This window comes from Ursus americanus, chromosome 8 (assembly GCF_024610735.1).
Source record: "Ursus americanus isolate L20-20 chromosome 8, mUrsAme1.1.p, whole genome shotgun sequence".
In the NCBI taxonomy this organism is placed as follows: domain Eukaryota; kingdom Metazoa; phylum Chordata; class Mammalia; order Carnivora; family Ursidae; genus Ursus; species Ursus americanus.
The window spans coordinates 53,613,116-54,100,702 of record NC_142134.1 but is presented as its reverse complement, the minus strand read 5'-3'; the positions used below and the strand labels follow the sequence as shown (position 1 = coordinate 54,100,702).

Below are 487,587 nucleotides of genomic sequence, written 5' to 3'. Positions count from 1 at the left end.
GGTGAGTCCTGCGCCCCGTGGGAGGAGTTCCCATAAAGTCCGGACGCCTTTGGCAGATAAAGTTTGGTCGGCTGTCTTCCGCTCGGTCCCCACCGCCTCGGCGACCCCTCTCCCCGCGGCAGGCGCGGGCGGGGAGATGGCTGCGGGCTGGGCGGCCGGCGCGGGCGCTTCCCGGCGCAAAGGGGCGCGGCGCGCGTAGCCGCCGCCGCGCTGACCTCCCGCCGACTGCTGTGCTGAGCCCCGGCAGCGGGCGAAGGCGGACGCCCAGAGGGCCAGGAGGCGGCGGCGGCAGCGGCCCGAGGGTCCGTATGGCCGCTCCCCGCCGGCCGGTAGTGTTTGCCACGGAGCTCGCCGGCGGCGCCTCGGGATCGGGGCGGCTCTGAGCAGCGCCGCCTGCGGGGATCAACCCAGCTGTTCCGCGGAGCCGCGGGCAGGAACCGAGGACCAGAAGGCGGCGGCGGCTATTCCTCCCAGAGGGCGATGTGGCCGGCAGGTGCGGGCACCAGGCTGCCCTGTCCCCGGGACTCCGCGCTCCGGCGGGCGGCTTTCTCTGGGAACCTCACCGCCCTGCCTTCTCACCTCGTGCCCGCCGGCCGAAGCGTCCGGGTCTTCATCAGCGCCAACCCTGAAGGTAAGTCCCTCGCTCGGATTTGTCCGTCAGTCCTGTCCGTCCGTGCGCCGGGAGCCTGAGAGTGGCCGCAGCACAGCCCTGTGCGCCGTGCGTGCCCGGCTCTCCCTTCCTCCAGCGGAAGCCGTGGCTGCCCTGAGCGCGTGGGAATTTCATTTGAATCACTTGTATTCTCCCCTTGCGCAGCCCCTCTGCCCGCTGACTTCCCCTAGGACACCCAGGCTCGCGCCCCCCGCGCCCAGGTCACTCCTTCAGGTCTAGCTAAGAAACGTCCGAGGCAGTAGCAGACGCTTCTGGAAGCTCCATCCTGCCACTACCGCCACCCTTTCTTTTAGAGGGTTTCTTCTCCCGGGTTACCGCAAACGCAAATAGTAGTTACCCCTCACTCCCGGCTCCGGTGCAGGCTCCTGAAAGAGGGCTCCCTCCTTTGCTACTTGTTCCCGCCCAGGCGAAATGAGCCTGGGGTTCCCTGAGACTCGCCGCTTGCGGATGCGATGGTGCCTTTTGCTTGGGAGGGCAGAGGAATCCTTGGTAAACCGAAGGCCGCGGCGGTTGAGAGGAAACACGCGGGGAAGCCCCGGGAGGGAAGGGAGCTCGCTCTGTCCGGCGCTGGCTTTTTGGCGGAGCGCTCTGGATGAGCTCATCTCCACATTTGGACCCTGGGCTTGATTTCTCGGTCCAGAACCTGGCCTACTCAGTTGTGTTCCTGCTCAAGTCTGGGCACCTGGTAGGTGCAAAACGCAAACTTGTTGATTAATTGCATTCACAAATCACGGCAGCTGGGCGCTGGGTGGGTCTTTTCTCTCTCTTTTTGCTCAACGCTGCCTTTGAGTTCTAGGACCTAAATGTTAACTTTCGTTACTAGTAAGGGAAAGTAGAATGCATTCGACTTAAGCTGGATAAAACTGCAGGAATTGCCCTTCTCTAGAAAAAGTGTATGTTCCGCCATAAGATAAGTTTGTAGGAGACTTTTTATGCGCTCTAACAAGCCTGGAGTCTGACAAGAAAGTTAACAATCATTGGATGGAGTCGTTTGAAAACCCAAGACTGGTTGCTTATGAAAAAGCATTTAGAGAGGACTAACAAAACTAACTTTCTAAAATAGTTGTAAAAAAAGAAAAAGCAGAAATTTCAGGTAAAGTTTATGTTATGACAAGGGGATTGGGGAAAGAAATAGCTAACTCACAGGTAATTAGTAATAGAAGCAATGCATACTTTTGAGATGGGGGCATGACTCTCCTATGAGGTTTACAGTTCACTTCCACAGAATGTAATACTTTAAGGAGGCATTTAGGAAACTACTGTGCACTGTTTTAAAATCCTTTTAAAATCTCAGATATGCCTTCCAGGATTTTAACTTAAATCTGAATGAAGAAAACCATGGAGATACACACTCAATTTAAAGGTTAGGGAAATCTGCAACTTAAGTGTTCAGATTTGTTTTGCTTTGTTTTAATGTTGCTGAAACATTTTTTTTTAAGTGTTGAGAGAATTGTGTTAGAAAACGGTTAGTCTTAAAATTTTCAATTCTCCTAAGCTTAAAAGAAAACCTAATGAGAAGCGTTTAAGTCTGCTGATGTAGAACCAGCTAAATGACTTTTTCTTTAAGCATGTTGCTTCTAAAGTCCTGTGAAAATTTTGCTAATATTGATCAGTAGTTAGCTTTTCCTATAATTCTTTATTTCCTTTAAATAAAAACCAGTGATTATGGGTTTGTTAAGTCAGCTTAATACTGAATTAGTATTAATGTCATGTTTCTTAAGGAATGTGATTTTCTTACATATGATTCTTCAAATTTTCTAGTTTCTTAAAAGTTTTACCATATTGTAATCTTCGGAAAGCAAACAGGAGGAGGGAGCCGTGATCTTGCTCATGTCTCCTAGTCACTGTTTGAGCTGGAGAGCTTGCACATTGATCTGGAAAGGACCAGAAATGTGACTTCTACCTGAGAAGTTGTAACAGAGGGCAGCATCTCAAATTTTATCCAAATTGGAGAGCCGAGAGTATATTGAATAGAAAAGACGGAGATGGGTATTTTTTTGGACTTGTGCATGAAACCTTGCAATCTCGGTAAATGCTCTGTCAGAGGCAGCACTTTACCACGAAATTTTTATGGACGAAGTTCAGGAAGCAAATGGTTGTGTTTTGGTTCAATCCAATATTAGATTCTTGGCCAATACTCAAGAGTCTTTCCACTATCCAATTAAGACAAAGAACATTCTCTCATGCTTTTCTTTACAAGAGGAAATCAACTGATGCTCTAAATAAAAGCTGCTTTGCGTTGGACTCATAGCAATATGTTTAAGAACCCAGCAAGGGTCTCCGTTAGATTATTGAGTTAATAGGTCTTGCTTTCAAAGGCTCCTGTGGACTTTACCCATCTGGAATAAAGGTAACACATGTCTTTTGAATGGAAAAATTACTGTCGCGTATGTTAGCTCATTCAGTATTTTGATTTTGATTTCCACTGTCAAGTCCTGTGAGGGTGCTGGGCCAGGGACTCTTCTCTGTTTTGCAGGTAAGGAAACTAAGGCTATGCCAGGTTAAGCTACTTGCCTGCACTCCTATAGCAGAATGAAACAAGGTGGAGCCTTCAGGGGACTCAAAACCTCTCTTGATACTCTTTGGCCCAGCCTAGGTTCATGCCAGATTTCTGGCAGGTATCTTATCCCACGTGGACAAGACAGCTAGATGTAGCGGATGCGTGCTCTCCTTATTCTTGAATCCTGACAGCCAGAGCTGAGTAGCAGGAAGGGAACCCACTTCCCCTATACCAAAAGGTGGCATAAAGGGCATTCAAGGAAATTTCAGAATGTTCTGGACTCTAATGCACTTGTTCCTATTATAAGTATGTCTGCATCTGACCGGTCCCCACCACATTACAGACCCTGGAGAAGAACCCGTGTGGAGGAGGGAATAGCTTTGTGCCAGATTCTGTGACATGGATAAGCCTTGGACTTCATCTAGTCCCACCTTTCACACAACGTAGAAATTCCATCTATATCATCTGTATTAATCCTTGGAAGGCTTGTAGTCGCTTAGTCACTGTCTCTCTGCCAGAATGGTACTTATACCTCCTTGGAACAAGGACTCTAAAACACATATAAAATCTTCCACCGTGATTAGCCTGAATTGTTTATGAGCATGCAGAGGAGAGGAGCCAGCACAGTTCTCTCCGTGGGTTGAAATTCACAGGGGCCTAATAAGTCATCTCTTCACCTCAATTCTTAACCAGTTTAAAACAAAGCAAGTCTCAGCCTGGGCTGCTGCAATAAAGTAGCACAGACCAAGGGGCTTCAGCAACAGATTTCTTTTTCACAGTTCTGGGGGCTGGAAAGTCCAAGATCAAGGTGCTGGCAGGTTTGGTTCCTGGTAAGGGACCTCTTTCTAGTTTCAAGGGGCTTCAGCAACAGATTTCTTTTTCACAGTTCTGGGGGCTGGAAAGTCCAAGATCAAGGTGCTGGCAGGTTTGGTTCCTGGTAAGGGACCTCTTTCTAGTTTTCAGAGGACCGTCTTCTCACAGTGTCCTCACGTGGCAGAGAATACAAGCTCTGGTCTTCTTTTCTCTTTAAAAAGGATGCTAATCCCATAATGGAGGCCCCACCCTAAAGACCTCCTCTAAACCTCATCTAAACCTAATTACCTCCCAAAGGTCCCACCTTTAAATACCATCACATTAGCGGTTAGGGCTTCCATTTATGAATGGCGGAGGGACAGAAACATTAAGTCCATCACATTTTGCCCCTGCCCACCCCCACCAAATTCATGTCCTTGTTGCATGCAAATTATGTTCATTCCATCCCAACAACTCCAAAATTCTTGACCTGTTCCAGCATCAACTCTAAAGCCCACAGCCCAAAGTCCCATCTAAATACAATCTAAATTAGATATGGGTGAAACAACAGATACGAATTATCCTAAGGCAGAATTCCTTTCCTGCTATGAGCCTGAGAAACCAGAAAAGTTATGTGCTTCCAAAACGGAATGGTGGGACAGGCAAAGGATGGGCATTCTCACTCCAAAGAGAGATGAAGGATCCCAAGTAAGTTGGGGCGCCTGGGTGGCTCACTTGGTTAAGGGTCTTTCTTCAACTCAGGCCATGATTCCGGGGTCCTGGGATGGAGCCTGGCATCTGGCTCCTTGCTCATCAGGGACTCTGCTTCTCCCTCTGCCACTCCCCCTGCTTATGCTCTCTTGCACTATCAAATACCTAAAATCTTAAAAAAAAAAAAAAAAAAGATGAAGGGTCCCAAGTAAGTTCAAAACCTAGCAAGGCAAATACCATTAGGTCTTAAGGCTCTTGGAATAATTCTCTTGGGTTTTCGAAGCTCTGCCTTCCACACCACCCAGGGGTGGAGTTCCACTTCTGGAACTCTGTGGGGAAGGAGTTGCCCACCAAGACTCCAGGAGGCCCTGTCCCCAAGACTTCGGACCCACGCCATGCCATCTGCCCTGCTGAAGCCTAGGTGATGCCTTCCCCCACCTTTAAACCAAGGAGGCAGCCCTAATGATCTCTGAATCTCCTCTGGGGTCATTTTTCCTTTGTCTTAAAGAATCACACATGTGCACAGCTGAACGGCCGCCGTATGATCTAGTCCTGAAGGATCTGAGAAGTCTATCAGCCTTCCTTCCTTTGAGCCTGTTTTTGTCTTCCTCGGTTCCAGCTAACCTTGTTTCTACTGGGGTGGTCCATGGTTTACACCCATACTAATTTCCTTATCAAATGCTCGTTCAACTCCACCCTTGGTGTTCTTTTCAACACAAGCTTTGCCATCTTTTTTGGAATAGGGATAAACTGGAGAGTTTTCCAGATCTTTAAGTTTTGGTTCCTTTTTGCTTAATTCCTTTCTCAATCCCTCCCCTCACCCCCCATCCCCACCTACAATTTAAGCACTCAGGAGGAAGCAAGCTACCCCTTCATCCAGTTTCATGGCTTACAAGGGCTGCCTGCCACAAAACCCTAGGGCACGGTTCAGCTGCATCGTTTCCCACTTTACAACCCTCCCCTTTGGTCTGTTGTGCAGTTACACGTTCCTCACTTGTCTTAGGTGATACCACCATGGCCATATTCTGTTCACAACTTCTCTGTTCTCTAAGATGGAAGCTTTCTCCACAGCTCTCCACTTTCCTTTCTGAGCCCTCCCCAGAATTGCCAATAACCATCTCTTCGCGGCGATCTTGGCATTTTCTAGCACGCACCTCCAGACTACCCGTTACCCGGTTCTAAAGCCGTTTCCACGTGTGTTGGTATTTGTTACAGCAGCACCCCGTGTGGGTACCAAAATCTGTCTTCGTTTCCTAGAGTCGCCGTAACATTTACCACAAACTGAGTTTTAAAGAACAGAAACTTACAGTCCTGTGATTCTGGGGGCTAGAAGTCCCAAAGCCAGGCGTCAGCAGGGTCATGCTCCCACTGAAGCCTCTCGGAAAGCAACCTTCCTTGTCTCTTCCCAGCTTCGGGTGGCTCCTGGCGGTCCTTGGTGTACCTTGGTTTACAGCTTTCTCTCCAACCTCTTCCTCCATGTCACGGGGAGGAAGGTCATGTCCTCATGTGGTGGAGAGAGAATTGTTGCGTCCTTCCTCCTTTTGTAAGGACAGTAATCCCATCATGGGGGCCCCACCCTCTTGACCTCATCCATACCTAATTACCCCCCAAAGGACTCACCCCACAACACCAGCACTTTTGGGGTTGGGGCTTCAACATATAAATTTGGGGGAACAGAACCATCAAGTCCATGACAGGTAAAGTCTAAAGTAGAAAGAAAGCCAAAATATTGCCCTTATTACTGCTAAAAACTGATGCAGGCCCAGAATCCTTTATCATCTTTTGGGCCAGATAGGATTTTGGAATTCCAGATTTTTTTTAGGTTTTAGAAGAAAATGGTGCATATGCTGTTGATTATGTAGGGTCTGGGGTAATACCCCATCATCAACTATGAATCTGAGGAGACGACTTCACTCTACATCCGTGTTCTACTTTCTGCAGGGCTGGACAGGTTTTATCTGCATTGTCCTATATGGTAGCACTAGCTAAATACGGCTCTTGAGCTTTTGAAATGTGGCTGGTATGACTAAGAATCTGAATTTTTAGTAGAGTAACTAATTTAAATTTAAATAGGCACATGCCGCTACTGGCTACTACACGCCGCACAGAGCTCTGAGTGGAGGAATCAGAACGCTGAGTGGTTCCCTGTGTGCTAAGGTCAGGTTTGCCACTGCTCACTCAGGTCACTTAAGGTTGCTGCCAGATGAATTGGGGAAAAAATTTTGTTTTCAACACTTTGGGGATTTTGGAAGTGCGGGTAAGGACTGTGGACCTTTGCGGGAGGGGATATGGCTTTTAACTTTAGACAAGTAGGGTTTTCCAATCCTGAACCTCAGGATTGCATAAACTTGCTCCCTCCCCAGACACTGTCAGCAACGGACAGGGCATAAACCCGCCCCTTCCCCCACCTGGTGAACAGACTTGACCCTTTTACAATTTAAGACATGGAGGAACAGAGAAGAATGACAGGTTCACTTACAAGAGAGAATGAAGCGGCTGGGCTATTTGTGTTCAGATTTTCCTTCCAAATGCATCCATCCATCCGATTAAGACACTTCTCCCCTGAGGAGTGAGTAATGGCCCTGTCCAGGACTACCGTGCTAGTGGATCTCGCTCTGTGTGTTGGGAAACATTGGAGGAAAAGATACTCCCCAACACCTCCTTTTGTACATTTCCCGCCCGCTCAGTTATGCACCTGTCATCTTTGAGAATTGCACATATTTGTCCACAGTATTAACGATCAGATGGCTTGTCCATTTCCACTTAGACTTTGTATTCTGCATGTCTTTGTATCTTCCCGGACTCTGTTCGCCATATCTTTGGGGTCTTAGTAGGAAAGCTTGTTCTCCATTTTGGCACAAGCCACAGTAAAGAGAGAAGAATTTTCCCTACATTGCTGCAACCAGTGTTTATTTTACTTTTACTTCAGCTTCTGCTCCTAGGCAAGAGGCAGAAAGCTGGGTATCAAGAAATTCACATGAAAGCTATGAATATTCCTTACCCTAGTTCTTCTTATCTTCCCTACAGTGCTAATTATTTTGAAGGCTCCCTGTGTTTTCACTGTTTTTGTGAGTAATCGGAAAAAATAGTTAACACAGCAAAATCATACCTATATGTGTGTGTGTGTATCTACACACAGCTGTTTGATGCCCCAGAAACATCTTTAAGAATTAGGAGTCTTACAGGAGAACATATTGAACTGCTATTTTACAATAAATGCACATAGAACATTTAAAACATGTTCTAAAATTCTAGTGGTTGTATCTTCAAGTCCTTGAATATATGTTATTCAGGCAGGTGAGAATCTTAGATACAAGTACAGATTGGAGAGCTAGCCTGCCTGGGTTTGCTGCCTCAATCCACATTTAATGCTGTGATTCTTCAGCAAGTTGCTTAATTACTTTGTTCTCAGTTTTCTAACCTGTAGAAGGGGACAGCAGCAGTGCCTGCCTTACAGGGTTATTGAATAAATAAGCTAACGCAAAGCACTTAGAACAGTGCTGGGCACAGAGCAAACATGAAATCAGCGTTTGCAGTTATTACCCTTATTATCTTTATTATCAGTTTCTCCTGTGATCCAGACGTGGTGCGGGTGTGGGTACAGGAAGCTCAAAAGGCATTTCCTGCCCTCGAGGAATGGAGCCTGTAGACGCGTATGGGTTAGAACTCCATAGTAAGATAAAAACCACTCCAGATACTTCAGGGAACTCAGCAGTCCCAAAAATCATTGAAGGATCCAGTGAGTAAAAGGATTGCCACTGGGCATTTAGGTCACCTTGCCAAAGCTGTCACCTAGAGGGCAGGAGACTGTAGAAGCCACCGCCCGTTATCCCAGCTGCGCACTGTGTAGCTGCCCAGTTTCTGCAAACAGGCCCATCTGCTGAAACCACGTGGCAGCCACCACAACTCATGACAGCAGAACGTCCCCCGTCCCCTGTCCACACCTTGTGCAGGTACACCCCTGGCAGACCCAGAATTGCACCCTTGCAGCAAGTAAGTCAGGGAACTTCCAGACTTCCCGCCCTTAGGCCACAGGGAGAGAATGAAAGGAAGTGCTAATGGATACTCAGCAGCGAGAAACCAGAAACCGTATCTAGTCCAGGGGGACGCAGGCACGTGGGCTGGTTCAAGCAGGAAATAGTCACGAAGCACGTCCTCCACAGGGAGGGCTGTTCTGGTGCTTAGCGTAGGGCAGCAACGAAACAGGCACGTCTCTGTTCTCGTGCAGTTTACATAAATAATCTATGCCATGAGCACGTGCTGAAGATAGGAGCAGGGCATTAAAGAGGCACTGAGGAGGAGTCAGCCAGCCTGCAGCTCAGAATGCGGGTTGGGAGGGCTTCCCAGGGGAACAAATAGAGCCAGGGTGTAAACACTATCCTACGTGGTCGTCAAATAGGAGGCAAAGCGATGATGAGATCTCTGCAGGGAATGGAAAGAGCTTATCCTTATTATTCAATGAAGAACTTTTATCCCTTTGAACGAGAGAGTGGAGCTGATGTCTTGAGGTGATACTGTCACTTGTCCCTTAAAGGTGGCTCATTTAGAATGACCTTTAAAAGAAAGCGGGGCTTGGAATGTATAGTACACTCTACAAATAGATTGTGACTTTTTGGTTTAGTAAATCATCTACAACTCTTTTTTAAAATTCTTGTCACACGGTTGCAGTGACACCATCGGCTGCTTTAAAGGGTGTGTGGCAAGTTTGTATTTTGTTTGCTTCCATTGTCTGTTGCTTTGTAGCAGCCCACCCCAAAACTTAGTGACTTAAAACAATGACTCATCATTTCTCACAGTTCTATGCCTGCCTGGCAACCCAGGCAGGGCTTGGCCTGCAGAAGACAGGTAGCTCTGTTCCACTGAGCCTTTAGCCAGAGTCACTCACTTGACTGCATTCAGCGAGACCTGGGCAGAACTGGGCTGGAAGGTCCAAGAAGGCTTCACGCCTACGTTTGGCTCCTCACGGCTCCTTCGTGAGGGCCTGCTCTCTACCTTTCCTCATTGTTCAGGAGTCTAGGCCAGGATTCCTGTTAGGGGATTAGCAACCCTAGAGAAAGGAAATGGCAGCTAGCAGGCCTCTTAAGGCCCTGGAAGTCCCAGAATGTCATTTTCACTGTGTTCTGTCTGTGCAAGTCATAAGCTAGCCTAGATTCAGAGGGAGGGAAAATAGACCCTATCTCTTCATATAAGGAGAGGCAGATGCATATGGGGGGAGGGACGGGGTAGGAATGAATGGTAGCCAACTTTGAAAGCTACCAAAACCCCAATTATATTGTGTAGTTTCTTTGGCCTGTCTTTGCCATAATTAGGTTAAATGAGAAAATGCATGAAAAGTGAGTCAACTAGTGCTGGCCTGTAGCAAGTGCCCAACAGTGGTAACAGTTGTGATGATTGCAGTGAGTTTTGAGGATCGGCAGTGACTCCATATGTAGTACTCTTCTAGAACTTTCCAAATTCTAATCTGAGAAAAACCAGACTCTGCAAATAGGTAAAAATACCACCATTTTTACTGGAAAAGATAATAATGGAGAATGCTCTCATGCTTCCTAATACTGAACACCAGAATTAGACATTCTTCTGCCCACACTCCAGCAGTGATGGGCCTCCAGGGGGTCTGCCCCATAAAACATTGAGCCTGGAGAAGAGAGTATGAACCACACTCTATGTGGACAGGTCATTTCCTAGGGGAGGGAATAAGCAGGTGGGCTGAGCTTGCCTGGTTTATTTTCCCCACATTATCAGTCAAATAAGCCACCCCTTTATTTGACTAAAGGGTAGGAAGGAGGTAAAAGGAGTTCAGGAGGCTCGTGCTCCAGGAGAAACCTCCAGTTCGAGGAAGAAGGACTGCTCCCTTAACCTGAATAATTACCTATTTCAGTTTAAACATTTTTACACAGTGAGATCCTTTAATTACCGAGGATCATTTAAATTGGATATTTAGCTTGACACAACCCAAATTCTATCACAGCCAATATCTAACACAAGAGAAGACCGTAAGCTAGAAGGGGCGACACACTTTGTATGTAATAGCAAGAACTGTATCAACTCTCAGGATCAGATATCTGAATAAGGTAAGTGCTTCGCATGCCTTGGGAAAAGTCACTTCGTCTCTCTAGAAATAGCAAGTCGTTTTAAACCACTATGTTTTGATAGTGGGTAGTTTGATATGCAGCAATAGACAACTGGGAAAAATAAAGTACACACTCACAAGCACCTTTTAAAATGGCAAGTGATACAATTTCTGCAGTGTAACCGGAACTCATCTACAGGGTAATTGGGCTTGATAAAGTGGGCTCAAAGTTCTTTTCGACCTGAAACATTCTTGTAAGTTTTGCCCTTACTGGTCGTGTGATTCAAATCAATGTAAAACGTGTATGTGGTTCAACAGTGTCCATACGGGCCGAGTTATGAGCGGTCGATCTAGAAGAATGTCCGGTGCTACCTCCTTAAAGACAGACACCTTTGTATTGCTTCTTCAGAGCTTCATCTTTCATCCTATTTTTTATTGAAATCAAACAGGATTCATTCTGCAAATTAAAGTAAGTAGGCTAATGTAGAATTAGAAAAAGGATCTGTGGCAGGAAGTTAATAAAAGGATAGAGACTACAGCTTTGGATGCAATTCAGAGGGAATAATACCCACTTCTAATGAAATGCTTCCTGGAAATCTCATTTTCGATCCAAAATATTTCCTAGGCTTATGGCATGGGTACACTCAAAACAAAGAGCGAAGCCCAGATGTCAGGTGTCTTATTCCAAGAGTGATTACAGAATCTAACAGAAATGAAACCACAAAATTAAAAGGAGATCTTTCATAATGCTTAATCTGATCCAGTATGGATAGTGTCAGAGAGCTTCTTGCCACTGAATAGATTTCCGTCAGAGTTCATTCTAAGCGTCACCGGCAGTATTTATTAGATACCCATTGTGTACAGCTCAACTCCTCCAACTGGCTGCTGTGGAGAGTGACGGAGGACGTAAGAGACACATACTATCTTCATTCTTTAAACTCCAGCTAGAAGGCAGGACAGACACAACTACCAGAAACACACTGTGGATGTGGGAGGGCTGTTTGACCACAGGCCACTTGGAGTAATTGGAATCCCACTGTGGTGTCTGATATCCCAGTCAGGAACGAGGTAGTCAAATTTCATCAAAAGGGAAAGACTGGGTTGTGTCAAAGCTAAGAAATAGACCTCTCTGCTGTAGTGGAGTGGCTGGTGGGGGACCCGGGCCAGCTGTCCGTGATGAGACCAAGTCTGGATCCTAGAAAAAGGGACTGTGTTTGAAAAGAAAGCATTTGTTCCCAAAGAGTCTGAGCAAAGAAGCATCATGAGCACATGGATGCTGAAATTTAATTTCCTCGAGTGTCAGAATAACTCAGGAGTTTATGCAGATAATAACTGGAGGGGTTTGGGCATGTGGAAAGTAGGAAGCTGAAAGGAGAGTTTGGGCCCAAGACTGCCATCCTGAGATAAAGGAGTGTGTGGGAAGGAGAAGGGGTAGCAAGAAGCACCTGGCAAAATCAAGGCAGGAGCCCAGCCCCTAGTCATAAGGTGGGACGGAGGTCCTGGGACAAGGGGCAGGCACCTGTCGGGACTGGGACCCAAGGCCAGGGCCATACCTGCTGCCTGAGTGATCTGGACCCCAAGTCTCAGAGGGTTGGGGAAAATAGGAAATAGGAAAGTAATAGGAAACATTTCCTGGCTGAGAATAGCTCGCTGCAGGTGGCAGGAAGGATGGTTCTGGATATCTCAGAGAAAAGATGCAGGGGCGAGGCCGCAGGAAGCCTTATTCAATAAAAACGAGGAATTCAAAACAATGCTCATGAGATTAGAAAGACTTAACTGTCCTAGTTGAAGACGATGAGGTGTTCCAGAGGGATGGAATAGGATCTATCCTGGAAGTCGAGTTACTCTCATGCTTAATCATTAGCAGCTGACTAAAATATTTTGCAGACATAAATGCGCTGGAGCCACATCCATGCTTGATGGAAAAGAGAGCGGAGATTGATTAGTAATGTCTGCTGTGGGTGAGGAATGGGGTGTGTCCTTGTTCAGTGAATTTGCAACTGTGAACACTGGGGTGGGGGGGGTGGGGAGGGAGTGAGCAAAAACTGAAGGCTTTTGTTTTGGTTCTTTTGGCCAAAGCAAAGAGGACAAGCCAGAGTGAAATAGGAAAAATTGCCCAAGAAATAACAGGTGAGAAATTTTCTCCACCAAATGACAGAACTAGTAGAATCACCACGTTTTAAAGGAGGAAAAATGTGTTGCAACTGTAAAACAGACTGAAAGTCTACTTGCATCTTGGTAGAACCTGTGTACTAGTTAGTTGCTAAGCAAAGGGTATAGCTTCAAGCAGATGATCTCAGTTGACAGTGTTCTAGAAAATTCTCTAATTAAAATGGAATTCAGTGGATCATCAGACTCAGTTTTGAGTCAGGTCATGATTTCAGGGTCCTGGGATAGAGCCCCGTGTCAGGCTTAGTGCAAAGTCTGCTTGTCCTTCTCCCTCTGCTCCTTCCTTTGCCCCAGCGTGTGCACATGTGCTTTCTCTCTCTCTCTCTCTCTCTCTCTCTCTCTCTCTCTCTCTTTTTAGTAAAATCTTAAAAAAAAAAAAAAATCAAACTGAGGTCACTGTGATGAAAAGCGATGAAGTTACTTAAATATATCAAATGTTAAAGGAAAAGAGAAAATCTGCTGAGAACCCTAAAAAGACATGAAAATAAAGTTCCCTTTTAAGCCAGGGTCTCTATTCGGAAGCCTGAATCATCGATATGGAAAAGCAAGTGCAGTAACAATGAGGAAAATATGTAGGAAAAATGGGAAAAGACCCAGACCTTCCCACCTCAGAGGGTTTGCTGTTTGGGGGCATTCATCTGCAAAGTCATGAGGAATGAAAGCATTCATAAAATAGGAATTTCATAATTTCGTGAAATCACTGTTGAATCTGAGATCTTTTAAGGTGTGGGAGTTTTGTCACATGGTCCCTAAGTTTTTTGGCACACATCCCCCTGAGAAGTGGCATCTGTAACTTTTCTCCTTGAATCTGAGCTCTCGAACTGTTGTTGGCCAATAGAATAGGGAAGAAATGGCATAGCACCAGTCTCTGGGCCGAGGCTTTTAGAAACTGCCCACCTCCACTTTCTGGTTTTGGAAGCCCTTGTTCTTTGGAACCCAGGCATCCCATGGAGAAACCCCTGTGAGGGAAGCCAGCAGCAGCACCACCTTACCAGCAAGGAGGATACGCTGTCTAGGAAGTGGATCTCTGCCCACGTGGGGAGCTCTCCCAGCGGAGGCAGAGACCAGCTAGCCGTCCCCGCTGAAGCTGCCAAAATGGCAGATTCAAGGGGAAGGTGAATGTTGTTGTTTTGAGCCAATGATTTGGATTTGTTATGCAGGCAAAAGAGAAATCAAATTAGTAAAATAAAACAGATGTGTTCTAGTGTGTACTGGCTAAGATGAAAGAACTTGGGGACTAGGGTTGGTTTTGAACCCCAGGATTTGTTACAGATTTGTGTAAAATACTTAAGCTCCTCAGGCTTCATTGTCCCTTCTGACAGAAGGACATAATTATAAGTACCTTACAAGGTTATTATGGAAAATAAATGAAATATGCAAGCACCTAAAACAATGCCTGAAAGATAGCAAGGACTCAGAAGTTCTAGATCAGAATTTGTTAAAAGCCCTAGAAGCCTACAGAAGAGAAGAGGGGTAAGGGTTTCAAAGGAATGAGAATTACTTGAATAACTTCTTTTTTTGTAAATCGTGGCATGAAATGGTCATTATTCCCAGATGATGCCATCCACATAATCACCTAAGCTTTTAGCTAGAAGGGACTATATAAAAACACCATTTTTAAATGATGGTTTAACATATAACTGTGAATTCAGCCCACATTATCAGGTATTAAGTTAATAAGTTCCATCTCTAAATAATAGAGCAGAACTCCATGCTTTTAGGAATTAGCCCCCAACACTCTTTTAAAATCATGGATAACAAGCAGATTTCAATGAAATGACATTCAGACAGATTAAAAAGATAGCACTTCCACCTTTTAATGTAAGGTATGTTCTAATCTTATACTAAAAACCATAATTTCTTTCACACATAAGAATTCCTTTAATGTTGCTTTAAATCTACGTAAAACCTTGTCATTTTTCCAGCTCCCGTTCATCTGATAGACCTTGAAGCACAGTTTGCTACAGTGTTTTCAGAGTGCATGCAATGCCTACATTCATGTGAGAAGGACCACTCTTCATAAAAATGAACAGCCCCCTTTAGGGAGGATATCAGTACTCCCAAAGGGGAGTATTAAATCCCATGTATGAGTGAAAACAATTTCATTCCACGTGGCTATTATGGTTGAATGGCCAACTCTTATTCTGTAAGTTGATGATTCTTACCGCGTGCATGTAATAGTCATTGTAAACCCACGTCATACTGAGCAAACAATACAGGTGTTCCTGAAAGAAAGAAACAGAAAATAATAACTGGATATTAGTGTTTGGGGTGGAGGAGAGTAGAGAGGAGATGTGAAGAGACGGGAGGAGATGGGTCTCTTGACTGAAACTGTGCAAGGCCTGGGATAGGCGGTGACAGCTTGAATCTGGAAAGGGCTGATCCTTCATTTGTTCATTTGTTCTGCTCTGCAGATCTCAGACTAGAATGGAATGAGGAAGAAGGCTCTGGAATCGAGGAGTTTTGAAACAAAACAGTTTTGTTTCTCAAGCTTGGACCTTGATGAAAGTAGAAAGTAGATATTCAGGGACTCTGGTCCCTCTGGGGACAGGAAAGGCAGAATGGGGAGCCTCGGCTGGGTGGAGGGAGACTGTGAGCCCACCATCCTTTATGTGCCTCATATGATTATCTGAAGAAAATGAAATGCAGGGGATAGCCAAATGCTTTGGTTCTTTTTATCTGAGATTTTAAAAAATATTTGAAACTCATTCTTTGGATTCAGTACTTGCTGTGTAATCTTCTGTGTTTCCTTCCTTTTTCCGCTCAGAAATGAGTCTATCTCCACTGTGTCAGGACAAAAGGGATTTCACTTGTGCTGTTACCATGAATGGGATCGAAGCAGAGCTGTGCTCTGGGGGCGGCTCCAGTGGGTACATAAGCAGGAGGGAGGGTCCCCTTTTCAACTCTGCTGACCCCAGATGCATATGCAGATTTCCTCTCCGCCAGCACCTGCGTCTGCCCTGGGGACAGCAGTGCAGATTTCTAGCCCACGCGTTTCATTTGACACCAGGGCATCCAGGAATCACAAGAGCAAAATTCCAGATTCCTCACTGCCCAGTGTTTACCCCCTGTGTGACCTGAGGCAGTTCCTAGAGCCTCGAGTCTCAGTCTTCCTTTCTACAAAAAGAAAACGCCTATATTGTATATTTTAGGGCATTCTGAAGGTTAAATTCTGTCATAGCATACAAACAGTGAGCTCTGTATAGAAATGGAGAATTATTCTTTTCTTAAAACTCTTTCAAATGCACAAGTTGTAAACTGCCATTTACGCCAATATTGAGTGATTATGTTACACTGTAATAAATTACCAGGAGGTGCTCGTTGAATTTAAAGTCCCCTTAAGAGAAATGGATCTCTAGTTCCCAAATCCCATACCCTTCATGGTTCTGTCCCTGTTGTCTCCAGTCCCTCCCTAGTAAAGCTAACCCTCTGTCCCCGCACCCAAACTCCTCATGCCTGTATGGCTCTCCTACTCCTTTATCCCCAGGCCCATAGGGCCTCACCCAGAGGCCAGCTGGATCCCCACAGGGCTGGCCATGGAGGCTCAGCCTGAGAGTCCCCAACTCCCGAGGGCCAGGTTCCCAGGAAGCCACGTTCCATGCATGTAGCCACTGAGGAGGGAAGTGGGGAGAGAAGGATGCCTTCCCACTAGGCAGTCAGGGATGGCGGGTGTCTGTCGTGAAACCAGAGCCTGGCCGTGCAGCTTTCCGTTCCTGTGCGTTCCTCACAAGAACAATGAGAAACCACGTACCGCTGGGCCTACGGTGCAGCTACACTGTGTCTTTGGGGACCAGTTAGGTACCTTGCCACTTTCTGAAACGTTATTTTTATGGCAAATTTCATTTTGTGTTCCATTTCGATCATGCACAATCAGGCTTATGTAATGACCATTTAGAAGTTGGGGAGATGTGTTTTCCCCAGAGACCTTCTCCTTGCTTTCTGATCGCATCGTGGGTGCATACGGGAGAACGTTCGTGTCCTTGAGACACCGTGAGGTCGTCAGGGGGACGTACCATGGACTGACAGGGCTGGTTTGGACAGCAGCTCTGTGACCTTGGACATCGTCTCTCGGACTCTTTCCTTATCTATAGAGTGAAGTGGATGAAACACAGGACTTCCGGGACCTCTTCCAGCTCCAATGTTACATGATTCCACCTCTTTGAAACTCCCCAGCAGTTCCATTTTGTTTCATTTCTGTTCAGGGAGAGGGAGTGTGGGGTCTAGCTCTTTTTCCTGACTTTGTGATTGTGTCTTGTTCCATCTTCTTGAGGAAAAGCAATAATATTATCTGTCCTCCTGGCCTCAGAAGTTTGTCATGATAATGGCTGGAGAAGCACTTCCGAAACTCCTGCATGAATATGCATTGTTGGTTGGCATGTGGAAAGTATAACAAAGAGCACAAGTTAGTGGGAAACAGCAGTAAGGTTTAGGAACTCTGACCAAGTGTTCAGTGTTAAGCTGGAGAGCATGAGCCGGATGAAGTGCGCTTACAGGTCCTCTTCTTCGGGCCAACAAATGAGACTTTTAGGTTGACAAACTCATGGGGCTTTGGGGTAGGATGGTTGAATATAAACTCCGGCATGGAAGGGATTGGCATTCTACCCCGAATTTTGTGGTGGAACCCATTGTGTGGGCACGTACAGCGGACAGTACATATGAGGACCGGTGAATAATAGAGGTTAAAGGTTCCGAATCTGGAGTTGGAAACACTTGAGTTTGAGACCTTGCTCTGTGCCATTGTCTGACTCCGTGACCTTAAATTATTCAGGTTCCATAATCCAAGATTCGCTTATCTCTAAAATTGAAAATATCATGGGATTTTTATGAGGCTTAAATGAGATAAAGCTTGTGAAATGCTTATCACATGCTTGGCATTTAATAAGCTCTCATTAAATGTTAACTGGGATTATTACCATTATTAGCTCCATTATCTCTACCTGGGAGACGCTGACAGCTTAGCTGGGAAAGAAGTGATATCAAGCCTGGCTCAACTAGGTGGCAGTCATTAAAAGAAAAAAAAATACTCATCTGCCAGCGGTATCTTTGTTGCCCACTCAGTACGAGAAGGAAAGATGTGTGACATGATGACACACTTAGGAAACGTTTATACTCTGTTTATTTATATGAAGCCAGAATGTTTATTTCCAACTGTCTGTCAAGGTTGACATCTTAAGGGCCATAGTTATCATAAACGTTTTAAAAAGTGTTTTTGTAGCATTACCATCAGAAAGAAGTTTAAAGCCACGAGAATAGGCATGCCTTCTTCCTTTACAGTCAGACCCCACCTTTAATCAGAAATTCACAACAGTCATTTAACAAATATTTATTGAGGGCTTTCTGCATACAACCCTGGTTCTAAGCCCTGAGGATCGAATTCACCAATACTAAGTAACTGTGTTTATTTAACATAGACAGTACCTGTGCTCCTTGTGGTTGTTACGACCACAGTGCAAAAGGCAAATACGTGTGTTTGTAAAGTTTGCGGGAGGGATGGTATGTGTTGTGAGGAAAAGTAGAACAAGGTAAGGACAAAGTGTTTGGGGCACGTACCGTCTCCCAGTAATGAGTGGTCAGGCGGTCTGTCTGAAGAGATGTTATCTGGACAGAGACATGAGTGGAGTGGGGAAGGGAGCTGAGCATTTCTGCCAAGAAGTAAGTGTAAGGAAGAAGCAGTAAGTGCATAGGCCCCACGGCATGGCGTGCCTTCGATGTCCAAGGAGCAGCAAGACCAGCGTGGCGGGGAAGAGATGGGGACAGGGCAGTTCTCGCGAAATTGTATACCCGCGTATGGCAGGTGGCAGTCAGCCAGAACAGACGCCGTCTATAAGCACCAGGGAGCTGCACTTAATGTGTCTCTGCTGAGCTTCAGCCTTGGTGGGAAGAAAGATCAGGGAGCTCGAGGAGGCCAGATCATGGGGAGCTACCATGTTCTCTCAGCATGATTTCTAGGCCTGGCACAGAAGCCAACTTTACCCTTAAAAGATAAGGATTATTAGTATTTATTTGGGGGAGTACATTTATGCACTGACTCAGGTTATTTTTTAATAATTCTAGGGGCGCCTGGGTGGCTCAATTGGTTGGGCGTCCCAACTCTTGGTTTCTGCGCAGGTCACGATCTCAGGGTTGTGAGACTGAGCCCCGAGTTGCTCCATGTTCAGCTTGGAGTCTGCTTAAGATGCGCCCTCCCTCTCTCTGCCCCTCCACGCCCCCCCCACCCCCACTGTCACGGCCATGCACGCACACGTTCTCTCTTTCTCTCTCTCTCTCATAGATGGATAAATCTTTAAAAAAAAGTTTAAAAAGTGATTCTAAGAAAATTTCAAGGCAGATTGATCTGTATTTGTTTGTTTTTAACTCAGCAGCTTTTCTTTCATCATTAGGGTAAAAACATGTGGAACCTTACCTGTATCCCCTGACTACCCTGGTTTCTAGGAACGAAAATGCGAGGGGATGGGAGACATAGCTACTGGCTTCTTGGAGGCAGCAGGTGGCAGGGTGCCCCAAACCTTGGGAATCAGACAACTACAAGAGAAGAAAAAGCCACCTCCTCATATGTGACCTGGGCAAATAGGAAGACCTCTCTGAGGTGGTTGACGTTGGGGTCAGCCTTGCTCTCTGGGTGCTGGAAAGTGGCACAGGCTGCTTCTTGGTGTATCTCCAGGTGGACTCCCTGCCATGCATTTTAATTAAAGCTCTGAGGCAACCTGTTAATTCTTTGGGAGGAGTAATCAAGGCAGCAATTCGGGAGCCCATTATAGAGTTGATGAGACCAGGACTGCCAGCACTACCATGTCTGTCTCGGCGAGGGCAGCCCCCGCCGTGAGATTGATGGCGGTCATCAGAGGCCTGAGTGAATGTCACCTAGTCACCTAGGGCGTCTTGTAGCCCAGCGGCAGCAGCGGTGATGTGACCCCCATCAGGGATGACCAGGGGTGCACGATACAGCTTTCACAGCTGCTAAGATCCCAGGGCAACTTGTATATATCAGACCTGTAATTGCGGCAGGTAAACGTAGCAGCCCACAAGGAGAACACGTAAGTTACATGTTTCATAGCAGGTCCCCAGGGTGACCAAGAGTCTCATACTGGTGATTACTTTTTTATGAAAATTCATGCACCCATTCATTAAGGAAACACCGCATGGCTGGGGCTGCCTGTGATTTTCCCTTCCCCAGTCTGGTTGGGAGGCTGAGGGAGAGCATGGGTTACAAAAGCTTTTACATGTTAACCATGACAGAGAGTCATGTGGCTTTAGGATCTGGAATCAGAAAGCACTAGGTCTGGTATCTGTATTCCACCACTTTGGAGCAGTGTGTCATCTTCCTCACCTTCTCTAAGCCTTGGTTCCTCATCGCTGACACTGGGCTAAAAATAGTATTTGACTTAAAAAGTTTGTGTGAGGATTAATGAAATAGTGTATGGAAAGCACTTAGCACTGTGCCTGGCATAATAGACACACTAATGTTAGTTGTTATGATAATTCAGAATGGAAGTAGCATTAGTGTGTGTGAGAGAGAGAGACAGAGTGTTGGGGGTGGGAAGAAAGCAGAAAAGAGGAAGAAAGAAGAGCAGGGAGACGAAAGGAGGAGAGAGGAGAATATCCAGGAAAAATACAGCAGGTGAAAAAAAATCACAGGTGTGCCAAGCTGTGAAGACAAAACATTCAAGGTCCTTATAAATTTTAAGAGAAATTATTAAAGACAAGAGAAGGATAGGCTGGATTGGGCCCTAAATTATTTAAAATAAAAAAGGAGAAGAAATGATTTTAGCAGTAGGGTTTTGGATGGTCTTTGGAAGTGGTGAAAGATTGCCTTTATTCCTGGCCATTTACTGAGGTCCTGGACACAGTGGGATGACAAACCCTTTCTGAGCATCCCTGAAAGAAGATCGGAATTAAAGAGAGGGCGAGGGCTGCATCTGATTGTGGCTGTGATGGAGATTCCAGAGGAGGACAGCAAGGCAGTTAATTGCCATCCCATTCATTTCAGATTGAACTAACCAAACCAGACCAATGGAGATTTTGGACCCAGACTCCTTTCAGTCTCCCTCTCCACTCCCAGTGCTAACAGATAACTGCCCGCTTAATTTAGTGCCTGGCTGAATTCAGATGTGTTCGGTGATGATTTTTTATCCGTCACTAGCGATGTAATAGGATGACATGGAGAATTGGAGTGGCTCACTGAAGGTGACATAGCTTCAGAAACCTATGTTCCCAGCATTTCGGAAGAGCTTGCTTTGCTTTTGGTGGATGTGTGATATGTATAGTTTCTCTCCCTTAGGTAAAATGATGTTTCTCCATCCTCGCTCATCCTGGGGTCGTGTTTATCACTTTGATTTTTTATAACTGGCTGACCTTTTTCCTAAATAGGTCATTTTGTGGTACAGTCAGTAAACTCGGTGTTCTGGAGATTTTTGCCCAAGGAGGTTGAATATATTTATATCTGGATGTGTCCATATGTCAAACAGATATTTCAGTCTATATCTGAAAGCTGTTGAGGTTGTGGCATTGTAAAACTCCCTGCTCTACAAAATAAAATGAAAACAAGTACCCTTCACATATAACCAGACATTTTCAAAAGTTCAAAAAAAGATGAAAAAATGAGGCTTTATTCAATAAGAAAATCAGAAGCAAAAATACAGGATCTGACCTTTTATCATTAATGCAGTCATATCCTATGTATATTTATAAATACTTAATTTCCCATTTAATTTCTAAAGATGAATCCTGTTTAGACATATATAGTATGTTTTAAAATATGTTAGCCATGCAATACCATTTTCAATCAAAATGACGTCTCCAAGATTAAAAAAAATAGCATTTGTTTTTGGCATTACTTTTCTGCTGTAAGAATTATACTGTCAAAATATGCAGGAGTGTTTACTGCATAGTCTGGAGGGTAGAATGAACCTCCAAATAGGTCTCTCTGCCATTGAGTACTTAAAATAACACAAATTTCGAGATTATTAAAATCACATCCAAACAATTATATCTCAAGTCGAATCCAGCCTATTCTATGACCTGATTGTAAATTTTTCTACCCTTCCAAAAAAGTAGAGATGTGGAAGGAAAAGAAGGAATACCTTATGATAGTAATGACAATATTGAATAACTCTGTTTTAAAAGGGGGATGTAAATCCTCAAGATCCAGATATCAGATGCCATAATTCCAACAGGCTGAGCTGCCACGAATTATACAAACTAGCACGATTTAATTGACCCACTCTGCACAATCTCTATGTAAAGACACACTGAAGTGTGTGACATAGGATTTATATCCAGGAGCTTACAATTCGGTTACTAATAATGACCCCTGAAGTTAGAAAGCATCTGACAAACATAGAACATTTGAATTCGCTTTCTGTTGCTTCTGTAATAAGTTACTACAAATTTAGTGGTTTACAACAATACACATTTATTTTCTTTATGTTGTGGAGATCAGAAATCCGAGCTCAGTTTCTCTGGGCTAACATCAAGGTATTGGCAAGGTTTGCATTAGTTCTGGAAGTGAGAGGGGAGAGTCTGTTTCCTTGCCTTTCCCAGTTTTCTAGAGCCCGCCTGTATTTCTTGGCTCATGGCCCCACCCAGCTTCAATTCCAGTGGTGTAGCATCTTGACCTCTGTCTCTCTTTCTGACCTCTGCTCCCATTGTCACATCTCTACCCCTGACTCTGCTTTCATATTCACACTTCCTCCTCTCACTAGACCCTTCTGCCTCCCTCTTACAAGGACCCTTTTGATTCTTGGGCCCTCCCCGATAATCCAGAAAAATCTCCCCATCTCAAGTTCTTTAGTTTATTCACAACCACAAAGTCCCCTTTGTCATGTAAGGTAATGTTCACAGTTTCCAGGGATTAAGATATGGACTTTGGGAGTTGGGGGGCATTATTTAGCCTACCACAACTTTAAGCAACCAAAACACCATGCTTGCAGCCTCCATTTGAAGGTACTATAATAAGTCTTTGTCTTCAGCTTCATTCCCTCACCAAACCCCTAAGCACATTATTTCTGGCTACAGTCCTGCCCTGCCCTTTCCCTCCTCTCTGCCTTTATGAATCCTCCTGTCTCTTTGTCACCTTTCAGAATCCTACCCTTCCTTCAAGAGCAATTTCTCATGCAGTGTGCAATTTCTCCCTTCAGTACTTGTGATTTTCCCAAGTTAGCTAAGACATTTTGTTTACAGGTGACAGAAGCCTATCTCAAACCGATTCAAGCAAGAACTGGAGACGTTATTAACTTGAGTAATCGAATTGTGTAGAGGCAAGTCAGGGGTGAATCTGACCTCAGAAAGAGGTAGGATCAGTGTCTTAGTTTGGGCTGCTGTGACAAAGTGTCATAGGTCTGGGTGGCTTAAGCCAACAAACATTCATTTCCACAAGTTTAGGAGGCTGAGAAGTCCAAGATCAAGGTGCCAGCACATTCCTTTCCTAGTGAGAGCCCTCATCTTGGCTTGCAGATGGAGGCCTTCTTGTTCTGTCCTCACATGGCAGGGAGAGATGGCTACGGTCTCCCTTACAGGCTTTCACCCTGTGGGCTCCACCTTCTTGACCTTCTTGACCTTCTTGACCTAATTGCCTCCCAAAGATCCTACCTCCACATACCGTCACATTTGGGGATTAGGATTTTAACATGGATTTTGGGGGGCACAAGCATTCAGTCGATAACAAGAGCTTACACACTATCAAGACTGTCTGCTGCTTCTTTTTGCTTCTCTCACATGCCTACCAAATTCTCTCAGACCAGCTCTTCTAACTTTGGTAGAAGTGGATGTGGCCACAGGTTATTTTGGTCTCACAGTTTTACAACTTTTAATCCCAGAAAGAAAACGAGGTGCTGTCCCTCAGCTAGAGTTTGAAAACACTTCTGCAGGAAGGACTCCAGTTGGCTTGACTTTGGTCACCTGTCCAACCCTTAGACCAACCACTGTGTACAGATGGTCACATAGCGAAGCTGGAGATTGGAAATGGGGAAGGGACTCTTAAGAGATAAAAAGAACAAAAAAGGTGTTAGAAAAAGAAAATATTTGCTGTAGGTCCACCCCAGTGTTACTTCTTCTCAAACCCCGTTTTATTTATATACATCTTAATTTATGTTGCTGTTAATTATGCCACCTTTATCTTCTGTTTTTCTCTCATGACACTGATCACATATCACTTTGGATCATTGTACTGACACACTGAATCCTTAGAGGAAATGCATATGTCTTTCTCATTTTCACCCCAGCCCTCCCACCTAGCACCTAGCACTGTGCAATACTGATAGTAAATGTACAGTAAATGTGTTAAATTTGGCTGAAATAACACGTTAGAAGAAGAGGTATCTTGAGGCAGCTCCAGGTTAATTTAAATAAGTGCTAAAAATTCAGAGAAATTAAGTATACCGAGTAGTTTAATGACTTGAGAAAATGTCATAGTTTGAGCTGGGACTTGGAAGAGGAGTAGAATTTAGGGTAGAAAAAGAAAGACGTATAGCAAAGAGTATGAATTGTTACAGAATGCATGTGAGCATAAAGGAAGTATGGAGAAACCTAAAACTAAATTCTAGGTAGAGATTGTCTTCTCCTGGTTCTGAGACCCCTTCTATGACTCTGTTGCTATAAATCATAAATATTTCATGTTCACATTAATTAGAAGTCAGCGTCACAGAATAGCAGTTTTTCCGTAACTTGCAGTGATTCATCCAAGCAGTCATCCATTTAATTACGTATTGGGGGTTTACGATTATTTATGCATGGTAGGAGCTGTCACTCATGGTAAGGAACCTACTACCATTTCACTGAGGGAGGTAAGGAGCTGTGGGAAGAATGCTGAGGAAAAGGAGAGAAACACTGACACCCATGACAGTGCCAACGCTCTCAGAGCCTACAACTTTTAAGAAATCTCATGAACCCATTAATTAGGACAAAAGGAGTGTCTTAACTTCTAATGTGGACATCAAGGGGCCCTGTACATGTTTTTGATATGCCTCTTCTCTAGAAAAAGTAGATGACAAAACCATGCCTTTGAATAGAGCACCTCACCTAGGGATGCATCTAGCCATATTCTATAGACCTGCAGAAGTTAAAGACTATAGATTTGGAGTAATAAAGATCCTGGGACCAGAGTCCTTAAGTAGTACCTCTTGGTCTTAATGTGTTCTTTATTTATTTATTTATTTATTTATTTATTTATTTATTTATTTATTTGATAGAGACAGCCAGCAAGAGAGGGAACACAGGCAGGGGGAGTGGGAGAGGAAAATGCAGGCTCCCAGTGGAGAAGCCTGATGTGGGGCTCGATCCCATAACGCTGGGATCACGCCCCGAGCCGAAGGCAGATGCTTAACGACTGAGCCACCCAGGCGCCCCTTAATGTGTTCTTTAAAATGAAGAGTTGAGTCTTTACTATATGCCAGGAATTGATATTAATTAGTATTACAACATAATTAACAATAATTGAAACAATTATAACAATTAATAATAAATTGGTTCTGCCTCCATGGACTTTGTGTCTACCGAAGGAGAGAAAGAAATAGAAAATAATAACTGGATGTAATAAGAACTGTGAAAGCCATTGGACCCCAATGTCATGGGACCACTGTGTGCCTGCCACCAGTCTTCATTACTCAGAGGTCTGCTCTTTATCTGCTTCTACCCTTACCTGCTCCCATCACCTGTCCTACTTCCTGTAGGAGTCCTCTGTACATAGAAGATAGATTTGTATTTGAGAAACTATTTCTATGTGCTCCTTCTCAACTCAGAAACCTCTAAAGTACCCCTCACCACCTGTGGAATAAAGTCTGAACTCAAGAGTCTGATTTGTGAGGCTTTCCTAATTTGGTTGGCATCATCCTACCAGCTAGCTGATTTCTTCCTGTACTCTACCCTCACATACTCCCCCAAATTAAGCCTTTCTGTTTCAGTTTTAAGGTCTACTTCTTGCAGGAAGCCATTCTCCATGAACTCCTAGGAAAATTATTGCTTAAATACTGATTTTTAATCCTAGACCTTTGACATTATTACTTCACTTTATCTAATGTCTGTGCCTTGTTTCCCAAATTCATTATTAACTAATAAAGAACTAGCACTATTATATTCATGTATTGATTCTTAGCACCTTGGACAGTGCCTTGCCAGCAAGGCACCCAGTGAATATGCAGTATTACAATACGCAGCTTGAATGTTGATAAGACAATTAAAAATGTAGTTAGAAATATGGTACTTTTATGCAGTAAGCTCACTCAGGAGCATTAATGATGTATCCTGTAATTGGTAAGAGCTTGTAAAAAGCTATTTGGTAATATTTAAGGAGAAAGCAGACTGTTGGTGTGAGGAAGTCCATTTTTAAGAAAATTATTTGGGTCGCCATATGCATGGTGAGTTGAGGAGATGAGGAGCCACCTGCACCAGCAGTACAGCAAGCATAAGGGCATGTGAGTGTCTGGGCCAGGATTCTCCCAAAAACACACTGTAAACCACTGCATCCATTATTATTTAAATGTTGCTAAAGCATAAATCATTAGGATTTATTTCCATTAATTGTTCAGAAGTCTGTTTTTAGCCAACTAAGATCAATTAGAGTGAATTCCAGATTTCCCATAGCAGTGATTTTTAAGTGTAGTGTTGGAAGAATTCCTTCGCCATTATGAGATTTTTTTTAAAGATTTTATTTATCTGAGAGAGAAAGAGAGAGAGCATGCACAAATGGTGGGGAGGGGCAGAGGGAGCAGGAGAAACAGACTCCCCACTGAGCTGGGAGCCCTACTTGGGGCTTGATCCCAGGATCCTGAGATCATGACCTGAGCTGAAGACAGACGCTTAACTGACTGAGCCACCCAGGCACCCTGAGATTTATTTTTATTCATATTATGTAGATGTTTGCTTGGATGGTTTTATAAGAATTAAATATAATAGCCTGTATCTTTGGCTAGAATAAATAACATGCAGGTGTATTATGATCACAAATAAGATTTTTTACAATAATAATGGAGCATATTGAAAATGATGATGCCAGTCACGATTTGCTTTGATCCAGGACATCCAGATGCTTGTCTCCTCTTGTGCTGCTCTTAATGGTTGGTTATACTTTTTAATTAAAGAGAATCTGACCCTTGCAAGACTGAGGACTAGAATATTAAAGTAGAAAGTGGAAGTTTAATCTACAACCTTATTTATGAACAATCCAATAATCCTATATGAAATTTATATACAATAAAATATGTAGATCTTAAGGATACAATTTAATGAGTTTTAACCATGTATTCACTGATGTATCCACACCCTAATGGAGCCGTAGAACATTTCCCTCACCCCAGAAACTATCCATGCACTCCTTACCTGTCAATTTCCACCCTTCATGAGCACCCCTCTTCTTACTTCCATTGTCAATGATTAATTTTATTTTTGAGCTTCATTCAAATGGAATCCTACAGTAGGCACTCTTTCATCTGGCTTCTGTCACTCAGCATAAGGTTTTGGATTCATCATTCTGGGGTATGTAACAGTAGTTCATTTTTTGTTATTGCTGAGTACTGTTCTGTTTTATAAACATATATTGTTATTCTTTTGGTGAACATTTAGGTTTCCAGTTTTTTCCTCTTATGAACTGAGTTTTTAGGAATGTTTTTTAAGAGTCTCTCTTGGTATGTATTTTCATTTCTTGATTAAATACCCAGGAGTGGAATTGCTGGCTCAAAGGCTGTGAATTTCTAAAAATGGTTGTACCATTTTACACTTCAATCAGCATATATGAGCAATTTAGATACTTTATGCCATTCTGTGTTGTCAGTCTTCAGTGAGTGTGACGTGGTATCTCATTGAAGCTTTAATTTGTATCCTTCTGAGGAATACTAATATTTAGCATATTTTCCTGTGCTTCTTGGCCATTCACGGAACTTTTTTGTGATGTGTATTCCAAGTCTTTAACTGATTGGGTTTTTTTCTTTTTATTAATTGGTAAAATTGTTTATACATTCTGGATACAAGTCTTTTGTCAGATATATACCTTTCATTTCCTAAATGATATCTTTTGATGAGCAGGAGTTTTAGAGTTTGGTGAAAAATAATCAATTTTTTTATATTTAGTGTCCAAATCTTTTCCTATTCTAAATAGCAATTATTCTGACATTTTTTTCTGGAAACTGTGTGATTTTTCCTTTTAGGTTTAGGACTCTGATGCAGTTTGAGTTGATTTTTATATAGGGTATTGGGACAGGGGTCGGGATTTGTTTTCTACACATGCTGTGATCCTGTGCCATTTATTTAAAACATGTTCTTTGCCCCCATTGAATTGCTTTAACAGCTTTGTTGCAAATCAAAGCTATATGTTGACCCTGTATGTGTGGCTCTTTCTCTGGACTCTGTTCTGGTCTGTTGGTCACTTTTTCTCTATTCCAGTACCACACTGACCTGATTCCTATGGCTTTATATTGTCTTGAAATCAGGTAGTGTGAGTCCTCCAACTTGGTTTACTCTTTTGGGATTCTTCTGGCTATTTTAGATCTTCCTAATTTCCATGTAAATATTAAAACCAGCCCATTTCTCTGAGATAGCCTGCTGGAATTTTGATTGGGATTTCATTGAATCTACAAGTGAATTTGAATATAATCGACATCCTAACAATACTGGGTCTACCAGTCTATGAACGTGGGTATTTCAACAGTGTATCATTGATTTCAGTTTAGAGGTCTTGCACATTTTTAAGAATTATTTCCTAAGTACTTAAAATTTTGTATGCCATTTTAAGTGGAACTATTTTATATAATTTTCTAATTGTCTACTGATAGTATATAAAAATACAGTTGATTTTTATGTTGACCTAATATGTCCTGTGATTATGCTGAGTTCATTTATGAGTTCAAATAATTCTTTTGTAAATCCCTTAGCATTTTCTAGATACATAATCATGTCATTTGGAAACAAAAAGTTACACTTCTGCTTTTCAGGTCTTAACACATTTTATTTCTATTTCTTGCCTTACTTAACTAGCATGTTCTGTTTCAGAATAACTTGTTGAACAGAAGTGATATTTTTTCCTTGTTCCCAATTTTAGGGAGAAAGTATCCAATATTTCACTATAACGTATGATGTTAGATGTAGGTTTTTGCAGTTGCCCTTTGTCAGATTGCAAATTTTCCAATTGATTCTTAATTTTCTGAGGGCTTTTATTATGAACGGGTTTGAATTTTATCAAAGACTTTTCTGCCTCATTTAAAATGATCATATAGGTTCTTTATTCTTAATTCTTTTGTTGCAGCTAATTACATTGTTTGTTAATGTTAAATGTTACATCTTTCCTTCCTGGGATATACCTAATTTGCTCATGTTACATTATCTTTTAATATGTATGGTTGAATTTGATTTGCTAATATTGGAAGGACCTTTATTCTGTGCTCATGAAGGACATTGATCTGTAGTTTTCTCTTCCTGTAATGTATTGATTTTGAGTATCAGTACTGTTGGCCTCAAAAACAAGTGAGAACTATTCCCACTTCTATTTATTTAAAATAGTTGTGTAAGATTGATACTATTTCTTCATTAAATGGGTGACAGAATGTACCAGTGAAGTCATATGAACCAGTGTTTTTATTGAGAGACTATTTTATCTTTCATCAGTTCTGGCAGATTGAGGTTTTCAAGGAATATGTTTCATTGCAGTGGAACTTATTAGCATAAAATTTTGTATCTGTCGGATGCCTAGGGGTATCCCCTTTATTTTTTATACTGATAATTTGACTTTTCTCTCCCTTTTACCTTAATCAATTTTGCTAATATTGATCATATTATTTATTAACCTTAGTGATCTTTTCAGACAGCCATTTTTTGGCTACGTTAATTTTCTCTGTTTGCTTTCTATTTCATTGCTTTCTGCTCTTATTTCCTGTAATTTACTTCCTTGGGGTTTAATTTACCCTTTATATATCTTCTTACAGTGAGAGTTAAGTTACTGATTTTAAACCACTCTTCTAATACAAGCATTTATGGCACAGCATATGGTCTGTCCTGGAGAATGTTCCATGTAAGCTCAAAAAGACTGTATATTTTGTACATATTGGGTAAAGTGTTCTGTGAATGTCAGTTGACTTGTTGGATAGTGTTTTGTATCATTGGTGCTGTTCTTCCCAGTTGTCTTATCAATTGTTGAAATCTATTTTTCCTTTTAATTCTGTTAATTTTTGCTCTGTTGTTAAGTACATATATTACCATTGTTAAATCCTCCAGATGTATTGACCCTTTTATTCAAAATATCTTTTTGTCTGTAGTAAAAGTTCTTGTTTTGGAGTGGATTTTGCCTAATGTTACTGTAGCCACTCCAGCTCTCTCATGGTTACTGTTTGCATTCGTATGTTTTCATGTTTTCACATTCAAGGTAATTGTATCCTTGAATCTAGAGTTTGTCTCTTGTAGACGGCATGTAGTTGGTTGAATCTTGCTTTTTTAAATCAAATCTGACAACTGCCTTTTAACTGGTTTTAGACTGTTTATATATAATAATTAATATGTTAGATTTAACATAGTTCAGATTTCCATTTTGCTGCTTCTTTCTGTGTGCCTCCTCTCTTTTTGTTCCTGTTCCTCCTGGACTGCCTTCTTTCGTGTTAAGGAAATATTGTACTGTGTCATTTTAATTCCTCTGTTGACTTTTAAACTGTATTTAAAAAATTGTTTACTTAGTGTTCTAGGGACTATAGGAGAAATCTATTTTTTCACAGTCTCTTCAGATTAATACTAAAAAATACATTTATGGAGTATTTAGTGTTAACACACATTTACCATTTCTAGAGCTTTGATTTTACCCAGTTGATTCTAGTCACTTTCTAGACTGACTTCCTTTCATTTTTTTATTTTTTTTAATTTTTGATTTATTTAAATTTTTTATTTATTTTAAATTCCAGTATAATTAATATTCAGTGTTATATTAGATTCAGGTGTACAATATAGTGATTCAACAATTCTGTACATTCCTCAGTGCTCATCATGTATTTCACCCAGCCCCTCACCCCCTGCCCTGTGCCAACCACCAGTTCTCTATATTTAAGAGTACGGAGTTGTCTCTTTGATCTTTTGTTTGTTTTGTTTCTTAAATTCCACATATGAGTGAAATCATATGGCATTTGTCATTCTCTGTCTAACTTATTTCACTTATAACATTATACCCTCTAGATCCATCCAGGTTGTTTCAAAGGGCTAGATTTCATTTTTTATGGCTGAATAATATTCCATTGAATATATATACCACTTTTCTTCACCCATTTATCTGTGGATGGACACTTGGTTGCTTCCATATCTTGGCTATTGTAAATACTGCTGCAGTAAACATAGGAGGGCATATATCTTTTGGAATTAGTGTTTTTGTTTTCTTTTGTTAAATACCCAGTAGTGGAATTACTGGATCATATGGTAATTCTATTTTTAATTTAGGGGGAAACCTTCATAATGGTTTTCTGCATTGGCCGCATTAGTTTTCCTTCCCACCAGTGGTACACAGGGTTCTTTTTTCTCCACACTTGTTTCTTATGGTTTTGATTTTAGCTATTCTGACAGTTCTGATGTGATATCTCATTGTGGTTTTTATTTCAGTTTCCCTGGTGATGAGTGATGTTGAGCCTCTTTTCATGTGTCTGTTGGCCATCTGTGTGTATTCTTTAAAAAAAAAAAAAAAAGACTTCGTTTATTTATTTGATAGAGAGCACAGCAGGGGAAGTAGCAGGCAGAGGGAGAGGGAGAAGCAGTCTTCCTGCTGAGCAGGAAGCCCAGTGTGGGACTCGATCCCAGGACCCTGGAATCATGACCTGAGCCGAAGGGAGACACTTAACAGACTGAGCCACCCAGGCACTCCTATCTGTGTGTATTCTTTGGAGAAATGTCTGTTCATGTGTTCTGCCCTTTTTAATCACATTGGGGATTTTTGGAGTTGAATTATCTAAGTTCTTTATATATATTGGATATTAACCTCTTATTGGATATATTATTTGCAAATATCTTTTCCATTTGGTGGGTTGTCTTTTTGTTTTGTTGATGGTTTCCTTTGTTGTGCAAAAGCTTTTTATTTTCATGTAATTTAAATAGTTTAATTTTGCTTTTGTTTCCCTTGCCAAGGGAGACATATCTAGGAAAATGTTTCTATGGCTGATGTCGAAGAGATTACTGCCTCTGTTTTCTTCCAGGAGTTTTATGGTTTCAGGTCTCACATTTAGGTCATTAATCCATTTGGAGTTTATTTTTGTGTAAGCTGTTAGAAGGTGATCCAGTTTCCTTCTTTTGCATGTACCTGTCCAGTTTGCCCAATGCCATTTTTTGAAGAGACTGTCTTTTTCTCATTGCGTGTTCTTGCCTCGCTTATCATAGATTAATTGACATATAAGCATGGGTTTATTTCTAGGCTCTCTATTCTGTTCCGTTGATCTATGTATCTGTTTTGGTACCAGTACCATACTGTTTTTATTACTATAGCTTTGTAGTGTGTCTTGAAATCTGGGATTATGATGCCTTCAGTTTTTGTTCTTTTTTTTTTTCAAGATCACTTGGGCTATTCGGGGGTCCTCTTTGGTTCCATATAAACGTTAGGATTGTTCTAGTTCTGCAAAAAATACTGTTGGTGTTTGGTAAGGATTGCATTGAATATGTAGATTGTTTTGGGTAGGATGAACATTTCAGCAATATTCTTCCAATCCATGAGCGTAGCATATCTTCTCATTTGTTTGTGTTGTCTTCAGTTTTTTTCATCACCGTCTTCTAGTTTTCGCAGTACAGGCTTTCACCTCCCTGGTTGAAAATTGGACATTTTAGATAATACGGCAACTCTGTATTTTGATATTTTCCCTGATAACAGTAACAACCATAATCTGAAGAGGATTATTATTGCTGTGTTTTATTTCATTGTTAATAATTTACTGGGGCTAATTTTGTGAAATTTGTCTCCCCTGTTGTGTGCTCCTACTGATACCTCTGCTCAGTTTGTATGTAGACATGAATCGTAGGTATTTTCTTGTTTTAATTTTCACGTCTACTTTCCTGGGGGCTGTCCCATATAATCTTTGTAGCTCGGTGGTGAGAGGTTATATACTCAACAAACTTGCCAGTAAGTCCTCTGTCCATGGTCAGTGAATCTGTGTATAGGGTGAGTAGTGCATTCAAAGTTCAGGCTGTTTTAACTTCTGCTCTGACCTTTACTTTATCTGGGCCCTTTGAGGTTTTTTATGTATATTTGCATAAGCTTAGGTTTGGTTGGGAGTATGTGAATAGCTCAGGTCCTCTCCGGTGTGCCTCGCATGTGCGTGTAGCCACAGCCATAATTATGCTGTCCCCCAGCAGGACTTTCCCTGACTGTTGGCCCTTCCCACGTACCTGTTGTTGAGTTTATCATTTCCATCAAACATGCCACTGGGAACGGGTAGCACTCATCATTCCAAATTAAGGGGGTCCCTTTACCTGCAGCAGATAAAGCGCCATCGCCGCAGCCTGCCTCTCCAGCCGCAGCAGAGCCTCTGCGTCAGCCTTGCCGGTCTGCGGCAGTTGTGAGACGCCAGAAATTACAAGTGACATTTTTCTTCGAATGTGCACCTTAAAATTGATGGAGCATGGTTATGTGAGTTGGGAAAAGCACACTTGGGTGAATCCTCATGTGCATTGCTACCTCTGTGAGGGTTTTGACCATACTGCCATTCCTGGCTCTTTGCAGAAACTAGCACTTCTTGACCATTTCTAAGGGTAGTGAAATTGACCCAGCTGTGGCAAAAGAGAAACGAGCTATTTTCCAAAACACACACACACACACACACACACACACACATCCCTGTAAGATAAACAGCCCGTTTTCTGATTTTACTAACATCCTCACCTATCCCATTATGTACAGCTGGCTTTACAGCTCTCTCACCCAAAAGGGAAGAGCATACGTGCTTGGTCAGTTTTGTTAAATGCAGCTTATTCAACTTCCTGAATCTTCTGACTGTTATTGTCAATTCTGTCAAAACATTAGGACTAACCAGACTGATTTGGTATAGGCATTTTCCCCCACTGCATTTGGCTCTTCTGTATAATATGAAGAATAAGTCACAAAGAAGGAAGACAGAATGCAAAGAAAGATGAAAATAATGTGGGGAAATACATATGGTTAATATCAACCTGTATGTTTAAATAGAGGAGCTATAGAATTCACTGCTTGTCCTGTCTGGGTTTTAGATCTGTTTGTGCAAGAAGCTTCATTGTGATTTGTTTTACAGATTTCTAGCTCCATATTTCTCTGCTTTCCTTTTGAATACTCATCCCTTTGGAAGCCAAAATAAACAGAAATAGGACAAAGCCTTTGCTGGAAAATGTTCCTCACCAAATGGAAGGGTTGATTTACCAACAACAAAAAAGAATTATGTAATACTAAGACTACACCTGCAGAAGAAAAAAAGTTGACAGTAATTTGCTGTCCATTTCACAATTCTGTAGTGGAATTTCCAAAAATAATATGTGGAGACAGAAGTTCATTGTAAATAAATATCAGTTGCTTATTCCCAGCTGTGTTTGAGGGTTGCTATAGTATCTGGACTAGATTGAAAGACAATAGAATGAAAAGTAGAAGCATCTCTATTATATCTGTATGATTTCAAAAATAATTTATATTACATTTCTTGTTAATGGCATCTTTGTGAGTTTATAACTTATTTATTCACTGAAAAATTCATATTTAAATTTATTTTCAAAAATCACTGCTTTACATTCAGATTATATTATAACCTGTAGCTAAATTTAAATATGGACAGCAGAGTGTAATCAAGTGAAATGATGCCTCTAAAAAGTATAAAACAAAACTAAAAATAATAAAAATAAGACCTAGAAAATTATGCCTAAGTTATAGCAAAGATTGTTTCTCCTAAAATTTCCTGAAGGAAAAAAAAAGAATGGAGAAGACTCTATCTTTTTAGAATTCATGGAGATATTTATAGGAATCGGTTGGAAGCAGCAAGGGGGAAGTACTTGGATTCTAAGTGGGAATTAAAAGAGGAAAAATCGTTGCTATCTGGCTGCATAGTTAGAGGAAGCCTAATGGCTGTTTTATGGTTCTCTCTTTGTATATCTAGAGTACTATATCAATCAGGGTTCCAGCAAAAAACAGATGGCACAAACTAGATCCTTTCTAGAGGGCTTTACAAAGGAACTTTAAGCAAAGCCGTGGGAAGGGTGGGAGACATTATAAGAGTAGTACAGCATCCCAGGGCCAGCAACAATAGAGCTGTTACCAAGCCTCATCCAAAGGATTCAGGAGAAAGTGTGTCTACTGAGTCATGCAAAGAGAAGCCCCTCCTCCCTAGGGGACTCTACAGGGCAGGACCCTGGGGAATAAAGACCCTAACTTCTCTTTCTCCTTTTTCCCTCTGGCCTCGTGCTATGGCTCCCAGTGTCCACACATCACAGGAAGCTGGAGAACTGAGGGGCAGGCTAGTTGGCCGTCTCCGTAGATCGACCTCCTGGCCTAGGGAGAGAACAGACGGAGAAGGATCAGGAGTGACCCTGGAGGACAGTGGAAGAAAGCTACCCCACGTGCTGTTTCAGAATGCTGTTCCTGTGAAACGTACAGTCCCATGAAGAAATGTATTCGTATAACAACCAAAACCTAATTACATACGAATGGCAAAGAGAAAAGCCTAAGTGTCAGTTGCAGGGTTCCAGTTAAACTTTTCTATGAAGGATTTCCTTCCTACGCAGGTAAACTACCCCACAGATGTCCTCACAGGGCAGTCTTGGCCCCTTCTCTTTTGAACCACATCAAGTATTTCTGGGACCAGTTGAGGGGGGTTCAGTAGAATTTTACCTTTTTTTTAAAAGCTACCATGTGTCAGACATTTTTGTTAAAAATTGATGATATAAAGTTGGTAAAATAAAGACTCAGTCGCAGCCCTCAAAGCCTGATGGGAGGAGAAAGAAAGGGACCTTTAAACCATGTCTGCATGCACCTCTCAAGGGAGACCAGAGCAGACATGCAGGGGGAGAAGGACAGGGACCCGTTCCTTCTCTTCAGCGCTTTATTTATTACAGCACTATATGCATTAAATCATTATTTCTCTGATGACCCCGAGGGCTCACTCTGTTACCATCCCCATTTGCGTAGGAGAAAACTGAAGCATGGAACAGGAAGCAAGCGGGGAAGGTGGGATTTGAGCTAGGCGGTGCTGCCCTAGCTGTTCCCGGCAGTCGGACGGCTACCAGGCCCTCCCGCCGGCCTCCCAAGTCGGAGGGTAACAAAAAGAGGAAGAGTGATCGGAGAGTTTTTCGTGAGGAGATAGCTGTCATTTAAGGAGGAACAGCAGTTGACTTCTCGAACCACATGGGTTTGAACGGCATAGGTCCACTTCTATGAGAATTTTTTTTCGATAAATACGGTACCAGTCCTGTAAATATATGCTGTTTTCCTTCTGGTTTTCTTAACATTTTCTCTTCACTAGCTTTCTTGAAGAATACAGTATATAATATATATACAAAATCTGTGGTAATCGACTTGGCTATGTTTTCAGTAAGGCTTCCAGTCAACAGTAGGCTAATAGTGCTTATGTTTTGGGGGAGTCAAAGTCAAATGCAGATTTTCGACGGTGCAGGGAAGGAGACGGTAGCATCCCTAACCTCCAGGTTGTTCAACGATGTCCCAGTTTGGTGTTAACCACGCTTACACTTCATAACCCAGCAAGAACTTCCAGTGCTAAATAATCAGTTAATGTTGGTTTAATCTTGTCAAACCACCTGTGCTAAAAAGACGTGAAAAGCACGGAGTAATGATTCTCTCGTCTCCCACTAAATCTTGCATACTTTGCCCTGGGTATATTTTATCCATCATATGTGATATAATGAGATTCATCACGGCTTAAAAATAGAAATATTAGTAATAAAATACTAAGATTAATATAAGACCCATCAACTCCTTACACATTTTTATTCTTTTATCTCATTTAAATCATCATGGTTCATATGAAGATATTTTTACTTTAATTTATGGATACAAAATAATAACTGAAATTTACACAGATACAGTAGCATTCCAGGCACTAAATCAAAGTAGTCGACTAAACGTAGCTTGGTAAAGTCTCCACAAGGTTTATAATTCCCTAGAGAGAAATAGATCTGTCTTCAGGATTCCTTTTCAATACGGGGAGTATAATGTTGCTGATCTCGGGCACTATTTTAGAGCAGCTGTGCGGAGGCCTTTGTTGGTCAGTAACGTAAGTTAATAGTCTCTCAATTTAAAATCACCAGCATATCTCTTGTAGAAGTCACAGTTCTTTCAATGGAAGGCTGTTAAAAATGAGAAAACCAAACAAAAAAGCCCAAACATCCCCAAGACCTTAAGTACAGGGTCTGCAGTCTACTGCTTAGACTGGAAAAAAAAAATTATTGCTTCTAAACTGTTTACAGCCTAGCCATATTGTATTTCTTGGGTAGGAGGAAAATTATAGAATAACAATGGCTTATCTCCCATGAACTTGCTTTATTTCCTGGCCTCGAAGTAATTAGCTGCTTAGGAAAGCACGTGAAGACTTTAGTCTCCCTGGGTACTGTTTCCTGCACAGTGAATGCAGTTTGGGGCTGTAAAAATAGTTAACCCTCTCCCTGGTAGACCTCGGTAATCTGTAAGCCAGACCCACTGACCTGCCAGTCAGCGTGAATCCTTGCACAGTTTGAGTTGTAAAAATACTCAGGTGCAATCGCATCATTCATAGTCACTTATTGGTCTTGTCTTTGGCTCCAGCTATTAAGCTATGTTCCCATCACATATCTCTGTTTTTGGTTTTGAGACATTAGCTGTTCTCTCCCTGGGTTCTGCTTATTTAGCATTTACTAAATATTGTGGATAAAGTTACACCACGAGTATCCTTGGAGCAATTACTTAATCTCTCAACATCCCCTTCGTCATAACCATAGAAGTTGTGTTATAGTTTCTCCTTTAGGGTTGTTGTGAGAAATGCATTAATTGACAGATGTCAGTAACGTAATTCCAATGGGTACTTTTTAATTACTACCCAGGACATTGAATGATTACTCAGTTATTTACAGAGTGTTGGGAAGGTGCTACTAGTCTCCTGGTTTTACTGATGAGGAAACCAAAGCTCAGAGAGGTTTGGTAACTTGCCCAAAGTCACACAGCTGTGGTGGGGTGAAAGCAGACCCCACACACCCACTGTCTGTCTCTGAGACTCCAAGCCACTTGTCGCACAACCGGTGTTACAGAGTCCTCTGCTCATCGTGCCTCAGATCCGACCTTCTGCAGTCAGTGAAAAGGCTTGCCCGACCTAACAGGTGTTAACTTTCAGAATTCTTGTTGGTAATATTTTAATATGCACCAATCTGTTTTATACTATTGTGGAGGAATATTAGGCTCAATACATATATGGATTTAGGAGAAAAATGTGAGAACCAATCAGCTTTTCTGACCAAATAATCTCTAAGAGACAGCACTTATGTTCTCTGTAATGCATTTGCTTCATTTTTCTTAATGCACTGTGCTTACATATGTCACCTAAGAGTTCTGAATGACGCTGGAAGACTTTAGTTCTATCTTACGGTAATTGTAGTGGGCAATGTTTTCATCAGGCACAAATGTAGGGTTGTATTACTACCACAGCTTGTGAGAGGGCTGTCACATCTTTCTAAAAAACCTTGTACATTAGCAGAGTGATTTGACACTTAACAGATAAGACTCGGTAATGTATAGGTCTTACACCTTTTGTAGTATTGATAAAGAATTGGAACTTAAATTTTATTAATGTGAATCATGGAAATTTACATGTCGGTGGGGGGACTCAGATAATTTCACCAAGATTTCTCTTGATATCTCAATAGTATCTCAAAGTATAAAGTGATAAAGGAAACTGTCCTCTCTGGGAAGTATATTTAGCACCCTCCTATGTGCTTTATTGGTATGTGCTCAGGAGATATTCTGGGGAATGCCCCCAAAGCTCCCGGGTCTTCCGTTTTCTCACTTACACTGAGAGGCTGGCTCGTGATCAGTTAACCATGTACATTGTATGAAATTGAAGGAACACTGCAAATGTTTTATTTAAACGTCAAGAAATATTTTGGCAGTATCCTCTGGAAGGTCATTAGCATTGAGCTATTATAAATCAGTATAGCTCCTATAATCCAAAGCCCAGAATGTTCCACCAGCCTCAAGACCTCACAGCCCATCTTAAGGGGCTCTTAAGGCCTTGTCTCCACCAGTTCCCATTGGCCTTCCTTACAGGGCCCCAGAGCTCCAGGTTCTCCTTTAGCCGGAGTAACCCTATGCATTTGATGGCCCTGTCTCTACAGCCCACTTACAGGGAACTTTCTCTTAGCATGAATCGTATAAAATTATGGAATGAAGGAAGCCGTAGTTCATTTGGAAATGTAGAATGTTGATGTGGTACACGTACTTCTGTCTGCCCAGCCCCAACAAGTATCTGGTGCTCAGACTGCTATGGTAGCCCTGTGGTTGACTGGACTCCAGAACCAAGCCTGCATATTTGTGTCTTTGCAACTGTCCCTACTCTCCTGGTGTCCCTTCAGTGACTGGAGACCTGTGGTTGGGGGTGTCAGAGAGGGTTGCGGACAGAAATGCCAGCAGCCAATTTGCCTTCAGGGATGACGTTCTTGGTAATTGCTTCACCCATGAAGTGCCTGTCTCTCAGCCAGCTCCACAGTTAGACATTTACTTCAATATCTAAAGATGGATAGGACTGATTAAAAAAAAAAAAAAATCTTGCAACTGTATATGACCTTGGATACCATGTTAATTTAACACTCCTTCCTCTACATACTACCACCAACCCCCAGTAATGCACTCCTTGTACCAGTGAGGAACAGAAGCGTGGTCAAGCTACTTGAATTTATATTCCTTTGTCTCCCTTTCTGGCCAACTTCATAGCACACTATGTAACTTTTAAGGAGGTGAACTTTTTACTTTGTAGTTTTTTTTTTTTTTTAAGATCTCAGATATGTGTTCCCTATAATTCAAAAACATTGGGTTATTTTTCTAAAGCTCTGGAATTGTTAGAAAATAAATACTGGGCTTGTTAAAACAAATTTGTAGGGGCGCCTGGGTGGCACAGCGGTTGAGCATCTGCCTTCGGCTCAGGGCGTGATCCCGGCATTATGGGATCGAGCCCCACATCAGGCTCCTCCTCTATGAGCCTGCTTCTTCCTCTCCCACTCCCCCTGCTTGTGTTCCCTCTCTCGCTGGCTGTCTCTATCTCTGTCAAATAAATAAATAAAATCTTTAAAAATAATAATAATAAATAAAACAAATTTGTAAACAATTATCCTAAAAGTTTCTCCAATGTTTTGAAATACAATTTCACCGGCTGATCTCTAAGACTTTCTGGTAATGCACAATATAATAACATTTATAGTAATATTACAAGAGAACAGTAGGATCATTCTGATTTATAATTTTAAAGACTTTTTTGAGGAAGAGAGTGTGTGAGCGAGAGGGGGCATGAGTGGGGGGCGAGGGGGGAGAAGCAGAAGGAGAGCAGGGAGCCCTACCTACGCGGGGCTCGATCTCAGGACCCTGATGTCGTGACCTGAGCCGAAGGCAGGCGTTTAACTGACTGAGCCACCCACGTGAACCCTTGATTTATAATTTTTATAAGTACCCAAGAACTGAATGACAAAAATAGGCATTGTTTTCACAAATTCATTTATATTAACCAATTGCTTTACACATGAAAGATGCTATTTACTAGCAGTTTTCTTTGAGAAAGCATCTATGCCTTGGTGTGGATACTGTTTGGGCTGGATAACGTTTTCTAAATTATTTTTTGTTACCAGTATATTGTCACTGTATTTGGGACTCTGATTTCTAATATATGTGTATGCATTTATCTTCACATTATTCTCTGGGAAGGTCTATGCAGAAGTTTATAGTAAGCTGATTTTTTTTCATCAAAAGTTTTATATGCAGAAAATTCTCTCCAATGACCAGAATATAGGGTATTCTGTTTAGTGGTGTCACTGCTTATGTCATTCAAGTGATAGGAATTAAGTTACTTTGCAGTAACAAACTGATAGTGAAAAGAATTTCACTCGTTTTTTTGAATACTCATCAGATACATGCGAGGATTTTGGAGCAGCTTGGTGTTAGAATCACGCCACCAACTGGCCTTCTTCCATATGTGTGGAAGCAAGTCATTTAAAGGCATTGCCAACAGAAATCTACAGAGAACAATTTTCTGTATTTAGTGGCTGAACAAATAGGATATAACATCACAGAATATCATTTAATGCATAATGGGTATTTTCAAATAAAACTTTTATTGCCATCTGTAAAAAAAAATTTAACTTTCTAATATGATTGGGTAAGTTAATCATTTTTATGTAGTGTTGTTTTATCTAGCACCAGCTTTAGAGACTTCCTCTTTCCTTAGCACTTCTGTTAACAATAACAGCTGTGATGATGAAATCCCCAAGATAGTCTAGTGTTGAAATACCTTCCAAGTTAGATTATGCTTGTTGGGTCCGGTTTCCCCCACTGTCTGAGATGGAGATGCGTCTTAACTCTTCCTTCCAGGTTACCTTATTGTGAATGGGTCCTTGCACCCTTTAGAACGCGCAAGTATCTTCTTAAGATTCTCACCTAGAGATGAGTCCGCTAGAAGCCCAATTCCCATTGCAATATGCATGTGCAAAGACAGTTACGTGGGGTAGGTAAAGAATCTGAATCCATGTCATGGGTAGTAGAATGTGTGGACTCTAGAGTTGGTATCAGGATTAAACCAGGAATTGACCAACACAACTAGCGTGCCCTTGGGCAAGTTGCTTAGCAACTTGGAATCTCATCAGTGCGAAATACAGATCATGATTCCAGTTCACACAATCACAGTGAGGTTTATGTCAATGTACCTGGAGCAGTCACAGAAGAGGTCTTAATAAATGTTCATTGAGTAAGAATCTTTACTGCTTGTATTCTCACACGGCTTAACTTGAATGACACTGAAAGAAAAAAAAAAAGTACAAAGAAGGTAGGATATATTCTGGTGTGCAGTGTTTTATGTGGGTCCTTTATGTCAACAGGAATAAAGCCACTGCAAGGAAAATTAATTTCACACACTAGCCTTCTGCAGATGCCTCCTGTTCCAGGATCACTCTAGCTGGTATCACTTAACCCCAAGGTGAAAATGAATACACCAAGAGAGAGAAACAGTTGTTCAATTTATTACAATAGCTGAGCTATCAAATTAAACTTGTTATTTATAGTATTTCTAATTGTCAACCTGATTTATGTAATAATTTTTCAAGATCGCATGTGCAGAAATTTAATCAGCAACCTGTTATTTCCAAGGAGGCTTAGCTATTACATTCTGGAATAGAATTCAGGCATCGGAATCTCTTCTGCCTCCTCTGGCAGAGTCCTTCGGCACAGCAGTGGAATTTGTAGAAACGTAGAAATTGCTGGGAGCGGTCCATTTGCATTTATTACACAATGTTAAACAACAGAAGTAAATTAGTGGTTGGTTTTTGTGGGATTAATGGAACCCAGTTGTTTCAGGAACATAAAGGAATGGGTATGATTATACTGGACGAATCATTTGTTATTTAAATAAAATGGAGCTTTATGAAAAAAGGTTATAAATTTGGGCTGAATTATTAGTAATGATGTTTTACATTGTGTTTATGTTAATTCTGTAGATGGTTGACATCAGTATTTTAGCTTTTCTTTACTTTTTTTTTTTTTTAAAGATTTTATTTATTTATTTGACAGAGATAGAGACAGCCAGCGAGAGAGGGAACACAAGCAGGGTGAGTGGGAGAGGAAGAAGCAGGCTCATAGCAGAGGAGCCCAATGTGGGGCTCGATCCCATAACACGGGGATCACGCCCTGAGCCGAAGGCAGACGCTCAACCGCTGTGCCACCCAGGCGCCCCAAGCTTTTCTTTACTTTTTAAAAAAATCCCTTAAGTTTCCCATGACTTTTCATAATAAATCTCTTAACCTAGAATTCAAACTGGTACTTAAATGTTGATGGATATTTGGACAAATACCACCAACATGGTTTCAGTGTTCCAATTTTACTACCCCAGCTAATGATCTAGCTTTGGATGGTATAAATTGGAAATATCCATGTGACTTCTGTGCTTTTTCATAAGCCCTGAGCAGTTTTCATTTGTAATGTGCCTATACTCCATAGCTGCACAGAAGTCCTGTTTTTCAAAAATAAGCAATTTACTGTTAAATTAATACTTCGATTTAATGTTGGAAAGTACAGTACTAGTGAGTATAGTTTCCTAAATAAATAAGGCCGCTTCACCCATTTTTTCCCCAACATATTGCTTTGTATGAAGGAATACTTTGATAAGTGAATCTTTTTTTAAAAAATCAGTTTTGGGGAGCCTGGGTGGCTCAGTTGGTTAAGCGTCTGCCTTTGGCTTGCATCGTGATCTCAGGGTCCTGGGATGGAGCCCCCCCATATCGAGCTCCCTGCTCAGGGGGGAGTCTCCTTCTCCCTCTGCCTCTGCCTGCTGCTCCCCCTGCTTGTGCTCTTTCTCTCTCTCTCTCTCTCAAATAAAATCTTTTTAAAAAAATAATAAATTTCAAAAATTTTTAAAAATCAGTTTTACTTTACAATATGTTCTTTTGATAGTTGTATTTTCCTTTCATTTTTTTCCCTCCCTTCCCCCCAGAGTACATTCCAGAAGATCCCAAATAGTCTGTGATTAGTGGTGTCATTGGTACTCCCATTATACTGTATCCACTTTTTTCTTTCATTATGACATTTCTAATTCTAAGAAATTTTAAACATGAAGAAAATGTGCCACCCAGATTTAATAAATGTCTCGCTGCGTAGGCTTCAGTTTTTGTTTTTTTTTTTAAAGAAATAAGTCATCCGTGCAGCTAAAATTCTGACCGCTTCTCTCCCCCTCCTTCCCTTGAGGGACCAGAGCATGAGTTTGTATATTGTGTCGTCATGTCTAGTTGTAAAAGGTTACGACATGGAGGCATCCTGTGTATTGCCCATGATACATTCTGCCAGGGCAAACTGTAACATGAGTTAAAATTAAAGACGCTGATTCTTTCTAGTTTGGAAGGCATGTTAGTTCTCCACTGTGAATAGAAGGTGGTGTCAGCTGAAGGTCTTTTGCCACTTTTTCGGTGCCATCAAGTGGATTGCCAGTGGATTCCAGGTCACAATGCCTTTTATGTCCTTGTGTGGTATTCCTTTCAAAGGACATTCTGGCCTGAAACACAAACGGAGTTGCTGCCTTGTCTGCTGCTCACCCCCTGCCTACCTTTCTTCCCGTCTTTGTAGGGATCCCCTTGAACTCATGGCGAAAATCTAAATGAAGATCCAGATTTTTTTCCATTTTCTTCAGTGTGTCTAAGACAGTTTCTGGTACATACTAAGAGTTCCATAAATATTTATTGAATGAATGAATGAGTCCGTCAGTCCATCAGAGGGAGAGGGAGGGGCAGACACCTGGCTGAGCAGGGAGCCCAATGCGGGACTTGATCCCAGGACCCTGAGGATATGACCTGAGCCGAAGGCAGAGGTTTAACCATTTGAGCCGCTCAGGCACCCCTATGATCTTAATTCCTGACTACTTAGCTGAAGGACTCCTTGAAGACAACTCAGTACTTTTGGGTCCTAATGTATCTGCATCTAAATGAGGCCAAGAGTCCTTTTCCCCATTATTTTTTAATGAAAATTTCCAGACGTGCAGGAATGTTGAGAGAATCGTATAGTAAAAATACAATATACCTACTACCTCATTTCTACAATTACAATTTTACATATTTGCTTTATCATTTGTTTCTGTCGGGCTTTCCCAGTCTATGGATTTCAGAGTAAATTGCAATCATCCGTGCACTCCACCCTTAACGTACCGTGTCTGGCGTGTCACTAAGTAGCATTGGATATTTATCGACCTTCTGTTTGTTTTTTTTGAGGTAAAATTAACATGCAGTGAAATGCACAAGTCCTCAGGGCACCATTTGATGAATTTTGACAAACGCCTGTATCAGTATGGAAGAAATCTTAAGCTCAGTATAGAACATTTTCGACCCTGCTAGTTCCCTCAAACGCCTCCCTGTTAATCCCCATACCCATACCCATGCCCAAAGGCAACCACTGTTCTGATTTTTTCCACTACAGATTAGCTTCAAACAACCAATTATTAAGAAATGCTTTTTTCTCCCCATTAAAAAACAAAACAAAACAAAACAAAAAAAAAGCTTTGGTTGGGTTTGGCAACGCGCATAGGTACCCTGCCTGAAGGTTGAACGAACAATCCATTTTCCATTTTCACATCGGTCTAATTTTCTGAAGCTGTTCTTTCTGCTCTCCTGGTGGCTTGCTTACCCTTCTCCCTAATAATCCAACCACCTTCCAATTCCTTCCTCACAGTTCACGGGTAAGCTGAGGGAAGAGGAAACTGTCCTTAGAAGGTCAAGACAGCATTTCAGAAATAAATTCAACCAGCATTTATTAACGGCTTGCTTTGTGGCAGGTCCTGGGCTAGACACAGTAGATACCAAGATGAATAAAACATGAGGAACTCACAGTACGGGGACGCTGACAATGAGCCAATAACTGTTAGTCATTTACTATGTTCAGACAATACTTACCGAGTCTCCCCTGTGGGCCAGGCAGTGGGGATACAGCCCCGAACAAGAGAAACATGGTTCCTGCCCTCCAGAACTTTAGCCCAGAGTCCGAGGCAATCTTTCGTGATTGCAGGTGTGCCCAGCGTCCCAGATCGGAAGTGCAGGGTGTTGCAGGAGCTAAGGGCAGGCAGACAGAGCCTTCTAGGCCCTCCAGGAGGACGCAGGCAGTCAGGAAATGCTTTCTTTAAGCCATTGCCTGTAAGCTAATACCTAAAGGACAAGCAGAAGCAAGCTAGGGGAAAGGGTTGTGCAGGAGTTTGAATAAGGTGTGTGGGAAGGGCACGGCCTGTTGCAAGAGTGGACGCAGAGCGCAGAGAGCAGGGAGGAAAGGGACGAAGGGAAGCTGGAGAAGGGGATGGGGTAGATCCAGGAGATTCGTCAGGAGAAGGTGTCCATATTCGACCTCTTGAGCCTGCATCATTCTCGCTGTTCACGCCCCAGATCAGTTATTGATTTATGGGACTCGCTTCTTGGCCGTACTGTTTGAGAAAGAAGCAATGCTAAGAGGAATCGCTAAAGAGTCCTGGAACCAAGCAATGATATGACGCAGTTTTAGTTTCATCAGACTTTTTAAAAGAAGTTGCTCTGTCGGGTCTGGAACCCTGAGAGCAAAGGTGAAAGGGACGGCAGAAATCCTTAGACCAAAGGCCTGAATTCCGCTTTCTCCTTCAGAGGCGGAGAATCCGCCCAGGGCACGCGGCGGCCGTAACCACACCTGTTAGCAGGCCTTGCCTGGGTGGGTAGTTCAGCAATTTAAAAATAACTGAATACGGCCAAATTCTTACCTTCGGATCACTTTGATTTTCTTGCATTATTTAATGCCTTCTAATAAAATTAAGTTCCCATAACAAAAATAATATTTCAGTGTAAGGATTGCCGTAAGGCTTTTAAAAAAATCCCTTAAAATGCAACGTTTGATGCATCCCAGATGAGATTGTATAGGAGAAAAATCCACAGTGATTCAGCCGCTGCGTTGAATTGTGTGCTATTGCTGATAAAATCTCCATTACCTTTTTGTAAATTTAATTTTAATTACATCAGCCTAGTGGGCTCCATGCAGATATTTACTTTTAGTATAATGGATTTTTAAGGGAAAATGCTCCATGAAAGCACTGCGCGTTGAATATTTTATTTGAAAGCAGATGGCAGAAATATTTTTGTAACATTCAATATTGATACTCTGGGGAAAAACGGAGTGAAAACATCCTTTAATGGGTGGTAAGGAACCCTTCACAACCTCTAGCCGTGAGTAGTAGTTAGAAGTTCACACTGGTGGGAATATTTTATTCATAAATACATTGGAGAGAGAGGGTAACTTTACAAAAACGTCGTTTTGCTGGGGTTTTTTTCTGTGTAAAACTATATAAATGTGCGTCATGTGGTGTGATACGACTAAGCACACCCCTATAGTGACGAGACCCGGAAAACAGAGCCCTAAATTTGTATGATCATGGTATTTAAACTTATCTAAAATCCTTTAACTGCTTTTGATTAGTTTAGAATAGAGAAGAATGTTCACTGATAGGCCTCCTCTGGGTTTTCTGAAGTCTGAATCTTTTTTTTTTTTTTAATGACCCTGTGGAACTTATTTCGTGGTGACTTTCCATAAGGAGCAGCTAAGAAGGATGTGGCCCAGGCCCCAATGTCCACGTCACTCGTTGCCTTTTCATGAGATACCAAACTGAGGGACAAGTGCACAGCTTGGCGAAGACGCAGCTTCTTCCTTTTTCTCTCCGTTCCAGATAGTCCAGTGAAATGGAACGTGGTTTTGTCTAGGACAGAAATTTTTTGCTTAATTTGGTAGGTCTATTTTTAAGGATGTCGGGCCTGCTTCGTGATTGATCAGGGATGGGAATCCTTTGTTAAAATCAGACTCAGCCAAAACTTAGTCATGGAAAACTGGGATCATACAGGCCTTAACGGTCCTGCAAAGTATGGAGTAGATGCTTCGGTCGCAGTGACCCTGTGACCTGCGTTCACATGCCTCCGGTAGCAGCAGTTCCATCTTTTAAAGCAGCCCATGCGACCTGGAAAGCTCTAACAAGTCCAATTTTTCTCTCGCTTTGGCTTCAGATGATCTCACTGAAACCTGTCCGCTGTCCCTTCCTCGGTATCACAACAAAGGGAGATGTCACTGTGTGTCCCGTTCCTGATACCTTAGCTCTAATTTGGCTTGTCTTCTTTATGATGATTCCATCTTCATGCGTGTTACTGGTTAGCCACATAATCTGGCTCTTCTTGCTCTGCTCATGGCATCAATTATCTCTGCTGTGTTACCAGTAATTCCTGCAAACCTCATCTCCTACCCTTCCTTGGCTTTCATCAGATCCTGGATTTCCAAATGTCTCTAAGGCATTGCTAGGACAACCTTTCAAACCTATAACATCCTGAATTAAACAGGACCTTCCCTTCCAGGGAACGACTCCCCTACCCAGTGACCATAAATTCATCTTATTGTATTACCATTTTTCTAGTCTTCCTGGTTGAAAGTGTATTTTCGTCATGTTTCATTTTGATACATAGGCAGTCCCCATTATTCAAAGAGTCCATATTTGCAGATTTGCCCACTTACTAAAATTTATTTGTAACACCAACACCGATACTCACAGGGATCATTGTGGACATGTGTAGAGCAGTGAAAACGAAGTCACCCGCCGTGCCCTGCTCTCTACTGTGCCTGCTTGTTTCCGCTCTCCTGTTAGAAGCAAGTATTCTTTCCACAGTTTATTTAGTGCCACATTTTTCACATTTTTCTGTTTTTTTCTGCTGCCTTTGCTATGTAAAAGGGCCCCAAAGGACAGTGCTGATGGCTGGATAGTGTCCCTAAGTACAGGAGGCCTGTGAGGTGCCTTAGGGAGAACAACTGTGTGCTGGGTAAGCTTCCTGCAGACATGAGTTACAGTGCCGTTGGCCGGTGTTCATGGATCAGTGGTATTAAACAAGGGGTCTTTAAAGCGAACACACATAAAATAAGGTTTTGTATTGATCGGTTGATGAAAATCCTGGGACCAGCAGCTCCCAGGAACCTAACGCTGTATTTCTCTTAGGAGCAGTGCTTTGGTAGTCACTCATTCTGTGTTCATAGCAACTTCGTAGAACGTAACTGCTGGAAATAACCAGAATCAGCCGACATCTTAGACTTCCAGAAAAGTTGCAAGAAGAGTAAAAACTTCTGGACACCCTTCACCTAGATTCCCAAGATGCTAATATTTTACGACGGTCGCTTTATCCCTCTCTCTGTATGTGTATATGTGTGTGTAAATACACACACATTAAATTCCAACATAGATGTATATCCTTTGCACCGAAATGCTTCAATGTGTATTTCCTAAAAGTAAGGATGTTGTCTTATATTAACATGAATTCAATATTATCTAATCTGTGGGTCTTATTAGGATTTACCAGTTGCCCCAATAATACCAGATCACATGCTGCATTCAGCTGTTTACATCTCTCTAGCCATCTTTAATTCAGTCCACTTATTAGTCCTCAGCATTAATGTTTTTAGGAGTATGTAATCATTTATTTTGTATCATGTCTTCAGCATGATTTAATGTTTCTTTATGACTAAATTTATATTGTGCTTTTTTTTGGCAGGAATATTACAAAAGTGAGTGTTCTTCCTCAGTATACCATATCAGGAAGAGTATGATGTTGATTTGTTCCATTGTAATGCTGATTGATTGCTTGGTTAAGGTGCTATCGGCCAGGTTTTTCCACTACAGAATTACTGTTTGTACCCAAACACCCCCAAGAATATAACTGTGGTTGAACAAACTTGGGTTGGTTGGCTCAAAACTAGCCTCTCAGTGGGGAGAGTACAGACCATGAGGAAATTCAGGACGTCTCGGTATTACCCTCAAAAGGTATTAAGAGGTGCTTCTTATCAGGTTTAGACTTATGTTCGATTACTTGAGGGATGTTTCAAGGAAGTGAGGTTTTACTCTAGAATAGGTGCTTTCAGAAACAGGTGGTTTTGTTCTTGGTTAATAATTTGTATCTAGGAGGCAAGAGAAATAGAGCAAAGCTAAACTTGTACTTGATAAAGAAGCAACAGTCATTCATGTCAGTAGGGAGAGGGGGTATTGGTCATTTTTTGTATTTGGACAGTTTTGTTTTTTTTTAACCTGTGTCCATATATGATTATGGAGTGGTTTTGTTTTTCTTTTCCTCCATCCTGGTCACAGAGTGACCTTGTCTGATATTGGTGTTAGGTGAAATTATTTACATTCACCATCAAACACCATCATCTAGCTGTGAGAGCCAGGTTAGCTCCCATTTAATAACAGCCAGGGACTGCTTTTTTTCTTATTACTCTTTTTCCCTTTGTGATTAACGTTAGCATTCCTACTGAACTAGGTAGGTAGGTAGGTAGATGGGTTGATGGGGTGGGTGAGTGAAAGTATGGGTGGATGGGAAGGGAGAGAGTGCTTACCACAGAGGGGTAATTGATAAATGTAAAAGATGATGGAAATAGAAAATCATTATTTGGCAACTCTAACAGTTTATTGAGGCGGGATCTTCAATGGATGCTCTGACCGGTGGGTGAAAGTTTGAGGAGCAATAGGACATTTATATAGTCTCAAAGTATTTCCCCACAGATACTTACCAATTACAAGGGAAAGATAATTAGTGTGTAAAGTAGAAAAATTTTTAATCCCTCTGGTATGATGAAGACGGTGGTGAAGCCAGCTTTTACTGAGAAGCTGGACACTGGTTGAATCGTGATGCAGTAGACAGTACGGACATTCTCGGAGGTTCATGAAGTCTGTGAACTAGCTCGAGGGCATGCACTTTGTTTAACCAAGCCAGTATCCAGACCCGGGATTTTCCTTCAAGAACAGCCGTATGCTGTCTCCTTCCTCTAGCTGGCACTCTTTCTTTTCCTCCGGTAATCAAGGTGTAAAATCTCTTCACCTCCTCCATGGGTTACTGTTTCTGTTTCCAGTAGTCCTCCCAATTCCAGGTTCTTCCTTGTCACATCTGCCATACCGATTGTTTCCTTTTGTTCTTTTCCATCAGATCGCGTTTGCCACGTCATCACCCTGTCCCTCCATCCAGTCCAGACCCTTCGGTAACTTGGCCTCAGTGCCTTAACTTGTTTTCCCTGTTCCATTCGGAAGTTTTGTTCCCTGACCCCCACCCCCTTCTGTGATAAGCTCTGGGTCTTTTTCTCCATTAGGAAAGCTCTCTTTTCTATCCTATTCTTTCTGAATTCTACTTATTTTCAAGTCATAGCTTCCCCTAAAGGCTTCAGCAACTTGGGTCTTAATGTCTGGCTCACGTCTAGAATATGCCCTGTTCAGTTTAACGTGGAATCAGCTGCAGGTACCTCAGTTTTGATTCTGTCTAAAATGCAAGTTCCTTTGCGCTGGGGACCATGCGGTCCCTGACACCCAGCAGAGTGCCAGGCGCATGGTGGAGTCGGGCAAACAGAGGACAGGCTGGTGGATGCATTCCTCTACGCAGACACGTCAGCAGGTGCAGGTAGACCTGTCCGTGGAGAACCAGCTGCATTTTGGACATGGTAGGAAAGGCGTTTTTCTCATAGCTGACTGGAATGTATAATAAATTGCTTTTGTTCTATATGTTTCTCTGTGTGTATTATTTTCTTTCCCATTTGATTATGAGAAAGTATTGCTGTTACGTTCCCCAATTCCCAGCACACAGAAGCACCTCAAAAGATCTGTAACTAGGGGCACCTGGGTGGCTCAGCTAAGCATCTGCCTTCGGCTCAGGTCATGATCCCGGACACCTGGGATTGAGTCCCGACTAGGGCTCCCTGCTCAGCGGGGAGCCTGCTTCTCCCTCTCCTCCTTCCCCCACTTGTACTCTCTCTCAGATAAATAAATCTTTTAAAAAATATTTGTAAGTAATAGACTAATTATAACCCCTGTACATTGTACTGTAGCAAATGGTACCGCCTAATGTGCCTCAAATGCATCATGTCTTTTTAAGCTTTCCTCATTTGCTCATGCTGCTCCCTCTTCTAGAAGATATCTCTCCTTTCTACCTGGGATAGTCTTGTCTATATTTCAAGTCCTAATGCAATGGTCATCTGCTGTAGTAAACGGTCCCTGATAATCAGAAAAAAATGATCCCTCTGTCCTTGCTTCAGTAGCATTTTGCTTGTACCTGTAGTCTGGAACTTACTGTGCATTATCGGGAATCCCATTCTTAACAGACTGTCTGGATCCAATGTATTGTGAGTGCTGAGAGCAGGGCTGTGCCTTGTGTCTTTTCTTTTAAAGGAAACAACATAGCAATAAATTTTAATGTGGCAAGCCCTTATTGAGAACTGCATGTGAGTGAAATCATTCTAGTGGAGTGTGAAATTCAAATTATATATTATTTGAATGAGTAGATCTGAGATGCCACATATAGTTCTTACTGAACATTTTTAAATAGACTTTGGCATGAAATGAAGAGAATAATTAGAGATGAGTTATGCCAATTTGAAGAAATTTTTTTTAAATTACAAAGAAACTGACAACTCCGAACTCATCAATTTTGTAGTAACTTCCTTTTCTATGAATCATTTTGTAACAAACATGAACTGTTTTTGAAAAGAAAAAAACCTTGTTTTGTTACAGTAAATCACAAAGAAGTATTTAAGTTTCTTCAACAACATGGACAGCTATAACATTAATACTTAGTTTAATGGCTTTCCTTGAAATTTTAACAAGCAGGCTAAACAAAGAATAGAGATTCTCAGAAAACAGGGAATGAAGAAGGTTTGAATTCTCCCCATCCCTGATTTACATGCTAGTTTTGTCTAAGATTGTAATTCTTTTTAAACCCCATAAATTAAACATTATTTTATGCAACTAATTTTTTTGAGTTTAGTTACATATTTACCAGTTTCTTTGTACACCAACATTTTTTGCATCTCAAACTTGACATTTGGGACAATTTTTTTTTCTGTCTCTGAAATACATTCTTTCAAATTTCCTTCTAAAGGAAGATGGCAGGAAATACCCTTTTATTATGTGGTAGGTAATCGGTCTTTTTTCTCTGGCCGTTTTTAAGATCTTCTCTCACTTTCAGTGTTCTTCATTTTCGCTATGAAATGAAATCCTTTATACTTATCATGTCTGCAATTTGTTGGCCTTCCTGAGGACTGGTATCTTCCAGCAGATCTGGGAAATGACTAGCCACTCTTCTTTGCAAGTACTGCCTCTCCTTGATCTCTCTTGTCTGTCCTGGGACTTGAGAGACATATGTTACGGTGTTTCATCCTTATCTGCTAAGGACCCATATTTTTCTTTTCTTTCTCTCTCTCTGTACTGTATGCTGGATGATTTATTCATACTTTTCTGTCCATTTCTCTTTCTTCAGCTGTTTATTCCATTAAGTTTTAATTTAAATATTTTTCATTTCTAAAGGTAGTGTTAGATTCTTTTTTGAATCCTCTTTTACAGTTTTTCTTGGTTTCTTACTCCTGTTGTTTTACTCAATGCCTACTATATCCCTTTAAATATATCAAGTACTGGTTTTGTATTCCAGATAGTTCTGTAGTCCAGTGTGGAGCTGATTCGGCTGGATTGTTTGTTTCAACTCATGGTGCTTGTTTCCTTGTGTTTTTATTGATTTCATTTGTTTGCCTGTGTGTTGACAGGAAGTACGGGGGTGCTTAATATTCCTTGGAATGTTTACTTTTCTGGAATTCATTAAGGCATCATGAGAAAGTATGTTTCTCAGGCACCAGGGATCAATACCAAAATGGAACCATTTAAAAATAATTTACAGACTTGAGATTTGTTAGACCGTAAATAAGATGAATTTGCACTACTAACCTGCAAGATGCCCAGCTTGTGATTATTCACATCAAGGAGATTGTTTTCTCTTCTTCCTTATGCAGATATGAAGGTCACAATTTTTCTTGCTGATGAATATTTATTTTTGATTCACCCTCACATTGGAGATCTAGCTCAGTGGGATCATGACCTTTTTCCCGGTAGGCCCATCACTTTGAGTGGGGCTCTGTGCTTTGTCTCCAGCCTACCATACACCCACGTAAGACAAAAGCAGTATTGGAAGACACTAGGATTTACTAGAAAATAACTAAAAGCTGGCCTCAGGAATCCCTTCTTTTCTTAGATTCACTGTGCCTAGGACCTCTGTGCATTGCTTAGTGTTTTCCAACTGTGTGACACATATAAAAAGATACATTTTAAAATACTTTGTTACATTTTAGTTGTATTTAGTTTAGTTTAGTGTGTTTCACTCTTTCAGTATGAAAAATTATAAATTTTTAAAAAATGGTTTAATAGTTGATCCCCAAATTGTGTGATAAAGTAACTCCAAACATTTATTGAGCATTTACCACATGCTAGGTGGTGTTTAAGTACTTCAGCACCTCATAAGGCTGATATTAGTCCTGTTGATTGCATGGACAAGTGAAAAATAAATGGAAACCCAGCAAGATTTAGTAATTTGCCTGGGATCACACGGCTGGTAGGTGAAGGAGCTGGGATTCAGACATGGGAGGTTTGGTTCAAGAGCTACGCTCGGTCCCTCCATTGTCTTCTCTCTTTGGTAACCAGTTGCTGTAGCCAACAGAGCAGGTCATGAGCAGCATTAACTAAGGTGTACTTCATTTAAATAATGGTACTCAAAAATATAGTTGCAAACTGTGCTGGGATTTTGATAGGGATTGTTTTGGATCTGCAGAACAATTTGGAGACTCTCAGACTTTAACTGGTAAGGATTGCCATTCTAACAATACTGAGTCTTCCAATCCATGAAGACGAAATGCCTCTCCATTTAGGTCTTTCTCTTAGCAAGGTTTTATAGTTTACAATGTATGTCTTCCATTTCTTTTTTTACATTTTTTTTCAGTGTTTTTTATTTTAATACTATTGTAAATGCAGTTTTTATATTTCATTTTTGGATTGTTGTGTGTATAAAATATTGATTTTGTATGGAATATCCAGCAACTTTGCTTGAACTCATTTATTAGTTTTTGGTTTTTTTCTCTGAATTCCTCAGGATTTTTGACATTCAAGATCTTGTCATCTGAGAATAAAGATGGTTATATTTGTGTTTCTTCTAATCTAGATGCTTTTCTTTTTTTCTTTCTTTTTTTTCCCCCACTGCACTGAGTAGAACCTCCAGGAAAATGTTGAATAGATCTGACAAAGTGTTCATAGGAAACCATTCAGTCTCTACCACAAGAAGCATGGTGCTGCTGTAGGGTTTTGGGTAGATGCCCTTTATCAGAACGAGAAAGTTCCTTTCTGTTCCTGCGGCCAAGTTTTTGTCCTGAATGGGTATTAGATTTTTTAGGTGATTTGTTCTGCATCTATGGAGAGATCATATGGTCATGTGTCCTCTCTTTATGTGGCATATTACATTAACGATTTTCAAACATTAAAGCTAACCTCTCCTTCTTGTACAAACCCCAGTTGGTCATGTTGTATATAATCCGGGACTCAGTTTGCTAGTATTTTGATAAGGATTTGTACATTTATATTCATGAGGGTTATATTATTGGTCTGTAGCTTTTGTTGTGTGTGTGTGTGTGTGTGTGTGTGTGTGTGTGTGTGAGTTTTCTTTTGATGTCTTTGGCTTTAGGTTTAGGATAATAATAGACTTGAAGAAGTTGAAAAATCTTCCTTCTCTGTTTTCTGAAAGTGTTTGCAAAGGATTATTTCTTTAACGATTTATTTATTTTTGAGGGAGAGAGATGAGGGGGAGGGGCAGGCAGAGAGAATCTTTCAAACAGACTCCCTGCTGAGCATGCAGCCCAATGTGGGGCTTGTTGAGGGCTTGATCCCACCACCCATAAGATCATGACCTGAGCCGAACCCAAGAGTCGGGAGCTTAACCAGCTGAGCCACCCAGGTGCCCTAGATTATTTCTTCTTTAAATATTGATATAATTTACCAGTTGAACACTCTGGAATGCTGATTTTCTTTGTGAGAAGATTTTTATTTTAACTAATTCAAAAAAATTTTTTTTACTTGTTATAAATCTTTTTAGATTTTCCTTTTCTTCTTGGTTCCAATGATTTCTGTGTTTCTGGAATTTGTTCTTTCCATCTAAGTTTCTGAATTCATTAGAAACAAAGTTATTATTAATAATATACCCTTATAACTTTTTAAACTGTAATAGTGTCAGTACGCTATATGGCTTCTCCTTCATTCCTGATTTGATAATTTGCCTTTTTTTTTCTTGGTCAACCAAGCTGGAAGTTCATAAATATCATTGATCTTTCAAAGAACCAACTTTTGACTTTACTGATTCTCTGGCTTCTTGTTGTTGTTGTTTTCTGCTTTCTCTTTCATTGATTTTTTTTCCTTCTCTTTGCCTTGGGTTGAGTTTGCTCTTCTTTTTCTGGTTAAGGTGGAACCCTGAGTTATTGATTTAAGACCCTTCATTTTTATGAGCCTGCTTCTTCCTCTCCCACTCCCCCTGCTTGTGTTCCCTCTCTCGCTGGCTGTCTCTATCTCTGTCAAATAAATAAATAAAATCTTTAAAAAAAAAAAAAAGACCCTTCATTTTTGTTATAGGTGTTTAAAGATAGAAATTTCTTTTTAACCTTTGCTTTAGTTACATTTCGTAACTGTTAACGTGTTTTCATGCACTTCAAGATATCTGTTTCTCTTTTTGCATTGTTCTTTGATGTACATGCGTTATTTACAAGTGTGTTGTTCAATTTCCAAATGTCTGGGGATTTCCCTAAAGTCTTTGTTATTGATTTCTGATTTAATTCTATTATGGTTGTAGATCATCTTGTTAGGGTTTTAGTACTGTTTAATTTACAAGACTGTTTGTAGTTTAGTATATGACCTATCATGGGAGCCCTAGAAAAAAATGTGTGTTTTGCTGTCTTTCGGTGGATAGTTCTACAAATGTCAAGTTATTTGATAGTGTTGTTTAAGTTTTCTATATCGTTGTTGATTTTCTGTTTAGTAATTTTATCAGTTTTTGAGAATACACTATAAAAATCAACAGCTGATGCTAGAATGTCTGTTTCTCTTTTTACTTCTGTCCATTTTTGCTTTATAAATTTTAGGGCTCTGTTTATGAGTATGTATACATTTAAAATTGTTATGTCATGGCTCTTTTTATCTAGTATTATTTCTTGTCTTAAAATCTGTTTTGTCTGTTCTTATATATTCAGTCTGCTTTTGGTTACTCTTTGCATGTTATTTTTTTTCTATCCTTTTACTTTCAACCTGTTGATGTTTTTAAACCTAAGGTGTGTCACTTGTAGATAGTATATAAGTGGATATGGTTTCATTATCCAGCCTGTCTTTTGAGTGTTTATTCTTATTTAAAGTTATCATTGATATGCTTGGATTTACTTCAGGCCTTTTGCTATTTGTTTTCTATATATCTCATGTCATTTTTCTTCATCTGTTCCCATTCAACTCTTCTTTGTTAAATATTTTAGTGTATCATTTTAATTCCTTTGTTGTGCTTTGTTTTTATTTAGGTTTTTTTTTTTTTTAGTGCTCTAGGGATTACAAAATCTATGTTAATTTATTATACTTTAGATGAATCTAACTTAATAAGTCCATAAATACTTTGTACCACTATAGCTCCATTTTTTTCCTTCCTCCCTTTTGTTATTGCCATGTGGTATGTGTGTTTGTTTGTTCAAACCCAACAATGCAATGTTCTATTATTGCTTTATCATATAGTCTTATGTTTTGTAAAGACATGTATGAAAGAGGCAACCTACTAAATAGAAGATATTTGCTAATGACATATCTGATAGAGTTTCCAAAGTATATAAAGAACTGATACAACTCAATACCCAAAAAAACAAATAATTTAATTAAAACATGGGAAGAAGGGGTGCCTGTGTGGCTCGGTTGGTTAAGCATCTGCCTTCAGCTCAGGTCATGGTCCCAGGGTCCTGGGATTGAACCCTGCATCAGGCTCCCTACCTTTCAGTGGGAAGTCTGCTTCTCCCTCGCCCTCTGCTGTTCCCCCTGCTTGTGCTCTCTCTCTCTCTCTCTGTTCCTCTCCTTGTCAAATAAATAAAAGCCTTTTAAAAATAAATAAAAATTAAAAATGGGCAGAAGACATGAACAGATATTTTTCCAAAGAAGACATCCAGATGCCCAACAGGCACATGAAAAGATGCTCAACATCACTCATCATCAGGGAAATGCAATCAAAACCGCAATGAGTTACTACTTCACACTAGTCAGAATGGCTAAAATCAAAAACATAAGAAACAAGTGTTAGCGAGGATATGGAGAAAAAGGAATCTTCTTGCAATGTTGGTGGAAATGCAAAGTTGGGCAGCCACTATGGAAAACAGTATGGAGGTTCCTTAAATGATTAAAAATAGAACTACCTTACAATCCAGTAATCTTACTACTGGGTATTTACCCAAAAAACCAGGAAAACACTAATTCAAAAGGATACATGCACTCCTATGTTTATTGCAGCTTTATTTACAATAGCCAAAATATGGAAGCAACCCAAGTGTTCATCAATTGATGAATGGATAAAGAATATGTGGGGGGTGTGTGTGTGTGTGTATACATATATAATGGAATATTATTCACCCATAAAAAAGAATGGAATCTTACCATTTGCAACAACATAGATGGAGCTAGAGAGTATAACGCTAAGCAGAATAAGTCAGTCAGAGAAAGACAAACATTATATTACCTCATTCATATGTGGAATTTAAGAAACAAAACAAGCAAAGGAAGAGAGAGAGAGAAACCAAGAAACAGACTTTTTTTTTTTTAAGATTTTATTTATTTATGTGACAGACAGCCAGCGAGAGAGGGAACACAGCAGGGGAGTGGGAGAGGAAGAAGCAGGCTTCCAGCGGAGGAGCCCAATGTGGGACTCGATCCCGGAACACCGGGATCACGCCCTGAGCTGAAGGCAGACGCTTAATGACTGCACTACCCAGGCGCCCCAAGAAACAGACTCTTAACTATAGAGAATAAACTAAACTGATGGTCACCAGAAGGAAGGTGGATGGGTGAAATAGGGCATGGGGATTCAATAATATAGTTATCATGATTAAAAAAAATGAAATGATTAAAAAAATGTTCAAGTGTATAAAATAATACAGAAAAAATATATTTATATAATTATGTGATCTTTTTTTACATACTTACAAATTTACCTTTTCCAGTGCTTTTCATTCTTTGTATAGATTTGTTAGCGTCTGATGTTATTTCTTTTCAATTTGAAGGAATTTCTTTAGTAAATTCTTAATGTACATCTGCTAGCCTCAGCTTTTCTTAATCTTTTTAAATTCAGTAATGTTCTTATTTCATCCTCTTTTCTCAATTTTATTGAGGTATTATTGACAAGAATAAATTGTGTATATTTACGGTGTACAACTTGATGTTCTGATACACATCATGAAATAAGCAACACAATCAAGCCAATTAATATTTTGTTACCTCACATAATTAACATTTTTCCCCCTTTTTTGGTGGTGATTATACTTAAGATCCACCCTCTTGGCAAATTTAAAGCCTACAATACAGCATCGTTAACTATATCCACATCTCTATACATTAGATCTCCAGAACTTGTTCATCTTGCCAAAATGCAACTTTATGCCCTTTGACCAGCGCCTCCCCGGTTCCCTCCCTGGTTCCCCCTTCAGCCCCTGGCACCCACCATTTTACACTCTACTACTATTAGTTTGACTGTATTAGATTTTACCTGTAAGGGAAATCCTATAGTAATTGTCTTTCTGTGCCTGATTTATTTCACTTAACATCCTGTCCTCCAGGTCCTTTTTTTTTTTAACATAATTTTGTTGAATATAGAATTCTTGGTTGACATTTTTTCCCCCAGTATTTGAGTATGTTGTTCCATTGCCTTCTGGATTCCATGCCTTCTCATGAGATGTCAGCCCTTAATTGTAGTGTTTTCCTGTGTGTGGTGAGTCATTTTTTTCTTGCTACTTTCAAGATTTTCTCTTTATCTTTGGTTTCAACCATTTGCTTGATGTCTTACTGTGGATCTCCTAGTCATTATCCAATTTGGGTTCTTTGAAGGATGTGTAGATTAATGTTTTCCATTAAATTTGGGGCATTTGAACAATTATTTCTTCAAAATTATTTTCCTCCTTTCTCTCACTCCCGGTCCTTCTGAGACTCCCTTTACCTACATACCACTACAGTTGATGTTGTCCCACAGGTTTCTGTTCTTTGTTCTTTAAACATGGCTACCTGAACTCTCTTGAATATGTATTTATAATAGCTGTTTTGAGGTTGTTTTTGTCAACTAAATCTCACATAGGAACCCACTCAAACAATTTCTATTGACTACTTATTTCTCCTCAATAGGTGTCACATTTTTTTCTTTATATCAACATTTTTTGTTGAAAAGCAGACATTTTAAGTAATACATTATAACAAATCTAGATTCTGATTTTTACCTTGGAGTGCTTTTTTAAAATTTGTTTGCATTTTTTTTGGTTTGTTTAGTAACTTGCCTGGACTGAGTTTATGGAATCTGTTCCCCACAGTGCAGGCTGCTGATGTCTCTCCCCAGTTATTTGACGGTGATGGTGACAGTGACGATGACGCTGATAGTCTTGGTTTCCCAGGGGTCACCCACTTTTCTGCATAGATCAGTGTCAGTCAATGATTTGTCAAGAGTTTCTTCTCAAGTGCCTCAAGCCTGTAGGGCTTCTCTTCCCTGCCAGTTGCCTGTGTGGGTTGGGGAACACATGCAAAGTTTAGCCAGTGTTTACGTCTGTCCCAACTTTTACTTGCCACTGGATCATCTCATGTTTCCACTCGCCACATACACAGACTCAAAGTCAGCCACGGATACATGTTTAGCTTTCAGTCTCTCTTGTGTTTGTGGGTAGCCTTCCCATCAGCCGGAAATTTGCAGAGAGCTTAACAAGGCCCTCCGAAACTATTTATTTCCTTTATCTCCTTTTTAAATTTGGATGAAGCTGTACGCTGGCTGAGCTGCTGGACTACCCCTCATTGGTCGCCCTCTGAGACCACGACTGCTACTAACAACACTGCTGGGCATGGAGTGTTCCCATGCTTAGCTTTAAATCAAGCAAGTCCTCTCTGATGTTCACAGCTTGGCCTTCTCGGACATGAGAAGGAGTGTGGAGGTTAAAGGGGGTAGAAGAATCCCATAGACTCTCTTGTGCCTACCCAGAGTTCAGTTGTTTTTCATGAACAGTCACTACTCAATTTGCTTTATGCCTTTGGTCTTTGGTTGATTTACAGAGAATTAAAATGCTTGCTTTGACAATTTTGTTGAATTTTATTGCTTATTGGGAAGAGGATCTAATGAATTCCCACCATACCAAACTCTGTCATGTATTTTATAACATTGCCCCAGATTCACACATGACAACTAATGCTGGCAACATAGTCAATTACTACTTGAAAATGACACTGTATTTTGATTTGTGTTAGCTTTGTGGAGACAAATTCTTTAGCTGGCTTTAATTAATGTTTTCATTATAAATAGCATCTATTTGTTCATTCATTTGTTGACTATGTGTTGAGGTCTGCTTTAATTTCCATGATGTAAAGATGAATGAGAAAGTCCCTGAATTTCATGAATTCATAAGTCTAATGGGGGGAGAGAAACTAAAAATTATAAATTATAATAAGTATAATAGATGATGTTATGTAGAGGTGAGCACAGTGCTGTGGGATGAGCTGGAGAGAGCACGCTTGTCTCTGACTAGTAAGATTTCACTAAGTGTGTTACTTTTGACTGGGGCTCATCAGGGTTGACGTCTGCCAAGCAAAGGGATGCTGTAAGTAGGGCATTCTGAGCCTGGAAAGCAGTATGTGTAAGGACAAGGTTCGGGTTCCAGTAACATCTGAAAAAGTACCCAGGAGGGTGTATGGCAGAGAGCAGTAGAAGATGGAACTTCGCTAGAAAACACATTTAAATCTGCAGAACACTCTGGTCCTTATCTTCTGGGCCACCAGATGCCAGCTAAGGCCTTTATTGATCAGATTAGTTACTGCTTTTATTTTGTCTTGGATTTCCCTCCAGCAGCTCTGTGGAGTATAAGACTGCATTGAGGAAGGACAGATAACAGGTCAGTCAAATAGACTTTTGGACCTTCCGGGTTTAGAGATGGTGAATGCAAAACTAGAGAGTGGGCAAATTCAAAAGATGTTCGTGATAAAATTGACAGGATTTGGTGATATTGATGTAAGGAAGGGTTCGTGTGGCTGGTTGGGCACAGAGGGCCTAGAAGGTATGGAGAGGAGACAGCCTCTGGGAAGCCGCCAAACAAGAAATCAACCCAAACAGAAACAACAAAAACCAGATGGGATATCCAGATGAATCATTGGCTAACAGGCCAGGTGAATGAAGAGGGAGCAGCCAGGCAGGACCTGGGAGAACCGGCTGGAACAGCAGTTGTAGCAGAGGATGTGTGCAGGATCTAAATGAATTTTCTGAGCCGCCTAGAGGAAGGTGACTTAATCTCACGCCCCTGGCCTGAAGTTTCAGTGAGGCAGGGGCAGTAAGAAGTCCCAGTGCAGCATGGTCATTTTAGCACTTTTAATAAAAATTTGGAATTAATCTAAAGCCTTCGTGAAGTGGGATAATGGTATTAAGAATTCTCCCTCAGAACCCTCTTACACTGTTGGTGGGAGTGCAAGCTGGTACAGCCACTCTGGAAAACAGTATGGAGGTCCCTCAAGAAGTTAAAAATAGAGCTACCTACGACCCAGCAATTGCACTACTGGGAATTTACCCCAAAGATACAGATGTAGTGATCTGAAGGGGCACCTGCACCCCAGTGCTCATAGCAGCAGTGTTCACAATAGCCAAACTGTGGAAGGAGGCAAGATGGTCCTTCAATGAATGGATAAAGAAGATGTGGTTCATATATATAATGCAATATTACTCAGCCATCAGAAAGGATGAATACTTAGCATTTACATGGCTGTGGATGGAACTGGAGGGTATTATGCTGAGCGAAATAAGGCAGTCAGAGAAAGACAATTATCATATGGTTTCACTCATATGTGGAACATAAGAGATAGCACAGAGGATCATAGGGGAAGGGGGGACTGAATGGGAAGAAATCAGAGAGGGAGATAAACCATGATAGACTCTCGACTCTGGGAAACAAACTGAGGGTTGCAGAAGGGGAGGGGGGGGATGGGGCAACTAGGTGATGGCATTAGGGAGGGCACGTGATGTGATGAGCACTGGGTGTTATACGCAACTAATGAATCATTGAACACTACATCAGAAACTAATGTCGTATTATATGTTGGCTAATTGAATTTAAAAAAAAAAAGAATGCTCCCTCGACTAAGGCTCTTCCTGTGAGTAACTCAGACACTGCACAGAGACTAGTCATTAACTCTGAAATCATTGAGGAATTATTTAGAACGCAACTCCTTAAAAACCCAATAGCACTGCCCAAGTTTTAATGCATCTTCTCAAAGGGATAAGGAACTGGGCAGATACAAATGGATGTGATGACTGTGTAGAAAGGGTCAATGATGACATACCTTGCCTCTGATCTACGCTTTTGTAAGAGGTCCCTTTTTATGTGTGACATTCTGTAACTTAATTTTTCCTGTTTATGACATTCTGATGTTATTTAATTGCCAACCATCCGGATTTGCTGTTAGTATGAATCACGTTTTTTAATATAATTAAGCCAGCTTATCTGTCACCCATTATAATTAATCCATTCTATCTTAATTACTTTTCCATTTCCAGAGCCAATCATCACATATTAATACAAATACTGGAAAATCTGAGTCATTTTTGTAACGTAAGTAATAACACAGAACGTCTGTCAGATATGTGCATACGCTTCCTTCACACTTTGGGAAGGTTCAACATAATTGGGTAAAAAGTGTTAGTGTTCTGCCAGAAACACAGAAACCAAAAAAGAAATCAGTATTTCGGTTTTCATTCACTTACTTCATGCAACCATCTTTCTAAACTTCAACGTTTATTTCCCAGAATTTCCCATAGTCTTGATTCTGTATCCATCCAAGGACAGATTGTAATGTAGCAAGCCCTTCTGTTTCTGGAAGGGAAGCATTGCCTGTCAGCTCACTTTGGTCACTGGTGCATGTGTGGGGTTTTTTCATTCACTCATTTCTTAATTGAGCATGACTCTGATCCCTGGGAATATAGCAGTGAATGAGACAGAAGGAAGTTGTGACCCTTTTTGAGCTCACGTTGTAGTGGGGGAGACCGATGGTAAACACATAGCAACAGTAGTGATGAGTAATGTGCCAAGGATTTGAAAGGCAATGGGACAGAGTCCGTTCTGTAGATGGAGGGCTCCAAGAGGTGTCTCTGAGGAGTTGGCCCTAAAGCTGACACCTGAATGACAAGAGATGCCATGAGACGATCACAAGCATTACAGGTGGAAGTCCTAGCTAGAGTGAAGGCCATGAGTAGGCATGTAACATAAGTAGTGGTAAGAGATCACTTTGGGAGAGGGAGAACATTCCAGATAAGGAGTGTGGATTTCATTCCAAGTGCCATGCAGAGCTGTTGGAGGGCTTTCTGTGATCTGATCTGCATTTGTAAAAGATCGGTCTGGCTTCTCTATGGAGAACGGATTAAAGGGAGTAAGAATGGGAACAGGGAGGTAGAGTCCAGATTGAGAGGCGAGTTCGGCATCCCTTAAGTATTCCATGAAATTATCCTATGCGTTGTTTTCAAGATTGATTCTTTGCACCGTTGCAGTTTTCCTATGGTTAGAGTAAACTGTGGAGTACTCCAGATTCAAATGGCTCTCTAGATTGAAGTCCAGTTTCTCCAATTTAGAGGTCCTATAACTTCAGGCAAGTCTCTTAACCCCTCTGTGTATCAGTTTCCTCTTAGAAAAACAATGGAGTAGTGGGGCACCTGGGTGCCTCAGTCAATTAAGCGTCTGACTTTTGATTTCAGCTTGGGTCATGATCTCAGGGTCATGGGATTGAGCCCCGTGTCAGGCTCTGCACTCAGCACAGAATCTCCTGGAGATTCTCTCCCTCTCCCGCTGCTCCTCACTCAGCTTGCACGCTCTCTCTGTAAATAAATAAAATATTTTTTTAAAAGGTAATTTTACCTATTCATAGAGTTGTCAGAAGTGACTAAGAAAATACACATAGAAATACTTAGTACATGACTATAGTAAGCACTCACTAAATATTAGACTATATTTCTATCTTATCATACTCGGCCACATTCAGATGGCAATACCTAGTAATGAGTTACAATTCACATTTTTAAGAAATAAAAAAAATTGTTCATGTGTTATTTTGATACTATTTTAGTATATCTTAATCCTGTTTATTTAATTATATAATAATATAATCACATTTATTATATTATGCATATTATTCCCAACTTCCACATCTGGTAGTATTTTTTTTATTTTTAAAGTGACTTCTGTTATTTGTCTTAAACTCCTGTAGCCTTCTAGAGAGATCGATTGAATATTAATCAGCTTTATTGTGAAGTTAATGTTTTCAGCCCTTAAAATGGGATGGAGGGTGGGCCACAGAAGCTGAGATTATATAGATGGGGTCAAGACTGAGTAGACTGCCTCCCCAGGGCAGTGACAACACATGTGCGCTGCTCAAATGCACCACTCCTCTGTTGGGTGCTCCTGCTTTGGACTTCGGGTCCATGTTGGATCTATGGCTAGAAAAGACCCTATCCATTTGGACCATGGGGTAATCTAGAAGCTTGTATTGAGTCTTTGGTTTCCCTATAAACACTGGTTTCCGTCACTCTGTCAGGCTGCAGCTGCATTTCAGACTCTTGAGATTGGTTATTTCCATCTCAAAACAGTCTTGAGAACAGTAGGAAAGTAGAGTAGGTCAGCACAGCATATGGTTGGATTTGCATGGACAGATGAACTTGAGAATAATAAGGGAAGTCTTTGAAACTGGTTTTTACTTGTAAATGTGGTATGCAAATATTTCATAGTTACGGCTGGGATTGAAGTCCATTTAGCAAATGGTGTTTTTCATGAGATAAGACATGAACCTGATTTTTAAAATCGCTGTCCTCCTCTTTCACTGAAGTTAGCTGGGCAAGGAACAGCCTCTCTCTGCTGCACGCATCCCCCAGCACAGGAGGCTTCAGAAGTCCCTTCCTGCACAAAACAGTCAACATTAAATACGTGTTCTGGGGTTCTTCTGGTTTCGCGTTCTCTGTTTCTTCTTATGTTTTTATTAAGGACACGAATAGTTAAAAATGCTTTTTGAATTTTTTACGTGGTATAACACACGGGAAACAATTACCCTCTCGGCTACAACAGGCAGTCCCTACGCCCAAGGTGGCAGGATTTAGTCTGCTAAACTGCTGGCCGGTCACATCTACCAGGTGTGGGATCTACCAGCTTGGAAGTTGGCTCCCACAATTTGTCTTTCCTAACTATTGTACTGGTTGCATGGATACTGTACTGAATTTTGTAGAAGTCAAATTATTTCTAAATACTATAGAAATGGTGATAGAGATTGGATAGTATTTGGAATCAGTAACTAAATTAATGTGCGTGTGTGATATGTGTATGATTTTGTAACTTTTACACGTAATGGGGCTAAAACACCTGATAGCCGATAGCCCTATGGTTTTTTCTGCTGCCTCTTCCAAAGACAGCATGGTCTGGCTACTTACGAGATTCATGTGAGCGTCCGTGTGGGCACAAAGGCTCAAACGTGAATTCCCAGCTCTGCCAACACACACGGAACTGACCGGTGGGGCTCCCCATCCATCCTGCAGGCTCTTAACGCACGTCTGGGAGAGGGGTCTCTGCTCCCCTTGCTCTGCTAGGAGCAGGTCTCCTCCCCCGGTAGTCAGATATCCCTTCATTTCACAGTCGGCACCCAACTGGATTATCTTAATGTTATTATTAATTTGTAAACTTACATTTTTTTCCCAGAAATGCCTATGTGTGGACATAACTCCCTTTCTATGTGTTTGTTTTTCTATCACAGACACGGGAGCAGAAAGACAGGCACTAAGAGAAAATGTGTATCCTAAATTGAGAGAATTCTGCAGAGAAAACTATGGATTAGAATTTCAGGTAATTGATATTAATTTCATTTTTAATTATGGCAGCTGAATAACGTTTGTGCTCGCTTATTGTCACAACTTCAGTGTTATAAAAACACATTTTAAGCTCTGAACATTTTTATTTCTTTAAGCATGGGTAAAAAGGAACACTGGGAAATGGAAATAAAATATTTAGTCATTTTTGAGGCTAACTGGGTGGCTCAGTCAGTTAAGCATCTGCCTTTGGCTCAGGTCATGACTCCAGACTCCTGAGATCAAGCCTGGCATTGGGCTCGCTGCTGAGTGGGGAGTCTGCTTCTCTCTGCCTTCCTGCACCCCTCCTTCTGCTCTCTCTCTCTCTCAAATAAATAAAATCTTAAAAAAAAAATTAGTCATTTTTGGTGCTATGCACTTTTATGCTGTGTCTTGGCCCCTGCCTGGTATTGGCTCATCTTCTCCTTCTAACCAGGTTTATTTGCTTCTCAGTGATCTCTTGTTTTCAGGAAGGTCAAGGTTGCTGAGCTCGTGCCCCTAGGCTGTGGTCTCTAGAAATGGTTTGCACCTAAAAATGGGACCAGCTTTCTCCCAGGTGTGTTCTTTTAGCAGCCTGGCCAGCCCTTCCCTTCTAACTTGCCTTTTACAAGTTCACATTGTAGAATGTCCCTTTTCCTATGTCAGGGATTTGCCATTTACTCCACCCCACCCCAAAAGATCAGCCTTTCAAGAGACGATAACTGTGCGTCATTGCTGAAGTTCATGAACATCCTGGCATTTGTAGACACCACTGATTTTGCCTCCTAATAGAAAAGTACTAGAAAACAGTCGGCATATCTTAAACATCCCCAGAGTTAAAAAGTTAATGGCTCCTGGAACAGGTAGTATTATTTAGTCAGAAGTTTTCAACCTCATTCACAATGGACATCTTAACTCTCCAGGGCTTTCTTAACTGTATGTTTCCATTGGTAAGTGAGGGATATGTAATCAGAGATTTATGGTGTAAGAGTGCAAAATGCATCTTTCTTAGCGGAAGAAAATTCCCCCCTTCATTTATTTCCTCCTGCATATTTTATCTTTGTATACTTCGTGATGCTTTCTTGTGCGATGCATAAATCGTTGGTCTCAAAATGGCTTCGATCTCCGTGCCTGCTGTCAGTCAGCAGATCATTATGCCACACATATTGAAAAGTTACTCCTAAGTCACCATTTGCTAGATAAATGGTGAACCTAAATTAAATTCCTAGTTGCAAATTCAGCACTGCCTTCTCTGAGGAACCTGGTTCTGCTGATAACAGGGTCTCAACTGTTACAAAAATTCTGATCTGTCAAGATTCCCGAAGACTTAGACACTCCTTGGAGACTCAATTACTATGGAGAAAGAGATGTGTCGAAGCATGTTAATCCCATCTTTGAGTTTGTTTGGTTATGCATCTTTTTTTTTTTTTTAGTAGAGGGAGGAATTGTTGAGCCACAGACCAGCCTGCATAAAACATGGTATTCAGATTAGCTGAGAGGAAAATAAAGAAAAAAATATATTTTCTAAATTATAAGTAGGCCCAGGAAAAGACCGTTAAAGCCAGAGGAAAGCTGTAGAACAAAGGTCCATGTATAAATTGACAGCAAGGATATTCTAGGCAGGTGCATTGAAGGAGTCATTGAAATACTGGGCAGCAGTGGAAACCGCATTGGGCAAAGAAAAGCTGGGACGGAACCCCCAGTTTTCCACGGTGACTCCCTCAGTCGCTGTCTGAAATGTGAGTGGTGACCGCGTCAGATCTAAGGTTGTGTTTGGAATAAAAATATGCAGGGTTGCGTTTGCTTCCCATCTTCTGAGCTTAACAGGAGCTCAAATATATGATACTTGAATCTTCTAAGAATATACTTTTTACTATAGTTTCTTCTAGTTGGTTGATTATAGATCTCCCTGAAGTTACATCTTGTAGTGAGACAGTTCTCCTTTCTCAACTGCAGCAAAACATGATGCTAGAAGCTTCATGAAAAAAAAAAAAAAAACACAGTTTACCTGTGTAGAACTCTGGATTCCATCTTTGGCTGTGCATTGAACCCAGAGAAATGAATTTCCTAGAGTTACCCAAACATACAGCAATCTCTCTTAAGCCTCCTTGCCTCTGTTCATGCCGCCCTCTCCACCAGCGATGCTCTGTAACCTGCTGCTTCCCCTGCCAGCCCCAAAGTCCTGCTCATTCTTCAGACCCTTCCTGTAGATCCTAAGTCAGGCCCCCTCTCCTCCTGGCCGCAGCCCTGTGGCTACAAGCTCTCCATGTGGTTCCTTGAACACTTCAAGCCCTTTCTCATTTAAGGGTTTGTCCCTGGCTGTGCTCTCTCTGTAGGAATGTTCACTCCATCATCTTCACAGGGGAGCTTTCTTACTGCTCTCCAGGTCTCCATGAAAATGTCACTTCCTAGAGATGCTTCCCTCGTGACCCAGTCTAAAGGAACCACCTAGGGGATTTCTTTCCCATCACCCACTTTTAGTTATCTGCATAGCATCTGTCAATATCGGATATGTTGCCTTTTTCATCTGTTGGCTTGCTACTGTCTCTGTCCCACTAGATTGTAAGTTTCACAGGAACAGGGACGTGTCTGCCTTCATGACAGCTACATTCCTAGACCTGGAATAGGGCCTGACACATGGCAAAACTCTACGGGAGTATGTCGAACAAGTGAATGCCTTTCTGAGCATATGAATGAATGAATGCTCAGCCCAAACATTACTTGCCTAAGAAAGCAGTCTCTGAGCCCCCAGTTCCTCCTAGGATATGCCATGTCCCCTCCATTTTGCTCCCCTATAATCCTAGGCATAACTCTCAGTCATGCATCCAGTTTGTTCAAGAAGTATTTGCTGACCATTGAGCACACGCCAGGCAACATCCCAAGTGCTGGGAATACAAAAGCGAACCAATCAGACCATCTTCTTGTGGAGCTTCCAATATTGTTTGGAGAGGCAGACAATAAACAATAAATCCCCAGGGGTGGTAGATGCATTTTATTGAGTAAATGCTTTTAGGAAAAGTAAGACAGGACAAGGGGGTTAGGGAATGCCAGGTAGTCAGAGAAGGACTCAGTGATAGGGCAGCCTTTGAACAGAGATCTGTAGGAAGTGATGGAGCAAATCACACAGATGCCTTGATAGAAATCCAGGCATAGGCAACCAGGAGAAGGGTCCGAGGTGGGAGCATGTTTAGAATATTCTAGGAACTGGTAAAGAAGCCAAGTGTGGGTGGAGTGGAGTAAGAGAAGTAATTGCAGGAGAGGACATCAAATTCAGATTACATGGGACCTTATGGGCCAAGATTAAGGAGTTAGAATTGGACTGAGTAAGAAGGGAAAGGGGGACATTATAGGACTTGAGTTCAAGAGAGTCACTCAGGCTCTGTGAAGAGACTGGAATGGGGGTGGGGGGCAGGCTGTTCTCTAGCGTTTCCTTAATTTTTCCATTTAAACAAGGATATTTAATGAAAAAGCTAATCAGACCCTCTGATTATGAACTCCGGGTGATTCTATGTGTGATACACACGGATCGGTGGTTGCTCAGAGATGGAAACAACTGAATGGAAGGAACGTCAAGCTCACTCAGAGCAGAGAACACACATGGCTTCAGAAAAAGACAAAGTTTTAAGTAATACGGTATTTGACTTGCCAGTGTTCAGTTAATGCCCTTGGTTCCAGAGAAGATGACAGAAAGGGAGAAAGAGGGGAATCAAATGGGGAAAATACAGACAGATTGGGGCAAAAAGCAGGCGGTGCAGGCCACAGTGAATAAAGGACTTGTAATGCCATCCGCGGTGCCATCCGCTCCCGCTCTCTGAGGTTTCTGCTTCATTCCCGACGCCGGGGCTCTGGTCTAACCCTCGTTGCTTCAAAGACTGGATTAATGAAAAGCATCCTCACTCAGCTCGTTCCCCACTTCCTGCCAACGGGTTACAAGTTGTTGAGGAAGAGACTAGTTCTCACTTACTTGTAAGTCCCCAGGGCCTGAAAGTGTTTAACATTTAGTGGGGTTTAGTAAAAGCGTGTTAAGCAGAACTGCCTACACCATCGCCCTGCCTGAGTTTTTCTCTGCATCACCACCAGACCAATCTTGAAATAAAGGTCATGTTGTCAGTTCCTTTGCTTAAAAGCTCTTAATAGCTCCCTGCTGCCTACAGGGGTCCCTCTGTCTCTCCAAGTTCATCGCCCATTCTCTCCAACACTAACATGAGCTCCGAGCCTGTCCTCTCAAAGCACATCCTGTGAATTGCTCATTCTTGACTTATCAGAAATACCCTTTCTCAGAGCACCTGGCTGGCTTGGTCAGTTAAGCATCTGCCTTTGGTTCAGATCATGATCTCAGGGTCCTGGGACCGAGCCCCGTGTCGGGCTTCCTGTTCAGTAGGAAGTCTGTTTCTCCTTCTCTCTCTGCCCCTCTCCCCACTCATGTGCATGCATACATGTGCTCGCTCTCTCTCAAATAAATAAAATCTTAAAAAAAAAATAATCCTTTTCTTCCCCACCCCTCCCCCAACCTCAAAATCCAGCTCAAGGCCTAGCTTTCTCAAAAAGTCTTTTCCAATTTCCAGATATCCCCCACTTCTATTCTGTGAACTCTTATAAATCCACCTCACCCAGCCCCCACTGGTAATCTGACTCAAGAGTAAACCCAGTTAGGGCAGGAACCTCTAAAGGGGCCGCTTGACTCATCTGGGCACTTAGGACACATCCGTTCCGACAGTGATTTTCGTTTGAGTCCAGCCATTCAACTCTGTGTCATTCCCTAAGAATACGCTCGGATAGCCGGCATCTCTAGTGGCATGTATTTATCTCATTTCATCTTCGTCACCAGCGTTCATAAACCTGTTGCTTGTCCTTCACCTTTAACATCCAGTCACCCCATCCTCAGACCCCCAGTGAGAGTGCTGTCTCGTCCCTGAGCTGGTGCCTGTGAGCGATCCCCATGTCCGCATCTCTGCCTCTCTCCTCCAGATTACGGGACGAGAATTCTCTGGTTTTGGAATATTAACATATCTGAAATGGAAACCATCCTTCTCCCTTTTTCCAATTTGTCAATTGTTACCATTTTCCCATCTTCCAGACTTCACAGTCTTGGCTTCTAGTGCATTCTTCAGCCTTTACAATCTACAAACTACCCGTTCCTGTTGATTTCACCTGCCACGGTGTTTCTTAGAAGTTCACCTTTTCTTCCCATTTCACAAGGCTCTGTCTTTACTCAGCCTTCCGTTTCTTAATAGCTGAATGACTAAGGCAACCTTTTCCTGATCTTTCCCTATCCTGGGTGTTTTGTCTTCTGCGCCAGACTATACAGATGCTCAGATCCTCTTCCTTAAGCAGTATTTACCAGATTTAATTCATTCTTAGATGTATTCTTTTTCACATTTTTCCTTGTCAGAAATAGAATTCATCTTACAAATAAATGGTGTGTCGTGGTGTAATTGACAGTGTGTTTCTTTTTTTAGTGGAACATACAGTATTGGAAGAGCCTGCAACTGATGTTTGCACTTCAGTCAAATACAGCACATTATGCCTTTTATGGGAGTTAGTGGAAACAGTGTGTGTTTTTCTGTTAGACTGGGATTCAAATGCTAGGGTTGCAAATTACCGGTTCTGTGACTCTGGGCAAATTGCTTGATTTCTTTGACACAGTTGACCCTTCTGTAAAATGAATGGGATACTATTTATCTTCCAGGATCATTACTAGAGGTCATGAGGTCACAGAAAGCGCCTGGCCCATGGAAGACACTCAGCCACTGTTAATTTGTCACCGCCTCTCACCTTTTTAAGTCTTTTCTCCTGATGAAGAACCTAGTGTAATGAAGTTATTTATGTGCATTTTTCTTTTGCCTTTCTGAGTCCAGCAGAAGACCTCTGACCAAAAGCATCTATCCGTCTGAGGGGTGCTTAGCATCTGGTGCAGAAGGAATATAAATGGGGAGAATATTTAGGAACTATTAGGTCACATACAAGAAAGACAAAAACTTAAAGGTCAGGCTGTTGGCTTGAGAGAAGATTCCGCTAAATTCTTTTAATCATTTCCTTAGCACATCAACCAGTGCTGTAGGGCTCTGAGCCTGGAGGACGATAATACAGAGAAAAGGGCCCCGTTTGTCCGTAAGGCAGAGCCAGAACCTAGCCCGTGTAGTCTCTGGGAGGATGGTAGAAGGAGAGAGAAAGGCACAGTCAGTGGGTACACTTTTCCTTTCCTTACTCTGAGTTCTGCTTCAGAAAAGGGGCTGTGGGTTAAATGAGTGAAAAGAACTGGGTGGATAGGTAGCACTAAGGGCATGTTGCCTCTGTTGTCTACTTAGGACTCCAGGAAGAGGTGGCCATATAATCATCACCCCCCAACACACCCCACCCCTGCCAGCAGACCTGGGCATGGCCGCAGCATGGCCATGGCAGCAAGCAACCATGAAGTTTAACTTTCCCAAGCTCCCTCAATTATCGTGTGTCACATATGCTGAGTTAAGAGCCAGCGCTAGTCTCCATGACCAGGAGAGGTGGCTGCAGGAAAAGGCCTGTGGTGAATAAACTGGATGGAACCGGGGCCCGAGGCCTGGGGCGGCTCGTCCGAAGCAGGGACAGTTGGCCTGGCTTAGCTGCAGAGCAACCCAGGCTCTGACCAAGCTGAGAGGGAAAGACCAGTCCACGGGCGACAACTGCCCCAAGCTCAGCCATGATGCCAGCGACCAGGCAGACAGGGGGCATCACCTAGGGACTGTGCCCAAGAGCTCCATTTTTCCCCCTCAGGACCTGAGGATATCTGGAGACCGTCTTAGGGAACAGAAGCGGGGGAACAGGGAAGCCAAGTCTTTTGAGAGACTCAGCATTTTGATCGAGGGGAGAATGAGCACTTAATATATTGAGTCCTTGAAAGTATCCGTACAGACTAAGGTTTAGACGGGTTAGAACTGAACGTTCACTTTGTCCTGCGAGCCAGAGGGTGGAGACTTGGACAGGAGGCACAAAATTTTGTTTTAGACAAACGTAAGCCACGTTCTCTCCGCGCATCCAAGTTGCAGGTTAAGTGAAATTCCCTGAGTCTCTCTGAGCCTCACCCTGGGAATGGTTACTAAATTCAGCAGTGGCTCGGTGTCACACCGAAGGTCCATCCGCCGTTGCCTCCGCCGACTGACTGCCCTTCCGCCACAGCCCTCTGACTCTGTCGAGCCCCATCTCCCTCTCTGTTCTCTTTTCCTTCCCACCGCCTGTGTGCTCACAAGTCTCGGAACGCATGTTGCCTCCTGCGTTGCCAGAACACATCATCGGCCTTATAACTGACAGGCCATGTGACGCCCTTGGTCTGTTCTCCACATTGTCAACTCGTCGCCCTTTTCCATTCCCTGTTAATCAAATGCGTGCTTCTTTCTAAAGCGAGCTGCGTGTCCTCTCGTTGAATCAAACCTTGTTTCGCTCAGGCCAGCACTTCCATTTGTCTCGCTCACTTCACATTTCAGTTCCGTCCATCAGCGCCCGGGCAGGTCTTACCGAGTCGATATTCTGTGGCAGTGCTGTAAGTGTGTGACATCACCCTTCTCCCATCCAGGAGCCAGTTGGTGGAAAGGGGGAAGGAAGATTGATAGAGATGAGAAAGGGAAGGAAAGCAGGATGTCCTCATTGACCTTCGTTGCTCCAGTGTAATTGTAAGTGTTGGCCCGCCCTGTCTGCAGCAATGGAGGGCTCTCCTGGAATTCTCACACCTGACTTCCCAAGACAGCGTTATTGTTCCGCCTTTACTTGTGTGCCCAGACAATCTGCTGCCTAATATTTCTCCTAAATATAGAGCACTGGCACTGTGGGGAGCTCCAGAATTCACTGGAGGAGCTCTACTTTGCTGAACATTTCATTCTGCTAAATTGTGGCTGGCTGATTACCCCAATGCTGGAAATCACCCAAGATTAGTCCTTCAGTAAGCAGAATGCGAGATCCTTATTTGCAGGTGACATTTAAGTGTCCCAATTGGGTACAATCAGCGTGAAACCTTTCTCAGATTCTTAACACAAGGTAGCTCTTTCTTCCCATCCTCTTTTTTTTTTTTATTTCTCGTAGCTGGGAGAGGAGACCTTTAACAAGACTGCACAGTAAAAAGAGCACTCATTTAAGAGATCTGCTTTGTCAATAATTAGTTATGATCCACTGAAAAAGTAACTTCAGCTCGGTTTTCTTACCTGTAGAACAAAGTGCTTCTTATGCTTGATCTTTGCTTTCTTTGGCTTCCACGATTACGATGTCGCAACTTCGTCATCTCCGTTTGGACAGGCTGTCACGTTTCTGTCTTTCGGGGCTGTTCTATGTAGAAGTCCCTTCTCCGAAGAAGTCTCCTACACATTAACCTTCAAGTCCAAATTTCCTTACTGATGTCTACCCCCAAGTCCTCGGGGCCAGATTTAGGTCACTGGTCCCACGGGCCTCATTTATAGGTCCACATCTACTGAGCCTCTGCTCTGCACTAGGCAGAGTTTGGGCGCTCTGGATCCCCCAGTACTGAAACCAGCCTAGTCCCTGCCTTCCTGGAGTCATGAACAGTGGTGACCAGAGTGCTGCTGGCTGCAAAGGAAATACGGGGTGCTCTGGGCACGCACGATGGGAGGCTTCATCAAACCTCGAGGCATCAGGCCAGCTGCTGAGGAACTGATGTCTTAGCTGAATCCTGAAGAATGGGTAGATGGAGATGCCCACGTGGAAAAGAAAATTTCAAGCAGAAGGAACCTCTTTTCCTAGGCAAATTTGGGAAAGAACTTAAACATTATGTTGTACTCACGGCCTGTCACTTACTCTCAGTGCTGTGTGTACATTAACTTGTTTAATCGTTGCCATGGGCCTCCTCGGTAAATTCCATCTCCTCCCCTTTATTGCATGAGGACACCTAGAAATAGAGAAGTAAATCACTGCTAGAGATCTCACAGCTAGAAGTGGCTGGGGCAGGGTTTGAACCAAGGTGGTGTGGCCCCAGTGTCCAAGCTCTCAGTCACTGCACCAAAAAGCCTCTTACATGTTTACGTTCACGAAAAAGGTATATGAAGTTACAGGTGTGTAAGTGCAAGTGTCTGTATAAATATACGTGCGTATATGAAAGTGTGGACATCTCAGTGTATATTTATACACTCGTACAAACACACGTGAGGAGGGTATACGTAGCTAGAGCATGAACAGTGAGGGAGAACATGATATGAAATGGGGATGGGGAATTAGGTAATGGGGATCACGGAGGATCTCATAAAGCAGATCACAGATTCTAGATCCTATCTTCAGGCTGCTAGGATGCGTGGGAAGCACCATCAAGTTAATAGCCCGGGTTCAGATCCCACCTCTACTCCTTGCTACCTCTGGGACTTGGGACAAGTGACTTTTTCATTTACAAAATAGAGATAATATTCCTGATAAATAAGTTACTTTATGTAGCGTCTGGGAGAGTAAGAGGAAATCTTAGCTCTGGGGATCGGATCTGCATTTTGAAAAGTTCGCTTGCCTCAGTGCTGTGACTGGAGTGGGAGCAAGGAGAGCGGCAAGAAGGTAGTGCAGGGCGTCACAGCAGGAAGACGGGCACAGGTGCACCCAGAGGGGCGCTCCGAACCCGCAGTTGCCGAATGCCAGCGACGGGAACAGCGCCAGCTTTGGGGTTTTCTCTCAGGCACAGACGTGGTGGTGGGTGCGCTGGCACTGACGGAAACCGGTCCCCGGCTACAGCCTGGCTGCCGTTGCCTTATGGAGTGACCTCCTCCAGCTCATACTCAACACGGGTGCGCGCTCCGTGGCTTCTGGCTCGCGGCTCTTTCTCTGCCCCCAGCAACTCCTCACACCCTCTCTCTGTCTGCACGTTCATTAGGCCTAGAAAGTCAGAGGTCCCGCCTGAGTCCGTGATTTAGTTTTCTTTACTATCACATCATAATGGTGAGGGCTGTCCAGAGGCCAAGTCTCCCAAGACACAGGGCCTCAGGTGCGAGCTGTTAGTCATCCTCATGAGGCTTTGGGTGAAGCATCGTCCTACATCACACTGTTGGACCCTCTTTCTGGTGATTGTGTATGACCACGCAGACCAGCCCGTCCTCCCTGGGCTGGATTTACCACCTGACTTTCCCAGAAGAGCCCCGTCTTAGTCATGTTTCTGTAAATCTTAGCCCCGTATCGCATGACCAAGGGAATAATTGCAAGGTGACCTAAAGTCAGTATTTGCTCTATGGTTCTAGTAAAAGTGTGGCCGTGGACGATGTGGAGCTGAAGAGGTTTTTTTGTTTTGTTTTGTTTTCTTGTATCCTGTGCATCTCGGGGAAGTCCTTCTAACCAGAGGGAGAATTACCACACCATAGCATATGAAGGTAGTGAAGGGTGTCACAGCATATCATACCTCACCACTGGTAAACAGTATCTGGCGAACCTAGTCTGAAGTTAGACTCCTCCCTGTTTACCTCCTCCTGTAAGATGAACATTCTAGTAACAGGAGGAACATTCTAGTAACAGGACACAAATCAAAATCAAATGAGTGCTGTATTGACCTTGAAAGTTATGTCCACAGCACAGTAATGTTGCCCTCGTTCAAAACTTTCTGACCTGTTGTGTGTTCTTTTGACTATTTTTAGTGGTGGCAGACGTGCATCCCTTTAAGTCCTGAGATCAAGTCCCACATCGGGCTCCCTGCTCAGTGGGGAGCCTGCTTCTCCCTCTGTCTGCCACTTCCCTTGCTTGTGCTCATTCTTTCTCTCTCTCTGTCTTTCTGGCAAATAAATAACTAAAATCTTAAATAAATAAATATATAAATAAATAAATCAAAAAAAAAAAAAAGAAAAAGAATAGGTTTGATTTTTTTGAAAGTGTGAAAGGTCTTTTCAAAGCCACATCTTATCATGGAAAGGCCAATAGGCTGGGAAAATACCATTTTTAATAAAAACAAATCTAACAATACAGTGACGAGAGGTTTGTTTGTTTGGTTTTTTCCAATACAAAATGGGTTAATTCCTACAGAGGAAATTGTGGGCCAGTGGCAGAATCCTTGGAACGGATGAGTAGCTTCCATTGGAAGAACTTTGAGGAACAGCCTTCATTTCAGTACTGCATTTATTCAAAAACAAAATCACCTCTGTAGTTACATTTCTGTTTTGCATTCAGGTAGCATCGTCTTATAGGAAAATTGAGAAGGAAAATATTTTGGAAAATATTTAAATCCAAGGCTCCTTCTGAAGAAATGATAGTGTGAAGCCATTATGAATTCAAATTTGACCTTTTTGGGGGGTAAATCCTGCAGTCATTATTTGTCTCTTACAGGTCGCTTTATGGTTTGGTCGGTAATCTGGGTATTTAAATGGCTGAGGCAAGTGGCAACATTTGTTAGGGCTTTTATTTGCTGGCTTTTTGTTTTCAGACCACTTCGAGACATGATAATCATGATAAATTAGCCTCCCTAAGAATATTTTAAAGCAAGTTTGACGGTTTTAAGTAAAAAAAGATAAAATCAAATTACTTTCCTGAGTGTTTATACTTAATGATGAAATAAGTAAAGGCACATAAAATGTGCTGTCAACAAGTTAGTATTCCAATAAACAGTAAATTAGATTCAGTGTCTGCAGTGCCTGGACATTAGGCTAAAAGCTAAACTGAATTTTTGTAAGCGTGTAATAAATCTTGTCTTGTTGCGCACTTTGGATTCCAGCCGCTTTTTGCCCGTTATTGATCATGCAGACGTACGGCAGGTCTGCTCGCCCAAAACGGTGTTTTGTGTCGCATAAGTTAGATGTTTCATTTATTCATTTCCTCTCTGCCTTCATGGTTGCTTGATTTTATCCTTTTTCATCATTTTCTGCCCCTAAAGACGTTTGAGAAAGAATAAGGGAGAAAAGCTGGAAGCAGGAGGACATTTAAAGTGACCAAAGTAAGGCGACATGGAATTAGAAAGGACTGGACGAGGGCCGGAGTGGCCAAATTTGACGGAAGTAACAGGTGCAAAAACTATTGCAAAAGACCTCCACTGGCGGCAAAAATAATCCCATGACCCTTAGGCTTCTATTTTAAAATATTGTTTTGATTTTTACCCTGGTCATTTGTTCGCATACATTTCGTTAGATCTTACTGTTCACTCTTAATATACTAGGTGCTCCAGTTAAACATCTGTTCTTGCACTCAGTTCTACTGTGAGGAGGGGACGTAAGACCTGTAGAAAATCAGAAGACTAAGTACATGTGCAAAGTGTCACTGAGATGTAATTCACCTACCACAAAATTCTCACACTTAAAGTGTACGCTTCAGTATGTGTTAGTATGGTCACAGTTGTATAAGCGTTATGACTTTATAACATTGACATGACCTCAAAAAGAAATCCTCTGCTCTTTGGCTGTCACTCTAAAGCTGGCCTGTTCCCCTCCCTCCCTGCTCTAGCCAACCGCTAATCTATTTTTTGTCTCTGTAGATTTGCATGTTCTAGACATTTCATATACATGGAATCATGTATCACATCATGAATCACGAGGGATTCCTTTGTGACTGGCTTCCTTTACTAAGAATAACGTTTTCAGGTCTCATCCGTATCGTAGCATCAGTATTTGACGACTTTTTATTGCTGAATAGTATTTTATTTATGGATAAACTACATTATTTTTATCCTTTAATCACTTGATGGACATTTGGACTGTTTCCACTTTTTTAGCGATTATGAATAATGTTGCTATGAACATGTGCAAGTTTTTGTGTAGACCTGTGTTTTCATTTATCTCGAACTGCAAGATCATGTAGTAACTGTTTATTCGAAGAACTGCCAGGCTGTTTTCCAAAATGGCCCACCATTTTATATTCCCACCAGCAATGGAGGACATTGCTCCACATTTTCATTAACGCTTGTTATCAGTCTTGTTTGTGACAGGCATCCTAGTGGGTGTGAAGTGTTATCTCATTGTGGTTGATTTGCATTTCCCTAATGACTAATGACACGGAACACCTTTTCCTGTGTTTATTGGCAATCCGTATATGTTCTGTGAAGAAATGTCTACTCAAATCTTTTGTCCATTTTCAATCTTATTATTGAGTTGTAGGAGTTCCTTATATATTCTGGATGCAATTCTATTATCAAATCGGGTCCTCTTTTACTTTCCGGGTAGTGTCTTTTGAAGCACAAAACTTTAATTTTGAGGAAGTCCAATTTATCTCTTTTTATCCTTGGTTACTTATACTTTGCTCTTCTATCTAAGAAACCATTGCCAAATCCAGGTTCACAAAAATTTGTCCCTTTGTTTTCTATAAAATGAGTTTTATAGTTTTAACTCTTAAATTTATGTCTGTGATCTATTTCAAGTTCGTTTTTGTATATGGTGTGAGATAGGGTGTCAAACTTCATTCTTTTGCATGAGGCTATCCGGTTGTCCCAGTACCATTTGTTGAAAAGACGAGTCATTTCTCATTGAATTGCTTTCGCACCCATGTTGAAATCTGTTGACCATAAGTGTGAGGATTTACCGCTGGATTTTCAATTTTATTCCATTGAATAGCCTTATGCCAGTACCACACTCTCTTATTGTACCTTTGTAGTGAGTTTGAATCTGGAAGTGTGAGTCCTCCAACTTTGTTCTTCTTTTACAAGACTGTTTTAACTATCCTGGGTCTCTTGGATTCCCATATGAATTTTAGGATCAGCTTGTCAGTTTCTGTGAGTAAGCCAGTTGGAAGTTTTATAGTGATTGCCCTAAATCTAAAGATTAATGTGGGAAGTATTGCCATCATAAGTCTCCCAATTCATTTATTTGGGATGTCCTCCAGTTTACTCGGATCATCTTTAGTTTCTTTCAATAGTGTTTTGTAATTTCAAGAGTATTATAAATTTTACATTTCTTTTGTTAAATCTGTTCCTAAGCTTTTTATTCTTTCTGATGGTCTTTTAAATGGAATTGTTTGCTCATTGCTAGTGTGCAGAAATACATTTGGTTTTTGTATATTGATCTTGTATCCTACAGCCTTGTTCAACTTGTTAGTTCCAACATTTTTTTAAAAGATTTTATTTATTTATTTTAGAGAGAGAATGGGAGCATGCAAGTGGTGTGGGGGGGGGAGGGGAGTGGTAGAGGGGGAGGGGGAAGAAGAGGGAAAGAATCCCAAGCAAACTCCATGCTGAGTGTGGAGCCTGACGCAGAGCTCCGTCTCACGACCCTGAGATCATGACCCAAACCAAAACCAAGAGTCAGACACTTAAGTGGCTGAGCCACTCAGGTACCCCTAGTTCCAATACTTTTTAGTCATTTTATTAGGATTTTTAATATATAAGATTGTGTCACCTGTGAATAAAGATAGATCTACTTCTTCCTTTCCTATCTGGATGCATTTTATTTCTTTTTCTTGCCTAATTGCCCTGGCTAGAACCTCCAGTACAGTGTTGAATAGAAGTGGTGAGAATGAATGGCCTTCTCTTGTGCCTAGTCGTAAGGGGAAAGTTTTCATTTTTTATTAAGTATGCTGTTAGATGTTTTGTTTTGTCTCATGTATGCCCTTTATTCAGGTTGAGGAAGTTAATTTCTATTCCTGGTTTTTTGTGTTTTCATCATAAAGGGGTGTCAGATTTTGTCAAATGTTTTTTCTGTCTCTGTTAAGATTGACCATTTGGGTTTTGCTCTTTTTTTCTATGGATATATAGTGTGTTACATTAATTTTCTGATGCTTAGCCAACCTTGCATTCCTGGGATAAATACCACCTAGCTGTGTTATATAATACTTTTTATATGTTGCTGGATTGGGTTTTCAAGTATTCTTGAATACACTTGAGTATTCTAGTATCCTCTCCTTTTGTTTTATATTCATGAGATATTATTCTGTCATTTTCTTATATTTTTGTCTGTCTTTGGTACTAGGATCATATTGGTCTCATAGAATAAGTTGGGAAGTGTTCTCTCCTCTTCTAATTTTTGGAAGACTGTGAAGAATTGGTAAAATTCACCAGTGCATCCATCTGGACCTGTGCTTTTCTTTTAAATCACAATTTAATCTCTTTTCACATTTCTGTTGACATTTTTTGTTTTGTGTTGAGTCTGTTTATGTGACTTGTCTCTCTAGGTATTTGTCCATTTCATCTAAATAATTCATTGGCATACAGTTGTTCATCATATTTTCTAATAATCCTTTATTTCTGTTAAGGTCAGTAGTAGTTGCCTCTCTTTCACTCATGATTTTGTTAATTTAAGTCTTCTCATTTTTTTTTAAGATTTTATTTGTCAGAGAGCACACGCACAAGCAGGATGAGTGGCAGGCAGAGGGAGAAGCAGGCTCCCCACTGAGCAAGGAGCGCAAAGCAGGACTTGATCCCAGGAGCCTGGGATCATGACCTGAGACACCCAGGGTTCCCTTCTCATTTTTTGTTTTTAATCCAGCTAGTTTTGTCCATTTTGTTCTCTTCAAAGAACCAACTTTGGGTTTCATTGATTTTTTTCTATTGGTTTTTCTATTCTCTGTTTATTAATATCCATTATCTGTTACTTCCTTCTGCTAGCTTTACCTTGCTCTTCTTTCTCTATTGTTTTTTTTAATTTAAATGCAATTAGCCAACATATAGAACATCATTAGTTTCAAATGTAGAGTTCAGTAATTCATCAGTTGCATATAACACCCAATGCTCATCACATCTGTGCCCTCCTTAATGCCCATCACCCAGTTACCCCATTACCCCACCCACCTCCCCTCCAGCGAGCCTCAGTTTCTTTCCTGTAGTTCTGTCATGGTTTGTCTCCCTCTCTGACTTCTTCCCATTCTATTTTTCCCTCCCTTCCCCTATGATCCTCTGTGCTGTTTCTTATATTCCACATATGAGTGAAACCATATGATAATCGTGTTTCTCTGATTGACTTATTTTGTGCAGCATAATAATCTCCAGTTCCATCCACATCCATGTAAATGGTAAATATTCATTCTTTCTGATGGCTCAGTAATATTCCATTGTATGTATACACCACGTCTTCTTTATCCATTCATCTGTCGATGGACATCTTGGCCTTTTCCATAGTTTGGCTATTGTGGACAGTGCTGCTATAAACATTGGGGTGCAAGTGCCCCTTCGGATCACTACATTTGTATCTTTTGGGCAAATACATAGTAGTGTAATTGCTGGGTCATAGGGTAGCTCTATTTTTAACTTTGGGGAACCTCCATACTGTTTTCCAGAGTGACTATACAGCTTGCATTCCCATCAACAGTGTAAGAGGGTTCCCCTTTCTCCGTATCCTTGCCAACATTTGTTGTTTCCTGACTTGTTGCTTTTAGCCATTCTCACTGGTGTGAGGTAGTATCTCATTGTGGTTTTGATTTGTGTTTCCCTGATGCCAAGTGATGTGGAACATTTTTTCGTGTGTCTATTGGTCATTTGGATGTCTTCTTTGGAGAAGTGTCTGTTCATGTCTTCTGTCCATTTCTTGACTGGATTATTTGTTTTTTGGGTCTTGAGTTTGATAAATTCTCTACAGATCTTGGATACTAGCCCTTTATCTGATAACATCATTTGCAAATGACATTCTCCTGTTCCATAGGTTGCCTTTTAGTTTTGTTGACTGTTTCCTTTGCTGTGCAAAAGCTTTTTATCTTGATGAAGTCTCAATAGTTCATTTTTCCTTTTGTGTTCCTTGCCTTTGGAGACGTGTCTAGCAAACAAGTTGCTGTGGCCAAGGTCGAAGAGGTTGCCACCTGTGTTCTCCTCTAGGATTTTGATGGATTCCTGTCTCACATGAGGTCTTTCATCCATTTTGAGTTTTTCTTTGTGTATGGTGTAAGAGAATGACCCAGTTTCATTCTTTTGCATGTGGCTTTCCAATGTTCCCAACACCATTTGTTGAAGAGACCGTCTTTTTTCCATTGGATATTCTTTCCTGCTTTGTCGAAGATTAATTGACCATAGAGTTGAGGGTCCATTTCTGGGTTCTGTAATCTGTTTCATTGATCTCTGTGTCTGTTTTTGTGCCAGTACCATACTGTCTTGATGATTATAGCTTTGTAATAGAGCTTGAAGTCTGGCATTGTGATGCCACCAGCTTTGGTTTTCTTTTTCAACATTTCTCTATTTGGGTTTCTTTTCTGGTTCCGTACAAATTTTAGGATCATTTATTCCAGCTCTGTGAAAAATGTCAATGGCATTTCGATAGGGATTGCATTGAATGCATAGATTTCTCTGGGTAGCATAGACATTTTAACAATGTTTATTCTTCCAGTCCATGAGCATGGGATGTTTTTCCCTTTCTTCATGTCTTCCTCAATCTCTGTTGTTTTAAAGTAGAAAGATTATCAGTTTGAGATCTTTTTAATATAAGTGTTTATAGCTATAAATTTCCCTCTAAGTACTACTGTAACTGCATCCCATAAGTTTTGGTTTTTTGTGTCTTCATCCATCTCAAAGTATTTTTTTTAATTTCCCTTGTGATTTCTTCTTTGACTCTTTGGTTAGGAGTATGTTGCTTTCCATATATTTATGAATTTCCCAAATTTCTTTATTACTGATTTTTTAATGTCATTGCATTGTGTTCAGGAGCATACTTTATATCATTTAAATCCCTCTTAGTTTATTGAGGGTTGTTTTATGATCTCTAATATATGTTCTGTCCTGGACAGTGTTTTATATATACTTGAGAAGAATGTATATTCTGTTGTTGGGTAGATTGTTCTATAAATATGTTAGATCTAGTTAGTTTATAGTATTGTTCCAGTCTTCTGCCTTTTAATTGATCATCTTCCTAGTCATTCTTCCCATTGCATGTGAGATATGTAAGTCTCCAGTTTAGTTGTCTGTTTTTCCCTTCACTTCTGTCAGTTGTATTTAATGTATTTTAAGACTGTTATTAGTTGTATATACATTTATAATTGTTACATCTTCCTGATGGATTGACCTTTTATCTTTATGAAATGTCCCTCTTTATCTCTAGTTACATTTTGTTTTAAAATCTCTTGTGTGATATCAGTGGTCATGTGAGCTTGCATATGGTTACTGCTTGCATGATACATCTTTTTTCCATCCTTTTACTTTCAGCCTATCTGAATCTAAAGTGTCTTGCCTATAGACTGCATATAGTTGGATCTTGTTTTTAATCCAGTCTGACAATCTCTGCCTTTGATTATATTTTTTAATTCATTCACACTTAATGGTGTTAATAAAATTTTAGGTGAGAGATGACAAGGTTTATATTTATAGCTTTTGTAATATTATCCTTTATATTTACCATTTGTTTCCCTTCATTTGTTCCAAATCGGTCCTTTCCTCTGGTATGTCCAAACAGTGTCAGCTGAAAGGATGGAGAACAGGCTCTCTGAAGGATTGTCATTTTGTGCACGGCACAACTAAGAGTTAGCATTCACGTTGCAAATTTGTGTGTCTGACAATGTATTGGTAGATCTAGGCCAAAAATGTCTTGTTCTAATGATCTCAGTAATTTACAGTTCTGTCGAATTAAAGTTTCTATGGTCTGTATTAGTGCTTTCCAACATGAAAGTCAGTAGCCACATGTGGCTATGGAGTACTTGAATTAATTTTAATTTCTATTTAATTTTAAATAGCCACAGCTACAGGCTCTCATAGGGGACACCAAAGTTTTCATCTCAGATGGCCCCTTCCTTGATATTGTGGTTAAACCTTCTAAGGTATATTAAAGGGAAGAGGCCCCCCCCCAAATATGATAGTTTCATTTATTATAAAACTTAGAGACTGGACAGACCATGGGACTATTTTTTTAAGGAGTTGTTACATCTTTATCAGCCATCTAAAAGCTCAAATGGAGATAGACAAAGATCTGATACAAACACAACCATGCAGGGCCATGGCCCAGAGATGGAAAGGGCACAGGTCCCTGAGATCTGCTTGGAGCACAAGGGAGGCCCCATGCTCTGTGTTTCCATCTCCCTGAATGCCATACAGCCATCCAGTAAGGAGGGGAGGTTCTTTTTCTGCTTGTGGGAAACAAAGAAAGGAAATCTTCAAAGCTATAATTGGAAACATTTACTTTATGCAGAACAGCGGTTGAGTAAAGGGAATGAGACCCATATTGCTCTTCATAGCAGACTTTTCAAAGAGTGTGCTTGTAAATGTCTTTACAGACTCTCAGAATCTTTCCTCACAGTCTTTGAAGTAAGGAGATAGAAGATCCTATTATCCTCATTAAGACACACCACCTTTCATTGTTGCCGATACATGGTTTTCAGACATATATTGATGAAAGCCAAACTGCTTTCAGGTGAAACAGACATAAAATGTCTATCCCCTTGGGATAAAGCATCATAACAGTTTTTGTTTTTAGGTTTTTTATTTTTTTAAGAAAGTTTGATGTTTCCCTTTAGGTCAGTATATATTAAGTGCTGTTCTGGTTTTCCCTTCTCAAAAAAAAAAATGTTTAGACTTTATTTAAGAGTGAGAGAGGGGAGGGTCAGAGGGAGAAGCTGACTCCCTGCTGTGCTTCATCAGGGAACTCTGGGGTCATGAGCAGAAGGCAGACACGTAACCAACTGAGCCACCCAGGCACCCCTCTTCTTATATTAAGATACACAGTAACGTTATACACTATTTCTTGTCTCAGATAATATGGTAACCATATCCCAGGTGCTTCCACTTCTTTTGAAATCTTGTTACCATTTCAGTATAATGAAAGCCTGCCCTGCAAAGCCTCTGACATTTAACATTTCATTTTCTCTGGGGCCATGTCAACAGTATAATAAGGAACAAAAGAAATTATAATGTTCATCCCTAGCCCATCGTGGGATAAAAAATATAGCTATTTGAATAGATCTTAAACATAATTTTCCCTCTTCAGGGAAAACACGCTGCAAAGAGAAAAGTTAAAAGTCACATTATCTTAACATTGTAAATAAGAATAAAGCCCGCAGGTAAATGACGTTTTCCTGCAGGTAAATTAATGCTGCCTCATCCGTTGGTTCCCAGGTGATAGATCTCTACTGGGGCATCGATGAAGATGAGTGGGACAGCCCAGAGCTCCAGAAGACTCGCATGAAGCTGCTGGAGGATTGTTTGAAAACTTCTGCAGGTCCATGTTTTGTTGTGGGTATAAAACAACTAATGCTTTATATGAAATTGTAGATGACTGTGAGAATTGTCGTTGATGTGTGATTCCTAAGGGCCTTTTAATTATTTTGAATGAGGAAAAAAATACTGGCTTTTCTGTGTCTATTTAAAACCTTTAAACTGTCTCCTTGCCCTCAACGTGTGAGAACAAAACCTTCAGCTTTCCATAAGCAGCCCTGCAAATTAACAGTGAATAATTTGAAATGGTAATCGAAGGGATGGCTGGGGTTTGACAACAACTTCCACAACACCTTGTGACCAGCAGAAAGGATTACGGTGTCAGTCTACAGTAAGCAGCCTGAGTTTCCTTACACGGTGTCATGTATTCGATCTTAGTATCTCCGTGTCCTGACACCAGAACTTTGGCAATTTTTCAATACAGTGACTGAAACATTGTTAAAGTCAACCAATATATGATGTCAAACCACCAATAGAAAATGATGTCCTGAGAGGCGAAAAAATTTGTCTTTGGAGTGACCTTCAGCTAAATGGTCATGAAAAGCTGCAAATTAACAGATTTGTCAAGTGGAACATCATTTACCAAAGAATACCCACTCGTCTATCTAAACTCAGTGGTAGGAAGCTAAGGAGGTCATTCTATAGCAGGTGATTGTGTAAAATTACTGCCTTCAGCTAGCTTAAGAAAGAACCTTATTGTGAATCCAAACAGATTCTAGCAATTGATACGGAAGTTGCCCCTCTCAACACAAGATGTTCTGAGGCTGATGGAGGAGTGTTAAAATTACTAGTGAATGCTTCAAGGAAACTATCATACAATTAAAAGCTAGGCTTGGTTATCAACAAGAGTTGTGAATATTTATTTGTGTATCTGTTAAGCTCCACATAGGACTAGGAAGACACAGATGCTATCAGAAATCTGACCAGTTGATAGTGACGTTCTGAGGATAATAAAGTGCATAAAAGCTCTATAACATTTTTAGCATCAGTATATAAATTATTCACTTATTCACCCACTACTTATTGAATGCTGCTGTGCCAGGAATGGCTCTTAGTGCTGGGGATATGGTAGGCTGACCCATGTCAAATGGTTATCTTGTGTGCCGCTTAGGATTTAACCTTGGATTTGAACTAAGAAGATAAAACTCCCTGCCCTTTAGAGTTTGCTTGCATTCTTAGGTGGGGTCAAAGGGAGAGAGCAGGCAAAAATGAAGGAAATAAGGAAAATCACAAGTGCTATGGAGAAAAATACAGAAAGGAAGGAGAAGGCCTCACTGTCCAGGGAGAAGAGTTAGGACCACACTTGGCATGTTGAGGGAACAGTATGAGCAAGAGGGGAGAGGTCTGGAGAGGAGGCCCTGTCTTGGGCTTTAGTATCTTGAAGTTGGCTACAGAGAGTTTGCTTTCAATGACCTGGGAAGCCACAGAGTGTTTTGAGCAGTGGACTGAAGTGATCTGATGTATTTTAAGGCCCACCCTGGCTGCAGGACAGAGGGCAGAGCATGGAGCCCTTAGAATGCTGATGCAGGAAGCCCAAGGAAAACACGTGGCTTAGGGGGTTGAAGAATGGACATCTAAAAACAGTGACCTGGGGTCTGAACAGAACAGAGAAAGTCCTTAAAGCCATGTCAGAGATCTGAAGATCTAGTAGCAGTAGGGGTTTAAGATTTTTTCCCACGGGTCTTCATAGCACAGAACTAGGACCAGCAGATGGAAAGTTCACAGAGACAGGTTTCAGCGCCGGGTGAAGAAGTTGGAAGATTCAGCATTCACTGGTTTTAGGGTCTCCCAGCTCCCTGGGTTCTGACATTGCATAGCTGCAGGACAGCGGAGGAGTCTCCTTACTACGCTGAGCCTCAGTCTCTTGCTCTGGGACCAGGAGAAGATGATGAGCATGAGAGTTTCTAGCTCCTGGGGTCATTCGGAAGATGAAATGAAACTCCAGAGCTCTTTTGTAGTGTCTCACCTACAGCAATCCACAGTCAGCACTCTTTGTTACTTCTTGTAATCACTGTTATCCCTCAAAACTATCTAAAGATGAAATCACCCGGCCCAAATTGTAATGAGTGCATCACCAAGAAAGTTGTCCTCAAAGGAGAGAATACAATGCTGTCTGGCAGCACTGCCAGAAAAGAGATTCAGACAGTGGAAGACGAGTCAGACCGGGTTCCATGATGCTTGGAAGCTGGGCTGGGGAGGTATGCCCTGGGGAGTCACAGTTGTGATGCTCTCCACAGCTCTGTCATGATCCGGCCTCGGAAATTCAGGAACGAGAGAGATGTTCTCCCCTCTTTTATCTCCCTGTGGCGTGTCCTACCCAAACTAACTAGAATTAGTCATGGCCATTAATTCTAACAATTTGCTGGTAGGGGAATGAGTAAAGCCTGTAAGTTCCAGCAGGTTCTGAGAGTGAAGGTTAAGTGATGGAACATCAGGAACAACTTCATTGAGTGTAAACAAATGATTTATCCCTCCTCCTGCTCCCTGCTACATGTTGAAACTCACAGCAACCATGATGAAACCCTGCGGATACAGCTAGGATTATTCACCCCAGTGATCCTAAATCAGGCAAGACTTAACCTCACTGCTTATGGGAAATAGTACATCTCTTCCTTCCTTTCCCCTTGTAACTATGGTAACAGCAGGCGTCTAGGTGTCGCTTTTGAGCTCCCATTTCCTTGCCCCGTGCTCCCTTGTGGTACTTCTAGAAGTCATGATGAGCCCTGTGGGTTGCAAAGCATGGCATATTATTTTCCCTAATGCTAAAGTCTTTGGCAAGAAAATTCACTCTTGCTGAATGACAAAGTGTTTATATTTTCAGAGGCTTCACAGATAATTAACCCTGTGTTACAGATAAATCCAGGAACCAAACAAAGCTTTCATTGTAAGTACCCAGGGCACTGAGGCCCAAAGGGAACCTGGACTTAAACGTTCCATGTGCTTGGCTCTTTCCAGCTTCCTTTCCTCCAAGTTGTCCTTTGGGGTGTGGCCTGCCACAGCTGTCTGGGCACTGGCTTTTAATTGCCAGGATGGGAAGGAGTAAGGGGCTGGTGCCTGTGTGCAGTTCCACCCTCGGAAGGCTGACTCAGGAGACCTGGCGTACTGAGAACACGTCACTTTCTTATAGGAAAGCCCCCAGAGTGGGGAAAAACCCCGAAGTTCTATTTCACAACCTGAGTTAGAGCTCTGGTTCTGACAGGGCAGTAAACTAACCTCACTGTGCTTTAAAATGGGGAAATAACCATAAATGACAAGTAAATGTTGAATAGATATCAAAGGTTTGTCGTAGGAACCAAATGTAATGGGAGTTCTTTATAAAGGGTTACAGAGCGATTCGTTATTAAGTTTGTGAGTTAAATTATTTTCAACTGAGAACAAAAATGTTTTTACTCCTAATGGACAGTTCTGTGATACCGGAGATTTTTCCCTTTGAAAATGATGATGATAGTCTAAATGTCAAAAAACACTAAGACTTGATTCACACCAGTAGATATTAAAGTCATATATTAAAGGGTTTTTAGTTCATTCTTAACAAATGTTGTAAACTGTAGAGAGTATATATTCATTTGCTAGATATGAATTTGCTGGAATCTACTTAGTTCAACCATTATCTGCTCCCAAAGAGGGATTTAGACCAGGACTGCTCTTAACAGGAAGACAGTTTACAGTTGAGGTCAGAGTCACTATCTGCAGAGAATTGCCTCAGCCCCTCCCCTGCAAAGTGTGGAAAGGTTAGCAGAATGTTCCCACCAACTGTCCCACCCACTTAGTCCATAAAAGTTCCTTATGAAGGGGAAGAAGAATATTGTCTTTTGGGGAGAGCAGAGTTCTCTCATTCCCGTCCCTCTTCGTGATGTGTTTATGGAGAGGATGGGTTCTCTTCTTGTCATCCTTCCAAATTTGAAGTACCTCAAAAGAATTGCTTGCGATGTTCAAGCACTGACCCTGGACCTTAGGTGAAGTCCTGTCTCTTGGCCAGAGTTGATAAAAGCCACTGCTCTGCTGGCTTGAAGAACTGGTTGTTTGAAAAGCTTCCTTGTAGAATTAGGGGAGCTGCCTCCGAGTGTGTAGGAGCTGTGGGGGAGGCAGCCGGCGTCTCACTCCATCCCTCAGTCCAGAGTGGATGAGGTAGAGATTTACTGAGGGAAAGGCATTGGCAGGCTACCCTAGGGGAGTCAAGCCAGGCCCGTGTGGGGAGCCAGCACCTGTCTCAGTCAGTTGTAACTAGAACTTCCTGTAAGAGAAGATTCCAGGACCTCACACTCAAAGGGGCATTCCCCATACCTTAGAGTCAGGACAAAGAGAACGCTGCCTGTGGTAGGCTTTGTCAGTTCCCAGAAGTCTCAGGAAGCCAAAGCCCATACAGCATCCTCCTTGGAGTACCAATATAAACAGACATAACTTGTCAGCATTAGATAGAGAAGCAGCTGAGACCAAAAGAATGGGACTACTGCCATCATTCTTACCTGTCAGTGGATGCCAAACTGGACTTCCACGCCCCACCCCTACCTACACCCCCGCCATTAGTGGCACAGATGGTACGGACAGAGAGCAGGCCCCACTCCTGCCTGCCACAGGCAGCTCCCGGCAGCTGCACCCAAGACTATGCACAAAGTGGGAAGAAGGAAACTCAGAAATAGGCATTTTAGACTGGCCTAAAGTTCAAAGCAGAAAGACGACAACAGAAAGGGTTGGACTGAGGAATCTATTGTTATTGAGCGATATTTGTTTTTCCGCTAAGCAAAAGAGTAAAGATGAGACAAAGCAAGGTCCATAGTTGTTACTGGTAAAAATTAAACCTTTCCATATTTGTACCTCCCTGAGGGGCACTACTGAGTAAGCCCTACAGCACAGAGATCAGTTCTTCACCACCTGTGTCTCACTGTCCTTCAGAATCACATTAGGCTGCCTTAATGGCTCAGATGCCGTTTAATTTTTTTTTAAGTAATTTTCAGTTAGGGAAAACTATAGTGAGGATTCTGAAGTCACTGAATTTGAAAGAATGTGTTCTTACAACAGTTTGCTTTGGAAAATACTTAATCCACATTCCAGTATATGACGGATCTACCCCGTTAGGTGTACTAAATTACAGACATGAGACAATAATACAAGTGCTTAGTCTTGGTTTGTCCTTTAATAAAATGTGCAGGGTTTGATATGATTTAGTTCTCATATTTGTAAGTATAAGCTTACTAACCAAAATGTACTAAAAATAGAAAAATAGTCATTGATCTGAACTGGAAAATCATTTTAGATTTTTTGAGTACTTTAAAAAATTAAAAATTAATCTAACACCTTAGTTTTTCAGATAAAGACCTTTTTTTATAAAATTAAGCTTGTCCAGTTGAAATCAACTAGCCATCCTAGCTCTAAAATAGGTTCCAATAATAAATTACCTCATCATCACCAAAGGAATGTTACAATGGGCAAATCTTAAAAATTATTATTGACAAGACCGTTATCTTTATGGTAGACTCCAAGAGACCCCTTTAGTTCATTTCTGCTAATATATATAGTGTAAGTCACTGTTTCACAGTTCACATGGTATGGCATGTTTTGGGTGGTAAAAAAAAGTATGGAGAAAGGAAAGTGAACGGGAGAGCAATCAATCTCTGTATAACTTAATTGGTAAGAAAAAATGTTCATTGAAAACTGCAGTCCAAAGGATTTCTGCTTCGGAGTAGAATTTCAACAACTTAAAAAACTATACACATCCTATATTTAGAGAGATTGTAGAGCTATGAAGACATAGATGATTAGACAAGGTAATTTCCAGACAGAAAAGCCCTTTCTTGGTGAGCTGGCTTCAGATGGAGGAGCCCCAAAGTCTCAGTGGTTTTCTCCATGAGACATGTGCTGATCACTGGGCAGCATGGGATAATGGAAAGCTAGGATGGAAAAGCAGAGTGAAGTCTTCTTCCACAATCTCATGGTTTTTAGGAGACAAAGTCTGCTAAAACCTAACGTGAATATTCAAGTCTTGCCTTTGACACATTTTAACTCAAAGTCAACTCAATCAACGAAACTACAGCCTAGTTGTATCCAGTTCAAATACTGAAGAGACTAACATGTTAGCCTCTTATCCTGTCAGTCTAACATAGGAAAAGGAGCCTATAAATAGCAGTTCTTTTAAATACAATACCCAGACAAAAATAGACACATAGATAAATGGAATAGAATAGGGAACCCAAAAATAAACCCACACTTATGCGGTCAATTAATCTATGACAAAGGAGCCAAGAATATACAATGGGGAAAGGATAGTCTCTTCAACAAATGGTGCCCAGAAAACTGAACCACCTTCTTCACCCCATAATGAAAAATCAAAATGGATTAAAGACCTAAATGTGAGGCCTGAAACCCTAAAAGTCCTAGAAGAAAACAGAGGCAGTAATCTCTTAGACATCAGCCTTAGCAGCATTTTTCTAGATATGTCCCCTCAGGCAAGGGAAACAAAAGCAAAAATAAACTATTGGTACTACACCAAAATAAAAAACTTTTGTACAGCCAAGGAAACCATCAATAAAACAAAAAGACAACCCATGGAGTGGGAGAAGATACTTGCAAATGATATATCTGAAAGGGATTAATATCCAAAATACATGAACTTACACAGCTCAACATCAAAAGAGAAAGCTGATTAAAAATGGGCAGAAGACATGAGCAGACATTTCTCCAAAGAAGACATGCAGTAATAGAAGTACCTTATGATCCAGTAATCCCACTGGGTATTTACCCAAAGAAAACAAAAACACTAATTCATATATGAATTAATTATATGCACCCCTGTGTTTTATTGCAGCATTAGGTATAGAAACAACTCAAGTGTCCATCCATAGGTGAATGGATAAAGAATCTGTGGTGTATATATACATACAATGGAATGTTAGCCATGAAAAATGAGATCTTGCCATTTGCAACAACATAGATGGACCTAGAGGGTATTATGCTAAGTGAAATAAGTCAAAGAAAGCAAATGCTATAGGATTTCACTTTTTTTTTTTTGTACTTTCAAGTTTTATTTAAATTCTAGTTAATTAACATACAATGTAATATTAGTTTCAGGTATAGAATTGAGTAATTCATCACTTACAACACCCAGTGCTCATCACGTGTGCCTTTCGTCATCCCCATTAGTCATTTAACCCATCCCCCCACCCACCTCCTCTCCAGCAACCCTCCGTGTGTTCTCTATAGTTAAGAGTCTGTTTTATGATTTGCCTTTTTCCATGTTCATCTGTTTTGTTTCTTAAATTCCACATGTGAGTGAAATCGTGTTATTTTTTCTCTGACTTATTTTGCTTAGCATGATACCCTCTAGCACCGTCCGTGTCACTGCAAATGGCAAGATTTCATTCTTTTTTATGACTAATATTCCATTGTGTATATATACCACAACTTCTTTATCCATTCATCAGTCGATGGACATTTGGGCTCTTTCCATAATTTGGCTATTGTTGATAATGCTGCTATAAACATCGGGGTGCGTGTATCCCTTTGAATCAGTGTTTTGTGTCCTTTGGATAAATACCTAGTAGTGCAACTGCTGGGTCATAGGGTAGTTCTATTTTTAACTTTGAGGAAATTCCACACTGTTTTCCAGAGTGCCTGCACCAGCTTGCATTTCTACCAACAGTGTAAGAGGGCTCCCCTTTCCCCGCATCCTCGCCAACATCTGTCATTTCCTATGTTGTTAATTTTAGCCATTCTCACAGGTGTGAGGTGATACCTCATCGTAGTTTTGATTTGTATTTCCCTGATGATGAGTGATTTTGAGCATCTTTCATGTGTCTTAGCTATCTGTATGTCTTCTTTGGAAAAATATCTGCCCATTTTTTAACTGGATTACTTGTTTTTTGGGTATTTGGTTTTATAAGTTCTGTATATATTTTGGATACTAACCCTTTATCAGGTCATTTGCAAATATCTTCTCCATATGATTGCACTTATATGTGGAATCTAAAAAGCAAATTTAACCAAACAAACCAGCCAACAAACCAACCTTAAAAAGAGAGGGAACTGGTGGTTTCTAAGGGGGAGTTGGGTGGGGAGATGGGTGCAATAGGTAAAGAGGATTAAGAGGTACAAAATTCCAGTTATAAATAAGTCACAGAGATGAAAATTGCACAACAGGGAATATAGTCAACAATATCGTAAGAGTGTATGGTGACACATGGTGGCCACACCTATTGTGGGAGCACTGAGTAACAGAATTGTTGAATCAGTGTTATACACCTGAAACTAATATACCAATGTATGTTAATTATGCTTCAATAAGAAAAAAATGCCCAGAATACAAAGAAAATTACAAGCCATGCAAAGAATGCCATGCAAAAAAAATATGATAAACAAGAAAAAGTAGATAATAGAAGTCATACCCCCAGATGCCCAAGATGATAGAGCTGGCAGGCAAAAGCTGTTAAATAACTATTTTAAATGTTAATGAAAATAGAAGCAAAGATAAGTAAAATGAATGAGAAGATGGATAATTTCAAAAAAGAAATGGAATCTATAAAAAATAAAAAAGAACGAAATGGATATTTTAGAATTAAAATATACAATAGCTAAAAGTTAAAACTTATTTGATGGGCTTAATAGTTAATACCGTAGAAGACTGGATTAGTGAACTCAAAGAGAAGTCAAAAAATACCCAAATTGAAGCACATATTTTCTTTAAAAGAGTAGGAAAACCAGAATGAAGTGGAAGAGACATGTGAGGCACAAATCATCTCACATAAGTGTAACTGGAGTCCCAGAAAAAGAAACCAAGAAAGAGAACATGAAAGAAGTAACAGGTGAGAATTTTCCAAAACTACTTGAAGACATCAACCCACACAGGTTCAAGCAGTCAGTAATCTCCCAGCAAGACCATTGCACCTGAGCCCATTGTAGTAAACTGCTGAAAAGCAAAAATAAAGAGAAAAAAACCCCTTAAAGTCCGTAAGAGGGGGGAAAAATATATATATATTTATAATGTATATTTATAATAATATAAATATATATTATATATTTTATGTAATATGTATTTATATAATATATCTTTTGTTATATATTTATAAATATTTAATAATAATATATATATTACCTTCAGAAAACAACAGAAATACTACCAGTTGACTTTTTAATAAAGACTTTAATAGAGATGTTCTGGAAGACAAAGACAATGAAATGACATCTTAAAAGAACTAAAAGAAACAAACAGCCAAGCTACATTTCTCTACCTAGTGGGAGTATCCTGCAAAAGTAAAAATGAAACAAAGATGTTTTCAGACAAAAACAGAAAGACATGGTCATCAGATCATCCACATTTGAAAAAAAACTAAGAGATGGTTTTCTGCCTTAGAGAAAATGCCCGCAGATGGAAGCTCAAATCCATAAGAAGGAATGAAAAGCACTGATAAGGATAAGGTTAAAGAGTATTGACTGTGTTAAGCAACAATAATAATGTTGCGTAAGGATTATAACATGTAAGGAAGTAAGAAATAAGACCAAAATAGTTCAAAGGTCAAGAGGGACAAAGGTAGTCTTGCATTATTTGGGAAGTAACAAAAGTAAAAATTAAAGCTGATCTGTAGGAACTCAAGGATGAATATTGTAACATATCTATATATAGGAGAACCACTAAATAAGGATACGAAATGATACAAAAATTTCATGTAAGAAATTAAGTAGAATAACTCCTCTAAAAGAAGACTAGAAAAGAAGAATAAAGAGTGGGTGCAATAAATAGAAAAATGATAGCCTTAAACCCAACTATTAAATGTAAACAGACTAAACACTCCAATTAAAATAGATTCAATTATGTGCTATATACTAACCAAAAGAAAGTTTTATCAATACCACACAGTAGGCTTTAAGCTAAGAAGATAAAGGGGCATTTCATAATCAGAAGTTCGATTCATTGAGAAGATATAATAGGGGCCCCTGGGTGGCTAAGTCAGTGAAGCATCCAACTCTTGATTTCAGCTCAGGTCATGATCTCAGGGTTGTGAGATCGAGCCCCATGTCAGGCTCCATGTCAGGTTCTCTCTCCCTCTGCCCCACCCCACCCCCACTCATGCTCTTGCGCATGCGTGCTCTGTCTTTGAAAAAAAAAAAAGATATATTCCTATATTTAAAAGCTTCATGTCTTCAAATAATAACAACATGGCTTCAAAATACAGGCACACCTCAAAGATACTGACGGTTTGCTTCCAGACCACCACAATAAAGTGAATCAAATGAATTTTCTGGTTTCCCAGTGCATATAAAAGTTATGTTTACACTGTAGTGTAGTCTATTAAGAATAGTATTTGATCTAAAAAAAACCCAACGTATTAACTTAAAAACATTTTATTGCTAAAATATGCTAACCATTATCTGAGCTGTGACCAAGTCAAAATCTTTTTGCTGGTGCTGTTTGATAGCATTCTACCCCCAGTAGAAGTTTTGTAAAAATTGGAGTCAGTCCTCTCAGACCCTGCCAGTGCTTCACCGACTTAGTTTATGTACTGTTCGAAAGCCTTTCAATATTGAAACCATTTCAGTAATCTTCACAGAATCTTCACAAGGAGAAGGTTCCTTCTCAAGAAACCACCTTTTTTGCTCATCCATAAGAAGCAACTTGTCATCTGTTCAAGTTTTATCAGGTCTTGAAGCACTTCAGTCATAACTTCTTCTGGCTCTCCTTCTAGTTCCCTGGCTCTTTCCAGCACATCTGCAGTCACTTCCTCCACTGAAGTCTTGAACCCCTCAAAATCATCCATGAGGGTTGGAATCCACTTCTTCCAAACTCCTGTTAGTGTTCTTTTATTTATATACGTCTATTTCATTTTCCCATGAATCACAAATGTTCTTAATGGCCCCTAGAACCATGAATCCTTTCCAGACAGCTTTCAGTTTGGTTTACCAGATCCACGAGAATCACTGTCTACGGTACCTACAGCTTTATAAAATGTATTTCTGTAATAAGACTTGCAAGTCGAAATAACCCCTTGATCCATGGGCTGCAGAATAGTAGTCAGCAGGCATGAGATTAATCTCGTCCATCTCCAGCAGAGCTCTGGGTGACCAGGTGCGTGGTCAATGAGCAGTAGTATTTTCAAAGGAATCTTTCGGAGCAGCAGGTCTTACCGGTGGGCTTATTCGGTAAACCGTGTTGTTAACTGATGTGCTGTCATGCGGGCTTTGTTGTTCCATTTCCAGAGCACAGGCGAGCAGATTTAGCGTAATCCCTGAGTGCCCTAGGAGTTTGGAAATGGTCAGTGAGCCCTGGCTCCAACTGAAAGTTACCAGCTGCTTTGGCCCTAACAAGAGAACCACTTGTCCTTTGAAGCCAACCACTGACTTCTCCTCTCTATGAAAGTTCCATATAGCATCTTCTTCCAATGGAAGGCTGTTTTGTCTACGCTGAAGATCTGCTCAGGGTAGCCACCTTCGTTCATTATCTTGCCCTGATCTGCTGGACAACTCGCTGCGCCTTATACATCAGCACGTGCTTCCTCACCTTGTACTCTCACGTTACGGAGACGGCTTCTTTCCCTAAACCACATGGACCAACCTCTGCTAGCTTCAGACTTCCCTTCTGAGCTTCACAGATTTGAAGACAGTTAGGGCCTTGAGCTGGAATGGGCTTTGGGTCAGGGGAATATTATGGCTGGTTTGATTTTCTATCCAGAAAAGCATTCTGCCTGTCAGCACCCAGGCTGTCATCATTCGTGTGTTCACTCAGGCAGCACCTTTACCTTCCTTCGAGAACTTTTCCTTTGCGTTCACAGTTTGGCTAGCTGGTACAAGAGGCTTTGCTTTCAGCCTGTCTCAGCTTTTGACATGCTTTCCTCATTAAGCTTAATCATTAGTTTTTTATTTAAATGGAGAGACGTGTGACTCTTTCTTTTTCTCTTGAACACCTGGAGGCCATGGTAAAGTTATCAGTCAGCCTGATTTCAATATCATTGTGCCTCAGAGAAAAGGGTGGCCCAAGGAAAGAGAGACATGGGACGGCTTGGTGGTGGAGCAGTCAGAACACACACATTTATAAGTTCACTGTCCTCTATGGATAGGGTGTGTGGCCTCCCCCCAAAACCAGTTACAATAGTAACCTCAAAGATCACCCTAGCAAATATAGAAAAGTTTGAAATATTTCAAGAATTACCAAAACATGACACAGACACGAAAAGTGAGCGAATGCCATTAGAAAAAGGGCACCAGTGGACTTGCTCAATGCAGGGCTGCCACAAACCTCTTTGTAAAAAAAAAACCACAATTATCCGCAAAGTGCAATAAAGTGAGATATGCCTTTTATACAGCAAAGCTTGACAGAACTAAATGGTTGGAAATTTTTATGAACTTCTTTTAGTATCTGAGTAAATAAGCAGGAAACAAAAATCAGCAAGTGTGTCCATTTGAATAACGTGACCCGCAATGACCTGACGTTTATATTGTTGCTATTACAACCAGTAACTACAGATTATAGCCATTTTCAGTTACACATAGAATATTTGCTAAAGTATAAAGTGTGATTCATCCATATGGCAGGTAATAACACAAGTCAACAAATTTCAGAGGATTGAAATTATACTAAATGTGTGTAGTGACCTCAGTAGAATTAAAATCTAAAAAAAAAAAAAAATCACTGCAAGGTAACTGCAGAATCTCCAAATATGTGGAAGTTAAGCAGCATAGTTTTAAATAAACCATGGGTGAAAGAAGAAATATCACAAGGGGAATTTTAAAATATTCTTAACCAACTAAAATGAAAACATCTAAATATACGGGGTTCAACTCAAGCAGTGCTTGCAGGAAAAAAGGAGGAAATGCATGGTTTCCAATGTGTATATTAGAAGAGAGTTTGGCAATTAATGATTTAGTTGCCCATCTCAAAGAAGCTTGAAAAAGGGGAAATTAAACCTGAGGAAATTAGAAGAAATAGGCACATTCATCAGAATGCAGCAGCTTTTAAAACGCTTTCAAAGATTCTCAGTACTATTTGCACCTGTAAAGATAAAAGGATGATGCGACTTCAGAAATGGAAAGAGCCTTGCTATCACATAACTCAGCAGTAAAAAAAAATCCTACGTCTTACACACAGGTAGAAATTGAGACCCAAAGAAATGACGGCACCAATATTTCCGGAGCTCCTAAAATATGCCAGGTTCTGTGCTGAGCACTATACTGTTTCTTATACTAACCCATTGCTACTGTTACTTTCCCGGCTCTGTCAACAAGGATGCCGAGGCAGAAGTAATTCCTTTAATTTGCCTGAAGTCTTGACAACTAGTAAGAGAGCCAGGATTCCAACCTAGGTCTCCAGTTCCAGAGTCCATATGCCCATACTCTTCCTGTAGGCCCTATGTGGTTTACTTGGAGGCGATAGTGACGTCTAGAACTGACATCCCTTTCTCCCAGTCTATTTCTTCTCTCAATATAAAAGCACAGGAACTGGGGGCACCTGGGTGGTTCAGTTGGTTAAGCGTCCGACTCTTGGTTTCGGCTCAGGTCTTGATCTCAGGGTCATGAGCTCAAGCCCCACGTCAGGCTCTGCTCCCAGCACAGAGTCTGCTTGGATTCTCTCTCCTCCTCCTCCTCCCTCTCTCCCTCCCGCTTCTCCTCTCTCTCTTTCTCTCTCTCTCTCTAAAACAAAATAAATCTTAAAAAAAAACAAACACAGAACTTGTACCATCATACTCTGTTTTGTGGGATTCTTTCACACATAGTTGAATGAGTTAGATAAAATAATCACCGGTCTAGTGTACAATATACTTTCCTCCAGTGGGGAATGTAGTTATTTTGCCCGAGGCTTTATTAAAATTGCTTAAGCGAGCCATGAAATTCTATAATAAACTTTGACTTTTTAATCTAATTTCCCTGGACAGAGGAACTTGAAGCTGCCAAAATCTATGCTTGGAAATGCCATACATGCAAATTGTGAAAACAACAAAGATGTCTTAGATTTCTCCCCCCTTACACTTACCCAGTATCTGTCTACTTACAGTACAAGGACCAGGGCTGCTATGCCAGACCAACCTAAAGTCTCCATGTGGTTCTGGAAATGCACAGTGTTGCTCAATAAAACAAGAAATCTACTGGAGTGCCTATCATGCATAAGACTCTGAGCTAAGTTCTCTGATTCATAACTGAATATTCTGTGTGCTGAGATACAAAAATAAGGAATATACTATCTCTGTCCTCCTAAGCCCCATCTAAGCAGAGAGCAAGAGAGGTGTATGCAGGTAAATATGATCCAGTTTGATAAATGCGTCAATTTGGTGTTAGACGAGTGTTATGGGAGCAAAAGGGAGAAAGTGACTTGTTCTGACTCTGTGGGTCAGAAGAGGGCTGCAGAGGAAGTGATGTTGGCACAGAAGCTAGAAGGACTAAGAGCTTTCCATCTCTAGATCCAGTGCAGGGAATGTGACGGTGCCCTGATTGTCCAGAGACCAACAGTTCCTGAAGGTGGTAGAATACAGGTGACGTGACAGGGCATCAAGGAACGTGACGCCAGAAATGGAGTTTGAGGCCTGACTTTATGAGCAAGTTTCAGCTTACGCTCGTCAGCAGTGAGGAAGAACATTCTCTTCAGATAGGTAACTCTGGAGCAAGTACTGCGGAGAAGCTAGAGACAGTGGAGCCCAGCTAGTGTCATGCAGGTGATGTTATCCAGGTGAAAGATTGTCTGGTGTCATGAGAGGTGAATTAGAGAGGTAGGCATAGATTAGAGATATTTAAGAAATAGAATTCATGTCACAGCACCTGGGTAGCTCAATCAGTTTAAGCATCCGACTCTTGATTTCGGCTCAGGTCACGATCTTATGGTTGTAAGATCAAGCCCCATATCAGGCTCCACACTCAGCGGGGAGTCTGCCTCCTCACCCCTCACCCCTCACTCATACATGCGCTCTTAAAAAAAAATAGATTTGATATTGACTGTTTAAATGGGGGGTTGAAGAAGGAGATTGAGTCAGAGGTGCTTATGCTAATACCCAGGGCTCGTCCATCCATTTCATCATCATAGACACTTAAACACAAAAAAGCACCTCATAGAATAACCTATATAATTCAGCTTTACAGAAGGTAAATATTTGCTGAATATAAAAACTATATCAACCAACAAAAATGTATCATATTTATTACTCTCCATCTGTTTTCTTCCTGAATCTTCCATCTTGGGCACTATGGGAGGGGAGTAAAACCAGTAACCGAAAGTGAATAAGAGGCAAACTGAGTCACAAAATCAGTGTGGACCATCAGAAGTCTGTGAACACTTCTCGTATTGGTTTTTACTTCTTTCAAGTGTCAGGAGAGGAGCAGTTTTTTGAACATCTAGTATGGGTCAAATGCAGAGAAAACTCTGGGGGCAGAGGTCAAAGCAGATGTTCTCCTCGCTTGGATATATGCACAAATATGGGACAGCCTTGAGGGACTTCTCTGTTTTCTGGCCCTTTTTTTTTTTTTTTTTAAGATTTTGTTTTCATTTATTTGACAGAGAAAGACACAGCAAGAGAGGGAACACGAGCAGGGGGAGTGGGCGAGGGAGCAGCAGGCTCTCCGCTGAGCAGGGAGCCCAATGCGGGGCTCGATCCCAGGACCATGGGATTGTGACCTGAGCTAAAGGCAGGCGCTTAACCACTGAGCCACCCAGGCGTTCCTGGCCCCTTCTTTATTCTCATTGCCTGTAGCAGCCCCTGAAATACCGAGAGCTCCTTCCCTTTTTGCTGTTCTTTCTCTAGCACCTGAGATGCTGGAGGAAGCCCACATCTAGTTGTAAGATCATCATTGCTCCACCTCCCCTTCCTGCTTTTCCACAACGAGTTGAAAAACCGTCTTCCTAGCCACTCTGCAGAACCAAACTGAATAGTTTGAGGCAATTTAAATATTTCAGCATTTTTATTTACATATAACACTTCTGACTATGGAAGAGGTAATGGCTTTCACTTTTTAGTTTTAACATGAAGAGAATCTCTGCTTATTTTTACTTAGTTCAGCATTTATACATTGTCTCTTTTTAAAAAGGCATACATGAATGCTCCGAGTGTTCCAAACCTGTCATTAAGGTGAGTGTTTCTAAACTAGAATTAGGTGCTCATATGCCACCATCAATATTACACATAATTTAAAAGTTACCTTTTCATGCTGTGAATTAACCATGGTGCTTTCTTTAACCATAAAATTATTTTCTTGCCCAAACATGGGTGTGGCCTTGCAGATTTTTACCTGGCTGTGTAAGAGGCAGCTGAGTTAGCATTTGGAAGAGGCTTTGAATTATGTCCCTGTGAAAATGGATATTAATTGGTCTCCAGCTTGAACCAGTTATAAACGTAGGGGTGATCCCGATGAACCCACGACAAGGAAGTGACTGCGTCTTAATTGCCTACAGCAGTTCAGTGAAGCCCTGGACTCCACTTTTCCCAAAATGGAGAAGTATGAAAAGAGTCTCTATGAGTCATTACAGCCATCTCTATGCCTCATTTCACTAAGACAGGAATAATAGACTAGAGCTTCACTATAAAATGTTCAGCCCAGCCTTAGTTTTTATTAGGTTTGTTAACTGTGGGTTTTTTTTTTTTAAGATTTTATTTATGTATGAGAGAGAGAAGAGGGCACTCTCGAGAGCATGAGCATGAGGGAGCAGGGGGAGGGAGAGGGGCAGAGGCAGAGGGAGAAGCAGACTTTCTGCTGAGCAGGGAGCCCCATGTGAGGCTCGATCCCAGGACTCCAGGATCATGACCTGAGCCGAAGGCAGACGCTTAACTGGCTGAGCCACCCAGGTGCCCCTAGATTTGTAACTCGTTCCCTAGTGTGAACACACCTACAGATTTAAGTGGTTTGGTTTTTAGACCGCCTGTAGGAACCTATACAGTGTAAGATGAGGGTCTTGCTACCTGCGTGGACCACAATACATTCCTTTACTTTCTTATTAATCATAATCACTGTTTTCTATTTCCTCTCAATAGATGGCCAAAATATTTCTTTAATAAAGTTTAAGACAGGAAGCTTTTCCTGGTATTTTTTATCAGTGATACAATTCCTGCTTTTATTCTAATTAAATGTGTTGAAGTTTCTCAGGGAATGGAGGCAAGAGGTTCCCTTTTCTCACTTTATGGTTATAATCAATAATTATGGTTGACACGGACTGGCTCGTGTTTACTTGAGGGTACCAGGTACCTCCCACCTAGTTCTCCTTTCTTAGCATTACAAACCAATCAACTGAATATATCTTCCACTTTTTTGTTCCCCTGGAGAAAATGTTAAACTATGTACTGATTTTCTAACTCCTTTTGCCCCATAGTACAGAATAATTTTTCCTTTCCTAAAAGTTTTTCTAATGCAAAGAAATTAATTCTTACCATTTCAAACTATTTGTATTTTAACAATAGCCTTCTAAAATGAAGCAGAATTGTATTCATGATAACATTCATCAAGTGTGAGGACAAAAATGCAATAAATTTTAGGGAGTCAAAAAGTCATTTCTACTTCTTGAAATATTGTGTTTTTAATAAGAAAATTATTATGCTCATATATTTAAAATATGGTACAGTGCAATCATTGTTTTCAAATCATTGTTAGGTGAAATTAAAATAAATTTTATCTTAATAATTGTACATTTAATAACTATTTGTATCTTATTTTACTTACTACCTAATTATCTCTACCTCAATACCATTATTTAAACTAAGCGCACACTTGTTTGACTCCTATTCTTCATCTTTAAAAAATGTCCAGATTGTATTTAGAGATTTATGAATGTATATAAACATTTAAAACATTAGTAGGACACTTACGCAAGCTGTATTGTGAGTACAATATGTGGGTTAATTCACTTACTCTTCCTAATAGTTTACGAGGAAGTTGCCATTGTTATAACCATTGTACAGATGGGGTAACCTGGGGCCAAAAAGGAGGATTCCTGGGCTGCAAGCACACCTAGCTAGTTAAGGAACAATGCAGGATACAAACTCAGTTGGTCTGGTCTGGGGTTTCCACATTAATCACGCCACAGTCTTGCTCCTCAGTTTGTCTTTGCTTAGCTTTTGTTTCCCCTGAATTAAGATGTGTGCCCGGTCCAGCCTCTGTATCGACAGGTCTTGAATTCCCCTTGGAGTATAGTCATCTACTAGTAACACCTTCCCAGTATGCCTCCAGCTCATCGATATCAAGGTTAAAGAATAGCATTCCTGACTTCCACCCTTCTGAACGTTCCACTCCATATTTTTTCATTCTGTTTTAAGGCACGATCACATGCCACTGTGCTGTGCAGCACAGAAAACTGTTCCTTTCTAAAGGTGATTAGTTTGCATTTCCTTATCTCCCACAGAAGCCATCAGCCCTCTAATCCTTAGCAAGAAAATGAATGAAAGCATGCAGACTTACATCATAAATTCTGTCTGACTATCCCAGCTTTACCATGAACTAGAATGAACTAGGCTAGAAGGCAAAGATAAAAATTTACAATGCTAAAACCTAGAGCGAATCAAGAAGGAAATTCAGCTAGTTATAAGACATGTAGAGCTAAATAAAGAGTCACAAAATGTAATAAATAATGATAGTAGCAAACATTTACTTGGCATTATTTATGTGGTTATATATAGTAATTTGTGTGACCTTACAACAGCAGTAATAAGGTAGGTGCTATTATCCCCCATTTTAAAGATAAGGAAACAGGCACACAGAGGTGGGATTTGAAGCTAGACAGACTGACTCTGAGGTTCATAGTCTTAACTACTCTAAACATGTCTCCTGCCACTTGGTATGAGATGCTTCATTCTGACCTATCTACCCTTAAGCTTCAAAATCCTCACCAGTTACATGAAATACATCAAGCCACCATTCATGGCTGTACATATACAGCTTTCCAGAAAGGTAGTCAAAGTTCAGTCAGCAAAAACTCAAGAACTACAAATCATCATCAACAAGGAACGTGATAGAGGTTTAGTAGCTTTCTGTATTTTGGCATAAATGTTCCCAATAAACCACTTGTTAGTTGGAAATACTTTAGTAGCACTACAGTCTGAGAATCCTAAATATTCCTATACCCCATCACTGAAGACACTTAGAGATAAGCAACAGTGGTGGATAGATCCAGCTCAATCTGCTAAATGCCCATTAGACTCCGGCTTCTGAATTAGGAGAAAGTTCATCAATTTGTCCTCCAACAACAGATGGAGAGGAAGATTTGACCAACACTCAAATGGACAGAGATCAGGGCAAGAGAGCAAGCCAGACATTCTGTATATTCAACATCAAGCTTGGAAAAAAAGCTTTTGAAAAAGATTTTATGGATTAAGGGAAATGGACTAGGAAGAAGGGTAATATATCTGAAAATGATTTGTTCCAGGAAACAAAAGACCAGAAAATATGTTGGCATCTCAGTAGTGTAATGTAAAAACAAAACAAAACAAAACAAAAACAGCTAAATGATAGGAAATGGGTGACTTGCAAGGAAAACAAAGAGTAGAATTAACGTGGTAAAAATCAAGTCAGTGTTACAGAGAATAAATATAATTTCTTGATATGCAGAGGAAAAGGAATGATAAGTAAAAGGAAAAATAGCAGAGAATAGACTCCAACCCTAGAAGTACAGGTGTTTTCAGCGAGGAAAATACTAGGGTCAGAAACAATAATCAGAGACATAATAAAAGAAAAACCTGCACAAATGATTTTGACGAGCAGTAAAGACAGATCTTTCACAAGTCTAACAAAATGGAGCAAATAGAAGCAAATTTAGATCTAAAAAAGGGGCTGTAGCCACATATATAGAAATAATAACAGCAGTGCTACTAATAGAGTGCTAAGTGCTGTGAGTCTAAGAATTAAACATTGCTATCACAAGGAAACATAAAATTCCAAGAAAATACTGTGTAAAACTCCGTGCTGAAAGTTTCAAAGCTGAATGATAAGAACACTTCCCTGAGGAGTGTTAATTACCAAAACAGTTTCAAGAGGACTTGGACAAACTGGTAGTTGTCAAAGAAAATGAAAGTTGATCAAAGCTTAAGTTGCAAAAATAAGCTTCCTTTTGCTTCCAAAAAGTGGAAAATTAAAAAGTGGTTTTGCCTGTGTATTCTTACAAGCTTTCAAGGAACATGTTCCCATGCAGATCGTTCCATTGTGAAGACAGGAATGCAGGAGCCATCCTGTTCACTCTTTAAACTAGCATAGCCCTGAGCCCAAATCTGAAAGAACACAAAAAATATTAATTTTAATATAGATCCAAGAATTCTTTAGAAATTACTAAATTCAAAAGTTTAGAGAAGTATCTACCAAAAAAGAAAAAAGTATCTACCATACTGAGTTATCCAAGAAATGTAAGATAAGTAAATCGATGCAAACATGTTCATTGATGCCAAATAAAGCACTTAACAAAATTCAAGACCCACTTCTAACTAGTAATGAATTCTATAAATCTACCAATAGGAAGATTCTTCCTTTCTCTTTTAAGGGTATCGTAATTAATAGCTAGCTTTGTGATTACTATAGGAATGCCTATTATAAAATCGGTGCTTATTGATAGGAATTTGCAAGTGATTATAAAGAAAATAGAGACGTCACCATAATCTCACCATCTAGAGATCTTCGCCATTAATGTTTTCATTAATATTTTTCACATATGCCAGGTCCTATTCTAAATGTCTGCCATGTTTTAATTGTAAGCGTCTTCTGCCATAGGTATTATTTTTGTAATCCCCATTTTCCTTATGAGGGGATTGATGCTGAGAAAGGTTGTGTAGTTTGCGCACGGTTGCCGATCAAGCAGTCACATAGCTGAGGTATGAACTCCGGGAGTGTTACTGTAGAATTCACTCCCTTAATCCACTGCCTTATACTGTCTCTTCAGAGACATTTTTCCAATATATTAGCATAAGCCTTTTTCAATGATATATTTTAAAATTATGACTTTAATAATTGTAGAATATTCTAGCATACCCAGAGAAGCTGAGCGTGCCCACCGATCAGCTCTGAATAGTACCACTATATTTAACACTTTTGCAAATTTGGTAGGTGAAAAAGGGGTATCTTACTTTATTCCACATCTTTGACAGCTAGTGATATTTAGAGAATATGTCTTCATATGTTAATTAGCCTTTGGAATATTGTTTTGTAATTTACCTATTAATGCCTGCCTCAGAAAAGGCATAGATAATGGTTAAGAATAGTCATTTTTGTCAGGCTCTGGAGCAAGATGCTTTCAACTTTTAAGAAATAGAACATTACCCTAAAACCAATATTACACTATATGTTAACTAACTAGAATTTAAATTAAAATTTAGGGGGAAAAACCCAGAACATTGGGGTACCTGCATGATTCCATCAGTTAGGTATCCAACTCTTCATTTCAGCTCAGGTCATGACCTCAAGGACATGAAATCAAGCCCTGCATTGGGCTCTGGGCTCAGTGCAGAGTCTGCTTGGGATTCTTCCTCTCCCTCTGGCCCTCTCCCTGCACACACACGCACACGCTTTCTCTCAAAGAAATCTTAAGGAAAGGGGCACCTGGGTGGCTCAGTCGTTAAGCATCTGCCTTCGGCTCAGGGCGTGATCCCGGCATTCTGGGATCGAGCCCCACATCAGTCTCCTCCTCTGGAAGCCTGCTTCTTCCTCTCCCACTCCCCCTGCTTGTGTTCCCTCTCTCGCTGGCTGTCTCTATCTCTGTCAAATAAATAAAAATCTTTACAAAACAAGTAAAAGAAAAAGAAATCTTAAGGAAAAAAAAAAATCAGTATACTTAATTGTTCTCCCACAGAGGCTGACACGAAAAGTCATCCAGTTACTCCTGAAGATTAAATTAATCCTGATCCCAAACCTTAATTTCACTGAACCTCCGTTTCTTCATCTTTAAAGTGGGGATAATACTTCCTTGGTTTATTATCAATATTAAATAATACATGCAAAGTGTTCAGTGCACAAACAGCAGCCTCCAAATGGTAACTATTTTAAAAGACTGCTCTACGCTTTCATGTCACCTGCTCGGAGTTCTGTTTAGACTAGTACTCATTTTATAGGTACTTATCAATAGATTATGGAATCTCAGGAGGAATTTTACCTCTGTCCTGGGTCTCCAGTACGTAGCACAAAGTGTGATACGTATTAGGAGTGCCTAGCTACCGTCCTAAGCTGAATATAAAATTACTGTACCTCCAAAGGCCATTTTGTGAATAGATGTCATGATCCCATCTCGCTAGCCTCTAAAACATTTTCTCATTTTCCTATTGCAGAATTTTTTTTAAAACAGATATACACACATTTAAGCTCTCAAAGGCAGTTTTTATAGTTTTAACTACTTGCTAACCACATTCTTTAAGGCAGACCCAGTGACAGGCCAGTGCCACGTGGGCCACACTGGAAGACACGTGCCGGAGTGGGGACCACCCCATGACCGTGTGATTTGATGAACAGACATAGCAGTCACAGCGTCCACCTCAGCAAATGGAGAAGTGCTCACCTCCTTCCTCCTCTTCCCGTGGAAAAAGAAATGTTTTCAGCATCTCCCAAGGTTTGGGAGAGGAAAGCACAAAAAATGAAACTCACCGTGAAGGTTTTATAAAGACTGCAAAAGTCAACCTGGTTTTTTAAAATTATTTTCACTGTCAGACAAAGTTATGAAAGTTCAGGGGGGAAAAGCTTTTCAGAGTAAAATAATTTCAAACATATTTTAGATTAGACCATCTTTTTCATAATAAAAATATAAATTCGTAAGCCTGATTTTGGTTATGACAATGAAGAAAATAAATTTTGCGTGGCTCTCTCTGCTCTCTCTCCACCCCCAACCCACCCTCTTCAACTTACAGGCCTGTTGGCTCCATATCCCTGTTAGTAATCAATCATTTTATGAAATACTAACAACTTTGGTTTGGAGAACTTTAAATATTCTATTATTATGTTCTTCTATACTGATGCCAGACTTGGGTATCTTTCTTGGACAGATGTAAGTTCAATGTTATTATCTAAGCTTTCTCATAAAGTGAAACACAAGCCATCTTTCTTGGACAGATGTAAGTTCAATGTTATTATCTAAGCTTTCTCATAAAGTGAAACACAAGCCAAAAAATAAAAATGATGATGAGGCTCTTGGCTAAGAAGGGAGCAGTGGGACAGGGTGTCATTTAGTTCAGCTAGCTGTCATTCATCTTGGGTGACAGTCCACAATGTCAGGAAAGTTAGGAGGGAACTCCATTTTTCCTTGCAACCTTGGCTGATGCCAGCTAGACTCGAACCTGGTTCTGCCAGGATCTTGGGACAATTCCTTGGCCCGTTATAACAGCCGTTGCCTTTCTGCTGGCTCTTATGTTTTGCCTTATTTTCCTGATTTTTTTTTTTGAGTGACCTTTGAGTCCAAGGGCCTTATAATTTGCTGACTGTTAGAACAGTATTTCTTTCAATATACCCCTCCATGTGTCCTCCCTCAATGTAATTCTAGAGATCATTTTTCTTAAACTGCTTTCTCCATAATGCAGGGCTCAACAACAGATTTCTTTAACAAATAAGAAGTTTAAAGAACTGAGCTTTTTTGCTGAAATTTTCACTGGAATTCCCAAGGACCTATGTGTTGTTTTAAAGCTGCTGAGGGAATGAACATTTGTTTTTATACGTTTCCAATTAGAAACTAGAAAGCTAGTGGAATCATTTTATTTCCTTTGTGTTGAGGCTATAAAACCGGCTACAATTTCAATTCCCATTTTATAACTCAACTCTCAGACTAATTGTATAAAGGAAAGACGAAGCTTAGCAAATGCGTGCTAATACGCACTCCTCTGTGTGTCCCCCCCGCACCAAAAGCTGCTTTTTCTCCAGTTAATCTGATCATTCAACAGACAGCCAGATGACAGGTTCATGACTCTGCCCAATATTCTATTAGATTTGAGGTTCAGAAAAGGGCAGCAGTTTATGATCTGTTTTGCAAGGTGTCTACAAGAATTGTGATGGACAGAGCTACGATAGTCAAACCTAAGAAGAAGAACACTATGTTGTACCCTGAAACCAACACAGCATCCCAAGTCGACTATACTCAAAAAAATAACCCCCAAAAAGAATAAATACAACAAAATAATTATGGAGCAAGTTTCCATATTTTCAACCATTTAGTCCTTCCAACAGCATGAGGAGGCAGGTACTGTTGTTACCATCACTTCACAGAACAAACCAAGGCACAGAGGAGTTGAACAGCTGCCCAGGGTCACACAGTAAGAAAGGGAGCCAGAACTCCAAACCTGACAGTCTGGCTCCAGGGTCCATTTACTTCCTGTGTGTTGCATTTGTGTTTCACAAAGCACATTTAATAATGTTTTCTCACTTACTCCTCTTAATAGCCCCAGGAGATATTAAGGTTTTATGATTCTGCTTCTTCGCTTGAATAAAGCAAGACAGAATCATGAAGCAGAGCTGAGCAAGGCCACACACCAGCAAATGTGAAGTTGTCTCAACCCCAAGCCTCCTACTCTTGTCTTGTTTTGTTTTTGTTCCCCCAAAGAACAATTTCCTTTATGAAAAAAAGTGAACTACCTCTTTATAAGACAAATGAAGGCAGCACTGTCCTAGTTGAAGCAGAGTGACCAGGTACTTAGACTTCTCTGCTACCCCCACCTGTTTCCGTGGCCCCTAGAAGGGCTCCTTGGAACACAGCTGGGAACCCATTGCCTTATTCTGCGGAATCTTTCACAAAGGTAAGGACTGGTTTTGTTCTCCCCAAAGAACTGAATGACGTAAGGAGAAATTCGCTCTGAAGAGGCCAGAAATTACTTGCAACGGGAATAGCGTATAGGAAAAAGCAAGTTGATTTAGTTGGGTCAATCAGGACTTGAACTTGGCACTTGGGAGCTTCAGTCTTCATCTGCAAAGTGGGAATAAGACTTGCTGCCTGTCGTTGAGCCTTCTTTCATTGAATCCTCCCAGCAAACATAGGAGGCATAGGGATTTTTGTCCCCAACTTCCAGATGAAAAATTGACGTTCAAGAGATCTTCCCCAAGATTGCTAAGCTAGAAAATTGCAGAGTTGGAAATCAAAACTACATTTGTTTGACTATGAAGTCTGTGTCCTTAACCGACATAGGATTGGGGACATTATGAGATAAAGCTCCTAACCTCTGCCAAGCACATTTTAGGCAGCCAATACATGGCAGGTGTCATTTTAGAGAGACAACATATTATTAAACAGTATAGACTCGGAACTCGGACTGTCAGCGTTCAAATATCTGCTCTACTATTCACATGATGTGTGATCTTGGACAACTTCAGTCTTTCTAAGCTTCAATTGCCTCCTTTATAAAATCGGAATAATATTAGCATCTACTACAGTTTTTGTGACAATCAAATGAGATACTTTGTTACTTAGCACAGGGTGTTCCCCATATCCTGTGTTAAATGTTAGCTGTAATTCTTAGTAAGAACTGTATGCATGTATGCCAAGGAACCAGGGGCAGGAGCACCCCCCCCCACCAAAAAAAAGAAGCATATTTTATAAGTAACCTATGTATCTCATTTTGTTTTCACCAAAACTTTTATGAAGTGGGTGCTATATTATTTCATTTTACAAATGTCATTTTGAGAGTTTTAAAGTTTTTCCTCAAATGTTCACAGCCCCGTAAGCAGTGCAGCCGGAAGGTGGCCCAGGCAGGTCGTGTCCAAGCCCTCCTCCCCATTCTGCATCGATTCTGACAGAAGTTAAGACAGACTTCTCCCAGTGTTGATGGAGCCCAAGTGTTAGGGCTGTAGCAAGTTCAGGAAAAGCCCTTACTTTCCCCGCTTGAATCCAGTACCAGTTAAGAGGTGGTTACACAAATTGGGCAGGTGGAAATTAAAATATCACCTTTTATGCAGTAAAGCTGTTAAAGAACAGGACTTCGATTTGGTGCCAGTTGTTAGATCTTTCATGAGACAGAATGACCTACCACCCAGCCAGTCTAACACCTCGGCCCCCACGCCCGCCCCACGGAGCCCGCCCTTTGGAGGGCTCGAGCCAGGTGAGAACTTGCTGCAGGCAGATCCCAGAAAAAGAAGGCGAAGTCATTCGAATTCCATCCTTTCTCCCCCATCACCAATCACATAAGGGACTCCTCTCCTGGATGGAATGAGTGGAGGTGGAGAAAGACTAGGGGTGTCACTTTAATGGAGTTCCTCCAGATAGAAACACCCTCAGTGGGGTATGGGAATCCCATTTAACATTTCAGATCCGTGTTCTCTCAACTTCACTGGGTCCCACGTTTCAGGCTGTGGGACTCCACTTCTCAGCTGAGGAGTTACCATCTGTCTGGCCAGGACTGCCCCCAGACCCCATGAGACCACTCACCCAGATCAACTACTATTGCTGTGGGTTTCCCCCCCAAACCACAGCCAGGCAGTGCCCCCCCCCCCAGAAAGCTCCAAAACAGGTCAAAAATACACAGTGATTAAATTAATACCAAGGCTACTCTGTACCTAAATCTGAAAGTCAGTCTATATTCTATTTCCCTTATCAAATTATGTGCGGGCACATTATCCAAGATAGGCCTTTGGAGGCTCTGTAAGGACATTAAAAGATGGCATATGGCCACTCTGATAATGAAAGGCTAATAAACAGTTCTATATTTGAGTAGAAATCTCATGCCACTATTCATTGTAATGGGAGAAATTAAAGTTAAAAGATTAACATGCAAAAAATTAAAGTGCAAATTAGTTAAGTCAAATGGCAAAATAATTGGAAATTCTCTTGCTTTTGTAGGATAAAATTTTTTAAATTAAAGTACAAAATTGATCTCTAATGTCTTATTCTGCTCAGTCTGGTTCACAGGCAGTCTTGATGCCTGGGACAGGCTTGTGCGGTCCTCCCCTGCAAAGGGTCCACCTCTGGGTGCTATGACTTCAGTGTCACAGAAAGGAACTAACAGTCTGTGTTTCCAAAGGGACAATAACACACACGAGCCATGGTAGTGCTGTCCCCACGCCCACGACACTTAGAAAACAATCCAGCCCTGGGCCCTAAAGAAGTTAGCCTCGGCACCCTAGGTTCCCCAAACCCATACTTGGTGTTGCCGAAAACCACAGCAGAGATTCAGGGGTAGCAAGTGACAGAGACTCAACAGGAACGTGCTGGTTTCCGCCCGCCAGGATGCCAGTGTCCGTGTGTGCGCTCCGGGGACGAGGACCTGCACTCTTTGGGGAGAAAATTCCCAGTAAGAGACTAATTGTGGCCCTCAGTTTACCCATCCTCAGAGGACCTTTCTCCTGACGTGTACCGTCTCCCCTCGCAGGACATAACATGGAGAGGCTCCTCCCTTGCTGACTGATATGTGGCATGGCGGCCACCCCCAGGCCTCAAGCTGGCTTTGAGAGTTGCCCGTCTTTCCCAGTGGCCATAGGAGTGGGGGCAATGGTGCTCTTCCACACCACGCCCTCCCCTTCTCCCCTTCTCCTTTTTGAGCTGCAGGTTTCTGGCAGCACCCAACCACACACGGAAGGTACGGACTCAGGGACAGTCTTCTGTGAGACTCCTGACAAATGTTACTACGTCTCTTGCTCTAGCAGCACTTATATCTACGAAGCGTGGCTCCTAGGCTCCTAGATTTTCATGGCATCCACACATGTGTTGCACCTGGAGAACTGCCCTAAGTAGATTCCAGAACTAGAAATGCTGCGGATGTCTCAGGAGGCTACTGAGAACCATTTCCTCCGTCATATTCTCAAAGGTCTCCCTTCTCAGTTTTTGACAGTTTGAAGCCTCAGGAGCCTTTCTCTGTGTAATCTTTCCCCGCAGCAGGGTCATCTAGTATTTTAGGAAAGCTCGGGGGGGATTCTAACAGCTTAACCTAATCCTCGGTCTCCTTCCCTTTCCTAACATGCTTGGGACTTGTCTTCTTTACCACATTTGAGGGTGTTTCCTCCTTAATTTATAGTCAAACCAATTGCTTTTCTAAGATATCCCTTTAGAGTCATCATGGGAGAAACATGAAATGATGAGTTCTCAAGATGCCAGAGGCTTCTACTTTTCAAACAAATGTTCATGCCTCTCCGCCCCTCACGTAGTTGGACGATTCCACGCCAGTGATTTGCTCCCATGAGATCAGCGCGGAGTCTGACGTGGACATGCTCCACGGCCGCCCTGCCTGGTCACACGCGGTGGGTCCCGTCTCCCGTCTTCGGGTTCGAACCTCACGAGCTTCTTAAGTCCCTCGGAACACGGGAAACTGCCGCATGCCTTCTTCGGGGGCTCTAGCACCTGGAAGTTCACCCAGGCATTCTCTGCTGCTTTCCCCAGACTTTCCATATCCGGTCCGTCCACCTACGTAACTACTTTCTACACCGACCCAGTCCCCAGAATGTGGGTCCCCAGCGGCTCTTCACTTTGGACTCTGCAGTTGGCAGAGGGTTTGCGAAAGGCGTTCTGGATTCCTGCGCCCTCTGGGGGGGTCACTTCAGGCGGTTTCCTGGAATCTCGCCTTCTGTTCTCTGGTGGGTTTCCTTGGGCTCAGGTCAGTCTTTCTGATCTACGTTGCCCCTAAGATGTCAGCCTTTCCCTCGGGGGAAGCTTTTTGTCCTTCAACTTTTAATCAGTTTGCTTTATTTTTTTCAATCTTCCATCGCTCCTGATAGGATTGTCACACCGAAGCACATTTTTCAAAGCACTTGAGTTCTTCCTTCATTCCCTAATTCCTAGTGACGGGACTTTGGGTTAGCAATAATTTTGAGTTGTTCTCTGCTTCAGCCCAAGAAGATGGCATATTCTATTTATTTTGAATATACTCCCTATCACAGGTGACTCTTGAGAGCATATAATCACAAGAGGTTAGCTATATGAATTCCCCCTTTTGGCCCTGAATGCAGTGCGTGGATTCCAAGGCCACCAGAAAAATGCTGGCTTCCTGGGCCTGGCACTAACAGATCTACCAGTGTTCCACAGTGCACTGACCCTCAGCTATGTCTCCTCTTGCAAGTCCTGGCCAGCAGGCACAGCAGAGAAATAGCAAAAGGTCACTTAGCTCATGAATATCTAAAAGCCTTACCTGTACAAACACTTCCCCAATCTAGACTTCCATCATGACTGGCCTTCCAAATCAAGCAACCACAGTCCTGACTAAAACTATTTTCATACCGGGGCGCCTGGGTGGCTCAGTTGGTTAAGCATCTGACTCATGATTTTGGCTCAGGTCATAATCTCAGCGTCCTGAGATCAAGCCCTGAGTCTAGCTCCGGGCTCAGCAGGGACCCTCTCCTTCGGCCCCTCCCCCTGCTCACTCGCTGCTCTCTCAAATAAATAAATCTTTTCTAAAAAAGTATTTTCTTAACCATATAAAAATAGCTATTCACCTGCAGATAAAACCATCCTAAGTCTCAATAGGAATCCCACAAGACCCACATTTGCCAAAGCCTGAAGCTTTCTACTCAGCCACACCAGTTAAAAGCCAATTGCGAAAACCAGCGGCATGTCACAATCTAGACACCTGTCACCTACCAAGATTAAAACACATAACCCCTCCTTGCTCACCCTAGAGGCCTGAAGCCATGTGCCTTGGCCCCACAAAATCCTTCTCTATTCTTGGTCTATTTCTTAAAGTTCCCAGATGAATGTACCAGACACTAGGGATTTAGAGAAATAAGTAAAGAACACTCCAATTACACATGCTTAAACTTTGAACCACCTGAGACTAACACAGGAGTCAGATAACATTTTAGAAACTCACCTTTTCTGTGAACCTAGCTATTTGGAATTTCCAGGTAAGTGGGTTTAAATTTCAGTCATTACTTAACACCCACCACTGGACAACCTCAACTCTCCCTTGAGTGGTCCTGTCCTCAGGCAGCCAGCTGCCCGGTGGAGCAGAGCAGAACACGGTCTCTGCCAACAGGTAGACTCCAAAAAGAGACGCCCAGCTCCATCTCCCGAAGCCTCCAAAGAGTCATTCCGCCACCCTGGGAGGAGTGATTGAAGGATGGAGAGAATTGGGGGTCCCTCCCCATGGAAACAGTTCCACCTTAACACCAAACAGAGGAACACATTTCACCAAGAAAACAATGCACCATATCTCGGAACAAGGGGGAGAAATGCATAAACTGGGTTTGATATATGTGATATAACATACTTGTTTTATATGGTGTATCCACACATACAACCCTATTAATAGGATAGAAATTAACAGGGGCGGTGCGGAGACTTCTGCTAGCATTCATAACAAGAATGAGGACGACGACATTTACCAGGTGCTCATCGCAGGCCAGGATTTCTGCTAAGCACGTTCATGAACTCACATGTACCCGACGACAGAGTTTGAGCTCTTGACTACATGATCATTAATTGTTATCTAAAACTAAGTTCTCCAAAGAAATACTTACTTTGGGGATTAACTGACATTTTTTAAATCCCTAAAAACATGTCTCTGTCTTCACAAGCACACTCAAAGTGCTTGCCATAAAGCAGGTGTCCCTTGAGAGTTTAAGCAGCAGCAGTTTTTCCTTTGATGATGGGTTTTTGGGGATCTTGGGAGCTCTATCTATGGCAATTGTTCATCGTCATGAGTTTTGTTATTTCTATATAAAGGAAGCTCTCTGAGGATTTCTGCTGCTAAGCTACATGAATGTAGTCTAAAAAATGAAAGCACTCCTAGTGTGTGTATAGAAATAAACTGCAGTTCACAAAAATAAAAACAAAAAAACCCATGAATTCTAGACAAAAGTAAACTGACATGAAACCATAATGAACGTATAGGTATTTTCTTAGCTAGAAAGTTGAACACAGAAAGGTAGTATCATTTCTGCAACATCTGGTCACCTATTTCTACACCACCCCTAAATGATGAAGCATCTCACGGCTTGGTCCTGGGTGCTAACTGGCTTCTCTCCTACATAAAGTCTTTCTAGAAGCGGTCTCCTATACTCACTCGGCTCTCACCGTCATCAGCAGGCTGATGGCGTCCCGATGGGTAGCGCCAGCTTTGACCTCTGCTTCAAGCCCCAGGCAGCCATCACCACCTGGATATCTCGCCAACACTGCAAACTTTATATGTCCTGAGGATAATTTATTTGCACCCTTAAGTCTCCCTCTCCCCACCTTTTCCAGTTCAGTAAATGCATCACCATTAATTACATTGTTCAAGCAAGAAACCAGGATATTATCCTTGATTGATTGGCACCTTCAATACAAACACAACGTGAGCCACAGAAGTCGTTTTATATTTTCCAGTAGTCCCATTTTTAAAACAATATATTTACTAATAACATATCAATATAGCAAAACTATTGCCATCACTACATCAATCTAAAAATTAAGATATCACAGAAAAGTAAACATTGGAATCCCAAATGTATCTTATTCCCATCAGTACACCTTGTTTCTTTTTTTATATATTTTTAATTAACAGATGGCTTCATCAAACATAAGATTAACCATTAACACTCACCAGAGACCCTGAAATTAGATTATCTGCACCTTTTTTAATTAAGTTTTTTAATTCCAGTGTAGTTAACATAATGACACCTCATTCTTACCAGCCATGTTTCAGGTGCTCAGCAGGTGCCTGGCGCTAACAGCTACCATATTGGACAGTGTAGTCTTGATCTCAGCTCCCCATTTCATTCCTCCAACTAGAACCATGAGCATATCCTGTTATCTCTATCTTGAAATATATGTAAACCATCCCTTCATCTCTACCTCCAGGGCCTTCACATCTTACACCTACAGACCTCCTACTGTCCCCCACAGTTCCTCACCCCTCCATGTCTGTTCTCCACCCAGCAGCCAAAGTAAGCATTTTGAAATATTTACTCTTGAAATGAATAATTATTAAATGATTATATGCCAGGCTCTATTCTAAGTGTTAGATACAGCAGTAGTGTAATGATTAAAAGCAGCCTATCCAAGTATAAATCCTGCCTCTATTTACCAGCCAAGTGACGGTGGGCAAATTGCTAATCTGTGACTTAGTTTCCTCATCTGTAAAATGGGAACAATAATAGGATCTACCTTATGGGGTTGCTGCAAGGATCCACTTAGCTAATAGATGTAAAGTGCTTGGTACCCAGAAAGCACTCCATAAGTGATAGCAATATTTTTTAAAAAGATTTATTTACTTGAGAGAGAGTGAGCAAGAGTTGGGGGAGCGACAATCAAGAGCGAGAGAGAATCCTCAAGCAGACTCCCAGCTGAGCCAGGAGCCCAGTGTAGGGCTCAGTTCCAGGACCCTGTGACCTGAGCTGAAATCAAGAGTCAGCTGCCCAACTGACTGAGCCACCCGGGGGCCCCAATAGCGATATTTTTTAATTCACTCTGTAGGTTTGAATTTTGGGTCACTGACTCCAATGATTTTGAATTTTTTTTTAGTGTGGTAAAATATAACATTAAATTTGCCATTTTAACCATTGTATGATTCAGTGGCATTAATTATTATCTACAGTGCCATGCAACCATCACACAGAAACTCAGGGCACGTTAAGCAGCAACCCTCCCCTCCCCAACATCTGAGTTACTCACTTTTCAGCTTCCATTATGGAGCCTGCTTCTACCGGGGGAGAGGCAGAGTCAAGAAGAAGATCCTTAACATGGTTATCTGCTCAAGCTAAATGCTAAAGGCTGGGGGGGAGGGGGGGCGGGGAGCAAACCTCATGAGGGGGTGGAGGACAGGAATGCTTGGACTGATGATCAGGAAAGGCCTGAGGAAAAGGCATCTGTCCAGAGAGGGGAATGAAGTGAAGGCGTGGACCGTACAAAAAGCCCATCAGGTCCTTCCCTTGTCAAAACCCTTCAGTGGGATCCCAGCGCACTTTGAATAAAAACCAAAGTCATGCCTGCACCCAGGCAGCCCCTCCTCAGAGCCTCTGCCTCGGGCCACTCTGCTGCCCCCTGTGCTGCTCGCTGTTCATTCCCCTTTTCTTTAAATGTGTGCACTTTGAAGCCTAGATGCCCAGCGAAGAAAAAAATCCAGTGTGCTGCTACTGTGTACAAATTTAATCCACGCATTGATATTACCAACCTTATATCTCTTACCTTTCCTCACCGTTAGAAGCAAGAGCCCAACACATTTGGACTTAAGTTCTGCTTCTCTTTGTCACTTTGTGACGAGATTTCAAACCCTTCTCTCTCCTTCGCTCCTTCCCCCTTGACAAGGGCTGCCATGTTTTTGAGTGATGAGCATGTTAGCGACCCTTCTGGGTGCTCCGTGCCCTCAGCGTGCAGGGGGGAGAATAGCGACCTCATCAGGTGGATGTGAGTACAACAGCCAGAGCGAAGCCCTCAACACAGGGTCTCATTATTCATCAGCGTTCGCGACTGTTAATATAACGATCATTTTCCAACAGCCACACTGCTTCTAGTACAAAAGATCTTTTTGTCTGGGTGGAAGCTCTTCAATCACAGCCATGTACATTTTCACTCTGTTCTGCGGGGTTCGGAATCTGAAGTTGTGCTTTCCTTTCTTTAAATGTGAGGGCTCCATCTAGTGGCCAAATGATAGGACCCAGCCTGTGTTTTTCAATGTGCAGGTCATGAAATTTTAATTGTTTAATTTATAGAAGAAAATGGAAAATATCAGAGTGCATGAAAATGGCTTTTTTATAAAATTTGATGGATACATTCCACGAACTCATTTTACTGAAATCTTAAAACCTATTCATGGGGGGATTCAGGCATACTATGAAATGTTTTTTCTGACAGTGGGCCATTTTTACGACATTCAGAAAGTCCCCAATCCAAGATTTGGTTCGTCATAAGTCAGGGGTGAACACTGGGCTTAACTGGGCTGAACATTTGGAATTACCTGGGGAGTTTAAAAAATACACTCCAGAGATAGATTTATTTGGTCTGGGGTCTCACGTGGGCATCAGGATTTTTTAAAAGCGATCAGGGGATTCCCTGTGCAGCCAAGGCTGGGACTTGTAGTATTAGAACCATCAAAATTTAGTTTTGCACAGGAGAGAACTGCGGTACAGATATTTTCAATGACTTCCCAAGAGCCACACTGGTGATTAATAAAGAAGTTTCAGGAAGGACCTTGATACCTTGGAACCTGTCAGAAGTTCAGGAAGGGTTTCATTCTTTGGAAGTCTTTTAGAAAAAAAGAAGGAAATAAAATGGAGACTATATATAATTTGTTCTCCAAGTCATAAACGGATTTTTATATTTCAATAAGTTTGTGGGATTTATCTGTTAAATTTTTATTTACAGAGTTAACTCAAATTAGAGTCTGTGTGTCAGTACACTCTACATCTCTGAGGCTTTGCTTTCAAACATCGCCAGTTTGAGGTCATTTGCCATCTACAGCCCTGAATTCAGTAAGATAATTTCACCTTCCTGTTATTTTTCTTTCAAACTGCTTGTGTTGGTGGTGCCTTGTCTCTTACTAACAACTAGGAAAGCACTTGTGACTTTTTTTTTAATTTTATTTATTTTAAAGATTTTATTTATTTATGTGACAGAGAGACAGCCAGCGAGAGAGGGAACACAGCAGGGGGAGTGAGAGAGGAAGAAGCAGGCTCCCAGCAGAGGAGCCCTATGTGGGACTCGATCCCGGAATGCCGGGATCACGCCCTGAGCCGAAGGCAGATGCTTTAACGACTGCACTACCCAGGCGCCCCTGCACTTGTGACTTTCCATCAAAAACTCCACACCCTATAAATTACGATGATTAAATGTAGTACCCATATTCCAGAATTCTGTGATGTGTGGAAAGAGAAGACACACAGATTTTTTGGGTTAAAAGGATGTTCTAACACTGTCTTTCACATCACCTGAGCGTGTTTGTGATATGTAAAGATGCCTACAGCCAGCAGACAGGCAACAATATGCATGTACTAGAGCAGTGGGTGTGTTGGGGTCAGGGGAGGCTTCCAGAAGATGAATTTTGAATGGGGAGGAAAAGAGGGGTTTAGACTTAAGGCTTGAAATAACAAAATTAATAATTATATTGTTTTAAGGTGGACGAAAAAATATCTTTCATAATAGGAAAAGAGTCCTTGGGAGGGTGTTTTGGTAGGTGGGAGAGATGGGAAGAGAAATACATGACGAAGACATACAAAGAGTTGAAATGGGTGTACAGGTTTCCAACACCAGGAGTTTTTAATGGTCAAATGTTAGAGCCCCAACAGAACTTGGAAATAAAGCCAACCCTCCGCCTCATCCATGGAAGGAAGCAGACCTAGAAAGACCTCAACAACGTGATGCCACAGCCCCCTCACCCCCAAGTTCTCCGCCCTCTTCCAACGTCTTCCCTCAGCTATAGTCCATGGCCTCACGTCACCAAATTTGTGAGATAATTAAGAATCTGCATGTTCTGTGCATGCCTTCATCAAAAATACTCATTTGATGAATTCAAGTATGAATACATAAAGGCAAAAACCTCTTAAATCCATTCGGCTGTTAAAAGATAAACCTAGGCATATTAAAAATTTCAAGAGTTTATTTGAGCAAAAACCAAATTCAGTTGGGCAGCATCCAATTAGCAGATAGGAGGGAGCTCCAAGGAGCCGTACAAAATGAAAGACTTTTTAAGGCAAAAGGGAACAGGAGCAAAGAATTTATAGTAAGCAAAAAATCGGGTTGGTTCTTGCCAAGTTACTTTCCTTTAGGGGATGCCAGGGGGCTATCAGGCAGCCGACCTAACTCGTGCTGATCAGACAATTCCTGACTAATTTAAGATTCCATTTGGGGGCAGCTGAAACTGTAATTAAGTCGGTTTGGGGAGGTGGTGCTTAGCATAAGCAACGCCATTTTGAGCCTGTCCTTACTGTGCCTGAGAATGAATTACACAGGCTTGAGCCTAATCATCTCCCATAAAAACTAAAGACGAGCACCTGGATAATGAAACAGTCATGAACAGTTTAGACCAGAGCATTTAGATCAGGGTTTCTGATCCTCAGCTCTGTGGACATTTTTGGTCAGGGGTCGATCAGGTGCATTGTGGGATGTTTCTCAGCATTCCTGACCATTCCTGGTTAGATAGCAGTAGCAGCCCTCCACCACTACCCGCAGGTTGTGACAGGCCACAAGGTCTCCCCAGGGGCAGAATCCCTGCCTACTGCCATTGAGAACCATTGACATAGATGTGAGAATATTCGAGAGCACCATTAGTCCTCAGGATCCTGTCTTGGCAGTGGACAGAGTGGCCTCTGTGCGTGAAGCCTGACTCAGCAGTTGACCATGTATTCACCTGAACATTGTCTCCACCATTCCAAGGTATCTGACCCCCTGCAAGAGTCTCCTTAAAACAGAAACTAGTCTCCTTCTTAGAGAACTTCCAAGCACCAAGGAACCCTCTCGTTCCCCGTGAGGTGTGGGGATGTTGGGGACGCTTCAGAATTCTGCCGGCCCCAATCACGGTCGGTCCTCAGATCATCTCCAGCCACACTCACTGGGACAGCAGAGCCGGAGCGGCCAGTCTGTCGGTTCCCCGCTCTGGGAACCACTGGCTCCCATCCACTAAGCCACAGGAAGTGGGAAGCTACGGGCAGTGGGGCCAAGCCATGAATGTTAGGCCTTTTTCTTGGAAAACAAAGGATCCGCTTTAAGCTAGCAGGAAACCTCCCGGGGGGAAAAAACTGACCTTGATTATAATCAAATAAAGATGGGATTCAGAGAAAACGGTCTTTCATGCCATGAATAATTGTCATTTTGTTGGGCTTTTTAGTCATATCATTTCCCTGTTAAAACCATCGGCATTACCTAATTTACAAGAGAGGCAACTGACCCTTTTCAAAGCAAATTTTTGGAAGAGGTTTTCCAGGAATAGTCCTTTTTATATTTTTAATCCAGACCCTGTATTATTTCCTGGACTCTGTGTTGTAAGAAATGCCTAGCTCCGAGAAGAGTAGAGAAACTTCATAATTACCAGTGTAACTAGGAAATGTCCAGATAGTCCAGACATATTTTAGAAATGGTAAGGGACACAAATGCTACCATAGACTTTAGGGACTATAGTGTCTCTCAGTAGGGACCACTATTTTAGTCTTTTTTTTTTTTAATGCATTGGAAAGCTGAACTCTGCACAGCCGCTAACACTGCTGGCTGGATTCCTCACTTCCCTTCTGTCTACACTCTTCATGGCTCCTGATGTAACGTGGGGTTTCTCAGTTCCTACTCCCTCTGTGGTTTTCCTCTCAACCAACATCCCTCTCTCCTAGCAGAACTCTCACCTCCTTGAGGCTCCAAGCCATGCGTTGGGGCCACTTGAGTTGGTCAAATTCCCTTCGTCCCCAGGCTGGGAGTATAAGGCTAAACTTTGAAAAATAATTCTTACTTCAGTAAAGAATTGCAAACAGAGCTGTCCTCCAATTGCAAAGAAAACCCTTCCAAATAGGCGTAGTATTCCTTTCAGACACCTTCCAAGAAAAAGGAAGTGGAGGAGGAAAAACATTAGAAGTGAGTATGGAAAGCCCCACAGCTCTCATGGGCCCAGGATGTGTCCTTCCCCGAATACAGCCGCCCTGAACAGTGCAGAAGGTCAGCGTCTCACCTCACGGCTACCTGGTGAGCTGCACTTTGCAATCAGAGATCTTTGCCAGTATTTCCCGTATGCATTTGCCTATCATTTTTACATGATTAAACAAGAAGCCTCAAAAGGGTAGGAGCGGGAGACCAAGACTTTACCGGGGAGATAGTAAACTTAGTTAACACCAGGATGGGCTCAGAACAGAAGCTGGACTTAAGTAACAGTAATTGAGTCATACAAGCTAAAAAAAAAAAAAAAAAAAAAGACACCTGTTGCTTTGAATAGTGTCTAGCACAGCAAGTGACAGAGTGATCCCCAGAAATAGGCATTTAAGTCCTGATTGATAATACTCATAAATTAGGGGCGGACCCCTCCCACTGAATTAAAAGAGGGACGGCAGATAAGCCATGGCTCTAGCATTCTGTGTCCTGCAGTCATCTCTAAGTCCTTTTTCCCCTCGCTGACCTGAAAGCGAGTCTAGCCCTAGAGGAACAGGAAGATTACATACGAGCATTTGCAGGGGAGACCTAATCATACACATGGGAACTTGGTCCCCGATTGGATCGTTTAGCTGAAACACTGTACAAAAGGACCCATGTTCCTCTCTCGGGAGCCTTTGTTTTAATTCTTGACCGGGACTTCATCCTCCTCCTAGTCCTCAGTTGACAGAGATGTCGTGCCCAGACATGGCAAGGGCCAAAAAGCATTCCAAAATGTAGGATAAACCACGACAGTGGTGACACCCACTAAACCCAGATGGGGCGGGGTCTTTTTAAGTGTGTAGAACCAGGGTACTGAGAGGGCTGAACTCGGTTAAGGACACATTAGAGAATTTATTGCATCATTGCCCCCAAACATGCTCTGCTGGATTCTTTCCTAGAAGTTCTCTCAGCCAGATACTATTAAGACTCACTTTTGAGTATTTAAAAGTCCCACTGAGGGGCACCTGGGTGGCTCAGTTGGTGAAGTGGCTGCCTTCGGCTCAGGTCGTGATCCCGGTGTCCTGGAATTGAGTCCCACATCTGGCTCCTTGCTCAGCGGGGAGCCTGCTTCTTCCTCTCCCTCTCTCTCCCTCTCCCTCTGCCCCTCCGCCTGCTTATGCTCTCTCTCTCTCTGACAAATAAGATCTTTAAAAAAAAAAGTCCAGGTGAGTCTAAGTAAAAGTGTCTATTTCACTCCCAGTTTAGTGTTTGCTTCTCCTTGTTCAGGTTCTCAAGTAGGGAGTAGAAGGGGCTGGGTCCATTCTTACACCAGTCCTCCCTATCCTTCCTTCATTCCACACCCGGCCTTGTGGCCAGCAGAATGTGGCTTCCAGATGCTTCAGGTCAAGGGAGGGAGAAAAAGGAGCAAAAATTAAGAAACTTATCCAACCCCGGCTGCCATCTTGCACTCCCTCACATCTAGTGTCTACGTGCTGGCTCTTTCGGGAGCCCATTGTGAGGGGGCCTTCACTCTCTGGGGGCACAGGCTGCCCTGTGCTTACTCTGCCTTCAGTTCTCGAGGACGGAAGCAAGAATCAGTGTCTATACTTGCAAATCTTCCAAAGTTTCTGGGGCCCCATCTTAGGTTTTCAAGAAATCTTTAACTGCGTTCCACTCACCAGTGTTCACTGGAAAGGATTTTATGGGCTGCTGTGGCTCAGCAGGTCTTAGGGGGTAGAACGTGGTCTCCCCAGCCTCTACAGATAGACCTTCCCTCCCTTCATGGGGATGTGGGTAGGGGAAGCAACATTCAGCCTAGGAGAAGAAAAAAAGCAAAGCAGACTCTGCTCCAATTTCCTCCAGTGAACCTGTTTCTAGTCTCCAGTCTTCCGTTGTTATGTAGATCGGAGGTGAGTGATGGGAACAAGGTGACCACTTTTCAGTCAGCCCAGCAGGTAGGTTCAGCAACTCCTCTTTACATTGTTGCTATGGCCTTGGCCCTCACTTTGGGTTTTAGTGAAAAGTCTGAGCTCTCAGGAAGAGATCTTGTGATGGGTAATTTTGTGTGTCAAACTGACTAAAGTACCCAGATACTTGGCCAAACACCAGTACAGATGTCATCGGGAGGGTATTTTTATACATTTCAATCAGCAGACTGAGTGAAACAGATTGCCCTCCATAATATGGGTGGGTTTCACCCAATCAGTGGAATGCCTTACTAGAAAAAGACTGAGGTCCTCTGAGGAAGGAGGAATTCTGTCTGCATATCACCTTCAGACTCAAGCTGTAACATCAGCTTTTCCTGGAGTCTCCAGCCTGCCCTACAGATTCCAGACTTACCAGCCCCCATATCACATAAGCCAATTCCTAAAAATAGGGATACGCATACCGTACTGGTTCTGTTTCTCTAGAGAACCCTGATTAATACAACCCTATTCAACATTTTATATCCGTTCTACAAAGACTTATAACGTGTTTTGCTCGCTCTGGACAACTTACTCCTCACCAGTAGGTAGTGGAGTCTATCCTGTAAACATCTGTTTACCAGTACCCGGAACAGGTCTTTAACTTGGAACTTTATGAAGATATCACAAGGATATCTAGATACCTAGAAGGGGAACAAGCCATGCTATAAGTGAGAATAGCACATAATTGTCTGGCAGATAAATTTATAGGGCCACATACACTAACCATCCAACTGGGACATTAGGTTCCAAATTGTTTTCCCAAAATAGGGGATTAAATCTACCATGCTCAATTCCAGATTTTCTCTGGTGTCACCCAGACCCTCACGGTCTTCTCTTGTGTGCCTACACTGTCCTTGCCAAAAAGCAGCTCATGCTGGAGTGAGGGTGATTTGGAACCCTTATTTCTAATTCCCAATGTGCTCTGGTTCCCTTCACACTTGCTTAAGGTTCACTGTAAGTACAGAGCATTTTCATTAGATGCGGTTCAAGGAAATTGCATTTCTCCGGCGCCTTTGGCCAAATGCTTGCCCCTAGCAACCGGTTTCCCTGGGAACGGTCTCCCCCTCTCTCTACAGAGCCACATGGTCCTGTGGCTCTCTGTCCACTGCCTCTGGGTTCGGCGCTGGCCACGCTACGGCCATAGAAGTTTCTCATAATAAGCGCTCACTGAGTGGGAGTGGATCTTTCACATTAAGTCCAAATTAAAACCAGAGCTCCCGTTGCCCAGAAACGTGAACCCGTGATTGAAAGGATACCATTTAACTCCAGAATGGAGTGAGTTACACAATCTCATCACCACTGTTCCTAATTGAAATAGCTAACATTTACTAAATATTTAACTGTGATCCAGGCTCTGTTCGAGGCACTTTGTTCAAAGCACTAAATCATCCCCACAAGAATCTGTGGTGGTTGGTACTGTAACTGAGACCATTTTACAGATGAGAGACCTGAGGCTCACATAGGCTAAATAACTTATGTAGGGACCCACAGCCAATGTGGCCAGGCTGGGGTCCAAATCCCAGAAATCTGGCTTTGCAGCCTGTGTTTTGTAGCCCAAAGCTACGGCCCCCAAAAGAATATCCTGATTCAGGGTCAGCTTTGTCTTTATCAACAGATAGACTTTTATGTATTTAACAAATATTTATGACAAAATTGGATTATATATTTTAAAACTCATTAGATGTAACCATATCTATAAACCAAAAACGTTTTGATAAGAATTTATATTAAAAGAAACAATAAGCTTTTGTCTTTTCTAATGTGAAAAAAATGACTGGCTAAGAAATAAGGAGCTAGGGAAAGACAATGATATCAGAAAAGCATTTCAGAGGAAGCTACCAGACGGAAACTTGAGCTCTGGGGTTCCTGGCTGCCATGACCAAAAGAGGAACAGTCAATTTCATATCTTTCATCATGTGATAAAGCAAGCACGGCAGTTCATGGAAAAAGGTACAAATTTGATAATACTGAATTGTGAAAGAGACTTATCTTAGGTCTTTTTTTCTTTTTCCAATGACAGCTGTGTCATCAGTCACAATTGTAAGACAAAGCAGATGTCCACCTACAAAGGTCAATGGAAAGTTTAGGTCTTTGTAATTTCCCTATCCAATCCCGCAAGAAAAATTCAGATACAGGAGAACCTGGGTGGCTCAGTCGGTTAAGCGTTTGCCTTTGGTTCAGGTCATAATCCCATGGTCCTGGGATTGAGCCCCACATCAGGCTCCTCGCTCAGGAGGGAGACTGCTTCTCCCTCAGCCCGCTCCCCCTGCTTGTGCTCTCTCTGTAAAATAAATAAATAAAATCGTTTAAAAAAACACATTCAGATAGAATTTCCCTCACAGGGCCAATCACATCTCTTGGCTCAGGCCAGGAGACTCACCGGGCCAGGCTCCCTGGCTGTGCTCTGGCTCTGGGCACACACCAGGGACAGGCCTGGATGCAGCCGCCAGGAACTTGTATGCCAACTTCTAGTTTTTTTAAATTCCAAATGTCTCGGTTAAAATAATTTCTATTTTTTTGCTTTTTCAAATGCACTTATTTCATGAGCTACGAGTCTTCAAGTTAGTACTTTCGAATTAAAATGATGGATTTCCCTTTTAGATCACTCATTCGACAAATCCAACTTTGGCAGCCCGCTATTTCCCAGATACCCAACCTCAGACTAGACCTCCTTACCACTTAGACCACTTTCTCCTCTTCTGCCTCTTGTTGACATGAACTGAACTGCTGATCTAATCCTTCCAGTTGGTAACAGGGTTTGCCTCTTCACCTTCTTTCTCCAAAATAAAGTTCCATTTCTTTAGTCTTGCCGTGAAGTCCAGTCTCCGTGCTCACACTCAGGATGGTAACTTCCCTGCTGCTCCTTCAGGCATGATCTCATACCAGCTGCCTCCGTATCACCTGGGAGCTGCTTGGAAATACAGACTCTCCAGCCCCCTCCACCCAGACCTCCTGGATCAGAAACCCTGGGGTGGGGCCCAGCGATCTGTGTTTGATCGAGCTCTCCAGGTGATCCTGAAGCAGGCTGAAGTTGAGCCCCAGGTCTTCCTTTCTCAAACTTTTAAGCCCGTTCCTTTCCATCCCCCTTATTTCCTAAATCAGTGAGTGGCAGGTAACTGGAGCAGAGCCAGACTGCTCACTCCGCGTCCCCAACCCTCGCAAAACTTGAGAGCTTCAACAGCCTTGGAAATTGATTGAATCTAAACAGACACACACGGGTAAATTGCTTCTTTTAAAATCCCTTATCATTAGATTGCCTTGCCATCCGATCTAATATTCCTGGGGTTCGTCTCCGAATGTGTTCCTAGCTGTCCTCTATAACTTAAGTAATGAAGTGCAGAGGCAACAGCTCCATCGCCCCCATCCACTCTTCCAGTGGGAAGATCAAGAGACATTGCCTTCCTGAATTGGGTTTTGGGGTATCAGGCTTGCTCTTAAGCATGGATTTTTCCATCTGTCTGTGGCTGTTAACCAAACTGCTCTGGGGAGGAATTGCCCAGCTGTCGTCAGAAAGTTGGGGTAATGGAATGTTCATAGCAGCAATGTCCACAATAGCTAAATCGTGGAAGGAGCCGAGATGCCCTGCAACAGATGACTGGATTAAGAAGTTGTGGTCCATATATACAATGGAATATTACTCAGCAATCAGAAAGAATGAGTTCTCAACATTTGCTACAACATGGACAGCACTGGAGGAGATAATGCTTAGTGAAATAAGTCAAGCAGAGAAAGAGAACTATCATATGATTTCTCTCATCTATGGAACATAAGAACTAGAATGATCAGTAGGGGAAGAAAGGGATAAAGAAAGGGGGGGTAATCAGAAGGGGGAATGAAACATGAGAGACTATGGACTATGAGAAACAAACTGAGGGCTACAGAGGGGAGGGGGGTGGGGGAATGGGATAGACCGGTGATGGGTAGTGGGGAGGGCACATATTGCATGGTGCACTGGGTGTTATACACAACTGATGAATCATCGAGCCTTACATCGAAAACCGGGGATGTACTGTGTGGTGACTAACATAATATAATAAAAAATCGTTATTAATAAAAAAAAAAAAAAAAAAAGAAAGTTGGGGTAATGGCAAGTATTTCCCCCTCACAGGAGACAGAGTTCTTGGCCATCATCAGTCAATTCACTGAGAGGGGCCATTTTCTGAATAAAAAAGGTCCAGATTCTTGCCAAGGTTTAGAAAGCAGACTAAAAATTCTCAGACACTTCATTTCAACTTTGTGCCTAATTGCCTTGGACACTAGCTCTTGATGAGAGGCTGACAAATGGGCATTTTATGAGGCTACAGAAGCCAGGATGGAATGCTCTGCTTCTCTCGGGACCGCTGATGCATTATAAACAAAATGCAAGACGCACACGTTTTAATCTCAACCAGTTTGCATTTCCTGGACCGAGGTTTGGAGAAGCCAGATAGCCTTTCCCTAAAGAAACGATGGCTCTATGTAATTCTTGTGGTCACAATGGCTACAGTTGTGCTTAAAAGTGAACTTCAACAGGATTTACTGGGTAAAAAAGGAACATGAAGGATTCAGTGACATGTGTTATCGTTAATGGGTGCCGTGAAGTCATTCTGTACGAGGCCCGGATAATCGCCCAGCAGAACAAGTGAGAACAACGCTCATCTAAAATGGATATATGTGAGTAAATAGCAGTAAACCATTCATTAAATTAGGAGCCAAGTCTCCCGGAAGAGCCCTTAACATGTATTTTGTACAGCTCTCCCACTAACCAACCACAAAACCTACTTTCTCTCTCTCCAGCTTGGCAAGAGAGCTCATCTCCCTCTTTACGCAGAAACACGGGACATCACACGAACCCCCTGACTGCCCTACTCCCCTCACAGATCGTGTCCTCACGTCCGCTGGGCCTTGTCTGCAGACCGAGTCAGCAAGCAAGGCTGCTTTCCCAGGATTCACCTGAGCCTCAGCTGCCCCCAGATCTTCTCGGCCAGTTAGCTCTTTCTCTTGTACCTTCTGTCCCTTCCTGTCCCCTGGCATCACCGCGTGGCTTACACACTCCGTCTCTCCCCATTCCAGTACTTTCGACGCCACCCTGGTTCAGACCCTCGTCTTCTCTCACCTGGACCCTTAACTAGTCCCTCCAATGGCAGCTCCTTTCTTCTCAGCATTTTACACCAGAATTACCTCGTTATCAGAAGGTGTATGTGACGTGATTAAGTTAGTCCCCTCCCCCAAAACCCAGTGGTATCAAAAAAAAAAAAAAATCTTAATGCATCTCCAGGTCCTTCACAATCCACCTCCGAGTGCCCGGCTTGCCTCTGCAGAAAAGAGTGTCTTCCACACACTCTTCCAGCGTCAGAGGGCTGCCTGTAGTTCTCTGAGCACCCCTGCCCCCTCAGACCGCTGGCCTTTTCCTCCACCTGCAGCATCTTCTGCTTGTTGAAATTCTTATCCTTGGCATGCTTCTGGTTCAGGTCAGTGGTACCCGCCTCTGTGTACACATTTTATACTTTTATCACAGCACGGCCTGCCCTTGTGGTGGTCTGGGCCTGAGATTAGGAACAACGCCCTTTGCTTATTTTTCGTTTAGCTTCCCCATTGAGAAACGCAGGGATTTCCCATAATGAGATGTCTAAGCACTGAATTAAGTTGTGTGCTGTTAATCGCAGGGATAAACACAGAGGTATTATAGAGGAGAATGTCAGCTCATTTTTAGCAGACATTTTCTTCTTCTGCACTATTATTTAAATGCAGTGTATTTCCCCCATATCTAGAATATTTGTCCTTTGATCGATTAATTTCTCACTTGAAGACAGCATTACGGAAGCTCTGTTATAAAGTAGACGGTAAGGCCGGGATGAGACATTCTAAGTTCCAGCCCTGGCTCCCTCTGCTGACCCAGCTGCATACGTCCTGACAGGTCATTTCATCTTTTGGAAAGACTCCGTTTACTTATCTGTCAAACGAAGAGTTTGTACTACGTTCTCCCTAAGGTTTCTACCAAGGGTAGGATTTTATTATGTTAGCCATTACCATGACTCTTCATCAGTTTCTGTTGTACAACACCACCTGATTGTTAACTTTGATGAACCACATTTCACAGCATAAGCAAATGTACTTTGAATGCTACGAGAATTTCTTGATGTTAAAAGGTCTCAACCCAAGGAATTAACCCCCTGGGAGAAAGGATTGGGCTATTCACTTCTTCCTGATCTTTCCATGGAATCCCCAGCAACAAAGCACTGGAGAACTGGAAAACAAAGCCCTGGGAAGACTGCCAAACCCCCCAGCCCACCACTCCCCGGAGCTGCTTATCCGCCAGTATTTGCTGAACTTCCATTGTGTGTCAGGCACGGTTCTAGGCATGAGAATACGGTAATGAGAAAGACAGATAAGGACAGGGCATTCTTGGAGCTTATAACAGAGAAAACAATGAACAAGAAAACAAATGAATTTTCAAAAGGCCCTTGAGTTGGTGATAAGGCACAATAAGAAACGGTATGGCGAGCTGTGATGGGACTTGAAAGACTAACGCAGCAGCAGTGGGTAGAGCAGGTTTAGCTGAGGGAGTGACATCGGAGCAGAGCCTAGAATGACTCCATCACTCTACACATGCAGGATCGGGTGCCAGGCAACCTACCCAACCATACGTCCAGATTCTGGGGGCTCTGTTCCACAGGGGAACAAACTCCTAGGAGTCAGATCCGCGTTCCCCAGCTGGAGAGGACTTCTCTACAGTCAAGGCAACTATACTCAATGCAAAGCTCCCATCCTCTCCAGGGCAAAGCTAAAATGCATGGGTCACCTGTGACAGCCTCCAGCAGCAACTCCCCACTTGTTCTAATACACACACCTCAGGATGGGGTTCACATCTCCGCAGCACTCCTAGGAGCAGACCCAGGTATGTTATGGCCTGCAGCATGAAAGAGGTAGGCTCCAGGTCATGGGAATTTGTGGTACTGGCCCCTTCAGTCACATTCAGGAACGGATACCGGACTGGAAAGGTGTAAGAACGTCGCTGTTAGGAGAACTACTAATCTTCCATTCACAAACATTAGTAATTCCTCTTCAGTAATATTGGACATCTCATAGCTGGTGGGTCATAGCAATCAGGGGCCTGCAGAATTAGGTCCACAGTCCCCCACCCGTCCTTACTCAAGCCACCCATCCGTTAAAGGTCATCACACACCACTGCATGCTGGCTCTTAACGTGAGTTCCGTCCCAGCCGCACTCCAGAGCAGATGGACAGGACCGTGAACTGTGGAGTTCAGATCCTTGTTGTCATACACTTGCTGTGTGACCTAGTTCATCAGACTTTCACAGTGTCGGGAATAACAGTACCTAACTCGTAACTTCATAGTAATTGCTGTTATTATTGATAAAAATAAAATCTTTTCGTTATTGTTGCCAGGCTCCTAGTGGCCTCTTAAAAGCACCCCTCCTCATTTATAAGCATCCAGGAGGTCTTTTCCCACCCCTGCCCCATGTGGCCTTTTTATCCAGCAAGGGCTGGTTCAAGTTTTGCTTCCTTCCTCCTCCACAGTCAGCCTTCTGATTACTTCAGTCTTCTCGGAGGTCTGAGTCCTGACAGACCCAACCATGCACTTTGTCCCTTCCCGTCTTTCCTTTCCTATCTGGCCTGTAGTCTCAGAAAGGGCCAGAATCTCGTCCTTCATTTACTGTACCTCCTTCTTCACTTAAATTAGGAAAAAATGAATAAACTTTTACCCCCAGCAGGGAGCCTGGTTGGTGCAGTCGGTTAAGCATCTGACTCTTGATTTCAGCTCAGGTCACGACCTCAGTGTTGCGGGATTGAGCCCCGTGTAAGGCTCCACACTGGGTGTGGCACCTGATTAAGATTCTCTTTTTCCAGGACGCCTGGGCGGCTCAGTTGGTTAACCGGCTGCCTTCAGCTCAGGTCATGGTCCCAGAGTCCCAGGATTGAGTCCCACATCGGGCTCCCTGCTCAGCGGGGAGTCTGCTTCTCCCTCTGACCCTCTCCCCTCTCATGCCCTCTCTCTCTCTCTTAAATAAAATCTTTAAAAAAAAGATTCTCTCTTTCCCTCTCCCTCTCAAAAAAGAAAGAAAGAAAAAAAAATTATCCTTGGCATAAAGCCTTCCTTTGTGCCCCTAGTTCCAATAATGGCACCCACCTCTGTGAACTCATTTTACACTTTTATTAGTAGCTCCAGCTTGCATTACAGTCAGTTGTGTGTGCCCGAGATCAGCAACACCTATGTTCCATAGATAACCAAATAAAAATGAAGCAATCTTGGGGAAAGTGATTTTAAAACTATGGAGGACAAGAGGTTTTTCTTTAAAGGGTTACACATTTTTGAAAATGTGGGTTATAGTCTAATAGTGGACTAGGAAATCATTCTAATCTAGTTTCTAACATAGTGGGTTATGACCAGCAATTTTTAGTGGAGTGGGACAGAATAGAACTAGAAAGAATAAAATAGAAAGCATCAGGATGCATTGCGTGTAATATAATCATTCGATGAAACAGATTACTGGATCCGCTCTCAATTTCTCATTCCATAGGTCTGGAATGGACACAGACTTTCCACTTCTAAAGTGTGTATTGGGAGGGGAGGCTGCGGAGAACAGGGTCACAATATAAAACGCATTTCTTACTCTATGTCTCTGTCAAAAAGGTTTGAGAAACGTGCTCTGTCTCATAGATTAAATGAGTCAGGTCTAAGAGACGCATTTTTATGATTTCACCCAAAGTGCTCTGACATTACCTCAGAATATCTTTAAATTCTTATCAGGCAAGTAGGAATAGGTGATTCTGTCATCACAGCGTAAAGGGCACTGAGGCGTTCAAACACACGTCTAATGAGCCCATCTTGGTGGAGTAAATGCGGCTTCGTGCAGGTGCACAGGACGACAAGAGCTGACTCACAACCAGAGCCCAGCCTCACAACTGTTAAACTGTCACTGCTTCACTAATTGAGTGGTTTCTGAGCAAATGCACATCAGGAGTCTGGGGTTGATTATCCCAAGAGTGATCCAAAAATTCACAATCTTTTAAAAAAAATTTGTCAACAAATAGTCATGTAAATTCATGCTGCTCTTAAACTGCTAACATGTCCTGAGGTTGTCCTGGTCTCTAATCAACAACCACCATGAAGGGCCGAAAATGATTCATAAACGCAGGACGGATCCTCAAAATCGTCATCTCACCACCCCGAAGGAAATAGTCAGTCTAGACTGCACTTATCAATGGTTGATACGATTATTCAGTAAGGCCGGCATCAGGCAGGCGCCACCGGAGCCCGGGCAGTCTCGGCATTCCTAGCATTGGGTCAAACGGGTCTTGTGAGCCTCATGACTGATGCAAGAAGAAAGCACGGTATGATCTGTGAAGTAGTCTTGCCTAAAAAAAAAAAAAAAATCGAACCTGAATATAATCAAGGTTCTAAATCCAATTGCCAGCGGATAGGAAACATGAAGGCTGCTTGAAGATACATGGCAACAAGAGGGGGCAATCAGCCACATCTGCGATCGGGTACCACTGTTGTTGACTATCCCACATCCAGATCCTGGAGGGCAGATTAAAGCAAATGCCTGGGCCGCCTTCCCAGAGTTTGTTCAGGACCGGATGGGGCCTGAGAACAGAATTTGCATTTCTAACATGTTCCCAGGGGATGCCACGCTGCTCCTCCAGGACCCGCACTTTCAGCACTGGTCTACAGGACCAATAACCTGCTTACTCAACCAACCAGTGGCCTGCGAGAGAGGCGGGCTATGACCGAAGCAGCTAAATTTCAAAGGTATACAACCCCCGATGCAATCTATGGACTTTATTCAGATCTCAATTTTAAAAACCTGCAACTACAAAAAATTTTTTGAAACAACTGGGGAGATCTCCATATGGACTGGAAGGGGGGTTAAGTCAATAAACTACACTTAATTCTTTTGAGCTTAATAACAGCATCATGAGGACACTTAAAACTTTTTAAAAGTGAAAAAATACATGCTGAGGGTTTTTTGTTTGGTTTTTTTTTTTTTTTTTTTTTGATGAAATGACAGGATTCCTAAGGATGGGTGAAACAAGATTATCGAAGTATTAGTCATTACTTGAAATAGGTCTGGGGGCTTGTTATGTTAGTCTCTCTACTTTTGGGTGTGTTTGAAAGTTTTCATAAGGTTTTTTTTTCTTTCTCGTTATTTTGTTTTGTTTTGTTTTGTTTTTAAATGACCACTGCCTACACTAGACTTCTTCACGTTATAGAGAATTACATTTTCCTCATCTGGAGATCAGCCTCCCAGTGGCCTCAACACTTCAAGAAGTAATCGGACACTCAGAAATAAAGAGAGTCTCCATGTTCCAGAAGTACTGTAATGAAACTATACTAAAGTCACGAATAATCGATCTTCTTCAAATGTCATTTGGACTTACTTATATGCAGTTCTGTCAAAATTGGTTGGTCTAGTTTCTCCTTCCCCATTAGAGCTAGTAAAGGAAGTCTGCTGGAAATGGGTATTGTGACGGCAGAAAAAATGATAGCTCACAGCCTGACATTTACAGAACCAAATGAAAATGTATAAAAGAATCGGATCAACATGTTATATACTGATGATTGACTAATTCATCAATTAAAATGTAGCCTTTCCTAAGCATTTATGTTCAGCTACCATTCTAATTCCCTTATGTGTATTAATGCTCTTAATCCACATGGCAACCCACTGAGATTGGCCCGGTTATGGGCAGTTTACAGATAAAGAAACTGGAGCACAGAGAGGTTAAGTAATTTGTCTGAGGTCACGTAGCAAGGGACTGTGCTCTTAACCACTTTCAGTGCCACCTCATTGATAGTTAAATTGTACCCACTGTCTTCTAAGATATATATCAAGGTGAAATAAAAGTATAAAATACAGCTTAGATAATTTTTTTCTATTGAAATTTATTTTGAAGAGTTTTTAAGCTGTCTAAAGGGATAAACAAGCTATTTGGAAATCTCCCAGAAGAAAGCATGATATGGTAGAAAGATTATAGACTTGCATTAGAAAGACCTGGGCTCAGAGTTGAGCTCCATCTCTAACCAGCAGTGGGGTCTTAGGCAAGTTACTTGACATTTCTGATCCTCTGATTTCTCAGCTTCAACATGGAAGCAGGAATTCATAATGTTACAAGGATCAGATGAGTTAATGGAATAGAATTAGTTCACACTCCTCCATCTCAGTGGAAGAGCCAGTGGTGCTGGATAACGGAGTTTCTTTGTAATAGACACACTGAAATTAGCAGAAGACGAATCCTAGAAGGAGCCTAATAAACTGCCCTTATCCCGGGATTCAAACAAGTTAGCAGACATGAGAGGAATGATGGAGAGTTCCTTCAGAAATGGTGACATGAAAAGCCTCCAGAAATTTCTCACCCAGGAAAGGCAAAACAAGACAGGAGTTTGGTCCCAAGGATACAAGCCACCACGGAAGGGAGGGGGGGCTCCAAGGACATCCTGCGTCCTAAGATTGGGAAGGGCACGGGGGGATGCTCAGAGCAAATGGAGCCGTGGACAGCTAAGAATTTGGGACCACAGAATCCCATGCATCTGCAGTGACCAGAGAAGGCAAAACCAGCAGGCGGCATCGGTGAGGGATGGGAGGAGAGAGGGACATCCGTCACCAGGAACCAGGGCATAAAGATCTTCAGGCATCAGCTCTAGCATTCCGGTCCCTGGTGGGTACAGACTGCAGCAGCAGTGCCATAGGCCCCCACAGCCCAGCTGCTGTTTCCAGAGACACTGCCTTAGACAAGGCTTTACAAAGGTAAACTGCAGAGCAGCAACACTAAGACCCCTAAATCCCAAAGCAAATTTAAAATTCCTCCTGAGCCTCCCAGAACTCTTCTGGAGGATTCAAGGGATTCGGAGCTCCGTGGACGGTAGATGCAAAACCAGATCAATCTCTTTTGTGGCAGTGATTTTGCCTCTAGTTTATCACCAGCTGCTAGGGCCTGGGAAGTATGGATGGTACCAATATTTCCATGTAACTCAATATTTTCCATCAGGAAAGAGAGAGAATATTCAAATGTACATTCCTTGTCATGAAAACCACTTAAAGGTATTTGAAAATACTGGGTCAGTTGACTACCATCTAAGGGGAGAGAATATAATGCAAGATATTAGAAGGACTTTGAAATGTAAAATTCCAATTATAGATTAGGCATACACTGAAGGGGACACTGGTAAGTCACCACTGACCTTCCTGAGCCCAGACCTTACTACTAGATATCCATTAACAACGCTGCCATTCAGACTATTAACACTTAAGCCAGCTTTCCTTCTGTCCACCCTTCAGGCCTATGGTGCACCTGCCAGGCTTCCTCCTGGGCCTCTCTGCTCTGTCCCCAGTTCAAAAGAAGAAGCTTTGCTTAGAACTGTGGGCCAGCAGCATGCATGGGCAATTCAGCTTTTTCCCGTAAGGCTTTCAAAACAGCGCTGAAAAGCCTCCCAGTATCTGCACACAGATGGGTTCTGAAAGAACCCTTAGACACGCTGACCGGGGCTGACCCCTGCAGGGCAGCAGGAAGAGAAGGGAGAGCCCGCTGTGGGCCAGGCATTGTGCAATGTATCAAAGCCGGGATAAGGACCCAGCCAGCTGGACTATGACTTTGAGAACCAGGCTCCACAGGCACTAAAAACGGGCTGGAACCCACATTTTTAAGTGTGAAGTTAGAATCTGATCTGAGTGTGGTTAAGTTTTTTATGTTAAATATAAACGGATGCTATTTCCATGGACATAATGCCCTCAATATCTGCTAACGAGGTCTGTTAATTAAAAAAAAGAAAAGCCACTTGAAAATAGGACCAAATGTTGAGGGGTCAAGCTGGGTGTGGGGCATAGTTGGTTATTTTATGTTCTGTGTGTTTCTCTATTTAATTTCGCAGAATCAGGAAAATAGACACTTGAGCACAATTCTGTCCCACATCTTCTGTGAATTAGTGATTACGGCTGGCAATTTTGTTGATATGAACACTGGCAAATTTAAAATCTCTTATAGAATCAAGCCCAGACATAAGCTAAAAATTGTTGAGCATCTTAGTACACAAATCTTTGTGGAAAGAGTAGGATGGATTTCTAAAAGTAGAATCTTACACCTCCTGCCAGATTACATGCTCAGCAAAGTTGTGCCCATTTTTATCGGTTCTCTGTGTCTGAGCGTGCCCATTTCCTTGTGCTTCTGCACTACGAGGTAACGTTTCCATCTATCGGTTTGATTAGCAAAAAGCCTTCATCACGTGTGTTTGCATTTGCAGTTCTGTGATTGCTCATATAGCCAGCCTTGAGCATCGTTCTCTTGCCTGCTTACCAGCCCTTGGTTTTGTGCCTTTATGAATTACCAGTTCATCTCCTTTGTCCATTTTCCCATTGCTTTGTAAGAATTCTGTGTAAGTGTTTTCAGCACTATCATTCTCTTCCCTCTGGACCTCTAGGACACTCGCCCACTCTTCCTCGTCCTGCTTCTGTGCCCACGCTCAAGTTTGGTGGTCCTCAGCCCCGCTGTCTTTCCACTCTGTCATTCCCCCTTACACTATCTAATTTGTACAGACATCTGACTGCCCTCCTAGAAAGCTCAAAGGAGCGAGGACCATGAGAGCCTTTGTGTCACCAATCATCCCAGCTTGCCAGGGACTGAAGATGTTTCTGTGACTTTCAGTTGTCAAACTGGGACAGTCCTGAGCAAACTGAAATGGTTGGTCACCCTACAAGTTAGGAGCTCAATATTTGTGGAATGAATGTATGAGGGCTTTGGGGATTACTTCTCCAGCTGGATTACTCTTTCGACTTACAGATTCATATCTGTAATGGCTCTATGAACAGCACCACTGAAATAATAGCATCTCACTTTCAGTATGTCCAAAACGCTTGCCCGCAACTCCCTCTCCCAGCTCTCCCTCCCCCACCACCACTCCCCCCCCCCCAAAGCCCTTGCTCTTTTGTATCCACTTTTTCAATGAATGCTTTCTTTGGCATTTTAGAATCCCAGTAATCCTTACACGTCTTGGTTCTCAATTTTGTGAGGCAACTGGCCACCAGTAGGGTTATAACCTGTACTTTGAAACTGATGCAAATTAACGGCCAGCTCCAGGATGGTTCTACTTCCTGTGGCCCGGCTCCCCGGTCCTTTCACACTTATGCTTGCTTCCCTTGCTGGGATGTTTTTAAAGAGTCAGAGTGTGTCCAGTATTTTCCAGGTAATAAAACTTCCTTACACACAAAAAGCACATTGTATTAAGTAAAAGGTAGACTGTTGATACAATTATTAATGTATGTTCGGCAGTGCGTGTCAGTATGTAAATAACTATAGCTAACTCATAAAAGAAAAAAAGGTAAAATTAGACTTTGATGGAGCTGAGACTCTCAAATAAACTAGATTGAAGCATTAACATGTTCTGTTGCATACTTTACGGAATTGGTAAATCATTCAACCTACGACTTTACTCCCTCAGTACATTTTAAGATGAACTGCCAGAAATACCGGATCTTACATTGACAAAAGTTGCTTCGTTTTGTCCATTAGGCTTGTGTTAGCTCTAACGTAACATATTACCACACCGTATTAGTCAGGCTAAGATAACAAAATACCATAGAATGGGTGGCTTAAACCACAGAAATGTCTTTTCTCACAGTTCTGGAGTTTACAAGTCCGAGTCCAGGGTGCCAACGTGGTCGGAGTCCGTTGAGAGCGCTTCCTGGCCTGAAGACAGCTTCCTTCTGGCTGTGTCCCCATAAGGCAAAGAAAAGCCTTGCCTCTCTTCCTCTTCTTATAAGGGCACCCGTTCTCTTGGCTCCAAGCTCCACCCTGATGACCTCATTTAACCCTGGTCACCTCCTTAAAGACCCCATGTCAATCACGTGGGGGCGAGGGGCCTCCACATATGAATTCCGGGGACACAATTCAGTCCAAAGCAATGCTGGTCTTCTTTTGTAGTATAATTGAATTTCAATAACTCAGTTCCTTCAAACATGGCTATTAACACACGGACAATGACACAAATTGCTCCATTTTTTAAAACTTATTTTTACATGAGGGCTGTCAGCTGCCCCAAAGCACTGCCTATAATCCCCATAAAGGTTCACTCCAGACACCTGTTGCTGTAGCCCCAGCTAGCTAAGACAGCGCACCCAGCAGAGCTCATTCAAGCCTCTTTTTCTCGCCCCGTCCCCGAGAATGGAGGAATTTATCCATAAGGGACTCTGCATCTCCTCACCTTCTTACCACCTGTAAGCAACCAGCTACCCACTCTTTTCCTCCTGTCTTCTGTTTCTCTTTTTTTCAATCAAGAGATACTTATTCCCTTCTCTCTGTGTGCAGCCGCACTTCTCAGGATTGATTTCTATTCCGTGGGTGTATGTTGAGGGTACTGAGCATGTGTGTTTCTCTATGAACCACATTCGAGTAAAGTAGTAGGGCTTTACATATCGCCAAGTGCTTTACATCTCCCAGAGTGCTTTCACCTGTAGGACCTGCTTGACTCACAGCAAACCAGGGTAGATGTGCGGCCAGATGAATATACAAAGCCTAAAGTATTCTCTCCATGTACAGATGTGAAGGCTGAGACTCAGAGATGTGAAGCAAATCACTAAGATCATTCCTGACATTTGCCTTTCCCGACCTCAAAATGTTCTTGATTGACATGGAGATCATTTGTGTGCATGAATAGATCTTTTTTTTTTAAAGATTTTATTTATTTATTCGACAGAGATAGAGACAGCCAGCGAGAGAGGGAACACAAGCAGGGGGAGTGGGAGAGGAAGAAGCAGACTCATAATGGAGGAGCCTGATGTGGGGCTCGATCCCATAACGCCGGGATCACGCCCTGAGCCGAAGGCAGACGCTTAACCGCTGTGCCACCCAGGCGCCCGTGAATAGATCTTTTTTGTGTATATACCGTATTTCAGAAATTCGTTTTCGTGGTATGCGAAACACAGGCTCACTATGTACAAATGGTGGGAGATGGATGTATTTTTTTGCCCATAGACAGATGCCAGTAAGTGTCTAATCAGAACATACCTGTTAATTCCATCATGGGTATCTGGATAATTGCGTGCTCTAGGTGCTAAACACACCTGCTAACATCTATTCTTGTCAACCCTGCATGTAAGAGTCCATCTCTAAAGATTAAGAGATGAACAGTTTTCTAAAGATATTTATGTCTTTTGGTGCCCAAAGTTACGACCTTTCTTAAAGATTTTATCCAGACTGTCTTTAGCGTGGACAGTATTTAATTCTAACAGATAAGTAAGAAGTGTCACGATCTGCCTTCTGCAAGCTGGAGACCCAGCGGTGTCACTAACATAAGTCCCAGCAGAGGGCGGGAGACCAAGGACCCAGCTCAGACAGGCAGAGAGAGTATGTCTCTCCACCTCTACCTTTTTGTTCTATTCAGTCAGTCCGCTGATTCAAATGCTAATCTCATCCAGAAACACCTTTCGGAACACACCCAGAAATAACATTGGGTCAAATATCTGGCACCTCCTGAAGTTGACACATAAAATGAACCATCTCATTCCCTTCTCTGCATTTACTCTTGCTTCTTGTGACACAGGAAACCATGTTTGAATAAGTTGCAATTCACTTCTAAATAAAGTACCTTATATTATGTTTATATTTAAAAATGTAAAAGTCAGTTGTGAAGGTGCTTGTTGACTTTAAAAGAAATATTGAGAAAGTAGTCTTAAATGTGGGAAGCAGGCGCTGACCCTTTGGCTTTGTTCAGCTGGCCTCACTCTGCAACAGAGCTCTGTGAAGGCTGGCTCTGCACCCCAGGGGTACATCACAACCACTTTTGTCCCTCCACCCAATGATAAACCAGACAAAAAGAATGCCAAGGGCCATAACCCAGGGCCATAACATGGAACATGCTGTAGTCCTTGTGAACAGTGCCCCCTAGAGGTGTGCGGTGCAGGGACTGCATGGCCATCGATGGTGGCCCGGCCAAGGGCTCTGGCTAGAAGAGCCATCACAAGCAAATAAGCGACCTGCAGGCACTTTTCGAACGGAGCCTAGCACAAGAACTTGATGAAGTAGAAAGAATGAGGCTATTGAATTAAAAGTCCCATATTCAAGTGCGGGTGCTACCGTGTCTTCTTAGAGAAGTAGTCTTAGGCAAGCCAGCTGAGGTCTGTGAGATCGGGTTTTCTGCTGCGACTCTCCCTACTTCACAGAATCACGAGGGAAAGTGTATATATAAATGTGGGTTTTATTTTAGAAATAAAAGGGAAGCTTACAGACGGAAGGAACAGCCCCACCTGCCTTACGTCAGTGACTGAGTTAGGGGCCCGGGGAGTTTATGGAGTATTGCTTCAGCTTGTTATAATTGCACTGTGCAGGGCGAGCGCTCCTTTTCCTTCCGGCTGCTACCATGAGTTTGGGCTCCTAAATAGCAGCCCAAAGAGCACCTGTCCACCTGCCTACAGAGCATGGCATCCATAACCCCCCAAAGCCTGCCCTCACATGTCTTTCCTGGCATCCCACAACACAGCAAAAGCGAAGACACACGGAACTCACCAATGCCTTTAGCAGTATTTCAGTCCTTCTATTCTTTTAGCTACACTATAAACTGCATACCATTAGACTCAGTCCCCAAAGATTCTCCATGGCCAAGCCCAGGCAGAACCAACTGCCCATGAAGAGCAGAGGGGGATGGGAGAGGGAACCAGTGTTTGCACAGTAGAACAGAAAAATCAATTAGGAGGAAAGAAAATGTTATCTCTAAGCCTTTAAAAACAATGTATCTATATCAGCATATAAAGAAAGAAAGGGAGGTACAAAAAGGACAGACCATTTACATTTAAATTCCTGGTTGCAAAGTATTTAAAAATTCAGAAATGTTTTTTAATGGAGGTGAAATTCACATAACATAGAATTAACCATCTGGGGGCACCTGGGTGGCTCCATCCGTTAAGCATCTGAGTCTTGATTTTGGCTCAGGTCACCATTTTGGGATTGTGAGATGGAGCCCCAAGTCGGGCTCCACGCTAAGCTTGCAGTCTGCATAAGATTCTCTCCGTCTCCCTCTCCTTCTGCCCCTCCCCACCCGCATGCACATGCCCTCTCAAAAAAAATTTTTTTTAATGAATCATTTAATGTGAATAATTCAGTGGCATTTAGCACATTTACAGTGCCGTGCTACCACCACCTCTGTCTAGCTCCCAAGCATCTGAAAGTGTTTCTTATGCTAGAATTTTACATGCAGAAACTACAGGGAAAATAGAAGATTTTCTTAGGCTTTTCAACCGTTTGAACTTAACTCCCTGATTGTATTCGAGAACTCCATTGGATTGTTTCTACTTGCCTAACTAACATAACTTCAATGTTGAAGAATGGGTAATTTAAATGTGTTCACATTTGATTAGTGGGTGGGAGAGGTGATTATGGATCTCTGCAGACAGGAGGAATCCCATATATTTATGTTCATATGGATATTGACAGTGTGTTAAGCAAGTCAACACAAATTTGAAAATTGTTTCAGACATATGCATTTCCTCCATACTGGATCACGCAGACAGATTTGATCAGTGGTGTAGTTAATAAAAATGGACCTCAATGCAAAATTGAATATAGTCCCTCAACTTGCCAGCAAATTTCTCCTACAAACTGGCAAAGTTGGTTTAACTGAGCAAAAAATGACGTTCTTGAGCACTGGGGTCAGAAGGATGTGGAGCAATTGTTTCTCCTTCCCTGGTGGGAGTGAATATTCTATTGCCAGTGGACAGGGAAGGATGCCTTCTTGCTCAGTTTCTGTAGTCTCTCATGGATATTGCCCTAAGGCTCCAGAGCTAAGGAATCGTCTGATTAGGAAACCAAGGTGGACACCATCTTGCTACCTTGAACCTGACTGCTAGCCTCGTAGGCATGGTCCCGTATCTCTACCCTTACTCTGAGCCATCAACCATATGAGCTGGACTTTGCAACGAAGTTAACGGACTCTTTCTCTAAGTTGACTGTCTCTAGTCCTGGTAGATATAGGCGTGCTTTGTTACCTTGAAACTGTAACCGCACAGAAACCCATAAAGTCTTCCTGAAAAATGTGGTGGCAAACTCCTCTTTTGCTAGTTCTCTTTTCGCTATTTCTCAAACAGCAAGATAAGACTAAGACAGAATCTTGTCTTGGACTCCCAAAAAGTAACTGCTTCATGATTTATGAGCATTCCACCTAAAGGAAGAATCAATAGAAGGAAAAGACTTGGGGAGAACAATCCAATAAGAAACTTTAAGCCTGTAGCACATTATTGCTTTTCTGAAGTTCTATATTACCACTATATAAATAGTAGGTGCTCGATAGATATTTGTTATTTGAATTGGATGAGGATATTTTTTCTTCTTTAGTATCTCTACTCTAAAATACATTTTGCCTTACTATATCGATCACATAATTGTAGTATTTGGTGCCAGCAGTTCCACTCAAATAATTATTTTTGAGTAGCCTTTGATTTTTCTAATGATCTGCTATGTTCCCATTCAGCCCCTTCAATGCTTACTAACCATTAGTCATGAGAGCACATGTGCATTGCCCATAGCAGTGGTTCTCAAATTCTAGATTCCTTTGTAGTATCCTTTTAAAATGCCTATTCCTGGACTGCCAACCACAGTGTTCTTTAGGTCTGAGAAGTGATCCTGGAACCTACATTTTAAGAAGCTCCTGAGTGATTGAGGTGCAAGTAATCCATGGTGCACACTTTAGAAACAGCCCTAGATTTGATGCTGCCCTAGACACTGGAACCAGCCTTAGTTAGGGCAGAAACACAAAGAGCCAGCAGTTAGTTCTTTGCTAGGGCAGTGATGATGGTCCTGTACTAGGACACAGTCTTGTTTCACGAAGTCACTATTTTGTCCTTCTTCCTACCCATACCCCAAATCCAGCCAGTCTTGCCTGGACCTTGGTAGCTGGGTCCATGATACTCCCGGGCTTCGTTGGCTGCTGGATGGAGAGATGTCAGTTATTAAACCCATATTTAATGTTCTGGCTGTGTACCGGATCCTCCACCCATGGCCAAACTCCTGTAGCTACCGCTTCGCAGTCTTCTTATTCTCTACCTTGCCCATACAGGTTTTCTGGATGGCCCATCCCAGCACTAAAACCTCATTCCTCATGACTGAAGATGCTGACTATCCTTTATCCAGAACTAGCCAACAGGAATAGGATAATCCCCAGTGTGGCTAGCCTTAAAAATAGCATCTCCCTTTGTATCTCTGGAAGAATGAGAGGTCATATCTTCCCATTTACCCAAGTTGAACATGAGAGAATTTAGAAGAGGAACATTAAAAGTGAGAATAAAATGATGGTTGCCAGAGGGGAGGGAGAGGAGGGGATGGGTGAAAAGGGTGAAGGGGATTGAGAGGTACAAGCTACCAGGTATAAAATAAATAAGACAGAGGGATATAGTGTACAACACAGGGAACATAGTCAGTAATATTCTAACAACTTTGTATGGTGACAGATGGTAACCAGACTTACTGTGATGACCATTTTATAATGTATACAAATATTGAATCACTATGCTTTACAGCTGAAACTAATGCAACGTTGTATGTCAATTATTCCTTAACAAAATAGAAAGTGAGAAACAACCCAAAATAACATTGTTTTTGCTGCATACAGCCTGTTGTCAAGAATAGCCCACCAGAAATGCAGATTGAAAAGAAAGTGTTCTCATTTGGCCTTCAGGCTGATATAGCGAGTTGGAGTTAGAACACCCTTATTTCAAAAGAAATGTAGACCCTTGTTTACCATGCTGGAATAATGGAGACCAAAGCCGTGGCGTCCCTCCATTCAGGGCCTTTCCAAAGGGCCTTTATGCAGCAAAGAGGATAAGTAGGTTGTATCTCCCTCCTGCCTGGTCCCTGAGGCTAGTACTGAGCAGACCTGAGCTTGAAACGGTGAGTTCAGTTAGCTACAATCAGCTTGAATAAGCCAGTTAGACGAGATGGATTGTGTCCCAAAGAGATAGGGCCTGGCCCAACAAGGCATGTGTTTAGCCAGAGCTTATTCAAAGACTACAGGCTGAAATGAAGGTTGCAGACAAGACTAGCACCTTCCCAAATTGTTACTCCACCTGTCGAGAGCTGAAATAGTATCTCTGAATACAAGAAGAAGCTTCAGCCAAGAATAGAACAGTCTAGGAGCATCTGGGTGGTGCAGTCTGTTAAGAGTCTGACTCTTGGATTTGGCTCAGGTCGTGATCTCAGGGTCATGAGATGGATCCCCACATCAGGCTCTGTGCTCAGCACAAAGTCCGCTTGAGATTCCCTCTCCCTCCCCGCCACCCCTCCCGTTCATGCTCTCTCACTCTCCCTCCCTCCCTTTCTCTCTAAAATAAATAAATAAATCTTAAAAAAAAAAAAAAAGAATAGAACAGTCTAAAGATTTCTTCCCCATTTTGGTCCATTCATTTATTTAACAAACTTCTTTTAAAAAATATTTTCCATGTGCTAGGAATCAACATCTCAGGCCTCAACACTTACAGGGGCTTACCATCTCGCAATAGAGTTTGGGTTATGAATTTTGTTTGAACACAGATCCACCCAGGACTTTAATTCTCTCCCCTATCTGTATGAGGTGAAAAGACACTATGGATAGCGCAGTGATAGGCAGCAGAGGTAGTAAGAAGTACCCCCAGGGAAGCCAGACCACAATTCACATTCCAGTGGGTAAACAGGGCTTGAAGTTTATGGTACAGGTGCTAGTCAACAGGAGGAAAGGATGAAGGTGCCCACAGATTAAAGAGAAACCTGCCCAAGGACACCATAAAGCAGACAAACTTGTTTTGGATGGCATAGATTTGTCTTAGGGTTCCATTACGTCCTTTCCTTGTTTCCACTAGAGAAGACATTGAAGAGCAATTGAAATACCAGATGCTATATAAGGTAATATTTTTATTAGCTTAAACCAGTGGTTCAGGCACCTGGAGGACTTGCTAAAACACTGATTGCTCACCGCTACCCCCAGAGTTTCTGACTCAGTGGGTCTGGAATAGGACCTGAGAATTTGCAGGACTAATAAGTCCCCAGGTGTTGCTAATGCTGCTGGTCTGAGGACCACACTCTGAGAACCACAGGCTTAAGCAGACATTTAGAAGAAGTGTGAGAGTGTTGTCCCACAAAGCAGTATAGACAGGATCACTAGGTTTAAAATTTTTCAATGCCTGGTGTTTACTACAAAATAATAATGTGTACTACAAAAAAAAAGCTTTAATAAAAAAAAGCAATAAATTCAGGGGCACCTGACTGGCTCAGTCGGTAGAGCGTGCGACTCTTGATCTCAGGGTTGTGAGTTCAAGTCCCACACTGGGTGTAGAGCGCACTTAAAAAATAAATAAACTTAGAAAAATAAATAAATCCATAAAACAACCTAAGTAAATGTAAAGCCACCCAAAGATAGCCACTGATAATATTGCTGTGCATTCTTATAAAATTTTTCTCATGTATATGTTTGTATACAAATATACACAATCTTCTCTCTCGTGTATATATATATGTAATATATATAAAACATTGGAATTATCCCATACATATTGTTTTGTAACACACCTTTTCACTTAATAGTATATATTGTAAACTCCTTCTACAGCAATTGCACTACTAGGTATTTACCCAAAGGGATACATGCACCCCAATGTTTACAGCAGCATTATCAACAATAGCCAAGTTATGGAAAGAGCCCATATGTCCATTGACTAGATGAATGGATAAAGAAGATGTGGTATACACACACACACACACACACACACACACACACACACACGATGGAATATTACTCAGCCATTAAAAAAAGAATGAGGGGCGCCTGGGTGGCACAGCGGTTAAGCGTCTGCCTTCGGCTCAGGGCGTGATCCCGGCGTTATGGGATCGAGCCCCACATCAGGCTCCTCCGCTATGAGCCTGCTTCTTCCTCTCCTACTCCCCCTGCTTGTGTTCCCTCTCTCGCTGGCTGTCTCTATCTCTGTCGAATAAATAAATAAAATCTTTAAAAAAAAAAAAAGAATGAAATCTTGCCATTTGCAATGACAGGGATAGAGCTAGAAAGTATTATGCTAAGAGAAATAAGTCAGTCAGAGAAAGACAAATACCATATGATTTCACTCATAGGTGGAATTTAAGAAACAAAACAGATGAACATAGGGGAAAAAAGGGAAAAAGAGAGGCAAACCAGAAAACAGTCTCTTAACTATAGAGAACAAACTGCTGGAGGGAAGGCAGGTGGGGAGATGGTTAGATGGGTGATGGGGAAGGAGGAGGGCACTTGTGAGGAGACTGGGTGTTGTACGTAAGTGATGAATCACTGAATTCTACACCTGAAACTAATACTACACTGTATATTAACTAACTGGAATTTTAATAAAAACTTGAAAAAGAAAAAATCTTTCTATGTCAATATAGTTCTAGAACATGGTTTGTTACATTGAACAGAGGTACCATAGTATATTTAAATGTTCCCATTTGCAGGACACTTAGGTTGTTATGCCAATTCTTTCCTGTTAAAACAGTATCAGCATAAATATTCTGGTAAGTCTTTATGCACATCCTTACTTATTTTCTAAAGACAATTTCCCAGAAGAAAAATTGCCAAGTCCAAAGTTATAGAGATTTTTAAGGCCTTTAATACATTCTGCGAGAATATCCTTCAGTGAAATACTGGATCAATTTACACACCCATCAGCACTATGTGGGTATCTTCTCACACCTTCACATAACACGGAGCAGGTTTTTCTTTGCCAATTTAATAAGAAGAAAATGATATCTTATTTACATTTTGAAATGTTTTTAGTTACAGTGGGCTCCATAGTAGTGTTGCATTCAGTGATTTCCTACTTTTATTTGTAGCTACAAAAATCTGGGGCTTAGAATCGTATACTATTAACTCTTCATAAAGCAATTCTTTTGTTTGAGAGTTTACATGTGTGATATTTCATAGTGCCCAGCATGTCATTTTTCTTTGTCATGAACAAACAAAAAAAATCTCAGAGCAGAACAACTTTTGTTGTATTACGTAAACTTTGAGGAAATAAATTTGCTACAAAGTCTGTATATTGAATTTGTCTGATGTGATATGCAATCTCTGCTTTCATTATATGAATTTATTATAATTACAATATAATTGATCTACTTATTAAATAATGCATGGGAAAAAAGTATCCACTGTGATTAAAAGAGAAAAGTGATGGAACAATGTATCTTTTTTCTATTTAATGTTCAATAAATATTAAATTTAACTACATGATGTGAATACTAAAATGAACTTTCTTGGTGATACACTAACCTGAACTTTCTTGTGGATACACAGGGACTGTTAGGTGAAAAGTATGGGAACATTCGAATCCCCGGAGAAGTTGAAGCCTCGGAGTTTGAAATGATTTTGGATGCTGCCGTAGAGGCAAAGCTGGAGACCAAGCTTCTGGAAGAGTGGTACTGTCGCGACGAGAACTCAGTGCCAGCAGCTTATTACCTCAGACCTAAATCGGAAATGCTGAAAAGCAATAAAAATGCAGTGAGTGATCTTTCTCTCCAAAGTATGTGCGTGTCTATTACTTTCAACCGTCGGTCATCCGGGGGGGTCCCTCCACAGAAAAGACACAGCAGACAGAAAGTTAGTCTGCCCTGGACGCTACATTTCTTTTCAAAGATAAAATCCAAAGCGAAGAAACTTTCTAATTTTTTTCTTCCCTTTCTTTTTGGCCTCTCAAACTCTCCTCCTGGGATTATCTCCTTCTTCCTTTAGAAGTTGCATTAATGGAGTTCGATTAGTGATAAATTCTGTTTATCTGAAATTATTCTTATTTTTCTCATTTTGCCATAATGTGTCTATGATATTCTGAATGGTACATGTCATGCTTCCTATATCCGTGAATTCGTGTATCCTCTCTGTTCTAAAGTTTTATCTAAAGTTCTCAGCTATCATCTCATCAAATAATGTCTTTCCTCTATTCCCTCTGTTCTTTCTTTTTTGTACTATAATTGGGTTTTCACTAGACAATCTCAGTCTATCCTCCATTTCTCTTGATTCTCTTTCACATTATCAATTTCCTTAGCTCTCCATGCTGCTGTCCAGAAGACTATTTTAGGTCTTTTCCAAATCAGTATTTTTTTCTTCAGCTGTGTCCACTCTGTTCATGCATTATGCTTTCAAGTTTAACAGTTATGTTTTTGATTTGTGAAAGGTTTTTTTGGGGGGGGGGCTTTCTAAAATCTGCCTGGCTATTTTTAAAGTCTCCCATTTTTAAATTCAATTTTTTTCCTTTAATATTTCATACATAGTGTATGTTCTTGTATCTTATGTAGAATCTTAGAGTGAGGTTGATTCATGCGTTTGTATGGTGGAAATAGTATCAGTGTCTCCTCTCCAACTTGGTTCCTAAATGTATCTACCATGTATCCCCTGAAACAGAATAAAGGAGGAAGAGAAAATGGATGGGCCTTTTCCTTGCATAGGATTTCTAGAGGGATTAGAAAGAAGGCATAGATATCCATCCCTCTTCTAAAGAGAACATCCTCGATACATTCAGTGCCAAAGCATCTCTGAGAGGAGGACAGCTCTGACTTGGCGACAGTTCATTTAAGAACCTTGTGTATTTGTCATTCTGATATTTAACATACAACATTTTCTGCATGCAATATGAAATCATGTCAGGATCCTTAATTTTTCTTCTTCCCCCTCTATGCACTATTCAAAGTACTTATCTGCAAGAATCTTGTTTCTGTGGATAGGAATCTTAGGGCAAATCCAAGCCATTCCTCAATTAGATATGCCAGGAGTAAATGTATTGCTGGTAAGTGTAGATAACAAAACACCCAATACCTCAAGAACCCAGGTTTAGACAGCGGTTTGGGAGCACTTGCTCATGTGTTACTGTTTAATTGGCTTGAGTTGTTCCTTTGTCATTCTAAGATCCTCTAGGGACATTTAAGTTATTCTCTAAGCCCCATCTGATATTTCTAAATAAATTATTGTTAAATAAATGAAAGTATGAATAAAATTATCACCAAGACTCTATAAATGTTACTTACTTGGTTGGCAGTCCTCCCATCTGATTTCCTAGAGAATCAGAAACAAATGAAGAGACACCTAAAGACAATCAAATGGAAACATACAAACATATCTCCTTTAATTTTCTGTTCTCTTTAGAGGATACTGAAGACATCATTTTGTTATGACATTTGTATCAAAACCCAGAGGGACTTGCTACTTAACCTGCTAGCAGTGCACCATGCCCTCGAGTTCTCCTGAGGACTTGCCCACTCCAAACTTGCAAGCCTCCGACCTGGGCTCAGGGCAGATTTTGTTAAAGCCATGCACACGCCACACTGCCCCCTGGTCCACAGCTGCCACCACACCATGCCCAGCCATGTGCCCCCAGCCACCATCTCACACCAAGCCCAGGCATATCTAACCATTATCACACACCCCACCCAGGCTCCCATCCCTGGCCACCCCAGCATGCAGTCGCCAGCCACCTTAGCACTTTGGAGATCTGGCATAGGATTAGGGACCCAACACAAATTTTGCTAACACCGCCACCCCATCCCAAGTTCCCCAGCAGTCTTGCCCCCTAGAGTTGGCCTGCCTGGGTCCTGCTAACACCACCGATAGCAAGCACAGCCTGCAACAGGCAAAGAATCAGTGCTAATGACTGCATTGAAGGGAAAAGTGACTCCAACACAACAGCAGGGAATAAGCAACATACATAGGATACTCTCCTGAAATGCCAGATTCTGGTAAACATAGGACACCACACTGCAGGGCAATCTACGACCTCTTCTTCATAAAGTCACTACTTTTAAGAGCAGAAGACATAGCTGATTTTCTTAACACAGAGAAACATAACACAAAGAGGCAGACAAAAGGAGGAGACAGAGAAATTTACCCCAAGTGAAAGAACAGGACAATGCCACAGCCTTATTTCTAAGTGAAACAGATCTAAGTTATATGCCTGATAGAGAATTTAAAGCAATGATCATAAGGATATTCACTGGACTTGAGAAAAGAGTGAAAGACATGAGTGAAACTTGTAACACAGAGGTAAGGAATAACATAGCAGATAGCATAAAGGGCTCAATAAATGAAATGAGAAACACACTTGATGGAATGAACAGCAGGATGGAAGAAGCAGGGGAATGAATTACTGACCTAGAAGACAGACTAATGGAAAGGAATCAAGCTGGACAAAAGGAAAAAAAAGAATTACGCAAAATGAGAATAGACTTAGGGAACTCAGTGACTCCATCAAACCTAATTATCATTCATATTATAGGAGTTCTAGAAGAAGAGAGAGAAAGGGGATCAGAAAATTTATTTGAAGAACTAGTAGATAAAAATTTCCCTAATCTGGAGAAAGAAACAGATATCTACATCCAGGAGGCTCAGAGAACTCCCATCAAAGTCAACAAAAGCAGACCCACACCAAGGAATATTGTAATTAAGTTGGCAAAATCTAGTGATAAAGAAAAAAAATTTAAAGCAGCAAGACAACAGAAGTCAGTTACTTACAAGGGAAAACCCATAAGGCTAGCACGAGGTTTTTCAACAGAAACTTTGCAAGCCAGAAGAAAGTGGCATGATAAATTCAAAGTGCTGAATGGGAAAGATCTGCTGCCATGAATACTCTTTCGAGCATGGCTATCATTCAGAATAGAAGGAGGGATAAAGAGTTTCCCAGACAAACACAAACTAAAGGAGTTCCTGACCATTAAACCAGCCCTGCAAGAAATATTAAAGGGGGCTCTTTCAGTGGAAAGGAGAGAACAAAAGTGACAATATAAAGGTAGGAAAAACAAAAACAGTAAAAGTGAATATTTCTGTAAAAAAATTCAGTCAAGGGATTCACAAAAAAAGGATATAAAACATAATAACATATATCTAAAATGTGGGGAGAACTGGAGAAAAGAATGGGTTCAAACTTAAATGACCATCAATTTCATACAGACTGCTATTTGCAGATGTGGTTATATACAAACCTAAGGCAACCACAAATTAAAAACCACTAATTAATATGCAAAGAATAAAGAGAAAGGAATCCAAATATATCACTAAAGAAAATCAGCAAAACATGAAAAAAAGACAAGAAAGGATCAGAGAAAATCTCCAGAAACAACCACAAAATACATAATAAAATGGTAATAAATACATATCTATCAATAATAGACTAAATGCTCCAATCAAAAGACAGCGGGTGACAGAATGAATGAAAAAACAAGACCCATCTGTATGCTGCCTACAAGAGACTCATTTTAGATCTAAAGACACCTTTAGCTTGAAAGAGAGGGGACAGAGAAACACCTATCATGCAAATATACATTAAAAAAAAAAAAGCCAGAGTAGCAAAACCTATATTGGACAAAATAGACTTTAAAACAAAGACCGTAACAAAAGAAAAAGAAGGTCACTGTGTAATAATAAAGAGGACACTCCAATAAGAAGATATAACAATTTAAAACTTATGCACCCAACACAGGAGCACCCAAATTCATAAAACTGTTCATAACAAGAAAGAAAGAGCAAATAGATAATAAAACAAGAATAATAGGGAACTTTAACACCTCACTTACATCAATGGACAGATTATCTAAACAGAAAATCAACAAGGAAACAATGGCTTTGAATGACACACTGGAACAGATGGATTTAAAAGATATATTGAGAACACTCCATCCTAAAACAGCAGAACACACATGCTTTCCAAGTGCACATGGAACATTCTCCAGAAGAGATCACATATTAGCCCACAAAACAAACCTCAAAAAATACAAGAATGTAAAAGTCATATCATGCAACTTTTCTGACCACAATGCTATGAAACTTGAAGTCAACCACAAGAAAAAATCTGAAGGACTTTTATACTTTAAATACATGAAGTAAAATAGCATGCCACTAAATAATGAATGGGTCAACCAGCAGATAAAAGAAGAAATTAAAAAGTACATAAGAGGGAAGTTTATAACAATACAATCTACTTCAAGAAGCAAGAAAAATCTCAAATAAACAACCTAAACTGACACCTACAAGAGCTAGAAAAAGAACAACAAACAAAACCTAAAACCAACAGAATGAAAGAAATAATAGATTAGAGCAGAAATGATATAGAAAATAAAACAAACAAACAAAACACCACATACACACACACAATAGAACAGATCATGAACCAGGAAATGGTCCTTTGAAAAAAATCAATAAAATTGATAAACCTCTAGCCAGACTTACCAAGAAAAAAAAGAGAAAGAACTAAAATAAATAAAATCACAAATGAGAGAGGAGAAATAACAACTGACACCACAGAAATACAAACATTTGTAAAAGAGCATTATGAAAAACTATATGTCAACAAATCAGACAACCTAGAAGAAATGGATAAATTCCTAGAAACATATAAACTACCTAAACTGAAACAGGAAGAAATAGAAAATTTGAAGAGACTGATAACCAGCAAAGAAATAGAATCAAAAAGGAGAAGGAGGAGGAAAGAAAGAAAGAAAGAAAGAAAGAAAGAAAGAAAGAAAGAAAGAAAGAAAGAAAAAAGAAAGAAAGAAAGAAAGAAAGAAAGAAAGAAAGAAAGAAAGAAAGAAAGAATCAGTAATCAAAAATCCCCCAAAAAACAAAAGTCCAGGGCCAGATGGCTTCACAGGAGAATTCTACCAAACATTTATAGAAGAGTTAATACCTGTTGTTCTCAAACAATTCTAAAAAATAGAAATAGAAAGAAAACTTCCAAACTCATTCTATAAGGCCAGCATTATCTTGATACCAAAACCAGAAAAGGACACCACTAAAAGAGAGAACTACAGGCCAATATCCCTAATGAACATAGATACAAAAATCCTCAATAAAATATTAGCAAACTGCATTCAATAATACATTAAAAAAATCATTCACTCCATCAAGTGGAATTTATTCCTGGGTTGCAAGGGTGGTTCAACATTCACAAATCAATCAACATGATACTGCACATTAATGAAAGAAAGCATAAGAATCATATGATCACTTCAATAGACACACAAAAAAAGCATTTGACAAAGCACAACATCCATTCATGATAAAAACACTCAACAAAGTAGGTTTAGAGGGAACATACCTCAACATAATAAAGGCCATATATGAAAAACCCATAGCTAATATCACCCTCTATGGGGAAATATGGAGAGGTGTTTCTCCTAAGATTAGGAACAAGACAAGGATATCCACTCTCACCACTTTTATTCAACATAGTACTGAAAGTCCTAGTCACAGCAATCAGACAAGAAAAAGAAATAAAAGGCAAATCAGTAAGATAGAAGTAAAACTTTCACTATTTGCAGAGGACATGCTACTATACATAGAAAACCCAAAAGACTCAACCAAAGAACTGCTAGAACTGATACACAAATTCAGTAAAGTCACAGGATACAAATCAATGTACAGAAATCTGTTGCATTTCTATATAAAGCAATAATGAAGCAGCAGAAAGAGAAATTAAGAAAACAATCCCATTTACAATTACACCAAAAATAATAAAATACCTAGGAATAAACCTAGCCAAAGAGGTGAAAGAACTATACTCTGAAAACTATGAAGCACTGATGAAAGAAATTGAAGAACACACAAAGAAATGGAAAGAAATTCCATGCTCATGGGTCAAGAAATATTGTTAAAATGTCTATGCTACCCAAACCAATTTATACATTTAATGCAATCCCTATCAAAATATCAACAGCATTTTACACAGACCTAGAAAACACAATTCAAAAATTCATATGAAACCACAAAGACCCTGAATAGCTAAAGCAACCCTAAAAAAGAAAATCAAAGCTGAATGCATCACAATTCTGGACTTCAAGTTATATTACAAAGCTGTAGTGATCAAACAGTATGGTACTGGCACAAAAATAGACCCATAGATCAATGGAACAGAATAGAAAACACAGATATAAACACACAATTATATGGTCAATCGATCTTCAACAAAGCAGAAAAGAGTATCCAGTGGGAAAAGGACAGTCTCTTCAACAAATGGTGTTGGGAAAACTGGACAGCAACATACAAAAGAAAGAAACTGAACTACTTTCTTACACCATACGCAAAAATAAATTCAAAATTGATTAAAGACCTAAATGTGAGACCTGAAACTATGAACTCTGAGAAGAAAATATAGGCAGTAGCCTCTTTGACATCAGTCATAGCAACTCTTTTCTAGGTATGTCTCCTGAGGCAAGGGAAACAAAAGGAAAAATAAACTACTGGGACTATATCAAAATAAAAATCTTCTGCACAGGGAAGAAAGCAATTAACAAAATTAAAAGGCAACCTATGGAATGGGAGAAGATATTTGCAAATGACTTATCCAATAAAGGACTGATACCCAAAATACATAAAAACTTATAAAATTCGACACTCAAAAAACAAATAATCCAATTTAAAAATGGGCAGAAGACACGAACAGATATTCCTCCACAGAAGACACACAGATGGCCAACAGATCCATGAAAAGATGCTCAGCATCACTCATCATCAGGGAAATGCAAATCAAAACTACAAGGAGACATTGCCTCACACCTGTCAGAATGGCTAAAATCAACAAAACAAGAAACAACAGGTGTTGGCAAGGATATGGAGAAGGGGGAACCCTCTTGTACTGTTGGTGGGAATGCAAAGTGGGGCAGCCACTCTGGAAAACAGTATAGAGGTTCCTTAAAAAGTTGAAAATAGAACTACTCTACTATCTAGCAATCACACTACTGGGTGTTTACCCCAAAAATACAGAACACTAATTCAAAGAGATTCTTGCATCCCTAGGTCTATAGCAGCATTATTTACATACCCAAGATATGGAAGCAACCCAACTGTCCATCGACTGATAAATGGATAAAGAAGCCGTGGTATATATGTACATACATACACATAATGGAATATTATTCAGCCATTAAAAATAATGAAATCTTGCCATTTGCAATGACTTGGATGGAGCTAGAGAGTATTATGCCAAGTGAAATAAGTCAGAGAAAGACAAATTCCATTTTATTTCAATCACGTGTGGAATTTAGGAAACAAACCAAATGAACAAAGGGAAAAAGAGAGAGAGGGAGGGAAGGAGAGAAACCAAGAAACAGACTCTTAACTATAGAGAACAAACCGATGGTCACCAGAGGGGGTGGGGGGAAGGGTGAAATAGGGGATGGGGATTAAGGAGTGTACTTGTTGTGATGAGCACCAGGTGTTGTACAGGTGTTGAATCATTATATTGTACACCTGAATATTATTGTATAATAATATTCAATATATACAATATATTATATATTGTACACCTAATATAACTACCTAGGATGAAAATAAAAATGTAAAAAAAAAGGGGGGGGAATACATAGTACAATAAGAAAGCCCAACAAACAAATTCTGTGTAGCTTGGGCAAATTGACATATAACATGGAGATGATTTCTAACTTTCAGCGTTGTTGGGGGCATTAAATGAGGTATGACCTGTTAAGCACCTATCATAGTATTGGCACATAGTAGACCTTCAAATAATAGTGCTTTTCTTGTGCTTAAATATTGATTTTTTTCCTTTGATGATTTTAAGACTAATATCTCACTTTTACATTTTCATAGATGCAGCCTTCTGCCAAAGCTGACAATGAGAAGACCTGGCAAGAGATATCGGATGAGATCAAGAAGATATTTAAGGCTGCTGTGAAACTGTTACATGAAAAGGGGAAAATGAAATATAGCCAAGCTAAGAGGTACCTGTTCTCAGGTAATTTTTACACATCCTCAGTAAACTAAGGAACAGAGCAGTAATAGATGCATTCACTGCTTCCCTCTTGTGCGTCTACAAATTTCATGTCATTTACTGCCTGATGAAATTTAATTTTTCTAAATGTTTCCTTCTCCTCGAGAGGCGAGTGTTCTTTTCGTTTAACCAATAGATAAGGCTTTACTTAATTTGAGGACTTCTCCAGAAACTGCGATTTTAAAAGAAATCAGAGGAGGTTTGCACGTATTAGACCAGACTCTGCCAATGTGCTCAGTTCATTCATTCACTCACCCACTCAGCACACATTTATTGAGTGTCTGCTATGTGCCAGGCACTGGGGATACAACAATGAACAAGAAGGCAAGGTCTCTCTCTCTCGGAACTTATTTTTTAGTGGGGGGAAAAGAAATGATAGGCAAATAAACAAACAGGATCATTTCAGAAAGGATAAGGAATATGAACAAACAAGACACGTAATAGGGGCTGATGGAGGATGTGGGGGTCCAGATGTAGACGGAGAAGGCAGTAAGGAGAGGACTTTGAGCAGAAAGACAGAAACAGTCAGAGCCAGCTGTGCTATATCTGAGGTAGAGAATTCCAGGCAGAGGGATTACCAGATTGAAGAACCCTGAGACAGAAATGTGCTTAGTAAGTTCCAGAAGCAGGAAGAAGGTGAAGGTAGCCAGGCCTGGGAAAGGAGAGATGAAGCCATAGTAAGAGCCTTATGTTTTATTCTGGGTAAGCTGGGAAGCCATTGGAGGTTGAGAAATAAAGAAGAAAGGCAGTGGCAGGATCTAATTTAACCTTCAAACAAAAATCCACTGAGCAGAGACTCATGTGTCAGCCTTGTCAGCCATAGAAAGGAGGCTTTGTTTTTAAAGGATGCACAGGAAACCACAGAGGTGAAGGAATATGTCAGTCGTACTTTCCAGGGGATAAACACTACTGGGTAAAAGTAATCCAATACATAACATTTATTTTAAAAATTGATAGTAAAGGGGCACCTGGGTGGCTCGGTAGGTTAAGCTCCGACTCTTGATTTCATGATCTCGTGGGGCAGGGGGGTTGTCCTGAGATCGAGCCTGGCACCCCGTCGGGCTCCACACTCAGGGGGGCGTCTGCTTAAGATTCTCTCTCTCCTCCCTCTGCCCCTCCCCCAACCCTCTAAAATAAATAAATACAATCTTAAAAATTGGTAGTGAAGAATTATTGAGGAAAAAGCAATAGCAGTTGAATTTTCAGATCGGTTTTGTGAATCACATGAAATAGCAAAAACCTAAAAGGCGCTCGATACCATTCTCCCTGTATACGTGTACTTCAAACTCAGGGCAATTGTATGTAATTTTGACAAATTCATTCTCGACAAACCATCAAAACTTAGGTCTTATTTTAGTTCTCCCTGAAAATATTAAAATTGGCAAGAATAAGTACTATCTTTAGAATACACAGACTTACAAACATCCGTGTTCCTTTGGGATCCTTTTTTATCCAGTTTTGAAACTCTAGTTCTTCATCGTTATCAAGAACAGAGCTACCCTGATCCTAAACATGTGCTGTATTTGAGGAAAATGCCCAGAGAGAAAGCTTTCCTAGTCTTTTTTTTTTTAAAGATTTTATTTATTGTTTATTTGACAGAGAGAGAGGGAGCCCAAGCAGGGAGAGCAGCAGGCAGAGGGAACGGGAGAGACAGGCTTCCCGCTGAGGAAGGAGCCTGACTCAGGGCTCCATCCTAGGACGCTGGGATCATGACCTGAGCCAAAGGCAGACGCTTAACCCACTGAGCCACCCAGGCGCCCCAAAGCTTTCCTATTCTTGATGTAAGAGACCCCAGTCTGGGGAGGGTATCCTCTTATTCAGAGGGTATTTCTTATTTAGAATCATACAATTCTAGTGTTCAAGTATTTCACTGGCAAACACTTTCTCCTAATTTTCTGTACACTAAAAAACTCTGTCCATGTGGCCAGCCATACAAAGATGAATAATTTCATATTACGTAGTATGAACTACTACAAGTGGACTGTTTTCTGCTTGGGGGATGTCTCTTAAAGATATGCATGCTCACAACAATTTAATTGATTTTACATTTCAAACTCATCTTAAGACCATGTCTACACAATAAAAATGGCTAGAGAAGTGCCAGTTCTTTGAAATGGATTACTATATCCATATTACTTTAATATTTTCAGAAATGTTGGAATGAGAATACTAGGTAAAGTCTGGAAAGGTGAACTCTTTATATCTGAATGTAATTTTTCACACTTCTTTTTCTTAAAAGATGTATTTATTTATTTATTGAGAGTGAGGGAGCACACACGCGCGCGCGCACACACACACACACACACACACACACGAGCGGAGGGACAGGCAAAGGGGGAGGGAGAGAGAATCTCAAGCAGACTCCACCCTGAGCCCAGAGCTTGACCTGGGGCTCCATCCCATGACTCTGACATCATGACCTGAGCTGAAATCAAGAGTCAACTGTTTAACCAACTGAGCCACCCAGGTGCCCCTAATTTTTCACACTTCTACTTTCTCCTTTATAAATAACAGGAGAGGAAGAGAAATAAAATAGACCCCAAAATGTGCCCAACCGTGAACATTAAAACTGAATGGTCTCAGGGATAGTAGTTTCGGGGATTTACATCTCATGAATGGTAGATGCCAGGGCTGGAACTCTCCTAATGCTATCTTCGTTGGGTGCCAAGACCAATTAAACTTTAGGATATTTAGAAAAATGTAAGGACAGAAAACAAATACGATATTCTGGTAAGAAAGGGGAAGTTTATAGTATTTATAGACCAATGACTATCAGAAATTATTAATAAAAGTCCCCCAAAATCATGAGGATGCACTTGGCTTCTAGAAATAACTGTATAGTGATGTCCAGGTGGCTCAGTCGGTTAAGTGTCTGCCTTTGGCTCAGGTAATGATCCCGGGGTCCTGGGATCAAGTCCCACATCGGGCTCCTTAGGCAGTGGGGACACTGCTTCTCCCTCTTCCTGCTGCTCCCCCTGCTTGTTCTCTCCCTCTCACTCTCTGTCTCTGACAAATAAATAAACAAAGTCTTTTTTAAAAAAAGAAGGAACTCTATAGAGTTGACTTTGTCTCACATGACCCATTTATTCGGGTATATTTATTAAGTCTATACCATCAACAGTCATTCTTATGTACAGTCTCTCTTTTTTTTTGCCCTAAGCAAAGCTTAGATGGGTTCTACCAACTTGGTCTGTCTCTATGTCTTCTTACAAAGCATTTATAATCAGCACTCCTGATTGACACATATTTCCCATAGAGGTGATAACAGTGGCAGTTAGGTTGGAGTTGATTTGTTTCCTGGGAGTCAGAGGTGACGGTGCCTCTCTCTGGTTATCATCCATTAGTATACATCCTACAGGCTGACACGTCCTTTCTCATGATCCTCAGAAGGTAGGCACCTGGTTCATCCAGAGTGCCTCCTAGCATGTTACACAGATGGCTGGAAAAGAGAGGAGCCAAACGCTGCTTTCTGCGAATTTCTTACATCTTGCCTCATCTACATTACAAGTTCTTACTCTTGTAAAAGAAGAGTAGATATATGTGTTGTATAAGCTCCTCTGACTGGCCTCCTTAACCAACTTGTCTGACCAAAACCCTGAGTAACATGGACTGATGACCAGCTCACTCCACCCTGGTGGCTATAAATAGATCTTTTTTACTTGAGTCATTGCTTTTGATTGAAGGCTATCATTCCTGAAAAAATTATAAAGAGAGTTCTAAAAGGTACCATTTAAAAATACAGTTCCCCTCTTCCTTAATAGTTACTGTAGAGAACACATGTATATTCTCGGTTTTGTTTGATGTTGGAGTAGAGGCCAGCACATTGAAATGTTTTCAGCTTCTGGCCAGCCCAGTCCTGCATATTCAGGGCTCACCCCAACCCCCCACCCCCGCAGTCTTCCATCAGATCGCTGCCTAGTAGTCACCTCCTTAAGAAAGCCTTCGCTGACCTTTCCAAGTGGGGTAGCCCTCGTGATTGTTTGCTTTCATTGTACCATGTTATTCTCCCTCACAGGACTAAAAACAATCATAATACATTTATTTGTGGGACTCTGGGATTCATGTCCACCATCGTCCACCGGACTGTAAGGGCCACAATGGCTTTTTCTCTCAGCGTTGTCTGTTTTCTCTCCCCACTGTATCCTGAGTAACCAGCAGCGTGCCTGGCACATAGTAGACACTCAGTTAAGACCAAATGGATGAAGGAAAGCAGAGAGATTGAGGGGAGGCAGCCAGTTTTAAAAGATTGCTTGCCTTAAATTTCATTGCCATTGGTTTAATTATTTTATTCCTTTTTATTTTTCCTCCCTAAAATCATGCACAAGTGATGTTTTTGTTATTGATGCTCCAGTTTTAAATGCTCTTATGGGGCCTCAATGATTTATGACGTATATTTACTTGTGCGTAAGCCAATGTGTTGTATAACCCGATTTATCTTTGAAGAAACACATTTACATCCTAAGTCATTTTTCTGTACATGCTCCAGTGGATATAATGGAATTTAACAGTGACATGGTCATTCAGATTGATCACTAATCAGAGCATGATCAGACGTTTAACATGCTTTTATATTACTATGTCCACGTATCTGTCTGGGGTACAGTGCGTCCTCAAAATGGTGAAGCCACACTGTAGAGGAGAGAGTGACAAGGAAGAAGTCAGTGAGAGACATCATTTGGCCTCTTCCTCATTCTTTCCTGGCCCCAGTTGGTCCCTGCTCTTTGCTATTAGAACCCCTTAAATCTGAGAGAGAAACTAAATAGGAACTTAAAAGAATCAACTATAAACTCGGTATGCTTTTTCTCTTATGCTTATATTCAAGCTCTCCCTCTGACTGGGGAGGAAATTAATTTTAATTAAAACCCATTGTACTGGGTTCCTGGCTGTTCAGGAAAAGAGAGATAGGAATTAAGGAATTAAGAAATTAATCTACAAAAGACTCCGCTACCCACTGCAAGCAAAATAATCTCCCACTGGGAACTCGAGAGATAAGTGCGGGTGGGGGGGTGTGGGCCCCCCGCGTCTTTGGTCTAGACAATAAACCCGGGGCCATGTTTTCTTTCAGCGATAGAGGACGAGTTTGACTTTGCTCTAGGAAAGCAAACTCCAGCATTCCTGAAGAAGTGTGTTTGCTACATTCGGAAAATTGCTAACATTGAGCGCTTCGTGAAAATCCCGGAGATGGGAAAATACATGGATATCACTGGAACAGAACCAAGGATGATGCGGGACGCAGAAGCCCAAGAGAAGCTGATAAAACTCAGGGATGAATTTATTCCGACTATTGTCGCGTCATCTAATCTGAGAGTGTACACGTCTGTTACTCATTGTGACATGAAACTGGGCTACTCCCAAGAAATAGAAAATCATTACATCGAGGGACTCGGTAAACAATTTTATGAGGACATGATAGATATCATTCAGGCAACCGTACAACAGAATTTTGACACCGAAACCGACACGCTCTACGATGAAATCCTTCAGCATTCCTCGCTATGTAAGACATACGCCTCCTTCTACGAGTACAAATGTGAATCCCTCAACATCGTGCATAAATACGTTCTGCCCAGCAAAACCGGGCACGTCAACCCTCTCGTCATTTATGGTGGGCCGTGTACGGGGAAGACCCTCCTGCTAGCCGAAGTGGCAAAGAAGGTGAGAGCCTTTTCTTTCACAAGCTTATTTGTAAAATCCTTTACTTTGGGGAGGAGATAAATTGGTCAAAATTCATCTCCATTTTCTGTGTTTACTACCTGAATTATAATTAGTCTTTTTGGAAGGGATACTTTGGTGTTTCCCTTATGCTGGTATAATGGTCATCCTGAAAGAGTAAGGCACATGGGTACAGTTAGAGAACAGCTCTATTTTTTTCTCTCACTGGTCAAACTCATGTTGTGAGGCTAGTTCCCTCTGGGAACTAGAGCAGATCTCACAACTCTTCTCGTCGCTCTCAGCAAAGACAAGCCCTCCTATTGCTCTGGACACTAAGTCATTCTCTGCTCAGCAATTACATCTGTCCAGTCGAAGAGAAAAATTAAAACTTGAGTTTCTATTTCTTTCCCACAGCCGAGGCTCACAGTAAGCCAGGCCCCTGTGCTGGGAAATGGGGGTGTGGTCATCCTCTCCTTCTTTCACCACGCAGCACTTCTTCCCCTCCATCCCTAACCCGAGCACATGACCCCTACAGAGCTGTGACTCCTATAGCGTTGTGGCTTCAGGGAAGTAGGAAACATAAGGTGGCCAGAAAGTTCTTACGTGACCAGGACTGTTTTGAAAACTGGATTTCACACTCTGTGGTCTTGGCAGGTGTGTAAAGCTGCCTCCTAGTTCTTCTGAGGCCTTTTCCCAGTTTGCTGGATGTCCTTTCCCTCCCGCCTCCCCTGCCCTGTCCTCCCTGAGCATCTTATCTTACGTACAGTTCCCTAAACAGAGGGGGATTTTTTTTTTTCTGGCTGGTCACTTCCACGGCTCCTAGACACCCAGCCACACACTTCTAGTACCTTTCTGTCAAGGCCCACAGCCCAGCAAGCTCCCTCAGACAGGACCTGAGGAAAACAGAACCAACAAAAACCTCTGTTAGCTCAGTCTTGCCAGCGGCCCACATGTGACACATGGGAAGCTCTCAGGTATTTTTTGCCCTGGGAAACAGCTGCTCTCCATCCCTCCTCCAACCAAAGAGCTAGCCAGCCTTGTCAGTCAACCTCCACATTTCTCAGGTGTCTGAGAACATCTGTCTCCCTGTGTCCCCAGCTCTAGGGGACACCCTGTCAGAGGCCCACTGCAGCTCCTTTCCCGAGGTGAGAAGTGAGGACATCTCTCAGCCGTCCCCTTTGGGAGTGGATGGTAACAGATATGACCCACAGCACCCTAATCTCCAATGTTTTTCTTGGCCTCTTGAAACTCCTTTTTAGGCTGGAGCTGGGCCATCCACTAAAGGTAGTAAAACTGGTTTTCACAACTCCTTTACAAATCTTGCATGGTGGTGTGGGACCTCACTCTGGAATGTGGGGTCTATTGTCTTGACATGTCAGTCTAAACTGGACTAAACTGGTTTCGTTGTACCCTCCTGTTGCACTGGATGTCCACTTCTGATGGTTTATATTATCTTGGTGTTACCTCAGAATCTCTATATCGTTCTTCCTGTGGTTATTCTCTCAAGAACAGAGCTTTCTTTTACTTCACGAGCACTCTTGGTCATCTGTCATGTGCTATCACAATCTCAGGGAGGTCATCTTGAGGACAAGAACAGGGACACTTGTGTTGTACCTTATGTGGGGATTAGGTTTCAAAGTAAGCTCAGAGGCCAAAAATCTGGTGTATAAACTTACTCTTAAAAAGTCCCCAGGAAAGTTATTTCACCATCTCTTCATATGCCAAGACCAGCTGCTGGTTTTTCTTTTTTATTTTTTTTAAAGATTTTTATTTATTTGAGAGAGAGAGAGAAAGAGAAAGGAGGGAAAAAGAATCCAAAGCAGACCCCGCACTGAGTGTGGAGCTGGACACGGGGCTCAATCCCACGACCCTGATATCATGACCTGGGCCAAAACCAAGAGTTCAACGCTTAACAGACTGAACCACCCAGGTGCCCCTGGCATTTCTCCTAGTGTTAAATGACATAGTTCTTTTTTAATGGAACAGCAGATGAAGTGGCAGGCTTACATTCAGGTGCCATGTTGCATCAAAATAAAGTGTGTGTGCGTGTGTGCGTGCGTGTGTGTGTGTGGACATTAATTTGTATGAATCTTCAAACTTTAGAATTGTTCCAAGTCAACAAGACAACAACAGTACGAGGAGCACATGGAAGCTGAAACCTAATGAGAAAACATCTACATGCACCATTTCACCTTCACTCTAGGGCTTTTTCACTCCAGAAGAGGGAAGAGTAAAGTGGGTGAAAGGGCGCATGTTGTTGGACTTGACTATATTCGCTGTGATGCAAGTCCATGCGCCGCAGCACAGGAGGAACAGAATTGTGTGGAATGCGCTGATATCCCTGCACAGATCAACGGTCCCCTTGGGGCAGGGGGTCTTGAAGCCGAGTTGGTCAACCTGAGAAATGGTTTTCTGAGCTCTCACTCTTCTGGATATTTTGTCCAACCACCAGAGTGTGTCTATTCACAATCCAGGACTCTGGTCCCCAAGAAGCCTCACCTGTTTCTAGGTCCCCTGCCTCTGCTCCACTCGCCTCTCTCCTGGGAAATGCCTGTCCCGCCGACGACAGCCTGTGCTCTCTTTGTGACTTCACGTTCCTTGTGAGAATGCAGAGAGATGTCTCATGTTTATCTCGAGGTTATCTCCTGCGTGCCCAGCATTTCCACGGACACGAGTCTCATGATCAGAGGATCACCCTCCATAGCACGTGACTGGGAGGAGCGAGGACAATACCTATAATCATAAGCAATCCATGTAGGGACAAAATACCCTGTGCTGCTTCTGATTTGCCACTGAAAAACAGCTGTAGTAGGATGGCAGGATTATCTTCCTCCATATTGGCTTCAAAGGCTGGGGCTAAACCGTAAACTGCTTCTTTTCCTTAATAGCTCATTCTGAAACTGACATCCACACATTTTTTTTTCTAAACTTACTCATGTCTTAACCTGAACTACACCTTGAGGAACCAAGTTTCATAAACTTACTTCCTCACGTATAAAATACATCCTTTCCTAAGCAGTATCCTTGGTGAATTCCAAGGATTACTGAAAGACATTATCTCCCTAAAAATAGACTTTGGGATTTTTTTTTTAATACTTTGATCATATCCCTTCTTGTCCTTGCCTTTCCAGCCAGAGAAATACTAAATTTAACAACCCCCTCATATATGTTATCTCCTTCACACTACAATTTGAGAGAAAAAAACAAACAAAAAAAAAAAACCCCAGCTTTGTCTCCAGGTAACCGCTCAACTCTGAGCAAGCCAATTATCCAGGCTGGACTGGTTTCCTCTTCTGTTAAATGGTACTATAATCCCATCTGCCCTACAGAGAGATAATGCGAGGACTGTTTATATATAGTGAGCTGTCTGTTATAAAACACAGAGCTTAAAGTTTTAGCCAGCATTTTACAGATTTTTATGACAATGATAAATAATCATAAAGACGACCCTACGGCACCACAATATAGTAAAATGTCTCTGAGTCATTAAGGATTATATTCAGTATTTTAGTACTATTTTTATCACATTCTAATTAGCTAGGAATTTGATCAGCCTTAAATGATCTCAATTAGTGAAAATATTTGACTCAATATAATGTGTAAATCACTACTTAATCTATTCATTAAACAAATACTAAGCGCCTACTGTGCGCCAGCAACCATGCCAGGAAACAGGATTCAGTGATGAAAACCTGGTCCTACTGGATATGCAGATTTACTGTTTATGAAATTCTTTGTAACTTTCAGAATACAACAAGCTAAGTGCGGCCTTGGGATTGAATAATACTACTATCACTGTTTTATTACCTTCAGTAGAGTGATCCTGAGGGTCTCACCTATAGGTTTTAGTGCATGAGCTTCGTGACCCCTCTTTGATCTTCTCAGGTTTTCCCATTTCCTGGTTCTAGGTCACTGTCTGCATGATCAGGGTAACCGGAAGTCTGACCTCTGGAGAGAGGAAATGCTGTTGTACGCAACCGTGTGAATAGATATTATCATTCTAAATATGACCTTTATGTTTTAGGCCTATGGCTGGCTCCATGAAGACACAGGACCAGAATCTGACCCAGTAGTTGTCATGAGATTTCTAGGAACCACAGACATGAGTACTGACCTTAAGACTCTCCTTCTAAGCGTTTGTGAACAACTGGCAGTCAACTACCGGTGTCTGGTCCAAAGCTACCCTAAGAAGATCCATGACCTCCGTGACTTATTTATAAACCTTTTGAATGAGTCTTCACTGCAGAGACCTCTAGTAATAATATTCGATGCCCTAGAGCAGCTCTCAGAGAGTGACGAGGCCAGGAAGCTTTGGTGGCTCCCAGCTCACCTTCCCCGCTTCGTACGAATAGTGCTGTCCACACTGCCCAACAGACATGGGATCCTGCAGAAACTGAGGTGCCTTATCCATGAAGAAGCCAACTACATCGAGCTGATTCCCCGGGACAGGAAGATGTGCAGCCAGGTCCTCAAACACCAGCTGCTGCGGGTCAAAAGGAAGGTCACATCCGGCCAGCAGATTTACGTGAACAACGCATTCTCCAAGTGCACGCTGCCTATGTTTGTGAACCTGACCTTCAGGGAGGTGAGACACTGGAGATCACACAAAGACGTCGATGAATCCTCCCTCTGTGTCACAGTTCACGAAAGTATAGAGCAGCTCTTCTGGTCCTTGGAGAAGAAGTGTGGTCAGAAACTGGTCTCCAGAGCCCTCGGTTACATCACCATGGCCAAAATGGGTCTGAGTGAAATGGAGCTGGAGGATGTGTTGGCCCTAGACAACAGTGTGATGAATGAGCTCAATGAGAGCGCTAGGCCCAGCAATCCCCTGAGAGTACCTTATCTCTACATCGCAAGGCTCAAGGAGGGTCTCAGCGGATACTTAATAGAAAGACACGTGAAGAACGTCACACTCCTGGTCTGGGCCAATAGACACCTGCAGCTCATAGCCCAGAAGTTGTATCTGCAGGACAACAGTGACCTGCGTGAAATGCACACCATCCTGGCAGATTACTTTCTGGGAGTCTGGTCAGGGGGCAGGAGGAAAGTTTTCTGCCTCGAAGACCCCTACTTGAATGGTTGCCTTGACTTGGAGAGCAGAAGCTTGCTTGAGGAAGAGAAGCACTTCATGGAACAGGCTTCCTTTGACAGGCAGGCTCCAGACCAACCCTGGGTTTTCCAATGTAATCCCCTGGAGCCTGACATCTTCTTCGTCAATCATCGGAAAATGTCAGAGCTTTTGCACCACCTGACAAGGTGTGGAAAAACCGATGACCTGCTTTACGGGATCATCATGAACTTCAGCTGGCTTTATACCATGATCAAAATTGGCCAGTTCGACAAAGTGCTTTCAGACATCGAGCTGGCTTACAACTACTCACAAGAGAAGGAGCTGAAGTTCCTGGCTAGCACTCTCCGCGGTATCAAAACCAAGGTCACTGCATTTCCGGGCTCCCTTTCGGCAGAGCTCCAGCAAAGACTGCTGCCTGTTGTCAGTTCCCTGCCCAAACTCAGACACCTCCTTTTAGAATGTGACAAAGATGGGCCCAAATATTGCTCCATTGTGCCATTGCACTCATCCATGGACGTGACGTATAGCCCAGAGCGTCTCCCCTTGTCCTCCAGTCACCTGCATGTCACTGAGATTCTGCCTACGTGTAACCCCAGCACTGTCCTCACAGCTCTAGAAAATGGCTCCATCAGCACGTGGGATGTGGAAAGCCGTCAGCTCCTCCGGCAAATCACCACAGCGCAGTCCGTCATCCTGGGCATGAAACTCACCAGCGACGAAAAGTATCTGGTGGTGGCTACGACAAACAACACCTTGCTGATTTACGACAACGTAAACTCTTGTCTTCTGTCTGAAGTGGAAATCAAAGGCACCAAGCACGGAAGTGGCTCCACCTACATCAATGGGTTTACGCTGTCCGTCAACCATGCCCTCGCGTGGCTTGAAGCCAGCAAAGATGTCACTGTCATCGATCTGCTCTACGGATGGCCCCTTTACCAGTTCCACTGCTGGTATGAAGTGACCTGCGTCCAGTGCTCTCTGGACGGTATGTATGCTTTCTGTGGACAGTACCTGAACACCACCACCATATTTCATTTAGGGAGTGGAGAGAAGTTATGTACGGTGACATCTGAATTTTCAGGTGGGTTTGTGAAGTTTCTTCTGATCTTGGACACGGCTCAAGAAATGGTAATGGTGGACAGTGAGGGAAGCCTTTCAGTTTGGAATACTGAGGACATTTCCAATCCCCAGCTGACCGACGACTTTGACTGCCGAAGAGAAGACAGCGAGGTGGTCAGCATTGAACTTTCAGAGGACCAGAATGCCATTCTGATCTGTAAAGCCCTCAGCATCGAGCTCTTAGATACCGGCATGTGGAAGGTGGCTGAGAAGTTCAGAGCTAAGCACAACGAACGCTTTATATCTGCTGTGCTGTCCAAAAACGGAGACTGCATCATCGCCACCATGGAAAATACCTCAGCTGTGTTTTTTTGGAGGCGGGACACAGGCCAATGTATGGCGAGCTTACAGGAAATCTCAGGTACCATAGTCAAGCTCGTGAAATCCAGTCACCACAATATGCTGCTGTCTCTATCCACCAGTGGTGTTCTTTCCATCTGGGATATAGATATAATCACCGCCATGTCCAACATAGATAAGACTGGGAAACCCATCCAAAGCCTGGTATTACCCGCCAGGGGGGAAATCATTTATTCCCTGGATGGCTCGGATTGTGTCCACAAGTGGAACTTTAGCAGTGGGTTCCTTGAGGCAGTATTTAAGCATGAAGGAACAGTCGAGCACTGCGTACTGACGTCCTCTGGAGATGTCATGGTGACATCAGATGACAAAAGCAGCCAGTACGTCTGGCACACCAGCAGCGGTGAGAACCTTTTCCGAATTAACGGGCAGAGAATCTCTCAGCTGCTGATTACACACAATGACCAGTTCGTGGTCTCTCTCTGTGAGGAAAATGCCTCCAGGGTTTGGAGACTGGCCACAGGCCACAGGGTCTGCAACATTTTGACCACTCTGCAGAATGCGTTCATAACCTCAGCGAATACCTTCGTGGTGGGCATGACCAAAAGCAAAGTGCTGGCGGTCAGTCTCTGGACGGGAAGCATCACCAAGAAATTTTGCTGCGAAGATGGCACGACCATTGTGAATTTTAAATTGATCCCTGACTGTCCTGACATCATTGTGTTTATCACATCAGCCGAGACCGTGAATATCTGGAGTCTGACGGATGAAGTAATCTGTCGCCGAGTGCAACTTCCAAACAACTTCTTGAAAAATCTGGAGGATTTCGAAATTTCTCCCAATGGAAAGCTAGGCATTATATCCAGGGGAGATGAAAATATCAATGTGCTAGATTTACACAGCGGTAAATTGCGGGTGGTTCACGCCTCTGGGGTCATCTGGAGGCAAAGGCTGTCTCGAGATGGTCGCTACCTGGTATACATTTGTTTCCGAAACGCGGAGGAAGAGGATGAAAATGGTGCAATATCCAGTTTGATTGTAATGAGGCTGGCTGATGGCAAAAATATCGGGGCTTGTTCCCTTTACAAAACACCGACTTTTCTTGCCCTCTCACAGAGGCACCTGAACATCATTGTGGGTTTTGACGACGGGAGTATAGGGATCTACACAGTGGTAGACCGTGTAGACGCCGCACTGAAAATTAAAATTGCCACTTCAAACAGCAGACAAATTTTCAACAACGCAACCCAGGCATCCCGGCCAAAGTGTAGTAGTTACTGTTTTAAAGTGTCCGTGGATTGCTTGTGGAGAGAGTCTACCGAGGTCTTTGCGAGAGACAGTCCCATCACGGTGAGTGACTCCACTGAGCCCAACGAGGCGACACCGTCCAAGAAACACAATCCTTGCTACGAGCGCGTGTGCTCCGCCCTGGAATCCAGGGGCCACAGCTACACCCCTGACAACTGATAGAATGTTCTTCTTGCTTAGCAGACATGCGCGATACACACGCACAAGGGAAAAAAAAGTACCTTCTGTCACCCGAACGATAAGCTACTCCTTTCCGTAAAGACAGGAAAGATGCTGGAGTTCCAGTGTTACCATGCTCGTCAGAAAGACAGAATTGTGAAATCGGTTTTGAGTTGGCTCTTTTTGTCAAAGTTAATCCAGGAATGACACCTTGACAGAGAATTTCTAAAAATGGTGTTTAACAGGCTGCATCAACTGGAAGCTAGAGGTTACTTTTTACGTTAGCTGCGTGGGAAGCAGCAGCTTAACTCCTTCCATGGGTTCAGATGACAGAGGCTAGAGCTATATATACAGACCCCTGTGACTGGAATTAGTTCTACAGAAATCGTTTGAAATTGTGAACACAAAGAGCTGTTTGACCTCCAATGATTGTGCGGCCATAAGTAAACACAGCCTTAATCTCTCCTTACATTTTACAATCCTGACAACTGTGTAAACCCAGTCTGCAGATGGAAGGTCAAAAGGTGCAAAATCACGTAACAAAAACGCCCCCTTGTACTCCCAGTATCCCAGGAGAAAGGACGTGAAAGGGGAGGCCACGAACTGGACTGGGCACAAGAACTAAGTACCACTCTCATAGGGCTACTGAGCACACCGTCAGTCTTCGTTAAAATACAGTTGAGACAGTTGCATGCAAGGGTTTCTGTATAATGGAACATAGATTTTTAAACTACTTCCTGGGCTGCAAAAGAAACACATTGAATAAGAAACCACAATCTTTTCATGTCTTTTTGAAATGCCTATTTGTGCTGGGCGTTAAAGCGGAATTATAGAAAGGGCATTACAGATTTGGTTGAGACATCTGTTCATTTCCATCATTGTACTAACAAAAGTCTGGGCTATTCAGTCAGTCGTATGGAAGCATACATTATTTCCTAAATCCCTGAGGTAAATCTTAACAGAAAGAAAGCCTTCTTGACACACCATCTACGAAATACTGAAGACATTTGCCTTACTCTCATTCCTCCTCTCTCCTGTGTAAGACGCAGACAGATGACCAAATACTCGGGGACAAACTGAATATGCCTGTCTTTGTGCTAAAATATTCCATAAATCTTAAGGGTGTCCAAAGGTTCTTTCTTGTCCCTGTTTGTAATCACTTTCTTACTTCCCCACACTGTCCGTAGGCTTCTTCCTCTGTCACCTTTCCCGCCGGCGGGCTCCTTGGGGCCTTTTATAGTCTTACCCGTTTCAAAGCAGAGCTGTGAAATGGTATTCAATACTTTTTAAATACTACTTCACCTATTTAAAAGGAAATATCACATCCCAAGAGGGAGAAAGTGATTTTCTTCCTATCATACCCTCCACACGGCATGTCCTTCGATGACTTTTCGAAGGGTGTCAGTAACACCAGTTTGGCTTGAACGTGATGGGAGTGACTTGTGGCGGCAGGATGATGACCAAGGAACTGGTGTGCTCTCAGCCCAGCTCGGCCACACACTCATCGCGTATCCGCAGGTAGATCTTTCGATTTTGTAAGCTGCAAAATAAAAGGAGTGATAGCTTCTGCTAGAGCCCTCATAGGGATGTGGGGGAGCAATGGGAGGAAGAAGACAGTGACATCTGGATTGTTTTTGCAAATGGGAGAAGCAAAGTGATCTAATCCAAAGGGAATCCAAGCTCATTGCATTTCAATTTGGAAAGCAGTTTGACATGTAAGCGTACAGAGATGGGATTCAGACATGAACACCCACTCCGTGGTGGAAGACTTTTTTTCAGTATGTTCCTCCTGGTCTAGCTACCAGCCAGAAAGGGGGTAGCCCAGCGAAGGCTCAGCCCACGTAGAGATCACCTGGAGTTAATTGTATGACTCAGTGCTTTTTTTTTTTTTCTTTAGCTCTTCTGAAGCAACACATTCCTATTCCTGTCATTATCAGTTGGACCTCCATGCCACACATTTCTAAGAATTAAATGCCTAGATGGATTAAATGTAGTGTGTGAATATTCTATGTAATAGCCAATAGAGTTTAACAAGTGACTTGAATGATTTTTCCTAACTTGTTTGCAACTGATAGCTCATATTGAATGTTTTTATGTAAACTTTGTATTGTTGGGAAGAATTACCCAATCAGAGATTTATATTTTCATAAATGTTACATTTAGTTAAATTTTGTTACAGAGTTGTTACACTAGAAAATTATTGCAGTCTTCAAACAATGTACAGTCTTGTGTGTGTATTGTTTGTATGAATAAAAGGTAAACGACTTAGATTTGCATGGAGTTTTTCTTCCCCAACTTTTGCAAGTGTACTTAGAGTTTTTCAGCAATAATAATAATTGTTCATGCTTACTGTACACCAGACTCTATTTTTGGAGCTTTGTATGTACTAAGCCATCAGTCTCCACAACAGCCTTATGAGGTAGGTACTGTTAATATTCCAAATTCACAGATGTAAAAATCTAGAAACAGAGGTCCAGGGGGAATCGCTGAATAGGATTTCAATACACCGTCAATGTGGTTTTTGTTACCCTTTCCAAAGCGCATAAAATATGGTATTGAGTATCCAGTAGGCACTTACTGATAATGGCCTACAAAATGTTTTCCAACTTGCAGATTAGAGACCAGGCTAGGCTCTGAAGACCGCCGGAGGTCTTTGCAAACTCCCAGCAGTTTCAGGTACACCACAACTGCTGATGTATTCGTTCAGCAAAGAGTTATCTGGTTGTGCATTTTGCCGGGAAGGCAAAGGTTAGTAAAGTAGCTTGTGCCTTCTAGGATTTCACAGTCTTCATAGGAAAACAGATAGGAAACAAGTTCTGTGGGTAAGTGCAAGGACAGTGTGCTTCCTTCTGGGGCTTGGGCCCAAGGAGGGAAGAATGATAACCAAGGAGTCGTCCCACTCATAAACTGCCTCCAAGTGAGAGGGCAGGACCAAGGAGGAATCTTCCTCCCATAGGCACCTTTTTCCATTTCTTGCCTCTGGGAACTGAGAATCTTTTCTCACGCACACACTCACAAAAAAAATTTTAAAAACAAGTTAGCAATGAAGAGTCTACATAATGGTAACTAGGAAATAATCGGATGAAAATTTTGTATTTAGTTTCATGAAACAATCATTCTCAGAGAAACTTAAAATCAAGACGTTAAGAAACAAATTGAAGAAATTATCTATCCAGTTTCATCTTCCTCTGGCTGAGACTTATTTCTGTTTAGGATTTACTCCCCACCCCCTTGAAAACTCTCCTTAACTCCACTACCCATGCTGGGCATTCCTTCTTGGATTCTAATCTAAATCCTTTAGGTTGAAGGTTAAACCTTCCCTTTCAGTTCTGAGAGAATGTAGAGGAGTGAATAAAAGGATTTCATATACATGGAGTTTGTTGTTTAACAAACTTAATTATTTTCTTTCCCAGGGTCAAGAACACAACAAATACTGTGTGTTGGCTTTGTCCAAGGCACTGTGCTTATGCCCTAAGATGATCTGAAAAGTACTCATGTACAACCCCTGCCCTCCAGAATCCTACAATCTAAAGGAGACACAACTAAATTAGATGTAAGACAGTGATTAAGAAAAAAAAAAAAAAGTTGTTAATAAAAGTGAAACGCAGGTGCTGAGAATACACCGCAGAGGCGCAATTAACTCAAACTGGGATTCAAAAAGAATGGCCAAGAGGTGGTAATAGTAGAGGCTTGAAGGACAAATGGAACTTAGCTGTCAGAATATCAAAAAGACATTTCAGATGAAGGAAACTGCGTGAACACAAACAGGGAGAGTCGACATATACTCTGGATGACTTCCAATGCTATGCTGGCTTTTTAAACTTTATTTTGGGGACGCTGGCTGGCTCAGTCAGTAGAGCATGCGACCCTTGATCTCAGGGTCGAGAGTTCAAGCCCTACATTAGCTGTAGAGGTTATTTAAATACATACATACATACATAAAGTTAAACTTTATTCTGTAACTCATAGGGAATCGTGGGAAAGCTCTTGAGAAGGGAAAAGGCCTGGTTGAAATGACATTTTAGAATGACTCAGGCAGTACTATGTCAGATGGATCAGAGATGGAAGAGACCAGAAGCTGGGGACCAGTAAAGAAACTACTGTAATGATCTGAGATAGAAAGTAGAAGATCTTGATGTAGAACAGCAGCAGCGAGGATGCTAAGAAGAGGCATGATTTCAGGGCTTAACTGACAGAGCTGTGTGATGAACAAGGGAGAACTCACAGAATTCCAGCTCCAATTGAAACTGGGTGGACAGTGGAATTACAGATGTAAAATGAATACGTTTAGGAGATGAAAATGAAGGAAATACTAAAATGAAGTTGGACCTAGAGAGTTCAAAAGTAAAGACATCCATGCAGGCAACTGGAAATGTGCTATCCACACAGTGGAGAAATTGTAGCTAAAGGCAAAGAATCCAACCCATTATCTCTTTCTCAAAAATCTAAATAATGCATAAGATGGTGGTTTTTTTCGTTATAATAGAATCCAATACCATAAACTTTTTTAAATTGTGGGCCTTTTTTTTTTAAGAACCATATTGACAAATTTAGAACTCTATTGACAAATCCACTCAAACAAATTCGTCTTCCTATCTTCCATGACTCATCAGTTGGGAACGATTTATATGCCAATGAAAACAGGAACACACCTAAAACACTAACTGAATCATGGTGTTTCACTCCCACACGTGTCCAGAAACCATAGGTTTTTCTTCTGTAGTTTTCACAAGGGTCCCTGCAGAGCTCCATCTGGCATTCCATGTGATCTGAAGTACGGACTACACGTATATGGTCGTATTGGAGGGTTTCGTTTCAGTGTATCGGTGTGACAAATTACACAACACCGAATTTAAGGTTACCAATAGCACCACCATCTCTGGCTTTACAGAATCCCAGCCTTTGATAGATGAAGGTAACTTCACCAGCTGCTTAAGCATATTCAGGGCAGTGGTTCTCAAACTGGAGTGTGCACGGATTACTTCACCCTCCCTATCCCCAACTATTTCAGAATCTGTATGTCTGGGGTAGAGCCCCAAAATGCATATTTTTTACTGAATCCCTTCAGATGAAGCTGATTCTGCTAGCCTGGGAACCACACTTCAAAACCTAAGATAAATACCAATGTCTTTTTGGTCAGAGTAATTTCACTGGTAAATGTGCCAGTATTCTGTGGACGTTACTAAAGCATCCACTAGACGTTGGACATGAGGATGCTTTATTGTGACAGAGTTCTATCAGAAAATGATGGAAACTAGCATGTAACTTCCCTCTAAATTTATCATTTTAAAGCATGCAGCTACTACACGACTGGCAAGATGCCCCCAAAATGGGTTTTCTCCCATAAAGGGTGACAAATGTGTAAATGGGGCTGGAATCCCTAAAGTGGGCACGTTAGAAACCAAGGACAGTATGTCCCTCTCTCAATACTACTCTGTCCTATTCTGCAGCAGCCCGTTTTATCCTGACTCTCCCTGGATAATTTGAAGAGGGGAAGGAAGAGGGTAAGCTAGGTGGCGCAGTTGCTTCACACATTTTCCTATCAATCCCAACTTGAGAGCACAGGTGAGAAGAACTTCCAACACCTGAGCAATATTTTCAGGTAAAGCCACCAGCTCTCCACCCACCTTAGGTGCGCGCACGGCAACCAGAACGGGCGTGGAGCTCAGGCGGTGTGGACACGGTGTTGCAGCCGAGGTTCCAACAGCTCGGGAAAAGAGAGGGAAGTGGGGGGCGAGCGGGGGAAGCAGGACCTCGTTGAGCGCCCACTGTGGTCTCCAGGGTGCAGGCGAGTGTGTGCAACTTGCCTGCGAGTTACGTCACGGTAGCGTCCGCGCTGTGTCTCAGACCCGCCGCTCTGATAGTGCCGGCACGCGATAGGGCGCACACGGGGTCGAAACGGAAGAGGCTGGAACCCCAAACACAAAAATACGGGGTGAGGGGTACAGATCTATTTGCCAGGGGGCGCATTTCTGGATCTCCCCACTGACGTCCAGAATCATAGGAGGCTCCCCTCTCCCTCCAGCACGACAGAAAAGTAGGCACCAAGACGTTTCCCGGCCTGGGCGGGCGGTGGGCACGCGACCCGGCGGTGCCCGCCCCGAGGCCGAGCGCACCGGGGGAGGGCCAGTCCGGCTCCGGGGGTCGGGAGGCCGGGGGGCCCCCCGCGCGGCTCGGGGCACGCAGGTAAAGGGTTACGCGTGCTGGGGAGGCTCGCCCGCCGGCCGCGCCACGTGACGCGCCCGCCCAATGACCGCGCCGGGGCGGCCGCTGCGAGCGCGGCGGGCTCCGGGCGGCGCTGAGCCGCTGGTGTTTCCCGGCGCGGCCGCCCGAGGCCGGCGAAGCCATGGGCGCCGCGACCCCGCCGCAGCTACCGCAGCCGCCGCCGCCGCCCGGCCCCAGGTAGGGACGGTCCCCCGCCCCGCGCGTCGGGCCCCGCCGCGGGCTTGCCTCCTGCGGAGCTCGGCTTTGGGGCATTATTTCCCCGACTTCTCTCGCAGGTCGTTTTTATTTCTTTACTTCCTTCTGGCAGGAAAAAAAAAAAAAAATGGGGCGAGGCAATTCTCAGTTTGATTACTTCGAAAAAGTCACGGAATTCAACCAACAAAGGCACGGAAAGGGAGGCCAAATCCAGCACGGGCTGGGGGGGGCGGGGGCAGGCAGGACTTTTACAAATGCCCCAAACTCAAGACCAGGACAGTTTGGAAAGCTCGGCATCTTAGTGGTGTATGAAACAGTTTTGGTTTTAAATCCCTAATTAATGAACTTTCAACAGCGCCTGAGAACTTGAGTTGGAAAAACTGCAAGAGATTTTCCCTTATTTCTAAGTGCCCCCCTCCCCCATTTTTAAGCATCGGAGCGTTTTCGAATAAAACGGAAATGGAATGTTGACCGCCGCTGTTTCTTTGAAATGTCCTTGGGTCCCAGGATTTGCTCAGGTCGGTCGGGGTGCTGGCGCCCGGGGTGGCGGTGGGAACGGGTGGGGCGGGGAGGGGGCAGCGCTAGGAAGCGGCACGTGTGGAAAGAGCGTGCCAGGTGCAAACTGTTAAATGGTCACAAACTGCTGAATATTTAATAATTAGGCAAGCATCTCCCAGGTCGATTGCTTGGGTCTCATTTGACCTTGGCAGCCTGATGAGATTTTCACTAAACCACCCCTGAAGAATTTTTCCAATGATATGAGACCGATTTCAAAAATCAGTGGGACTTTTTTCCCCCCTCCAGGACTGTAATTAACCTTAAACACAAAACAAAAACTCCTCTCAGTAACTTAGTACATTTTATTTTCCATTGTGGTATAAACTTTTGCTCAGTGAATTTAGAGGAAGTCAGTGTTCCACGAGGTGGTTCAGATCATTAAAGAACAGGGTGGTTAACTTGCTTCCTGTCACTGTGAGAATTACTGGCCGCGCTTTTCACCATGGTTTATGAGTGTCCTGGGTGGCTGTACCCACACTGTTGCGAGGAGCAAAACTGTAGAAAAGATGAGAAACGTTTGAGAGTTGAATCAGAAAGAAATAAAAAGTGGTCGTTGCTTTTAAACACAATAAATTCTTTTTATTTGCATAAAAATATTCCACTTATTCCCACATCTAATCCTCCAGTTAGTATTTTAAGGAGACCGATGTTAAAGGTTCTGATGCCAAACACCAGTGTCTATAGAGCACCTCAGCAGTCGTGAGGCAGGTCTTTGAAACAGTTCTTTGAAGCTCTTAAGGGTAAGTAGGACTCTGGGTTTCTTTGTACTTCTCTAATGTGTGAAGAATCCGTTATAGGAAGCTGCCTTGATCACAGATCAGGAATGGAGCAGGCATGAATGCAGGAAGGTGGGGTTGGGTTTATTTCTCTTCTTTGCTCACTCCATGCTCATCCTGGTCCTGCCTTTTCTGTTCAGCAAGTATGTGATAAGTGCCTGTCTCGTGGCATCTGGCCCCAGGGCCTGGTCCCTAATGGTTCTCAAGGTTTCAATATCCAGTGACGTCTAAAGATAAATATGACCCATTTTAGCTATGTTCTAAGAGCTTTTGCATATCTGGATTTAAAACCAGGCAGAAACTTGCAGGTCACCCAAATATGTTCCACAGCCTAAAAATGGAATGATTCCCCTGACTTCCCACCTCGTGTCTCTCTGAGCCTGGAAACACAACCTATAGGGCAAGGCTCTGGCCAGAATCTCGGTCCAGCCCAAGGGCAGAGCAGGTACTCTCCTGCCTTCCTCCTGGAACTGCCCTGCCTTTGGTGCCTCAAGAGCCCATTTACTGAGCTGCTTGGAAGGGATTCCAGTTTCCAAATAATTGAATACCAGTCTCCCAGTAGCTGGGTTTCCTCCACCTGGACTTGCAAATTCCCTTAGTTGCACAATGTTTCCAGTAACCCTGAATCGTGGGCTCTTTTGAGGTCTTGGTTAAATAGTACCTAGCTCCTGCCTTTTTTTTTTTTTTTTTTTTTTTTTTTTTTTGGTTATTAGATTGATTCTCTGGTTGCAGGTAGATTTTCTAGATATCTAGAAAAAAAGAATCGGTAGCCTCATCCCAGGGGAGGATAGACCTGAGCCTTCACCCATCTGTGGGTCAGATGGGTCCCCCAGTTGTAGCCTTTCTTAGTGTGGTTACCACCTGAATGGTGTTTTAAGAGAATAACATGATAGTGAAATCTGTTATCTACTCACACCCTTTTCACCTAAGAATATCCTGGTCCCATAGAGTTTGGAATCTTCAGAAGGACCATATATCATCAAAATGACCCTGTTCTGGGGTGCCTGGGTGGCTCAGTCAGTTAAGCGTCTGTCTTTGGCTCAGGTCATGATCTCAGGGTCCCAGGAACAAGCCCTGCATTGGGCTCCCTGCTCAGCGGGGAGTCTGCTTCTCTTTCTCCCTCTGCCCCTCTCCCCTGCTTGTGTGCATTCTCCCTTTCTCTCTCTCTCTCTCAAATAAAATCTTTAAAAAAGTGACCCTATCCTAAGACATAACATAGCCATCAGATGAGTATGTGTCCTGAAGCAGATACTTGAAAGGACTCAAAATACTAGCTCAGTGTCATCAAGCATCTTGGAAAAGATGTTCCTTGAGCGGTAGTGAATATTAAAAGGAAAAGAAGTATGTCTCAAATTTTACCCCGAGCAGTGAATTCCATTCAACTCATTGGACAAGTGGCTCTCTAAAATGAAGTGAAACCCCTCCCTGACCTTGGAGACAGCACGTTTGTAAGCCCAGAGATAATCAGACCCACACTCAGCCAGGTGCCAGGGACACCGTCCTTGCCTTTGGGGATCTTCCAGTCTTCAGACAAACCAGGGGAGGATTTTAAGCAGAGCAGATCTGTTTCTTAGTTCTCTCTGGCTGCGCTGAGGAGACTGAAGTGGGAAAGATACCAGCAAGACAGCTGCTGGAAAAATCCACACGAGAGGAGAGTGAGAAGTGAATTGATTCTGAAGATACTTAGCGGGACAAAGGTATTTGGGACATCAAGCCAAGAAAATATTGGGTGGCTCAAGTCTCTGCAGTTGATTTCCATGTCATTTCAAAATACATCCGTTGCAGGCAGGTAACTGTGAGCCACGTGCTTTCCCTTCTACTGATGTTACTCTCAGGCTGCACGCCCTTTGTTTCTACCACAGAGAAAGGTGTTGATAAAGAGTGAGCTAAGTAGAGTTCGCACTTTAAACAACCCAGTGCTGCTTCACGCAGACTTAAATATGTACATCTGAAGGCTAAGTTAGGACAAACTCTTGCCCTCGTATTGTATACACAGTCTCTGATTTAGCTTATCTGCTTCGGGGAATAAAACACCCTGACTCTTGACTGTGTAGCAGTCGTGGAAGTGGACAGTAGCACAGCCGGCCGTGTGTCGTGGAGAAGCTTCTGCAGGTGTGCATTAGTGCCGTGTCAGAGCGCACACCGGCGGGACGCAGGGGCGCAGAGGGCCTGCGACAGAGGGAAAGTCACCTCCGTCACTGCCCCGTGCAGAGCTCTGTCCTGCAACACGTATTCAGATTTCTTTGTGATTCGCTTGTTTCTGAATCCCAGAGTCAATCTGTACGCCCTAGAGTTTGGACATTTCTTTTGATTTTGGTGTTAAATCTTTTTCCTTCCATTCGATAATTGAGTGCATACCTTGGGTCATTTATGTGTGATAAAGATTGGGTCTGTATGTCACGGCTGTGAAGCATTATCCCTCTTCCTTGGTGGTCAGACAGCCAGCAGCTTCCGTCCTCCAGACTGTAGCGACTTAAAAATAAATACAAGTAAAGACTTGTTAAGAGCCACATACTTAGACCGTCACCAGAACGTATGTACATATGTAATTATTTCTCTTTGGACGCCTAATGCACTTAGCTATGTGGGTTCCTGGTCCGCAGCATGGAGGCCCACCTCCCAGATTCTGCATAAGGCCATTAGGATAAGTGTGAGATGTAGTCAAAACCAGTTGCTAAACAGCAAGACCAATATAGTGAAGTTCGTCTGTGATGACATTCTGAGCCTACAAGACAGGAAAAATTGGGTTCAGAACTATCTGTTAGCAAGGAAAGAAGTGTTGCATTCTGGAAAAGTGCACCCTCAATCCTTCTTAGAACCAGAAAAGAATTTTAAAAATCACTGGTTCTGAGCACCATAAATTAGAGGAAACTGAGGCTCTAAGAGGCTAAATGAGGTGTCTAAGGTCATTTGGTCGCGTAACAGAAAAGCTGCTGGAGCCACAACCGGAGAATCCCAATTCCCAGCGCAGTCACCTTCCTACTACTACTAGCCGAAAAGGACCGATTTTAGTCATATGGGAAGTTGATCTTCCGTTAAGTATCTTTTCCCCAAAATATTATAACAGCCACTGTTTATGGAGAAATTACTTACATAGAGTATCGATTATCTACTGCTGTGTAACAAACCAGCCCAAACGTGGTGGCTTAGAATGACTACTGTTGATTTAGTTTACAGCTCTGTGGGTCAGCAGTTGGGGCCTGGTGACTCCACCGGTATTGTCGGACTCCCTCACGCATCTGTGATCACAAGGCAGCCCTGTCCCCAAGGGTTGGCTGACCATGGGCTAAGTCATCCTGGAGCAGCGGTCCGCCCACCTCCCATCATCGGGCAGGCCAGGCAGCGGGGGCTGGTTCACGTGTGGGCTCATGGCTGTCAAAGGGAGCGTGGAAGCAGCGCTCCTTGAAGCCTAGGCTGAAAGGGACACAAGTGGCTTCTCCTCCAGTCTCCCCTAAAAGCCAGTGAAGAGGCCAGCCCAGATGCAGAGGGTGGAGAAGGCTACACCTTCTGGTGGGAGGAACGTCAGAGTCGCCTTGGAGAATGGGAAGGATTCAAGGAGGGGTGGGGAATCGTGGTCATTTTTGCAATCCACCACATTGGCTAAGCACTTTGCATAACTCAACTACCTGAATTTTCCCAACAACGCTTGAGGTGAAGGCCGAAATCCTATTTTCCAGGTGAAGAAACTGAAACCCAGATATGTCAGTCTGAGTTGGGCAGGAAATGCAGCTGGCAAGGGATGGAACCAGCTTTAGTGCTCAGATCCGACCCAAAACCCATGTTTGTAACCACAAAACGGCTCTGCCTCTCTGGCCCTGCATGATGCGACAGGGACAGGGAAGGATGGGAAACATGGTATTGTCATACAGCTCAGGGTTGTGTATGAACAAAATTTAAGAATACTTTTACTTGATTTATGTGCTGAAAGAAATAAAATCAGAGACGATTGTGCCCCTGAAGAACGTTTGGTGTGTGTGCAAGTGCACAAGGCTATTTAAACAAGAAGATTCAGAGTAAAGAGAAATAAGTCAACTGGATCATCAGGAAAGAGTAATAGGGGACAAGATAATGAGCTTAGGGAGCCAAGAGAAAGACCAATTTGAAAAAAAATCATATCTATTTATTAATATCTCAAAGGATCCTCCTATCACTTATATCAAATAGGTGTTAGTCCCACTGTACAGATGACATTATTCGCCCAAGGTCACACAATTAAGAGCTGATGAAGATGACACTTAAACCCATGTCTGTGTGCCTCCAAAAACAATCCTCCACCATTTTTCCCCCCAGAAAGCCAAGGGCTTTGCTACTCAGAGTGATGTCCAAGGACAGCAGCATGGCGGTCACCTGGGAGCTGGTTAGAAATGCAGTCTTGATGCTACCTCAGATCTGTCAAATCAGAATCTGCATTTTAACAAGATCCCCGGACAATTCATAAGTACAGTGAAGTCTGAGAAGCAAAGCACATCCCCCAAGACTTGATGCCAACTTGGATTCTGAAGAAAGGGGAAAAAAAAAAAGGAAGTGAAGAGATGGTTCTGGACTGCCAAGTTCTGAACTGTGTTTCCCACACTTTAAGGCTGGGATGTTACCTCTGCCTTCTTTACCCCTGAAAAAGAAGAGACTTTTTGGTGGTATGGTAGATTGGGTTTTCTGTTTGTTTGCTTTCAGGCAACCTCTCCCACTCCTTTGAGTTGTAGCAGTTTTTCAACTTTTGCTAAGAAGCAGTTCAAACAAAGTTTCCAAATCTGTATCCGTTGTCATTCCCTGTATAACATAGTGAAAGGATTTCTTTTTTGGCAGGCAATGAGTTATAATGAAACAGTTCTTCATGTAGTTCTTCAGTGTATTAGCTCTTCCCCGTGACATCTGTAGAGACAGGATTATTATGCCCCTTTCATAAGTTAAGGCAAGTGAGAGGTCGTGATGTCACTCGGGCAAGACTTGAACTCAGGTCTACTGACTCCAAGCCAAGTTTTCTGACTAACCCGCGAAGCACTCTGCAGGTTTTCTTTTTGGTCTGTGGAGGAAGTTATCGAACTGATCAATTTTTGCTTTGGTGTTCTCTTTCTTTCTTTCCTTCTTTTTCATAGACACTGTGCCAAACTCAGGTGCTTGGAAGTTTAAATTGGTGATTTTGAAGTAATTATTTCATGGAAACTTAAAAATGCCTCATAAAAGCATTTTCTCCCTTATCTGTTTTCCTTATCAAGTTGAATCCCTATGTTGGTTCCAGTGGCAACAAACCCCACTTTGTATGTCAAATGATGTAATTGTGCAATCTTTTCCTTTGATTCTTTGAGTGATAAAAAAGATATTTCTTGTTTCCAAGTAAATTTTTAAGCCTATTTTCTTAAGCAACTAAGGTAAGACTCTGAAAATGTCTGTAGGTTACAGAATCACGACCTGGAAAGGGGCCTCACTGATCCAAACACCTGGTTTTAGGGATAAGAAAACCGAGGCCTGCGGAGAGAAAGCAACTCTTTCTAGGATACCCAGCAAGTCAGAGGCAAAACAAGGGCGGGAACCCTCAGCTCCACCCCACCCCCACCCCCCACCCCCAAGCCCTGTACTCTGACTGAAAGACTTCAAAGCAATTCCTTTCCCGGTTGGGTTTCCCAGCCTCCGCTGGGCACCGTGGGGGAAGCTGGGAGAGCTCACATTTTAAAGTCCAGATGACCTGGGTTTGAATCCTGGTTTGTTGGCTGTCTAGCGTGTCCCAGGAGGCATTTACTGCTGCAGTCGTTTCTACAAAGAATCATAAAACAGAGTTAATTGGCTAGGCAGTCAAGATTTCATTTACAAAGTACAATTTATCTGCATTCTCTCTTGAACGTGACGGGACAGGTTTTATGATCCTCGCTGGGATTTGGTTTTGGTGAAGGAGGCCAAATGTCCTAGAAGTGGACATAGTAACAGTTTCAGCGCGACATGGCAACCCAGCCTGAGAAGATCGCTGACAGAGGCCTGGTCGTCCCACCCTTAAGTTAGCTCAGCCTCCATTACTGATGTGAGGCTTTGTCTTGTCAAAGCTAAAAGGCGAGTGTTTCCTGGTGCTGAAGTACAGGGCTAAGGTGTGGTTCTGGGGAGGTGAGCCTGAAAACAAAGGAAGGGGTAGAGAAGTCACAGCCCTCTGGTGTGGAGAAACTAGATGGTTGTCTTCTAATACCTTGCCTAAATTCAAAGATTTAATGGAGCGAAAGGAGTGTGACTTTCATGTAATCCCTCCCCCCCCCCGCAAAAAGCTGTGTATCTTTAGAGAAAGTAAAATTACTAAAATTCACCCTTGACAGGCAGTGACCCCGTAAGAGTTAATTGGACAAACAAAAAGCAGAACAAGCAAACAAACAAACAAACAAACTCAAGAATTTGCCACCCTAGCACTTTGCAGGGCCCCTAGCAGCAGGTGTGGCTGGGTGAGGCACACGGACACGCATGCCTGTAAGTCAGAAGTCATCAGAATCATCCCCTCAAACAGATGACAGCACCCTATGCATGTTTGGTCCCATTAAATGTCTTTACCCCTGTTTGCAAGTGCTTACCATCTATTTAGTTTATGTGAGCCCTTTAAAAAGACCTGGGAGCGGGGGTTGTAGTTTCATAGTTTCTTCCATCATGAAGCCATTTGGTCAGCTGCCCTTCCTGAGCGAGTCTCGGAGGAGCAAAGGATGAGACCCACTGTCCCAGAAGAGACCCGGATGAGGGCTGTCATCAGCCTTGAATCCCAACTCTGCCTTTTGATGTGGGACCTCAGGAATTCCTCTTAATCTCCCTGGCTTTCGGCGTCCTTCTCCGTAAAACTGGGACGCTGAGTGTTTGTCCTTGCATGCGTCCCCACTTAGTAGATGTGTAATAACTCTGAGTCTCAGCCCGTGACTGCCAGTTTTCTCAAATGTAAAATGTGAGGTCTGGACCAGGGCAGCACCCTGGGGTATGGAACGGAAGGAAAGGATGGGGCTGGGGGAGGCCATCAGGGGACCCTCATCTCCCCACAACTCCCTCCATCTGTACCATTGATAAAAGCCACACAGAGTGACAGCAGACTTCAACCTTTAGACACATGGGCTTTGCCCTAAATTTCTAACCAGATGTAGAACTTTCCTTCTTATAAAGTCATCTACTTAAATGTCTACCCAGGGTCTGTTTTAAATGCTCTCTGTACCTCAAGCATAGAAAGAATCTTGGGGGGGGCAGGGAGAATGGAGTCTCAATTCCACGTTTGTATTAGTGGGAAGTAGGGAGGGTTCCAAGGACTTCATTTGAGGAGATAGACGTGGAGTTCTTTGAGAAAGTGAGCTTAGTTACATGCTGGAGTGATCATTCTGTAAGTGCCAAGACTAAAGGAAATTGTAAAATCGGGAGAAATGAGACCTGAAGATGATGACCTTTTCCTGGTCCTCATTTCCATAAAGGATTTTCAGATAACCAAGTTGGCATTTATAGTATTTAAAGAGACGGCCGTTGCCTCTCCTTTGGTATTGTATATATTCTGCATCCTTTGTGAGTTTGATCGGATTATGTTAAGAACTTTATTGTAAAGTGTCTTCACTAGAGAGGGCCTACTCTAGTTGGTGAACCCAGTGCCATGAGAGCTTTTCTTTTCCTCTCCCCATTACTAATGCCGTGTGAATGAAGATCTAAGTGTTCTTTAGTTGAGCAGATGGCCGCAGAGACTGTGCGAGCTGGTAGGGATACAAAGGTGAGCAAAGCAGACCTGGACACAGTCCCATAGTTGTCAGGGTGATAACCGTACAGAGCTATGACTCTGTGTTCCTGTGTGGACGGCGGGGAGGAAGGTCCTGGGCGCCGCCAGGGGTAGAATGGGAGCTGGGACCCTGCCGGAGAGGCAGCAAGGGCTTCCCTGAGGAAGCATGTCCGAATGAGACCAGAGGGAGAGGTCTCAGGAGGCACAGGAGCCGCCGGGGTGGGAGAGGGAACAGCGCCGTCACATGTCCGGAGGGGGCAGTGTTCCTAGACACGTCCTGAGCGCCAGGAGTCCCAGCAGAGGCAGGCCGCGTGCTGTTTGTGATCTGACCTATGCCGATGTGATCCTTCCTATTTATTTAGGGGACTTTTGATGAATGTTGAAACCTCCACTATCTAGGGTTGAGTGAGGGTAAAGGTCGTCTTCCTCACAGCCTCCCACGTGGCCCACAAGCCAATCTCAGGCTCCATTCAGCCCCACCTTCCAACACCGATCCCTAAGCAGGACTCAAAAATCACGCAGCCTGTTGTATAGGCTTGGTGAAGTCCCTGGTTCCTTTCCTTTAATTTCTCCAACTATTTCTCATGCGAAGTTCATTAGAGGCAAAGGTGACCCTCTTCTACAGGCAGGGTTGAGCTAACCTAAGAGTTCAACTTAAGCAGCAAGAGTCCTTTGACCTGGCCACGAGTCAAGCATTTTTCAGAAACAAGTACTGGGACCCACTGGGAGGGTACAGGTGGCTGGATCTACCACCTTCCATGTTGGTACGAGAATAGGGGTGCCCCTACACTGTTTCCAGCCAGTCTGTACATCTACGAAAGTGATTTCCCTGATGAAAAACAGCTTCTGACATCCATATGCTAATTGGGAAAGTCCTTGGTGTTGATTGGAGATCCAGAAGCTACCCTACCTGCAGAAACCACCTCTGGACTGCAGCCTTTGTGGGCACATTCTTAGGAAGGACCTCTGACATGCGCATTGCTGACCAGGGCTGCTACCTTAACGTTCAGCCTAGGGTGCAGGTGAAAAACACACTCATGCATCCCAGAGTCTATGCCAATGGATCTGAAAACAAATGACAGACCGGACAAGCATTATAAGTCAGGGGCCTTAAGAACAGTGAGAAGCTATTGAAGGTTTTCAACAAGTAAGTCATAAGCTTTGCTTCTCCGGCTGCAGAGCTGGGAGGGAGGAGACCTGTGAAGGGGCTGTGGTTGTGGGACCTGTTGTTGGATCTCCACCTGAAGGAAGCGGAGGTACTTGGATGGAGAGAAGGGCGCGGCGGGCTTCCCGAGATACTGGGTGACAGCACCCGGGCCTGGTGATGGATGGGAATGAGAAGAGAGGCAGGCAAAGTCAAGACTGAATTTTAGGACATGGGTATACAAGAAATTTTATAGTGTTAGAATCGGTGTTTATGATCAAAAAGAAAAAAAAAACAATTTATATGTTGTCAGTCGGTGTTAGGTAAATGAAGTACAACTCAGACACAACGCGACACCTGCGCTAATAAAAATAATGAGACGTATGTGATGACCTGGTGGAAGGATGCCCAGGGTATAATTCTAAATTCATAAAAATTTGTTGAAGAAGCATATACTTGGTGTTCCATTTTAATGCAGATAGTAATGATTATAATTAGCACTTAGCAGTAGTAATGATTATAAGTAGCACTTATAATTAAAATATCTGGAAGAAAAAATTCCAAACAATTAACAGTATTTACCTGTGAAGCAAAGATTACTAGGGACGTTTGCAATCTACATTTGACGTCTCTATACTCTGGGGTTTTTGCAACAGAGAGATCAGACTTTGTAGAAAATGAACAAACTCCCCTACTTATATTTTGAAAACTCTTGATCGTTCTATCCCAGAATGGTTACTCCCTCTTCTGAACATACGGGCCACATTCATTCCAGAGTGTTTGATCCAAATGACCTTAGTGGTCATTTGATTCACTCTCTCCATTTCACCTCCAAGCCTGCTGAAGCCCCGAGAGGCTAACGGCTCAGCCAAAATCACATCACCTTAAATTAATAACAGAGCCAAGACTGGAATCCAGGGATATGCTAACTCTTAGTCTAAAATTCTTTTTACTACAAGCTTAGTCTTCTCTAGCACACACTGTATCTATGAATAACTTGGTTTTATTGGACCGTTGAGTAAATAAATCTTAGTCTGCCACTAAATGATGTGCTTGGACTGTCGGTGCCGGGCGTTGCGTTCTCTGTAAAACACTCATCGAAGCAACGGATAGACTTTAGACTTTGGTCCAAGAGGCAGGACTAAAATTTGAGGAGGAGAAAGACACCCCCAGTCCCCCGACATCCACTCCGCCTCTCTCTCTCTCTCTCTCTCTCTCTCTCTCACACACACACACACACACACACACACACACACACACAGAGTAAGGGTAAGTTAGAGGCACTCAGCCGAGTTGCCTCCTTGGTTATGCTGAGAAAATAGACTTTGGATTTAGGGTGGGTCAGTGAGTACCCTTCTCCCCTGAAACAATACCCCCATATTGAGGACTTGCCGAAGGCTAAGGCATCCCTATTCAAGCATTCCTTTCACTGATCATATCAGTGACTTCCCATAGCTGTCTTCTCAGCTGTCCCTCCCCTGAAGAGTGGGTTTCAGGGACTCTTACGGAAACACAGCCGACCCTGGCCTGACTGTGAGTTCAGAGCAGGGGTCCAGATTGCCCACCGTGTGTGCTGGTGGCCCAGTGAACTAGGTGATTCTGGATCAGGTTTCACTGACCGACGGCGGGGGGGAGGGGGGGCGGATAGAGAAGGACTTTGTCCTTAGACCAGGAGTTAGCTAGGGACAATGGGGGAGCCGCATGCCGCAGTCCCTGGAGGGCTCTGTTTGGCTTTCCCACCTTTGGTGCTGATTCTTTTCTCCTTCTCCCCTGAAGCTAATCAGAATACTTTGTCTCTAATGAACTACACTTGGCATCTGGTGTTCATCACCTAAATGGGCCGCTGTCTTTTGGAAACAATTCTGGTCCCATTAAAAAAATTTGGTGAGCTTGTTTCCAGTGTTTTATTAATTTATTTCAACTCAGCATTTTCCATATCTTAAACATTTCCGTTTTTGAATTACCATCTGTTTGATTTTTTTTAGACTCTATACACTCACCCCCTCACACACACATGTTTATATAAAACTTAGTTTTAAATTCTTCCAAATCTGTTGTTTTTCCTCCTATTGCGAATCTAGAAAAGGATGCTGTATCTTTAAATTTGGAGATATTTTTAAATTGTCTTTGAAGTTTCAATTTTCATTTGTTTGCTTTGGGTGGGACATGGAAAAATATTTGCCTACCGTATGGTACTGACCTTCATGCATGTGTTCGCGAATTTCCTTCTCTGAGAAAGGTGGCAGAGAATTCATTGGTCAGGCTTTCTCTTTTTAAATGTTTGCAAGTCCATGAATTTCTGTACTAAAAATTGGTAAGTTCATTAAGTGTCAAGGTTGCATCTAAGAAGATGTTTCTGAGACACTTCAAAGATGTGAAACCTCAGAAATTAAATATTGGGTTTTCTAGTTATATTTTATCCCAGAAGCTACCTTAGTTATATGATCAGTATTCTCACTATAGTTATTAACAAAGTACTAGTGAACTCTAATATTTATTCTGAATAACATTTTTGGAAATTTTTAATTTGTTTATTCTTAAATAAGTTTTTTTTTAAATGTTTAGGTAATATCTTTAAATTATTTTGACTGACTTGCAGGCAGCTATGTTTGTTTGTTTTCTTAAGGGAATTAAAACTCCAATAGTGCAAAAATTCTTAATCACTCATCAGGTATGTATCGAGCATTTCCCAGATGCCAGACCTACAGAGAAAGCGTAAGTCAGCCTGCCTGGGAACACCACCATTGTGCATTTTTCACAAATATTAACTTTAATGGGCAAAGTTCTTAAATCCCCTGCTCCCACACTATACACTTGGAATATAAATTCATTCATAATTTTTTTTTTTCTTTAAGTAGGCTCCATGCCTAGCACAGAGCCCAATGCAGGGCTTGAACTCATGACCCTGAGATCAAGACCTGAGCTGAGATCAAGCATCGATGCTTAACCAACTAAGCCACCCAGGCGCCCCTCATTCATCATATGCATTGAGCACTAACTGCATGCCAGGCATTGAGTTATGTGCTGACCAGGATGCAGAGGTGAACAAACAGAGTCCCAATCCTCATATGGCTTATAATATCTGCTGGGAAAGAGGAACATGAAACAGTCACATAAATAAAACTAGAATTTCAGACTGTGGTGCAACAAAAGAAGGATAAAAGGGGTGTATAACAGCCTTTGTGGGATCTGATTTAGACAGGAGGGGAGAGAGGTCAGGGAAGGCTTTTCAGAGAAAGTGACATGCTGAAACAGAAAGAAAGAAAGAGGACAGGTTAGCCAGGGAGAGAGGTGGAGAAGAAAATTGGTTACCTTTTTTTTTTTTTTTTTTTTTTTTAAAGAGGGGAGCATGATTCTGGAAGCCAGGAAACCCAGTTCCTAGTTTAAGAGACGCTAGCTACTACTCTTGAGCACATCTTAACCTCTGGTCTCATTTTCCTGAACCCAGAAACTAACGTTGAACAGAAACCTCTAGGATTTCTTCTTTGATCTGATTAATATGAACTGCTCCCTTACCCGGAAGCTCTGATGACTCCAATTGGGCCATTTCTGGAACTGTCACCATCCCAGCCCAGATCAGTCTGTTCCCAGAAACCGTGTGCTGCGTGCATCCCTGCCAGGCTGGCCACAGGGGCCAGAGTGAGGCAGTTCTGCCACCTAGCTGCCCAGCTTCCTGCCCCGCCCCAGCCACACAGTATCTACCTTGCTATCAATTCTTTCCTCATTCCCTCCATTCTCAGAGGGTAAGCCGTTCCTTTTCCTGTTCAAGGTCAACCTTTTCACATGGACTCCTTCACTTTTAGCCTCAATCCTCTGGGACATTGCTTCATCAAGTAGTAATGCTGTCTCTGCCTCAAATCTTCAAGCTCTTAGCACCCCCCCTCCTGACCCCCGCCCCCCGCCCCAAAAAGGAGTCAACTCTCTCCTCAGTGAACACACGCAAACCCTTTTTTTAAAAAATTAAAATAAAACACAGAACAGACATCTCTTCCTTTGAGCCTCATTCCTCTCCTTTTTGGCTACTCACCCCCCCTCTGTTTCCCTTATTAAAATATTAAGTGGAATTTTAAAGAGTTCTTGACTCATCGCTGCCTTTAAATGCAGTTCTCAGTTTCTCACTTCTTAGTTCACTATGGTGATTTGTTTTCTACCCACATTGTGATGTGAAAATTTCACTGATAAAATATAAATCTTAAATTTAAATTAATGACCAAAAAGACTAACGGTCATGGGGCACCTGAGTGGCTCAGTCCGTTTAGCATCTGCCTTCGGGTTAGGTCATGATCTTGGGGTCCTGGGATGGAGCCCCGAGGCCGGCTCCACGCTTAGCAGGGACTCTGCTTCTCCCTCTGCCCTTTCCCTTGCTCCTGCTCTCTCTCTCTCAAATAAATAAATAAAATCTTAAAAAAAGACTAACAGTCATATTTCATCTCCTTACCTTATAAACTGCCCTGTGGCATTTTAAACTACTGACATTGATGCTGCCTGCCTTTTTGAAATTCTCTCCTTCCTTTGACTTCTGTTATATAATTACACTTCTCACTCCTGGTTTTCCATGTGCTTCCATAACCAGTCCCTGCCATCTACTATCAAGTCTGACCCGGGGGTTTGGTGACGCGAAATCCACTCACAGGTCCAGTACGTCCCTAGCAGTTACGACTGTGTCAGGGAAGAAGGGTGTACAGACAATTCAGAGCCCTATCAAACGGTGACGAGATTCATCGATTCCGGTCAATGGCAGATTGTGCAGAGGGTGAAAGAATCAGAGGACTTGAGAATTAGCTAACTCATAATTTGACTCTTAGGGACAGAGGTGAGAAGACTGAGCCCTTGGTATAAGGTATGGATTCCAGGTTAAAGCAAATTATGTTCTTACGAGATGGTGTTTTAACTCTGGGAAGGTTTAGAATTAAGCATAGATCTGATGAATTAAATAAAATCCAAAGTACTTATATTTTTAGATGAGTTTGTGGAAGAGTCTGTTCAATATTTGGAACATGTACAGTATTCACAGTGTGTAAGGTAATTTGTTAATTAACATGTTAAGTCTTGTGATTCCACTTTAAAATGTGTCATTAGCTGATTGATTTAGACTTGAGCTCTTTTAAATTGAAACTTTTCAGATAGTTTTGCTTTTTTTTTTTAAGATTTATTTATTTTTTTTTAAAGATTTTATTTATTTGACAGAGAGAGAGAGAGACAACCAGCGAGAGAAGGGAACACAAGCAGGGGGAGTGGGAGAGGAAGAAGCAGGCTTCCAGCAGAACATGGAGCCCGATGCAGGGCTCGATCCCAGGACTCTGGGATCACGCCCTGAGCCGAAGGCAGACACTTAACGACTGAGCCACCCAGGCGCCCCAAGATTTATTTTTATTTAGAGAGAGAGAGAGTGTGCGTGGGGGGAAGGGGCGGAGGACACTTAACCGACTGAGCCATGCAGGCACCCTAGTTTTGCTTTGTTTTATACTGGATTGAAATGTTTATGACAACTGAAGATTTACCTTGTTTATGAGTTTATTAGTTTTCTAAAATGACTAAGTACTGCAGAAGGATTTGTTTATTGTTCACTGAGACACTTCTAAAAAATCAAATATATTATTTTTTTTTTAAAGATTTTATTTATTTATTTAACAGAGATAGAGACAGCCAGTGAGAGAGGGAACACAAGCAGGGGGAGTGGGAGAGGAAGAAGCAGGCTCATAGCAGAGGAGCCTGATGTGGGGCTCGATCCCATAACGCCGGGATCACGCCCTGAGCCGAAGGCAGACGCTTAACCGCTGTGCCACCCAGGCGCCCCCAAATATATTACATTTTTAAGTAAAACATTTAACTGTCCTTTCCTTTAATTAACTGAGTGGGAAAACCACTCTTGAAAGGATTGACAGAGTTTAGATAATTGTAAATAGAATACAAGATTTGCAGTTATCTCGACTTGAGAGAAAGCTACATTTTTGGACGTTATCTTAATAAATGTTAATTTAAAAACCTAGAGAGCCACACGTCATGTTATCTGTGGCCCTAGGAGATACCCCAACCCTCCAGTTGCCACCTTCCCATTCCCAAGTATCGGCACGCCCCTTGGCTCATCCCTCACCCCACAGTCCTTTAGGTCTTCTAGCTCTCTGACCAACCTCTGGCAGCAGGAAATACCCTATCTGTGGCCCCACTCTCCCTGCACAGCTGCAGATCCCTTGATGATAACTGCTGGCAGCGCAGATCTCCTTGCAGATCCCAGACCCCTTTAAACTGAACTCATCTGACACTGCATTCACCACTCCCCCATCACCAACCCCATTGATTGGCCCTCCCTCCCTTTACTCTCAGTATTTGACGTCACCTAGTTTTCCTTCCCATCAAGGGCAAGGACTCTGGGTCAGGGCACACTACCTGACAACAGTAGGCACTCAAACACAAAGGCCAAATAAAATACAGGTGACGTGATACATGTCTTAGGATGCGTGGGAAGGGCAAGGCCCCATATCATGCTGATAGTAGTTCAGATCTCTTTGGCAGGCGAGCAGAATAGCTCCCACGTACTGAGCACCTCCTACGTGCCAGGCACTCTCAGGGATGTATATACATCCTCTAACTTAAAGGGGTGGCGCAGGGACGTTAAGCAAGTTGCGCGGTGTGACAGAGCCGGCACTCAGTCAAGTCCTGTGTGACCGCAGAGCCCACACCCTTAGCCCGCAGACTCCTTCCTCGGTGTTTGCCACCTCACCTCAGGGCAGACGCTTGCACACCAGCCGGATGGCTCTGACTGACTGTTAATGCAGTGGCATTACTGATGGGCCTGTGAAGGTTGAATGACACTAAACTCGTTTATAATCATTAGCAGATATTTTGTCATTTCCTTATAAAAGAACTCACTTCACCTTTTTAGACAGATCACAACGCCAAAGCTTAATGATTTCAAAGTTCAATACAGTCACTTACCGGAGATACCTCAGCAGAATCTGTTCTCCCCGCTTCCCTACTTGACCTTCTGCTGGTTTAGGAAAAATCCTTCTTGATCTTTCCATCCACTGCCTGGCCAAGAAAGATGCGTTTCACTCAAAGTGGACACCAGACGTGGGGTTTGGAGGACATGCCACCACAAGAGCACCTTTTAAGAAATAAAAATTGAGGAATCAGGGGCGCCTGGGTGGCGCAGTCGTTAAGCGTCTGCCTTCGGCTCAGGGCGTGATCCCGGTGCTCTGGGATCGAGCCCCCACATCAGGCTCCTCCGCTGGGAGCCTGCTTCTTCCTCTCCCACTCCCCCTGCTTGTGTTCCCTCTCTTGCTGGCTGTCTCTGTCAAATAAATAAATAAATAAAATCTTTAAAAAAAAAAATTGAGGAATCATCCTTGTAACATTTCCTCCTTCCCTCTCCTTTGTACAGTCGGTAGAAACAAGGCTCCTTTGTCGCCCCCAGCACACAATTCATTAGAGTGATCAAACTAGAACTGCTATCTTATCTGCAGCCACCCCACCCAGAGCCCCACCCCGTCACCCCTTGGGAGAATAAACCCTCCAAATTCAGGCTGCCAGGTGCAAGCTGAAAATTGAGACAATCAGGATCTTTTGCTCAAAATACACGTATTTTTTAAATAATGAGCGTTCTAGTCTGTAGCTCTCATTCCTGAATTAACTCTGTCCCACCCCAAGCTAGTGTGCTCCTTTTGTTAAGATTCTTGAAGTTGGGGAACTTTCGTCTGGTTCTCTTCAGGAAACTATGGATAAAACTATGCCGCCTTTACCAGTGTTTACAAAGATCAGTTCCCTTGAATTCTTCTATTTGAGTCACATTTGCAAACTTGAAAACTGAAAAGAGTCTAGATAAAGATATCATAATCACATGCGTAGTGCCACAGAATAGATTTCTAGAGAAGGGATTATAGTGATGGGCACTTTTTTCTAATAATGTTTAACTAGAGCATGAGGAATTTTAATTTCTAGAAGTGCTCATGATGGTAACCAAAACTCAATTTTAATTAGAGCAAAATAATTTTTCCTCAACTATAAAGAATAAAAGAAAGGAACTGTTTTATGTGAGGTGGAAAATAACCACAAAACCAAAATAAGGTATACTGCTGCATTCAGATAACATAGGAGTTCAGGAGAAACTGGCCTCATTCTCTCAAGTGCACAGACCAGAAGCTGAACATTTACCACATATTTTGATGCTACTTATGACCATAACCTGAGGATGAATAATGTCCTCATTCTCCAGATGGGGCGATAAAGACACTAGTTTATCCAAACTGATGTGAGACTCCTTCATCCTGAGTCTTCTTTAAATTTCTCTGTGGCCACAGAAATCACTGCTGTATTCCTTAATCTCTCAACAGATAACATAGTGCCTGTTTCTGTAACCCAAAAGCTATGCCCCTTCAACATCTTACTCTTCATTACTAGATAATGTAAATTCGCAAAGTTCACTTCATTTCCCATTTAATCTTCATGTGTTTCTATACGCACACAGTAGCCGTTACAACAGGGTAACACGGTGGGGAAAAGCAGAAGCTTTTAGACGCTCCTGGGTTCAAGTGCCAGCTTTAGAGCCTCTCAGCATCTGAGCCTCCATCTCTTTGTAAAATTGGGGAAAATATTTGTGCCAACACGTAGATGGTATGATGGTTGGCCTAGAAGCTGGGAATCAAGTCAGCGCACGCACATGAAGAAATCGTGCTTGTTAATTTGTTTGACTTCTGTAATCGGAAAACCATTCCTGAAGATATATGTGAAAAATAATGAAGTGTATCGCTTTGTAATAGCCACTCGTGAGAACGGCCACCATCAAAAAGATGGGCAAGAACAAGTGTTTGCAAGGATATGGAGAAATTGGAACCTTCACACGTCGCTGGTGGGAATGTGAAATGAAGCATCCACTTTGGCAACCAGCCCGGCAGTTCCTGAAAAGGTTAAACACGGGGGCGGGCGGGGGGGGGGGCTTGGTGGTTCCATCTGTTGAGCATCTGACTCTTGGTTTCAGCTCAGGTCGTGATCTCAGGAGTCGTGAGATCGAGCCCCACATGGGGCTCTGTGCTGGGCATGGGGCCTGATGCAGGGCTTCTCTCGAAGCCCTAGATGCAGACCTCTTGGAAATAATGGGCTCTAAGGGAGATGCTGCCCAGATCTCCAGGCCTGGGAGGCGCTGAGAATCACGCCCTCCCCAGAGCAGGCTCCTGGCGTGGGGCTGATCTAATATGTCAGGTGAATATAGTAGCTCATTCTTTGTCAAGGCAAAAAAAAAAAAAAAAAAAAGGATTATTTGGCTTAAGTCCACCAAACTAAGGTTAGCCCGTAAGGGAACAAATAACTTCCCCAAGCTTTGAATTGCCCTTCTAGTCCAGAGCTAAAATGATTGTAAATATTTTTCAGATAAGGAGTCGGCCCTCTTACGCTTCTGTTTGTTCACAGTAGAAATACTTATTGGTAACTTGCCTTATAAAATGACTATCCTGAGTTGGCCTTTTAGTACAAGGAAATGAACTGATGGTAAAGTGTGCAACTTTCTGTAGGCAACCCATTTCCACAAAGAAACCTAACTAGAAACAATCTTCTCTTAACTCCCTCAGCACTTTCCACATCTCCCTCCGTCAAGGCTTATCCATTATTTTCATTGCTGGTTATTCTTTTACATGAAAGTGTTTTATTTTCTCATGTGGTTGTAAATTTTTTCTCAAAGTATGTCTCATAAATGTCTTTTTATCTCCCACGGCACTTTATGGAAGGTCGAGCCTTAAATATTTCTTGAGGAATTATTTGCCAGGAGGCATGGGTGGCCTTCCCGCAGTGTGGGCACTGGTGAGCGAATTTCTCAGTCCTTCCTGTCTTTCTGAAGGCTCAATCAGAATCACCCTGTCCACCATAAAACAGTAAAGAGCAGCTTTTTTGGAGCAAAATCAAAACATGAGGCAGGTTGCTTAACGGGGAGGCGGCTGTTCCTTGTCCCTGTCTTTCATGGTTTCCACAAATTGGAAACACTTCAGAATCAAACATTTAAAAACAAAAAGCTACACTCCCAGGGAGTGTCCGCCCATTTTCGGTATCATGAGGCTTACATGTTGGCTACACCTGTGAGATGTGAGAAACTGCATCATTGGGGTCTGGTAAACCGAAGGACCTTTTGGCCTGTTTTCTTTTCCGCCAGGAGTAGTTACGACACACTTCTCCTGTTGGACTCTTGGTCCCACTTCAAAGGCCTTTTAGGCTCAGGCATGCGTTTGGTCCCTCTATGGCACCAGTGTCACTGGGATGGATAGTTCTGTTCATGGCCGGTCTACGTCAGTTGGGAAGAGTCCGTTCAAGACCTGGCCCTTTTTTTTTTTTTTTTTTTTTTTTGAGTTCTTCATCTTATTGAATGCAAGAGTTCTGGGTACAAATGTTTGGTTAATTACATGATATGTGTATGTTCCAAACACAGATCTTCTGTTATTAAAAAAAAAAGTTACACACCCATGTGTATCTCCAGAACTTTGCCCAATATAACATCCTCTCTATATTCAACTTCTCAAATGGGTGGTTCATCTCAAAGGGTGCTAAATTTCAGCAAATAAATGTGTATTTTTTTTTTTAAGATTTTATTTAGAGAGAGAGAGTGCACACATGAGCAGGGGAGAGGGGCATAGGGAGAAAGAGAGAGAGAGAAAATCTCAAGTGGACTCCACACCCAGCGTGGGGCCCATCTGTCCTGGGGCTCGATCCCACAACCCTGAGATCATGACCTGAGCCAAAATCAAGAGTTGGACACTTAACCAACTGAGCCACCCAGGGACCCCAACTGCATGTTTCTAAGGACCCCAAACCTTTCTTTGTAACCCTGCTCACTTACTTTCTTCATAAAAGTTCTTCCCATTGAGTTTTAGATGTGTCCTTCCCAGACCTTCATCAACAAATTAACTGGCTATTTCACAAAAGATGTTCTACAAACTCAGAGTTTGTCGTCTGGAAAAGGGAAGTTCAGGTATTAATCAGATAATCAATCAATGTAAGCATTCAGTAGTAATAAGTGCAACGTGACTCAGTAGTGGAGGGATTTGACCCAGTAAGGAAGGGAAGGGAAAGAAACTTCTCAAGGAAGATAAGGGGAATTAACCAGGAAGAAGCTACAGCAGGAGCAAAAGCTCTTTAGCAGGCAGGAGTGAAATAATAATGTGGGTCTAAAAGAAGATCAGTGAAGATGGGACAGGAGATGGTTCAAGACAAGCTTGAAGATAGGAGTAGGAATATTGTCTTCTAGTCTTGGGAGCAATGGGAAGCTCCTAAAATGTCTTTGAAAAATCAGGGAGCTGGCATGACCCAGCCTGTGCTTGGCAGAGACTGTTCTGGTGGTATTTGTGCAGGACGGGTTGGAGAGTACCCTCTGGTGTGGGCACACCCACCAGAAAGGTTTTGCAGCGGACTAAGCGAGAGATGGTACGTTTGGTCTGGGTCTCAGTGGCAGTTCAGTAGAGAGACGTGAACGAGTTCAAGAAGTATTTCAAAGATACCGTCATCAGATTAAAAGGATTATCGATCAAGACCAAGTGGGATTCATCCCTGGAATGCAAGGGTGGTTCAACATTCGCAAATCTATCAGTATCTTAGATTTTATCCAGAAAGAAAAATTCAAAAATCATATGATCCTCTCAATTGATGCAGAAAAAGCATTTGACAAAATACAGCATCCTTTCCTGATTAAAATCCTTCAGACTGTAGGGATAGAGGGTACATTCCTCAATTTCATAAAAACCATCTATGAAAACTACAGCGAATATCATTCTCAACGGAGAAAAGCTGAAAGCCTTTCCCTTAAAATTAGGAACACGACAAGGATGCCCACTCTCGCCATTATTATTCAACGTAGTACTAGAAGTCCTTGCAACAGCAATCAGACAACAAAAAGGGATAAAAGGTATCCAAATCGGCAAAGAAGAAGTCAAACTGTCTCTCTTCACAGATGACATGATACTCTATATAGAAAACCCAAAAGACTCCACCCCGAAACTACCAGAACTTATAAAACAATTCAGTAATGTGGCGGGATACAAAATCAATGCTCAGAAATAAGTTGCATTTCTATACACGAACAATGAGACTGAAGAAAGAGAAATCAGGGAATCCATCCCATTTACAATAGCACCAAAAATCATACGTTATCTTGGAATTAACTTAACCAGAGACGGATCTATATTCTAGAAACTACAAATCACACTTGAAAGACATTGAAGAAGACACAAAAAGATGGAAAAATATTCCATGCTCATGGATTGGAAGAATAAACATAGTTAAAATGTCTATGCTACCCAGAGCAATCTACACTTTCAATGCCATCCCGATCAAAATACCAATGACATTTTTCAAAGAACTGGAACAAACAGCCCTTAAATTTGTGTGGAACCAGAAAAGACCCCGAATCTCCAAGGAATTGTTGAAAAGGAAAAACAAAACTGGGGGCATCACGTTGCTGGATTTTAAGCTGTGATCACAAAGACAGCATGGTACTGGCACAAAAACAGACACATAGACCAATGGAACAGAATAGAGAACCCAGAAATGGACCCTCGGCTCTTTGGGCAACTAATCTTTGACAAAGCAGGACAAAACAGTGGAAAAAAGACAGTCTCTTCAATAAATGGTGCTGGGAAAATTGGACAGCTACATGCAAAAGAATGAAACTTGCACTCTCTCACACCATACACAAACTCCAAATGGATGAAAGACCTCGATGTGAGACAGGAATCCATCAAAATGGTAGAGGAGAACATAGGCTGCAACCTCTACAACATCGGCCACAGTGACTTTTTTCATGACACATCTCCAAAGGCAAGAGAAACAAAAGAAAAAATGAACTTGTGGGACTTCATCAAGATAAAAAGCTTCTGCACAGCTAAGGAAACAGTCCAAAAAACTAAGAGGCAGCCCACGGAATGGGAGAAGATATTTGCAAATGATACTACAGATAAAAGACTTGTATCCAAGATCTACAAAGACCTTCTCAAACTCAATACACGTGAAACAAATAATCAAATCAATAAATGGGCAGAAGATATGAACAGACACTTTTCCAATGAAGACATAGAAATGGCTAACAGACACATGAAAGAATGTTCAGAATCATTAGCCATCGGGGAAATTCAAATCAAAACCACCTTGAGATACCACCTTACACCAGTTAGAATGGCAAAAATGGACAAGGCAAGAAACAACAAATGTTGGAGAGGATGTGGAGAAAGGGGATCCCTCTTACACTGTTGGTGGGAATGCAAGTTGGTACAGCCACTTTGGAAAACAGTGTGGAGGTCCCTTAAAAAGTTAAAAATTGAGCTACCCTATAATCCAGCAATTGCACTACTGGGTATTTACCCCAAAGATGCAGACGTAGTGAAGAGAAGGGCCATATGCACCCCAATGTTCATAGCAGCATTGTCCACAATAGCTAAATCGTGGAAGGAGCCGAGATGCCCTTCAACAGATGACTGGATTAAGAAGATGTGGTCCATATATACAATGGAATATTACTCAACCATCAAAAAGAATGATTAAACAACATTTGCAGCAACATGGCCAGGACTGGAGGAGACTATGCTAAGTGAAATAAGTCAAGCAGAGAAAGACAATTATCATATGGTTTCACTCATTTATGGAACATAAGAAATAGGAAGATCGGTAGGAGAAGGAAGGGAAGAAAGAAGAGGGGGTAAACAGAAGGGGGAATGAACCATGAGAGACTGTGGACTCTGGGAAACAAACTGAGGGCTTCAGAGGGGAAGGGGGTGGGGGATTGGGATAGGCCAGTGATGGCTATTAAGGAGGGCACATATTGCATGGTGCACTGGGTATTATATGCAAGTAATGAATCATGGAACATTGCATCAAGAACTGGGGATGTACTGTATGGTGACTAATATAACAAAATAAATATTATTAAAAAAAAGATACAGTCATCAGGAACTGGTGATGGATTGGAAATAAAATGTGAGGGAAAGACAGGTATCAAGGATGACACACAAATTGTAGGAATTGTGCTCATGTGTTTATCAGCCCATCTGAGAAGTCCTGCAGCAAAGAAACCTGGCTAACTAAACCAGCAGGTCCCAAGTTCATCTGAGCCTGGAATCCCCCTGCTCTTTTTCTGCGGACAGTTACTAAACTTCCTGGGAACTCTGAGTTAGCCAATGTGGGCTTTTACTTTGAACAATTCCAAATATTCTTTGCGCTGTTTTGTTGTTGTTGTTTTTGTTTTTTGGGTTTTTTTTTGAAACCCCTCTATTAGACTGCTCGGGCTACGCTAACAAAATGCCACAGACCAGGGGGCTTAAGCAACAGAGATTTATTTTCTCACAGTTCTGGAGACCAGAAGTCTGAGATGAAGGTGATGGCAGCTTTGCTGCTCCCGAGGCCTCTCTCCTTGACTTGCAGGGGGGCACGCTCTCGGGGTGCTCATCCCTCGGGTCTGTGTGCTGTCTGTGTGCCCTGGTCTCTTCTAATAAGGACACCAGTCAGATTGGACTAGGGCCCACCAGAATTGTCTCGGTTTACCCTAATTACCTCTTTAAAGGTCTTTCCTGAATGCAGTCTGCACTGCTGTTCTGAGGTTCTGAGGGTTATAGCTTTAACATATGAATGGGTGGGGGTGGGGGTGGGGAGAGAGTTGAGCCCAGAACAGCCAGAGACAGAAAGTTCTCTTCTAGAGCTGGCCCTGCCTTTGAGCCTCCACAGCTGACACCACATCCAGAGTCTGGTGCTCCAGTGTCAGGAAGAGTCATGCTGAAATGTCTCCATCATCAGCACCCCCAGTCCACGCAGTGGCAAGACTGTTGCACTCAGGCCTGTTAGCGATCCTATTAAAACAACAACAACAACAACAAGTAAGGAAAATGCAATTTTCAATATTCCTCTGATCAGCCCCATTTTGGATCCCGAAGACATAGATATTAGTGGAGGTTTCTGGATTTTTCTTCTAACCAGGTGAGCCCAGCATTTCACCTTGAGGGCACAGAGCAGCCAGGCACAGGTGAGCAGCAATCTGCTCAGCCACACTGTGCCCGCCGCCCGTAGTGGGGCATCCGTGAGGGGAGGCCTCCTGTAGGCGGGGTGCGGGGTGCAGATGGGGGCAAGCAGTTTGCGAGATGCTCTCTCTCTGCTCAGAAAGCAGATCGTTCGACTTTTCTGTTTCTTCTGGGAGAATGGCTGAGGTGATGATGCCGACAGGTGATTCTGTCTTTTAAAAAACAAAAAACAAAACCAGAACACTCTGCCTGTAAACGTAAGCCAGTCCCTTATTTCCCACCAGCACGCTGGGGCCACACAGACGTATTGGATCAGCAACTCCTAAAATCCAGCCGAGAAGTGAAGATTTTATTATCTTGTATACTATTCTATATTCTGTATTCTCCACCAAAGTCACCTTCAGTTTTCCTGTGTACCTAGTTTCGTCCACGCTTTTACATGTCATCACGTCATCTTTATTGGAGTTAAGTCCCAGATGAATCACGAACCAATGAAAACTGCCTGCTTCTTTGCTGATTATAGACAGTTTGTGTTAGGGAATGAGCCAAAATTCCTTTTCCCCCTCAGTCCTCTTAAGTCTCAAAGTCTGTCAGCCGCTTTCTGGAACCTGGATATCACTAATTGAGTTTTTTCTGAAATGCATCCCTTGTATTATTCCAACAAGATAGGCAGAAAACGCTTGGTTTACACGTCAGTCAAGAATAGACTGCTTGACAAGAATGGATGGTTTGGCCTGGCTTTCCAGAGAACCACCATTCTGTCCTTGATGACAGCACCAGAGGGTTCATGAAAAAAAAAAACAGAACAGATTTCCCTGAAGTTGTTCACCACGGGGCAGCTCTAGCTTGCCCAATTCTGGTATGTTCCCCCCATACATAGCCAGTACTAATGGGCTCTGTTTCGTGAATCAAGTTTGAATGTGGCCTCTCGCCATAGTTCAGAATAAAGTTCATAAAGAGACTCAGGTGTCTTTGTTCAAGGCTGGCTTCCTGTTTTGTTCCCAGTAGGTATTTACCTAATTCATCGATTCTTGCTAGTCCTATCCCCGCTGTGCCAGCGCTCCTAAGATCTTCCTAGTTCAAACCTGGCTTCAGCCACATTAGTGCCTTGGCATTTTGGCTGTCGTCTCCGTTGAAGCTCAAAGCCTCTGACTCCTGGTTGGAGGTGAAGGTATCCTGTCCCTGCTCTGTCCTGGCATGCGTGGCTCTGCAGGTGGCGGGAGTCGTGGGTGTGGGCAGCCTGGTAGTTACATTGTTTATTTACTAGTTTCACACAAAACCAAAGCAATCCCAGGCACGCCACCGCACAGCCTGGAGGGAACTAGATTCCGAAAAGCTTCAGTGAAACCACTTATTTATTGACCCTCAGAGACACTGAATCACTCTGCTGAGCAAGAAACGCTTAGACCCAACAAGGAAAAACCCAGCCTTTCAAACACCCGACCTTTGTCAAAGGTTTATTGAGAAGGGAAAGCCACAAAAGGGCTGGAGTTGCCAAATCCAGGCAGCTTTTGTCATGCTGCTCTGCCAGGTGACAGGATCCTACGGCGTCGGAAACGAGCTTCAGAAAAAAAGGGAAAAGGAACCAGGTTTATTCCTATGGGTTCAAGTTACTGTTCCTTTTTATGACTTACGGTGTGTATCTTCTTTCTAAAATGTATTTTCCTTCTCCCACTTCAGCCCCTTACACCCAAACATACACACACACCCTGTAGCTTCACAACACATTTGAATAATACGTTCTCCTAAAAATACCTACCATCACAGATGTCATCTTCCTCTTGGACATCTGCTTGTTCTAGTCTGTGACCGTCTGGAACTTCTGAAGATGTGACTCAGCCCAGAGCTTTTTGTTAAACAATCGAGAAAGCCGCTAATTTCTCTCCGTGACAAGAACGTGTAAAGTGATCAGCGCCGTGCCTGGGACGAGCTCCCGGGATCCAGAGATGGTGGGGGCGGCGGACACTGGTTGTCCCTGGATGGAGCTGATGCGTGTGGCATTTTAGGACCCATTCATTAACTTAGGGCAAGAACCCGATGAAATGCTTTGCTTGTGTTGAGGCAGACTTCTTTGCCCATAGATGAATGGAATGCTTCAAAAGGCAAAAGGAGATTCACCCACACACGTTCACGTTTCGCAGTGTGAAAATTACTCAAGCTACAGAGAAGTTGGAAGAATGGCTCACGAACCACGCTCAGCATCTAGAATCTGCCATTAACATTTTACATCTTTATCACACATTCAACCAGCTCGCTGTCCACCAACCCGTTTTTTTAACTGCATTGTTTAAACTATTTCAGGGTACTGCCGACATCAATTCGTTTCAAACATTACAGCATGTATTTCGTTAACCATGAGTTCAGTTTTTATTTATGGTTCTCTTTTTTCTTTTCCCTCTCCCCAACTTGTTCCTCTAGTATCAGTTACATTGAAACACACAAGTCTAAGGGTGAAATTTGGTGAGTTTGGGCAGCTGCGTGCAACCGTGTACCCCAACTCCCTATCAGGATATATGGAGAACATTAATATCGCCCCAGGAAAGTCCCCCTATCCCCTCAAAATCAGTCCTTGTCCCCACCTACATCGAGTTAGACACTCTTCTGATTTTTTTATCACCAGAGATTAGTTTGCTCAAAACTTCAAATAAATGAATCATACAATCCCGAGTCCTCTTTTGTGGAAGGCTGCTTTTACTCACAGTTTTTGAGTTTCATTCATGATGCTGCGTATTCTTTTTTATTGCTCAGTAGTACTTCATTTATAGTATTTCAGTGTATTATACTGTTGATGGACATTGAAATCATTTCCAGTCTGGGGCTATTATGAACGAAGCTGCTGTCAACACTCTGGGACAAGTCTTTATGTGGATATATATGTTTTCCTTTCTCTTGGGTAAATATCTAGGAGTCAGATTGCTGAATCATAAGGTTGCTCCATATCCTTCATATCCATGCCTCCTGGGCTCAGATTTTCTCGGAGTAGCAACTCGCAATACTTTCAAGTCCAGAATATTCTTTTCCATATACACTAGCAGAACAAGGGGCAATAACAGTTGTTTTTAGACTCTGGATGTTCTCATCCTTTTGCTTGTGGATGGTGCATATCCCAACCACTGTGTTAAGACATGTTGGTATATGGGGCATTGGTGGGAGAGACAGTTCTTTGGATTGTAGGTAACTCTCGTTTTTAAGTAGCCTCTACTGCACAAATACTGTAGTGATAGTAGACTCTCCATCATTTGGATATTATTCACCGTGTATGTCAAGCAGAGAAAAGCAAATTGAGAACCTCTTCCTTCTATCCATGGGCTAATTGCGGAATTCTCTTAGTCCCTCAGCATTGCTTAACTACATCTTTCCCTGCAGTTCTCTGTCATCTTCTGTTGCATCCATTTTAAACCTCTCTGATCAGATCTCAGACCCGGTCACCTTCCATCCCTCACTCTTCACCCTACTTCACGTTAGCGGTGCTTAGCCACGGTCCCTTTTGCCCCCTAAGTGACAACGTCTTTGATTGTCTTATAGTCAGGATGGATGCTGCCAGGCCCCAGCAGGACAAGACTGCTGAAATTCCTACAATGCAAAAGACTGGTTCCCTGCAAGGAAGAAGTATCCATCCAAAAATGTAAATAGTGCTGAGGTTTAGAAACCCTGCTTTACAAGGAAAATAGAAGACTTCTTAATAGGCTTCTTAACATGTCTTATGCTATGGGCTGTTTTATCAGTCTGTTGAAGCCTGTGGACCCCTTCTCAGAATAATACTTGTAAATGCATAAAATAAAATACATTGTGACAGAAATATAGTTACTGAGGTTAAAAACTTGTGATATGGTTATATGTGCTTCTTTATAAATGCATTAAAGAACAAGGTCTAGCAGCAAGTCTAATAACTGTGATAGTTATGAGGATAAACAGTATTTTGAAATCTGTAACAGCTCTTAATGTAATACGCAAACATCTGTGATTTCTGTTAGAGACAAAGTCACGGGAACTGCCCATGAGGCTGTAGTTTGATGCCTACCTTCAGAATGGAAGAAAATGCCAAATTTTCGTTAGTGGTTAGTGAAGAGGTAATGCAACTTTTTCTCATTTAAGTTCACAGATGCCCTGAATTGTATCCATGAACCCCTTGGGGCGCTGCGTACCCCAGCTTAAAAACTCCTACATTCAAGGAGGTGACCGTCACCAAAAAAACTCATTGATCTGTATCTACACCCATCGTCTCTTCCTTCCCTCTTTCAAAGAAGAATAGATGTCCCTTGCTGCCAGAGTTGACTTGCAGAAAACAGAAATTACATTAGCTGTTTCCGGCGAAACGAAATCTCATCCAGGGAACAGGTTGCTTACTGCCATATCCCTGGACTAGCAAGCCCAATGACACAAACAGTGCCACCCCAGAACGGACTCTTCCAGGAACCTGCTTCCTTTTACACAATCATAAAGGAGGCGGACTAGACATGAGCAGTGGAACGCTGTCTGAGCGGGTCGTAGCCGGTGAGCGGCCACGGGTGGTGGCCACACAGTCACGCCACGCCTGATGGCTCCGCCTCGGCCAAAACACAGTGCCCGGCATCGTGCCTTTTGGTAGCAACAAAGCACCTGCACGCTGCAGCAGGACCAGAGAGAGACCCAGCGTGCCCACTGAGGACTGGCCGGCAGAAAAAGGCAGAGAAAAGCAGAAGTGGTGTCGGTGCGCCCCCCACCTCACTTCCTTCCACTTTCTCGTCTCGTGGAGGGTTGTCTGAATCTGTCTGTGGGGAAGCCTCCTGCGAGAGAGGCTGGGAGCTGTTCCTTCCCTCTGTCTAGCCCCCGCAGGACGGGAAGGTGCCGAAGATGAAGACACTGAGTCCCTGAAGGTCCACCGTAGTCCCGCCCCCCATCTCCCACCTAAGGCTCCTTAATACTTGGCTCTTCCCTCCACCTGCTGAGGGACCTTAATACTTACGCACTTTCCTCTGTCCTCTGCTCCTTCCTTCCAACTGTCTCCTGCCAACATACCCAGATAATCTGGAAGCTCTCCCAACGTCAGCAGTCCTCCCCTTAATCCTACTTCCTTCGTCTCTCACCTTCCATTCACAGACCACTTCCTTCTAAGGGGTGGGTTGTTGTTGTTTTTTCTAATATATTTTTTAAGATTTTACTTATTTGAGAGAGAGAGCAAGCTTGAGCAAGGTGGGGGAGGAGCAGAGGGAGAGGGAGAAGCAGACTCCACACTGAGCAGGGAACCTGATGCGGGGAGATCCCAGAACTTGGAGATCACAACCCAAGCCGGAGACAGATGCCCAACCGACTGAGCCACCCAGGTGCCCCTAAGAGTTGTTAGGCTTAGTGTTTCCTCTTCCTCACCTCCTACTCCTGGTTAACCAACCACCGTCTAGCCTCCAGATTCACTACTGCAAAAAACTTGCCTTTTCCAAGTTACCAGTTACATCCTTGGTGCTCAATCTAAGAGACATTTACAGGCACACCTTGCTTTACTGTCCTTCTCCTTCCTGCACATTGCAGATGATGTGTTTTTTTACGGACTGAAGGTTTGTGGCAACCCTGTGTGGAGCAAGTCTGTTGGCACCATTTTTCCAACAGCATTTTCTCACTTTGGGTCTCTGTGTCATATTTTGTTTCAAAATATGTTTCAAACTTTTTTTATTATTATTGTATTTGTTATGGTAATCTGTGATCAGTGATTATGACTTGCTGAAAGCTCAGGTAATGGTTAGCATTTTTTTTTAAGAGAGAGAGAATACTCATGTAAGAGCAGGAGCAGCGGGGAGGGACAGAGGGAAAGGGAGAGAGACGATCGGAGGCAGGCTCTAAGCCCAGCACAGAGAGAGCCCGATGTGGGGCTTGATCCCACAACCTCGAGACCATGACCTGAGCCGAAATCAGTAGTCGGATGCTAAACCAGCTGAGCCACCCGGGCACCCCAGTGGTTAGCATTTTTTAGCCATAAAGTATTCCTTAGTTAAAGTATGGGGGCTTTAGACATAATGCTGTTGCACACTTTGCAGGCTACATATGGGGTAAACATCACTTTTATACGCACTGGGAAACTAAAAATTCATTTCACTTGCTTTATTGCAGGATTCGCTTTACTGAGGTGTTCTGGAACCCATCCTGCAATATCTCTGAGATATGCCTATACAGTCCTTTCCTTACTTGACCCTTGAATGTCATTTAACAACACTGGCAAATCCTTACTCCCTAAAACACTTTACCTGCTTCCATTACTACACTTACTTCTCTTTAATTATTTTCAAACAAAAGATCTCACATATTTATTACTGAACCAGCCTTCTAATACAGAGGCATAGAAACAAAGAGAAAAAAGCCATTTTCCCAATGAGACTTATCTGACTGCCCAGCTAGTAGTAGTATTTTCAGCTTGATACAGAGAGATAGATGCTCGTGACCTTAATATAGCATAAATATTTAGGCAGTTCTTATAAACCCAGTTGGGTTCTTCTCCAATGTCTCCTCTTGGAGTCATACCAAATTTTCTTACCAGGTTTCATGTGAATCCATTGCAGAATACACAATCCTGTTTTTGTTTCTTGGCCAGAAACCCTGGATCCTGAAAGTCTTGTGAGAAGACATGGCAAGGAATAGAGTCAACCCTCTTTTTTTTTTTTACCCCCTACTCTTCTGACTGGAATTTGTGAATCTCCTTTGTGATTCTTTTGATTTTTTGCTTCGTTTTTAGGTTTTTTGTTTTGTTTTGTATTTTAACATTAAGTGGTGTTCTTCAGGAATCAGGTTTTTCTTTAACTCTATATACTCACTGTCTCTATTTTCTTATTCAGTCTCATGGCCCTATTTATTAGCTATGTTGTTGATAACTATGAAATGAGTATATCAAGGCCGCAGCTCTTTCCTAAGCTTTCGGCCAATGTATGCAGCTGCCAGCTGAACACCTACTTTTGAATGTTTATCAATCACTTTAGATACGAATATACCAAAGTGAAATCATCTACGTACGCCCAAGCCTGCCCTCCTTATTCCTGTCACTCAGAGATAGAGTGTCCAGTCCTTGTTTACCTAAGATGCTTCCAATTCAACACTTGTCCTTTCATAATTCGTATAAGTGCTGCCTTTATAAAGTGACCCAATTAGTGCTGCACTTGAAAACTCGCATTAGAACTTCATTTGGGCACCAGTTTATGCAAATAACTCTTTAAAGAGGAGGATAGAAAGAGAATATTTTCTTTCATGAGGAGGATTTTTAAAACACATCGTATACTTTGCAACATGCTGGAGAAAACTAAAAACAAAGCAAAAATTAAAAGCAGTCTGAAGTCTGATAATAAAGGAAATAACCAGAAGGCATTAAGAAAATGGCGAAATAAGATAACAAAAGAGAGATTCAGCATATAGCATAAATGGAAACTGTTTAAACTTCTCTGTTAGAAGGCAGAGACTTTGGGGCCTCTGGGTGGCTCAGTCGGTTAAGCATCTGCCTTCAGCTCAGGTCATGATCCCAGGGTCCTGGGTCGAGCCCCACCTTGGTCTCCCTGCTCAGCGGGAAGCCTGCTTCTCCCTCTCCCACTCCCCCTGCTTGTGTTCCCTCTCTCCCTGCCTCTCTCTCTGTCAAATAAATAAATAAAAATATTTTTAAAAAATTAAAAAAAATAAATAAAAGGCAGAGACTTTTAGGTTGAGTCCGAAAGGAGTAACGTCAATTGCTGTTCATCCAAAATGTGACAAAGAAAATAAATAATAAAAAGCAAGGCAAAAATAAGCCAAATAAATGAAGCAAAAAAAATTAGGGACTGCATGGTAATATCATGATGAGGATATGCATTCAAGGAGAAAGAAAACATAAAATAAGTATTCTTCCAATTTTCGATCAAGGGTACAATTTCAAACAGAAAATAAACTTATGATTTTGTATATGTCAAATAATTCTTTCAAATACAAGCAAAAAAATAATAATAAAGAAGAAATTGAACAAAGACATGTGGAGGGAGAACTTAACACAGCTCTCCCAGTATTCCAAGGTATTCCCTGAATCTGTGTGACAGACAGGTGTTTTAAAAATCATGATTATTAATTCTTACCAAAATGTGCTTTAGAAGAATATTCTTATCCAGCATCATACAATGCATACTGTCTTTATGTAGAGTCTGCCAATAAGGATACTTCGCGGTTAAAATGAAATTTTTTTCTTTGTGCAAAAAAAACCCAGGTTTTTTTGCACAAAAACTGTACATTCATTCTATCTACCCCATGGTGACTTTTGTTTTCATTTGGGTATATTCTTGATTATTTACATATGTGTTTACATTCACATTTATTAATTTTTAAAATGAAATTGAAACTACATTCTATATACATATCTGCTTTTTTTCACCTAATACTACTTTTCCTTTTTCCAATTTATGAATATACCATTATTTATTTAAAGATACTTCTGTTTTTGAGCACCAAAGTTGTTTAAAATGTCCTATAGTATTAAAAATAAAAACTAAAAAAAAAAAACAAAACTAAATGGAGCACCCTTTTTCAAAGATCTTTTTCACCTCTCTGATTCTCTGATTATGTTTTTTGGCTAGACTCTAATAATTGGAATTTTGAAGCAAAAGTTATTGATATTTTAAAGGCTCTTTAACACTGGCTATTATCTTAAAAAATAAAAATGTCAATTTATTAGGCAAAAGTGTTATCCATTTATTTACATTTATTTATATCTGTAGTTGAATAATTTTTCATATTCATTAGCTGTTATTTTAGGCTTTTATTAATTGATCATGTCCTTTGCTATTTTTTGTTTGTGTCTTTAATAAATATCCAATTAAGTATCCTTTTAAAATTAAGGATAGTAACGCTTTATCATCTGTGTCAAAATATTGTTTCATTTGGTCTTGCATTTTTGTTAATGGTGTCTTTTAAGGTAAATAATGTTTACTTCTTATACATAAGAAGTAAATCCATTAATCTTTTACTTTATGTTTTTCCCAGACCTTTAGTAATTGAAAACGTCCTCTTTCTTCCTAAATTAGATAAATATTCACGTGTATTTTCCTCTGATAATTTTTTGTTCTCCTATAATGTAATTCAGGATCTAACTTCTTCCTGATAACCTATTGTCCCAGCACCATTTATGAAGCAGTAATAAAAATTCACAGGATTTTGTTTGTAGAGAAGCCTAAAGATACCACCAAACAGACAGACAAAAAAGCCTGTTAGAACTGATAAATGAATTCAGTGAAGTTGCAGGATACAAAATCAATGTATAAAATTCAGTCATGTTTCTATATGCTAATAACAAACGTCTCCAAAAAGAAAATTAAGAAAACAATCCCATTTACAGTAGCATCAAAATAATAAAATACTGATGAATAAACTTAACCAAGGAGGTGATAGACTTGTACACTGATATTGATGAAAATATTGATGAAAGAAATTAAAGAAGACACAAATAAATGGAAAGATATACCATGTTAATGGATCAGAATAATTACTACTGTTGAAATGTTCATACTTCCCAAAGTGACCTACAGATTCAATGCAGTCCCTGTCAAATTCCCAGTAGCATTTTTTACAGAAGAAAAGAAATTCTAAAATTTATATGGAACCACAAAAGTCCAAGAATAGCCAGAGCAATCTTGAAAAAGGAAAACGAAGCTGGAGGCGTCACACTTCCTAATATCAAATTATATCACAAAGCTGCAGTAATTAAGCCACTGCAGTACTGGCATAAAAACAGACATATAGACCAATGGAACAGAATAGCCCATAAATAAACTCATGCATATAGGGTGTCTTAGTCCATTAGAGCTACTATAACAGAATACCATAGACTGGGTGGTTTATCAACAACAGAAGTTTATTTCTCATGGTTCTGGAGGCTGAAAAGTCTAAGATGAAGGCATCATCAGATTCAGTGTCTGGTGAGGGCCTGCTTCCTGGTTCATAACTGTTTTCTGGCTATAACCTCACATGGTGTAAGGGGCAAGGGAGCCTTCTGGAATCTATTTTATAAGGGTACTAATCCCATTCATTAGGGCTCTGCACTCACGATGTAATCACCTCCCAAAGGCTCTAGCTCCAGATACCATCATCACACTGGGTTTCAACATGTGAATTTTGCGGGGGGGGGACACAAAACATTTAGTCCATAGCATATGGTCAACTTATCTTTGACAAGGTGCTAAGAATACACAGTGGTGAAGGATAGTCTCTTCAGCAAATAGTGTTGGCAAAACTGGATATCCACATGGAAAAGAATGAATGTGGACCCTTATTTTACAACGTACACAGAAGTCAATTCAAAATGAAATACAGATAAAAACATAAGACCTGGAACTATAAAAGTCCAAGAAGAAAACACTGGTCTTAGCAATGATTTCTTGGATATGAACATTTAGCAAAAGCACAAGCAATCAAAGTAAAAATAGGCAAATGGGACTACATCAAACAAAAAAGATTCTCCACACTAAAGGAAACAATCAGCTGAGTAGAAAGTCAACCTACAGAATGGAAAAAATATTTGCAAACCATATATCTGATTAGGAATTAATATCCAGAATATACAAGGAATTCCTACAACTCAATAGCAAATAAACAAACAAACAACCAAAGTGGCAAAGGACGTGAACGGACATTTCTTCAGAAAAGACATACAAATGGCCAACAGGCATACGAAAAGATGCTTAACATCACTAATCATCAGGGAAATGCAAATCAAAACCACAATAAGATGTCCTTTCACACTTACTAGATTGGCCATTTTGACAAAAAGCAAAATATAACTAGTGTTGGTGAGGATGTAGAGAAATTTGAATCTCGTGAATTGGTGGGAATGTAAAATAGTGCAGCCACCATGGAAAACAGTATGGAGGTTCCTCAAAAACTTAAAAATGAACTACTATCTGATCCGGCAATCCCACTTCTAGGTATATAACCCAAAAGAATTGAAGTTGAGATGACAAAGAGATATCTGCACCCCCATGTTCTTTGTAGCATGATTTACAATAACCAAGATGTGGAAACAACCTAAATGTTCATTGATGAATGAATGATAAGGAAAACATAGATGTACATACAGTTGAATCCTATTCTGCCTTAGAAGGAAATCCTGCCATATTAAGAATGAGCCTGGAGAACATTATGCTAAGTGAAGTGAAATAAGCCAGTCATAGAAGGACAAATATGGCATGATTGCACTTATATGAGGTATCTAAAATAGTCAAATTCATAGAAACAAAATGGAATGGTGGCTCTGAAGGGCTGGAGGTAGGGGGAACTCAAGAGTTGTTCAATTGGTATAAACTTGTAGTTTTACAAGATGAATAAGTTTTTAGAGATCTGCTATCGTTAACAATTCTGTGTTGTTCTCTTAAAATTTGCTAAGAGGGTAGATCTCATATTAAGTGTTCTTACCGTAGTAAGTAAATAAAATCCATGGATTCAAAATTCTATATTTTTTATATACTAAATTCATATATATCCTATGATCTCATTTTGGGCAGAGGGGAGAAATGTTTGTTTCATATTATTTTTATGTCTAATTTTTGCTACAGCTCTTTGGGAGTTTTTAGGCAAAAATAGCTCACCATTTAAGAGTACCACTTCCCTAGGATGACAGTCTTCTTTATTAATTTTCTTAAGGTACATCATACACATCGTGCTATGATATGGTAATGTTCCATTTAATATAGTGGTTCAACCTATACAAGTTTTAGTGTAAACAAAACGAATGAGAAAAATGAGGCTATGTTCTTTGATGAAAAAATTGTGAGTAACTGTGAGGTATGGTTATGTAATTTTTTACTATGAGAGGCACACCAATGTATTTTTCCATGTTTAATTCATCAGATCTACTGGGCATCTTCTTTGTGTGTGAAATATTATTGAAGACCAGGGATAACAAAAGAGAATGAAAGGGTGTCCCTAAAGCAATCGTTGGACTCCTTGACTTGGCACTAGCATGAGTTTGTCCATGAATCCAGAGTGTCCAATACATCTGGCAACCAAGGGAAAGCTTTACTGTCCGATCAAAATGTTAGTGCAAATGAGTAAATCGAGATTTTACCAAACAGGATTATTATAGTCAATGAACAATATGTTCCTTGACTTTCTGAGGTTGACTTAACCAAATCTGTCATGGGACATTCTCTCCTCTTGAGTCTTCTTTTATTCTAAAGACCAGGTTACAATTCTTAAAGAAAGAGAGAGTGGATGCCATGAATCCAAGGCCCTTGTGAATCCGTTATGTTCTTTGCATCTCTTTTCAGAGAAGATATATTGAGGTACTGTTTAAATGCTCTGCGGGTGTTAACACATAAAATTATCCTAACAACCATATGAAATTGTATTACTATTTGAAATTTATGGATGAAGAACCCAAGGCATAGAGAGATTAGATGATTAATCTACCAAAGCTAGGAAGTAAGAAAAGGTTTGAACTGGGCAGTCTTTGTTTTTCTCTTTAATTCAGAGCTCTCTACCCACCCTCCCCATATTAATGTTGGTTTTGTTTATAGTCCTAGCCATGGTCTTCCATGGCATGTGCTAGAGAGAATGTGAGTGACTTGGCTATGCTACGAAGACTAACATTGATTTTAGCACAAATTTTTACCCGAATTTGTAGGGCTTTCCTCTCTTTTTCCCCCACCAAGTTCTCAAGCTGAGTTTAACCCACTAAGATTAAATATTAACTTTTAGGTCAGCACCACCATGCGTCACAGGCCAGAGTCTAAATATCAGGGAACTTTAGTCTCTTCCTGTGTCTGCTCTCACATGGGCAGAGAAAGACAGAAATGCAGCCTCGGGTATTTCTCTACAAATGGATAGATGGTTGTGCCACTTTATTCCCCATTTGATACGATCAGATCGTGCCTTTGTAGAGATGTGGGTAATGCATACTAATTTTTAATGATCAGAATAATCAGAGGAATTCCACAGTTGGTCATCAGATCTCTATGGGTTTGTTTTCACAAGTACAGAAACATGTTCAAAGAAAAAATGCACACGTAGGGGTCAAGGGATCTTAGAAATTATTTAATGCAAGCCTTTCAATTTATAAAAAAGGAAAATGAACACCCAAAATATTATTTACCAAAATCACATAGATACTATTTTGAAAAATCACTCACATGTTCACTGTCTATATACTTAAAATTATTTTTTTTAATTTTTTGTCAAAGCTATATAGTAGGGTACAGTGAAAGGAGCTGCTATTCTACAAGGGTTCTCAAGGGAAAGAACAGGTCCCAGTTCTCCGGTTCCTCAGTTCCTCTTCCCCAAAGAAACCACTTTCAACTCTTAGCCTGGAATTATGTCCACATATCTTAATGGCAAGGAAGTGTTGCCACCTCCTGATGTTTTTAGTTTGGGGCATCGTACATTGACGTTCCCCTACAGAAGATGAGGTCTTGGCTCTTTATTCTTCTTATCCACACCATGCACAATCCATTTCTATCCTCACAATATAGTTATATATTGGTTTTGATTAGAAAAATAGTCAAGGTTTTGGGTTGCCTGGGTGGCTCAGTCAGTTGAGTGTCTGACTCTTGATTTCAGCTCAGGTCTTGATCTCAGGGTCGTGAGTTCAAGCCCTGCATTGGACTCCATGCTGGGCACGGCGCCTACTCTAAAAAAAAAAAAAAAGAAAGAAAAACATTCAAGGTTTACTTTGTGCGGTTGACCTTTGAACAACATGAGTTTGAATTATGCATGTCTACTTGTATGCAGGGGTTTTTTTGACAAGTACACTACTGTAAATGTATTTTCTCTTCGCGTTGATTTTCTTAATAACATTTTCTTTTCTCTAGCCTACTTTATTGTAAGAATACACTATACAATGCATGTAACATATGTGACATGTGGTAATCAACTGTTTAAGTTATCAGTGAGGCTTCGAGTCAACAGTAAGCTATTAGTAATTAAGTTTTGGGGGAGTCAAAACTTATACGTGGATTTTCAACTGCACGGGGGGCCAATGCCTCTGAACACTGTATTGTTCAAGGGTCGGCTGTTTATGCTCTTCAGAAATGGGGCCTATACTAAACTATATTTTTTCTTGCACAACTTATCCCAAGAGTTAATAATTTTCTTTTTACTTATTTATTTTTGTATGTTTGTTTCTCTTGAGTGTGTGTTTTTTACACTTAACTATTCATCCAACACTAAAATATTTACTAGTTGTCTAAATATTCTCTCAGGATGTTTCATGATTCTGTCAGTTTTATGTCAGGTGTTATATCACTTCAACTGAGGTGTTTATGTTTTTAATTTCTAAGAGGTTTTCTGGTTTTGTTTTCTGAGTGCCCTTTTCTTACGGCATCATTTTCTTGCTTCATGATACAGTGTATTCTCTCATGTCCGTAAGGGGTTTTTTTCCCCCAAGATTGACTGACTGATTTTAGAGAGCAGTGCAAGCGGAGGAGGGAGGAGGGTAGAGAGGGAGAGAGAGAATCCTCAAGCAGACTCCCCACTGAGCACAGAGCCTAACACAGGACTTGATCCCAAGGCCTGAGCTGAAATCAGGAGTCGTACACCCAACCAACTGAGCCACCCAGGGGCAACCTGCATGAGGTTTTTAAAAACAATTTTTGAAATTTTCTTTTTCCTCCATAGTTCCTGATCCCTCTAGATTGTTTCTGGTTTTCCCCAGCTATTTGATAATCATTGGTGTCCTTCTCATATGTAAGAGCAGAAAACTGAAAACTGATTTGAACATGAAGGGGATGAGGCGGGGGAGGGAGTGCTCGTTGATGGTGACTTGTAATAATCCGGCCAGGCCAGTTGTTGGGAAACTTCTAGTGTCAGGATCTTTAGGGCTTTCCTCATGGATTAGTCACATCCTCTAAGAAAACTCCTCCAAGCTCTTGCCTGGAGGGTAAGAGCCTGTCTGCCAGTGTGTGTTTGGGCGATGAGAGTGGGACATAGACCAGAGGAATCTTATCTTAATGTAGTATCCCACCCTGAACATTGCCTGGCACGTGCCCCAATTCAGAGACCTTCTGGCTTTGCCCGCACCGCAGGATAAACTTCCAGGCTCCTACTGACAGAGTAGGTGTTGTCACCCAGGAGACAGAGGGTGTCACTGCTTCCTAAACATAGTTCAACCACTACTGCCATTCTGGCCTTAGCCTCCCTGTCTGCCTGAGACACCTGCCGCCACCAATCGCTGAGCCTTTTGAGGACCATGCAGTGTAAATTGGCAGGGCACATCTGGCCCACTTCCAGTTTCTGGCCCAGCTGTCTCAGGTCCACTGAGTGACTGGTCACTATTCACCTGCTTTCTAGCTTGCAAAATGCTGTTATTGTCACCTCTCCTGATTCTATTATTAAAAAGATATATCTATATCTCTCTCTCTATATATATATATATATACATATATATAATTATTTTAGGTTTTTTTAAAGATTTTATTTATTTATTTGACAGAGAGAGAAAGCAAGAGAGCACAAGCAGAGGTGGGGCAGGAAGAGAAGGAGAAGCAGGCTCCCCGCTGAGCAGGGACCCTGACGCCAAACTCCATCCTAGGATCCTAGGATCATGACCTGAGCTGAAGGCAGATGCTTAACCGACTGAGCCGCCCAGGCACCCCAAATTATTTTAGTTTTAATAAGAGTCAGGAGTAGACTAAAATTGATGAGTACGTTTAATCCACTGTCTTTACCTGATGTTCTACCAGTACATATTCAAATAAAGATAGTAGGGGCGCCTGGCTCAGTCAGTGGAGCTTCTGACTCTTGATTTCAGCTCAGGTCATGATCTCCGGGTGGTGAGATCGAGCCCTGAGTCTGGCTCTGTGCTCAGCAGGGAGTCTGTTCAGAATTCTCTCTCTCCCTCTCCATCTCTTTCTTTCTCTCAAATAAATAAATCTTTAAAATAAATAAATAAAGATAGTATTTACCAGCATATTAACCACACAGAGGTCCAAGAACATGTAATTATCCACTCTCATTAGTGATGAATTACAGGAATTAAAAAATTAAAAAAAGTTTTTAATTGTTTATCAGAAAAAAACCTAATTTACTTGTGACCATAAATTTTTCTTCTCTCTCACTTCTTAACATATGAGTTGAACAATCATCCTGGGCTTCATCAACAAATACTTCCTTGCGTATCTGTGGTCCGTGGCACTGGAGCAGATTCTCTGTCTTTCCCCTCGCGCTCTACCGAGAGCGATTTATCACGACATGAGTGATTACAGTGTGAGACTGTGTTTCATTTATAAAATGGCTTGGGAATTTTTACAGGTGAGAGAAACTATTCCTTTAACTACAGATCGTGTCAAGAAAGTGATGACTGGCATCTGTCGCCTGCCAGAGTCACTTTATAATTTTTTCTGTTTCCTCAGTGGGGTACAACTGGCATTTTGAACAAGGGAATTTGCTGTTGGACAAGCCCGAGCATTACAGTTTGGTTACACATAAGCATTAAATGCCATTAGTGTCCTGTCATTGAGACACTAAGATACGAATCCCCTCACACATTTCCAGATGTTCTTCCCATATTCCCAAGTGTCCCCCGTGGGCCAGTAACCTCTCTCCCCAGAAAATCACTGATTTCTCGTTATGTTTTAATGGATCTCATTATGTTTTACAACTAAGATCACAAAAACTCTGAGAGGTTAAGTAAGTTCCTTATGTTCACCATAAGCCAGCACCTGATTTGAAAAGTCTGATTCCAAAGCTTGCTCTGCCTGTCTGCTCCCAGTTGCTGAGGGAGTGCACACAGGTTGTACGAGTCAGCTTGGCCTCCATAACAAAAGATCAGAGACTGGGTGGCTTAAAATATAGTAATTTGGGGACTCCTGAATGGCTCGGTTGGTTGAATGTCTTCCTTCAGCTTGGGTCACAATCTCAGGGTCCTGGGATGGAGTCCTGTGTCGGGCTCCCTGCTCAGCGGGGAGTCTGCTTCTCCCTCTCCCTGCCGCTCCCCCTGCTTGTGCGCTCTCTCTCTCTCTGTCAAATAAGTAAATATAATCTTTAAAAAAAAAAAAAAAAAAAAGAAATTTGTGTTCTCAAATTTTTAGAGCCTAGAAAGTCCAAGGAAATGGATCCCAGTGAGGTTCAGTTTCTGGCGAAAGCCTTATTCCTTGGCTTGTAGACGGCCATTGTGTTGCTGTGTCCTCATGTGGCCTTAATCTTTGTGCATGGAGAGTGAGACAGCAAGAGCCCACTGGTGTCTCTTCTTATAAGGGCACAAATCCTGTCAGACCAGCACCCCACCCTTACGAGCTCATTTAACCATAATTGCTTTCTTAGATGCTCCTTCTCCAAATAGAGCAAACTGGGGGGTTTAGGGCTTCAACGTGTGAATTTAGAGCTCACACACACGTTCCGTCCATAACAGAATTTGAGGACTGAGAACACATACACGACTGGCTGGAATCCAGTCCTGTCATTTGTATTCATCGTTTACTTGTTTGTTCAAAGGAAGTTTTTGAGTACAGACTCTGGGTCCTTGTGACAAGATCTCTGATGAAGTGAGCACATGGTACCATGGAAGCCAGAGGAAGAGTGATCTAAATCCTTGCTCCTCTGAGTGGGTCTGTGGACTAGTCGCAGTGGTATCACTTGAGAGCTTGTTGAAAAGAGAATTTGGACCCAACCCTAAACTTTTAGAATCAGAACTTGCATATTAACAAGATGCCCGAGAGATTCTTGAACACATTCCAGTTTGGGAAGCAGTGATCTAAATCAGTGTTTTCAGTGTTTGGACCATGCAACGTATCAGTAAAAAGTCTGGCACATGTGTATGTTTGTATAATACACATACGCTATACTGATATTTTTTAAACAATGTTATACACTGAGGAGACATTTTTAAAAGATGAGATAAACAATGATCAATAGGAGCTGTAATGTTTTTCTCCCAATCCCCAGTGTTTTACCTTAGTAACTTGCACAAGTACTACGAGCACCCCATCTGGACACCCACTGGCCTAAATCATACCAGCAGCTCACATGGCTCAGTCCTGTGTCAGTCCCACTGGCCAGACACACATGGATACTCTCATGACACACTGTAGTGGAATGAACAATTCACAAGGTGTCCTATATTTAAGATCCTCTCCTCACATGCTTAGCAAATATTTGTTGACAAATCTAACAGATCATTACATTTTGACTTTCTAGAAATTAATTTAAGGAACCATGATAGCCAGTGTTCCTTGTGGGAAATGGGTACTTTTTTGCCTACAAGAGGATAAATCGGTAATGACTTTTAATAGGCTAATGTAAAAAATTGTCCAGAGCTTCCCATTCTAAGAATTATAATCTAGCTATTAAAAATTATAAAGTGCTTGTTTTATATGTTCTGATATGGAAAATAGTCATGATATCATTTTAAGTAGATAAAAAGGCCAGACGTAACTACAGTCAACGATGACCGTCTTTGAATGGTATTTATGACGCTTTAGCTTCATCTGGATTTTCTAATTCTTTTGCAAGGACTGTATTATTTGTGTAATAAAACAATCGCTATCAGTGACCTCACTGGCACAACTTTACCCTTGTGTGCCCAACAGGCACAAAGAACCGTCCATTCTTTGCATTGTCATTGGAGTTTGCAGTCTTCATGTAAGACCATCTTAGTCTTTTGGGGCTGCTGGAAGAGGATACCGTACACTGAACAGCCCATAAGGAACACACATGTATTTCTCAAAGTTCTAGACGCTGAGAAGTCCAAGATCCGGGCACCAGGAGATTTGGGTCTGGTGCAGGTCTACTTCCTGGTTCACAGATGGCCATGTTTTCCCCATGACCCCACCTGGCAGAAGGGGGGAGGGAGCCCTCTAGGACCTATGTTATACAGACTCTATCTTGATGACCTCATCACCTCTCAGAGGTCCCACCTCCAAATACCATCACATGGGGGTTTAGGTTTCCACATATGAATTTGCGGGGGCAGGGGAGGGGGCAAAAATATTCCAAACGTTCTGTGTAGAGTTAAGACCAACGGGAGGGTTATATGCTGTCTATGTTTTCCTCCACGAGTAAACAGAAATTGCACACTCGTGTGTTACATGCACGTGTCTTGGTTGGGGCTGCTACAACAGATCACCATAGACTGGGTGGCTTCAACAACGAAAAGTTTTGTTTTCGTTGTTCCAGAGGCTGGATGGGCAAGATCAGGATCCCAGCTTGGTCAGATTCCTGGGGAGGGTCCTCTTCTGGGTTCTGTGCTCACATGGCGTTTCTTTGCTTCCTGCGCAACTTGTCTCTTCCTTTTGTAAGGGCACTACTAACCCTTTCCTGCAGCCTCACTCTTCAGGACTTTATCTAAACCTAATCACCTCCAAAGAGGCCCCACCTCCAGATACCATGGAGGTGGGGATTAGGGCTTCAACCTGTGAACTTGGGACACAAATATTTAGCCCTTAGCACTTCCCTCACAGGTAAATTAGCATTTACATTTCCAAAAGAGAAAGTGGCAAAAGGAGTAACCAGTCAAGTAACAAGTGAGTTCCTTCTTTAAAATCGACAGCATGAGGCCATTTGAGAACAGGAAGGGCATTCTTAATGTGTTGGCTGTTAATTACGGTGTAAGTTCTCCCCAAAGTAGTGGTTTCAAACAACGGTCGACGTCATCTCGGACAGTCTCTGTGGGTGAGGAATGGAGAGTGGCCCCGGGTGGCCTTTTTGGCTCAGGATATCCATAAGGTTGCAGTCGGTCATCAGCTGTGGCTTCAGTCACTGAGGCTTGACTGGGACTGGTGCACACACTGCCCACTGCCAAGGGGGCTCAAGTCGGTTCCTCCCCCAAGGGGCCTCTCTGCTGCTCGTGTCCTCAGAGCAGAGCAGCTGGTTTCCCTCAGACTGAGCAACGTGAGAGAGCATCCCAGAAACTGTCATGCTCTTCTTAACCTAGACTTGACTTACCCACCCACTGCCATTCCTGCCATATTGCTTTGGCCACACAGGCCAGCCCTGGTTCAGTGTGGGAAGGGGACCATGCAGGGGTGTGAATCGGGAGGCAAGTACCACGGGGGGCCAGCAGGGAGACTGGTTACCACACCTAAGAACCGTCCTGCTGTCGTTTCTCACCTTCTATGGCTTAGTGAAGAGAGGGCTTTTTTATGAAATGGAGGGTAACTAGGTACCCTCTTGTTAAGTGTGTCTAAGGCAAGTGATGAGTGATGTTGAGAGAGGCCAAAGCCGTTGTCACTCTTGGAGAGTCCAAGAGGTGTGAAGCAGCAGAATTTGGTTCCAGAAGGGTAAAGAGGGATGCTGGGTACTAGAAAAGAGAAGAGAAGGTAGAGGCCAGAGGACTCCAGCCTCTCTGATGATTCAAGGCATCCAGATTTAAGATGGAGTAATTATAGGTGCCAAATTAACAATTCCAAAATTTGTTCAATCCAAAAACACTAAAATTGGACAATAAATAGAGGTTATGCATTTCAGCTCTGCAAACATTTGTATATTGCCTTTAGGACAGGAAAATGCGACAGTAATGGGACAGCAATGGGATAGTAATGCAGAGGAGGGAAACTAGCAATGAGTAGCTAACTGGGGTGTGTACACAATTGTTTTTAGTTTCTATAGTATCCCTGGGAGGTAAGTGTTGTTAATGTCATTTGGTGGGAGTAAAATTGAACCCAAAGGATTTATGGTCAGCCACATAGCCAGTTAGTAGGGGCCAAAATTGCACTTCACTTTAAAATAGGTCTTCCCAACATTGAAAAATCAAACTAAATTAGATCAAATATAGGTAATAACAGCCACAGGAAAGCTGAAAGTGGGTGAGAATTAGCCACTCTCCAACATCATCCCTGCCAAGACCTAATGAGAGCAAGTCTCAGACCAAAGTCCCCACACACGTATTTTTAAACCACGTTTACTAGCAAGCCAGCACAGAACAATACATCAATCCATTTTGTAAACTTGAAATCCCAGTGCTCTAATTTTTCAGGTTCTCCTCCCACCAACCTGCAGAAAAAATCCTTGAGTCAGACCTGACAGTATTCCAGACATAGTATTCTGTTACTCTTGGAGTCAGCATCAGACACCAGAAATCAGGTAATCCACTGGCCGGCTACTGGACCAGGAATCCGGCTTCAGGCAACACGCTCAAGGGTGTAGACTGCTAGCTTCGCTAAACTCGCACTCCCTGTTCACACAGGGCCAGGGAACACCACCTGCAAACCTCAAACCCCACAGATAGCGTCTCTTTCTCACATTGAATTTCCTGATCAGTAAGCCATGAATTTCACCAGTGAAAACCCACTTACGCCTATTCACAAATTAGTATCTTAGTCATTTGGTGTAGTCTTCCTGATTAGATACCAGTTGATCACCCCTGGAGTGTAAAATTCTTACTACCCCTAGCGTTGAATAAGCTAAACATTTATATCATACTGTTTACGGTGAAGTTAACTATAGACATCAAAGCAAAAGAGACCCGTAAACTCTTAGCCAGAGTGGCCGCAGGCAGAGCTGAGTTGAGGACTGACCCCTACTATCACATCGGTATCCGGGGCCATATTTGACGTACAGTTACCTTCACGTTGCTTTCATGTGTTGGATTTGGCTTCTTAATCACATTATGAAATTCTTGGAAAGAGTAGGTCGTACATACACATTTTTATTTTTCCACCGTGGCTACCACGGTGCTAGATACATATAGGTATGTGTGGGTGTAGAATAAATACTTTTTAATGATTAGAATCTATGGCAATATCTTTTAAAATATTTGGGCCTGAGGATTCTGTATTTGCTTTGAAATTCTAAGGTGCCTCAAAGGACTAAAAGACCTAATGACATTTAAAACACTGCCTGGCTCCCTTGAAATCATTCCGTGCAATTTAGGTTTGCAATGAGTAATGGAAATGTTCTATACATTTTGCATGGTTTTCTTTTTATGTCAGTTCGCAGCCTGGGTTCCAAGATATATTAAGCTTCATCAGGCGATAAGCATCATGTATGAATCATAATTTATACATATGAATGGTAATATTTGGTTTCGCTTCAGAATTTTTTTAATCCAGTTTGTCCTTTACCACCAAATTTAATCACGTCGGTTATCAACGCCAGGGAGACAGAAGTTAGGACTCGGTTTGTTTTTATTCCAAGTACTGCTTGAATGCTAATAGTTGAAAAGCACTGTAATATTTGACCCCAGAGAGCTTTGACTAAAGGGATTTCCTGTTTTCACTCCTGTCCCCAGCAAGGGGAGGTACATAGGTCCTTGTATTTAATTTGTAATCACCACACCTGGGAGCAGTTAGTGCTGAGTGTTTGGCTTTGTTAAGCAATAGCCCTGAGCCCCACAGCCAACCTGAAGCCACACCCCAGCCTAGGGGCTCAGGGCTGGATTTGCTGTTTGGTTTTTAACCATTGCACAACTGTGTAAAGTCCTAGGGCCCTGCTGGGATTTTAGCCTTGGGATGTCAGTTTTGGGGGCGCCTCTGGCATAAAGAAAGGAAAGGATCCGCAGAACAGCCCCAGTATAGGTCTGATGAGGTCAGAAGACTGGCAAGGTAAGAAAATGCTTCAGAAAACACACACAGGTTTTTGCAATTGCTCAGAGAGAGGAAGCAGCCCATATTGATTACTGAAGCGCTCTCCTACGCAGGAAAGCTGCCCATTAGTTTGGGGAAGGAAGAGTTTGAAATTGAATTAGCAAGACTGATCCCATAAATGTACTTTGCGTTCCTTCCAAAGTCACATAAAACCATACAGCAGTACATTTTCAAATTTAAAAATACCGTAGTTGAAGGAACTGTTGTCATGAATAGTTTTAGCCCTAGTGTGCGAACTCCACCAGGAGAGAAAAACTTCCTACTTTGCTCCAGTTTAAGTTTGCACATAGAAATACACACACATGTACACACACTCATTTTAGGATTATTAATTTCAAAAATTCGGTGTAGGTAATCTGGTTCAGTGCTCATGGTTTGAGATCTTAATTCTAACATATTTGGTTTATCATATTTGGTTTACATTTGGTTTATCATATTTTGAAATTTTTTTTCCACGTAGAATGTTTTCTACCCAGGAACCTAGCTTGAGTTTTTATGAAACGGGACGATTTAGCAGCTTCAGATGGAAATCTCTGAGTTTGACTAATGCTGAACTTAACAATATGTTACCTGAAGTCCGTATACCTTACAATGTTTCTAGGCTACATTCTCTGATTTCCCCAGAAACCTGTTATCAAACTGCCTTCAGTAATGTGCCACCTAAATATATTTATTATAAAGAGTCATCTTTTTAATTATTTTTTAATATTTCTAGCTTTGAGACTCAATATGTACCCTTCCTATGTATTTCCTCCCCAGCCATATGGTGATGTATTATTGATACCATAAATATCTTATATCGGAAGGCAGTGCTGACTCTGGTCGCTGTATTATACCTTCTGAGCTCGAAACACTTAGTATTCGCCGAAATTGCCTGTGAGTTGTCAATTAATCCTGTCCCTGAAATCCAGAATAAAGAATAGGGTTTATAAGTGTACATAAATAACAGGACAAGTGAGATTTTAGAATCTCTGACTTCCTTGAGATTTGATCTGGTTAAAAACTATCCCAAGTGGGCCTGTTCTTTTTATTCTTTTTTTTAAAGAGTTTATTTATTTATTTATTTGAGAGAGAGACAGCCAGCGAGAGAGAGGGAACACAAGCAGTGGGAGTGGGAGAGGAAGAAGCAGGCTCCCAGCGGAGGAGCCTGATATGGGGCTCGATCCCAGAACGCCGGGATCACGCCCTGAGCCGAAGGCAGACCCTTAACGACTGTGCCACTCAGGCGCCCCTGTTCTTTTTATTCTTGGAAAACAATAACATCTTCTAGAGAGGGGGGGGAAAATGGAGCCAATTCAACCTGCTTACCCAACCATGTAGAAGACTGGAGGAAGCTGGCCTCTTCCTATGTGTTTTGTCTGTGCCCTGCCCCCCCAAACCCTCCCCACACACCCCCCACCGTTAACCTTAAACTGATTTTGAAAGGAGGGAAGAGTGCAGTCTGCTACACCCAACAGTTGCCCTTTGGTGTACCCCACCCCCGCCCCAATGTGCTACATCCATTCCACGCACTAAATCCTTTAGTTCATTAGTACAACCACCCGGTAAGATAGGTATTCTCACCCCGAGTCTGTATATTTAAAATGTAACGTAAGCCTTTTTATATTTGTATTGTTTCAATTGGCTTTTTACATGTCTGCGTGAAGGGGGGAAAAACCCAAAGAGGTAAAGAAAGGATCTGAAAAGGCTGGAATCTCAAAAGTCATGATGAATGGTCTAGGGCACCATATTTTTCAAAGTGCCAAAAACTCCTTAAAAGATTTTATCTTTTATCTAAACAGGACGCTCCCCAAGAACTGCTGTCTCTGTTGATGTCACAGGAGACAAGTGAGTCGTCCTAACTTCTAGCCCATGATTCTGACCTAAAATATTGACTGTCAGAAGTTACCCTTTGGGGCCACCTAGGTGGCTCAGTTGGTTAAGCGCCTGCCTTGTCTGCCTTCGGCTCAGGTCATGATCGCGGGGGTCCTGGGATGGAGCCCCACATAGGGCTCCCGGCTCAGTGGGGAGTCTGCTTCTCCCTCTCCCTCTGCCTCTGCCCCTCCCCCTGCTCAGGCTTAGGCTCTCGCGCTCTCTCTCAAATAAATAAAATGTTTAAAAAAATAAAAAAGTTACCCTTTGGGTTCTTTGGGTCCTTGCTGAAACTCTCTGGTGACAAATTTGCCTTCACTTTTTTCGGTGTTTCCAGAGAAGAGGAGGAAGTGGTGATTCTTGGGAGCTGGGTGACAATCTTCCACAGACTCAAGAAATCTGGCCATGACTGGTCTTGTTCTCCAACTCCCTTTTCCCTGAATCCCATTTGAAAATTGCTTCTCCGTTGGGAAGGAAGCAGCTTGCCTGATGGACCCAGGTGTGTCCAGAAAAGGAATCTTTTATAGTGATTCTGCTCTGGTCTTAATGATCAGCGCGTAGTTACCCCACATCTGCTGTCCTTGAGGCATTATTCAGGGGTTTTGGTGCATTCTCTCGCTAATCCTGATAGCAGCCCTAGGCACTGTGCTGTCCCCATTCCACGGGTGGGGAAACTGAGTACTGTCTCAAAGGCACATCACTTTCTTGAAGTCATTTCCTCTCTTACTCAATGTTAATATTCTGCTGGGAACTTAAGCAGACATCCACCTCTTGAGACTGATTAACTCACAGCAGGGGAAGTTGGGTCTTGGGGTGACTGTTAAATGGAGGTTAGTGGTGTGTGGCTGAGGGAAAATTGTCTGAGAAATGCATTTGCCCTTCCGGCCCAGAACCCCGAAACCTTGTGCTGGAGCCAGCTGGGGCTGGCTGTCGAGTTTGGGAAGTTCAGAAATTTTGTGAGACGATATTAAACATTAAGGTGTATTAAAGTATAATTAACTTATATTGAAGACAAAATTAACAAGGACTCAAAGCTCATCACTTCCAAATTATTTTACTGTTTTCTGTGCTGTGGAGGATATTAATTGAGACTTCTCTTGGGTCTGTGTGGTAGAAATACTGTAAAATGGCGTACAGCTTACATCGCTTTCCAGCTCTGTGTTCACTGACTTCACATTGTGTCTTGAAATCAGCCACAGGAGTATCTACACCGCGGAGATTAGCAAATACTGTCAGTCAGGGCTCAACGTAGTGTTTTGTTGCTTGACTACACTTAAGAATGTGGTAAAGAAAAGGTTAACTCAAACGAAGTGTGGAACTTCACTGAGTCTGTAGCTGTTACATGGGAATAACACAAAAAATCCTGAAGACATTTTTCGTCCGATATTCAAAACCTATCTGATTCAGAAAAAGAATTTGCTCGTGTCATTAACAAACAAGTGACATTCCCACACATGTGTTCCATGTTTCATTTTTGTCTAACTGGTCAACTTAAATAATTCTGTCAACTAACATTCATATGAGAACTATACTCGTCGGTTGTAACCATAGGTTAACTACTGATAGAAGAGTCTGGCAAAACTCCCTTAAAGCATTCTGCGAAAACCAATTGCCTACAAAGAAGTTATAATAGAAAGTACTATAGAACCGGTTCTCGAATACTTGCGAGCATCCCACTGCCTGTGGGGCATCACTGGTCTGCACACTTGGCACCTGCCAGAACACCTCCCAGAACCGCAGAGCAAAATTCATGCCTCCCCCCGGAGCACTGACACCCTTTTGGACATGATTGAAATAGTTACACAGCTTTTTATACTGCTGTTAAAAAAGAGAAGCTAACAAGCACACCGACTCCTTCTGGTATTGAATTTTCTGCATCTATCTACCCGCAAAAGAGAAGAATGTCAGGAATTCTTTAAACTACCGCAAACCAGGTCACAGATAAGTGTCTCCTGAAATGGGGTGCATTTTGTCACTGAGGGTACATGTACCTTTTCTTGCTAATGAAGATGATAGGACCCATTCCCAGCTATCTCTGGCTGAAGCAGTAGGATTTTTACCCCCGAAGACCATAAGCTAGTAGACATTGCATGTTAGTGTACCACACTAAGGAAACAGTAAGGATGGAAAAACCAAGAATTGAAACTGGTCTCACATTGACATCGTTGAGTGAATTAAAAGTAGGTTAAGAGCTTATCAGTTTCTGGTTTTGTTGTACTTCTACCCTGTACCACTTTCTAGAAATACTCCAGAAATCTGTGGATTGTCATGCATATTTTTATATTCTCATTTACTTAAATCTACTTTAATTGGTTTTGGACCATTTCCACAAACTGGGTTTCTGCCTGACATTCCATGGTCTAGAAGATGGGACTGTTCTGTCGATTTTAGCTTATAAATAAGTGAATTTTCTTTGACCAAACCATATTTTCTTTGAGCAAACTGTAATATGCAAAATTTTGAGAATTACCATCCTTTTCACCTTACTATTATGAACATCTAATTTTTGTTAATGAAAAAAAATGAAGGACGGTAGGTAGAAAGGAGGAAAGGAAGGAAAAAATAAAAAAACAACAACTAGGGACCCTTCCAATATTTTGTGGAAAATTTCTTGTATAGGATTAGCAATGCTGAAGTAGAAGGGATAAAAATAACTGGGCAATGTAAATACGACTTAGGTTTGAACGGTCATCTTAATGGAGACAGATCCCGTCTGCAGAGTTCTTGGTTCCCTTAGAAAAGTAGGTGGGTTGCCAAGTAATGGTGGGAAATACTTACAGTGCACATTTTCCTGGTGACTATTAGGCAGGATTTTTTTTTCTGGTTTTATTAAGACTACATCAGGTTCTTTATTTTCTTGGGATGTCTGTTTTACCTAATTCATCAGAAATGATGCTGAGAAGAAACCCTGACAAAGTTTTTGTCTCTTGGGATTTTGTTGGTTGAAGCAATGTGGATGTTTGTTTGTTTGTTTGTTTGTTTTGGTGACATTGAAGGAAGCAAGATGAAGTCCATACAGAAGTAACAATCTTTCTTTTTTTAACTTTTGAAACTCACTGCTGCAAGAAACATACAACTTAAATCCAAGGTCATTGGCTGCAGCCTGTTCAGAATAGATAGATGACACTTGTCCTAGAGGATGAATGAACCCCCCTGGTGATATGAAATCATGAAGAATTTAAGTCACAAGAGCCCATGTCCAGGAAGATCCTGGGCATCTGTTGTAGTGTGACCACAGTTGAGACCTTGACCAGAGTCAGGTGTCTCTTCGTAACCTTGAAGCCCTTCTCTGAACTCTGCTTTCTTTCATCTGACCATACTGTCCTGAATCTAATAGGATGAGGCCAGATTTTTAGGTTCAGTCATTTAACAAATTGAGTACCTACTACCTTATGGAATTTACATTCTAGCATAGAACAGCCGAGAAGCCGGTGAAAACCCGTTCCTTTATTCATCTAAAATCAATCGAATGCCTGTTGTATGTCAGGCACTCTTCCACAGACCAAGGATTCAGCTGTGAAAAATCCAGTCTTGTGTCAGTGGTACAGAGCCTGCAGTGAGAGTTAAAAACCAGAGCCTCTAATCCAGCCTGGAGGGATCCAGGATGCTTTCCTTTCTGGAAGAGGCCGAGCTGGAGTGAGAAGTCAAAGTCAGTCAGGTAATACAAAGAGGACTTTGCAGGGAAGAGAGAGCTCATATGTAGTCTTAGTAAAAACTCCCACAGTGGACGGGACGTCGGGTGGCTCAGACGGTTCGGTGTCGCCTTTGGCTCAGGTCACGGTGCAGGGGTCCTGGGATCGAGTCCTGCATGGGGGGGGGTCTCCGCTCAGCGCTCCCCCTGCTTGTGTGCTCACTCTCTCGCTCTCTCTCTGACAAATAAATAAATAAAATCTTTAAAAAACAAAACCAAAAAACCCAACTCCCACAGTGTAAAAATCTGAGCTGTTTTTTAAGTAATTGAGGATTTCTTCTCATTGACCTGGGTAGCCACCGTTGTTTAGGGGATTTCTGCACATGGGGTGGGGAGCCACAGAGATGCCAAGAGCAGAACAGGCAAGAACAGGAAGTGGAAAAGGGACAGGAAATGGATTTCGGTGTCCCTTTCCCCTTCCCTCAGGCTCTTCCCTTAAATACCCTCTCACCTCTGTCCACCTCTGCTTGTTTTCCTAATCTTCTCTCAGGTCTGCCACAGTTAAGGGGTGTTTGGTCCAAAGGTCAGTAAATCACTGTTTTTGATTCCACATTTACCGTGAGCTAAAAATCACTATTTTAGGACAGGTGCTTTTCCTCACAACAGTCCTGAGAAATAGGAAAGGGGTATCATCATCATCGTCGTCGTTGTCACCGCTTTATAGGTGAGGAAATTGGTTTCCTCTCCATGAGTGACTTAGCCATGTCCACAGTTAAACATGGCGGTGCAACATATCCTGGAACTCTGGGTTCCAGGCTATAGAGTGTGGCAGCTTCAGGATCTGTCAAAGCTCGAGTCCTGGCACTGTCACTTGCTGGCCAGGTAGTATAAGGCAAGTTCCTTAACCTCTTTAACTTCCACTTTTTCCCTTATTATTAAATGGGCTTTAAAATAGTATTACCTCCTAGGATTATTATAAGGGTAAAAAGAGATAAGGTACATAAAGTGCTTGACAGATAGTAAGCACTCAATAAATATTATTCTATTATAATTACTAGGCACTAAATCGGATTCTGTGATGACAAAACTGAGTAACATAGCACCAGCCAGACAGACAGACAGCGGCATAACTGACCGCATGGCTATGGGATAGACTTGGAGTGAGCAGTTGGCACGATGCATTGATGTGGTCTCACTGAGAGTTGGGGACAAAGGGTCCAAAAGTCCCCACACCGCAGATCACAATGAGACTTTGACCTTGGAGAAAGAATTTCACTCACCTTGAAAGGGTGAGCCCAACCAAAAAGATGTATTAGTTATCTATTGCTAGGTAACAAATCACCCCAAAATTAGCACTTCAAAACAAGAAACATTTGTTATCTTACAGTCTCTGCGGGTCGGGTCGGGAACCCAGGCATTGCCTAAGCGGGCGTCTCTGGCTCAAGGTTTGTCATGAGGTTGTAGCAAGCTGCCGGACAGGGCTGTGGTCATCTCCGGGCCGGACTGGAGCTGGGGAATCCGCTTCCAGGCTCACGCAGGTGCCTGTTGGCAGGCCTCCAAAGATCCACTTCCAAGTTCACTCACATGGTTGCTGGCATCCTTTGGTTCCGCCTCACGGACTCTGTTTATCCTGTGGGGCTGGAGTCAGCGCTTTTTCTGGGGAGGGCCAGATAGTAAATATGTAGGGCTTTGCAGGTCAAACAACGTCTGTTGCAAACATCAGCTTTCTTCTGTGTAGCACAAGACGGCCCTAGACAACTCGTAAGTGAACGGGCATAGCTGGAGTCCAGTAAAATTTAGTTTACCAGCAAAAGGTGGCCTAATCCCTGCTCCAGATCTCTACAAGGACAGCAGCATGGTTTAGCAAAACTTAGCTTCTCCAGGCTTCAGTTCCCAATCTGTAATACGTGTGGGTTAGATTAGTATTTTCTCGGGGACTTCTCACCCCACAAATGCTGTGATTTTAACGTTAATCTTTATCCAGAGCCACTTCCTAGCCATTTGTTTGTTCCCTCTCTCTCTCTCTCTCTCTGCTAAAACTAATAGCTTAACCAGAGTGTCAAAATCCTTTACAAATCTCCATTTAGAATGAAAGAAGTTTAAGGGACAACTTCACTGACATGTTCAAGTTCCTCCTATGAAAGCCTGTATTCTCAGTGACTCATGGTGTGACAGGCCAGCTTTGGGGCAGAGGGTGATGGACTCTGGGCAGCGGGTTCTTGCCTGCCTACAGGAGAAAGAAGAGGCCCAGAAGCTGGAGGACCAGTCACATCGTAATAATAGCTACTGGGGATTGATTGCTTACCTGTGCCCATTTAAAGTGTGTCATCCATAAGATACCAGCTCTTAAGGTTCTTAAAATACAGATACTTAAGGAATCACAAGTAGTGGAGTCTCTACAAGAGGTGAGAGGTGACCCCCACCCCCAAGAATTTCCCTTAAAGTAATTGCTCAGAAATCTGTCCCTAATATTTACTTTTCCATTACACTTAATGGTGGACATACAACCTGGCTTTTGTAGAATTATAGGATCAGATCGGGGTCTCTCAGACATTGAAAGAGTCCTGGATTACTTTTTTGGTTTTTTCGGAAGCTCTCAATATATTAAAGTAGTAAAATAGTGACAAAACAGGATTACAAAAATTAATGTTTTAAATGCTTGCATGTGCTAATGTGCGGTATTGCACACATGCATCAAGGTGATAGAATTTTCCCATTCTTAAGATAAAATATTCGTTCGTGGGGAGCTCCAGGAGATCTGTTATGGAAAAAGGAGACTGAAGTTCAAAGCTGCGTGATGAGTATTGTCTTCTTTCAATCCTGTCAGTACAGATCTGGGCATGGACTTGGAGACACTTGTCAAGAGTCTACATCTGAGGCCCCTCATGAATGGGAAGCCCAAGGAAATTGGCCTCCTGTATCCCATATTCCCTGCCTGCGCCCACAGTGCAAGGCTTGGTTGCATCCATCCCGTCATGTGAAAGACTCCATGGTGTCAATGAAAAAAACTTAACCTCTGAATCCTTGCCTCACCATGTGCTGGTTGTGAAACCTTATGTGAGTGAGTTAAGTTTGCTGTTCATAAAATGGAGCTAGTAATGCCTGTGTCAGAGCTGCTGGAAGAAAACGAGGTAGTGGGTGTATCGTATCAAACACGTAATGGATGCTCAAGCGTCAGGTAGCATCATTACCTTGCATGCGCGCGCACACACGCACACACGCACTTTCATGCATCTGATCCATCCAGAGCCCCACATTTGGGTTTTGAAAATCCATTGATTTCAAACACTGCCTGCCAGGGCCCAGGGAAGAGTGTTGTGGCGACCACTGCCCCCGAGCTCCCATTGACGCAGGAACTGACAGCTCTAGGCTGGGGTGACCTGGCCCCAGGCTCTGCCTCCCTCCCGTCCTCCCCTGCTCCCCTGCTCCCCTCACCTGCCCCTGGTAAATGAACATGTGTGAGACAGTTTGCACATCTGAGACAAGTTTTTATGCCACAAATGTGAGAAAATTGAGACAGAATAGGACTCTACAAATAGCAAACATCATCTCCAAAGGGCATCAGAGCACCTGCCTACAGATTTACAGGATGACTGTGAGCCATGGTGGGGCCCCTGCTGCTAAGAGAGCCCTACCTTCCTCCCTCCTCCGGAAGAGCTTGTGTGCAGAGAAAGAGAGAAGAGATTCAGTTAGTAGAAGTTAGACTCTGATCTGATTCCCTGGGGTCTGTTGTGTGCAGTGCTGTTGGGGAAGGAGGATTCCTGCCTGGGACCCGTCTGTGCTGGGCTGAGTTTTCTTGCTCTTTTCCTGGACTTGTGAGTCTGAATAGTAGTGATGCCTTGTGGAGCCAGCGTTTCCTGGTTCACAATGGAGATACAGTTTCCTGGCTGGCCTCTCACAGCTGGGTCCTATGGGGTCATCTTTGCTTCACATCAGAAGAAAATTTTAAAAACGAAAGGCAAAGAAAATCAAAATCATCTCACACATTATAATTACATCATGTTTATTTTAAACTTGGAAACTGCAAGGAGGGTGACTTGACCACAAATGGGAAGTTCCAGAAATGTTAAGTGTTGGAGAAGAACGGTTAAGTAACTGGCTGAGGGTCACTCTCCGAAGGATTCACACTGTTTAAAACAATCATTATGGACCTTATGTGTTGTCATGGGAAAGGCTAGAAACAAAATGTTCAGTGAAAAACAGGGCGTGAAGTTATTTATATATTGTGTAAAATCAGTATGTAGATGGACATAAACTAAAATCCTGGGGGAGAAAGTGAACACATAACACAGGGTTAGGTTGCTATGATAATTGCTGACATTTTTTGCACTCTTTTCCCAAATTTTGTGCTTTTATGTCTGTATATCATATCTATTTTTATATATGTGCATTATATGAATATGTGTACATACGAACTATGTATCTTTTATTTTTTATTTTTTTTTAAAGATTTTATTTATTTATTTGACGGAGATAGAGACAGCCAGCGAGAGAGGGAACACAAGCAGGGGGAGTGGGAGAGGAAGAAACAGGCTTCCAACAGAGGAGCCGGATGCGGGGCTAGATCCTAGAATGCCAGGATCACGCCCTGAGCCGAAGGCAGACGCTTAATGACTGAGCCACCCAGGCGCCCCTACATATCATTTTTTAATGAAAAACTTCTTTAAGCATTTGGAAAAGATTGGAGATATTTGTGAGCAGAACAGATGCAAAAGAAAAAAAGTTTTGATACTTAATAGTACTTAGAATTTGTACCAAGGACTAAGCTTTAAAATCCGTCAATAGATGAGTTAATTTTACACTCTATACTGTAGATGATTGCGCTTTCCTGAGGTAACTCGGATCTCTCTTTTTTCTGTAGAGATTCTAGATATAAATCATGGTTTTGGTGTGGGGTGGTTTTTCTTTTTTGGTTTTTTTTGGGGGGAGGGGTTTTTTGGTTATTTGTTTCTGTTTTCTTTTTGTTTTTCTGTTTTGTTTTGGTTTTGGTTTTGGTTTTTTTTGGTTTAAATGGCATTCCTCTTTGATCAGTGCTTCGCACAAGAAAAAGATATTTCCTTGTGTGAAGTCCTGGTTAACTTCTCATAACCTCAGACAACAAAGGGCCCCTGTGTGAGGACGCAGAAAATTCCTCTGGAACACAGGGAAGGCCCCCAGCTGAATTGCATCCAAGGAAGATGTTGCAAAGCTTGCAAAGCTTGTTCGAAGAAAGGAGCCCAGCTGGAGATCTTTTCTTTCTATTCAGATATTGGCCCTGCCTGGGGGTGGGGGTGGGGAAAACCCTTAAAAGAAACCCCGAAAACAGGCCTGAATGCACTTACAAATTACCAGGAAAAGTTAATTCTTGCAACCAGTGTTGGTGCCAACTCAGGCTTATCATATTTAGAGTTTAACTCCACTTGGAAAGAAACTTTGGTTTTCTCCTCATGGAAGTTAGAGAAGATAGGAGGGACGGACTGTCCACCACGTAGTATAAGCTCTGAGCGAAGACCGTCTGCGGCTAAGAGACAGCCTGGCTCAGCTCACCTCAGCCACCTCTGCTCTGGGTCCACCCTCGAGCCCAACACGCTGCCCCCGCCTGTTACTATGAACTGCAGGTCTCATCAAGGGGGGCCCTTAGCGTGGCATTCAGTCCCTCCCCACAGACCTGCATCCATATGTCCCACCATGCTGTCTGTCCAGCACCCACAAGCCTTCCCCTCTACCTCCCTCACATCCTTCCCCTTCTCCAGACCACTGGGTCTGGCATGTCCTGAGCTTTCGATAAGTGTCAGTGCCCTTCCCCCTTCTTCTCTTTGCCCCCCTTGAACAGAAATTCCCCTTCCTGTTATAGGTACTTCCATTCCTGATCAATGATAGATCCTTTAACAAAAGCCAGAAAACAGGGTAGTGATGCGATGAAAGAGCCAGCCCTCTCCTCCAGTGCGGGGGGGGCGGGGGGGGCAGCCTCTTCAGCAGCCTACCTATCGCCTTTTGGAGATTAAGAACAATGAGAAGAATGGCGACTGCCATCTTTGTGCTTCTGCCGCTTGTGTATCCCAATCCACGACCCACACTTTCTCTACGCTGCTCCTCGCATCTAAAAAAAACAAAGGCCCAGAGAGGTTGAGAGACTTGCTTGAGGCCACAGAGCTAACAAGTAGTGGTGCCAAAATTCAAACTCGGGAGTTTCTGCATTCTCCAGAACTTTTTCCTCCTTCCACTATGCAGAAGTGTTTTCCCAAAGACTCACAGAGTCTGGTCACCAGCAGCATTTGCTCCCAACATCCGTGCGTGGTCAAATAGGATCAGGGGACGTAAGAAATGTCCTTTACTAGCTCCCTGGGTGGCTCCAGTTGAAAACTAAATTTCTAACAGAGTAAAAATTCCTTTCCATGTTCAGGTAACTTAGTTGGTTAAACATCAAGCTCTGCAAAGCTTTATTTACTAATAGACCCATGGAATGTGATTCCCTTCAGGGGTTTCGTGTACTTGAAAACACTGTAAAAATCACCATTTAAGAACCTCTGGATCAGCACCATCCAATAGAACTTTCTGCCATGGGGAACACGTTTTATGTCTACATTGCCCAATATGGTAGCTTTTGAGCACTTAAAACATGGCTGGCTGGTGTAACCGAGGAGTTGAACTTTTAATGTATTTAATTTTAAGTAATTTAGCCACAGGGGGCCAGTAGTTACCATATTGTACACAAAGCTCCAGAATATTCTGAATGGCTGGTCCCCACATTTTCATAATACTTTGCCTGTAAGTTCTGTCATATCACTGGGTCATGATTATTAGTGTTTTGCCCACCTGACTAGGTTAGAAGCTTTATGTCTTATCCCATCTGCTGTGATCATCTGCTAGCACATGGCCTGGCCCACAGTGCTGGATGTTGAATAATTAATGTAGGTTAAGTACATGGATCTGACTCCACTTTCTCAAAAGCATCGTTGTTACTTCTTGCTATCAGCTTACCCTTTCTTGAGATTTTGCTCTTATGACTAGTTTGATTCCCACATCTTCAAATGAAGCCCAGACTGCTCACTTGTGACCACATTTTTCTTTCCTCCAAGGAAAACCCTCTTTTTTTTTTTTTTTTTTTGGAAAAATCACTTTTTTAGCTGATTATTTGGGGTATTTGCCTCTGTTTCTCTAAATGAATGCTTCTATTACCATGTCTTGGTTTTCTTTTCTGTTTTAGACATTATCTTCCATTATGGAAGTGGATTTAGCTTCCATCCCCTGCCCCACGGCACCTAAGAAATGTTCCCAATCCCCACTGTGTACCTCCTCCAGTTTTAGTTTGGTGAATCTCTAGTATCTACTAGAACTCTGTAAATGCTGTTCACAGCCAGTCCAGGTATAGAATTACCGTTCCCTTCCCACATAGCTTTTTCTCTGGAGTCATAAATGGCTCATTTTTTCAGTATTTTGCATACTTCACTGATTCAACCCCCGAATTCTTTTCTTACTGTATGTATCTGTTCCTTGGGTTCCGGAACCCAAAGTGATTCTATCGATTTCCTCTCTTAAAACTGCCTGGAGCCTTCTTGCCTTGTCCAGTCTGAACAAGCTGTCCTTGTGTCTGTGTCCACTGCTGGCATTCTGGGATCTCGGCCACCATTGTCCTGGGGGACACATTTGTCCTTCTCCTGTGCTTAATGTCCTCTTTCCTATATCCCTTGCCTCCCCTCTTAGTTTACTACTTCATTTGTTACATTTTCTAATAGCTTCATTCCCAGAAGGGGAAGGAGTGTGAATGGTACATTTTTTGAGACCTTTCATATCTGAAAATGTCTTTATCCTACCCTCTCATTTAATTGGTCGTTTGGCCTGGTTTAGAATGGTGTGTGTGTGTGTGTGTGTGTGTGTGTGTGTGTGTGTGTGTGTTTTTAAGGAGTCTAAAACCATTCTGATCCCCAACTCTTTAGATATGATCTGGTTTTCTCTTTCTAGAAGCCTATATAGGATCCCAGTTCTGAAATATCACAACGGTGTGGCTTGATGTTGAGTCTGGTTTTGATTGTGTTGGGCGCTTGGTGAGTGCTGTCATCTAGAAACTCGTGTCCTTCAATTATGTGACGTTTTCTCAAATTACTTTGTTGATGAATTCCCTCCCTCCTTTTATTTGTTCTTTCTTTTTGGAGCTACTGTTACTTGGATGTTGGACCTCCTGAACTGGTCCTCTAATTTTCTTTTGTCTTTTCTATTTGATTTTCTATAACTTTATCTGTTTTGCTACTTTATATGAGATTTCCTCATCTTTTTCTTCCAGATTCTCTATCGAAATATTCATCTTTTTTTTTTTAAGATTTATTTATTTATTTGAAAGAGAGAAAGAGAGAGTCTGGGGTGGGTGAGAGGGACAGAGAGAGAGGGAGAGAGAGAGAATCTCAAGCAGACTCCCTGCTGAGTGCGGAACCCAACATCAAGGGGCTCGATCTCACCACCCTGAGATCATGACCTGAGCCAAAATCGAGAGTCAAACACTTAACCAACTGGGCCACCCAGGCGCCCCTGTTGTCTTGTTTTAACTTCCAATTTGGTTTTCTTCTCCCTACTTCTAGTTTTAAGTGCTTTTTTGTTGGTTCATTGGCAGGTTGGGTGCTTTCAGTCTGTCTTTCCTGTTAGAGACTTTCCTCAGATGTCTGGAGGACAGCTAGACGGTGAGTGCCAGCATTCCCGGAGCCGAGCAGGGTAGCAGGCTGAGGCTCTCTGTGCTGCATGTGCACACGTTCACTTAAGCCCCAGTTTTGGATTCAGCACCCGTGCCCGCTGCTGTGTGTTCTCTACTATGTTCCTAGTCCAGAAACCCTGCTCTACCCTTTCCAGACACTAAACTTACATTCTTCGGATGAGAGAGAGTGGAAACCACCCCAAGAGCTGGGCAGGCAGAAAGAGATTTAGGAACCTAACTACTTCTTACACACCTTCCAAATCATTCTGATTCTCGCCCTCCCCTCTTCGTCCCTACTATCCAAAGCCTTTAAGGATTCTACTAAATTGGGCTGGTTCCTGGCTTCGCACACTGCTGATTTCCACACTGCTGACGTCACATCCGTGGGCTTTCTGTTTTTATTGACTGTTGCGCTCCCTGGGAGCATATGTAGCCTCTTCTTGTTTTGTCACGGGAGGTGGCTGGCTGTGCTTGTCCTGCCTGCACCTTTCTCTTACCATCTCCCCACCCATCACTTCAACTCAGTCAGCTAAATGGTGAACTCGGGCTCTCTCAAATACTGCAGGTGCTTCTCTTTCCACCTGCCCTATTTGTGGAACCACCATTCCTCCCATTTGTCGGCCTCCAAGCATAGGAATAATTTCACTAATTCCTTCTTTTGTTACACAAATCCTTTTGTCACACAAATCCAGATCATGGAGATCTGGCTTTTTTTTTTTTTCCATAAAACTCAGTACATATCTGTGGAAGTCCCACTTTGTATTCCTTTTTGAAAAAACAAAGACAATGTGATCATTGGACTCAAGGAGCTTCCAGTGAGTGGCAGGGAGAAAAACAGAAACTGACTGGTAGATGATGATAATGGTGATGATGGTGATGGTGGTGATGATGATGGTGATGATGATGATGGTGATGATGATGGTGGTGATGATGGTGATGGTGACGATGGTGATGATGGTGTTGATGATGGTGATGATGGTGATGGTGATGATGGTGGCTATGATGATGATGGTGGTGATGGTGATGGTGATGGTGATGGTGATGATGGTGGTGATGGTGATGGTGATGATGATGATGGTGGTGATGGTGATGAGGGTGATGGTGATGATGGTGGCTATGATGATGATGGTGGTGATGATGATGGTGATGGTGATGGTGATGATGGTGATGATGGTGATGATGATGATGGTGGTGATGGTGATGAGGGTGATGATGGTGGCTATGATGATGATGGTGGTGATGATGATGGTGATGATGGTGATGGTGATGATGGTGGTGATGATGATGGTGGTGATGATGATGATGATAATGATGGTGATGGTGATGATGATGATGGTGATGGTGACAATGACAATGAATGAAAAATCATAGCTAACGTTAAGATTACAGTTTGTGCAACACTGTACTCCATACTCTACTATGTTCTTTTTTTAAAAAAAAGATTTATTTGAGAGAGAGAGCATGTGCGTGCACAAGCAGGGGGAGGGGCAGGCAGAGGCAGAAGGAGAAGCAGGCTCCCCGCTGAGCAGGGAGCATGATGCGGGGCTCTATCCCAGGACCTGGGATTATGACCTGAGTGGAAGGCAGATGTTCAACTGACTGAGCCACCCAGGCGCCCCTATATTCTACTATGTTCTTTCACTTAACCCTAACTACTCTCTGAAAAAGGTACTATCATAATTGTTATTTTACACATAACAAAACGGATAGTGAGGCAACATAACTTTCCCAAGACACTATATATAGTAAGTGTATAAACCAAATTGCTAAGAGAAACCAGGGCCAGTAGAAATCAATGCCTAACTCAAAAACCAAGGAAACCTTGAAAAAATAGTTTTCCAAATTTGCTCTTTGCTTTGGATTTCTCTTTGACACCACCACACCAGGCTCTTTTCCTCTCGTCACTTAATTCAAAGGATCAATTCTTAGCAAGTCTCTCCGTACATAACTCTTGTAATTTTCCCCATTTGCTGCTAGCTGGTGAGGCTTTCTAATATATTGCTACCATCCTGCCATTTGCTGCTCGAGAACCTACTCCCATCCCCAATCATGTCACATTTGGCCTTCTGTGCCTACTTTCAAGGGCACCAGTAACCTCATCACATATGCCATTTCCATCCCCAAACCCACAGCATGGGCCTTTCCATTGTCTTTGTACAAGTCATATTCTTTCCTACCCTTTTGTTTTTATTAAAACTGTCCTTTCTAATTTCTACCACCTCTCATGTCCCTATTTTTCCATAAAGCATTTCCTGGCATCTCAACTACACTGGGATTGCTGCTTCTCCTAAACTCCCATGATACGTAGAACTGAGTAGCTTTACTAATCACTGGGTCCTCACCATGTACAGCCCAGTGTAATGTCAATGCTATCTTGCCCAGCAAATAAATTAGTCACGTACCTATGGCACCAGCAAGGCAGGTGTCCCAAAATATTTTCTTTTGAAAGAATTTATTTCAAAAACTCATTCTGGGGGAAAAACAGAATTTCTTTGAAGTGTCTTATTTATGGTTGTTGTTTTTGTTTTGATAGATATAAGTGCTTAGAGGTGATAAAATTTTTACTCCATCTCTGGATATTCTCAGTTTTCATCTTAGAAGGTTCTTGGGTAAATGGACCATGTCTTATACTCATAAAATATTCATATAATTGAGTCTAAGGCTGACACTCATTTAACATAGGATATTATTGGTAAAGTGTATGCGTACTATATTCCCGAGATAACAAACAATAATTAAAATACCATATTTCATTGAATATTAGATGTCATAGATTATAATATGTACTATTATTTTATATACCACAAAAATAGAAAATAATGCCACCAATTTAACCATAATGTACCAGTGATTGTAAGATGCATTTCAGTTTTAGAAGTGTTAAAAGGCAGGGTATCAGGGTGGCTCAGTGGGCCAAACAGACAGCTCTTGATTTCAGCTCAGGTCATGATCTCAGGGTCCTGGGATGGAGCCCCACGTCGGGCTCCCTGCTCAGCGGGGAGTCTGCTTCTCCCTCCCTCTCTGCCCCTCCCCCTGTTCTCACACTCTCTCAAATAAATAAATAAATCTTTTTTAAAAAAGTGTTAAAAAGCAAATGAATACATGTACGTCTTAGATTTGATTAAATATGTACACTGTTTAATAATACATTGGCATTAAGCGTCTTAAAGTTTTCAATGATACTTATAACTCGCACTGTTAAAAGATATGCCATGTACCATCTATGTGCAAGTCACTGTGTCAGAGGATGCCACATGTGGCTAAACAATGACAAAGGCATGACCCCTCCCTATTACAAGTTTACAGTCTAATGGAGGGAACGTTGCATAAGTGAATCACTATAATCCAGGGCAAATAGTGATCAGAGCCATCCAAGAAGTTAAACATTCTATAGAGATGAAAAGAATGAAGTAATTACCTTTAATGGGGATTTTTAAAATAAACCTTTATGGAGGAGATGGTACCTGCAATGAGGTGTGAAGGGTCAGAATTTTGCAGATTATTAATGGGCAGAGAGGCATACCAACTGGGAGAAATAATATGTGCAAAGGCATAGAAACAGGAAAATATAAGCAAGTTTAGAAAGAGCAAAAAATCCAGATGGTCTGGAAGTAGGAGTAGCTGGGGAAGTTGCAGAAATAATCCAGCAGAGCCACTGGTGCCATATTGTGGAAGGCCCTGGGTGCCTAGCTGAGGTCATTAAAGACTGGGTAGGCAATGCAGAACCACTGCAGGCCTCTGAACAAGAGGATGGCTTGTTGAGAGCTGTTATGCGTGGCTGGCTCCATCTCATTCTGTGGATCCCAGTCTAAATGCTCCGTCTTCAAGGTTCATTCCCCACTCTTCATAGGTTCTCACCTGAAACTCCAAACTGCCACATCCAGCTGGTTTCCTACGATGCACTTGACACTTGGCAAGTCCACCAACCACATGGCAAGTTCCACGTTCTTTAAACACCAAGCAATCCAGAATATTCCCTCTTTTGCGTATAGGGCTATGATTTTATAAGGGGACAACACAGTGTCCCATTCACTGCAGTTTCCTGGTGCCTGGCACACAGTAGGAATTCAGTTATTTGTTCACTAAATAAGACTCCATCCTTTCCCATCTCCTCTTTGTCCTGTTCTCTCTACCTGCAAGGCCCTCCCACCACATCTCACCATCATTATGTTTCCATCTACCATGGTTTCTCTCAAATTCCAGTGAATGCCTGCTTCAGGTGCTGCTGGCCCCAGTTGTACAACCCCCTAGCCCTTTAGTGTGTGTGCCTCTGATGGCATAATTTGTACCCTGCATAATATTTTAGTGATTTGTAAACTCCTGATATCTCCTTGCCCTCCACAACCAGATGGCTAGCTCCCCAAGGGCTTGCCTTTCTCGTGTCTTCCTTACCAAGTAATATTTGAGTTGAATTAGGAACACTGTGGTAAAAAATTAAGAATAATAGAAGCATGGGGTGCCTGGGTGGCTCAGTCAGTTAAGTGTCTGCCTTCGGCTCAGGTCATGATCCCAGGGTACTGGGTTTGAGCCCCGCATTGGGGCTCCCTGCTCAGTGGGGAGTTTGCTTCTTCCTCTGCCCGTCCCCCTGCTCGTGTTCTTCCTCTCTCAAAAAAATAAATAAAATCTGAAAAACAATAATAATAATAGAATCATGTGACATTTGGGCAATGTATTCGATTTTAACAAATTATTAAGCAATAAGAAATAATACTGAGTGAAAACACATTGCTGACAAGAAAATGAAAATGAATTACCAAAAGGATATAAACATTCTGATATTATATGACAAATTTGAGGCAGAATTCATGATCTCAAGAAGTGATTTACTTGGGAATGGACTAAGAGCATTTCTTTGAAAAAGTTGTGTCCATATATAAGTGAATTATTCTAATAATCACAGAAAAGTTGGTAAAAATCTGAACATTAGCTTTACTTTCTCAAATCTCACATATCATTAGTTTTACTAGGCAAAACTATTTTCTAAATTATGAATTTTATTAAAATATTGTACATGTATTCATTGAAATTTGGACTGTTTGATATATCTCCTGGAAGCAGATTCCTTGAATTATTTTTCTGTTTACTTGAAACTTCACCCATCAGAGAAGAGGCGTATGGTCATGTGATGTTTATTAAATAACAACTGTAGTTTTCTGTTATTGAACAATTACAGCATGCCCAGCATGTGATAGACTGCTTACGTGTTGAGCCATTTAAATTTCACTACAACATTATTTTATAGAAGAAAACACTAAAATTTGGCTGGATTGTTAATTGATTGCTGATAGTCAGCAGCTGGGCTGCAGACCCAGGCCTGGTGGGTTTCAAGACTCTGTGTTCCTGAGCCAGGAACTCCATTCCCCCACAGCGCTGCCTAGCCCCCCCTCGGGACACGCTGTCTGCTGTCACTTTCAAGGTGTGGCTTGGCTGGGAACAGGAGGCAACTTGCAGACTCAATTTGCAACTTTTTTTGTTGTTGCAGGAAGAGAAGTTAAACTTGGAGAGAAACCTAATGGACAATCTCCACAACAGGTAAGCTATTTTCTTTTCTTCTTCATGCTTTGGGAAAAAGGTCTCTTCTTTACGTTTTCCATTAAATTTTCCACTACTCAGTCTTTCACTACAGTTTTTATTACCAGAAACATTAAAGCCAGTAAACCAAGCAATCCCTAAAGTCTGTTTCTTTCTGGCTTCATTCGGGTTTGAGTAGAATGTCGTTATTTCCTTTTTACTTGTGTTGTTTCGGTATACAATTCTAGAGCATGTGAAACGAGCATGACCCAACTAAGTCTTCACACTGAAAGATTTACAATATGAGGAACTGAAACAAGGTGGCGGAACATCGCCTTGTTTGAGCTTAGCTAGAAACATGCCCATCAGACAACTCAAACGTATTGCCACTCAGCCCGTGTCCACAAGTGGCTGAAAAGCACAGTGAGTACTCATTTGGGGATTGCAGATAAATTTTAGCAAGTTAGATGAGTTAAAGCAAATATGGAATCCACAAATAATGGGGATCAATTAGACCCATAAAGCAAGTAGATTCCCAGGTACCTGGGAAGCTCTGTGTAAGTTTGATATTTTTATCATCATCATCATTATTATGTGTTATTAAATATCCTGAGGGCATTGGGCACCTTTGAAAAGCTTTATAGGCAGGGAGAGTGATATGATTCAGATTTGTGTCCTAAAAAGATCACGTGACTTCTGTATGGCCAATGTCTCGGGTGGATAATGTTGTGGGCAGGGCAGGGCAGTGCACATGGAGAGAAGAGGGTGGGTCTAAGAGAGACAGTGTAAGAGGCAGCATTCCTGCATTCATGTTGCATTCCCCCTGGAATGTGGTTCAGAACTCCACCAGCACCATTATCTGCTCCCCTTTGCCCACAAGCCTTTCTTAGTCTTCCCAAGATTACTAAGGGGCTCCTTATGTAACAACGGGTGACGCATTTTAATCGTGTTAACACGAGTCATCTGCTTGTATGTTTTTTTTTCTTTAAGATTTTATTTATTTATTTGACAGAGAGCACGAGCAGGGGGATCAAAAGGCAGAGGGAGAGGGAGAAGCAGACTCCCCACAGAGCAGGGAGCCCAACATGGGGCTCGCTCCCAGGACCCTGGGATCATGACCTGAGCCGAAGGCAGATGCTTAACTGACTGAGCCACCCAGGCGTCCCCTAAATCACGTGGTCTTAATAGGAACCCTGAGAGATTACATGTTACCGTGTTCCCCATCTGATGGCTGGCAAACTGAGAAGTTAACGGGCTCACTGGAGATCACCCAGCTTTGAACAGGCCAATCCAGATTTTGACTCCAGAGCCCATTCCCATAATTGCAACACTAGACTGTCTTCTACATACTAGATTTTCAGGTGTCTTCCTCCTCTTCTCTTAGACCTCCCATTGATTTTATACATGTTCTTTGGCCAGTCCTTCTGGTAATGTGGCCAGAAAAATCAAAGCGATCATGTGCTAATGCCAAGGGCATCTCTCATTTTTCTAAGCAGATACCCCACTAAAGATGGGCGATGCTGAGCTTCCTATGCAGCTTGAACCAAAGTCAGTAGGTGAGCCCAGCAAACTGAGTCGAGATGAGTTTTGTCCAATGATACTGTTACCGTGGTGGTCAAGACTGTGCCAGAAGGGGGTCCCCTGAGCGCTCGTGAGAAAAACAACTACACGCGTTAAGTAAAAACACATCATCTTCATTTCAGATTTTAAAAATCTTCTCGAATAAGCTCTATTCCTATTATTTGAAGGTGCTCCAGAATGCACCTGTTCAGATTCTTGGAAAGTAAAAGCCATTCAGAAGGTCATGGTTTCCCCCTCATCTTCAGTTGGGTCTGAATCTTGGTGCCGTGGTGATTATCCCTGAACAGCACTCTTGCTTTGGTTTTCAGAGGCATGGTCTGTTGGTTCGTCAACCAACAAGATTCTACCCAAGGAGCAGAATTTGGGGGAAACATCTAATTCCACATCATTGATGAAAATCTGTTATTTTAAATGAGATTATGTAGATATTAGTTGGGATCTGTATGTGGTCCCGGTCACTTTCTCCTCCGAGCTGTCTGTGATAACTTGCATTGACTTCTTCAAGATATACTTCGGAAGCACTTTGATAAGCACGGGGGGGGGGGGGGAATATCTGGATTACCAACGCTTAGAGTTTTAGATGTTTGTCTTAAGCTGTTGACTTGGAGCCTCACCGAAGCATTTAGGGGCATATTACAAATCAGCTTCCTGACACTATATTGATGATGGGGAAAGGGTCCGTACGGCCGGTGCCTATACTGATAATAGGGAACAACTTCCTTATTTTACACCCGTGAAGAACATCTAGAAGTGTACTTATTAACCACCATCACCCACACCCATCGACGATGTTGAGTCTTTCCGTGAGATTACTAAAAATAGCAGGAAGGGCCTTGTGCCCCTCTTCCTTGTCCAGCGGCAGTTTTAGAATACGCCCTGTATAGATGCAAGGGGGGCTCAAGAGCTTGGAAGGGAAGATAGAGACTTGTAAGGAAGTTACATTGTACAGGAAACAGACTGATTTGTGGTGAGAAAGGGAAGAGAACTTGATGGAGATGATGGAGGGGCTTCAGTCCCTTCCCCAACCATTGACATCCCCCATGACGGGCCCTGTGTCAGGTGTGCAGCAAGCAACAGCATGCGCTTTGGAAAGTACCGGTTTTTGCGGAGTCTGATCCTGTCGCCGTGTAGTCTTCTGTAGCTTAGCTGGAAAGCCTTTGACCAGGATGCTGTTTGTGTTAGGCTAGGGCCAGTCACAACCAGGAACCTCTCCTTTCAGACAGAGGGAAGTTAGAGTCAGTGCTGGGAAACCAACTGGTGAGGCCACACAGCGATGGTCAAGGCAGGAAGACAGGAGCACCGTAGGGGGAGGGGCAGAACCGGATGCTGGGGCAGTAGCTGAACCATGGAGGGCTGAGCTGTTTGCATCCAGGACTGTGAAGGAGATACGGCCAGTGCCAGGATGGACAGGATACTGTCCAAGCAGAGAGAGAGAGAAAGGGAGAAATAGCCTGGCTTCTCCCATCTTCCCCCTCTGCTCTTCCACCAGCACCTTCCATGGGTGGGACCCACCCAGATCCAGAGGGCAGGGACTCCTGAGCATCGCAGTGCCCTGGGACCCGGAGCCAGCAGCAGTTGGCAGGCACGGATCTCACAGCAGACAGGCAGTGGACCAGCCCACCGTCGTAGATTTGTGCCAGTTATTTCCCAATTAGTGAACCTTAGGTGGTTCAAATTGATCCCATATTTCTAGACACTTGGTTATTTTAACTTTTCCCTGTTAACAACCCCATAGAGAAGGATAATAGACCGAATATAATTTTAGAAAGTGTTTAAAAGAAAATCCTGGAAAACAAGGTTTTTAGAAACTTAAGAAGATTGGAAAACTGCCCCAGTTGGGGATGGGATTAGGAACAGTGATGACAGGTATGAGTTTTGACCAAAATTAAGAGGCCTGGACTGCCTCGGTATCCTTACAGCAGTAAAGCAGCCGTTCTCGAAGTGCGGTCCCCAGAAAGGAACATCAGCATCACCTGGGTGCTTGTTAGAAATGCAAGGTATCCGGCCCCACCCAGGCCCAGGAGCCCTCTGCTGCCCGGTGTCCACCAGGATCCCCACGCACACCCCGGCCTTAATTCTGTAATGAATAACATCGCATCTGTTCCAAACAGAAGCCTGCTCTTAGGAGTTTATACCCCAGAGGATAAAGGCAGAGCTACTCAAACTTTTCCCCTACAGCAGTTCCCACCAAGGGTACGGGAGGATGGGGGACTGGTGAGGGATCTAGAGGGGTGACCCAGGCTAACAGACGTGAAACTTCTGTATGCCTTCTGTTTAATTCCAATAATTCATGCAGTTTTTGCCTTTTCAAACACACAATATTCTGAATTTATTTTGTTTTTCTTTTTTTTTTTTTTAAGATTTTATTTATTTATCTGAGAGAGAGATTGAGAACAAGTTGGGGGGGGAGCAGAGGGAGAAGCAGGCTCAGGGAGCCTGACTCAGGACTCAATCCCAGGACCCTGGGATAATGACCCGGGGCCAAAGGCAGACACTTCACTGACTGAGCCACCCAGGTGCCCCTCAATTTATTTTTAAATAAAAATAATGAGCTTCTTCCCCCTAAATGTTCAAATTGATCCATGTGTTACTTTGTGGCTTATCTTCGCTTCCTAGTTCATGGCCACGTACCCTCATCTGAAAGACAGATCCCCAAGACCAGCTCACACATGGGCTAGCCCGCAGGATCTGGGGGGAGCACGGGATGGCCACGGCGGAGAGGTGGCCACGTGGACAGCCCAGCAGCATCATATCTAACCTGGGGGTGTTTGAAGGAACTCCCCACTCCACAGGCTCCTTCCTTCCCGGCCACTTCCACAGAATTACTGTGCAGACGTACAGGTGGGAGGGAACAACCCAGACTCTCTGATCTGGGCGTCTGACGAGCAGTCACTCTGTCAACAGTGGTCTCTGTATGATTGCGGGAGCCTTTTGACCCCACCATGATGTGGCCAGAATAAAGCTCGTGCAGGGCCAGGGTTGGAGGAGGCCCTGCCATATGGTGGTGCCACGGTCACCGAGACTTAAAGGTGACGGTCCACGATCTGAAATATTTACCACATCACCTACTCCCTAACTTTGCCACGCGTCAAAGCACCTACAGTATTTATGCCCTAAACCTTGTCTCGGGGTCCTTTCCCATACCGTCCCTCCCTCTAATGTAGATTAAACAACCGCTATGTACTGCCATCTGGTGGTCACAGAAGCAAGCACACCAATAAAATTCTGTTCGAGCCCAAATTAAGAGGATCCAGAGTTCCCTTTTGCAAAAGCTACTGGATCCCCCAGCTGCTGCTTGCTGTGTAATCCAGAACCTACCCAGACAGACGCCAGGAAATGTTAATAATAATGAAAATTAGAACAACAGCATTAATAATAGCTACACTGTACCACTGTCTAACTTACATCCATTTACTTATCTATAAAACAGTGGTTGGCGCCTTAAAGGATTGTTTCAAAGTTGAAATTCATGAGTACATTAAATTTCTTAAAACAGTTCTTGATGCATAGTAAACACGAAATGTTACTACCTATTATAAGTATTAATAAGTATTGGCAGTATGCCGCACACTGTGGTAAATGCCGTACGAACTTCTAGATCATTTAATGTTCAAAACAGTCCTGGTGAGGGGAACAGTTATCCGTCCCATGTTGCAGATTCGTCAGCTGAAGGTTGAAAAAGCTAAAAAATTTGCCTCGAGGTCACAAAGCTAATAAGTGGCGGAGGGAGAATTGAAACCGGCCACTCGGAGCCTAGATTGTTCCTTTAACCACCAGGCTGAAATGCCGGTGTGGTGTGATGAATCGTCCCAAATGCTTATCTAAATCCCGTCCCGCCCCACACAGAGACCCTACCACCACCACCACACACACATTCAAGACGACAAGTTCTCTCAGGGAGCACCCGGGTGCCATTGTTTCCCCAGAACCTGGTCCGGTGTCTGGTACGCACTAGGGATTCGTTGGAGAGCCGTGGAATCAGTGGAGACACCGTGTGATGACTGTGACCATTCATGAAACATCTGTCTTAAGGACAGCAGACTAATGACCACATCGGAAAAGAAGAAATGGTGCCAGATTTTGAATAGAAGGAAGGGCCATAGAAATGTGTTTTTTTTTTCCAAAAATTGTTTTTTTAGATTTTTTTTTAATTTTATTTATTTGACAGAGAGAGAGAGACAGCCAGTGAGGGAACACAAGCAGGGGGAGTAGGAGAGGAAGAAGCAGGCTCCCAGCGGAGGAGCCTGACGTGGGGCTCGACCCCAGAACGCCGGGATCACGCCCTGAGCCGGAGGCAGATGCTTAACGACTGCGCCACCCAGGCGCCCCCGTAGAAAGGTTTTTAAGATCTATCAGAGAGATTGCGATTTGCCAGTCTATGGACTACAAGGAGAGAAGAACAGAGTGACGTTCTCGCTGTTGGACAAGTCTTGTTTTCCCACATTTCACACGGACACCAAGGATCCTGTGGCCCTGGCAGCAGTAAAGCTACAGGACCAGGATGTGGCTTGTTCCTCAGAGTTCATGCAGTGGACAAACCACAGCAGTGTAGACACCCTCCTCGGGTGAACGTACCGGCAAAGACAGCCTTGGGAAAGGCCAAGGAGGCAGCCCTCTCAATAATAAGATTGGAGTGAACAGCCTTTCATCAAGAAATACCCGTTTCAACACTGACAGTCATCCTCAGAGACTGACTGATTCCTTGGCTCCTGAGAACTTAACCTCCAGCCCCGTAGCCCACACGTCCCCCTCCCCCATTCCATTCCAGGGGGGAAGGGGGTCCAGCCGCACACCTCCTCCAGCCTCACAGGGTGATCTCTGAGATGTGAGTCCTCACCCCTCCCAGGAGGCTTTGCTGTTACACAGCCTCTCTCCCCTGGGACTCCCTGGAAAGAGGCTGAGGAGACCTCTGCCAGAGAGCCGCACACATGAGGGAATGAGCCAGAGAACTTGGGGCCTGAGGGAGGACCAGGAGGGGAAGCTTATTGTATTCGGTCAGGATCATGGGCTGGGGCGAGTGTAGACCTGGGACCCAAACACACCTCAGCAGTATGGCCCTGGTGTAGTTTACAAGCCATTGAGAGAAACCTCGCCTGCACCAGCGTCCTCCTGGTGCCTGCCTTGCCTCAGTATTCAAGGGGGACAACTGTGTGTATACCGAGTCGAGGAGGGGGTCATGAGGGAAGTCCCCTTTCTTCCCTGAGTCACCTTTTAGGGTATCAGATTTGGAGGAGAGCTTTGAGGTCGTGGGCTCCTTTTGCAGATAAAGAAACTGAGGGAATCGGGAGACCACAAAGTTTCCCACGTCTGTGCAATTGGTGATGGAGCTGTTGCTCACACGTCACTTGGCCTGGCTGGTTCCCCCCAGACACCAGATGACACTTCCAGTTTAAGGCACAGAACTCCCCCTGAACTTTCAACCATTGTTCTTCCCAAAGTATGTCACAAAACACAAGTCTTGTTGGTTGTTAGTAAGTCTTTTATGGGGGGGAAATTCTGTCGTCAAGTAATTTTGGGAAATACTGAAGTCAACAAGGTGAAATAGTTCTTTTTCATAACCACGAATGTGTTCATCTTTAATCTTTTTTTTAAAGATTTTGTTTATTTGAGGGGGGAACGAGTGGGGAGAGGGAAAGAGGGAGAGGGAGAGGGAGAAGAAGGCTCCGCACTGAGCAGGGACCCTAGGCAGGACTCGATCCCAGGACCCTGGGATCATGACCTGAAGGCAGACGCTTAACCAGCTGGGCCACCCAGGTGCCCTTCATCTTTAATCTTTAATCTCTACTGTTCCCAAACCTATCTGACCAGGGACCCCTTTCTGAGGAGAAAAACCTACCAACACACGTTTGCACATAAATATCCCACCAAACCCAGTTCTGGGTGACACTAACATATGTCATAGCATGTCAACTACTGAAGATTTTATTTATTTGAGAGAGAGAGAGAAGGAGGGGGAGGAAGAGGAAGGGAGAATCTCTAGCAGACTCCACACTGAAGGCCGAGCCCAACTCACGGTTTGATCTCACGACCCTGAGATCACGACCTGAGCCGAAACCAAGAGGCAGATGCTTAAGGGACCGAGCCGCCCAGGCGCCCCGCACATCAACTATCGAGAATGTATAAAATAGGCTGTTTGATGGTGCTAAGACAGGTTCTCATATAGTCTTTCAGGTTCTCCAAAATCAGCCAAGCTCAGCGTCTTCAGGAGAAAAGAAAACACGCCAAGAGTTTTCAAAGGCTGTCCAGAAAGGAGGAAATGGATTGTGTCATCTTAGAGTTTAGCTTCTTGTCCCTTTTCTGTTGTGAATTCAGTCGAAGTTGGGTAGGCCGTCTCTTATTTATCCCGTAAAGCACCTAGCAGTTTCTTCAGCACCTGGCAGTTATTTTCCTTCATTCCTCTTGAGCCCAGGAACTCAGTACCCAGAAAAGACTCACTAAATATTTGTCAGCTTCACCTGCTGCCTGGGCTGCGTGAAATCCCGACTGTTTCGTAGACACTGGCAAGTTGGTGTTTCAAAAACGGAGCTGGAAATTTAAGCGTTTAATTTTGTGTCTCCCTCCCAAGCATCCCAACTTCGATCAACTCAGACCACGTCCCCGCAGCTGCCACTCCCACCTGTGGACTAGAACCCTCGCAGTAGAACACCCTTGACCCTGGGAATGGCCCAAGGGAGGCTTTGCTGCTTGCCAAGCCGTGAGGGCGGAACCGAGTCCCACCCATCTCTCAGCTCCTGCGCCTGGCTCTTTGTTCTGGACCAGTGGGTAGTATGGTCTTGGAAAGAAGCAGGCCCCATGTTGGAATAACTTAGAAAATCTACTCATCCTTTATTCACTCACAGCGATCCTGCACCAGTCATTCCTTCATTTGAATAGCAAGTACGAAGAGCCCCCTGTGCGCTGGGCGCTGCCGTGAGTCAGGCATTGCCTGCCAGGAGCTTGGGATGGGAAGGGGAGGCAGACAGCTGAGGACACCAAAGCATTAGTCCCCTTGAAGACAGGGCAGCGGAGGACCGGAACCATCCCTTCGTGGCCTTCGGCATTCCGGTGCCTGGGACTGGCTATGCAGGAAAGGTCTTCAGAACGTACTCGGAATAACTAAATCCAGAAAATATCGGTGGACTTTTGGGGAGCTCCTTTCCAAAACCTTTTCCCCTGTGCTTCCTCATAGGGAATATCTTAATATCAGTGATGTCCCGTCGGTGTTTGGTTCTAGGCCAGAGATACGCAGAACAAGAGCTGACATTAGATTGGTGCTTTTTTTTTTTAATTTCCCACTTTTTTTCTTTTAACTTTTCATTTCGACATTACATCAGGTTTACTGAAAAGCTGTCAGAAAAGTACAAAGAACCTTCATATACCGTTCCACTCACAGTCCCCAGAAGTTAATATTTACCACATTCGCTTTATCCTCTCTTTCTCTACGCACGCACACACACACACCAATTTTCTTTCTGAATCATTTTAATAAAGTACAGATACCATGCCCCCTTCCTCCTTAATACTTCCCTGTGTGTTTCCTAAGAACAAGGACGTTCTCTTATGTACCCCAGTGCACTGATCAAAGTCAGGAAATTAACATTGACTTAATACTGTTACCTAATCTGTAGGCCTTATTCAGATTTCAACAGTTGGGTCAATCATGACCTTTTAGCAAAAAGCGTATGCATTTCATTTGGCCATCGTATCTCCTTAGTCTTCTTTAATCCAGAATGGCTCCTCAGTCTGTCTGTGTTTTTCGCACTAGCACGTTTTTTCAAGAGTACACACCAGCTGTTTTGCAGAATATCCCTCCATTTGGGTTTGAGAGATGTGGCTTCACTCTTCCAGCCAGGTTACATTCTGTTGGCAGGAAAACCAGAGAAGTGATGCTGCGTTCTCAGTGTGTCCCATGGGGGGCCCCTGGGGCTGGTTAGTCTCGTTGATTATAGGCAGTGTTCCCTTTGGTTATCGGAGGCAGGTGCAGCGTGCCCGGTTTCTCCACTGCCCAGATACTGTTTTAGCCTTCAGCATGTGGCGGGAAGATGCTTAGACTAACCATTCTGTTCTCCTCAAACTCTTGCCCACTAGTCTCAGCACCCATTGATGATTCTTGCTTGACTCAGTTACTGTTACGATACACTGTTGTGGTCCCATTATTCCTCGCGTGCGCACGCGTGTGTGTGTGTGTTAGCTGGCTGTCTACTTGTAAGGCAGAACTTTCCCTTTTTAAATTTCCATCAGTGTGGATTCATAGGTCCTCGTTTTATGCAGTGGGTTATAATCCTTAATATCGGTAGTATTTATTATGATACTCCAGTTGTTCCAGATTTCAACAGTTGGGTCAGTAGAACCTTGCAAGCTGGTTTCTCTGTCCTTTGACCTGCCTCTGTCACTCTTAAGGACCGTCACTCTTCCATGGCAGCCTTTGGCAGCCGGGTGGAGCCTCTTTCTGTATCTCGACTTCCAGATGAATACTCAGTGTGTCTGCTGGTTAGAAAACGGACTCCCATGGTCTTGCCATCTCCCCCCACCCCCACCATGCCCCCACTCGTGGAACAGGATTTTCCAGCCAGAAGACTTGACTAGTAACTGACAGAGCGTTAGCGTGTCCATCCTCAAACACAGGACTGTTTAACTTCAACACAGAACACAGGGCAGAGTCAACCCCCAGCACAGGACTCCGGGAGCGGGCGGGCGCCTGCGGTGGGTGGACATACCATCCTAATGGTATTTGCTTTTCCCCTGTGTAAACCAGCTGATGGTTGCAAAGGATTTGCCCTTTGCTTCTCTGTTGCTTTTTTATACTCCAAAGAGAAAGCAAATTTCGATTCTACTAAGTAATAAAAGGTACCTGACAACGGAGTTCTCGCCTTCCAGCTAGCTCTTGGGGGTGGGGGACAGAAAGCAGGTAGACTGCCCATTTGGAACTCAGTCTCACTTCAAAAGAGCACATATTCTGCCCCAGCCCCGCCCCCTGACCCCCATTTCCATGCGTCACACCGGGCAAGGAATATTGCCTTTTCTGTCCTGGAAATGGGAGAGCTCCTCGCTCAAAGCCAGATGTGGATGTGGAAGGGACATAGGAAAAGAGAAAGAAATCGGATTTGTCATTAGGAATCTTCACATAAGGAAGGAAATTGTAGATAAGGGCAGGCAGGGGTTGGGTGTAAATACATTAGTCCCCACCCTTTCCGTCCGCGGTCACACAGCCTTGGACGCAGGAGTTGCCTCAGTGAGGGAAGGAATGCCGCTGGGCAGGGAAAGCCCTGGGCAGGTGCGAGAAGGCCGAGCCCTGACCAGGAAGAGGCTGTGTCCGCTGGCCGGAGAGGCTCGGAGCATGGCCCTCAGGTAGGAGACCAGGGCTGGAGGAAACCCATGCGGTGTGCCCCGAAGGCCAGCGGTGGGGGGGAGCAGCCAAGCTAGACACTTGCTCTTGAAAGGGGAAAACCATCAAAACATCCTTCACGTTCCATGACTTTGAAGACAAATAGAGATCCTGTGGTTTTCCTAGGGGAGGAGGGGCACCTGAAAGCCGCAGGTGACTTGTAAATTCTAGAGTGGCTCTCCAGCTGGCCTCTTAAATCTCAGCAGCCACTGCATTTCTGTGCCAGCGGCTCATGGGCCCAGGCCGGGGCCGCAGAGGCTGGGGGCTGCGGCCTGGCCAGGCGTCCCCACGGTCGGCCTGGGTTAGCCTCTGAGACCTGAGAACACAAGGTGTGGCTCAAGGCCTGACCCTTCCTCACCTCCTCCCTTCTCTCCTCTCTCTCCCTTCCCTCCTTTCCTGAAAACCTTCCCCTCCTACACCTCTTGAACTCCCCATCCGAAAATTGACCTCCTTGGTATTTTTACGATGATTAATATTTCACGATGGCTTCGATGGCATTATCATGACCCACAGTCTGCCCTCTCTCAAAGACTTCAAAGCCTGGTTTTTCCTTTTTTTTTTTTTTTTTTTGCCACCTATCCTCCTGACTGATTGTGTTTTTAAACAGAGTCCAAGATAAGTAAAAATACTGCAAGTAGGCAGAAGGGCAGCGTTTTTGAGCAAGGTGGGAGAGGGGGGGAAAGGGGGAGCGGGGCTGGTGGAGGGGAGGAGATGCACGTGGTATTTGTTATCTCTCCTGTTTGTCCAGCTGATTTGTGAATTATTAGCAGAAAATAGGCATAAGTGGGAGCAGAGACTGGGGACAAAATTCCGGGCTCTGGAAATGGGGTCATTTAATTGAGAGTGCTTTGAAGAAGGAAATGCTTGTACACACAAACTACTGGCCAAGGTCCCAATGATCGCTCCCCCTGAGGAGTTTCTGTGGCACTTGGGGCTTGTATCTGTCCGCTGGTTCCGCAGTTGACAGAAGTATACCATTTGGCCCCTATTCCCGAAAACAAGTATTACTTGGTGTTGTGAATACGTTTGTTCATGTGTGTGTGTTGTGGCAACTAGATTTTATCTCTCTTCAGTGCAAGGCCTTCATCCCCCTTTTTTTTTTAACATGCTGTGTCCAAACAGGTCTGAGTAAGAAGTAGGTGCTTCTTGTGAATACTAACTCATATAATCTCCAGCGACGCCATCGGGTAGACATTATCCCCATTTACAGATGGAATAGCTGAGGCCCAAAGTCGTACAGCCGGTCAGAAGCAGAGCTGGGCTCCGAACCGTATAGTCCACGTAAACCTCCCCGTCTCCAATCTGTGATCACATCTGCAAAGACTTTCTTTTTTTTTTTTTTTTTTTTGGTCGTAAGCAGTAACATTCACAAGTTCCAGAGATTAGGATGAGGGTATCTTTGGGGGGCCATTTTTCAGCCCTCCATGGGAGGTTATGTGTGGATTGTGTAGGGCCGGTAAGATTACCCGTCTATAACCTCTTAAAGAGCACCAGTCATGGGGCGCCTGGCTGGCTCAGTTGAAGGGCATGCAACTCTTGATCTCGGGGTCGTGAGTTCGAGCCCCACATTGGGTGTAGAGATTACTAAAAAAATAAACTTTAAAAAACAAAAAAAGAGCACTGGTCATTTTCTGTGTGGGTAAAGGCTTGTGAAGCAGTTGTGAAGGGCATCCTGGGAATTCAGCCATGGCTGAAAGAAGACAGAAGAGGGGCTGGGGAGGCAGCGACACAGCCCACAGTGAATGATCTCTCCCTGTTCCCAGTGTGCACAGCTTACAGAGACGGAGGGACCGGGGCTGTAGCTTCTGTTATTGGCTTGTCTTTCTAAAGGTTGTAGGTTTTAGAAATGGGAAATGATCGAGAGGTTCCTCCACACCAGCGTTTAGGCTCTTCAGAGGAAAGATCAGAACATGATCAGTTCTACATGGAGGGAAGATTTGAGGCAGAGGGCAAGCATCAGGAAACATGAAACTTGGAAAGGGGCAGGTGGAAGATAAAAGAAGCACAGAGCTGAACCCACCTGCTGCCAGGAGGGCCCCAGGGGCATATCCTGGACCTGTAAGAGCTTAGGACCTTAGCCAGGTGTGGCCCCGTCATGGGAAAGGCAGCCCAGGTGCAGTTTAGTCCTGGGTAAAGCTTGGAAGGATGAGTGCAGCTGTAACCGCCTTGGGTGTCTACCGTGGAACACACAGGTCAGCCACCCTACCCAGATGTCCTTAAATACTTGAGTAGCTAATCCCCTGGGTGAGGAATCCTCTCTGCTCTCTTACACCTCCCGCTGGGGCACGGTGGCTACACCCTGCTTGGGTTCCCGCATCCCCAGCACAAAGCGATGAGATAGGAAATGGCACGGATCCTTTTCAATCCTGCCTTTCTCCCCCTAGCATTCTTCAGCCTGTGTTGCCTCCTTTGCCAAATGGAGACGACGCAGGTAACTCCCAGGGTTGGCAAAAGGGCTTGGCACAGAGACCGGAGTCAGGAGATGTTTGAGAACTCTGAATCCACAAATGGGATAAATGATGGGGTTCCGGGAACCATGGCCTCCCCGACGCGCTTGTTATCTTTTTGCCAAAAATTGTGACTCGACAGACTTGGGAGTATCTAGGGAAGAGAAAGCAAACGTAATTCCTATTCACGTGTCATTCACTGTGTTCTCTCCTTTTTTAACTTTCTTTTCCAGATGGTAACAAAAAATAATCCAGATGGGGTGCAGGTGCTGTAAAATGATACAAAGGTAACTTTGAAAAAATGACCTCTGAGTGGAGGAATGTGGGATGACCGTGGGGGCCCTTCCAGAGACCATGCGTGGATTTCGTGCATTTATCCAGCTTGGGGCATGGCCAGTGTTGCCAAGAAATTACGACTTTGGAACTGCTTTGATACCATTTAAGAGGACAGGTGGCCTAGATTGTTAAACTTGTTTTGCTCACCGCTCAGAGCACGTTGGGAACGACATCATGCTCTGCGAGCGAATCTGGTTGAGGTTGAATTTCCAATTCCCCAGAGAGCTTCAGTGCAAAGAAAAGCTTGGGTTTCAGAGATGGTGCCTGACATGGCATCGCTGAAGATAAATCACGCCCGTCACGTACGTGTCTTTAATTTTGTCCAAATTCTATTTCAGAATAGTTTGGATCGCATGAATAGAATTCTACACAAAATAAAGGGGAAAACTTAACCGATTTGCTTCCTTCACAAATAACACTTTTTATTCTAGTTCTCCGTCTGTAGCTAATGGCTCTATCGTTTATTCACATGTATGTGTGTGTGTAAGTTCCATTCCAGTGTAATCACAATGTGATGGTAGGCTTTATTCAAAAAACATTTATTATGATAAATATTTATTAGAAGTATCATTCATGTCAGTCCAGACTTCATATTTATTGTTTTAACGACTGCACAATATTCCGTTAAGGGGATGTGCTTAACCACCGAGTCCCCTGTTATTGGACATTTGTTTTATTCCCCTGTTGGGTTGTTTTTAAACTCCATGAATCACTTTGTACTTTACTCTGTTCCGTGCTCTCTTGGATCTCTTCTTAGGATCTGTTCCCCGGGGTAAAACACGTTTACACCAACTCTGTCTAATTGGTTTAGACACACGTATAGGCTTAACGGACTAATCACAGAAATTAACAGGAATAGAAGGAGGCAGAGCCTGTAGTAGAAAGTGTTAATGATGGAAATTAGTGATTCATAAAGGTAGAAATGAATAAAGTGAATGAGTGCTTAGCCTGACCTTCATTCTTGTCACCCCCAGCTATCTCTTTGATCCGGTTCAGGTGCCCTCCCCTGGCTATGTCAACGAGGTGAACAGCTGCAAGGTGGATGAAGGTGACGCGGGTAAACTGAAAGGCAAACAGAGCGGCCAAGTCCTCGTGCACAGAAATGAGCTGCAGAGCGAGGGCCTGAAGAGGACGGCCAGTAGAGGCAGAGCCTGCGAGGGGCAGGAGCCCCACCGGCCTCCTCCAGGACCGCCCCCTCAGGGGGACACCGTGGGGGGACACTGTGTAGGCAAGGCTGGCAGTGCCATCAATGGCATTGGCCCCACCCTCGCCCCCCTGCAGCCCACTGGGGAGCATGGGCCCCACCAGGGTGACAGGGGCTCCTGCATCACTACCGTGAACAGCGTCCCCCCAACTCAACCCTTCCCGGAAGGAGGGGGCCCCAGACAACAGGACAGTGTGCTGCCGGCCTCGCAAGAGACCCAGGTCGTCCGAAATGGGGACTCCAGAGCTATTTCCAGGGCAGAAGGTCCTGCCTTGCAGGTACAAGACGCCTGCCTCCAGATACCGCCCCCAGATTACCCTCCCTTTCGGGGCTCAGCTGTAGACAGAGCTGATCGGGAAGAAAAGGACTGTCTTTCCCAGAGCCAGACTGAGGAGGAGCCCCTGGCGGGAATTGCCCCCGCGGAGCACGGTTTGAATGTGCCCTTCCCCTTGAAGAGAAGCTGGGATTCGTTACATGAGGCCGTGGCCACAGAGGGCGTAAGTGTCCACTTTAAAGAAGAGGGTGCTGCCCAGGCCGCGCCCGTGGTCGATTCGAGAACCGGGTGGGAGGAGGCACCTGGCTCCGCGGGAGAGCCGGGTGGGGACGCGGAGGACGAGGATGCGGCCGTGGCCGAAGCCCTTGCGGCCTTAGAAGCAGCTACCGCTGGAGAAGACGTGGATGAGGCAGAGTAGGGCCCTGAGCAGGTGTCGCGGCGCGCGCGTGGGCTGCACATGCTCCGTGGACAGAGCTGGCGTCCTGGGCAGCCTCGCAGGTGCTTTACGTCGGCGTCTGTTCTGGTGACCGCGGGGCCCGCGCCAGGCCGCTTGTTGTTAAGTGTGGGCAGCACCACTGTGTCGACGGGCTGGCACTCAGGACGCCAGAATAAATCCGAGTGGCAACGTGCGTGTGTCCGCGGCACATGCAGGAATTAAACCGCCTGTTCGTCAACCCTCCGATCTCCCTCCAGAACATCTGGGACAGATGTTCTTGAGAATGCTCGGAAATCCCAGCGCTGAATCCCCCCTCCCCCCAAGGGTGCAGAACATTCTGTTTGTAAATTCTTTGTCTTGCTTTTGAGAGGCAGACATTGTACCCAACCTGGAAAAGGTAACTACCCTCACTGAAAAGTGCCTAGTGTGTCCCCAGAGCACTGCTTGCCTTCAGGGACAGTCACCCAGGGAACTAATAACTAACCACTTGTTCGACATCGAGTGAAGCTCAGCAGCTTTCAGGATGGAGCAGAAGCCACCAGTAAGCAAATGGTTAGTCATTAGCTGTGATACTAAGACACCTTGACCTTAACTTTTTTACATTATTACTTTTTAATCTCCTTTGGGATTGGGGAGGCCAGCCAAAAGAATTCTGAAAACTGCTTGTGTTGTATTTGAGTTTTAAGTTCGTGAGATTGGGAAGAGCAAAGAGATGGATGTTTCATGCCACTTAATGTCTGATTCTGATTAAAATATAACAATATATGTGTCTGTCTGTCGTAACTCAAAGGTGGTTCTAATTTCCCAGACTGAGTGTCAGTAAGCCTTGATATTTCTTTCCATTTCGAGAGCTGCACTATGGAGTTACAGGTGAGGAGAACCCAGTCCGTTTGCTGAGAATGGCTTTGGCTGTCTGTCCCTGCCGTTCAAACTCAGGACGCCACGTGCTCCGATCTCACCTAAGGATGAGCCGCGGGCCTCTCTGGATGTCAGCCTTCTAATTTATAAAAACAAGAACTGCCATTCTGACATGACTCAGTGGAGAAGTTAGAGGATGGTCCAGTCTCTAGAAAAATACGAACATGGAAGGTGCTCTCGTATGGCATTTCATAACACAGGCTCTGAAATCTGACTGACCTTGGTTTGATTTCCAGCTTTGCCACACGACCTTAGGTAATTTATCCCGTCTCTTAAGTGAGAATGATGGTATGTATTTGTAAGGATTAAATGAGATTATGCAAGTGTTTATCCCAGTGCCTGGCACACAGCAGGCACCCAATAAAATGCTAAGTCTTATCTGTTAAAACAAATCCTTGAAAAATGGTTTTATGTCCTCACAACTGAAAACTCTAATACTGTCAAGTATCTATAATGTCATCACTGCACTTTGGTAATCATTCAAATAAAAACATGATTTCTGAGCTTCCCAGCATCTTTAAGGAGGGCACCCTTACAAATGCTTTACAGACATACTTTACCTGGGTTTGTTTGGTGACATGCCATCTCTACATACAAGGTCACACCAAGCGCTTAAAATACAAACTGTTGTCCTCGCTAAGTGCATTGTAGGTAGATTTGCTATTGTACTTAATACACCGGATGCTTCCTGTTTGAGAGCGATCCCTTCAACAATTTCCCAAAGCGTATCTGTTGGGATTAGGTTCAGCTGCATGTGATAAATGGCTTATATAAAAATAGAGATGTATTTATTTACCTCTTATGTAATAAGTCTGGAGTTAGCCATCCAGGGTGATAGAGTTCCATCCTATCAGCCACCTGTGCTTCTATCATCTTGGCTTCCTTCTCAAGATTACTGTGTATTCCAGTCATTACGTTTGCTTTCCATGCAGGAAAAAGAAGGAGGAGATCTCCCTCCCTCCCTATTAAGGACCTCCTGAAAGTAAAATTCACCCCTTCCATTTTTACCTCCTTGGTCAACATCTAGTCATGTGGTCACATTTAGATGCAAGAAAGGCTAAGAAAACTTATCTATTTCTGTCTGTCGGGATTTTCCAAATGAGTTCAGTACTCGCTTACTGAGAAGAGGGAGAATAAACATTGGGTCAGGCATCCTGACTTCCCGCTGCTGTCTCTACAACAGAAGGATGAAAGAAGAAAATTCAGACGAAAAGGGGTAAGGTGAGGAATTCATGCAGACAGGTCCGTTTGTCTCGCACAGAAACACCCTTCTGCACTTGGCACGTGTACATAATTTCCCATTTTGAGACCCCTGCGGATGCTTCACCATGATTAACAGTTCTCCTAAGTTTTAAATATTCTTTTTGTGCAAATAACTGCTTCAGAAAAGTTAGCAGATGACCAAGATTTTTCGAGTGTTTTGTTGTGTTTTTTTTTAAAGCTATCGTGGCGCCTTTTGTCTACACCCATATCCAGGCTCTACCCAAGGATGTCAGAGGATAGAATCTTCAGGTTGAAAAGAAATTCCAGAATTTAGCTTAATCCACCAGGTTGTCTAGCAACTAAGTATCCTGCTCTGTGTGGGGTCTTTATAGTCTGGTGCCACCCCATATCAGAAGAGTGATGATTGGCAATAGTGAACTTTCCAAATATTCTGGACAACTTGAAAGCACGAATGCACTTTGAATGGAAGGCCCTGGCTCTGATGAGGAGGGGATATCCTGCTCTTTCATGATCTGAGCAAATTGCATCATGTGGCTGTTTACCACATTAGATCTTGATTTCAATTTAAGATTATTTCTATATTGTGTGCGTGTGTGTGCACGCGTGTGTATATGTTTTTTACTGGGGGACGTCGACCTATCATGTAAATAGGCAAGTAAATGTTTTTCTCTGGTTTCCAAGGCAGATAGTAGCAAACTGTTATAACTGTCAGACCAGATCTTTAAAGGCACGAAGAGAATTTGAGGCTGCCCCGCACACGCCCATCTTGTCCGTGCGTAGTGACTGCGGGCCGGCCACTGTCTCTCCCTTCCTGCCTCACTCTGCGTCTGACCCAAAGGACCAGACTCGCTCTTCCTACGTCTTCCGTCAGTGTCTCCAGGCAGAAGGCCCTCGGAGGGATGAAGGAGGCACGGAATCCGAGCATGTGAGCGAGCTTCCTTCGTTTTGTCTCTGTGAAGTCACGGGAATGAGGCCTCTGGTCTTGGACACGAGCTTTATGATGAAAATGTGGGAGTCCTTGCTTTCTGGGTTTTTGATTGTTTGTTTTTAAACTCCAGAGTAAACCTCAGCTATTTTGAAACGCTCTCTTTTGGAACTGGTGATAATTAAACAGAGACAAGCCGACATTTGTTTCTCGTGGTAAACGCTTTCCCTGTTAACGTCTGGGAAAAATAAGTCGCACGTCGATCTAACTAAATCGGTCCGTTCTCCGCGCAGGAGCTTACAGTAGACGGTTATAAGCCGTCGGGCCTTCAAAGCACCCTCGGCCGCCTGAAGACCGACACTTAGACACCCCTGGTAAACATGCCGATGACCGATGGTTCTCACCTGCCACGTTGAAGCCGTGGCTGCGGTAGACCACTAGCAATGGTTTCCAGCCAAAGCAGCCGTAACGAACCAGGGCCGCTTGCCTCGATCTAGGACAGCGTAGGGCGGGAGCTCAGTACGTGATCTGTCGAGGGGATGAGGAACACTCCCCACGGGAGAGTTAGGACACGTCCTGCCGCTGAGCTTCTGGACGCTAATTGGGAGATTGTCGTGTGTGGTCATCAAGGTATAAATGCAGGGCCGCGGAAGCACAAGTGTCTGTGAATCCGAGAGAAAAGAAATTGCGTTTATTATTCATGCTTTTCAGTCTCCCACTGCCCTGCTCTGTTGGAACAGTGGCGATTTATAGTGGTCCGTGGAAAGGTGGTCAGAGAGTAGAGTTCCAGGAGATGGTGAAGGTTTGGTCTCTAGACTGAGGCTGTGGGACTCTGAGGAGCTTAATCCCCAATTGAGACAAAACGCTCAAGAAAAAGCAGTGTTTGGAACCAAGCAATGGGAAACTTGGCTGACCACATTTTTTCACTCATTTTGAACTCAATCTTTAAAATCCTGAGGGAGAAAGAAAGGAAGGATGTGTGTTTGCGAAACGAGACTCAGATGTCCCTCGGGGCTTGGCTCTGCAGCTGTGCATTCTGACCTCTGGGTCTCAGAGGTCATGAGCACGTGGCATGGGCCAAGCACTCACTACACGCACACCCCTGTAATCCGAAGAAATGGGGGTGGAACCAGTCTGTGCCTCTCGCTCACGGTGCGACCTGGAGTTTACATTTCTTATCTTTCCTGACCCTCACTTTCCTATAAATGGGGATCCTTCCTACCTCCCAAGTTGAAAACAGACATTCTCGAATTTCAGGGTGCTTGTTTCCAAACAACAGATTTCTGGGCCTCGCCTCCCAGAGATTTGGATTGCAACGGTCTTGGGGGGAACCTGGCATCTGCGTGGTTGATGTGGATAATTCTCCCAGCCACGTGGAGAAACACTGAGACTATAGGCAAGGAATCGCCACATCTTCCCCATCTTGCAGTGGTTACCAATAAAAAAAGTGTGTGCCCTCACCCCTAATAGGCGCACACTTACAACTACACGTACTGGGCCTCTCGAACTACTGTCGCATACCCAACAAAGCAATATTAAGACTGGTTAACAATCAAATATCAGAGTTTTAATATTTTCTTCCCATGCCACTTTGTTCTGTGAAACCTAGGTTGAAAACCACTGATTTAGAAGCTCAGATGAACGATCTATAAAAGGACTTTGTAAACAGACAAAGCTGAAGTGATATCTTTGACAACGTATATGCGAGCCTTACACACTCAGAATCCACACTTAGCGGTACACAAGCAAATGTGAAAACGTACACCCCAATACCATTCATCCTCATCCTTTGAGCCTGACTTTTAGGAAACTTCTGTATTTTCTGCTTTTAGACACTTTGGAGTAGTTAACATAAAACTGGAGTAAAATAGGACCTAGAGGCTAGAAGGTAAACAGAATTTTACCCATCTCCCTTAACAAAGCGGCACATTCCCAGCCAATCTGAGCAAGACAGATGGGGGACAGGCCAATCAGAATGGGTAGTAAGGAGAGCACGTACTGCATGGTGCACTGGGTGTTATACGCAACTAATGAATCATCGAACTTTACATCGGAAACCGGGGATATACTGTATGGTGACTAACATAATATAATAAAAAAAATTAAAAAGAAAAAAAGAAGAATATTTGTTTAGTCGGGATCTCGCTATTTTGAAAGTAAAACCATAACATTTTCTCTTGCTATCAGTCACCAACTTTTAAAAAAAATCACAAAAATAATTTCATTTCCAGATCTTACTCATCCTTTTCCATTCTCCAGAATAGTCATAAAGCTATGGAGAATGGTGCGTGTAAATGTTGGTACTCATATAAAAAAAGACAATTTCACAGGTCAAAAAGGGTTAGTATTCTCTTCCCATTAACGAACATACTTTCCCGGTCTTAAGTATTGACGCTTAGAAAGGAATCAAAAGTTTTAAATTATCCATTTATAAAGCCGTAAGGCTCTCCGATTTTCATGACATCAGCCATTAGCCAGGACACAAGCCAAGGACTGTTACAGTATTTAAAATTTTCTAGAGAATAAATTCCTAACCAGAAAAATTTATCAGCAAAGACACCATTTCAAAATAATTTGCCAAATAATACAATTATTGATACAGAAATCTTATTCAGTATAATTTAGGGGAGCCATCAAGTTATGGGTTAAGGTTTCTTATAGGTGCAAATATAACTTTTTTTCAAAACGACCATTTGTTACGCATTTCATACAGTCTAAGTTGTACATGTATCATCTCATTTAAGTCCTACCACGTCCCCATGAGTTGGAGGTATGATTATCCCCATTTCACAGATGAGGAAATGGAGGCTCAAAAAGCTATATAATTCATCCATGGTCACACAGATTGAATAACCAACTGGTCCTAGTACAGACTACAGAACACAGCCTCCTCGTGAAGACAGGCATGTTGCCATCAAACAAAAAACTGGCTGAATCAAAATGTGAAATTTCTAAGAAAAGAAAGCCTTTGGTCTCCGTTATTCCAAGGAGCACATCAGTCACGGCAAAAAAGTGAATCTGAGATCTGAAAGGTGAGGGAACGTTACTTTGTTTTTTAAGATTTTATTTATTCATTTGATAGAGAGAGAGACAGCCAGAGAGAGAGGGAACACAAGCAGGGGGAGTGGGAGAGGAAGAAGCAGGCTCCAGCAGAGCAGGGAGCCCGATGCGGGGCTCGATCCCAGGACCCCGGGATCACGCCCTGAGCCGAAGGCAGACGCTTAACGACTGAACCACCCAAGCACCCCTGAGGGAAATTTGAAACAAAATGGTGGAGTGAAAGACAACTCAATTTTGGAAAACTAAAATTATGTGTACTGTCAATTGCAAAAGAAAGTTTATTTTCTGGTTCTGAGGAAGATTTTTTTTTTTTTATGTTATGTTAGTGACCACACAGTACATCCTTAGTTTTTGATGTAGTGTTCCATGATTCGTTGTTTGCATATGACGCCCAGTGCTCCATGCAACACGTGCCCTCCTTAATACCCATCACCAGTCTATCCCAATCCCCCACCCCCCTCCCCTCTGAAGCCCTCAGGTTGTTTCCCAGAGTCCATAATCTCTCGTGGTTCATTCCCCCTTCTGTTTACCCCCCCTTCATTCTTCCCTTCCTTCTCCTACCGATCTCCCTGCTATTTCTTATGTTCCATAAATGAGTGAAACCATATGATAATTGTCTTTCTCTGCTTGACTTATTTCACTTAGCATAATCTCCTCCAGTCCTGTTCTGAAGAAGATTTTAACAAAGCACTGAAAAATTAGTCAAGCCCTCTATCTATAAAGTCTCTAAGACTGTCTCTTATCAATGATACTTATGTTTTTAAACGATCATAGGACCATAAATTTCTTACCCTACAAAGTCTGAGGTGGACCCATGGCCATACCTGTCGCTTGTCACAGGAACAGCCGGTACGATGTATGTCTTTCCTCAGTTTGGCTTCGGGACAGTGGAAGTGACGGCTCTGCCTCCCCCTGGGCTATCATGAGACCTACGTGAGAAAAAGTGTTTCACGCCTACCCAGCACTAGATAAATACTAAAAGTTCAATGTGATTTTACTACCCACTGAATGTCATCTCCCACCGGACCACCTTTTCTTTATGAGTAACACTCAACACTAAAATTCCTGAACCACTTTTTTTTAAGATTTTATTATTTTTTTAAGTGATCTTTATACCCAACGTGGAGCTTGAACTTATAGCCCCGACATCAAGAGTAGAGTTGTGTGCTCTACCGCCTCAGCCAGGAAGCTGCCCCACCCCTTCTAATAATTTTAAATAATTTCCAAACTGAGTAAATCTTTTTCTGCCTACGTCATCAACAATCATCTCAAAAATGCATCTTGGGGGCACTTCAAATTTAGTATATTTTTTACTCTTACAATTATTTTTTATTTTCATTATTTTCCTCATTGTTAGGACACAGTAATTTATGCTTCATTACAAATGTAAGTCATACTGTGTTTGAGGCGAATCGTCATGGCATGAAAACTGACCTATTTCTTTTATCTTTCATTGCCCCAAGTAAGTTTTTATAAAATAAGAAGCACTGAAGGTAAGACAGACCCCGTGGGAGTTCGATACGGAAGGTTTGTTATTTGAGGATTTGTTTGGTTTGGTTTTTGTTTGATTTGGTCAACATTAAGATATTCATTTGTGATAAGCAAACCCATAAATTTTGTGATTTGGGTATCGTGTTATGATTCAAAGAACATTTTTCAAAAGATTTATTTATTTATTTATTTATTTATTTGAGAGAGAGCGCGAGAGCACAGGGGCGAGGAGCAGAGGGAAGGTGAGAGAAAGAAACTCAAGGCGACTCCACACTGAGCACGGAGCCCCGCTGGGGCTCGATCCCATGACCCATGCGAAATGGTGAACTGGGCCAAAATCAAGAGCCAGACCCTTAACCAACGGCACCACCCAGGCGCCCCAATTCTAAAAACATTTTAACCTATAATTCCTCAGCTAGATTTAGTTGTAAAGAAGAAGAAATCAAGTTCTTTTTTTTAAAGATTTTTTTTTTTGAGAGAGCGAGCGTGTGTGCACACGCACACATGCAAGCAGGAGGCGGGGCAGAGGGAGGGGAGCGAAGGAGAGCAGCAGACTCCCGCTTGAGCGTGGAGCCCAGTGTAGGGCAGATCCCACCACCCCAAGGTCAAGACCTGAGCCCAAACCAAGAGCCGGATGCTTAACCAACTGAGCCACCCAGGCGCCCCGAAATCAAGTTTTTTCAAACTCACTGAGATTACTAGGTTCATGTCTTATCATGGGAGCGATAAGATTAAATGGCAGCCTGAATAAACACAGAGAGAACAATTATCTTGTTCTTGTCCTTATCTTGTAGATCTGTGGCCTTTCAGTATCAAGGCAAAGAGAGAGTATTTAACTTAAGGTATCTAACCTGGGGCCGACAGGATGTTGGGACTAGTAGATACCATAGCTCCCCTCTTCTACCCAGGTCCTCCTACCCCCCCAAACCCCCCTTCCCTCCCCGAGCTCATCTCCAAATGTTAAGTAAAGTGAATATGGCAGAAACATCAAGAACCGACTCTCAAATGGCCTCTTGCCTCATTCTATGAACTATTTCATGGAAAAGGATCTCAACTTGGCACGTCTGAGGCAGCTCACTGAGTCCACGCTGGCCGTGCCTGGCCCTGGGCTAAGTGTGTGACACCCGCACGCTCATATAACCCTCACGACCTCCCTAAAAGGCTCACTCTCTTCCCTCCAGAGGGAGAAGATTGAGGTCCCGGGAATGTAAGGTCACAGATGGCCAGAGGCACCCAAAGGCCAAATCTGAACTCTTCTGGGAGGTTATTCTAAAGCAATAAAGGGGAGAGGGTGGCAAGGGCATTTCAGAGCAGACGCCACCGCCGCTGGCCTCGGATCCAAGCAGCTCTGGGAAATCCCAGCGGGGGCGGATGCCAGGGCCTCCCTACCCACGTGGCTCTGCAGCTCCTCTTGTATCTATTCTGTGAATACGTGCATTAGTCCCGGGGTTTGGTTGTCGCTGTTGCTGCGCTGGGAACTCAACCCACACGAGGTAAGACAAAAGAGGAGTGTCCTTGGAATGTTCATGAAACTCAGAAGGGCCGCCGGTGCTCAGGGACCACGGAGTCTGGGGCTTGAAAGCGACCACGACTGCCTCTCTTCCCCCCGCATGTGTGAACGTGGCAACCGCTGGGAAGTCTCTTCCTTTCCTCACGCATTTCCAAACAGCAGGGAACGTGGCCTCCACTGGCCTCCAGCCTCAGCCACTTCCTCCAGCGGCAGCTGGCACACATCCCCAAGGGGCTGCATTTGGCTGGGTCACAGAGGGTGTCCCGTGCCCACTTCGGGCCAGCCCGGCTGCCGTCAGGGGAGCCGGGCACACGACTGGGGTCTAAGAGGGAGGGGAAGAATTCTCCAAAGGAGGAGACATCATTCGCAGAAGGGAGAGGTGCTGGGCCGACCGAGCCCCAGCTGCCTCTGCACACGCTGCCTCTTCATCCTCAGATCCCCCCCCCCACCCCCGCCCCGGGCTTCTGCCTCCCAAACCCTGGACCCTTCCCCATCCTGTGGCTCTTCTGGGAGGTGTTGAACTCTAACTGTGGTTCACCGGCAGAGCAACACACTTACTGGCTCAGCTCCACTCTTGGACCAAGCTGTGGGTCGGGCCGCTTCACAGGCCACGTTGGTCAGCTGTGGTGGGACGGGCGCACACAGACCCTTTGCCAAGTCACCCTGTGTGGCCGCTTACAGCGGCAGCGCCCTGGGTCCCGGAGGACACGCAGACCACAGCAGGCACCATGACTTGCGTGCTTTCTCTACCCCTTTCATTGCCCTGTGAGGGGTCATTTTATAGATGAGGACATTGCAGCTCAGAAAGGTTAGGTAATTTTCCCAATATCGCACAGCACTGAGTGGCGGAGCCGGGATTCAAACTCAAGAGGAAAGCCTGGGCTACTTCTCCATGACCACACTGCTTCAGGTCACACCACTTCCATGGTGTGGGGCACGGGGTTTCCTCCAGACTGGAACTTGGTCGCTCCCACCAACACACAAGCGAACACTTGCAGGGACCTGAACTCCCGGGTACAAAACTGGTTTCTGATGAGAAAGAAATTAAGACAAATTGACAGAGTCAGGAAATGGGTGAGGAAAAACCCAAACTTGCATTTTTATTCCCATAAAATAGCTAATGATAGTCTTTCATTTTTAAAGGTTGACTTTTGTTTATTTATTCATTCAGCAAATAATCATGAATGCCTTCTGCGCGCCAGGCCCTGAGAAAACGACCGACGGGGGACCTTAGAAACCCTGCTCCCTGCAGTTCTCCCAGTTGGCCAGCAGAGGGGGCGAGTGCTGGCTCTGTGCAAGGCAGAAAAACAGCAGGTCCGGACGCCCGCTGATCCCTGAATGCCAAAGTCCCAGGGGTCCTTACAGGTCTTTGGAGTGACGATTAGGGGCCCCCAGGAAGATCTAAGACCAGTCCTGAAGAACGGGTCTGGGAAGATGAGGAATGTGCAAAGGAAGCCCTGGGTAGAACAATCTATTCCACAGAGGGTCAGAGGATCCAGAAACGGGCAAGGACCTCGGGTGCAAAACAGTCCCCTTTGATCACAGCCAAGCCCTCCGTGACCAGGACTGAATCATGGGACCCTGCTTCCTAGCCTCTAATGTTCTGCTGTCCTCAATGGGAGAGAAGGAAGGGTTCCTCGCCTTTTTGTCAAACCAGGTTAGGGTGGAAGATGCTGGAGATACCAAGGATGCTGTGAGGACGTGCAGGAGCGCACGAGGCCACGGCCGGTTGGCAAATTCACTCGGGACCTGTGGGTGCCAGGAGAGAGCTGAGCTAATTGTTCAAGCTGACATTGCAAGGTTGGGGCTCTGCCTTCACATGGAACCAAACGGCCGCAGGCACCACACGTCCAATGGCTCCTTGCTCCCCTAAAAGCCGAGAGAGGCATGAAAGCCCAGGGACTCGGCCCACCCACTCTGCAGGGCCCTTGTGCTGGAGGATCAAAGGCCGCCCAATTAGGGGCGCCTGGGTGGCTCGGTCAGTTAAGCCTGTGACTCCTGATTTCGGCTTGGGTCATGGTCTCAGGGGTGTGGATTCAAGTCCTGCGCCAGGCTCCCCGCTCAGCACAGAGTCTGCTTCGGATTCTCTCTCTCATTCTGCCCCTCTCCCCACCATGTGCTCTCTCTCTCTCTCTGTCAAATAAATTTAATAAAACAAAGGCTGACCAGTTAAGAACAAACCCCATCACCCCAAGTGACCCCTTCTGACTATAAAATGAGGAATTTGGAGGGAATTTCTAACATTCTCCCTACTGCATACATTCTGAACTTCTCAGTTTTCACAAACTGAAATTATAAAGGCAGCTTTTCCACTTCCTTAACATAAGCCATCATTGATCATCTTGTTTTCAAGGCCACAACAACAGAATCCCACGAAAATCCAAAAGCCAAATCCAAGGAGGCACCAGAGTGAACTTGGCTGTGTACAAATTTTAGAAATTCTAACCAGGACGTAAAGGAAAGATGGCATGCCGACGATGACAAATGACTCTGTTCAAACCAAATCACATCACCACGCTGAGGGGTGGGGAACCAGGGAGCTGGCCTACGTCCCGGGCGCACAGGGTTCGCTGCTACCGCAAGGCGGGGAAACTGGATGAACTGTACGCAGACACTACGCTCTAGCTGGTACATGTGTTTCTCCCAGGGCTCTGTATTCAAACGACTTTATACGTGTGCTAGGATGGAACTACGTAAAAAGATTTTAGACGGTAAGAGCCAGGTTTTCTCCCTGTAGGAGAAAAATTATAAACGAGGAAAGCAGGAAGTTTGGAATGAGCTAGACTCCTGTCAGAGTACCAGTCCCAGCTTGCACTTGTTCTACAGAGAACGAAACCGAAGTGTGTGTGCACACATGGGCCAGTAGTGGGTGGGTGTGCATGTGTGTGTATGTGTATATACACATGGAAGCCTAGAAGCGGTGATGCCCCTGCTTCCATGAGCAGTCCTGAACTTCTTTTTCTTTTTTTTTTTTTAAGATTTTATTTTATTTGACAGAGAGAGAGGCAGCGAGAGAGGGAACACAAGCAGGGGGGGTGGGAGAGGAAGAAGCAGGCTCCCAGCGGAGGAGCCCAGCGCGGGGCTCGATTCCAGGACCGTGAGACCACACCCTGGGCGAAAGGCAGACGCTTATCGACTGAGCCACCCAGGCGCCCCCTGAACTTTACTTCTAAACCCAATTCTACAGTAAAAAGGAATCAGGGCTCCTTGGTTCGTGGTCAGTCCTAGGGCTGAGGTGAGGAAAATACAAGATGACAAGATGAGCCTGGAGCATCTCGAGTTCCACGAAGTGAGAATGAGCCGAAGGGTAAAAGAAAAAGGAAGGGATGGAGAGAGAAGGAGGGGAGAAGGGAGGGACGGAAGGAGAATAAAGAGCATGGAGCTCTATCCAAAGGACACAGCAGGAGCCCCTCCCACAGTCATAGTTGTGGCCGGCAAGATCCACAGTGGATGGTGGTGTGGGTTCAGTTGTGTTCCCTAGAAAGAGGTATTGAAGTCCTGACTCCTGGTTCCTGGGAATGGGATCTTATTTGAAATTGGGGTCTGGGCAAATGTAATGAAGTTAAAATGAAGCATACTGGATGCGATGGGCCCTAAATCCAGCGACTGGCATCCCCAGGGGAAGAGCAGACAAAGGCACACACACGTGGAAAGACAGGGGCAGACTTGGGAGTGGAGTGGCCACAAGGCAAGGGACGCAAGGCTGGCCAGCAGCCGCCAGCAGCTCGGCGAGAGGCACAAACACATTCGCTCTCAGGGACTTCAGTTGGAATCAAGCCTGCGGACACCTCGGACGCAGCCTCCCGGCCTTTACTAAACTGTGAAAGAAGACATTTCTGCGGTTGCTGGTAATTTGTTACACAAGGCCTAAGAAACGAATACAGATGGTAAAATTAATAGGTGAAAGCTTAAGTGGAAACAGGATACTTGCCTAATCCCAGAGGATCTCCTCTCAACATTAACTGCAAAAGGAAAGACCCAAGTGAAAGCTGGTGGCCACGGCCTTGACCAAACGATCAAGGCTATCACCACTGGTGACAGGTATGGACATCACGTTTCCCTGCTGTGATGCAGTGGGAAGGGCACGTCACCTCGGCGGATGCTTTCCATAACAAATCCCCCAATGAATCGGGGGAAGTAGCTGGCAGACTGAAGTTGAAGGGCATTCTACAAAGTTACAGCAGGGCACACTGTAAATCATGGCATCATGAACCCCAAGAAAAAGAGGAGGGACCATCACAGCTAACTGCAATGGGCGATCCTAGGGCATAATCAGAACAACTAGTGGGATCCGAACAAAGAGGGGGCTTAGTTAGTACTATCGTACCGGCGGTTCGAGTCTTCGTTTTCATCATTGGTCTGTGGTGATGCGAGATGTTAACGCGAAGGGAACGGGGGTGTAGGGCACAAAAAACCCTTTGTACCGATTCTGCAATCTTCTGCACGAAGTGGGCTCTGAATTTTAAAAATAATTATCAGGTGGTAGGGAGTGGGGTTACTGGGGAGGGGAAGGGGGGACTGACATCCCGTGGGGGGAGTCCGCCAAATCATCCCTGGTCGACTCAGACCTCAGAAACGAGGCACGGTAACCTAAGTCTCAATATGAATCGTACCACCACAATCGCATTTTCAGTCGACCAGGCACTGACAAGGTGAACCGTTCAAAAAACAGCACAACGTGTTTAACATTTTTATTTTTAACTCTGCTTTGGTAGTACAAAAGTCGTAAAAGTACAAACCAGACAGTTAAAAATACATTTGACACTCAAAATGGTGAAAAATTTCCTTTACAAATTTTTACATCAAGGTGGTAGCCAACCCACTCGGTATACCAGAAGTCAGCCCATCGTTAGTGTTTTGTATAGTAAGTTTGCTGTGGACCCCAGTCCTTCCACAGAAGGAAGAAAAACACAAGCCCTGTAAACATCAGTTGCTTTGGGAACACTTAAGAACTCTTATTAGTAAAAAGCTTATGTGTTAAAATATTGAATGCTTAACTTTTGGCATGTTTGGAAGCCAGCCAGACAAAAACTGCTCAAGTATTAGAAAATATTTAAAACGTACTCTTGGTATAAACACAATTTTAAATATTTTTGAGTATTCTCTTGCCTGTTGTATTGCTATAAAAAAAAGTGCTCTGACCTGAATAAAATTAAAAAATAATTAAAGCTGAAGAATATCTTACGTTTTGTCCCTCACCATTTGAGGGCGTTATATTTTTCAAGCCAAAAATGATGTTGTTTTTTTTAACTAAAGCTATTGGTCTAGACTGCACATGTAGTATTTACACTAATACGCACCCCCAGAAGTCTTCTGCTCCTTTCCGGACGCCAGTGGAATTTCTCTCCATGCCGACTGCCCCTAGTCCGCTGTGTAGATACAGGGACACATACACAGCTCTTATCAGTTATCAGAAAAAATTCACATGAAATTGGACCTACCATTCATTTTCAAAGGTTGGAAATTTGTAGTTTGATGCCAGAAACAGAATGGAATGAGTAAATTTACAGTAATACCTTAAATGACATTTTTATGGAAATCCTCGGTAGGGGTGAAATGAGAAAGATGCTCTTTCTCTCTGAGAGAACAGAAGTGCCCCGGGCACCATACCAACCACACCAACACTGACCCGGGGGCAGGGGTTGGAAACCCACCTGTAAGTGGGGGCTCCCAGCCCCCCACCCACAACGGTCAGAGAGGCGCTAACTATCTCCCCCTCTGGTTCTCATGGGGGTTCGTACACTGTATAGCTAAACATATAAATACCTAAAAGTGGGGTTTTCCAGGCTCCAGAGGAAACGTAACCCTCAAGAATCATTTCAATTACGAACCTCGGTTGCAAGATGAGAAATAGGAAGTGTCGAAGGAAAACAGGCCAGAGGACGGTACGGGCCCATTTTACAGGGGAAGTTGGGTGTGTTTGTTTTCTTTTGGCCTTGGGTCGTCAAAACAGGCATTTTGTTGTTTAGTTTTTAGTCACTTGAAACTATTGTCCCCCTTTATTCAATGGACTAAGTAAGAATTGCTTAGTGCAAGTTTAAAAAAATATATATATTCTCAATATTTTATCAGCGACCTAGGAGTGGCACGGTGGTGGTGAATTAATGTTGACTTCTTGGTCCAAGATGCAAAGTCTGGCATCCGGTTCCATCTGACTCCATGACCTCCTGGGGGGCTGATTTCTCAGGGCTAGACCAGACTATCTGCAGGGACCTTTCACCACGGAAGCTTCATCTTTATCTTCTGTAACAGTTAAAGTGCAAGAGGATCTTCTTGCAACGAGTTGCAAAATGAGACCTACGGGTTGGGAGAACAGAGGCACGTGCACCCAGATGTGTGTGCGTGTGTGCGCACTCCCACACACTAACACATCAACACCCCCTAGCATCAGCTTGGACCGCACACAAATAGTTCCCCTGCACAGAGTGATCATGCTGGAAAAATTGCAAGGTGTACCAAGGCCAGGGATGGGGCATTGGGAGGTATGGTGGTTGGGGAAAATTGAAAAAAATGAGCTCTTTTCTTCACTGGAAATGTAATAAATTTTCCATTAGACTTTTTAACCCAAAACTTGTTTCCAAGCAAACTGAATTCTGTATCCAGCATAGCACAAATATTCCCTTTTAGCTTTTATCCCCATGTCTGCGGGCCCCTCAATAGAAACTGTATAAAAATTTTTAAAAACTCCTCAGGCAACATCTTATCTTGTAAGTCTTCAGTGTCTTAGAACTCTTCAAATCAAGTCACCCCTGCAAGAGAAAACACAAAGGTAAAGCTTTCCAGAAGGTAAACATCGTATCACATATTAACCTGCGTGGGTAGTTAAAAACACAGAGGAATTGCCATCCATCCTCACCCCACCTCACCCCACCCCACTGTGTTCCATCCCCAGCACACATCTCTTCTAGAATTTAGTCTAAAGAAATGTAAGTCCCACAATTTCAAAAGGACCTCATTATCAAAGTTTTATAAACCGAGAAAGAAGAAAATTTGAGAGCCACGGTGGACTAAGGGTATCTGTCCAATTCCACAGGAGTTTCTAAAGTGACGGACTAGTTGAGCATTCTCCCCTGAGTCACGTAACCCTTCTTCCCGGGAACGTGTTCTTTAACTCCTCGGCCACATTCTGCCAAGGAAGGAGCGGTAGGGAAAACGTGCTCAGGCACAATGGAAGTTCTATGCGTCAGATAAGGTGTCTTTCCCAAGCCACACCAGACAGTTAACGTGGGTCTCTACGGCGCGCACGAGGCATCTCGGCTGGGATCTCAGGGGCGAACAGGAGCGCAGTGACCAGATGGCCCATCTCCGATCTCCGGTGTTCCTTGTAACTTGAGGGCGGGGTTGTGTTTTTCAGTTCTAACAGCCGGCCCCCTTCATTGCCTACATTCTCATCACAAAGGAAGCCCCCTGGTATACTCCGAAAACAGTTTTTTTATTTTCCAAAGCTGTTTTCAATTGTTGTTTTTACGAATGTCTCATCTAAGGGACAGACAGCTGTGTCCCCGTGTGCGGTCCTATTTTGAAGATGGGGATAACTCAAGGCAGGACTGAGATTCTAGCACTGCCTGTGTGTGGAAGCATACACACCATGCAGGCCGCCCTGCACCAAGTTAAGGAACGAAGCATTTTCCCGTCTGCCGACAAACGCTAAACAAAACCGCATGAAGCCAACTTGCAGGAATAGAAGAGAAAAAGTCAAGAGAGATATCTTGATTTACATGTTACTTTGTATTTATTTTACAGCTCCTTCTTCAAGATCTAGAGTGTAACAGTATTCATATTATCCTTTTCTGTCATTCCATCATTTGGAATATTCATCATAGTTATGAGACAGAGACAGAGAGGGAAGAGAGAGAAAGAGAGAGAGATTGCCCAAACTAAAAAGTTTGGGTAAAGGATCCTTATCCCCTTCGCTAAAAAGGAAATAAAACACTGTCCCCTAAAACAGCAGGCATGGAGTTTTTAATTATGAATGGAGACAATAATTCTCTGCCCGCCTTGCTACCGCCCAGCGTGGCCGAAGCTCAGATTTGTACTGCAAAGCGGAACAGAAGCAAGTCTGGGAATACTTTCATTTGAGAGTGGATGAGGATGAAAGATGCCACCAGGGGGAAAAGGGAGAAAAGCCAGAGGTGGAGAAATAGAAAAATAGTCCTGAAAGACAGAACAGTAAAAAAAAAAATGAGGAGTGAATTTTCAAAGCCAAACTTCAAACTAGGCCATTATCTACACAACAGGTGTTCAACTATTTTTATATCTCCTCCTTTTATCATCTGCTCCCTTAGACCTAGACTTTTTTGCATCAAGGAAAATAGGAAGGTCAAGGTCAAGGAATGTCAGGCCTAGAATGTCATGTTCCATCACAGTCAGAGTTTTTGATCCAATGGAGGAGAACTTCCCATTTAGAGTTCTTTGCACAGATTTAACAGACTTTAAAGAGCGGGCAAGATGGAGGGCTGGGCTAAGGAAGGATCTGGAGCCGGACGCCGGGATTCTAATCCAGACCCCCATGACTAGCTGAAGAACTCTGGTGCGCTCTGGAGCGTTTCCTCAAAGGGTGTTGGTTTTACAAAAGATGACCTACAGACAATGTTTCACCCAGGGCCAGCAGTCAGTGTGCTTCCAAAGCCGGGCCATGCGACCGCTACCGCCCTCCAACCGCCCTAAACGCTCACGCTGGCTTCAACAGCTGCCTTCTGTGGCCGATTAAAACTGCACTGGGCGCAGTTTGCGAGAGGAAGTGAAAAATACAAATTGCTGCTTCACGTCCTCACCCTTAACACTAGACACTAAACAGAAAACAGAAAGTTAACCTTTCTAAAACCCCAGCATCGAGGTGCGGCTCTGGGCTCTCCCTCTTCAAAAACACGTGCTTATCAAAAGGCAGCACTTTACCAGCTTAGCTGCTCTCCATTTCCAGGGAAACACCTCTTTTATCAGAATGACAATCTAGGGGAAAGAAGACACCACATACTCTGTGGCTCTCAAACTTCCAGCTGTGACCTTACAGCTGGGGAGGGGTTCACAGGTGCATTTCCGCATTGTTAAATTTCTCCTCATTGCATCCAACAGTTGTGAATATATCCCTATTGATAAACAAACACATACTTTTAAATGGTATTTCTTTAACACAGCACATTAATATTAACGGGTGCCTTCCTTAAGGTCTTACAGCAATCAGAAACCACGTGTGGGCTGGCGTAAAAGCCAGGGGGGAGGGCAGCAGCAGTGGGTGGACTGGGAGAACATTCTCCACCCACCCATCGTTCTCAGTTCCCATCACCAAGGGAGCTACCATATTGAACAAGTCAGACCCTTTCCTCTCTCTGGGGAAATACGGTGATTACGGTCTTACCTGCGAGTGCTCAAGCTGGAAGAAATTAAACAAAACTTCCTTACATTTAAAAGATGATTCAGAAATTCCCAGTGTGACTGTTTCCCTCATAAAATGAGGCTGATGCAGAGAAATTAAGAACCTCAAAAAAGGTTTATCTGGAAAGAAGGAAGAGGTCATTCTAATTATACAGATAAAGCCATAATGCCATGATTAGATTATGGTTCCACAGAAGCCACAATACAATGTATCTTTGATGAGGACACATATGTGCCTTGTTAAAAAGAATTCTCCAGAAAAAACTATCTGGTCCCTTTAAAAAATTGAAACATGTATTAAAAAGCTAGACTCCTGAGCAGATTAATAGACATTGGACACTAAGACCTCCAAGGACAAGGTGTCAAGGAAGGAAAACACCCTCTGATTAATAACAACAGTAGCTGACATTTACAGAGTGTTTCTATGTGCCAGGCGCTGCCACGCTTAGCACACCAGATTTGTGAACTCAATCTTTCCAATGACTCTATGAGTCAAGGACGATTCCCATTTTCATAGGAAGAAACTGAGGCTTCCAGCCTCAATCACTTGGCCGAGGCCACACACTTAGTAACGGCGAAGCAGCAAGTCCGCAGCCCGCAGTCGGACCTGGAAACCCACCCACTCATCCCCAAACCGCACCAGCGCACTGGTCACCACGGAGAGGTCCACAGCATCACTGAAATCTTCTGGTTTCTTCACTTCCCTGTCCCCCACCTGTGTGGGGGCAACAGAAGAGAAATGCAGAAATAGAAACCCTGGCAAGGCCACTCCCTAGGGAGGTCATCTTTGCGGCTACACAGGAACAGAGAAATGATGCTGAAAACCTATATTCTACAAAGGATCGGGCCATGAGAAGATCCAAAGTGCACCTTGAATGACATGGCACGACACTGGATAGATACAAGGCTACAGTGGCACATAGCTGGATTAAGAATTTGCTAGAACACATTTAAAGGAAATAGATGGGGAAAGTTGTTCACAGAAACAAGAGTGAAGAGTAGGACAGTAATATTCCTACTCAAAGGCCTAGAGCACCACGTATGTGATCTTTCACCAGTAATCTGTGATCCTTCGAGACTCGAACTTCTTAGTTAAAGGATTATCTTCTGCCAGGCTCTAACTCAACGTTCTGTGGTCATGGGCTTGCAGGTTCCAGCTGCTGAAAATATGCAGACGGTGCTGTCTCATAGGGTGGCATCTTGGCAGGTGTAGATTAATGGGAAGATACCAGAAGGTACTTGGTGTTTTGTAGTCCTTTAAATCTTGCTCTGATCTAAATCGTGCATTAAATTTTATGAATTAATATTAATGCCTTCCTATTTTAATAAAGACTCCATGTTTATTAGAAAGATAATCTAGGCTGATCGATAGACTCATGCCAATCTAGCTGAGAAGCAACTCAAACGCTATGAAAACTGCCAATTCTCCGGCCTGCACCCGCAACCTACTAATCAGAACTGATGGGATTGGGGCTCAGGACGCTGCTTTCTTACAGGATGTCTTTATGCATATATAAGGGTTTAAGGCACGAGATAAAACTCAGTACTGTTTGTCAACTGATAATAACCGCAAGAATTAAATTCACCTCCAAAGGGCAAAACACAACACTACAAAGTCAGCTGAGGTCAAAAACTATATGAAAGAAACAGAGGAGGAAAGAGACATGACAGAAACATTTAAAGACTCAAATATTAATAAAAATCTCGGCAACTCAATCAGAACTGCAAAATTTTGTAGTTTAGCAATATGAGACCGAAATATTAATTTTAAAAATCTTAATGTAACCTGAACTACCAAATTTCTGGATTACAGAATCCTTTCCTAACCTCCTTCCTAATCATTTGGAACTAGCGTTCAGCTCCTCTGCAGAGGTCTATCTTAGGGACCAGATGAGTAAGCCAGCATCACACGTGTCATGGACTTGCTGAGGGCCAACCATGTTCAAACGGTCACCTGAAGGCATGACAGAAGGTGGGAAGACATGGTCTAAAATCACAAAGCACTTGGAGCTTACAGAGGCAAGTTTAAGTGATCGACTTCCATCTAAAACAAAATGAGATGAGCCACGTATCATTTCTTCAACAAAACTGGGGTATTTTACAACTTGCTTTCCCGTCTAATGATACAGAGTAGACGCTCTGCCTCTGGGTACCAAAGTAGTGTCCCTACTCGGGTGTGTGACAACGCCCATCCCCCTCCACCCTCTTGGACACCGAGTACTACCCCTGGAGACCGTGTGAACCAGCTGGCCTGGGAGGTCTCGGCTTATACATGTTTATTCTATGAATAAATATGAATAATTATTTACCATGTCCCTTTCATTCTGAATGTAAGTTATATCGTCTTGCTAGTGTTAGCATTCATCTCTGCCGACAGAAAAGCAAAGAATGATCTCAATATTTAATTTATATTCATGTGATTATTAGTAAGTTTGGCATTTTCCATGTTTCTTGACCACTGTGTCTTTCATGCATTGTAAGGGTTCTGCACCTGATTCCAGTGCGTGTGTGTGTGTGTGTGTGTGTGTAGGCAGGGTTTCTCAGACACCACCAAGTAATGCTCAGACAACTGATGGGTGTCCTACAATTCAACTCAACTTTAATTCTAGCCACCTAATGATAGCATCCGACCCCACAAGTGGACGGCCTTCCTCTCCAGAAGCTGGTCACAAGCCCAGACTGTTACCTGTATTTCTGACCAACTGGCTATAAGTCAGAGGTTCCCCCCTCAAAACTGGCTCATGGGGTCCAGATAACCAGTTTATTCACTAGATTACCGGTTTATCGTAAAGGATATTAAAGGACATAAGTCAACAGCCAGACGAAGAGATACACAGGGCAAGGTCCCGAACAAAGGAGCTTCTGTGGAGTTTGGGTCCTGGACACGCACGGGGCCCAGCAGGATGGCATGGGGAAGCGTTCTGGTTCACAAACCTGGAAGTCCTCTCCTTTTGAGTTTTTATGGAAATTTCATTACGTAAGCACGAGGCATTAAGTCACTGGCCACTCACTGGTGGTTGAACTCAATCTCCAACCCCTTTCCCCTCTCTGGAGGTGGGGGAAGAGTTCCAGCCCTCTACACACATGGTTGGCTCCCTGGCAAACCACCCCATCCTTCAGTTACCTAGGGGCTTTCCCAAGGTCATTTCATTAACAGAAAACAAAAGACTTTTATGGTTCTCATCCCTTAAGAAATACCAATAGTTTTATTAGCTCTGTACAAGAAATGGGGACCAGCTGTATATTTCTTCTTATAAATTATAGTATCACACATTACCATATTACAACCCCTAATTTGGGAAGGGGTTTAATAATCAAAATTTCAGTTTTTTGTTATCAATAGTGAGCAACTTTTTAACGTACGTAGGTCAATGCAGGAAAAATAAAAATGCTTGTAGGTATTTTCCATTCAAAATGGAAATAGCTTTTTTAAGTAGCATAGAGAGAAAATATATATTCTTACAAGTTATATTATCTTCTTTATTGAATAAAGCCAATAAGAAATTTTGCACACCTTCTAGCTTTGAAACTTCTGACATTAGATCTGGATCTTACCAAAAATCTGGAGGTTGCTCTTTACTAAGTTATTATACCCCTCGCAACTTAAACGTGTTCATATATTTAGCAACAGTGCCGTTTCCCAAGTGACAATACGTGAACGCTTGTGATTTACCAGCCCTTGGGATGGGGAGATTCAGAGCACTTTATTCCAAGTGAAATGTACTTGACATCAAGTTACTCTGTATCTGGAAAAACCAGGGCTCCCCTGGGAATGACTTAAATGCAATTCGGCAGTTCCTTATTAGTCTCGATACATCTATGATTCCACGTCCACACTAAGCTACAGGTAGAAGACCCTAGGACTCTGAATAGTCCCACCTCTTTCTAATAAGGAATCCAGATGAATCAGACATTGCGTTTACCGGCTTGTGAGCCAGAGGCTCAGCTCGCTGGCTGTCAGTAAGCCTCTCCGTGAGAATCAGATGAACACCACCATAACACCCATGTCTCACCCAGGCTCTCTGTGCTGCCGGAAAATTAAGAATCTCAAAAACATGACCTTCTCACACTTTTATTTGCTAAATAGGACTTGCCTGATAGATTGCTAATATCCAGCATTTGCCTAGTTAGCACCGACTAAGTGCCGAGGAACAACATCCCTATGAGGCAGGTGATATTATTACCGTTATCCCCACTTTACAGATGGAGAAGCTGGGGCATCAGAGGCTTCGATGTCCAAGGAGACACAGCTAACAAGGGACAGACCAGGACTGGAGCACAAGGAGTCTGATTCTGGAACCTACTCTGTGGAGTTACCTCAGCATCTTGTGTCCTGTACTTACAGAACACAGGCACTGTGACTTACTAGGGGCTTAAGGTTGGCAGCTTCAAAGCCTTGAGTTCTAAATTCAGAAAAATAAAAGTCCTGGTTATAACTATTGATTCCCTTTGCTTTCTAGTTCTAGGCAAACATGTCCCTGAAAGCCTTTCATTGCCTGCCCCTGCCGAGGGCCTCCAGGAGCCTCCCATGCTGCAGTGTCTCTGCTGAAAAGGACAGAGCTCACAGCCCCTCTTTCTTAAGTCCTGTCAAAGGGCTGCCAGGCTCCCGAAGAAGAGGAGCTGAGTTAACGGGGGGTCAGTGGGTCAACTTCCGGTCAAAAATAGGAGGAAACAGGAAGGGCCCTGGAACAGGTGCTGCCCAGGGAGATGCGTGCGGGGGAAAGATGTCTGGCTTCGGGGGGCAACCAAAGCCAAACCAACGCGAATGTCCCGGACCCCCCGCTGTCCGAATCCTGAGAGGACTGACAAGTATGTGTGTCACAGCAGGGCTGTGGACGAAGAACGCTGAGAGAACAGCACAGCTGCTGACAGTGAAGTAGGTTCTTGGGCCCACCGAAACCGCTCAGATGATCTCCTTCCATGTTTGGGAGCTAGTCCCGATGACAAACAGGGCACACAGCTTTTTAAAAACATGTCCAGCATTTTCACCCCTCAGGGCTCAATCGGCGGGGGGTGGTAAAAACTCGAGAGCCCACGGAAGCTTTTAGTCATCAACTTCAACAAAAGCATCCATGTTCTCGTTGGAGGAAGGGCACACGAGGGAGCTGGACGTACATACGTGTGTTGCGTAATTATGTATACACATAGAATAATCCAGAAAGGATACAGAGGACGCCAGTAACCATGGCTCCCTCCTGGGAAGGAGATTTCGAGATTGCGGTGAGGGAGAAGGGCTGTAGATAGGGTGAGGACTTGCTTTTTTCTTAAGGCTTAGTTTTCACCCTGCAGGGCTTTTATGCTACTTGAGTATTTTAGTGTGTGCATGTCTTATTTTTCAAATCTTAAAAAAAAAGTAATTCAAGTTCAAACACTTGTAATAACCAATTCACCACAGACAGTGAGGGGAATGAACCGTCAGGAAGTCCAAGTTCTGGAGTCCACCAGCAGCATGACCTTGAACAACGTACATAACCTCCAAGGGCCTCCTTACTCCGAAAGGAGGGGATGCCTCGGAGGGGTGAGGAGGCACAGCGAGCAAAGTCTACGTAAAAACTACAACCGAAGCTCCGAGAAAGCACGGCCCTGTACGTCTACTTCCGCGTCCTTCAGGCCTGGCACTGCGCCTGGCACATCGTAGGGGTTCCATAAATACTTTTAGAAGCTGTAACTGTATCTGAATTGATCTGAATTAGCAATCGCAGCTCCTCTGAGAACTCAAAGTCTACGATCTTAATCTACCTGTAAGAAAACAGAATTGCTCACAGAACTGAACTGACGCAGGCACAGCACTAATAGCCCAATGACATCAGACGGTCCCCATAGGAGACCAAAGAAGGCCACACCTGGTGAAGGCCGATCACACTGTCATGATAGCTACTTTGAGCCCCTGGGCTAAGAAATCGAATGAGGACTTTTTTCACTCAGAGAAAGCAAAGCTCCCTCAAACTCCAAAGCCACTGAGCATGTTAGCTCCCAATGTGGATTTCTGTCCATCTAAGCCCTGTCACTGCCTGGCCCCCAGAGCTGGGAAAAAGTCATCCCTCTGAGCCTCGCCCTTCATTTGTCACGGGGAGAGTGGAGAGATTGTTACCCATAAGGTTGCACTGACATGTCGGCCCCTCACTCAGGTCCTGGGCGGGTGTTGGCTCCCCTCCACTTCCACACTGAAGGTGGGCTCAGCGGGAGTGATCTCCCATATAAGAACACAGGCATCAACCCATGTACTGCTTTTCCCCTATAGAAATGTGCTCAGCAACTGCAAATTAAGGCAGGTGTTCCTACCTCTTGCCTATTCAAAGCACACTTTCTTCTTATCAATTTCTCTGCCATTGCTCTTGAAGACCAGTGAATCAAATTAAGGGGCTTCCATCAACCTGAGATAACTTGCTTTTTAAAAAATGTACATTTTGCCCCGAAAAAAATACACGCTATGGAGAAAAATATTAGCTAGTGGGCAGTGCCGTAAGCTTCTCACCATCCTCTCCTTTCTTGGAGAGTTAACAAAAGAACCGTGATGCAAAGTCATGCAAATAATACAGCCCAACCTCAGGGGAGCCCCCACAGGGACCCTCCACTACACCCCCATCATGGAGTTCAAAAGGAAGGCACCAAAGGTCAGGGAAGCGGACCTTGTGACCGGCCATGACGTTTGGGAGGGAGGGAGCATGATCCATGAACGAGTCTTGGCAAAAAGAAGATTCTGATCCCAGGACAGAGGTCCAGCATAGCAGTTTCGCTCAGAAAACTCAGTCCACACTATCTCTTAATTTAACCAGCCCTCTGATCTGTACAGCACAAAGAACTTGAGCCGGCAAACTTTCCAAAGGCCTTGTTACTAATTCTGATTCCACCTCCGTTAGGAGGGGAGTGGGTATGGATGGCGAAGGCCTCTTGGCACAGGCAAGAGAATGGTCCAAACTCCTAGGGGACCTGCCCAATGTCAATTGTTAAAATGTCATGAGAATCCAAAGCTCTAATAGTCTTAAGAAATAAGAAGGGACTCACAGAACCTCAAGTCGACGTCTGAGGAATGGGCTAGTGCATAACTAAGACCACCAAGAATGGGATGAAAATTATTGCTAATAGTGCCTATTTAGTACATACTAACTGTACCAAGGACAGAGTTAAAAACAACATGTCTATGTTACATCCCTGAAATCCAACAACCCCCTTGTAAAGATGAAGACCCTCAGGCGTGGAGGGGCGAGGCGATTTGCCTAAAACCCCTGGACGTAAGTGACACAGTCATAATGAAACCTAAACAGTTTAAAACCCAGCTTTTAATCCTTATAATAAATTACTAAGATAAGAATGAACAGTATCACTTCAGTAATAAAACAGTATAAAATAAAAAGCCATGTCTAATATTATACATTTTTATTTTGATGTAAAAAATATTGTTAACATACACTTCCCAAATCAATGCCTCAATGAGATCCTACCAGAAGATGCAAAAAGAAGCGCATACTGCAGAAGCGTGTGATACCAAATGCTTACCACAGCTTCATTTTTAAAAAGTGAAAGACCAGTGATCATGAAGACAAGGCAGTGGCATTTGGAGGCTGAAAGCAATTTGATTTATTTAACTTCAAAGAACAAAAGCTTATTCTTCTGAGAAGAAATCAAAACACATTTTCTGTGAAAAAAAAAAGAGACCATTTTAACTGCATTGCCAAAATAAATCAGGCAGAGAGCAAGTGAGATCTAACTACAAAAAAACACAGGCCAACGAAACAGGGGGAAAAGAATAAGGGAAAGAAGAGATGCCAAACAACAGATTTTGTTTTTTAAAAAAGAGAAGGAAAGAGAGAGAAAGAGAAATCCTAAGACTAGTTTCCAGTATCGATCTCTAATTTAAAAAAAAGAAAGAGGCCAAGCCAATGAGTAGATATGATTTTGCATGTGACTATTTAAATCAATTCTACACTAAAAAATCCAAATTTAAAAGCATTTTTCAGGAAAAAATATAACTCTAAGAACTATCTTAAGACTGTATGAAAGATGCATAACAGTCCTGTCTTACTTTATTAGCTATATTCTAGGGTTAATCTTCCAATTCAGCCCAGAACCAGAGATTTGGGGCCCAGAGAGAAAAATGTCAGGATTTGTCTTCCTGGAAAATCAAGTCATGTTAAATACCCAAAACATACTCTTTTGGGGGGGATGAGAAATGTAAAGACACCTAGCAAGAAAAATTTTAATGAGTAAGTTTTTTAAATGCCCATGAATATTCCTTCCCTTTCTTTTTCAGAGTCTATTCTCTATTGCGGTCATCTGACTTGGCCACTCAGCAGATCTCAACCCCAGCAGGCTCTGACCGCGGGATCTGCTTTGCCCAGACCCAGATGAGGGGTCAAGCCTGTGACTCCCAAAGCCAGGCTGCCCAGGGTGGGCTCTCAACTCTATCCTTCCTGTTGCCTCTTGCCACTCTGAACAACCACGTTGCTTCAACTCTCTGTGCTTAACACCTCCATTTGCAAAACAGGGTACTAACTAGTCCCTTCCCATTGCTGTTGTGAGGATTAAATCAATACATGGAAAGTGCCTTTCAAAGACTGCTGAGTACATAGGAAACACTCAATACACAGCAGGTATTATAATGAAATTATTCTATGGCCTATGAGCATCCACGATATAATTCTCTCCACCTTTGAGTTTGTTGGAAAATTTCCATTAAAAAATTTTTATTTTTAATTCAAAATTAATTATAATCGAAGGCTCAGAATATCCACCCCCCCTTTCTAAGGTCATTCAGGAGCTAACACAATACAGTTATCCTCGACCAAGAGCCAACTACATGCCACACATTCTGTTGGCACTTGCCTTAAATCAGTGAATTTAATATCCTTATGTCATATTCAAGGAAACCGGGTGGAAGTGGGCTTAACTGAGTAAAGTACAATTTCCAAGTGGTAAAGCTAGCATGTGAGACTACATCTTCTGATCTAATGCAATGCAAAATCCAGAGAATATCAAATTGTAAATCAGACGTGGTCAGGACTTCAGATGATCGAATCAAATTCTTAGAGTCAGATACAGAAGAACTTGGACCGAGAAAACCAGCTGAGCAATCCTACTTCTTTTAACCTTCTCAGAGCTCAAGTGCTTCTCTCTCTGGGCAGTGGAGGCCAGAACCTGGCAGGCCGGAGGCAGGGCAGTGTCTTCTTACACGTGGTCTGCTCCAACTCTGACACACGGCCGGGCCGATGACTCAGAGGCAGACTGTCCCCTGCAGCTCAGAGGGCTGGGCCTCCTTCACCTCACACTTGGGCAGCCAGATGCTTCTCTTCTCAGGATTAAAGGCCTCATGACTTTAATCAGGTTGCTCCTCTTACTTACCACAGTCACTCAGGATTTGAATTGGAATCCCTAACGTAACATCTACTCTGTTCAATAAAGCTTTCTGAGATGAAGGAAATGTTCTGGATCTGTGCTGTCTCATAAGGCAGACCCTAGCCAACTCCGGCTGCTGAACACGTGAAATGGGACCAGTGCAACTGCAGAACTAAACTTTTAATGTTAATTAATTTAGATTTAAGGAGCCACAGGTGACTAGTGGTTACCATATCAGACCACAAGGTTCCAGATCACTTGGTGGAAATGCCCTCCATTCGTGGGTCTAGGGCTGCCTTGTCACGAGCAACCTAGGATGGTAGAAGAGTACAGCTGGCCTTGAAGTCAGAGACCTAGGTTCAAATCCACTCCTCTTTCTAGCTCAGTGACCCTAAACATGTAACTTACCCTTTCTGTTCATTAGTTCTCTCATCTGTAAAATCGGGATTATAGTATCCACCCCATTAAGAGATGTTGATAACGGCGACATGCGAGATTTGTATCAGTGCAATGCCCAGAAGACCAGAAGACTGAATTGACATCAGTTGCTTTTATTATTACCTTCACCCTCCTCTTCCTTCTCCTAAATCTCTCTTGGTCCCCTTCCCTGGGCACCAGTAACTGGCTAAGAAGTCGAAGATAGACTTTTCTGCTCTGTTTCCTCAAAGAAAGCCCCTAGTTGGCTCCTCAACTCAGGGGAGCCAGATCTTCCCAGACGCAAGACTGCAAGAACAAACACTGAGAGCTCTCAGAACCCCTTTGTCCTACAGAATTCAGGGGCGCAACTCTTCCAGATCATCCTCAACCCCTCTGGGCCTGGGCAGATCATCAGAGACGCTGCTTTGAAAGCCATTCCTCTCAGACTCCGCCACACCAGCCACACCGCACTTGACTCCCGGGCTCAGCTTCAACCTTGCCTCTTTCCCGTACCTTCGAGGACCCAGCCAGTCCACCTTCCCAGCCCCCCCCCCCTTCCTCAAGTGTCACCTCCTCTGCCTTCCTGTTCAGGCTCTGATAGTTCCAGTGGCGTTTTCAGAGCATAATCACTCCGGAGTCCTCACCCTCTCCCTCTTATACGTAATAAGAAACACGAAAAGGGTGAACACTCCTCAGGCCAGAACAGAAAGAAAAGAGTAAAATGAAAGCGAAGCCAATATCCAATTATCAAGCCTTTTTTCTTTTGCAAGCACCATCTTCCGAAATGAAAACTGCCCAACCAAGAAGCATTCGCTTTTGCATTTTAGATCACTTCAAAATATTTGGTTGGAAGAGTAATATTCCTAGTGGGGCTATTTTAGAACTGTGGCACATCAAAGAAAACTGGTTTCCAACTCAATTAAAGGAAATAGCATTAGATTGCATGCTCCAGCCTTTTTCGAATCACAGTTTTCCTAGAAATGACGACAAGATTATATTTCATTTGGCCTGCAGGGTTTTGTAAAGCACATTTCATTAAGCTGCCAACATTTAAAAAACTGGTGGTGATTTCACATTTCAAAAGTCTAGATTTCCATCTTTTTTTTGCGTAAGATCTAGCAATGCTTAAGAGCCTTCTGCCTTGTGGTAACGTAAGCCCGATGGATGGGCTGGGGGATTTCTAGTTTGCCACAATCCCCACCGTTCCACATTGGTCGTAAGTAACCCTCTCTCATCTTCACGCAGGCCAGGCCCCTGGAGGCACCCAAGTTTGTGGCCTCTTTACCAGAAGCTCTAGACAGACGAGTGATCACATTCAGTCCCCTATGGCCCTACCAGTTCTCACTCCCTGCCCAGTCATTCCTACCTGCCCACCCACCCAAGGAGGTTCTCAGCACCTTCTCCCCACCGTGCCCCCCCCCATGTCACCCAAACTACGACTCACCTGCTACTCTGTGTCACTTTGGTTTCTCTTCACAGGTGTCACAGGCACCTCTCCATTGACGCTCTCAGTCCCACTGACTGACATCAAACTTCTCCGCTCCTTCTGATTTGACTTGGGTTCCACTTTTGTCACTCTGAACCTGAGGGGGTAAAGAGCAGATGTGACAGGTTTTGCTTTTCCAGGAAACAAGAATCAAGAGTGAGTTAAAAGTCTAGAGGATTCCAAATGAACTCGGCCAAATGTTGGGACACCAATGAAAAATGCCCTATTCAATAAGGGAGGGGGCATTCCTACCCAGCAAATGCCCCTGTCCTCTACCAAACTTTCTAGCTGACTTTCCCTCCACACATTACACACTATGCTGGATACTTTATAGAGCATGAAAAATGCATTAGAAAGCCTGGGGACTCAAATTTTAAACAGCCTCAGGGTTGTGGTTTCCAACAAGGACATGGGTTGACAATCGCTTGTTTTAACCACAGAAGGCGGGCTAAAGGCACAGCTACTTTGCAGTTAGACTGATGCAAGCAGAAGGTTCACTCAAGAGCTGCCTTATTCAAGTGCACCCCTCAGACCGTCTTATCTCCGCACACACACGGCCAGAACAGCCCCAACCATGGCTTTTATCAGCATCAGTTGGCAGGAGGCTTTCTGTGTGTGTTCAGTTTTTGACTATTTTTTTAAGCAAATGTGGGTTAATTTTCAGTAAGGATTAAGGGAAAAGTTAAGGGATTAAGGAAGAGATTTCCATTAAGAATTCAAAGAGAAATTAAGGAAATTTACTCAGTTGGACCAAAGTCTTTCATAATAGCTTCTCTCTAGTTCTGTTCTAAAAGTCCCTTAAAACTATCTAAAGAAAATACATTCTCCTTCTTCACCCAAATGAGCTCACCAACCACAAGGAGGAGGGAGCCTCTGAGGAAGTAACAGAAAGATCAGGGAAAAGTTGTAACCCCAGATCCACTCAGTCAAAATGGAGGTCTCCCTTTAAGCAACGCGAGAAGCCAGTCATAATTAAACGCTCACAGTGTTCTACGTCCAAGAAACAGAGTTGCATTTGGGGCATTTACAAGAGCCATGCTGAATCTCAGATGAAAATTTCAGCAGATTTTTTTTTTAAAGCAAACAAAATATGCTTTGTCTAAACAAGCCCCAGGTTCTCATTACATTCCACATTCACAAATTCCCATGACTCTGCTTCTTAATAAAACAGTGTGGTCATGAGTTGTAGTCTTTTGCTGTAAGTGGGAAAAGCCCTGCAGTCTCCTCGTTGCTTGTACAACACAGGATAAAACTCGACCGAATCAAAATAACAATAAGGAGAGTAGCCAACAGCTGAGTGCACAGTAAGTACCAAAAACTGGCCTAAGACCTTTCCGTGAGTCAACTGATTTATCTTCTGAGCAACCCAGGGAGGTGAGTGTTACAGTCCTCCTCGTGTTACAGAGGGGGAAACCAAGGCAGAGAGAGACATGAGTGTTTGGAAGCGGTCGTGCCAGCACGCGAACGCAGGACATGCTGTGAGTTCAGGCTGCTCTCCCCAGAGGGTGTCCGTAGAGAACTCAGGACCGCGTATGCAGCACTGTCAGCTCCTGCTTCCCCCCGCCCGGCTCCAGCACACGCGCTCATCACCATTACTTCCTGCTGCCTTTCCCAACGCAGCCTTCGCCAGGCGGTTCCTGCCTGGGATGCAGGGGACACCGCAGAAGCATCCCCTGCACGAATACTCCCCACACAAACGCATTCATCGCTGGAACTGGGAGCGCTCCACATCGCAGAGGTGCCCCAAGGAAACGGTACCGGAGGACTGGGAAAGCCAGGACACCAGGGAGGGGACCGAAAAGAACACAGTCGCAGGAATGCACGTGGCAGTCCACGGCACACACTGCTGGGCAGTGGACCAGCTCCACCTCGTCTCTTCTCCCTGCGAGCCGGCAGTGAGGGACGGCCGGGGAAGTGAGGTCTAGACAGTCTAGACAGCAGCCTGGGAGCCGAGATGAAATGTGCCTCTTCCAGGCCTCCCTCATCAAACCTCTTATGAACAGTCCTCCTCGTCCTTTCTCCCTCTACCGGCCAACGTGGCGGAGCCACGAGATGGAGAGCACCTGGGCCTCTGGACGGCTGCTTGAAGAGCCACGCACTGATCTGTGGTCCGCACAAGCGGAAAACAAACTTTGGTTCTGTGTAGAGCTGAGGTTTGGGCTTCATCTATAAGAACAAGTGTGCTGGCAAATGTCGCGTGTCAACCCGACTGACGAACAGATGTCTGGAGAATGGGGACCACATTATTTGTGGGTGCATCTGTGAGGGTGTTTCCAGGAGAGACTCATGAGCTCTTGAGTCCGTAGGCTGAGTAAAGAAGATGGCCCTCACCAAGGAGGGTGGGTGTCCTCAAATCCCTTAAGAGACTCAATAGACAACAAAGCCCAGGACAGAAGAATTTGGTTTTTTCTTTACCTGCTCTCGAACATCAGCCTCCTGGTTCTTGGGCCTTCAGAATGGGGCTGAATCACACCATCAGCATTCCGGGTTCTCTGGCTTGCACATGGCAGTTTATGGGACCTCTTGGCCTCCATAATTGTGTAAGCCAATTCCTATAATAAATCTCCTCATATGTATATATATATATATATACACACACATATCCTATCAGCTCTGTTTCTCTGGGGAACCCTAATACGGCAAGTAATTAATTTTTTTACCTTAATAAACACACCTGACATCTGATCTAGCATAGCCACCTCACAGGATTCTTCTGCTGCTGGAAAAATGTAGGCCTCAGAGCGGAAGACATCTAAAAAGCCCAGAGCTAGAACCCGAGCCAGGCTTAGGACATACTCTATATTTAACAGGATGCACAAATCCACACCACAGCAAGCATGTCTCACAAACCCAAAGCATCCACGGGGATCTTACCTGCCAACAGAGAGGACGGTGACCTCTCCCTGACGCCTTGCATGGCCCTGTTTGGACTTGTTGGTGGGTCTTATGAAGTGCCACCGTTTGTGCCGACACCGATGACACACGTCCCTCTCGACAGCACCGCCCACTGTGTGCAGATGGTGGCCGCAGATGTGCTTCCCCGGGGTGCCTCCTGGAGACAAGGGCCCAGGGCTCACAGGCGGGCTCCCGGGAGTGCTGGGAGTCACTGGGCTAAGGTGGGGAAAAAGGAAAAGGTAGAACTGGTGACTTAAAGAAAGTACCAGCTGAGGCACTCTCTTCCCTACAGGCAAGGAGCGGTTATCCGCCAGTGTCTGCCTAGGTCTCTAAACAAAGAGATCCCCTGAACATATGTGCCTCGAAGAAGAGAAACATGTAAATTCCACTCAAATGATCAAATGACTTAAAATAGAAGATTTGATCCAGACTGACTATTGCATCAAAGGAAGAAAGCTTTTAGGGCAAGATATCAAAAGCCAAGCTCAGAAGATGCTGATGGTGTTGAGAACATTAACAGAAATAGCTAACGCTTAGTATTCTAAGCATTCGATATATGTTAATTCCATTAATCTTTTCAAAACCCTACGAGGTTGGTATTATGAATTTCCTCATTTTAAAAATGAGAAGTTAAGTAACTTGTCCAAGGTCACACAGCTAATAATTGATGGATCTGAGATCCAAATCTGGAAAGCCTAATTCTAGAAACCATGATCTTAACCACCATGCTATCGTGCCTCAGAAAACAAGAGAGACTGCATTCTTTGATAGCCTGGAAAAAAATCCAGCCAGACCAACCAAAATATAAAAAGCAGATGTATGTAGGTCAGATGTTGGCCACCTTCAAAAGGCACACCAAGACTCCGGTCCACTAGAAAAGGAGGCCTTAAAACAGGACACGGCCGGCCTGACCAGGAATCAGCCCTCTGATGTGGTGCAGGTGGGCGGAGGTGGGGCGGCACGTCACTGCGGAGCCTGAGCCCTGAGCCTGAGCCAACAGCCCCAGAGGCACATGGAAGTCTTATGACAGCATCAACCAGCCTTTCTGCTCCCGGAAACCGACCCACTTGCACTTTTAAAAAGAAGTGTGCATGGTTGAGGAGACGGTCTCAAACATCCTAGACAGCCAGAAGTTTTCCAGTGTTCTTTAGGAATGCTCCTTAGATTGCTAAAATAAAAACACACAGCAGCAGCTTTCTGAGACCAAAATATGTGAAATTGACACCACGTAGCAGAAAGTTGAATTCACCAGTTTAACAACATTCACTCAACAAACGTTTCTCAAGTCCATAAAACCCAATGACGGGCACTATCCATTGCCCCAAAATAACTGAGGCCTACAAGCCAGGAGACAACATGGTCCAAACACCAGGGAAGTGTCTGTGGTCAGGGCTGGAACCCAGCTAGTGTGTCTCTCTGAACTACACTGCCAGAGCTTCCTAGACTGACCTTCCTACACCCTGAGTGACCTTGACAAAGGGCAAATCTAGTTTGACAAACACACTATAGATTATCTAAGATGTGCCGGGTGCAGCAACCGCAGAGTAAACAGGAAAAGGTCCAAACTCCTTGCTCTGTCCCTTGGAATAACTTGCCTTCCTGGCCCTTCTTGCTACTATCCACAGAGCATTCTCTGGCTGCCCCAGACTGAACTCCCTCGGGTGTGGCCCACACTTTTACGCTCCAGTGTTTGTGCCCTGGGCTTTCTCCGCCCACAAGCAGGCTCTGCTTGTCACATGCCCGGCTCACACAGCGCTTCTGTGAACCTTCCCTGACTTCCCTCTGGCCCCACGGAGCCCCAAGAGCATCAGTGTTTGCTGCTCCTACGGCATGGCCGTGTTCCCCATCGTAAGGCCTCACGCCCAAGGCTCCATTCCCCATTAGCCTGAGCCCCCACCCCACCCCCCGGGCCAAGGATCTGTGAAAGCCCACCTCCAGCACTGTGCCCAGCACAGAGCAGGCATTCAATAAATGCTCCTTGCTGAAGAAATAAAAAAACTATATAGAAATACAGTTCTCTGTAATTAATTAGGAGGGACTATATGTCATCAACCCAACCAGCCTGATTTTCGCTTCATCGTCATTATTCATGGAGGTCTTTCAATGCCCCAGGCCCCTTGTTTTCCTTATAATAACCCAAGGAAGTGGGTACAATGGTTATCTCCATTTATAAATGATGGAACTTGAGCTCAGAGTGGTGAGTTAAGTTGCCCACAAAGAGATGGTCAATACATGGTGGAGGTGAGACTCCACCGACGTGCCCAACTGCAAAGCTGTTACTTCGTTATCATATCTCCAACACTGCAATCCTCAGCCAGGGCTGAATTCACCCCAGGGGACACTGACGATGCGGGGGGACATTCTGGGTTGTCACACAGAGTGAGGGAAGAGGACACCAACATCTAGTGAACAGAGCCCAGGTACGCTGATAAACCTCCCGCAATGTACAGGACAGTTGCCCACGGCAAAGAATTATCTGGCCCAAATGTCAACCATGCCAAAGCTGGAAAACCTGCTCCCGCAGATAACTGCAGGGAAAAAAAAAAAAAAGTGCCACTAAATTGGGGGAGATGAGCTCACCTTTCAGGGTCACCCAGGCTGTTATCTGCTACCATTGCCTTTAAAACATCAACGTTTGCTAAGGGGAAAAAAAAAAAAAAGAAAGTAAAGAATTAAAATGGAATGAATCACATGAGCAATCACAGAATTATCACATCAGAAAAGCTGCTGGAAGAAAAATAAAGAGAAGAAAAGCTGTTGGGAAAAGATCTGTGTTCCTTCAGTTCACAGGGCCCAGGGGTCCCAGAGAAGGTGGGGGAGTTTCCCAAGGGTAACCCCTGAAAACGGCACCATCTGCAGATAACTTTTACCACGCAGGCATTCGGTATGAGTGACAGAGAATCTACACAAAGGAAAACGGATCTACCCTCGAGCTAAGCTTCCCACACATCATTCCGATAGAACATAGAAAACGACTTTTCTTCCCCCTCCCAAACAAAAGGGAAATTTACACGCTGCTATTCCCCTGATTCAACTCACTTGGCTAAATAAATAGGGAGATGTATGTCTTAAGAGACCTGTGTTCTAATAACTTGCGTGTGCCCAAATGATTAGCCTTAACCTCTGGATACCCATGTATTTGTCAAGTCTATCCCACATATAATCAGGGATGAGAGAGGGTTAATTTTCCAGGTGGGCCATTTGGCTTAGCTCAGCTTCGGGACCATACAAGACCTTAACTCTGGCCAGTTACCTTAAATTTCCAAGAGTTGGTCACACGTAGAGGTTACCTAATATGGACTGGATTAAATTAGACTTCTAATAATGTTAATTTAAAAAATCTGAATTTTTAGGTTGGGGGTAGGCTGTCCACCGAAGCAAATTGAATCTAAGCTTCTTGGGTCCTCACTCCACGCTCCGACTCCCCAGACACACATGTTCCTTCTGCCTCTTACAGAAAGACAGTTGGTCAAAGCCTCAAGGATGAAAGACTAAGTGAGTGTTCAAGTGTCTCTTGGATAGTTAATTGGCGAGGCCAAATGTTATTACTGACTCCTAACCTTTTCACTGATTTTTTTAAGTGCTGTTCTCATGAGGAACCACAAATTCTCCAGAGACGGAAGAATAAAAAATCACTATTTGCCATGTGAGCCAACAGCAACATTTCACATTTGACAGCTCAAATGACATCCCTGAAGGAGGAAAATTAACTCCAGTTTCAATGCTTCTGCTTTCAGGTATTCACAGTTACAGGTTTATATGGCACTTCTCAACCTTTTAAAAATTAAATTTAAGGGGTTTTTTTCCCTAAGATTATATTTATTTATTTATTTGAGAGAGGGAAAGAGTACAAGAGGGAGGGGGAGGGGCAGAGGGAGAGGGAGACGCAGACTCCCAGCTCAGCAGGGAGCCCGATGTGGGACTCGATCCCAGGACCCTGGAATCATGACCTAAGCCGAGGGCAGACGCTTATCTGACTGAGCCACCCAGGCACCCCAAAATTTAAGTTTTTTAACTTAAATAATTATTGCCCCACCCAGGAGCCTTTTGCAACACCTTTTGCCTAATCACCTTCTTGCAAAACTATAATACTGCAGATATATATCTGTTTCTGTACTATACGTGTATCTGCGTTTTATATACAAAATAAGGGTTTTTGCCCCCATGATCCATTTTCCCCCTTCATAACCCTTGCAAATGCATTGGTTCTTTAAAAAGAAATAGCATACCATCTTTTCTGAAAGAAATACTCTTTGCCCTTCATGACTACCTGTGATGATATCCAAACACATTCCATAACATAAGTTTTGACCTAAATAAGACTCCTGTCTTATTTAGATCACCGAAAAAGTACTGAAATGGATTGGCAGTATCTTCTCCCATACAACAAAGACATGCTACCCTCTATTAGACAAACTTAAGTATAATCTAGTGATGTCAATCATTTTCCCTTTTAATTAATAATAAGGATTCAGAAAATTAATTTTTGTTTAGACAAAAGGTTTAGGGAAGACACACAATAATTTGCCAGTTGACACTTATTCTCTGCCATCATTTACTAAACTTCAAGACATTAAAAAGGGAAAACAACAAAAGGTATGAAAATAAAGATAGAACCAATAGCACTCACTTATCACAATGAGCTTTTTAAAAACGAAAGCTTAAATAGTTGCCAGAGAAAATTAATCACCTATAAAATGATGACCTCCCTTAGAAACATGGGATCAGAAAATGATCAAGGAAGATTAAAATATATTAAAATCACTCCTAAAACTGTTTTTTAATAGACTTGTGTTGTTTCTTCTATATTCATGTATTCCTGGACCTCGCCCTATCTCTTAGAAAAATTTCAAAATGGCCCCTTGTTTGCGATGAGTGAATTCTTTTTAAGAGTAGGCTCAAGTTTCTGTGTAAACACCATTCACACCCTCCCTGTCTCAGGAGGTTTCCTGGGTTGAGAAAACTTTCTAAAGCAACCTTACCATTTGGACAGAAACACATGCTTTAATTTGGCTGTAACATTACTATGAAAGAGCAGTCATCTGATTAAGTTCTATTGAATACGTATCTCCTTATTACTCATTATTACAATAAGCAATAAAAGATCGTGTTCCCCCGCACTTGTCAACATCCTGTCAACTAGACTTCCCGTCCTGGGTTTCCAGAGAATGGGAGGAGTTAGTTACAGGGCAGACCTGTCAAGAAGAGGAGAAATTTTCTAGAGGGTAATAATTTCATAAAATGCTTCCTCTCTTCTGTCCTGAATTTCTGCCTCATCCTAGGTATAAAGCAGTCAAAATCAGGCAAGAAGAATGCCATGTTTTCTCTCCTACCACTTTTCTCTTCAAAGATTCCCTCATGGAGCGCCCCAAGTGGCTCGGTCGGTTAAGTGTCCAACTTTTGATTTTGGCTCTGGTCATGATCTCAGGGTCCTGGGATCGAGCCCTGTGTCAGGCTTTCTGCTCAGCGGGGAGTCTGCTTGTCTCCCTCACTCTCTGCCCCTCCCCACACTCATGCGTGCTTTCATTATCTCTCTCAAATAAATTTAAAAAATAAACTTAAAAAAAAAAAAGATTCCCTTGCAATCAAGGCAAATCTCCCAGGCAAGAACTATGGCCACCACCAAAATTAGAGTGCCGCTGTGTGCCAGTTACTGCCGAAAGCTTTACGGACCTTATCGTGTTTGACTCTCCTGACAACTCCAAGAGAAGACAGAGTCATCATGCCCATTTTACAGATTCAGAGACTGAGGCCCTAAAAATCATAACTGACTGGCCAGAGTCACATACCAGTGTGAGAGACCTGGACACAAACCCTGGTCCATCTGACTCTAGGGTGCATGCTTTTGACCCTGATGTTCTCCTTTTTACTCCTTCAGTGTCCAAGTCTCTACCCAAACAGTTAATAGTTTAATGCTTCAAGGACGTTTGCATAATCGTTATAGCAAGTTTCGGAGACCTACTCGGTACTGATAATTCGTAACGGAATCCTTGCCATAATATAAAGTGAGCCCAAAGGTAAGAATTTCACAAAAGGATCCCTCTGCCTGGTGTGAATAACCGGGCGCACCTGGAGAATAATCACAGTACTCTTCGTTGTTACCAGATGAGACAGTTTAAGGGCCTGACCGAGAGGCTGAGCTACGGACTTGTAGGTACTTTCCAAATGCCCACAGAACTCAAGAAAACCCCAATGACCACCCACACACTTTTCAATTCAATCTATTTAGAAAGATAAATTAAGGCTAGCACTGTGGTTAATCCAAGCCTTGAGATTAGCAAGAAAGTAATCAGTATGCAGGTCAGCTGATAAATTTATCCCTCAAGAGATTTATATAAACCAACCTGATTTGCAACATTTGAGACATGATATATTTAAGTCATAAACAATGTCACCATGAGTACAGGTGAACTATTACCCCATTAGCCAAATTAAAAATGCAAAGCAGAAGACGATTCATAAATCACGATTGCAAATGTTTTTAAATATGAAAATATAGGCAAAGAAAACCTAAATAAACACGGCAAATGGTAATGGATGGGTTGTACCTCATTCTATTCCTTTTTTTTTTTTTCCGATTTTAAAAGAAAAGTTATGGTAGGGTGTGCTTACAATTAAAAAAATGGAAAATTAAATTAACATCAGCAGGGAAGTCTAAATTGATACTAAGTTCAGAGACTGTTAATGACAAAGACAAAAAGATTAAAAATGCATTTGTTACATAGAGGATTCAGGCCTCAAAGCAAACTAAAAAGCTAGGTTATAAACTGGGAAGAGACCCAAGTATGGATCTAATTCTGCAGCTGTGGTTTGGGCACGGGATGGAAGCTAGAGGTGGCCATGTCTGGAAAAGCGTTCCGGTGAGGTCAGATATCTCCTGGAGGCCAAGCAGAACCAAGGGCCACACAAAGGACAGAGCTGCCCCCCATCTTCACAGGTCACTGGACAAATCTCAGGTAGACAAGTGAAAGCATGGACAGGGGAAGAGGGGAGAAAAAACTGGGGACCAGAGGAGGGAGAAGGAAAACACTGCCTTAGGTGTTATCCAATGGACCTACTGGTCATCGACGCAGAGGAAACAAAGAGGCTACTTCCCAAAAGGAAAAGGACAGTATTAAAATAGAAAAGGACAGGGGTGCTTGGGTGGTGCCGTTGGTTAAGCGTCCTCACTTGATCTCAGCTCAGGTCTTGATCTCAAGGGTCAGGAGTTCAAGCCCCACATGGGGCTCCACAATGGGCAAGGAGCCTACTTTAAAAAATAATAATAAAATAAAATAAAATAAAATAAAATAAAATAAAATAAAATAAAATAAAATAAAATAAAATAAAATAAAATAAAATAAAATAAAATAAAATAAAATAAAATAAAATATAAAATAAATAAAATAAAATAAAATAAAATAAAATAAAATAAAATAAAATAAAATAAAATAGAAAAGGACAGACCTATTTGCCCATGAGTGTGGGAGGTGAGGAAATTACACAGCATACTTGTTCCAGAGAGTCAAACGCTTCTCCTCTGGCTCAGTGAAGAGAGGGGGCCCACTGTTGGCACCACCCTGCCACACGCCGGCCGTGTGAGCTCTGGGCCTGTTTCCTTATCTGCAAAATGGGATGGCAAAAGGGCCTACCTACCTCCATAAGGTAGTTCTGAGAATTTAGTGAGTTAATGCTTAAGGAGTTTTATCAACTATCCCAGCTATACACTTTATCTCTTTGAACGGAAGATGCTGCCCATCCCCCCTTCCTGATACCAGGAAAGAGACGGTAACAGCAAGTGGTTCAGTACAAACTCTGGAGTCAAATCTCAGCTCTGCCACCTACCAGCATATGACATTGGCAAGTTAGTGTCGCACTGTGGGCCTCGCAGCTTCTCAACTGTAAAATGGGAATGAAGTATCTGAATCGTAAGGTTGTTAGTGCCTAGAAAGCCCTGAGAACAGGCCTGGCACGCAGCAGAGAGTGCACAGTAGGAAGCTACACATAAGAACATCAGCCCTGGGGCGCCCGGGTGGCTCGGTCAGTTGGGCGTCTGCCTTCGGCTCAGGTCACGATCCTGGGGTCCTGGGATCGAATCTCCTGTTAGGCTCCTTGCTCATCTCCCTCTGCCCCTCCCTCTGCTCGTGCTCTCTCTCTCTCTCTTTCTCACCCTCTCAAATAAATAAAACCCTTGAATAAGAAAAGAAAAAAAAAGAACTTCAACCCCTGCAAAGTTTTCACGGTTTACTTATTTCTGATTCAACAGTCATAACCCACCTCACCCCACACTCACTAATTTAGCGGCTGGTCCAGCTCTTAGAAGCTCTGGTCCCAAAGGCCCAAGATCCCCAAAGCCATGTGAGTCAATGTCCAATGCACAAGGCACTCCGTGCCTCACTCGTGTACTGCTGTAACGGCTGGCGTTTCTACACCGAGAACGTATTTGTGTATTGCTTGTGCAAATTAAAAACCATTTTTTATGCAAAAGAAACGCACATCATTGAGTAGTACAGAAGAGCATCCCCAAATACTGTTCCTGAAGGAAGATCTCCGGAAGACAGAGATCCAAATCCAGGTGTTCTGGTCATTTTTGTTCTTACTTTAAACACCCTTCTATTAAAGTTGATGATCTGGTTTCACATCCTGCAGAAACGGAAAGCCAGCAATTATGAGAGAGAGGTCATGTTGTGTAGTTGAAAGTGACCCAGCGAGGGCCAGGCTGCTCACTAACCATGTGAACTCAACTACCTGGAGCCTTCATTTCTGCACCTGGAAAATGGGTGTAACAGTACTAACCTGAGAGGGCTATTTTGAGGATTAAATGAGATGACACCCATAAGGCGCACTGTAAAGAACAAGGAAAATTCTGCGGAACCATTTGAAATTGCTGTTTCTCTAAATCAAAAACACTGACCCACAGCCTGGGCCGCGCAGGTGCTCTTATTGACAGTGAGGGTATCGGGGTGGGGACCCCCAGGGAAGGGCTGCGGGCAGGACAGGTATTTACCGAGCAGGACAGAGGTGTATTACCTTTTGGACAAATGGCGTGGCTGCCTCAGCACACACGGCAGCCGTCAGCTCTGACGAGAGCCAAGCCAGAGCCCAAGGAAAATATGTTCTTTTCGATTCTCAGGAGAACTCGAAGTATGGCGATCTGCAGCTACTGGGGATGTGGGCAAGGAGTTCCGCACACTCCAAAAGTTCCTGAGGGCCTCACCCTGGGCACTCTGCAATGGCATCCTACAGAGCTAACAGCCAGTGTTCAGAACAAGGACCCTCATTTATCTAATCAAGATTCAATTCATCCTCCATTTCACAAGACAGGAGTTTACAGTACATTTCGGAGGGAAAAAATGCTTCCGTCCACAAAGGTTAAACTTTTTAAAAGTTTGAACACTTAAGAATAGATGACAGAACAGGCAAATCCTAGAGACAGAAGCAGAGCAGGGTGCGAGACGACGGCTGGGGGAGGGCGGTGGGGCGGGCGTTCCAGTTTGGCACGATGAAAACGGTCTGGAGCTGGGCCGTGCTGACAGCTGTACATCATTGCGAACGTACTTAATGCTGCTGAACGTTTTTAGGTTTTGTGTATTTTATCATAATTTTTTTAAAAGTACAAAAAAAGGAATACACAACATTTGAGCGCCTACCATCCTAAGCACCTTACGTGCAGGATGTCACAACTCTGCAATGAGGTAAATATTATTTATTACCCTCCTTTTACAGAGGAGGAAATGGAGACTCCATGAGGTAAAGTGACTTTCCCCAAATCAAGGTGAGGCCAGGATTTGAAGGTGAGCCTCCAGGGCTGGCTTTCTGCAAACACTCACACGCACGGACTCTTCAAAAACACACCTAGGTGAAATCCTCTTGGTGGGATAATCTGGAAGCTGACGTATTCGTGAGCTTAGGTAAAAGGTGCTGCCAATGTCCAGAAAGATCGACAGGACAGTTCATACAAATTCTGACTTTTTGAGGCAGGTTTTTAATAAAACATGAATATTGAATTGTTCTGGAACACTAAAACATCCATACCTTCGTTTTTCATGATGTAGTGGACAATCTGCCCAACAGTGTCACTGTTTTCATTTACACTGTCATTCAACTCTGAAAGAGAAGGGGGAGGGGAGAATGGGTTACAATCGGTCCCCTCTGTCGAGGCACTGAGACCTCGCTCAGCAGTCTCCAGAAAGGCCCGCCGTGGCGCTAAGGGATGAGGCTTTCTTGCGTCAGCCCCAAACTGTCTGACACACAGCCCAGAGTGACTTCCCTGGCATGACAGGCGTACAAGTCCCAGAATTACCCATCAACCTCTTCTCAAGTCCAAGCACCCACTCCCTTTCATGCATGTGTATCAGTCCTTACTACTATAGTTCTCTCTCACCACTTCCTTAAACCCTGAGAGGAAACGGGACGAAAACTGTTAATCAAAAGATGAAATTCTCCTTGGATTTTATTTTAATTGCAGACATACTATATAAATTTAGAGTATGAATTTCTTTTTTAAGTTCGGTCATTATTCACCCATGTTTGGGAGATTCTCCTTTCATTTACATACACTTCCAAATGACCTAAATTTTGGCTGTGGTTATTTGCCCACAAACTCCGTTTACCGTAGGAGACTCTGTATATGTGACAGTTTCTGAAGAAAAATCAAACCTCCACCCTGAAATAATTTCAGGGAGGAAGGAAAAGGGAGGGATCCTAGTTCTCAGAGAACGAATCAAGGTGTGCAATGTCCTACTCGTGTCCCTGGAAAAGTGACTTCCCCATTCATAGTCGGCTTCCTCCTCCATGAAAATGCACATTTGGTCGGACAGTGCAAATGCTGCCGGCTAAGCCAGCCTACAGAGCGTCTGTGAAGCGGGGGGAGGCTCCCTTTCTGTTGACAAACACTCAGCTCTGGTTTGCTCATAAGCTACCCATGACTCATCCTGCAACTGGGTGCTTTCTCTGCCTCAAAGGTCAGTGGGGGTGGGAAAAACCAACAGGCCAGCAGGCTGGCAAGGAAGGAAAAATCTCCCCCCACTCCACCCGTTGGCTCTCTTGAAAGGTGACCCACTCCAAATGCCCCCTTCTGCAAAAACAGCCCTTTGAGGAGCTGAAAGGATATGGAAGGTTAGCTACTCCCCAAAATCCAAGTCAGAAAACGTCCCTAAAGGATGGTTGAAAAGAACATCTATAGAGAAAACAGGATTTTATTTCTTGGGTTTTTCCCAAACACTACCTAACAACTCCATGTTAAGAGGAAAAGGGAAGACACCCCCAAATTAATACTAAGGCACCATTTCTTACCATACGTTTACAGCACTGTGGACACAACTATTTACTTAATAAATATAAATTCCAATCCCAGAGATTTAAGATAGAACTCCCCCAGCAAAAGTAATACCACAAAAGTGGTGAGAGCTATTTAAATTCCCCATTATTCTCATTAGAATCTCTCTCAATAATAATAGTAAGGATTAATATTTACTGAGTGGCCATATGTGCCAAACACCAAATGTATCTTCTCTCTAAATTCCACAATAATCCTACAAGATGGAGATTACTGCCCTCATTTAAATTAAATTAAAACTTTAATTAAATTGGCATTAAATTAACTAAGATCAAATTCCAGTTAAACTACACATAGCAGAAGTTCGGAGCATATGTAACTTGCCCAAAGCCACAAGGAATGAGCTGGTAGGTGTTTAATAAGTGAAAGCCAGGTTTCAAGCTCCAGGTGTGGTTACTACGAAATCTATAGTGACATGCCACCATACCACCTATTATTAAGATAGACCATTTTGGGGGCACCTGGGTGGCTCAGTTGGTTAAGTGTCTGATTTCGGCACAGGTCGTGAGATCGAGGCCCTAGAAAGCCTCCATGCTGAGTGTGGAGCCTGCTTAAGATTCTCACTCTCCCTCTGCCCCTTTACTCCCATTATCTCTCTCTCTAAAAAAAAAAAAAAAAAAGGTGGGTCATTTTGCTTCCTAGAGATGAAAGTATCTATGACTGATTCCTCATTTAAAAATCGCCCTCATTTGGGGCACCTGTTGGCTCCGTCAATAGAGCATGTGACTCCTGATCTCCGGGTTGTGAGTTTGAGCCCCACGTTGGGTGTTCCAAATACTTAGAAATAAAATCTTTCAAAAAAAAAAAAAAAACAAACGAAAATCACCCCCCCCCATCTCCATAAAAAGGATGCAGGTATTTACCTATCTTTTCAACCTTTTCCTCTTCCACCTCTTGCTCGGCTTCTGTTGTACAACGATAGCCCTTCTTCTTAAGCAGATGGCAGATGAGGACGCCAAACAGACCCATGATGAAGAACACAGGGACCAGCGCATACGCGATATACTCTGGGTGTCCATTCCCAGTATTGTTGGTGGGCGCCGGGGTGGTCTCTGTTCTGGAGTGCAGCGTGCGGCTGCCACCGTTGTCTACACAAAGAAACACACGCGGTTGCGTCAGACGTCTGTCGGGGGCAAGAAAAACCTGACGACCCTGGGCAACGTTCACACAAGTCGGCTCCCAAAACCACGGGCCGCGCAGACACTGGCGGGGCTGGCAGCGCAGAACGCAGGCTGAGGGCCAGGCTTGGCTGAAAGTCCGAGTTCCCATCCTGTCCCTACTACTCACGAACTACGTCCCACCCGGTGTCATTTCTTTTAAAACCTCACAAGCCAGCCTCTGCTTCTTCGCCTGCAGCAGGACCTACCCATCTCGGAAGCATGTTTAAGCGCAGTGTCAAGCACAAAGGAAACACAGAAGCATTTGGTGGCATTATAGCAGAGCGCTGAGTAGTTGAGAGCATGGACCCAGGAGCCTTGGGTTCAAGTCCTGACTGCCATCTAGCAGCCGTGCAATAACTTAGCACCTACGTGACTCGGTTTCTTGTGAAATGGGCATACTCATTAGAACCTACCCACCCTTCCAGGGTGTCATGAAGATGAAATAAACACATGGAAAACACTGACAACCATTTCTACAACATAATAAATGCTCAACTACACGGCAGGTACCATTCTAGGCACTTGTGAGATGTCACTGAGACAGACAAAGATGCTTGTCCTCATGGAGCTTATGTTTTAGAAGGACTTAGTGAACTGACAGATCTAGAATATGGAAAAGAGAGAAAAATCCAGGACGGCATCAAGATTTTGGCCCAGGGGGACAAACACAAAAATGGAAGGCTGTGTATTTTTGGTTCGTGCACTTATCCAAATTAAAATTCATCGTCTGCCCATCATGTGAAAGGCACAAGGCTGGGCACTGGATATAGTGAGAAACAACATGACTCGGCCAAGAACATCTCAGAACGTGTAGAGGAGCATCAGAAACGGTCCCAGAAGAAACGCGTGGGCAGGTCATCACACACTAAGAGAAATGCTGTCGAAGGTATACACGGGGCAAGAGGAGAAAAAAAGAACAGTGAGGACCTATTTTATGACTTCAAAAATAGGGCAGCTAGGAAAGAGCTGACTATGTAGAAAAGCAGCAAAGTACCAGCTCACAGACACAAAACGAGAAGAGAATCATCAAACGAAGGAGAGGGTCAGGTAGGATGAGGAGTAAAGAAAAATGCGAGATTTGACTGAAATGAAGTGTGCTTATTTGGAATACTCAGATTCTAAAGTGATGAAATAAAGTTCTTTCTCTACATCAGGGAGATTCATAATGTTGCTTAAGAAACCCAGAAACTGGAAAACTAGATATGTTTAATTATAAGCTCTCTCAGAGTGTTTTGGTTAAAAAAAGGGTCTGCGTGGCAATGACTGTATGGGACAAATGTCAGGTGTGAAATAACCACATTTCATCACCACAAACGGTATCAAACAGAAGCCCAATTTGCAAACCAGAGGCCAAACAAGGAAGGGCTATCAATCCTTCAAATGGAAATACACATTACCTTTGAACAGGAAAGGAAACTGCTGGTTTCTGAGGTTTGTACAAGGTTCCATTCATTATTTTATCAGGCAACCTCTAGAATTAGAGATAACCGATATCTTTTTCTGATTTATCTTCCAGGAATCAATATATTAAATGAATGAACAAACAAATGGAAGTACACACACACACACACACACACTTCCCTAAGTATATGCAAATATATCATCTAACTTAGGATTCACTACCAGTCTTTTAGTAAAAACCAGAAACATTTCTTTAGTTCCTTTTACAATTCCAAGTCAGTCTTATTTATTAATTTCTTTTTAATACCACATATTCTACGCAACAGGAAGAGGTGAAGCAGACAACCTCTAAGACTGAGAGAGTTTCACTCAGAGTCAGTCTGTTTCAATCTGGAGGTGATAACCAATGCTCTTTGGGGGGCACTAGGAACGGAGGAAAGCAGAAGGGCTCGGAATTGGAGCCAACATCTCCTCCTGAATCAGGTGGTTGAGAATGTGTCTTCATTAATTCGACATGTAGCAAACCCTTGCAGATACTACATATTTAGAGTTTGTGATTTACAAACAGGTATCAGTCACTTAATCTCGTAATTATTGTACCATGGAAAAGCTGAAGAAGGTATGAATCTAAATTAGGGAAACATGAATTACAGAGAGATGCCATATAGCACTGAGGTTACAAGGTCAGACTGCTCGGCATAAATAACAGCTTGGCCACCTCCAAGGGACGTCACCTTGGGCAAGTTATTTAACTGTTCTGTCCTCAGTTCCCTCATGATGAAATAAAATCAGAATGACTGTACCTTTCTATGATGATTTTAAAACATGGCCCCATATTCTCTGATCTTGCTCCAATGGAAAAGTCTGTATCTCCTCCCCTTGACTATATCCTCTGAGCTCTGCCTGACCAATAGAATAGGTTGGAGTGATGCTTTGTCAGTTTCCAAGCCCCAGACCCTAAGAAACTGACAGCTTCCACTTCCTGCCTCTTGGGGCACTTGGTTTTGGAACGCAGTTACCATGCTGTAAGGAAACCCAAGCTTCCCCAAGGAAAGAAACCATTAACAGTCATCAGCTTGCCAACTATGTAAATGAGCCATCCTAGAAGTAGACTCTATCGTCCCAGCTAATGCCACATGGAGCAAACGTGTGGAGCAAACATGAGCTGTTTCTGATGAACCCTGCCCCAGGTGGAGACTCCTAAGCAAAGTGAGTGACTGTTGCTGTTTTAAGACACTAAGCTTTGAGATGATTTATTACACACCAATAGTAACTAGAAGACTACCTTATGGAGTCATTGTGAGGATTTAAATATACTAATATATAAAGCACTTAGAAGAATGTTTAGGAAGACACAGCAATGTAAAAGTATTTAGCCACCATCTTGATAGAACTGTACTATCCAGTATGGTAGCCACTAGCCACAAGTAGCTATTCAAATTGAAGTCAACTAAAATGAGATAAAATTAAGAATTCAGTTTCTCAGTCACATTAATCACATTTTAAGCATTCAGTAGTCACATGTGGCTAACTGCTACCATACTGGACAAGTCAGAAAAAGAACATTTTCATCAATCCCAAAAGTTCTAATGGACAGCCCTGTCATAGGCTACAAAGAACCGCTGTAAGGCAGTTGACTGGACAATCTAATGTGATCTACCGTAGCAATTCAATAAAAATAACTTTAAAAGCACAAAGGAACTATTCACAAAGAATGCCTTATAACACCTGTCAACTTAGGTAAGCTCAGCTTTCCTTCCATTTACGCTAATAACTTGTTTAGAAACACTGGCCATCTTTCTCGTTCACCTCCAGCTGAATCATAGCTGAATTACAAACAAATTATTTGAGTCCAAAGTCATAGCAAAGGTTGTTGCCGCATTATTTATAAGTCAAAAGAAAATGACAAAACCTCAATATTTGACAGTGGAATAATAAGAAAATATCTAAGTCAATCACTGTCTACCCATTTGATGGAATAATATTCATCATTTAAAATTATTTATAAAGATTTTGTGAAGATATGAGAAAACACTTAAGACACAATGTTGAATTTAGAAAGCTTAATTCAGGGGTGCCCAGGTGGCTCAGTCAGTTAAGCGTCTGGCTCTTGATTTCAGCTCGGGTCATGATCTCAGCATCCTGAAATCGAGTCCCACATTGAGCTCTGAGCTCAGTAGAGTCTGCTTGGGAGTCTTTCCCTCTTCCTCTGCCCCTCTCCCCACTCTCTCTCTCTAAAATGAACAAATAGGGGCACCTGGATGGCACACTGCCATCAGCTCAGGTCACGATCCCAGGGTCCTGGGATTGAGCCCTGCCTTGGGCTCCTAGCTCAGCAGGGAGCCTGCTTCTCCCCCCCCATTCCTCCCCTTGCTTGTATGCTTGTGCTCTCCCTCTCTCTCAAATAAATAGTCTTTAAAATAAAATTTAAAAAATAAAATAAAATAAATCTTTAAAAAAAAGAGAGAAAAGCTTGATTCAACATTTTACATACAGTAACGTCCAACTAGTTTTTTAAAAAACCCATGAAGGCATAAAATGTACAAAGCAATGACCAAAATATTAAGTGATTCCAGGTAATTGAATAAGAGGATAATTTTAAATTTTATTTTTATACTTATCTGTAATTTTCCAAAATTCATATGTATTACTTTTGTACCAAGGAGGTGGAAAGATATAAAGCAGAGATTGTCAGCCATTTGGGAATCACAGACCCCTTTGAAAACCTATCTTCCGGGGTCGCGCCTGGGTGGCGCAGTCGTTAAGCGTCTGCCTTCAGCTTAGGGCGTGATCCTGGCGTTCCGGGATCGAGCCCCACATCAGGCTCCTCCGCTAGGAGCCTGCTACTTCCTCTCCCACTCCCCGTGCTTGTGTTCCCTCTCGCTGGCTGTCTCTGTCTCTGTCAAATAAATAAATAAAATCTTAAAAAAAAAAAAAAGAAAGAAAGAAAGAAAAGAAAACCTATCTTCCTATGAAGGTTCCCATTCCAAAATTATGCCTCCAAGTTCTATGAGCTCTGAACCCCAAGTTCATATACGGGCAACCGACTTGATAAGGACAATGCTCCAGTTTCTGCTTGAGTAACATGGTGGACACGGATGCCATTCATCGAGATAGGAAATAACTTTAAAAAAAAGGAGGTTTGCTTGGTGTTGAATTTTACCTCCCTTGCAATTCATATGTTGACAGGCACAAAGGGAAAACACCATGTGACGATAAAGGCAGAGATGGGACGATGCTTCTAAAAGCCAAAGAATGCCAAAGATTGCGAGCAAGCCACCAGCAACTAGGAGAGAGGCATGAAATAGATTCTTCACAGCCCTCAGAAGAAAGCAACCCTGCCAATCTTGATCTTGGAATCCTAGCCTCCAGACTGTGAGATAATAAACTTCTCTTGTTTAAGCCACCCAGTTTACGGTACTATGTTACAGCAGCCCTGGCAAACTAATATACTTGGCATGGAAAGGACAATATCACGAGTTCGGTTTTGAACATGTGGAGATAGAGGTAAGCGTGGGGACAACCAGATGGAAATATCCATTGAGCAACCAGATCTAGTCCATGAGGAAGCTGAGGAAGAGAAGCCAGGCTCTTCTCTAGAACACAGAAGATAGTCTGAAGAAGGAATGAGCAGTCAGCTAGGTCAGATGCTGTAACAGAGTAATTAAAATAGGAAGGAAATGGAAAATGGTGCAGCCGCTGTGTAAAACAATATGGCGGTTCCTCAAAAAGTTAAAAATAGAACTACCCTATGACCCAGCAGTCCCACTTAGCCTATTTATCCAAAAGGACTGAAATCAGGATCTTAAAGAGATATCTGCCTCCCATGCTCACTGCAGTATTTTTTACAATAGCCAAGACATGGAAACAACCTAAATGTTCACTGATGGCTGAACAGATAAAGAAAACATGGTGTATACATAAAATCGAATCCTATTCGACCTTTAAAAAAGGAAATACGGCCATAGGCAACAATATAGATGAACCCGGAGGACATTACATTACGCGAAAAAAGCCAGTCACAGAAGGACAAATACTGCATGATTCCACTTTAGGAGCCATCTAAAATAATCAAATATATCGAAGCAGAGAGTCAAACGGTGGTTGCCAGGAGTGAGGGGAGGCGAAAATGGGTAGCTGCCATTCAACGGGTGTGACGTTTCCGTCATGCTTTATGACATGGTACCTAACTCTTAATACTGGATCCTGCACTTACAATTTTGTTTAGAGGGTTGATCTCACGTTAAATGTTCTTAACACAATTTAAAAAAAGAAACAAGAAACAAACAACCTAAGAAGACTCTTTAGAAAAAGAATCGACAAGTCCTCAGACAAATCAGGCAACAAAGAAGAACTCACGGGAAACCATTAGTTTCTAATTTAGGAAGCCACTGGAATTTTTTTAACTTTCTCCTTGTTGTACTTTACTCTCTGTTTTTCTGTACTATCTTGAAGTAAACTTAAAAATTCCAAAACAAATAAATACATACATACAATGAAAAAATAAATTAAGTAGAAAGGAAAAACGATCCACAGGAGATCTTCGTGGTCTCGGAGAGCACAATTTTTCAGTTAGCCTGGAAGGTAAGACTAGATTCCCTGAGTTGAAGAATAGAGACTAGGCTGTTTACTCTTTCTGGAAGCCCAAAAGGAGCAAAAAAAAAAAAAAAAAATGATGAGAGGAAGAAATTTCTGTTTGGAGTTTTGTTTTGCTCTTAAGTGGCTGAAACCAATGTATGTATAGACAGAAGGAGCAAGAGGGAGAGCCTGAGAGAGAATAAGGAGTGATGGTCTTGAGAAGATTTCCATACGAAAAAGACGAAACACTGGAACAGAAAAAAAATAAAAAGACCCACTTCTTCGTGAAGCCGCGGGTCTGTGAGTTAGAGCCCTCACTGGCAGGCTGAAGGACACTGAGGGGGCAGGGTGCAGGGTATCCTCCATTTTCTCTCACAATAAATGAGGAGAGATGACGTCTGTTGAGACTGGGGGGCACAGGGCAGAAGAGCAGCCCGCGGAGGCAGGGAGGCCTGGCGGAGAGACTGAGGGGACGGGAGAGGGCAGGCATTCAGGGCACAGCCCAGAGGCGCACCCCAATGCTCCGGCCTGGGTAACCGTGCGGAGAAGTCCAGACAAGGTGGCAAGCCCAGCACAGTCAGGGGACCAGCACAGTCCAAACAGAAAGCAGACAGAGCCGTGGTAAGGAAGGGAATGGTTTGGGGTGAGCTGATGTTCCAGAAGGGATGGAAGTATGGCTCAGAGAAGTTCGTGTCTCTATTACCACTAACAACAACCACCACATTTACGGAGCATTTACGAGCCAGCACTGAGCTAACCCCGAGTCTTCCCAATAACCCCAGCACAGGGTTAGAGCTCTGTCCTCACATTACAGATGAGAAAAGGAGGCGCAGGAAGGCAGAGCAGCCTTCCCATGGTCACACTGCTACTCCGTGCCAGTGCCTGGATTCAAACCAGACAGCCTGTCTCCTGCCTGCATTTCTACTGTTTCCTCTTACCTTCTGGAAGCCTTGGTCTCTGCACACGTAGAACTGGGCTTCTGACTGGGCACCATGCAACTACAAATGCCTGCATAAGGTCTACTTTAATTCATTTTCTTTCGACAATATTTCATCACTTAGCGACTTTTCTGTTAAAATGAGAAATGCTGGTTTGCTCTCATATTTCACAACTTAGATTCGAGGCTCCCCAAACTTCAAAACTATGGGTTCCAATGAGCCCAGCAGGAAGTAGGATAGGTGTCAAAAATGTCCAACACCAGACTCCAAAGCAGTTTACGGGATGAACAACTACAAAATTGCTTTTCGGCCCCCATCGCTAACCCCCCTCCCCACTCCAACATCACGGCTCACCGACAGAGTCCATAACCCCAGGTCCACTCAGCCTATTCAAACACAAGCCCGTGGCCTCATCTCGAGCGTGCCCTGGCCACAGCAAGAGCCAGTGAAGCAGGAAGCTCTTGGCTCTCACTGATAAATGTGATTCCCTTCCACAACATTACAAGAAAAAAATGTTCAACCCAAGCCAGCATTTATCAAACTCCTTTGGGTTTTTCCCAGACCTGGTCAGGTTTGGTTAATTCACTGCATTTTGAGGACCCACTCAACTGTATTGTGTTCTGCCCAGATCCCATTAAGAAGGTCACAAAAGAAGACGTGGTATAAAAAAGCTTGTAGACGCCAAGGAACTGAGGAAGAGGGCTCAGGAATGGCTGCAGGTCAACCCCCAAAATCAAAAGCAGTATTTTTAAGCTTGTTTCCAAATAATACTTATATTTCCAACTGACCTCAGGGGTCACAGGAGCTGAGAAGGAATAGCTTGGAAATGGCATTCCTCAAACCCAGTGGGCATAGCTCGAGGTTGCAAGACAATGGGGAAGATGGAGCTAATAACTAGAGACTACAGATAAGAAAGTCCTTGTGACCTCTCCCAAGCAGCTTTGTTCCAACCAAGGAACATTTTGACGGTTCTGATAGCTATCCTTCCCCTTTTATCAGGAAAGGGTATGCATTCTCAGAATCTAGGGTTTCTCAGCAGAATGACCCAACAATTCTGTGATGGAAAAGGCACTTGGCTAGTATGTAGATAACCCACACCAAGCTTGGTTGGAAAATGGCTTTTAAACACACGCACAGACACACACACACACACACACACACACACACACACACACACACACACACCCTATTTTGTTTTTAGCAAAGATTCAAATCGCAGTGCCCAAGAACAATCTATTTTTGGTCTGGATTACTAAGATCAATAGACAGACATTTCCCTAAAAGGGTTTTTCTTCATTCAGTTTTGCTACTGGCCACCTCTGCGACTTGAACAAGTCACTGTACCTCTGTGGATCTCAGTTTGCTCAGCTGAAAAAGGATGAGCCAAAGCCAGTGGTTCTCCATGGTTCTCCACATTCCCAGGCTTCTCCAGCCCCATCCACAAAGTGTGACTCGTGATCAGAACACAAGCCCACCCACCCTCTTGGGTCCATAAGGCAAAATCCCAAAAGCTTTTATAATTCATTTCATGGCAAAACCAAATCTGACAAACTCATCAGTAGCAAAACCTGTTCTGATCTGACATGAGGCTATTTACTTCTATTTCAGTGAGTTGGCTGCAGAAACATTAACATATTGCATTAGACCTCTGAAGGGCGGAATTACATAGGTCGAGTGTCAGCCCTGGGCCCCAAGGGTGTCAGATGGTCACGACACTAGGAGGTGGGTACTAGCCTTTTAGAGAAGGGGAATCGCAGGTTCAGAGAGGGTATGTCACTTGCCTGAAGGCACACAGCCAAAAACCAGGCAGGGTGCTGCTCCAGGACGGTGCTCACGAGCAGACCACACGCGGCCCCTCCGCACCATGAGCAGGACAGACCTACCAGAGTCTGCAAAACCACCTCCTTTATGACGTGAATGGTTTAAGAGCAGTTTAAATCAATTACATACACGCATATAAGGGGCAAACGCAAAACCAATTCTACCAAACTCAATCATCCCCAAATGACTTCTATTTTTGGCTACAGAGAGAACCCAAGTTTCTCTTTTAAGACCATCCCCGACAATGCCAGTTATCGAGACACGGCATTCATGCAGACAAATTTCAAAAGCTTAAAACATAAGGGGAGAGCAAATGAGTTTATAGGGATCCGGGGAGACAATGAAGTCAGTAGATAAAGAAGTGTTAAACTTTGTCGTGAAACTTCAGGCAGCTGCCAACTTCTAAACAGCTCCCAGATAAACAGCTGCTACAGCCACCCCCCCACCCCTGAAACTGTGACCAGGCAGGGAGGGGACATCCAGATAGGATGCAGCTGCCCAGTCTACCCACCCGCGACACAAAATCCCTCCCAGGGCATACAGTCACTCAGTTACCATTATTTTGTCAAAGTGCCCCCATGATCCTGGAGCCCAAAAATCATTCTGGACAGCAAAGACCACTCGGGGAACAGACAGAGGCCTAGACAGCTTCCTCCAGCAAAACGTGCATCATCAGCAACGCCCAGCTAGGAATCCCTGATTTACGGAAGCCTTCAGCTAAGAAGTTCCCTGAAAAATGCAGCTGTCCCTGAGGTTTCTGCTAATACCTGTGTGAGATCAGCTGCACCCTGGAGATGCCAAAAATGGAGGGCTCAGAGCAGCGGGGGCACCCCAGGATCTGGAGACCGGCGCAAAGAGTGGGAGAGGGAGACAGGGAGGGACCCGTAGCCGAAGATTTCAAAATACTGCCGGGGGCAAGAAAGTTTCTTCCCTTCCCCAGTACTTGGCTAACTGTTAGCTTTCGTTAGAAACTAAAATAACCAAATACAATATGTAAACCTTGACTGGAGCCTAGCTCAAGATTTTAATCAATAATAAAATTTGCAAAGCGGCCGTAAAGTATATTTTGAGGACAACTAAGGAAACTGGGTTAAGGCAGTATCAGAGACGTTACTGTCTATTTTCTTAGGTATAACGATGGTATTATGGTTATGTAGAAGGAAGTCCTTAATCCCACAAGAGGCACCATGGAGGTATTTAAGGAGAAAATGTAACAATGTCTGCAACTTGATTTCAAATAGTCCAGCAAGGAAGTAGGTAGACCGATAGCCAAGCAGATAGGGTGGGCAAGCGGATATGGCAAAAGGTTGACTCTAAGTGGTCAGGATACGGGGACCCACTTTATGATTCTTTCACCTTTTCTATTAAAAGTTCACCAAGTCCCATTTTATCATTTTTTAAATAGCCTTTGTGGGAGCCTAATTATTATTTTTAATGGGAAAGTGCATTTGAATTTCCAACCCAATCACTCAAGAAGCAATGTTTAGAGCTCAACCTGTCCTTCAGCTCCGGGTACTTTGTGTATGTATCGTAGGTGTGGGAAGGGAAGTAATTAGTGTGATTCAGGAAGAAAAGGGACTTTACATTAGGTTTCAAAAGAAAACCTGAATTCGGCTGGATAAAAAGGGAACAAATATTCCTGACAGGTAGGAGACTGGGGCAAAAGGGAATCACTCCCGAACCCCAGATAGCTGCCAGAACAAAGGACTGAAGCTAGGGGAAGGTCAATATAAAGAAACAAAGATACTTAAAAATAATGACAGATACTGTAAATATTTATCATCATAGGTTTCAACTGAAACTAGAAGGGGAAAACTAACTTTGCAGAGTCAGAGAAAGTCCCTAGCATTCTCCACAATTGTGTTGGATTCACCATTTGAAAGTTATTTCTAAAGGCTACAGAACTCCCTGACCAAACACAATTCCCCAAGGGCGTCAGAAGATTGAACACAGACAACAGCCACAACCCCACAGCTGCTCCTTGAGAGAGTATTAACTTTAGGATCCCACTGTTTAAAAGAAGCCAAGGACCTCAACTTCTGGATGATTCCTGAAGCTTCCAGAGTCCTTCAAACAATGGTCTGCATTCAGAAGACAACAGAAAGTTCATCTGACCCGGCCCCACCCCAGACTGGAAGGTCAACTTGCCAATATCTGCCTTGGGACACAGGCCAGGAGGCCACCAACCACAGCTCCAAGGCAGGGAAGGCTGAAGAGCCCTCAGTAGACCCCGAGCAGCAGGGTACCTCTTGGGGTCTGCAGAGAAGGGTATGAGAAAGGGCAATGCTCATGGTCCAGGGCTCTGCAGTTCACACCCCAGATGAATCCCCCTCCTCCTCATTTTGCTGTCTCCTCATTCCCCTGCCTCTCCTCCATCTTTCACTATTTTCAGTGTCACCAGGGTGGGGATTTTTAAAATTTTTAAGTCTTTGGCTACTGACAGCACTGTCTCTCTTCCGTGGAGGGGCTGGATGGCTGGAGAAGAGGAGTGAGAGACACTTTTACTTTCCCCTTCTGCACCTTTCAAACTGTAAATTATATCCAAACAAGAAAGTAATGGAATTTTTTAAAAGTCATTTGTTTGAAGTGACCTTAAAGCAACGAAACTTCAGAAATCTAATCTTCACTTTAGATTCTTTGTGACAGGCGGTATATTTTGAGGAATGAGTTGCTACATTAAAATAATTGTAACAGCAGCATTTACTGAGTGTTTGTTCTGGATGCTTCATGGACAATGTCATTTCATCTCCACAACATCTGTAGGGTAGGTCCTCTCATTACCCCCTGGGCCCTGCACTCTTAGCCGCCGTCTCACAGGACCTGGAAGAGTGGAGGCAGCCTTCAGTTTTATCTAGTGACACACACCTCACAGTAAACAGGTAGCTTCAACCATCAGCAGCTGATCACAGAGCTGGGCTGGAGCCCAGGGCCACATCCACCCACTGTAATGCCCTTAAACCCTAAAAAAGGCTGCTTTTCTCCAAATGACCCTAGTATGTAAAATCAATACTGAAATCTGCATGCAACTTTTTTTAATGTAAAAATCATCTTCATGAAAAATGATTAAAACCAGCTAGAGCAAGATGAAATTTGTAATAAATTCATTTTTTAAAAAAGATAGCATAAAATTACCCAATATTAATTTTTCACTGCAAAAACAAAAGATCACTCTAAAGTATGACACTGTTTTACCCCTCTATAACTATGAAGGTGAAAGGAAAGCCTTTTCCTATCTGTTGAAAAGCATCTTGTTCACAAAGGTATGTTTTCACATTATTAGTAAGTATTGTACTTAGAAGCAAATCTATAGTTTGACACAAACATAATATGTACTAACCGTGTTAGTTACGTGGCATCTGCAAGTCTTTCAGAAATAGAAGGAAGGGAGGAAGGCAAAGAAAGCAAGGGACAGGAGGAGGAAAATCTTCGATCATACACATTAGCTTGAAACACCATACACGTTCCTACCCAAATGACACTTGAGGCTTTTACATTCATTATTTTATGGAAACCTCTAATCCCAAGGGGGTAGCCAAGAGGGTGGATGAGATCCTCGTTTTGCAAGTAAATCAGTGGCCTAACATGACATCACTGGATGGAGGAAGAGAAATGAGCCAGACAGAAGAACCACGACTCACACCCGCTGACACCTTCCCAACCCCCTTAACTACAACACACATCACCAGGGCATACAACTGTGGTCAAAGTTAGGAAACCCAAATGTGACACAGAACTCACAGGAAGGGGCGCCTGGGTGGCTCAGTCGGTTAAGCTTCTGCCTTCGGCCCAGGTCATGATCCCAGCGTGCTGGGATGGAGCCCCATGTTGGGCTCCCTGCTCAGTGAGGAGTCTGCTTCTCCCTCTCCCTCTGCCCCTCCCCCTACTTGTGCTCTTTCTCTCTCTCTCTCTCTCTCTCAAATAAATAAATATAACCTTAAAAAAAAAAACCTCACAGAAAAACCCCAGTTTAAGTCAAACACACTTGTCTCCCCAAGTGGAAGGGAGGGTGTCCTGTTTCTGCACCCCTTCATCCCTCTCACAGTTCTGGAACATGGTGCCGAGCACCTTAACCATTTGCTACATGGAACCTGTGAAACTGGGAAAGCAGACTCTATCCCCTTCCAGAAGGGCTCCTGGGTAACTGAGTGTCCACTTTCCCTGTAACTTGATCAGCAGTTTGGTCAAGATGCTATTTGTAGGACAGAGTGTCCAGTGTACTTAAACACTCATTTGCCAAATACTGACAGTTTTTTAAAAACAGAAATGGATTATTTTCAGAGCTGGACAACTGATATAGCCTGTAGCTTTTATACACTTGTGGGGGAAAGCCTTTCTGAAAGATTTTAATACACCAGCAAGCCCCTGTGCTCATCAAAATCAAAAGAAGGTTGCCGTTAGCAAAGATTCAAAGAAGGCTGCAAATAGCACATTCCTAAGCCCAGCTTGGGGAATTGGCCCTCGACTAGATTTTCATGGGACTCCATTACATTCCAAATTGCTAGATTCGTGAAGGGACGATAAATTAGGAGAGGTGTTTACATACCCTTACCAAAGCCACTGCCCACTTTTCACAGGGTTGCAATTCCTAACAGATCTGTTCGTGTACATTCCTCACAAGAGGCCAAGCAGGGATGAGGTTAGAAATTATTTAAACTACGGGAGAAAGCTAACGGCAAGTGTCAGGACGAAACCACCAACTAGGAAGAAGAGGACAAGCCCAGCTGGCCTGTTTCCAGCAGAAACAGCAAGAGCGAGGGTGAGGAAAGGGGGTCCCTTAGGAACCAGTGTCTCCTCCAGAGCTTCACAGAGAAGGAGCTGGCACAGAGGACCAGGGCTCTGGGATTTAGGTCCCTGGTTTCTGGTACAACCGCCCCTGCCAGGGTCGGAGTTCAGTCAAGTAGTTACCACCATGCAGAAGACAACACAAACTAACCACGTGGGAAAACAACGGGGTGCTGCTGGGCTGGAGCGAAGCAACGGCTTCAAGGAGGAAGACTGGCAGAGGCTGGGAGGCAGGTAGATCTTATCTCCTGTGGAGTTCTAGGGCTCACCAGGGAGGGTCAGCCACTCTATCCCCAACTGCTGACAGCAGAGGACATTTACTGAGCGCTTATTACGTGCTAGGCATCTTTACTCCCATTATCTTTTTTTTTATTGTCATGATTCTGAGATAGGTGTTATTACCAAACCCATCTTAGAAATGGGGACATGGAAGAACAAAATATTGAAGTCAAGATCAGTCATCTGGGAAATGGCCAGGATCTGAACAGAGGTCTGTGGCAACGCTGAAAGAAAAGAAGAGAAGAGAAGAGAAGAGAAGAGAAGAGAAGAGAAGAGAAGAGAAGAGAAGAGGAAAGGAAAGGAAAGGGAAGGGAAGGAAAGGAAAGGAAAGGGAAGGGAAGGAAAGGAAAGGAAAGGAAAGGAATGGAAAGGAAAGGAAAGGAAAGGAAAAAGAAAGGGAAGGGAAGGAAAGGAAAGGAAAAAGAAAGGGAAGGGAAGAGAAAGGAAGGGAAAGGAAGGGAAAGGAAAGAGCAAGCAAGCAAGCAAAAGTAGGAACCAGCTTGTTCTCAGCTGCACTGTGTTCATTCGACTTGCTTCTTAGCTCTGTGACCCCAAGTAAGTCAATTCGCGTCCCCGTGCCTCAGTTTCCTCATCCCTAAAATGTAGATAATAAGAGAATCGTTTCTGAGCATTAAATGAGATGAACTCGGGTTTACCCACCTGCCTAGCACAGAGTAAGCGCCCAATAGATGTTAGTTTTTATCGCTGCGGCGATCGTTCTCAGGGGTAGCAAGTGTAAAGGCTGCTAGCCTCACAAAGCTTACAGCTTACCTGGGGAAACGAAACCAACACGTAGGAAAAGGCGCGAACCCCGGGAGCCACACTGGAGGAGGCCGTGTTAAATGTACAGGACTGCATCACTGCACAAGCCCCGCAGGTGAGGAGCACCTGCCACCACGGGGCTCCCGATGGGGGACGGCGGCACCGCTCCCGTATCCCCCACGCCGGCCCCGCGCTTCCCTTCCTTCCAGGAACAGGAACAGGAGTGTGATTAAACGGAAAGCTACAAAAGTCCTCCGCACAGGATTTTCCCATTAGTCACACTCAGGCAGGCAGGGTTCCTGCAAGACAGGCACGTGGCCGGCCTCCCGGGAACACAGGAAGCGGGAAGCCCAGAGGAGTCAATGTGGAGCACCGAGGTCGCGGCCGGGTTGAAGTCCTCGGATGTGAAGCCTCCCCAAGGGCGGCTAGAGAAAGAGCAAAGCAAAGCTGGGCGAGGGGGACGACAAAATAAGATCAAAGGCAAAATAAGATCACTTTGCAAAAAGGCAAAGGAGGGAAAGAGTAAACAGAAGTAATTAGGAAAACCCTAGACATAGAGAAGCTGAGTTTAAGGGGAAGACACAATGTGAAGGTCACTCGCACAAAACTCAGACAAGAACTCTGAAAACCAGCCCCAAGGGTTCGACCCAGAGAAAAATACTACTACTAATACTCAAGTATTGATACATACTTTGTATAAATACCATTGGGAGTACGTGACAGGGATAAACTCATTTAACCCTTACAATCACCCTATGAAGCAGGAACTATTGGTTCCACTCTATTTTGCAGATATGAAAACTAGAGCACAGAGAGGTCAGGTAACTTGCATTAGGTCACACAGCTGGTAAGTAGCTGAGGTAAGATTTTCATCGAGGCAGCCGAGCTCTAGGACACCATACTCTGTGCTCTACTGCCTCTGAAGTGTGAGTTAACAGCTCCGATGTGCAGGAAAGTTCCACAAAATGGGATTATCCATAGCTCATCTCTAGTTGAGTTAGAGTCTTAAGTAGACAATCTGTAAGGAATCATTAACTCATCTAATTCAATAATAAATCTAGAACGACAGAATGGTTTTTCCTAGTGAGCCAATCATTTGGAAGGAAAATGAATTTAAGTTATATTCTCTAAGTTGATCTACCTATTTTTTGGTATTCAGTACTAAATTCAAAAAAAAAATCCTGCTACCATTTATAAAAAGCAAAATCAAAAAGCCATTCTGATCCACATTTAACACTGTTATAATTGTTGATTACTCGGAAATCCTAAACCTCCCTTTGACTTTCAAAACAATAGAAACAATCCGTGTGAAGGGATCAGCTCCGCCATACCTCTTTGTCTAAAATTATATCAACTGTAACTGAAAAACGTTAATACAAAGCAGGATTTTGAGCTAACATGATCCCATGAACTAATTATCTCTGTGTGGTAAGATTGTAAGCTATTTTAGTTTTCTTTTTAGTGTTTTGTATCTTTTGTTGGTGGAACATGGGAAGTACCTTTTTCTTTTTCTACTTCTTGCATTTTCTAAAATGTCTTGATGGTAATCACCACAGTTATTTTTTTTAAAACTGCAGATAAGTCAATAAGAAACCTTCGTTACTATTAGGTTGAACCATATCAAACTATTGTCACTATAGGTCAAAAATAGTCAAATATTGGTGATATCATATGGTTCAACCTAGCAGTAACATTAACGTGGTAGCGGTAAACCATAATTCTGGAAATCCCTTAGGAAATGACTTGTAAGTGCAATCCCTAATATTTACATACTAGATATTTCCACTGACAGGAGGCAGAGACAATGCTATGAAATCTCTGGGTTACACCAAGGACAGAAGGGTCAAAGAAAACCACACAGTGGTATAAGTTCTACTTTATTACACTATAAAACACAATGTAAGTACATAAACAATAAGGCACTGGCCTGATAATTTCTTTTCTTTCCCCCTGTATTTCTTTAAATGCCTTTTGAGTCCTTATCTAAATAGTAAACCACCATAATTTCAAAAAGGTTCCTCCAGGCATGATGCTTTCATATCATGAATTGGTTTTTCCAAACAGGAAAGACTTGACTGTTTCATTTTCCAACAACCAATTCTCCATCACCCCCTGAGTGTCCTACAGTGCAATTCGATTCTGACTCCAACCACTGGAGCTAGAGCCAAGCCCACGGGTTTAAGGGCTCAGTCCCACAAGACTGCCCCACTTCAGCCACCGACTGCAAATGGCGTCCCCACGCTAACCAATGACAAATTCAGGGATTTCCATGATCTTCCTCAGGTTCGACAATTTTCTGGAACAACTTACTCTAACACTTAGGATTATAGTTTTATTATAAAGGATATAAAAGAGATGCACAGGGCAAAGTATGGGGGGCGGGGAAGGGGGTCGTGCGCGGTGCTTCCACGCTTTCCCCAGACACACCACCCTCCCAGCACATCCCTAAGTTCAGAGTTTTTATGGAAGTTTCTCATACAGGCATGATTGATTAAGTCACTGGCATGGATTAATTCAATCACTAGTCCCTCCTCCTTCCCTGAGATCAGAGGACAGGACTGAAAGTTCCCACCCTCTAATCCTGTTGTTGGTTCCTCAGGCAAACAGCCCCCATCCCTAAACTATCTAGGGCCGGAGTCATCCATTAGCATAAACTCAGGTATAATAAAGGGCTCCTTATGAATAACAAAAGACACTCCTATCTCACAAAAAATCCCTAGGGTTTTAGGAGTTCTGTGCCAGGAACCAGGGACAAATACACTATTTATTATTAGCAAAGTCTAGAGTCTTTGCTCATTTATATATCAAGATACAGCACTGAACAGCATGGAAAAGATCAACTATCATATGGTTGAAGCAAAAGAATTCTCTTTCTCTTTGTCTTCTCCCTTCCCACTCCCACCCAGGAACTAAGTCACACCACCTCCACTGTCTATGAAATTACCACTTCCATAATATATAGGCGCCTAATGTATACTAGTACTTTCAAGCAGATTACTTTCCTCTCCCAAAATCAACTTGGTCACATTATTGTAAAAAAAACAAGGGACAGAAGAAAATGAACTTGTCAGAAATGACAAGGAGATGAAGCCCTTAGCCAAGCAGGGTTTTCAAAATCACCCCAGTGCTGATCTGCATGTTTTATTTAAAGGCACTGCTCTATACATCGATGGCCAACACTGCCCTCCTGACCTGAAGCAAAGCGAAAACAATGAGAACCTGACCAACAATGGGGGGAAAGAAACAGAAATGCACAACAGTCTTCTGAAAACAAATGCTTAACGATGAAGAATTCACGAGTCAAGGGGATTTGTACAATTTCAGAGGATTTACTGTAACATAAAACAAACACACAATTAGCTAGCTTTCACCATTAATGAACACTTCCTGGCCCTCACACCATCAAGACGGTACGCGGCCCTTACTTCATGATTCCAGTTTCCCAGCACTCCTCAACTTTGAAAAATTGTTTTTCTCTGTATGCCAGAGGTATTTTATTAAACCTATACACTATGTGTCATATTTCTATCACTTCCAAAGAACTATGTTATCATCTTCTATGCCAAACAATTCTGAGATGCATAAAGAACAGATATTCTCCTCACCCCCGGTCCCCCAACCTTTGGTCCTCCCCTCCCCCCATCTCTGTCTCTGTCTGTCTCTCCAAAGCAGCAACTTGGACACAACAAGGAGGAACAGCTGTATCAGCTGCCTTGCTGAGGTACCGGGGCCATGTCTCAAACTCGGGACTTACTGAGCTCAGCCTCTGCCATCACATCCCAGTGCTGGTGGACCTCTTCCAGTCCCCCATCCTCCACTCCACCCCGCCTTAGTTCCCCCACTGCCTACACAATAAAGTGTATAGTTTCTGGAGCTCCACAGCCTCGCCTCAGCCTCCCCTCTGCAATTTTCATTGAGGAACCCTCTGTTTATACCGGGTCTACACTGACTTCTGTCCTGCCTCTACACCTTCGCATAGGCTGTTCCTTGTGCTGGCCCGGCAACCGGGTCTACACTGACTTCTCCTGTCCTGCCTCTACACCTTCGCATAGGCTGTTCCTTGTGCTGGCCCGGCAACCCTCTACTCCCTTTAGGGTCCACTTACAATGCCAGGCTTCCAGCATGTTGAAGTCCTTTCCACCTCTCTTATCAGAAGGCAAGTCCCTCTTCTGGGATCCCACGAAGCACTCTGTAGTTCTTGGATTGTACCAAACTCGTTCTCCACTATTCTACAATGATTTGTACTCAGAGCTTATCTTTCCCTTCTGAATCACAAGTTTGCCAAGGACAGAAACCAAGCTTTTTTTTTTTTTTTTTTAATTTACATACCTACACAACACCTAATAGTATCTCAAATAAGGCCCTTTGTTTTTTAATGAATCACACACTGCTTGTAGGGAGTATCTACCTGGTTCACCTGCAAAGACTATTAAGACACTAACTTGGCAATCCTGTGTAGGAAATAGACTCTACCCTCAGAACCCCGCTTCCTGGCTCTGTATCACCTAGCTTCCAGCAATCTTCAATGCCTCTCGCTTCTAGCCATGCTTGTTTTGTGTTTTGCCTTTAATAGCGGAGGAGGACGTTGGAAAGAACTGAGGAAGCCGCAAAGGAATTAAGGCTCTACACGCATATGGCACAAACATGCGAAGAAAAATGAAGGAATGCCTGTTCATTAAGCCATCTGCCAGTTCACCAATGCCAGGAAATTCCGGGCTGCTGTTTTTATAATGTAGATAATTCACACGATTGTGCTGGAGACTTCCAGCTATGAAGAGCTGTTAGAACGTTTGAAAATTAGCGTTCCCGAGTTACATTGTGAGACAGAAAGCCCAGTGAATTCTTCAAGCTGCCGCCTCTTACAAGAATCTCACAGAACCACGTTATGTCTTTATATTTGCACGGGGGAGGAAGGCATGTTACTGATAGTGAAAAGGTTTTTTTTTTTTGTTTTTTTAACTCTACCTATCACATGACATTTTATGTATAGGTTCTTTATAAATCTTCAACCACCCAGCTAAACTTATCTGGCCTGTTAAGAAGGTAATGGCATAATTGTCTAATTTGTGTCTTTTTAGGAAACTGAAGTCCATTTTTCCTTAATATCCCCCCTCATGCCAAAACTTTTAAAAATTCATTTATAAACCTAATGATATGTAAATTGAATTACTCCATTCCAAGGTCTACTCCAAAAACAAAAGGACAATTCCTAAAAAACAACCCATTTTCCACTAAAAAGCAAAATCTACATTCACTTTCTCATGCCTTTGTTTCCTCTGTAAGTAGACGGACCTATGATGAAAAAGGGGAAAAAAAGGAAAAAAAGATTAAATCTACAACCTTTCTTTTACCTGTGGTGCTGAGCATACAGTGCCTACAATTTCACATAATACTGTTAGAGAACACTGGAGAAGGAACATCCGTCTAGCTGCGGTTTCCCCTCCTCTGTGACGTGAGTGAGACATTTCACTTCTCTTCACCCTGGTGATGCCGCAGTAAATCTGTTTCCTCATCTCTGCGAGACAGAGAAGACAGCAGCCCGCTCCTCAGAGAGCTTGCGAGAATCTGATCAAGTAGGGAAACAGAGGAGCATGTCTTCTCTGCTCTGCTGCCCCAAGGAGCACTGGTCTGACACACACAGTGAGAACAACTGCACAGAATTTCATGTTTAATCACACAGAACGATGCTACAGAACTTCATGGACTCCACACGTCCACTCCCAGGAGTTAGAATCAGAGGCAAAACCCAGGGAAGTTTTCCTGGGAGTGCTACCCTTGATCTCAGCTTGAAGGATAGCGGGAAAATAGGATGTGGACAGCAAGTGAAGAGGGAAGGGATTTCCTGGTTAAGAGAAACACAGCCCCCTGGGGTGCCTGGGTGGCTCAGTGGTTAAGCGTCTGCCTTCGGCTCAGGGCGTGATCCCGGCATTGTGGGATCGAGCCCCACGTCAGGCTCCTCCGCTATGAGCCTGCTTCTTCCTCTCCCACTCCCCCTGCCTGTGTTCCCTCTCTCGCTGGCTGTCTCTATCTCTGTCAAATAAATAAATAAAATCTTTAAAAAAAAAAAAAAAAGAGAAACACAGCCCCTATTTCTTCACCACTCAGGTATGATACTCCAGCAGCATCACCTGGGACATGTAGGAAGGGAGCAAAACCTCCATTCCCTTCCCACCTCTACTGACTCACGCACTCTGGGGTGGTGCCCAGTGGTCCATCTGTGTTTTAACCAGACCTCTCGCCTCCTCTCTTCCACTGACCACTCGTTCTCTTCGCCTCGCTAATGCCAACATTTTCACCAGTATCAGCTAAAACTTCCTTTCCTCCCGAAAGTCTTGCTCAACCTTTACTGGCCTCTCATCCCACCCACAGCCCCAGGTTAGGTACTTGGGCCACGTGCCACACATACTAAAGATACTTGATCATTATTGCTGGTTTTACCATCTTCCCAGAGAAGCTGCTAGCTCCCGAAAGGCAGAGACTCAATCTATTTTGTTTGCATCCCTTCATCCCCAGCGCCTTGCGCATAGTAAGGCACTTGACTAACATTTGCTGAATTAATAGACATATCCAAGAATTAACCTGTGAAACAAAGGCATAAAGGAAAGATATAAAGTATTATGGAACATAATAGACACACATTAATAGATGCCTTTGGTATACTGATTCTAGAAACACAACTGGATTTCGTTCACCTTTGAAAACAGTTTCATGAATGGATTCGGGTTTTGAAAACTTTTGCTTTGAAAATTTTCACCACCACTTCCAAACATAGCAATGTCCTACCATACTCACCTGATGAAGCAGTACTTGCTTACTTTATTGTCATTCTTTTTTTTCCTCAATGACCAGATATTTCCACCTCAGGCTTTGGGAACAAAATGGCCCATAGAAGCTGGCGGACAAAACAGCCTCTTATTAATTCAAGCAGGGATGGAGAGAGGAGACTATAGCTAATATTTGTGGGTGAATATTGGAAAGCCTAGCCCTTCACTTTATTGTAAACAAAAAGCCGAGTCAGACACCTGGATTCCAACTCTGGCTTCCTTCCTTCCAGTATTTAAGTGTCTGCTCTGTTCTAGGTCCTGTGCTTGGATCTTAGCCGTGGACAGTGCCCAAGACACATACACAGGCCCTCCCTCACCAAACCTAATGGTCTGCTCTAGCCAGGCTAATGCTGTTCCTGACTCCCACAGGCCACTGAACTCCTCAGGGCTCGGTTTCCCCATCTGCAAAGAAAGGGGGTTAATTACAAGATGACCACCAAAATCCCCTCTGACTCTAAGGTTTTACGGCTAAAAACACCACAGTCATTCCATAAGTCAGCCAAAGTCATGCATCTCCAGTCCTGCTCACCCAGATCCAGAGAGCTGGGAAACCACCATGAGGACCAAGGGCAAATGTGGACCAAGGAGCCTTGTCAGCAAAATGAGGGCCACTTCAGTGGACAGGCAGCTTTAATGCAATGGGAAGAGTGCTAGACTGAGTAAAGGAACCCGCTTAGGTCCTGGCTGGGCCAACTTAGTATCCTCAGTTGCTAAATAAGCTTTGAGGAGATGGTCACTGTCCCTTCCAGCCCTAATGCTACAGAATTCTACTTCCTCATTCCAATATGTGTTTTTCCCAGCACCACCAAGCAATAATTTCATCCTGAGGCTATTTACCTGGATAGAGCATCAGATCCCACAAGTTAAGGGCTCAGTCCTACAAGACTGCCCCTCCCCCCACCTTGGATGCCAATTCCAAGTCCAGGTTGTCACCTCGTGCTTCTGACCCACAGGCTATAAATCAAAGGTTCCCACAACCCCCTCCTTGGGTACAATTAATTTGCTAAAGCAGCTCACAACGCTGAGAGAAATATTTGACTTACTGGATCACCGGTTTATTAGAAAAGATACAGCTCTGGAACAACCAGATAGGAGAGACGCGTATGGTAAGGTGTGTGGAAAGGATGTGGAACGTCCGTGCTTTCTACATGCGCTACTCTCCACATACCTTCAGGCGTTCACCAACCCAGGGGCTCAACAAGTCGTGTTGTTCAAGAGAGTACTTAATCAGAAGCTCTCCCCGCTAACTCTTCCCCTTCCCAGAGGTTGGTGGGTGAGACTGTAAGTTCCAATCCTTTAATCACATGGCCTTTCAGAGGACCAGCCCCATCCTGAGGCTACCTAGGGTACCACCCTGAGTCCAGAGCATTCGATCCAAGGGGGCCCCTCATGAATGACAAAAGACATTCCTACCACTTGGGAACTTCTAAGGGTTTGAGGAGCTTTGTGTCAGGAACTGGGGGCAAAGACTAAATCTATTTCTTATGAAACCACATTCATCCTAAGATTCTACTTCAACACAACATTCACAAGTCAGCGATGAGAAGAGGAACAATGTTCAGTCCAACCCTGAATAATCACAAAGTATGCCAGGAGAATAATTACATCAAATCCTAGGAGAACACTGTCAAAATTTTATGACTATACTTTTGGATCAACTGCCTAGAGATAACCGGGTAACTCAAGAATCTTCCAGAACTCTTCCAAAACAAAGTGTCACATTCTACCCTTATAAAGGCAATGGTTTCTTTCCATTTGTCTTTCTCTCCTTCCTTGCCTAATTTTCAGTAGCTGACGGCTCAGCCCCACATATCCCCTGCATCCCAAGAGGACTCCCAGCCAAGCCCACTGGTCCCTAATTCCTCCCCGCTTGCGGCCTCAGGTGCTGCCCAACATTGCTTCCTCAATCCCCACCCCTGCCATTACACAACCAGCCTCATTAGGGCTGGGAAGCTAGATGAGATAGGGGATGCCACAGGCAATAGCAGAGGCCCTGAAAGGAAAATGCTGGAGCAGTGAGGAACTTTGTCTGCTGGATAGTGGTGGTTGGTGAGTACTTGGTTCAGGACAAAATAATAATAATATACTTTTTTGGCACTTACTATGTGCCAAATGCTGTGCCACGAAATCTCATGTTTTAGCTCCTGTAATTGTCACAACAACCCCATGAGGCAACTCCACCATATTTTCTCCCTAATACAGGTGAGGAAAGTGGTTCAAAGATTTTTTTTTTCCCTCCGTACAATGGCATTTTATTTAGTGGTCGGAATGCATATACACAGGAGCGTGCAAATGGAGTGACTAGAGGGGAGAGTTGGTAGAGCTGCAGCTGTTGAGAATCCTGGGATGAGCGGGGCGCCTGGGTGGCTCAGTCAGTCAGGCGTCTGCCTTCGGCTCAGGTCTTGTGGGATCAAGCCCCAGGTTGGGCTCCCAGCTCAGCGGGGAGCCTGCTTCTCCCTCTCCTCCCAGCTTGTGCTTTCTCTCCCTATCTCTATCTCTCTCTAATAAATACATAAAATCTTAAAAAAAAAAGAATCCTGGGATGAACAAAGACAAGAAGGTGGGGGCCTCGAGGGATGGCGAAGGAGCAACAGAAAACCAGGTGCCCTGAGTTCCACAGAGTTTGGTAAAAGTATTCTCAAGGTGAGATGACTGGCACAGTCTGCCTGGGGTATCTGTCACCTTCTATCTGTCCCTCCCTCCCCAAAAAGCCCCTGGGCAGAACCTGGCTTTTTCCTCCCTTACAAAGAGAGCCGTGTCAGTACCTGGCAGAGGAAAGCAGAGAAGAAACGGAGCAGGGCTTCTCCATGAAGTTGCCATTAGAGCCGGCATCCATCCCCAAAGCCGCCGAGAAGAAACAAAACCTCAGCTTTGCCCAGGTATCTTGATTTTAGCAGATCCCACACTAGGATACCAAAATAGGGCTTCTCTTCGCAAGGTGCCACTCACTTGAGGAGTTCCTTTTATCCATAGGCTATTTTACTAGTTTAAGCAGTTGTATATCCGGCTGCCCACAGACCAGAACAAAGACTTTTGTGATTCTAGAGAGGTAATGCGATGCATTTAGCACACATTATGTAACACTCGGAAATCAAATTTATTGAGATTACTGCAGTAAAATTCAGCAATATTCAAACTAAGTGAAATGAACATACAATAGAATCTCATATTGGTTCTGGTTAGGTTTTACCACCCATGGGGTATACAAAAAAACTTCAAAAAACTTTTGGTGTTCAGAGCTTTTCAGACTTCAGAATTGTCCAAAAAGGACTACAGGCATGTGCAAATGGCTCAAATAGTAGAAAACATAGTCAGCCTACCAGTAATCAAAGACATACAAATTAAAACAGTCAAGGTACCACTATCTGCCTTACAAATTAGCAAATGTGTTTTTCTGAGAAAATGCCAATGGTGTGAAAAGTGAGTCCTTCAACCACTGCTGTGAGAAGTAAACTGGGACAACCTTCAGACCACCAATACTGGTGTCATCAAGGGCCTCAAAACCATGAATACCTTTGACCCCAACATTGCCTTCCCAAGAACTCATTTTCAATGGACATCATCAATATCTAGACAAAGCCTTACACATATATATTCATTGAAACAATTCATTTGAGGGGCGCCTGGGTGGCTAAGTCACTTAAAAGGCTGCCTTTGGCTCAGGTCATGATTCCAGAATCCTGGGATCGAGTCCTGTGTTGGGGGTAGGGGGCGCTCCTTGCTCAGTGGGGAGTCTGCTTCTCCCTCTCCCTCTGCCACTCTCTCTGCTTGTGCTCTCTCTCTAATAAATAAAATATAGAAAGAAAGAAAGAGAAAAAGAAAGAAAAAAGAAAAAAGAAAGAAAGAAAGAAAGAAAGAAAGAAAGAAAGAAAGAAAGAAAGAAAGAAAGAGAGAAAAAGAAAAACACAGGCTACAAAATTATATTTGCATTATGACCCTATCCAAGCAAAAAAATAGAAAACTAGAAGGAAATGCACTAACAGTGGCAAGTGCCTTGGAGTAACAAGATCAAAGGGTGATTGTCTTCCCTTTAAATCTTTAAATCTTTGGGAGAATTTTCCAAAAGGACCAAGAGCACTGTATTTTAGCTGAAGGGAAATGGAAAAAGAAGGCCTGTCTACCTAACTCCTGGTCAATGGCAGCAAATTCATGAATCTGAGGTGTCACTCTGGGCTTTTACAAACATACAATGAACCTATCTTTGCAAAACCACCACCACCCGCAGAACGACAACCTTCTAGGACGTGTGGTCTACATTTATTAGACAATTTGGCTGACATTTTAAGTCCAGCCTAATGGACACCAGGGGGAAGAAATCCAGAAAGAAACAGTATAAAGGATAAGAGATATGCCACTTGGCCATTTGCAAAAACCTTTCAGAGACAGCAGCTCATCTGATGCTCGCTGGCAGTCTGTAAGGCAGATAACGATAGGAGCTGGCACATACCCATTTTACAGGAAAGAAAATGGAGTCATAGACAGCCACACTCCCCGAAGTGGCAGGGGCTCTCCCTGACTTCCAGTCCAGGGCTGTCTTAGAGCTTGGTGCTCTTTCCACTCTATCTTGCCGTTAGCCTATTACTCAGTGATTCTTTATAAAAATCTTCGAGTAAAAAGAAATTTCTCACTAGCAAGAGAACCAAAATGACTTACTAATAAGAACAGGCTTCAGAAGTGAACAGATCTGACTCAAGGTCAAAATCCAACTTAAACATTTGAATGACTTTTTCAAGTTAACTTCTCAGATACTCGATTTCCTCATCTATAAATACAGGAATAAAACCACACAGCTGACAGGGTGTTGAAAAATTAAATGATCTGAGTACTTAGATCAGAGCCTGCCACAAAACAGGTATAACGAATGCTGCATTCCTTCCTCCAAAAAGAGTGAAGTGTCTGCAATGAACGAACTCTAATTCCAATTTTACTCCTTGTTGGCACACCAGACTCCTTATTCTACCTATCAGGAGCCCACCACATCTTTACCAATTACTGACGTGCCTTAAAATAATTAGAAACCACTCAACAGAATAGTTTTCACCCATGACAATTTAAATCATTTTTTGTCCGTTTTAAATAATTTCTCTTTTGTCTTAACATGTAAGCAAACTTCAACATCAGAGCCAAATTCTTTAAAAAGTAACAATGAAATTTTTTTTCTATTGCCTGGGGCTTTGGCCTGTCTCATTTGAATTCAACTACTGAAACTCCCATATCATCTGTTTGATTAATTTCTTTTAGGAAGGCAAAAGGGGGAGAAGAGAAGGACAGGCACGTCTCAAATTTTTCATTTCCTCTTTAAATTAGATTTGGACATGGAAACCTAAGCTCTCAGGATGCTTGCTCAAAACATTCTGCCCACTGACTATGCTATTAAGTGGCCGCACAGCTCAGCCGCTACCTGGCCGAAGGAGAACCCAGAATTTAATAAAGCTTATCTTTAGCATCAGATGAGGAGTCAGGAGGCTGGATGGAAGCCCACAAAGCTCTAGGAGAGTGCCATTCTCTCTTCACCAGCCCCCGAACCTTTTCCACCCACTCCTTTCTTGAAGGCCAAGTCCATTGTCTGGTGGAGAAACTAATAAGCCCAAAGGTTGAGTAACCAGAGACCTTAAGGGCATAAATAAGCCAAGATGTGGAAAATCATCCCTTCTGGTGCCTGTGGTATACAGTTTCAAATGCTGCTTCTAAGAGACAGAAGTTTAATGAGATTCTTCTAGTAGGCAGGAAGAGAAAGAGACATTGTCACTACCCACTATGAAGTTATCTGTCCTTTTCTCTGCTTCCCAACTTCCGCTAACCACATGCTTACAATTTTAGGATGTCCTACACTCCCTATCTTAGAATCTCAACAAGACTGTTGAGGTTGATTTCTGTTCTATTTTCTCTCTGGGGAGAAGTGGGGTACGGTAGAGAGAAAGAACTTTGGAATCAAGCAGGCTAGGTTATCAAAGACAGATATAAAGATACACACACACACTTCCTACTGGTTCTGCTTCTCTGACTGAATGCTGACTGATACATCAGCTATGTGACTGGGCCAATTATTTAACTGTTCTGGGCCTCAGTGCCTCACCGTCAATAAGAACGTCATAAGGCTCTGCGAAATAAGTGTACAGAAAGCATGTGAAGTGCCCAGCTGAAAGCTTGGCATACAGCAAGCACTCAACACTGCTGCCTAGCTCCTTCTCCCTCCTTTCCTAAAACAATCCCTACAAATATTAATACCGTCATAGATTTCAAGAGGACCCGATGTTAGCTGGTCAGGACATCTTTTCTTCATACAGGCCTCAAGTCACACTGGCAGCTTTGTACTCAGTACTCTTTCCTTTTTAGATACTTTGTTCTTCTTCAATGGTAAACTTTCAGCAAAAAAATGTCGCTCTGCAACTTGATGAGAACTGTTTTCATCACATGGCAGACCTGAGAGCTGAGTGTCGCCCAGAGAGCCATCGAAACACAAACTTACCGCAGGAATGGACATCCCTGGCTGATGGCTATTACATGCACCCAGTGTTGATTCCTTAACAATTTTACTCCCGGGTTAAGCTATTCAAATTCTGGCGCAAGTGACTTGCTCTCTAAGTACTGTCTACAACCCTGAGTCCAATTTGAACCCAGTGAGGCACCTGCTTGTCTCAGCATTGAAACACAGGGGGAAAACCAAAATCTCCCATCCAGTAATACCTGTCACTAGCTTCCATTTCCCCAGGAGGCATAACTGAAGGAAATATGGGTCTGCTAATAAAGGCTCAGGAGACATATTCTCCATCCTGTTCCCTTCTTAAGGTGTTCTGTGTTCTTTGAAAAAGTGAAGGCCAAAGTGATAAGCCAGTTTAAAAACTGTAAGCGATTGGAATCTTCTCAGGAGTAAAGAGCAGTGTATGTGTTTTTATGGAGGAGATAGTCACTGTTGGAAGGCTTCCAGATGCTTATTATTTGGACGTGAAGAGGAGCCGCTCAAGCTTGGAAGAGCTTGCTGACGTAAGATTCCAGGCTGTGGTAACCCCAATTGGCCAAGAAGGTATGCGTTTATTATTATTTTTTAACTAGTGCTGTAAAGTGGCAATTAAGAGGGAAACCGGTGGCAAGGAATCCCTGGGGTCTACAGCCGTAAAAACAAGAGTGTGAGACTGGACTTCTGTAAAAGTTACACCTCCTCTTAGGTTTCAATTAAAAACTCCTGCTCCAAATTCGTCATTGAAGACAACACTTTATGGTCTCTGCTGGTGGCTTCCTGCTCTGACCACAGAAGGTTCCTTTGTGGTGACAGGAATTGACTCAAAGAAGAAAAAAATGTAAGTTTACAAACGCGCCTTCCCTTTTTCCAAGCCTGATTTATCCAGGAAATGTGGGAAGACATCTGAAAGCCCCAACCTGTTACAAGAATCCATCAAACACTAAATTCAATGAAAACTTGGAAAGGAAAGAAATGGAACTCCCCAAGGTCTTAAAATATAAAACAAAGTTGGGGGGGGGGTTAGCTACGACAACGCACCGGGTCGCTTGTGTCGATCTTCCGCTTGTGGGGCTTTTGAGGACAAGCGCTGCAAGGGGTCCGCGGGGCGTCAAGGTGCGCAGCCCGGCGGGAAGCGCTCGGGAGGAAGCCAAGACCAGGCCCGGTCCCTACACCCCGGATAGCTCAGAAGGGCGGGCTAGGGGTAACAGGTCGTCAGAGGAGCGGGAGAGAGGAGGGAAGGCGGGTCCCGGGCAAGCGGGAAGGGAGGGACGGGAGCCGTCGCCTCGCGCCGCACCCGGCCCGGGCCACCCTCCAACAGCCAGATGTTCAGCGTTGGGATCCCGCGGCTGTGCCAGGGCAAGGGCAGCTCAGGGCGCAGCGGGGCTGCCGTCCGGACCCCTTGCCTCCTCCCGAGCGCCCAGGCCCTGATGGGACACTCACCCGGGGCCACTAGCGGCGAACTCACGGTGCCTCCCACGAAGACAGCGGCTGCCAGGACCGCAGACCCCGAGAGTTCCCCTGGGGCCATCGCCGCGTTCCTTCGCCCTCCACCCCCCGGGCGCCGCGTCCCGGGATCCGGCAGGCAGTGCAGCTCGGGAGCCGGCGGCGGATAGAGTAGCAGGGCTCTGCCCCCGCGCGGTGTGAACCCCGCCCCGTAAAGGACCCTCCCCTCCGGCCCCACCCACCCGGCTCGGCCCGGCCTCTCCCCGCCAAACCCCGGGCTCCGCCACAGCCCCACCCGTGGCCCCGCCCTCGCCCCCGCCCATCCCAGCCTGGCCCCGCCTCGCCCCGCGGCGCCCGGTTCCTTTCTAAATTCGACCTCAGCTTCGGCCGCCCGGATTAGGCCATGACCCCGCCCCTCCTGTCCCGCCCACCGATGTCCGACCACGCCTCCTCCGGTCACGCCCACTTCTGCCTGGCCCCGCCTTTTCTCGCCGCGCCCGCTTAGTTTCCGAGTCCGGCTTCAGCGCAGACTCGGGGATTGCGCGGGAGCGAGGCGAGGGGGCAGGGTCTTCGCGGCTCATCCTGCCCTTCGCTGAGAGCAGGCGGGCGTAGGAAGAGGAAGAGGGGGAGCGGGGAAGGAAGCTCTAGATGGCCTGACCATCATCGGAGTGGGCGCGATCTTAATTCTTCGTTGGCATTTCTATACAGCTGGCATTCCCCTCCGTGACTCTTCCAGAGAGGGGCGCTGCGCAGTACGTGAAGTTTCACTGTTTGAAAATTGAGGAGAAAAGGCAAATCATTTAAATTTCTTCCGATCTCCGCTTTCCTTTAAGCTGCTCCTTTTGGGGAATAAACCTACACATACCTGCAGGAACAAGTTGCTTTTCTTTTTGAAATCGTATGCCCATATTGCACTTTGCAAATACTTTCACGGAATAGCTCTTTAAGTGCCTCGTCACTTACAATCTCCTTACATCCTCACGTCAGCTCTGTGAGCTGAGTGGTACCCCCATTCCACCAGCCGTTGAGTAAACCCACGGGACTGTGATAAACGGGAATTAACTGGTCTAACATGCTCACTGCTGTGCCCTCAGCGCCGTGCTCAATGACCACACACACGAAGAGTCAGAAGTGGCTTTGAAGTTGAATCATCACGTGCACAGATTAGACAGGAGTCTTTCTGAGTAGTTCCCTCTTTACTGCACTTGAGAGACCCCTGAAGCCAGCTGGTCAGTCCTTCAGTGACGCTCAAGGTCACAGGCATGGTGAGGCAGGTGAGGTCTGGGGGTTTTCTCTTCCTTGGCTTGACTGTCACCTTCCAATTTTCAAAAGACTATTTATCTTCTTGTTGAGTCCTCCCAATGGAGACTCTTAAACAAACACAGGCATTGAAGTGGGAATCCCCAGGACAGAAGCTTCGGCCACTACAGATAGCTGGGGCTGAGGGATGCGAGCCCCGGCCCTTGTGTGTCCTGTGCACAGTTGTGGGCACATCCTGCAGTCTGGAGGGGGAAGCGGTTTTATACCACCCTAAAAACTGAGAATGGCTGCAGAGGGAAAAGGGCCGTGTTGGTTTCTAACTTAAAAAAGGAGAGAGTCCTGGGCCTAGAAATTAAACTGTAAACTATAAGTTGTAGCCAGAACCAGCTATATAATTTGCAGAGCCTAGTGTCAAATGAAAATGCAGGGCCTTTTGTTCAAAAAGTGTTAAGAATTTCAAGATGGTAGGGGCGCCTGGGTGGCACAGCGGTTAAGCGTCTGCCTTCGGCTCAGGGCGTGATCCCGGCGTTATGGGATCGAGCCCCATCAGGCTCTTCTGCTATGAGCCTGCTTCTTCCTCTCCCACTCCCCCTGCTTGTGTTCCTTCTCTCGCTGGCTGTCTCTCTCTCTGTCAAATAAATAAATAAAATCTTAAAAAAAAAAAAAAAGAATTTCAAGATGGCAATGTCAGGGCCTCAAAGCAGTTGTGGAGCCCTTCTAAGCATGGAGCCCTGTAAGCCAGTCCTGTAAGCCACCCATAAAGCCAGCCCTGTAAGCCACCCATAAAGTCAGTTCAGGTTTTGGCCCTTAGAATGCAGCAAAATGCTTGAACCAAGATATCTATGCAAAATATAAAATATCATTTGAAGAATGAATAATTTTCCACTCTTTTTTTTCACAGATTGAATTTACTAGTAAAAAGACAGGACTTTTTTTTTTTTTTTTTTAAGTAATCTCTACACTCAGTGTAAGGCTCAAACCCACAATCCCAAGATCAAGAGACACACACTCCACCGGCACCCCAAGACAGGGTCATTTTAAACAACGTATTTGAATTGGATGTCTGCTCATGGCTCTCCAGAAACAAAAATACAACCCTGTAATTAAAGCTGGATGAAACCTGAGTAACCATCTATAAAGCCCCCTACTTTAGAGACGAAAGATAGTTCAGTGACTTGCCAGGTACCTCATACCTAGTATGAACCAGGGTTGGAACCCAAGGCTCTGAAATTTCCCTTCTCAGACTTTTTGTAACACTTAGCTGCTTCACACCTTCTCTACAGACAGCTTCCTGTCACATGACCCCATATATGCGCATTTGCACATTCCGATAAAGGGAGGGAAGGCGGGAGGGAGAATGGGAGGAGGGGAGAGAGGAAGGAAGGAAAGAAAATCAAGCTCAAATTATTCTCCAGGTACTTACCACTACAGATTTGCTTGCACAATTTAAAAAGCCGTTGTTTGTTTGATTTTAAATGCGAAGGCTTCAACGTGATGGAAGTTCTCTTTCACGTGAGGAAGGGGATGTCACATTTCTTCTGAGGAAATAAAAATCTTGACACCATGACACTAAGTGATCTTCCCATTTTTTTTTCAGAAATAAAATTAACAGATTAAAAGGTAGAAATAGCTGTTAACAATAGCTCTCCTTGATTCATCCCTTAGATTCTGCCTCATCCCATGGTGAGCGCTTTTCTTGTGTTCCGTCATCAAATCCTTACGACCTGTTATTGTGAGAGGCGTTGCTGCACTTCAAAGCTGAGAAGACCCGGATGTGAGGAATTAAGGCATTTACCTAAGTCACACAGCTGCTCCATGGTGTTGCCGGGATTCAAATCCAAGATGAGCTCGCTGCAGGCCTGCACTTGAACTTCTGCTTCCACTGCTCTGCCTCCGAAAGGCAAAATACTAGCCAATCAGCTCTCCTTTTCCAATACAAAGTCTTATTCTGTCTTTGCATGCTTAACCTAGCCTTTTTGAACTCTGTGTCAGCAATTACATGTTTTTTTTTCTTCAAGGAGCATGTTTATGGGGCTAGGTTATAAATAACAGTTTGGAGGAATCAAATTTACAAACTTATACAATGTGCTGTCCTTCCTGTTTTTTGTTTTTTGTTGTTGTTGTTGTTGTTGGTTTTGTTTTGTTTTGTTCTGTTTTGTTTCCAGTGCCTCTGTAAGAATTCAGTTAATCATTCCCCTTAGTAGAAACCTTTCCTGTTTTCCTCTGTGCCGCTAAGGTGGTGATTTTCATCACCATCATTTAAATGTAAGACTCCGCTGGCTGGTATTTACTTCAATTAATGTTGAAAAAACTTCCGCAGAAATCTCTGTAGAATTTCTTCTTTCTGTGATTTAGATGTAGTCATGTTTCCTTTTGAGAGGTTTTATCTAGGAGAAAAGCTGATAATTTTATATATATATATTTGCAGGGGGATAAAATGTTATTTTATAAAACCTAGGGTTATTTTGATCTGACAGCAAGTATGTACCGTGTTCCTACCGTGGGCTGAGGGTAGGAGGCCAGAAGGGAGAGTCACTGAACATTTAGTAAAAGATGCTAACCTTGCTTCAAGAAATTCTTCAGCTTACCTGGAAAAAAGAAAACAACAGTTTGGTGGAATGGAAATGGTCTAAAGTCCCAGGGGTGGGGTGGGTGGAGGGGGCGTCCTGCCAGTGACTCACTCTGTGACTTTTGGCAGCTTGTCTTTGGTAAGTCTTCTTACCCATAAAATTCAGGCAAGTGACAGAATAATCTCTGAAGGTTGCCATCCAGCCCGAAGATTCTACGCCGTAATAAGAAATAAGCTGATAAGGGTGAAGGGTGCCAGAGTCAGGCTCGAATGAAGGGTTTCTCAAAATTATCAAAACATCATGGACCAGATAGTTCTGTGTTGGGCGGCTGTTCTGTGCATTTCAGATGTTTAGCGGCGTTCTCTGCCTTTACAAACTAATTGCCAGCACTCTTTCCACCACCGCCCTTCCCCGCCCCCCCGCCCCAGGTGTGACAACCAAAAATACCTCCAGATAGTAGCAAATGTTCCCAGGAGACAAAATCGCCCCCCATGGAGAACCACTGGGCTAGAGGAGTTCCAAGAAGACCAAAGGATTGCAAATGGAGGCTCTGAGCAAGACTTCACGGAGAAGGTACAATTTGGGCTGTGTCTTGGGATTCATGGAGACCCGAGGGAGTGTATGAGCAAACGGACAGTGAGAGAATTTGCATGGTGTCGGCTGCACAGTGATGAGCACGCTTGAGGGAAAGAAGCAGAGAATGGGTTGGCAATAACGGTGGGTCAATGCTGAGCCTAATAGGAAAAGGAGAACTGAGAACTTCAAATGCCCACGAATTGTCATAAATTATAATAAATTTTTCTATCACCAAAATAATTTTTTTTTAGGGACGGTGAGAAGCATTTCCATTGTTCAATGAGATCATTTTCATCCTAAATTAGGAGCTGCAAATACAGAAGTCCTAATTTTGCCCGTGTGCCGGGTAGATGTCGGAAGAATCTGATTGCTAGGTGAGCGAGGGTGTCCATAATCTCTGCTTCCTTTCTGGACCACCACGGTGTGTCTTGTTTTCATGGGCACACATTCTTTTGTGTGTAAGTGACTCGGGCCCTTTGCTGGTAGAGCCTCAACACCAGGTGGATAGACATTGACACAGTTCTTCTCCATAAATAGCAAGAGAGAACTATAGTGAGGAATTGTATGGTTTGGGCCCCGCAAAACCCCCAACGCACATTGCAGAGGACACATTCTACAGGGTACAAAGTACTTAGGCCAGCTTCCTTCTGATCGCAATCAACAGAAACTTGCATAAATAGTAAATGTATTATACGGGTAAACTCTTTCATGGGTATGAGAGGAGTCAGGCCCCAAGTCCTCCAGCACATTAGATCCGGGACAGTAAGTAGTAGATGTGGGAGGTGAGGCTCCTTCTCCAGCTCCCTGCGCTGCCACATTCTCCTCGCTTTTACCTCTTGGCAAGTCTATGCTTCCTCTCTGTCTCTCTGCTATCTCTCTCTGGTTTTTATCTCTGTCTCTGCCTGTCTCTCTCGGACTCTCTCTGCCATCTGCTGCTTATTACTCAAGTATCTTGGCCAGGGCCTCCCACGGCTGCCTCACCCCCAGGCCCCGCTCAGCACGACCTCCACAGCTTGGCTGCAGACCCATTTCCCATGTCTCAGGAGAACACAGGGCCACCCAGCTGAGCGCAGCTGTTCCTCCCAGATAGGGACATTGGGCACGGTCCTCACACTAGCTGATAGGTTCTGTGCAGAAGCAAACAGAGGCAAGATTTTCCTGAAGATAGCAGTGATCATCCGTGTCAAATGTACAGAGTAGGCCGGTAAACTAAGGACTGGAAAGTTTTCCAGATAATCAGGCACCGTGGAGGTTGCTGAGGGCCCCGTGAAAGGACACAAAGAGGCATGGTAGAGGGGAGGCCAAAGTGCACTGGGCGAAGAAGTAAAAATAGTCCTAGAGCGTTTTCTTCCCAGAAGCTTGGCTTGGAGAAAAAAGAAAAGGAGGGGGAGTAGGGCCTTAGGAGTCAGAAGAAGGCTTTTATGAAATGGAGTTGATAACATGGGACAACTGGAAAAAACACAGAAAGGAAGATGTGAAGAGGGGGATAGCTAATGCAACGAGGTCCACAGAAGACCCCTGATGGGATCAATAGCAGAGGAGACAAAAAAGCAGACACCTTATGCTCTGAAATTGAAGGGAAATGGCAAAAAAGCAAAAAGGTACAGATCTGTATAAACTTGCAGGTGGGAAATAGAAAATTGAATGGAGGCATGAATGGAGGCAAAGCCATGCTCTGACAATGGAAGGGAAGGCATGATGTAAGAGTTTTGAGGAGACCATGATCAGAGGTATCAGTACAGGCGTCTGGGTTGTGTACTGCACAAGGGCACCATTTATTAACTTATCCCAGAATATGAAGGCAAGAGATTCTGGCTTCCTGGTCAAGTCTTGGAAAAGCAGAGGAGGGCTTCTTCCTGTAAACTCACACTGCCCACAAGGCTGTGCACACACACGGAAGAGTAGGCATGTACACTCTCCCCAGCACTCACGCACACTTACACACTCATGCATGACTGGATCCTATGTCAGCCATGCTCTGAGCATTCCTTGAGGTTTTTTCTTCTCGCCCACAGAAACCTGACTCATACCCACCAGGAACCAAGCCTGCTCCTCTCTCCCTGGGGATGAGGGGTAGCTGCTGCCACTGCGCTGAGCAGGGGGTGTGGACAGGTTTGAAGTACTTGGGCCCAGGAATGCTGCCCCCTGGGACCCTGGAAATGCCACTTCTTCCTATCCTGAGGACAGAGCTCTCTAGATGGTACAATATCAACACAAACTAACTGGAGGGAGGGGCACTTTTTGCTAATTCTTGGAGATCCTGAGAGGGATGAGGGTGCACATGGTCGCTGGAGGGAACAGGAGAGTGGCCCGATGCGTGCAATGCTGCATATCACTGAGAATACAGCCAGAAAGGGAGCCCATGAATTTTTCATGGGCCAATCTGCTCCATTGATTGATTCTCCAAGGGTAGGAAAAAAGAAAGCAGCTCAGGAGATGGATCCAGGTTTAGGGTTTTTCCAGGAAAGATCCTGACATCTGAGAGGTTTTTCAAGTCATTTGGCAGCTCTGAAGGATAATGGGCTCAGGCAACAGGCTTCAGCGTAGGCTGGTTAGGCATGAAGGGCTGGAGTACAGGGAGAACTGGAGGGGTCTGGTGAAACATGAGGTGCAGGAATCAGGGTGCTGGGATGGAGGGAACAGGAGAACCACAGGATGGGAGGGCCCTTTCGTGACACGGAGATGCTGTCAATGTCTTTGGAAGTCTGAGAATCCCATATGGGCCATTCTGTTGCCAAGACCCAGGTCAGGAACACCGATGCTCCTTTTTTCTTCCTTCCGGCACAGCCAAAAAGTCCATCTGCTGGCTAGAAGGCTAGGACTCTGTCCCTCTGTGGGGGATGGTCTTCTCAGTCCATCCTGGGTTCAGTGTGGACCGAACACCAGGCCCCATACAGGCCCCCCCCCATCATGCCCAGGAAATTAGCATGTGCCCTTTGATGTGAAGGGTTTTCCTGAAATGGCTACAGAGAATCTGAGAGAAAATAGGAAAAAGGGGAACAGGAGGACAGTACAAAGATTACAGAACGTTGCATAGTGGTTGCATAACTTAAGCCAGACTATGGTTATATAGGTTATATGAGTTAACTCTGTGATTATTTCTGACCATGTGAAATAACTACAAGTTATTTCTCCTAGTAGAAATATAGTCCAAGTCACACATGTTTTAAATTTTCTAGTAGTCATATTTAAAAAAAGAGTAAGAATGTGGGTGGCTCAGTCAGTTGGGAGGCCGACTTTTGGTTTCTGCTTAGGTCATGTCCTCCGGGTCCTGGAATCAAGCTCTGAGTCAGACTCCGTGCTCAGTGGGGAGCCTACGTGGGGATTCTCTCTCCTTCTGCCCCTCCCCCTGCTCACATATGCACGTGTGCACGCTCTCTGTCTCTGAAATAAATACATCTTTTAAAAAAAGAATAAGAACAGGTGAAATTAATTCTAATAGTGTATTTCACTTAACCTAATGTATCCAAAATATTATCATTTCAACATGTAATCAAAATTTTGAAATTACTAACGAGATGTTTAATGTTCTTTTTATTGTGCTATATCTCCAAAATTTGGTGTATATTTTCCATTTATGGCACATCTCAGTTTGGACTAACCACATTTCAAGTGTTCCATAACCACATGAGACTGTTGTACCGTATAGACCCGCGCTTGAGTCCCTAAGTGACTGAAAAGCCTCTTAGACTCCTACCCTCTGCTTTTACTCCCAAGGGTCATGTTTATCAAGATTCTCCACCCTTCTGAGCCTACAGGAGGCCCTGGGGACCCTTGCCTCCTAAAGTGTTCCTGTGTCCACTCTGTCTGCAAGTACCGTCAAGAAGCAACAGTACAAACTAGCTGACGTGTGGGAGGGACGAAATAAAGCTTTAGGATTCTGCCGGGTCTCAGCATTCGTGCATAACTCTTTCTCCAGAAACATGCTTGGCCAAAAGGGAGCTGAGTGCAATGAACATCCCTCCCCCGTCCAGCCGCCCACCCCCAACCCGTCCCCACCGTGAGACTTCATGAGGAACTTTGAATGCTGACGTTCTAATCCACCTTTTTTTCTGTAACTACACACCAAGATGGAGGAACTGGGTAGGCCAGTTTCATCTCCTTCAAAGCAATCACACGAGTTTTTTCTTGCTCGAAGAACTTTGTGTTTGACTTCGGAAAGGCAAGCTATGTCAACAATCGCTTCTCACTAAAAGGCATGATTCTAAGGATGCTCGTATTCCTGCTGTGCTGCTGGTTGTTCTAAGTCATGCGATCCCTCTGAAACAGTCTGTGTCCAGCCTGGGCCCCCCGCCCCCCACCGTCCACTGCCAGAGTGCTCTTCCCAAACCCTGATGATAGCAGAGACTCCTCTGCTCGACACCCTTCCAGGAGCCAGTGCTTTGCTGCCTACGGGGTCACATTAAAACCTTTAGCCTGATGTAACCTAACTGTCTACCTCTGGGTAGTTCATTCCATGCAGGCACAATGCAGCTCCCCCTCTCCATACAGGCTCACTCACTTCTCACATATTTGGGTTGAAGAAGGTTGGTCTTTGGTCTCTCTGACTCGGTCCCACTGCCAGCTGCTTGTTCATGGTCAGCTGGCTCCTAACTGCTCTCTATGTACAACACTAGGACGGCCACTCTGACCTCTAGGAACGGCTGCAGTCCTCTCCGTTGCCTCCTCCCCAGACATGTCTGCTGCCTACTACCTCCTCCACTGGCGACATACTAATACAAAGCTGCTGTGTATAACAGACTTCTCCTGAAGATTTGGCCGGTATCATCTGTGCATCCAGCACAGACAGAACAGGAAAGGAGGCAGTTCTCATAATTCTCTCTTGGGAGTACTCTACACTCCTTGGGTCTCCACTCACCTCTTTGCTTTTCAGATTAGAGCAAAGAGCCCTCACCTCTCCTCTTCTAGAATCCCAAAGTCTTCCACCCACTCCAGTGCTGGCTTGCTTCCCCTCAACAAGATCCTAAAAATGCTCATTACTTTATGATGTAGCTGATCTTATTCCAGATTGCAAGGGTTCTAACATGGAATCCATGGGCCCCCAAAGGGCCTATCAATAGAAATAAGGGGGTTTGTGGATTTAGGCGGGGAAAATGTTACATCCTTATTAATTTTGCAATTATTCATTCAATTAATCTTAAATTATTCATCCAATAAGTATTCATTATTTTCAATAATCTTTAAGTGAAATTTAGCATTGCTTTTGATAACACCCACAGTGCTTGCAACACTGGCGTCAAGAGAAATCACAGATATATTCATACTTATTATAGTTGTGCAGATATCTCAAAATGTTGCTTATACCCATTATTATTTTGAAATCACTTTGAGGTTTAAAATTTCAAAGATTTAAAATAAGATCTTATTATTTAAACTGTGAAGTGGTTGAGGCGCCTGGGTGGCTCAGTCGGTTAAGCGTCCGCCTTTGGCTCAGGTCATGATCCCAAGGCCCTGGGATCAAGCCCCATGTAGGGCTTCCTGCTCAGCGGGGAGCCTGCTTCTCCCTCTCCCTGCTGCTCCCCCCGCTTGTGTGCTCTCTCTCTCTCTCTCTCTCTCTCTCTGCATTAAATAAATAAATATTTAAAAAAAAAACTTTAAATAAATAAAAATAAAATGTGAAGTGGCACATATCACTCTACCACAATTTTTAAAAATTTTTCTGGATAATAATATTTCACTGTAACTGGTTCCTTCGTAGTACTACATATTTTATTTCATGTATTTGAAAATACGGTATGGAAAAGAGATTACACAGGCCACACCATACTGCCAAAGGTATCATCCACAAAAGCACACACCAAAAAAGTATGGAACCCTTGCTCTAGGGGCTGCCTTTGCACAATCCCCCCCACGGTGGAATTTTCTTATGTAAAAGAATTTTTACATAAGGTAAAAGAAAAAAATGCTTATGCTGCTGCTTCTCTAGAAACTGCTGCGGTTATAACCAAGGTTTGGAGGGGGTGTAAGTTTATTTAGCTGGTTAGCTAAATACACATTTCTATAAACTTATTCTGTGGGGATATTTCTGTCTTCACCCACGGGTGACATTTAGAGCAAGCCCCACGATCTTCCTGGTACCTTCAAGGTAATAAAAGCTACTCTGGACGCTAATTAGAAGTCTAGTACTCTGTAATGATTCAAAACTCTTCTCCCGCCAATGCTCATGTGTCTTTAGACAGGATGTCTGCCCCGGAAGGTTGTGTTGTCCATTTACCGAAGCAGTGATGTGCCGTCCACGGGCATGACTTAATTGTCCCTCGGCTGCTGGAGGATGGGTCCCAAAGGTTCTCAGCTGAGAGGATACCTGGAAGTTGGCCTCAGCAAAAGAGAACTAGCTCCTTCCCGGGGACGTGCCTTATCCAGGGGCTGGTTAATGGGGCTGGGGGGGAGCACCGTCTTCCCAATGGGGACAACTTCAGACCAGCCCCCGCTCTAGAACTCCCTCTGCTATGGAAAAGGCTGGAGTCTCTGTAGCAACTTCATCCCAGTTCAGTGCCTTCCTCTGCCCAATCCTGATCACACACACACACACACACACACCCCACACACACACCCCACACACACCCCACACACAGCCCCCACACTGTGTCAATGTGGGGGCACTCCCTAATGCGCCCCTTACGTGCAAATCCCCATCTAAGGCTGCATGCTGGGGACCCAATCTTTGCTCCTCCTTCCCTGCCAGGTCCTTCTGTTAGTCATTCCCCCTCCTGCTGACCACTCTTTTTATCTTCACAGACGTGGGCTATGAGGGAGAGGAGAAAGGGCAAGGACGTTCTCTTCGCGTACTCTCATCAGAGCTAAACAGAATGGAAGGTGTTTAAAGCAGACTTTTTTCTTGTGTGAGTTTTCATTGGTTCTTCAGAGACATCTCCTCCCGTACTGCCTCCCAGCCCTAGGAATCTATCTTCCTCAATTCTCATCAAAGAGGGAGAACATCTACTTTGCTATCTCTTCACTTATTCCTCAGACTTGAGGCTTCTTTTCCCTGAGGGCTGCTCACCCCTCCAGACCATCCTTGTAGACAGGACCTAAGACCCCTTCCCGGCCTGTCCCACAGGAACACATTCTTTGCTTCAAAAAACTATGGGAGTCACAGCCCCTCCTTCCCCAAGTGAAGCCATTTCTTTGCTCCATTGTCACAGTAGCTGACCGAGTCATTCCTCACCATTTAGACTTTCCCGGTAGAAGACAGGCACCAGAAAGAGGGCATGCATTAGGCTGAGTGGTGTTGCCCAAGACTCCCCCTTGCCTTGAAGGAAAGAAAGAAGAACCCCTTCCCTCTCCTCCTACATGATGGTGGTCAGAGCCTAATGCCCCAGCACACCAGCCACTCTTTCTGAAACTCTTCTTTTCTCGTCTTCAATTACTGCCAGCCTTTTTACACCTCCCACACTGGTGAGGAACGCGGGCATGTCACTGGTCTTCGACCACCTCATTGATAAATCAGCAACCCACGGCTTACTTTGGAACGTAGTATCGATTACATCTTGATGCCTTCTTGGAAACAGCAACCTGGACCCGTTACAATTGAGCTTCCCTTTACCCTCTTTTTCCTTCTTTATCTCTCTCCACAATGTTGACCTCTATTGCCTTAATCTCTCATTATTGCTTTACCTAAAGTCCATGCTGCAGCAAAATGCATCTACTTTCAAGTGGACCGAGGGCCCCATAAATATTCCTACCTGCTCTTTCTTCAGTGTCTGTCACCCTCCAGTGTCCTACATGTTCTCCACATTTAGGTATCAATCCATGTCCTGATTCCTCTGGAAATGGTACTCTTAACCATGTCTGTCATTGGTTGCCATTCTGTTCCCAGATTGAACAACTTACTGTACTCTGCTACTTTCTGATCTATGGGATGCCCCCTCCTTCCAACAGTATGCAAACATTGAGGATACAAACAATGTTTTATGTGAGTAGAGAAGTAGAATTTTTAAAATGATACCAGCACATTCTCTACCTGGATGTTAAGGGAATAAGTTCTTTGAAATACGTATGCCTTATTATGGGGCATGGAAAAGGTAATGAGTATGCTCCATTGACCCAGGATAAGGGTGTGACTGGACTTTCGTGTCCTGAACAAAGGTGCCCTCTAACCCCTATGGTATGCAGGACTCGTAATTACAAAGGTGGTAGAAAATTACAGAGGGGAGCCTCTTTGGGAGAAAGGGATCCCCACATTTCTCAAACTTTAATATGAATATATAAAACACCCAGGGATCTTGCTGAAATGCAGATTATGATTTAGCAGCTCTGGGATGGTGCCTGGGCTTTAGCATTTCTAAAAATCTCAGAGATTGACAACGTGGCCATAAGCAACATTTTGAGTAACAAGTATCTACACTTCAAGCTACACTTTTGAGGTTCAACATTGTGAGAAACTATTTTATGGATTAAGATAGTCCCCACTGAGGGGCGCCTGGATGGCACAGCGGTTAAGCGTCTGCCTTCGGCTCAGGGCGTGATCCCGGTGTTATGGGATCGAGCCCCACATCAGGCTCCTCTGCTGGGAGCCTGCTTCTTTCTCTCTCACTCCCCCTGCTTAAGTGTGTTCCCTCTCTCCCTGGCTGTCTCTATCTCTGTCGAATGAATAAATAAATAAAACCTTTAAAAAAAAAAAAAGATAGTCCCCACTGAGATTCTCCGGCAAGTGTATTAGATACCGATCACTCTGTAACAAAAGCATCACAAACCTAGTGCCTTTGAACAGCACACATACATTATCTCATGGTTTCTGTGGGTTTGCAATCCAGGAATGGTTTAACTGGGATCCTGTTTCAGGATCTCTCAAGAGGCTGTAATCGAAGTGTTGGCCTGTCCCACAGGAACACGTTCTTTGGGGACACATCTTGTAAGGCTTGACTGGAGAAAGACCCACTTTCAAGACATTTTCACAATACTTATTTTTCCGATCCATGAGCATGGACTGTCTTTCCATTTCTTTGTGTCCTCTTCAATTTCCTTCATCAGTGTTCTATAGTTTTCGGAATACAGGTCTTTCCTGTTTTTGGTTAGATCTATTCCTAGGTATCTTATGGTTTTTGGTGCAGTTGTAAATGGGATCGATTCCTTGATTTCTCTTTCTAGAAGGAGATATTTGAAACACACACATACCTGACAAAGGATTAACATTTAGGTTAATCATCATCATCATAATAATCTCTTTTGAATGAATAAAAAAGATAAAATCTTGGTATAAAAATGGACAGAAGACAAGGAGAAGCATTCCAGAAGAGGAAATACAAGTGACCAACACATTTTTGAAAGATATTTAACCTCACTACTAATCAAGGAAATACAAATTCAAATCATTGAAGAGAATTGAGTGTGCCCACTGCCCCCAGTATGCGTGCCTCCCTGGGTCTGCATTCTTCGGTAGTGTTCTCCTCACTGCTTCCGGACTTGACTGTGTCCAATCTGACAATGGCAAACTTACTGCAAGCAGAGCTTGGATGAGCACTTGTGTATTTCTGCTCTTTTTCTTACTCCTCTGTCTGAGTTATGAGAACCAGCCTGGACTGTCCTACCCAGTGACAAGAGAGGCCCATGGAGCAGAGCTAAATCACGAGGCCATCCTAGAGCAGCCAACCCAATGGTCACCTGCCAGCTGTCTGCAGGCCGTGAACAAGCCCGGGTGAGATCAGCAGAGCCTAGCCCAGGTCAGCAGAACCAGCCTGCCTACCCTTGACTTATGAGAAATAGTAAATGGGTGTTGTTCTAAGACACTAAGTTTGGTGGTGGTCAGTATGCACCAATGACTAGCTGATACTGGTACTATTTTACACCCATGATCCTGTCAAAATTCAGAAGTCTGACAACGCCAGGAGTTAGTGAGAATATAAAGCAATGGTAACTCCTAACACACTAGTGGTACAAACTGATAGAACCCCTTTGGAAAATAATGGACCTATTATCTTATAAATATGACAATACCTCATGGCCCAGCAGTTCCAGTCTTCAGTGTAGGTATGGGCACCTTATAAAAATGCATATTCCTGAGATTTGTGTAAGAATGTTCACAGTAACATTGTTTGTATAGCAAAAAATACAAACAATCCAAGTATCTGACATCATAAAGGAAAAATAATTTGTAGTATTTAGATAAAATGGAGCAGTGAAGGGGAAGAAAAGAAAACAAAATGTATCGATATGGATTAATCTTACAGACATAATAGTGAGTGAAAAAAAACACATGAACGAAGAATGCAAGCAATAGAATACTATTTATATAAAATTCAAATAGATATAAAGCTAAATATATTGTTTAGAGATACATACAAATGTAGTAAAATTATAACACAAATTATTATCACAAAATTCAGTAAGGTGGGTTCATTGGGAGAAGATAGACTTCATCAACTTTGATAATACTTCATTTCTTAAGCTGGGTTAATAGATACACATGTATTTGTTTTAATCTTTTTTTATATATAGAGAGAGTGTGTGCACACACACGTGAGTAGGGGTGGGGTGAGGGCAGCGGGAGAGGGAGAGGGAGAGAGAATCTCAAGCAGGCTTCACACCCAGCATGGAGCCCAATATAGGACTATCTCATGACCCTGAGATCATGACCTGAGCTGAAATCAAGAGTCATACACTTAACCGACTAAGCCACCCAGGAGCCCCTGTTTTATTATTCTTTATATCTTATCTGCTATACATCCATTCAAAAGAATCTATCATATACGGGGTGCCTGGGTGGCTCAGTCATTAAGCATCTGCCTTCGGTTCAGGTCATGGTCCCAGCATCCTGGGATGGAGCCCCACATCAGACTCCCTGCTCCTCTGGGGGCCTGCTTCTTCCTTTCCCACTCCCCCTGCTTGTGTTCCCTCTCTCCCTGGCTGTCTCTTTCTCTGTCAAATAAATAAATAAAATCTTTTAAAAAATCTATCATTATCTATCTATCTATCTATCTATCTATCTATCTATCATCTATCTATCCAGGAATCCACTCTTTTGAAACATTATAAAAAATAAAGAGGTAGAGAGAATTGGAAGCATGTCTACGTCACTGTTGTCAGAGGGACAAAGCAGAGCCCGGGGGATCTCACTTACACTGTACTTCCTTGATGTCCTCATCAGGGAAAGATGATAGGTATATGCTTTGTTTCCTGCTGGGTATTCCCCCCGCCCAAATTAACAGTTTCCAAAATATTTCATTTTGTTATTTTAAGCACATGCCCTTTCATGGTGACTTCAGATGACATTTTCTGAGCACGTGAGCAGTGTGCTGCTTCCTGCACTAACAATGATATGGAAAAGCAGATGATTATTAACTACCTGGAAAAATGAATATAAGGAGACATTATGCATCAAACATAGGAGAGCTACAGTTCTCTCAAGTGTCCGAGTTGCTCCCTAATGTAGGAAATGCTAGCCTTTTCAGAGGCTAGGGTTGCTTTTCACTTGCAATCAATCAACTGATATCCACCCTATGCCTTGAACTGTGCTGGACGATGAGGGTACAAAAATATATAAGTACATACCCAAGAGAATTGAAAACATATATCCACACAAAAACATTTACAAGCATGTTCATAGAACCATTACTGTAATAGAGAAAAAATGGAAATGACCCAGATCCCATCATCTGAGGAATAAACAAAATGTGGTGTCTGCATACAATAGAATCTTTTTCAATCATAAAAAGAAATGAAGTGCTGCTACATGCTATGACGGGATGAAAGCAGCTGAACATATTGTATGATTCCATGTATATGAAATTAATGTCCAAAGAGGCAAGTCAGTAGGGACAGAAAGTAGGTGAGTGGTTCCTCAGGGGCCGGGGTAACCAGAGGGGTGATGGGAATGATGGCTAATGGGCATGGGGTTTCTTTCATAGGTGATGACTATATTCTAGAATTAGATAATGGTGATGGCTGCACGGCTTTGTGGGCACCCTAAAAACTACTGAGATTTTCACTTTAAAAGATACATTTTCTGGTACATGAATTACGACTAAAAGAAAACTCGAATCCGTTCTGTTAGGCAGGGTAGTGGCTCCTGGTGATGCAGGGGGCAACTGCCTGGCAGCAAGCAGGAGAAGACTTCGGGGTACTGATCATGCTCCGTTTCTCCGTCTGAGTATTGGTTACACTGCTCAGTCCTCTTTGAGGTAGAATTGTGCACCTAACTGTACATTTTGGGGTACATATTGTTAATGGTTGAATGGTGTTCCTCAAAAAGATACGTTCACCTCCTGCTACCTCAGAATGTGACCTTATTTGGAATTCGAGTTGTAGCAGGTTTAATTCGTGACGATGACGTCACACCAGAGCAGAGAGAGACCTTCATGCCTATGACTGGCATCCTGGTAGAAGAAGAGAAGAGATACAGGGGCGCCTGGGTGGCTCAGTCGTTAAGCATCTCCCCTCACCTCAGGTCATGATCCCAGGGTCCTGGGATCGAGCCCTGCATCCGCCCCCTGCTCAGTGGAAGGCTGGCTTCTCCCTCTCCCACTCCCCCTGCTTGCATTCCCTCTCTCGCTGTGTCTCTTTCTGTCAAATAAATAAAATCTTTAAAAATAAAAAAAGAGGGAGAAGAGAGACAGTCACAGAGGGAGCACAGCCATGTGAAGACGGAGGCAGAGAGCAGAATAATCCCAAGGCAAGTCTGGGATCACCAGACGCTGGAAGAGGCAAGAAAGGCTCCTCCCCTGAGCCTTCAGAGAAGAGCACGGCCCTGCAGGTGCCTTGATTTCAGACTTCTCACTTCCAGAACAATGAGAGAATGCATTTCTGTTGTTTTAAGCCACCAAGTCTGTGGTACTTGCTACAGCAGCCTTAGCAAGAGAAAATATGTATTATGAATAAAGTCTTTAGAATTTAAAAAAAAGATCAGGTAAGGCTCATTCATTCATCAAATAGAATTTACTACAAAAGGAGCAAAGAGGCAGTCCTTGCTCTGGCTGGTGAGATCAGTGCAGGCTTCCCTGACGGGGAGATGGTTGAGCCAAATTTTGAAGGATTGGTAGGGGTCTGCCAGGTATGAAAGGAAGAACGTCACCAGACTGCGACTCTATGGTCAACTTATCTTTGACGAAGCAGGAAAGAATATCCAATGGAAAAAGAACAAGTCTCTTCAACAAATGGTGTTGGGATAATTGGACAGCCACATGCATAAGAATGAAACTGGACCATTTTCTTACACCATACACAAAGATAAATTCAAAATGGTTGAAAGACCTCAGTGTGAGACAAGAATCCAACAAAATCCTAGAGTAGAACAGGGTCAGCAACCTCTTTGACTTCAGCCGCAGCCACTTCTTGCTAGACACGTCTCCAAAGGCAAGGGAAACAAAAGCAAAGATGAACTACTGGGACTTCACCAAGATAAAAAGCTTCTGCACAGCAAAGGAAACAGTCAACAAAACTAAAAGGCAACCTATCGAATGGGAGAAGATATTTGCAAATGACATATCAGATAAAGGACTGGTATCTGAGATCTATAATGAAATTATCAAACTCAACACCCAAGGAACAAATAATCCAATCAAGAAATGGGCAGAAGACATGAACAGACATTTCTCCAAAGAAGACATACAAATGGCCAACAGACACATGAAAAAATGCTCCACATCACTTGGCATCAGGAACATACACACAAAACCACAATGAGATACCACCTCACACCGGTCAGAATAGCTAAAATTAACAAGTCAGTAAACGACAGATGTTGGTGAGGATGCAGAGAAAGGAGAACCCTCCTACACTGCTGGTGGGAGCACAGGCTGGTGCAGCCACTCCGGCAAACAGTATGGAGGTTCCCCAGGAGGTTAAAAATAGAGCTACCCTACGACCCAGCAATTGCACTACTGGGTATTTACCCCAAAGATACAAATGTAGTGATCTGAAGGGGCACCTGCACCCCAATGTTCACAGCAGCAATGTCCACAATAACCAAACTGTGGAAAGAGCTGAGATGGCCATTGACAGATGAATGGATAAAGAAGATGTGGTGTGTGTGTGTGTGTGTGTGTGTGTGTGTGTGTGTGTGTAGGAATATTACTCAGCCATCAGAAAGGATGAATGCTTACTATTTGCAATGACGTGAATGGAACTGGAGGGTATTATGCTGAGTGAAATAAGTCAATCAGAGAAAGACAATTATCATACGGTTTCACTCATATGTGGAATATAAGAAACAGCGCAGAGGATCATAGGGGAAAGGAGGGTAAACTGAACGGGAAGTCATCAGAGAGGGGAAAACCATGAGAGACTCTTAACTATAGGAAACAAACTGAGGGTTGCTGGAGGGGAGGGGGATGGGGGGATGGGCGTAACTGGGCGAAGGGCGTTAAGGAGGGCAAGCAATGTGATGAGCCTGGGTGTTATACGCAACTGATAAATTATTGAACTCTTCATCTGAAACTAATGATGTACTATATGTTGGCTAATTGAATTTAAATTAAAAAAAAAAAACAAATATCTCCTAGCTTCTATCCTTCTTTTACTTATTTTCTTTACTATAATCAATTCATGATTCTTTTCTTATTTTTGGTATATGTGTGTGCTTTTTATATCTTATTTATGACATCTTTCCATATTCTAAATCATTAGCATAATTTCTTATATTCTCTTCTAATATTTTAAAAGTTTAGCTTTTCACATTTAGTATATCAGGAATTGATTTTTGCATCTGATATGAAATAGGGATCCAACTCCCACTTTTTCCCATATGGAAAAACACTATATCCTGGCTCCATTTATGGTCTATACTCCCCTTTGCCCACTGATCTGACTTGTTACCATGGTCATATATCAAGTTTCCATCTTTGTTTTATAGTTATTTCTGTTCTGTTCCATCGATCTCTTTATCAACCCCTGTGCCAGCACCATACTCTCTTATAATTATAATTTTATAAAAAATTTTAATATCTATTATAGAAAGTTATCTCACTTTGCTATTCTCCAGAAGTATCTTGACTACTCTTGGCAATTTGGTTTTTCATTTAAGTTTTTGGATCAGATTGTCAAGGTCCACGAAAAGCCTACTGGAATTGGGATTGGAGTTTGCTATACATCAAATTGGCAGAAAACTGAAATCTTTACCATATTCTGTCTTCCTCACCATTAACATGGTACATCCACATTTACTTAGGCATCACTTTACGTTTTTCAATAAATGTCAATAATTTTCTTTCTAAAGGTTTTGCCTAAGTTTGTTGAATCTATTTATAGTCACCTTAATTTTCTTTCTGTGGTTCTTGCAAATCCCTTTTTTAAAGTATTTTTTCGCTGTTGCTAGTACACAGAGATAGAACTGATTTTTATGTTGTTCCTTGTGAGTTTTTTGTGCTTTCTGTGCCTGTATGTGCAGAGAGTTATATTATCTGCAAATGACTGTAGTTTTATTTTGTTCCTTTCCAATCCTTAGAGCTATTTAATTTTTGTCTTATTGCTCTGGCTACAACATTTAGCACAATATTGACTAAACTAAAAGTGGTGATAGTGGCATCTCTATTTTGCTCCTGATTTTAAAGGAAATATTTCTCACATTTCACTCTGACATCTTTCTTCTTTTCTTCATTATACCACTGTACCACTGCTCCAGTTGGAGGCTCAGAACCCTGAGAAATTTATTTGCAGCAGCTCAACCATGAAATACGCCTTCCTATTTAACAGTTTGCTGATTTTCTAGTGTCTTCACAATTGCAAAGCACAGTTATTTTCTAGTTAATCCTCGTTAATTATTTTCTAGGTTTATTCCACATGCTTCTCGACTCAGAGTTAGAGGCTCTTTTTTCCTGTCTTGACTGATCAATTATCTAACATATCAAGAACCAATTGTTTACACAGCTCTTGTTTTTTCAGACAACAAATTTGCTCCGTATTCTTACACTCCCATTCATCATCAGGAAAAACATCAGTGTTTTTCCAACATCTAAATTTTTAACTAATGAGTTCATCAAAGAGAAGAGGTCATGAATATTTATTAATTGCCTTCTGTATGTGCTTTACATACTTGAAATGTAATCTATTTCCTATGTGTTATTAGATGCATTGTTGCCCTGTGGCAACCAGACAGTAAATCCAATAACTTGATTATGTTGTCACTTTAAGTAAAGTGGGCAGTTAAAGGAAAACTTACTTGCTTTGTCACAAGCCATAACTAATTCGGGACTGAATTGTTCAGTAAAGGACGATTATCCTGTAAAACACCACTGTACGTCCCACCTCTTACCTGTTATTAAGGAAACCTGCAGAAGGAACTAGCGCGAGCCCGAGTCCCCTCCTCTCTTCCCTGAGTCACTTAAGTTAAATTACCTAATGGTTAATGTGAGGAAAGGAACAACTGTGGAAGTTGGCAGGCCTCCAAATGCCTGGTAACAGTCGAGATAAAAATGTAAGTGTTTACGTATGATGACATTATGGGGATCACGAAGTTTTCCTAAGATATGTTCTGGTTAGGGAGTGGCTCTGCTCTCCCCTCTGCCTGCTGGCTCGCCTCTTGGCAGGGATTTGCTGCTTTTTGTACCAGTAGAAAGTATTAGTGTCACTGCCCTTAGTTTATCCATTAGCTCATTTCATCCCCACAACAATCTGGCAAAGCACATGGAAATGGTAGTTAATATACTCATCTCACATCTTACAGACCTGTTCATTGTGAGGCTTAAGATTGTATAGCTGTTGATATTTGGCCCTAAAAATTGAACACACTTTTAGGGTCATTTAGACTAAATCATGCCCTTCCCTTTTTATTTTTCTGCCTGGACACCAAATCAAACAAAACAATAACAGTGGCGGGAAAAATACAAAACAAAACCCTCGGAGGTCGTACCGAATTTCCGTCAGATGTGCCTAAGAAGCCGCCTTCTCCTTTACGACTTCTTACAAGATCATCTAGGGACTTGAGACGACTGGTTTTCCATGGGCTATTTGTTCTGGAAGAGTGGAAGGAAAATGTAGATTGGCAACCAGGCTTCCAGAGGAAGAATCAGCTCGGAGATGGTCCCACGGATGTCGGGTCTGATCGGAACAGGTGCACTGGGAATAGGGGCTCATTCTAAGTGTCGGGGTGCCAAGAGGGTCAGAGTGAAAGATAAAAACATGAATTTAGGAGTCAGATCTTGAGCAAGCGGCTAACTTCTCTATGCTTCAATTTCCTCTTCTATAAAAATTGAAGCCCGTAATATCAGGAGCACCTACCTCACAGCACGGCGATGAGGATGAAGTACAAGAACGTGACTTTAAAGTAGGCAAAGCTGGGGCGCCTGGGTGGCACAGCGGTTAAGCATCTGCCTTCAGCTCAGGGCGTGATCCCGGCGTTATGGGATCAAGCCCCACATCAGGCTCCTCTGCTATGAGCCTGCTTCTTCCTCTCCCACTCCCCCTGCTTGTGTTCCCTCTCTCGCTGGCTGTCTCTCTCTCTCTGTCGAATAAATAAATAAAAAATCTTTAAAAAAAATAATAAAAAAATAAAGTAGACAAAGCTTTCTTAAATAGCACACACAAGGAATTGGCCGCAAAAGAAAAGGTTGGTAAATTGAACGTCATTAAAATCAAGAACTTTTTTTAAATTCCAGATAGTTAGCATCAGAGTTACATTAGTTTAGGGGGTACAATATAGCGGTTCAACAGTTCTATACATTACTCAGTGCTCATCACGAGACGTGTACTCTTTAATTCCCAGCACCTATTTCCCCCATCCCTCCACCCACCTCCCTCTTGTAACCACCAATTTCTTCTCTATAGTTGAGTCTGTTTCCTCATTTGTCTCTCTCCTTTTTTTTCTTTGCTCATTTGTATGGTTCTTAAATTCCATCTGTAAGTAAAATCATATTGTATTTGTCTTTCTCTGACTGACTTATTTCACTTAGCATCATACTTTCTGCCTCCACCCATGTTGTTGCAAATGGCAAGATTTCATTCTTTTTATGGCTGAGTAATATTCCGTTGTATATCTATACCACATATAGATAGCTTCTTTATCCATTCATCAGTCAACGGATACTTGCGCTGCTTCCATAATTTGGCTATTGTAAATAATGCTGCTATAAACATAGGGGTACAGGTATCGTTTTGAATTTGTGTTTTTGTATTTTGGGGGTAAATACCCAGGAATGTGATGCTGGATCATAGGGTAGTTCTATTTTTAACTTTCTGAGAAAATTCCATGCTGGTTTTCACAGTGGCTGCATCAGTTTGCATTGCCACCAACAGTACAAGGGAGTTCCTTTTTCACCACATCCTCGCCAACACTTGTTTCTTGTGTTTTTATTTTAACCTTTCTGACAAGTGTAAGATGGTATTTTATTGTAGGTTTGATTTGCGTTTCCCTGATGATGAGTGACGTTGAGCATCTTTTCATGTGTCTGTTGGCTATCCTCTTTGGAGAAAGGTCTGTTCTGTCTTCCCATTTTTTTATTTGTTTATTTTCTTTTTCTGATTATGTCAGATTTTATTTATTTATTTTTTGCACTGCTTTAAATGCTTTTTTTTTAATGTTCCGTGAATCATTACTTGTGTATAACACCCAGTGCTCCATGCAATATGTGCCCTCCTTACTACCCATCACCGGTCTATCCCAGTCCCCAACCCCCCTCTCCTCTGAAGCCCTCAGTTTGTTTCCCAGAGTCCATAGTCTCTCATGGTTCATTTTTTAACTGGATTATTTGGTGTTGTGGTGTTTAGTTGTATCAGTTCTTTATATATTTTGGATACTAACCCTTTATTGGATAAGCCATTTGCAAATATCTTCTCCCATTCAGTAGGTTGCCTTTTAGTTTTGTTGATCGTTTACTTCCCTGTGCAGAAGCTTTTTATTTTAATGGAGTCCCAATAGTTTACATTTGCTTTTATTTTCCTTGCCTCAGGAAACATAGCTAGAAAAAATGTTGCTACAGCCAATGTCAGAGAAATTACGGTTTGTGCTCTCTTCTAAAATGTTTATGATTTCAGGTCTCCTGTTTAGATCTTTAATGTATTTTGTTTTTATTTTTGTGTATGGTGTAAGAAAATCAAGAACTTTTATTAACTATAAGATACCATTAGCAAAATGAAAGGGAAAGTGTGGCAGATTGTATTTTCCAGAAATGTCTGTGATAATATTTCCCAGCTGATACACTCCTTCAGAACCTTTTCATGACCCCATCAAGATCTATGTCCCAGGTTTATGTCCCTCCCCTGAACCTGGGTGGACCTCTGTGGCTATTTTGACTAATACAATATGGCAGAAGCAATGCCATGGGACATTCAAGACCAGGTCATAGAAAACATACAGTATCCACCTCTCTTGGGACTTTCACCCTTGTAACTCAACTACCATTCTCTGAGGAAAGTCCTCACATATGGAGAGACCCATTTGGATATAAACCAAGGCATCCACCCCCAGCCCAGCTGACAGTCCACATCAACTTACCAGTCATGTGAGTGAGCCACCTTGGGAGCAAATGTTCCATTTATATAAAGTTCAAGAACAGGCAAAACTAAACTATAGTGATAGAAGTCAGAATAACGCTTGTCACGGAAGAAATAGTATTGTCTGGGAAATGGGAATGAGGGAGTCCGAGTGCAGGAAATGTGTTATATCATGATCTGGGTGGTGGTTATGCAAGTACATACATACGTAAAAATTCACTGGGACTTACACTGTACAGTAAATATGTATGCACCTTTCTGCATGTTATACCACAGTAAACATTATTCAATGCATATAAACCACACAGCACAGTATCTGGCATATGGTAAATGTTCAGTAAGTGATAATGTGAACACAGCTACTTCTTACAGTAGTCAATTAATATTACAGAGTAGCAAAAGACCCATAGCCCTAGTGCTTTCCAGTGGGGTACAGTGTATTCCCTGAGAATGTGAGTTCTCTGAGTTATTGAATGTGACTGAAAGAAGGGGGAATATGGAAGAAGCAATCTGATCATTTTGTCTTCTCAGGTCTGGGTTTGATAAAGTTTCCAGGCAAATCTGTCTTACTCCCAAGTGGACTATAAGCAGTACAGGTCCCAGGAAGAGTAAATACAAAATAGAGTTCTGTTTTAACAACCCTAGGAGTGGGACTGAGGTGATAAAATGGCCACAATAAATGTAATCATAAAATGCTTTCTCCAGGGTTACCTTTCCCCAGAAAACAAACAAAACTACACAAGCCGGTGCATTTCCCAAAGAATGTGACCAATGAACTGCCCAGATAGATAATCTGCAAATGAAAATGACTGGAGAAAGTCTCAAACACTGACGACCTGGTTTGATAAGAGTCCTTTGTCATAGTCCAGAAGGAAGCTATAATTACCAAAGCAATCACTGACAACAGAGAGGAACTCATGGCCACGTGGACCAGAGGAAATTTATCAGTTCCTCAAGTGAGGGTAGATAATGGTAGTCACCATGTTGCCAACCACCAATTTCTGTAGGAAATGCTTATCATTTAACCTACGTTTGGTCTTCCCAGTGCCTCATCTGCTCTGATGTCCTCAACATGAGGATCAACGACTACACTTGACTACAGACTGAATTCTCCCTAGCAAACCCTAGGTCCTTAATTTTTCAAGACTAGAGCAGTCTATTTAAAAATTATAACATTGAAGTAAACTGGAAAGATGAATACAAAATACTCATGGAAACAACTTTGATCCCTCAAATAGTCTTTGTTCATTCTTTAAAACCTCTATCTGCTCATTTCTCATATTCAAACCATCACTGCATCCTAAAAGTACCTGGCATCCACCCTCTTCTCTCCATTTCCAACCTCATAGATTGGCTTCCTTCATTTCTCACCCGGATTACTCCAATGGTCTGATCTGACTGGTTACATCCTTACATCCTAGCCCTGACCTACCTCTACTCTATACTAACACCAGAGTGATCTTTTGAAAACACAAATCTGATCACTTTACCACTTTTTCCCTCTGCCACACCATTTCAATAGCTTTCTGTTGCCTTGAAGATAAATATCCAAACCTTAGCATGTCTACCAGGCCCTGATTGAGTTTGGCCCCTGCTCATCTCTTTGGCCATGACCTTCCAGCCGTCAGAGTCATTCAGATCACACCTTGATTGCTCTTATTGCAGGGACTTTGAACATGGAATTGCCACTGGTTAAGAAATTCTTTACCTCTCTCTTCAGCTAGTCAAACTTCATTATTCAGGTTTCCTCTCAATCACCATTTCTCAGTAAAGCCTTCCCCAACCGCTTAGCACTAAGCACAATTTAAGTGTTCCACTTACTTGTATGATTATTTGATTAATGACCAACCCATTGGAGTAGAGAGCAAGCTCCTTGAGGAGAGAGATGATGTAGTTTTTTGCTCATCATTGTATCACTGGTGACTGGCACATGAAAATGTTCAATAAATACTTGCTGAATGAATAAATATATGAATTACTGAATGACATTTCAAGATAGTACAGTCAAGAGTTATCCTGCGCCAAAATTTGGCCTTCTCAGGTGCTATCTTGGAGGTAGAGCTGCCTCCAGGAATCAAGGAAGATATATTTAACTCATGACCCAAAAAGCAGTGACTACATCCATATTCTGAAAAGCCTTACCTGAAAATCATGATGAAGCAGTTCATCCAGTACAGGAGTGTCTCATGAGAAAGGGGACTACAATAGGATTCAAATGTGTCGCAGTAAAAATATCCTATAGTGATGCCTGGGGCTGCTCTTCATGCTGGTAAGAGAGGCTCCTCCTGAATGGAGATACAAACAGCTGCCATTTTCTACCTGGCATCTGACTCTGTTTATTGTAATGGTCACAGAATCAGAATGTTCAATATACATACCCAATGAGCAATTCCTAGTGTTTAAAAAAGAAGAAAACAAACTAAGGGAAAATGGAAGCCAACAATGCACTTCAGAAGGGATAGCATCTGGGATGAGAATGGTGAAAGGTCAAGATGTGAAGCTGGAGAAGACCAAGCTAGCTACATAAGGGAAGAATAGTGTTCCACAACTCTAGCATAGCAAAGTCCAAGGGAAGTAGGGGGTGTTGATTTTAATGGTCAAGATTACTCGAACAGATTAACATTAAAATTAGAGCACATTGGGTAGTGTGCAATCAAAGAGTTGACATTTGCCACAAGTTTCTTCTTAATCCTGAGGTAGGAGTGACGTTGTGTTGAACGTAATCTGAAACCATGGTGATGCATTGGTTAAGATTACTCGAATGACCTCTTACAGTCATGGTGTCTCTAGTTTCCAAGACAAACTATCCTTGCCATGTTTCTCTGTCAACACTAAAACCTTGGGAGCCATTTTATTTCACCAGGAAATAAGCTTTATATCTTGGGGAATGCCTCATAATAAATGCTCTAGTCCAGGTCAGAGATATTTTCTATAGGTCACATCCATACTTGAGACTCAAAACTCTTTTGAGTCACCAGTTTTCAGTTACAATCTAAGAAACTAGTCATAAGAGACCCTCAGTGTGTGGAATGTGGACGCAAAGAACGGATGATTCCAGTATGACACGGAATTCATTCAATCACCCATCCAATGCTGGAATGCGAAAGAAGACGTCTAGGTCACTGAATAAAAAGGGAATATGCAAAATGTTGTGTTTGGCCCACCTTGTGACCATGCATAATTAGGATCGTTATTCAGCCCCGAGATGCTTACAGCTGGCTTGATTAGTAGTTGTGCCACGTGGGTCAGTAGTTTTGTCCATGGATTGTGAAAGTGGCTCCAGGGTAGGTAGGCTCAGTATGTCACAATGCCTGCCTGGTACCAATGCTCTTTTCTCCAATTTTTCATTCTAAGAATGCCCATTCTTAAAATGTAGTATTCAGAACATTACCCAGGGGATATTTGATACCTCTGGTTGTGTAATAGGTCCTGGTTCCGATGGCTATGACTACATAAAAATGGTAGGATAGGATTATCCATGTACCCTACATCAATCCCACCCCTTTCTAGTACCAGTTATTGAGAGGCCCTTGGGAACAAGGTTACACTGATAGAGAGAATGCAATCAATAATGAAGGGGAAATGCTGAGCTACTGAATGTACTCTACTTGAATCAGAAAAATACATATGCTCCAGGGGCGCCTGGGTGGCTTAATCGTTAAGCGTCTGCCTTTGGCCCAGGGCATGATCCCAGAGTCCTGGGATCGAGTCCCACATCAGGCTCCTCCCCTGGAAGCCTGCTTCTTCCTCTCCCAGTCCCCCTGCTTGTGTTCCCTCTCTCGCTGGCTGCCTCGCTCTCTATCAAATAAATAAATAAAATCTTAAAAAAAAAAAGAAAGAAAAATACATATGCTTCAAAATTGTACTTGGCAAATCTCCGCAATGACTGGTCGTGGGCACTTTTCAGTGTTATTGATAAGAATATTTTTAGGTGCTCCAAAAACATGTAAAATTAAACTCCTACCAAAATCTATATACGCTATGATCATATTATACTTTTCATCTTCTGGAAATTCAGTGACCCACTCGAAGGTTTACAAAATAAGAAAAATACCTTTAAATAATGTTAGTATTACTGGAGATCCATTCAGAATCAGATGGATCTGTGTTTGAATATTACCTTCTCATATTTAACACAATGTGGAAATTATTCTTAGTTTTTTTACTCTAGTTTTACATGATAAATTCTAATATAAGCTATTTAAACTCAGTAAAACAAAGGTTTCCTAGGAATTTGGAGAGTAACAGTAAATATAATTACCGTCAAGTGAAAAATACTATAGTCAAAAATTCAAGTGAATTATTCTTAGTTTCCTAGCTATGTTATAAATGGAAATCAAGCTTGTATCTATTTTTTAAATGCTAAGATCATAGGAAACTTCTAAAATTTTAATGTAGTATATCCCTATTAGAGATACTAATTTTTTTAAAAAAGATTTTATTTATTCATTTGAGAGAGAGACAGCAGAGAGAGCACAAGCAGAAAGAGAGGCAGAGGGAGAGGGAGAAGCAGACTCCTCGCTGAGCTGGGAGCTCGCCATGGGGCTTAATCTCAGGACCTGGAGATCACGACCTGAGCGAAAGGCAGCCGCTTAACCATCTGAGCCACCCAGGCGCCCCAGAGATACTGACTTATTAATATATTTCAGCCTAGATACATCAGAGATCTTTGATTGTACTGTTCTAACAACAAATAAATTGGTGGATTTTCCAAAAAGTGAATGTCATCATTTATTAGAAGCTAGAAAAACATTTCTGAGTGATTCTTTCCACTTGCATTTGAGTTTCAACTATTTCCCTGTGAAAGGTCACACGTTATCATGGAAATGTGTCAGTATTGGTGGACTGGCTGTCTCTGTGTCATGACTCTACAGTGATGTGGACATTCTGGACACCATGTCTAGATATCTGCTTATTCAGCGAGAACATGGGGCTTCTTGGGACTCATGCCAGCTCTTGTATTCTCTGCTTAGCCCTGGATGAATCACTGCTGATCCCCAGAGCCACATTTTTCAATCTTCCAAATAGGATGAAAATCTGCCAGCCTTTCCATCTTCTGTTCTCTGTAGCTCTCGGTGCTAGGCAAAAATACCATCTCCAAGGATCCCTGTGAGGTCTAAATAGATGATGTTGACACTCCCCGGAAGAAAGATGCTATGTCAACGGATGTGAGGCACTTATTATGATGTAATTGAAAATCCTCATTAAAGTACTGCAAATAAGACAGAATGTTTAAGTGCCTAAATAAAGGTTCGATGTTCAGCAAAGCATCGTTCTTCTGATTGCGAAACTAATATATGTTGGGTTTGGAAAAGACAAAAAAATATAAAGAAGATAATAAAAAACCTTGCCTATAATATCTCCACACAAAAATAACTGAAAATATAACAGATATTTAAAATTGATTGCCTCCCCTTTTCCCCCAAGAGTAATACTCAAAGTAATATACTGATTGTCAAACAAACATCTTTGTTGAATTAAATACATTAATATAAATTTTCAAAGTGTTTTTCTTGTCTCTCTGAGAAATGTACCAAGTTTCTGGGAAGAATTTGCTATAGTTAGAAGGATATATATATATATAATATATAAAGCACATATATAATATTTATAAAACACATACAATATATAGTATATAAAATATACTTACATCACACATAAAGTATGTATGTGTACATATATACATACATACAAACACATGTGTGCACAATACACATATGCTGATACCTATATATACAAATACATGTCAATACATATATGTACCTATACATGCACGTATCTATAAGCTGACGTCTACAAGCGTAACGTTTCTCTTAGATCCACCTAGATTCCTTGGCTTGACGTCTGGATGCCCATCCTTCCATTATTTTCATCCATTACCCCTTTAGTCAAGCTGAAACTTTTTTCCTAGCTCATCATGCACTCATCATGGCCCCTAAGGCTTTGTTGACACCATTCTTTCCACCTGCAAGGCACTCTGTACCTCTCTGCTTGAGTCTCTCAGACCGTATGGTTACGGTGGTTAAAAGTATGGGTTTTGGAATCAGATAGTTTGGGATCGAATTCTGAGCCTGCTACTGGCTATGGGATCTAAGCAAGTTATTTAACTTCTATTTGTCTTTATTTGCTCCTCAGAAAATAAAGATAACAGTAGCTTTCTCACAGGTTTATTACGATGATTAAATGCTTTAGAGTGTGGAAAGGACATCCATGCTTGACTCATAGAATGTACTCAGAAAACGTTTTATAATATTACCCTGTTTTACTCATTTTATCAATTATAAATATACACTCAATTTTTACATTGGAACCATTCCAATCCAGAAGGTTTCATAAAATCAGTGGTGTTAAAAAAATTTTTAATAATAATAAATAATAAATAAATAAATAAACAAATAAATAAATAAAATCAGTGGTGTCTTAAAATTGTTCAGAGTTGAGAAGTTTCTCTCCAGTGTGAGAACCTTCTTTCTTTCTTTTTTTTTTTTTTTTTTTAAGATTTTATTTATTTATGTGAGAGACCACGACCAGGAAGAGGGGCAGAGGGACAAGCCGACTCCTGGTGAGCGGGGAGCCCAATGCACCGCGGGCTCCGTGGAGGGGAGTGGGGTGCTCCTAGGACCCTGAGATCATGACCTGAGTGGAAGTCAGACACTTATCTGACTGCGCCGCCCAGACACCCCCAAGAACCTTCTACTGACACTTTCAGATAGAAATGCTAGCATGGAAGGGTTTTCGTTTCCATGAAGCACGGATATCTGCACCATGTATGGGACAACTGAGAGCATGGATTCTAGACTCACCCGCTGGCTCAGCCACTTCCTGTGTCCTTGGGCAAGCTCTCTAACCTCTCTGAGTCTCTCTCTGCCCATCTGTAAATTCAAAGTTTGTGTCATCGCTGAATTATACAATGACTGTAAGGTACTTAATCTGGTACATAGAAAAAGACCATCATAACAACTGCAAACGTTTTTTGAGGACTTCCTATGTACCAGACATGTAGGAAGTGTGTTCTACAGGCTTCACATGACTAAATTTGTTCAGTCCTTCCCCAAACCCCCTGACAGGCTGCTCTTATGATCCCTACTTTCCAGGCAAGGAAACTGAGACACGGAGAGGCAAGGTTAACTCTTCCAGAGTCCCGCTGAGAAATGGCAGAGCCGGACTTCCAATCCCCATCCTCGTCTCTACGTCTCTGTGCTGCCACCCCGCTCTGCCTGAGCGAGCAGCTGCGCGTAAACCAACCTGTGAGCCCTTCGCAGAGACCAAGCTCCGGGGGCCGCGTCTGCCCGGTCCCCGGTGGTACCACCCCAGCCTCCCCGCTTACACCCAGTCAATGTTCCACGAAGCAGGGAACGGACAAGTGTCCTAGCCAGGCCCCCTAGGGGGATCTCTGGAGAGTTCCGACAAATCTCAGCAAGGGCCAGTGACTGCAGAGGTTGTTAAAACTGGAGCCTGTGGATTGGGCACCGCCCTGAGGTTTTTGTCCATTAAAAAAACAAGACAAGAGAAAACAAACAAACAAAAAAAAAAAACGTTAAAAAAGAAAAAGCCCTCTTTCTCCGGGCAATGGAAATGTCCTTCGTTAAGATTTCCTTTTGGGGTAAAACCCCAGGCCGACTCACAGCGTCAGCTTGTGTGCCCTCCCGCCCACGGGCCCTTCAGGCGTCCAGGAGGCAGGACTGGCTGTGGGGGTCTCCAGAGCCTCAGCTGGAAACAGCACAGGAGGGACCCCAGTAGGCAAGGAGCAGAGTGAGGTTGAGAGGAATGTGTTCCCTTTCTGTGTGGGGATCGATAGGTGACGTAGAAAGTCCCAGCACCGCCCGGGATTCTGCGCAGTAAAGGACTGACTTCAGGACCCCCGAGTTTGGGTTAGATGGGCAGGGGGTGGGGGCCCTGGAGCAGCCTGGCCAGGGAGGCGGGGCTGACGGTAGAGACCGCAAGCATTGTTGGCTGGCCTGGACCTCGCGGTGGCAGGTGCACCCAGCTCCGTGCTTTTCAAATCCGGAGTCCCCGATCTTGAGTTCATCTATAATTATCTCCATAAAACATCTCTTAACTTCTGTCATGATCCTAAGCAGAAAAGAAGTCATCAAGCTTCGGTGGGAGATGTTCAATACATTTTAATTAGGTGAAAAAACAAATACTTTTCTTTACCCTCCCTCCAACTTACTACTTAAAGTATATGTTGTGTAAGCACGGGAAACCTGTCTTATTCTTCATTGTTTCCTTAGCACTTAGCACATAGTAGGTATTCAATAAAATGTTTTTAAATCAATGTGGAATAAAATGAGAGGGGGTTCAACTCTGGTTTTGGGGCACGAACATGATTCCCATGGCAGTGGTCCACATGTCTTTGGGCTCCCAAGGGTGCCCGCCGTCCCTCTCCCCTTCCATCTCGAGGCCACATTCAGCATTGTGATGCATTTCCCCTTTGTACGTTCTGGCGAAAATCTAACTTTAAGAGGCAAAAAGAGGGGTCGTTTTCATGAGCTGAGGAAGGGGTAAAATAGGTGAAGCATGGGATTTTTTTTTTTAAGACAGTGAAACTATTCTGAGCGATACTTTCATGGTGGATACATGACACTAGGCCCTTGGCAAAACCCACAGAACTCTACAGCATGAAGAAGGAACCTTCATTCATGCAAATTTTTAAAACATCTTGTAGGAAAGCGAGTCCTAGGATGGAATGCAGAAGGTGACGGATCAGTCTAACGTGCTACAGGTGTTGGAAACAATTTCATTGCAGAGTCTGGGGGCAAAGAGAGGCTGACCTAAGTAACTTTGGATGGGAGCAGAGTCTATAAGAGCAGCGGTAGAAGAAACCGCGCTGCAGTTGAAAAGGTTGTTTCCCACAGAGTTACAGGTTAACAATTCTGATACCGCTTCCCATGTGAACGGAAATGGAGCAATTCAGTAAATGGCTGGTTTCTCAGTGTGAGATTGGGAGTCCACAGGTAAGCAAGGGGAGGGGACTAGAATCACCCATGTGATAATGATCAGGGCTCGAGACCTCAGTATAAATGGACGTTCAGCCTAATACATAGATGGTTACATATAGAAATATTTATGGATTTGTGTATAAGCAGGCTAAGGTTCACATCTATCTCCTTGTTCTGTCAGCGGAGAGGGCCTAGAAACAATGACCCCAAGAGCAACAAGCCCATCTAGAAACCAGAACTTGGCTTCTTATACCATTTTCCAATAAATAAACCATGACTCCTTGGAAAAATTGCTGATTCTAGGATTGGACAGAAAATAAATAAGATGAGCCTGGAGAATCTTAATAGTTCCAGAAAGTAAGAAAGTGCTAACACACACACACACAATTAAGGGATATGTCAAAAGGACACAGGAGCCAACTGAAAGAGCTCCCAAAGGTCAAAGCTGGAACAATTTGAGAACCAAAATCAATAAAGTAATATTGCAGTGTAATCCAAAGAATAAAATGAATATCCATAAGTTCATAGTGGTGTAAATAAATGATCGAATAAATAGATAAATGAGGAGAAGAAACAAGTCTCCTGCGCAGAATTCAAAATAATTTCTATAACTAGTCTGCCCTCGAGGAGGTGGGGCTTAACTCCCCATTCCTTAAGTGTGGGCTGTGCGCACTGACCTCTTCTCGGAAAGGAACTTTACAGTGGGGAGACCTGACCAACAGGTAATCAAGGTCAACTTCAACAGCACAGGCCATGTTGGTCCTATGTTCCTATGTCATGCTATGATGAGAGTATCACATTACCTTCGTAGTCTTCCTTTCAAAAACTCATAAGCCCAATCTAATCATGAAAAAACAGTAGACGAATCCCAATTGAAGAATTAACAAAACACTTGACCAGTACACCTCAACACTTTCAAGGGCATCAGAAACAAGGCAAGTCTGAGAAACTGTCACAGCCAAGAGGAGCCTAAGGAGACATGACAATTAAGTGAAACGTGGCATCCTGGATGGGATGGGATCCTGGAGCAGAAAAAAAAAATTATTTTTTTTAGGGACATCAGGTAAAAAAACAAGGAAGTCTAAATAAAGCATGGACTTTAGTTAATAATAATATACTGATGTTGCTTATTCCTTGTGACAAAGGCACTATACTAATGTAACAGGGAAACTGGGCATGCCAACTCTCTGTCCTGGTTTCACATCTTGTCTGTAAGTCTAAGACTGATCTAAAATACGCAGATTATTTGGCAAAAGATCTAACTATAATATCAATTTTCTAGATTTTATGGGGAGTCTAAGAAGGCTACATCACACTTTGCAGCTAAGCTTAACCCTGCTTCTCCATTCACTATTCCCTCTCCAGATTCTTCCTTCTGGGTCCTCCCCAGTCAGTCTCTTCTCTACTTTCACTGCCTCCGGTCCTCTACTTCTGCTCCAATACAACAGCATCTAAAAATCCCCGAGCGTGTCAGGTTTTGTCCTCAGCCTCACGGTCCACTCAGCAGAACAAACCCCCATATTTAGCTGAACAGCATTCGGACCTCTTTCCTCCAGCATGCCGCTTGGAGGGATCCGCTCTGCTACCGTATTCAACTTAGGGAGATGTTCTAAAAAGGGTTCCTTCTGACTCAGTGTGTGGTTTCCAGAGAAATTCCAAAACAGCTCCTGAAGTAAAAAAATGCACGTGAAGCTCCTAAACCCAGCCTCGAACAGAGAGACGATGTCCACGAGCTTCCAGGATTGCAGGAGATTTTATGAGGCTCCATCATCATTGTCATAAAAATCGCAAATAAAAAGAGAAGGCTCAACGGGCAAGCGCTTCACACGCGGAGAGGCAAAATCGATGAGTGCCAAGAGAACACACAAAAAAAAACCAAAGTGAAGGGAGAAAGTTCCCATGGAATTCTAAGCTCCTTACCCCCAAATTATCCCCTGCTGATGGGCGCTGCTGCATGGGGCTGAGTTCGTCCTCAGATGTGGTGATGGTTCGTCCAGACTCACCCACTCAGCCTTCTGATACTTCCGGGTAAACAACAATAAGTCACCTGAAAATGAGCCAGGCAGCGCCAGGAGTGCCGAGGTGACCAGAAGGCAGCAGCGTCCACTGCCTGGGACCTTGTCCACATTCCCATTATTCTCTGCCCACACTGAGGGCAGTCGGCAGAGAGGGGAAGACCTAACTCTTTGAAGGTATTGACTCTTTTAATAAACCACAACAGGAATGCCCTTTAAGAGTTGACTAGCTATTGATGTAAACCAGTGATGCCTGCCAGAAAGAAGAAAAATAATAGCGTAAATGACATTCTTCTTAAAGAACCGTTACATGTAAATGTATGGGAGTATGGACACTCAAAATCATAGCACTCTGCTTTTAAAGTCTGCAGTGTCTTCAAGATATTTTGTTTTGGGGACACCTGGGTGGCTTCCTCAGTTAAGCCTCTGCCTTCGGCTCAGGTCATGATCTTGGGGTCCTGGGATGGAGACTGGTGTCGGGCTCCCTGCTCAGCGGGGAGCCTGCTTCTCCCTCCCCTTCTCCCCCTGCCCCTCCCCCTGCTCGTGCTCTCTCTCTCTCAAATAAATAAATACAATCTTTTTTTTAAAAAAGATATTTTTGGGGGCACCTGGGTGGCTCAGTCATTAAGCGTCTGCCTTCAGCTCAGGGCATGATCCCAGAGTCCTGGGATGGAGCCCCGCATCAGGCTCCCTGCTCTGCTGGGAGCCTGCTTCTTCCTCTCCCACTCCCCCTGTTTGTGTTCCCTCTCTCACTGGCTGTCTCTCTCTCTGTCAAATAAATAAATAAAATCTTTAAAAAATAAAAATAAAAAATATATGTTTGTATTAAGAAAATATTTTTGTTTTAAGAGACAAATACATGATTTTACTTGGTGCTTAACTTACAGTAAAGGCTGAGCCATCTGTATTAATATCATCATTCTTCACATTTGCACACAAACCTCTCCGGCTTCCCTGTGTTTCCTGGCCTCCCATTACTGTGGCCTCAGAAGAAAACAGACAGCATGAACTGAAGGCAGAGAAGGCGTCAGAGCAGAAGCTAAGAAGGCTTGCAGATCAGGGAGTCAGAGAGCAAGAGTGGAGCCTGCCAGTGGCCACAGCAACGGCAGAAATTACCCTGGGAGGCAGAAGCTCTGTGATAGGAGGAGGCAGGAGTGTTGGAACAGCCCTATTCAAGAATCACTATGAGCCAAGGATAATTAGGGGCCCAGTTCCAACATCTTTAAATCCTAAATTCACCACATTGCCCATCCCCAGAAATCCTGATAATTTATTCTATTACTTCTCCTACTACTGCATTACTCAGGGAGTAAATGGCAGAGTCTGGGAGGTTTTCTAGTATTCATGCATCTTTTTTCTTCAAAGACTTCCTCAGAAATGTCTTAATGGAAGGTCTATCAAGAATCTGGGGCCATGATTTAAAACTGGTACAGTCTGATACTAAGAGCTCTGAGCTGCCACTAAGAAGTTTGACTATCCTGAGACTGCCATGCTCTAAGGAAGCCCAGGTCACATGGGGAGGCCGTAGGTGAGCACTCCCGTCAGCAGTCCTAGCTGGGCCCATTCTTCAGCCATCCCAACCCGGGCACCAGATCCATGAGTAAAGAAGCCATCTTGGAAGTAGATCCTCCAACCCCAGGTTCATCCATTCAGTTTACCTCCAACTGTTCCAGTCACTCCACCTAAGACCCTAGACATCATCATAGCGAAGAGAAGACATCATCGCGGCACACATCCTCTGTTGTGCCCTTTTTGAATTCCTGGCCTGGAGATTCCATAGGCGTGATAAGAAGGTTGTTGTTTTACATGACAAAATGTGGTGTGGTTACCCAGCAATGGATAGCTGGAGGAGCTACTCTTTACTAAATACTTATTCTGTGCCGACATTCCACATGTGTTCTCTGATCCTTACAATGCTCTCAGATGGGTACCATTACATAGATGATAAAAAGGAGTCTTCGAGGAGCAAAGAACTTATCACAGATCACATCTCTGGAAGCAAAGAGGGCATGGTTAAATCCCATGCTCATTCAAATTGGAAGCCAAAGCTCTGACCCACTCCAGGGGCCACGGGGAATCCTTCTTCTTCTTCTTCTTCTTCTTCTTCTTCTTTTTTTTTTTTTGATGTCTGATCTTATTTATTTGTCACTCTTAGAAAATCTCATTTTTGACTGGACTCAGACTTAGAGGTAGAATCCTTCTGACCAGAAGGGAGAGGGAGGTGGAGAAGAGTGGTGGTCCCACCTTCCTCCCAAATCTGCATGGATCCCTCCACCTTTAAATATTAACATAAATTGTCTGGTGATTTAAAAAAGGTGTGAACTAGCTAGCTTATCAAATACTTCATTGATAATTAGTATTAAGAGAAATGTCATAACACTTTATAAAAGCTCTGTTAGTCCAGGTTTCTCACTTCTATGTTTGCCCTTTTGTTTGTTTCTGTCATGTTACCGGGGCAGCTCTCTGGCTCAGTCGGAGGAGCATGCCACTCTCGACCTTGGGGTCATGAGTTCAATCCCCATGTTAGGGGTAGAGATGACTTAAAAATAAAACATTTTTTAAAAATGTTACTCTTTTTCCTTGCACGGAATATTAAGATTATTAAAAACATGAAGGTATCAGACAATAAGAAAATAGAGATGGCTTTTTTTATATCTTGAAAAAGTTGGAAGACTGGTTTCTTATCTTGCAGAAATGCTACAAGTTTACAGTTAAACATTTCCAACAGGATTTCGCCCTCAAAACCCATCACATCTCAGCATTAACAATTGTGCCCAGTGACATTGTGGACACAGACTGTGTGGCATGGTCTCTGCTCATTGCCTTACAGTCTATCGGAGAGATGATTCGTATACAAGCCACCATAAAGCAAACCGGTGTAGGGTGGGGGCTCACAGGAGAGCCCTAAATCAGTCTCCTGGTTCAGAGGAGAAAAATCATTTTCTGCTTTACTGTAGAGGGTGAGATTTGTGCTGGGCCTTGAGAGATGAGCACAACTTGGATGAGAGAGACGTTTACAGGCAAGGCAAGAGCTGTTGCACCCCTAACCTTAGTCTGCAAGTTGGGGCTCTTATTTAGAGCTGAGCCCAGAGGCTCGCTGACACTGGAGTGGAGACGTCTATAAGAATAAAGCAGCAGCACCCTGAACCTGAGTTTCAATTTGTCTGAGACCGTTTGAGAACTATGCCCATGCTCGTCAGACCTACAGTAAGAGAAATAACAAGACGATGGCTGCTCAGCTCCTGAGCGGCCTCGTAAAGTTACACTTACGCAAGATGCTTAAATTCTAGAGAGCAAGGTCCAGCTAACGAGCCCAGAGCGAAGGGTGATTGGAGGTCTGAGGAGAGCAGAGAAGGTGTGAGTGGAGAGTAGAGTAGAGTAGAGTAGAGTAGAGTAGAGTAATGGAGAGCAGAGGTGGCATCCCAGGGCTGACTTTGGTCAATCACCATCCACGTGAAATGAAACCAATCAATGCGGTTCTGTATGTTTTGCCCATTCTTATCCAGCTACCCCTAAAATGTACACATAAAAAGAAGGGGTCTCATTGAAGAGAAACAAGATAGCTGAGTTTGATATAAAGAAGATACGCTAAGGCTTTCAAAGAAAAAACGATCAGTTCTGAGGGAGAGAGGTTTTGTTATGCTAATGAGCTACATTAATCACGAAGAACTGGAGGCAATAGCTGAGATATTCATAGTTTGGGTATTTTATTAAAAATCCAGTAAGAGGAATTTCCTTTGGATTAAATGAGAAGTTTTAATTATTCATATCACCTGCTAAGAGGAAATTTTAAATTAAAGTTTGAGGTGTATGAACCCAATTTAAATAATTCAAACTACTTTCATTAATCTTCAGCCTACCTTTGGATTTTTTTTCAAAATCATATATTTGTGAATCTAACCCTAAAGTGTAAAAGCACTTCACATGTACCATTTGATGAGCAAAATAACTCTATGAGGAAGGTAGCTAAATCAGAAATTATCCCAATTTTAGAGAAATAAAAATAAAACCCTTTCACAGCCAAGTTACCAAAAGTCATTGAGCTATTTAGTCTTAAATCTGGGATGTCGATCCTGTTTAAAACAGTAGCCTATCTCTTATCGATGCAGGAATGGTCAGGGAAATAAACTTCAGAAGACAGAGGGCAGAGGGCACGTACATGCCACCAACTCAGAAAATCTGTGTCTGGCATCCTCTGAACTATCGTCCACTAGCGGTTGCCCACCAGCACCACTGGATTCTCTCTGCTCTGCCGGCTCTGGGTGAGCTTCAAGATCGGACAATAGCTGGAGTTGCTATTGGCCCAGTGAAACAAGCTTGAACCCCAGGATCCCATCTGAGCCTGAGATTTCTGGTTGCCACCTCATTATGTATTCATTCTTCCCTCTTCCTTACTAATAGAAACACTGATTTGTATCATGGTGTGCGGCTACCTGGGGAATAACCAGTCTATTTCAGCAGCTTTAGCTAATGAGATATACATAGAAAGGGATGACAAGTTTTAGGAAGTCTCCTTAAAAGACAGTTGGTTCTCCTTTTGCCCTTTCTGATCTCTGTCTCACTGCCCGGAAAAATGCTATGACTAACAGTGCTATAGTTGCCATCTTGGACCGTGAGGTTGAGGGGGCCACATGCTATGCATGATAGAATGAGGAACTAAAAAGTCACCTAGCAGATTCCTAGTGACTTTGTGGAGCCGCCATCCCAGCCCTGGATCACTTATCTCTGGAGCTTGCTCTCAAGTAAGAAAAATAAACTCCCACCTTGTGTAAGCCACATTATTGTTGTTGTTGTTGTTGTTGTTTTGTTGTTGTTTTAACACATAAAACTCAAATGAATCATAACAAATATGTCAACTCTTAAGAGAAATCTAGGGTTACAGTCACAGGTGGAAAGGACAGAAAATGTGGGAAGTAAGAGGAGAAGGCTCCCATTGTACCATTGTTGTACCCTCGATCTCATCATCTCACTTGTTTCTCACTTCCTCACAACCCATGAACACCATTTTAACAAAATATTGCAGGCCTATTTTGGGGATCTAAAATTAATAAGAAGTTAGTTATTGATTTTTTTCTTCTATCTTCCCTGCTAAATCCTAAGTTGGTATTCTCAAGGCCTGGTCCATGGACCAGCCACATCAGAATCTCCTGGGGAGTTTGTTAAATCCATAGAATCCTGTCCCCAAGCCCAGATCTTTCACACCAGAATCACACAGGAATCTGCATGTTTAACATGACTTCCCCTGATTCTTAAGCCCGTTCAAGTCAAGGACCCTCCTGCTACCTCCCTGTGTGCCACTCATTTGTTTGCCTTTAAAAATTATTTGTTTTCACATCTGTATTCCCCGTGCTTTGTCCTTAGTGGGCCATAAAAGTGCATATGAATGAATAAACCCTATATTTGCATTTGCAAATTTTCATTTGTAAATTTTAGTCCTTTATACTATCTTGTTCAATTCTTATATCACTTCTAGGTCACAGGGCAGAAGAGAGGACAGGGATTATTCTCTACTTCAGAGACCAAAAGAGATCCAAAATGGGAAATGGTTTCTTTTGTGGGGTTTTTTGTTTGTTTGTTTGTTTGTTTTTAATATTTTAGAGCTTGTAAAGAGCTGGTATTTAAGCCAAGATCTTCTCACTCAGAGGTCAAGAGACTTTCATCCAACCACATTTTGTGATCCTGGGTGATCTATTCTATTCATTCATCTGAAGATCTGAAAATGCTTTATTCTGAGTCTGTCATTCATCTTCACAAAATAATTATGAACTTTATATACATTCATAATCAGCCACCAAAACAACATAACAAACCATTCTTTTTTTTTTTTTAAGGAGATAGAAGTTTATTGAATGTACAGGAAGGGAGCAGAGGGCAAGACAGTAAAGAAGAAAAAGACTCTGCCACAAGGGGTGGTGAGGGGCTGTAGTTATGGGGGGAGTGAGGAGCTATGGGAACATACGGAATCTTCCTTTTTTGGTACCTGTGCCTGGTTGTAAGCAGCCCATTGGTTAGGCAGGGCCTACCTATCTCCAGGTCGGTTGCTTAATGAGCCTGTTTGCTTTCAGCCCGGTGGTCACTGTGGGTCCTTTTCCCTTACTCAGGTTTCCATTGCTCAAGCCTGTTGCCTTAAAGCAGCCTCTACATTCCCCCCGGACAGCTCGCCAATGACAAATCTTTGGCAATTGGGTGGAGGTCCTGTTCACACTCAGACCTTCCAACCACATCGGACAGTGGCCCTGGCCCAAGATCTTCGGTTATCTGGGAGGTACCAGGGTCAGACCACCGGAGGGCTAAAAAGAGAAAGGAGAAGGAGGGGAGGATCCCTCCAAAGGGTAATCCTCATCCTTTTGGGGCAGGGTGGTCTGGCTCCTCCCAGGACTTTGGATCCCCACCGAGGAGTAACCTCAGCAGGAGGTCATCAGTTCCCAAGGAGTGCTAAGGTCAGTCCACCAAGGGCAAGTGCTGGGAAATTTCTGGAGAATCTGGGGAGAGTCCTGGCCCAGCATGGCAGATGTTCCCTGTATGGCTGCCACCAAATGTGGGGCAGCCGGATCGGGTGGAGGCCAGCAGTGTGGGCAGTGAAAGAATTCACCCAATGCAGAACAAAGGAGAGAGAAGACAAGCGGTTCGTTTTCTTTGCCACTGATCACCAGTGTCACATTGGGTGAAGGTCCTGTCATTGCTACTGCAGAGAGAAATGATCTAGAAGCTCACAGGCTGTAATTCAACATCTCAGTTCAGGCTAACAAAAATTCACTGAACTCCTGAAGTGACAGGTGCTGTAGTCCATACGGGGAACACAAAAACAAAACAAACAATACGATGACAGATATAAATCCTACCATTAGGACGGAAAATTCTGGGTGTGTTTGAGAGCATAGGCCTAGTTCAGGCAGAATGCCAAGGTTGTGACTAACAAGTCAGAGTCCTCAGAATGGGAGATTTTAGAGCCTTACTTGTGGAGGATTTCGCAGGCTTGGCAGCTCTGGTGTCTGGGTGTTACCCTGGCGACGGACTACAATACGCTCTTCTGATTTTCAACTGTGCCTGCACAATAGAGATCATTATAAATGTGCTTCCAATGTCGAAGCCTCGAAAATACACATCTAACTCCAGAGGCAGATGTTTAGAATTGAACTTTGAAAACTTACTTTACAGAAGCATTTCTGAAAGATGAGTCCCCTTCTGCCAAAGAAACCACACAGGAAGTCACAGACAGATGGCAATAGCAGAAGCTCTAGGGAGCTCATAATGATATTCCATATGGCATATGGTGTGGAGCTCATAAAAGCACTTCTGATGTCCAGAAATGAATTAACGGGCAGTCACAGGGGAATTAAATCTTCTTTTGTGACCTTCTTTGCAGCGCGGGCCTCCATTTCAAATCAGCACACGACACAGCGAGAGTCAGAGTGCAGGGGTAGGGGGGATACAGCCCAAGTTAAATCAAAATGAAATGCAAGTCAAGCGGCCAGCCGCTCAACCTTGCCGGTTTCGTGGTCCAGCAGCACCGGCACTACGGTTCGGAGCGGTATCGATGTTTTACGTGAACAGAGGTGGAATTTTAACATGGGAGCAATATGCTAACTTAGAGGACAGCCTACCACGGCCCCCAGGCAAAATGGGACCCTCTGCCCATTTTTGGACAGCCTACAAGCTGACAAGAGATTTTGCATTTCTAAAGGCTTCGGGGGAAAATCAAAAGAATAGTATTTCATGACACCTAAAAATTATATGACGTGCGAAGTCCTCTTGCAACCTTCAATAGACTTGCAAGGCTTCCAATAGTTCTATTGGACCACAGCCTTGCTCGTTTGTGTAGGTAACGGCAAGGCTGCTGTGAGGAGTTGGGACAGAGACAGTCCAGCCTGCAGAGCCTGAAATAATTATTACAGCCCCTTACAGAAAAAGTCTGTGTACCTCTGTTCCAGCTCAACGTCACTAATTTTAAAATGAGCAACGAATGTATCTATTATACATATTATATGTAACCATGATTATACAACTGTCTCTCTCTCTCACACACACACACACAAATGACCATAAAAAAGAATGAGAACTTGCCATTTGCAACAACATGGATGGACCTAGAGAGTATGATGCTGAGTGAAATAAGTCAGAGAAAGACACATACCTTATGATTCCACTCCTATGTGGAACCTTAAAGACAAAACAAAGGAACAAATACCCAACAGCAACAAAAGCAGAAACAGACTCACCAATACAGAGAACAATCTGGTGGTTGCCAGAGAGGAGGAGTTGGGGGATGGGCAAAATAGGTGAAGGGGAGTAAGAGGTACAAACTTCCGGTTGTAACGTAAGTAATTCATGGGGATGAAAAGTACAGCACAGGGACTACAGGGAGGAAACGTGAGAGACTGACGCTGCCGTGTAGGGGTTTTACCACCAAATCACTTCTTCAGCACTGGGATTGTGTACTCAGAGAGAGTTGTCTTCACTTGGTTAGCGTTCCAGAGCCCACAGAGTTGCCTTTACACTTGTCTCACTGTCCTCTCTCAGTTATAAACTCTGTCAGGCAGGGTCTGCCATATTTCCTTCCGTTTCCACCCTGGTATCCTGATGCTCCTATATATTTGTTGTGTTCAATGATCTCCTTCAAAAATCCTCTTTACTGGGGCGCGTGGGTGGCTCAGTCGTTAAGCGTCTGCCTTGGGCTCAGGGCGTGATCCTGGAGTACTGGGATCGAGCCCCACATCAGGCTCCTCCGCTGGGAGCCTGCTTCTTCCTCTCCCACTCCCCCTGCCTGTGTTCCCTCTCTCGCTGGCTGTCTCTATCTCTGTCAAATAAATAAATAAAATCTTTTTTAAAAATCCTCTTTACTACTGCCAGTGGGATCTTCCTAACTGAAAGGAGCAAAAAAGGTCCCCTCCCCAGCCAAGCTTATAGACTAAACCCACAGGTGTCTGTGCTTGGCCTTAACCCTTTCCTTTTCCAGGTCATGGCGCCCCTCATGCTCAGAAAATAGACCACAACTACAAAACGTAGTCTTCTCTAGCGGGACCACAACCCACATCCCGGACAAGCCCCAGACAGAGCCCCCCAAGAAACTGTCACCTCCTGCTGTACCTGGCCAAGAGTTGGCCCCCTCCTGACACATCCTCCCCCATGGGCAAGCTGCAACCCTCTCACACCCTGGAAACCCCTCAAAAGGCCCAGCCTAACAGAAGCTCGGGGGTGTCGTCTCTCTCGATGTCAGGTCCCTCTGCAGCTTCGGGGAGTAAGTGACTTCTGTCCTGCTCGTGGCTCTACTCTTGGCACGATTTTTTGTAGCCCATGTCACGGGCCACCCTGACACTAGCATTAAAAATGGTATATTCTCGGTATAATGTAAGTTTTCACATTAATAAATTAGAGTCTGACAGGGTGCAAACTTAGAAAGGCACAGAAGGAGATATGGTGAAAAGTGAATTTCCTCTTACTCAATCCCCCTCCCACCTGATTCCTCCTCCCAAAGACAAATAACTGCCGGTGGCTTCTTGGGTTTCCTTCCAGAAGAATTCTATGCAGAAATAAGCATACATACACTTTTCTATTTTTAACTGAAGCATAGTTGGCATACGATATTATGGTAGGTTCAGGTGCACACTCTGGTGATTCGACATTTGTATACATTGTGAAATGTTCACCCAAATAAGTGTAGTCACCATCTGTCACCATACAACACTATTACAATATTATTGACCATATTCCCTATGCTGTACATTATATCCCCATGACTTATTTATTTTAGACCTGAAAGTCTCTACCTTTTAATCTCCTTCAGCTATTTTGCCAGCTCCCCCCAACACATATATTCTTTATTTACCCAGCGTTGGCATACAGTGTCTATACTGCGCTCTACCTTGTTTATTCAATTAAACGACTTTCTGAAGCTTGTTTTATACCAAAACACAAGGTGCCTACATAAGAAAACATAAGGAATTTTTGGTAAAAAGATAGCTTATCCACACATAGTACATGATAAAATAATGTCTACATTTCCAGGCTTTATAGCCCGGCGGTATATGTATCGGGATAAAAATCTTCATGTACCTTTTAAAATTCCCTCAATAGGCTCCCTCTTTCTCTCTTGGTCAGTGTTCCTCCTGTACCTCGTAGACCCTCCACTTTGGGACCCGGACGAAACACCATAGAGCAAGGCGTAGGTCCCAGCGACCCGGGTGCCACCAAGGGTTGGGACCTAACTGGGAAGTGAAAAGCTCCACCAATTGGAAATGAGAGACAGGAGGAGCCAAGCAGTTGCCTTGTCCTCCTACTCTCCTGCATAGACCACTCTGAGATGGCTCCTGCTTGTAACCCACCTGCGGGTCGAAATGCTGTATCTCTTCCAGTCACTGATGCGGTCGCCATGCGAACACGTTGCATGGCAATGAACCTTCTCTCGGCTTACTTCACACGAGCCTCCCCCTCGCCCTCCCAGGCTTATACCTCCCCACATTGTTAGCTTGGCTTCCTAGAGTACCTGATTTAGGATACTGGGGGTTTACCTCATTCTTTTTTAATAGTTGCATAGTTTTTCATTTATGTATATATAAGATGTATTTAATAAGTCTTCTATTGGTGGACATTTAGGTCCTCTCCAATCTTGGGCAGGCGTGAATAATTAAAAAGTTACTTTGGATCTCTATGCTTTCACATCCTCCCTTACTTGGTGACATCACAGTTGTTGCATAATTATTATTTTTCTTCTAAAAACAATGAAACTTAAACACCTTTAGAAAGATCTGGCACTTGCTTTCCCCTAGAGACTCATTTTCTGCCACTCTTATCTTTAAATTTCACGAGCCATCAATGCTAAACTACTTGCAATTCCCAGAGCTCTCCTCAACCTCCCTCCTTTTCACAGACTGTCCTCTCTGCCTGGCAAACTCCTGTTCGTCCTTAAGCCAGCATCTTGTGTCAAAATCATATCCTCCGTGAATCTTTCTCCAACCCCCTTCCAGGTAGGGATTTCTTTTTCCGTAATCCACCTCTGTTCTGAATGTGTGACCACTATACCAGTTACCATCTTGAATGTGTTTGCATTTCGGTTTCTCCACAGGCTTATAAGTTCTCTGAGGACAGGAATCACATTTTTCACCTTTTAACTCCAAGGCCATACATAATCAACAACAGTTATGCAAACGCTGTATTATACTTGCCTCTGGGGACATCAATAGCCAACCAGCTTACGTGGATTTGGTGCCCTTTTTTATGAACACCTAACGCGTTTATCCATATATCAAATATTTTGTCCTATGAATCCGTTAAATTAAAAAAAGTAGCCTGTATTCATAAGAAAAGCATGGGTCGGTTGAGGCAGGGCTGAGTTAGCTTTGCTGCTTACTGATTTCTCTTGCCCAAGTCACTCCAACTTTCTGAGCTTCAATTTCCTCTCTGGTCAAGTGGCTGTAATAATGCTTATCTCATGGGTTTCTGGTAATGATTAACATGTCATAACGCAGGGATGTACATTGTCTTTCCTGGACCTGGAATAGGGAAGATGATCAGAGAGTGTTCATTCTCTTACCCTTGCCCTCTCTCCACTGCTCTCTCATTAACGTACCATCCTTGTGTCCATCATGCAGGCTCTTTTCATTCTGAAAGAGTTTTCAGATCTTCAGATCTATAACACTTTACGTAGAGCTCAGTCTATGTCAAGTAGTACTTTCTGTGCTTGACATATGTTGACTTAGTTACTGAAGTTGCTTACAGCTACACCTTGGGGATGTTACCCTTGGATGGTCTCAATTAACTCTCAAAGCACTGAGGTGATAAACAATTTTTTTTTATATATTATCTTGGGTTCCAGTGATGACATGCAAGACTAGAGAATTCCCACGAGCAGTGGTGTTTTACCTAAAAGAGAGAATACGTGCATATTTATGGGCATCTGAAAATTTGCAACTACCAAAAAATGATTTTGGAGAAAGTTGATATGGTTATATTCTCAAAGATTTATTTACTTATTTGAGAGAGAGAACATGCATGCGTTGGGGGGAGGGGCCAAAGGGAGAAGAGAGGGAGAATCTCAAGCAGACTCCCTGCTGAGCGTGGAGCCAGACCGGGGCTCAATCTACCTCCCTGAGATCAGAACCTGAGTCAGAATCAAGAGTTGAACACTCAACCGACTGAGCCCCCCAGGCACCCTTTGATATTGTTATTTTTGGAAACACTGAAATGGGTGCTAGTCATGGCAGTTACGGGTTGGTAGGTATGGGTTGGACTTTGTGTTTATTTTTAATTACTTGTGGCAAGGTGGGAGGGAGAGAGAGGAGTCCCAAAATCTGTCTGATACTTCGAACTTATGGTGTTATGTGACCCTTCCCATAGCCAATGACAGCAGTTTCTCAAATAGCGTCTGAAGGTCAATAGCGGAGAGCAAATCCCAAGCAAGGCCTTTAACCTAGAACGTGGAAGCTTCCTTCAGCAGACAGGATAAATGCATTTCTGATGTGGTTTCAGCAGCCTTAGCCAGAGCTGCTGTAATAGGCATAGCTACAGCTCTTTTCTTGCAAAACTAAGAAGTCTGTGGTTTCCTAATTTCTATTTCTCCTCTTCTTCCTCCTTCCAGCCATTTCATTGCTTGTTTGTTGCCAAGAGCTTATTGGCAACCCAATAGCCATCACCCCACTTCTTCTCTGCTAACAGAACTTCAACAGGTGGAAATCCACTCATCACAGGGAGGGAGGGAGGCATCTATTCCTGTCACAGGCGATTCACTGTATGTGGTCTAAGTCATCATGTTGTCCCATTCCGCTTTGATAGCGTTGGGTTAGAGGTGAGCAAGTGAGCCTGTTCTGGCCAAAGAGATGTAGGGGGATGTTGGCAGGGTCTGTAGTCCCTATCTCAGATAAAATGACAGAACCTCAGGAGAATATAGTCTCTATGCACTACTTCCACCTTCATTCTACCTTGGAAAGCTGATGTGAAGCCAAAACACCTAGAGCCGCGACAGCGATCTTGTGACCATGAGGTCATCAGAACAAGAATGAGAAGCCAATAGCTGGGAATGTCTTTCTTCAGAGAAAGCGGGGGCAGGGGGGCAGGGATCCTTGATGACATCATAGAGCTTCAGAACAAACCCTCGTATCACCTCCGGACTTGTTAAATAAAATTAAATGTCCTTGGAGTTTAGCTGCCGTTAACTGGTTTTGCTACTCGCTGCTCATTTTAGCCTAAAACACTTCCAAATAATACATTGCCTCCCCCGTAGCACTTTCTATGTTGTTGTTTATAAAAGATGGAAGATCAGAAACATGTAGGATGATGAGATTTTACGATTATTTTTCACTTTCTTTTCTCCATTTTCCCTGTTACACGAGTAAGAGAAAGCTGCTAAGACTTTGTAAACAATCTTCAGAACTCATAATCAGCCTCTTTAATTCTCTCCCCTGTCACAAGTTCTGGTTCTTAATACTTGTTCAAAATACTATTTTCCAAAATACAGCCTAAGCTGTGGGGGAAGTCTTGCATCCCAGCTTCTCTCCGTAAATGAGCTCGGCTGTCATCTCTGCAGACCGTCTTCCTCTCTGCAGGAGCTCGGCTGGCTCTCGCTCCTTTCCAGCCCTGACTAGCATTGCATCAGCATATGGGCAATGTCAGTTCCATCTCTACAACCCCTTTTGATTCCAGAGTGTGGCAACCACTAATGACAGTTATCTGTGTCTCTCCCCCTCACGTTCTTAAGGAGAATTCTAATGAGGTGCTGGCAAGCTCTTTCATTGGTCCCCCATGGGTCAGTGGCCCCCCGTGGTCCACTCTGTGTTGGCTACGCTGCAGGATCACGTGATACAAACACAGGTGCCTAAGCCTGGCCCCGAGACAGAGCAACAGGGAAGGGGTCTGTTAGTAGGACAAATAACAAAACAAGACCTGCAATAGGTCTCGTTTAGTTGGTCATGTCCATGGAACATTAACAAGACTCTCGTGTGTTTATAGGACCTCAGTCGACATGAACCTACAATTATGCTTTGTATCCTGATCAAAGGGAAAGGTATTGAGGGTGTGGTAGATGAAATAATAACCTCCCCAAGATGCCCAACACCCGTGAATATGTTACATGACATGGCAAAGGGGAATTAAGGTTATTAATCAGCTATTTTACAACAGTGAGATTATGTTGGATCATCTGGACGGTCCTTTTTTTTTAAGATTTTATTTATTTATTCGAGAGAGAGAGAGCCTGTGAACGAGCATGAACGGGTGGGGGTGGGAGGTGAGAAGGAGAAACAGACTCCCCGCTGAGCAGGGAGCCCAATGCAGGGCTCAATCCCAGGATCTTGGGATCATGAGCTGAGCCAAAGGCAGATGCTTAACCGACTGAGCCACCCAGGTGTCTCTGGATGGTCCTTAAATGTGGAAGAGGGAGGTAGAAGAGTCCGAGTGATAGAATGTGAAAAGGATTACCGGCCATCCCTGGCTGTGAAGATGGAAGGGAGACATAAATGCAGAACGCAGGTGGCTTCTAGAAGCTGGAAACAGAAAGCATGCAGATCCTTCCCTAGAGCCTCCAGAAAGGACTGTGGCCCTGCCAATATCTCAGCTTTCGCCCACTGAGACCCATGTCGGATTTCTGGCCAACAGAACAGTAAGATAGTAAACTTGGGTTGCTCTAAGCCACTGGTTTGTGGTAAGTTGGTACAGCAGCGATAGGAGACTAGTGCAAGGGGCAGGATGGGTACTGACTTTCATGTGTTAGCATAGCTATTCTCTTTGGATCCAGACAACAAAACGGTGAGAGAGCATTGTTATCCCTCTTCTCCTCAAAGACGATTTACGCTAAGAAATTAATACAGGTAGCGAGCAGCAGAGCTGTTTGATTCCTGAGTTCGTGTTCTTTCACGTAAACCACAGCGACCTCTTCGGCATGGTCATTCCCAAACTCAGCCGTGCTTTGCACTTGCCCGGCATCTTTAAAATATGCTGATGCCTGGTGCCGTGCCCAGACATTCCCATTTAATGGATACAGTTAGTGTGTAACCTGGCCATCGGGAGTTAGAAAATCTCCCCCAGGTGATTCTAACGTGCAGCCCGAGTTGGGCAACCAGGATTCTGGAGAAAGGTATATAGCATCTTGATGTTAAATGTCACTTTTCCTTTTAGAAGGAACTTCTTTTTCAGTGGTTCCCACCTGGTTGCCCAATAGAATCATCTAGAAAGCCTTAGGGTATATTGATGCTTGATCTCACCCTCATAGATGCAGATCCAAATGGTCTGGAGTAGGACCAGGATAGTTTAAACTCTCCCAATGACTCAGATGTATAATCAGGATTGAAACCCCCTGTATGGGGAGAACAGAGTGGAGTCCTTGCCAGTGGAAAGCCTATCTATCTCGTGAATCACTCTGAAAACCCTGGGTGCTGGTGGGAAGTAAAGAAGGTTTTCATAGCAAAGCTGATTCCTCCACTACCCAGTGGAGATGTTTCAGGGTAAATGTTTCCAGCTGTCCCCAACAGGAAATGTTTACACATATTTGCAGAACTTCTCTATCAGCATTGAGCAAGATGCTGTTTTTGAAGAACAGCCAAATGAACATTTGTAAATAGGATTCATAAGAAATACAAAAGAGCTCGTTGAAGGTACTTAAAAATAGTGCTATGAAGTCCTCAGGAGTTGCTGTCAAGCATGCTGGCTGGACAAGGTTGTTGTGTTGAAGGACTAAACCATTCCGTGAACATTGCTGCAGACAAGCATATGTGCATGGTGCTCAGTTATCCCGCCACTGCTTTCTAATTGCAACAGGGAGAAAAGAGCATTTCAGTGGAAAGTTCTAGCAGTTGGCACCTTAACACATTGAGTGTCAGTCACAGTAGGACACCCTGATATTGTGTGACACCTGGTAAAATACAATGGTGAAGTACTCAGGGTCACCAGTGCAGTATTCTTGCCAGAAATGTGTAAGCCGAATCTTGTCAAGCTTCCAGCTGTCAGGAAATACCTGGACGAAGGAACAAGGTGAATGACACCATAAGGAAAATCCAGACAGTGGAACATTCTACAAGACAGCTGGCCTGGTCTCTTCAAAGGGCAATGCTTACAAATAAACCAATAAATAAAACATGCAATTCATTCAGCATAAAAAAGAATAAAGAAACGTAACCACCAGATGCAATGCCTTCATTAGATCCTGGAGGGGTGGAGGAAGAAGTTACCTTTACAGATGGGAAAACCGACTTAAAGAAAGGTTTCTTGGAGAGTGATTTCCTCCAGAAGGAATTCAAACTTACACTTTCAAGGGAGCAATGGACCATCGAAAAAGCTTCACTTAAAACGTTTTTCAAATGATGCTAGCGTTACCTAAAACATTTTTGAACCGCATTTAAAAGAATTGTTATCAGAACCAGTTTGTTTCAGAGAATAAACATCACCGTGTAACATCACATTTCGTGTTCGGCCTGAAGGGCAGTCCTGCACTTGCTTAACTGCTTTATTTACTGCTGGCGACCCTCAGTGATAGTTAGCAGTCCTCAGAAATCCAGTCCACCCTGAAGGGACGAAGGTCTGTGTCCACGGAAGAGGATGTAAGCTGGGCTCTGCAGATGTTGCTAGAAGCAAACTTCCCAGCTGGTAGGCCCAAGAGAGGCTTTGAAGAGGAATTTAAATGCATAAATTACAGCATGCTCTTTTCAAAAAAAAAAAAATCAATTACACTGATGTGGGTAACAAAGGCAAAGGAAAAATGATTAAATATCCTACTACTTACAGCCCATTGACAAGCCCTTGAAACAGGCAGAGTGACGCTCCTCCAGGGACTCAGTGGCTTCAATGTTAATACTTTGCTAAGGGCAAAAGGCACTCTCAGCCCGACCCCCCAGGATCCTGTGAGTCTACTGTAACATATAAAGACTCCTTTGGAAACTTCCTTTATCTCTACCTCCCAAGATACAGGTTGGCAATCATCCCCCAAGCATATGGCCCACCGATATACATCTGAAGGGTCTCATGACTAAGGTTTTATTAGACAGTATTAAATGACCTTTTCCCAACAATGGCTAGCCCCCTCAAGGTCCTGGAAACCTTACTTCCAAAATTGCTTAGAGGCTTACGCTCTCCCCAACCCTGTCCCAACCTGAAAGTATATCATGGGCCACTCCTTATGACCCAGTGCAGCTCTTTCTGCCCATGGGTCCTGTCCCCATGATTTAATAAAACCACCTGTTTGCACCAAAGATGTCTCAAGAATTCTTTCTTGGCCATCGGCTTCCAACCCTAACGTGTTTCCTATGTCGACATCACATTATGTTCACACATTACTATTTTTTCCTTTAAGGATCTATCTAACAGAAGGAAGGTACTCGCATTAGAGGATGTGGTGAGTCTAGCTGCTGTCTGGAAAGTGAGCCAGTTCCTCAGACAAGCCTGAGGAAAGCCATTTAACTTCAGAATCAGAAGGGTATGACTGAAAAGGAAGTGATCCTTTGACATGGCCTGTACTTGGATGACCACTTCCAGGAGTCTAGCAAAACAAACAAACAAACAACTCTGAGAAAAAGCTACAGGAGTGACTTCCATCTCTCATACTCCCAGAGATCAAATCTTGAAGAGGCATTTTCTAGCATGGAAGATTAGGAAGAGAGATATTGATCCAAATGTTGTGGAAATCAGTCTCTGCCTGACAGAAGCACCAACTTTTTCCCCAGACAATTGTAAAATGTGGAAAAGCCATATTCAAGAATGTGGGAACAGCTAGCTACTCGTTAACCCGGTTATAGAAAGATAACTTGGCTGAAGTCATCTTGGGCAACTGCTAGTTGCCTACCCAATAATTATTCCCTTGATTCCTGGGGCGATATTATGATTCATAATTAATACATGTATTTGGCCTTCATCCACAGTTCCTGGCTCACACCTCCCAAAACCCTTTGAATCTCCTCAGTGTAAGAGCAAAGGGAACATCTTTAGTCATATTTGTTGCCTTGTCCTCAGGTCCTGAAAAACTCCAGATCCATTAAGGTGAAATGGGTGTCTTGTTATTCATAACAAGCCTCGTTCCACCGCAACTGAGTTTATGTTAAGAGGGGACTTTTGAAATGCACCTAAGGATGGGCTCTAATTGCCAGCAAAACCAACCAAGAATTAGCGGCCGGACATCTCAGGCCCACCTCCTGATTTCCCGGGAGGGGAGAGGGGCCTGAAACCGAATTCGTTGCCAATGGTCAATGACTGAATCAATCGTGCCTACTATGTAATGAAACCACCATAAAAACCCAAAGGACAGTGTCTGAAGAGCTTCTAGGCTGGTGACCGCGTAGATACGCGGGGAGAGTAGCGCGCCTGGAGAAGACCGCGAAGCCCCACGCCCTTTCCCACACACCCCGCCCCCTGCATCTCTTTCATCTGGCTACTCCTGAGTTACATTCCTTTCTAATAAGCTGGTCATCTAGTAAGTAAAGTTTTCTCTGAGCTACGTGAGCCACTCTCGCAAATTAATGGAATGCAAGGAGGGGTTGTTGGAACCTCTAATCTACAGCCGGTGGCTTAGAAGCTTGGGTGGCACCCTGGGCTTGGGCTTGTGACTGAATTCTGAAGGGGGCAAGGGTGAGAGGGTGGTGACCGTCTGGTAGGACCGAGCCCTTCACCTGTGGAGTCTGAGGCTGTCTTCGGGGAGACAGTGTCAGAATTGAGTTGAATTGTAGGACATCCAGCTGGTGTCTGAGAATTGCTTGATGGTGTGAGGGGGAGAAGTCCTCCGACGCATGTTGAAATTAGATCCCAGAACACTTTACTTTACCAGCAGAGCCCAATTTTCTGTAATGTTGGGCATTCACGAGTTACATAGGGCACTCCTCAGCCCCAGGGGCATCAGTAATGATTAATCTAAGATGACTGTTATCATTTGGATTCCTTCCAGGGTAGGGAACAAGGATTTGGGGAAGTGATCCCAGAAACTGCTAGAAACATAGTTTAAGAGATTAAAGAAAATGTGTGTAGAGCACCAAGGCCAAAGCTCTGATCATAGTTGGCGTTGATCTGTCGTAGCTGTCATCATTATGACCTTGGTATAACTCTGTCCCAGTGGACCATAGCGGTGTCCAAAGCCCTGTAGGATCTGAGTGATATGTGTGCTAGAATTGATGATTTCCTGATGGTGGGCTCATTTTCAACATGCCCGAGAATAGGCTGTGCTTGGGGCCAACTAGCACATTTGAAACCCATAGCAACAGTGTTGATTCATGGGTACGAAGAACCACGTGCCAAGGAAGAAAAGAAGTAACAGCAGGACTGGGCTTGCTCTGTAGTGACAGGGCAATCACCTCCTTGGAGGGAAGGGGGAAGCTCGGAGATTCTGCTCTGCGTGTATAGGCTCCCTGTGCTGAATGGAAATTTTATTTTATTTTATTTTATTTTTTGCTTCATGGAAATTTTAAGATATAACTACAACTCTGGTAAAGGGTGGGAGAAAATGAGAAAGGATTTTGGTTCAGCACTAAAAATCCATGCTACACTGAGGAATTTCTCCACCAACCCTTTGCTCACTTTCTCTCACGTAATGAAGCTTGAGCTCTGGCCCAGGACTGGACACCCCATTTCCCAGCATGCCTTGCAGCTGGGTATGGCTATGGGATCAGGTTGTCACCAACGCGGGGAGAGTGTGCTACATCCACCTCTTTGGTTCAGAGGAAGTTGCTGTCTTGAACTATTTCTTTTCCCCTTCCTGGAAGTTGGCTCTTCTCTCGACTTATCTTTGGCCAAACAGAAAAGGGCTGCTTTTATTCTGAATACTAACTTAGAAAAGGATGCCCCTTCCTAAAATAAAACCCAGAAGTTCATGTCAAAGGGTAGTCAATATCAAAAAAAGCTACCAATCTCACACACACACACACACACACACACACACACACACACACACTTAACGCAACATTTACATTTATTACCTTTCTCTAGGCAGGCTAAGAGAGAGTTGGTGGGGGTGGTGGTGACAGGCACACACAACCTTAAAAGTCTGGTCAGTCTTTCTCTTCCTCCTTCCCAGCTCCCTCCCAGGCAGTATGTCACTGACCTCTGCTAGCTACCAAGATTTCTTTCTGTTGTCTACAGAAGGCGATCAGAATCTCCTCCAAACCGAGTGCCACTGTCTGCAAAATCCAGTTCAGTGTTCTCCCAAGAGGTGCAAGAGATAGAGGCCCAGTATTCAGTGGCAGCAGGGAAGGCAGGGCTCTTATGCAAAATGGGATCACTAGGGGATGGGGAATTACAGGAGCGTCACCTGAGATACCGGTGCCTTCATTGGTGCTCTCTCTGATGCAGACAGCTTGTTTATTCTGCTTGCTTTCAGGGATAAACATGCTTTCCTTTGTGTTTTAAACTTTTCTCAAAAACAACATATGTAATAACAAATTCATATAAACATTTTTATGACATCTCTTAATTTCAACATGGTTACAGTTTATCACAGTGAGCTGTCAACACTCCATCAAAACAGGTTCCTGTTTGTGGAAAGGGACAGTGAGACATCCTCTAAGAAGGAAGACGAACTACACACATCCCGGGGGCAGAGTGTGGCACAGAGACGGAACAAGATCCTGAGCAATCCTCTGGCGCTGGGCTGTCCTGCCAACCTGGACTGACTGGAAAGAGACTTCTTTCATTCCTAAGCCACCGCATTTCTTTATTTCTTTGTTATAGCTCCTTGCCCTTTATCCTGGCAAATACACTGACTAAGACAGAGTGAGTAGACAATATTTCCTGAGGTCATCTAGTAAGTAAGGGTTTCTTACTGGGTGGCTCAGTTGGTTAAGCGTCTGCTTTTTGCTCAGGTCATGATCCCAGGGTCCAGGGATCAGGCCCCAAGTCAGGCTCCGTGCTCAGCAGTGAGTCTGCTTCTCCATCTGTCCCTCCCCCCTGCTCCTGTGCTTGCGTACTCTCTCTCTCTCAAATAAATAAATAAAACCTAAAAAAAATTTAGTGAATAAATGAATGAATGCAAAAGTAAAGTGCAAGTGAGTACGTTATTTCCTCTTACTTCTAGAATAACGAAGCATTCGGTATTGTTTTGCCTTATCTGTTTCTGGAAGAGCGTGTCCCCAAAGACAGATCCAAACTGACAAGGGACACACTGAGTCACACTGCGCCTGGAGGGGAGAGACAGCTGTGGAGTGGGGAGCCGGGTCCATCTCTGCCTCATGCGGCTGCTGGTGAGCCCCTGAGAAGCTAGGGCAGGCACTCAGGCCTCCAGGTGCTCGGGCTGGGGGGGGGGGGGGGGGGACACAACCGCATCGCCAACTCTCCCAGCACAAATGCGCATGTTTCAGAGATTTCTGAGTGAAAAATTAAAGAACCGATGGCAAAATAAAGACTCTTTACAAATGCGAAGTCGCTGCTTTGTCTGTATGCATATTACACTTTTTGTGTGTGCCACTGACATTTATGCCACTTCTTCTGGGTAATGAGTTCGTTTTGCCAGTCCCATCGACAGCTAATAATAATCACCAATCGTGATTATGGACGTCCTCTTCACTGCCACCTTCTACCGTGGGAACATTCATTGTCAACTCTAATACCCAGAAAAGAACATCGTGTCGAGAGCTACCAAATCAGGTCTCAGGGTAAAAATAGTCTTTTCCTGACTGTAGCCACCTTGATCAAACCACTGCAAGATGAACATGGGAATGGTGGATTGCTTGAAGAGGACATGGGTGGTTAAGAGGAAGGGGGAAAGAAAGTGAGCCAGCAGCCAGGAGCACACGTTGGCTGTATGATAAACCAATGAGAACAGTCTACCGGCTCTACAGGCATAGAGCCCGACGGGGTCTAAATACTATCTCAGGCTCAGAGACCATGCGAATGAGCCCCATTTCCAATGCAGGACAAAGTGGCTTGTTAATGGCTCCCTTGACTGGAGGGGGCACAGTGTACCTTATGGGAAAAACAGTCTGAGGGCAGATGGTCTACTTACCTGTTCCAAAAGTGACTGGTGGCAATTCTAAACTGTAAACTTCTGTCTTCTTTAAACCACTCCAAGGTTAGGTTTCTTTGTTTCAACAGCTCAGCTCTTAACAAACACACTAAGCAGGACAGATTAAGTCCCTAATCAAACAGGTCTTGAAGCATGTGTGCATGTAAGCTTAGTCCTCGGATGAATTCACTCGTGTCATCAGGGGGTTAGGGAGGGTGAGGTATCAGGATAGTTCTAGAATGGCAGAGGAAAAGGAGGGTAAAAAGACACCTGGGGCCTGGGATTGGAAGGGGAGAGAGAATAGGGAACTTTTCTTCCAGAAACTGGCTTTGCTGCTCTAGTCATAATGGTTACTCACAGTCATAGGGCGCTTACTTTGATTAGGACCTGTTTTTTTTAAAGATTTAATTTATTTATTTGAGAGAGAGAGAGAAAGAGAGTGTATGAATGTGGGGGAGGGGCAGAGGGAGAGGGAGAAGCAGACTCCCCACTGAGCTGGGAGCCTGAATCAGGATCCCAGGACCCCCGAGATCATGACCCCAGCTGAAGTCAGACTCCCCACTGGCTGAGCCACCCAGGTGCCCCTGATTAGGAACTATTTTAACTTTTATGTGTGTTCAATCATTGCATCCTCATGAGAACCTTTGAAATAGGTATAGTTATTCTCCCTGATTTATAGGTAACGAACCCAAGACACAGAGATGTGAAGTCAGTTGTCTAAGGTTACACAGCAGTAAGTGGGAGTAACAGGCCAATTCCAGAAATTAGGATTGACCCATTGGGCTATACGGCCTAGGCCAGGGGATAGGTGGGGATTGCAATGCTACCAGTTGTTCCGTCTTGGCTTGGGACTCCGTGCAAAGAAAAGGGTACTTTTTTTCTAATTGGCTCAAAGAGACCTCCTCTGGCCAAGGTCGCCCCTGTCCAGAGAGGGCACTCGTTTCTGTGCTCACATATGTGGGGCATAGCCCGGCAGCCACCTGCCCGCTGCCCCTCGTGAGTCCTGGCGAGCACTCAGGGTGTCCGTGCTGCGCGTGGCCCCCCGCGGGGATGCAGCGCAACCTCCTCCCACTCCTGCTAAGGACGGCTTTTGTGCTCTCCAGTCATCCGCTTCCCCTCACGTGACCAGCCCGGCAGAAATGATCTGCCACGAGCAGAAGAGCAGCACTGCGGGCTAGCCACCTGCCAGCGCCTCTGAATGGAAAGAGCAGATCTTTGCGTGGCCCGCCACACTGTGCGTAGCTGGAGTGGGGCAGCTCTTGGGGGATGGCTGTGGACCCTCAGGACACAATCAGGGGCCACCCACGAAGTTAAAACCTCCACCACAGAAGGCTTTTGTGGTTGCTTTATAAGAAAAAAATTAAACAGGTGTTCTGAGTGTTCTACCTTTGAAAATAAGTAGCAAGAAATTAAAGCCTTAACTAGCAACAATGAGATGTTCACCATGGTTCTATTGCCAAAGACAGACGTGGAGTCCAAAGACTCCAGCCAGGGTCACAGCTTGGCCACCTCCCACCACCGAGAGCTGGCAAATTACCTGAGCTCTCTGGATCTCACCGTGCCAATCTCTGACGACATAAGAAATATATATTTGGTCTCTGCCCCTGGTTCTTGACACAGAGCTCTTACACCCCTTGAAATGTCCTGGGTGATAAGAGCATGTTTTGATGTAATGAGGTGACCCTTGGTGGGCTCCTGAGTAGCTTCAAGACAAACACCGGAAAGGCCAGACTATGAGTAGAAGCTTGGAATTTACAGCCCCCCTTCTCCCCTCCAGGCTGAGGAGAGAGGTCGGAGAGTGAATGAATAATCAGGTTTGCCTATGGGAGGAAGCCTCCATAAAAACCCCTACGCTATGGAATGGGGAGGGCTTTTGAGTTGTGAACACATTCACATGCTGGGAGGGTGACGCACGCCAATCCCACAGGGACCAGCTCCTGCGCTCGAGGCCCTATATCCCTCTTCATCCGGCTATTCATCTGTATCCTTTGTCAGATCTTTTATAATAAAATAATAAACACTAAGTGGGTCCCTGAGTTCTGTGTGCTGTTGCAGCAAATTATCAAAACGGAGGAAGGGATCATGGGACCCCCCCCCCCCTTTGTAGCCAAGCAGGACAGAAGCGTGGGGATCCTTGGAGACTCAATCCTTATGTCTGGCATCTGAGGAGGGGCAGTCCTGTGAAACTGGGTTCTTGACTTGTGGGGTGTGCCCCAGCTTTGAGTAGTTAGTGCCAGAATTTATAAGACACCCCGTTGATATCAGAGAGTTGGAGAATTGCTTGGCGTGGGGGAAATCCCCATATCCTGGCTGTCAGGAGTGTTGTAAGTGGACTAAGAAACTGATTTGTCTTCACCATCAAAAGGAAATATTTAAATAAGTCTGTCTAAAAAGGTCGTGGTGAGAAAGAAATGAGACAGTAGATGTAAAAGGGACTACAGAGGTGCCAAGAAGGTTGGCTGGACCCAAAAAGACGAGAGGAAGAGGAGGAAAGGATCACTAGCCTTGATTTGAGTCTGGTATTCAAAAAGTGATCTCATGTTATGTTTTGCAACCCACCCGCCTCCACTGACATTACACCTGTTCCCATACCTAAGGCATTTCAGGCTCAGAGAGGTTAAGTGATTGGACGTGGTTCGTGAAGTTGGAGAGTGATTGAGCCAAAATTCAAAACTCAAGTCCACCTGACAGCAGGTTTCATGCTGCTTCCGGACACAGAGAGGAAGGAGAGGCAGAGGGGAGAGAGGGGGCAAGGACAGACACACTGCCGTGAGAATGGGAATTGAGAGCCACACAGACAGGTGAGTGAACGAGGCAGGAGGCGATTAGGCTGCCTCAGCTGTTGGGGGTCACGGGACTGGGCTCCTGCCAGGATCTGTCCTTTTGCCACTCGCCATCATTGTGTTTTCGAACTCTTCGTTAACTCACTATCTGAAATGAGCTTTCTCAATTTTCAAGTTTCATTACGTTAAGGATCTTGAGATGAGTGGCCTGAGTTAGGCAGGTGGGCCCAATGTCATCACAAGTGTCCTTATGGGAGGGAGGCAGCAGCGTCAGGGTCAGAGGAGATTCAAGCACGGAAGTCAAGGCCAGAGGGGAGAGAAGATGCTCGGCTGCCATCGTTGAAGATGGCTGAAGGGGGCTATGACCCCAGGAATGGAGTCAGACTCAAGCAGCAGAAAAAGGCAAGGAAGCATTCTCCCCTTGAATTTCCAGAAGGAGCCAGCCCTGCTTGATGTGAGCGCAGTGCGATGGATTTCAGACTTCTAACCTCCAGAACTGTAAGCGAGAAATTTATGTTGTTCCTCGTGATTTGTTACTGCAGCAAAAGGAAACCAATATGGTACCTCACCACCTCCCCTTGCGCATTTTCCCCTCTACAGTTTGGTGTTGTTAGGGCTTCGCTGGAATTACAAAATTATAATAGCTTTTTGCCCAGTGCTTTAAGATTTGCGGAGAGAATGTAGCAAAGCCCGAGCATGTATCCTGTGACAGGCATTCTGCGAGCACTCTCCACGCACTGACCACCGGGTCCCACTGATATCCCACGGCTTGTCCAAGGCACGGGGAGTCCAAATTCAAATCACGTGTGTCTAGCCTCATAACCCATGCTCTCAATTAAAACCCTCAACTGCCTCTTCACTTTATAGTACACATTCAATTATCTCCTTTGATCCTTGTGCAAAGCCTTCAAAGAGGGTATTTTTTAAATCATCTTTCATTTATAGATGAGGAAGTCTAGGCTCAGTGAGGTGAAGTGATTTTACCAAGACCATTCGTGCAGGAAGAATCAAAGCCAGCCCTCAAACAGGCCAAATGCTTCCTTGTCTCTGACCCATTCATGAGAAAGAATTGCTCCTGCCTTGAGCCCCATAGGACTTTGTAAATACCTCTGTCACCACAATGCATTCTGATTATACGTGTGTAATGTGAGCCTTTAGAATGCCAAACCCTTGTGGTTCAGTCTTTCTATGATGTCATAAAGAGGCAGAGGATTCTTTATTTCTCAAAAATGAAGGGGGAAGGGTCTAATTCAAAGACTCCAGTTGCAAGTGTATATCCCCCCCTCTGTTCCCCCCAGTCCCTCACCCCACTGTTCCAGAGCCTCTCAGTCCCTTCTACCCTCTTGACCCTGTCCTCTTTCAGCCCCAGGAGGCATTTTTCTCTCACCTCATCTCCTCTCTCACTCAACGCCCTGTTGGGTCTACTTGGCCTCTCCTCTACCCCTGGTATTTCCTATCACCTAGCTTTTATTTTAATTGAAGTATAGTTGACATGCAATGTTATATTAATTTCCAGTGTACCATGCCATGATGCGACACTTCTCTGCATTATTCCGTGCTCACCACGATTAGGGCAGTCATCGCCTGGCACCCTACAGTGCTGTCATCCCCGTGACTTTTTTTATAACTGGAAGTTTGTACCCCTCATTGCCCTTCACCTATTTGCAATTCTGTAACCTCATCTTTCACCTCACCCCCAAGAGTGTTTCACACCCATAGAAGCCCACCAGTGAGCAGCCCCAGAAGGTGGTCTCTTCATCTAGAGCAGGGTTGGGGGATGGGCAAGGGTCAGCCTTGCACTCAATAATCTTATACCCTGTCACACTAGTTATGACAGCAAGCCATGTTGAGAAGACTGCTTTTGTCCCAGATGCTGTTCTGGTCAGCTCATTGATGCTATTTCTCAAGTCACAACACCCCTGAGAAGTATTTCCTTTGAAGAAACCAACTCTGAGATTATGTGGTGTACCCAGTGCTCCAAAGGACCCCCCATGAAGCTCTCTTCCTCTCCTCATCCAACACTACCTCCTGCGGGGTCTTCTCACTAGGCTAGGGGCTCCTCAAGGTCCGGTACCCTGTCCTACTCATCATTTTATTCCCAGAGCCTACCACAGAGTCAGGCGCAGAAAAAATATTTAACAGAAGCAATGTTCTCAGCATACCTTCAGCACAATCAGAAGTCACCCTGGCACCATCCCACCCCACCCAAAAGAGCCACCATTTCCCTTCCCACCATGACTGAAGCCATAATGTTCACACCTATCTGGGTTCTTAGACTTCTCCCTCAGGCATTGGGTTGGGTGGCCTTGTGCATACAGCTAGCCCATGAGTAAATGAGCCCAGGAAATTTGCTCATCTGGTCAGTGGCCTTGTCCAGTACTTTTTCCACAATGTGACATGGTTTCTCCTTGCTGAAGGGTAGTTGCCAATACAAAGTAGGAATTTGGCACTGCCATTCATCAAGTGGTTTCCTAGGTGCCAGCCTGGACCTATCCCCAGCAAGCCATACAGCAAACAGGCTACCTTTTTGCATAATTTTCCATGAAGTTTTATGCTCTATCACTGAACTCGGAGCAGGTTGAACCAAAATTCTCCTTCATTTCTGGGAAAGCCATTTGACCTCCTATGGGTTTTATTTATTCATCAAAAAATGGAAAGCTCACTGAGCTGAGAACAAAGGAGATCTGAGTTCTAGTCCTGATTTTGATCTTTGCTCTTGGGCAATTTTCCAAACATTTGATGGTCAACTTTCACTCAAGGGCTCCCTGATGGCCTTTCAAAAACTACACAGCCATCTAGGATGCTTCTACCCCAACCTTCCTTTTCTATCTCCTTTACTCATGGTCTGATGGCTCACCTAGCCTTGCCTGGATCCCTCTTCATTTTGTCTTACGTGCTTCCCTCAATAGAATCCTTGTACATTTTATTCCACGTTGGCGTCTGTTTCTTGGAGGACCCAAAATAATACAGGGTTCCAACCTACCTTTCCAAACATATTGCTTCATTATTCAGATCAGTCTCATTCGAGTCCTTCTTCCAGACCCATGACTTATTTGCATTCAACCGGGATTTATAGACAGTCCATGTTGTACCAAGCACTGTGCTTGGTGGCAACAGTTATGAGTAAGCTAGACATGGTCTCTTGGAGCCTACATTCTGGGGCAATGTTCTTTCACCTTTATCTCTCCTTATCAAAATCCTACTCCTTCAAGAGGTCCATCTGAGCCCTCCCCAACACTACTCAAACCATCCTACCCCAGACTCATCTGGTGTCTGCAGAAACTCCCTAGCCCTCATTGCTTGTATTATTACTCTCTTGGTACTTACACTGCCTTATGTTATATTTTGCAGTTATATATTATCTATGCAGCTTGATTATTAAATGTTCGAGTATAGGAGCAATCTTTCATATTTTTGCATGCTAAAGCACAATTGGCACGTAATAAAAATGATATTTAGCATTTATGGAATGCCTACTATTTTCCAGTCAGAGAGATTTTCAAAGCTGTAAGTGTATTAAGTACATCTTCCATTTTCTGTATCCTGACGCTTTGACGTCAGGGGCTCTCTGACCTAGAGTGACTGCTCCTTCCAGGGTTAGTCAATTCCTAGAAAAAATAAACAACTCACCCGCTAGTATGCTCTTCAAATACAAACCAATCATCCCAGAATGGAAACCCCAACCATCTCCTTCTCTCACCCTCCAAACCACTACCTGTCCATTCTACTGATCACAATGTCAGATACCAGATGACTATGGGCAGCTCCTATGCCCTATGCATAGCCCACTGAAATTATTCAAATTAGCCAATTCCTAAGACTGTTTGCTCCTCTTCACCCATTCATTCCTCCAGGAGCAACAATAAAGACTCTTGCCCACATTCACCCTCTCCTTCTGCCTCCTCACTGAGACCTCAGTGCTTCCCTGTGTGGCCCCAGTCCCCTTGGCGTGGCATGTCCCCTCCTCTTGGAAACTGTAACAAATTATCTTTTCAATGGTCTTCAACTCCTGATCTGTTGGCCTTACTGTGCCTCAAGTTTCTATTAATAGACTATATTCTAAAACAGTAAGGGAGGTATCAGATTTTTTTTTCCCAGGATGGTGAGGCTGTATGGGAAAAATTAAATAAGGTCATTCTATATTTGGTAAAAATATCCAGTTTTTCTAGAACTTTCAATAAAGCTGTCTGACTCCATTTTCTTGGTGGAAATATCCAGAATCTATAGTGATTTTCCACCAGATTCAGCAGTGGAGAAAATACAGGAGGGAAGAAAGGAGAGACTTTTATGTTTGCCTAAATGGAGCTGTATTTGCTAAGCCAGGACTAGGATCTTGTAACAAAGGAGAACAACAGCAGCTTAAAGCAGGTGGAAGTTTATTGCTTTCCCATGGAACCACTAGTGGGAGGTGGGTATTTGAGGTTGTTAGATGCTCTGCTCCAGTCATTCAGGGCCTCAGGGACTTACCCTCATCCACATGGTCAAGGCTGGACAGACACATGGAGGAAGCGCGTCCAGCGTCTTAGCCAGTAGACTCCGGAGTGGCCCGTGTGGTGGTCACTCACCTTCCATTGGCGAGAACTTAGTCACATGACCACATCTCACTGCAGGGTGTTCACTCACCTTCCAGTGGCGAAAACTTAGTCACGTGACCACATCTCGCTGCGGGTGTTCCTTACCTTCCATTGGCGAGAATTGGTCATGTGACCACATCTCATTGCAGACAGCTGGGAACTAGCGAGTGGCTGAGCCATCCCTGACCAGCTGCCGCTTAAAAACTCTGAGGGGGGGGTGCCTGGGTGGCACAGTCGTTAAGCGTCTGCCTTCGGCTCAGGGCGTGATCCCGGCGTTATGGGATCGAGCCCCACATCAGGCTCCTCTGCTAGGAGCCTGCTTCTTCCTCTCCCCCTCCCCCTGCTTGTGTTCCCTCTCTCACTGGCTGTCTCTATCTCTGTCAAATAAATAAATAAAATCTTTAAAAAAAAAAAAAAAAACAAACTCTGAGAGGACAGAGAGCGGGCCTGGCGGTAGAGAGGCTGACTTGGCCACAGCACCGGAGACCAGAAACGCTTGAGAAATCCAGCTTTGCTGGCATCTTAGGAGGTATTATTATTTTCACCGAACAGCTGGGGACACTTGAACTCCGAGTGATAATTAATTAGTCCGAGATCACAGCCTAGATAAAAGTAGAACTGGAATATGAAGTCAGGACTATGGGATTTTAAAGCTTCTTTTCATTCTTCTTGCCCCTCCCCCAGCTTTATTGAGGTATAATTAAATAAAACTAAGATCTTTAAACCACAGCGCTGTGTGGAAGGACTCCCTCCCTCAAGGTGACTAACACATCACCCCACATAGCTACCTTTTTTTTTTTTTTTTTTTGGTGAGAACATTTAACTTCTCAGCAAATTTCAGTTATACACTACAGTCTTACCAACTGTAGTCACCATGTTTTACATTTGATCCTCATCTGACAACTGAAAGTTTAAACCCTTTGACCAACTTTTCCCTATTTCACCCAGCATCTAGCAACCACCTTTCTATTCTGTTTCTGAGATAATTTTAATCTTTTTCTTTCCTTCCTTTCTTCCTTCCTTTTCCACATGTAAGTGATACCATGAGGTATTTGTCTCTATGTGTCTGGCTTATTTCACTTAACATAATGCCCTCCAGGTTCATCCATATTGTCCCAAGTTATAGAATTTCCCTCTTTTTCTTTTTCTTTTTTTTTTTAAAGATTTTATTTATTCATTTGACAGAGATAGAGACAGCCAGCGAGAGAGGGAACACAAGCAGGGGGAGTGGGAGAGGAAGAAGCAGGCTCACAGCAGAGGAGCCTGATGTGGGGCTCGATCCCACAATGCCGAGACCACGCCCCAAGCCGAAGGCACATGCCTAACTGCTGTGCCACCCAGGCGACCCCTTCCCTCTTTTTCTTAAACATTTAGTACACTTGGCATCTCTTTCTTTTCTTACTAATATTCTGCAGTTAATATTTCTTGATTTCATTAGTCTGGAGTGAAGTTTTTATCTTATTCTCCCTTTTTTTCTTAAACCTATAATTTGCAAAATGTGTCTATATTGATTTTTTTTTTCCAGCTCACATATGTCTTATTTGGTTTCCCTCATGTTCATTATTCTTGCATTTGGTCATCCTTCCTCATTACCTAAATTGTTCGATTCACTATATCATTTTTTGTTGCTTTTTCTTACCTTATCTTTTTTCTAACAATTTATTCCTGAGGGAATAGGCTAACTCAGACTGTAGATAGTCCAATCTGGATTGAAATGAATCTATAAAGTCCATGAAATGTTACCTTAAGTTTCCAAAATGTTCGTATATTAAATATCAACCCGTTTTATTAAATAAACCAGAATTAGTATTGATTCTCGTAGTTCAATGTACAAAACAAAATGTCCTATATTAGGGTCGTTAAAATCACGTAGTGGGTTCCTGGAAACAGCTAAATTCTAAGCAATGACATCATTGTTCCCAAGAAAGAAAGGTTGAAAAGGTAAACATAAAGTGTAGGGGACCAACCTGACAAGCAGCAAGAACTTAATCTCCTGGCTCTCATTAGGTAGCCTCTCAATATACTTGGGCTTTAGTCTGAGGCAATGCGTACCTAAAAGTCAATCAGATGGATAAAGGGAAAATCAATTGGATTTCTAACTTACTAATTTCAAGAGAATACTTCAGCTAGCAAGAAAAAAATTTATTTTCCTTTTACAAGTGGATCTATGCAGACATTCTCCTAAAACTTCAATAGCTCACATAGTCAAAAAAAAGTTGAAAACTATTTCATTCCCCCAGTATAATAAATACTCTCTTGTGTGTTCTAGTAGTTATAGGACATGGATTATGCTTTTATGTTTAAAACATAAAGAGAAGTAGTGGGGCGCCTCGGTGGCTCAGTCTGTGAAGTGTCTGCCTTCGGCTCAGGTCATGATCCCAGGGTCCTGGGATCAAGCCCTGCGTCTGGTTCTCTGCTCAGGGGGGCGTCTGCTTCTCCCTCTATGATCTCCTTCCCCCGCTCATGCCGGAGCTTTCTATGTGTGTCTCTCTCTCTGAAATAAATTAATAAATTCTTTTTAAAAAATAAGATAAAATGGGGCGCCTGGGTGGCTCAGTTGTTAAGCGTCTGCCTTCGGCTCAGGGCGTGGTCCTGGAGTCCTGGGATCGAGCCCCACGTCGGGCTCCTCTGCTGGGAGCCTGCTTCTCCCTCTCCCACTCCCCCTGCTTGTGTTCCCTCTCTCGCTGGCTGTCTCTATCTCTGTCAAATGAATAAATAAAATCTTTAAAAAAAAAAAAAAGATAAAATAATAAAATAATGAAGACAACTAAAAAAAGTAACACCACCAGGTTAATGATACTCCTCAAAGTATCAATTAGGTAGCACATGTGGAGGAGCCCTGGGGCCACAGGCAAGATGAAATTCAGTCAGGGGATGTTAACTGCTGTGATAGTCAGTGCTTGGCACAAAAAGTTCATTTTCACTCAGGAAAATGTTGTGTTCCTGGCCAGGCAGCCCTACTATGTGACTGTCTTCCAAGCAATTACTCAGGACCCAGGCTCCTTCAACCTTGTGTCTTCGCCATCCCCCAGGGCAGTAGAGTCCTCTGATTCCTAACTTCCTAGATGGCAAGACACCAAGAGAGTGGAGGACTGTGCGGGAGGGTAGTTACTGGACCACATCTGAGGGCGAGCCTGGGTAGTGTAGCATGGCTCTGTACCCTAAAGGAAAAGGAAGTAGTCAGGGAACACATGGCCATCGCTACCACTATAGCCTAAATAAATAGCAACTCATTTTCAGAGTGTTCCCATGTACACCTACTTTCACGGGGGAGCTACCCTGGAAATGCAGTTGATGACAAGCTACACGAGGGTGTTATTTGCACATCAGGAGTTTTAAAAAGTGCCAAATTAAAACCAGCTCTATCAGACTAGGGTCAACAAGTCCCAAATTTGTATCCATGAATACTGGTGTCTGGGAGGAGGAAAACATTTAGCAGAGGTAAACAGAGGCATCCAAGGATAGCTCCTGACAGGTGAGCTTCCCTTTCTGAGGATACCTGTGATGGGCAAAATTTTAAGATCGTCTCCAAGACTGCCACTCCATGAGCTACCACTCCTATGATTAGGTCATTTTATATGGTATGGGAAAAGAGAACTTACAGCTGTAATTGAGGTCCCTAATCAGTTGATTTCAAATTATTCCAAAGGGAAATGATCCTGGGTGGGCCTGACCAAACTGGGTGAAGCTATGGAAAAGTAAGTCAAGGTCAGAAACCAAAGTCAGAGGGATTCAAAGCAGCACCTCTCCTGTTGGCCTTGAAGAAGCAAACTGCCATGTTGTTTTGAAGAACTCGAAGCCCATAATAAATGTAGATAATGCCTATACCATTTACAAACACAACGTAGCTTTCCAATTTAACTATTTTATACAGAGAGATGGATCAACAAGTAATTTTATGCTGTACAGGTCACTGCATATATATTATCTATATTTGAGCATGTGTCCATGTGGGGGCTCCGTTGTCCCCTGTCACTTTCTCTAAGGGTTTTGAGACCAACATTGCTGCCTAGCAAAAAAAGGAAAAAAATTCCACAATTAGGCTTTTGCAGTTTGCCAGTACAGATACCATTCCTTCCACAAAGTATTCCCAAGCATGCAGAAGCCACTTAAAGTCAAACCTTTGGAAATACTGAAACCACTGCAATCTTTTAAATTCACAAATCTGACCATGTCAATCTCCTGCTTAAAATTACCAGTGACATACCATTGTCTACAACATGAAATCCAATCAGTGCTCTGATAATCTTGCTACTGTCTCCCTGTCTAGCTTCATCTCTGGCCCCTCTCCCTATCCAGGCTTTCCAATCTTCTTGTTCTGAATGCAAGTACCTATTCCTTGCCTGTGTGCCTCCGCTGTTTGGGCCTTTCTCCCTCATCTTTGGGCTGACACCTATTTATCCTTGAGGATGTCATTTCATCTGCCATCTCCTGTTGCATTTGTTATATGCTTCAGTGATTTATATAAGAATCACTCCCTCTCCAAGTGCTCAGTTTCTGATATTGGATGGTGAGAGCTTACGTAGCTACTTCAGGTAACAGTGAATATCAGATCATCTAAATATATTTCATCCCTCAGTTTCAACTAGCGCACAGTAGGGGTATGGCTAGCGAAGGCTCTGAGCAGTATATACAGATAGACAAATACACACACACACTCCCCTAATTGGTTTCTGATGTTGGATGGCAAGAATTCTGAAAGTGAAGGCCACTTGACTACAGTCCTGTTTCATAACTTACTTCTGTGCCTATGCGGAATGTGCAATGTAGGCTATAGGGTTAATGGAATGGGATCTACAGTGAAACTGCCTGTGTTGAAATCCCAGCTCTGCTGCTTTTCAACAAACTCTCTCCCTCACCTCCACAGCTGTATGATGGGGGTAATAATAGTGCCAGTATCATTAAGTTATAGGGATTAAGTGACATTTGTTTGCTCCAAAAAGGATATAAGGTGCTTGGTGTGTGTGTGTGTGTGCGCGCGCGGGCGCGTGTGCATGTGTGCGTGTGTGTTTGCGCACGCGTGCACATTGTGTTCTTCAGTTTGCCTGCATGCTCCCTGGGACAACAGCCATGCTCTGTATCTGTTTGTGTATTTCTCTAATGGCTAGCAGAGTGCCAACTATACGGTGAGCACTTACTAAATATTCATCCCTCCCCCTTTCTCCCAAGAATACACACCAGGCCAGTACCTCTATCTACTCCCATGATTCTGAGCACTGTGCTTGGCCCAATGGTAAACGCGTGTTGGTCGGTTGGTTGAACTACAATTGATTGCTGCTGGCCGTCCCAGCCTACAGAAGTGCCCCCGCCTCGGGTGGATATTCACTGACCCATACAACAGGGTTTCAGCCATCCTGGTCGCCATCTTGTTTGCAGTTCAGGTGAGTTGTGATAATGGGCTCTGACAAAACAGGAAAGACCAGTCTCACAAGAACAACTTAAAATCACCCACTCTTCTCAAAGGCAAAAAGCTGGAATTACAGTGAAATACAATGCTTATAAAGAAAATCGTGACTGACCTCCATTTGAAAATGTGTCTTACATTTAAAAATTATGAAGAGCAATGAGCCTGAATAGAGTGATTTCAGAATGATCTAAGCAATCACTGCTGCCAGAGAAGAGAAAGCTGCCCCGGGATGACCCTCTGGTCTATCCTTTCTCGAAGTATCTCCCACAGAAGCTTCATGATGAATGGAAGCCTTTGAGCAAGCTGGTTAGGGGATTCAGGTATGGGAGGAGGGTTGTTTCAAGCTGTGGCAGAATGTGTGGTTGAGCTTCATGACCCTCACTCGTAGCCTCCCAAAGCATGTTATCTACACCATCTCTGGGTCCACAAGAACTTCTTTGTCCCTTGTGGACTCCCCCGCAGTCCCGCCAATGGAGAAGCCTGCTCCTGCTGGGAGAAGGATTTTGCACAATGCAAATGTGGTGAGATCAGTAGGTAGGGAAGACTATTTGTCAGGCTGAACTAGAACAAAACAAAACAAAAATCTGTACTAATGCTCGTGCATTTAGACGCTAATATAAACGTGACAGCTTTATGGGGCTCTTTGATGTGTCCGCCATCCCTCACATACCCAAATTACCCATTTGCTTTTATTTTCTTTGAAAGAGAGAAACAGTAACTTCAATCCCTCCACCACTTCACATCTTGATGGATCTTAAAGTGATGAGCTTTTGCTCCTCCCCTCAATTTTGTGCTGGCTCAGGAGGAGAATAGCGTGAAAGGGGAGACAAAGGCAAATAAGGGTATAAAAATAAGTGACCTGCTTTCTACCGGGTCCCCTTTCTCAGTGGAATCTGAAAACTGCCTCTGTAGGTCCTTTTGCGGCTGCTTCAAAGCTGTCTAAGCGGAGACACAGGTAAAGAGCAGAAAGGGGCTGGGCTGGAAACCACAGAAATTTCCTGGGGAGAGAGTGCCCCGGGTGGTCCATTTATCTTCATTGTTTCCTACTAGACACATGAACTTCTCAACCTCAGATAAAACTTAGCGCCACAAAGGTCTGTTTGGGAGGATGCTTTGTATGTATTTCTTTATTCTTTTCCAATATTATCTGCAGTTTTTGAGCATATGGACCAAGATTTAGCAAGCACAGAGAAAGAGCATTCTGGCTCTAGCCCCTCAAGGTCCTGGAAAAAAAAATTGAGAAACACAAAGTATGTTTGCATACGGCTGAACAGCGCAGAGTAGCTAAACTGGTTGAGTTTCTACATACTTTGTAAAGGGCAGCGTTACTAATTTGACTTAAATACTCAGCATGATAAGTCTAAACCAAATTCTTTTGCACAAAGTACACTCTCAGCAATCAATTAAGCATGGGAAAATTCAGAATTCTTACTTCTGTGACCGCAGCAATACTGCGTGGTTAGCAGAAACTAGGGCTGTACACAAATCACCAAGCTGATTATCTCAAAGTCACGGAACAAACGTGGTCTGGGAGTCCACGGTATAGCATCGCAGCCCATTCTGTTGGTGAGTTGATTGGTTTGTCCCTACATACAGCTGGACTGATTTATCTCTGGTTCTGCCACCCTGTTGGAAATAACCCCATGGGAAGACGCTTGCTTGCCAGTACCTGCCTTGAAGTGAGAGAGAGCAGATCTGTGGGGCTTGGAGCTGAGGCAGGGTGGGGTTAGCTTCTAGAGAATCGTCCTGGCAGCTTTTGTCGCAGGCTCTACCTTCAAACTGCCAAAAAAGCTCTTAGGGGGAAAAAAGTGTAATGAGCATTGCTGGTGAGCTTTGATCATTTGATTATTTTAAAATAACTTTTTTTGATTAGAAAGGTACTACAGCTTCATTGTAGAAGTTAGGAAATCCAGATGAAGATAGAGTAAGAGCCTTTTTAATAATGCCATTATCAAAAACCATGCTGTCGACTTCCTCGTATACAAGATACCCATTTAAATTGTTTCATGTAAATAGGCTGACTAGCCAGCGATTCAAGGTTTAACTCTAAAGTCAGCTTAAAAGGGGGGGAAACTTGCAAACTATCCCTGAGCTGCTCTCAAATCCCTCATAAGGTAGAGTGTACACGGTTTTACGTTTACAAGCCCGGAAAATGCTTCTTAGGCATACTGAAGGCAGAGAATGGCTCAGCTAGACTAAAGGAAGAAAGAAAAGCAGTATCTTAAAATAACCTGGAGAGGGGGGTGGAGAATTCTAAAGTTGTCCTGCTTACTGGAAGTTTCTGCTCTGTTACGTTTTAATATTAAGCAACTGTAACCTTGATACATATTAATAGACTGGCTATTATGTAGATTAAACATGATAATGGAGCCACACCTTCCTGGAGATTAAATTCTAAACTTAGTGCCAAAGATGCAGGTATAATGCAATGCTTCCATCTCTCTCTCTCTATATGAGAAAACTCAGATCATACATACTGTTTTGGAGGCCACTTCTTCCATTTAGCAAGATATTTTAAGCATTTTCCCAAGAAAAATATTCTAAAACACATGTCCTATTTATAGTTATTGTTCAAAGTTTGTTTTAATATAATTACATTTCTGTTGCTTGTTATGGAGAGATGTGACCTATCTTTTTGAACTTTGCAAATAATTTGCACCAGAAATTATTGATGTGGGCTTTCTTTGCTCCTGGGAATCCAAAGGAACTCTACACTGCTCTGACAGGGGGCTAAAGATCTGAGTTGAAGGACCTCTGTGTTTGAAGATAGAGCTTTCAGGAATAAACAAGGGGACATCTCCATTCCAGCATTAGCATGAATATTTCTGTTATTAATTTCTTACCACCACCTAAGACATTCCATCTTCTAGCCATTTATTTATTATGCTGTTTCTCCCTGAAAGCAAGTTTGCAGTTTTTTAGGTATTGGGCAACAGCTAGATAAAAAACAAGCTACAAGAAGGTGGACTAGAAGGAGAAAAACCGAAGGCGGAGAAACAAGGCAGTGATGGAAACTTCCAGAATGTCATGCAAGACATTATCTTTGACGTTAAAGAAGAGACTGTGTGAAAGTGGCAAATTTGAAGACCGTAGAGAAGAATAATTAGTAGGAATTGGTGATTAACTAGAGGTTAATATAACTCAGACGTCAGTCGTGAGATCTAATGTGGTGATTGCCCCGCCCCTCGAATCCGAAGCCTGTGAGGCCCAAAGCTCTCACCACGATTTCTGCTTGTTCTGGAAGGCTCTATTCTCCTGACCTTCCTTGCTTTGTGACCTGTGATTTTCCCATGATCACTTCGGTTCACACCGGATCAATTCCCAGGATGAAAATCATCGCCCTCTTTCATTTCCCAAACTAGCTCACACACAGCCAATCTTTACGAGTTCAGTAGAGGAGGCAGATGGTGGAGACTGGCTGACCCAGCACCATGCCTACCCCCTTGCCTGCCTCTGTTAAAGAGGATATAAAGGCTAAATATTCTCTTTCACCCCTTGAGCTCAGGGAGACCACGTGTAAGTAGAAACTTGCTGAAAGGGTTTCCAGGAAAGATTTCACTTTTTTAAAAGAAGAACATGGCTATCATTGGTAGCTTTTCCCTCTTTTTCCGTCTTCCTGCCTTAAATACCAACTCAATGTGTGAGCCCACAGCAGCTCCCTGAGACCATACATGGTAAGCAGGAGCAAAAAGCCAATAGAATAAGATGATAACGTGGAAATATGGGAAATGAGTGGATTCCTGACAGTATCACCGATCGGCCTAATCCATGCCAACAACCACGTATCTCTGATTTAAAGAACTCCATTTATTTAAGTCCCCAGGAGTCTGGTATTCTCCTCCTTGCTGCCTATGCCCCTAACGACAGAAGACTTTTACTTGGGGGAACTAGGGAGGGTGAAAACTATACAGCCTCTTCCCAACTTGCTTATCCTTCCTCCTCTCTCTTTCTCCCTTCCCCTGTCCCTTTTATTCTACTCTCTCCTCCAAAGGGCAAACCCGAATCATCCCTTTGTTTCACAGAAAGCATTGGTAAACATGGTGACCCTTTCCACTTAAAATGTAACTTAGACATCTCTTCCTTCATTCCATGTATTCATCAAATGTTTTTTTTTTTCCAACATCAACTCTCCCTGAAAGGAATTCTGATGCCAAATATTCAGATAAAAATATCCCCACTTTCCTACATAAAATATAATGCATTTTTAAAAAGGATACCGATGCTTACAGCCCTAGAGATTGAGGAGAAAACATTGCCAGTATTGATGAGGTAATTCTGCCTAGCAACAAGAATTGAGCACAGTGTTGTCTCCATCTGACTGGAGAGCACCGCCCACCAAAGGCTGGACGATTTGGTTTGCTCTCTCTACACAGGCAAGGTCATTCCTGTGGGGCTTAGTCACCTGAGCACACTTTATTTTATTTATTTATTATTTTTTTAAGTAATCTTTATGCCCAATATGGGGCTTGAACTGACGACCCCAAGATCAAGAGTCACATGCTCCACTGACTGGGCCAGCCAGGTGCCTCTTGCTCATCCACTTGGAGATGACTTTGTAAACACTGGGGAGAGGCCATCTGCCCCAACTGGCTTCACCTTAGACCCTGCCCTGAGGTTGATAAGTCATGAAATGCTCATCAGATAAAAATGTGAGAGTCTATATGGACTATGAGAAACAAACTGAGGGCCTCAGAGGGGAGGGGGGTGGGGGAATGGGATAGACCGGTGATGGGTAGTAAGGAGGGCACGTATTGCATGGTGCACTGGGTGTTATACGCAACTAATGAATCATCGAGCCTTACATCGAAAACCGGGGATGTACTGTATGGTGACTAACATAATATAATAAAAAATCATTAAAAAAAAAATAAAAACTCAAAAAAAAAAAAAAAGTGAGAGTCTGCACCAGACTAGGCCCAGAAGGTTCCTGCACTCAGCCAGCAGAGGTCAGCTGCCAAGAACATCCAAACTTGGTTTAGAGAGCTCAAGACAGCTGGTGGCTTTTTTTCAGAAATAATATTTTGTGTGTTTTCTACCAGAAAGAATCAAGACTTCTAGGAGTAAATGAGAGTGTACTTCCTTGAATAAGTGTTTTTAGCTGTCTTTCTTTCTTCCTTTCTCTTTGTGCTAACCCCAATCTCTACACCCACATATTTGATCCTTTGTTAAACCTATCCAGGACTTCAAAAAAATTTGTCTAAAGACAGGAGGAGTGATTTTTGCCCTCCAGAGGACATTTGGCAAGGTCTGCAGACATTTTTGGTTGTCACACTGGGGGCTGGGGAGGAATGCTACTGGCAACCAATAGGTAAAGGACAGAGTGCTGCTAAGCAGCTACAATGGCACAGGACAGCCCCAAATATCATTATCCTGCCCCAAATCTCAATAGCACTGAGGTTGAGAAACCCCAAATTCAAGTACTGGTAAAAACTAAGAGAGTTTAATTCTTAGATGTATTGATGCATTTTTAATTTGTCATATGTTATCAATGCCTCTGGTTATACCTATTGTATCCTAATATAATAAATATATTTTTATAATCCAGTGACAATAACTGGATATTTAGAATCGCTTGCCAATATTGATTTTCTTGCCTACTTTCTTTTGTATTATGTTTTCGTTTTTTAGTCTTAAAGCAAAACAATCCTTTAACATCCTTTCTAAAGTGGAATCATTTATCCAGCTTTTTTCCCTCCATCACGACCTGAGCATTTCACCTCGGGAAGTCCACAGACATGCCAATTGGTGCATGTAATTGCTTGGTCTGCAACAGAGGGCCCACCATTGTGCTGCCACAAGTAAAGCTGTTTCCATGTGGCTAAGTATTTACCAATTCCATGCTTGGCAGAGAAATCAAATTGTGGGTGGGGGGTAGTAAGTAACAAATCCCCAGGAACCTTCCCTCATATCATTTCTTCCCCTGGCCCTTGTTATTCCAAATTCTACCAATCTCATCTCCTTTTCCTTTCTAGAAGCTTCTCTGAATTGTCTTTGATCAACTCTCCCCCTTCAGAATTCTAAATGTATATTCTTTCTTCCACTTGAATCGTACTTAACAAATGTTCCTTGTGATGGCTGCCATATTTTGGTCCGTAGAGTTATTCAACTTTCGGTTTCTCTGCAACTACAGAAGCTTTCTGTGGGGAGGGACCATGTCTCACTTTTTATAAATCCCTGAAGTACCAGGCTATTATAGAGCCTGAACAAAAACACAACCAATGAACAGTGAATTCATGAATAAAATATAGATGCTTAACACAATATGGCTATCCTATTTTATGTCCTCAGACTTCTAATTTGGCCATAGTGAGGTGAAAGAAAAGCATCTTGTCTCCCTGAGAACATTTTTCCTACAATAAAAGTCATAGGCAGCGGCACCTGGGTGGCTCAGTCAGTTGAGCATCTGACTTCAGCTCAGGTCATGATCTTGGGGTCCTGGGGTGGAGCCCCAAGTCTGCTTCTCCCTCTTTCTCTGTCCCTCCCCTCACTTATGCATGCTCTCTCTCTCTCTCAAATAAATTAATAAAATCTTAAGGAAAAAAAATTCATAGGTAAACTTGGCCAAAGTTCACGTGACTAAGTCATGACTAAAAAGAAACTTGATCCGTGACCTTCAATGAAATGCTTGAAGTAGAAAATGCAAATGGGCTTAATGATTAGTGATGCTTGTTAAAAATTAAGGTTTTAAAAAATCTATCTGAATTTTAAGGCTGCACATACCTAGAAAAAATAGGCAATTCCTTTCTGACCAAATTTCTGTTTCTAATATGTTTCTCCTAATAGACTTGAAAGCAAATAGAACAACTTAGCCAATCAGAAAAGCGACAGGAACATATTTTCCATGTACCTATTGTCTAATTTCCTTTTAGATGAATCCTTGGTTCTCAGACAAAAGACTTGTTCCAAAATAACTCAATTTAAAATACCTCATTTCTCTAAGTTTCATAATAAAACTATGCCTACTATTCATATGTCTGAGTGTTTATAACTTCTTTTAAAAGTTTCTCTCTTGCCAGTAAATGTATATCCTATTATTATGCACTATTTGTCTCTAAAATATTTTCTGAACCCAAAATGGAAAAAACAAAACAAAATATCAGATGAAATAGTACAGCATGAAGGGAAGAAGCAGGACGGACTCTAGAGTGTATCCCTGCTGCAGCCAGTGGGAGCCGCAGTCTCACACATTGAAATGTTCTCCAGAAAGTATTGCTCCTGTCTTGTGCCCTCTCTTTTTTTTATCGACTGGCTGACAAAACTTGAGCAGCTGACAGTGCTGGACCTGCAGGAAAAGGAAGCCCATCAGGTTGAATGTTAAAAATGGAGATTTTAGGGGCACCTGGGTGGTTCAGTTGGTTAAGCGTCTATCTGCCTTCGGCTATAGTCATGATCCCAGAGTCCTGGGATCTAGCCCCACATGGGGCTCCCTGATCAGCAGGGAGCCTGCTTCTCCCTCTCCCTCTGCCCCTTCCTAACGCCCCCTGCTCATACTCTCCTTCTCTCTCAAATAAATAAATAAAATAAAATCTTTTTTTTTTAATGCAGATTTTAGTACAGCAAAAGAACTAACAAGGAAAAGGTCAAGGCAATGTAGGACAAGAAGTAACAGGCACTTAGGCATCGGTAACAGCCCTTGGCGTTGTGAAGGGCTGCAGAATCAGCACCACAGCCTGGCAAGGCTGAGCTATGCCGGAGGACACAGTGGCCACAGGCAAGAAGTGACCTCAAGGGAGGAGAGCATGATGAAGGATGGATCTCAAGGACCGGAAGGCCAGGTGCTCATGGAAAACTGAATGCCCCTTTCAGTTAGAGCCCTCATTTCCAGGAGGGAGTTTCATTGTCCCCAGGGCAAATTAAGAATATGAAAGCATGATATATTTTTCTTGAAATTTAAATGCAAGCATCTTTGGGGAGCCTGGGTGGCTCAGTTGATTGAGATCCAACTCTTGATTTCGGCTGGGGTCACAATCTCAGGGTTGTGAGATCGAGCCCTGCATGGGGCTCCATGCTGGGCATGGAGCCTTCTTGGGATTCCCTCTCTCCCTCTCCCTCTGCCCCTCCCCTGCCACCTGCACGCTTTCTCTCTCTCTCAAAAAAAAAAATTAATAAGTAAATGTAAGCATCTTTGTTCTCCATATTCATGTGTTCAACTAACATCTACTAAGTGTCCTTTGCTGAGCACTGAGGATGCAGGCATTAAGACAGATTTCTCATAAGAAGCTCACAGTCATGTAGGGCCGGTACTGAATATTCTCCTTTGCACCTGGAGATCCACACTCACCCTGCCCAGTGCCCCGGCGGGCTGACTTTTATGGACTTTTTTATGACTAGGCTCCTTTGCCCCCTGGCTTCAGATAGGCTCAGTCAATGGGAGGCACAGTAGGAGAAGGGTGGGGGAGAGAATAGTAAAGTTTTTTATGGCCCTGGCTCCCTTGGCCCTGCCTTGGCTTGATAGCGGCTGCGTTCCCTTAGAGCCACAGCTAGAAAGGAGCAGCCTTCTTCCCAGAGCCACAGATGGAGCCTGATTCCAGTAATCCCATTGGCTCGTTCAGGCCCAGGGCCGACAGTGGCTTCCCCCTGATGCAGGGTGGGAGTCTCTCATTACCCCCTTGGGTTCTCCTTGACTTGTAAACATCCTGCCTAAACTCTCTTTCATCTATTTCCCATAGGCTGATACAGCAGGCAAGCCGGACAGCAAGAGAATGTCAGAGGGTGTCAAATGTGTGGTAAGGGTTCAAACGAAGGAGTCATCAGGCCCGAAGAGGAGATCAGGTGAGGCTGTGGTTTATATAATTCTCTTCCTATTTAAATTTTGAATTGACCATTGATGTTTCCCTAGGAAGATGGTATCAGCCACATTATTTTCCAGCAACTGCCATGGAAAAATGTAATGACAACACCAGGAAAAAGTTCCATGGTCATGTGATTGATTACATGATGAAATTCCATTTATCTAAAGATGGTACTTAATTACATTGGTGTGGCTTAAGGTTCTGTGCGTTGCCCTATGACTTACACACCTAGGGCAAGGGAAATTACTTTTAAAATCTGTTCCATTTTCTAGTTGGCTAATAACAAAAATGGCTAACAGTTATTCTCATTAATTACTATACTAATTAATATAATGCAATATAATATAGTAATTACACATGCAATTACTTGTATAGATATTACGCATAGTAATTCCTTACCACATAGGGATAGTGTTATTATTATGCCCATTTTACAGCAGACGAAACTGAGCATTAGTGACTCACTCAAAGTCAGACAGCCTGTAAGTGGCCAAGTGGAATTCCAAGCCCATCTACCTCCATGTTTGTTTGTTTGTTTTTAAGATTTTATTTAGTCTTTTGCTAGAGATTACGGAGAGAAAGCACAAGCAGGGGGAGCAGCAAAGGGAGAGGGAGAAGCAGGCTCCCCACCGAGCAGGGAGCCTGATATGGGGATTGATTTCAGGACCCTGGGATCATGACCAGAGCCAAAGGCAGAAGACAGATGCTTAACCAACTGAGCCACCGAGGCGCCCCCGTCTACCTCCATTCTTAACCACTATCCTCCCAAATAAAAAATTGTCTTAGGTTATGTATTAATATAGCATTAAATGCTCTAACAAACTCCCCAATCTCAGTGACTATCCATAAGAGTTTAGCTCTCATACTCATCTCAAATCTAACTGGCAGAGGTCTGTGTGAGAAGGGTCTGCTCCTTGGTCAAGGAGCCAGGCAGATGGAGGCTTTGACATCTTCAATATCTACCCCTAGAGTTGCCCCAAATGTTGATGTCCAGTCAGCAGAACGGGGAAGAGAAAGAGAAGGAGGATTTTTCTGGCCAGGCCCAGAAAGACCAGATATAAATTCTATCCACATTCCATTTGCCAGCAATCCATTGTAGAGTTGGAAAATGGAGTCTGGCTGAGTATCTGGAAGGAAAGAGAAAGGATTTGATGAAGGGCTAGGCACACTCTGCTTCGGGTTATAACTCCCCATTTGAACAGAAGTGTTCTCAGGGGACAGGAAGCTCTGTCTGAGTCTGATGACTTTAGCGTTCACCTGAAGATCAAGTGAACTCCACCATATTTAGTTTTCTCTATGAATATTAGATCAGTCAGGATCCTGTCAGAACGGAAACCCTTTAGGGCTTTCAAGCAATGAGAATTTCAAATAAGGAATTTATGAAAGGACTTGAGAAGCCAAATAGGGACAGTGAGACTACCCAGATATTAGAGATATGGAAAGTCACTACCACCCCCAAGACAAGAAGGTCAGTTGGAGGAAATGGTGTCATCAGAGCCCCAAAGCTGGGGCCTTCCAGTGGGAGATGCCCAGAAGGAGAGAGGGGGCTAACGGACAGGAGGTGAACTGCCTTCAGAGACTTCACCAGAGAAACATGGTGGCAGGGACGGAGAAAGAGAAAGAGGAAGAGAGAGAGGGAGAAAGAAGGGTGGGGGGAAAGGAAGACTGAAGGGAGGGATGCATAGACACACAGAGAGAAATACTCCAGCTTCTCTTCTCTTCCCGGCCCTAGATCTGCCTTTAGTGCCTCCCTTTAGCTGAACTTATCCAGAAGCCAGTTGACGAGGGAGCCTGAGAAATGTAGGTCCCTGTAATAGAGAGCAGAGAGGGAGAAGACAGAGAATGACTACGTGCAAACAGGCCAGTGATCCTCCAGAATGTCTAACCCCCACCAAATAGACCCTTCAGACCAGAAAGCAGACAGAGGTACTGAAATTGTTCAGCTTATATCTATACAGATAAAGCCATGTGAGTACCTAGTTAATGAAGCGAAAATCTAATAAGGCTGGGTTTTTTGGTCCTTGCGGCTCTGTCGTATCATACCTCAAAGTCATGTAGAAAATCAGATTAAGCCATTATCAGGGTAGATATTAAGCACAACTTTCTGTGTTTTTTTAAATAAATCAGAAATATAGAAAACTCTGCAGAAGGAAAAAACCTATTTGACATTCATGGACATATATTAAGTGCTGGGCTCTGCTAGAGCTGGGACAGATCTCTCACACTGAGCACCACCTCTGCCCCATTTCTGGCATTCCACATTCCACATTTTCTTTCGGTTGGCTTTGACGTATAACTACATGGTAGCCACGCCTAGAAATCTTGTGTGCTCTGCCTTTTAATTTTAACCTCTGATGTCCTACTCTCTGACAATCTCCTATCTTTCCAGCATTTTCATTCCTGACATTCAAAAATCATCAAAATCTCCAGTCCCATTATCTCCCTTTTCTCCAAATTTGTTCAACTACCATCTTTTCCCACATCTTTTCCTCTCATCCCAGAACCAATGGTCCAATACTCAACCACTTTTTTACTACAGTGAATAACAGGGCTCTATTGTTTGTTTGTTTGTTTTCTATTCGACGTCTGAACCCCCTTCCTAATGGGGGGGGGGATCCCCATGGTGAGAATCTGCTGGGAGGTAGAGACTCCTTTCCAGAATGGAAGCTGAAGGGGCCAGATACTTCTCCCTTCCTCCGAGAAGTAGGGATTGGACACGTGACCGTGGGTTAGCCAGTTGGATGCTCCCGCCTGAGGTCAACTCTTGACTACAGAGATGGCTAGTTTAGTATATATGCATGGCTGCAGAATCCGGGCAAGGTGGGTCCAGAGGTAGGGGGAGCGAGGCCCCAAGGTGCAGTGGGCCACCTTGGCAACAGTGGTAGCCATTCCAGCAGGGTGCCCTGGTCATTCATTCCTGTGTGAGCTGTCTGATCTAACCTTGGTTCACACCTGTTTTTTAAGCCTCATTCTCTAATCTTCCCTTTGATCTACGAGCTGTTCATTATGAAGTTAATGTTTCACTTCCATTACTTTCAATGAAATGACCAAGGTATTTACGGATCCTTCAACTCACATGTTCCATTGTCATTCTTTTCACCTCTCTGCAAACTCTTAAATTTTGTTTATTGACTGTCCCCATTTTTTGCTCCCATGTTCTGACTTTGGATCACTGCCAGGAAAAAAAAAATCACTCTTCAGACTGCAACAAAGTCATGATCTGTAACTTCAGCCATCATCCTTCCAAGAATACCTGTCCTTTATCCCATGCCCCGAAGCAGCTCCTTCAATTCTTAGACAGCCTTCTCTGGTTTCCCCTCCATCACCTCCTGCCCTCCTCATTCCCAAGTGCTTTCAACGAACAATTCAGCCATCTGATTCGCAGAGGAAACAGAGACCATGGGACACAAACTCAGCTGAAGAATCATCACATGAATGGGTTCGGCTGCACACCCTATATAATTACTATCTGGTGCTTCTCCTTTTCACCTGAAAATTATTTTCATAAAAACAATTCCAAGTACTTACACAGACCACATTAACTTTTGCTGCCTAGAGAATGTATCTGTGTGTGTATCGTATGTATGTGTAGTAGGTACACAAGCACATACATACATGTTTACACATACATATGCATGTACATGTGTGTGCATGCCCCGGAGTTTTTCTTTTTGGTAAGATAAACTCTCTTTCCCCTTTTATTTACTTTGTACTATAAACAGAGAAGCTATATTTGTGCTTTTACCACTGATGTTTTTTTCCTCTAAGTTTATTTCCTTAGGGTAAATTTCCAAAATAGAATTAATGGGTTAAAGGGTAAGAATAGTTTTTAAAGAGCCTGCTACATCTTGGAAACTTATTCTCCAGGAAGATGTAACTCTTCTGCATTGAGAAAGCAGATTTTGTTTCCTCGTGGTGACCATTAGTCCAGGCTCCACTGAACATTATTATTTTTATTAATTTTATTATTTTATTATTATTATTATTTTATTAATTTGGGGGACCTTAATTTGTATTCCTTCTTTCTGTTGGCTCTTAGACACCTTCCCCGAGACAATGCCCTTCAGTGCTGCTAGATGAGCTCTACCTGTTGCCTTTTTTTTTTTAAAAAGATTTTATTTATTTATTTGACAGAGACAGCCAGCGAGAGAGGGAACACAAGCAGGGGGAGTGGGAGAGGAAGAAGCAGGCTCATAGCAGAGGAGCCCGATGTGGGGCTCGATCCCATAACGCCGGGATCACGCCCTGAGCCAAAGGCAGACGCTTAACGACTGTGCCACCCAGGCGCCCCTCTACCTATTGCCTTTTGCATTGATGCGCTGGCTGGATTTGAACAGTACAGCTGTTATCAGATGTTTGGTTCTTCCACCCTGTTAGCTTCTTTCACCACTCATTTCAGTACAGTTAGCGTGCACACAGATTTTAGTCTGACTTCGCATATTTGATCATCTGCATCGCTGGTCCTACCCAATCCTTCTGAAGCATCGAAGATTTATCTCTCCTCCGCAGCTGGGTTAAATTTGGCATTCCATTCTTCCAAGGACTTTTTTTGGTCTTTAATAGATTAGTATTAAATATTGAATTTTTTGGTCCCCCTGAAGTTTACTTCAGTAAATAATATGAAGTACGGATCCAAGTGAATTTTTCTCCCTACTGTTCTGCTTGCCTGACAGCACTTACGAAACAGTGATTTATCCCCCATCATCATTTTTTTAAACGCCTGACAATGATTTTCAATCCAATTATTTTTTTTAGCAGGCTCCACGCCCAACATGGGGCTTGAACTCACCCCTAGATCAAGAGTCACATGCTCTACCGACCAAGTCAGCAAGGCGCCCCTCCACCCAAAATTTTTCACTGCGCGTTTAGAGGAGTGAATTATTGTGGGAAGCTGGTGTAGGTCATTCAGACCTGAAAACTCTCTGAGAAGCAGGGACTTGAGTCTTCAAAAAACCAACCGGTGAGGGGTGCCTGGGTGGTGCAGTCCTTAAGCATCTGCCTTTGGCTCAGGGTGTGATCCTGGCATTCCAGGATCAAGCCCTGCATTAAGCTCCTCCGCTGGGAGCCTGCTTCTTCTTCTCCCACTCCCCCTGCTTGTGTTCCCTCTCTCACTGGCTGTCTCTCTCTGTCAAATAAATAAATAAAATCTTTAAAAAAAAAAAAAAAAAACAATGAGCACATGGAAAGTTAGGCCTGAAAGGGATTTTTAAACTATTTGGTTCAATTTCTCATTCCTAATACAAATGAGGACACTGAGGCACCAGTGAATTAAATATAAGTCACTCTGCTACAGACTGTGGGAAAATATAGAGAATTGAAGCACATAACTAGTAATTAATGAGATGGATTTCAGATGAAAAATGCACGTAAGCATTAAAAATACCACTAATAAAAAACATACAGCTAATAATACCCATTACTATATAGCTAATAATAAGTACACAGCTAATAAAAATATATAGCTAGTAATAATGGCAGCTTCTATTAATTGAAGATCTATTGTGTTCCAAGCACTACACATCTCTTTCAAGCCCCATGACAACCCTCTAGGGTATATATTATTATTCCCATTTAGACCCCTAGTAATTTGCCCAGGATCTGCCACCCAGTGGTGAGAGCCTGCTCCCTGCTCTGTCTCTCTGGCTTGGAAACTTTTTCCCACTATGCAACACTGCCTCCCAGCTACCCAATGATAGAAGACTGGGCATGCCAAGTGCCCACCAAGAAGTAACATATTCCATTAAGATAAAAACCAATCTGCTACTTAAGTCCATTTGAAACTTGTTAAAAGAATTATCTCAATTACTAAAATTGTGTGATTTGGGACCAATCAAGTGAACACATCAGAACTCCGTTTACTCAGATGAGGGCAGTCGTCCTCAATAGGAGGCAACAGGCAAGATAATCTCTCAAATCTATAGGATTGTAATTCCTGTTGTCTGCTTTTCATTCTTGCATACATAATAAAAATAGTACACATTTTCGAAAGCAGTGCAACCCATTTTTTTACTCAATTAACATGTTTTTCTATTTAACAATTTTATAGCCAATAAAATCCTTCATGGAATTCAATTTATGATAGCCATCAAAGAAAGGAAAGATTATAAATTAAGAAATATTTCACAATTTTTGGGGCGCCTGGGTGGCACAGCGGTTGAGCGTCTGCCTTCGGCTCAGGGCGTGATTCCGGCGTTATGGGATCGAGCCCCACATCAGGCTCCTCCGCTGTGAGCCTGCTTCTTCCTCTCCCACACCCCCTGCTTGTGTTCCCTCTCTCGCTGGCTGTCTCTATCTCTGTCAAATAAATAAAAATCTTTAAAAAAAAAATTTCACAATTTTTGAAACTAACATATAATAATAAAAAGGGAATTTTTAGAAATGATTTTTCATACAATAGTGGTCTAAGATGATCTGGGAGAATAAATACTATGTGTGATTAAAGGTTAATATGACAATAGTCATAATTAGGTGCTTATTTGGTGAGTTAACAAAGGAACAAATATAACTAAATGGTAGTAGCTGGGTCAAAAAAATGGATTTATTAGTTCCAAGTTACAAATGCTACAACTTCAACTGCATTTTTAGTAATTATTGACTAACTGGTAATTTTTGTTCAGATCCTTTTCAGAAACTGTAGTGTAGTTTTATATATTAAATGGAGGCCTATGCTCGATATTTAGGCAAACCAGCACAGTCCCCACAAGACTTTAGACCTGAATAGATTTTTCCTCTTTGAACAGAATTCCGAAACACTTGCAGGAATAAACAAGCTGTTGCCGATGACAAACCCCGTCTTTCCCGCCTACTGGTGTGATTACAGACCAAGGGCGCCACGTCATGCTGCGCAGTTCTGTGGTTGTGGCTTAAATTTTCCAAGAAAGGGGTCTAAGGGCTTCGTAGACTGAGAAGAAACAGAAATCAGGATATAAAGGAAATGAGGATTTAAAAAACTAAACTAAGTCACATTGTTAAATGAAAATAGAAAAAAATGCTTCCCTAGAGATTTCTAAAAATAAACAACTTGAGACTGGCTGAGAATAGGCATAAAACAACTCACAAAGTACCTCTTAGTCACGTCATTTTATGAGTTTCTGGTATTTTTAAAAGTCTGAAAGTTTGCGACGAGAAATCTTTCACAACATTGGACGTATCGCCAGAAGAGGGCACCCTTTCCTACAAAACCAAGATCTGTTTGCTGCACCCCTAATCTGTAAATAAATCCGTGGCATAAAGCACTATATTAAACTTCGGATTATCAGGAGCGATGCTTCTTTAAAAATTACATTTCTAGTAAAGTAGACATTCATAAGGGTACATTCTTTATATATATACAATTTAAAGTGCGAGAGGGAAAGGAATTCCCCTGTACCCAGCCCGAGAATTAGGAAATAGAAAAATTCCAGTAATTTGAAAATTCCTTTCTGCTTTTCTCTGCTTCTCCCAACACAGCCTCGTGTCTCCTCGTCCCAAGGGAGCCACTTTCTTGAATTGTGTGTTAGTAATTTCCTTGTCTGTCTTTATAGTTAATTTTGCCCTGCCCTTTACCTTTAATGTAAGTATCATACTGCATGAATCCTTTTGTGACTTGCTTTTTTGATCAATATTAAGGGTTTGGGTCTATCTATAAGATACATGTAAATGTATTTCATGCATTTTCAGGGCTATGTAGAGTTCCATCCTATGACTATGCCATAAACTAGTGTTCATTGTCTATGCTTCTTTGGTAGACTTTTTATTTTGTTGCTATTACAGGTTATGCTGCTGGAGCCTTCTAGCAAGAGCCTCTTTTTGTAAAATTTTATTTAAATTTGATTAATTAACATATAATGTATTCTTAGTTTCAGAGGTAGAGGCCAGTGATTCATCAGTCTTATATAATATCCAGTGCTCATCACATCACATGCCCTTCTTAATGCCCATCACCCAGTTACCCCATCCCGCCACCCCTCTCCCTTCCAGCAACCCTCAGTTTGTTTCCTAGAGCTAAGAGTCTCTTATGGTTTGTCTCCCTCTCTGATTTTGTCTTATTTTATTTTTCCCTCCCTTACTCTATGATCCTCTGTTTTGTTTCTTAAATTCCACATATGAGTGAAACCATATGATAATTGGCTTTCTCTGATTGACTTATTTCGCTTAGCATAATACCCTCTAGTTCCATCCACGTTGTTAGCAAGAGCCTCCCACTACACATGTACACAGTTCCTCTAGGGAAGTCTGCTGCCTGTTTTTGTATGGCCCATTAAGGTGGGAATTGTTTTTACATTTTAAATAATTGAAAAAAGAAAGAAAGAGGAAAATAATTTGTGACATGTGAAAATTAGATGAAAGTCAAATTTCAGTGTCTACAAATAAAGTTTTATTGGAACATAAACACACCCTTCAGTTCCATGTTGTCAATGGCTGCTTTCCAGCTACAACAGCAGAGCTGTGTAGTTGTGACAGAGAACTTCTGGCCCACAAAGCCCAAAATATTTACTACTTGGGTCTTCACAGAAAGAGTCTGCAGACCTTTGCTCTAGGTTGCATACCTAAGTTGGAAGTACTGAAGCCAAGAGTATGTACATTTTCAATTACACTTGTTTTCCAAGATGGCGCTGCCAATATACCAATTTATATTCCCATTGCCAGTGCATGAGCATTCTCGAGGTTGTCATGGTGGGAACAGGAAAGCCAGATAGGCTATAGAGGTACAGACGCTACGTTTCTGTGGATATGAGTTGTGGTAATCATTTGTAACATTTCTTATACTAATAAGCTATTGCAATAAGCTATTAATAATTATTTTGACTACATCTTGGCTAACTTTGGATAAACTTTCTTAGCTTAAGCTTGTCAGTAGACAAGAACCTGGAAGGTTTTTCCTTTTTTTCCTAGACCACATCCTAAACTACCATCCCTTGACCCAAGACCATGCCCTAGGGTTCCCAGCTCCCCCATCTAGAGAGATTTCACTTAGCTAAGACCATTCATGGGCCTCCTATGAAACCAGGAGGGTACAACATGAATTGAGTGTAGTTGACACAACTGCCATGTGCTCGTGCGTTTATCCTGCAATCTTGCGAGATCTAGAATAAGCTCTAGAGTGCTCAGGTCCAGGCAGTCCTCATTATAACTGGTGTGTCTTCATGCAACAAGTATGTTAACACGTGGCTGCCACTGAGCACTTGAAATGAGTCTAGTCCAAATTGAGATGTAATCCAGTATAATATACTCATCAGATTTCAAAGAGTTAATATGATTTTAAAAATGTAAAATATTTGTTGTTTTTAGCTGCTAAACTTGGATAATTTGTTATCCATCAATAGAAAACTAATACAGTAGAAAAAAAAGAGTAAAATGAGATATTTCAAGATATTCCTAAGTTATTTCATTAATTTTTCTCTTAATATTCGTATTAGTTTTAATTAGCTTGGCCAACACTGAATTTTTTTTAAAGATCCTTTTCTATTTATTTATCCGAGAGAGAGAGAGAGAGAGAGAGAGAGCAAGAGCGCAAGGGGGAGGAGGAGAGAAGGGAGAGAAGAAGAGGGAAAGAATCCCAAGCAGACTCTGCACTGAGCGAGGAGCCCAATGAGGGCCTCAATCTCATGACGCCGAGATCATGACCTGAGCCAAAACCAAGAGCCAGACACTTTACCAACTGAGCCACCCAGGTGCCCCCCAACACTGAATTTTTGAATGGATATTAAGCATATAAAACAACTATCTTCAGACATTTTTAAATGAATCGTTTTGGTTCTGGAGATGGATGGTGGTGATAGTAGGTGATAATAGGAATGTACTTAATACCAAGGAACCATACACTTATAAATGGTTCAAATGGCAAATAAAGTTATATATATATTTTGCCACAACAAAAAGAGCTTTTTTTTTTTTTAAGATTTTATTTATTTGACGGAGAGAGAGACTGTGAGAGAAGGGAACACAAGCAGGGGGAGTGGGAGAAGAAGAGGCAGGCTTCCTGCGGAGCAGGAGCCTGATGCAGGGCTCCATCCCAGGACCCTGGGATCATGACCCAAGCCGAAGGCAGACGCCTAATGACTGAGCCATCCAGGCGCCCCAAAAGAGCTGTTTTTAATAGTTACTTTCACTTTCAGAGAAGAGAATAATATTATAAAGTTGCATTATAGAAATAGATAACAATTAATGCAAGAAAAATTCTTTATTTTTACTGTTACAGGAAGTCTTTGTGGCTTAAAAGATGGTTGCAAAGGGGCACAGGGCTAGCTCAGTGGGTAGAGTATGTGACTCTTAAATTTTTTTTTTAAGATTTATTTATTAGAGAGAGAGAGAGAGAGAGCTGGGGGTGAGGGGCAGAAGGAGCGAGAGTCCCAGGCAGGTTCCATGCTGAGCATGGAGCCCAGCTGAGCCACCAGCCACCCCAAGTATGCAACTCTTGATCCCGAGGTCATGAGTTTAGGTCCCACACTCAGCAGAGTTTACCTTTAAAAAAAATAAAGAGGTGCCTAGTGACTCAGTCGGTTAAGCAACCGACTCTGGTTTCGGCTCAGGTCATGATCTCATAGGTCGTGAGATTGAGCCCTGCGATGCCCCGCGTTGCCCTGCTCCACAGTCGGCAGGGAGCCTGCTTGAAGGCTCTCTCTCTGCCACTCCCCCCACTCATTCAAGGGCTCGCTCTCTCTCAAATAAATAAATCCTTTCAAAAAATAAAAAATAAACAAAAATAAAAGTATGACTGCAGGATGAATAACTGAATTATAAACTGTTTTGTTGGGACGCCTGGGTGGCTCAGTTGGTTAAACGTCTGCCTTTGGCTCAGGTCATGATTTCAGGGTCCTGAGATGGAGCCCCGTGTGCAGCTCCCTGCTCGGCGGGGAGCTTGCTTCTCCCTCTCCCTCTGCCTCTCCCCACTGCTCCTGCTCTCTCTCTCTCTTTCTCTCTCAAATAAATAAATAAAATCTTTAAATAAATAAATAAACAAACAAACAAACTGTTTTGTTTGGTGTTTAAATTGTTCTTTAGAAAAGCCATTGAAAGAGCAGCTTTGCCTCTTTTTCTCAATGCTTAACATTTTTATTAAAAAGAAACAAACTGGAGCACCTGGCTGGCTCAGTTGGTGGAGCATGTGAGGCTTGATCCGGGGGTTTTAAGTTCGGGCCCCACCTTGGGTGTAGAGATCACTTCAAACTAAAATCTGTTTTAAAAAAAATTAAAAAGAAAAGAAACAAACTGTGTTCAATGTCTGAATGACAAGTGTGCTTATGTATGAGAATAGACATCACCTATCATGATGTGAAATTCTGGAAGAAAAATCCTTTATAAAGTGCAGCCCATTGACTTTAAGGCAAAATGAACATTTTAAAACAGGATACTGAAAAACATACTAGATGTGAAGCCAATATTGAACACAAGCTTCGGGTATGTGAATTATTGCTGAGAACAAAACATCTGAAGTTTTCGAAGGAGCAGGACGTGTGGGTGTGGGCAATGCCCGCCTAGCGGCTATTGTCCTGGATACAGTCTAGCCAGGCCTGCGTCCCCAAGCCCTGCTGACCACAGTCAGAACTTCCACTCTTGACATGCTCCGTCTTAAGGCCCCCCCCCCCATAAAACCCAATAGTCCGCCTATAGTTCGAGTTTCGAGTGTGTGCATCTGTTCACGTGAGTGTAAACGCCTGGGAACAAAGAAGCCTTTTTTTAAAGTTCCCAGGTAATTCTGGTTCGGGAATCCCTGAGCTAAGAGGCTAACGGTTTCTTTCTGTCAGCTAGACATCTCAAGCAAATAAGTGCCTGCACTTGTGTATTCCTTACTCCGGGGATAACTTCTGAACTTTCCTTCTGTCCTCACAGCCGCATTTCAGCATTTCCCCGCCGGAAACCCTTTCCTCCCTCACCTTCTCGGAGGCCGGGCGCCCTGGCCTTCCAGCTGCATCTTCTCAGGAGTCTCTGAGGACCGGGGAGTTGAGAGAAAACCAACTGGGCCAAATTCACACACAGCCTATTTGGTTTCACCTCAAAGCCTCTTCTTTGGTACAGATTTTTTGGTTTATTTAATACTTTTAATTTACTTTTTTAAGTAGGCTCCATGCCTCACGACCCTGAGATCAAGAGTTGCATGTTCTGCCAGGTGCCCCCAGTGTATTTTTTAAAGATTTGTTTGTTTGTTTGTTTGTTTGTTTGTTTGTTTGTTTAGGGAGCTGGAGAGGAAGGGAATGGGGCAGGGCAGAGGGAGAGGGAAAGAATCCTCAAGCAGACTCCCCGATCAGCACAGAGCTCAGGATCCTGAGATCACCACCTGAGCCGAAATCAAGAGTGAGACGTCCAACCGAGCCACGCAGGCGCCCCAGTGTCCCCAATATTTTTATCAATGTTACAAATACCTATAGTTTAAAGACTTGTCCATAATCCTAAAAGGCTTGTTATGAAAAACAGTGCCTCTACAACCACCACCATTTCCAAAATGCAACTTCATCTAACTCTGTGGTTGTGTTGTATTTCCCCCCTAATTCTATATAACATGCTAATATAAATATACACTGGTGTTTTGTTTTGTGTGTGTGTGTGTGTTTTTACTTTAAACATGACTTATTGATTTTCCACCATAGGAGATGAAGATTTTACATTTTCTGCAACACACACACGCACACTGCTCTCAGTATCTCACCCTCCCAAGGTATTGTAAGTTTGGTTAAATCAATATTCAGAGCTTCCATTTTATGGCCATGTAAAATGTAGACACTGTTGACAGCTAATTCATGGATTATTAATTTTTCATTCCTGTACAACTTATCTCTTGAGAGTTTTAAGTGCTTTTTAACATTTGTTTAAATTTCTAATACTTACCACTAATTTATCCCCAGTCACTCCTCCCGTTGAGTAAATCTCTCGGCACTTCCAAATATATAAGGCACTTTATCATTTCCCTTTTTTTTTTTACTTTAGTTTTTTAGAGCAGTTTTAGGTTTTAGGTTTACAGCAAAATTGGGGCGGGGGCAGTAGAAGGATTTCCCATATACCCCCACCCCCATACATTTTCAGCCTTCAGGAGCCATGTCTCTTGCTGCATTCTGACCTGCTCTACACGTGTGGACTGACATGGAGGCCAGCTGCACAGAGGACATTCAGAGAGCTTCCTTCCGCATCGCCTCAGAGACACCTTTCATCTTATTATAGACACCTGTTTCTCAGCGCTCATGGCCTCCTCCCAGTTTGGTTCACGCCCCCCATCTGGGCAGGGTGCTCTGAAATTTCACCATCCTGTGTCTTAATGTGGGTCTATCTAGATGTGCTTTATCGGGTACTCGGTGGGCCCTTCAGTCTGGAACCTCATGTTTGGGAAATTTTCCTGAGTTATTTCTTTGAAGATTTCCTTCCCTCCAGTTTCTCTGCTCTCCTTTTCTGGAATTCCTAAAATACTCTAATTTCTTACTTTACATTTTTCCCCGTCTCTTTGTATTTTGTTCTACTTTTTGGAAGATTTCCTTAACTTTCTCTTCCAACATTCTTTGGGATTTTTTACTTCTACTATTATGTTTTTAATTTCCATGATCTGTTTTCTAGTCCCTAAATTCTTTTATTTTTAATCTTTCTGTTACTACTTTGTAAGTACAAGTTTTCATTATTTTTCAAGATACTAATTTTGTGGGGTTTTTTCACATTTTCATTTCCGTACATAATCTCTTCCATATAGGTTATTTCCCTTCTCTTATTTTATTTGGTCTCTGTGTTTCAAACTGGAGGATTTATTCAAAATCTGATGATTCTTAACCATCTTCTCATACTTAAAAGTAGAGCCAGGAGCACCTGGCTAGCTCAGTGGAGTGTGCAATTCTTGATCTTGGGGTTGTGAGTTCAAGCCCCATGTTTGGTGTAGAGATTACTTAAAAATATCAATGTTCAGCATATAAATTTTTGCTTATTCTTCCATCATCACTTGGGTAACCTGATCTTAACCCACGTCTGGGGTTCCTCAGTCATGATTCCCTCATTTTAAACACCAGAGTATAAACCTGCAGAACCCTGCTGGTGTGTTTGGCTAAGGAGCAATCGTCATTGGCCTGGAAGGCAATAAATCTAGAGATCTAAATTGTCTCTCTCTCTCTCTTTTTTTTTTTTAAGTAGTCGCCACACCCAGCATGGAGCCCAATGCCAGGCTTGAACTCATGACCCTGAGATCAAGACCTGAGCTGAGATAAATAGTCGGACTTTTAACGGACTGAACCACCCAGGCGCCCCAATCTAACTGCTTCTTAAACAGACTTTTGACCAATCTTTCTGATCTTACTTTTACTTCCAGAAATATCTGGGCCTACCAATTCCCGAGTCTTTGGGGGGTTCTGCCTTTGAACTGCATTGTTCCTGGCTTTCTCCACCAGTTTAAGATTCAAGGCTTCCAAGGCTGCTGTGTCAGTTACATTCTTCCAGTTGCTTCCCAGCCTCCAAAATTTGCTGCTGTCTCCCGCCTCTTCCCATTCTCTTTGTTCATGCGGATTTACAGCTTCCTAAAACGTCCCTTCATTTCCATCCTAGTGGGGTTTTAGAAGAAGCAAAAACAAATATATGTGGCCAGCCTGCTCTTTTGCTGTAAACTCTCAGTGCAGTTCTTACCATTAGTAAAACTAATATTTAACATTTATCAGATTGATTCTGTGCTTTGAGGTTGTTTATTTACCATTGTGAGCCTTTTTTTTAATCCTGTTTTTCTTGTTCGTCATAAAAGCTCCTATATCTAGCCTTCTGTGTAGTAGAAATATGTCATCAATGTCACATAAAATTAAACCATTCAATGTTTTAGCCCGTTCTTGTGAAAAACGGTAATATTTTAAAATGTAATTTTAAAGTTGAGCATGGAACCTTTCCTCCATTACTAAAACAAAATATTATACATACATACATATGTACATAAAATGTAGGCGAATGTTAAGACATAAAGCTAAGCAATGGGCCTTTTGACATTCAGAAATGATAAAATTCACTGAAAACCTTTAATTATTTAGATGTCCAACTATATAATTATCTAAGCCTTTAATTTGAGAACGAGCCTGTCTAGAGCAAATTACAGTTGTCAAACCACACTTTAATAAGATTTCATCAAGTCAAACTATGACACAGTATTTTTCAGAATGTGATAGTTACCAGTATTCAAGAACTGTGGAAAACTTTTCATTTGTGCTTTTTGCAGAAGTCTATCCGTGTGCTAGTCAGAGACCATTTGGAAAAGCAAAACATGAAAAATTTAACAGTAAAAAATTTTCAATTATTTAAGATACATGGTGCCTGGAGTTGGTTGAGAAACAATTGGGGTTTTTTGTTTGTTTGCTTGCTTGTTTCTTTGCCATTGAGAGGAGGCTGAAAGCCCTGATTGTCCTTCATCAAGCAGGTGACCCGGGGGAAAGGTCAACTATGATCTGGGAACTTATACTGAATTATTTTATCTTCATATGCTATGGGAAAACTTAGAAGGGCCGACTTTGAAAACCCAACATTCCTTTATTCCAGCAGGTAAAGGCCACTCCAGGATGGGTGAATGATCCCATAAACCCCTCATGGTTTACAATAGCAAATATGTCTCTCTTGGCCCCATTGCTTGTGACTTCTCATCCCCCGATGGAAGCTGAGGAGAGGCACCATCTGGGATGTGCTGCTTGGTGACAGAGGGAAGGAGAAGTGCCTGAAAATGTGGTGTCTGTTCCAATTTTTGTTCACATGTGACCCTTGTCTCATGTCCTCACATTCTACTGAGCAAAGCAAGTCACACGGCCAAGGCCAGCATGGATGGGGAGGGGAAGTTTCTCCTCCAACAGGAAGTCCCTGCATGTCGCATAGTAAAGGATGGATGTACAATCCTCTGATAAGCAAGGGGATGATGCATGAGTCATCAAAAACAATAATATAATCTGTACAGGTAGAAAAGGGGGGGCGCTTAAATCATTGAAGCAAGAAAATGGGATTTGAGGAAAGTTGAACAGTGATGAGTATGGGAAAGTTTACAGGTTTAGTGTTTTTTCTTGAGTTAAACACGACGGTACTTTAAAGGGTTCAAGGCTGGATTATCCCCCTTCACTTATGATTTGTCAGTTATCCTCGCAACATCGTTTTATTGGGGACCAGTACTCCTTTTAGCCGTATGCTTTTGGACTCCTTTCTAATACTGTCCAGTTCAAGAAGTACCAACTAAATTCCACTTTAATGCAGGTAGGATTAATAGACTGAGCTGAGAAGATAGCAAATCACAATAATTTGGATGAAAAAGCAAAACGCAGTGTATCAGCCAGCTTCCTCCAGGGCCTAATCATTTACCCAGTGGCTACCCAAACAGAAACCGCAGGTCCTCTGGGTTCTGTCTTCAGAAGTAAGGCTCCATATTCAGTTGACAAAACAGTGATGTCTCAGAAACACCAGGAATTACGTGGTGCTCAGAAAAAGGAAAAAAGAAAGAGAAAAAGAAAAAAAAATTCCCTTCCTACTAAGTCTCTTAAATTCAACACTTTGAAGGAAAGCATTTTTTAGTATAAGGCCTAGTCCCAAGCTGAGATGAATACACTAACGCTTTAGTGTTCGTGTTTAAAGGGTGTTGAATTTTCAGACCTCCTAGAGAGTATCACCCTCACATACTCTGACAATGTGATCAGGGCGCATCTTTATCTGACCAAAGCAGAAACCAAGATACACAGGAGTTCAGGGAATGAATGACTCTTTCCCTGAGATCTATCTAGTTGTGACAGGTTGGGGGTGAGGGGTGGGGGACGGTGTGCTAGACTGGACACCATGAGAAGGAAAAAGAGATGTGGAAATTTTGAAAGCAGGGGCTGGGGTAAGGGAACACAAACCAGGCCTGGTGTTAAATTTCTAATGATCAGAAGGCCTAGTAGGAATTCAAGCTCAAAGAATTATTAAAATAAGTAAGGAGAGAAAACTAAGCAATTTCATGAATTTGCTTAATGAAAATAGGCATAAATAATAGATATTTAAATCTTTTCACAGGCAAAGACCATCGAACTCCAGCCGGTCTGCAGAAAAAATTGCTGTTGGTGTAGTTTGGGTTTATGGCCAGTAATGAATATACTGATAAAGTCTACTGACACATTGGTTTTTTTATTTTTTTATTTTTTTTTATTTTTTTTTTAAAGATTTTATTTATTTATTTGACAGAGATAGAGACAGCCAGCGAGAGAGGGAACACAAGCAGGGGGAGTGGGAGAGGAAGAAGCAGGCTCATAGCGGAGGAGCCTGATGTGGGGCTCGATCCCATAACGCCGGGATCACGCCCTGAGCCGAAGGCAGACGCTTAACCGCTGTGCCACCCAGGCGCCCCACATTGGTTTTTTTAAAGATTTTATTTGACAAAGAGGGAGAGAGCATAAGCACGGGGAGTGGCAGAGGGAGAAGCAGACTCCCCGCTGAGCAGGGAGCCCAATGCCGGGCTGGATCCCAGGACCTTGGGATCATGACCTGAGCTGAAGGCAGAAGCTTAATGGACTGAGCCCCCCAGGCGCCCCCACTGACACATTATTATTCATTCTTTCATCACTCTTGAAATTGGGGCACTAGAGAATAGTGCCAAGCATTTCATTTTTCTTGGTTAAATTCAGAAATGCTAGCTTATTTTAGAAAAAAGATTTGTATAGGTGTATTTTATATTACTATTACATTCCATCGTGCTTTTTCTTCATGAATATAAGGGGACCCAAGGGTTCATTTTTCCACAAAGACTTACTGAACATCTATTATAAACCAAGCACTGTTCTATGTGCTGGGGACTCAGACCAAAAAGGATTTACATCATAGCAGGGTAGACAGACAATATTAAAATCCAATTTATAATAGGATGGCAAGTACTGATACACACTTTGAAGAAAAATAAAGTAGTATGAGAGGGTGGTGGTGAAGTTCCCATTTTAGGAGAGGCAATGGTGTGTTGGCGACAGCTCACAACACTTTCATCAGAGCTGACTACTACATTTTTAGGAATTTTGCTAGTCAGATGTTAAACAGTCATTATTATAAATTAAATTATATAACCTTATGAGTAAACATTAAAATAAAAGCAAGGGTAATAAATATGCAACACTCACCATTTATATTTATTTTTCTACTTGTTGCTACCGTCTCTGCTCTTTATTTACATCTGTGAAATCTGCATGTTGGAAATTTCACGTAACAGTGTTCTACTGCGCATGTCTTCCCAACTCCGTGTTGAATGAGGTGACATTGGTAGCTTGGAATCAGCCATGGTGGTTATATTTACACCATGGAAATTGGCAAATAATGAAAACCAGAGAGCTAGTTAAACATTTACCAGCACTTTCCAGAGAACAGTCTTTCCAATGAGGTGATATTTGAGCAGAGACCTGACTTAGATGTGGGCGCTGTCATCAAGATATCTGGGGGAGAACAATACAAACACAGGCGTCAGACCAGCCCCTGCGTGACATGATCGAGGATCAGCCCAGAGAACAGTCAGTGAAACAAGTGGCAGGAAATAGGGTCAGAGACAGATTCAGTAGAACTTTGAAGCCCATGGTGAAAGATATTTTTTATGGTAAGTACCTTATGAAGCCATGGAAGGATTAAAAACAGGAGAGGGCCATGTTCTGATCTCTACCACAAAGCATCACGGTATTGCATGGAGGAAAACAGATTATTCTATCAAGTGATTTGTTCTAAATTTCAACTGAGTGGTATCTAAGAATTACTCCTTGCTTGTTGGAAATGTACCAGAACCGCTGAATTTGCAATCTTTCTAACAGTGAATCTCAGACAACACAGAGTATATGGAAGTGACTATGAAGGCTCATTCCTATCCAATTCTCTTCTCCTTCCTGGGCACATGGGTGGTCTATACTTCCCAACACTCTTGCAATTAAGTGGGTTCATATGATGAGTTTTAGCTAATGAAATGTGAATGGGAGTGATATGGGCCACAACCAGACGGAAGCATTTAAAAGGCACTGGGTGACCTCTACACTTTTCTCTTGTCTTCCACGGTGATTACAGAGGCCACATATTGAGTGGAAGAACCACAAGATGAAAGCATCCTGATCCCCGAGGGACTGTGCGGAGTATACTGGCCACCAACTTACCCCGGACATGTAACATGAGCACGAAAAAACAAAATCTTTCTTTCACTAAGTCCTGAGATTTAGGGATTAATTTCTTACTTCAGCTTGACCTAGCCTATGGTGACTAATACAGAATTTCTATGTAGCAGTATTTTCATAACAATAGCTAACATTTATTGAGGGCTTACCCTAGGCTAGGCACTACGCCAAGTGTTTTACATGTATTTCCTCATTTAAGACCCACATCACCCCAATGAGGTGGACACTATTATTGCTTCATTTTAGAAATGAGGAACGGAGGCCAAGACGGGCTAAGTGGCTTTTCCAGGGTCCCCTGCAGAACACAGGGTAGAAACAAGATCCAGTCCTGACTCTGGTACCTTCCCTTTTCCTAATCGAAAAGAACACACAACCTCCTGTCTTCATTCATTCCTTCACCTGTTTATCGGACACGTACAGTGGTAGGCTCTTCACAGGCAAAGATAAGTAAAACACCTCAAGGAGCTCACACAGTCAAGTGAGGAAGAGATTGTGAGGAGTAGATTATAATGAAATTAACTTACAGGAAATGCAGAAGACAGAGGAATGTGCCAGAGACTCCAGTCAGCAAAAGCCAGATTGCAGGAAACCCAACAGGTCAGATAACCTGGTTTCTTCAACAAATAAATTGCAAGGAAATTGAGGCAGAACCTACAGATTAAGAGAGATATAAAAGACTTATCAACCAATGGTAAGATATTCTGGCGCCTGATTCAAGCAAACTGTGAACAAACAAACAAAAAATGAAGACTCTTACTAGATATATGAAAATTCGAACACTAAGTGGACATTTAATGATACTAAGAACTTTTTAACTTTAAAAAGTTTGGGTGAGATAATGGTTTTGAGGTTATTTTAATGTGTTCTTACCTTTTAGAGATACACGCTAGAATATTTATAGATGAAATGACAAGATGTCTGGAATCTTCTTCAAAGTATACAGGAGGGAGAAGTGGATACATGGAACAAGATTGGCCAAGGATGATCAATGTTGGCCTGGGTGATAGTTCCATGGGGATCAATTTAGGAAATATTTAAAACTTCCCAAATAAAAAGTTTTAGAATAACTATTCCTGGGCTAGATAGAAAGGAACTGGTAGAACCAAGGTGCCTGGGGAAGTTGGGAAAGCTTCCAAGGAAAATGGGACACCCACGTGTGGAACAGTTCTTAGGCAGCAGAGGAGCCGGACAAACAAATGGAATTATTTTGAGCAACACCCAACATTACTGATGCCAGCGATGGTTAATATTTGTTTTTCAACCACAGCTGGCACCTATCGCATGGAAACAGGTTACCAGAGTTCATGAAACTTCCTTCTATGGACAATGCGTAGGAATGGGCTGAGAGAACGGGAGACCGAACATTGGATTAGAAAGTCAGGAGACCGGGCAGGAGAATCCTGGCACTGTCACTGACCAGCTGCGTGTCTTGGAGAAGGACTCTTACATTTTGTGTCCCTGTTCCCTCGTCTGCAAAACAAGGAGGTCCAGAGCCACCTGGGTGGCTCAGTTGGTTAAGTATCTGCCTTCAGCTCAGGTCATGATCCCAGGGTCTTGGGATCCAGCCCCGCGTAGAGCTCCCTCTTCAGCGGGAGTCTTTTTCTCCCTCTCCTCCCCACTCATGCTCTCCCTTGCTATCTCTGTCTCTTTCTCTCAGATAAATAGATAAAATCTTAAAAACAAAACAAAGAGGTCCAAACTGTCCCCAAAGAACTCTTCCTGCTCCCATATTCTCCACAGGCTTCCACAGACGTGGGATGTGGTTTGGGGTCATGTGTGGGATCAGCTGCTTCAGGTCACTGCAGCATCATTAGCAGAACCAGAGAGATTCCCAGGGCATGTCTCTTAGTTACAAGAGACCCTGGGAAAGTTCCCCACACAGAGAGACCCCCTGATGCAACCTTAGACTGTTTTCTACTTGGCATGGGCAGCAGATGGGAATATTGCCGTGAGACCATGTTCATTGTCTTCGGCACAGTACCCTGGACCTTGGTGCCCTTTGCAGGTTAAGGGAGGAGAATTTATTTACAATTTGGCAACTTCCTTGTTAAAAATTCCTCTCAGCTTAAAAATCCTATTGCTTTCTTTCCCTGAATGTTGAATTTTGAGAAAACTGCCCCCTTGGTGTCCCAAATAGAGGTTAAAATAGTACTGACTGAATGATACGTGGACCCATAATTCCGTGCTGAGGAAAATAATGAAGTGTCAACGTATCCCCTGACCACCCAACTCCCCACATCTTCGAACTGGGCAGAGACTCACCTGCAGTCATTCTCATCATGGAGGAAGTGAAAGGACCTGAGGTCCAGAACCCCACCACCTCTCCACCCCATCCACCGCTATCTGGCAGAAGCTGGAAGCCCAGACTGGTCTGGGAGAGTTCTGGCATGTGAGAGGGGAAACAAAGGGCAAGTGAGACCTGCCTGGTCTCTGACTTTCTGGGTCCTGCAATTTCTGTCCTGGCACGATTGCATAGAAGGTTGGTCTGGTTGAGAGAATGAAACAGTCCCGAGTGGGGCTGATCTGCTGACAACCTGACAGATGGGGAGACTGAGCCTGCCCATCCTTCATTGCTTCTTCTTGCCTGTGCTCTAATCTCTCAGGACTTTTGGTTCAGGAGAAGGACCACACTTGGAGGAGTCTGTCTTTCTGGAAACCGTTTTCTAGGCTGCCTCCTGCAACATTAACTGTCTCTTTCCCTCGTGTCTCCACATAAGCTTTGAATGTGAAGGGAAGCTTTTCAGACTAGGACAGCCCCCTAATGAGCACTCTCGTGGAATCTCCTTGCTTCCCTTCTAATGTTTTTATCAGTCTGTAATTACAACTGGTGTCATTTTATGATTAATTTGCCTCTATAAACAGATATAACAAATGCTGGATATATATTGTTCTCTCTCTTTTTTATTTAAGATTTAATTTTTTAATTTTTTAAATTTTTTATTTATTTTTTTAAAGATTTTATTTTATTTATTTGACAGAGACAGCCAGCAAGAGAGGGAACACAAGCAGGGGGAGTGGGAGAGGAAGAAACAGGCTCCTAGCGGAGGAGCCTGATGCGGGGCTCCATCCCAGAACCCCGGGATCACGCCCTGAGCCGAAGGCAGACGCTTAACGACTGTGCCACCCAGGTGCCCCTATTTATTTATTTTTTAGAGCAAGAAAGTGCATGTGCAAGCAGGGGGAGAGGCGGAGGGAAAGGGAGCATCCCAAGCAGACCCCTCCCACACCCCTGGCTGAGTGCAAGCCCCACCCAGAGCTCAATCTCCTGACCCTGAGATGTGACCTGAGCCGAAATCAAGAGTCAGACTCAACCGACTGAGCCACCCAGGTACCCCTGTTTTCTTTTTTAAAATTAGAATAGAACACATAGAAAACGTACAATTCATAAGTGCAGCCCAGTGAATCATTATACAATGAGCACACTTGGGCACCCATGACACGGGTCAATAAAACAGTCCCAGCATCCCAGAAAGTAATGTCCTCCTTTCCAAAGTAATGATTCTCCTGACATCCATAGATTAGTCTTGCCTCCTTTTTAAAGTTTTAAATCTTAAGACTTAAAAATTGAGATATGTACTGTGGATTTATGTACAGTGAAATTTATCTTTCAGAGTATGCAGTTGAACGATTTTTCTTAAACACAGTGTTTTATCACACCTCAATCAAGATACAGAACAGTTCCCTCACCCCCCAAATTCCCTAGAATCCTTTGTAATCGGTCCCTCTCTACATCCCCAGGTCTTGGACCCCACTGATCTGTTTTCTTTCCCTATAGTTTTACCTATTCTAGAATGTCATATTTATGGAATGGTGCAGTATTTGGGGGTATGGGGATGGGAGGGAAGGTCTGGCTTCTTTCCCACAACCTAATGTTCGTAAGATTTATCCATGTTGTGTATAACAATCATGTTCATTGCTGTATGAGTATACCATACTTTATTTACATCATTGCATGAACATACCACAGTATTAGCCATTGTATTGTTGATGGACATAAAGGCATTTCCAATTTGGGGACATTGCAGACAGTGCTGCTAGAAACGTTCTTGCACACACCTTTTTATGCTCACTGCATGCACCTTCTTTATGGTTTAGTGATCCCAAGATCATGAGGATGCACTCCTACCTTACTTTCTAGAATTTTCATTCCATCTTTCACTTAGATCTACAATTGACCTGGAATGCTTATTTGTATGTGATATGAGGTAGGGGCTCAAGTTTCTTTTCTCTTTTTTGCTACCTGGATATCCAGTTGACCCACCACCAAAAATCGAAAAAAAGTCACTTCACTCTGCTCTACTCTGCCACCTCTGAAATAAGGTGTTTCCAGGATCTCCATTCTGTTCCACCGTCTATTTATTTAATCCTCCCATTTTGTTCTTTTCCAAGATTTTTCTCAGTTATTCGTGACCCTCAGAATTTCTACATAATTTTTAGGCTCCTGAGTTTACTCATCCTTGGCCCCAGCGCTGACAAAGTGCCCGGCACACAGTAGGAAATCAATGAATAGCTGCTATGTGGATGGAGGTAACTTCGGAACCTTTCAGAGAGGGTGGTAAAGATTTTCTTAGCAGCACACTGCTCAGCTCCACTACCCGGGCCCACCTCCTGCCCCTCCTCCACTGCCCCAGCCCTCTTCCTCCTTCCCCTCCCCCTCCACTGACCCAGCCCTCCGTCCCCCTACAGGCGCTCGGGTAAACGGCAAGGAGGCGGAGCTCGTCACTTTCCTCCTAGACACCGCCTTCCCAGGGCCAGTTCTCCCCGCCCCGCCTCCTCCTGCCTCCGCCCCGCCCCCTCCTGTCCACAAGCCCCGCCTCCACCTCTTTCTGCCGGGCCGGAAGGGCAGTCCCACGGCCTCCCCAACTTGGCTGCTGGCAGCGCAGGGATGGCAGCAGCGGCGGCAGCAGCGGCGACTGCCACTCCGGGAACCACAGGCATGGACGCCCGGCTGGACCAGGAGACGGAGCGGTGGCTGCGGTGGGACAAGGTGAGGGGCTACACGGAGTGGGAGCGTCTCGGGGAGGCGTGGGATCCTCTGCACCCCGCAGGCATCCCTCCCCCCCCCCCCGCCTTTCCTGCGTTGAGTGCGGATGCCTGTGCTTCCTTCCCTCCCGCCGCTCGCACCCGCCGGGCACACGGCCCGCGGAAAACCGGAGCTGCTGTACTGAATTTGCGAATACGCAGATTACAAGCCGCTGGATGGGGAAACACGAGCCACCCCCGCCAGGCCACAGCTCGCCTCCTCGGCAGCCGGGCTCCGGCTTTGGGGAAGTGGGCACCGGGCAATTTGATGCTAGGCGCAGTTTCAGTACATCCACACGGAGGAAGTAGAGTCACAAGCTGTATTACGGATCCAAGAGTGGGGAGGGGGTGCAGAGGCCTCGGCAAGGTTAGCCCTCAGCCCCAGGTCATCCGGGAGCCACAGAGAGAGCAGGGTAGCAAGCGCCCAATGTAAGGTGGTTTGGGGGCGGTCGCTAACTTTTCTCTGTACTGAACTCTAAGTGGTTATTTAAAAGGCCCCGGGAAAAGCAAAGCGAGAACTTAGGGCGGGAATCCCTCTGGGTGTGAGCAGGGTTATGAGGTTGTAAAATGGCTTGGCAGCAACTCAGAAAAACAAAGTTGTTTTTCTCATCAAACCCGGGAAGACGGAGGAGGAGGAAGCAGGGGTGGCCAGGCCTCCTTTGCGTTTGGCCTGCATGTGGGAGATCCAAAGCTTGCTCGGGAAAAGTTGTCCCGGGACAAATCCAGCCATCTGGCCGTCTGGGTCTGCAAGTTGGGGAGTGAGAGAGCGAGCCGGAGCTGATCTCGACTTGGCGGGACCCAGGGGTCATATCCAATGGGGGCGTGCGCGCGTTCCGGTCACTCAGACGGCTGGCTCCGCCATCCTTCCGCAGGTGCTGTGCATCTCCAGAGCCCCAGCCGCAGAATCCTTCCGTCTTTCCTATGCCTTCTGCTCCTGGGAACTTGGCAGGGCAGTATTCCCATCCACCTGTCCCAGGTGCTCGGTTGTGAACATGGGTCCTCCTGATTGGGCCCTCCTGGCTTCAGACATCTTCTTCCCGTCTCTGGCTTTGCTGGAAAGATAGAAGGGGACTCCTTCAACACAGCACCGCTAACTTTTCCCCTGTTCAGTCTCTTAGGTGCTAGAGCAAAGAGAGAATCAGGGACCTCACTCCAGACAGCACCCCCTCTCTTGTCTAACTCTCCTACTTGCTCCTTGGGGCATGCCGTTTGTTTTCCCAGAATGTCCCTTGGCTCTACTGCTGAACTTGTTTCTGGTGCTGTTACTCCTGTTTTGGGTCTGAACTTAAATGTGTTTTATGTAGACAGGCCTTCCCTGACAACCAGTGGTAAATTATGTCTCCCTAATACTATCTCTAGATTGGTCAAAAACAAAACCAAACAGAACAAAACCTTTGTATTTGTGTATTTGTTTTTTGTTGTTTTTTTTTTTAAGGTTTTATTTATGTATTTGACAGAGATAGAGACAGCCAGCGAGAGAGGGAACACAAGCAGGGGGAGTGGGAGAGGAAGAAGCAGGCTCATAGCGGAGGAGCCTGATGTGGGGCTCGATCCCAGAATGCCGAGATCAGGTCCTGAGCCGAAGGCAGACGCTTAACCGCTGTGCCACCCAGGCGCCCCTTGTGTATTTGTTTTATGTCTGGCCCCAGGGCTGACTTCAAAGGCTGGATGTGTGTTGGGTGGCACAGCCCCTGTTCCAGGAGGGCCCAGCACTTGATTTAATCCTCTGCTGCCCTGTCTTGGAATTCTTTAGACTTGTTGAACAAGGAGTCCCACATTTTCATTTTGCTCTGGGCCCAGACAAGTTAAATAGCAGTTTCCTGTCCTCTTCCTCATTAACTTCCTCGGTGAGGGCCTGACACAGCTGGTACTTGCAGAGTGAGGGAAGGGAGATTGCAAGCTCTGTCAGCGGGGGCCAGTTCTTCCTCTTCACCGCTGGCCTCTGAGTGAGAAATGGGGAAAAGTCCCACAGGGGATGCTACTGGCAACTCCTTGGGTGGTTTTTCTTTTCCTGGGAAGACAGTCGTAATTCTTTAGGGAAGGAAAATGTTTCCATTTCTGATAATTAGTAACTTGAAGTGGGTAGAATCTTTTTTTTTTTTTTTTAGAGGAGGGAAGGGGCAGGGGGAGAGGAAGAAACAATCTTAAGCAGGCTCCACGCCCAGCGCCAAGCCCAGTGTGGGACTTGACCTCACAACCCTGAGATCATGACCTGAGCTGAAATCAAGTCAGGCGCTTAAATGACTGAGCCACCCAGGGGCCCCTAGAATCCTTTTAAGGTCATAATTGATAATGTGTTTTTCAATGAAACTTTTCCTTTGAAGAAATAAAAATCTAATTTCCACAAAATGTTGTATCTGTATATGGAGAGAGAGTACCTTCCTGGGTATAGATGAAGGGATATTATCCTTTTTATTTTTTTAAAGATCTTATTTATTTATTTTAGAGAGAGAGAGAGAGCACAAGCAGGGGGAGGGACAGAGGGAGAGGGAGAAAGAGAATCCCAAGCAGACTCCGCACTGAACACAGAGCCTGTTGCGGTACCTGATCCCAGGACCCCGAGATCATGAACGGAGCGGAAATCAAGTCGGACACTCAACTGACTGAGCCACCCAGGCACCCCTCCTTTTTATTTTTTATTTCTACCACTCCTCTTGCTCTTTCCTGTCTTCCTTGTTTTGAGACAGAGGCCAAGTGGGGAACATCCTGCCAGCCAAAGTACTGCAGCCGTCTGGTCTGACCCCACCCCTCGGTGGGGGGTAGGGGGGAGCAAGGCAGGTGCCTTCTGTGTTCCCACTGTGCCTTCATCCCCACTGTCTCTGCTGTCAGCTTCCGTCATTCTCATGGCTGATTCTGATCTCTGCTGTACTCCTGACTTTGCAATTCTAATCTTTCTCCTTTGGTTTCTCTCAGGCTATTTGGTCTATTTAATGGCTATCAAAGGCCAATTGGCATTTTCCACGTCTACCCCATGTACGGGAGACTCACCAGATATTGGGTGTGACCTTGAAGTCTGTGTTTCCTCTTTCACTCAGCAAATGTTTATTAAACCTCTTTTGTGTTCCAGATCGAAACCCTTCCTTGAGGGCACCTGACCATCTGATCAGTCAGATTGCACTCTGATCAGTGGTTATTGCTTTTAACCCAAAAGGTGGGGTTTTACCTGACTCCAAGGTGGAACAGTCTGGAAATGTGGGCTTACTTCCAGAAAGCCCAGGTTTTATTGCAGTAGCATTTCAGAGTTTACTTACGTGGCATATCTTGGCTGCACGTTCAGTAGTTGGATGGTGACTGTAAGATAAAGGGCTTACTCTCTGGTTCCTCTGAACTCTTCATTTAAAAGCCTGATGTGGAATGAATGTGATTGTCATTTTCCTCCATTCTTAACATTTTCTGCAACTCTTGTGCAAAGAAAATTGGGCAATGTAAAATGAGCTTAAATGATTCATACGAGTGTCTATGTGAAATAGCTAATGTAATAGAGAAAACACTAGATTAATGTTTAAGCAAGTCACTGGATCTCTGAGGTAAATTGGGGTTTCTGTTACTTGTCTGCTTCTTGCGGTCATTGCAAGTTTCATACTTGACCCGATGTGTGAAAGAATTGTACCAATTAGAAGACACTACAATAGTTAGGTTTTGATTTACATTGTATAATCTCATAACTCTGTGGGAAAATTTAAAGATACTAGGGAAGACAACGAACATTTGATTACAACAAAGTGCCAGGCGGAGAAGGATGTTTTACATGAATTTAATGCAAACCACTTCAGAACCACCTTGTGAAGGAGGTTCCAGACTGTTCCCATTTTATGGATGAGGAAACTGAGACTTCAGGAAGCTAAATAGTCTACCCAAGTGCATCCAGTCGGTAGGTGATGGTATGGCTGACGTTCCATGCTGGGTGTTAGACCCCAAAACCTATGTATTCATTCCATTTCTCCAAAAGCACTTGCCTTGGTGGGAAAGAAAATTACACATTATAAAGGAGAAAACTACTTCCTTCTAGTCACAGCACTTCTGACACCAAAGGTATGGGTTTTCCACACCGAGTTATTTTCCAGTTCTCTGTGGATACCGACTGGGCATCTGACAGTTTCCCTCAATTCTGACACTCACTACCCGGAGTCAGCACGGACACTGCCCTCAGCTAAGGGGCTCGGGCCCACAGAACCACCCCCACCTGAGATGCCAGTCAAAAGCCCCAGGTTGTCACCTGTTCTTCTGACCGGCCAGTGATACACCATGACCCCCTTCTCAGGGTTGATAATTTGCTAGAACGGCTTACCAAGCTCAGGGAAGCATTTTACTTAAGATCCCCAGTTTTCTTATAAAGGACACAGCTCAGGAACAGCAAGTGAAAGAGCTGCGTAGGGCAAGGTGTGTGGGAAGGGGTGCAGAGTTTCCATGCTCTCCCAGCAGCCCAAGTGTTCACCAGCTCAGAAGGTCTCTGACCCCAGTTGTTGAGGGTTTTGGGGGAGGTTCTGCTCCCTAGGGCAGGATTGAGTCATTGGCCACTGGTGAGGGAACCCAGCCTCCAGCCCTCTAATCACTAGTTGATTTTCCTGGCAACCAGGTCACTCCCTGGGCATAAACTCAGGTTTGGCTGAAAGGGGTTTATTATGAATAACAAAAGTTGTTCTTACCCCTACCACTCTGGAAATTCCCAACGGTTTTTGTTAGAAGCTCTAGTCCAGGAGCCAGGGACAAAAACGAAATACGTATTTCATATTGTATCACAATATCACAGATTATAATTAAAAAATTGAATCACCTGAAACTAGTATAATGTGTCTCAACTGTACTTCAATACAAAACAAACAAACAAAAACCTTACCTCATATTTTGAATTTCAATGTCATCAGAAAACTGAAAAGCCATTTGTATAGGACTTTTCCAATACATACATTTTCCCCCGTAGGTTAAATTATTGTGGGTCTTTTTTTAATATTTCAGATGTTTTATTCTGTTATTCAGCTAACTGTATCTGTTGTATACGTTCCTGTTTCGCAGAATCCTTTAACTTTGGAGTCAGTGAAACAGCTGATTGCGGACGGTAATGAAGAAGAACTACAGAAATGTTTGGGTTCTCGAATGGAGTTTGGGACAGCTGGCCTTCGAGCTGCTATGGGAACGGGAACTTCTCATATGAATGACTTGACCATCATCCAGACTACACAGGTACCACATTTTTATATTTCTTGGGTATTCTTAACACACTCCCAGCGATAAAGGATAAACTGAGGCATGTTAGCAATTTTAAGTGTTTAGTTGAGCAAAAACCTGTTGAATCGGGCAGTCCCAAGCTGGAGCACCCCACTGGCAGGCGCTGGGAGGAACTTACCGATGAGCAGAAGCAGAGCGAGGAAATTAATAGATCGATTATAGCTCATGCGGCTGCCTTTTTTGGGAGTCTCTCTGGCTCTTAGTAATTGGCTCTCCTTAGGTTTTAATTTCTTAACCTTCAAGCATTTACAGGCTTGGGTTTGGGTTTGCTTCTATAGGCTACCAAGGCATTAAAGCCTCCTCCATCTAATGGCCTCCTTGTCTAATTAGTATAACCCCGGGCTCCTTTTGTATTTGAGGGACCTATATTGTTTTAATTATGGCCAGGTCTTGTGGGTTTGCCAAGGCACAGGGAGTCACACGTCTACTTGGTACAGTAAGGCTTGTGCAGTTGGTTAAAGGGTACTTGTTTCAAAATTCATACAGCCTGCTTTTCTTTCTTTTTCTTTCTCTTTCTTTCTTTCTTTCTTTCTTTCTTTCTTTCTTTCTTTCTTTCTTTCTTTCTTTCTTTCTTTCCTCTTCCTTCCTCCCTCTCTCCCTTCCTTCCTTCCTTCCTTCCTCCCTCCCTCCCTCCTACCCTCACTCCCTTCCTTCCTCCCTTCCTTTCTTCCTACAGAGATTTATTGAATGTCTACCAAGTGCCAGGCTTTGAAGATACGACAATGACTAAAACAGACAGATTCCCTCATGGAACTTTCATTCCAGTGCAAACCCACCAGCTAAGCTGACGGCTTTTACGGTCTTATAATTTTGCAGTGGTGGTACTGATGCAAGCCTTGAAAAGCTCTTCTAACTGCCAGAGTAACCAGAAGCTGATTCTGTTTCATTGTAATTGATAGTACAGATGGAAATGACCGCTGAGTTCCTTTGCCTTCATTTGTACATGTTACTGTCAGAGTCTACACCCAACTTTTAGGAATAGAGGTGAAACTTCTCTGCCACGGAGGATCTGGAGTTTTGTTTATGAAGGAAATGAAGAATAGATTCTTCTGTTTCTTCAGCTACTTAGACTTGTTAAAAATGAAGACGACTTTAATTCTGAGGGGAAAAAAGGTCTAGAAAAATTGACTAATGATGATTATGTGTACCTTACATGTAGCTCCCAGCATAAAAGACAGACTTGGGCATGTTCTAGGGAAACCCTAATAAGGAAGTGTTGCATAAGGGTATGGGGTTGCCATGGAAATGCTGGCTCCAAATTCCTGTTTAGCAATAGGGCTCCCTGAGCTCTTTTTGGAGGGAAGGCTCAGAGTGGAGTGAGCCTGGGAATCCTGTCCTAGTTTATGGATAGCATGGAATTGTGCCACTGGGTGAGGTCACCCTCTGTTCCAGGTGCTAGGGCTGTATAACACATCGCCCAAAACATAGTAGTTTTAAATAACCACATTTATTTTGCTTACAAAGCTATACGTGAGTTCAGTGGGGTCAGCTCACCCCTGTGGGACTTGGCATCACCTGAGCCAGCTTAGAGGCCGGAATCACTGAGAGCTCGTTCACCCTCGTGTCTGCAGTTACTGCTGACTTTTGGCTGCGATCTTAGCTCCATGTGGCCCGGGCTTTATACAACGTGGCTCGGAGAGCAGCCAGTGAGAGCAGCTAGAGAGAGCGTGCACAGGTGGCAGCTCTGTTGACGTTTATGACCTAGCCTAGAAAGTCACACAAATTCGTTTGCTTCCATCATATTCTGTTTGTTAACAGTGACTCATGAAGGTCGTTCCTGTTCAAGGAGAGGGCTCATAGACCCCCACTCCTCAGTGGAGGAATGTCAGTCCCGTTAGAGGAGCACAGGGAACGGGATATATTCACATGGCTATCTTTGGAAAGTCTAGTTGGTTCCATCTCCTATTAGGCTTAATTGGTAGGGGATTCTAAGGGATTCTAGATGAGCCCAGAGCCTTTTCTCCTGTATTCATCTACATCTAGTTTGTAGATATGATGAAATCGATCTGCAGAAAGGTCTTAGGCCCTATCTTACACATCTTCTCCCCTAGGGAAATTGGCCTCTTCTGGGAGTAGACCTTGTGATAGGTAAGAATCCTACAAAACTAAAAGCTAAAATGAGTAGATCCTTTAAAGGTCAGCTGATTCAACCAGCCATTCCTTGTGATAATTTCCTCTGTAGCCCCCACCACTTTCAAGTGATTATCCAGCCTACACTGGAACACTTACAAAAGGAGACAAGGATGTTAAGAATTATGACAATTTTATGAGATTGGCAGGTACATTTTTAAAGTCTTAGGAGTGGTTTAAAAATCAGAGAAAGAGGTTCCCAGGACAAACCACCCAGGCTTCCATCCCCAGCTTTGGGTGATGTCACCTGGCAGAATGTGCTGGCTTTCTCTATGGTCTAGGCACTGTTGCTGCTGGTCTCCAGTGTGGACTCTTACCCTAATGGTGCCCCAAATTCATCTGCTTGGATTTAAGAAGCAGATGGATGTATAGGGCGCCTGGGTGGCTCAGTGGTTAAGCATCTGCCTTCAGATCAGGGCGTGATCCCGGTGTTCTGGGATCGAGCCCCACATCGGGCTCCTCCGCTAGGAGCCTGCTTCTTCCTCTCCCACTTCCCCTGCTTGTGTTCCCTCTCTCGCTGGCTGTCTCTATCTCTGTCAAATGAATAAATAAAATCTTTAAAAAAAAAAAAAAAGCAGATGGATATGAGTCATAAACATGTGAGTCATAAACAGGATAGAGACCGGAGTGGGAAACAGTGGGAAACAGGATAGAGAGCGGAGGGAAATTTTTGTATTGTTTGCTTCATTGATGGAGGTTATAATTTCCTCTAAGGTTACTTCACCAGGCCACAGCCCATCAATGATGGAGCACTTGCTGTCTTCTGAAATAGCCATTCTATCTTCGGGGGGAAACAGGATAGAGACCGGAGGGAAATTTTTGTATTGTTTGCTTCATTGATGGAGGTTATAATTTCCTCTAAGGTTACTTCACCAGGCCACAGCCCATCAATGATGGAGCACTTGCTGTCTTCTGAAATAGCCATTCTATCTTCGGATTGTTCTCATTAAAGAATGGTTTCAGGGCACCTGGGTGGCTCAGTCGGTTAAGCATCCACCTCTTGATATCTGCTCAGGTCATGATCTTAGGATTGTGAGATCAAGCCTCATATTGGGCTCTGCACTGGACGTGGAACCTGCTTAAGATTCTCTCTCTCCCTCTGCCCCTCCCCACTGCTCTAAACAAAAAGACAGAAAAAAAAAGGAAAGAATGGTTTTTGTGAATCTGAGCCCAAATCTGTCATATTTTGAGCTTTTGAAGCCCTACGAAGTTCATTTTATGTGTCCTGTAATAACATTTCAATTCCGTAAACCTCCCTCAGCGCACGCTGAGTCTTTTCTCTACAATAAACATTCCCTCTTCTCTTAGCCATTTTCTCAGGCCCTCAGTCTCAGCTAGCCCCAGCGCGTTTTAGAGCAGTTTGGTGGTGTGAGGATTCTGGGCTAAGACTGAGTGCTTCTTGTGCCCTCGATCACTGGGGCCACAGCATGGGTATTGACTGGGGCTGGGGAGAGGGTGCTGTCACTGGGGGAAGCTTAGAGGCATCTGGGTACCTTCTGGAAAACCCACAAAACCAATGCACACATGTCCTTTGTATCACTCAACCTCAGAAGGTCTGCCCAACGCAATATTTTTGTCTAAGAAAAATTGAAGGCATTCTCAGTTGGCACTGCTCTGGCAACAAAGCTGTGAAGTATCTCCCCTACCAAACAGAAAGACTTGTATTTATTTTTTTAAAAGACTTCCTTTAAGGGCAGGGACAAAAAAAAAAAAAAGACTTTCTTCAGTCAAAGTGAAATAAGTAATATTATTTATTACTCAGCCCGCGTTCCCTTTGTTCTGTAATAAAAACCTATTTTGTCCAGGAATATAAACTTACTGAATTCGAAGTTGACTGTTTTTCTAATCTTCCACATTTCCGATGGATGTGAAGTTATTTACTGCACCCACTGAGACTCAGGAATTGTGTGTTCCATCAGCAGGTGATAATAGCCCAACCTCTGCATAATTTTTATATGTCTAATTGGCTGAGCCATGTAATTGGATGGATAAGGCCTCCATGAAAGCTCGGCCCTGCTGGAAAACAAGATCACGAGTAGAACAAGTTTAGAGCAGATAACTGCCAAACACTTACAAAACATACTAAGTTTCTTTGACCTGCTGATGTTACCAAGTAGGCGGAAATGTCTGAAACACCTCCTTTTCCTCAGACATTTTAGAACTCGTGTGAAGGGAGGGATATAGACTTTGAAGGAAAGTAATAAGAATAATGCTCCTCACAGCAAACAAATAGTGCCTACTTGGTATTGGATTGTCAGCATTCAGCAGGTTTCAATTAATTTAATCCTAAAAACAGCCCTTTGAAGTAGGTACTGTTGTTTTGCTGTTTTGCAGAATAGGAAACTGAGGCATTAAGAGATATGTCATTTGCTCTCGTGGGTGGCAGAGTGGAGTATGAGCCCACAGGTTCTGTGTGCTTTTAACCTCTGCCCTGTACCACTTCTAACTGGACCCAGGCAGGAATCCAGGCTCTGCTCTTCATGTGTCTGGGCGAGCCCCTCTGGGCCTTAGCTCTCCCATCTGTACAATGGGATTCCTTGGCAAAGTTGATCTGGGGGTTACCGATAATAGATACTAAGTGTCTAGCACAGTGCCTCGTACATATAGATAGACAATAAATAAAGCTGTTATTTTCTTATTGTTCAGTTTGTTTAATTATCCGTGGGATATTTTTTAGGGATTTTGCAGATACCTGGAAAAGCAATTCAGTGACCTGAAGCAAAGAGGTGTTGTGATTAGCTTTGACGCCCGAGCTCATCCACCAAGTGGAGGCAACAGCAAAAGGTACTGAAAGATACGTAAGAAACCATTTTTTATAGTGTGTTTTGTGGTTTTATTTTGAATCACTTCACGTGCATTTGTCAGCCACGTTGCTCACCTATAAAAACGATGAATACATTCCATTTGCAACTTTTACAAATTCTGGTTTTACGTTTGGGTTAAAAGAATGAAATTATTCAGACAGAAGAGAATTTAAGATCTGTCTAAAGGAAAAACATTTTTTAAAGGGGCAACATTTCTCCCTCTCTCTTTCTTTCATTTGTCTTTTTTTTTTTCTTCTGCCCTCCATTCATAAGCCGCCTGAGCTCCTTCCTGTTCTTGAACATCTGTCTCCAGCTGCATTCTCGTATTACTCCCAAACCACTGGGACTCTCATGTCGACACAGGCAGATAATGATGCAGACGCAGGTGATGATGATGGTGATGATGATGGTGATAAAGATGATAGTAATAGCAGCAATTACTTGAGTGCTGGATGTGAAGCAGGCCCTTAGGTATTTACTCATTCAATTCTCACAACAGCCTATAAAGTGCATACTTTTATCTCTGAGCTCTAATCATGAAGCGAGAGAAGGAGCCACAGTTTTAGCATAAAGAAGCTGACACCAGTGGTCAGCAGACTTTATTTCTAAAGGATAAACAGTAAACATCTTACACGTTATGAGCTGTACAGTCTGTCACAACTACTCAGCTCCGGCACAGCCATAGCTCGAACATACCGAGTGGCCGTGGTGGTGTTCCAATAAAACCTTATTTACAAATGGGTTGTAGGTTGCCACCCCCTGCTCTTAATCATGTTACATGATCCTCTTTTTCACTTGAACACTTCCCCTATTATGATGAATTTTCTGTCACTCCAGAGTATATGTATTCGTAGTTTCTTAGATTGGAAGAACATACAAATATTTAATATTAATGAAAATTCTCATTACCTTTACAGCACAGAATGAGTTCATAGAGTCCTTTTTTTTAAAAATTTATTTACTTGAGAGAGAGCGTGAGAGAGAGAGCGTGAGCAGGGGGAAGCAGCAGAGGCAGAGGGAGAAGCAGACTTCCCACTGAGCAGGGATTCCCAGGACCCTGGGATCATGACCTGAGCCCAAGGCAGATGCCCAACCCACTGAGCCACCCAGGCACCCCGAGTTCATAGAGTCCTAATCTTTGCCCATGAGGAGCTTCTAATCTAAGAGAGAAGCATTGATGGGAAAAAATGTCTGAGGAGGCAGCTCTGAGGAAGAGAGTATGGCCAGAGCATAAGAATAGATGCTATATCAGCTCCTTGACTGAACTCAGAATGACGTTAAGATTTTGCCTTTTTTTTAAGATTTTATTTATTTATTTATTTACTTACTTATTTATTGAGAAAGCGCAAGTGGGGGGAGAAAGACAGAGAGGGGGAGAGAGAACCTCAAGCAGGTTCTGTGCTGAGCGTGGAGCCCCACACGGGGCTCGATCTCAGGACCCTGAGATCATGACCTGAGCCGAAATCATGACCTGATACTCAACCAACCGAGCCATCCAAGTGCCCCCATAAGAGTTTTGCTCTATAGCTGCAGGCTCAAAAATGTGGGGTTTTTTTGTCAACAAACAAGAGAGAAACCATAACTCTACATTTACAAGAGAGAGACATAGTATAAACCAGAATATCAGTTTGTCAGTTTTCAGTTAGTGAGTTTACAGTTAGAATCAGGTCATATGTGGGGCGGCTGGGTGGCCCAGTTGGTTAAGCCTCTGCCTTCGACTCAGGTCATGATCCCAGGGTCCTGGGATCGAGCCCCACCTCAGGCTCCTTGCTCAGCGGGGAGTCTGCTCCTCCCTCTCCTTCTGCCGCTCCCCCTGCTTGTGCTCTTTCTTTCTCTGTCAAATAAATAAATAAAATCTTAAAAAAAAAAAAAAAAAAGAATTCGGTCATAAGCATGCTTCCTGGCCCCAGGGGCAGGTCACGCCGTCCAGCCAGAGCATGCGCAGTGCACACACGTGGCTAACTGCCTGTGGAGCTTCTGACGTTGCTTCTGTTCAGGCTGACTCTCGTGCTTCTGGCTGACACATCCTTCAGGATGTGTTCACGTTGTCAATGATGGTATGGATATGTCTTACTCTGGCCTTGGAGCCATATCATTTCTGGAAAGTAGCTGCTCTGTGAGTTTATGGTTCGGATCTCAGAGTTTGATGGGACGGAGTGGAGCTCAGGGTCGCCCTCTATCGCCTACAAAATGCAAGACGTTCAGAGACAGTAGCATAAATAGTAAACCAATACATGGTCAGACGTTCATGGTGAGTAAATGGAATCTTCTTAAAGAGTCAGAAATGATTGCAGTTGCAGAATTTTATATAAGGAACTGTTTATTAGTTCTTTAATCTTCCGATTTTAAGTATCTGGTGGGGAACATAAACACATAAACAGTAACTGTCAAGCATATGCAGAGAGCACATTGGATCTTTCCCGTGTAGATTTGTAACTTAGTTTGTATATATCATGTATACGTTGAGTGTCTCCCTTGCTTCTTTCAAGAAAGTGCCTTTAAAGTCAGCCAGAACCCAAGAGAAACATTTCATGAGGGTGAAAGTGACATCAGTTTGAAGTCACTTCAGTTCTAATGAATACAGTTTAGACTTACTTCAGGTTTTTATTAAAATTGCTTTTGCTGAATTTTATTATTTTTGTGAGTTTCCCTTATATAGACGCTTTTTTTTTCACTGTCAAAATCATGTTTGTATTACTGTGGATCCTAGGAATTTTAACACTCAAGTTGTGAAAACACGGAGATCTCTTTGCACCCAGCCAGCTCCCAGAATAGTGTTGGCTAAAGCTGGAGCTCAAGAAATATTTGGGAAGAGAATGAGTACATATCTGCTTGTTTAATCCTATAATGGTATAATGTGGTTCATTGAAAGTAAACTGCTCAGTTTTTGTGATAAAATATTTTACCCCAAGGCTGAAGAAGATTTGATGCCCAGTTCTTGCCCTAAGAAAAATGTCAGTGTCAAAGATTTCAGTCTTGTTTTAAAGGGCTGAATGGAGCCACGCTGTGTCTGTGCCCTGTGTATATATCACACGCACATGCATATGCCAGTATGCCTTATGTTTCATGAGACAGCGTCTGAGCAGTCTCTGCGGCTTATATTGAATCGTAAGAACTTTAGACAAGGCTTTCTCAGCCTCTGCCCTGTTGACATGTGACGTCATACTGCACTGGATAATTCTTTTTGGGGGCCTGCTGTGTGCATTGAGGGATGTTCAAGAGCATCCCTTGCCTCTAGCCTGCTAGTAGCACCCTACCCCAATCCCCAGTGACAATCAAAAGCGTCTTGGACATTTCAGATGTCCCAGAGGGGCAGAATTGCCCTTGGCTGAGAACCACCGAGATGGAATTGAGAAACTTGGATGCGGGCCTCACTCAGCTTCTGTGTGACTGTTTGACATGGGGCAACTTGTCTGGCTTTTCTTGGCTTTAGTCCCATTTCTGTAAAACAAAGTGGTGGAACGAGATGACTTGTAAGATTCCTCCAATTTGAGTGTCCTATGCCAATGGAAATATAATGAATGAGCCTAAAGAAGGAGTTGAGCATTCATTTCCTTCTTCCCCATCATCCACAGTCCTGACATCCTACTCTCCTTTCTCCCCCCATCACGCTGCATTTCCAGATTTGCCCGACTTGCTGCAACCACATTTATCACTCAAGGGATTCCTGTGTACCTCTTTTCTGGTATAACTCCAACCCCCTTTGTGGTAAGTAACCCTTTCTGTTTATAATTTTCTGTCACAGGATCAGGGATGGGATGTGGCTGCACTTTACAGTCTTTAAAGCTATTAGGATTTGGGAATTTATAAGACAGAAGAGCCCCTTGGCATTTATCAGGCATTCTCTTACCTCTCTGGGTATGTTCTCCCCACATCCTAATAATCTTTCTCTGCTGGTCAACTCCTGATGGATCAGAGTTTTTGGGTTTTTTTTTTTTTTTCTAAGTGCAATTTTGCTTTTTGGCATTCAAAGGCTATTTTAACTAGTTAGTGAAATGTCTTTGGTTTGTTATCTGTCTGTGTTTTCATTTGGTTTGTATTTCTTTTTATCGCTGGCACAATTAGGAAACTTCTCGGGTCTAAATCTGAATTCACCTCAAATCACATCTCACCCTGAATATTTTTGACTGTTCGATGCACCAGCTTTTTAGACACATGTTTTGTTCTAAGTACTATTTGTGACCAGGGCATGAAGCATTCTTGGCACATTTTAGGAAGATTTTTTAAATCAAATCCTTGAAGTAGCAGAACGTAAAGAAGAAGACAATAGGGACTCTGACAACTGTTGTTTTTAAACAGATATAACTTTTAAGAACGGGGCCAGATGCTGAGCATGTATGTTTTTAGAAATTCAGCCAAAAACGTGAGTAGAATTCAGTTCCTCATATCGGGAGGACAAGAGAGTGAGTACATTGACAGAAGCCAGCTCCTCGTTTTGGGCGTTTGCTGGCGCTAATGCGCGCTGACCGGAGCTGCCGCAGCTCCCAGGTCGTAAATAACCCAGTAGACGCGCAATGGCACCTCCAAACGTAGCTCAGATTTCATTGTCTGATGGAAAAACTGCAACGTGTTTGCGCATCCTTGGTCTTCTATACTATGTAAGTGTTAACTGCTATTATTTTTCTACTAGACATGAGTTATATGAGTGTCTCATGACCATTTTCCTGAGCTGTTGAGTGGTTCTCCCCTTTTCTTTGCTTGGGGGATATGAAATAACTCCTAAAGCGACAAATGACCACAGAGATTCTTGGTGGGAGGCTGGAGGGGGGCAAGTGGCTAGAATCTCTGGCTCCCTGTGTGTGTGTGTGTGTGTGTGTGTGTGTGTAGTAAATCTCACATGCGGCCTGAGAGAGGGGAAGCCCGCCCCTCTCCCCATCTGGGGCAGTAGTTTTTAAAGATGGGAGCTGAGTAGAAATATGAGAAAGGGCTTTGTAACCTTGGAGCAGGAGCTGAGTGAGCAGGCCGTAGGAGCGCTCCATTTCCTCAGCATTACCCTGCACTGGTCCCTAAAAGCAAATGGGAAAGAAGAGAAAGCGGTTGGAGGGAAGAAACAGAATCCAGAAGCTTCTATCCCCAGCAGGAGGCTGAAAAGAATGTGAAATGAAGGATTAGACCTTTTTTTTGTTTGAACAGATTTCTAGTTCTACCAAGTGGAAGACAGAATGAGAAGAAGGCACCTGGGAAAATACTCACCTGTCTTATTGGGGTGCACATCCCACAGTTTTGAGCATTCATCTAAGGGTCATACAAGTATACTTGGGGATGGCACAAATATGGAATGACACCTTCTTATGATGTTTCTCTATTACGTGCATTAAAAGAGAACAAGTTGATACAAACAGTTTACGACGCACAGGCTAAGTATGTCTGGTTTTTTGTTTAAAGCCGTTGTTGTTTCCTGCCTTTACAGCCCTACACGGTGTTGCATTTGAAACTTTGTGCTGGAATCATGATAACTGCCTCCCACAATCCAAAGCAGGATAATGGGTACAAGGTATTCTGCTTTTTGTCTCCATACCTACGTCCTTCCGTGTGCACCCTGTACTGAACCGTGCAGGTGTGGAGGCTTAATTTCCATTAGCCCTAAGCCATCTGGATATGCGCCTGCCTTCTCCAGGTCTACTGGGACAACGGAGCTCAGATCACCTCTCCTCATGATAAAGGGATTTCTCGAGCTATTGAAGAAAATCTGGAGCCGTGGCCTCAAGCTTGGGATGATTCTTTAATTGATGGCAATCCACTGCTTCGTGACCCAACTGCTTCCATCAACAAGAGCTACTTTGAAGACCTTAAAAAATACTGTTTTCACAGGTAAATGGATGGTAAACTCACCCCACGTGAGTTAAAATAGTGTGATTCAGCCACATTCTCTCAGTTTTCATTCACTTTTTCTCTCTCCAAAGGGTACGTATACTGTAGCCGCATCTGATTTTAGAGGCCCTAGGTCAGGGGTCAGCGATTTTTCTTGAACAGACATAATACATAATACATAGTTTTGGCTCTGTGCACCACTGTGTTTCAACTGCCCGACTCCACTGTGGTGGCAGGAGCAGCTGTGGGTGATGCATAAATGAATGAGCACAAACATAGCGAGGTTTGAAAAAAATTTTATTTACAAAAGCAGCTGGCTGGCATATCGGCCATAGTTTGCTGACCTTGGTTATAGAATCACACACACACACACACACACACACACATATGTGGCTGTGTGTTTGCATATATGTATGTAAAAAAAAAACTTTACTGATAGGTAGCAGTAGGAAACACTGATGTTTTTTCTCTTTCCAGAAATTTTCTGTGCATATGCTAGAATATTTTATGCGTCATATATTTCGAGACCGTAAATAGGAATATAGCATGCATGGAGTTTGTTCTGTGCCTTTTTTCTCCCAGTTAATTTGTCATGGGTACCTTCTGGGTTACCCCCTATTAGTCCTGACTCTTTCGTTGTAATGGCCGCTGTACCCGTGTGTGTAACCCAGTGACACAGACTCAGTAGTACAGTGAGGTAAGAAGCAGACGAGCCGAGTAACAGTGTTGTCCTGCTGTAACATGCTGTGGGGCCCACCACTCGTGATTGTCCCCCAGGAAGAAACCACTGAGTTTAAAGAGGCACAATTTCTCGGTTGTCTCCAATGTTGTATTGGTTAGACCAGTGGGAAGGGAGGCTCCCATGGGGAGTGTGGACCCCGGTTGCCTCTGGAGGGAGCGGCCATCCTCGCTGGGTGTTACCACGTGCAGATGGAGGTCCAGAGTTGCCAGACCACCTGCCTCGTTCTCCCTGAGAGAGATGAGAAACCTACATTTTGTGTGTGAAATCTCCTCATTTTTAAATATTGGGGACCATTTTTGCAAACGGTGTATACACCGAACAAAACACATCTGTGTGCCTTCCTTCTGTCCCTCTGATTGAGTGTCACGGCGACAAGGGTTTCGACGTGTTCGCTCCTCCGCAGAGCCCCGGCGGCACCGTGCTCGGGGCTCGGTTCCTTGAGTACTTGTGTGGGTGTGCATGCACAGGTATCCAGAAGCTACCGTTCTGGTAGCAGCATTGTACGTGCACTGACAGAGTCGGCCATGATTAATAAATTGCTCGACAGACACGTTATACCAGTTGACGCTCCCATCGACAATAGTCACGACCATATCAAACACGATGACGTAATATGTCGAGTATAACAGTGTGATCCACACATCTTATTCTTACTGAGGATTGTCAGATTTCTTATTTTGCTAGATGAAAGTACTATCTTACTTTATTTGGATTCTTTACATATGAATAAACTTTTTTCATGTTCATTTTACCTATATTTTTCTATGTATTTATTCATTTTTTGCATCTATGAAACCTCTTTGCTTGTATAGAAAACTAGTCTTCATTTATTTCAAATATTGTTTTCCCTTCTGTTATTACCTTTGGACTTTTTATTGGAACTTTTTGATGAGCTCATAAAAAATGGATAATGTCTATCAGTCTTTTAATTTATGAGTTCTGAGTTTTGTGTCATACTTAAGAAGACTTTCTCTGCACCAAGATTATTTTTTAAAAAGTCCCCCTTGTTTTTTTCTAGGACTTGCATATTTACAGTTATGTTTCAATCTTTTCAGTCATTAGTGATTTTTAATTTTGTGTGAGACATGCAGTAGGAAGGCAGGTTTTTTAAGTTTTGCAGTTATGCCAACACATTAAATTGAAGAACCTATCTTTTTTACTAATTAGAAATATCACCTTTATCAAATAATTTCCAGCAGGGATTGAGTGCTTATATAGATAGCTTTTATAGGCCTTTACTTTTACTGATTAATTTAATTTTAATCCTCGCAGTAATGCCTAGGGTAGGTTCTGGCATATTACCATTTTATAGATGAGAAAATTGTGACGCAGAGAGGTTGAGTAAATAACCGACAGCCACACAGCTTGTGAGTGGCAGAACACCAGGATTTAAATTCAGAGTCTGTCTTCAAAGCATGTTAACCGTGAAGCCATTACTGCTTATCATACACATTTCCCATTCCAAACTTGATCAACTTCTGCTCTCTATTCTGTTCCTTTAATCTGCCTTTTTATATCTAGTTCTAAACTGTTCTAATTATGATAGCTTTATACTTCACTTTAATATCTGAGCAGTTTTTTCCAGATTTGTTTTTACTAGCCCTGCATATTTATTTTTCCAGATGCACTTTATTTCCTATTTTAAAAGAAGACCTTGTGCATTTATTCACTTTCAAAAGAAATGGTTAGGTTAGGACAATCACCTAAGATTCTAGGAGTTTGAACATTGGAATTTTTCTAAGTCTTATTTTTACCTTTCTGTAACTTTTACTTTTGTTATGTATTGTTATTCTAGTTTAATTCCCTGACCCCGGGTAATTTGACAAACAGGATGGTTACCTGACAAGAAAAAAAGTTTTTTTTATACATCGTGTATAGGGTGTTCCATCCCATTTTGTAAAAAGGGACATTTTGAGAATCATTTTGAAGCTTGTAGAGAGTGTTAGGAGCCGGGGCGCTGGTGTTGGCGGGGGCCTGCACCCGCGGGCAGCTGTGAGTGTCTCCTGGAACCTGAGCCCCGAGTTCTTGCTTGAGTCCCACCCTAGGTGTGAAAGCTGTCTCGTGAAACAAGCTCTGAAAGTAATCAGATTTACCAAAAATAACTACAGAATATAATTTAAAGCTTGAATATGTTGGGGGTAGGGTGTCTATTTGGGAAAGAGTGACTAAGTTTTGCTTCTTTTTTTTAAATGGAATTAGAAAGATAGTCCGTTGTCTTGTACCTTCTTAATACATTGATTTCTTCCTTTCTTAGGAATCTGGTTCCTTGCTAGCAAAGCTTCTAGTTTTGCAAGCCATACCTGCATCTTTTCATCTATATTTTATCCTTTTCCATGGCGTGTTTAACCCCAGGAGTGTGAACAAGGAGACGAAGGTGAAGTTTGTGCACACCTCTGTCCACGGTGTGGGTCATGAGTTTGTGCAGTCGGCTTTCCAGGCTTTTGGCTTTGCTCCTCCGGAGGCTGTTCCCGAACAGAAAGATCCCGATCCTGAGTTCCCAACAGTGAAATACCCGAATCCAGAGGAGGGTAAAGGTGTCTTGGTAACCTAATCTTTTTTGTTCCAAAACTTACCTGTTATATCCAAAATTCTTACTATCAAGTAAAATAACTTTTTATGTGTTTTCATTGTGCTGAACAAAAAAACCCAGCTTCATCGTGGGAAATATTTATATATATTAGTCATTCTTTTCTTACAGGAACCTTCAAAATACATATCTTAGCATCAGGATGTGAGAGCTAAAATCAAAATCATATTTTACATTGAATTGAATTAAATTCAAGTTGAGTTTACGGTTCTTTCTTTCTTTCTTTTTAAAATTTTATTTATTTATTGACAGAGAGAGACAGCCAGCGAGAGAGGGAACACAGGCAGGGGCAGTGGGAGAGGAAGAAGCAGGCTCCCAGCGGAGGAGCCTGATGTGGGGCTCGATCCCAGGACTCTGGGATCACGCCCTGAGCCGAAGGCAGACGCTTAACGACTGAGCCACCCAGGCGCCCCTTACTGTGCTTTCTTAATGTTTAGAAGGAACAGTAATAGAATAGATATTTATCACATGATTTTTATTCCTTATTTTATTATTCTTTAATTTTTTCCCTTAATTTTTCTAATATGAAGTAATGCTATTTAAATTATGGCTCTTTCAGCCTTCTTAAAGGTTAGGGTAACAACGATATCCAGAGAGTCCATTTATTTTGGTTTGTTTTTGCGGTTGATCACTTCGCAAGGCCTCGAAATACTGGTCCAGCCACACACACACACTGTCGGATGTGGGGTGAATCCCACAGCAAGTGTGGGTTATGTGTTGATGTTCCCATGACCTGACCTCTGGCTTAGGAAGTAAGAGGTGACCAGCCAAGACCAGCTCCAAAAATAAAATTCAGCCTTTGCTTGGGGAAAGTTCTTTCAGTTCTTAAAGACCTGAATGTTTTTTAAGATGCAATATGCTCAATTCTTGATCAAAGTAATCTTCTATTTTCCTGCTCTTTTTCAGACTTTATCTTTTGCCTTGGCTGACAAAACCAAGGCCAAAATCGTTTTAGCAAATGATCCGGATGCTGATAGACTTGCTGTGGCAGAAAAGCAAGACAGGTACAAGTGATTGTGATTACCCATCTAATAGAAAACATAACGGGGTGACATCTTCAGCAGTAAAATGTTCTTGGGGAGACTGGACCTACTTGGAAATATTTACCATTCATTATACAAATCATCACCTCTAGCGTACGTACAGCAAAATGCTCTTCTGGGGCCCACCATCATGCAGAGTAAGCCAGCCCAGATGTATTTGGAACTGAAAGTACTATTTATCTTCTCTCATTTCATCATTGATTTCATTATAATTAATGACTCAATCCCCAATGCCAGCAAGTCCTTTGTTCGGCACTGGCTTTACAGTATAGTATTTGCTGCTGGGTTTGGCGAAGGAGCTGGACCTTCAAGGAAATGTTGAATTTAGGTTGAGCGGAACAGAGAGGAATAGCAGTGAGGTACCTGGTATTTAAGACAAGTTTGACCATAGAGTTCATCCAGAATTAATAGGAAATGAGTGGAGAGACAAGATGAAAGGCAGGCAGGGTCCTAGCGGTTTGGGGTGTCAAACAGCACGTGTGATGTTTTGGGAGCAGTGGAGTGCTGCCAAAGGATTGGGGGTTTTATTTATTTAAACTTTTTTTAGAGAGACAGAATGAGAGCGGGGTTGGGGGTGTGGGGGCAGAGGGAGAGGGAGAGAGAATCTCAAGCAGACTCCCTGCCCAGTGCAAGCCCCACGCAGGCCACGATCTCACGACTATGAGGTCATGACCTGGGCTGAAATCAGGAGTCGAACGCTTAACCTACTGCGCCACTCAGGTGCCCCAAGGGATTAGGGTTTCAGATTATGATCAAACTGATTCAATTCTAATCACTTTCTAGAAAGTTAAGCCAGGATGATACATGTTGAAACACAAAATGTACTTCTAGCCACTCGGACTATGGAAAGGAGAATAAGTCCCACATCTGTTCTCCGGTGTCCTGATCATTTAGCATGAATGTGCTCTTGAGACATGCTGGGCTGTTGCCCTCCCAGAGTCCTCAATACTGACCAGACCGAAAATTGAGATATACAGACTATTATCCTGGGGTGGGATCTTGTCAGGATATTTCTATCATCTTTAAAACCAAAGCCTTTGCCAAAGACAAATAAAAACGTTGTGTATCCTTGCTCTTCAAAGATGGGAGGTTTGTCTAAGCAAACCAGTTGGGGTAGAGAGCTGCTCACATGTTTGTGAAGTGACAGTTACGTTTCCAACCAGTTCTTTAAACAGGAAAAGACAAGAACACTTGCAGAAACCACTCTGAGCCTTGTAAGGCTTAATTGTCCTGTCCTAGTCGCTTCCAGCATCTCTCTTAAGATCACAGCAATGCGTTGGTGGTTTTTTCTTTCAGTGGTGAATGGAGAGTGTTTTCAGGCAACGAGTTGGGGGCCCTCTTGGGCTGGTGGCTTTTTACCTCTTGGAAAGGAAAGAACCAAGATCCCAGCGCCCTCAAAGACTTGTACATGTTGTCAAGCACCGTCTCCTCCAAAATCTTACGAGCCATTGCCTTAAAGGAGGGCTTTCACTTTGAGGTAAGGTATTTCTGAGACTTGCTCTTAAATTTCTTTTGCTCTGTGGAAGGTCTAAGGCATTTCTCTCTCTTCTGGGTTATCCCTTTAGGAAACACTAACTGGCTTTAAGTGGATGGGAAACCGGGCCAAACAGCTAATGGACCAGGGGAAGAATGTCTTATTTGCATTTGAAGAAGCTATCGGTAAGAAGTGATAATGGTGATTGTAGCATTAGCTAATATATAGAATGCAAATAAATGGGAATTGGATTGGGGTTCAGACAGTTAGCAGGAGAACAGGAGCACACGGGTGCTCAAAGCGTCCTACCCTAAAACTGGCTTCTCACATTTTCACCTAAAAAGAATATCTCACAAATAACCAAGCCATGAATATAAGAAAGTGAGTCCTTTCCCTGGATGAAAACGGTGAAGCTCTGCACACGGGTGCTTGGGACTCAGGACCCCACAAATGTCGGGGAGTTGCAGTATTCCCTCGACTATGGTGTTGGTCTCCACGTCTGATATGGTTCGATCCTCTTCCGAGAAGTGCTGGGCGGAGGTCTGTCCAGAGGAAAGGAGAGGGCTTGGTAGTGGGGCTTTCATCAAAGTATCTGTCACCTAAAGGCCAGCCCCAAGTCCAGCCAGAATGACTGAGAAACATTTGTCTTAAATTGTCAATATAGGTGAGGAGGAAGGGGAGCTAGGTATAGAACCTTGAAATTCAGATGTTTCTATGGGGGATGTTTTAGCTATTTGTTTCGTAAAAGCTATTATACTTAGAAAATTCAAAGGGGGCGCCTGGGTAGCTCAGTCAGTTAAGGCCCCGACTCTTGGTTTCAGCTCAGGTCATGATCTCAGGGTCCTGGGATTGAGTCCCGCATTGGGCTCCATGTTCAGTGGGGAGTCTGCTTGAGATTCTTTTCCTCTGCCCCTCCCCCACTCTCTGTCTCTCTGTTTCTGTCTCTCTCTCCCTCTCTCAAATAAATAAATCTTAAAAAAAAAAGATTCATCTGTATTTCCTGCAGCACAGATGCTTCCGCATATCATTTAACTAATTAATCAAAGGAAGTGTGTAATAGCTCAGCTTTTTCCTTTTCATTGAAATTCGCAGTCTATCTTTCTATAGCTTTTTATTAAAATTTTTTTCTTGTATTTATTTATCAAATATTTATTGCATTTCAATTACATAGTGACTCTGAGGGAAACATGACACTGACCTTAGCCTAGAGCAATTTGCAGAGATCCCGTTAGTAACCACACAAGAGAGTACGGGCGAGGCCTCAAGGTGAAGGACAAAACTCACAAGAACTGTTGGAATTCAGAGAAGACAATACGCAGTGATGAGAACCACTGGAAACCATTTTCTGTGAGCAGGCGGGGTTTGTGCTGGACCTCAGGAATGAACAATTTGTCTAGGAGGGAGAATCCCCTTATAGGTTATTTCACCAGGACATCTTGAAGGCCTGCCTTGGCTTAGGCGTTGGGCTAGATTCTTGAATGTACAGGTGGTAAATGAGAAGCATCCCCATATTCATACTGTAAAGCTCTTGGGCGATGGGCAAGTTGCGTGGAGATGATGTGGGTGCACAGGTTGTAAAGGAACCCACTCCTAAGGCTATATCGTGACCCGTGTTTCTGCAGGGTATATGTGTTGCCCTTTCGTCCTGGACAAGGACGGGGTCAGCGCCGCGGTCATCAGCGCAGAGTTGGCGAGCTTTCTAGCAACCAGGAATTTGTCTTTGTCTCAGCAGCTGAAGGCCATCTATGTTGAGTAAGTTTCTATTAACTCTGTTCAATTGAACTAACAGTTTTCAGTGTTTTATTATGTTTTTATGTGTCAGACACTTAGTATTCTTTCTAATGCTCTGGTTGTAGATTCGCTTTCTTCTGAAAACTAAGGAAAGGATCCCCTTTTCTTTTGATGCTTAACCATTTAATACTAATTATCATTCATGACTGCGTTAATCTTTAACAAATGAGAACATCAGTTGCAGAAATAGCTAATTGAAGAAGGTGATTTTAAGTGTCTGATGTTGGAAAAGATCAAAGGTGTTCGTGAAACATCTATTAAGTTTTTAGAGGCTTGAGTCAAGGGGGCCTGTGTGGTGCAGAAGCAGCCAGGGGCAGTATATACGGGAATGGGCGGGGCGGGGCCACCTGCAGTGAGACCTTTACCCCCAGATACAGGCCCAAGGCCCGGCAGCAGTTCGGCAATCCCCGGGGTCAGTTGTACCTTGTTTTTATGATAGATCATTCCTTTGAAGCTGGTCATGGTTGTTTGTTTCACTTACCTTAAAACTGGTTGATACATGTTCTGTGTACAGCTGTGGGATTGTTCTTCCTCATTTTGCATATTTTGTATTTTTTTTATTGAGATGTATCGACATTAGCTTCAGGTATACAATGTAATGATTTGATATTTGTATATATGACAGAATGATCATCCAGTAAGTCCAGTTCACATCCACACCACACATAATTGCGCATATTTCTTCTTGTGGTGAGAACTTTTAAGATCTATGCTGTTAGCAACTTGCGAATACATAGTACAATATTATTAAATAGAGTCGCCATGCTGTATATTACTTATTTAATTATTTGTATTTGTTTTGATAGATATGGCTACCATATTACCAAAGCTTCATATTTTATCTGCCATGATCAAAGCACCATTAAGAAATTATTTGAAAACCTTAGAAACTATGATGGAAAGAATAATTATCCAAAAACTTGTGGCAGATTTGAAATTTCTGGCATTAGGGATCTGACAACTGGCTATGATGATAGCCAACCTGATAAAAAAGCTGTAAGTAATACTATCTTTTATCAACTAAACTCTTGTGTATTTATCTTCTATTATACTCTGAATAGCTTAACTTATTTAATCATAGGATTAATTGAAGCTGATTTTAGGCATTCAGGCATTATTTTAAATACACTATCGAAATAAACAGAAAGTTAGCAATCTTTGGCTAGAACTATAAAGATCGTCACTAGTCATGCAAACCAACGTCACCATGTAACACACGGGAAATCAATGCTCGGAAGTGCAGGACCTGCCTGCTGGTTGGTGATGGTTGTGGGCAAATCTGGGTCTTCTGCTGCCAGATCCGGGTTTTCCTGCTCAATGTATCCAGTATGGCAGCGTCTGGCAGCCCGCCATGGTGTTTCTGAATGAGTAGGTCTGGGGTGGGGGGCAGGAATTTACATTTATATCAAGTTCCCTGCTGATGGAGGTTACTGGTACCCACTTTGAGAAACACCGTTTGCTTCTGGGTTAGTTTTACCCTCTTCTCTGAATGTCCAGGTGCTGTCAGCTATAAAGCATGAGTTTGCATTCTTCACTTCATCACGTGGATCCTCCACTGAAGTCAAAAGAAGGCTCAAATAAGAGTATTGCAGGAGAGTATTGCTAACTAATGGCAGGGAGTTGGGGAAGGAGAGTGAGACTATCCTTATGAGATAGTAGACATCTTTATTTTTTTTTAATTTTCATCTGCACACAATATATTTTTAAAGAGAGTTATTTTAGAGTCACAGTGAAATAAGTCAAGCAGAGAAAGACAACTATCATATGATTTCTCTCATCTATGGAACATAAGAACTAGAATGATCAGTAGGGGAAGAAAGGGATAAAGAAGGGGGGGGTAATCAGAAGGGGAAATGAAACATGAGAGACTATGGACTATGAGAAACAAACTGAGGGCTACAGAGGGGAGGGGGGTGGGGGAATGGGATAGACCGGTGATGGGTAGTAAGGAGGGCACATATTGCATGGTGCACTGGGTGTTATACACAACTAATGAATCATCGAGCCTTACATCGAAAACCGGGGATGTACTGTATGGTGACTAACATAATATAATAAAAAATCATTATTAAAAAAAAAAAAAAAAAAAAAAAGAAAGAGTCACAGTGAAACATGGCAGCCCAACCCCCACCGTGTCTTTGCCACGTGGAGACAACCCCCTTCCCTCTCAGTTGTCTCGCCTGCGCTTTACCACCGGATTGCAAATAACGTGCGCATGCGGTGATGCTTGGGCTTCTCAGTGTTGGGCTTTATTACTTTTCTACTGTGGAGATAAGGCTTGAAATCTGCCATTTCTTAGGTTCCCTGTTGTCCCTTCTCCCGTCTTCACAGACACTCCTGCCACAGTGCTTGCTGAGTTCGGATCCTGCGCTGCATTGTGATGACTAGTAACGGTTGTTTCCCACTTAGCTCAGTAGTGTACTTTGACTAGCTTCCCCCAAATTGTATAGTTATTTTTTCTATAATTAATAGCTGTTCCATCACTTTCTTGGATTTTTGTGTAACAATCTCCAGTCTTCTCACATTCCTTCAGATGCCTCTCAGTAGGGTTTTCCACATGGTCCAATGCAATTTTATCAGTTCCATTTCGTTTCCACTGGCCTCCCTCCCGGTCCCCCCGTCCAGGCAGGGCCGGCTCCTCTCTGTGTTGGGTACACACGTGTCATCCTGGGAACGCCCTTCACCTCTTACGGGGTGGGTGTTTGGCTCCTGGACCCCAAGACTTCCTCTTGCTATATTTATTTTCCTAAATCACCTCCTCTAGTAGCTTCCAAAAAAAAAAGTGAATAGGAGGTCAGTTTTTGGAGGCGTTTAAGTCTGAAAATGTCTTCCTCTACACTCACACTTGATTGACGCGCAGTTCGGAAAGCAGTGCTCCATTGTTGCTTGGTGTCCAGCATTGCCGTGGAGGGTCTGACCCTGCATTCTGTCGGGTAACAGCTGAGGTCTGCTGTGTGCCGCATAAAGGGATGTTGATGCCACACTCAGTGCTTCCATGCAGCTTGTTTTTTTCTCTACGGGAAGATTTCAGGAATTTTCTGCTAAACTTTTCTTCTAAAATTTCAGTGATATGCTGTGATACGGGTCTTTTTCAGGTTCTCCCTACTAGCAAAAGCAGCCAAATGATCACCTTTACCTTTGCGAACGGGGGCGTGGCCACCATGCGGACCAGTGGGACCGAGCCTAAAATCAAGTACTATTCGGAACTGTGTGCCCCCCCTGGAAATAGGTATGATACAGATAACAGCACCTGTGATAGTTACTCCCTCAAGTTCCTCACTGGTTCTGTGCAAATGCTAAGTAAAACATTTTGTCTTCCCAGCATGTACTTTAATTAGGAATGTTGTTTCAGACCAGCAGCAATAGTGTGATATTTACAGCTGCTTGAAGCATCCAGGGACAGGAGAGCTGATTTTCTACTGACCTATTTCTGTCCTGCCTTTCTTTGTAGGGAAGAATTTCATTCTGAATTTCAGTAATAGTAATACAGTTTCCTTTTTCTAGTGCTTTTATTTGAGACTAGTACCAATGAGTTTTCCTCTTTTTCTCCCTGTCCCTGATACAATCCATTAAAATCCATTGCGCATGCACTGAACAGATACCTTTGAGCGCCTGTTATGCATAGGTCTGTGCAGGTTCTGGAGAGGAGAAAGTGCCCTAGTGGAAAGAGTCCTTGCCACCAAAGAGCTGCTGGCTGGTAGCTTCAGAGTAGTGTTTCTGTGACCTTGGTAAAGGGTTTGAGTTCCCTTTGCAGTACTGTAATGTCTTAAACGCTGACAGCCGTGGTGCGTGTAGTTAGAGTGTGTCGGTGGGATACGGCACACCCAGTGAACCCTCGGGTAACCAGCACTCCTCTGTTCAGAGTAAAAAATCAGAAAAATGTTTTTAAGGTCGATTACGTCAATAACTGTCCAATAGAAATAAACTGTGAGGGGCACCTGCTGGCTCAGTCAGAAGAATGTGCAACTTGGTCTCAGGGTCATGAGTTTGAGCCCCACGTTGTGTGTAGAGATTACTTAAATAAGTAAAACTTAAAAAAAAAAAAAGAGGGGTGCCTGGGTGCATCAGTTGGTTGAGCTTCTGACTCTTGGTTTTCAACTCTTGGGTTTTGGCTCAGGTCGTGATCTCAGAATTCCCAGAGTCTGGCTCCGGGTTCAGCAGAGTCTACTTGTCCCTCTTCTCCCCCTCTGATCCTCCCTCCCCCTACCTCGCGTGCGTGCACACTTGCACTCTCTCTCTCAAATAAATAAATAAAATCTTAAATAAAAGAATTAAAGGACACTATTAAAAAAAAAGAAATAAAATGTGAGCCACATAATGCAATTTGAAATTTTCTACTAGACACATTCTTAAATAGTGAAAAGAAACAGGTAAAATTAGTATGGTAATTTATCATACTTTATTTAATATATGAAAATATTGTTATACCATATATAATTTATATAAAAATTATGAATGAGATATTTTGCTTTTTTTCACACTGTCTTCAAAATCCATTTAGGATTTTACACTTACCAATGCCTCAATTAAAATGCTAGATTTTTTTAGAAATACTTGTTCCGTACAGTTGACCCTTGAACAACAGAAGCTTGAACTGTGCAGGTCCACTTGTACATGGATTTTCTTTTTGATAAATACAGTATAATACTATGAATGTATTTTCTCTTATTATTTTCTTAATAACATTTTCTTTAGTTTATTGTAAGAATACACTGTAGGATACATGTAACTAATATATGTCAATTAATTTTTTTTAAGAATTTATTTATTTATTTGTCAGAGAAAGAGAAAGAACACAAGCAGGGGGAGCATCAGGCAGAGGGAGAAGTAGGCTCCCCACTGAGCAGGGAGTCCGATGCGGGACTCCATCCCAGGACCCTGGGGTCATGACCTGAGCCAAAGGCAGATGCTTAACTGACTGAGCCGTCCAGGCATCTGGTCAATTGACTGTTTATGTTACGTAGGGTTTCTAGTCAACAGAAGGCTATTAATAGCTAACTTTTTGGGAATCAAGAGTTATGCATGGATTTTTGACTGCATGGGGGGGGTCACTAACTCCCTAACCCCCAAACTGTCCAAGGGTCAAATGTTATTACCATTTCATAAAATTTACAGTTGAAAAAGTAGATTTGGATACGTAAATTGTTCAAACATACTTAAGTTTTCCAATAACTGAGTGAAATGTCAGTTCTTAAATTTGAATTTCAATTAATTAAACTTAAATGACGTTAACAATTCAGTTCCTGGGTCGCACTAGCCACATTTCCAGCACTCGATACTGGAGTGGGGAGGATGGGCCTCAGCAGTTGTTAGAACATTTCCACACCAAAGCTTTGCTCCTTGAAGAGTTGTTCTGGTCTTGGGAATCGAATTTGCTTTATGTGGAAATGAAAGCAGAGGACATTTTCCGAGCATCTTCAATTGGCCAGCCAGTAGCAGATTAAATGTAGCAAATTAGAGAGGCGGGGACAGAATTGTTAGCGTTAGACTTTCCTTGGGCAGGAAGAAAGGACTGCTGATAGCAAGGAAAAAAGTACTAAAACAAAACAAAACTATGAAACATGGACACAGGAACTCAGAATGTTCATCGCTTTATAAGGGAGGTAGATCTCCACATCCGCGTGGGTCCTGAATCTTCTGAATAAGAGCTCCAGTCCAACGGTCAAAGTCATGTTTATGGCTTTTAAATACCACAACAGTCAAATATATTTAAGAAGTCAGAGATTGTGTCCTGTATTTTGCTACAGAGCCCCATTCAAAACCTTTTTGTGCCGCAAGGCCAAAAACTCAGCTGGCAAGCAATTTGAACAAACACATAAAACAGTTCATTTTCTAAGCATTCTGGATTACCAAGATTTTATTGTAATATTTGCAAGTATCAGAGTTTCTGTGTGTGTTACATATTAAGCTGTTTGCTACTCTTGAGAATGGGGTTTTCCATAGGCCTTTCTTTGTAACTCTCATTCTCAATGTTTTCATATTCCGATGCCTCTTTTTTTTGGAAAACAAAGGGACAATAGTCCAATTTAAAGGTCCATGTTCTCTCTGTCCCTTCCTTGTCATTACTCTGTGAAAATATAATTCAGAAACCTTATAATAACAATACTATTTAATGTTTGAGGATCTGATATTTTACAGTTTTCACATGGATTATTAGGTGGCTTTAACTTCAAATATTAGTTTACAAATTCCTGAAAATATTTGGAAAAATTGTCCTTTTATTATAGTCATCAAAATGCTGCCCCAATTTATTAATTGGGACATTGGGCACCAGGCAAGTCCACAGATGCGCTGCCAGGTCACCAGCATGCCTAACATAAAGCAGCAATAAGGCCACGGCTAAGTTTCCTTGTTTTCTGATCACTTTAATATTATTAGTATATTTTATATCCTCAATTTCATTTTTTCATAGAATTCCATGACCTACTCATCCTTTAGAACAGAAAATCCTTTCCAAATTTAAGACCTGCTTTTAAAAAATATTTTTTGCTCAGTAGATGTCTTTTGTCCAACTTTGTATTTTAAAAAAATTTCAGTGAATACCCACATATCTTTCACTTAGACCAAGGGTTGGCGAACTTTTCCTGTAAAGAGCCAGATAAGTAAACATTTTCGTTTCCAAGCCATATGGTCGCACTACTCCCCTCTGTTGTTACTCAAAACCAGAAAGAAGTCTTGTGCATGAAGGAATAGGTGCGACTGTGTTCCAATAAATCTTTATTTACCAAAACAGGCTGTCAACAGGCTGCCAGCCATAGTTAGCCTACTTTAACCTAGACTCAGCAGTTGCTAACATTTTGCAATATTTGCTCTCACCATGTATTATATATGCAGTTTTGGGTTTTTTTGTTTTTTTGTGTTTCCCTGAGCCATCTGAAAATAAGTTGCAAACCTCAATACACAATTCCCAGAACAAGGACACTCTGTTACTATCTCAGGGTTTAGTTACCAATTATATCAGGCAAGATTCTAACGGAAACAAAACCAGTAGGAGATACATATATTTATATATTTATATCTGTATATTCACTGGTGAGTTTAATTTTAGACATGTTGTTAGAAAAAAAAACCCAGGAAGTATTAGTTATATGCCTTCCTGAGAAATGTCGTTGTCTTCAAAACACATTTATGGAACAGGAAATAACGACCTGTGTGATCATATGTATTTATGAAGCATAATGACTTTATATGTCACCAGTGGGGGTTAAAATAATTTTAACGATAGCTACATTTATTGAGGTTTTGGGGCCAGGTTCTGTGCTAATTGCTTTATATAATTTATCTCAATCTACACAACAACTCTCTTGAGAAAATAAAGTCTTTATCCCAATTTTACAAATGAGAAATCTGGGCCTCGGAGAGGCGAAGCCACTTGCCCGAGGGCATTCGGCTGGTAGTAGAGCCAGAATTAATGTCTGCAATAAAATGGATTGTTTCAGTTGTACTGGGGAGCGATTACCGTGTAAAAATGATCCTAACTCATTACAAGCATTTCGATTTCCATTAAAATAAAGTTACATATATTGAAGATAGCCAATGATGAAGTCATGCAAGTTTGATCTGAAGGATTTAGTTTTTTTAAATTCAGCTTTTTGGTTAAGTACTTAGAGTAAACACCCAGCGCTAGGAACCTGACACCAACGTGAGCTGCTGGAAGCCTGTCTAATCACAAATTCGGTTTATCATTACCTACCTTCCAGGTGTTTGCATTTAAATGAATATTTTCCATATGCTTGAAAACTTGATTTCCTTAGAGGCAACTAGTTCCCTAGATTTTTGTTTATACTTTAGTTGCGACCCTTTTGTTCTGGAGGTAGAATAAAAAAGGTCAAAGGGGAGGGAAGGTTTGAGTTCCTGGTGTGTGATTAAGCAGGCCCACTAGGAGGCCCCCATTCCCTGTACCTTCTAGGAGGCCTTGCCGACCGGCTGCTGCTTAGCTTCCAGTAGCTTCAAGGCAAATGGGATCAGGAGCGTTCCTATCCTGGGAGACCCGAACCTAACAGAGATGTCATTTGTAAAAGTTTAGCAGGATCAAGCAACAACTGAAGTCATAAAAGTTTTCTTTGCGCTGTTAGGTACAAACATTGCAGGTCTTTTAGGGGATGCTAGAGCAAAAACTGTGTTTCTTAAAAATTCCTACTTTTATAGTAAAGACCTTGGGAAAACCTTGGGGGAAAGAATGGATATTGTCTCATGGGGGTTTTTAAGTCCAAGTCAACAGATGCATTCCCATGCTTCAGTCACGGGGGTTCTGTTTTGTCTGATTCAGCCCTCCTCTTAAGGGTGTGTTTCAATGTTACTTGACCAATGTGGGGAGAACTTTAAGTACACTTTGGAATAATCCACTGATCTGGAATTTCCCCCTTATTTTCCAGCGATCCGGAGCAGCTGAAGAAGGAACTAAATGAATTAGTCAGTGCTATTGAAGAACATTTTTTCCAGCCACAAAAGTACAACCTGCAGCCAAAGGCAGAATAAAATATTCTAGCCTTGGTCATAATTACAGTTAAGCTCAACTTGATTCGCTCAGCGGTGTTTTTGAGAACCAAACGACTTAAACAATTGCTACAAGTATTTATATATTTTTAATAGACCTACATTCCTCATTGTTCTATTTTTGACCTTTAAGATGAATAAAGAAAAGATGGCCAAGCCTAACAAACCAACATGCCTATTAAACAGTTAAGCCTGGGCATTATCTGAATTTTTAAAAAATGAAGATTTTAAAAATAGCTAACTTTCAAAAATATTTTTTAATTAATATGTTTTATTAGAATGAATGACAAACGTGTCTCCTCTTTAATTCTTTTTATGGATAATTGCAATTGCCAGAAAGCCTATACAGTTTCTAAATTCTGGGCTGTCATAGGATAACCACTTTCTAGGTATATGTATATTTACATTTCTATCAGTTGCTTATATGGTAAAATATATAAACAAATCAAAGGTCATGTTCAGGGAACCTAAAGTGGAGGAATTTACAAGAACCTATAAAGTGGAGCAAAAGGTACTTTACAAAGATATACATTTTTTTTAACCTAAACCTTTTTAGTTCTAATAATACATCATTACACATTGTATATCTGCTAGGAAAAAAAACAGCCTAACCATCTTTGTTCAGTGCATTAACATTCATCTCTTTAAAACTTGAATTAAAAATTGGTTATTTGAAACTGCAAAGTACTTTTTGGTATGGTTGTTTGCTTTGATACAAATTCATGTAATTTTTGGTACCAAGGCAGCAAGGAGTATAAGCATTAACTATTTACCTGATTTGGTTTTTGTGCCTTGTTCATATGTGATTAAAATCTAAAACCATTAGATTGCCTTTTCCATGATGTATTTAACCTGTGCCTCTTGCCCTCCTCATAACTGGTGGTCTTAAAGTCAGGACCACACTGTTCTTATATATTTTATGTATTTTATGTGGTTTTTCTATTTTTCAAGCAAATGATTGCCCATTATTATTATTATTATTATTAACCTAAATGATTACTAACAGTTTCAGAACAATGAAAAATTACAATCTGATTGGCAAACATCTTTCTAAAGTAAAATTGAAATGTGTTTTTATATCTTAGTGATACATAATTTGTGCCCTTTCAGAGAACTCTTTTTTCTTTTTAAGACTTTATTTTTTTGAGAGAGAGAGGGAGAGAGAGAGAGCACAAGCATGGGGGGGTGCAGAGGGAGAGCAGACTCCCCACTGAGCAGGACCCTGGGATCATGACCTGAGCCACCCAGGTGCCCCCCTTTCAGAGAGCTCTTAAATCTACAATATTTGATATATTCTGTCAGCTGCCTCATTGGAGAAGCTGTATGTATTTTTGTTTTATGATGTTTTCTAGTCTCAAACTATACTCTAGAAATAAGAAATGTCAGATCTGTATCCTCTCTGCAGATTTTGGAGCATAGAAACTATACCCCAGTTTGTTCCTGGAAATACAAAGATGGTGGAGACCACCCTGCTGTGACGAGGTTCACAGTCTAACTGAAGGGCTAGTGAGTAACCGGAATGCTTACAAGTCCTCTAACGGAGTTATTTGCAAAGTACTGAGGGTTCAGAAGTACGAGACAGGGACCCATCCTGCCCAGAGAAAGCCTCACGGTAGAGAGATGAATGACTGCTTCGCCTTTGGGGCTGAATAGTAGTTGAGGATGAAGAAGAGGGGCTCCCAGGCATAGAGCACAGCACCAACAGAAGTAGAGAGGTGCTGGGGGATGTGTGTGTGTTTTTGGAGGGGATACTAAAAACATAGCCTGGATGTAAACTTCAGGACACACGCGCACCTCTCCGCCATTCATGCGAGCAGACGATTCAGCTGGACCTGGAGGAGATCCCCTAACTCTATTTCTCACTTGAACTTCTAAGTAATAGCACGCCATGTATGCTCACTGAATATTTCCTGAGTTTTTGTGTTTTTATGGGATGGCAGGTAGCACAATGTGTGTGAATTAGCTTGTACCATGAGACCGCTGGGTTCTAATCATGGTCTGCTGTGAACCATCTTTGTGACCTTGGTCAAGTCACTTAACCTCTCAAGGTCTCAATTTTGTTAGTCTTTAAAATTTTTTTTTTTAGAGCAGTTCTAGGCTCACAGCAAAAATGAGAGGAAGGTACAGAAATATCCTATATCCTCCCTGCTCCCCCCCAGAAATAGCCCCTCCCATGATCAATGTCCCCACCACAGTGGTACCTTTCTAATAGTTGATGAGTCTACATTAACATTTTATCACCCAAGCTGTGGAGACAAAGATCATTGTTTGCCAGGGGGTGGGGGGTGGGGAGCTATGAATAGGTGGCGCACAGAGGATTTTTAGGTAAGTGAAAATACTCTGTAGGATACTGTAATGGAGAGTACATGTCATACATTTGTCGAAATCCATAGAATGTACACCACTAACAGGGACCCCTATTGTAGACCATGGACTTCGGGTGATAATTTTGTCAGTTTTTAAATTGAAAGATTCTGCTAAATGATCTCTGAGGTCATTTCATTCTGCAAGTCTTTAAATTATGTGGAAAATACATAAAGGACACTATCAGCAACAATAAATCATTGGCAATTCTCTTTGGCAGAATGCGTAACTAACTAGTCCTCTCGCAAGACCCAACATTGAGATGAGAGGAAAAGCACATGGTACTGAAGATGGGGTAGGCAGCCTGGCCTTGCCGCCTGAAGGGTGTGAGCTGGAACCGGGGACAAGCAAGGTGGAACCACATGGCGAGCAGTGCCGGAAAATGTTTTGCAGGGGAGTCAGGGAATGGTCAGGACTGAGCACGTCATGGCCACGCCCTCAGTTTCTAAGAGCTTCACCTGCTTGGGGAGGTGGTCCTGTTTGAGTGGATAGCCAGCACCGTTTTCTCTTGGTGTCCCTGAAAGAACAGATCTCATTCAGTCTAAGAGATTGCCTTGCACGCCAACTTTGTATTTTCTCTGTGGTCTATGAAATAACAGCTGCTACCCTTTAAGAAAAAAATGGGAGCGCCTTTCATTTATCTCGTCGGTGTTCCTCAATCATCATGCTATCATGGGAAAGTATTGTTATCTCATGACATTGAAAACTCTTGGCTTTAAAAATAACTGCTTTGGGGCACCTGGCTGGCTCAGAAGAGCAGGAGACTCTTGACCTCGAGGTCGTGGGTTTGAGCCCCACGTTGGGGGTAGAGATTACTAAAAATAATAATAATAAATGAACTTTAAAAAATAAATTAATATAAATGCTTTAAGTGATGGAACAAACACGTATGTCCTACTTTGGAGGGATTTTGAAAGGATGGCATCTAAATCATATTTATGTCTTCATTCTAAAAGACTAGATCCTATTTGTGCGTTCACTCGTGTGTTCACGGAGTCCTGCTGGAATCCTGCCACGCGCCAGCCGCTTCTCTAGATACTGGGAATGAGCTGCCGCCGCTCTCAGTCTAGCAGGGGAGATACACACGCGCCCGGCGCTGGCGGTACAGCGGGAGGCCCTGCCACCGGCGACCGTCCCAGCTGTGGGCAAGCTGTTCTGTGATGCCCCCTTTGGACTCGTCTTTTTCGAGATGACCAAATTCAAATCCCTAACGTTTTTGTCCAAAGCAATTTGACTCTGGGAGGCTCTTTGCGGGTCATTTCCCTGCATCGTGCGTTCATTCTGTCCTTGCTCCGAGCAGATTTGTGCAGAATAATCATTGAAAGCAAGATGCCACACTCCACGGCAGGGGAGAGAAAGTTGAGGATACCATCACTTCCCTAGACTTCCCCAGGTAAGCGCAGTGCAGTACCTACTGGGATTCCCTGGAGGAAGAAGGCAGCCGTCGGAGAGGAGAGAGCCTCCGGCTGAGCCTCCAGCAGGAGCGCGTGGGCACCAGGGGGGTTGTTGGGGGGCCAGGTTTCTTTCTCCCTGGCTCCCCTCTGGCAGTCCTTGAAAACACACAGTGAAAAACAAGCTGTTTCTCTGTCTCCTTCCCATTTGGGTCCAGTTAAAGCGGTTCAGGGTTTGGCCCCTACGTGATACAGAAGGCAGTTGGATACACGGACCAAAGAGCCAGTTCCCCATCTAAGTAGCTCTTGAAAGCGTTCAAAATAGCACTGTGAAAGTGCCAGAAGGAAGTTCAGGTTGCAATTCAGAGATGATGAGCCTGATTGTGTCCTTAAAATACCTTGTTCAGAATGATTTCATCGTAACTGGAAAAAATTCTTTTAAAAAGAGTGAAACGCAGCTCGTCTATCAGATCAGTGCTCCTACCGTGGAGTAAAAGGAATGTAAACTGTGGGCAGAGGCTGGGGCTTGTCCTCTGCTTTGCTGCTTCAGCAGGCTTCCTATTTTTTCCTTCCCAGACCTAAGGTGGTTCATTCCCGAAGGTATAATCAGGTACTCTGTGCACTCTGAAAGCTTCTCTCTGCTCACAGCTGTCATTGTCCTAAGTAGAGGACTCCAGACCTCTCCCAGGTTCCGACCCTAGGTTACCACCTGCCTACGTAGACATTCCTACTCAGATGTCTCAAATGGTAGTCAGTGCAGCTCAGCCCCAAATCCATTTTCCCCACTCAGTTCACCAGCTACGCTCCCTCCAGTCCACTGCGTGCACTTCAAACACCTGCCCAGACTCTTCGGTGACTTTAATGTCTGACTGTAACCTAACCTTTTTTCTAAAAACGTATCATGGAGAATTCCAACATATATAGTACAGGGGCGCCTGGGTGGCTCAGTCGGTTAAGTGTCTGCTTCCAGCTTAGGTCATGATCCCAGGGTCCTGGGATCAAGTCCCACATTGAGCTCCCTGCCCCTCTCCTTCTGTTCCTCTTCCTAGCTTGTGTTCTCTCTCTCACTTGCTCTGCTCTCTCTCTTTCTCTCTCTCAAATAAATAGAATCTTTAAAATACTTTAAAAAATAATAGTACAGTGAATTTCTGAGTATCCATCAGCCAGCTCCACTCATGGCCAATACTCTATTCATGGCCAATCCGTTTCCATCCATATCCCATTCATGTCCCGTCTTGCTACATGACAATTCTGAAGCAAATCCCACACCTGTCCTTGCATCTGTAAATATTTCAGTATGTAAGCATAAAAGATGGGACTTATTTACACCCATCGCTATATTATTGTCCCACCTAAAAATATTTACAGTTCCTGAATATCCTCAATTATCTGGTCAGTTGGCCAATTTCTCTACACTTTGCTTGAACCAGGGTTCCAATAGCATTCATTCACTGGATTTGGTTGATAGGTCTCTTCAATCTTTTGATCTATAAATTCTTCATCTCTCTCTTTTTTTTTTTTTTTGTCCTTTTTATAATTTGTTCCCAATGACCAAATCATTTGTCCTCTAGGGTTTCCCATACTTTGGATTTTACTAATTGCCTCCTCACGGTACATTTAACATATTTCTTTGCGCCTTGCATTTTCTGTGAAGTGGTACAGAGGATGGAGAGGCAGCGTCCGATTCAGATTTGATTTTTTGGCAAGAATACTTGACGGAAGTGGTGGAGGGGTGGTCCTCATACCGTCTCTGTCTTCCAAGGGCCGTGATTGGTTATCACCGGCCAGGTTGCCTACTCCTGCTCTGCCCCGCATAATACAAGTCATCAGGTAACTGGCAAAGGGGTTCAGGTAAGAAGAGGGATGAACTGATGTACCCAGTGTCGCACAGAATGCCGCAAGACTGGTGGAGGTGGGCCCCCCACGGAAGGAGGAGAAGCTGATAAGCAGTTTCAGGTGGGGTTTCTAGCTTATATCAACCTTAATGGCAGAGCCCTGCTCTCAGTTCGCTTGAGCTCCACGGGCACAAAGAAAGTGATTTGTCACACCTTCAGGATTTTAGTAATTTTTTTTTTTAAGTAAACTCTGTGCCCAATGCAGGGCTCAAACTCATGACCCCAAGATCAAGAGTTACGTGCCAGACGCCCCTTTAGGGATTTCTCTTAATAGAGTACTTGCCTGTTACAACACAAAATTACATTTTTGTATTGAGTTATGAAGACCAACAAAGAAAAGGAGCAATGTGAACGAGGTGTAAGAATCCACAAAGAGATCCGATGAAGGCTTTGCTTGAGTCGACCAGCCACACAGTGGATGGGACCACAAGTCAGGAAATACGATAACCTTCCCTCAGATGCTGTGCAACCGGAATTACACCCATGACCTTGTTGATAAGATAGCAAGAGACTTAAATGAGCGTGGTCTCATCGGGATCTGCGTCCTATGTCCGTTCAGAGAGTCTGCGTTTAGCACCTTATATGGAAAAGATGCTGGACCAAAAGCTGTTAAATTGTGCGATGCCATGAATCTGCCCTGGAATATGCATCTGTGTAGCAAGCCACAAAAATCAATCTCACCAAGTAAGACCAAAATCAAAACAAAACCCAAAGGAAGTCTGTGAAGTCCCCGAGTTTGGTCAATGTTGTGCTCTATCATCAGTATCAGCTGTAACACAAATGAGATTAAAGGGCTGCTCTGCCTTGAGAATCACCAGTTACCACACAAGCCAGAGGCGGACCAATGAGGGGACACCTGAAAGGACAGAAATATAGCTGCAGTTGAATGGACTGACCTTGTGGATGAAACAGACCCTGAGCTTGTGGCCAGAGTATACAGCCTACATGGGAGAGTGCTGACTATCGCCATGATGAAAGACATACTGAAGAAACCATTTCTGAATTTAGAAACTCAAAAGGATAAAGAAGTTGAAATACACATTTGCTCACAGACGATAGCACAGTAGACACATTGTTCTGCCTCTGCTTTTCAGTCCCTTAGAAGGACACTTAAGTTGTTTCCAATTCTTTGCTCATATAACAGCAATGAATAGCATTGTCTATGTGGCATTTCCCCTTGTTCTACTATAGGGCAAAGGCTGTTTTAACAGCTAAAATGTCTCCTTGTTGAAAGAGTGACATGAGGGGCGCCTGGGTGGCTCAGTTATTTAAGCGTCCAGCTCTTGATTTCGGCTCAGGTCATGATCTCACGGTCGTAAGATTGAGCCCTATGTTGGGCTCTAGGCTGGGTGTGGAGGTTAAAATTAAGATTCTCTCCCTCTCCCTCTGCCCTTCCACTCCCAGCCCCGCATACATATGTGCTCTCTCTCTCTCTCTAAAATTAAAAATAAAAAGAGTGACATGATCTGATCTTTGTGAGAACATTGTATAAACTGCAAAGTGTTAAGTATTACTGTCATTGGATAAATGAGCATATTAGATTTAGAAACGACTTTTCATAATTCCCCCATTTAGTGTTTGTAGGTCTGTTTTAGAAAATCTCTTATCTTTCTGCCGCACTCATTTCCCCAGGTATCGACAGTAGTTTTTAAAGAGAAAAAAAATCAATATATCTTACACCCACTACAACCTATCGGGGTTAAGGTTGTGGACTCCGTAGCAATAACCTGAGTTTCGATTCCAACCCCACTGTTTCCTAACTGTGAGATGCTTCTTAACATTGCCAACCTCAATTCCCTTATCTATAAGGGGGATGAAACTAAATGATTTTTCAAAGTCACTGTTGACATTTTTCAATTGTCTAGATCATACAGGACACTCCTGGGTGATCAGGGAGAAATTGAAGTTTTCAGTAGAAATGTATTAACTACTGGAGAAATCCCACAAAGGACGTCAGGCCCCATGGATTGACATGCAGATGGACCCACCACTGCTCTTGCCTAGAAGAAAAGTTCGCCCGGGGAAATGAGACTCTCACAGGACCTAGGGAGGTGTCAGAAGAAAATATGGGATTAATTCTTTTTCAACCTCAGAATGAGAAAGGCCTTTCTAACTAAGACTCGTGTTAAAAGAAAGGATTGAAAAGGCTGCCCACATGAAATAAAATGTGGGACAAACTAGGCAAAAATGTTTGCGATTTCTATCACAAAGGGCTTCTCTCCCTCGTGTGCAAAGAGCCCCCGGATAGCAGTAACACAAAAGACCAACAATATAATAGAAAAGAGGGCAAATGATGTGGAAAGATAGTTCGCAGAAAAGGAAACATATGGCTCTTAAGTCTATTTTTTAAAAAGGCTCAAGATAGTTTGTTTTACCCATTTGTTTCCTGTGCCATTTTAGTTGTATATTCAATTCCGTGCGTGCGTGTGTGTGTGTGTGTGTGTGTGTGTGTGTGGTTACTCTTAAAATCCTAACATGTATATTTCCTCAAACATGTCTGAAGTTACTGTCTCTAGTCTCCACCCAAACGATACAGGAAATTTCATTTTTGCTTAGATAATATATTCAAATGGTAGAAAATTCCAAGGTATAAAAGAGTATACAGAGAGTGAGATGTCTCTAGTCTACCAGTACTCACAGTCCGTCAATTCCCAAGCATGAAGACAATCACCTTTGCCAGATTCAAGTTTATTCTTCTAGAGATCTTGTATATAAAACAATTACGTGATGGATTCTTTTGTTTTGATTTATTTTATCCAAATGGTAGGACACTGTACACTCCGTTCTGCTGGGGGGTTTTTTTTGTTTTTTTTTTTTCACTAAGCGATTGTGAAAGTGTTGGGGTTTTTTTTTAAAGTAGCTCTACCCACATCTCAGAACCCCAAGGTCAAGAGTAGCATGCTCTACGGACGGAGCCAGCCAGGCGCCCCTGTGAAAGTGTTGTCATGTTTGTAATTATTCATTCTTCCCCTGTAGATGGAATGTATGAGAAATCCATGTTCATTGTTATAACCAATTGACGTGTTGTAGTTGTTAATGCAGAAAAATCTGACTCATACAGAAACACATTGATTCTATACTGTATTCAAAAATGTATTTCATTCATCTTAACGGTCAAATAGTATTTCAAGGTATGGATGAATATTGAGGTTGTTTCTAATTTGTGCTGTTTCTAACAATGCAGTGTTGTCACATATCATTCATTTTGTGTGTGTGTGTGCACAAGTGTGTGTGTCTATAGTACAACCCACCTGATTTTCAAAACCTATCAAAATAATTATTATTGAAAATTAATGCTTACGTTGATTCACTAACCTGTTTTCTATAATGATTCATGCATCCCACCCCTTCTTGCTGAAGCACATATTTTCTTTTCTTTTTTTTTATTTTGTAAAGATTTATTTATTTATTTGGGGGGGAGGGGCAGAGGGAGAGGGAGAGAGAAACTTAAGCAGACTCAGTGCTGAGTGCAGAGCCCCAGGTGGGGTTCGACGTGGGGCTCGATCCCATGATCCCGAGATCACCACCTGAGCCAAAACCGAGAGTCAAGAGTCAGATGACCCACTGACTGCGCCACCCAGGCACCCCTGAAGCAGATATTTTAGAGGTTGTTTTAGTCTTGACCTGAAAATGTCTTTAGTCAGCCTTATTTGTTAATAATTTCACTGGGTAAAGGACTCTAAATTGATGTTTATTTTCCCTGGCTCTTCGAAGTCCTGTTGAATTGTATTTTGGCCCTTTTTGTTTCTGTTCATTTAGCTGTAATCCCTTTGTAGATAACTTTTTCCCCTTTTCTCTGCTTTTTTTTTTGTAGCATTTTTATTTAAGTGTAATATACATACAAGAAAGTGCACAAAATCTTTAGTGTAAGCTCGGTGACCTCTTACATATGTACGCAACCATGCAACCTTGAGGGTGGAAAACATCCAGTATCTCAGAGGGTACCCTCGTGCCCTTTGCAGCTGGAACCTTCCCTTGCCTCCCAGAGATAACCGCTGTTCTAACAGCTAACATCACAGATTCGTTTTGTCTGTTCTCGAACTTCATGGACGAGAGGTGATACGTTTTGCTCACTATTGATTGCTTGCAAGACTTTGTTTTGTGCTTGGTGATTTGTAGTTTCCTTCTGATTTTAGAAATACGTGTATTGTTTTCCATTTCTTCATGTCTGCGTTGCTGTCTCAGCCATTTCCTCAGAGCCGTCTTCCAGATCGCTAACCTGCTAGCTTTCTCTAATCGGCCATTTAACCTTTCTTTGGAGGTTCAGTTTTCAATTGTTTTTTCCCCTAGACGTTCTTTTTGATCTAGTTTTCAAAACCTTTCTTTTCTTTATTATTTCATTCTATACCATTGCATTCTCTTGGTTCCCATTTTTGCTTTTTGAGTTTTTTTAAAATTTTAATGTGCTTGTTTCAGCTTATTCTATAATCTAAAATTCTAATGATATTTCTTCAGTTTGCTTTGTGTGTTGACTGTCTCTTGCAGTGGATGGTTTCTTCGTATTTTGTGAACTTGCTTGTTGTTATTTTCAACAAAAGTTCATTTTTTGTTTTTTGTTTCATTTTGCCCCTTGTGCCCTACTTTGTAGAAATGTGACTACAAGGCTAGTCTGTGTTTACTTCTGCAAGATCCCGGGGGTTCTCTGTTTTGTTGCTATTGTTGCTACTGTTATTTTGTTTGCTTTTTAAACTATTTATGTTGTTGATTTCTGGTTTCTCTTTATTTTTTATTTTTTTATTCTTATAAGATTTTATTTTTAGGTCACCTTTACACCCAGTGTGGGGCTCAAACCTACAACCCTGAGATCAGGAATCACATGCTTCACCGACTGAGCCAGCCAGGCGCCCCTGTGCTTTTTCTCTTTAAACTGTTAATTGTGGGGCGCCTGGGTGGCTTAGTCCCTTAAGTGTCTGCCTTCGGCTCAGGTCATGATCCCAGAGTCCCGGAATCGAGCCCTGCATCGAGCCCCACATCGGGCTCCCTGCTCAGCGGGGAGTCTGCTTCTCCCTCTGCCCCTCACCCTGCTCGCGCTCTCTCTTTCTCAAATAAATAAATAAATAAAAATTTTTTAAAAACTGCTAATTGCTTTGCATTACTACAATTACAGTTATTAATTAATTATAAGATATTGTTTATATGTGGTTGTAAAGAGTACTTTTTTGTTGTTTGTCTTCAAGAGTACGTTTTTATATGATTTGGCTATGGATGGCTGGGTGGCACAGTCAGTTGAGCTTCTGCCTTTTGGCTCAGGTCATGATCCCAGGGTCCTGGGATCCAGCCCGCGTCCCGCTCCTTGCTCAGCAGGGAGCCTGCTTCTGCCTCTGCGGCTCCCCCCTGTTCAGGTTCTCTCTCTCTGACAAATAAATAAATATTAAAAAATAAATAAATGATTTGGATGAATTTATATCTAGCAACAGTCTATCCAAAACAACTCTACAAATTGATTTTAAAATTCACAAGAAGCAAAGTAATACCGAAGAAGCGTGGGTGTTGGGGACGGCGCTCCATTGGTCAGCACATCTGAGCACAGGCACTGACAGTTTTTTTTTTTTTGGACTGTCTTCAAGGATGTTTGTATAGCAAATAGCTTTGGAAGATAGAGATAATGTCTCCCTCCAGGGCATAGGGCCAATTTGTTGGATGTACAGGATATTTAAGAAATGTCTCTCCAGGTAAAGGAAGGGCAGGTTTGCTAGCACCACCCCCTTCAAAAGTCTGGGGTTTCCTTTTTTTTTTTTTTTTTTTAAGATTTTACTTTTAAGTAATTGCTACACCCAGTGTGGGGCGTGAACTCACAATGCTGAGTTCAAGAGTTGCATGCTCTGCTGACTGAGCCAGCCAGGTGCCCCAGGTTTGGGGTCTCCTAATCTTGGGTTCCTCAGTGTGATGTGTGCAGCATTGATTTCAGCTCGTCTGTGTCCCACTTGGGACTTGGAAACAAGGGTAGCTGAGGGAAACGTGAAACTTACGCTGCTTACTGCACTGCAAGCTCTAAAGTCCTTTGCTCCTGACACGACAGCCTCTCAAGTCTTCTGCTCGCATGCATGGAACAGTGACAGGCTAACTTGTTTGCTCTCAAATGAGATAAATTCTCAAGACTCTTCAGTTCTTAACAAGAAGAGAGGAATTGTATTGCCAAAAGTTAAAAATTATTACAAAGATATATTAAATAAACTTGGCAGCGAGACAGACAAATGGAAGAAAATAACAAATGTCTGTAGAAGAAATTGGTAGGTGACCAACAAGGCATCCTAAGTCTGTAGGGAAAGAACTTTTGAGAAAAAAATTCTGGAACAATTAGCTATTCAAATGGAAAAGCTAAAATGAGATCCCCACCTCAAACCATATCCAAAACCATATCAAAAAGTAAATTGCAGTTGGGTTTAAAATCTAAATGTGAACACTTTGAGCACTTTAGAAGAAAGTGTAGGAGATTGTCTATGATATCATGGTACAGGAGGATTTCTTAACCCAGACAAAAAGCTGGAGCCATTAAGCAAAAGAGCCAACCACGTTAGAATTTAAAACTTTCGTATAGGGGCGCCTGGGTGGCTCAGGTCATGATCCTGGAGTCCTGGGATAGAGTCCTGCATCGGGCTCTCTGCTCAGCGGGGAGTTGTCTTCTCCCTCTGCGCCCCCCCCCCCCCCGCTCTCTCTCAGATAAATAAACAAAATCTTTAAAAATATATAGAGAGTTAAGAGACAATGTACAATCTGAGAGAAGATACTCGCAACTCTTCTAACAATATTAGTGATGAGTTTTTATGGGCTTTTATTAGCGCTGCAACCCTATACCAATTTGCGAGCATAAATTCACACACCTGCTGGGGGACTCGGTTGTGATTTCTGGCCATGAGCTCACTCTCATCACCTCTGCCCCTGCCTGTCCTCCCCTCCCCCAGCATGTCAAGCAGACTAGAAGCTTCCCTGCTCCTGGACCAGGAGTACCTTTGTTTCTAGTTCCCTTTCCCAGAGGTGCAGTCCTTTCAGGTTTCTTGGACACTAAGGGATAAGATGGGACACCATGACTAAGAACAGGAAATTTGAAAAAAGAATCCGGTGGAACTTTCTTGCCGTGCCTGGCTGGCTCAGTCCATACAGCAGGCGACTCTTGATCTCAGGGTCATGAGTTTGAGCCCCACGTTGGGTGTAGAGATTACTTATATAAAACTTTTAAAAAACAATTTGGGGGGGGGCGGTGAGGGGGACAAAAACAACTTGAGTCAATTCCAACCCCCTGTCTTCTATCACCCTGGGGCCATATTTCCAGTGTGTGTGTGTGTGTGAGAGAGAGAGAGAGAGAGAGAGAGAGAGAGAGAGAGAGAGACAGATCTCAAACTCCTAGCCCTTGAGGCCCCGTGTTATCTCATACCTCCCCGAGGCCACAGTGGATGTTTCTGCGGCCGCTTCTCTGCTCTCCCCAGCTCACCTAGGAAACTTTTTTCCCCTTTCTTTGGAGTTCAACTCTATATTTTTTAATGTACCTTAAAAATACTTCAGCTAGCACTCATCTCCATGTCACCTGTGAGCTGTCTCCGCACCTGCACCGCCCACGTGTGCGCAGAGCTGCCTTCCCGGCGACCGGCGGCTCCCACGCCCGCTGGCTGCGGGCAAAACCCCAGTTGGGGGAAACAGGGCCTGAAAGAAGTTTGAAAGATTGTTAAATCCTTGTTGTTCAATTTTAACTTGAAAAAAAAAATGTTACTGCCTTAGGATAAGCTTGCCTGGCAAAATCTTGGCCATTTAGAAGAGAAAATAATGTCACACTTTTTTTTTTCTTACAGCAATCACTATACTGTTTCTGAAGCAACACAACTGAATTCCTGAAGAATCCGTGAATTCCCGAGGAACTCCGCAAAGATTGGAGTTTGTTTAATTTTCACCCGAAGGAAATGGTCTAAGATTCGCATCCCATTCTCCGTACAGAGAGATAGAAGAGAAGGCTGATAAGAGAAGAAGGAAAAGAAAAGAAAGTGCAACCCTGAGTACTAATGGTCATCACGCGCTTTACTACATACTGGATTGTGGTCTAAGCATTCTGCCTCTATTAACTCGCTTATCTCATTGACAACATCGTAAGGTAAGTACTATTATTTATATCCCGGTCTTACGGGTCAGGACACCGAGAATCAACAGAAGTCAGTGAAGTAATTGGCCTACATTTACAAAGCCAGGAAGTGATCCTTGGCCATCTAATGCTGGTCAGTGCGACGGGCATGGGGTCCTCCTTCAAAGGAGCATTCAAACCTACAGGAGCTTCTGGAACAGTAAAGAGGAATTTAACACCGATCTGCGGAGGGAGTCTTGTCACTAGTTTCAGGAAGATGTGAGCTGTGAGGACTGGTGGGTGAGGGTGAGTGCAGGTGTGAGTTGGCAGCATGCCCAATGTAGCTAGAATCTTGAAGCCCTGGATGGGTAACGAGACATTAAGAAAATACTGGCCGGGGCGCCTGGGTGGCACAGCGGTTAAGCGTCTGCCTTCGGCTCAGGGCGTGATCCTGGCGTTATGGGATCGAGCCCCACATCAGGCTCCTCCGCTATGAGCCTGCTTCTTCCTCTCCCGCTCCCCCTGCTTGTGTTCCCTCTCTCGCTGGCTGTCTCTATCCTGTCGAATAAATAAATAAAATCTTTAAAAAAAAAAAAAATACTGGCCACTCAGAAGAACCTCTCTGGGTTTTGAGAACATCTATAGGGGTTATCCTAACACAGGGTGTGTTACTCTTGGAGAACTTGTGGAATATGGGAAAACTGCCAGGAAAACGTAGATTTGGAAAACATTACTCACTTGTATAAATTAGCTTTTGCTGCCTAAGAACCAACCCTTCCCCCCACACACACGTGAGTGACTTAAGGCAATAGACATTTAATTAGCACAGCCTGTGGATTGGCCATGAGGGCTGTGCTGACATAGGCAGTTCTGCCTTGGGCCGGGTTGGCTGGACTTAGTTGGGGCTCACTCCTCTGTTTGCAGGGCGAGTGGGTAAGAGATGAATAAAAGGATTACCAAAAGGTACTGGGGCCTAGTTAAGGTTGAGTAACTTGGAATTGTATGGAAACCTAATAGTTTTTTCTACTTTTCCTTCTTTCCTTTCTTCCTTCCCTCTTTCCTTCCATCCTTTCCTCCTGTCTTTCTTTCTGTTTTCATCAAACTGTAATTTACTATTGAGGAACAAGGCTGACTCTCTTCTACAGATGAGATATCCTAAAATAAAGAGCAGAGATAAACCGCAGACTTTTCCCATTATAAAACAATACACATTTATTGTAGATAATTAGAAAAATATAAAAATGTAAAACTTCAACAAAAAGAATCGCCCTCATTCCCAGCAGTAGAGCTTCTATTAAAGACGTAGCAAGTGCTTCCGACAAGCCGGGCTGTCTTCTTGGGGGAGTAAGTCTGTTCCAAACCACTTTTCCAAAATAATGCTTTAATAAGAATTCTTGAGAAGTCTAGTTGACAGGCGACATTCTATCTAAACACTTTTAGTTTGCCTGGTTCCCACGACGGGGCAACTACTGAATCATAAAAACTCCACTACTGAGCTTGTGACACCAGTCTAGCCTTCTCTCTCTCTCTCTCTCTCTCTTTTTAAAGATTTTATTTATTTGAGAGAGAGAGCATGAGCGGGGCAGAGGAGGGCAGAGGGAGAGGGAGAAGCCGACTCCCCGCTGAGCAGAGAGCCTGATGCAGGGCTCCATCCCAGGGTCCTGAGATCATGACCTAAGCCGGAGGCAGACGCGCTTAACAGAGCCACCCAGGAGCCCCTCTAGCCTTCTCTTAAAGGAATAGCAGAACAGGCCACATGGATGGACACGGACTTGCATATGGCACTTAGAATTCCTCTCTCCCTGCTGAGTCAATTCACTCCAATCTAGCCTCTGTCTTCTCAACTCTATTACAATTGTGCTCTCAGGGTGCCTGGCTGGCTTAGTCAGTGGAGTGTCTGACTCTTGATCTCAGGGTTGTGAGTTTGAGCCCCACATTGGGTGTAGAGATTACTCAAAGATTTACAAATCTTTAAGGAAAAAAAAATGTGCTTTCAAAGATGAGGGCTGTCTCATTGTCTGATTTCCCAGCCCACGTTCTCCTTGACTTCTCAGGACCTCTTAACCTGAGATCAAAGATTCTCTGATGGCTCCAGAATCCAGAGAATTTTTAGAAAGGTACTCCTAGCAGTTCTAATAAAAATTTAGATTTTCCTTCAATTATAAATGCAGTCAACACAAACACAAAAGTTTATCAGTTCTCATGACTTTGTCATCAGAAGTCACAGATTTTCACGTCACATTTCCATTGTCACAGGTATCTCAGAATATCATCTATACTCATCACGACCTCAAAATCATGGCTATTATTGGACCTTGTTATTTTGTTATTAAAGAAACATCTATTAACCCTTATGGGATATGTGGTTTGCAAATGTTTTCTCCCATGCCACAGGTTCCCTTTTCATTTTGTTGCTGGTTTCCTTTGCTGTTCAGAAGCTTTTGAGTTTGATGAAATCATTTTTACATTTTAAGTGGTTAGAAAAAATTAAAAAATAAAACGATGTTTCATGACATGCCAAAATATGGGCTACTCATGTTTCAGTATCCATCGTCACTAGAACACCGCTGTACTCGTTTGTGTACGTGCTGTTTATGGTGACTTCTGCACAGAGCTGAAAGTCGAAACAGAGACCAAATGGCCTGCAAAGGCTGAAATATTTACTGAATGGGCCAGAGTTTGTTGATCCTGAATTAGAAGAGCGTTAACAGTGCTGAGGACAGGGACAATGTCTCATCTGTCGTTCCATCACTTCTGTGCCTAGCTCAAGTCCATAGAAAGGATCACTCATCAACAAAACTCTACTGGGCAAGAGTCTACTAAGCCCCTTTCAGTACATACCTGCCAGTTTAGGCAGCTTGGTATTTTAAAATCTTAATTTTTTCTTACTTTTTTGACCTTCAATCTTCTCTAAGCTTCAAATTCAAACACTCACGTTCCTTTCCCTTGAATAATAGGAGAACTTCAGCTTACGTTTTATATTTAGCAACAGGAAAATGAGAAGAGGGCCGAGTGTCTCTAGCTCAGCTTCACTGTTAAAGGAAATTACTAAGTAATGAAGCGAGCTCGCACTCTCTGCTGTTGCACAATGTAAATTATTATGCAATAGCAACAGTGACCGAAAGACTACCCTGCAGCCCATTGCTTCAGTAGGTGCTGATCAAGGGAACCTTGATTCTGTTCAGTGGATGCTCCCTCAAGCTAACGGGTCAGAGCGGCCTCGCAGAAGCACAGCCCTCCCACAGAACACCTTGCAACAAGGAAGCTTATTCTGAAAGCCAAGGAAATAACCAGACTCTCCTGATGTCTCCTTAAAAACAAAAGTAAAAAACCTCTGCATGATACCATCTCCAAAAACAGTAGTTTTAAAAGGTGGTAATACAGTATAGAAGAAAAGAATTAGGCTTGGAGGGAGAATATCAAGGTTAAAATTCCAATCCCCCGCCCCCCCCCGCAAGGCAAGTTTTCTGCTGACGAGGGAAAGGTAGAAAATAACACCCCTGAGTGCTTCTGAGAGCATTAAAGTAAGATGAGACATGTCAATTACAAAGCACTGTATACTTGCAGATAACATTCAGGGTGGTGATGAATGAGAGGTTTGGTGCAGTGTCGAGCTGGAGACACATTAAGCAGGTGCAGGTCCATATGTTCTTTGCTTTGTATAAGCCCCTCCCTCCCTCCCTCTCTTCTTTCCTTCCTTCCTTCCTTCGTGTCTGCCACATCCAGGAAAT

The 487,587-nt window shown here is 43.1% G+C and overlaps 4 protein-coding genes and 3 long non-coding RNA genes across 11 annotated transcripts; 3 read left to right on the top strand and 4 right to left on the bottom strand.

The window, feature by feature from the left end:
• The first annotated feature begins 480 nt into the window (after positions 1-480).
• Positions 481-174,314, top strand: NWD2 (NACHT and WD repeat domain containing 2). The gene is made up of 7 exons (XM_045770554.2): positions 481-631; positions 66,414-66,502; positions 86,354-86,470; positions 149,969-150,172; positions 158,255-158,399; positions 163,501-164,090; positions 168,112-174,314. The coding sequence occupies exons 1-7, from the start codon at positions 481-483 to the stop codon at positions 172,042-172,044; spliced, it is 5,229 nt and encodes a 1,742-aa protein (XP_045626510.1). The 3' UTR covers positions 172,045-174,314.
• Positions 149,969-151,749, bottom strand: LOC148109594 (uncharacterized). Its single transcript, XR_015725529.1, has 2 exons — positions 151,690-151,749; positions 149,969-150,151 (listed from the first exon to the last, which is right to left on the bottom strand). It is a non-coding gene; the product is annotated as an uncharacterized LOC148109594 (long non-coding RNA).
• On the bottom strand, positions 167,284-178,214 carry LOC148109593 (uncharacterized). Its single transcript, XR_015725528.1, has 2 exons — positions 177,672-178,214; positions 167,284-173,584 (listed from the first exon to the last, which is right to left on the bottom strand). It is a non-coding gene; the product is annotated as an uncharacterized LOC148109593 (long non-coding RNA).
• A 117-nt stretch (positions 178,215-178,331) lies between these two features.
• On the top strand, positions 178,332-262,162 carry PGCKA1 (PDCD10 and GCKIII kinases associated 1). Of its 5 annotated transcripts, XM_087864215.1 has the most exons (5): positions 178,332-178,446; positions 245,727-245,776; positions 247,252-247,311; positions 259,381-259,434; positions 260,458-262,162. In XM_087864215.1, exons 4-5 carry the CDS (start codon positions 259,403-259,405, stop codon positions 261,377-261,379), a joined length of 954 nt encoding a protein of 317 aa, XP_087720341.1. In that variant the 5' UTR covers positions 178,332-178,446; positions 245,727-245,776; positions 247,252-247,311; positions 259,381-259,402; the 3' UTR covers positions 261,380-262,162. The 5 variants fall into 5 exon arrangements, with proteins under 5 accessions (XP_087720341.1, XP_087720339.1, XP_045672297.1 ...); XM_087864213.1 differs by lacking the exon at positions 247,252-247,311; XM_045816341.2 differs by lacking the exons at positions 178,332-178,446; positions 247,252-247,311 and adding an exon at positions 195,909-197,549.
• Positions 231,379-233,359, bottom strand: LOC148109592 (uncharacterized). The gene is made up of 2 exons (XR_015725527.1): positions 232,968-233,359; positions 231,379-231,820 (listed from the first exon to the last, which is right to left on the bottom strand). It is a non-coding gene; the product is annotated as an uncharacterized LOC148109592 (long non-coding RNA).
• A 13,029-nt stretch (positions 262,163-275,191) lies between the features above and the next one.
• RELL1 (RELT like 1) lies at positions 275,192-335,990 on the bottom strand. The gene is made up of 7 exons (XM_045816351.2): positions 335,791-335,990; positions 306,209-306,433; positions 304,043-304,114; positions 296,609-296,666; positions 294,008-294,244; positions 291,092-291,230; positions 275,192-277,274 (listed from the first exon to the last, which is right to left on the bottom strand). Exons 1-6 carry the CDS (start codon positions 335,876-335,878, stop codon positions 291,095-291,097), a joined length of 816 nt encoding a protein of 271 aa, XP_045672307.1. The 5' UTR covers positions 335,879-335,990; the 3' UTR covers positions 275,192-277,274; positions 291,092-291,094.
• A 101,863-nt stretch (positions 335,991-437,853) lies between these two features.
• On the top strand, positions 437,854-470,984 carry PGM2 (phosphoglucomutase 2). The gene is made up of 14 exons (XM_045816368.2): positions 437,854-438,020; positions 443,069-443,236; positions 448,089-448,195; positions 451,839-451,923; positions 453,626-453,709; positions 453,833-454,026; positions 457,121-457,310; positions 458,262-458,359; positions 459,695-459,875; positions 459,964-460,057; positions 461,495-461,624; positions 462,470-462,659; positions 464,759-464,892; positions 470,039-470,984. The coding sequence occupies exons 1-14, from the start codon at positions 437,919-437,921 to the stop codon at positions 470,139-470,141; spliced, it is 1,860 nt and encodes a 619-aa protein (XP_045672324.1). The 5' UTR covers positions 437,854-437,918; the 3' UTR covers positions 470,142-470,984.
• The last annotated feature ends 16,603 nt before the right edge of the window (positions 470,985-487,587 follow it).

Bases quoted from the DNA above. Each gene is read 5' to 3' on its own strand.
- NWD2 (XM_045770554.2), top strand. From the start codon at position 481: ATGTGGCCGGCAGGTGCGGGCACCAGGCTGCCCTGTCCCCGGGACTCC. The intron at 150,173-158,254 runs GTGAGTGATCTT...ACATTTTCATAG, and splicing joins TGAAAAGCAATAAAAATGCA to ATGCAGCCTTCTGCCAAAGC. The intron at 158,400-163,500 runs GTAATTTTTACA...GTTTTCTTTCAG, and splicing joins TAAGAGGTACCTGTTCTCAG to CGATAGAGGACGAGTTTGAC.
- PGCKA1 (XM_087864213.1), top strand. From the start codon at position 259,403: ATGGGGTGCAGGTGCTGTAAAATGATACAAAG. The intron at 259,435-260,457 runs GTAACTTTGAAA...TGTCACCCCCAG, and splicing joins TGCTGTAAAATGATACAAAG to CTATCTCTTTGATCCGGTTC.
- RELL1 (XM_045816351.2), bottom strand. From the start codon at position 335,878: ATGGCCCCAGGGGAACTCTCGGGGTCTGCGGTCCTGGCAGCCGCTGTC. The intron at 306,434-335,790 runs GTGAGTGTCCCA...TTCTTTGTGTAG, and splicing joins TTCGCCGCTAGTGGCCCCGG to ACAACGGTGGCAGCCGCACG. The intron at 291,231-294,007 runs GTAAGATCCCCG...TTACCCCCTCAG, and splicing joins ACCGTCCTCTCTGTTGGCAG to GTTCAGAGTGACAAAAGTGG.
- PGM2 (XM_045816368.2), top strand. From the start codon at position 437,919: ATGGCAGCAGCGGCGGCAGCAGCGGCGACTGCCACTCCGGGAACCACA. The intron at 459,876-459,963 runs GTAAGGTATTTC...TTATCCCTTTAG, and splicing joins AGGAGGGCTTTCACTTTGAG to GAAACACTAACTGGCTTTAA. The intron at 461,625-462,469 runs GTAAGTTTCTAT...TTGTTTTGATAG, and splicing joins CTGAAGGCCATCTATGTTGA to ATATGGCTACCATATTACCA.